The sequence below is a fragment of the Prionailurus viverrinus genome, chromosome A1, assembly GCF_022837055.1.
Source record: "Prionailurus viverrinus isolate Anna chromosome A1, UM_Priviv_1.0, whole genome shotgun sequence".
Classification (NCBI taxonomy): domain Eukaryota; kingdom Metazoa; phylum Chordata; class Mammalia; order Carnivora; family Felidae; genus Prionailurus; species Prionailurus viverrinus.
In genome coordinates, this window is record NC_062561.1 from 21,675,622 (window position 1) to 22,176,604 (window position 500,983).

Genomic DNA, 500,983 nt, shown 5'->3' on the forward strand with positions numbered 1-500,983 from the left:
CCGATGACGCTAAGGGGAGATGCTAGCTTGAAGGAGAGTCTGCAGATCAGAATTTGACGGCTCCCTGAGAGCTGAGAAGATTGTGTGTGGCGGTGGAACAAGAGGTGCTGGGGACACGGAAATGCACAAGTGCCAGAGTGAAGGTTGCAGAACTGGGTTTGGGAGGATGATGAAGAAACCGAAAGACGACGCTAAAGTGCTAATTTGTTCAAGTATTTATTGAGTATTCACGACGTGTCAAGCCCTGTTTTGAAGCGAGGAATTCAGCAGTAAACCAACAAAAGTCCCTGCTCTCATTGAGCTTAATTCCAGTGCGGTAAACCAGGTAGCACACACGTAAACACACACATCCCATATGTATGTTTCGGATGGAAATAACTGCTATTTATAAAACCAAAGCAGAGCAAAGGGGCAGCAAATGAGAGTGGCTGCTATTCCAGGAGACCCCGAAGAATCAAGGAAGCGAAGCACAAACCATCGATCGGTTTCTAATTTCCTAGGCTGCTGAGTGCGAGGTGCACCTCCCAGGAAACCCCGCCCCCTCCCTCCCATAGGGCGCAAGGTGCCATCTCCTGGCGAGCTCCTCCCACTTGCCCGCCCAGAGGCGGCCTTGGGGGCGGGGCATGACGCCCAGGGGCAAGGAGCGCGCTGCACCGAAAGCCGCGCGGATAGGGTTCCCGGCATTCATCCCGTTCTATCAAGGCCAGAAGAATTACCCCCGCTGTACCTGGCATGCTGGGAACTGTAGTTTCCGCCCGAGCCCGGCGTGTCGGAGGAAGTAAAAGCCGTTCAATCGGCTCCATTGCTGCCACATGACTTGCATCCTCGAGGGGCTGTGGGGAGGCCTTGCTGGGGGTAGGGGCGGGGATCATCCCCAGAACGGTCCGGCAAGCGTCCAGGCTGGTGGCCGCCCCGGTCACGTGACCCCAGCTTGCCGGGCGCGCGCGACTCCTCACCGCCATTCCCTCCCCGCCCAGCCCGGCAGTCGGCCTGCGCCTCCCCCGGCGCTGCTGCCACCTCGCGCTCGGAGGCGTCACGGAACGTGCTCTCCTCTCCCCCTCCCCCTCCCATCCCCTCCCGCCCTCCCCCACCTCCCCCTCCCGCGCCGAGACTCGCCGCCGCCGCCGCAGCCGCAGGAGTAGCCGCCGCCGGAGCCGCGCGCAGCCATGGCCGAGAACCCGGGCTTGGAGAACCACCGCATCAAGAGCTTTAAGAACAAGGGCCGCGATGTGGAAGTGAGTGTGCTTCCGCGGTCTGGGCCCTCCCGGCTCACCCGGCTGGCCGCGCCGGCCCCTCGGCGGCGGGGAGGGGCGGGGGGCCGGCGCCGGGCTGGTTCTCGCCGGCTCGCGGTGGGTCGGAGTTGGCCGCCGCCTCTAGTCACCGCGGCCCCGGCTGGGCGGAGCGGGCGACGGGACCGCGGGCCGGGCTGCACCCGCCCTCTGGAGCTGCCGGCGCGGGGACCGGGAAATACCGGGGTTTTCGGCCCCGTCACGCGGGCGCGGCCTGCTGTCGGCGAGGAAGGGATGTGGAGCTGAGGCGGGGTCCGCGGGCCGGCGCCTCGCGGGCCGGGGATGCTGCCACCCTGGTCCGTCGACCGCACCGCGGAGGGGGCGGCCGCGACTCGCGCCGGCTGCCCGTGCAGCCTCCCTCCCGGCACGGCCCCCTCGGTGCCTCCCGCGCTGCCGCACATGGAGCCGGCGCTGTGCCGGTCCCCGCGCATATCTTGTGCGAGCGGGGCCCAGGCGGGCGGTGGCGGCCCGCAGAGGGGGGTGGGGACCAGCCGGGTAACTGACTTGTTTGAGGGTGGTGGATGGGGGAGGGTAGGATGCGCCAGGACCATTTTCTCATATTCCAGTGCTGTCCTTTGGACCGGTCGTGCTGAGCTGTTCTAGCTCATACTCCTCTTACTGCTGGCATTTGGAGCAAGCTGGAGGTGGACAATAGTTTACCATCTATTGTGTTGAGGCTTTGGAAGAGACGTTGTTTCGACCTCCGCTCACAGGATCTGTTTTCTTAGCCTTTCTTGTAGTGGGATTGTGCATAGGATAATAATTTCTTTGACATGCTTTACAGAAATAAATCGGATACATAGGTTCATACGGCCTTGTATATCTCTCTTGCTTCAAGCTGGTAGAATTTCCAAGTGGTTGCAAAACTGTAAACATCGTGGTCACTTAGTTCGTTGCTACACAGCATGTTGCCATTGTCTCATTAAGGTGACATTAGCAGGTACTATTTGCAAACTCGGCTTACTGAGGCAGCGCTAGAGGTCTCTCTGCAGCTACTGAAAGCATTGTAGTATACTGCACAAACTTCCCTGGAACTCTGACCTCTGGATTTGTTAGGGAGAACGTGGTTTTAAGTCCACAGCTTCCTTTTCTAATACTAGGGGACATGATTCGCAGTTTTGTAATTCTTGATAAAGGGCCAAGGTGAGGAAGATGTGTGCATTTTATCCTGTCTTAGAGAACGTGGTGGGGAAACATTCAGCGTTCTGTTTTGTAGAGAAACACAAAACTCAGGCCATTTTTCAGAGCTACAAAATTAAAACTAACTGGAACAAACCTAAGGAAATTCTGTGGAGTTCCCGTTTGAATAAGACAAATAAAGGTCATCTATCTCTACCCTGGTCATGGTTAAATTTCTTCTGTGGGAAATACTTCTAAGCAAAAGTGAAACTTAGGAATAGCAACAAGAAATTTTGGAACTGCCTCCTTAATTGGTCCACTTGATGATAGGAGTTAATTTTGAACTTTTTCCATCTTTCTTGAAGCTTACCACTATTATAAAGCAAAACTTACTAGTTTGAAAAATGACCATGTTGTTTGTACAGAAGAACTAACAACATTGTTTCTTCTCTTGGATATTGGTGCAGGTTTTTGTTTAATTTTTTGCCTATATTATTATCTGGGCACTCAGTGCTACCTAGTAAGGACTCCTGCACATAATAGGTGCACAGTAAATATTTGCTGATCATCAGAATGTAATTAATGACTTCCAGATGCATGAAAAAGAGGCATGGTTGCTCAGCCTTCGGCCTGAAAATATTGGTCACATTATTACATTTCCCAGGATACGTTAGAGTAAGGCATGACATAGCAGACATTCAAATGATAGGTCTATGCGGCAGACACTATACTGGGAGCTTCATGACACTTAATTCCTTGTAACGACATATGAACTAGTTACAGCATTATCCCCACTTTACAGGAGGAAAGTACTTTAGATGAGGAAATATGAGAGTGCTTACGTAGCGTGTACAAGGTCACAAAGTGGGTATGAGCATTCCTTCACCAATTGTTGGATGTCTGACAATGTTAGGTCTTGGGTATACAAAAGAGAATAAAATTCAGTCTGTACCTCAAGGAGTTTACAGTTCAGTGGGAATAATGGTAAAGTAAACTGATGATTACAATGCAGTACATCAGTAAGTATATTTTGAGAAAATTCTCACTTGAGGCTGAGCAGTCAAGGGAGATGTTATGGTTGATTCATAGTGGATGAATTGGAGTAAACTAATCCTGAAAGATGAAGGAAAGTTGGCCTGGCAAAATGCAGGAAAAGGGAGGGCAAAACGAAGGGGCTTTGTAGGCTTGTGGGAGGAATAGTTGAACAGTAGTTGAAGAGTCCTGACAGAATGCAGTAGAATTGCTGGGGATGTGACTGACGGGTAAACTGATCAGGGATCAAACCTGGTAAGTGCCTTTGTTGTGGACTTAGGTACAACCAAGACTAGATGCTGGTTCTAATTTAGTTTTATCCATTAGAAACTGTGTTAAATCAGAAACTTACACTACAGCTTAGCTTTGTGACTAAGTAGTTGTGATTATCAGGCTGTTTCAAAACAGTGAGATGTGCTCTGATGTGATATTCCTACCTTTTCACATATAGGATAGATGAAAGATAAAACTTTGTAAAGTGTACAACCAGCTGATACACAAATAAGATGCTAGGTACAAGTATAAAATACACATTTTCTAAGGGAGTAAGTTATACCTGTTCTGCTAACAGGAAGTTGTGAGTGGGGAGAGGGCTGAGGAGGAGAGCAATTTCATAGTCATTCAGTCGGGAATGGCTTTACAGAAAAGAGGTTGGTGGATTTTATAGGAAGTATGTGCTGAACTTGAACAGGGAGCAAAAGAAATTAGTGAATAAAGACCCAGGTGAGAAAGAAGAGCAATTAGATTAGGGAGTGAAGAGATGAGACTTCCAGATGGCCCATGGTGGTCTGAGACTATATTTGCGGCAGAGTTACTTGGACAGTTCCTGATAGAGAGATCTGAAGGAGTTTATTCCAGAATAAAGTGAGAAGGTACAACATGATTAGAGCAGTGGAATAAGATGACTGGCAGTAATATTTAGAATTAGTTCTGGAGGAATAATGCTCTTACCCTGTATGTCAAGAGGAATTTTCAAAAAAAAATCAAGATTGGCAGGGGCGCCTGGGTGGCTCAGTTGGTTAAGCGTCCGACTTCGGCTCAGGTTATGATCTCACGGTCCATGAGTTCAAGCCCCTCATCCAGCTCTGTGCTGACAGCTCAGAGTCTGGAGCCTATTTCAGATTCTGTGTCTCCCTCTCTGTTTGACCCTCCCCTGTTCATGCTCTGTCTCTCTCTGTCTCAAAAATAAATAAAGGTGAAAAAAATTAAAAAAAAATAAATTAAAAAAAAATCAAGATTGGGGATGGAATGAGGATTTGAACTTCCTCCTCCTGTTCCTTTCTCTTCCTCTTCTGTGGAAAGCTCATAGTGGAGAAAGGGGATGAAAGTTATCTTGAGGTCTACAGATACAGATAGGGGAGGAGTAATTATTCCAGATAGCAGTTTGGAGCTTGGGTAGGGGGAATGGATTTCGTAGCTAAAACTAGGGAGTACATTGTAAAAAGGAAACTTAATTTATCTTCATTTGGTCTGGAATGGGTGTTGTTGTTGTTGTTTTTTTAAATTGTTAATGTTTACTTTTGAGAGAGAGAGAGCACGAGCAGGGAAGGGGCAGAGAGTGAGGGGGACACAGAATCTGAAGCAGGTGAGCTGTCAGCACAGAGCCTGATGCGGGGCTGGGACTCACCAACCGTGAGATTATGACCTGAGCCAAAATCAGATGCCCAACCGACTGAGCCATCCAGGTGCCCCTGGAATGGGTATTTTAATACCAGACCTTTTTATAGAAGACATTGTTCTTAGGCTTTTTTTCCCTTTTAAAAAAGTATTTAAAACTTTTCAAATATACTTACAGAAAAGTGCATGAAATGGAAACGTTCCATTTAATGAGTACTTATAAATCAAACACTCTGGTAAATGCCACTCAAGTCAACTTTGCTTTTTCTTGCTCCTGTATACCTCAAGAATGTAATATTTTTATCAGTAACAATAACTAATAACAATTATTTTTAAAATCTTAACACTTACTGTTTGCAGTTTACCTGTACCAAGTATTTTGTATGGATTAGTTTTCACAACGATCCAGTGAAGTATATACTATTATTATCCATATTTACTGCTGAGGAAACTTGAGACGTACGATTCGTAAGTAACTAGCCCTAAGTCATCAGGGGTGGCAGGACCTGGACTTACAGTGAAGCAGATGACATGAAAGCCAGAACTCTTGCTCACTGTACTGTCTTCCCACTGCAGGGAACCTCAGACCTGAATTGTAGGAAATAACCTCTGAAAGTTAATTAATGAGGAAAGTATTTAGGAAATCTTGGCTATATCCTAGAAATTCCTGATTTGGTATTTTGAAACCTTGCTAATAAAAAGTTTTGATATCTTATCTATCATTTAATTTATTTGCTTTTTTTTTCTTTGTACTCTTGCAAAGTTTCCTTATTAGTGAGGAACTAGTTAGTCAGTTTCACCAAAAAATAACCCATATCCTTGGACTTAACACTTAAAACTTATGTTTAAGTTTCTAATACTGAGGGTAATATATATTTTCTCATCCGCAAATTTGACCAGCATTACCAAACTCACTCTGTCTCTCTGGAGCCTCTATTGGTAAGTGCTACTACCGAATTGCTCAAGCTTAAAATCTCCTGGACTCCTCCCTTCTCTTCCCTTTTCCTATTAGTCAGTTATCTGAAGAGCCCTCCTATTTTTGCCTTTGATGCCAACCTTACTACAGCTGCCCTAGTTTGGGCCACTGTTATTCTCACCTGTGTAAGTATGATCGTGCACCTGGTTTCCCTGTCACCACCAGTATCTTCCCTTCCCATTGTATCTTGTGAGTTGGTCTTTCTGAAATCCTTTTGTGTTACTTTCTTGGTAAGATCATTGCCGTTGCCTTCAGGATAAAATTAAAAGTCCTTAAGATGCCACACATAGTTCCTTAGGTCTCTTTTGTGCCAGCTGTGGTCACATGTTTGAGATGGTGGAGTGACCAGTGTGATTTCTTCTCCGTGCCTTTGCACAGGTTATTCTCTTCTGTACATACCTTCTTTTGCTGTTTACTGGGGCTCACTCTGGCAAACTCTTTCCTCACTCAGACTCCTTTCTATATATCTCTGGAACACCAAGATTGTAATTCTGCCGCACATGTCATCCTACTTCAAAAAAAACCTTTCAGAAGTTCTCCATAGGGCCTTTCCTGACTCACCAATAACATGGTGAGTACTATCAGTCCCTAGGGTTTTTCTTCTCTCTAATGCTTTCCTAAGTGAATTTTCCTTTACCTCTTTGGGTTAAATTGCTGTGGCTACAACAAGTTCTCTGCATGTGGGCTCTGTAAGCCCACTGAAGGTAAAGACCTTGGACTGTGAGTTGTCACGTAGTGACCAGTATATAAAATTTAAGGAATATTCTGAGAAGAGAGACTAGATAGCATATCTGAAAAACGTCTATATTTGGGAGTGAAACTAACAATATTATCCTAAGATGCCAATATTCCTTCTGGTGTTGACACCATGGCATTGATACTGTTGCCTAGCCCTCCTTTGCCAGCCTCTTCTGTTATAATGTATTTCTGCAACATGAACTAATTCATACTTGAATGCTAAAGAAGAATGATGTTAGTTAATGCAGAATTCATGTTGGTTCATATTTGATTTCGGAGTTGATTTTTCACCAGCATGTTAACTGTTTCACGCTCCCAAGTAACAGCAATCGAACATAAACACGTGAAGTACAGACACAGTTGAACACAGCAAGTCGGAGAGTATGCACATTGCCCCTTCCCCCATATTCTGCCTCTAGACTCCATAGGTTAACTATGTTCTGTCTTAAGTGCTTATTGCCCTACCCTTCTTGATGTAGTTCCCTCTTTTTTCTTAATTTTACAGAACATGAAGTTTTTCAGGAATCGACGTATCATAGAGCAGATAGGTTATACTTCTCTTTTCTTGAATTCACTAACGGGGTGCACAGTCTCCCCTCGTCCTTCTGCCTGAATGATTTCTCCTTTTTGGTGGATTTTGCCAACTCTTCTTCCTACCTATTGACTGTAGGCACGTCTTGGGATTTTGTCTGTGATTCTCTTCTCTATTGACTGCTTTTCTTGCCCACATCAAGCATCTCCCTTAGTTTTAACTATCACTTCGGTGTGGGGGACTTAAATCTGTCTTAGGCATCTGCTGGAAATTAATCACATGAGCATCACATCAGCTTCTTAAGCTCAAAGTGTTTAAAGCTATGTTCTGCCTTTTTTTTCTTTTCTCTGTTTATGGCATCATCACCCTCACTGTGACCTGAACTTGAAACTTGAGAGGCTTCTTGGACTCCTTCCTCATCTTCCACATTCAGTCAGATGCCAGTCATGTAGCTTGAATCTCTGTGCTGTTTCTGGATTTTGGCCCTGCCTCTGTATTCACTGCCTCCAGCCGACTTTAAGCCTTAATACTTATCATCTGGCAATTTAAGAATTGTCCCCAAAGTGATTGATGTTCTTTCTCCAGTTCATGAGATCTTTCAGTGAGTCTCATACCTGATTATTTTTTCCAGGTTCAGCTTTTCCTTCCTCTCTCCTTCCCTGCCCCTTCAAGCTCTAGCAACACTGAGCGTCTTATATGCTTATACATAATCTGGAATCCCGCCCTCCCCTGCTTGCCAATGCTATTTCTATTCTCAGGGCTATCCTGCTGACTGGAATATCCTTCCCTGCCTCCTGTTGCCTGACTAATTCCTACCCCTCTTTAAATGCTCAACTCTGGGTTTAGCTCTTATCAGAAATCTTCTGAATCTCCCCCATCTTCCCAGGTTGAGTTAGGTACCATTCTTCACTCCTGAATATATCTTTCTCATATGCAGTTATGGTTAATATATTTCAATTATGGTTTATCTCTTTCTCCAACTAGATTGTGAGCTTTCTGAGCACATAGACTGTATATTTCCTTTGCCTACATCTTAGTGCAGTGGCTGGAACAGAGTAAGCACTAAAACATTTCTTGAATGAATGTATCCATACTAGGTACTACAAACACAATAATTTTCTTAAAATACATTTTTGAACTGAAACTTTTATTTTTTATTTTTTATTATTTTTTTTAATGTTTAGTTTTGAGAGAGACAAAGCGTGAGCAGGCAAGGGGCAGAGAGAGAGAGAGAGACACAGAATCCAAAACAGGCTCCAGGCTCTGAGCTGTCGGCACAGAGCCCTTCGTGAGGCTTGAACTCATGAACCACGGGATCATGACCTGAGTCGAAGTCAGATGCTCAACCGACTGAGCCACCCAGGCGCCCCTGAACTGAAACTTTTAATCTTTTGTGCCTTTTCCTATTGCTTTCTAAATCAAGTTCAAACTTTTTATTATGATAGGTAAAGTGTTGGGAGATTGAGAGACATGCATAGTTAAATAATTTTTAAATTGTTCTTACTTTAATTATAGAAATGTTCTTTTTTTAAATAATTAAAAAAAAATTTTTTTTTAACGTTTGTTCATTTTTGAGAGACAGAGCGCGAGTGGGGGAGGGGAAGAGAGAGAGAGGGAGACACAGAATCCGAAGCACGCTCCAGGCTCTGAGCTGTCAGCACAGAGCCCGATGCAGGGCTCGAACCCACAAACCTTGAGATCATGACCTGAGCCAAAGTTGGACGCTTAACCAACTGAGCCACTCAGGTGCCCCAGAAGTGTTCTAATAATTAGGAAAGTGGAGAGAATAGTATAATTAATCCCATATGCACCACTTAGATTTAATAAGTCACAGTTTGCTGTCTTTGTTTCATCTTTTTCCTCTATATGTATAATAGACACCATGACATTTTACTCCTAAAGACTTAAGGCTACTTCTCTAAAAAATAATGTATTCTTACATAAACACTGTATCACCCTGACATATTAACATCTAATCTAGTCCACATTTAAATTTCCCTAGTTGTCCCTGATTTTTTTTTTTTTTTTTAAACATTTGGTCATTTGGTCAGGATTAAACAAGATCAGATCATGTTTGGTTATGTTTCTCAAATCTCCTTCAATCTACAATAGGCTTCTCCCACCATTTTTTTTTATAGTAAATAAACATAACATAAAATTTATTATTTTAACTACTTTAAGTGTATAGTTCTGTGACATTAAGTATATTCACATTGTTGTGTAATAATCATCACTGCCCTATATCCAGAACTTTTCATCTTTTGTAACTGAAACTCTGTACCTATTAAATAATAATTTTTCATTCCCTCTTTCTCCAGCCCTTGGCAACCTTCCTTATATTGTCTTTCTTTATGAATTTGACTACTCTAGGAAGCTCGTATAAGTAGAGTCATACAATATTTGTCTGGCTTATTTGACTGGCTTATTTCTCTCAGCATAATGTCTTCGAAGCGCATCTGTGTTGTAGCATGTGTCACAATTTTGTTTCTTGTTATGGCTGAATAATATTCCGTTGTATGCAGGTACCATATTTTGTCCATTCACCCATTGATGAATGGTGGCTTCTACTTTTTGGCTGTTGTCCCCCACCATTTTATGAATGCTGTTAATTTGTTGAAGAAATCAGGTCAGTTTTCTTGTATTAAGTTGAACCACATGAAATTTTCATTTGGGAGGTTCAAAGTATGAGCCAAGTATCAGCAATTACATATGGTTCAGCCTAATAAAATGTCCTAATTACTGGATTTGTCTGTTTCTTTGTGGTGTTGCTTAACTTGTTCCTCCTATTTCTTGCCACCGTCTGGATTTTCTGTAAACTGGAGGTTAGTTTTAGAAGCATGATTATCTTCAGTTTAAGCATTTTTGATTAAAAAAAAATACTTGGGGCGCCTGGGTGGCGCAGTCGGTTAAACATCCGACTTCAGCCAGGTCACGATCTCGCGGTCCGTGAGTTCGAGCCCCGCGTCGGGCTCTGGGCTGATGGCTCAGAGCCTGGAGCCTGTTTCCGATTCTGTGTCTCCCTCTCTCTCTGCCCCTCCCCCGTTCATGCTCTGTCTCTCTCTGTCCCAAAAATAAATAAACGTTGAAAAAAAAAAAAATACTTCCATTGGTGATGCTGTGTACTTCAGAATATATCCCAGTAGTGATGGTAAGATTGATCAGAAGGTTCAGATGATAAAGAATAGACAAAGATAGTTCAGATAAAAAATAGTTTAATGTTACAATGTCAAAGTCACTGCATTTGGTGAAATGAATTTTATTTGGGTGAAGTGTGACATAGACTGGATAATATTTGAAGTGAAAAAGAATAAACTGACTTCTTGGTATCCAGCAAGGAGTTAGAAGATGTATTTGGAAAATCTAACTTCAAAGTCAGTGGCATTTTCTCTTTCCATGACTGACACTGTTCCTAACTTGACTTTGATATCTCAGCGTAAGGTTTCGCTGTGTTCTCATTTCCAAGCCTCTGTTCCTTTACTTTGAAGATAAAGCAATAGTAAAAATCTAGGGAAGATATAGCTGTACTTTGTGGCAGTTTTGCTATCAAGAAAAATTTGTCACAGCCTGGGATATCACCACTAAGAGTTAAAGTATGGTTGGGGCACCTGGGTGGCTCAGTCATTTGAGCGTCCGACTTCAGCTCAGGTTATGATCTCATGGTCTGTGAGTTCGAGCCCCGTGTCGGACTCTGTGCTGACAGCTGGGATCCTGGAGCCTGCTTCAGATTCTGTGCCTCCCTCTCTCTCTGTGCCCCTCTCCCCCACCTTATGCTCTGTCTCTGTCTCTGAAAAATGAATAAACCTTAAAAAAAAAAAAAAGTTAAAGTATGGTAAAATAAATCATGACTATATTTACTTGGAATTAATCTTTCTAAATGGTTGGGTTTTCTGGGCTTTAAGTTTATTTGTTTACATACCAAACTTTTATTTGAAATGTCAGTGTTTGGGGTGCTTGTCTGACTCAGTGGGTGGAGCATGTGACTCTTGATCTCAGGGTTGTGAGTTCGAGTGCCACTTTGGGCATGGAGCCCCCAAAAAAGTCACTGTTTCTGAAAATGCCTATACATTTTTCTGCCTTCTTAAATAGAATATAATTTAGTTATTTTCTTGTTTCTTGAGAATCACATGTATGCATATGGGTATCCGTTTTTGCTGTTACGTAAGTAATGCCTTCAGGTTCTTAGATTTGTCAGAATTTTATGCTTAATTTTTGTGCTTATGGAATTTTTGCTCTTCATAATTCTTTTGCCTATCCTACCCTTGCAGAATTTGTCAGCTTTCTCTTTGATATTGTCAGCTTGTTTACCTGTAGTAGCTCCACTCTTCCTTTTTAATTTAATGTTTCATATATCCTAGTGACTTGGATAATAGATGTATTAAACACTTATGAAGCATTTGCTATGGGCCAGACAGGCAGTGTTAATACCCCAAATAGTAAATATAAATAACTTTGTCCTTGCTAGTTTAGTGTGAGAGACTGATACCTAAGTATATACAGTGGACTCTTAAGCAACATGGGGGTTAGGGGTGCCCACATATAACTTTTGATTCCCCAAACACTTAACTACAGATACTGTACTGTTAACTGGAAGCCTGACCAATAACATAAACAGTCAACTAACATGCATTTTGTATATGTATTATATAGTGTGTTCTTACGATAAAGTAAGCTAGAGAAAAGATAATGTTATTGATAAAATCACAAAAAATAGAAAATACATTTACAGTACTGTACTGTAAAAAATTCGTGTATGAGTAGATCTGCATAGTTCAAACCCATGTTATTCAAGGGTCAGCTGTACTTAGTATAGAGCTCATTCTATGAAATAGGTACATAATTTGCAAAGTACTATGAAAGCATGAAGAAAGCGAGTGACTATACCTGGGAAAATTGAATTAAGTTACACAGAAAATCATACTTGAGCTGGGTCTTGAAGAATGAATAGGAGTTTGCCAAGACAAAAAGAAAAATAACATGAATAACAGTGACTATGTCATAGAGTATTAAAGGTGTGATGTGTTCAAGCAGTAGTTGATGTGGTGACCTTCTTTTGGAAACCTCGTTCTGATTGACCTTTCTTTGGAAGCTACTCTTCTGCCATTGGATGTCTTTTGGTGAGATTTTTGATCTAAGTGCTTCTGCCTCCTTTGGTTAATTAAAGTGCCTTAATCTTTCTGGTTAATAAAAAGAAGGCCATTCAAATGCTGTCCCTGGCATTTAAATCTTAAATGAGCTGACACTGGGACCTAAGTGATTCATTTTGGCAGAAGTACTGTGAAGAAATCTTTCATTAATTCCTGCCACCTAGATCTGTGGCGTTGCTTTCATCCTGAGTTTTTCATCAGATTCCACAGCTTTTCCTTTGGTTCTGTGAATTGTTCTTTATTCTTCCAGTAAATTCACCTGCACCCCTCCCCTCCCTTTGTTTCTCAGACTAACTCAAGTCTGTTTTTATGGTTTGCAACATAACTAATTTAAGATGATCAGCTATCCTGGTTTGCCCAGAACTGAGGGAGTTCTCAGGACACAGGACTTTGAGTATTCAAACCAGTAAAATCCTAGGCAGACCTTCATAAGTTGGCCGCTTTACTCTAATTGAAACAGTTGGGACTAAAGATAATGAGTTTGGGGAACCAAATGGTGTTCAGATGGAAATATCCAGTATGCAGCTGAAAATAATGTGTGCAGAACTAGCTTGCTTCAGTTATTTCTCTCAACAGTTATCTGAATTCTGAACTAAGTATGAGAGATAAGACAATGAAAGTAATGATAACCAATAATTGCTGAGCACTTACTATGGGCAAGGCACTGTGCTTCTAAGAATAATATTAAGTAATTCTCACAATTGCTGTTATTCAGGTGAAGAAAATGAGTTAAGTAATTTGCTTAAGAACATGCAACTAGGAGGAGGCAGAACTGGAATTCAGTCCTAGATTTCCTACTTTAAAACTCTCTTCCCTTAATAACCATTTTCTACTCTGCCTCAGGGTCCCTGCTCAGGGAGTGTGTAGATTACTAGGGATGTGATTTAAAGCAAATAAATACTACAGTGGAAATATGTTGAGAGAACAGTGGACACATAGGGAAAGAATCCGCATGGGTGAGCATCAGAAGGCTTCATGGAGATTGTGCTTAGGCTGAAACTGGAAAAATGTATAGATATTTCTTTGGTATTATATCTTAGGTGGACTTAGGGGTAAGAGACAGCATGACTTGTTCTGGGAAATAATGTAAATCAGTATTTCTTATAGGTGGAGTGATTGGAAAGTTGGATAGGATAGGCAGGGGCCAGATTGTGAAAGACCTCTCCTATGAGGAAAGTTTTAAGTAGGAAGGTGGGTTTTGTGCATTTAAAACTGTTGCTTTGGTTGCACCATAGGAGATAGATTGATGAGGGTGAGAAGGGAGCTTCAAAGGAACAGTTAGAAAACTCAGGGGACTCAGAGATGGATGGTCTAACAGCACTGGCATTGGGGTCCAACGGCAGGAAAAGTTACCAGGACTGCTTATTTGGCATATGTTACCTTCTAGAACAGAGGTTAGCAAACTTTTTTCTTTTTTGTAAAGGGTCATAATATTCTCAAAAGGTTAAATATTTCATGCTTTGAGGCCCATACTATTTATGTCACAACTGTTCATCTCTGCTGTGAGCATGAAAGCAGCCATAAACACTAGGCAAACAGATGGGTGCCACTGTTCCAATGAAGCTTTATTTATAAAATCAGGTGGCAGGCTGGATTTGGCTCGCAGGGTGTAGTTTGCCTAACCTTATCCTAGGATGATATGGCCAGTAGTGAAGATATGGAAAATAGTTCAAGCAATGATTAGAGTGATTAAGATGATAATATAGAGGAGAGTTCCTAGGTATAAGAACAAAAAAGGGGGTCACCTAGGTGACTCAGTCGGTGGAGCTTCTGATTCTTGATTTTGGCTCAGAGTCATAGGATGAAGCCCCTCCATGCTCAGGGGTGGTGCCTGCTTGGATTTCTCTCTCTCCCTCCCTCCCTCCCCCCATCTCCCTTGCTGTCTCTTTCTCTCTCTCTCTCTTTCTAAAATTAAAAAAGAAGAAGAAAAAAGGACTAGGGGAAGGAAGAACCCAAGGAAGTACATCATTTTAGGGCACTAGTGAAAATGCCACTGAAGAATGAGTCTGTAAGAAGCTTACAACAAAGTAGTGTATTAAAACTTAGGGGAGGGGGGAAAGTTTCCTGAAGGAGGGGCAGTAGTTGCAATATCAGTGCTGCAGAGAAGAGATGTATAAGGACCTGAAGTAAGCCCTTCATTATATTTGGCAATTGGGGGCCAGGCAGAAGTGGAAAACCCAGAGTGGAGGAGGCTGGCAGCTAGATTATGATGGAGTGAGAAGTGAATTGCAGTTCAGGTAGTAGAACTGGTCAGTAGAAACTCAATTTAAAAATTTGGCAGCCATGGGAAGGAGGGGCCACAGGTTAGCAGGAGGAGGAAGTAGGGTTAAAAGAAGGCATTTTGTTGTATTTTATTTGTTTAGAAGAATGGAATTGGCTGTTGTTTGTAGGCTAAATGGAAGGAGCCAGAGCAAAAGAGTTAAGGAGCTGGCTAGAAAAGGAATAAATGATTGAGCCAAGAGTAAGTGGAGAGCTGTTAGGGAGGTGAAGTAAGAGATAGAAGTTGTGATTAGATTTTGAAGGGCATCGGGTGGAAAGGACTTTGGAGAAGCGACGGGAGTGAGGATGGGCTGAAGTAGTGTAGGGAAACTGGAACAGATTATGGTTAATGGGCCCTATTTTATTTGGCGTCATTAGTTGTAGAGAATAAAGGGGTCTAAGAGAGTACATGAAGAAAAGGTGTTTCTGGAAATGCAGAATATTTGGGGAACATGATGCCTAGGAACACTGGCCCAGCTGAGGTAAGACTATAATGTTATTTTGGTCACAGTTGTAGACAATTTTCAGTTGATTATATATTAAATTTAGCTGTAAATGCATTTTAGATTATAGTTAGAATTGGTAAACAAAATTCAGAGTGTAGAGGTCATACTCAATTGAATCATAAAAAAAAATTGAACTAGCAGAAATGTCAGGATTTAATGAGTTCAGACTCTTTTTTCCACAGATGTGGAAACTGAGGACATAGAAAAATAATGAATGTTGGCCACTCACCACTTACCAGTTGGTAACCAGTTTTTTTTTTTTTTAATTCCAGTACTTGTGTTATTTAACACAGCACATTTAAGATGCCAAACACTATATTTTAGAAAACTTACAAACATACACAAAAGCACAGAGAATGATATATTGAACTACCATGTACCATTTAAAACCAGTTATAATTTATGGCTAGTCTTGTTCATTTAAATTTTTTTTTTTCAATGTTTATTTATTTTTGGGACAGAGAGAGACAGAGCATGAACGGGGGAGGGGCAGAGAGAGAGGGAGACACAGAATCGGAAACAGGCTCCAGGCTCTGAGCCATCAGCCCAGAGCCCGACGCGGGGCTCGAACTCACGGACCGCGAGATCGTGACCTGGCTGAAGTCGGACGCTTAACCAACTGCGCCACCCAGGCGCCCCAAGTCTTGTTCATTTATATCTCTACCCATTTCCATCTTTCCCTGGATTTTTTTGAAGCAAATTCCAGACATCATCTTTTATCTGTGAGTGTTTTAACATATGTGCTAAAAGTTAAGTCGATTCTGATACTGATTCTAACTTGTGAGTGTTTGTTTCCCCCACACCAAGCAGTTCTCCCACACGAGCTGGGTGTCCTACAATTCAATTCAATTCTGATGTTATATACCTGGAGGTAGCATCAGATTCCATAGGTTAAGGGCTTACTTCTACAAGACCTCTTGCCTCCCACCCTGCTTCTGATCTCCCAGCTATAGATTGGTGGTTCCTACAACCTCTTCCTCCTGTTTAATTTGCTGGAGTGACTTACAAGACCCAGAGAAATGTTTTACTTACTAGATTACCAGTTTATTATAAAAGGATATTTCAGTATCAGCCAGATGGAAGAGATGCTCTCTCTTGGAGAGTACCACTCTACCTGTTACCTCCATGTTTTCACCAACCAGGAAGTTCTCTGCACTGGTCATTTTGGGTTTTTATGAGGCATGCTTGATTAAAGCATTGGCCATTGGTTATTGATGTCAATCTCCAGCCCTTCTCCCCTCTTTGAAGGTTGGGGTGGGGATGGTACCAAAAGTTTCAGCCCTTTAATCACATAGTTGTTTCACCTGGCAACCAATTCCCGTCCTTACGTGACCTAGGGGGGCTTTACAAAAGTCACTTCAGTAACATAATAAAAGACACCTTTATATTTGTCAACACTTAGTAAACTCTAAGGGTTTTTGGAGCTGTGTGCCAGGAACACCTAGATGAAGAGTAACTGTATATTTCTTATTATAAGTCACAATATCATAGTAAAACATGTAGTATTATACTACTTAAAACCCCCCAAATGATACTTGTTGTATCATTACCCATTAAAAATATACTTTTTAAAATCTTTATTAGCCTATTTTAATTTAATTCAGTGTATCCAGACTTTTATCAATTCAACATCTAATACATATAAAATGATTATTAATGAAATATTTCACATTATTTTTTTTATACTAAGTCTTCTAAATCCATGATTATACTTCTCACACATCTCAATTTGTTTTTGTTTTTGTTTTTAATTTACATCTAAGTTAGTTAGCATATATAGTGCAATAATGATTTCAGGAGTAGATTCCAATGATTCATCCCCTATGTATAACACCCAGTGCTCATCCCAGCAGGTGCCTTCCTTAATGTCCCTTACTCATTTAGCCCATCCCCACATCCATAACCCTTCCAGCAACCCTTAGTTTCTTCTCTGTATTTGAGTCTCTTATGTTTTGTCCTCCTCCCTGTTTTGATATTATTTTTGTTTCCCTTCCCTTATATTCATCTTTTGTCTTTTAAATTCTACATATGAGTGAAGGCATGTGATATTTGTCTTTCTCTGACTAATTTTGCTTAGCATAATACCCTCTAGTTCCATCCATGTAGTTGCGAATGGCAACATTTCATTCTTTTTGATTGCGGAGTAAAACACTCCATTGTGTACACACACACACACACACACACACACACACACACACACACACATATATACCATATCTTCTTTCTTCATTCGTCTGTCATTGGACATTTGGACTCTTTCCATATTTTGGCTATTGTCGATAGTGCTGCTGTAAATATTGGGGTGCATGTGCCCTTTCGAAACAGCACACCTGATCCCTTGGATAAATACCTAGTAGTGCAATTGCTGTGTTATAGGGTAGCTCTATTTTTAATTTCTTGAGGAACCTCATTACTGTTTTCCAGAGTAGCTGCACCAGTTTGCATTCCCATCATAAGTGCAAAAGAGATCCCCTTTCTCGGCATTCTCGCCAACATCTTTTGTTGCCTGAGTTGTTAATTTTAGTCATTCTGACAGGTATGAGGCGATATCTCGTTGTGGTTTTGATTTGTATTTCCCTGATGATGAGTGATGTTCAGCATTTTTTCATGTGTCTGTTAGCCATCTGGATGTCTTCTTTGGAAAAGTGCCTATTCATGTCTTTTGCCTATTTCATAACTGGATAATTTGTTTTTTGGGTGTTGAGTTTGTTAAGTTCTTTATAGATTTTGAATACTAACCCTTTATCTGGTATGTCATTTGCATATATCTTCTCCCATTCCATTGGTTGCCTTTTAGTTTTGCTGATTGTTTCCTTCACTGTGCAGAATCTTTTTATCTTGATGTGGTCCCAGTAGTTCATTTTTGCTTTTGTTTTTCTTGCCTCTGAAGACGTGTTGAGTAAGAAGTGGCTGCGGCTGAGGTCAAAGTTGGTTTTGCCTGCTTTCTCCTCGAGGATTTTGATGGCTTCCTCTCTTACATTTAGGTCTTTCATCCATTTTGAGTTTATTTTGGGGTATGGTGTAAGAAAGTGGTCCAGGTTCATTTTTCTGCATGTTGCTGTCCAGTTTTCCCAGCACCACTTACTGAAGAGACTGTCTTTATTCCATTGGATATTCTTTCCTGCTTTGTCAAAGATTAGTTGGCCATATGTTTTGTGGGTCCATTTCTGGGTTCTCTAGTCCATTCCATTGATCTAAATGTCTGTTTTTGTGCCAGTACCATATTGTCTTGATGATTATAGCTTTGTAATATATCTTGAAATCAGGCATTGTGATGGCTCCAGCTTTGGTTTTCTTTTTCAGGATTACTTTGGCTATTCAGGGTCTTTTCTGGTTCCATACAAATTTTAAGACTGTTTGTTCTAGCTCTGTGAAGGATGCTGGTGTTATTTTGATAGAGATTGCATTGAATATGTAGATTGCTTTGGGTAGTATTGAAATTTTAACAATATTTGTTCTTCCAGCCCATGAGCATGGAATATTTTTCCATTTTTTGTGTGTCTTCAATTTCTTCCACAAGCTTTCTATAGTTTTCAGTGTATAGATTTTTCACCTCTTTAGTTAGGTTTATTCCTAGGTATTTTATGGTTTTTGGTGCAATTATAAATGGGATCAATTCCTTGATTTCTCTTTTTTTTAAAAAAAAATTTTTTTTTACGTTATTTATTTTTGAGACAGAGAGAGACAGAGCATGAATGGGGGAGGGGCAGAGAGAGAGGGAGACACAGAATCAGAAACAGGCTCCAAGCTCCGAGCCATCAGCCCAGAGCCCGACGTGGGGCTCGAACTCACGGACCGCGAGATCATGACCTGAGCTGAAGTCGGACACTCAACCTACTGAGCCACCCAGGCGCCCCCCCTTGATTTCTCTTTCTGTTGCCTCATTGTTGGTGTATTGAAATGCAACCGATTTCTGTGCATTGATTTTATATCCTGCGACTTTGCTGAATTCATGGATCAGCTCTAGAGGTTTTTTGGTCGCATCTTTTGGGTTTTCCGTAAAGAGTATCATGTCATCTGTGAAGAGTGAAAGTTTGACTTCTTCCTTGCCGATTTGGATGCCTTTTATTCCTTTGTGTTGTCTGATTGCTGAGGCTAAAAATGTACTTTTGATATGAAATTTCAAAGTAAAAATACCTGCTATTCCACACATTTACAGACCCCAAAGAACCTTCTTGAGCAGTTGTTTGGGGTTGGGTATGACATAGTAAATTAATAAATAATATTTTAAATAATTTTGCCTTCTCTACTCTCCAGCTAAAAAGAAATAAGAGAATAATCTTACCTTACTCAGAATAGGTTGGTGATAATTGTGTAGTTAAGTTTTATAAAAATAGTGTAGAAATTGTTACACTTTATGGAAATAAAGGTGACTCCATATGTGCAATATTTTGATAGTAATTTTTCTTTTCACTTTTTATTTTATTATTATTATTTCTAATGTTTATTTTTGAAAGAGAGAGAGAGAGAGAGAGAGAGAGAGAGAGACAGAGCATGAGCTGGGGTGGGGCAGAGAGAAAGGGCGACACAGAATCTGAAGCAGGCTCCAGGCTCCGAGCTGTCAGCACAGAGCCCAATGTGGGGCTCCAGCTCATGAGCCGTGAGATCATGACCAGAGCCAAAGTCAGATCCCAACCTACTGAGCCACCCAGGCACCCCTCTTTTACTTTTTAAAATGAAAATGACTAATGAATGCTATACATTATTAGAAAGGTATTAAAACACTGTATGTGTCTTTGAAACAGTTTTATGTATTCCAGTTTTTTATACCTTGACTGTTAGGAAAACTTACACAACAGAAAATTTTATTATCAAATGTAGAAGCATTAGAATTATAGAGGGATTGGGGCGCCTGGGTGGCGCAGTCGGTTAAGCGTCCGACTTCAGCCAGGTCACGATCTCGCGGTCCAGGAGTTCGAGCCCCGCGTCAGGCTCTGGGCTGATGGCTCAGAGCCTGGAGCCTGTTTCCGATTCTGTGTCTCCCTCTCTCTCTGCCCCTCCCCCGTTCATGCTCTGTCTCTCTCTGTCCCAAAAATAAATAAACGTTGGAAAAAAAAATGTTAAAAAAAAAAAAAAAGAATTATAGAGGGATCAAATGGGACAGCAATGAATTTGTGCGATGGACCTTCCTATGTTGAAACACTATATTCTTTCTTTGCATTCCCTATCTCAGAATAGCAAAGCCGGTAAAGATCCAGCTGATCTGGATGTCTTTATGATGTATACAGAGGTGTTAAGGTAGACACTGTTGTCATTTTTCTGTATTTAAGGTAACAGTAGAGAGACCAGTAGAAAGCTGAACAGAGTATGGAGGAAGGTAGCTGGACAGGCATTTAACTAATTAGAGGTTGGGTAGTATCTGCATCTTCCTCTCAGAATTCAAATGTGCAAGTGAAAAGGAGTTAGGTAGCCTGAGAAGGATGATCACGTTAGCTAGGTATTGGGTTATAGATGGCAGAGATGCAAACACGTGATAGAGAAACAACCTACAAACTAAGTGTTATACAGTGTTAATCTCAGCAGAGAGCCACAGACTACACAGTTAGTACCTTTTTTGTAAATTTGAACCTAATTTTGCTAACTTGAATTTAGTTCCATGACTGTCATACAAATGTATCTTGGTTTAAAAAAACCTTTTTTTAGTATTCATTTGTTTTTGAGAGAGAGACAGCATGAGCAGGGGAGGAGCAGAGAGAGAGGAGGACACAGAATCCGTAGCAGGCTCCAGGCACTGACCTGTCAGCACAGAGCCCTATGCGGGGCTTGAACTCATGAGCCATGAGATCATGACCTGAGCCAAAATTGGACACTTAACCAACTGAGCCACCCAGGTGCCCTGTGTATCTTGATTTTAGAATAAAGTATAATTAGGAACATTTATTGAGGTTTTTTTAAAAATACTTTGTAAAAACAAAACAAAAAACAAAAAAATACTTCATAAAAACAAAATTTTAATGACTTTAGCATTTGGTGTTTTAAACAAAAACATAGGCAGTGGATAGAATATTTTGGGATTAATGCTGTATAACATTAATTTGTATACTAATTCATATTAGTAGTTAATTATTCACTTATTATACTTCTATTCTGCTTTTATTTAAAAACTAAATATATTTTAAAGAGCAAGAGAAGATGAAAATATAAATCACAGGTTTTTTTTTAATTTTTTTTAACGTTTTTATTTATTTTTGGGACAGAGAGAGACAGAGCATGAACGAGGGAGGGGCAGAGAGAGAGGGAGACACAGAATCGGAAACAGGCTCCAGGCTCCCAGCCATCAGCCCAGAGCCTGACGCGGGGCTCGAACTCACGGACCGCGAGATCGTGACCTGGCTGAAGTCGGACGCTTAACCGACTGCGCCACCCAGGCGCCCCATAAATCACAGTTCTAATGAGAAAATTTTAGCATTTAGATATATTCACAAATTTTAGGGCAAAAGTTTATAAATTAGTAACTCCCAATTAGTGTTATCACACTATTTAGTGATAAGATGCAAATTTACTCCCGTATGAAAATATATTCTCATTGGCTGAAATTCAGTAAGAGTGACAATAGTTTAAAATGTTTGTTAGCCATGTATGTTAGCCAATTTGACAATAAATTATATTTAAAAAAATAAATGAAATGCTTCCTTACTCCCTTTGGACAGTTTACAGTTACAGTTTACAGTTTGGACTGTGGCTGGTGGCAGCAGCGTGGTTTTCAGTTATGCATTGAGTTTTGGAAACGTTGTTTTTGCTAGAAATAAAGGAATTCATACTTGATGTTAAAGTTCTGTAAGGGCTGGATGTTTGGTTTTGTTTTCTAAATTTTGTGAATGTAGGGCTAATGCAAACATACTTTCTCTATTTTGAGCGTTTGAAACTGAGAAAGTGGGATATTTGAGAGCGTTGGAGCTAAGTTAATCTAGATTTGGAAGATAGAGGGAGAAAATACATAGACTATATACTGTGATTACAGTAAAGTGCAAACAGCATTGTCATTGGATATGACTCACCCCAAGTTCAGATCTAACATTGGTTGTGCAAACGACCCTTTTTTGATATTGTGGGTCAGAGGGAAATAAAAATGAATGAAACAAGATCCCTGCCCTCAAGGGGCATTTAATATAGTAGACGAAAGATAAAGGTAGCTAAAAGTAACTATAAAGCAGAATGCAGTTGTTTAATGAAAATGGGGCGCCTGGGTGGCTCAGTTGGTTAAGTGTCTGACTTCGACTCGGGTCATGATCTCACAGTTCATGAGTTCAAGCTCCACATTGGGCTCTGTGCTGACAGCTTGGAGTCTGGAGCCTGCTTCGGACTCTGTGTCTCCCTCTCTCTGCCCCTTCTCCGCTCATGCTCTGTCTCATTCTGTCTCTCAAAAAGAAATAAATGTACATTTAAAAAAAATTTAAAGAAAGTAAAGATAGGGGCACCTGGGTGGCTCTGTCGGTTAAGTGTCTGACTCTTGATTTTGGCTCAGGTCATGATCTCACAGTTGGTGAGTTTGAGCCCTGCTTTGGGCTCTGGGCTGACATCATGGAGCCTGCTTGAGATTTCTCTTTCCCTGTCTCTCTGCCCCTCCCCAGCTTGCTCTCTCTCTCTCTCTCTCTCTCTCTCTCTCTCTCTCTCAAAAAATAAACTTTTTTTTTTTTTTAGGAAGTAAACATAGTTTGGGAACATACAGAAGGACAGGTGAATTCCAGCCTTGTAGGTTTGGGAGAGCTTTAAAGCAGAGATGACATGAACTGGGCCTTGAACATTTCATGGTTTGAACAAGATATGTGAATTATAATAGTAGGAAAAACCAAATTTTTTTTTCTTAAGCTAATTTATTATGACTGTGTATAATGAATTTCCCTTTGGTTTGTTGAAGTGCATGCAAATGTCTCAGCATTAGCGTGAGAGTCTGTGTTGCCCATTTGCTGTGGTGTCCTAGGCGCAGCCAACCAAAGACCTGGGTAGCGGAGCCCTTGCAGCGTTGTTCCTTAAGCTCAGTGTGCTGTATAAACATTTTCTTTGTGTGCCATGTTGTGAAGGAGATTGAGAAACACAATTTTATTTATTGTTTTATTAAAATTTTTTTTTAAATGTTATTTTGAGAGAGAGACAGAGTGCAAGCAGGGAGGGGCAGGGGGCGCAGGGAGACCCAGAATCTGAAGCAGGCTCCAGGCTCCTAGGTGTCAGCACAGAGTCCAATGTGGGGCTCGAACTCACCAACCGTGGTGAGATCATGACCTGAGCCGAAGTTGGTGCTTAACCAGCTGAGCCACCCATCTGCCCTGGGAAACACAATTTTAGATTACTTACTACTTCTCTCCTGGTAATAAGTTCTTAAATATAATATATTGTTTAGCTTTTGTCAAAGATATCTAGATAATTTTCGTAATAACAGCACAACCTGAGTAAGTTGATTAGTTACCAGTTCAGTCTTCCAGTTCTGAACTGGACATTAGCTCCATGCAGTTCATAGGGGTCCCAGCCAGGTTTTTCACTTTCATTCTAAGATTTTGTATTTGTGAACATGATTTTATTTGTATAAGTGAGGATATGATACTTTTAGAGTCATAACTAAACTTTAAAAATAATGTGACCAAAATATCCCTCCTTATGTTTTTTCTCTTGGTAAACATAGTAAGTACTCGACCCATTTCTGAGAGAAATATGTATACTCTTCACAGCAGAACAGGTACTGGGGAGGAAGGGAGGTTGAGCAAATCTGTGCAGGGTAGGGACAGCCTTGAAAGGAAATCTAGAGCTCACACCCTCTTAGGAATAGAAAAGGGAGAAGGAAGCAGAAAAAAAAAAAACTTAGTTTTAAAGTTCTGAGTGTACAACCCTGAAGAAATCAGGGAGCCGGACACGCAGGCCTAGGTGTTATAGGAGCACCCTAGTTGTGACTGTTGCCAAGTGTTGAATTCAGGCTATAGCTATAGATTCTGGGGTAGTGTATTACACCCCCAGTTGTATTGGAGAGATTGGAGTTCCACCTTCCTTCGATCACTGAAGGGGGCACTAAGATGACTCTAAGAAAGAGACAGTTTTGGTGTTGCCAATTTTCAGAATATGGTTACTGTGTGTGTGTGTGTGTGTGTGTGTGTGTGTGTGTGTGATGTGAGGTAAAAGATACCTGGTGTCTGGGTGTGTTTTAGGGGTCTTCAGAAAAGATAGGGCATCCTCTTGCCTTTTTTGTTCACTTCTGCCTAATAGACTTTAATAATGTTAGTTTGGCTACTTAACAGTACTGTAAATAAAATAACTTTTGCATCAAATGAATAAGTATAACATTAAATAACTGTCATGTAAACATCATTGTAGTTTTATTATAACACTGTTAAGGGTTAGTTACTGACTGCCTACAAATTTTTTAAATTATAGGGAATATTTATCAACTGCCAAAGTGGTGATAAGCAACACAGATCCAGTGCATAATACAGTTTTAATAGGAGAAAAAGATAGAATGTTATTGGTAATTGTATATTATAGAAAAATTAATCTTTGAAGCAAATTAATTTAGGAAGGGTTTTAAATAATTTGAGCATTACTCAGTAGGATAATGAGCTTGTTTTAATTTACAGAGGTAATACACATAATTGGTAATATAAATTCGAAGGAGAAAATGAAACATGTCACCCTCACTTGTCACCTCTATGCAAGTAGCAGCTGCTTTTAATAAACTTTATTGGGATATATTTATCCATTTTAAGTATTTAGCTTGAGTTTTAACAAATGGTTACTTCCTTGTAAGCACCATCACATTCAGGATATAGAATACTTGCCCTTTATAGTCTTTTCCTCCAGCCCCAGGCAAATACTCATCTGCTTTTTGTCATTATAGATGAGTGTGCTTTTTCCACAATTTCATATAAAGGTAATCATAACACATACTCTTTTGTGTCTGTTTTTGTAATACAATATTAATATTTTTTTGTTTACGTAGGAGTTCAGTATTTTTAATTGCTGATGCATGTTCCATTGTATGAATATATCACAATTTGCTTATCCATTCATCTGTTATTGGACATTTGGGTTCTTTTCAGTTTTTGGCAGTTATGAGTAAAACTGCTATGATATTTGTTACAAGTCTGTGTGTGTTTTTTTTTCTCTTGGATGAATACCTAGGAGTAAAATGGCTGGATTATAATAAGTGTATTTAGCTTTATAAAAAACTTTGAAAGTCTTTTCCAAAATGGTTGTAGTATTTTATATTCCTACCATAAGTATGAGTTCCAGTTATTCCACATCTTAACCAATATTTTGTATTGGCAGTCTTTTTAATTTTTAGCATTTTAGTGAGTATATGGGAGTATCTCATTATGGCTTTAAAATGCATTTTTCTGATGACTAATGATGTCTAGCTTTTTTTGTTTGTTTTGTTTACACACTTACAGGCTAATCATATATCTTCTTTGTGTGGTGTCTGACTCTTTTGCTCATTTTAAAAGTTGGGTTGGTTTATTTTTAATTACTAAATTGAGTTTTTTAATCTAGATACAAGTTTTTTGTCAGATACGTGTGTTGTGAATATTTTTCTCTCAGTCTTTTGTTTGCCTTTTTATTTTCTTAACAGTGTCTTATGAAGAGCAAAAGTTTTAAAGTCTTGAAGCCCAGTTTATCGATTGTCTTTTATGGTTGGTTCATGCTTTGTGAAACAGTTATCTACCTCAAAGTTTCATAAGCAAAGATTTTTTTTTTCCCTGTTTCCTTCTGGAATTTGTTAGTTTCATTTTTACATTTAGGTTTATGTTTATTTTGAATTAATATTTGTGTGTACTGTGAGGTAAAGGTTGATACTCTTCCAGCACTTCCAATTACTGTAGCATTTTGTTGAAAATCAGTTGATCATATATGTATGGGTCTCTTTCTGAACTCTGTTCAGTTTTGTTGATTTGTGTATCTATCTTTATGCCATTACCTCACTGTCTATTGCTCTAGCTTTATAGTAAGTCTTTTTTAAAGAGGCAGTATGTTTGATATAAGTGCATTGTTCTAAGAAAACATTTTTTACAGAAAATATGGGTATAATTAAGTCTTGAAGTTAGCTTATGTAATCTTCCAAATTTGTTCCTACTTTTTGGGATTGTTTTGGCTGCATAACAAACATCTGTAGAACACCTTACCCAACAATGTTAGAATATACATACACATTCCTTTCAGATTTACATGGGACATTCTATAGAGTAGATAATATGTTAGGCCATAAAAGAAGTCTCAATAAATTAGAAGATACTAAAATTACGTAAATATGTTCCTTGACCACAGTGGAATAAAATTAGAAATCAGTAACAGAAAGAAATTGGGAAATTCACAAATGATGTGGAAATTAAATAGCATACTTCTAAATAACCATTGGGTCAAAGATGAAGAAGTTGGAGAAGAAGATTGGAAGAAATTGAAGATGAATAAAAATGAAAACAAAAGGAGCGCCTGGGTGGCTCAGTCGGTTAAGCGTCTGACTTCAGCTCAGGTCATGATCTCACAGTCCATGAGTTCGAGCCCTGCGTTGGGCTCTGTGCTTACAGCTCAGAGCCTGGAGCCTGTTTCAGATTCTGTGTCTCCCTCTCTCTCTGCCCCTCCCCTGCTCATGCTCTGTCTCTCTCTGTCTCAAAAAAAAAAAAAAAAAAAAAAAAAGAAAACACAGTATGTCAAAACTTACTGGATAAAACTTCAGCCATGCCTAGGAAAATATATAGCTGTAAATCCCTACATCAGAAACAAAGTGTAAACTAAACTTATGGCAAACAGAAGGTAAAAGATAATAAAGATTAGAGAAGACAAAAGTGAAATCGAGAATAGAAAAACAATAGAGAAAATCGGTGAAATCAAAATTTGGTTCTTTGAAAATGTCAGCAAAATTGACAAACCTTTAGTTAGACTGATGGAAGAAAGAAAAGACTCAAATTATCTTACAGAAATGAAACAGATAATAAGGGAATACTTGAACAATTATATGCCAACAAATTACATAACCTAGATGAAATGGAAAAATCCCTAAAAAGACACAAACTACCAAAACTGACTCAAGAGGAGATAGAAAATCTTGAATAGATTTGTAACAGGTAAAAAGATTAAATCCATAATCCTGAAACTTCCCACAAAGAAAAGCCCTAGGCTAGAGGGAGGAGGGAACATTTTCCAACTCATATGTATCACAAGAAAAGAATAACACAAACCAGAGTCTCTTATAGACACACATATCCTCAACAAACTGGGAGCAAATTGAATTCAGCAATATTAAACAAAAAAAAAAAAAAATGACTATACATCATGACCTAGTAGATTTATTCCTGGAATGCAAAGCTGGTTCAACATATGAAAATCAGTCAACATAGTATATATTAGGACAAAACCACATGATCATCATAATAGATGCAGATATAACATTTGATAAAGTGTAATACCCTCTCATGATAAAAATATTCAAAATAGGAATTGAAGGGAGCCTCCTCAAGCTGATAAAGAGCATCTACAAAATATCTACAGTTGGCTTCATATTAATGGTAAAAGATGGAAAGAAAGCTTTACCCCTGAAATGAGGAATAAGACAAAGATATGTATTCTTGTTCTTCCTATTCAACATTGTACTAGAGGTTCTAAGCAGGATGATTAGGGATAAAAAAGGGAAGGGAAGGAAGACAGATAAAGAAAGAAAAGAAAAGAAAGAAAGAAAGAAAGAAAGAAAGAAAGAAAGAAAGAAAGAAAAGAAGGAAGGAAGGAAGAAAAGGAGGAAGGGTGGGAAGGAAGGAGGAAGGGAAGAAGGAAGGAAGGAAAGACGTTCAGATTGGAAGGGAAGGAAGACAGACGGGAAAGAAAGAAAGAAGGAAGGAAGGAAGGAAGAAAAAGGAAGGGCGGGAAGGAAGGAAGGAAAGATGTTCAGATTGGAAGGGAAGGAAGACAGGAAGGAAGGAAGAAAGAAAGAACAGAAAGAGAAAGAAAAGGAGGAAGGGAGGGAGGGAAGAAGGAAGGAAGGAAGGAAAGGCATTCAGATTGGACGTAAGTAAAACTATCCTCTATTTGAAAATGACCTAATCTTGTATATGGACAATCCTAAGGAATCCACTAAAAAAACTATTGCAACCCTAATGTGTGAGTTCAGCTAGGTTCAGGATATAAGGTCACTACATACATAGCAGTTATATTTCAGCACACTGTCAATAAACAATCTGAAAATGAAATTAAGAAAACAGTTCCATTACAAAGAATAAATACTGGGAAATAAATTTAACAAAAGTTTAAGACTTTGTTAAAGTCTTGTTAAAGTGCCTGGGGGCACCTGGGTGGCTCAGTTGGTTGAGTATCTGACTTCAGCGCAAGTCGTGATCTCATCCTACCTGAGTTGGAGCCCTGTGTCTGTCTCTGTGCTGACAGCTCAGAGGCTGTAATCTGCTTTGGATTCTGTGTCTCCCTGTCTCTCTGCTCCTCCCCAACTCACTCGCTCTCTCTCTCTCTCAAAAATAAACATTAAAAAAATAAAAAATAAAAGACTTCTACCCTGAAAACTATTTACTTTATTGAAAGAAATCAAAAAAGACCTGAATAAATGGAAAGACACTGTATGTGAATGGATTAGAAGAGTTAATAACGGTAAACTGAAATATTCCTTACATGATTTCCAGATTCACTGCAATTCCTATCAGAGTTCAAGCTGGCTTGCTTTTTTTTTTTTCTTTTTTAACAGATTTTGACAAGTTGATTCTAGAATTTATGTGGATACAAGTGACTCCAGAGTAGTCAAAACAATCTTGAAAAAGAACAGAGTTGGAAGACTCAAACTTAGCAATATCAAAACTTACTGTATACCTGCAGTAGCCAAGACTGCAGTACTGGTATAAGAATTGGACCTCTGCCTCACAGCATATACAAAATTAATTCAAGGTTGACCAAAGATCTAAATGTAAGAAATAAAACTGTGAAAGTCTCAGGAGAAAACACAGGTGTAGATATTCATAACCTCAGATTAAGCAATGTTTTCTTAGTATGACACTAAAAATACAGTTACAAAAGAAAATGTCTAATAGGACTTCATCAAAATTAAAATCTTTTGTGCTTCAAAATATACCAAGAAAGTAAAAAAGCAGCCCACAGATGGGGGAAAATCTTATATCTGATAAGGAGTTTTTACCTAGAATTATAAAGAACTCAGTAGTAAAAAGACAATCCAAGTTTTAAATGGGCAAAGGCCTTGAATAGAAAAGTCTCTAAAGAAATTATACAAATGGCCAATAAGCCCATGAAAAGATTCTCAACATTATTAGTCATCTGAGAAATACAGATCAAAAGAAAATGAGATATCACTTCATACCCTTTAGAATGGCTAAAACAAACAGACAATAGCAGGTGTTGAGGATGGTATGTAGCAATTGGAAAACTCATACTCTTCTGGTAGGATTGTAAGGTATATACTCAGGAGATATGAAAACATGTACACAGATGTTCTTGGTAGCATTATTTGTGATAGGCAAATGTAGAAACAACCCAGTGTCCCCATCAATTGATGAATGAATAAATAAAATGTGTAATATTCATACAATGGAGTACTATTCAGCAATAAAAAGAAGTGAAGTACTAATACATGCTACAACCTAGGTGAATCTAAAAACATTGTGCTACGAATCCAGACAAAACAAGGCCAGCCACATACATGATTCCATTTATATGAAATATCAAGATAGTCAAGTCTATAGATACAGAAAATAGATTAGTGATTGCCAGGGGTTGTGGAGAAGTATAGAGAATGAATGATAAAGGGTATGTGGTTTCTTTTTATGGTGATGAAATTGTTCTAAAATTAGGTAATGGTGATGGTAGCACAACTCTACTAAAACCCACTAAATTTATACTTTAAAGGAGTGAATTTTATGGTATGTGAATTGTATCTGAATAAAACTGTTATTAAAAGAAAAAAGGTAAAGTACACCTAATATTAGAACAAATTATATAATGAAAACATTTTCAGGATGGAAAATTATATGTAATAAGGGTAACGTGGAATTCTGGTATTTAGATTTTAAGTCATCGGGCTGGGTTTTGTTTTGTTTTGTTTTGTTTTGTTTTGTTTTGTTTTGTTTTGTTTTGAAAGGGCAATGTTGGTTCATAAACTATGAATCTTGGAGAAAAAAGAATTACTTAGGAAATGTCATCTTTTTCTGGGAAATTCCTCTAATACCCTGAGGCAGAACTAGTTGGTGCTTCTAATGATCACACACAATGTAACCCATACTTAAAGGCTAAGAAAAGATTAAAAAACAAATTGCAGCCGTCATTGCTTTAAAGTGGAGTATCTTTTAGTGAGATAAAATGTGTATCTAGAATTCATGGTTCCTGTTCAAAGCTAAGTAGCCCTTTTCAGTCTTCAGTCCTCCTGGAAGGTGTTCTCAATATACAGGCAAGGGGCTGTTAATGGTATTCTACCATAAAAATTCAGTGTTCAGAAATAATAGGATTTAAAATTGAAAATACAGACCACAACCTGTAGAAAAGGGAAATACACATTGATGACTACCTACTCTGTGATTCAAACTGTGCTTTTGTTAACGTTTATCTCATTTAATTCTCAGAACCACTTTTTGAGGTAATTTAATATCCTGCTTTTGAAAAGTGCTATTATCTACAGATAGGGTAAAAACAATAGGTGAAGCAAGATCAGTGAGAGACATGATGAGCTCAGTTTTGAATATGTTAAGGGACTTGTGGGGTTTTCTTGAGAGTGATCCAGAGACACTCAGCTCAGGAGAGTTTTAAGCTGCTTACATTCCCAAGGTGTTGGTCTTGCAGAATATGCCCAAACCTGCTTATTTGCAAATCCAGCAGTTTATTTGAAGTATGCTGGCTAAAGGGAGCTGCAGTTGAGTGGATGATTCAAGTCTGGCATATGAAATTTGTGTGGCTACCTTTTCTTCTCAGAAACTAAACTTCCTTACACACCGTCTTCCTGCCCCCATTACATATTTTGTTTTTTTATGAGTAGCCCCATAAACATTTTTTTTTTAGTTGTGCACAGTAGCATCTTAAAATTTTTTTTAGTTGTGCACAGATTTTTTTTTTTTAATCATCTGGTGTGGATAATCTCTTGAATTTTATTTTTAACTAATTTTCTATTTTCTTGGCTTATTCTTGAATGAAGTCTTCAGATGTTAGTAGTACTGTTTTAACAGTTTACCAATCAAAAGCAATGGTTCATAAATCAAGAGTGTATAATACTGGCATAAGGATAGGCATGTAGATCAATGGAATAGAACGGAGAGTCCAGAAATAAACTTTTACATATATAGTAAATTGATTTTCAAGGGTGCCCAAACAGGAAACAACAAAACGGGAATTCAACAGGAAAAAAAAATCTTTTCAACAAATGGTATTGGGACAACTGAACTGGATATCCTCATGCAAAGGAATGAAGTTGGACCTCTACTTACACTATAACTCAAAATGTATATAAGACCTACATGTAAGAGTTAATTCTTAAAAAAAATGGAGGAAAAAAAAACTAGATGCAAGTCTTTGTGATTTTGGATTAATTAGTAGTTTCTTAGCAACAACATCAAAAAAGCACAAACGATCACATAAAAATGGATAAATTGCACTTCATTAAAGTTAAACATCTTTGTGTTTCAGAAGACACTATCAAGACAGTAAAAAGAAACGCACAGGATGGAGGAAAGTATTTGCAAATCACATCAGATAGGGATAGAATATTTGAAGGACTCTTAAAACTCAATAATAAAAAGACAACCCAATTCAAAAGTGGACAATGGACTTGAATAGACATTTCTCCAAAGAAGATATACAGTTGACTGATAAGCATGTGGGAAAATGCCAACCGTCATTGGTCATAGGGAAATACAAATAAAAACCACAAGGAGTTGCCATTTCACAAAACCTACTAGGATGGCTAAATAATAAAAACAGATAATAAGAAGTGTCAGTAAGGATATAGTGAAATTGAAACCTCATCATTGTTGGTAGGATTATAAAAAGGTATAGCCACTTGGGAAAATAGTTTGGCATTCTCAGAAAGTTAAACATTTAGTTACCATATGATCCATTAATTCCATTCCAAGTTATGTATCCAAAAGAAATAAAAGCATATGTCCCCATAAAAACTTATTCATAGCAGCATTATTCATAGTCAAAAAATGGAAGCGATCCAAATGGCTGTCAGCTGATGAATAAATAAATAATATGTGGCATATCTTTATAATGGAATATTATTCAACAATAAAAAGGAATGCAATACTGTTAAAAGCTAACAACATGGATAAATAGGAGAAATTAGTCACAGAAGACACATACTGTAGGATTCCATTTATATGACTGTTCAGAAGATGCAAATCTATGGAGTCAGCGTATATTAATTGTTGTGTAGCATTGGGATGGGAGGGTGGGCAGAAGCTGGGGCGGGGATGGGGGATGACTACTAAAGGATACAGGGTTTCTTTTTGTAGTAATGAAAATAACTCCAATTGATTTTGGAAATGTTTACACAACCCTGAATGTCCTAAAAACTATTGTATACTTCATATGGGTGAAATGTATCGTGTGTAAATTATATCTCAAAGCTGTTATGATACCAAAAAAAAAAAAAAGAGTAATTGTTCCACTGTGATATATTATATTGACTAATTGCAATGTACACTATATACAGGTAGACAAAACAGTATACAGTATTATTTTAAATACTAGGCATAAATATTTACCTGTATTTAAAGATTAAATGTAACCTGATAACCTTACTGAAAAGTTATACATTATTGCATGTTTCAGAATTCATCAGGAAACAAATCCAGATGATCCAGTTATTAATAGGTAGTTGGTAATTGAAGCCACGGAAATATATGTGATATCCTAGGTAGAGTGAGTACATGAATAGGCCTATAGGGCTGTAGACAAAACATAGGGAAGAACAACATGGATAAATGGAGGAAGAAGACTGTAGAGGATGGTATGCAAGTTAAGGGGGTGACAATGAATGGCTAACAGTGTTTTCCTGCAGAGATGCCACATAAGGATTGTGTTCCATGAATCATCTTGGCAATAGCAGTGCCAATGGAACTTTGGTTGGGAGCAGGCTAAGTGAACGGAAGTGAAGACAGTATAGACCACTCTTTCAAGAATTTGGCTCTAAGGAGTAGAAGAAGATGTAGGGTGAGGAAAGGCTTAAAAAAAGATGAAAGAGATGTGAGGTTACTCATGATGATGGGAAATAGAGGTTGCACCGTGGGAGAGAGGAGATAATTGATGAAGTAAGACCCCTAAGAAGCAAGACACCTCTTGCTGTGTCATTTGTGTTAGGATGAAAGAAGAGAATGTTGGAGGATGCAGGTTATTGGGGATGGCATTGGAGAGGAGATTTGAGAGAATTGCTACTATCTGTTGATTACTGCCTTTTTAAAATAGGAGGTCTGGTCTTCTGTTAAAAGAAAGGATATAGAGAAGGGGGTTTGAAAGCAGTAACCTTTGGTGCAAAATCTAGCTAGAGCACCCTGGAAAGATTTCCAGACAGCAAGCATAGAGATCTTAGACCTAGAATTGGTAATACCCATAATGCAGGGAGGTTGAGTTTGTTTTTTTTGTTTTGTTTTGTTTTTTTCTCTTATAGCACTTAGCAGCCCAGCTTTTAGAGTGAAAATTGAAGTGACCCAGGGTTAGCTTTTTGCCAGGGCAATAAAGTATAAAGTATGTAAGAAGGAAGCAAAAACCAGTGAGGGTTGATAAGTTGGGAGAAATTCAAGGAGTTAAGGGATTAAGGTAATCTTTGTGGATCTAGGTCAATCTGTTGAATGGCTAATTAATGGGAAATTGTTTAATGTCTTAATTGGATCTAGGGAGAGTGTTGCTGCTAGAATCAGAGATTCCTCAAATTACAGAACACTGTACATACTGTTTAAAATTTCATATTTTCATTTCATATTAAAATGTTGAGCATTTCATGGTTTTGAATGAAATGTAAAACATCCAAAATTTATCCTAATTGGACTGGCAGATCTGTGCTGGCTCTTGATGAAAGGATTGCTGCAGAGTCTTGAGTCATGGTGAAATTAAAATTTAGGAAAAAGGAAGAGCCTCAGTCTGCCCTGACCAGCCTCTTGAACTGGGTTGTTTGAAGGGTTGTTGAAGGCACCAGGGATGCCGTCAAGACTCGGTTGGGGGAAGAAAATTGAGCCAACTGCCAGAGTCTTAAGTGAATATAAAGGAGATGGTGACAGAAATGAGAATGGACATGGGGGATATGTGATTAGATGGTATAAGCCTTTTCCACAACTGCGTGGAAGCATTCTTGAAGTGATATAGAGATAGATGAGACATTGGCCGTGACACATGTGGAATATGAAAGCATTATTAATAATGATGGTGAAGATAGCTAACATGTACTAAGGGCTTTCTATGCCAGGCACTGACCCTGTCACAGTCAGTATGAATTGGACTTATTTGTCTCAGTAACCCTTTAAGGCATTGTTATCTTTCTTTTATGGATAAAGAAGCTGAGATAGGCCAGTAACATTCCTAAAATATCATAAAGTTTGCATGTGGGGAAGCCAGGATTCAAATGTAGATCGCTGACTCCTGAGCAGAGGTTTCTAACCACCACTTGTGCCATCAGCAGTGCACTAATGTGATTTGCCTGATATATATGTATCCAGTGTACATTGATGAATTCACATTATTTATAAGTAGCTTAGAGGAAAATCGTTCAGTAGAATTCTTTGATGCTTTCTCATTGGTGACAATTGAGTTGCTTGCTATATGTTTTATTTATTACCCTAGAGTTGTACCCTAAAATTGTGGCTCCTAATAATGTGGTTCTTGAACCAGTAGCATCAACCTGGGATCTTGCTTGAAACAAATTCTTGGCCCTTACTCCAGACCTGCTGCTCAAATTCGGGGAATGGAGTCCCAACAGTCTGTTTTAACAAGCTAGGTTAATTCTGACACCGGCTAAAGTTTGAGAACTACTAACCTAACCCAGCGTAAAGTAAATACTTTAGATATTTAGATATTTTAGATAAATGAGAGTTTGAAGTAGACACTGGAGGTGGTATTGAGATTGTCTGTGTCTTTCGGATCATGTTCTTTGAATTGGAATCTGATGGGGAATATTTAGCATTAGTTTATACTTTGCGTGGCTGCAGTTTGGTATATTGATGCTACTAGACGCAAGTGAGATGGGAGGCAAAACGTCAGTGGATCACTACTATTGACCACTCAAAATGGTACACATCAGCAGCATTATTTTCTTTTCTTTAAACATTTAAAAATTATGTGATATTCGATATACAAAAATAGGTAATGTACATACAAATTTTGAAGCAATAGGGGCTCCTGGATGGTTCAGTCAGTTGAGTGACTGACTTTGGCTCAGGTCATGATCTCGTGGTTTGTGAGTTTGAGCCTGTCAGGCTCTGTGCTGACAGCTTTGGATTCTGTGTCTCCCTCTCTCTCTGCCCTTCCTCTGTTCATGCCGTCTCTGTCTCTGTCTCTCTCAAAATAAATATTTCAAAAAAATTTTTTTTAACATTTATTTGTTTTTGAGACAAAGACAGAGCATGAACAGGGGAGGGTCAGAGAGAGAGAGAGAGAGAGACCGAATCTGAAGCAGACTCCAGGCTCTGAGCTGTCAGCACAGAGCCCAACGTGGGGCTCGAACTCACGGACTGTGAGATCATGAACTGAGCCGAAGTCGGTCGCTTAACTGACTGAGCCACCCAGGCACCCCTAATGTTTGGCAATCTTAAGGGTAGGATGGTATCTCATTGTGATCTAAGTTTGCATTTTGACTAATAAGGTTGACTATCCTTTTTTTTTAATATAATTCTTTTTTTTTTAACATTTATTTATTTTTGAGAAAAACAGAGCACATGAGCAGAGGAGGGGCAGATAGAGAAGGAGACAGAGAATCTCAAGTAGGGTCCATGCCGTTAGCGCAGAGACTGATGGGGGCTCAACCTGAGATCATGACCTGAGTTGAAATCAAGAGTTGGACACTCGACTGAATGAGCCACCTAGAATATGAATACTTTATATATTCTGGGTAATTATTTTTCACTGTTCATGTTTCAGATATCCTTCTAGTTTGGCTTGTCTTTTTATGTTCTATGTGGCTTCTTTCAAAAAAACAAATTCAATTTTTAACAGAGTTGTTCTTTTGGTTTTAGCATTTCTTGTGTTCTCTGTAAGAAATTTTTCTCCACTCAGATTTCTTTAAAAATTTGAAGTGTTACTTTTATAAGAATTGAAACAGTCTGGAATCAATTTTGATACAGTTGGTATCCAGTGTCATTTCCCGCTCAAAGGGATAATTATTTGGCTCAGAACCATTTACTGGATAGTATGTTTTTCCCAGTGGCCTGCAGTGCCATCTCTATCATATCAAATTCCTGTATATATTTGGGTTTACTGGGGGCTCTTTCTTTTTTTAAGTTTATTTATTTAGGGAGAGAGCACGGGGTGTGGGAGACAGAGAGAGGGAGAGAGGGCAGAGCCCAATGTGGGGCTCGAACCCATGATCCATGAGATTACGACCTGAGCCAAAACCAAGAGTCAGATGCTTAACTGACATGAGCCACCCAGGAGCCCTGCTGTTTTTGAAATTACAACTAAACATGATTAATACTAGTAATTTACCATTAAAATTCAATGTTAAAATTTCCCCAGTTAACTTTTATGTGTAACATATGCATGTGCATGTGTGTATAAAACACATTAGAGTTTATTTGGATTAGTATCCAGATAAGGTCCATTTATTGTGATTGGTTGGTATGTCTCTTAAATCTTTTAATCTGTAGGCTCCTACTGTATTTCCCAAACCACTCCTCCATCTTTTTTGACTTGTTACCTGTTGCTAGAGAAATGGGGTTATTCTGTATTTGGCTGGTTGCATCCCAATAGTGTGTAGTGTCTTTCTGTTCTCTGTGTTTCCTGTAAATTGGTTGTTAGATATAGAGATTTAATATGGCTTTTTGTTTGTTCATTTGCTAAGACTGATTTATAGATAGTATCATATACTTAAAAAAAACATTTTATTGAGATACAATTCACATGCATATTCATGTGTTGTACAGTTCACTCATTTAAAGTGTACTCAGTGGTTTTTAGCGTATTCATAGTCGCACAACTATAACCACAGTCAATTTTATCTATTTATTTATAAAGTTTTTTTTTTTTTTTTAAGTAATCTCTACACCCAGCATGGGGCTCGAACTCACAACCCAGAGATCTAGAGTCACACCCTCCACTGACTGAACCAGCCAGGCACACCATCCACACTTAATTTTAGAATGTTTTCGGGGACCCTGGGTGGCTTAGTCGGTTATGCATCTGACTGACTTCCCCTCAGGTCATGATGTCGTAGTGTGGGAGTTCGAGCCCTACATCAGTCTCTCTGTTGTCAGCACAGAGCCCACTTTGGATCCTCTGTCTCCTTTTCTTTTTCTGTCTGCCCTGCCCCCACCTCTTTCTCTCAAAAATAAACATTGTAGAAAAAAGAATATTTTCATCACCACAAAAATAAATGTTAGGCCCTTTAGTAGTCACTTCCCATTTCTGTATCCTCCCCAAACAACCCCCTTCCCCAGATGTAAGCAACAATGAATCTGCTTTCTGTCTCCACAGATGTGCCTATTCAAGACATTCATGTAAGTCAAACCATATAATACATGTCCGTGGTCTGTTGTGACTGGCTTCTTTCACTTAGCATGATGTTTTCAAGTTATGTTGAAATGTTATTACTACATGTCAGTATTTCCTTCCTTTTTATTGCTGAATGGTATTCCATTGTATGGATATACCACATTGTATTTATCCATTTATCGGTTGAACGTTTAGGTTGTTTACACTTTTTGACTATTGTGGATACGTTGCATCGAACATTCGTGTACAAGTTTTTCTGCAGACATATGTTTTCATATCTCTTGGGTATTTACCTAGGAGTAGAATTGCTGGATCAAATGGTGGTATGATGTTTAACCTTTTGAAGAGCTGACAAACTTTTCCAGAGTGGCTATGACGTTTTACAGTCTCTCCAGCAGTGTGTGAGGGTTCCAATTTCTGGGCATCCTCCCTCACCAGTACTTATTTGTCCTTTTAAAATTTTATCCAACCTAGTGAGTGTTTCACTGTAGTTTTTCATTTTTAGAGAGCAAGCGAACATGTGAGCAAAGGAGTGAGGGAAGAGGGAGAGGGAGAGAATCTTAAGCAGGTTCCATGCTCAGCGCGGAGCCCGAAGCAGGGCTCCATCTTACAACCCTGAAATTAGGACCTGAGCCAAAATCAAGAGTGGGATGCTCAACCAACTGAGCCACCCAAGCACCGCTTCATTGTAGTTTTGATTTGCATTTCCTTGATGGATAATTATGTTGAGCATCTTTTCATGTGCTTATAACCATTTGTTTATCATTTTTGGAGAACTGTATTCAGATGCTTTGCCCATTTTTAAAATTTTATTGTCTTATTGAATTGAAAGGGTCAATAAAAATCCCTTATCAGATAATATGATTTTTACAAATCCTTTCTCCCAGGAGATGGCTCTTTGGTTTCTTGGGTATTATATATTTCTGTTAGATAATACATAATGTCATGTTACCTCTTGTTATGATATTAGCAAGCTTGATAATCATTGCCTGGATCCATTAATGTATTAACTCTTGTAAAGTGGTAGTATTTGAATTCTATTATTCCTTCTTTTTTTTTTTTTTAATGTTTATTTATTTTGGGGACAGAGAGAGACAGAGCATGAATGGGGGAGGGGCAGAGAGAGAGGGAGACACAGAATCAGAAGCAGCCTCCAGGCTCTGAGCCATCAGCCCAGAGCCTGACGCGGGGCTCGAACTCACGGACCGCGAGATCGTGACCTGAGCTGAAGTCGGACGCTCAACCGACTGAGCCACCCAGGCGCCCCTCTATTATTCCTTCTTTATTAGAATTTGGGTTTGAGGTTAATGTTCTTTCGGCACATGAAGATATCATTTTACTGCCTGTGGTTTCCATTGCTTTTCAGAAGCCAGCTTTGTCTTATATTCCTTGAAACATGGATACCCAGTTGGTGGCAGTCTAAAGGAGTATCAGCACAATAACCTTTAGGCTTTGTTTTGGTTTTGCTTTTTGGGCTTTTTGTTTGATTGTTTTTGTTCCAGAGCTATGGTTTTCTAGTTTTCTAGCTCTATCACCTCTTGAGAAGGCCATTTTGTATCCTTATACAGTCTCCTACCTCCTTCTCCTCAAGTAAAATATACATTTGTTTCCGTTGGTATGCATAGAAAAACAGTTTGTAGCCCAGGGAACAATACATAAATATCCATATTATAGAGGATTAAAAAAAAAAGGTTTATTGAGGCATTGTTTATATATCATCAATTCACTCATTAGTGTAAAGTTTGATAAAAAATGTTTACAGTTGTGCAACCATCTCCTCAATCCAGTTGTAAAACACTTCCATCACTGCAAATCCTGCCCTTTTCTGAAATCATTGATGTGGAAATGGTTGGGTTCAAAGCAAATGGTCAAGGAAGAATTCTTGAGACATCTTCAGTGCAAAAAGGTGGTTTTATTAAAGCATAGAGACAAGACCCATGGGCAGAAAGAGCTGCACTGGGGTTGTGAGGGGTGACTGATTATATACTTTCAAGTTGGGAGGGGGGTTGACATAGCGTTAAGTTTCTAAGGAATTTGGAAGCAAGGTTTCCAGGACCTTGAAGGGGCTAGCTATTGTTAGAAAAAGGTCATTTATTACTGTTTAGTAAAAACTCAGGAATGAGACCCTTCAGATATGTATTAGTGGGTCATGTACTTGGAGGATGATTGCTAATGCATATTCGGGAGGTAGAGGAAGTTTCCAAAGGAATTTTTACATGTTAAAGTAGACTTGCAGGATCCTGGAGCTGGGGATAATGTTAAGCTAAGATTGCCTTTTGCCCCTTAGTAAAGTATTAACACTGAGGCAGTTGAGTTCCTAGAGGAATGTCACTTTGCCTATTTCAAAGACTTGTCATTGGGCTGTAAGTAGCAAGGAAATTTGATTTTTTTCTTTTGCTTTTGTTTCTCACATCAATTATTTATTTACTATTATAGATTCTTAACCTGGGGTTGACTTAGGTTCTTTTTTTTTTTTACTTAAGATTTTATTTTTAAGTAATCTCCACAACTCAATATGGGACTCGAACTCACAACCCCAAGATCAAGAGCTACATGCTCCACTAAATGAGGTAGCCAGGCACCCCAACATAGACTTTTCATGGCCCTAGAACCACTTGAAATTGCATGTCAACAATACAACACAGGGCCTGTGTTTTGACAAAGCAAAATTTTTTAGTAAAGTGACAATTATGCAAATATAGTCAAAACCAAAACCATTGAGTGTTTTTTATTAAAGTGATTCTGAAATTGTTCCTATGACTGAGAAGCTTTATGAAGGAAAAATATGGGATATGCTGTTTAAAAAATAAAAATTAAAAACTGTGTACTTTATAATTTCATTATAAAATTACAGACCTGTAAAATGTAACCATTTCTATAAGGGCTCACCTGTAGCAAATAAAATCAATAGAGAATTTTTTTTTTTAAGTCAGTTTTCAGTCTGTTGTGTTTTAAAGATAGTCTGTTTTTCTCTGGCTGTTTTCAGGATTTCTTTGTTTTTCTTTTTTTTTTTTTTTTTCTGTTTTGAGGATTTCTTTACTTTCTGTTTTTTCCTTTTGTGTCCTGCAGTTCTACTGTGATTTCTTTTTATTTTTCTGCTTACAGTTTGTTTGGCTTCTTAAATGCGTGGTTCGATGTTTTTCATCAATTCTGGAAGGTTCTCAACCAGTATCGCTTCAGATACTGCTTCTGCACAATGCCTCTTATCTTTGTGGAACCCAAATAAACGTTATTTTGTAACTTCTTACTATATTCTCTATGTTGCTTACGCTTTTCTTCTGTAATTATAAAATTTGTGCGTCTTACATTTCATAATTGATCATTTTTTTTGGCTTGCCTTACAGCTCACTGTATCTGTGTTAAACTGTATCAAATCTACTCTAAAACCCATTTGTTGATATCTTAATTTTGGTTATCATACTGTATTTCAACAATTATTATTCATATCTCAAACTTCTGTATTTTTTTTTCAAATCTGCTCATTTCTGATAATTCTTGCTTGCTGATAATTTTCATTGCATTTTTCCTTTCCTTGAATATTTGTTGAAGTTATTTTATATTTCATACATTAATTCTAGTATTCTAATTCCAAGGAAGGTGGGCCTTTGTTTTTAACTGTTGTCATTGACTCTAGTTCTGACTCTCTTTAAAGTGATTTATTTCCTTATATGTTTGATGGCGTTTACTTAATCCTGAGAACCTGATGGAACTGCTTTTCAACAGAGAAGGTTTGCATCTGTTGATACACAGTTCATTTTGGCCATCTTGAGCGTTCTGGCTAAATAGATTTAGTTTTCTAACCCTGCATCAGAGTCTGCACTTAGTTTCAGTTTCTAGTGTGAAATAGATTATTAGCCTCATACTTTGCCTTTCACATATTTACCTTTGATGACTTGACTTCCCCCATAGGTTTAACTTCACTGGCTCCTCTATCCCCTTACTTACCTGAGTTACTTACGTGAGTCTAACAATGCATTAAAAAAGTATTTTTTTCTGCTATAGCTGGGGTCCGGTTTAATAAAACAGATGACCTCTCAAAAGCACAGGGTGTTCCAGAAGTGACATATTTTTTTTTAAGTTTATTTATTTATTGTGAGAAAAACAGTGCGAGTGGGGGAGGGGCAGGGAGAGGGGGAGGCACAGAATTCCAAGCTGGCTCCACAGTGTCAGTGTGGAGCCCAACCTGGGGCTCAAACTCACAAAACGGTGAGATCATGACCTGAGCCGAAACCAAGAGTTGGACGCTTAACCAACTGAGCCACCCAGGCACCCTGACGTATTTTGTTACTAAGAAAGATGTATGCTATTTGAAATAAATACAGTTACCACATTTCTCTCATTTCGCCCCCTCTCCCTCTCCCTCTCCCTCTCCCTCTCCCTCTCCCTCTCCCTCTCCCTCTCCCTCTCCCTCTCCCTCTCCCTCTCCCTCTCCCTCTCTCTCTCTCTCTCTCTCTTTCTCTGTCTCACACACACCTGACCCTAACAGTAACGTCTTTAAAAGTATCAGAGTATCCAGTCAGTGTTTAAATTTCCAATTATCTCAAATATTACATATTTTTGAACAGTTTGGATTAACATCCAGATAAAGGTCTGTAACCTTGCTGTGATTAAGTTTGAAGTCTTTTTTTAATTTCACTATCTTCTTTTTTTTTTTTTTTTTTTTTGCCTCTTACGGTGTCATTTAACATGTTTATCTGTCCTCTGTATTTCCTATAAATTAATAGTTGAATCTGAAGTCTGAATAAGGGTCAGGTTATTTTAGGCAGAGGGGACAAGAGTACATCCTATGTGATGGTTTTCTCTTCCATCAGGACTGTGCTTAGTGTCTGATGTCTCTCTCTGTAATGCTGACAGCCACTGAGGAACATTGCGTAAATTTATTATTTACTAGGAGTTGTAAATGGTGATACTCTAATTCTGTCCTTTCTTCTTCATTAGTTGGAATAATATTTTCAACAGAAGCTTCCCCTCACTTAGGTTACCCCCATGATAAAATTTGTTTAGGTAAAGGCAAAACGAGTTCTTGATTCTTTCCATTTATCAGTTTTCAGAACAATGAGGTGGTTCATTAGCACCTTCCAGTGATGACCAATTAGTTTTTCTTTCATATTCTGAATTCATGAATTGAATCATGTGTATGTTTCTGTTCATTATAGTTATTATTTTTATTAGTACTTTCATTGGCCATCTTTGACCCATTGGAGACCCTTCAAGGTGGCTCGTGAGTGTTTTTGACAGATTTAGGAATTTTAAGTGGACACACCTAGGAATGTTTTTAAAAAGATGTATTTTGCATATATTGGTATTTCCAACTCAAGTAGGTAGAGTTTTACTAAGCCTCATCTATCACATAACTTTGACTCCTTTGTCCCAGGTTGAAGTTCCTTTGATACCTGGGATGATAGAATTAGAATATCACATTATTACTCATTTCCTTTATTCCAGATACATACACAACAGGGTAAGAATAATCTCAAGACGATAACCAGTAGTAGAATTGCTGAAAAAAGTGTAGAGTTTTCTTTGTGCTTACCTCGTCTTTAGGGTTGACTGGGCATATACAAATTACTATCTTGAAAAGTTATGTGGGATAGTGTAACTGTGTTGCCATGTGGATACATATTTAGGTTCATTAATTTTTTTAATCTTTTATTTTTAGGAATTGCTTTTCTTTAAGTTTAATTTTCTCATACATGTGTGTGATGCATTTTCATATGCTTGTGAAGACAAAGGGTAGCCTCATTTCCTTGAGCTCTTTACCCTATTTCCTCCCTATTCCCATTTATTTTTGTGTAAAATACTTATATGGGATCTGTTTTATTTACAATTTTTTAGTTTACTTTTTGGAATTTTGGAAAGTTTGTATATTTGTTACAGTGGTTAGCATCATTTAGCTCCCCCCCTTTTAAGTTACAGTTATCTGTTGATTCCCTGTTATGTGCATTGACATTGGTTGTGACCTCTTTCCCTTTTCCTCAGCATCTGATGTCAAGTATGTCCTTTTTAAAAAAGTTTTTAAAAATTGGCCATTATTGTGAGATAGTTATAGCTTCACATGCAATTGTAAAACATAATACAGAGAAATACCTATGTACCCTGTACCCAGTTTCCCCCAGTGATAACATCTTGTAACATAGTAAAATGTTGATATTTATACAGTGAAAATATAAAACATTTCTATCACAAGGCTCTCTCTTGTTGCCAATTAGTAGCCTTTCTCCCTCCTTCCCATCCCTGCCCCCCACCCTTAATCCCTGGCAACCACTAATCTCCTTTTCTGTAATTTTGTTACTTCAAGAATGTTATATAAATGGAATCATATGGTATGTAACCTTTTGGGATTAGCTTTTTTTTTCTCTTAGCATAATTCCCTGGAGATTCGTTCAAGTTGTTTGTCTCAATAGTTCATTTCTTTTTACTGTTTGGTAATACTACATGATATGTAGTGTGGTTAAACTATATAACCAAAACTCCATATAAACTATATGAAGGATACCTGGGGTGTTTCCAGGTTTGGGTTTTTTATGAATAAGGCTGTTGTAAATATTTATTTACAGATTTTTTGTGAACATAAGTTTTCATTTCTCTGGGAGAAATATCTAGAAGTGCAGTTGCTGTGTACTGTGGTATCTTCATGTTTAGTTTTTTAAGAAACTGTTTTCCTAATAGCTGTACCATTTTACGATTCCACTAGCAATGTATGAGTTTTTCCACATACTCACTAACATTTGGTGTTGTCACAGTTGTTTATTTTAGCTATTCTGATAGATGTATAGTAATATCTCATTGTGGTTTTAATTTGCATTCCCCTAATGGCAAATGACATTGAACATCTTTTCTTGTGCTTCTTGGCCATCCGTATATCCTCTTTGATAAAATGTCTCTTCATTTCTTTTGCCCATTTTTTAATTTAATTGATTGTCTAATTAGCTTTGAGAATTCTCTATATATTCTAGATATTAGCCCTTTATTAGATATGTTGTTTGCAATTTTTTTTTCCCAGTCTATAGCTTTTTATCCCCTTCACGTGGGGGCTTTCTCAGAGCAACATGTTTTAATTTTGATGAGGTCCAGTTTACCAGTTATTTCTTTATGCATCATGCTTTTAAGGTCAAGTTTAAGAACTCTTTGCCTTGCTCTAGATCCCGGAGATTTTTTTTCTAACAGCTTTATAGTTTTACACGTAAATGTGATCTCATTTTATATTAATTTTTGTGTAGTATATGTGACTTAAGTTGAGATTCATACATTTTGTCTAGCAGTGTCTACCTGTTCCAGCACCATTTGTTGAAAAGTCTGTCTTTCCTTTACTGAATTACTTTTACCCTTTGTCAAAAATCAGTTTGAGCATATTTGTATAGGTCTATTTTGTTTTTGTTTTTAATCCTGTTCCATTGATCCACCAGTATCACACAGTGTTTACTAGAGCTGTGTAATCTTGAAATTGGATAGACTGGTCCCTTCCACTTTCTTCTTTTTAAAAATTGTTTGGGGGGCGCCTGGGTGGCGCAGTCGGTTAAGCGTCCGACTTCAGCCAGGTCACGATCTCGCAGTCCGGGAGTTCGAGCCTCGCGTCGGGCTCTGGGCTGATGGCTCAGAGCCTGGAGCCTGTTTCCGATTCTGTGTCTCCCTCTCTCTCTGCCCCTCCCCCGTTCATGCTCTGTCTCTCTCTGTCCCAAAAATAAATAAACGTTGAAAAAAAAAATTTTTTTTTTAAAAAAATTGTTTGGAGCGCCTGGGTGGTTCAGTTGGATGAGCATCCGACTTCATCTCACGTCATGATCTCATGGTTGACAAGTTCGAGCCCCGTGTCAGGCTGTGTGCTGACAGCTCAGAGCCTGGAGCCTGCTTTGGATTCTGTATCTCTGTCTCTCTGTCTCTCTGTCTCTCTGTCTCTCTGTCTCTCTCTCTCTCTCCCTGCCCCTCCCCCACTCATGCTCTCTCTTTGTCTCAAAAATAAAATAAACACTAAAAAAAATTTAAAAATTGTTTTAGCTCTTCATATTACTTTGCCTTTCTATATAAATTTTAGAACACTGTTTTCTGTATCTACAAAGAATGTTGCTGAGATTTTGAGCGGAATTGGGTTAAATCTGTATGTTATTGTGGGGAGAATTGACGTGTTTACCAAATTGAGTCTACTAATCCATGAATACAATATGTCTCTCTATTGTTTTAGATCTTTGAATTCCTTCATCAGTGTTGTGTAGCTTTCCACATGTATGTCCTATACATGTATTGTTAGGTTTATACTTAAGTATTTTTTGAGAGATTGTAAAGGATACTGGGTGTATTTTTAATTTTGGTGCCCATGTGTTCATTCCTAGTATATAGACATACAATTGATTTTTGTGTTTTTATGTTGTATTCTGTGACCTTATTGAACTGATTTATTAGATCTATCTTATAAATCGCTAGATTTTTTTGGTCTAATGCACAGAGGCATTTTTTCTTTCTTTCTTTCTTTCTTTCTTTCTTTCTTTCTTTCTTTCTCTTTTTCTTTTTCTTTTTCTTTTTCTTTTTCTTTTTCTTTTTCTTTTTTGGAAATCCATTTGTTTTTGTAATATATCTTAGTATTGGTTTTTCTCAGTTGATTTCCCAGGCATTGGTGTACTCTTTCAATATTTAATTTCAAGATTTCTAGTTGCAGGACTTTTTTCTCTTTATAGTTTTTTTTTTTTTTAATGTTTATTTTTGAGACAGAGAGCATGAGCAGAAGAGGGGCAGAGAGAGGGAGACACAGAATTCGAAGTAAGCTCTGAGCTGTCAGCACAGAGCCCGACACGGGGCTCGAATCCACAGACCCTGAGATTATGACCTGAGCTGAAGTCGGATGCTTAACTGACTGAGCCATCCAGGCATCCCTTTAATTATAGTTTTTAATATTTGCTGTATTTCATTGCTTTGGTTTTCTTCTTTGAAGACTCCTTATGTGTATTTAGGATCTTTGCTTAACTTTATTGTCACTTTCATTCTAATAATTTTCACCTTCATTTCTGTTTTTTTTTTTGGTTTTTTTTTTAAGATTTTATTTTTAAGCAATCTCTACACCCGATGTGGGGATCAAAATTTCAACCTCAAGATCAAGAGTCACATGCTGTACCAACTGAGCCAGCCACACACCCCTCACCTTCATTTCTTTTTGATTTAAAAATTTATTTGCACATTCTTTGTCTCTTAAGCATTATCTATTGTGTATTGAATCTCATGATTGTTCTTGGTTAGGTTTCCTTTCTGAAATAATTTATTTCTTTTACTTCAAATTGTTTCCTGATTTCTAAGTTTTTCTAATTCTGATATAAAATGTTATTTCACATTATCTTGGATATAATTTTTATGTTTTATAGGTGTGGCTTTTTGGTAGCAAGCTTTTAGTGTCAACATTCTTCTCCTTATTTTCCCGTTTCTTACGATATGGGATTTGACCCCAATCCTTTTCTGTTGTTCATTTTATAATAGGCTTTCCTGAACTTTTTGGAGCAAGAGGTTGGTCAGGATAGTTTGTCTCCTTTACCGCCCTATCTATACCCCTTCCTCTGTTGATTTTTATGAAATGATAAGACGTATTTGGCTTCCTGTGTTCTGAGATCTGTTTCATTAACCCACTTATATCTGGACCCTCCTTTTCTTTGCTTCATTGTGCCTGTGTTGCTCATTTGGTATTCTGCTCCCAGAAATTCTTTTCAGTTTAGGGCTTTGCCCAAGAAGGGGGATTTCAGGGGCGCCTGGGTGGCGCAGTCGGCTAAGCGTCCGACTTCAGCCAGGTCACGATCTCGCGGTCCGTGAGTTCGAGCCCCGCGTCAGGCTCTGGGCTGATGGCTGGGAGGCTGGAGCCTGTTTCCGATTCTGTGTCTCCCTCTCTCTTTGCCCCTCCCCCGTTCATGCTCTGTCTCTCTCTGTCCCAAAAATAAATAAACTTTTAAAAAAAAAAAAAAAAGGGGGGATTTCAGTCCTTAGTTTTTGAATCTAGAGCCTTACTTTTCCTACTTTATAGTATTGGTATATACAAAAGATCTTTTCCATTTGTAGCTATTCTCAAATTGCCTTTCTAGACTCTAGTGATTTGTGATTTGGGGTTTTTCTGGCTTCAAGTCCTTCATTTACCCTATTATATTACTTCTATCCTTCTGTTTCCTTCTACATATATGCTGATACCATGTGAGTCCTATAGTTGGCGATGTAACCAGATCCTGCTTGTATTTGAGAATTCAAGGGGATACCCTGTCACCCAATTTTGTAGATTTTGTCCTTGGGATTTTGGTTTGGCTGTCCTGGTAACATTTTTCCCTTTTTTGTGTGAGGTGGGAGATGGCAGGTGATTAAAAACTTCATTGAGAAGTTTTATTCAAGAGAAGGACAACACAAGTACACTAGCTATTGTGGTGAACCAGGTGAGATGATAGTGGCTTAGTCTAGGATAATGGCAGTGGAGCTAGAAGGTTTGAATCCTATTTTGGTGACTTGTTGGATAACAAAGAATGAGAGACTGCGTAGACATGGATGATCTCCCAAGATAGGGGTTCTTACAACTGTTTGGATGATGGTACTTTTTCCTAATATTGGGAATATTCATGGAAGAGTACTTTTTTAGGGGGAAGGTATTTTTTTGAGAGGTGAGGAGTAAAGGGACAAGAGGGACCAGCTATTACGATATTTGTAAGCATCCTGGATGTGAGGCCTTGCAACAATCTATCCTCTACCCCCAAACACACATACAGACATATTTAATTTCTTCAGGGAGCTCTTTCCTGATTCTCTAATATGTCTCCTTCTGATATAGAACTTTATTTACTTTCCTATCTTAACATTTAACACATTTGTATTACTGCTTATTAATCCTATGTTTTTTACTAGACCAACTGTTCACAAACTTTTTCTTAAAAGTACAGGCAGATGGTAAATATTGAAGGTTTTGGGAGCCAAGAGACAAAAAAAAAGATATTATGGGGCACCTGGGTGGCTCAGTTGGTCAAGCATCTGACTTTGGCTCAGGTCATGATCTCAGGGTCCGTGGGCTCGAGCCCCGTGTTGGGGTCTGTGCTGACAGCTCAGAGCCAGGAGTCTGCTTTGGATTCTGTGTCTCCCTCTCTCTGCCCCTGCTCATACTCCGTCTCTCGCTCTCTCTCAAAAGTAAATAAACATTACAAAAAATTAAAAAAAAAAAGGATATTATATGGATACTTAGTATCATTTATCATATAACCACTTAAAAGTATAAAACCATTCCTGTCGGGCCCTACAAAAAAACAGACAGCAATCAGATTTGGGCCATAGGCTGTAGTTTGCTGACCACTGTACTAGGCTGTAAATTCTATGCTTGTCCTAGTTGCAGGCATATTGCCTGGTGCGTTTTAGATGAATTCAGTAAATTTTTGTCGAGTGAGTGAATGTTACTCTTACAGATTGGAGCTCAGGCAAGAGGGTTGAGCTAAAGGTAGATATTTTGAGAGTGGTCATCAAACAGAAATTGAAGACATGAGAGCAGATGCCATCAACTTCAGAAGAATGAAAGAAAGAGGCCCAAAGTGGAGCCTCTTCTGTAATTCAGAGAACGGAACAAGTCATGACTAACTCAATGGTACTTTCATCGTGTACATAGTAGTCAGTACCTGTGGCTAACTGACCTAAGCCATTTGGCTATTTTACATACATATGGTTCTTTTGGATGAGTAGGAGGCCTTTAGCTATTAGAGATAGGTGAGATAATATATGTATTTTCCTTAGAAATTTTACTACCAGTGTGTTACGTTATAATAAAACAAGCTTTAGAATTCTGCCACTTACACAAACATGTATTAGCAAGCAGTTACCACCTTGCAGTAAAACTTCATCTGTAAGCATACACCATAAAGAACTGATTAGGATTGGGTGACAAAATCCTCCTAGAAGGTGTGGGATATAGGATCAAAGGGATTCAAAAACCTCTGTGAAGACAGACTGCAGGGCTTTCCACATTCTTAAACTGCAAACAAGTAAGAATCAAGGCACCTGCACAACATTCCTAACCAGTCTGTATATCTTGAACAATTCCATTTTGGCAATAAAAAGCTATTTCCAATATCTCTTTTATACTAATTAACAAACCACTCCCTAAATTCAGATGTTGGTATTCGAAGCACTTATTAACTGGGAGCTAACTTCTGATATGGGTGCTTTAAATGCTAGCTAACCCACTGTGAAGTGTGGATTCTTAATTTAGGGAACTTCAGAAGTTGACTCACTACTCCTATGGATCCTGAAGTGTTTTGATGTGAATTACAATATAGCATTAACTTGATCATATTTTTTAAGGGATATGTTGCCTGGATCTTTTTTGTTGTATTCCTATCATAACAGTTCATAAACAAGTGTAGTTGTTATTGCAATTAAAATATTTTTTTCTAATAAAATAAGATAAAAACAGGGAGGCAAACCATAGACATTCTTAATTATAGACAACAAACCAAGGGTTGCTGGAGAGGAGGTAGGTAGGGGGAAGTAGGCTAATTGGGTGATGGGCATTAAGGCGGGCACTTGTGATAAGCACTAGGTGTTATATGTAAGTGATGAATCACTAAATTCTACTCCTGAAACCAATTAAAAAAAAAAAAGATATTTTTTTTTCTTCTCTGTTCCAGTAACAGTTGAATTAGATATTCATGTAGGCAAATAAATTTTAACAGCAGTATAGTTCTAATCTTCAGTGAATCAAGACAATTTAGAGTTATCAAATTAATATTAGTATTTGAAGATTGCTCAACATTTATTACCATTCTTTATGATAAATATATGAAGCAGTCTGTGTATTAAGCAGTCTCTGTATTAATACTATTAAAGTCAAAACACAGAAACATAGTATAGAATTAGATTCAAGGTTGTCTTTCTACTGTTGAACCCTAATAGTGATAATAATTTTGTCAGTGCATCATTTCATTACATTAAATGAATGCTACTAATTTGAATTTTGTTTGGCAGTTTTGTTTACATTTAATATATATCTATAGTTAAGCATAAGTTTAGATTAATATTTCGGTATATTTAGCAAACTTTATAATTTGATTTTCATGGGGTTTCTCCCCAAAGGAGAATTTATCACTGCAATTTAAGAAAACTTGACAGCGATACCATACAAAAGAATTATCAAATAAAATAGTAGCATACTGAGTCTGGCAATATATTATAATAATATACCATGACCATGTAACCTTTATGTAGCCTTTAGTCCAAAACTGTAAGGATTTTACATACTTACATATATAATAAAATAATTCATTGTATCAGCATATCAAGGGAGAGAGGGGATATCTAATCATTTCAGTCATTCCTGATAAGACATGGCTGATGGAGCCTCTCAGTAAACTTCGAAGGATACTTCTTTGGGGGCACCTGGGTGGCTCAATCCGTTCCGATTCTTGATTTCGTCTCAGGTCATGACCTCATGGTTCTGAGATTGAGCCCCATGTCAACATGGAGCCTGCTTGGGATTCTCTCTCCCTTTTTCTCTGCCCTTCTCCTGTCTGTGTGCTCTCTCTCTCAAAACAAATAAACATTTAAAAAAAAAAAGGATACTTGTTTGCCTTTTGATACAAAATATCTATCCCAAATTTATTTTCCTTTTCATGTGGTTTTAAGGCCATGACAATGAGTTCTTTACTTTTTTAAAACATGAATCATTTGAGATAGATTTAATTGGTTGTAAACAACAAAAACCAACTCTGGCTGATTTAAGGAAAAACAATTTTTTGGAAACATATGGGTAGTTCATAGAATGAGTAGCAACACCTGAGAACTGGGAATAGAACCTACTCTTTTTTTTTTCCTTTCCACTTTGCTCAGGGTTCAGAGTTATGAGGGAGAGAGTTCTGCTGGCATGGTTTTGGTCTCATGCCCTATTCAAAACGAGGACAGAGTGAGATACTTTAATAGGCAGTTCCATCAGGGCAGTCTACAGCAGAGGATATATAATTCCACAGAGAAACCTGGGTGCAGTTAGGAAAGGGGAATGGATTCTAGGCAGCCAAGCCCCACCTCATGTTCCCCCCAAAATTAACCAACAGATATCCAGTAAAATAGACAGGAGTTTTGGCTTTTTAACCTCCTATATTTCATTCAAAGTCTAAAACTGACCAATCCTTAACCCTTAAAGAGCAATTACTTCTAAAAATTTTTTTAAATATTAAATGCCTAAGACCTTAACGTATCTACTAGCAGTGTCAATATTTAGGTACTTAAATATTCTTTATTTTTCTTTTTAGACAATGCGAAGACACCGAAATGAAGTGACAGTTGAACTGCGAAAGGTAAGAACGTAAAGTAACAGAAACAGAAAGTAAATAGGAGATTTTTCTGATTTTTAAAATTCTGTATGACTTGAATAATGAAAATACTGTGCAAATTAGTGATCAACCCTAAACCACACAGCATATACATCATTAAATAGTTTATAATGGTATATTTTGAAAGCTTTCATTTATTGAGGTGCTATGTACTGTGTGAAGTACTTTAAAATGCCAGCATTGAAATTGTCACATCTGATGAAATTAGATACTCTTGTGGGTTTTTCCTTAATATCCTCTTTTTTTTAGGCTATGTGCCAGACAGGATTCCTCCACCTTCTTCGTGTAAAAGTTATACATACTTGTTCAAGATTCTTTAGAAAAATAAAAGTAGAATAACCTTACATCTTACCAATTAAATGCAACTGCTGTTAAACTTTATTGTATTTTCATCTATTTTTTTGGAGGACTTTAGAGTTACCTTTATGATACTGTGTTTTCATGCAAGCACATTTTATTTGAAGCAAATATTTCAGTTGCCAATCAAGAAAATACACATAATTGGGCACCTAGGTAGGTTAGTTGGTTAAGCATCCAACTCTTGGTTTTGGCTCAGGTTCATGAGTATGAGCCCCGCATTGGACATTGTGCTGACAATGAGGAGCCTGCTTGGGATTCTCTGTCTGTGTCTCTGTCTCTGTCTCTGTCTCTCTCTCTCTCTCTCTCTCTCTCTCTCTGCCCCTCCCCCACTTGTGCCGTCTCTGTCTCGAAATAAATAAAATAAAAACTTAAAAAAAAATACACATAACTAGTTCTCTATATTATGTGTACATTTAAAAAAATATATTTTGGAACTTATATTCAAATCTTTGTGTTTGTTTTAGGTTAGATCCTTTTCTTCACTCCTGAAATTCCTAAATTAAAATTATCATCTTAAAATTTTTCAGTTTTAAAGAGAAGGAAAGTCTTGATTCTGAGAGTAACACTCTCCCAGTCACTAAAACTAAATAGACCTGTGCATTTATGTACTTAATATGTATTTATTTAATACCCATTTGGGGTCATGAATTTTTACCCAGCATCAATTGTTTATGCTCATAAATAGTATATAGTTACTGAAATTCATTCTCCTGCAACCCCTCCCCCCAATCTTTATTACAATTGAAAAATGCTTGCTAAATCCAGTGTTATTTCAACTCCTTAACCTCTTCAAAGATACTTACCAATTAACAACAGTGATTTGGCAATTATATTTTCAAGTTTTTTCACATCCTTGGTTCATCCTTGAGAAGTCAACTAGCTAAATAAAGAGTGAGGTAGGCTCCTTGCCAGTCTGAACACTTTGTACCTAGCTTCTTTTTTTTTTTTTTTTCTTTTCTTTTCTTTTAAACTTTTTATTAGCATATAACATACATAGAAAAAAGTCAGGGGCGCCCGGGTGGCTCAGTTGGTTGAGCGTCCGACTTCGGCTCAGGTCATGATCTCACAGTTCGTGAGTTTGAGCCCCACATCGGGCTCTGTGCTGACAGCTCACAGCCTGGAGCCTGTTTCCGATTCCGTGTCTCCCTCTCTCTCTGCCCCATCCCCACTCATACTCTGTCTCTCTCTGTCTTAAAAATAAATAAAACATTAAAAAAAATTTTTTTAAATAAAAAAAGTCAACACATCTTAAGCTTGATCAGTTTTCACAAAGTGAACTGTTATACAGTTATCTGTATAATAAGCTTCTGGATCAAGAAAGAACATTACTTGTATTCCAAGGCTCCTTCCAATTTACTCCTTTTCCCCAAGGGTAACCATTATCCTGATATTTAATATTATAGATTATTTTGCATAGTTTGAACTTTATGTAAATAGAACAGTAAGTGTCCTTTTGTGTCTGGTTTTTCATTCATCATGTGAAGATCATTCTTCTTAATAGAGACAGTAGGAATGGTAGGAATAAAACATCTGTTAACATTATACCAGCTATCCCCAGATGTGGGCCTTTACTTTCCCTTAAATTTTCATGCTTGGAATACAACTCAAAACTTTTATATTGGTCCTGGTATTATTCAGAATCCTCCTCTTGTTTTAAGCTTTTTAGCCCTTCAAATATGCTTATTAATTTAAGCTATTCACTTGTCTTAATATTTGGTTGTTTGTTCCTTCTTCTATAGTTGTACTGTCTTCTGTATTTAATTTATAGAATTAAAATTTCTTGCTTGTCACAGTACATCTTTTTTAATATCCACTTTGTTTGCCTTAGAGTCCTCTTATTCTTTTTATTCCTAAAAAAGAATTATTCCTTTCCGGTTACTAGAATTAGTTCCTAGAAATTCTTATAGAAGGACCAAAAATGAAATTAATTAAGGAAATCTCAAGAAATTTCCTTACTTCACATTTCAGAATTCCCTGAGTAAGCCCCAGAATGTGAACAGTTCCTGAAACAAAGCCTAAACTTCAAACAAAGCTTAATTGATTTTGATACCATTCTGTAGAGGTATGAGAGCCCTTCAAGAGAAGATTCCTTTATTCTTTATGGTCAGAGTGTCTGTCTACTTCTAGCCTTGCTATCTCTATAGCTCCATTAAGGAGAAAATCACAGCATTGTCGTTAATGACATTGAGATTCTTGTTAATACAAGAAAACTAGTTTCCAGAGTTTCATAGATGAGCTCTATTTTTATTAGATTGTAATCATCTTAAGTGAAGGTAATAACCACACTCCCCCACTGCTAGTACTCCCAAATCTCTCTCCCAGCCCATCCCTAAATGCTTAGTCAAATTCTGGACCAATAGTTCATACTCATTAAATGCTAATTTTCAAGAATGAAATTGATTATGATATCTTAAAATTTTCTGTGCATTTAAATAATTTATTGAATTTTCAAGAAAAAATACTATAGCTACAGAGCAGTGCTACTCAAAAGTCCTAATCTGTGACAAGTTAGGGAGCTTATGTCAAAATACTAAACAAGGGACTGACTGCTTCCTTTTCCAAAAAAATCCTTCTGCGTAAATAAATAATGTAAATAAACAATGTGTATAGTTTGACAATCGATTTCTGGCAAAATCTCCATATTTTGGGGCAGACCTGTAACATAGAGTTTGAGAAAATCTTAGCCAGTCCAAGGACTGTACTTTGTTTTTTGGTTTTTTTTTTATGTTTATTTATTCTTGAGACAGAGACAGAGCATGAACAGGGGAGGGGCAGAGAGAGAGGGAGACACAGAATCCGAAGCAGGCTCCAGGCTCTGAGCTGCCAGCACAGAGCCCGATGCAGGGCTCGAACCCACGAACTGTGAGATCATGACCTGAGCTGAAGTCGGATGCTTAACTGACTGAGCCACCCAGGCGCCCCTAAGGACTATACTTTGAATAACATTGATACTGCTCTGTCAGATTAAAGATGAATTCTAGTTATTAATATGTAGTGTTTTACTGGCCTCAAATTTTTTTCTCTGAACTTTTTTGCCTTTACCTCCTTGATATTTTACTTTCCTATTTAATTAGGTACTTATGCATCAACACTTACACAGAGGTCTGTACTTCTGTTTTAGATCATGTTGTAAACAGAGTCACATAGGAATTAAATAACTTGCCTAAAATCACACAGCTGATAAATGGGAAAGCTCTTAACCATTAGGCTATAATGCCTCTCAATATAAATGTTTGTTCATTTATATGTATTTATTTATTTATTTATTTATTTAAATAAATTTATTTAAATATATTTATTTTTTATATTTAAATATATTTAAATATATATTAAATATTAAATATATTTAAATATATATTAAATATTAAATATATTTAAATATATTTAAATAAATTTATTTATTTAAATAAATTTATTTGCCTCATGAGTTGAAAATCCATCCAAAGCCTATCACTGGCATTTTTAACTTTGGCAAATTATATTAAACTTTATATAATCTTCTCTTGGTGACTTATCAGTTAGATATCCCATAGGATTTTATTGTCATTAGATCTGGGGGTGGGGCACATTAAGTTCTTAACATAATGAAAACCACCACCAAAATGCCATACTTTCACTAATCAGATACAGTACAATTGTTTTGTTTGACCTTTTAGTAAAATATCTTTTTAAAAAAAATCCTAAGTTCCCTATATTAACAAGATAATAAAGAAAATTTATATTATCATATCAGTTGATACAGAAAAAGCATTTGACAAAATCCAACACTCATTCTTGATAAAACTCTTGATACATTGCAGATAGAACTTGCTCAACTTTTTTTTTAATTTTATTTTTTATTTTTAAAAGAGAGCACAAGCTGGGGAAGGGCAGAGAGAGAGGGAGACACAGAATCTGAAGCAGGCTCCAGGCTTCAGGCTGTTGGCAAAGAGCCCAACGCGGAGTTCGAACTCGTGAACCATGAGATCATGACCTGAGCCAAAGTTGGATGCTTAACCGACTGAGCCACCCAGGTGCCCCTAGAACTTGATCAACTTGATAAAGAACATCTGCAAAAAAACCTACAGCTAACATCATACTTAATGGTGAAAAGACTGAATAGTTTCCCCCTAAGATCTGAGAACAAGGCAGGATGCCTATTCTTACTGCTCTTATTTAATATAGAATCTGCAAAAAAGCTCCTAGAATTAATAATTGAGTTCAGCAAAGTCACAGAAACAAGATTAACATGTAAAAGTCTATCACTTATATATGCTAACAATGAACATGCAGAAACCAAAATTAAAAGCACAATACCATTTATAGCCACTCTGAAGAAAATAAAATACTTTGTTATACATTAACAAAACATGTATAGGATATGTATGGTGAATATTATAAAATGCTGATGGAAGAAATCAAGTAAGACTTAAGTAAATGGAGAGATGTATACTGTGGTCATGAACTGGAAAATTCATCATAGTAAAGATGCCTATTCTCTGATCTATTGGTTTAATGGAGTTTTTATCAAAATCCCACCAAAGTCTTTTTGTAGACCAGACCAGCTTATTCGGAAATGTATATGGAAAGGCACAGACTCTACAAACCTAAAACAATCCTGACAAAGAATAACATAGAAGCAATTGCTCTACCCAATATTAAGGCTCTTGGACACATTTATCAATGGAACAGAAGATAAAACCCAGAAACAAATCCACACAAATACACTCAAGTTACTTTTAGCAGGTGCGAAACCAATTCAATGGAGGAAGAATATCGTTTTTAGCAAATGGTACTAGAACAGTTGGAAATTCATGAGCAAAAATAAATAAATAAATAAATAAATAAATAAATAAATAACCTCAACCTAATTGTCACACCTATACAAAAACACAAAATGGATCCTAGATTTAAATGTAAAACATAAAACTATAAATGGAGGGAAATTTTCAGGATCCAGAGCCAGGCGAAGAGTTTTTATAGTTGACCACAAAAGCATAATCCATAAAAAGAAAGTTGGAGCTTAACAAATTAAAAAATTTTATTCTGTGAAAACCCATGTGAAGAAGATGAAAATAAAAACTAGAGGCAAGAAGAAAACCACACATCCAATACAGGACTAGTATCTAGCATATATAATGAACTCTTAAATGTTAATATTAAAAAAAATCAAAAAACAAAAAAGAGTCTAATTAGAAAATGGGCAAAGATGGAAGAGATATTTCAGTGAAGGATGTATACAGATGGTACTTATGATGATGATGATTATTAATACATGATTAGCCATCAGAGAACTATGGATTAAAACCAACTAAGCAAGCATCTATCAGAATGGCTAAAATAAACAATAATGACAACATGAAAAGCTAGTGAAGATGCAGATAAATTGGTTAAATCATATGTTGCTGATGAGAATGTGGAATGGTATAATCACTCTGGAAAACATGTAGCTGCTATATAACCACCAGTTATACTCCTACTCATTTATTCCAGAGATATGAAAACTGGTATTCATACAAAACCTGTACATGAATGTTTGTAACAGCTTTATTTTGGAATAGCCATAACCTGGGACCAACCCAGATGTCTTTAAAGGGTAATTGGTTAAACTTTAGCATGTCTTTGCCATGAAATGCCATTCCGCAATTAAAAGGAACAAGCTGTTAATAGATGCAACAACTTATACAAATATTTAGGGAATTATGCTGAGCAAAAGAAAGCCCATCACAAAAAGGTTATATACTGTGTGATTCCGTGTATATAACATTTTTGAAGTGACAAAATTTTAGGAATGAAGGGTAGATTAGTGGTTGCCAAGGGTTAGATACAGGGAGAGGGAGGTTGTTTGCTTATAAAAAGGCAACAGGAGGGCATCTTCTGTTTTTGGAACTGTTCAGTATTTTGACTAAAATCATGGATATATGAACCTGTGTAGGTGATAAAACTGTATAGATTTAATACACTTTAAACATTCATACAGTGAATACAGGTAAGACAGGAAATCTGAATAAGATCAAGGGATTATATCAGTGTCAATGTCTTGGTTGTGATATTATACTATAGTTCTGCAAAATGTTAATTAAGAGAACCTGAGCTAGAGATTTCTGCATTGTTTCGTGTAACTGCATTCAAATTTACAATTATCTCAATCAAAACTTAATGAAATGCTGTTATTGGTTTTAATGCTGAATTAGTTTTTTTCTTTTTTCTTTTAAATCCAGTTAGTTAACATATAGTGAACTTTCAGGTGTATGTACACCTTTCTGTTGTAAAACTGTACAACTTTCAGGTGTACAATATAGTGGTTCAACACTTCCATACAACTGAATGCTCATCACAAGTGCAGTCCTTAATCCCCATCACCTATTTAACCCCTCCACCTCTCCACCTCCCCTCTGGTACCCATCAGTTTGTTCTCTATAATTAAGAGTCTGTTTCTTGGTTTGTCTCTCTGTCTCCTTTTTTTCTTCTTGCTCATTTGTTTTATAAATGAAACCATATGAGGGAAATCATATGGTATTTGTCTTTCTCTGAATTATTTCGCTTAGCATAATACTCTCTGGCTCCATCCATGTCATTGTAAATGGGAAGACTTCATTCTTTTTAGGCCTGAATAATATATACATATACTGTATCTTCTTTATGCATTCATCAATCAGTGGACATTTGGGCTGTTTCCATATCTTGGCTATTGTAAAGAACGCTGTGATAAACATTGAGTTCCACATATCCCTTTGAATTAGTGTTTTTATATTCTTTAGGTAAATACCCACTAGCGTGATTGCTGGATTATAGGGTAGATCTATTTTTAGTTTCTTGAGGAAACTCCATACTGTTTTCCAGAGTGGCTATACCAGTTCTCATTCCCATTGATAGTGCACAAGGGTTCCTTTTTCTCCACCTCCTTACTAACACTTGTTCTTTTTGTGTTTTTGATTTTAGCCATTCCAACAGGGTGAGGTGATATGTCATTGAAGTTTTGATTTGCATTTCCCTGATGATAAATGATGACAAGCACCTTTTCATGTGTCTGTTGACCATAGTTATGTCTTTGGAGAAATGTCTGTTTATGTCTTCTGCCCATTTAAAAAAAATTTTTTTTTCTTAATGTTTATTTATTTTTGACAGAGAGGAGAGAGAGAGAGAGAGAGACAGAGCATGAGTGGGGGGAGGGGCAGAGAGAAGGAGACCCAGAATTCGAAGTAGGCTCCAGGCTCTGAGCTGTCAGCACAGAGCCCGACACGGGGCCTGAACTCACAGAGTGCGAGATCATGACCTGAGCCAAAGTTGGACGCTCAATCTACTGAGCCACCCAGGCACCCCTGCCCATTTTTTAATTGGGTTATTTATCTTGGGGGTATTGAGTTTTGTAAATTCTTTGTATATTTTGAATATGTCATTTACAAATATCTTCTCCCATTCTGTATGTAGGTTTCCTTTTAGTCTTGATTGTTTTCTTCACTATGTAGAAGCTTTTATTTTGATGTAGGCCCAATAGGTTTATTTTTGCTTTTGTTTCCCTTGCCTCAGGAAACATATCTAGAAAAAAGCTTTTATAGCTGATGTCAAAGAGGTTATTGCCTGTGTTCTCTTCTAGGATTCTTATGGTTTCAGTTCTCATATTTAGGTCTTTAACCCATTTTGAATTTATTTTTGTGTTTGGTGAAGAAAGTGATCCAGTTTCTTTTGCATGTTACTGTCCAAGTTTCCCAGCACCATTTGTTGAAGAGACTGTCCTTTTCCCATTGGATATTCTTTCCTGCCTTGTCAAAGATTAATTGACCATATAGTTGTGGGTTTATTACTGGGTTTTCTATTCTCTTCTGTTGACCTATATGTCTATTTTTGTGCCAGTACCATAATGTCTTGATGACTACAGCATTGTAATACAACTTGAAGTCTGGAATTGTGATGCCTCCAGCTTTGCTTTTCTTTTTCAAGATTACTTTGACTATTTGGGGTCTTTTGTGGTTCCATACAAATTTTAGAATTGTTTGTTCTAGTTGTGTGGAAAATGCTATTGGTATTTTGTTGGGTTTTTTTATGTTTATTTATTTTTGAGAGAAACAGAGCACTAGCAGGTGAGGGGGGAGAGAGAGAGAGAGAGAGAGAGAGAGAGAGAGAGAGAGAGAAAGAGAAAGAGAAAGAGAAAGAAAAAGAATCCAAAGCAGGCTCCATCCAGGCTCTGAACTGTCAGCACGGAGCCTGACGCGGGGCTCGAACTCACAAACTCTGAGATCGTGACCTGAGCCAAAGTCGGACACTCAACCGACTGAGCCACTCAGGTGCCCCGCCTTCAGTTTCTTTCTTCAGTGTTTTTACAGTTTTCAGAGTACCAGTGTTTCACTTCTTTGGTTAGGTGTATTCCTCGGTATCTTGTTATTTTGGGTGCAGCTATAACTGAGAGTTTTTTCTTAATTTCTCTTTCTGCTGCTTCATTGTTCGTATATAGAAATGCAACAGATTTCTGTATGTTGATTATGTATCCTGCCACTTTACTGAGTCATTTGCCAGTTTTCACAGTTTTTTGGTAGAATCGTTCAGATTTTCCATACAGAGTATCATTCATCTGCAAAGAGTGAGAGTTTTACTTCTTCCTCACCAGTTTGGATGCCTTGTATTTCTTTTTGTTGTCTGATTGCTGTGCCTAGGACTTGCAGCACTATGTTGAATGAAAGTGGGTAGAGTGGACACATCCCTGTCTTGTTCCTGACCTTAGAGGAAAAGCTCTCAGTTTTTTCCTATTAAGGATAATGTTAGCTGTAGGTTTTTCATAAATGGACTTTATTATGTTCCCTCTAAACCTACTTTGTTGAGGTTTTTTTGTCATGAATGGATGTTGTACTTTCGTCAAATGCTTTTCCAATGTCTTTTGAAATGATCATATGTAAAACTTTGCTTAATAAATGAGAATCCAAAAGAAAGCAGCAGTTGTTTGATGAGATTAGCTAAGTGATCCTTCAGGAAAAATAATTTCTGTTACGTTGTCAGATTTTTACCTGATTGCTGAACCAGTAGTGTTTTGGTTTAAAAGAAATTAATCAGAGTATAATACACTGAGCAGAGTGGCCAAAATGTAAATATAACATATAAAACTTGTGGGTGACTATCCTTATGTCTGCACAGCAGTAGTATCATTTCATAAATGTTAATATTGAAGAGAAGGCCTTATCTTGTGAGCCTTTTTTCCTACTTCTTTAGAAGCCTTTAGATAAAAAATAAATAAATAAATAAAGCAAGTAGTAAAATATATCTAAGAAACAGCTCTGTAACCAGCCACAACCTGGGTTCAAATCTTATCTGATATTTCCTAGGTATATAATTTAATTTATCCAGGTTCTCTGTATCTTCATTTACTGCTCTGTGAAATAAAAGTAATTTTATTTTTAATTTTACAGGAACTAAAGCTAGATAAGAATTTAACACAATGAATGTATTGCTGGATAAAAACAAATTTAATTCTGTTGCATTCAAAGTGGGGCTGATAGATATTTTTTTCATAACGTGTTTAAGAAGTGATTGCTGGGGATGTCTCAGTCAGTTAAGTGTCTGACTTCGCTTCAGGTCATGATCCAGCAGTTAGTTTGAGTGTGAATCCTGCATTGGGCTCTGTACTGACAGTGTGGAGCTTGCTTGGGATTCTCTCTCTCTCTCTCTCTCTCTCAAAATAAACTTTAAAAAAAAAGTGATTGCTTATTCCACAGATTTAGGTATAGAATTTAGATATAGAATGTACTTTTTCAAGATGAAGAGAGAAATTTGGGAATGAAAAAGAACTTTATATAGACATCAATGTATAGAATTTGTTAACTCAGAAAATACTAGGTGAGTCTTAAGAAATTGCCCATAAGTAACCTTTTTAACATACAAAGTGGCCATTCCCTGTAGTTCAACCCTAATAGTCAGAAAACAGAAAGTCTAAATAGGTTAAGTATATAGTTGGGTAATAGATTAATAATAGGTTTTTAAAGGAACTTTAAAAATGGATCATGTGTTTGTGTGTGTGAGAGAGAGAGAGAGATTGAACATAAAGTAGGTGTTGAAACTAGGGTCGTTCCCATATCTTTTGAGCTCCCCTCCCACTTGATGAAAGAGATGCCTTTTATGGATGCTGAATTTATTGTAGTACAATGTCTTAGAGGGTAAAAAATCTCTAGATTGTCAAGTAAAGGGACAGTTTAAGTTACTGGTTTGATGAAGCTCCCTTTAATGCTTAATTAAATCACCAGAAACCTGCCCAGGGATTATGTTTTCTTGGCTTATACATAGTTTTTATTAAGAGTAATGTATGATTTTCATGCCCTAGGATATTTTGGCTTACTTAGGATGCTTTCAGTTCAAATGTGGGATTCATTACTTTATTTTTGATAAAAGAAACAATTTACTAAGTAACTACAATAACTTTAAAAACAAATTAACTTGCACTTGCCTTTGAAAGCCTTTGTGGCTGGTGTGAGGGAGACAGGAGGGTTTGTGTAGATGACTGTCATTATCGAGTAACAGAATCACTACTATCTATTGGCTCAATGGAATATTTTTCTTTTCATGCAACTATAACAAGAAACCTATCCAATGACACTTGCTTTTGCCTCCTTTTCAGGATTTTGTAGAAATGTGACATCACATGGTTATTAGGTTCTTTGCTCACACTGCTTTATATAGCCTTATTCAGGTGGTGGTTTTCTACAAAATTTTGCACTGTTTCCCACATTTTACACATCTCTAATCTCATTTGAAGTGAGAGTTTCCTCTGCCTTTTTCTCCTCCTCCCCTGCAGACAAGGTGCAGATGCAGACTTCTTATAAAATCTTGCAGTTTCGGCCATTCGCATACTTCGTACTTCTCAATGATTTCATTCTTAACTTCCACTGTAATCATCTCCTTCTTACTGCCTTTCTTTTCAACCTTTTTATGCATGGGGGCTATTATATATGTTCTCACGGATGTTGACTACAGTATTAATAAACTCTTGTCGTATACTGTACTTAATGTAACTGGCAATAAGCAGCAGAGAGAAGGGTCTATATCTGCAGGCAGGCTGACCTAGAATGAAGCAAAGAATTCCTAAGCTTACTCTTGGGTGGAAAAGCAAAGGACTGTCCAGTGGTACTTTGAAGTGACAAAAAATACCCTAGTGCCAGTTGTGGGCACCTTCCAGTGTTCCGAAAAGTCACTGATTTCTGCCAAGCAGCGTGGCCTGAGACCAAGCATCCGAGCATGGGAGATGATCTCCCCACAATCCCACACTGAGAGAGTGAGAAGAGCCATTGGCTCAGTTGTGACCACATGACATTTGGCATCACGCCCTACTCATTTACCAAATTAAAATGTATTAGAAATGTTTGCTTATCTTGTGGAACACTCGCAGAACAAGTTAGTCACAACTCAATGTTGTGCTGTATGTCCAAATACATATAAAGCAAAAATTGACAAAATTACAAGGCAGAATTTCTTAAAGACATAATCATTGTGGTAGATTTTCTTGTCAGTAATAAACACACCAATTAATAGGGGAAAGAAAAGTTAAATAACTTAATTTGCAAGTGTTTTCTAAAAAACATGTATAAAACCCCTTGAAAAATGGCTCTGTGATAGTATAAAGCTATAATTTCCAAAGTGCACTGAGGCAACATGGGGCTCCAGAGGGACATTTGGGAAATTGTGAGATTTTAAGGGAAACATCGCAACATTTAACATCTTTTAGATATCACAGAACTATTAGGGATTGATTGAGGTAGTTTATGATTTAAACATTAGATCTCACTGCATTTGTTTAATCACATATTTTGTTTAAGAGTGAAATAAAATTTTTTCCTTTCAATTTATATGCCTCCCTGCCCCCCCCCCCCACAATCTCCAACCCCACAACCCCTCAATCCCCTGCCAATGACTATTAAGTTGTTTGCACCTAACTATTTGAAAAGGATATTTAGGTGCACCTGGGTGGCTCAGTCCGTTACGTGTTACGTGCTGAACTCTTAGTTTCAGCTCAGGTCATGATCTCAGGGTTTGTGAGTTTAAGCCCTATGTTGGGCTCTGCACAGACAGCTACAGAGCCTGCTTGGGATTCTCTGTCTCCCTTTCTCTCATACCCTCCCCTGCTGTCTCTCTATCTCAAAAATAATAAATAAACATTAAAAAAAAATTTAGGTATTTCCTTTGGCCTACCCTGTGGACTGAGAAACTTCAAGAAAATCTTGTATATCAGATAAATATCAGAGTGTTGTGCAGACTATATTCTCTGATCAGCATACAGTTAAACTAGAAATCTGGGAATAAGATAGTTACAAAAACCTCATAGTGTGAAAAGAAAGAAATGAAGGAAGGGAGGGAGGGAGGAAGGAGGAAAGGAAGGAAGGACTTCTAACCTTGACCATCACAGAAATCCTAGTGGCTATTATGATTACCTAGAAATGAGCGATAGGAAAAATAATTACGTCAGAGCCTGTTGAATACAGTTAAAAAGATACTTCTCAAGAGAAATTTATAGTAAGTGGAGATATAGAACAACTAATAATAGGAATTTAAAAGGCATATTAATGTATATGTGGCATAGGTTTTAAAATATTAATACATCACTTAGTTTTTGCTGTGTAATAAACCAATCCAAAACCAAGTAGCTTCAAACAATAGCCATTTTATTCAACTAATAATTTTGTGGGTTGGCAGAGTGGTTCTTCTAGTCTGGGCCAGTTCAGCTGATATTTGCTGGGTTCCCTCATTCACTGATGATGGGTTAGCTGGTGATTAGATGATCTAAAGATGGTCTCACACAACTTTCTGGCTATTGGCTGAGACCTTGGTTGCCTTCTACATAGCCTCATCCTGTAGCAGGCTAGCACAGTGTTCACATGGTGGTTTTAGAATTGTAAGAGCAGCAAGAGAGGACATCCTTAGATGTGTAAGCAGTTTTCAAGTACGGTTGAGTAATGTCTCATTGCCAAAGCAAGTCACACAGCCATACCTGGAATCAGTGCGGGGGCAGGATCAGACTATCCAGAGGCATTGGAAGGGGGAATTACAGCCATTTTGCCGACAGTGTGCCACAATTTGATGATGAGTAATTTTTTGCCAATAGATTTGAAAACTTAGCTGAAATGACCAACTTCCTACTGGAAAAGAAAATTACCCAGCTAACTTAAGAAGAAATGAAAACCTGAATAGTTCTAAAAATAAAGAAATTATTTCAGTAGCTAAAAATGTTTAACCTCTTCTAACCTCCTGAAAAAGAAAAGGTAATCTTGCAGACAGAACTCCAGCAAACATTCAAAGAACAGGTAATTTCTTATTAAATGATTTTAGAGAAGGTAAGGAGGGAACACTGCCCAACTTGTTCTGTGAAGCTAGCAAACCCATGACGTTGAGAATGTGACCAAGACAGCATAAGAAAAGGTGCTTATAAGCCAGTTTCACTTATGAACATAGGTTTAAAAATGCGAAATAAAATGTTAGTAAATTAAATCCAGTAAAGAATAACTCTTTAAACTTTCAAGAGTGGCTCCTGAGTGGCTCAGTCGCTAAGTATCTGACTTCAGCTCAGGTCTTGATCTCACCATCCATGAGTTCGAGCCCCACGTCTAGCTCTGTGCTGACAGCTCAGAACCTGGAACCTGCTTCAGATTCTGTGTGTGTGTCTCTCTCTGCCCCTCCTCTGCCTGCACTCTGTCTCTCTCCTCTCTCAAAAATAAACATTAAAAACATTTTTTTAATTAAAAAAAATTTCAAGAACAGTTTATCCCAGGTCTTGCAAACTTGTAAATTTTACATTGCAGGGTTCTAAGTTTAACATTAGAAAGTCAATTAATTTACCCCATTACAGATGTAAGGGGAAAATTGTATGTCAATATCAATAGATGCAAAAGAAGCACAGTTTAATAAAATGAAGCACCTATTTGTGGCTGAAAAGGTAAAAGAAAAAAAATCTTAGCAAATTAGGTATAGAAATGAGCTTCCTTACCCCCCCCCCAAAAAAAAAGACTGCAAACATCATATGTCATGATAAAATGCTATCCCTGCTTTAGGCATTGTTGTTTATAAGAGGCTTTAGCTATATTTATGCTTTGTATTGCTTTTATGCCTGAAATACCTGTTGGAGTTGGAGAAATGGAGAGAGTACGATTCCTGAAAGGCCTTTGGAGGCTTCATTATTCAGACTGGAAAATAATTAGAAGAAAACAATAAAAATAGAATGGGATGAACTTAGGGAAACTTTTAAATAAATTCCAAGAGATGTTAAAATTGCCATATAAAAGATTTTAAAATTAACCATGTTACAAATCACGAAGTACAATGCATAGATGCTTTTAAGTTTTGAAACAATGTCAAACTTAAATTGTGAAATTCAAATTTGCAGTAGTACAAAAAACACTGTGCACTCTTCACTCAACACCCAGCTTCCTTGTTTGTTAGCTTTTTTCTATATTTGCCTTATTCTCTCTCTCTCTTTCTCTCTCTGATTTACACACACATACACACACTTTTTCTTAAACGAGTTAAGTTGCAGGCATAATGCCCCATTACCCTTAATATGTCAGTTCATATTTCATAAAAACATATACTTTCCTATGTAACCACATTGCATTTGTCAAATTAACACAGATAAATATTTACTGATTCATAGATCTAATTCATATTTTGCTAATTCCTAATAATGTCCTTATGAATCTAAGATCCAGTCCAGGATTAGACGTTGCACTTGTCACATTTCCTCAATCTCATCCAATCTGGTAGTTCTTCAGTTTTTATCTTTCATGACACGTTTTTCAAGAGTACACACTAGTTTTTGTAGAATGGCAGGTTTAGGTTTGTCTCATTTTCCTCCAGTGGTGGTGGTGGTTGTGGTGGGGATTTTGGTCAGGAATACCATACAAGTGGTGTTTTCTCAGTGCATCAGACCAGAAGGCACACAATGTGGATTTGTTTTTTACTCATGCTAACCCTCGCCACTTGGTTAAGATGCTGTCTGCCAAGTTTTTCCACTATAAATTAATAAGTATTTTGTGGAGAGCCACTTGAGACTGTAAAATATCAGTGCATGGATTTTAATATTTGTGAAATGTATTAATTTAAAAATGATGTAGAATTGATTGAGTAGTTGCTAAAGAAGTATGCTGTGATATAAATAGAAGTTGGTAGGTAATCTAATATTAGCATATGTATAAGCCTCAGTTTGTTTAAGATGCTTGCTTCTACATTGGACAAAAGTAGATGTACAGATAATCCAGAAAACTTCAGATATACATATATTTCCAGTTTTACCTTTCTATTTGATCTGAATTTTAACATCAATATTAATACCTCTTCAGTAACTTTCTGTTATAATCAAACACTTCTGTAAATATTGTATTGAAGACTAGGGGTACAGCCTTTGAAATTATAAATTGAAAAGGATTTTAGAAGTCATTCAGACTTTAATTTATTTAGACTTAATTATATAAACAAACTAAAAACTTAAAAGAAGATTGATTTATCCAGAGTGATATGTGAAATGGCGTATGTTGCTGCCATTACAAACTATTGAAATCCCATAAAATGTAGAAATATATTTGCTAGAAGAGAATTTTTGTTTGTAAAAGCCAGATAGCAAGAATTTAAATATAAGATATTGGCAAGTAGGTGGCATTTATGCTAATGAATTCCCTTTCCCCACATTCCCAACAAGCATACAGACCTTAACATTTGAGCATTAAACTCTTTCCCATCTAGGCAACTTCTTGCTTTAGTAAGTAGATGAAAGCTAGCATGCTAGTTGGAATGTATTTGCTAGACTGTTACAGTAATACTGCATTCCCAAATGTGAATCTTTACTAAAGATGGGGAGGCATGATATTGGTCAAAACTATCATGTTTAATGTGTGTGTGTGTATGTGTGTGTGTGTGTGTGTGTGTGTGTGTGTGTGTGTGTGTGTGAAAGCTGTACTGTTACCAGTTAATTTCATTACCAAGTCCAGAATGTGGCCCATCAATGGTTTGTAGTATACACATTTAATTCATGTTATCCTTATCCAGAACAAAAGAGATGAACACTTACTGAAAAAAAGAAATGTTCCCCAAGAAGAAAGCTTAGAAGATTCAGATGTTGATGCTGATTTTAAAGCAGTAAGTTACTTTGGTGTTATAAAGTGTTTTTACAATAATTTTATAATCAGAGAACTTCATTTTGAATTTAAGATCAATTTTATGATGATAATTAATGTATATTAACTCATAACTTTAGTAAATAGATTATTTAATAAATGTGATTTTGCTAATAAACTCTTCCCTGAACTGTCTTTTTTTTCTTTTAAGCAAAATGTAACACTAGAAGCTATATTGCAGGTATGTTATTAGTTTAATATTTGCATTTTGAAGTATTTGGAAATTGATATTTTTTAAATTTCTAAAATTCACATTTGATGTTACAGAATGCCACAAGTGATAACCCAGTGGTCCAGTTAAGTGCTGTCCAGGCTGCAAGGTAAATACTAATTTGTCTAGAGGAAGTATTATTATAGGTGTCTTAGTAATACATTGCTAGAAGTAATACATTGCTGTGTCTGTTCATAGTTTGAAAATTATAGCAATTAATTTCTTATATTTCTTTTTCTAGAAAGCTATTATCCAGTGACAGAAACCCACCAATTGATGACCTAATAAAATCTGGGATTTTACCAATTCTAGTCAAATGTCTAGAAAGGGACGATAAGTAAGTATGGATTTGAGTCCCTGTTCACTTTTTTTCACTTACCAGAAAATTTAGGATTATTATTTAACAAATGGCTTCATTTAGGTGTTCCATTTATTACGTTTTTCATTTGTTTTATATTTTTATGTAATTTTCTAATTCTGTGATCATATTCACTAGACCTAGAGTGCTTCTTTTTTTACTATTTGAAGTGTGTGTATATTTTCTAGGAAAATATTAGCTTCTGTTTATTGCCTCTTCTAACTTACCTCAAATATTTTATTTATAGTCTTTATTTATTTTGTTTTTGTTTTTAGTAATATTTTAAAACAACCCAAATAGTGTTTGAGTCACTCTTTGCTTATGAGTCTATATATAGATTAACCTCATGACTGAGTCAACATGAATGGTTTCCAGAACCGAGTGGCTCTTACCCTGGGAATATTCCAGCTAATCCACTGATCTTCTGTGAAGTCTTTAACAGAACTCCAACCATGATTAATTGTCTAATGTCATGCTTTTTATTTGCAGTAGATTAAAAATCAGGTTATACTTTTCCAGAATAGAAAGGAAAAAACACTACTTTGTACCTTTTAAGGTACAGCCCCATTTCTGTTAGTGTTCAGAGATATCTTGGTGTGTTGTATCTTACACCTCATCAGTTTGAATTAAGTGCGAAGAATGTGAGTTTTAACTTCACAAAGTATTTTAAAACAAATGCTAGTTTTGCATTTGAGAGTATTTAGACTAAAATTTGGTGTGTTTTGCTAAATGTTGTCTTAAGGAATTTTCAGTTGACTAGATAAATGTAGCCACTAAGGATTTTTATTTAAAAATACTTTTTCCTTTCATTATATGCTGCAACCGTTCCTCCAAAAATGCTTAACACTCACTTTATACATACATATTTTCTGTAACAAGATTTATTTAAGTAAAAGTAACTTTTATATCAGCTATTTAAAAAACAATCTGTTCTACCTCTACTTTTAGGGACACCCTTTTTCCCTTTGATCTTCTCTTTCTTCATCTTTTTTTTTTTTTTAACTTTATGTTCCAGCCTTTGGCATAGCCTCATTTTGTGGATGTGTTTGTGAATAGCATATATACAAAAAATTATGCTAAAATATATACAGACCTCTGTAACTACTACCTGAAGCAAAAGCAGAAAACTGTCAGTAGTTTGGATCTGATTCTATGGATTGGTCATAGGAAATAGTGTTGTCATATAAAAGCCCATAGACTTGGAACCAAATAGGCATTGATTTAAATCCAGGGTTTGCTACTGACCCAAACTCAGGTGGCTTTTGAGCCTCAGATACCTCATCTACAAAAATCAGGTGATTGTGAGGAATGGCAATGATATACACAAAACACTACACAGTATCAAACTTACAATAAATGCTCATTTATTGTTTACTTATTGCACTCATTCTTTTTCTGTCTTCTCTTCCTTTTTTTAAAATGAGATCTTAGAACATTCCCTGCTTTGTAATTTTATTTTTTTATATCTCACTGTTTTCTCATTTAAGGCCCTCATTTCTAGTATTTTGCCAAGCTACCAGGGCTGGCTTAATAGAATAACCCCTTCTTCTTCTGGCCTAGAATGACATAAATTCATCATCTTTGATCTTATTGTCCATTTGCTTCTTCTCTGCCTCCAATATACTCTTTATCCCCTGCCTTTTGCCAAAATTCATCATAGTTCTTATCTGCTCCTCCATTTTCTTATCTGGCCCGTCTTTGTGACCTCACTGCTTGTTCTATCTTTGACATTTATTCTCCTTAAAACCTTTTTCCTTCTTGGATTTTTCTAACCTTCGGTACTACAATCTTACTGTCTTTCTTCGATATTCATAGAGCTTTCTTCTAAGTCCCTAACCTTTGGCTCTCCTCAGTTTTTGCTCACCTCCTCCCACCTTGGTATTCTATTTAAAGGAATTTATATTCTTACAGCCATCTATCCTAACTTGATGTACATTATTTACTTTCAACAGGTCTGTCCACCAGCCTTTAACTTTTTTATCCTAATTCTACATACCATGGACGCACCGCATTATTTTCTATACTCTGTAGGAGCCCTCTATACTTAGTATGTTTATAGAATAAATTCCAAGTGTTGAAGCTTGGGATTTGAGTTCTACTCCTCTCTGTCCACTGACACACACTTGAATAACCTACCCTTCCAGTTTCATCCCCTGTTACATGTTTTTACCTATTTTCTTAGCTTCCACTCTCTGGATCTGCTCCTTGTCCTCCATACACATTGTGGTCATTCCACCCGTGATACTTTTATTTGTATTTCCAGCTGACAGTGCCTTTCTTTCTTTATCTGTCTTTGGAAAGCTAGGTTAGTTTTTACTTTCTTTGTGAGGTGTTCTGTCACAATTCCAAATTGTAATGATCTCATCTTTTCAGTAAAATTATGCAGCCTTGTAATAATATCTCCCGTGTGTAAAGCAGATGATGTAGTAGAGTCAGATGGGGACCCAGCTTTAAGGCAGAGGCTGTGGCAGTGATTCAAGTAAAGTGGGTGAAGGCCTCAACTAGTACAGTGGTCTTAAGAGGGGTACTATAAATATAAGAAATACTTAGAGGGTAAAATTGACATGACTTTTATATTAGATGTTTATGGGAGAGGAAAGAGTCAAGGACAATAATGACTGGCCAAATGTTGCAGCTATCAGTCACTGGACTTAAAGAAGTAAGTTTACAATTTGACAATAAACTTCATATATTGAAAAAAAAAAAAAAAAGTAGGTTTGTATTGACTGACTTTGGGAGCCAGTGATAGTCAGGTGGAGATATCCAAGGTGGATATAACAAGGTGAAATTAAAGGACAGGGTAAAGGATAACTGTATAGATCTGCGGGTCATAAATTTAAGTGATAGTTTTGTGTCTAAAGATTTTTTTATTGTGTTTTACAGTCCTTCATTACAGTTTGAAGCTGCTTGGGCATTAACTAATATAGCATCAGGAACTTCTGCACAGACTCAAGCTGTTGTACAGTCTAGTAAGTAAATTAACATCCTTACTTGCTGGGATTTAAAAAAAAAAAAAATAAAGGCAAGGTGGGGCACCTGGGTGGCTCAGTTGGTTAAGTGTCAGACTTCTACTCAGGTCATGATCTCACGGTTCGTGAGTTCGAGCCCCATGTTGGGCTCTGTGATGACAGCTCAGAGCCTGGAGCCTGCTTGGGATTCTGTGTCTCCCTCTCTGCCCCTCCCCTGCTCACGCTCTATTTCTCTCTCTCTCTCTCTCTCTGTCTCTCTCTCCAAAAATAAATAAACATTTAAAAAAAAAATTTAAAGGCAAAGATGTGGAGTTTATTGTAAAGACTGAATTTTACCTTCCAATATGTTTAAACTAGTGAATTTTAGGAGTTAATTTTGATGGTTGACATCTTTCCCATAGCTATCATTAATCTATCATTAAATAATTTTAATTGTGGTTACTAAAAAGTGAATAGTTTTATCTTTTTTGGGTAGAGACTATCTGCTAATGACAGGTTTTAAAATTTCTATTTCTAGTACCTCCAGTGTATTGAGTAGCTTGTGCCTTTTAACTTGGAACATCTATATTTTTAAATTTTTGCCCACCTCAGGATGGGCTATTATTAGTGTGTTGACCCAAACAGACAAAACAGCACTTTGAAAAAAACTAGATGTCACCAAGTACTCTTAATATGTGTAACACTTAACTGGCTTCAGGTGGCACTGAAAATGATTTTAAGTAGTATACGATATAGCAATAAGTTACATTGTGTCAATTAGTGAGACTACTACTCTCTTTCAGGTATTTTGGTAATACCAAAGGAGAAAGTTCCCAGTTAGATGTTAGTTGTACCAAAAAGGTAGCAGATTTTAGACTAGGGCTTTCAGTAGAGACTAGTAGGTACCTACTAGTTACCAATCTACCTATTAATTGTACCTACAATTTAGTAACAGTATTTTGTTTGCATTTTTAATCTTTTGGTTACTTTCTATTTGTGATACTGGTAAGTGATACTGGTCTTCTGTTTGCAGAAGTAATAAATAAAATCAGTTAAATTACAAATGTGAGTCAGTTGAAACCCTCACACACTGCTGTTGGGAATGTAGAATGGTGTAGCCTCTTTGGAAAATAGTTTATCAAAAGGTTAATCATAGAGTTATCATATGACCTAGCAGTTCTACTACTAGGTGGAACCAAGAGATATGAAAACATGTCCACACAAAGACTTGTACACAGATGTTGTACATTTACTCACAATGGCCCAAACATGGAAATAATCTCAATATCCATTAACTGATGTAAGTAGATAAACAAAATGTGTTATATAATAGAATACTATTCAGCAATAAAAAAGAATGAACTACTCACTATCAACAATCACCAGATTATGGAAAGAGCCCAAATGTCCATCGACTGACAAATGGATAAAGATGCGGTGTGTGTGTGTGTGTGTGTGTAATGGATTATTCATTGATGAAAAAGAATGAAATTTTACCATTTGCAACAACGTGGATGGAACTAGAATGAAGCTAGCATAATTGCTAAGCTAAATAAGTCAGAGAAAGACAAATACCATATGATTTCACTCATGTGGAATTTAAGAAACACAACAGGTGAACATAGGGGAAGGGAAGGAAAAGTAAGATAAAAACAGAGAGGGAGACAAACCATAAGAGACTCTTAAATACAGAGAACAAACTGAGGGTTGGGGGAGAGAGGAGGGGGTGAGGGGGATGGGCTAAATGAATGATGGACATTAATAAGGAGGGCACTTGTTGGGATGAGTGCTGGGTGTTATATGTAAGTGGTGAATCACTAAATTCTATTCTTGAAAAGATTATTACACTATGTGTTAACTAACTTGGATTTAAATAAATAATTTTTTTAAAAAAGGATGAACTACTGGTATGTGCTATATAAGGATGAACCTCAAAAACATTATGCTAATTGAAAAAAGACAAACACAAAAAAATCCCACTTATTATACACTTTCATTTGTATGAAATATCCAGGGTATGAAAATCTATAGATATAGAAAGCAAATGGCTGCCTAAAGCTGAATGGGCAGTAGGACTGCTATGTGGGTGTGGCATTCTTTAGGGGGTAATGGAAATGTAAAATTAAATTGTGATGGTAACTATACAACTCTGTGTAAATGCTAAAAAACGTTGAATTGTGTACTTAAGCAGGTAAATTATATCTTAATAAAGCTGTTAAAAGTGTGAGTTGGTTTTAATTTAAGTGTTAGTAGTGCAGAGAGATACAGCAAAAAATACTGTAAGTAGTACACAGTTGTCTGAAATTTAAGAAAAAATGATCCAGCTTATTTTAGCTTCCCACCTGGAATGGGTATGATACCATTGTTTCAGAACTTAAGCTAACATGTAAATTATGTAAGCATAAGGATTATAATGATAAATCTCTTTTATTGTTCAAGGTAAGCCAGATATGGGATTAATCAGTTCTTTAATTAATCCCATATCAGCGATTGGGATCATATTGACTAAAGTATTATATTCTAAGTTTATGTGTTTAGGTTTTTTTTTTTTTAATGCATTACAGGAAAAATTTCTTTTTTTTTTTTTTTTAGTTAATGATATAACAACTTTTAAATATTGTCAATAGGTGTGTTATTGAATATAATTAGGGGAAAATACTAAATTTTTTTAGGGTAAGGGTATATGCCACATTTATTCATTCATTGAACTATAATTGGGTAACTATAGTGTGCCAGGCTCCCTCTCTCCCTCTGTCTCTCTCTCTCTCTCCCTCCCTCTCTCTCCCTCTCTCCCTCCCTTTCTCTCCCTCTCTCTCTCTATATATATATAAATAAACATAAATATATAAATATAATATATTTATAATATTTATATTTATATTTATAATATAAACATAAAAATATAAATAAATAAACATATATATATATATATATATATATGTTTATTTATTTATTTTGAGAGAGAGAAAGAGAGCGCGGGACAGAGGCAAATAGAGACAGAGAGAATCCCAAGCAGGCTCTGCTGTGCCAGTGCAGAGCCCAATGCGAGGATTCAACTCCGCAAACCATGAGATCATGACCTGAGCCAAAATCGAGTTGGTTGCCTAATGAGCAGAGTCACACAGGCACCCCCAAGCTCTGTATATTTTGTCAATGTATTTAGACTGAAATCTATAAACTCTTCGACATTTTATAATACCAGTATTTATTTTTATTATTATAGATGCCGTACCTCTTTTTTTGAGACTTCTCCATTCACCACATCAGAATGTTTGTGAACAAGCAGTATGGGCTTTGGGAAACATTATAGGTAAGTTGGATTTAGGTTTAAAAAGACTCCAATTAAGAATCTTAATTAACTTTTTTCCTACATTGGCATAGCCATTACATCCTATGTTTCCTCTAATTTTAACGTGGGTTGACTATCTTCTTGCCTTATAAGTACAAACTTAAGATGGTACTTCTTGAAACAGATATGCAATTTGCTGTCAGGATTTTTAGGTTAAATTTCTGTTCTCCAAATCAAAATCTGGAGAAACAGCAACACTTGATGCCCTTGACTAATGGTGAGGAAACATAGAACATCAGTGTCCCAACATGAGCCATTGCATACATTTCAGACTTTCTCATCCTGAATGTAATTTTTTTTTAAATACAATTTTCATTTCTGTAGGTGATGGTCCTCAATGTAGAGATTATGTCATATCACTGGGAGTTGTCAAACCTCTTCTGTCCTTCATCAATCCCTCCATTCCCATCACCTTCCTTCGGAACGTCACATGGGTCATTGTCAATCTCTGCAGGAATAAGGATCCCCCACCGCCTATGGAGACAGTTCAGGAGGTAAATGAAGAATTGCAAAGCCCAGATGGTATATTTTCCCTATGTTATGCTTTAGAGTTTCATGCACAGGGAATGAAATAATGCATATACTGATTTCATTGCAGGTATGAGATTTTTTAAGTAACACATCATATTTAATTTTTGACTCCTGTGAAATGGAAGTTGAGTATCTTGTGGCACCTGAAAGAATATTAGCCCGCCCTAATTCTTACTTTTTAATGACTGTTTTCACGAAAAGGAGACAAACTTTCAAAAAGAAAAATACAAAAGGAGAAAAATCAAATCTCAGAAATTTTGTTACTACATTGCATTGTTGGTTTACTGCTAAAAAAATTAAAGGATCGCTGCAGATAAAACCTGGTGTACTTAAATTCGTATGTTCTTGAATGAATTTACATTAAATCCAATTGAAATTTCCCCAGATTTCTGATAAAATTAGTGTTCTTAAATGTGTGACATGCTTTGTATTAAATTTATTAATTAAAACAAAGTAGAAAATTTTTAATTTTCATTTAATCTATAAATGAATCTGAATATTTTAAGTTTTTAAAAATTCTATGCAGCCTTTAATCACTTAACTGTGTCAAAAAATGTTAACTCTGAATCTTTATAATTGATATCTTTCACCAGCTTCTACTGCGTTTTGCTGTTATGGAAAGGGTGCTTAGTGTGATTCTACCTCTTCCCTCCCAGATTTAAAAAAAAAAAAAAAAAAAAAGGATCTGTAAGGCCTGAATTCAACAAACTGTATACTTTGTACTGGTTGTTATTTTCTTGACTAAATCTGGAGCCAGAAACTTTAATTTGACTCAAGTAGCTTATTAAATGTAGGCAGGTAAGTGAGACGACAGTTTTCAGAATAGCTTTCTTTAGGCGTGCCTGGCTGCTGAGTCGGTGGAGCATGCAACTCTTCATCTTGGGGTTGTAAGTGTGAGCCCCACATTGGGTGTAGAGATTACTTAAAAATAAAATCCTTAAAAAATAGACTTTTTTTTTAGAGAGCTATACTTTATAGTTTCATCTCCATTCTTTCCACTTGACATTTTATGTCATAAAGAAAGTTACTGAAAACGACTGTTTTTTCTTTTAAGGTACATTAATCTCTGCCAGATTTATTTGGAAGTTTTAATCGGATATCTGAAGTATGTTTTAGGTTTTTCAGATTGAATTTATCAGATTTTCATTTTCCTAATAGGGATTCAAGCAAATTTAACGTTGTCTTTTCTTGCTCTGCAAATAGTATTTACTGTTTTTTGTATCACAGTTATTCATTTTTACAAAGACATATTCATCAACTCTGTGTTATTTATTGTTTATCTTCTTTCCTCAGATTTTGCCAGCATTATGTGTCCTCATATACCATACGGATATAAATGTAAGTAAAGCAGAAGCTTAGATTTGGGATTTTGTTCTTGATGGAACTGGAAAGGTTATTTATTTTTTTAGACTTTTGTAAGTGTCAGCATATATTTTATTAACTTGTGAAGCTTCCACAATGTATAACTATTTTTCAGAAACAGGGTTAAGGTTATATTAAATTTATATCTTAAATCATCCAGACAGCAATAATGCTAACTTTGGAGAAGATTTGCATGTGTAATGTATCTGTATTATTAGTGTATTTTAAAGTATCAGTATTTATAAAGAGGTGAAATCTTTAGAAAGCACCTTCATGGGGTGCCTAGGTGGCTTAGTCGGTTGAGCGTCTGACTTCGGCTCAGGGCATGGTCTTGCAGTTTGTGAGTTTGAACCCTGCAGCAGGCTCTGTGCTGACAGCTCAGAGCCTGGAGCCTGCTTCAAATTCTGTGTGTCCCTCTCTCTCTGCCCCTCCCCCACTTATGCTCTCTCTCAAAAATAAATAAACATTTAAAAAAATTTAGAAAGCACCTCTATATTTCTTTAAATCACATTTGGTTCTTTTTGTTTTGTTTTGTTTTTGTTAATGTTTGTCTGTCTATTTATTTATTTAGAGAGCGTGAGCCAGGGAGGGGCAGAGAGAGGAAGAGAGAGAATCCCAAGCAGGCTCCTCACTGTTAGCACAGAGCTTGACATGGGGCTCGATCCCACAGGCCATGAGATCATGCCCTGAGCTGAAATCAAGAGTCAGACCTTTAACCCACTGAGCTACCCAGGCGCCCTTCATTTAATCTTATGATAGAATAGATATTGTCACCATTTTACAGAGTAAAAAACTGGGCCTCAGGGAAAGATTAAGTGACTTATCCAAAGTTGCAGGGCTAATAAGGATCAAAGTTGATATACACAACTGAGATCTTCTGATGGCAGATCTTGTGTGGTTTCTTTGAAACCACACTGTCTCCCAGGAGACAGTTGGAGGTACAGTGTTGAAGACCCAAACCTTTGGAGGTATAGTATTGAAGAATATCAAGTATAATTTTAAATGCAAAGGTATTTTTAGATGATTTGGTCATTACTGAGATTTACTTAAGAATTTCCTATATATATTCTGGCAGATTTTTTTATTAGATAATCTGAAAACTCTCCTTAATGTAGTAATGCAAAATGTTACTCTTCCATGGGGTAATATAATGAATAAATTTCAGTGAATCTGGTATTGATTCTAGTGTTCATCTAGCATCGATTTGACATCTCTTGTTTCAGCTAAGATCTCTTTCTGATTTGTTACGTGTTTGTGTTTTTATAATTCTGTTTGTTTACATACATACATAATATGAATGTGTGTATGCCAGAATTATGTGTGTAATTTGTCATTGGGGTGAAGAAGATACATCTATGCTAATGTTGCACCACATTTCTCTAGTTCATTTTAGAACTTTAAGCTCTTAGGATGGAATACTTTTGCAACTAAAGTAACTGTCCATTTGTGACATAGTCCAAAATATCATAAAAATTAAGTGAAACTTCTCTCTCTTACAAATGTGGTAAGAGGCAGATATCTAAGTAACTAATCTGTCTAATGATATACAGATGGAAAATGAGTAGTATTTTGTCAAGTTGAAAAGTCATTTCAGATATATGAGGAGAAAAATATTAAAGACTCAAGAGAATACTTAGGACGTTTGGAGAACACAGGTAATTAATAACCCAGCACATTTGCTGGGGAGTTAAGTTGCAGGGTTTTGAATCCTGTGTTAAGGAGTTTTGACTTTATCTTGTAATCAGTGCAGAGTCCTTGAAGACTTTTTTTTTAATGTTTTGTGTTTTTTTTGAGAGAGAGTGAGACAGAGCGTGAGCCGGGGAGGGCCAGAGAGAGGGAGACACAGAATCAGAAGCAGGCTCCAGGCTCTGAGCTGTCAGCACAGAGCCCAATGTGGGGCTCAAACCACAAACCATGAGAACATGACCTGAGCCAAAGTTGGACGCCCACCCGACTGAGCCACCCAGGCGTGCCTTAAATTTTTTTTTTTTTTTTTGAGTCCTTGAAGATTTTTAAACAGAAATGATGTGCTCATACCTGTTATGGTCAAATAACTTAGAAAAGGTATGCAAGGTTTGGACTGGGGAAAGTATGAATGTTAAGTAGGCCTATTTTGCTATCATAGTAAGTCTAAAGAAGTTGATGAAGGCCTGAGCTAGAGACAGTAATGGCTAAGAGAGGGAAAATTTGAGCGTTAAGAGATAAAATAAGTAGGGCTTCGAGAGGAAAGGATCAAAGTGAAGGAAAAGTAAAAATTACTGTTTTCTAATTTAGCAATCCTCATGGATAATAATGCCATAACTATCAGAAGGAGTAAAAAGCAAAAGGATGAGACTAGTAGAGGAAGGTAATGAGTTTATCGTACGGCAGACACATTGATTCTGGTTTACTTGAACCATGTTGTTCATCCATAGCAGTAGTCCAAGTAGGAAAACGCAATACAGATTTGAGATTTGTCCGTATTTAAGGGATTCATGAAAATATGGAAAAAGGGCTAAAAATTGAATTCTAAGAAACTCTCTACATTTAAGCAATGGCAGCAAGAGAAAAAGAGCCAGGAAAGGAGTTGTTAAAACTAGAGAGATCGAAGAATAAGCTATAAAGCAAAGATTGGGGGGAAATATGGCAGAAATCTAGCACTTTCTGGATCACACAGCATCTCGTATACCACCTTAAGAGCCATATATCCTTTTAATGTAGCTGATGGCAGACCAAAGAATAATCGTCTAATTTGTGTTCTGGATTGATGATTCATACCATTAAGTGGAGTGTAGAGTTAAGGGGAAAGTAAGGTTGGAAAGACAAATCAGTGGTGATTTTGTAGTATGGATGAGAGAAAATTAGCACCAGTGTTAGAGCTCAGACATTAGGAAGACAAGAGAAGACTTGAAAATTTTTTCGATGATAACTTGCTGGGTTTGACGTGGGTGGTAAGAAAAGAGGAAGTCGGGGATAATATCCAGCTTTCTAATTTGGGTTTTAGGGTATAGGGCACAACAGAAAACAAGAATAGTAGCAGGCAGAGGAATGAAACAGCCGGATTGACTTAATTTATTAGTGAGAATGCTGGAGAAGCTGGGTTGGGGTGTGGACATTAGAAGAAAAACTAAATATTGACCCTTAGGACTACAGAAGAAATCTGGACGGATTCAGGTTAGTCTGTGTTTATTGCTTTCTGGCTATTATGCTTCTTAAAGTTTATTTGCAGTTGCAGTGATTCTGTAGCATTTGGTTTTCCTGCCCTTTTTGAAGTTGTCCATGGCTTGACATGCCTAGACAATTTTTAGTGTTCCCTAACATTTGATATAAATCTAGCTTCTTTTACTGCTAGTACAAATAAAATTAATCAGTTGTAGCAGATGGGTTATGTGTAGAGACTTGATTGTTAGTGACACTTGATGATAAGTGTGTCAGGGATCCCGGAGACCACCCTCAGGCTCAGTGAATTTCCGGAAAGAATCACTGAAAAGCTGTTTTGCTTATAGTTTATTACCACAAAAGGATACAGATCCATTTAGGAAAAACTCAGTTTTTTCCTTCCTACATAGGGAACGACCTAGTTCTTCCTGGCTGTGTGTTTACCTTCTGTGTGTCTCCTTTATTACTCACACAGAACACTTTACTTCTTGACACTTCTGGTCACCAGATGTGTGGGAGTTTTCCCCACAACAACAGGCAAGTCTCTGACACCAAATGGGTTTCCTGCAATTTAATTTGATTGTGACATGGTCTATCTGGAGAGAGTGTCAGGTCCCACAGGTTAAGTGCTCAGTTCTTCCAGATTACCCCAACACACGCACCCTTCAGATGCCAGTTGCAAGCCCAGGTTATCACCTGTGCTTATGACGGCTGGCTATAGATTGGAAGTTCCGACAAGTCCCCTCCTTGGGTTCAATTAGATTAATTTGTCAAAGTGGCTCACAGAAGCCAGGGTAACACTTTAATTGCCAGTTTATTAAAGGAGATGATAAAGGATACAGATGAACAGCCAGATAAAGAGATACATAGGCCAAGGTCTAGGAGGGCCCTGAGGGCAGGAGCCCTGTCCTCGTGGAGGTAGGGTCCACCACCCTTCTGGTGGGGACATGTTTACCTACCTGGAAGCTCGCTGAACTCTGTCCTATTGGAATTTTTATGGAGGTTTCCTCATGTAGGCATGATCAATTATTAACTCTATTTCCAGCCCTTCTCCCCTCTCCGGAGGATGAGGCATGGAGTTGAAAACTCTAAAACTTCTGATTAGGGCTTGGTCTTTCTGGCAACCAGCACCCACCCAGAGTCGCCTCAGTAGAACAAAAGATGTTTCTAGTGCTCTTACCACTTAGGAGCTTATAAGAGTTTAGGAGCTCTGTGTTAGGGACAGGGTCAAAGGCAAATACTAGAACAAGAGAAGCTCCTAGTACTCTTATCACTTTAAAAACTACCGGGTTTTAGGACTTCTGTGCCAGGAATCACAGACAGACACCTATATATAAATACACTACTCATATCATATATATGTGTGTGTGTGTGTGTGTGTGCATATGTATATATATACACATATATATGTGTATATAAATATATATTGCCTATTATTTCACAAGATTAAAATCAACAAAGGCAAAAGGCACAGAGGGCAGAGTTTAGGAGAAACCAGATGCAAGCTTCCAGTTATTCTCTCCCAGTAGAGTTATAAGGACAGTGCTTTATTTTCCCAGCAGTCATGTGTGACACATATGAACACATGAAATACTGCTAACCAGGAACCTCCTGAACTTTGGTGTGCAGGTATTTATTGGGAGTCAGTCCCAAAGGCATGGACATCCCGCATGATGGCCCTTACCTCAGGCTTCACCCTCTTCCGGAGGTCAAACTGATACAAGTGTGTCCCACAACCTCAAGCAAACTAAAAGAGGTACTCACATAAAATCACATTGTTACATAGCCATTTATTTGCCCAAGATCTGAAGTACACAACATCATTAGGCAGTATAATCCAAGAACTCAGAGGTTATCTCAAAGTTGCTGATCAAGGGCCAGTCCTTTCTTTGGAATGTATAGAATGTGAGTACCTCGGGCCTCCTAAGTTACCCTTTATTGCATATAAGGATTAAATGTAAGTATACTCTTGTAACTCGACTCAGCTCTAGTTGTCTCTGAAGCATGTGTCAAGTTGACATTTCGTAGATATTCCACAGACGTCTAATCTTCTAGGAAATGCTATACATGTTAATAGCATTTTTAGGAACAGTACCTAGCAGGACATGATTTGTTAGCACATTTATTGGAGTGGAGACCATTGAAGGTCTCTGAGCTGAACATATTCTTGTTGGAAGACTTTGTGTTGCAAGAGATTGCCCTTTGACTCATATACTAGTTTTCAAGAAGATTGTTTCTTCAGAACATTAACCATGTAGAGTTGTCAGTCTTTTGCATGGGTGCATTTGTGCTTTCTGTTGTGTGTCTAGAGATGAGCTTTCCTGGAAGTCTTTAAGTACCTGAAATATTGGCTGAAGTAAAAAACTTTTAAAGCTTTGTAGCAGAGAAAAACAGAAATGAATAGTGGAAAATAATTAAAGTAGACCAGGGTTGCTGAAGACTTTGTTGGAGCATCATTAATCAGATTATTAGCTAGAAGGAAAAGAGTACACTCATAGACTATTAATAGCTGTAAGAGCCAGGTAGCCTGGCATAGAAATCAAGAAAAGGGGAAATCCAAGAAAAAAGAATAAAAGAATAGCAGAAGGAGAAGGTATAAAAGAGCAGAAGCAGTTCAAATGGGAAGAGTTAACAAAAGGTAAAATTATAAACATCAGAGACATAGAGCAGCTGTTAGCCTGATAATGGAGATGAGAAAAACAAATTTTGATGAAAACAGAAGAAGCTAGAATGGCCTGATAATCATGTGCTATGAATTTAAAAGTTTTTAGAGCTTTTTTCAAATGAAATTTTCAGTGAAGACCCAGTATATCACCAAACAAAATTAAAGAGAGACTAGAGCCTGCAGTTTCAGGAGGCCTAAGACTTAGCTGAACCCACCAGTTTTTAAGATACTGTCATGGAGATCTACTGAAAATTATTCACTGACCTCAGCTTAGAAGCCTTAAATATTTCATTTTTCTAAACCTCTGTATAGTAGAAAAAGGTGGTTTTCTGCTAGTAGTGGGTGCCACATGGCGGGGGACGGTGGGGGGGAAGGTTACATTTTATTTAGCAGCCTCCTAAAACACAGGCCAACTCAACTAGTATTGTTTTGTGAACATGGTTTATTCAGACACACTATTATGGATAGGTATTTAGGCTGTTTCCTGAATTTGCAAATATAAATAATGTAGCAGTAAATATTCTTGTGTATTTTCATATTATTGGAATACCCTTGAGTAAATCCCTAGAAGCGGGATTGCTAGGCCAAAGAATGAATGCATTGTAATTTTCTTACATACTGCCCAAATTCTTTGTCTTAGAGACTGTGCCATTTTGTATTTCCAGCAGCACCATATGAAAGTGACTTTCTCCGTAGCCTTGCCAATAGCATATGTTATCACATTTAAAAATTTTGCCTATCTGATGGGTAAAAAAACTGTATGTCAGGTTTTTTTTAATTATTTTTTTATTTTTTAAAATTTACATCCAGATTAGTTAGCATATAGTGCAACAATGATTTCAGGAGTAGATATCTTAGTGCCCCTTACCCATTTAGCCCATCCCCCCTCCCACAACCCCTCCAGTAACCTTCAGTTTGTTCTCCATATTTAAGAAAAATATGTTTTGTCCCCCTCCCTGTTTTTATATTATTTTTGTTTCCCTTCCCTTACATTCATCTGTTTTGTTTCTTAAAGTACTCATGAGTGAAGTCATATGATTTTTGTCTTTCTCTAATTTCACTTAGCATAATACCCTCCAGTTCCATCCACGTAGTTGCAGATGGCAAGATTTCATTCTTTTTGATTGCTGAGTAATACTCCATTGTGTGTATGTGTGTGTGTGTGTGTGTACACACACACACACACACACACACACACACACACACACACACCCCACATCTTCTTTATCCATTCATCCCTCGATGGACATTTGGGCTCTTTCCATACTTTGGCTATTTTTTTTTTTAATAGATGAAATTTATTGTCGAATTGGTTTCCATACAACACCCAGTGCTCATCCCAAAAGATGCCCTCTTCAATACCTGTCACCCACCCTCCTCTCCCTCCCACCCCCCATCAACCCTCAGTTTGTTCTTAGTTTTTAACAGTCTCTTATGCTTTGGCTCTCTCCTGCTCTAACCCTTTTTTTTTTTCCCTTCCCCCCCCCCCCCCCATGGGTTTCTGTTAAGTTTCTCAGGATCCACATAAGAGTGAAACCATATGGTATCTGTCTTTCTCTGTATGGCTTATTTCACTTAGCATCACACTCTCCAGTTCATCCACGTTGCTACAGAGGGCCATATTTCATTCTTTCTCATTGCCACGTAGTACTTCATTGTGTATATAAACCACAATTTCTTTATCCATTCATCAGTTGATGGACACTTAGGCTCTTTCCATACTTTGGCTACTGTTGATAGTGCTGCTATAAACATGGGGGTGCATGTGTCCCTTCGAAACATCACACCTGTATCCCTTGGATAAATGCCTAGTAGAGCAATTGCTGGGTCGTAGGGTAGTTCTATTTTTAGTTTTTTGAGGAACCTCCATACTGTTTTCCAGAGTGGCTGCACCAGCTTGCATTCCCATGTATGTCAGTTTTAATTTGCATTTCTTTTTTTAAAAAAAAATTTTAATGCTTATTTTTGAGAGACAGACAGAATGGGTGCAGGGGAGGTGCAGAGAGAGAGGGAGACAGGGAATCTGAAGCAGGCTCCAGGTTCTGAGCTATCAGCACAGAGCTTGATGTGGGGCCCAAACTCACAAAATGTGAGATCGTGACCTGAGCTGAAGTTGGGTGCTTAACCAGCTGAGCCACCCAGGTGCCCCTAATTTGCACTTGTTTCTTTCTTTCTTTTTTTTTAATTAGTGAAGTTGGACATTATGTTGTATATATAAGGGCCATTTTTATATCTTTGTAAGTAGCCTGTTTGTATTTATTGCCTGCTTTTCTATCAGATATTTGGTCTTTTTCTCTTAGGTTTTAAAAGTTCTGTATATATTAAGGATATTAGCTCTTTGTGATACATTATTTCAGATATTCTCCTAATTTGTCTTTTGTCTTTGATACATTTTGCCATGCAGACTTATTTTTTATGTAATCAGATTTATCAATCTTTTGTTGAATCTAAATCCTTTTCCTGAGTTAATATTTTTTTTATTATGTTAAGGAAATATCCATAAAATCCTATTTTGAGTGTTGACATCAAGAATGAGTGTTTAGGGGCACCTGCGTGGCTCATTCGGTTGGGCGAGTGACTTTGGCTCAGGTCATGATCTCACACTTCGTGAGTTCAAGCCCCACTTTGAGCTCAGAACCTGGAGCCTGCTTCGGATTCTGTGTCTCCAGCTCTGTCTCTACCCCTCCCCCACTCACATGTACGTGTGCAGTCTCTCTTCTCTCTCTCTCAAAAATAAACATTAAAAAAAAATTTAAGAATGGGTGTTTAATTTTTCAGTGACTGTGGAGATAATCAGGATTTTTCTTAAATCTATTAATCTAACATCTAAATGATATTTCTAAAATTGAACCTTCTTTGTATTTCTTAAATAATTCCACTTGATTATCATATATTGTTTTCTTAGTGTAGTATTGGATCGTATTCGCTAATGTTTTATTGAGAATTTTTGCACCAGTATTCACATAAGTGATACTGGGTCTGTGGTTTTACTTTATGCTATCTTTATTAGATATTAATATTATATTTTTATTGCTTTTTTAAAGTTTAGGTATTAACATTGTGCTTCCTTTATTTTTTATGCTCTGAAACAATATATATAGCATTGGGGGCTCTCCCATCTTTGAAGACTTGGTAGTTTTGCCCTTGAAATTTTTGAGTCTTGGTACTTTGTGGGGTTAGTTCCTTGATAATTTTCTCTGTCTTTGCTATGGAAATTGACTTGCTTAAGCTCTCTGTGTCTTCCGAGATCAGTTTTTATTAACTATTGCCCTAAGAAGTTACTCATTTCATCTAGATTTCAACTCTACTTCCATGTACTATTTACTGTTCTTTTTCTAGCTCTTGATTTGGGATTTATTTATTTGCATCCTTTTAGTTGTGTAAATTTGTAGGAATATGAACTTTCCTTTGATCACTGCTTTACATACATCCATTATTTTCTAGTATGTGGTGTTTTCCTTGTAATTTTTTCAAAATTTAGTTTTTTTGGTATTTTCTCTTTCATCCAAGAGTTGTTTGTTATATGGCTCTTAAATTTCCATAACAGAAGTCTTTTTGGTTTTTATTTTATTAATGTCTATCTAACTTTTTGTATTGGAATAGTTTTATAGTATTTCTGCTTTATGTAATTTATTGATGTTTTCTTTGGAACTAACATGATTTTTATGCTCCATATGCAAGTTATATTATCTATTAGCAAGGTATAAATTTCAATATATATTCATAAGATCTGTGTCCTCATTTTTTATCTACTTCTCTCATACTGAAAATCTGTCGTGTGTGAAAATACATTACTCATTTATTTTTATATTTTTGTCTTGCATCCTTTTAGTTTCTGCTTTGTAATTGTGTTTGCAGAGTTATTTGGTGGGTAGATTTTATAACTGTTAGGTCTTTACTGTAAATTGTAGGATTTAGCTTTATAAAGCAGCATTATTTGTTCTTTGTAATGCTTTTTAGCCTAAGTTCTGGTCTACTAACAGGATTATAGTCTCTGTTTTCTGAATGTTTACTTGGTGTACCTTAGTTCATTCTTTTAATTTTTAGCCTTGTTGAATTACTTAATTTTAGTTGTGTCTCTTGTATACAGCAGAGAGTTCGGTTCTGTTTTGGGAGCCAATTTAAGAACCTTTTTCTGGTTTATAGGTGAGTTAAACTTGTTCACATTGTTTGATATGTTTGGTTTTAGCTCAGTCACATTTTGTATGATATTTTGTGTGTTATTTTTTATTTGGTGTGCTTTTTTTTTCATTTATTTTGTTATTTAGGAAGGTTCATTTTGTTCTAATATTACCTTTTTATTTATACCTTTTATAATGCCCTTTTCTTTTACTATCTGGTTTGGCAGATAGTATTTTTTGACTAGTATCTAATACCTATACAATAATTGATGAGCTTATTCTGTTTTCTCTTTTGTCTTGCCTCATCCTCCCATTTTTGAATCTTTAGGCTCATGTCTTTTGCCAAATTTAGGATATTTTCTGCCATTATTTCTTAAAATATTTTTTCAGCTTCACTCTCCTTCTGCGACTCTGATGACAGAAATGTTAGATCTTCTGTTATTGTTCTACAGATCTCTGAAACTCTCTGTATTTCTTTGTGATTTAAAAAAATTTTTTTAAGATTTATTTTTTATTTTTTTTTAATTTTTTTTTTTCAACGTTTATTTATTTTGGGGACAGAGAGAGACAGAGCATGAACGGGGGAGGGGCAGAGAGAGAGGGAGACACAGAATCGGAAACAGGCTCCAGGCTCCGAGCCATCAGCCCAGAGCCCGACGCGGGGCTCGAACTCACAGACTGCGAGATCATGACCTGAGCTGAAGTCGGATTCTTAACCAACTGAGCCACCCAGGCGCCCCTGTGATTTTTTTTTTTTATTTACATTATTGTCAAGTTAACTAACATAGAGTGTATACATTATGCTCTTGGTTTCAGGAATCAATTCCCGTGATTCACTGATTACATACAACACCTAGTGCTCATCCCAACAGGTGCCCTCCTCAATGCCCATCACCCGTTTTCCCCTCTCCCCCACCATCGACCTTTATGGTTTGTTTTCTGTATTAAAGAGTCTCTTATGGTTTGCCTCCCTCTCTGTTTGAAACTGTTTTTTCTCCCTCCCTTCCCCCATGGTCTTCTGTTAAATTTCTCAAGTTCCACATATGAGTGAAAACATACGATACTTGTCTTTTTTTGACTGACATATTTCACTTAGCATAATACCCTCCATTTCCATTCACACTGTTGCAAATGGCAAGATTTCATTCTTTCTCATTGCCAAGTAGTATTCCATTGTCTATATAAACCACATCTTCTTTATCCATTCATCAGTTGATGGACATATGGGCTCTTTCCATGATTTGTTGTTGAAAATACTGCTATAAACATTGGGGTACATGGGCCCCTGTGAATCAGCACTCCTGTATCCTTTGGATAAATTCCTAGTAGTACTATTGCTGGGTCGTAGGGTAGTTCTATTTTTAATTTTTTGAGGAACCTCTATACTGTTTTCCAGAGCGGCTGCACCAGTTTGCATTCCCACCAACAGTGCAAGGGGGTTCCCCTTTCTCCACATCCTCGCCAACGTCTGTTGTTTCCTGATTGTAAATTTTAGCCACTGTGACTGGTGTGAGGTGGTATCTCAGTTGGTTTTGTGCAATCTTTTTTAAATATTTATTTATTTTGAGAAAGACAGCACTAGTGGGGGAAGGGCAGAGACAGAGAGGCTGACGCTGGACTCGATTCCACAGTGACCACCCGACCACCCCTGAGATCATGACCTGAGCTGAAACAAAGACTCAGACACTTAGCCTTAGCTGACTGAGCCACCCAGGAGCCCCCTCTTTGCAATCTTTTTTGATGTTTGTTTTCCTGTTATCCAGATTGGATGATTTGTATTGATCTTTGAGTTTGTTGATTGTTTTTTTTCTTTCTCCATTTCACTAGGGAGTATTTCCAGTGAGTTTTAAATTTGGATTACTGAATTTTTTAGTTTAAAATGTTCTGTTTGGGGCACATGAAGGTGGATCAGTTGGTTAAGTCTCTGACTGTGGCTCAAGTCATGATCTCGGGAGTTTGAACCTCATGTTGGGCTCTGCACTAGAAAGGCAGAGCCTGCTTGGGATTCTCACTCTCTCCTCTTTTTCTGTCCTCCCCTGCTCGTACTTTCTCTCTTTTCTCTCAAAATAAACAAAAACTTTTTTTAAAAATTTGTTTGGTTCTTCTTCATGGCGTGTTTCTTTGCTGAGATTTCCTATATTTAGTTGTTTTAAATATGTTCACAATTGTTTGCTGAAGTATTTTTATGATAGTTACTTTAAAATCTTTGTCAGAGAATTTCAATATCTCTGTCATCTCAGCATTGACATCTGTTGGCTGTCTTTTCCCTTTTGAGTTTGAGATGTTCCTGGTATGACAAGTTGTTTTCACTTGTAAGCCTGCACATTTTGGGCGTTCTGTTATGTGACTACAATTTCTATTTAAGTCTTGTTACCTGCTACTGTCACACTGGGTAGTAGACAGGCTTTGTTCACACACACCACATCTGCAGATACCCTTTAGTAGGGAGGCCTTAGTGCTGGGGTGGGATGGTAGGTGGGCTCAGCTCTCATGCACAGCTTCCTTCTGTCCCATTCTTGAAGTTGCAATATTTCTGTTTTTTCAGAATAAATACCATTTATAAGTTTTTCTTCTACTCTTACTTCCACTTTTGTTTGTGATCTGTAATGATCTATTTCCTCAAGCATCTCTTAGTTGAATGAAGCTCATCATCTAATGAAGAAGGTGTCAGGAGCTTTTTCTGAAAAGGACAGATAGTATATATTGTAGGCTTTTGGGGCCACATGGTCTCTGTCCCACTAATATGGGGTAGTTTTAAACACTTAACTCTCCTTACCACTCCTCTTCTTTGAAATCTTACACAGGCCTGGGGCAGGAGGTCCAGACAAAAGCTAGACTTTAATTTTTTCTCTTCTTACAGGTAATTTGAAATTTGTAGTCTCTGACTTCTAGTAATGCTGAAGGTGTGGGTTAAATGTGGTTTTATTTGTTCTTTTTATTGATCTCTATACTTCTTGAAAGATAGGTAGATGGACTTAATTCAGATGGCATTATTTTATTTTTAGTTTTTATTTTAGAGTACGAGTGTGTGTGGTGGAGGGTGTGGGGTAGGGGAGGACAGGGGAGGGGAGAGAGAGAATCTTAAGCAGGCTCCATGCTCAGTGCAGAGCCCTACTCAGGGCTTGATCTCACGACCCTGGGGATCAGAAATCGAGCTGGATGCTTAACTACCTGAGCCATCCAGGTGCCCCTGGTGGCATTATTTTAAAAGCAACAGAATGTCTTTAATTTGCATACCTTAGTAAGAAACATCTCTGGATTTCACATGAGATAAGATCTATGCTTACATATAACCTCTTTGACTTTGAAAGAGTCAATAAACCTGAGTCTTTCTTTTGTTTTTTGTTATTTGCAAAATCAGATGGCTATGGGTCATGGTTTATGTTCTGTGCTCTTCATTTGGGGACCTTTTTCAAGGGCTTTGCAAATAATTTCCTAAGGTTAAAATGCCAACTTAATTCTTTTTTAGTTTTAATAATAATAAAAAATATTACTAAAATAATAAAAAATAATAAAAAATTACTTGTTTAATAGCCTAAACAAGTAATTATATTGCTAAACATGTATGAAAACCACTGGTATAGACAGGTGATCTTTTTGGGCTCTTCTAGACTTGAAGCAGCTTGGTATATGGTCTTGTTCTGTATATAAAGTGTTTCCTTGTGATTATTAGGTACTCAGTTTGCAGGGCAGAGAGAACAACTTTTCTACTTGTTTTTAAATTCATTTATCTGATATATAAATGGATAAGTTGGGGTAGAAGTTGTCTCACACTTCCATGTCTCATTTTTGTAAAGAGTGATTGATCTGAGGTAGGCATTGAGAGAGTACTCTGCTGCTTAGTAGATTTATCAAGTAAGCAGATACTTTTGCCACCAAGCTAAAACATAGTTTAATTACTTTTTACGTTACCACCTCTGAGTTATGTATTTTAAGCATTCAAAAAAATAACTGAATTGTAATTCTTTTTTACTTCCTGTAGATTCTCGTAGATACTGTTTGGGCTCTGTCATACCTGACAGATGGAGGTAATGAGCAGATACAGATGGTTATTGATTCAGGGGTTGTGCCATTTCTTGTGCCCCTTTTGAGCCACCAGGAAGTGAAAGTCCAAGTAAGTATTTAAAAATTTTTTCTAACTTGTTTAAAATTTTGTTTGCTATAACCTGTTAACTTGAACAACCAGGGTTCAGTTCGGTCCATATGTACATATCTTCCATATTTCTCCTCTGTTTTACTGAACCTGATTTTGTTGGTTTCCAAATCTTTATCTCACCCATATTCTTCACAGTTTCAGACTCCTAGAACCCAGTTGTCCTTGAGCCCTTAGACGTCTCCTCTGAGAACTCCTTTAAAGCATTCTATTGCCATTTTAACCAGACAAAAAGTGTACCGTCTTCTTCCACAAACCTGCTCCTCTTTATATATCTCCTTTCAGTGGACCACATGGTCCAAGCTTCAAACCTTGATTCCTCCTTTCTTTTCCCCTCCATTACAAAGTTCTGTTAATTCTTATTATATAGCTTATGAATCTGTCTACTCCTTAAGTATCCTGAGCCACTGATTTAGTTCAAGACTCATTTTTTTTTTTCTGTCCAAATAATTAGAACAGCATCCTAACTGCATTTTTTTTCCTCTCTCATTTCTCCTTACTTTAGTTAGGTGTGGGTGGCTGATAGATGTTTATTCCACTTCTACCAAAGTGACTTTCTAGATGGAAATGTGTGCCCATTCCAGGCCTTTATTAAAATATTTCTGTGCTACTCATTTAGTAATAGATTAGAAATAGCTGCTGTTAAAATGAACCTTTACCTGTTAATTTTTCTTTTTTTTTAATTTTTTGAAAAATTTTTTCGATAGTTTTTCACACATTTTTCTGTAGTTCCATAGTTCTGTAGTTCCATTTTTTATGACTGTTGTTTAAAATTCAAAATTGCCTCGGGGCGCCTGGGTGGCGCAGTCGGTTAAGCGTCCGACTTCAGCCAGGTCACGATCTCGTGGTCCGTGAGTTCGAGCCCCGCGTCGGGCTCTGGGCTGATGGCTCAGAGCCTGGAACCTGCTTCCGATTCTGTGTCTCCCTCTCTCTCTGCCCCTCCCCCGTTCATGCTCTGTCTCTCTCTGTCCCAAAAAATAAATAAATGTTGAAAAAAAAAATTAAAAAAAAATAAAAATAAAAAAATAAAATTCAAAATTGCCTCTCAGTTCTACATAGTACTTTGCCTAAGAATACAGTAAGTGCTAATCATTCACCCCTTGCATTTTTACGTTTTCTCAGGATTATGAAAACTTATAGAGTCAGTTTCCTCATAAACAAATAAATGTATAGAAAGTATTTTATCCCCACCCCAGACAGCAGCACTCAGAGCAGTTGGCAACATAGTGACTGGCACCGATGAGCAGACCCAGGTTGTTCTCAACTGTGATGTCCTGTCACACTTCCCCAATCTCTTATCACACCCCAAAGAGAAGATAAATAAGGTAAGGCACATAATAGCCTCATTGGTGCATTTCTTTCTGTCTGTATAAACTGTCCCCTTGTTTTCTGTTGCTATTTGTTTGATCATAATTTTCTTCATAAAGCACTGTAGTTATGATGAGAATTATTTCAGATCACCTCTGCAGTTTATTTTGTTACAAGTGTTATTTTGTTATAACCAGTGTTTTTATTTAAATAAATTGGGCAGTAGCAAGGATCGGTAAATTAGTAGCCATGAAGTGAGAATCCATACAAAATCTCTCGCTGGATGGCTGGTATCTTTTATAAACAGATCATAATTTAATCTCCCTATGAAATTAGATTGGACCAAAAGATGCAGTGCCTAAATTGAAGGATCAAAAAAGTCTTTTTTAAAATTTCAACTTTAGATACAAACTTATTATTAATTGTTAAATATACTTAAGTACTTCAGTCTCTTTGTATCTGCCTTATTTCACATTGCATACAATTTTTAAGGTTCATCCATGTTGGAGCATGTGTCAGAACTTCATTTCTTTTTATAGCTGAATAAATATTCCATAGTACATATATACCACATTTTGTTTATCCAGTCATTTGTTGGTGGACACTTGGAGTTTTTCTACTGGTGGCTGTTGTGAATAATGTTGCAGTGAACATCGGCATGCAGATGTCTATTTGAGTCCCAGCTTTCAGTTCCTTTGGGCATATATCTAGGAGTAGAACTGCCCAGTCATATGGTAATTCCGTGTTTAGCTGTTTGAGGAGCTGCCAAATTGTTTTCCATAGTGGCTGTACCACTTTACGTTCCCACAAGCACTGTATGAGGGTTCCAGTTCCTTTTTTAAAATTATTATAGCCACTCTAGTAGGTGTGAAATGATGTCTCATGGATTTGATTCGCATTTAGTTTAATGTAGTTTTATCTGCCTGAAATGCCACCATTCCCCAAACCAGCAGAACTGACCATTTCTTCTGTGTCATAGCTGTATTTATATAGTTGCTCAACTATAATTTGACTGTTGGATTGTTACAGAAAAGTATGTTGTCGAAAAAGTGCATTTTAGGAATGCATTTGCTCCAATGAAGGGAAAGAAACCAGAGTCTTTTAGCCTCTGGGCCAGTTATTTTTACTGTAGAAATTTCAATAATTTGGGATTTTTATAGCTAAATGTATTCCATAATTGGAAACAGAGCTGAGAAGTGAGGAAGCTGGACAGAAGTGGGTGTAGAGAAGTTCTGGCATGTGATCAATATGCTCTGAGTGAAGGTATCATGGGGGACAAAGGGTTCACATAGATGTTTACTCAGCCTCAGCAGCCATTTAGTCTCCTTAGAAGTTTTTCACCTTGAGCATTTGTGTTACTTGGACTTGGGATCATCATGGGACCCTCAAGGTAGAATCAAACTTGGGTTTATTCCCTCAGCATATTAGTTTAAAATGTTTCAAACCTACAAGAAATTTGTAAGAATGGTAGAGTGAACACTGACTTACCAGTTGTTAACCTCTTCCCACAATTGGGCAAAATAAATTTACAGTTAACTTTTTTCACTGTAAAAGAGGAAGAAGAGACAGCACTTGACACTAAAATTACAGCAGACCTGCGTGTTTGTGACTTGTAAATCCTTAAAGGTTACAGCAAAATTTGTTATATAGACCCATCCCAGACTAATTGGACACTTAATTTCTAAATATATCTTGCAAGTAAATATTTTTACAGGAAAGCAATTCTCCTTTCTTAGAAGTAGTTTTAACAAACTTTTAGGAAATTGAGTCTCTTATTTATTTATTTATATCATTATCTTTTAGAGGGAGCTTAAGCACCAAAAAATGTAAGCTGCATGAGTAAAGATTTTTTTGTCTCTTTTGTTCACTGCCATATTACCATTGTCTACAGTAGTGCCTAGGGACATCTGGGTGGCTTGATTAAGGATCTGACTCTTGATTTTGGTTCAAGTTATGATCTCACAGTTTGTATGATCAAGCCCCGTGTTGGGCTGTGTGCTGACAGCACGGAGCCTGCTTGGGATTCTCACTCTCTCTCAAAGTAAATAAATAAACATTAAAAAATAAATAAAATAAAGTAGTTCCTGGGTGATGTAGGCATATATTTTATTGGGTGGATCATTGCAAGGTTAGTGGGCCCACATGTGATGGATGGAAGTTTCCTTATAACGTGTTTAAAATGAGACATTCTGTGTCATCTCATTGCTTTTTAGATGCATTTCCCTAATGCAACTCAAGTGATTTTGTTATAGTTTATGTAAACTACATAAAAATAAAAATATAAATGCATTAAAATTAATCTTTCAAACAAAGGTACCCTGTATTTTGTTCAATTATAGGAAGCAGTGTGGTTCCTTTCCAACATAACAGCAGGCAACCAGCAACAAGTTCAAGCTGTAATAGACGCCGGGTTAATTCCTATGATTATTCATCAGCTTGCTAAGGTCAGTCATATTGTGAGTTTATCGTGTACATTAACATATTATAACCAAGATTTTTTAATAAAGAATTCATACAATCATTTCTTTTTTAACCTTCAGGGAGACTTTGGAACACAAAAAGAAGCTGCCTGGGCAATTAGCAACTTAACGATAAGTGGCAGAAAAGATCAGGTAAGTTTGGAAAAACTGTTAGGATTGTTATTATCGGAAAGTACACTACTCTTTTATGTGTAGGAGCTGCTGGTTGTTCATAAGCCCTGTAGTGTGTTCTTTTTGGGTAAAAGATAATTATATAAATAAACATTTTTCTCTTGTTGCCTAGGTTGAGTACCTTGTACAGCAGAATGTAATACCACCATTCTGTAATTTACTGTCTGTAAAAGATTCTCAAGTTGTTCAGGTGGTTCTAGATGGTCTGAAAAACATTCTGATCATGGCTGGTGATGAAGCAAGCACAATAGCTGAAATAATAGAAGAATGTGGAGGTAAGAGTGCATTGAAGAAAAATAGTTGAGCAGTGGAATGCTGAAAGATCAGTTCCTTTCAAGGCAACTAAGTAGAAAGAAAACTGTCAGGAAACACTGCTCCATCATCAAAGTATGCTGCTGTCCTGTATTCACCAGTTAGCATTACATGAGGGTTTTCCAGCAGGCATCAGTCCGTACTTGGGGAAAACTGGTTGTGAAGGTCATTCTGTGACCTTCCTAGAGGGTCACATTGCTTTTTAGGTGACATGAACACTCCTCTTGAAGTCACAGTGTGCGAGAGCAAAAGCTTGGGAACTGCTATGATAGAGAAAGTTATAAGCTTTATTTAATCCAGAATTTCTTAGAATCCTTGACAGTGAAACACTTTCTTCACATTATACCTGATACGTGATTCTATAGACCTTACTTTGTGAAATACTATTCCATGTTGTTGGAAAGGTTAATGATTTTGGAGTCATCTAGGTATTTTATTTCAGTCTTGTGATTGCTAGAGCTGTCTGCTGAAGTTATTACCACAGAAGTTACTTTGAAATTTTAATAAAAAAACTTATTTGAAATATTAAATATTTCTCTGATAATGATATATGAGGCATATTTTAAGGATACCTGTTCAATATGTACCAAGTTGCCCAAACCTTCATTTATTCTATTGTCATGTTTTATTTTGTATATTTTATTGACTATTATGTACAGTTATATTACCCCTTTCATTTTTTTTTTTTAAGAGAAAGTAAATGTAGTCACATCATAAAATATTCAGACTGGAAGTATCTTCTTAATAACAAGAAGAAATTATCCTAGAGATGTTAAGTTTTGTCTATGGCCATGGAAGTAGATCTTCATACTCTTAATTCACTGCTCATTCTGGTTTTAAGATATTTTGAGATAATTTGAAATTAGCATTGTAGTCTAATTCAGAACTTACCCCAGAAAGTTTGAGCTGCAGAATTGTTACTCTTCAGCTTTAATCAATATAGTTGCTTCGGTCTCTGGGAAGTATACTCACAATTAGGATACACGTTTACTTAGTATTTTATAATTTTGTAAAGAACTTTACATCCATTATCTGTGACACTTATATTCCCATTTTTCTGGTTTTTTATATTGCTGTTAAAAAGAAAAAAGATGCAACTATTTCAAAATAACCTAGCTAAAAAGATATTTCAAGGAAGAATATTGTTAAGGATTTAAATTTATAGACTTGTACATCTGATGCATGGAGTAAATATATTGGGAATGTAAATGAAGACATTCTACAGTTCTGAAAACTTATTTTTCAATTTCATTGTGGCTATAGGATATAAGCACCCTCTTTGTTTTTTTCTTCAAAGAAATTATTTCAAAATTTAAAGCTTTGTCTTCTATTTATATCAGTTAATCATGAAGTTTCTGAAAACATGTTTTTGTTGTTATATAAAAGTAATAGCATTTTGAAAACAAAAGGAAAGATAAAAATTACTATGAGATAGTATGATTCCACTACAGCAGCCTGGGGAGATCTCAGTTCAAGTTCTGTCACTAACTTGCCACTCAACCTAAAATAAACCCCTTTACATCTCTATAGCTTCCTCATCTGTCAAATGGAGTATTTAGGTGTTTTTTAAACTGTCTGCCTCAGATACCAGATAACCCTTGGGGTCAAGGGTTTCTAGAGAGGAAGAAATTAGTGGGATGCTGGTCCTCCAATCAGAGCAGCTCAGAGTTTTATCTGTGTTTTAGACAAACTGTCATTTTCAGGGTGTGGTGGGAGGGTGTTGTGAGTTCTTTAGGATTTTCCATGACTAGAATGAACACAGTTTTTATTCATGTCCACTTGATTATTTGATTTTTTGTTTTTATCAGGTTTGGAGAAAATCGAAGTTTTACAGCAACATGAAAATGAAGACATATATAAATTAGCATTTGAAATCATAGATCAATATTTCTCTGGTGATGATGTAAGTATCCATTAAAGTATGGTATGCCTACATGTACATTAAAACCTACACATACTGTTAAGTTCACTGAGAATTTTTTTATCATTAATATGACAAGTATATACTGTATTTGGTTGTTTTTTTTGTTGTTTATTTTTGAGAGAGAGAGAATGTGAGCACATGCGCAAACTGAGGAGGGGCAGAGACAGGCAGAGAGAGAGTGGGACACAGAGAATCCCAAGCAGGCTCTGCACCATCCGATGCGCAGAGCCCAGTGCAGGGCTTGAACTGATGAACCGTGAGATCATGACCTGAGCTGAAATCACGAGTTGGTTGCTCAACCGACCGAGCCACCCAGACACCCCTCTTTCTATCAGATACTTTTGAGGTGGCATTTTCCACTTATTTTTAATAATCTAAATTTTAAAAAATTAATGATTGTTTTCCATCAATCAGTTTCTTTTATTTTTTTCTTTTTTTTTTTTTTTTAAGTTTTTTTATTTTGAGAGAGCAGGGGAGGGGGAGAGAAAGAGAATCCCAACGGACCTTAGTCTCGCAAATTTGTGAGACCATGACCTGAACCAAAATCGAGAGTTGGATGCTTAACCTACTGAGCCACCCAGGCACCCCTCAATCAGTTTTTTTAAATACTATGTTTGAAACTTCATTATAAGGTAAAAAATGTATAAACAGTTCTCTGAGGGGCACCTGGCTGGCTTAGTTGGTGTAAAGCATGTGACTCTTGATCTTGGGCTTAGGAGTTTGAGCCCCACATTGGGCATAGAGATTACTTCAAAATAAATAAATAAACAAACAAACAAACAAAAACCCACTTTTTGTTATATTTGTAATCTGTTAAATGGGAAAAAAATAGTACAGTTGACTCTTGAACAAGGGTTTGAACCACATGGGTCCACTTATATGCAGATTTTTTTCAATACAGTATAGTACTATAAATGTATTTTCTCTTCCTTATGATTTTCTTAGTAACATTTTCATTTCTCTAGCCTACTTCATTGTAATAATAAGTATATAATACGTATGACATACAAAATATGTGCTAATCAACTGTTTATGTAATTGGTAAGGCTTCCAGTCAATGGTAAGTTATTAGTAAAGTTTTTGGGAGTCAGAAGTTGTACTCAGATTTTTGACTCTGCAGGGGGTGGGGGATTGGTGCCCCTAGCTCGTGTTGTTCAAGGGTCAACTGCAGTTACAGAAATGATGTGTGTTCAAGGGCACCTGGGTAGCTCAGTCAGTTGGGCGGCCAACTCTTGATTTTGGCTCAGGTCATGATCTCATGGTTCGTGAGTTCAAGCCCCGCATCAAGCTCTGTGCTGACAGTGCGGAGCCTGCCTGGGATTCTTTCTCTTCCCTCTCTGCCCCTCCCCAGCTCATCCACACACGTGATCTCTCTCTCAAAATAAACATCACAAAATGAAAGAAAGTACGTGTGTTCAAATAGGTAAAATAAATCTACAGATACAGAAACTTAATAATGGGGCAGGGACAGGGGAGGGGGTTAAAAAAAATAAAAAAGAAAAGAACTTAAAACAATTTTGAAATGTGTGTTCAGTTTAATTAAATTGTTAAGTTTCTTAATGTTACTGATTTACTTAAATATTTTAATTTATCGATTAAAACATCATATAGAACGATTACAACATCCGTACAGAATTCTCTCATAAGAAGTAAGTTCTGCTTATACCATAACATGTAGTATCTTAACAAAGGCCTTTTTTTTGTTTTGCTTTTTATAGATTGATGAAGATCCTAGCCTGATTCCTGAAGCAACACAAGGAGGTACTTACAATTTTGACCCAACAGCCAACCTTCAAACAAAAGAATTTAATTTTTAAGTTCAGTTGAGTGCAGCATCTTCCCCAATTCAATACGAAGCACCACCAGATGGCTACCAAATGACAAGAAGAAGAACAACAACAAAAGGCTCCAAAACACACATGCCTCTTCGTTTTGATGCTTCTAAAAGCAAGCCATGTCTCAGTCACTTTGCAGTTGCCAAAAGTTACTATCACATGGACTGTAAATGCATATGCATGATTTCCTAAACTGTTTTAGAATTCTCCTTAACAATCTCGACTACCCTATTTTTCCCTGTTCCCTGGTGCCACACGCTGACAACTGCAGTTCCAGTTTAGAATATTCCATAGTGGTGGCATGTCAGCTGCCCACTTGATACTCCTTTGGAAAATGGTGCGCTGTGGATCAAGACACTTCGGTATGATGCATATACACGTTGGAAGACTTTAAAGAGGTGCAGTCTGATCTGAGCCTCCATCATTGTCCTCCACAAACATATTTTCATATTCTTTATGTGGAAGAATAGATTTTAAAGTACAAGCCAAATGATTTTCATTGGTGGAACTGACACACAAAAAAAGGAACTTAAAAAAAGAAACTTGGTTATTGATTAAACAGTTAAGTTTTAAAAAACTGTGCTTCATCTACCAGTAATTGATGTGTTTATTATCTGCCTCAGAAGCCAGGGTTGGAGGAAGAACTTTAGCTATGGATGGTAATGCTTTCGCCATTATACCTAATTTTTGAGAACAGCAAGCCCTATTTGACCACTCACTTCAGCCTGTGTGTTCCTGCTGTTTTGAAGTAATCAAATGCTGTGCATGGTATTTTACCTGAGCTGCAACCTGTTACGGACTTGAACTTCTGTTTAAGTTGAAAGCAAGAGTCCCTGACTACAAAGAAAAAACAAATAAAAAACAACAACAAAAAGCAAAGGTCTAATGTACCGATTGGTGATGTTTAAAAAAAAAAAAAAAAAAAATCTTGCTTTCAGCTTTCAGGAGTTAATATTTTTTGTTTTAAATTGATAATTGGATATGGTTGATTTATATTGGGTTTAAACTGTGGAGCCTTCATGTTTACTGTAATTTAGTCTTAAAATATTTTTTACTTAGTAACCAGTGCTTTTGATAATGTGGTTGGCAACAAACCAGCAACTATTTAGAAGTGTTATACAACTTCATTCTTTGAGTATTGGGAAAGTTAATTCAGATCCTACTCTAAAAGCATATTCACATATTAAAAGATTCAGTCAAGGATCTGTGTAGAGGAATAATCTGCAGTTATTTGACATAAACCTGATTTGCAGTGATCTTGAAGCAAAATCTGGTATTACTATGTAAAGTCATTGCTTTTGGTAAATTGTCATCTGACCCAGTTATTAATGAAAGAATATGGATTTGAACATGTTTAAACTGAATGATTTGTGCTGTCACAGAAATGGTTTTGTTGCTATTGTTTACTGGGTATAATTTCCCAATGCGTTGATGTGAAGGGATAGAAAATCTAAACTAACGTAGTTATCCGATGGGGGTGTATTTACTGTGATGAAGATGAGACCGATGCCATCAGAGCTTTGTGAATCAGCTGGGGTGTTTTCACTGATAAACAACACATAGCAGGTGTGCATTCATTACAAATACATGTATCTGCCAAGGTGGAGCCACTTTAAAGAGTGAGTTTTGTCTTGTATCCAAAATGGATACAAGCGTATGTTTAAACTGCAAGATTTTTACTTGCTAGAGAATCTGTTTTAATATAGTGGTTTGGCCTCTGATTATTTATAGGTTTTATAAATTTTAGAATCAATTTCTCTTTAAGGTGGCTCAGATTTTTCAACTCTTGTGCACATAAAATTGAGTTGAAGTTCATTGTGCCTTTTTTTCTTTATCCAAATTTTGAGTTAAAGCTTCATATGGTAACTGCATCCTGTTCAGACACTGTAGTCTAAATTTTTGAAACTGTGTGGTGTTCACTAAAAGTAGGAATAACAAAGTCAAAGCCAATTAAGGTCACAAACTTCGGTGAAACCCTTAAAGTCCAAATCTTCTTGATATTGTGAATTGTACCCCTCCTGGTTTAGTTTCTTCTGGACTCTCCATCCTACTTACTGACAGTTACCTTTTAAATTTTGCACACATTGAGATTAAATCAGGCCTCTACTGTGCCGATTCCGATTTCCTCTTGTGTTTTAAGTGCAAACTAACATAAGTGAACATTAGCATCAAGTAGTGCAGACATATGTATGCATTTGCTTGATTCAATTTGTTGTGACCTTATCAGTTTGGAATTGGAATTGCACCATTTCTTAGACAAAGGAAACTAAGTATATTGCTGCACTTTTAAGTTTTCAGAACAGTGTTGAAAATCGCATTGTTTTTATTTTTTTTAAACTCAGTTAAAAAAGACTAAAACGTTCTTTCAAAAGAGGCATCTAAATGTGTTCCTAATTTTGTATATGGGCTTAGGTTTTGTAACCAATAAAAAAAAGCTGCTATCAAATCCGATAAAACATTGAAGAACTTATTTCTAAAAGTTTCTTAATTTCCTAGTTTTGTTTTCTGCGTGGTTAAATTTAAATTTGGAACTATTTTTCAAACATCAACCACAGTGGAGGCAAATCATGAATTACTCTTTCGTTGTATTTTAATATCTCTCTTCCACTCTAACAAACTAGGACAATAGCAGTGCTCGATTTAAGAGTATTTTATGACAAATAAGAAATACCTAAATCTTGATTAATTTCCAGAGCTTCCACACGGTACAGCAGGACAGGTGGCTTAAAACAACAGAAACCTATGGTTGCACGGTTTCGGAGGCCGGAAGTCGGAAATCAAGCTGCCGGGTGCGACGCGCTGTGTCTGTGGGCTCTTGGGAGGCCCCTCTTTGTCTCTTCCCGGCTTCTGGTGTCCCCGGCAGTGCTTGGCGTCCCTCGAGCCTCTGCTTTCATCATCGTCCTGTGGCATTCTCTGCGCATACCTCAGGTTCAAATACCATGACTTAGAAAGGCCTGGTGAGAAAATGGTGTGCTTGTGACTCTCATGAAACCACAACGACAAAATCACACTTTATGGCCTGTCTAATCCTTGAAAACAAGTAACTGTGGAAGATAGTAATTGAAGTAAACTGGAAAATTTTAACCTGTGAGATCAAGGTGGTGGCTCTAAGTGAAATCTTGGATTAATTAAAAGAACAAAAGAGCAACCGAACTTTTGAGTATACAAATATTTTTACTTTAGTATAATGCCACTTCAAATTATTTTTGAAAGAAGTCAGTGTATAAGTAAATAAATGTGATAGTACTTCTATGTAACCGTGCCAAGATTTCCTTCAGAACAGTTGTCCTTTTTCGGGGATTCATTATTTAATTATTGCAAGTGAAAATTCATGAACGTCAGTTGTCTTACAGTGATGGTTCTGAATTTTTGTTGACTCTAGTTGTACTGGGGGATCTTAATCTATTCGGAGAAAGGAAATATAATTTCTGTACATTAGGCTGTAAGTCTTAAGGTCTATAACCCAGCGAGTGCTCTGTAACCCACCACTCGTATGTCTAGAGGAACTCTTTGTATACATTTTGTACTTCGTTACATAGCTAAAAATCCGTGGTAGAATGATTCTCAAAAACGTCTGTATCGCAATAGGGGTGTATGTGTTTATCTACCTAGATGTATATAGATGGCGCTCAGTACTATACTGAAAGGAAGTGTTTGGGAAAAGGGACGTGAGAATGTAGCCTGTTCACCTCCTTAGCCTCCTTATTTGCCCATGAAACCCCTCACTCACTCACTTTGACCTAAATTAGGGTTTCTCAGACCCTGCAGTATTGACATCGTAGGTTGGCTAATGCTCTATTGGGGGCTGTCCTGTGCGTTACAGGATGTTGACTAGCATGTTTAGGCTCTACCCACTAAGTACCTCTATACTACCCAGTCATGACAACCAAAAGTGCCTCCAGGAATGGCCGCATGTTCCCTGGGGGCCAAATTTGCCCAGGTGCAAACCACTGCTCTGAATTAATTTCTGTAGAGAACTTCCCCACTCAAGGGAGACAGCCTAAAGCATGCCTTTTTGTTGTATAAACAGTCCTAGACTTTGCTCAGGTGTGTCAGATGGGGAGACAAATACATGCCTTTTCTTCATTCTCCATTTTAGGAGAGATCAGAGTCAGCACTGTCACCCATCTGTAGGAACTCCTGGTAATACTAAGCCCCATCTGTTGCAAAGGACTTAGGAGAGAAATGGGAAGATGGAGGAACTACTAACCTTGAATTTATCCTGTGGCTAAAAAAACAAGGTGTGTGAAATAAGCAAATGTGTTGATAGCCCACAGTTTTCTCAACACTGCTCTGTAGCAGTGTTTTTCAGACATTTTTAGTTGAGATAGTTTAAGTCCTCTAGGAAAGCTGAGGTTGGACCAGAAAATCACAGCATACATAATTCTGAAAAGCATTTCTTTGAAGCATTGTGAGAGACTGGCCCCATCAGGAAGCTTACAAGTTTATTAAAAATGATCAAAGCAGCGGAACTATCGGTGAGTCATGCTACGAAGGATGTATTCCCTGCAGGGAACTTCTACAACATCCCTCTTCCATACCCTAACAAAACTGCTATCTACCTTCTCGAGTAAATCTCTTTTCTCAAACTCTGGTGCCCAAATAAATGTGGCCTTCTGCCAGGTAATGTGTGATTGCACAGGACAAACAAGGCGTATCTTCACGGGACAGCAGTTTTACTTGATGATAAGTAGAGCAGTTTTATGGTAATACAAGCCTAAGCGTTACAGAGTAAAGGACACATTTTGCATAACGTTTTAAAGATGAAATCAGATTTTTGAGGCAGGCCATTTTATGGAAACTTTCCGTCAAGAGCAGGAATCGGAGAGTTGGAGAAGCAACGATGAAACACTAAGTGAGCCTGTTCTACCCTGTCGAGTAGCATTACTTGTTACCAACTGTTTTCTTAATACTGAGCCAAAGGCACCTCTCGTAAATGACCATCTTTATAAATAAACTTTGTTATTCCTAGTTAGCAGAAGAGGCAGCTCTGCTCTCAACAGTTGCCTTCCTCAACCTGAACACCCCATGCATTTCAAGCAACAGCTTACAGAGCCACTCTGGGAACTGGTTCCTGTCACATGGTGCATCCCAAAGACCCCAATAATACAGTGTGATGTGACTAGTTTGTGGGTACAGTGGAATAGGAACATTCCATTATCTGGACACTTTATTCTAAATTTTTTTGAGTTTATTTTGAGAGAGAGAGAGCACAAGCAGAAGAGCAGAGAGAAGGAGAGACAGAATCCCAAGCAGGGTCCGCACCCTTAGCACAGAGCTGAGGCGGGGCTTGAACTCACAAACCGCAAGATCATGACCTGAGCTGAACTCAAGAGTCCGACGCTCAACTGACAGAGACACCCAGGTGCCCCTGGATACTTAATTCTATTATTGTGGAGATATTCTCTATTTTGCCAGCTTCATCATAATTAGACATCATCAAGTAACAGCCTCAGCTCCCCTTGTCATCAGCTCTCTTTGACTCAGTAGGTTGGCATTTATACTTCCAAACCTAAATATAAGAATTTATAAGTGCTGGGGCACCTGGGTGGCTCATTCAGTTAAGTGTCCAACTCTTGATTTCAACTCAGGTCATGATCTCACAGTCGTGAGATCGAGCCCCACGTTGGGCTCTGCACTGACAGCACAGAGCCTGCTTAGGTTTCTCTCTCTCCCCCTCTGCACCCCCACCTGCTCATGCTCTTTCTCTCTCTCAAAATAAGTAAACTTTAAAAAAATGTGTAAGTGCCATATTTCCAATTTCAGCCCAGTTTTTCCTCATCAGACTGTATTTATATGTGTCCTTTCAATGTCTTCAGGCATATAGGAAGCACCATGGCGAGTTAAAGGGAGTGAAAGAAAGCAGGTATAACTAGAACAAAAATAAGGATGGGGAGCAGGATTACTAGGGGCATGGGAGAGGCTAAAGAGATAGGTAGGGGCCAGTCCCCACAGCTGATAAGTCATTATAAGAGAAATGGGAAATCACTACTCATTATCGTTATTATTACACATTATCATTACAGAGTGATGACAGAAGAATCGTGTGTAATAATCATTGCCTAGTAAGGTAAGGACAGGAAACGTACTCGGGGTTAGTGATGTGTAGAGGTCACATTAGTGAGTGTGAAGCACTGAGGCAAGAGAGGCTCAACAACTTGGTCCATGAACTGGATGGGATCAAGAGATACTCAGCAGCTAAAATAGACAGGAGTTGGTGATGCCTTAGATCTGGAGTTTGGGGAGCAGGAAGTGTCAAGGATGATTTCTAGATTTCTGAGTTGCAATAACTGATGAGTGGAAGTTAACACAAGATAGGGAACACTCAGACATAGCGAACAGAGGGTGATGAGTTCAGTTTGGGTTATGTGGAGACATCTAAATGACTGTCAAGTAGGGCAATTGGAAATACTGGTCTGGAGCTTAGAGGAGAGAGCTAAGCTAGAGATTTGAACCCTCTGCCTGTTTGGGTGGTTATTAGTGCAGGGGGTGAGGATGAGACTGCCTGGGTCCAGCATTTGGAGGGAAAACAGGGCTCAGGGCAGTGCTGTGGAGTTAATGGGCATGTAGTGGAGGATGAGCTTGCAAAAGGAACAGAAGGTATGGATAGGGAGGTAAAAAGAAAATGCTGTGTGTTTCCTCAGAAAACGGAGGGAAAAGAGATTCTGGTGCCCACTGATGCTGTTGAGAAGTCACGTAAAGCAAGGACAGGAAATGTCCTTTGGGTTAGTGATAAGGGAGGTCACCAGTCACCTTAGAGCTGGATCACTGAGGCAATGAGGGTGGAAACTAGGAAGGACTGAGGAGTGGAGACACAGTATGGAGACATTGATCAGGTTTTTATTTTGCTCTGAAGGGGAGGCCAGGGTCACTGAAGGATGAGTGGGGAAATTGGTAGGGGAAATCCAATTGAGAAAGTTGCTGAGTATACATGAGAAGAGTGATCGTCAGTTTTCTAAGTTACAAGAGAGAATCCAAAGCATAGGTGACAGGATGGACCATACTCTCTTCTTCAGTCAGCAATTACTTCATTGAGCAGCTATTATATCCCAGACTCTGACAGGTGCCAGGGATACCTGCAGTCAACAAGCCAGACACAGTCCCTGGCCGTGTGGAGCTTATACTTGAGTGGCAAGAGACTAGCAATAAGTGTGTAAATAAATTAGATAATTTATCTGGTGTTAGCTGCTATATGAAATATTATACAAGGAATGACTAGGGGAGAAAGGTGCTCAGTGCCAGAAATCATTTTTAAATTGTGGTAAAATACACACAACATAAAATTTACCATCTTAACCATTTTTTTGAGAAAGAGAGACAGAGTCTGAGTGGGGGAGGGGCAGAGACAGAGGGAGACTCAGAATCTGAAGCAGCCTCCAGGCTCTGAACCGTCAGCACAGAGCCCCATGCGGGGCTGGAACCCACAAACCACGAGATCGTGACCTGAGCCCAAGTCGGATGTTTGACTGACTGAGCCACCCAGGTGCCCCTACCATCTTAACCATTTTCAAGTGTACAGTTCAGCAGTGTTAAGTATATTCACGTCTTTGTGCAACCATACTCCACAACTTTTTCATCTTGCAAAACTGAACTCTAACCATTAAACAACTCCCCTTTTTCATTCTCTCCCAAGCCTCTGGCAACTTCTATTTTCTGTATCTAGGAATATGACTACTTTAGATACCAGATATAAATGACATCATAACACTAGTCCTGTTTTTGTGACTGACATCTCACTGAGCATAATGTCCTCTTTGAAAACAAGAATAATTTTTTAGCATAAGTACCCTAGTGATACTTTAAGTATTTAAACATTCTTTTTTTTTTTTTTTTAATCTGAAACTCAAGTTTATCTGGTCATCTGTATTTTATCTGGCTATCCAAAAGTGAAAAGACAGGGTTGGTCAACAGGAGTTACAGTCTTTTTAAACTCTGACACCTTTCTCCAGTGCTAAGTCTCTAAGTAACAGAGGCCTAAGGAAGGGAGAGGGGAGAAGGTTAAAAGCAAACAAGATGCTAGCAAAAGCAGAGAGAAAAGGTTAATGTGATCAGGACAAAGTGGCACTTCATTAGAGGAGGGCTATAATTGCCTTCTAAGAAGTCAGCGTGCAGGGTCAGAACACAAAGGCCTCAGATGCAGTCATGGGTTCTGGCTTCTGCTATCACTGAGAGTCCTTAGACAAGTTACTTTGTATGAGGCTGTTTTCCTATTTGTTAACTAGGAAAACATTGACCTCCTAGGATTGTAGTGACGTTAGATAAGATAATGTTAAAAGAATCTAGTGTCAAGCCAATATGACCTATTGCTCTTCTGCCCCATACTTTTGCTGCTAAAGCTTCTGCACAGTGAAGGAAAAAATCAGCAAAACTAAAAGGCAACCGATGGAATGGGAGAAGATATTTGCAAATGACATATCAGATAAAGGGTTAGTATCCAAAATCTATGGAGAACTTATCAAACTCAACACCCAAATAACAAATAATCCAGTGAAGAAATGGGCAAAAGGCATGAATAGGCACTTTTCCAAAGAAGAAATCCAGATGGCCAACCAACCCATGAAAAAATGCTCAACATCACTCATCATCAGGGAAATACAAATCAAAACCACGAGATACCACCTCACACCTGTCAGAATGGCTAACATTAACAACTCAGGCAACAGCAGATGTTGGCAAAGATGCAGAGAAAGAGGATCTCTTTTGCACTGTTGGTGGGAATGCAAGCTGATGCAGCCACTCTGGAAAACAGTATGGAGGTTCCTCAAAAAATTAAAAATAGACTTACCCTATGACCCAGCAATTGCACTACTAGGTATTTACCCAAGGGATACAGGTGTGCTGTTTTGAAGGGGCACATGCTCCCCAATGTTTATAGCAGTACTATCAACAATAGTATTTTCCAAAGTATGGAAAGAGCCCAAATGTCCATCAATGGATGAACGGATAAAGAAGATGTGGTATATATACAATGAAGTATTACTCGACAATCGAAAAGAATGAAATCTTGCCATTTGCAACTATGTGGAGGGAACTAGAGGGAACTAGAGGGTAAGTGAAATTAGAGAAAGACAAATATCATATGATTTCACTCACATGAGGACTTTAAGATACAAAACAGATGAATATAAGGGAATCAAAATTGGTGTAAAAACAGGGAGGGGACAAAACATAAGACACTTAAATACAGAGAATAAACAGGGTTTCTGGAGGGGTTGTGGGAGGGGGGAATGTGCTAAATAGGTAAGCGGCTTAAGGAATCTACTCCTGAAACCATTATTGCACCATATGCTAACTAACTAGGATGTAAATTATAAAAAATAAATAAATTACAGAAAAAAATTAAAAATCCCTTGGAAGAGAGGGAAAAAAAAAAGGGGTCAGAGTAAGCCACAACAGCTTTAAAAAGCCTGCTGGTGGCTGAAAATGCCCTTGGCCCTCACCTCTCCTGCAAGACTTGCAGGATCCTAATTAGACTCTTTCCTCCCTAAAATTCTCCCCAGTCTATGGGCAAAATTTCTAACATTTTGGACTTCACTTTATTGCTTAAGGTTTTGAACCTTGTGGAAAATCAAACCGCATCAGAAAATGTGGCTCTACTACCAGTCCCTTGGTGTTGGGCTGGAAACAGGTTTGGTTCTGGCAGTTGGGCGGCTTCGCGGAGCAAGATCCTCACTCTTCTGAAAAGCTCCAGGCGCAGGGAAGGGAAGCCGTTCACCCGCCCGCCCAGACCGAGCGGCCCCGCCCCTCCCCGGCGGCCCCGCTCCGCCCCTTCTCGGCATTCCACCCCCCCCGCCCCCCCCCCCCTTTCCTGGCTTTCCCGGCCGCCGCCGGAAGCATGGGCGCGGGCTGGGAGCTGGGGGCTGCGGCGGGGCGCTCGCTGCTGCTGTGCGCCGCGCTGCTGGTCGCGGGCTGCGCGCTGGGCCTGCGCCTGGGCCGCGGGCGGGCGGCGGCGGACCGCGGCGTGCTCGCCTGGCTGTGCTATGACGCCCTGGTGCACTTCGCCCTGGTAAGTGCGGACGCCGCCGCTCTCGGGACCCTCCCCTCCCCGGTAGCGGGAGTTTCCGGTAGAGGACCGGGAGACCCTTTGGCCGCCCCAAGCCCTGGGGCGGGAAGTCTGCGGAGACCCCGAAGGTGCTTGGAGGCCGCGATGCTGCACCACCTCTCGGTTCCCTAGTCCGTAGAAAGCGCATCTTCCCAGGGGGCGCAGCCGTTCCTCTACCAAATTAAAAACAAGCGAACAAAAAATCTCTGAAAATTATTTCTGTACTGTTATGTTAGTTTGATTGTAAGCAGCCCAAAGGCCTTGGCTTTCTTGACTTGTAACCTGCACATTTGAACTGAAACTAATGGAGAGCGAGAGAGTTTTTGAATGCTCCAAAGAGAGCAAGGAGAGACGAGGAGGCGCACTGCGCAAAGTCCGCGAGCCTGTACCAAAACAAAAAAGCCCGGTGCCCTGAAAGTAATCACCATGTTTTGGGTAATGACTGTATGCCAGGCACAGCGCTGTGTTTAATATTTCTGACCTTTACAATACCCTGTAACTTATTTATTGACCCTATTTTACAGAGGAGAAAGCAAGCCCTGGGAAGTTAGGTGACTTCACCGTGCCACCCACCTTGAGTTCTGACTTGAGTCTGGCTCCAAAGCTTGCACCCTTTGTATCACACCGGGCTTTGAGAATCGTGTCCCTCAAAATTCAAACCACTTTATAAATAGCGAGGAGGTTAGTATTTAAGGGAATTCTATTGAAATGCCCCCTTCCACTATGCACACACTTTTTTTTTAAGTTGTTTTTTTTTTAATAACTATGCCAAAATAGCTTTTTTGCAAATTTGACCTTGCTTAAATCTAGGCAGACCTGTGGTTGATGTGAAACCAGAGTCTATAGTATTAAGAAAGGAGAAAGCAAGATCTTTCATAATTATTTAGGTTTCTAAATGTTTATCAGTTGGATATGTGCACATACCAGATGTTACTGGAATGCGAAATTCTTTCTTTCCTAATAGTTTACAAGTGGAAATAAGAGACAGCGAATAGTTCCTTCAACTCTTTTGTTTATGGAATTGACTTTTTTTTTTAACGTTTATTTATTTTTTGAGACAGAGAGAGACACAGCATGAATGGGGGAGGGGCAGAGAGAGAGGGAAACACAGAATCGGAAGCAGGCTCCAGGCTCTGAGCCATCAGCCCAGAGCCCGACGCGGGGCTCGAACTCGCGGACCGCGAGATCGTGACCTGAGCCGAAGTCGGACGCTTAACCGACTGAGCCACCGAGTCGCCCCTGGAATTGACTTTTTAAGCTCTCGTTGGACACAGGGTCTCCCAAAGAACAGGGGCAGCAAAACAGGTGGCTAGGCCCGCTTAAAGAAAATGTATTATAACATATTTTAGACGTACAAAAATGTATAATAATACTAAGACATATACCCATATGTCCATCACCTAGTTTAGTAAAATCAAGTCTGCCTTTCAAGCGCAGCCTTTTACAGGTAACACCAGGTACATCTCCATTTGTGGCAACTTGAGGTATATGACCCGATGCATGGAGTCGTTTCTCTGGTTTCCTCCCACTCTCTGTCCTGAAGGAAATGTCCCTCCCACAGCTCTTATTATACCTGTCCCAACTGCAGAAGAGTCCACTGTATGAATGCACCGTACCTTAGTTTTTTTAAAAAGTGCATATTTTTCCCCCCCATATTAGAATGACCAATGACATAAAACCACTGTGGGCTATTTTATTGATATTTTATGTCTGTGAAATTGGGATGTATCTTTTTTTTTTTTAATGTTTATTTATTTTTGAGGGAGAGACAGAGTGAGCAGGGGAGGAGCAGAGAAAGAGGGAGACATAGAATTGGAAGCAGGCTCCAGGCTTTGAGCTGTCAGCATGGAACCTGACATGGGGCTCGAACTCATGAACTGTGAGATCATGACCTGAGCCGAAGTCGGACGCTTAACCAACTGAGCCACCCAGGTGCCCCAAAATTGGGATGTATCTTATAATTCATGATGAAATACGATAATTGAACCAGTTCATATTAATGGGTATGTTTCTATTTTGCAATTTACACACAGTTCTTTGACTAGCATCTGTGTATACTTACCTTAGGGATCGGTGAGGGGGGCACTTGGATTAAGGTTGAGGCCTGCAAGAAAGACACATGCCCGTATTCTCTTTGGTAGGGAGTTTGCTGCACGAATACCGAGAAATGTGGCAGAGGCTAGGATTGGAAAATAGAGCCTCACGGAGAACTGAAACTACAACTCACTTATTCATTCACACTGGAACCTGAGCTGCCTCTTCTTACCCCTTTAACTTTCTCAGAGGGGAGGAAATGTTTGGATTTGTTGGACACCATCAAATGCAGAGCTCCCGGTTCAACAGTGTTTCAAGCTAAGCATTCCCAGAGGGCACTTCAGCTCCCCGATGTCCAACTGGACTGTGGTCACCAGGGGCTGCCGCACTGGTCTTCAGTTCAGTTGGTTATGGCCAGGCTGATTTCCCACCAGTGCACCTGGAAGGAGCCATGGCAACATACATAAAGAAATCGGTGGTCTGGCTCACTGTTTCTCAGAGTTGGCCATGGGCGTGTTGTGCACTGGTGCCTCCTGGTTTTTCCCCCTCATCTGCAATCTAAGTATAGCATTCTAAGCATGGCCAGGGCGCGGAGGAAGGATATGTATGCCTGTGTTTTGGGAAACACATCCTGATTGACTAGAACACAGGGTCTACCTGGGAAAGAAGTAAATTATCCTGATTGATTCCCCCATGTGCCACAGGGCAACACAGTGAGGAGGGCCCGTTTGGACCTGCCCATGCAATGGGTGCATTACCGGTGAGGAACTGCACACTTAGGCTCCCATCTCATATGGAGTTGCTGGTGACCTGCTCCTACTTCTCTGCGGAGAGTGTTTATCTTTACTCAGAATGTAAACAGATCTCTGGGGAGGAAAGGCAGGGTCTTTATCTTTACCACCCTGGAACATCTTGGGAGGGAGAGGTCTCTCCAGGCTTTACTACCTTGGAGTGTCTCCTTATGTAAATATTCTTAAATTGGTGTAAATGCCTGTGCTCAGGGACCTCAGTCAGTGCAGGAATACGAGATATACATGGAGAATGCTCTCCCAGTGCAGTGCATGCTGGATTGCAAAGGATAGTTGAGGAGCAAGAAGATCAGCTAAAAACAGTTGCAGTATTTTAGGAGATGAAAGAGGGCTGAGCTAAGGTGGTATTGGAAGTTAAAATGGGGAGGAGAGATAAATACGAGAGACCTTCCAGGGGAGAATGTTATAGGTCACAGTGACCACTTATACATCAGGGAAGGAGATGATGTTGGAGTTTAGGATCTGGCTAACACGGATAATGTTGACAAGGTTAACGAAGACAGGAAGATCAGATATTAGAACTATGAATCTGGGGTTCTGGTGTGTAGTTGAGGAGAAATGGTCAGAAGGCAGTTGAAAACCCAAGACAAGCTGGTGAGATGGATTCAGGGCAGAATGGAGAGAGTTGGACCTTTTTACTGCGTTGGAGGAGACAGCAGGAAGCTCTGGGGGTGAGTGATTTCTGAGGAGAGAATAGAAAGGTGCAAACGCTGAGGAATGAGAGCAGAATCTTTAAGTGTCTAAAAATGTATATATATTGAACGAGTAGGAAGGGGAGACAGTGGACCGGACCAGTGGACCAGACCAAGAACCAGGATAGTGCTGGGCCCTGGGACCCAAGGGAAGGAATTTCAACATCACTGTTAATTGTTGTAGCACAATTAAAAAAAAAAAAATGGTGAGGGCTGAGCCAGAGCCTCTGGGTCCAGTGATTAAGAAGCTATTGGTAGGGGGCACCTGGGTGGCTCAGTCGGTTAAGGGACTGACTCTCGGTTTCAGCATGGTCTCATGGTTCTTGAGTTCGGGTCCCGCATTGGGCTCTGTGCTGTTAACGCAGAGCCTGCTTGGGATCCTCTCTCTCCCTCTCTCTCTCTGCCCTTCCCCAGCGCTCGCTCTCTCTCTCTCTCTCTCTCTCTCTCTCTCAAAATAAATAAACTTGAAGAAGAAGAAACCATTTGTAGGGGCATCTGGCTGGCTCAGTGGTAGAGCCTTTGACTTTTTGATTTTAGGTCATGAGTTCAAGTCCTGCATTGGGTATAAAGTTTACTTAAAAAAAAAAAAGTCATTGGTAAAAGTGGTATTGTTTGAGAAGCTAAAGACAAGGGCTTAGCAGGTGGGGTAGCAAAGACGTGGCGGCAGCCTATGAAGACCTCCAAGAGATTTGGTGGGAGGAGGAGGTGGGGGGTGTAGGCAGGGAACTCAAGAGACATCGAGGGACCAGGCAGGAATCTTGGGTTCTGTCTGAGAGGGGAAGGTCTGGGAGCATCTGTGAGCAAGAACACGGTCGAAGGAAGAGTGAAGGGGCAGAGAAGTGGGCTGTGTAGCACATGCTGTCTGGTGCGGTGCCTGCCTGCGTGAATTAACGCACAGCAGAGCTGAACCTGCCTCAGTCTACCACATGTCCTCACAACAAACCCGTCTGACTAGTTCCTCCCACACTTCTGTCACTGAGAGCCTGACCGAGGCTTGTCCATCAGGGTGAGGGGCAGTTGTCACGGAAAACCCTGGCTTCAGTTGTCTCCGTTCATTCTACCTTAACCCCCATGAGTCGTTCTTTTTTTTTTAATTTTTTTTTCAACGTTTTTTATTTATTTTTGGGACAGAGAGAGACAGAGCATGAACAGGGGAGGGGCAGAGAGAGAGGGAGACACAGGAATCGGAAACAGGCTCCAGGCTCCGAGCCTTCAGCCCAGAGCCTGACGCGGGGCTCGAACTCACGGACCGCGAGATCGTGACCTGGCTGAAGTCGGACGCTTAACCGACTGCGCCACCCAGGCGCCCCCATGAGTCGTTCTTTAACAAGTCCTGAGTCCCAGTGGCTGCTCAAGTCCCTATTAATTTGTGTATTTTGGACATTACCCTTTTCCATTTAGCATCACCATCTGTTCCCACCTTCCACCACAATCACTTCAGCCTCCGACTCTTGGGATTCTAAAAATTTCTTCCTCCTCCTACTTGCTTTATCATTAGGTCTCAAGTTGCCTTTTAGCTCACAGTCTGTTACTGTCTCTGTTTTCCTTTTCCTCTTCGTTGGTTTTGCTCTAAGATAGATACCCTCTCTGGTGAATGCATTTATAGCCTCCGTGCCGTTTGGCAGATCTGGTGAGTCACGGTTGGTCTTGCTGTATATTAGTGGTAAAGCTTTGTGGTGGTTAATTTTCTGTGTCAACCTGGCTGAGCCGTGGCATGGCCAGTTATTCACCCACGTGTTATCCTGAATGTTCTGCGAGGGTGTTTTGGATAAGATGAACATTTATGGGGCGCCTGGCTGGCTCAGTCGGTAGAGCATGTGACTCTTGATTTCAGGGTCGCGAGTTCAAGCCCTATGTTGGGTGTGAAGCCTACTTTAAAATAAATACATTAATTAAATTAAATGACATTTAAATTGATAGACTGAGCAAGGCAGATTGCCCTCCCTAAATGTGAGTGGACCCCATCCACCTAGCTGAAGGTCTGAATACAACAAAAAGGCTGACCTTCCATAGAAGGAGCTAGAATGCCTCCTGGCTGACTGCCTTCGCACCGGTGCATTGGCCTTTTCCTCCTTCAGTCTCAAACTGACACAGTGGCTTTTCCTGGCTCTCAAGCCTGTATGTAGCCTTTGGACTAAAGCTACGTTGTCAGTTCTCCTGGGTCTCAGGCCTCCAGCCTCAGACTAAAACTACATCATCAGCTTTCCTGGGTCTCCAGCTTGCACTCACCCTGTGGGTTATGGCACTTGCCAGCCTTCATAATCCTATAAACCACTTCCTCAGACTCAGTCTCTTCGTGTGTGTGTGTGTGTCTGTGTGTATGCCCATCCACTGTTCTGTGTCTTGGGAGAACCCTAACACAAGCTTAGAAATGATGCCAAGTTGCAAGTCCAAAGAACAGCACCCATAGTGACCTGCTGGCCTTTTTCAGGGTGTGGGTGCACGGCCCTTGCAGTTCTGCAGACCAGAACTCAGTTTGTTTTCTAACGTCATTGCATAAGACGTGCCACCTAACAATAGGGACAGATGTCTGTGTAGCCACACCTCAGAATGAAATCCTATTCTGGTGCTCCTCATGTCCACAAGATTGGAGTCCACCTGGGTGCCCGGTGCTGTGCTGGACACAGAGAGAACGGATGGCCTGTGTCCTCTCAGAACTTCGAGAGCAGCAGAGAATTTTTCCCTAGGTGTTTCATACGGAGAATAACAGTTATTGTCACTCTCAGCGTAACCCATGTGAGAAATTTCTTTTTTTTTTTTTTTTTTAATTTTTTTTTTTTTCAACGTTTATTTATTTTTGGGACAGAGAGAAACAGAGAATGAACGGGGGAGGGGCAGAGAGAGAGGGAGACACAGAATCGGAAACAGGCTCCAGGCTCTGAGCCATCAGCCCAGAGCCTGATGCGGGGCTAGAACTCACAGACCGCGAGATCGTGACCTGGCTGAAGTCGGACGCTTAACCGACTGCGCCACCCAGGCGCCCCTGAGAAATTTCTTTTGCAGGTAGTGCTGGGAGAAGCTTAGTTTCTCCTTAAAAAATTGGTCTATTGCTGGGGCACCTGGGTGGCTCAGTTGGTTAAGCGTCTGACTTCGGCTCAGGTCACGATCTCACAGTTCGTGAGTTCGAGCCCCGCGTCGGGCTCTGTGCTGACAGCTCAGAGCCTGGAGCCTGCTTCACATTCCGTGTCTCCCTCTCTCTCTGCCCCTTCCCTGCTCATGCTGTGTCTCTCTCTGTCTCAGAAATAAATAAACATTAAAAATAATTTAAAAAAATTGGTCTATTGCTTTCTCACAGCAAGAACAATGTTAATGTTTTTCCCCTTTCACTTGACTGCTCGGAAGCTCAGAACCGCATTAAACTCTATAATAACAAAAGAAGGTCTACGTATGTATCTTCTTACTGGCCTCCTGATCTGGATTCTCAATTTGTTTTTTGTATTTTTTATGACTGATATTTAAAAACTTTTAAGTACATTTTACCATTTAATTGAATGTCTTTTTGTAATTGACCTAAAATATAAGATGAAGTGTATAAATACTTCAAAAAATTTTAATGCAGCTAAAATTGATTTCCTTTGAAATGGAAGAGATGTTCTAGGGAAATACCATGTTGATTTTTTTTTTCCTTTTGTAACATGAAACAGTTTGTAACTATTTGGTCTTCCTCTATCCCCAGTACCTGGCGTGGTGCCTGGTTTGTACCAGCCGTTCTGGAGAATTTGTTAATATTCAATGAATGGAAGAATGAATGATTCTATCATTTTAATTTATAGTAGTTATCAGTCACATGTTAAGCCTCAAATAGCTCAAATATCTCAAAGGTTAGAATGTTTCTTCTGTGTCAGTCAGTCTTTTTAAAACAAAATTGGTGTAAATCGTTTTTCAAATTACTGTATTTTATTTTTATAAGGAGAGATAGAGAGTGCACACAAGAGTGATAAGGGAGAGAGAGAGAGAGAGGGAGGGAGAGAGAGAGAGAGGGAGAGAGAAAGAATTCCAAACAGGCTCCACGCCTAGCACAGAGCCCGACTCAGAGCTCAGTCCCACAAACCATGAGATTCATGACATGAGCTGAAGTCAAGAGTCAGATACTTAATCAACTGAGCCACCTGGCGCCCATTTTTTATAAATTTATTATTTTATTTTATTTTTAGAGAGAGAACGAGAGTGGTAGAGGGAACATTAGTTTAAATTGTGTATTCCCAGGATCGTTGCAAAACATATAACATTTACATATCCAAAAGGAAGAAGGTAAAACTAGCCAGAGATAATTACGGTTAGTATTCTTAAGAATAGTCTTCCAGGGGCGCCTGGGTGGCGCAGTCGGTTAAGCGTCCGACTTCAGCTCAGGTCACGATCTCGCGGTCCGTGAGCTCGAGCCCCGCGTCGGGCTCTGGGCTGATGGCTCGGAGCCTGGAGCCTGTTTCCGATTCTGTGTCTCCCTCTCTCTCTGCCCCTCCCCCGTTCATGCTCTGTCTCTCTCTGTCCCAAAAATAAATAAACGTTAAAAAAAAATTAAAAAAAAAATAAAAACTCCAGAAAGATAGTGACCATTTATATTCCCATCAGCAACTTTCTCACACCTGGGCCAGTGCTAGGTGTCATTATTGAATCAGATACCTCTTTTGCCCTGGCTCAAGTCAGTTCTTGGTCTCATTTCACCCTCGACAAAATGTTCTGTCCAGCCACCACCATGGCAGCCAACTCTAACTTTGACTTCATTCGCCTCCGGGAGCAGGCAGCACCTGCTCTCGCCTCCTGCCCCAGGCCCCTTGGACGCAGCTGAAGTGTGAGATCCTTGAGACCCACTCACCTTCCACACACCTGCCATGGAATGAACCTTTGGCAGTGACATTTGGAAGCCCCGGGATCAATTCTTCTTCCTCCCTTCCCCAGAGAAGGACTCCCCAGAGAAGCAGTAGTTCATACAGTCTCTGGAAAAATTCAACGTTGAGACAGCTAGCCTGTTACTGAGTGCTGCTACTAAGTTACTAAGCTCAGTAATGCTGCCTCAGACCTGGTTTGTCCTTCTCTGTCTCATTTCCCACCCCCCACCTGCTTCCACCTTCCAGTCTCCCTGGGAGAACAATTCCCATAAAAGTAGTGGAACACAGTATAATGCTTTCCAGGGGACCAAAGCCAAGATATCCCTTCTCTCTTTTTTTTAAGTAATCTCTTCACCCTATGTGGGGCTCAAACTCACGGCCCCATGATCAAGAGTTATGTGCTCTACTGACTAAGCCAGCCAGGTGCCCTGATATCCTTTTTCTTAACAGTTGTGTACTGTTCCTTAGCATGGATAATTGAACCGACTGTGCAACCTCAGGTTATGTCTAATTGCTTTTGCCACTAAAACCAGCCAAAAATCTGTAATAAATTCCTAGAGCAGGTATCTTTACTTCTGTAGGATGTTTAATAGAACTGAAAACAATCAAAATAAATTGAATTGGCAAGCTCGCATCTTGTCCAGCAGTTGGAAATTCAACCTCAGTTAGTAGGGGTTTTCCTTTTTTTGTAGGGTTTCATGAGATCCCAGGAGACTTACGTGATTCCCAGAAGAAAAGGAGTGTGTAACCTTTGCTCCATCCTGATCACAGCTGATACCCTCACTGACGGAGCCCCATGCTTTCTAGAAGGCCAGCAAGCCTGCTGTTCTGTGCCAGGCTTAAAATAAGAATTTGAGGCTTAGATCCGTAGAGTCCACCTCCTAATAGCCTGTTTTTCTGTAGGGCTCATCTTTCCTTATTGATCTGAAAGGGATGTCACATGATAGTACAGATGATGTCACTCACATTTCCTTATGCACGCTCTTCTGTTTGGCCAAGAAGGTGTCTCAGCTGCGTTTGTTGACTAATCCATCCTTTTCCCATGTATTATGCGTAGATAAATTGGGAGATTTTTAAAATGTGGTTACAGGGGCGACTGGGTGGCTCAGTTGGTTAAGCATCCGACTCTTGATTTCTGCTTAGATCATGATCCTAGGGTCATGGATCAAGCCCCATGTCAGGCTCCATGCTGAGTGTGGAGCCTGCTTAAGATTCTCTCTCTCTCTCTCTCTCTCTCTCTCTCTCTCTCTCTCTCTCTCTCTCCCCCTCTCCCTCTCCCTCTCCCTCTCCCTCTCTCCCCCTCCCTCCCTCCCTCTGCCCCCCCCTCAGATAAAAAAATAAGAAGAAAATAAAAAATAAAATTTGGTTGTTTCATGAATCTTTTAGTTTCTGTTCTGTCCATACAGTTTGTATTACTTTAGCCTTATCCTGAATAGTATTTCTTTTTTTTTAAGTTTACTTATTTATAATCTTTATACCCAATGTGGGGCTCAAATTCACTACCCTGAGATCAGGAGTCCCGTGCCCTACCAACTGCACTAACGAGGCACCCCAAAGGATAATCTCTTTTTTCCCTTTTTTTTATTGAAAAATTTTTTTTAGTGTTTTTCTTTATTTTTTAGAGAAAGAGAGACTGAGCGTGAGCAGGGGAGGGGCAGAGAGAGAGAGGGAGACACAGAATCCGAAGCAGGCTCCAGGCTCCAAGCTGTCAGCACAGAGCCATTAGCACAGAGCCCAATGCAGGGCTCAAACTCAGAAACCGCAAGATCATGACCTGAGCCAAAGTTGGACACTTAACCGACTGAGCCACCCAGGCATCCCTTCTTATTTTTTTAAGTAGGCTTCATGCCCAATATGGGGCTCGAACTCATGACCCCAAGATCAGGAGGCATACTCTGCCGAATGAGCCGGACAGGTGCCTTCCTTATAGTGAACTTTAATATCTATCTGACAAAGCAAACTTCTTACCACTCATTTTTAAACACTTTAAAATGAATTCTTCCACATGAATTTCAGATGAATTTGCCAGGTTCTGAAACTTGGTATTTTGGTTTGGGATTTTCTTTCTTTCTTTTTCTTTTTTTTTTTCAATATATGAAATTTATTGTCAAATTGGTTTCCATACAACACCCAGTGCTCATCCCAAAAGGTGCCCTCCTCAATACCCATCACCCACCCTCCCCTCCCTCCCACCCCCCATCAACCCTCAGTTTGTTCTCAGTTTTTAAGAGTCTCTTATGTTTTGGCTCTCTCCCACTCTAACCTTTTTTTTTTTTTTCTTCCCCTCCCCCATGGGTTTCTGTTAAGTTTCTCAGGATCCACATAAGAGTGAAAACATATGGTATCTGTCTTTCTCTGTATGGCTTATTTCACTTAGCATCACACTCTCCAGTTCCATCCACGTTGCTATAAAGGGCCATATTTCATTCTTTCTCATTGCCACGTAGTACTCCATTGTGTATATAAACCACAATTTCTTTATCCATTCATCAGTTGATGGACATTTAGGCTTTTTCCACAATTTGGCTATTGTTGAGAGTGCTGCTATAAACATTGGGGTACAAGTGCCCCTATGCCTCAGTACTCCTGTATCCCTTGGGTAAATTCCTAGCAGTGCTAGTGCTGGGTCATAGGGTAGATCTATTTTTAATTTTTTGAGGAACCTCCACACTGTTTTCCAGAGTGGCTGCACCAATTTGCATTCGGTTTGGGATTTCCTTAAATCCATACATTAATTTGAGATTAAGTGATGTCTTTACAATACTGAGTCTCTTCTAAGAACTAAGTGTATCTCAATTTATTTAAATCTTTGATTACAGTCTCTTAAAATTCTTTTTTTTTTTTATTTTAGAGAGAGCACGATCAGGGGAGGGACAGAGAGAGAGGGGGAGGGAGAGAGAATCCCAAGCAGACTCCATGCTCTCTGAGGAGCCCCCACATGGGTCTTGATCTCATGATCCTGGGATCATGACCTGAGCCGAAATCAAGAGTCAGATGCTCAACCTACTGAGGCACCCCATCTTAAAATTTGCTTCTAGGGGTTTCTGGGTACCTCATTCAGTTAAGCGTCTGACTTCAGTACAGGTCATGATCTCATGGTTTGTAAGATTGAGCCCCGCATTGGGCTCTCCACTAACGGTGTGGAGCCTGCTTGGGATTCTCTCCCTCTCCCTCTCTCTCTGTCCGTCCCCCACTTGCTCTCTCTCAAATAAACTTAAAAAATTATTTCTAAGTATTCTTAGAGTTTTATTGCTACCATGAGATATTTTTCCTTTGTATTTTAACTGATTATTGCTATAAGTGAAAACTATTGAGTTATATCTATATCTATATAGTAACCAGCCACTTTTCTAAATTCTTGTTCTCCCCATTCCAGTTTTATTGAGTGATAATTTGCACACAATAAAACCCACCCATTAGGAGTACAGTTTGATGAGTTTAGTGAGTGTGCAGAGCTATGTGAGCACCATCACAGTCACCATAGAGAACATTTCTGTCACTTTTTATGGAGGTTTCTCCCATCCCTTTGCAGATGTTCCCCGCCCCAACTTCTGGCACCAGGAAACACTGATCTGCTTTCCTGGCATTAACGTTTTACTCTTTCTAGAATTTCCTATAAATGAAATCATACAATAGGTAGTCTTTTATTTAGCTTAAGCTACTGAATATTGTCCCACTACATGGATATATCCCAATTTATGTATCTATTTACCAGTTAATGAAAAATGGTGCTGTTTCTAGTTTTAAATTTTTTTTAAGTTTACTTATTTATTTTGAGAGAGAGAGAGCATGAACCGAGGAAGGGCAGAGACAGAGGGGGAGAGCAAGAATCCCAAGGAGGCTCTGCACCATCAATGCAAAGCCACCATCAACGTAGAGCCCAACGTGGGGCTCAAACTCACAAACCGCATGATCATGACCTGAGCTGAAACCAAGAATTGGATGCTTAACCAGTGAGCCACCCAGGCGCCCCTAGGCGCTGTTTCCAGTTTTAGACTTTTATAAATAATGCTGCTATGAGTGTCTGTGTACAAGTCTTTGTGTGGGCATGTGTTTTCATTTCTCCTGGGTAAATGCCTGGGAGTGTGATTCTTTAACCAGAGTAGCAACTGCCAAACATTTTCCAAAGGGCTCTACGATGTCCATTCCCACCAGCAATGTTTCATTGTTCTAACTGGTCCACATCCTCACCAGCACTTGGTGTCTTAGTCTGCTGCAGCTGTTGCAACAAAAATATCATAGACTGGTGGCTTACAGAACAGACATTTATTTCTCATGTTTGAGACGCTTGAAAGTTCAAGATCATGCTGCTACCATGGTCGGGTTCTGGTGAGACACTTCTTGGCTTGCGGATGGCTGCCTGTTGCTGAGTCCTGACATGGCTCAGACAGAGCCTTTGTCTGTCTTCCTCTTCTTATGAGGATGCTAATCCCATCATGGGGGCTCTACCCTCATGACCTCATTTAAACTCAATCATCTCTACAGGCCCCACCCCTAAATACCATCACATTGGGGGTTAGGGCTTCAGCAGATATATTTGAGGAGACACATTTGGTACATAACACTTGGTATTGTTAATAATATAGAGAGATCCCATGTGCACTTTATCCAGTTTCTCTAATGATAACACCTTGCAAAATTACAGTATCACAATGAGGATGTTGACAGGGACACAATCGGAAGGAAGAAGAAGGAGCACATGCTCAGACATTTATGGAATTACAAATGTCAGCAACCCCCAAGCTCATCGCCCCCAGGTTCTCCTATGATTGGTCCAGCGATCAGTGGCTCCCCTTCACTCGTACCCTGTGTTTGAGCGGCCGCTGCCATCACGGCAGCCCTGATCCCGCGGGGCTGAGGAAACTCCATGCCCCAAACCCAACCTGCTGGCAATGGCCAAGACCCAAGAGAATTGCCTTACACCTCACAGTCCATCTTGAGGAAGCTTAGTGATAGCAGCCAAGGGCTCCAACAAGGAGGTGGCATCAAAGGTTTGATAGCCCCATACGCTCCCACACCGGAAGAGCTGTGGCCGTTTAAATGCTTTGCACAGCCTAGCTGAGTGGGTGGGCACCTTCTCAAAAGAGGGAGCCAGAGGCAGGATGCACATGACTCTCCTTCCCAATGCAGAGAGCTGCTCTGGAGCTGTAGGCACCTCTCCACGTTCTCACTGGGCCACCCCCTCACCCTGCCACCTTTTGTCCCCCATGGTGGGGTGACCAACAGTCCCCGTTTCCCAGGGACTGAAGGTGTTCCTGAGATGGGGGGGGGGTCACCCTACCTGCTGTCTCTTTCACTTTTGACCTCCAAACCTTTCCCGTGTCTCCTTGTCTTCCTGTTCTAGCTTTTGTCCTGCCTTCTCCCTCCAGAAAATCTGACTCCAGAAAGTCTTCTGTCATCTACCCAAAACTGCCAAGGGTAAAGAAATAGTGATTTGAAGATATCTAACAGCATTGTTTATATTTAAACTGAGGCAGAACAGCTTTTTTTTTTTAATAATACAAAAAGAAGGGAATTAGAAGAAAGAAGAAAGCTGGTTTATCCCAAGTCTTGGGATGGTTAGTTCCTTGTGGGAAAAGGGCTTTTTACATATTCTGGGTATGTGCGCGCAAACACACACACACACACACACACACACGCACACACGCACACATGCACACATGCACACACACACACACCCCTCTGAGAGAAACCCCTGAGGCAGATTTCATCACTATTTTCTGGTTATCATTATATTCAGTATTGCCCCAACTCTTTGTGAGCTCTCTATCACGATGGACCACAGGCTATTTCTGGAGGGGTGTCAGGGAGTTACTGCCTCTCTTGCAGAAGCTGTGAGTCCCTTGGGGACAAAGACTATTACTTTCCCACATTTGCATCTTCAAAGATGCACTGCCTGGCTGCATAGTTCATTTGCAAAACTGATTTCATCCCAAAGACCTCAAGATGTTTTATGACCATCAGCTCCATTAGCCAAATGAAAAGCAAGTTGGCTAGAGTGATGCTTTCCACTGGAGAATTTGTTTCTGCCCTTCCAAAATCACGGCCCCAAATCACAACCACTTTGTGAAAGAGATTCAGAGAAGCTTTTGTGTTATTCGAGATTTTACTTGCATGGTATACCTGTTAGTGAAGCTCTTTGGGGCAAGAACCTCTGCATTTATTTACTCAAGCTAGTTCAAGTGATGGATGGGCACACAGGGCAACTCATGGAAATGCAGCAGAAACTGAGATGTAGCTGGGCCACTGGAGGTTGGTTCTGATTCACAGGCAGCTCTGCGTTAAGGTAACTTAACTGCCTCATGGCTCCCCTCTAGGTTTGCTTCTCTTTCTGTTACTTGCTGGCTTTCTCGCCCTTTATTCTTTTTGTGTATCCCCATAGCATCTACTCATATGCATGTATTTTTGGTTGAATTGTGTCCTCCCCTCAACAGAACATGTTGGAGTCCTAACCCTCACTACATCAGAATGTGGCCCTACTTAGAGATGAGGTCTTTACACAGGTAGTTAAATGAGGCCATGAAGGGTGGGCCTTCATCCAGTATGACTGGTGTCCTTTTAAAAAGGGAAATTGAGGGGCACCTGGGTGGCTCAGTCAGTTGAGTGTCAGACCTTTGATTTTGGCTCCAGTCATGATCTCATGGTTCATGGGTTCGAGCCCCACATCAGGCTCTGCTCTGACACCTTGGGGCCTGTTTGGGATTCTCTTCTGCACCTCCCCCTCTCTTGCACGTGTGCACTTGCATTCTCTCTCTCAAAATAAATAAATCAACTTAAAAAAAAGAAGCAAAAAGGGGAAATCAGGACCCAGAGACACAAACATGTTCCATGTAAAGATGTAGGCAAAGATCAGGGTGATGCTTCTACAAGCCACACAACACCAAGGATTGCAGGCAAACCCCTAGCATCTTGGAGAAGTTCTGGAATGGGAAGTTCTGGAATACGCTCTCCCTCAAAACCCTCAGAATGAACTAGCCGTGCTGACACGTTGATCCTGGACATCCAGCTTCCAGAACTCTGAGATGGTAAGTATTGTTCTAAGCCGCGCAGCTTGTGGTACTTTATTATAGCAGCCCTAGCAAATACTACACCTTCCTTACTCATCCATGCTTCCTTGTAACTTGAGTTTATTCATAATGTCAAGTTGTTATCGGCCTCTCATGACCTCTCCTACATACTTGCCTTCAGAATCAGTTTGGATTCACTCCCCTGTTTGTCAGTTTCTGTTTCAGAGAGTTAAGAATGTCATTGGCCCAGCCTGTCCCTGTTTGAATGTGGCTTTTTGGATAGGCCGCTTCATAGGCCAGCAGCCAGCTTGTGAGTTGTCTGTTCTGGAGTCCTGTCATCCCTCCTTGTCCTCTGGCTCAGTCACCTCTAGCCAAAGCAGTGCCTGTCACTGTGTAAACCACAATTTCCCATGGCTGTCCACTCTCTGGGGACTGGGGGGTAGCCTGGGCATGGCATGCATCATGATGAACACATCTAAAGAAATGCCCAGTACCATGTATGGAGAACAAGAAAGCCACCTCGGTCTAGAAGGGGCTCAAGGGGCCAATAAGTCCCATATCCCCCTTGAAATAGGTATTTTACCAATAACCCAGACAGATATAGGTTGAAAACTTTCAGCCAATACCAGCTTTCCAGAATTAAATAGCTCTGGTGATAAGAAAATTCTTCCTTATGGTGAGGTGAAATTAGTCTCCTTAGGACTTCTCTTCATTGGTCCTAGTTCTGCCCTATGCAACCCAAAAGGAAGTAGAATCCCCTGTCTACACTGCAGCGCCCCCTAGTGTCAGTGCATTCCACCATTTCTCCTGACCTGGTTTCCTGGCGCTTTTCCGTCCTCATTACTCAACACTGTTCCAGAGGGATCTGACTGTTACTCAGGAAGCCTGGGTCCAGGAGGGAAGGTAGAAAGATTATGGGTTTAGGGGTCTAACAGATGCACTCTTGAATGCTGGCTCTACCATTTACCAGCTGTGAAATTCTGAACAGAACCTTTTCCCTACCACAAATGCTTTCTGTAAGGAGGAAGGGGAAGAAGGAAAGAAATGTTCTGTCTGTGTTTCCTTATTGTCTTCATATGTTTGGGCTGCTATGACAAAATACCACCGATTGAGTGGCTTATAAACAAAAATTTATTTTTCTCAGTTCAGGAAGCTGGCAGTCTGAGATCAGGCTGCTGTCATGGCAGGTGAGGGCCCTCTCTCTGGTGTCTGGATGGTGCCTTCTTGCTGTGTCCTCTTGGTGGAAAGGCTAGGGATCTCACTGGGCCTCTTTCATAGTCATTAATCGCATTCAGGAAGGCTCTACCCTCATGACCTGAGCAGCTCCCAAAGGCCCCACCTTCTAATATCTTCATCTTTGGGAATTAGAATTTCAACACATGCATTTGGGTGGGACACATTCACACCCTAGCATTTACCTATAAAGTATGGAAATATTTTCTTCAAAGCATTGGCATGAGGATTAAATAGAGCTTTGTAATGGGACAGTGTTTCTCAAACTTGAATGTGCATAGGAATCACCCCAGGGATCTTTTCACAGTGCAGATTCTGATTCCATAAATCTAGGTCTGAAATTCTGCATTTCTGACAAGCTCTTGGGAGATGCCCAAGTTGGGATTCACGAGCCACATTTGAATTGCAAGGATGTAGGATACTTGGCATGATGCCTGGCACTTAGCAGAGTTCAGCAGAGGTTGATTCCGTCTTCTTCTGTCCTTTTCGTGACCCCTCTCGCCATACTCTGTCCTAGGATTAACTTTTAATTTTCATCCTGTCCCTGTGTAATAAAGTAACAATGCACTTGTCCAATTGAGATAAGCCTTGGAAAGTTTCCTTTCAAATCCTTAATCTGAGGAATAACTGTGTTGGCAGGGAAGGGCATATTCTTAAAAGATGTTTTCAAGTTCTAAATGAAACACTAAGCTGCCGCGATGTGGGCACAATAGAACTTTCGCGTGTTCTGAAAAGGCCAGAGCTGTCCTCCATTAATACCAGGCGGCAGTGCGTCTGCACCGGCAGGTTCCATCAAACAGAAGTCATCATGTCATTAAGGGGACGACAGCTGGGCAGCATAGATTTATGAAGTCACCAAAGCCTTGTCATCCAGGTCCATAGGAGGCTGAGCAGCTGATCCTTCCAGAAACAATGATGGGTGCTGTTGCCGTGACATGGAAAAATCAAGTCTGATTAGGCTGAGATTTTGTGAATCTGAATAGGAAATGCTAATAAATTTTGACAGGATTTACGTAGTGATTCTATTCTGTTCCACTTTAGTCTCCCACCCTTAATAATGAATGTTGTTCTGTTTTCTCTGGCTCTTCATTCAAACAAGCTAAAAACAAAAAGCTTGCAAATACATTAGAATATTAATTTAGCCTTTACAAATACTAGTACAAATTACAAAAAAAAAAAAAAAGAAAGAAATTTGGATTCTTTTTCTTTCTTATTTCTTTTTTTTTTTAATGTTTATTTTGGGGAGAGAGAGAGCAAGCACACTAGTGGGGGAAGGGCAGAGAGAGAGGGGGACAGAGGACCTGAAGTGGGCTCTGTGTTGACAGCAGCAAGCCCAATGTAGGACTCGAACTCCCGAACCAACCGTGAGATCATGACCTAAGTCAAAGTCAGAGGCGCAACTAACTAAGCCACCAGGTGCCCCTCTTTTTTTTTTTTTTTTTATTTCTGTGAAGCCTTTTTTTCCCCCACTAAATTTTCTTTTAAAGGTTGAAATAGTAAATTGAGTATTTTCTCTAAAGTGGTCGTTGAATTACAGAGAGCAGTAACTTGCAGAGCCCAAACTTTTTTTGTTTTTATCTGAGCTTTGACTTGTAGTAGTTGTCTTAAAGCCTACAAAATACCGTGGTTATAATCACATGTCTGTAACACCTTAAATGAAAATTGACACTGGCTCTGGTTACTTTTATTTGCCATGATACGTCTTAGCTTTTAAGTTGATTTTGTTAGCAGCACAATTAGATATATGGTTCCAATCATGTTTTAGAGCATCTAATAGGAACTTTTGTATGTTTTGAAACCAGAAATCCTGATCCGCAGAACTTGAACATTTAAATAAACAAACATTGTGGAATTTCCCTCATCACTATAGTTTCACTATAGTTGAAATTTTCAATTGTATAGTTGGAATTTTCACTATAGTTGAAAAATTAATAACAGGAAGAAGATATTTTCAACATTTATTGCTTTATGATAACCTACACATGGAAAGGCTCCTGAACACTGCCATGAAACTCAGCAACGGTGTCTCAGGGGAATGAGATTGGGGGTCAGGAGGGAAAGAGTTGTACCGTTCACTTTATACCTTTTTATTTAGTTCTTTTTTTAAACTTTGATTATGTATCCCTTTAATAATATTTTTTAGTAATTAAAATAGTAAAGGTGCACCACCAAAAGAAATGTCATAGAATTAGCATGTGATCCAGTAAGCCCACTTTTACATAAATATCCAAAGAAATCGAAACCAGGGACTTAGATACGTGCACATAGCAGTATTATTCACCGTAGCCAAAAGGTGGAAGCACCCTAAATGTCCATCAGCAGATGAGCAGACCAACAAAATGTGGTGTATGCATACAATGGAATATTATTCAGCCTTAAAAAGACATGCAGTTCTGGTACATGCCACAACACAGGGAAGCTTGTGGACATTATGCCAAGTGAAATAAGGCAGTCACAAAAAGATAAAAATTGGGTGATTCCACTTATATGAGGTACTTAGAGAAAAAGTAGAGTGAAGGTTGCCAGGGGCCAGGGATAGGGGGAGAATGAGGAGTTATTCAGAGTTTTACAGAGTTACACAGAGTTTCAGTTTGGGAAGACTCAGTTATGGAGGGAGATAAATGGTGATGGTTGCACAAGAATGTGAATGTACTCAACACCACTGAATTGTATACTTAAAATGGTTAAAATGGTAAATTTTATGTCTATTTAACTACAGTAAAAAAGAAAAAATTGTTTTATTTACATTCTTTTTAGGGGAAAGAAAGCCAGGCCTGGGTACTCAAGACCGAGGAGCTGTGCATGCTCAGGCCTGGAGGAGTAAAAACCAGCCTGAGGCCTTCTGAGAACACATGTATAAGTGCCCTCAGCCCTGGCAAGGGAGCCCAAGGGGAGGGTCGGGGGCTCATCACTGTTTGGCTACAGTGCTGGGCAGGGCAGAGTCTGGACCCACCAGGCCTCACAATGGCCTGCCCTTCGTACCCCTGGGCTGCCATCCCTATCCTTCCTTCCACCTCTAAGCCTGCCTGCCAAGGCACAGCTCTAGGACTACCTCCTCCTGGAAGTCTTCCCTGATTGTCCCAACCATAGGCCCCCTCATCTTTTTCCAGTCTATATTGAATTAGAAGTTGGTGTTACTCAGCTAGATAAGCTCTCTGAGGCCAGGGCCCAGGCTATTCTAAATTAAAAAAAAAAAAAAAAAAAAAAATTAAATTTTAAAAAGTCCTGGCAATTGATTAAAAAATGTTATTCAATTAGTAATGTTATTCTTTCTTCCATGTCTCTTGTTCTACCTGTCTGATTTTTTTAATTAAATTTTTTTTGGCGGGGGGAGGTAATTGTAGATTCACATGTGATTATAAGAAATAATACAGAGAAAGCCCATGCACACTTGGCTTAGCTTTCCCCAGTGGTAACATTTTTCAAAACTATAGTGTAGGGGTACCTGGGTGGCTCAGTCGGTTAAGCATCTGCGTCTTGATTTCGGCTCAGGTCATGATCTTGAGGTTCATGAGATTGAGCCCTGTGTCCAGCTCTGCACTGACAGTGAAGAGCCTGCTTGGGATTCTCTCTCTCTTCTCTCTCTGCCCCTCCCCCCACTCCCTCTCTTTCAAAATAAATACACTTTAAAAAATGTTAAAAAAAAAACACCCGATAACATGTATAATATCGGTCATTGACGTTGGTGCAGTCCACTCATTCAGATTTCCCTACATCCACTGGCACATGTGTGTGTATTAAGTTCTGCATCATTTTATCAACTGGTTAGGTTCAAGTGTCCACCACAACAGGATATCAAGCAGTTGCAACACCACAAGGATACCTAGTGTTTTCCTTTTGTATCAACTATCAACTCCCCCCACCTCCTCCAGCCACTAACCCCTGGCAACCACTAATATGTCCTCCATTTTTAAAATTTATCATTCCAAAAAGCGTCATATAAATGGGGTGAAAGGGGCACCTGGGTGGCTCAGTCGGTTAAGCGTCCGATTCTTGGTTTCAGCTCAGGTCATGATCTCACAATTTGTGAGTCTGAGGCCCGCATCAGGCTCTGCCCTGGCAGTGCTGAGCTTGCTTGGGGTTCTCTGTCTCCCTCTCTCTCTCTCTCTCTGCCCTTCCCCCACTCTCACTGTCTCTGTCTCAAAGTAAATAAATTTTTAATGGATGGATGAATGAATGAATGAATGAATGAATGAATGAATGAATGAATGGAATCAGAGAGTATATAGTCTTTTGGAGTTGGCTTTCTTCGCTCAGCAAATCCCCTGGAGATCCATCCACGTTGTTGAGTGTATCAATAGTTGATTCCTTGTTACTGCTTGGGACTGCTCCAGTATGAATGGACTGAGGTTTGTGTAACATTCACCTGTTGAAGGACATCCAGCGTTAAGCTATTACAGATAAAGCTGCTGTGGACATTTGTGTGCTTGTTTTTGTGTGAACATAAGTTTTTGTTTTTCTGGGATAAGTGCCCAAGGAAGTTGTTGGGTCCTATAGTAACTGCGTACTTCATTTTAGAAGAAACTTCCAGACTCTGGTTTTCCAGAATGGTATCATTTTCATCCCACCAGAAATGTGATCCACATCCTTGTCAGTATTTGGTGTGGTCACTATTTTTTATTTTGCCATCCTGATAGGTGTGTAGTAGTAATTCGTTGTGGTTTTAATCGGCATTTCCCTGTCCGCTAATGATGTGGAACATCTTTTCATGTGTTTGCTGTCTGTATATCCTCTTCGGGGAAATGTGTCTTCATTTCTTTTGCCCATTTTCTAAATGGATTGTTTGGGTGGTAGTGGTGGTTTAACTGTTACTCCCCTCCCCCCCTTTATTTCTTATTCTTTTAGTAAACATTTGTCAGCATGTACATCTATCAGGCATTTGGGATGCAGAGATAAAAGACAAAGACTTTTCCCTAAAGGAACTGACAGTTTTGAGGAAGAGATAAGCAAGCAGGTTTCTATGTAGGAGAGGCACCCACTTCCCACCAAGAGAATCAGGGAAGCCTGGCTGCCTGGAAGAGGCAGCATCCAATCAGCATGTGGAGGCATGAATATATTTTTTATACTTTACATATATTACAGCTGACCCTTGAAGTCATGAGTTGTACTGCACAGGTCCACTTACATGTGGGTTGTTTTGATAAATATGGTACAATACTGTAAGTGTTTTTTCCTTATGGTTGTCTTAATAATTAATTTTCTCTGGCTCACTTTATTCTCAAAATATAGTATATAATACATATGGCATGCAAAATATGTGTTAATCAATTGTTTATGTTATCAGTAGGGCTTCCAGTCATCAGTAGGCTGTTGGTAGTTAAGTTTTTGGAGAGTTAAAAATTATATATGGATTTTTGACTGCACAGGGATTGGTGCCCCTAACCTGTGTTGTTAAACAGTCAGCTGCATACTGCCATTACATTTGAGACATTAATATAGTAAGAAATATAGAGTGCCTTCTAAAAGCCCCTCTAGGTATCTTTCTAAGTAATTCGTTATATGAACTTGTCATTAATTCAAGATTAGCAAACACTGGACACAAAATATCATCCTGGGTTCTTAAAGATTCTAAGATAAGACAACATCCCAGACCCTAAAGATATCTGATCCAATGAGGATGGGAGATCCATAACCAGCAGACAGTTGACTATAGAAGCACAAACTTAGGAACACAGGAGATTGAGAAATTCGTCGCTAAGAGGTTTGGGAAGATTTCTTGGAGAGGAAGGATTTGAGCTGGCATTTGACAAAGTAATAGAACTTAAACAGGTAGATATAAAAGGGAGAAATTTTGTTAAACACTCATAGGTCCCTGCTTGTTATAGATTGCCAGATCCCCATCTTGTTCTTACTCACAGAGTTGCTTCTGAGGAAAGGTCCTGGACCTAATGCCAGAGTCTGTGTTTTACTAATGCTCCAGTTAAAGAGATTGTGACTGGAAGTCATGTCTAGTTTTAGGATGAGATCCACAATCTAATTTTAGGAGGTCCTTTATCTTACAGATAGATGGACTGAGCCCTATAGAGGGTCAAATTCAGCCCAGACTTATTGCTCCCACTGGCCAGACCAGTGGCTGTATTTTATCTAGAAAGTCCCCAGGCCAAGCCAGGGAAGTGGTGTGGATTTCCTGCTATGTTTCTGCTAAAAAAAAAAAAAAAAATTGATTGGTGAAAATAAAGTGTTTCAAAGTGGATGGGGAGTACTTCTTATTTTTAAATATTGCTGTTTATCTCCTATGTAATTTTTAAAAATCTCCTTTAAAGAATATAATGTTTACATATACTCTGAGGTAAACCCCATTTACCAAGTAAGTAACGTAACAAAACAAACCAACTTTGAAGCTTCTGTTTGGCAGGGATTAGCATGGGTAAGAAAATGGAAGATATTAATGAGATGGGGAGAAAATCAGATTTCTTCTCTCAGTCAGAGAAAAGAAAGGCAATTACAAACTGTAATGTAAACAAAAATATAAGAAAGTCAGGGCCCAAATATGTAGCAAACTAAAATATAGCATGATTTTGAGAAATTTGTGAGTGTAATAAGGGATATTCCAGCTGCCACATTCTTCTTAAATGACAAGTCAAAATACTCAATCTGGAGAGAGAGAAGTTGCAGCCCTTTGCAGTGAATGACGTTTACATAATCACCATGTTGTAAATGCTGTTGATTTTCAGCCTTTAGAATCTACATATAAATAAAATAGGAAGACAAACAACGTTTACAGAACAAGAATGGAAATGTAATCAATCTCAGCAATGTACAAAGTAGACAGGAGTGGGGCACTGGAAATGGGGAAGAAAAGAAGAAAGCATGGTGGGGGCTAGCATTCTCCTCCCAGATGCTGTGCAACACTGATGAGTAAGTTGAGGTTTTAAGTTTACTACTTAAGTTACAAATTTGGGTAACGGAAGAATTAAAGAGAATAATATAGCTATTTGAAAGGTTTAGGACATGCCACTCTAAGCTATGCCACTTTGGCATATTGATTATTTTGAGTGGAAGGCAATTGGAAAGTAGCAGATGTGGGAGGGCTTTCTACCTTAGGCTTTCTGGCCTCCTCCTTTCTACCTAAAATCAGATCGTTAAATTTCCCATGAGAAAGGTGCCCTCCCTGTACCAGGAAGAGAAGAATGTTCTTATCGCCAGAGACTGGGAGTCGATGCTGAAATGGGCCTCTACAAACAAACCTACTAAAATAACCCTTATCTTCCATTAGTTTCCCTCATATATTTCTTAGTCACTTTCCCACAATTTACTGTCCCTAGTCCAAGCCCCTTTGTCTTGTCCCATCTCCATAATTGATTGTTCTTTGTGTAAAAAAGTATATAAACCTTTTGGCCTAATAGCTTCTTTGGGTCTTTGTTTTCCTTTTAAGGAATTCCATGTACATGTAAAAATATTAAATAAAATTTGCGTGCTTTCCTCCTGTTAGTCCATCATGTCAGTTAATTCTTAGGCCAGCTCCTGGGTCTAAGAGCACAGAAGGAAGGTTTTCCACCCCTATGCTGTCCAAAAACCTGTAGAGTGTGGGGAAGCAGGGGGTAGACATCTATTAAATCATAGTTTTTCAGGATTGGCAGTTAATTGAGAATGTCTAAAGAAATAGCAGTGTCAAGTATATTGTGAGTTAGGACAATAATCCCCAGAACTAAATACAGAAGTGGCTCTAAATGGTAAACTCTGGGAAGCAGCACTATAAGTGAGCAGGGAATAGGGAGAGATACGATTTTAATGTCGTATAAGCAGTTGGCATTGATAAAAAGAAATGGGAAAAAAAAGTTGTATTGACCAGCGATAAAATTTGTTCAAAGGAGGGACCCCTGGGTGGCTCAGTCGGTTAAGTGTCAGACTTCAGCCCAGGTCATGATCTCCTGGTTTGTGAGTTTGAGCCCCACATCGGGCTCTGTGCTGACAGCATGGAGCCTGCTTCAGATCTCCTGCCTTGCTCTCTCTGCTCTTCCTCTGCTTGTGCTCTCTCTCTCAAAAATAAATAAACTTAAAATTTTTTTTAAATTTGTTCAAAGGAGCAGCATGCCAGTCAGATTCCCCAGTGAATTCTAATTAATTAGTTTTGAAATTTTAAGCAAAGAAACATTTCGGTGATAGAAAAATACTAAGTGTGATTGCAGGTAATTTATTACCTAAAATTTAAAATGTAGCCTGTAAGTGTTTTAATTTTCCTAAATTTGCCCTATGTGCAGGAAAAAGAATTATTTCAGGTCTGATACAGATAGGTGAATACCACTTTTGTTAAGAGAGATCTTGGATTTTTGTTGTTTTTTTTTTTTTTTTTTGAGACAAGACAAAATGAACTGCTGTGAGGTTCCTCTCAAAGGTACAAAATTTTTGGAATCATCCAGAATTTAGCCTGTTTAATATAACATTTAAGCTCTTTCCTTGTGCAAAATTTTCAATTTATTTTTTCCCATAAGAACACACCTCTAAATTTATAATGCCAATCATTGAAAAACAGCATTTATTATATAAACATTCCCTCGGGGCGCCTGGGTGGCGCAGTCGGTTAAGCTTCCGGCTTCAGCCAGGTCACGATCTCGCGGTCCGTGAGTTCGAGCCCCGCGTCAGGCTCTGGGCTGATGGCTCAGAGCCTGGAGCCTGTTTCCAATTCTGTGTCTCCCTCTCTCTCTGCCCCTCCCCCATTCATGCTCTGTCTCTCTCTGTCCCAAAAATAAATAAAAACGTTGAAAAAAAAATTAAAAAAAAAAAAAAAAAAAACAAACATTCCCTCTGTCTGCAAGGCCTGGGCATCAGTCTCTAGGATCACACCCCACCGGCTTGTGTAGGTGCTTGCAGGTACGATGTTCAGAGGGAGCAGACTAGGAGGTGGGCTCCTGGGGACGTGGCCATGTGAAGCCATGTATCTCCGGTGCCATCCTGTGGTTGTGATGCTGAATTAGAGCATGTTTTCATTTTCTCTCCAGGAAGGCCCTTTTGTCTACTTGTCTTTCGTAGGAAACATCGCAGATTCTGAAGGCTTGATTGCTTCATTGTGTGAGTAATTTAATATGTTTGCATTTGAAACATTTGAGGAGATTAATTGCAAGTGTGGCTGTCCATTAAATGAGTACCTGTAGCACAAATTGTATGATTTCATTTATGTGAAATGTCCAGAATAGGTGAATCTAAAGACACAGATTATAGGTTGGTGGTTGCCTAGAACCATGCGGAGAAGGGGTGCCAGAGGAGGGGGGTGAAGAATGAATGACTGATAATGGGTATGGGTTTCTTTGCGGGGGGGAGGGATTAATTAAATGTTTGAAAAATTTCATTGTGATGATTCAAATCTGTGAGTGTACCGAAACCCATTGAATTAGACACTTTAAATGGGTGCCTTGTATGACACGTGAATTACATCTCAATAAGGCTGTATACTAAAAAATATTCTTAGTGCAGATTGAAGAGTTTGCAGTATTTAAACTGGATGTTTCCCATACTTTTAATATCAGCTCTCAGTTTATTATATATATGTATCTGTAGTCTTTTTTTTTTTATGAAATTTATTGACAAATTGGTTTCCATACAACACCCAGTGCTCATCCCAAATGTATCTGTAGTCTTGTAGATAATTTCCAAAACTCCTGCTGCTCTGCAGGGCTATTAACTGGTTTTCCCTATCTTCTTCATGCTTACTGTAAATCAATTGACGTTCCATCAGTTAGTATCGACTTCCTCTCATGTACTGTGTCAATTTTGACAAGTGAGCCATGTAACAACAGAGTCCTTTGCCACTATTACAGAACTGCCTTGTGCAAGGTTACTTCTTTCAGATTTTGCTTCTGAAATTCTGCGTCATTTATCTCATTTCTTCCATGATTCTGAAATCAGATCCTCCAGCCAGGATCTGTGTTGGGACTCCGGTTCATCACTTGTGTTAGGAAACTTCTGGAGAATTGAGAGAGCTATAGTTAGTGCTTCTCAAAGCAAACCATGTGTCATCTTTGATGCCTGCCAGGTCCTAGCCAATGGTAGCTCAGGGAGCCTGATCCCCACTTTAGGAGTGAAATGCTGCTTGTGCACCTTTGTGTGTGTAATGTGATGAGTTGGCCAGATTAAACTGTGCTTGGGAATTGCCTGGGAGGCCCGAAGGCTGAAAGACCCCAGCCTAAGTCATTGTCCTCCACCCTGGCTGCCTGGCCTGGCATCAGAGCAAGTGAACAGCCCAGATTTTACTTAGTTCCATGAAATGCAAATGTCTAACATGATTTTTATCAGTCATCTTCAGTTTACATTTTTTGCCTTAAAAAAAGAGAAAGCCCATTTAATGGTGGGGTCCTTTATTCTTGAGAAAAGGAAAATCCAATAGATTAAAGTAGTACTTCTCAGACTTTAAAGTGCACCAGATTGCCTTGGGCTCTTGTTAAAATACAGATTCTGATTCAGAGGGTCTAGGGTAAGGCCTTCCAGATGTGAATCAGTAGACTATCCTTAGATTCACAAGGATGTAGAGCTGGCTTATAAGCATTATGTGGACCCTGTTAAAGGAGAATTATTCATGCCACTGGTTAAAGATGATAAAGAAGAATTTATTTAGGAGGTACTACTACAGTGGGGGCTTGTAGCAGGGGAGAAAGATCGGGCTCAACTCCAAATACAGCAAGGAAGGTGGACCTTTTTTGTAATGTTTATTTATTTTTGGGAGAGACAGAGACAGAGTGTGAGTGGGGCAGGGGCAGAGAGAGAGGGAGACAATCTGGAGCAGCCTCCAGGCTCTGAGCAAGCTGTCAGCACAGAGCCTGACTCAGGGTTCGAACTCACAAACTGTGAGATCATGACCTGAGCTGAAGTTGGACACCCAAACAACTGAGCCACCCAGGCGCCCCAGGAAGGTGGAGCTTTATAGCCAAGAAGCAGGTGGGGTCAGTGGATGGAAAATTACTAAGAAGAAACACTGAGGTTTGGAGGGTTCTTAATAGACTGACTCAACAGGATTCTTGCTGCAGGCAGGCCAGGGGGATATGACATACAGGGTGTGGATGAGGAATTTGATCAGTTATCAAGAGTGATCAAGTATCTGCACCCCCATGTTCACGGTAGCATTATTCACAGTGGCAAAGGCATGGAAACAACCTAAGTATCCATTGATGAATGAATGGATAAAGTGTGTGTGTGTGTGTGTGTGTGTGTGTGTGTGTGTGTGTGTGTGTGTTGTGTGTGTGTGTTGTGTGTGTGTGTATGCACGTGTGCATGCAGTAGAATACTATTTAGCCATAAAAAATCAAGAAATTCTGCCATTGTGACAACATGGTTGTACCTTGAGGGCATTGTGCTAAGTGAAACAAGCCAGACAGAGAAAGACAAATACTATATGATCTCACTTATATGTGGAATCCTAATTTTAAAAAAGGCAAAAACAAAACTGAAACTCATAGAAAAAGAGATCAGATTTGTGGGGTGTGGAGACTGAGGGAATTGGATAAAGGTGATTAAGAAGTGCAAACCTCTCGTTACAAGATAGAGGAGTACTGAGGATGTAACGTACCACATAATAGCTCTAGTTACCACTGCTATAAGTTTTCAAGAGAGTGGATCCAAAGAGCTCTCATCATCAGGAAGAAAGCACCTCTTTTTCTGATTTTTTTTTGTACCTCTGTAAAGTAATGGATGTTCACTAAACTCATTGCAGTCATTTCACAACAGATGTAAACCAAGTCAGTGTGTTGCACACCTTATACCTACCCAGTGCTGCTTGTCAGTTACATCTCAACAAAACTGGTGGTGGGGGAAGCGAGCAGATACCAAGAAGGGGGGATTTTTGCTGTCGTGACCTAGTAGGATTCTTGGCTAAAACTGGACTAAGCGAGCCAAGGACAGAGCCCTGGACGGGGGACCTTGTTGAGGAGAGGGCTCAGAGGACCCCGACTCAAACTTGGTCAAGAAGACAGTCTTTGTCACCCCTCACCCTCTCCTGATCACTCTGGGGTGAAGGGCCCAGCTGTGGCTCAGGGACTGGGATCCTACTCCAGCCCCAGCGTGTCTTTCCCTCTAAACTTCTGCCTGAGCCTGGCAGTCAGTCACAGGATAAATGACACTAATCACATCATCAGGCTTACTAACGCTCTGTTTGCCCTTTTGCTATCTAGGTGTTTAACCAGCAGAAAAAATGACCAGAGTTAGGTGGCAGAGGAGGAGATGCCAGAGGCTTGATGCACTGGGACCACCTTCCTCTCCAGCAGTGACCCCGGGCCCCATCCATGCGCGTGCAGGCGTGCATACACACACACACACACACACACACACACACACACACACACACACAGTCTCCTACAGCTCTGCTGAACTAAATGTGATTTCAGACACACCGTGTTCCCTCCGTTCCAGGCCTTTGTGGCGCACGTGCTCCTCCCTGAAGCACCCTCTCCTTCACCCAGTTCATGGGTCACCTCTTGTGGTGTAAGGCCCGAGATTAAAATCCGTTATTATGTGTGCCTTGACATCTGATAAAATCTGGAGGGACTCACATGGCCTAACCATAAGAGGAACCCCACTCTGCTTCCTCATGTGAGGTCCTCTAGCCAAGCGACCCTCTTGTCACAGGGACCAGGCATGGTGCCTACGGGTCCCTGAGGAGCAAGTGGGCTTCAGTTACTTGCCAGCCCCCCAAATTATTGGAGGAAGCCAATCCCATCTTGCCTCAGGAACCAGGGGCCACCTCATTGTCGTTACTGTAGAGCTGGCTCCTATGGCCCCTCCTAGTTCACTCCGTCTCTAAGTGCACCCCCCACCCCACCCGGTGTGGCCCTGTGTGGTGCAGTGTCATCTCTCCCCAGGCTGTGAGTGTGTGTGACTAGTAAGTTGCCATCAACCTCATCTATCCAGTGCCACCTGTCTTGTGTGGCCATCCCTATAACCCGAGGGTGGGACTCCTTCCCTCACCAACAGGGGGAAGAGGAAGTGATCAAAACACCTCACCTCCCTCATCTGGCTTAAAGTGTCACTTCCTCCATGTCCCATGCTCAGTTGCCATCACTTATGACAGGGTCCAACCTCATGGAACGGGAGCTCCCAGCAGGCCACCTGTGCCCTAGGCCCTAGCTGATGCTACATTCCCCAGGCCCAGCACAGAACCTTCCATATGCTCCAGAAGATTTGTTGAATTAAAGAATGAATGAATGGTGTTATTTTTGAGTGTCTAAACAACTACTAATCTCTTAGCTCCTAAAGCACTGACATTTTCCTTAAGTGACACTTCCTTAGACTTGGGGTGCACTAGAGGGAACACTTCAGGTATTGTGTATGTGTTTAGATTTACAGGAAAAGCTTCCTTTCACTAGTATGTTGTTTTTCAGTTCATTCCTGGCCTGGCGGTCGGCTAAGGACTAGCAGGAAAGCTCTGCCTGTCCTGCTGGCCCTGTCTGGCCTTTCAGAGTCTCTGCTCAGCTTGTGTCTGTGTGTTATCTCATTAAATGACTAATCCTGTTTATTGGCGTTTCTTTCTGCCAAGACAGCCTTTCATTAGAACCTGTTGTCCCTAGCCCTGAGGGATCCTACCTTGGGCCATTAATAGAGACTAGAGCTTTGTCCTGCTGCTTCACCAATCCCGATTATGTAGCTAATATTTGATGATTCATATCTTGTCTAAATAATGTGAAAATAATATTGAAAGGAGAGGAGAGGTGAAACTTTCATTTAAAAATATTTTTTTAATGTTTATTTTTGAGAGAGAGAGACAGGGTGTGAGCTGGGGAAGGGGGCAGAGAGAGAATCCAAAGCAGGCTCCAGGTTCTGAGCTGTCAGCACAAAGCATGATGTAGGACTCGAACCCACCAACTGTGGGATTGGATCATGACCTGAGCTGATGTCAGACGCTTAACCAGCTGAGCCACCCAGGTGCCCCGAGACTTTGATTTTTTTTTACTCTGATCATTTGAGATCTTAGGACTGGCATGTATTAGTTTGATAAATTAAAAAAAAGGAAGAGGGAGAGAGGGAAGGAGGGAGAGAGGGAAATAGAGAGGAAGGAAGGAAGGGTGGGTTGGCTCTCCCAGTGCATGGCTCTCAGTCCTGCTCTAAAAAGACTTTCTCACCTCATTCTTTCTAGAAGAAACAATCCTGATAATGGGGTCTGGAAAGATCTTTTAGGGCATGCCCACTCCCTGGTGAACACATTTGAGGCCTTTGTGGTGGCTGTTGTTAGTGACTCCTGTCTGGACTGAAACATCCCCTTTGTCCATGTGGGATTCATTCTCTGTGTCATTACCATTCCACCCTCCTCCCCCCGAACTTCCCCACTGCCAGTACAGGGCTCAATTTCTCTTCAATTATTAATAAACACATGTTTTTTTAAATAAACATTTCCTTAATAATAATTTTCCCACATCTAGATTATACCTACAGACTTTATATGGGAATTTTGAAGTAAGGAACTGTAACACAGTTAACGAGCTAATTATTAGAGATGGTCTTTTCAAAATCTGGCTGTGTTGAATTAATTCAGAATTCTGTTGCTTATAATAATGATAGCAGGGGTGAAAAGGGCACATGTATGCAAGCACTTTGGGAACGAAATCCTTTTACAAATATACCAAGATACTGTTATTAGTACTTGTGCGGTAAATGCGTTTCAGCCTCCGTTCTCCTCTTGCCTTCCTCTAAGGCATTATGGGCAGCGTAGGGAGTGACAGTTTCTCTTTTTGTCTCCTCGTTAGGGGAAAAAAAGGTCATTTTCACTGACTGTCATAAAAATAGTTGCCAGATGAGTAACAAAATGTATTTCACTTTTAGGGAAAGAATATGGCAAAGCTGATGCAAGATGGCTTCATTTTGACCCAACCATTGTGTCTTTGGAAATTCTGACTGTTGTCTTGGATGGGTCTCTGGCATTGGTCCTCATTTATGCCATAGTCAAAGAGAAATATTATCGGTAAGTGCTCTTCTCCTGGCCTGCTGAAGAGAGGAGAAACATTAGCTGTCTCGATGCCTACATGGCATTTGGAGTAGATTAGGACCACATTCATTTGTTAGATTAGAAATGAAAATTGTTCAGTATTAGATAGGAAGCGTGGTGCCACCAGGATAATTTCAGATGATTCAAAATAAAAACGATAGGAAATAGGATTGTAGGGACCACCTAGTCATTCTACGAGGAAGGAAGTGTGAAGAGCATTGGATGATTTTTCACCAATATTTTGGAAAGTAAAGGGTAATGCCTCCAACCCTTTCCCAATCGCCCCCCAAATCTTGAAAACTCCTATTCCAGGGGCGCCTGGTTGGCTCAGTCGGTTGAGCATCCGACTTCAGCTCAGGTCATGATCTTGCCATTCGTGAGCTTGGGCCGCATCCAGAATCCACTTCAGATCTTCTGTCCCTCCCCTCTTTCTCTGCCCCTCCCCACTCGCACTGTCTCTCTCAAAAATAAAAAAACCTTTAAAAAAAAAAAAAAGAAAACTCCTATTTCACTTTACACCAAGTAAATTCTCTTAATTTGGAATTAGATATGCAGGACAAATCTTTTCAGAAACAGGTTGTGGAGGGTGTGAGGAAGGCAGGAGAGAGGAAAGGGAGGAGAAAGGTGGAAGATTAACCACTGTCAAGTCAGACTCTGAGACTTTGAACTCTCTTCCCTCCCTCCTACCCTTTCCCTTCCTTTCCTTCTTTCAGACAAAGTGACGTAGGGCAAATAGGATGCTATCCTGGGGATGATTCCCAAAACAATGTCAAATAGGCACAACTGCATTCAACTTTTTAGCGTCTCGAATCAAAGAAGTATTTTTTAAAGCTTCGTCACAAAATTTCAGGTTTGAGCGAAACCTCTAAGGTCATTTAGTCCACTTTCCTCCCACCCATTTTACTTAGATAGTTGGCCGGAAAAATTAAATTTCTTCCTGGTGTCTTGATATATCTTTGTCTCTATGATCTTGGTTGTAGATTTACTACCTGCACCCATTTGTTTAGTACTTGAACCATCTATAATATCTGCATTGTTGAGTACTTACATATCCACGTATCTCATTTACTCTCCACCGTATTCTTTGAGGAGGGAACTGTTATTACTCTCCCCTTTTACAGCCAGTAAAATTGTGGCTTGTAGCAAGATTCGCATCTAGGTCTCTCTTTGCTGGGTGAGATGTGACCTCCATAAATCTTCCTAAGAGTGGAACAGGATACCTGAGAGACTTTATTTAACTCTGAGGATAATCTTCTAGGCAGGGCAGTATTGCTTCTCCAGAGAAAGCATGGATCTCCCATGAATTAGATTGACTTGCCCCATTGAAGGAGCACTGTGGGAAACCTGAGGTCCAACTTCAGAGAGGTCTTCTGCTGTGGAAGACGGTGTAAATGCTGCCATTTAAGAAAAGAGGTCAGGATTCAGGGTGACAGGCTGGGCTGAGCTGGCAGCTTCATCCCTTGTTTCTTTCTCTCTAACAGGCATTTCCTACAGATTACCCTGTGCGTGTGTGAATTATATGGCGGGTGGATGACCTTCTTCCCGGACTGGCTTATGGGAAGCCCCAACCTCAACACCGACAGTTGGCTCTACTTTGGGGTCTATCTGGTATTTTTCAATAGTGTGTGGGTTCTGATCCCAGGACTGTTACTGTGTCAGTCATGGGTAGAACTCAAGAAAATGTATTACAAAGGAACCAGTTCAGGGAAAAAGTTTCAGTGACTTTTCAAAATCACAAACACTGATTTCTTGCTTTATAAGCCAGAATGGACCAAACCTTCTTGTTTGGCCAAAATGTAATGCATTCCAGTGTATACTTTCCTTTCATAGTGTTGTTCCTCAACAGCTTATTTCAAATTGATTGCAAGGTGGCAAGTCTTTGTTTTTGTTTTTGTTTTTGTTTTTTTTAAAAATTTTTTTTTTCAACGTTTATTTATTTTTGGGACAGAGAGAGACAGAGCATGAATGGGGGAGGGGCAGAGAGAGAGGGAGACACAGAATCGGAAACAGGCTCCAGGCTCTGAGCCATCAGCACATAGCCCGACGCGGGGCTCAAACTCACAGACCGCGAGATCATGACCTGGCTGAAGTCGGACGCTTAACCGACTGCGCCACCCAGGCGCCCCTTGTTTTTGTTTTTCAATTAAATGACAATATGGGGAACAGAGAGTAAATTTTAACTTGTAATAATAACATCTTTAATTATACACTTTTATGGCTCTATTAATTGTTCCACATTATTAAAGCCAATTATCATAAAATGCTATAGAGCATATTATATTAATTTTTTATTCCAAGAACATATTGTTGCCTCAGCTTTTTAAAAAATGTAAATAAATCCAAGTTAGTTAACATATAGTGTAATAATAATTTCAGAAATAGAATTTAGTGACTCATCACTTGCCTCAGCTTTTAATCATCTCACTTATCTTTCGGTTACCAAAGTGAGACCAGACATGAAATGAATGCTTCTATTTTACATTTGTCCTTTATCAAATTTGTGAAGCCAACAGATATGATAGTAGCAGAACCCTGTGAGTAGATTAGAAATGGACCAAGTTTCACACAGACAGGTGACACAAAAGGATACAAAAAGCTGCAATAAGTTTGCACTAAAAGTACTCTGTTCATCAAGTCACCACTAAGAGAGTAGAAAAGGAACCCAGAAGGTAGAAGGTATTTGCAGTACATATTACTGACAAAGGACCCATCCTGAATAAAGAACTCCTGTAAGTCGATTAGAAAGGCAAATCGAAAGTTAACAAAATATTTATGTTTCTTGTGGTTTTTTGTTTTTTAATTTTTTAAATATTTATTCATTTTTGAGAGAGAGAGATGGAGCTCAAGCGGGGGTGGGCAGAGAGAGAAGGAGACAGAATCCCAAGCAGGCTCCAGGCTCTGAGCTGTAAGTACAGAGCCGGACGCAGGGCTCGAACCCACGAGCCATGAGATCATGACCCGAGCTGAAGTCAGACACTTAACCGACTGAGCCACCCAGGCACCCCTTAACAAAATATTTGAATAACTACTTCATGAAAGAGAATATACGGATGAGAATTTAGGAAACCACAATAAGGTGTTCCTCCACACCTATCAAAATGGTAAAAGTGGGGCACCTAGGTGGCTCAGTTGGTTAAGCGTTCGACTTCAGCTCAGGTCATGATCTCACAGTTGGTGGGTTCAAGCCCTGTGTCGGGCTCTGTGCATCAGGCTCTGTTCTGAGAGCTCAGAGCCTGGATCCTGCTTCAGATTCTGTCTCTCTCTCTCTCTCTCTCTCTCTCTCTCTCTCTCTCTCTCTCTGCCCTTCCCCCACTCATGCTCTTGTCTCTCTCTCAAAAATAAATAAACAAAATGCTAAAAGTAAAAAGACTGACAATGAGGAGTGTTGGTGACGAGGTGGAACAAGAACTCTCATGCAGCGCCGGTGGGAACGTAAAGTGGAAAACTGTTTAGAAATAACTATTAAAACTGGACATGTACGCGCTTAGAACCCAGTAATCTGACTCTTAGGTATACACCTCCCAGAAGTGCTTACTATATGCACCAGAATGGCAGCATTATTCATTTAATCACCCCAAGCTGGAAACACCTTAAGTGAATATATTGTAATACAGACACACGACAGACTAGAAACCAATGCAAATTAACAACTAGTGTTACTCACGACAATGCAGATGAATTTTACAATGATGAACAAAAGAAGCCAGACTAAAAGAATATGTATTGTATGATTTTGTTTATATAAGGTCCCAAACCAGGTAAAACTGTGGTGTTAGAAAACAGGATAGGCTCAGTCAGTTAAGCATCAGACTCTTGATTTCTGCTCAGGTCACAATCTCACGGTTCTGTGCTGACACCACAAGGAACCTGCCTGGTATTCTCTGTGTCCCTTTACTAAGTAAACTTAAAACAAAAAAGAAAAAGGAAAAAGAAAACAGGATAAAGGTTGCCCTTGGGGAAGACAGTTGGATGTACTGATAGGGAGAAGTCATGAGAGGATTTCTGAGATGTTGTTGGTCTATTTATTTTTCATTTGCATGGTGGTTATAATCTGATCATTCAGCTGTACACTTACAAATGGTACATTTCTCTCTCTATATGTTCTGCTTCGATTTTAAAAGTCTATATTTAGAAACTTTTTTTTTTTTATTTTAGAGAGAGACAGAGACTATGAGTGGGACAGAGGGAGAGAGAGAGAATCTGAAGCAGGCTCCACGCTTGGTGCAAAGCCCGGTGTGGGGCTTAATCCCACGTTCTTGGGATCATGACCTGAGCTGAAATCGAGAGTCAGACACTCAACCGACTGAACCACCCAGGCACTCCTTAAAAGTTTATTTTTAAAAATCCCTGGTATGAAGACCTGGAAAATGTCTTCAGTGGACCCTCATGAGGAGGACACTGTGTCCTTGACAACAGATTCAGTGTAACAGGCTGTTTCTAACAGTGTCCCCGATGTGGGCAGAAGGCAGGATGCCAGAGGGAGAGTCTGTAAAAGCCTTTCCATGAGGGATTACCTAGTTGTTTCCGGAACTTTGCTCTCTGCTGATCTGGCTCAATCCAAGGGTGAACAGAGTGGGGAAAAATGGATGGGCCGCAACCCTGCAGGCAGTTCTGAAAACATGATGTCTCTCAACAGTTTTTGCTGAGTGCTGAATGGGAGAGAAATGGGGATTACAGACTTTGACAGGAACTTGGAGTACAGATACACGCTGCTGCCAAAGAAGGACAGATCTCAATGTTTTAACAGTTAAGTGAGTTGGCGAGAAATGGTGTCCCAGTGTGAAAGTCTAACATATCCTGATAGAAGCCCTTCTCCCCATCAGAGAGAGGTGGGGACAAGGTGCCAAGGCAATACTGTGTTTCACTGGTGCTAAGATAGATTTTTTCCTCCATATTTTAATATTTTAAAAATTAGAATGCATTTTACGGTTGCCGTGCCTCAGTTCGTTGGCGGTGGGTTTTTTTTTTTTTTCTATCAAAGTATGAGGCATCTTATAATTAATGGTATCCCAGATTCAATTAAAGAAGTCACTATCTTCAATGTTGTTCCTTCAAGCCTCAGTATCTCCAACTACTTGGAGGTGATAGTTCAAATTTACTTTAAAAGTCTAAATTTTGGAGGCGCCTGGGTGGCTCTGTTGGTTGAGCAACCCACTCTTGGTTTCGGCTCAGGTCATGATCCCAGGGTCGTTGGATCGAGCCCTGTGCCGGGCTCCATGCTGAACATGGAGTCTTCTTTGGATTTTCTCGCTCCGCCTCCCCTCCCTAAATAAATAAACAAACAGATGTCTAAATTTTGCTTGGGACCTTAGGGATCACTTACTTGCATACTCCCCTCCACCCCTCCTTCCATCCCTTCACATTTGTTCCCTGGGAGCCAAGCACACAAGACAGGCTTGGAGGAATACATAAAATGATTTGCGGTAGGTTATTAATTGCTTATATTATAGGTAACCACATTCCTGCAAACAGGCTGTCCCGTCCCCAGTATTATTTACACTGTAAATTTCCTTTGCAGATTCTTCCTTTCCAGGTAACGTTGAGGCAGATGATCAGCATAACCAATCTAAATTCACGGTGTAGGTGATCGTTTCCTTGCATTTAATTATGTCAACTCTACAACTCCTGGACTCCTAGCACCAGGGCTCCGGGAAAGGTCCACAGATTGCAGAGTATGAAATTGTAAAATAATACTTTGTCAGAGACAGGTTTTATTGAAGACAAAATGCAAAAAGTTTGGGGAAGAATCCTTTGTTTATTTTAAAATTATTATTGGGGGCGCCTGGGTGGCTCAGTCAGTTTAGCGTCCGACTTCGCTCAGGTCATGATCTCGCGGTCCGTGAGTTCGAGCCCCACGTCGGGCTCTGTGCTGCCGGCTCGGAGCCTGGAGCCTGCTTGGGATTCTGTGTTTCCCTCTCTCCCTGCCCCTCCCCTGCCCACTCTCTGTCTCTCTCTGTCTCTCAAACATAAATAAACATTAAAAAAATTTTTCTTTTTAATTATTAAAATCCACGAACCTTTTCTTGTTTGTTATGGAAGCTAGAGTTTGAATCTAAGGATAAATCATATATAAAGAGAATAATTGGGCAAGGCTTGCATGAACAAGGTAAACTGTTGCTATCTTTAATTTTAGTTAAATGCCTGTGAGGTAACAGGGAGGGCCTGGCAGGCCTAAGCATAATGTGAGCTAACTGTGAGGCTTCTCCACCTACTGCCCTTTTAGAATCTCTACACCTTCCCTTCCCCCTTTCCATTGCTTGACACAGACCCCAGACCTAACAAAATCCATTTCCCATCGCCACTTCATTGTAGGAAACAAATCGCATCCATTAATTAATCTTAAGGTATCAATAATTGATCCTAGTGTGATGTATTACCCTTCCCAAATGTATTTGCATAAAAAATGTATTACACAACTGATACATTTTCATTGCTTGCTGAGAAATGGAAAATTCAGATAAGCAAAAAGAAAACAAACGTGCCCAGTATCATCAGGAAGAACCACTATTACAAATTTAGTTTCTGTTTCTCAAGCTCTTGTCTGTGCATGTATTAACATTTTGGGGAGACTTCAACCTTTGAAGTAGGGCATTCACACCCCTTCCTTCCTCTCTCTCCCTTGCCCTCAGCTGATCATCAAGAAGCAGCGGTCCTACGGAACCAGCTGTGGATAGTATTACAGAACATGGCCCCATTCTTGAGAAATCCATGCACTTACAGAGGTTGATAGGTAGCAGTTATCATTTATTTTTGGAAACTAGTTTCCGTTGATGCTTATGTTGACACAGATCAAGTTGACATCTTAAAATATTTGATTGGCCACATCCCAGCTCTTCAAGGGAGGGATCAACTGTGCTGAGCCTGCTGCAGTATTACGTCCTACGTGTTTAATCCCTTCCCTTCCAGAAGCCTTCCGCAGTCCCTTTAGAGTCAGAGGCAAAGACTGAATTCTTGCAGCCCTTGTCTGTGTCCCTTAAATGGCCCTGGGTGGCCTTGTATTGTTATTTTTGACATCCACCTTCACAACTGCACAGGGGCCTCGAGGCCACACTTAGAATCCTAGATTCTTGTACTGCTTAAGGGAGCCTTGGAGAGGTCCACCCAAGGAGGCTCAAGAGGGCTTAGATAACTGCCCAAGACCACATAGCTTTTAAGTGAGGTAGGACCCAGTGTTCTTTCTATTCCAGCAGTGTTAGACATATTCCCAGAGCTTATAAGTCATGAAGTTATTCAACTTTGCTTATTTTCTTATGATCTAAAAAACTTGGCCTAAAATGCTTTTCTGATCATCTGAGTCTATTCATTAAACTTGAGTCGTCTCTCAATTTCATTGTTTGGCTTTGTGTTTTGTATTGTCCTGTTAGTCCTTCTCACTGGTTGGACCAAGAGGTCAGGTGACAGCAATTAACTTATATAATGCAGTGTGTTTTTTAGGGAGAGGGGTGACAAAGTAGAGGACACTCGGGGGTCCCCACTTTTCCAAATTTGAGCAACACCACAGGATAGCACACTACTTGTTCCCTGCAAATGTGTTTGTTGATGATGCATTTCAGTAAAAAGTAAATTAAACATTTTGTTTGGCTTCTCATTTCTGATTCATGGTACTGTACTAACAGTAAAAGGCAAACAAATTTTTGGCATTTTTTTTATTACATTTTGGGGATTGGACTGATAGTGGTACCTGCAGACATGATCTCACTAGTGAGAACTTAAGAACTGGAAGCAAGACATGGGTGTCACTGGTGTCCCCATGAGCGCCCACGATTTAAACTGTCTTCGTAAATTCAGTGCCTGTCCCAGGACCGGACCACAAATATTCATGCTCCCTGTAACAGTGACATCTGGTGGCCCCAGAGTAATAGGACAGCAGTTGAGGCCGTGATCTGTGGATTTGGGGGAGATGAGTTTATTTTATGTCATATAGCTGCCACTCACCACAGGAGCTGCTCCCCTTTCCCTGGGAGCCCCTCCCCATGACACACTTCTCCCTGATCACCGCACATCCAGTTAGCACCTCTGGCCCAAGAACCCTTCAACATCATCCCCACTTCCTCGGGGCACCATCCTCCCAACTGAGCAGTGGACAAGCTAATGATAACAGCCTGCGTGGGAAGAAGTGCACTTAACCTGTGGGGCCTTGTCAGCTGCCATTGGTCGTGTTAGGCCGGGCCTGGCCTGGATTCTGGTGCTCGAGGACCTGTGATTTACTGCCTCCCTGGGCAGCAGGTGGCCAGGGTATTTTTAGTGTCTGGGGCCTTTAGCAGGTTTGGGTGGGGGTAGGAAGCAAAGGTGAGGCCTCGGGGATTCAGCTCTTCCAAGGTTTAAGTTCAAAGCCTCCCACTTGTGGGGTCTCTTCCTTAACTTCCTGTGGGCTTTCAGGCTCCTGGTACAGGGGTCTTCACTTCAGAAACCATGTATGTTTTCTTGTATGTCTTTGCCTTTTTCCTTTTCCTAGCCAGTCAGGAAGCGCGAGCTGGAGACCGCGATACCTTTGGGATGCCCGGGTTGTTTGGTGTCTAGGAAAGCGACTGGATATTATTAACGCCCTGAGTGCATACTCATTCCATTTCAAAGCACTTCTCCGTGCACTGTGTTATTGGATCCTCACGATGATCCCGTGAACTCTGTGGTCAGCAACTATCATCTATCTTCCTCGTACGGAAGAACCTGGTGGAGAAAGGTGAGCGATCACCTGATGTCACAGGACGTGCACACGGTGGAACCTGAAGCTGGGCTGTCCTGGCTTTGCCACCAGCCGTGCTGAGTTAGAACCCACTTGTGCTGCTCACCAGTGTCGGGATTCAGGGCAAGATGTTTAACTTCTCTCCTTATCCCCAAACTGAGAATCGTGGTCCTTGGCACATGCAGCTGTGAGGATGTCTAATAAAATACGCAATAAACTGTTCTCATCCAAATGAAAGCTCACACGGTCGGGAGCCTGGCTGGCCCAGTCGGCCAAGCATCTATCTTCGGCTCATGTTCTCACGGTTCGTGAGTTCAAGTACTGCTTGAGCTCAGGTGAGCTTGAGCCCTGCTTTGGGTGAGCCCTGGCTTTTCTCTCTCTCCCTCTCTCTCTCTCTCTCTCTCTGTCCCACTCCCCCCTCACTCAGTTGCGCCCTCTCTCTCAAAAAAAAAAAAAAAATTCTCACACATTTATTTGGCTTTGTATGTGTCCAGGGCCAGGCCCTAAATATATGACACTGCCGCTGCCCTCACACAAGAGACAATCTCCGAACCAACTATTAAACTCACCAGGTGCTCAAACCTGGGGCTTCCGAGCAGGCACATCAGAGAGAGAAACAAAGGTAAAAATGGAAAAGGCTGTGTGCCCAGATGCTTTGTCAATCGGACCCTCCGAACCTGGATTTGAGTTCCCTGGTACAACTATTTGGTGCTGCAAATGCTTTTGTGATGCCTTGTCCTTGGCATCTGTTTCCTTTCCAAGGAAACATTCTGTCTGCGCTTCAGGGAAGAGGGTGTTTTCACCAGCACTTGGATAGAATGGTATCAGCACCATGAGAGACCTGGAGAGACGGGAACAATGAAGTGACCGAGCTTTCTGCAGTGAGGGAGTGGGCGAGAGCTACGATCCAAGTCAATCCAAGTCGAGCTCTCCTGCATTTTACCTGGAGCAGCTGAGCTGGACCCCCTGGGCTTGTCCTCTCCACGGCTGCCCCAGCATCTCTGGAGCCCAGGCATGCCTCCGTGAGCCTCGAGGTCTCCAGCTGATGGGGAGGGGCTGCTGTCAGTGTGATCCTGGTGTTTCACACCATGGATCTGTGGGCCCACTGGGTTCCAGCCTCCCGGCTGGGTGCCTACATACCTTTTCACTGGATCACTCCCTGCTTTTCTTTGTTTAGTGAGCCATTTCCCTGGGGCGTGGGCAGAATCTGTCTCGAGCCTCAGCTCATTTGCCTGTTGACCCTGAAAGCCTAAGTAGACCTAGCCAGTGAAGAGGACCTTGGCGGTCAGTGGTGGTGTTGGTGCCGACATATAAGGAACCAGGTCCTTTCCCTGTGAGTACTGGCCCCCTGTTCCTTCCCGGCCCCCATGCTGAAAGTGGTTGTTGTCCATATCTCGCTAGTTCAATGTCATATTCTGTGTAGAAAGAGTTCCATGGTTGGGATCAGTCTCTAAGATTGGTGATTCCCATCATCATATTAAGAGCTCTGAGATGTCCTCTAGTGGAAAAACCTGTTTAATTTCATCAAACCCAGGATTTCCCAAGTTTGTTGGACCATGGAGGCCTCTTTTCAAGTCAACAGCACTTCCTGTCCTTCAGATTAGAGCTCCACAGAACCCACTTTGGGAAGCATAGCTACCTCCTGAGAGCTGTCAGCTGCCTTGACTCATGGCCGCATTCCACCCCAGATGGCATCTCCTAGGATACCGATCCCTCCCCAAAGTGGACCTGAGCTCATCCCATAATGAGCCAGCCCCAGTTGGCCCATCTCCCCAGTCCTAATCCCACTCAGCCCTGGCACTCTGCCACGTTCCTGTTTGCCTAATAGCCATCCTAAGGCAACAGGAGAGGAGAGAGGATTCTCCTGTGTCTTCCCATCTTCACTGTCCACTCAGATCGACACCCAGAGGGTGCAGTTCACCTTCGAGCTGGGATCCCATTGGAGAGTGAGCTGCTTGTTTTTCCTGCTTTCTTCCCTTCTGGTTCCTTATCCTGTGCTCCCTGACTTCTGCTTGGAATGCCCTGGGCCTGGCAGGAACCTTTTATTAGGTGAACAGGTCTCATACAGCTTCATTCCTGATTTGGAAGACTTTAGCCCTGGCTATCCTGGCTGGCAGTCTGAAAATGTCTTACTCCATTTTTGTTTTTTCTTAAATCCAAACCAGTTGTAGACCACAGCCCTCAAATATACCTGTCCTTCCTCTCTGGTTTTCCTCCTGTCCATAGTCCCACACAGGATTCTCACCACCCAGTCTCTCCCACCTGTCAGCCCTGGTCCAAGAAGAGCCAACACTGCTGCCTGGATGGGGATGCTTATTATGGGCCTGGGTGTGATTAGGTCCCAGCGGGTCCTGTCCAGCCAAGGTGCATTTCCCCCTCTGTTTCATGATGGTTTCTTCCTCTCTGCTTTGTGATCATCATACTGGAGCCTCTGCTTTGAGTCCATCCCAGGATCTCTGGCCTCTGAATTCCATTGCCTGCTCTTCGCCTCTTTCTAAAACCTGCTCTCAGCACACCATCTAATCCTTGCGTTCACGTTGGATCAACAAAACATCGCCAGGATGGGAAAGAGTTTTGTGGCCAGGGACACCCCAAGAACATGTGAAATTGGAAGACCAAGGAATGTCAGAATTTTAAAGTGCAATTTCACACAACTTAAAACTGAGAAGTAGCCAATGTCACTGTGCTCTCCCCCTCCACATCCAGGGAGGCATATTCCCTTGACATGACTGCATTTATGTTGGACTCTCTTGGGTTTAAAGGGTAAAGCATACGCTTAAGTAAGGTAGGATATCTTTGGCATCTGCCACACCTTTCTGAAGCTATAACTCCTTTCCTTAGCTCATAAATGATTTAAGCTGTTTTCCTGACTCATACTTGGAATACCATCCCTGAGCATTATTTTATAAGCTTGTGAAATCTTGATATAAAACAGTTCAGTGCCTGTGTTAGTCAGCTAGCGCCAAGGGGGTAAAAAAAAAAAAAAAAACAACCCACAAAAGTCTCCTCAGTTCAATGCAACAATAAGCATTTGTCTTCAGAGCTCTGTGTGTTGTCTGGGATTTGGCTGATCTGAATTGGGCTCAGCTGGTCAACTCTGCTCCGGCTGCAATGGCTGAGTGGCTCTGCCTCTCACATCAGGTCTCTGGACCACGTTGGTGGCTTTGCTCTACATGTCTCTCATCCTGTCCTCCTTAGCAGACTAACCAAAGCTTGTTCTTCTGATGGTGGCAGCAGAAGCAGAAGAGAGAAGTCCCAGTGTGCAAAGCACTTCCATCCCTGCTGTGTCACGTCTACTACCAGCCATTGGCCAAAGAAAGTCACATGGCCAAGCTCAAAGTCCCTGCGAAAGGACACTCCATCCATGATGAGGCTATAGTAAGGGAGTGGGTGGAGAAAGGAGTGAAGAACTGGGGCCGATAGTACCACCATGCTCACCTGTGGCACACAGGAAAGAGCTAAAGGGTTTCTTCTGACCATTGCTACAGCAGCATTTTGTTGCAGAGATGCTCCAGGGAACCCAGAAGTCCTGGGAAACTCTTGAAGGTAAGTCTGAAAGGAAAAAAAAAAGTGTGTGTGTGGGTGGGGGGAACAGCCCCGGTTGGCCCATCTTCCCAGTCCTAATTCCATTCAGCCCTGGCTTTCTGCTACATTCCTGTCTGCCTCGTAGCTGAGCCATCCTAGGGCAACAGGCGAGGAGAGAGGATTCTCCTGTGTCTTCACATCTTCACTGTCTAGTGATTGTTTTTCACAACAGTTCTCTCCTGGGAAGCTCTTCAAGATGCTCACAGGCTCCCTGAGCCAGAGAACCAGGACGCCACCCAGAGTGTTCCCGAGGAGTGTAGAGGGAGCAGGCAGCAGAAGGGCAACATGGCGACCAAGTAACTCTTCCATGGCTAAGGGTGGTGAACCTTTATGCTCTGACAAATGTGCACCAACGAAAGCACTGAGGGAGTGAGAGCCCCTGGAGCAGCCAGGTGAGGATCTGCCTTACCCAAGACAACAACTGTTTTAGCTGTGTGTTCTGATGTTTTCCCTGCTTTCTTCCCCCATGTTTCTGTTGCTGTTTCTTGATTTTTCAACTTTAGACACAACCTATATTTTTTCTTACCTTGGAAGATAAGAATTTAACTCTCTTGCACTGTCTCCCATTTCCACCCCCACACATATATCCCTTCCCCCGTATTCCCAATATAGATAGTTTGGTTCAATGAATAGTTGGTATGCACATTGTTGTGAATATGAAAAAAAAATTGTTCACAACTGGGCCATTTAATATACTATGGTTACATTTCTTTTCAGTGCAACCTTTTGATAATTGCCCTTCTTTGCATATTTGTTTGCTTGGTTTTCCACATACTTATCAATAAGACAACCTAAACTGTCAATACTGAAAACTTCACTGATACAATGAAGCATAAGGTCAACTGTTAGTTTCTTTTGTCTGATGGCTTGAAACAGCCTGCTGGGAACCATTCGTTCTCTTGCTTCCAGCTATACAGGTTGCTATGGACGCCTCTGCATAGCTGTTGTTCTGGAAACTCCTTTGCTACCCTCTAGTGTTGAATTCCATGCTACCTGCATCCTGTGTCTTCATTTTGGTCTGTCCTCTTGAGGGAGCACAACTACTCATAGCCTCCTGAGAAAAGGTTCTTGAGACCTTACTTGTCTGAAATGTCATTATTCCATCTGCATGATTGATTGATAGTTTGCTTAGGTATAACATTCTAGGTTGGCAATAATTTTCCCTCAGAATGTCTCTTTTCTTACTTTTTATTTTGAATTTAATTTTAGACTTTCAGAAATGTTGCAAAAACATTAGCATTCTATGTAATGCCTTTACCGAGCTTCCCCCCATGCTAACATCTAACATAGCCATGGTACAATGATAAAAACGAAGACATTAATTTGGATACACTAGTATTAAGTGAGTTACAGACTATGGATTTCATCAGTTTTCCCAATAATGTCATTTTATTTTTCCAGGGTCCATTCTAGGATCCCACATTACATCTAGTTGTGGAGTCTACTTAGTCTCTTCCAATCTGGAACAGTTCCTTAGTTTTACTTTGTCTTTCATGATCTTAACAGTTTTGAAGAATAGTGGTCAGTTATTTGGTAGAACATCCCACAATTTATATTTTTCTGATTTCTCATAATTAGACTGAGGTGACGGAATTTTGGCAAGAAATTTTTTTGCAAGTATGCCCTTCTTAGTGCATCCGATCAGGGGTGTGTGAAGGTGGTAAAACTTATTACTGACGATGTTAATATTGACCACTTGGCTATATGGTTTGGGCCAGTTTTCTCCACTGTAAGTGGAGATTTTTCTTTTCATAATTAATAAATATAGTGGTGGGCATAGTTTTTATTATTATTACTTTAATTTCATTATAGTTAACATACAATGCTACGTTAGTTTCAGGTGTACAATATAGTGATTCAGCATTTCGTTACATCACCCGGTGCTCATCACAAGTGCACTTCTTAATCCACATCATCTCTTTCATCCATCCCCCTCCCCCACCTTGTAACCATCTGTCTGTTCTTTATAGTTAAGGGTCTGTTTTTTTGGTTTATCTCTCTTTTTTACCTTTTGTTCATTTGTTTTGTTTCTTAAATTCCACATATGAGTGAAATTATATGGCATTTGTCTTTCTCTGACTGACTTATTTCACTTAGCATTATACTCTCTAGCTCCTTCCATGTTGTTGCAAATGGCAAGATTTCATTCATTTCTCTGAATGATATTCCACCACCTCTTCTTTATCCATTCATCTATTGATGAACACTTGGACTGCTTCCATTAATTTGGCTATTGTAAACAATGCTGTGATAAACATAGGGGTGCATATATCCTTTCAAATTAGTGTTTTCATATTCTTTGAGTAAATACTCGATAATGTGATTACTGGATCATATGGTGGCTCTATTTTTAATTTTTTGAGGAACCTCTGGTGAATATACTTTAAAACTATGCAGATATCCTGTTTATCTTCAAACTTTCACCCACTAATTTTAGCCTCAATTGGTGAATCTTGCCTACAACAATTATTACTATAATGTTCTTAATGGTAATTTTCTGTTTTCCTCCTTTTACATTTGTTCATGGAATTTTTGTAAGGTAGAGCTGTCCCTTCTCTTACATTTATTTAGTCATCCATTTATTCTTCACATCAGCATGGATTCATAGATATTTATTTTATTCTAGGGGATACAGTCCAGTTTCATTGCTAAAATTGCTCTTGGGTGCCTGAGTGGCTTAGTCAGTTAAGCATCTGACTCTCTCCCCTTTCTCTGCCCCTCTCCCTATCTCTCTCTCTCAAAATGAATACATACACATTTTAATTAATTAATTAATTTAATTGCTCTCAGAACTTTGAAGGCCTTGCTCCATTATCCTTTAAGATTTCAGTGTAGTTATTAAGAAGTTTAATGCTATTCTGGGGCACTGGGGTGGCTCAGTCGGTTAAGCATCTGACTTCGGCTTAGGTCATGATCTCATGGTTTGTGGGTTCAATCCCCGAGTCAGGCTCTGTGCTGACAGCTCAGAACCTGGAGCCTGCTCCGGATTCTGTGTCTCCCTCTGTCTCTACCCCTCCCCCACTCTCACTATGTCTCTCTCTCTCTCAAAAAAAAAAAAAATAAGCATTGGGCACCTGGGTGGCTCAGTCAGTTGAGCGACTAACTTCAGCTCAAGTCATGATCTCATGTGAGTTTGAGCCCCGTGTCAGGCTCTGTGCTGACAGCTCAGAGCCTGGAGCCTGCTTCTAATTCTGTCTCCCTCTCTCTCTGCCCCTCCCCCACTCATGCTCTCTTTTTCTCTCTCTGTCTCAGAAATAAATAAACACAAAAAATTTTTAAAAAAAAGCATTAAAAATTTTTTTTTTAAAAAGAAGTTTAATGCTATTCTGATTCTTGATCTATTGTATGTGACCTGTTTTTCTTTTTTAGGATGTTCTGAAATTTCCCAGTATTAAGTTTTTGTATTTATCTTTATAAAATGTATTTGTATTAGGCCCTCTATAGACCCTTTCAAGGTAGAAATTCATATGTTCTGGGAAATGTTCATGTTTTATATTTCTGATAATTCATCCCCCTTTACTTTTTTGTATTTCTGGCATACCCATTATTCTGATGCCAAACTTTTGGACTAGTTCTCTAGTATTCTTATGTTTTAATTTCCTGTTCTATATCCCTTATATTTTATTCTATTTTTTAGGGGATTTTTATTTCTACTTCATCTCCCAACTTTGTGTTAGATTTTTCCATGTAGATTCCAAGAACTCTTTCTTGTTATCTAAATATTTTTTATAGCAGTTTGCCTCATGGGTGTGATATCTATTCTTATTTCCAAGGACATACATATTTTTAAGTTCATCTTATTTTTAAGAGAGAGAGAAAGAGAGAGTGTGATCGGGGGAGGGACAGAGGAAGAGGGAGAGAGAGAATCCCAAACAGGCTCCGCACTGTCAGTGTGGAGTCTTACGCAGGGCTCAGTCTCATGAACTGTAAGATCATGAACTGAGCTGAAATCAAGAGTCAGTCACTTAACCAACTGAGCCACCCAGGTGCCCCGACTATTTCTAAGGATATTTATTGTTTGTGGGAAGTTTTCTTTTGTTTCCTGCAATGATCTCTTTTTCCTGAGTTACTTTTGTTTTGTCTCTCTCTTTCATGTTGGAGGCTCTTTGTCACAAGTTCTGTCAACCTTTATTGTCTGTTTTCATTTGAGTAATGCCTTGCCCAGGACATCCACACTGTGCCAGGCATTATCCATGGCCCTCGTGAAGGGCAAAGTGTGGCTTTACAGTAGACAGGTCTAGCAGTCCCTGCCTTCACCAAACTTGGCTTCACCACTAGTAAGATATGCAGATGTTATCTCCTGATGGGATGCAATATGAGGTGGAAAGCTTCACCTATAGGACTTGCCAAAAACACCTTATCTGAATGTATTCAGGCCTTTAGATCTAAATTCCAGTTGACAGCATTTACAAGAGATACAGGGACAAGTTAAATGATACCACAAGGAAACAATCAGGACCCTCCTTCAGTTAAGTGGCCTGGTCCCTTCAAAAAAGATAACACTGTGGGGCAAATAAAAGGAAGAGGACTGTTCTAGGAAGGAGAATAAAGAGACATAATAACCAAATGCAATGACATTCTAGGAACAATGGGGGAAATTTGAATATGGATTGAATATTAGAATATATTAGGGAATTATTTTAAATTTTCTTAAGCCTGACCATGGATTATATGTGGATTTTAATTATGTATGATGATGTCCTTATACTGAAATATGCAAGGGTGAAATATCATAATGTCTGCAGCTCATTTTCAAATGGTTCAGAGAAACAACGTATGTATACACTTCTACCTAAAGATACAGATAAAGCAAAGGGGCACTTGGGTGGCTCAGTCACTTAAGTGTCTGACTTCAGCTCAGGTCATGATCTCATGGTTCATGAGTTCAAGCCCCGCATCGGGCTCTGCACTGGCGTCGCGGTGCCTGCTTGGGATTCTCTCTCTCCCTGTCTCTCTCTGCCCCATCCACTGATCATGCTCTCTCTCTCTCAAACATGAATAAACATTTATTAAAAAAAAAATAAAGATAAAGCAAATATGTTAAGATGCTAACTATTGTAGAACTTAAGAGGTAGGTATATGGGTGTTCATTATATTTGGAAATATAATGAATAATTCCATAATAAAATGGAGGTGGAAAAAAAAGAAGATACCAAAAAGCTGCTAGAAGCTTGTGCGAACCCTGGGTCTATGGGCAGGGCCCATCATTTGGTGAGCCCACTGTTTCATCAGAGGACCTTCAAATGTCAATGTCATGTTCCTTCTCTCTAGTTCTGTCTAGAACTCCTACAGAGCCCCCAGTCCCTGCCTGGGGTGTGTAAACCTCACTGCCAGCACATGGGAATTAAATGGGGAAAGGATCTGCGCAGTCTCACCAGTCAATTCACAATCTTTCACTGACTTCTCCTGTTTTCATAGGTGTCTCACACCATCCTCAACTGGGTAATGCCTCCAGAAAATAAACCAACGGCATCCTACCAGGGAGCACAGGGACAGTTGCCTGGCGTGAGTAAAATAGTGAAGGAGTCTGAGGGTCTGTCTCTGCATATGGGCTTCCCAGCAATTCCGTTTTCAGCCCCATTTTGAAGCTCCCTGGTATTTCAGGTCTGGAGATCGCTTGGGGTTTGGTGCAGCTAATCACTTGCTAATCACTGTGAGGCTATAGAGCGTGGTCTCTGGGCCACACCTCTGCAGCTTCTGCTGTGTGACCTGGGCAAGTTATCTAACCCGTCTGTGCTTCATCTCCAAAATCAGGGCAAAAATTCTAGCATTGTTGGGGGATTATATGACTTAATGCACCTTCAACACTTAGACTAGAGCTTAGCACAGAGGAAGTCCTTTGAGCTACACACACACACCCCAAAGCCCAGCCAACTTAGGTTTCCACTTTGTCTGGTCTATGAGATCACTTTCCATCTTCCATAATAGTATTGCTATCTCAAGCCTGCTACCCTCTCTTCCGTTTTCTTCGTCCTTGTGGGGTTTGGCCTTTTTTTTTTTCTTTCTTTTTTTTTAATCCCTTTGCCCTCCTGCTGATGAGGTTTGGGCGGATAGTAGAGTTACATGTATGTTGTATTTCAAAACCTTAAACCACAAGTCTCCACAGCTTTCTTTCTTTGTCCCTGCTAATGACCCCCTTAAGGTAGTATATTAATCATATTCTAGGCTGAATTCACTGGAGTGTTTCAAGCAGAGCCTGGGGAGTGAGTGTCCAGGCTTTTCAATCAGGTCTGGAACTAGCTCTTAATGTTAATCTAGAAAATGGCTGAGAAGTGCCCCAAGATGAATCTACTGGTTGAACTCCTTTCTGAAATCTGAGTCATCACCACTGGCTGAGGGGAAGGAAGGGCTCGTGGCATGACAGGCCACCTCAAAGCTTGTGTAAGAACCTTGTGACCCACGGCTGTGTCAGAACAAAAACAACCAGCGGTCTTCTCACCCCCACAGCCCAGAGCTCTTGATTCCTAGGGATCATCTGATCCCCGGAGAACTTAATCTCATCCCTAAGTGGTAGAAGGGTGGATCTTTGTGAATGTCTTACTTGAAGAGTTTGGAATGCTGGTTTAAAAGAATGAACTCCCTCCCCAGCTAAGATCAGGCCCATGGAATTCTGTGAGCTTCAGTTCTTCCACCTGGGTCATGGTGTTGGCTGCACTTGGAGAAGCCCTGCTCAAAGTGCAGGATACAACTGAAGAAAAAGTGGCTTTTCCAATTAAAGAATGACGCTACCTTCTGGCTACTTGTCTCTTTTACTTTAGCACACTCTACTGACAGAAGTTAAAGCGCTTGGACTACTTATTTTCCATTTTCCATCCCCCACCCTTGTCTACTCTGCTCTACACCCTGGGAGGCCAACCTCTGATGGAGAGCATGGGAGGGTGGAAGGAAGGAGAATCCAGATTGTTAATCCCCTGCTCACTCCCCATTCCAGAGGGGTCTTCCCAGGCTAACCAGTCAGCTCTCCACTCCTGGGCTCAGGGCCATCTTTTCTAAGTAAGAAAAGTGAGGAGGTGGCAGTCCCACACACCCAGACCTTCCCTCGGGGGCCTTCTTTCTGCACACAGTAGGTCCTTGCTGTGGGAACAATGAGAGGCATGTGGCCCACATTCACATGGCCTCAAGCAAAGTTGTGAAGTTCCAGCTTTTTCCTTTCTGGGAGCACTTCTTATGTTTTTCAACTGTTCTCAACTTTAAGCTTTGCTTTCTTAGCAAAACCTCTCCTGCAAAGATCTTGAGAATTCATTCCCATTAAAGTGCAGATAACTAACTATCCTTGCTGCCCTTCTTCTGGTAAATTTTCTTTTAGAAACTAAGTCCAAAGGATGAATCTGTAAACGTAGAATTTCAAAGAGAAGTGGAATTGAGTGTGGGATTCAATCTCCAGTCTTCTGAAATCATTCCTATGCGTTCAACCTACTAGTCTTTATAAGAGGAGGGTGTATTTAAATGTGGTGAACAAAGCATAATGCATAAACTTGTTCAATAACTATGTTGTACACCTGAAACTAATGTAGCATTGTGTGTCAGCTATACTCAAGTAATAAAAAAGTAAAGTGCATGGAGGAGATACTAATTGTAGGCTTCCAGTGCTCATAGTGAAAGTGCTCTGGGCCAGGAAGGGGCAGAAGAGAAGCACTGAAATAGAGATGTTAGTAGATGTGGTAAGAAGGCAGATGGAGGCTAAGTGTCCAGAGTTTCAGAATTCAGAAGAGCTATCTTGCTGTCTTTTGACCTCAGTCCCATTCCTTCCCCCCACCCCCCAGCCACTCTCTCACCAGCAGTGACACCCTCTTTACTCCAGAACAAGTCTGGGTCTGGAAAATCCTAAGGGTGGCAGAAGGGATCTGCAAGAAAAGTCTGGGCCCCCAGAACTCTGTGTTTCATATGCATTTTAGCATGACTTCATTGTTATCCCACATCGAAAGCTAGACTACATGTTAGAGGCCAGGGACCACGTGTCTCCTTCGTCCTGTAGCTCTTGTACATAGTTCAGTGTTTTGCACATAGTGGGTGCTCAAGAGATGCGAGTTGACTACATGGACGCATTACCACACTGAATTCTCACAAGAACTTTGTGAGGTACCCCCTATTATCATTCCCATTCTGTAGATGAGGCAGCTGGAACTTCATTGGGTTAAAAAATCTGCCCCAGGTTACGCAGTTGGTGAGGCACAGAGCTGGTGTACTAGTCAGTTCTGACTGACTTTATGGCCAGACTCCAAGCCAGCGCACTTGACTGCATTTAGACAATACCGATTTGAGCAAAGTGGAGGGGGGTGGGCGAGGTGCTGTAGCTCCATCCTGGTAGTGATTCTCTCATGGAAGAATTTTTGTAACCCTGAAAATCTTTATGTACATTTCTTTATATTCTTTATATTTTCCCTCCTGGTTAGGTTAACATTTAATGAAGTTTGTGGAATTCAAAAAGGTAGGTAAAAATGGCAAAATGGCATAGTGTCAATGTTCATAATCTGGAGATAATTTATAATCATGATGCCTCCTTTTATTTGAAGAATTGGAAATGCTTTTATGAGAATTAATTTGTTTAGATTTGTGATTTCATGCTTGAAGTAGGTTGCAAAAATATCCACATGGATGTTTCCAGGCTCCAAATTGTGGTGGGGGTGGGGGGAGGGGGGTCAGGGGAGGGAGAAGGATTCATTATGAGGTCCTAGCTTGAAATCTGAGGCAGAACAATGCCATTTCTTCATGGAAAAGTTTTAAATACTTATGCTCTGTAGCTACATAGCCAAATTTCCTTGGGGGTGAATGTGTCAGAGGAGTGGAAATCAAGACAATGAGGTAAAAATGAAAGACTCCTTTTTTTTCCTTTCTAAAATTATTTTGTTTTTCCTCAGCTGCTGCTTTTACGAGCCGTGTGGGAAAGGGATGCAGGGGTCACGCTTCACCACACCAAGAAATCCTTCTCTCAGTAAGTTGAAGGCAGTCACAGGTTTCCATGATCTTGTGAGAGGAGAATGCCATGGGTCATACTGAACTCATGTTCCTCGTTCCTAATTAAGTGTCCTCTAGAAACCTTCTAGCATGCATTCTGGTTGATTACCCCTTACCAATGTGATTGTACTCATCATGGGTACAACCAGAAGTTCACAGAGCCAAACCAATGGGAGCTGTTGGGGAAATATAATTAAAATCAAATCTCCTGCCAACCCAGAAAACCTCTCCACAAAGGTAGTAGAGAAAGAAAACAGTTTTCATTTTTAAAAAAAGGTTTTTTAATGTTTATTTTTGAGGGAGAGAGACAGACAGAATGCGAGTGGTGGAGGGGGTAGAGAGAGAGGGAGACACAGAATCTGAAGCAGGCTCCAGGCTCTGAACTGTCAGCACAGAGCCCGACGCGGGGCTGGAACTCACGGACTGCAAGACCATGACCTGAGGAGAAGTCAGATGCTTAACCAACTGAGCCACCCGGGCACCCTAAGAAAACAGTTTTCTTACTGAATAAGCATTCAACCAGAATGTGATGTGCATCATAGGCAATTGGCTAGAGAGTGCAAAGACAAGAAGGAATCTCACTCTTTTAGATGGCTAGGCAGTCACACAACCTATTACCGACATAATAACCAGTCCTCAAGTTAGAGGACTTAACAGCACCATTTGTCACTCAAGGTTCATCCTAGATTTACCTGGTAATTGGGGTCACCATCTGTTAGGTAATTGACTTTAACCTAAAGAGAAACAAACTTCTCAGATCTTTATGACAGGAGGTGGTTTTGCAACTTTGAGGGAGGCACCTGCCCAGTTAGGCTCCTACCCTCCTACAGAGACTGAGAGATAGGCCCCGTCTCCCTTGATGATAGCATTTCAAAGGGATTGGTCCCAGATCATGGAGAAAGACATTCCTGAGTCCTAAAGCTGGCAACAGCCTTAGCTTTTTAAAAGGATTTACATACATTTCACAGGGCACCTGGGTGGCTCAGTCAGTTAAGCGTCTGCTCAGGTCATGATCTCGTAGGTTCAAAACTCGTGTTGGGCTTTGTGCTGACAGCTCAGAACCTGGAGCCTACTTTCGATTCTGTGTCTCCCTGTCTCTTTTACCCTCCCCTGTTCACGCTCTCTCTCTCGCTCTCAAAAATAAATAAACATTAATAAAAATTTTTGAAAAGGAGTTACATACATTTCAAAGAGATGGAGGAAAGAACTTACGAATTGTCTGAAGTAAATGCTCTAAGAAAAGGGATGCAGGGAGACATCTCTTATTTTCAACAGGGACAGTTAAGCTTCCTATTTTGAATTTGTATTTGCCCTCACAGGCAGCATAGGTTGGCCTCTCTACCTCCTGTTCATTCAGGGACTCTCCCATCTTGTGCCAGGCTCTGCAGAAAGAGGCACACGCTCATCATTCATAGCTCATTCATAGCTCATCGTTCCTATTTGACTTCCATCTGTCTGAAGGCTGGGCCTGGGGCTTCTGGAAGGGAGTCCCCCACCCCCATTCTCCACTCACTCTGCCGAGTTGTGTCATTTTGGTTCTGAGGAAGGTGCAAGTCTTGTGTGAGGGGACCTCACCACCCCACCTGAGGTTGGGGCAGGGACACTTGAAGTGTCGATGTGTGTTTTAAATCCTTGAGGACAAGAAGGAAAGACAGGGTCCTGGATCACCCACATGCGGGGCATGGGTGCCTGGTCCACACTGAGGTCCCCACAACTACCCCACCTCAGCAGTAGGAGGCACATGTCGTAGACCAGTGAGGACGGACCACTGAAAACCACAACGTAGCAGAACCGAGTCAAAACCAAAGCCTGCAGCTCAACTTGGCAAAGGATGGATTCTGACCAAGGGAGGAAGGAGAAAACCTTTCCAAATCAGTGAGCCAGAAAGGGAGAAACTCAGCCTCACGTTCAGATGGGTAAGCAGCTCTCCAAACTAGAACAGTTCTCCCTGTACACAGTGTTACAGAAAGAGAAAGACCAGAGTCATTTTAATATAAGAAAATAGACACCTGCTGTTCTGCATGTAGAGCTACATCCGCTGGCACACGTTCCTGCTCCTTCACTCGCTCTTGGGGACTAGTGGGAGGCTGACGGATCTGAAAAGTGTGGGGCAATTGGAACAGGCCAAACACCTCTCAGGTAAGGACAGCACCATTAAAAATAAAACAAAACATATATATGTGTATATATATATATATATATATATATATATGTAATGAATATGTATGTGTATCTCTGAGCAGAAGAGCAGGAGGGAAAACCTTCCACCTGCCCCCCTGCCTCCCGCTTCTGTGGCCCTGGAGGGCACTGGCCTGTCTCAGGCAGGGAAGCAAGGGCTGAGGCTCCCCTCCTGACTACTGACTGCCCTACTTTTCAGTTGCCAGTAAGAAAGGGAGTGTAATTCCCAGTAGTAAGGGCTCTCCTGGACCTAGTGTCACTTTTGCTTCTGGACAGGCAAGACTATCTCCCCCATGGTCCTCAGGGAAGGCCCTGAGAAAGGATGGAGTCCCACCCTCCCTCCAGCACCACCAGTGTTAACAGGTGGAAGCAGAAGGAAGGATGGGCGCCCCCTGGCACCCTCCTTTCAGGCACTGGCTCTGGGCGCCATGGCTGCTCTCAACGGCTGCCTTCGGGGGCTTGGCCTCTCCCGAGGTCCCCTAGCACACCCTGCTACGTCCTCACTTAGCCTTCTGTCTCCTGCTAGGACTAAAATGCAGATGTTTCTGAGCATGACATGTTCCAGAAACAGCACAGATGACTTTTTCCTGTTGTTTGTACTACAGAGGATGCCTGACGTGCAGGTTTGTCCTGGCGTTTTGGCTCCCGAGCTGATGAACCTCTTGGAGCTCTCATTTTGGGGATTTCATTCTGGACAGTTCAGAGGGCCTGAGGACTCCCTGCCAGCTCATCTAGTTCAGTAGCTTCAGTCAGCTATTCATTTCTCACCCAGATGCTTAATGAGCAGCCCTCAGTACCTAATATCATTACAGGCTTCCAAGAGGATCAAAGGCTGTAAGGCATCCCCTGATCTCTAGGAACTTAGACCATACTTGTGGAGGCCACATGCCCACACATGGAACAGCCCCACTTCAGGCACTGAGAAGGGGGTCAGCACCATGAGAGTTCAGGAAGGGGGATGAACATGGGCTGAGGTATCCAGGCAGAGCTTCCTGCAGAGGTGGGACCTGAGGGTCCTCAAAATCATGGGCAAGGTTCAAACAGGAAGACATCCTATGCCTAAAAAACAGCAGGGGTTTGGGAGGCTTCCCTAAGGTTGTGTGACCCTGCAGGACCCTGCCACGCTAGCATCCCTCATGTAAGTACAAGGACCGCCCGTTGACACGGAAACTTGAAGGGCTGGAGAACAGCCCTTCATACAGAGGGGCATCGGAAAGCCAAGGAAGGTGCTGCGGGACCCTGCGTCCTGTGGGATTCCCATGCTCACGTGAGGCGAACGTCTCAGAAGCTGGTGAGGTAGAAGGCCGGCAGAACTGCCCTTGGACTCTGAGGCTCTCAACCTCACCTTCCGGCCAGAGGATTGTATAGTGAACATCCCAGAACTCACCTGCTGGGCAATCGTCTGTGACATTCCTTCCTTCCAAGCAGAGACCAGCAGGGAGTTACGGTCAACGCTACCTGGGCATGGTTCTTAACGATATTTTGCTTTGTTATCCTTCTTCCCAAATCTTATCCAAGGTGGGGTGATGAGAGGAGTTCTCCTGGGGCTTGTTAAGAGCACATCTGCCTTCAAGGATTTGGGACTCTCAGCATGTACCACCTGATGGCCCCTTGTCCACTCTTTTTGATCTAAGCAGGGAACATACACTTGGAGCTGGACAAGAGCATGGTGCGCCCTGGTGTCAGAAAGGAGACTGGTGATTGTCAAGAGAAGAGAGACAAATGCCATAGTCTGATGGCCGCTGTGGTGACGGGATGTCTGCACCAACAGGGCCAAGCATGTGCGTGTCAGGCAAAAGAACCCCGGTCTCCCTCTGTAACTTGCCTTCCTGCCTCAGAATCCTGTCTCCACCCAAAGTCAGCTACCCAAGCTATTTTCCTAAGTGCAGATCTCCCTGCCATATATCAAAACAGTTCAGGAGACAGTTCATGGCTGATGGACATTTGCCCATTACAGAGATACAGTAATGTTGGGTAAACTATTACCAAAACCATTGTATTTTAACACACACTGTCCTTGAACAAAAGAAGGGATATCCTCAAGTGGCAGAAATGAAGACAAATCACAGCCAAAGCAGTTAAGTGTAAGCTCGGAGCCTGGAGTCCATGGAGATATGAAGGAAGCCGAGTTTAGGCTCTAGGAACTGGGCTAGTTGTAACACCTACATGGGAACAGGAGGTATGGCCTTAGGCTTGCTTGGAAAAGAGAAAATGTTGATCTGAGCTCAGTAGAAAAGCAACATTATCAAAGAGACACCCCTTCCTTAAAAGGAGATTGGGAAATGCTACCCACTAAAAGAAGTATGAGGAAGCAAATGATCTATCTTGGGACAGGAGTACGAAAAGAAAGAAAGAAAGAAAGAAAGAAAGAAAGAAAGAAAGAAAGAAAGAAGAAAGAAGTAAAGAAAAGGAAGGAAGGAAGGAAGGAAGAAAGAAAAAGAGAAAAAGAGGGGCAGCTGGGTGGCTCAGTCGGTTGAATGGTTGAATGTCTGACTTCGGCTCAGGTCATGATCTCACAGTTTGTGAGTTTGAGCCCCGCGTCCGGCTCTGTGCTGACAGCTTGGAGCCTGGAGCCTGCTTTGGATTCTTTGTCTCCCTCTCTCTCTGCCCCTTCCCCGTTCATGCTCTGTCTCTCTCTCTCTCTCTCTCTCTCTCTCTCTCTCTCTCTCAAAAATAAATGAACATTAAAAAAATTAAAAAAAAAAAAAAGAAAGAAAAAGAAGAAAGAGAGAAAGAAGAAAGAAGGAGTCACCTGTCAGAAATTGAATCACTAGGGCCTATGCCATGCATGGGCACAGAATCCAGATCGATGCCACCCATGAGGCCCATGGGCCCCGAAGCAGAGAAACTAACATAATGTTTGACCTTAAACAGGTGAAACCTCCAGGAGCCTAGTAGATACTAAGGTGAAACCACTCTGTGTAGAAACACTGTCACAACCCAGGGCACATGGGAGTCACACAGGAAAAACAAATCCTCCCGAAGATGAGCTCACAATACAAAGTGACAAATCACATGAGGAAAGGAGGCTCTGTGCGTGGGAACCAGCAAATGCATCCAGCAGGGCATTCACCATCTCAAGGACTGTAGGTCATAGAACCATCTGGAAGAAACTATAAACACATCCACACCCAGTGCTTCAAGAGTAGAACCCAGCAGTTCTGGCCCCATCCCAACTTGTTCCTCTTGTGTCCATCTTCTCAGATCATTCGGATCCCTCCTATCACATACACTCAACATCTTGAGCCGTTTTCAAATTCTTCTCTCAGCTTTTACCCTTAAAACTGGCTTTCAATTTCCCATCTCTTTCCCTCCTCCCCAGTGTTACTGTGAAGGCCACCTAGCGGGTCTTCCTGCCTGCCTGCCTCCAGTGTCTCCCTTCTGTTTATTCCACCGTCACACTGCCACTAAGTTTTCTTCCTAAATGGCAAGTCCAGCGGTTTCACTTCCCTGAGCCAGATTACAAAAGTCCAGATCATGGGGCGCCTGGGTGGCGCAGTCGGTTAAGCGTCCGACTTCAGCCAGGTCACGATCTCTCGGTCCGGGAGTTTGAGCCCCGCGTCAGGCTCTGGGCTGATGGCTCGGAGCCTGGAGCCTGTTTCCGATTCTGTGTCTCCCTCTCTCTCTACCCCTCCCCCGTTCATGCTCTGTCTCTCTCTGTCCCAAAAATAAATAAACATTGAAAAAAAAATTAAAAAAAAAAAAAAAGTCCAGATCTTCCCCAACTTGGACTTGAGTTGTTTCCAGTTTTGTTTCCTATTATAATACACCCACCCCTCACTCCAGCCTCCTGCTTGGGCCACTCCAGCTTACTTGTTCTTCCTTCACTCCCCCTTACGCCTCCAAGCAGTCTCCTCCCTTTGACTAGGCTGCTCCTCTCGTAAATCTGCTGAAGGTCAACCTTGGCTTAAACCTTCTAGAAACATGTCCTGGAAGAACACAAGTATCATTTGAGCTAGACTTATCTGGTTTCAAATTCCAGATCTGTCACTTAATAGCTCTGTGCCTCAAGCAAGTCGCAACCTCTCCCAACCTCAGTCTCTAATTATGCCAAATGAGAATGATACCTACTTTGCAGAGTTGAGAGAATGTCAGATAATCTATGGAAAGCCCCGAGCACAGAACTTGGCCCCAGTGAGTGCTCAATCAACAGTTGCTGAATTGAGACTCTATCTGCATTTTTATGGGAGTTTTGTCTTATTGCTTTCTTAGCCAGAGCTCCATGAGGGCCAAGGCCTTGTCCAATCTGTCTTTGCATCTTTGCACTTTCCTGTGTCTGACACAGGAAAACCGTCTACTGACAAGTACTGGAAAGAACTCGGCATGACTAACCTGATGTTAGAAGGGAAGAATTTGAGTAGGAGGACCGGGTGGATCTCAGATGTTGGATGGGTATTGAGGGCCCGTTTATACTGCGTCACTCCAGACAGGGAGCTATAAGGAGCATAGTTGTAGCCCAGGGTAGCTCCAACACGTAGAGCTGTTTAACATGAGAGCACGTGTCAAATATAAGCTGCTGGCCGTTAAAAACTCAGATTATAGGGGTGCCTGGGTGGCTCAGGCGGTTAAGCGTCCGACTTCAGCTCAGGTCATGATCTCACGGTTTGTGAGTTCGAGCCCCATGTCTGGCTCTGTGCTGACAGCTTAGAGCCTGAAGCCTGCTTTGGTTTCTATGTCTCCCTCTCTCTCTCTCTGCCCTCCCCTTCTTACGCTCTCTCTCTCTCTCTCTCTCAAAAAATAATAAATAAAACATTAAAAAAAACCCCTCAGATTATAGAAAGTATTCCTGGGTTGGATGATGGATAAGACCAGATCAGTGATTCTTAACTTTTATGAGTCACAAAATGGATCTTCTTCCCCACCCCCCCCCCCCAAAACAGGTTCCAAGCATAATATTTTGCAAATAATTTCAGGAGCTTTGTGGTTCCTAGGTTAAGATCACCTGAAAACCCTTGTAGGATGCTGTGTTCAACTTTCTTTTTTACTATTAATAATGAGAAAGAAGCATTTCTGTTGCATGTGTTTTCAAAATTCACACTTGACATCTAAAGGGCCTGGCTCATAACTAAAAACTCAGTGCCTTTTGTCCAAATTCAATGTTCTATACATTTTTTTAAATTAAATGAATGAATTAATGAAATCTTTGATTAATCTGATCTTTAAGGGAAAATGTGTGCTGTAAGAAGAAAAGAAGGAAAAAAAAGACAAAAATGAAACACTTTAGACAAAGACCAATATAGGATGATAAAAGGTAGAGAAGAGGGGCACGTGGGTGGCTCAGTTGGTTAAGTGACTGACTCCTGATTTTGGTTCAGATCATGATCTCATGGTTTGTGGGTTTGAACCCTGTGTCAGTCTCCACACTGACAGTGTGGAGCCTGCTTAGGATTCTGTCTCTCCTTCTCTCTCTGCCCCTCCTCTGCCCTCTCTCTCTCTCTCTCTCTCTTTCTCAAAATAAATAAAAAAACTTTAAAAAAAAAAAAAAGGTAGAGAAGAATTAATCAGCATCAGAGAAAAGGATAAATTTTGGAAGGTCTTAACTCCAGCCTCTTGCCCAGGGCTCAGTGCCCCTGTGAACTTCTAAACCCAAGACTCTGTGGGGGCAGAGTCGCCTACTCAATTCTGCTGGTCCTGGCTGCTGGCACTCAGAGTGATCTCGGCATATACCCAGAGGCTCCCAGGGAAAAATCACTCATAAGATTGTGACCATGTCCAGAAGATATTCTAATCTGATTTTGAAACCTCGTTCCCTCTGTGAATTTAGATCTTAATTACCATGCAACCATTCATTGTTCTATTACTACAATTGCTCGGTTCACCCTTGGTCATGAGTTATTAAATGAAGTGTGTGGAGGCATTTTTTGCCCCTTAGGGTATTATTATTCAAAGAAGAGTTGATTTTCTTATTTTTTCTTTGTAATTAAAAAAAATTTTTTAATGTTTATTTTTGAGATGAGTATGAGCAGGGGAGGGGCAGAGAGAGGGAGAAACAGAATCTGAAGCAGGGTCCGGGCTCTGAGCTGTCAGCACGGAGCCTGACATGGGCTTGGACCCACAAACCATGAGATCATGACCTGAGCTGAAGTTGGACGCTCAACCAAGCCACCCAGGTGCCCCATAGTTGATTTTCAACATAAACACTAGTGACAACAAGCTTCAAGAGGAAAATATCCTGTCCAAGCACAGAAGGACTTCTCTGATAAACTGAGCTTAAGATTCTTAAGGCCCAGCTGATTCTTTCAGGTCGTATCAGCGAAGATATGCTGCTGTGCCCAGATCGCGTCTTCCTGCTCTCCCCACTCCCTGCCCCGCCTGTGCTCACGTAGACACACAGTGGCTGCGGGATTTCAGGAGGCTCCTCAGGCTCTGTAGGGCCTCTGGCAGCCCAGCGCCAGTGAGGGCACTGCAGGCCCGAAGCTCCCAGCTGCGGTCCTGGAACCTCTCCAGGCCCAACCTCTCTCGGATCTCCAGCAGCGGCAGGGCATCTGGCGCCTCCTGCTTGTTGGCCAGCACCAAGAAAGGGACACTGGCCATATGTGGGTTGTCCAGGACTTCCATGAGCTCAGCCACTGCCTCGGGTAAGCGGGCTTCATCGGTGCTATCCAGCACATACACGAGGACATCCGTGCCTTCCAGGTGGTCCTTCCAGCTGGCCCGGAGCTGGGTCTGCCCCCCCACATCCCAGAGAGTCAGAGACACGTGCCCCGGTGCTTCCAGAGGCTCCACGTTGAAACCAACAGTGGGCAGGGTCTCCACCATCTGGTGGCCCTTCAGTTTGTACAGGAGCGTGGTCTTGCCTGCTGAGTCGAGGCCTATCATCACCACCTGGGCCTCTGCCTTGTGATCTCGGGAATTCACAGAACCCATGGTGGCCACTGCTAACCCCTAGGGGAGAAAGGCCAGGTGCGCACATAAGCCAGTCTTTTCTGAGGGAACACACATGCATCCAGGCAAATGGAAGAAGAAGCTCTACTCCAAAAGTAGGAAGTGTTTATACAAGGTCAGGTTTCAAACACAGGCCTGGGCTCTGAAAGGGCCAGGAAGTAAGGGCATATGAGTCACCATGAGCTGACCTATCTCGGGAAGGTGGGGAGGGAGCTGAGTCAGAGAAGAGGGTAGGGCCCCTGGAAGACTCCGAATGCGGGCTCACTTTCCTTGGTAGTTAAAGCAAAGAGGCAAAAGGAAGTTCTAGTTAGACATAACCTAGTTCAATAGAAATGACCAAAAGATGGCTTCAGCTCTTGCTCGTCTGTGGCTTCCAGACTCTACTTCCCTCCTGTAAGCCTAAACCCTGAAACGGAAGCTAGCTTGAGTTCAGTGCACGCAGTGAAGAGTCCAATCGGCTCATACAAGCTTCTGCCTCTGGAACTCTCCTCAGGACCAGCACCGTGCCCGGTAAACAGTGGCTATTTATAAATACTGTCGCCTGGGGACAAATTTACAAGTTGGGGCAAAGTGGTTTCCTCCATTGCCTCATCAAGGTAAATTACCTCTAGAGCACGACTCACGTTCCTCAAGAATCCGTTTCTAAAACCAAGACCTGTTCCCGACTTAGGGGAAACCTGGCTGGGACAGGGGAAGGGACATCTGTCCCCCAGGGGTATATTCGGGCTGCCCCTTCAGGAAAATGAGACAGGTTCTGTTCCTTCCTTATGCCGGAGTGGGGGGTGGGGGGTACAAGGAAAATGAAAGTTACCTCTGTTACTAGACTGTGGCTGAAAAAGCTCCTCCTCTGTGGCCGTCTGCCCGCATCCAGCTGCAGCTGCTCTGTCCTCGTCCTGTTGTGTCCCGAGAGTGAGATGTGAAGGAAATGCAGTGACCGTTGCTGGTTCTCCTTTCCCACTTCCTTTCCCAGGTGGTCGGGGGCGGGGCAGGCTCATCAGCCCCTCCCTTAGTCCCCCCTGGACTCCCCTGGCGGTCCTGGTGGGGACGTGCCACAGAGATGTCCCCAGTTCCTCAGCTCTTGATAGAGCAAACTCTAACACCAACCCCATTTCTTAGCTCAGAACACATGCCTTGATGTTTTTTTCTGGAGCCTGGAGGGTTTTTTTGTTTGTTTGTTTTTTTACCATTTATTTATTTTTGAGAGAGAGACAGAGACAGAGCACGAGTGCGGGAGGGGCAGAGAGAGAGGGAGACACAGAATCCAAAGCAGGCTCCAGGCTCTGAACTGTCAGCACAGAGCCCCATGCGGGGCTGGAACTCGAGAACAGCCAGATCATGAACTGAGCCGAAGTCAGAGACTTAACCGACTGAGCCACCCAGGCGCCCCTGGAAAACATAATTTTTAAAACATTGGCCAATCAGAAGCCATTGATTCTTTCTGTAACTCTCTAATTTGCATCTGCAGTTGCAGTGCTCTGGCTCTTGTAACAGGTAGCATTTGTGCTTTCTGCCTTCCCACGCGTTTCATTAAAAAGTCAAGAAGCAAATTAGGAGCTATGACTCTCCCATTTTACAAATAAAGAACAAGGCTCAGAGTAAATGATTTACTTGAGATCTTGCTGGGATTTATTCATCTCTTCCTCTTTCATGGTGCCTGCTACCCACTGAGAAAGTGCTTTGCAAAGAGCAAACATCCTGTTGTAATTGTAGGGTATTTTAACAGGAGGAAGTGGTTAGGAAAAGTCAGAAACACGGAGTGTATTATGTACACCACTGTGTTATTTGTTATCGACGTCACTGTTGTTTAGTTCTTTGGGGTGCCTGTGGCTGTAGGCTATAGTCACTTTGCAGCCAGCCTGGGCAAGTGGAAATTTATAGCCAAGGATCAGGGTGGGGATCAGCAGATAGAAAATTACTAAGAGGTTCTGGGGAGATTCTGGCTAAGCTGACCTAACAGGATTCTTGCTGAAGTCATGTCACCTGACCAGACATCACCTGGGCGTGGCATGAGGAACCCGATCAGATATTGAGGGGATTAGATATTGAGGGCAGGGTGTTCTGGTGAACACTTAGGAGGGTTGTTGCTAAAACTGGATTTTACAAGGAAATGTAAAGATGGGCCGAGAAGAAGTTTCAGAAGCCTGACTGAAGTTTGGTCAAGTAAAGAATCTTTGTCGTTATGCCAAAGCAGGCTCAAAGCATTAAAGACCTGTGTGAAAGAAGGCTTGTTTGTCTTATCGTGGTGGAGGGTGATTAGATCAAGCTGAGACTTAGTCCTGTCCAGCTGATGAATCCTTGGGGAACCTGCCAGGATTTGATTTGCAGGAGGATTGGAATGGGCAGATGATAAGGACACAGGGGTTAAGGTTAAGGTGTGCCTGGGGCTTGGGAGCAAAGGGAGCAACATTGCCTTCACTCTGACCCCAGTTCCTTCTGTGTGGTCCTGGGGAGGGAGGAGAGGTGGACAGAGCTTAAGAAGCCATTGATTTGCGAAGAAAGGTTGGACTAGGTACTGTTAGGTTTCCTTCAGCTCAAATATCTTATGGATACAATGGAATTTTTTTTAAGTTTATTTATTTATTTTGAGAGAGAGAACAAGCTGGGGGGGGGGGGGGCGGGCAGAGGACCCAAAGCAGCTCTGTGCTACAGTAGAGAGCCCGATGTGGGCTTGAATTCACAAACTGAGATCATGACCTGAGCCGAAGTCGCCACCTAGGCGCCCCAGTATAATGGAATTTTTATTGAGCAGCTATAAGCAAAGCTCTGTATAGTCTATCACATGAGTGAAAAAAACAAAAACAAAAAACTTTTCAAAGTGCAACTGCATGGCATATGAATGGGAGAAATCAGCATCACTCTTGTATATGAAGACTAGGGCACCATATATCAGAATTAGATATAGGATACATTGCAGACTCTTAAACTGTCTTTATTTTGCATTTTGAGTTGTACTTAGAATTATTATCACTTTTAGTGGCCTGTGAGTGTTTTACATTTACAGCACAACTTATCTCCCCTTTCTGCCATTCCTAGTTTCCATTTTATTGGTGACACCATCTCTTTATAACCAAATGAGGAACCTGGCAAAGTTGGAGGGAATTTCTGTGCCTCTCTCTCTGCTCTGTCTCCCTCCCAACAGAAACAGTATCTTGACAGTCAATCTCTCTCTCTCTAAAAACAAAACAAAACAAAAACAAAAAAATAGGAAAAGGAAATAGCAGTGGGTGATCTACTTTCTGAAATAGTGAGTGCGAGAAAGATCTAAAGGATGTGGGGAGCCTGGGTGGCTCAGTTGGTTAAGCATCTGACATCAGTCATGATCTCGTGGCTTGTGGGTTTGAGCTCTGCATCGGGCTCTGTGCTAACGGTGTGGAGCCTGCTTGGGATTCTCTCTCTTCCTCTCTCTCTGACCCTCTCCCTCTCATGCTCTCTCTCAAAATAAATAAACTTAAAAAAAAAGTCTAAAGGGTGTTAGACTTGCACTGAAGCAGCTTCAACTTCTGCTTCTACGTATTTGCAGGAAATTTCCTGACACTAAAAGGGAAAACAAAACAAAACAGTGGCCAGGGACTGTCTCTTGAAAATGTGCAGGAAGGACAATGTGGAGGCCAAGACAAAAGTGTGATGTGCTCCAGCCGCGCCTCAGAACAGGAGCTGATGACAGGGAGCTGTTGCTTTTTATCTTCCAAGGTTGTTTCAATATGCAAAGTTGGTCTTCAGTAGCAGCTGCTGTTCAATCAGCCACATTTCCTGAACTGGATAGTGTATTTTTAGTTGGCAGGGGGGGAAAAAAAAAACTTGATTAGAAAGGAGGTTGGAAGGTCGCTTAGTAGCTAGAAACTCAAATCAGCACTTAAGACTTCTTAACATTTCCTGTATGAGTTACTGTCACTCTGGGCAGCAACGAGCAGTGGTTACTTCACTTCTTTTCATAAAAAAAAAAAAAAATCACATAAATAATGATGAATATATTGTTTTTTCTTTGAGTGTCGAACAATATAAATGCCTACAGGACCAAATTCTTAAGTTCACTCTTTACATCACTACTCCCCTCCTCTGAGGTAATCAGGATTAGTAGTTTGATGCATATTTTTGCAACTATCTTTCTATATATGTACTTACATATTTTGGAGCACATGCATATGTTTTACTGTTTATTTTTTATTTATTTTTGTTTTTAATTTTATTTAAATCCAAGTTAGTTAATATATAGTGAAATAATGATTTCAGGAGTAGAAACTAGCAATTCATCACTTACATATAACACCCAGTGCTCATCCCAACAAATGTCCTCCTGAATGCCCATCACCCATCTAGCCCAACCCCCTCACCCAACACCCCACCAGCAACCCTCAGTTTGTTCTCTGTATTTGAGAGTCTCTTATGGTTTGCCTCCCTCTCTGTTTTTATCTTATTTTATCTTATTCCCTTCCCCTATACTGTTTATTTTTTGTTTAGGTCTTTTTAAATGTAATTGTGGTATCTGTAACTTCTTTATTACATTGAACAATAATACATTTATGAGATCTTTCCATGTTAGTGTATATACTAACTCATATACACTTATATTTTTGTTATTATTTTTTAAAGGATTTATTAAATGATGAGAAGGCCACAGGAAAATACAAAAAGCATAATACTAAAATATTCACAGGTGAAATTACGTGATTCTGAGATTTGTTTATAAAGCATCTGGTAATGGAGAAGAAGTAGCTTGGGATATAATATAACAAGACTGGCCATGAATTGATAGTTGTTGAAGCCAGGTAGACAGGGTATATTATATTAGTCTCCTTATCTTGCATGCCTTTGAAATTTTCCATAGCAAAATCTAAGAAGCATATGTAAGAGGCATAAACTATTCCAGTTTACCAAATCTTTGATTCTGCCACAGCTCGCAGGCCTACAGGGCTCCTAGCACTTGTCACACTCCATATTTTTGGCCTTCTCCAGAATCTGCCGTTACCCCTGGAGGTGTGGGTCACTCCTACTTTACCCTTACGACACTTTGTATACATACAAACACACACCACACAGTCACACGCACACACATACTCCCACATTAAAGGAATTATCTCACTAAATTGAGAGCTTAAAAAATAGTTCTCACCGATTGAGCCTCTAATCTGCATCATATACATTGTCTGTGTTTGTTTAGTTACTCCTCCCAACAGCTGAATGGTAAGACTATTTCTGTCCCCTTTTATACATATGGAAACTGAGGCTAAAAATATTAAGTAACTTGCCTAGTCTTTTCTTTTTTATTCTCATTTAATTTTATATCATTGTGTCAACTATGTTCATATAAATGTGTGTAAAAAGGGATCAGTACAGACACTGAGAAGCAAGCACAAATCTTACCGAACAGGAACATTGCCATTATTAGATGGCAGGAGATAAACTGAAGAGAGTCTCTGGGTCATAGTCTGCATTTTGCTTCCTTGAGTTCTATAAGAGCCCCTTCTGGGCAGTTAGTGTGTTAGTGTGCAAGGCCATGACGGAGTCTTAGGAAGCATAGGGCTTACCATAGTTGAGGCCAGCTTTCTGGTGGGATAGTGGGAAGATAGTCAGTAGGAGTGGACTGTGCTGTATATTCTATGTCAAAGCCCACTTTCAGCTGTCAGGAATGAGCAAATCAGAATACTTCTTGGGGTAAAGGAGTATCAGCTGGTCCTGGCTGTAGGGCATGGAGAGGAGGGGACTCTTGATTTCTCATTAGCATAAGATCAAGGCCTGCCAAATACAGGTAAGAATCAGACCCAGGCTTGCCTGGGAATTTTTTCTTCCAGGTGAAGAGAATATAACAACTGCAGATAGTTTGGTGATAAGTCTTTATTGTGTCTGTCTCTTAAGAATTAGTTGTTCTCCATGACATCATATGCACATCTTCTTTGAGATTCCCTTGACCTCTGGGATCCTCTTCTTTTTTTTTTTTTTTTTAAGTTTCTTTATTTATTTTGACAGAGAGAGGGAGTGAGAGAGCCAGCATGTGCACGTGCAAGGGGATGGGCAGAGAGGGAGGGAGAGAGAGTATCCCAGCCTGATGCAGGGCTCCAACTCACAATGAGATCATGACCTGAGCTGATGTCAGATGCTTAACCAACGGAGCCACCCAGGAGCCCCAGATCCTCCTTTTATATCCCAGATTTTCCCCTTTCTTGGTTCACTTGGTTGTCTTGGTGGAGCACACATTTAGTAGCCTCTTGGATCCATGGGAGGTAAGTTTTTACACCTTGAATCTCTGAAAATGTTTTTTTTTTTTTTTAATGTTTATTTTTGAGAGAGAGAGAGACACTGACCATGAGCAGGGAGGGGCAGAGAGGAAGACACAGAATCCGAAGCAGTCTCCAGGCTCCGAGCTGTCAGCACAGAGGCTGATGCAGGGCTAAAACACAAGAGCTGTGACATCATGACCTGAGCCAAAGTTGGACACTTAACCGACTGACCTACCCAGGGGCCCCTGAAAATGTCATTTTTTAACTCTAACAATTTATTAATAGTTTATCTGATATGGGATTCTAGGATGGAAATCATTTCCTTTTAGAACTTTGAAGGCATTGCTTCTGTGTGCTGTGGCTTCCTTTGCTGCTGTTGAGAATCTAAAACCAGACTGACTCTTGATCCTTCATTTGTGACTTTTTTCTCTTTGGCAGATTATAAAATCTTAACTTGGTTCCAGGAATTCTGAAATTTCGTAATCATGTATCTTGGACTGAGTCTATTTTCGTTCATTATATTGGAAACTTAGTGGGCCCTTTCCTCTGCCTCTTCCTGCTAGAAGTAAATTACTTTCAATTTTGGGATATCTTGAATTTTCTCCTCCATTTTTTATGTTCCTTCTTTTTGGAATTCCTATTATTTGGTTGCTGAACTTTGAGTTATTCTCTAATTTAAAAAAAAATCTTTTTCTGGGGCATCTGACTGGCTCAGTCAGGGGAGCATGCGACTCCTGATCTTGGGGTTGTAAGTTTGAGCCCCACATTGGGTGTACAGATTACTTAAAAAAATAAAATCTTTGAGGTACCTGGGTGGCTCAGTCAGTTAAGTGCCTGACTCTTGATTTCGGCTCAGGTCAGAATCTCACAGTTTGTGAGTTTGCGCCCCACTACGGGCTCTGCTCCTGACGGGGAGGAGCCTACTTGGAATTCTCTCTCTCCCTCTCTCTCACTGCCCCTCCCCAGCTCTCTCTCTCTCTCTCAAAATAAATAAATAAACATTTAAAAAGTTAAAAAAATAAAATCTTTAAAAATATATTTTTTTTCTTTCCCTTCTTACACCTTTCCCATGTTTACTCCCTTTTCTGGGAGATTTCTTCAACAGTATCTTTCAACCCTTCCATTATATTTTCATTTCATCGGTTATATCTCTTCCCCCCCCGCCCCAAGGGCTCTTTTTTTGTTCTCTGAATTTTTAAAAGCAGGATGCTTAGTTTAAAGTATCTCTCTGAGGTTCCATGGAACCACGTAGAATAATGATAGAAGACCCTGAAGTGGAGGATGTATGGTAACAACCAGAAGGTTCTTGTTCCATTTTCTGAGTTAGTCAAATCTGCCTTCTTCAAGGTAATAGGCAGTCTGTTTCCCAGCGTGGAGCTCGCCAGCCTGCCTGCTTCTACCTGGCTCCTGTTTGCCACCTTGGGATAGAATGCTATTTCGTCAGTGTGTGCAGTGATTCCACTGGGGACAGATGAAGGAGCATAGAACATTCACCAACATAGATCATGTGGTGGGCTACAAGTCTCAATAATTATAAAAGAATTGAAATCACACTGAATATATTCCTCTGTGTGACCACAGTGGAATTCAAGTGGCAATAAATACTGGAAAGATATCTGGAAAACCCCCAAATTTGGGAGGAAATTAACCTGCTTCTAAATAGTCCAAAAGTCAAAGGAGAAATTGCAACGGAAATTATAAAATATTTTGAGCTGAATAAAAAGGAAAATATGACATGTAAAAATTTGTGAGTTACAGCAAAAGCACCGGGAAATTTAGACACTTAAACGCTTATATAATAAAAGAAGAAAGATGTAAAATCAATTACCTAAGTGACAGAAAAAAAAGAAAAGCAAACTAAATACAAAATAAGCAGAAGAAATAAAGTAATCAAAATGAGAATGAAAAGCAACTAAATAGAAAAAAATAGAGAAAATGAACACAGTCAAAAGTTGGTTCTTTGAAAAGATTAATAAGATCAATAAACTACTGATAAAGTTGATTAAGAAGAAAAGAAAATCATGAAGAATAAAAAAGGTACATCACTATCAATTTTAGATAAAAAAAAAAAACCTGAGAAGGAAGATATTATGGATAGTCTTATGCCAAGAGAACCAATAACAGATGAAGTGATTAAATACTATTTATTGAAAAAGCTATCTTTTGTTCTGGGCCAGCTTGAAATATCATCTTTATTGTACACTAATTTATATATTGACACGCAGCTGTGGGTTTGGATGCTTTTACCATCTATATCACATTCTGCTACTATATTTGCTCTAAAAGCAAGTATTACAGTCAACCAGTGGGAAGTTGTATCAGCTTTTCTGACCCAGCCTCAGAAGTCACAAGGGGCCATTTCTGCTGCATTTGATTGGTTACAAGCAAATGATAAGTCCACTTGGAATCCAGGAGAGGATACATAGACTCCATCTCTCAGTGGGAGGAGTACCAAAGACTTTGTGGCTATTAAAAAAAAAAAAAAAAGTACATGCTGTCTTTAGTGATAATGCTTCTAATGTTTTTGTTAAGTGTAACAATATTATACAATATAACAATATAACAAATAATATTTCTACAGGTTTTGGACAAATATCCTTTCTAAATTTGAGGACCTTTCAGATTAGGTTATGGAGAAATAGAATCAGCAGTTGTCATTTGTTTTTCTCATAGACAAGTAGTATAATTCGTGGAGAATAACTTTAGTGTTGTTTGTTTGTTTTTGAAGTATAACTGACACACAATGTTATATTAGTTTCGGGTACACAACAGTGATTTGACAATACTGTACATGACTCATTGTTCACTGTAATTAGTATAGTCCCCATCTGTCACCATACAACATTATTACAATAGTATTGATTGTATTCTCTATGCTGTACTTTTCATCTCGATGACCTAATTTATTTTACAACTGGAAGTTTGTACCTCTTCATCCTCTTTTTTTTTTTTTTTTAATTTTTTTTTCTTTTTTTAACGTTTATTTATTTTGAGACGGAGAGAGACAGAGCATGAACGGGGGAGGGGCAGAGAGAGAGGGAGACACAGAATCGGAAACAGGCTCCAGGCTCCGAGCCATCAGCCCAGAGCCCGACGCGGGGCTCGAACTCACGGACCGCGAGATCGTGACCTGGCTGAAGTCGGACGCTTAACCGACTGCGCCACCCAGGCGCCCCTCATCCTCTTTATTTTACCCACCACTTCATCCATCTCCACTCTGGCAACTACCTACCAGTTTGTTCTCTGTATTTAAGAGTCTGTTTTTTGTTTGTTCATTTGGTTTTGTTTTTGTTTTTTAAGATACTACATATAAGCGAAATCACATGGTATTTGTCTTTCTCTGTCTGACGTATTTCACTTAGCCAAATATTCTCTCGATCCGTCCAGGCTGTCTTAAACGGCAAGATCTCATTTTCTTTTATGGCTGAGTAATATTCATGCAGAATTGTATTTAAGGGTAAATTTATATTGCCAGGTTTGTGAAATCTGGCTACACAGATGAAATTTACTACACAATACAAACTACTATTTAGATTCTAAACTTTGGGCATTAAATCTTTGGAATATTTTACAACGTAAGTGGGACAGTATTCTTTATGAATTGTAATTTGACTGATAGTATTTGGCAATATCCAGCACATACCTCAAAGAGATTCAGAGAAAAAGAATGTTTTTTTTAAATGTGAAAATTTTCTTATGTAAACTATACATTCATTTTTCACGCACAGGAGCATGAATAGGGAACATAGATAATGGTGGACTAAATAACACATTTAATTTCTCTGAAGCTTCAAATCCCACTATAGAATCCTGCTGAGCTAGATTAAATTAGACCACATAGTGAGCTCTTTGAGCAAAGTTAAGTGGCCTCGTTCCTAAGCCCACATTTATCACTTCAGTTATAAGGAAGTGCTGATCCGGAGCATTTAGACCAAAGAGGAAAATGGACAAGAACCAGAATATATGCCCCAATGTCTAAGCTGATTTAGACCATTTGCGGGAGAACTTTCTAGAATAGGGAGTGGTACAGCCTCCCCTGGGTCAATTTTACCTAGCTGCACAGGTAGTGATAAGGGGATTAATGGCTACTCTAGAGGGAAGGCAAAGAACCCCTTCAAAGAATGGGTATTTACACAATCTAGGATTATTTGTATACTTTTGTCCTCTAAAAAGTACAGCCCAAATGGTGTTCTTGAGCTTGGTATAGACCCATGCTTGGGAAAGATGTGGAGGCTGGGGGAAGTGAGGAGGTGAGGAGAAACCTGGAGTGTAAAGGAGCTTGGATTTCCATTGGCACCCCTTTTTTCCCCAGAGAGATACTGGCACAGCCACAGGATTAAGTTAACGTTCCCATCTCAGTTAACCCATTAGGTGGGAATAATACATTTACACACCAATGTGTGAGCTTATCCTCGAACCTTCCATCCAAAAAAGGTGGGGGGTGGGGGAAAGAAAGAGACAAGGATACTAAGGGTTTTCTAATGTACTCTCAAACGTTAAAAAAAACTTTTCTTCCTTTTTTTTTTAAATTTTTTTTCAACGTTTTTTATTTATTTTTGGGACAGAGAGAGACAGAGCATGAACGGGGGAGGGGCAGAGAGAGAGGGAGACACAGAATCGGAAACAGGCTCCAGGCTCTGAGCTGTCAGCACAGAGCCTGATGTGGGCCCGAACTCACAAACTGTGAGATCATGACCTGAGCCAAAGTTGGCCACTTAACCAACTGAGCCACTCAGGCGCCCCTGGACCTATTGCCTTTTAAACCATTTTAGAGGTTATTCCTGTTTTGCCAAATGCAGGGAGAGGGCTGGGAAATATCTGCCTGGCATGTTAAGCTTACGTATCATTAAAACTCTAGGAAATGTTGAACCTTATATGAATTCTGACTTTCCTTCATATGGCTGTTATATTCATATTTGAACAGGCATTATATATGGCGTTTGCATGATTGGGAAATCTGCCTTCTAATATGCCTGAGATGGCTGGCTCACTGATTAACTTCTGAGTGCACTGAGCTAAACCCCACTAATTGCTGAGTTTGTTTCCTCGTTTGTGAAGCACTGAAGTGACCCTATTGTGAATGTGGCTGGGCCACATTTTAAAAGTTGGCCCTCCCTGTAGCAGGTTTGGAAATACTGCAATAATTTTAGAACTGGATGAAGAAATGTATCTTGAAATAAAAAATCCTATATAATTTGAGGTAGGTATGAATTTCCTATCAGGCAGGATCAAATCTACGTTGGTGAGTAAATAAACTAGAAGCAAAGTGAAAGGGAAGAAGACATTTAACAGACTCCACGTTTGGGCCCATGCCACACGGTGGCAGTCTTACTCTGTGTTGCGCTCCCTCTTCAGGGCCAAAAACATCAAAGGTGGAGAGAGGAGGGAGTGGAGACAAACTTCTGGGAAACAAATCTTAATGCTTGAATTTAACTACCTTAAACCACGTACTTCAGGAAGTTAATTTTAGAAAGGATGACATATGTTATTAGTTTGTCAAGATTATATGTTCATATTAAAATGTTTTAGGGGCACGTGGATGGCTCAGTCGGTTGAATGTCCAGCTTTGGCTCATTCGGCTCAGGTCATGATCTCACACCCCGCGTCAGGCTCTGTGCTGACAGCTCGGAGCCTGGAGCCTGCTTCGGATTCTGTGTCTCCCTCTCTCTCTGCCCCTCCCCTGCTCATGCTCTGTCTCTGTCTCAAAAATAAATACAACATTTTTTTTAATTAAAAAAAAAAATGTTCTTTACAGTGGATGTACCTGAGCAGCAATGATCTGACCTCCCATAGGACATTTTCCCTCTAGATCTCAATTTTGTCATCACTACAATGATGGCTTAGGATTACTTAAAGTTCTAAAATTGTCATACCTCTCTTATAACTAGAAGAAAGATATTCTTTTTCAGTAACAAGCATTTCAGTCATATTGCAGTGAAGTTGATAAGGAATATGGTTTTTTATTTAGATTGCCTAGGTTTGAGTTTGATTCTGCCATTTTTTAACTGTGAGGTATTAGGTAAGCTACTTAACCTATAAAAAGTTTCAGTTTCCTCATCTGTAAAGTGTTACAAATTACAGTACATATCTCATGGGGTTGTTAGGATTAAATGGAAAAAGAATGTATGTGTGGCAGAGACTGGAACACTGTTCACCAAACCATTTCTTTTTCTTCCAGAGCAAACAGCTAAACCACATCTCCCCTCTTCACTTGTAGTTATCTGTGGCCATTTGACTGAATTTTAGCCAATGAATGAAATGTGAGAAGAAGATATTCATAAACCTATTTGTAGGCTCAGCTCACAAAAATCTCCCATTGTGATCTTCCTTATTCTTTCCCCTTCTGCAGGTTTCTCATGGAAGCCATGTGTTAAAGATAGTGGGACCACAAAACAGAAGGAAACTTGGTCCCTGAATCATGTCTTGGAGGACAGCTTTGTGCCTGTTAAGAACTGTCCTTCTGGATTTTCTGTGAGTGAGAAATAAACCTCTATTTTGTTAAGCCACTGAGATTCTGGGGCTTATCTGTTATGGCAGCTAGCATTAACTAAAACAGCATGTAGGGCACTTAACACGATACGTACTTAATAAATGTTAGGTGTTATCAATATCATGACTCTAAATAAAAACCAAAAGCCTAAAATTCTGAGCTTCAAACACAGCACTGATATGGAGATTCCTTCTGCAGTATACAAAATCTGGCTTAAAAAACAAACCAAACAAACAAACAAACTTTGTCTAGGAAACAAAGTTGTGTATAGAGATAGTAAAAATCTAAGCTATTCATGTATGTAATATGCAGAAAGTCATTACCAATATTTTGTATTTATATTTGCTACTTTTTTTGAAAAACTTAACAGAATATAAAGGAAAGAAACCAAATTAAAAGTTCAAGTTAGTACCATCATTGAAATAATATTTAAAATTTTTCTTCCTTGTGATAACATTAGTGTTGTGATTCAATGATTTCTCTCAGTACTTCACGTTATGCTCACCCTTTTTCTCTTAAAAATGTCTTCTTTCTTGACTCCAACACTTTTTGATATTTTAGTGCTTTTATTTATTTTTTTAAGATTTTATTTTTTTATTATTTTTTTAAATCTTTATTTACTTTTGAGAGAGAGAGAGACAGAGTGCAAACGGGGGAGGAACAGAGAGAGAGGCAGACACAGAATCTGAAGCAGGCTCCAGGCTCTGAGCTGTCAGCACAGAGCCCTACGTGGGGCTCAAACTCATGAACCGTGAGATCATGACTTGAGCAAAAGTCAGACGCTTAACCGACTGAGCCACCCAGGTGCCCCTAAGATTTTATTTTTAAGTCATCTCTACACTCAACCTGGGGCTCAAACTCACAACCCTGAGATCGAGTCACATGCTATACCAACTGGGTCAGACAGGCATTCCTTTAGTGCTTTTATTAATACCTCTTCTCAGTTTTCTCTAATGAGATTCTTTTTTTTCTTTTTAATGTTTATTTATTTTTGACAGAGAGAGAGAGAGACATAGAATGAGTGGGGGAGGGGCAGAGAGAGAGGGAAACACAGAATCTGAAGCAGCCTCCAGGCCCTGAGCTGTCAGCACAGAGCCCGACGCGGGGCTCGAACTCACGGACTGTGAGATCATGCCCTGAGCTGAAGTCGGACGTTTAACCAACTGAGCCACCCAGGCGCCCCTGAGATTCTACCTCTCTTAAAGCCAAGATCAAATTTCATGTATTCAGTCAAAGCCTTCCAGGATATCCTGGTTGGAAGGGATCCTACCTGCACTGAATTGTAACATTTACACAATCCAAGGCTCTTCCCATTTGCTGTCTTCTGTGCTAGAGTTTATTTTCAGTTGGGTTTGTATACCTTGTTTCTCCCTAATCAGATTGCAAGCTATTTGATGACAAGGACTGTGTTTTTTTGATTTTACATTGCCCTCAGAAAATAGTAGAGTCTGTGCAAACAGTTATTGATATTAACTCATTGGTTTGAAAGCCCCAAGTTTATGAGATTTCCCCTAATATTCTAACATCTCTCTTTCATGGAGTTACATAAGAATAAAGAACAACAGCTCTCATACAGTTTTCTTCATAGATAAATAAAAATAGAGGCAGAGGTGTATTTTATGGTCAGTGGTTTGGGTTAGTAGAAATTTACAAAGAATAAATTAGTGCCTCATTTTCTATATTGAAATGAGGACAATTTTATATGTATTACCAGTTAAGCTTATTTTGCTTTTTTCTGTCCTTCCTCCTAACTATTCACTTAAAAACTTTTTTAATATTTATTTTTGAGAGAGAGAGAGAGAGAGAGAGAGTGAGCAGGGGCGGGGGGCAGAGAGAGAGGGAGACACAGAATCTGAAACAGGCTCCAGGTTCTGAGCTGTCAGCACACAACCCGAAGTGGGGCTCAAACTCACGGACCGCGAGATCATGACCTGAGCTGAAGTTGGCCGCTTAACCGACTGAGCCAACCAGGCGCCCCTAACTATTCACTTTTTAAATTTCTTTCTGTTTTGCATATTCGCTTAAGATGTTTACCTTAAAAATATTAAAAGTTCTAGCTTAAAAGTGTTTCACAGTGTATATTCAACATCATAAGGACTGTAGAATGTTTTAACTCTGAATCTTGCCTCTCATTTTCAATTTGATCTCTAGTTTCATCCTGTTTTAACTTCTAAAAGTTGGCTATTTTCTATAGTCAGTGTTTCCTTGGAGTTACCAATGTTCTATTAATATCTTTGCTCATCATTGATTCTTTGAATGCTCCTTTAACTGGATGGAGAATTTTAGATTAACAGATATTTCCCTCCACCATTTTGAGGATATTGTTCCATTGTCCTCCAGCATCTACTGCTTGCGATAAGAAACCAGCTTTGTTTATATATCATTCTTTGTAGGTAGTGCGACTTTCAGGCTCATCCCAAACATTCATAGAAACTAGGGAAAGTAACGAATGAAGGCCCCATACAATATGTCTAAAACATTTTTAAGTTAAAAAACAAGCTAACAACTTGTTAAATGAAATATATTCTATCCTCCTATCTTGATAAACATACCTTTTTAAGGAACTGGATGACCAAGCCTTGAATTTAGGACTCTTAGAATCCTTCAGAGAGTACAGAGAGATCACAGTCTTGGTCCCGCCTCACAGCTCACCCTCCATGTTTTCCAGTCTTGGCTTCATCCCACACTGCAAGGGGCTTCACATACTTACTTGTGGACACTCCAATTCCAAGCCCTACAGCCACTTCCCAAACACCCAATGGCCCTAAGTGTATGCAGTCTGTTTTGGGGGGTTGGACATAGGGAAGAGGCCCATGAAGGTCCTGAAAGTGGGTTGGAGCTGTATGGGCAGGAAATGCTAGGGTCTTGTGCCCCTGGAACATGGTTTGGAGGGAAAGGGCAAACTTTGGGTTATGGTTTCTTGACATTGCAATAACCTCCTTCATGGTTTCCTCCCATCCAACCTGTTCTCTACACTGTATCAGAGAGATTTTTTTTTAATGTAAACCACAGCATTATATTATCTCCTAAAAAATCCTTTAAAGGCTTCCTATTGCATTTGAAATAAAATCCTTTAAAAGGCTGCAAAGCTCTAAGTGGCACTTCAATGTGCCAAGCTCTTTGGGAAGAGCTTTCATCCAAGATGTTTCTCTTTCTGAAACGCACTTTCCTACCCGCTCCTCGCATGGCTGACTTCAGTCTATTGTATAGCTCCTGGCTTAAATGCCACCTCCTCTCCAGGTACAGCTTCCCTGTTATTTGCTATCACTGTATCTTGTTTATTTCCTTCAGAGTACAAATAACAAATGTAGTCACCTATTTGTCTCTCCACACTGTCATCTACACAAGGGAGAGTGTCACATATGAGTCAATTCTGAGATGGAGATTAGCACATGGGAAGTTATTAGGGAGTACTCTACTCAACCCCTGTTGAGCAAAAGAAAGTAGGATGGGCCATCAATCAGGCAGTGGATGCTGGCTTCCCAGAAAGGGGCCTGACTTTGGGCAAAGCAATTCTCTTTAGCTGAAGCCCTTCCTTAAGAGGGCTGACAGGGGCGCCTGGGTGGCGCAGTCGGTTAAGCGTCCGACTTCAGCCAGGTCACGATCTCGCGGTCCGTGAGTTCGAGCCCCGCGTTGGGCTCTGGGCTGATGGCTCAGAGCCTGGAGCCTGTTTCCGGTTCTGTGTCTCCCTCTCTCTCTGCCCCTCCCCCGTTCATGCTCTGTCTCTCTCTGTCCCAAAAATAAATAAACGTTGAAAAAAAAAAAAAAAAGAGGGCTGACAGCTTTGGTCTGGATTGGGCAGTATAGCACCCAAATGGTCCATGTCTTGTGCAGATCTGCTTTCCTTACATGAGTTCTGGAAGTAGCTTCTTCAGAGCTCTGGCAGGCTTTTTCCCTGGGGGAAACTTGTAAAAGGAGGGTTAGTAAGGGGAACCACACACTCTGCTGTCGCAGCTGGTATTAGGCTGCAACCAATACTCACCCTTTCTCTCTTCTGTGGTTCATACTGGATGCTCTTCACTCTTGATTAGCACCTCTGAAGGCCTAGGTGACTCACCTAGTGGAGTGACAGATTCTTAAAACTGATGAGTTCCAGTTAACTGTTTATCATGTCCTCCTCAGGCTGCACCTGCTACATCTGTCCATTTGCCATCAAAATTGCACAAGTACTAAAAGATGTCCTAGTTGATTACCTGGATGCCAAACATACGCCTACCCGATTCCACTGTGTAATAGTAGTTCTACTGCCTCTTGATAATGAGAGTCAATTACCCCCATGAAGATCTTTTTCTTGCCTGCTGGTCCTTGCCATGAAGGGCTCAGAGTACTGGGTGGTGGTATAGTTTAAAATACATTGAAGACTCTTGTTGTGTTCCCTGGTAGAAATGTTTTGCCTTTGGGAACTAAGACCTTTAAAACTGGTTATATTTGTGAGGATGAAAAGCACAAATTCCCCAAGTGGATCACTGGGATTGATGGTACACAGGAACACTCCTGCTTCCATACCTTTGACTCCACTCCCAGTTATTCTCCTATGAGGGATACAGCATCAAATAATGGTGATTGATTTAGAGCATGACTGCATCCTAGAAGGTAGCACTTTATCCTCACAGGGTATCATCTCCAAGCTGGTACTTCAGCCAAGATTTCTGCCATGTGATAGGTCCAATGGATTCCATGGTCATATGCCCACTGCTACATTTCCTTTGCTATGTAGTGGGTTCCCTGGTCAGATGCAATGATATATGGGATGCCATAATGGTGGATCAAATAGAGTATAATCCCTTGGATAGTCACGTTGGCTGAGACTCAACAGACAGGTAAGGCAAACCCATAGAATATGTGTCTATTCATGTTAAAATGAATGACTACCTCATCCAGGGTGGAAGGAGTCCAATAGGGTCGCCTTTTCACCAAGTGGCTGTTTGCTATCTTCAAGAGATAGTGCAGTATTGAGTCTCAGCAATAGTTCCTATTACTGGCAGGTTGATCATTTGGCTACGGGATTAACCTTGGTGAGTGGCAGATCCTACTGGTGGGCCCAGTTACAGCCTTCCTCCTTATTACCATGTTTTCTCTATTCATGAATCTATTGTGCCAGTACTGGGGTGGCTAATAGAAAAGCTGGCTGGTGCCAACTGGTTAAGTCATTCTACTTAGGTGTTTAATGCCTCTTCAATGGTAGATGCTCTCAGAACCTGTGGAGGAAAGGGACGGAAGCAAGACTGGGCAGAAAGAGAAAACGGGCTTCAGTAAGTACATCACAACCGGGCCCCAGCCAACCCCGTGGGAAGTTCGGAAGCTGGGATGATTCTTTAGAATTTTCCCTTGTTGAGGTGAGAGAGTCTGGTCTTCACAACCCCTCATTGACCAGTCATTTGTTGCAGGCTGCTCCTAAAAGGGGCATGACCTTGGGTAAGGTAGCATTTTTTTAGTTAAGAAAATGACAAAAGAGGTTCGTCAGTGCACAGCCTTCCCAGAAGCTGGGAGAGTAAGTCCTTCAGTCTTAAAGGAGACATAGACTGGCATAGCATAGACTCCACGAAAGAGACCATTACCATTACCTTTTTTTTTTTTTTTTAAAGTATGCTCCACTCCCAGCATGCAGCTCAGTGCAAGGCTTGAACTCATGACCCTGAGATCAAGACCTGAGTTGAGACAAAGAGTCAGATGCTTAACTGACTGAGCCATCCAGGCACCCCGAGACTATTATTATTTTTTTCACCAGTATATATTCAAGCTTAATATAGTGTTTAGCACACAGTGGAAATTCAAAAGATCTTTTTGAATAAATAAATTACTGAAATGTCCTGCTTTCTTAATTTGGAGTAAAAAGGTCACATCTCACCCCACCCTCCAACATTTTACTATGAGAATTTCAAAATTTAAAGGAGAGTGCAAAAGGGACATCTGTGTGGCTCAGTTGGTTGAGCATACAACTCTTGATTTTGACTCAGGTCATGATCTCAGGGTTGTGGGATCAAGCCCTGTGAGGGGCATCAGGCATGCATAGCATGGAACCTGCTTAAGATTCTCTCTCTCTCCCTCTGCCCCTCCCCTGCCATGCTCTCCCCTCTTTCTCCCTAAAATAAAAATAAAGAAATAAAATAGAGTACAAAAAACATTTCCCAGATATAACATTTTGTCATATTTGCTCTCTTTTTTCATGGATAAGTACATGTATAGTATTGTTTTTGTTTGTTTGTTTTTGTTTTGTTTTGTTTTGTTTTTGCTAAACCTCATAACACTCTGTCCTTAAATACTCTGGTATGTATCTCCTAACAATAAGGACATTCTCAAAACTACTATGATCATATCTGAAAAAATAACATAAAAATTTTTTAAATCACTTAGTATCTAATATTGAGCCATATTAAATTTCTATGATTCTCCACCAAATATCTTCTATAGCTTTAAAAAAAAATTTCAACTATGATTCCACCCAAGGTTCATGCATTACATTTGAATGTCATTTTTCTTTACTATCTTTTAAACTGGGAACAGTCTCTCTCCCCTTTTCCCCCCAGAGACTTAACTTTTTGAAGAGACCAAGGCTAGGAGTGTTCTTGTCCCCCATTCTGGATTTGTCTCTTTCCTCATAGTGTCATTTTGTTTGTTCCAGGTAACATCACCTTCAATATTCTAAACCAATGAGAATATTCTTACTATCCTCCTCAGCACCCTGGTGTCATTCCAAGAAGTCACCGAGATACATCCTAACATCCAGAGGACCAATCCTGCTTCACAGTCAATCGCAGCCAAAATTCTAGCTCCCTAGAAGACAAAAGACCTCATAATTCCTACCAGAAGCTGGTGGCTTCCTAAACGAACCATGTTGCTCCTGGTGGTGTTGCCATTGCTAACATTAAAAGCGTATTTTATGCAGAAGGTGATCTTATGATGGAGTGACATAGACACTCACGAGAGGTGCTGTGCTTGGAAGGGTCTCAGGCTGGTCTAGGGAGCAGAGTGAGTTTATCTCTTTATGCCATCTGTTCAGCGTAGCATCTGCCTGAATGCAGGGGAAGACATCAATCAGCAGAGTACTTTACTACTTTACTTTAGTCAGGACCAAGATACTTGTTTGCTTATTTATGTGTTCTTGGGGTGATGGAAAAAAGGAATTAGAACAAAAATTATTTTCCAATTCTCCATTGCCACGTCTCTCAGTCTTCCCTCCTCCTTGTTTATGCCATGTTTATTTATCCCAGCCACAAGAACAGAAATTCTCTCCAAAGTAGGTGGCTCAATAATAATTGAGGTTGTAAAACTCATTGTGACTGATCATGTTTACCTGTTTGGTTATCTAATTAAACTCAAGGTGGACTCTCTCTTTAGGTAGATTCTATATTTTATTACATTTGTAAAATCCTAAGACACTTATGCAATCCTCAATTCTCAAAAATGATTATATTGTTTTTGCAGCTGTCAGAACAGATAGATGTCTGAGTATTACTATTACATAAACAGGTAAACAATCTTATAGAGTGATCTAAATGTTCCCGTTCTATGAGTTGGTGGTTCTCCGTGTTATTTCTCTCCATCTTGACCGGCTACAAGAAAAGAAAAGGTGGATGCAATCTGGGTGCTCCCATATGTTTTTATTCTCTCAGAAGAACTAATATTCAAGTCTTTGAGGAAGTATCTCTTCAAGAAATTGAAATCTCTTTTAATTTTGCTCGTCCAGTATCAAGAACGTTCCAGTGGCCTATGAAAAACAAATGTCTGCCTAAGGGACCTTTGGACCTTTTCTTGGCAAAGAAAATCGTGTTAAGAGGTTGGACTCCATCAGGCGTTAGCTAGCCTAGCTGAAGGAAGTGGTACTGAATTGGCTGACCCATACCTGGCCAAATTGAAACTCACAGAAGAGCACAGTGGAGGAAAAGGGAGCAAACAAAAGACAGTGTTCTCCTAATTTTCCATTTCCTGAGAGATTACTTTTAAAATGAAATTCCGAAGCCCCCAAGAGTGATTAGAATTGTTCTCCTGTGGCCCACATTCTTGAAGATACTTTTTACCAGCATAGTCATCTGTTAGCATGAACATGGAGAGGAGTCCTCCCTCCACCCTGGAGGTAGAGCCCAGTTTCTTCCTTAAAGTAGTACTTGTAAATTGAGGTTTTTTGCCCAGTAGAAAAAGTTTAGGGTGCTCTAAAATAATCTTGTTTGGAACAAGTCATTTTGCTGTTTTTATTTTATTTACTTTTTATTTTTATTAATTTTTTTTCCAATGTTTTTATTTATTTTTGGGACAGAGAGAGACAGAGCATGAACGGGGGAGGGGCAGAGAGAGAGGGAGACACAGAATCGGAAACAGGCTCCAGGCTCTGAGCCATCAGCCCAGAGCCTGATGCGGGGCTCGAACTCACGGACCCGAGATCGTGACCTGGCTGAAGTCGGACGCTTAACCGACTGCGCCACCCAGGCGCCCCATCATTTTGCTGTTTTTAGATAACAATTATAGAGAGCTTTTGAAACTGGAAAAAAAAAAGTTAAAAGATCATCTAGCACTAGTCCACAGGCCAATTTTAGGTGAAGACCCTATGATTTGTCTGAGGGAAGGTTACTCAATCCAATGAATAACACTAATATACCAACATATGTTTCAGTCTTGCAAGTACCTCACTGTTAACCTAATTAGGTTTCCTTTGTCCCAGAGGTAAAAAGAAGTCACCAAGTCCAACCATATAGGGTTATTTGGAAATGTTTTTCCAAATAAATAATGCTGTTTCATGCCTCCCTACCTTTGAAGGTACCACTCTGTCTTCTGAAAGGTCTTTCCCTTCCTTCCATCTGTTACTTGTTCTCCAAATTCACTTTCCCAGGAAGTTTTTTCCTAACCTTCCTTTGTGCTCACTTGATACCCTGTATCATAATACTTTTCACCCTGTGCTGGAATAGTGAAACAAACTACATATTCCTTGAGATCAGCAACCATGTCTCATCCAACCTTTTATCCTCCAAGATGTTCCAAGTGTGGCATCTGGCACATAGTAAGCAATGAGTGCTCAGGAAATATTTGAGGACTCAACCCAAAACCTCATTTTTTTCCCAGAAACCCTTTTCTCAAACACATGTTTTCCAGAAGCCCTTTTGATCAGATTGTAGCCTAAAGAAACTGACTTTTTCCCCCTTTAAACAGAGTAGGCTCAAAGAATTTTTAGTAAATTCAATGAACTGCTACAACCTTGGTTGAGCCACTTCACTCAGTGCATATTGAAGGCACTGTAGTAAGCCCAGATGTCTCATTTCAAAGACTTTACAATCTAGGGAAGAAGATAGCAATAGACAATTTACCTCTTATAGGAAATGTACAGTACATTTCTGGGCAGTCTGAGATTAGTTTATCAGAATCTGTAGTTGCCAGGAAATTAGGAAAGAAGTTACACCAGACACTGTCTGAATGAATTTCAGTTGCTGGAGCTGTTGAATCAGGGAGGAAGATGAAGAGAAGGAAGACCAGAGTGGGTGGTATTTGACCAGGATTTTAAAAGATAAGCTTAGGAGACTGATGTGTACCTTGGGGGTATGGTTAAAGATAACCAGAGCCCCACAGTACTTAAAGCAGTAAAAGCAGATTTTATTCAGGAACTATTATTGCAATAGGAGAAAAGAGACCTCAGTCTAGAACTAGGCTTACTTGCACTGTTGCAATAGTCTCTGAATACAATCTAGTTTTAATGCTTTAAGTACTGTCTGACTCTGGTTTTCTGTAAGTGGGGAGAGGGTAGTGATTCAGGGCATTTCAGATAGAGGCAAAAGAATGAACGAATGGAAAGGCGAGAAAAACAACTTAGGGAAAAAGTTAGTAATCCAAAGAAAGCTGAGTAGTCAAGGAAAACAGGAAATCTCTGTAGCCAGAGCCTAGAGTACTGTTGAGTAAGTGCTGGAAGATGTGGAAAAGCAGCCTTCTAGTAGATTAACGGAGTTGTTTGGTGATACTTAGAAAATGTTTTTCTGTTTATTCAACAGAGCTCAAGTGGGAAAGCTTAAGTTTCAACAAGATTGCTTGGAAAGTTATGCCAAGACGTTTGGACTTTATTCTGTGGAGCGAACTGGAGTTTTCAAAGAGCCGTGCAATACCTAACCAAGAAGATTGTGGTCTCCATAGATGACAGGCTAGGGCAGCATGAAGCTCTCCCGGCCTCAGTTTACTCATTTATAGTAAGAAAAGGGTTGTGTCATTTGCTGTTTTAGGTCCTTTCCAATCCTGACAGCCTGCTTCCGAGGTATCTGTGCCTTCCTTTCATCATCTGGGCCCCGTGCCTCACTTTTCCTTCTGATCGTGGTCCAGCTGCCACCTTCCCTCCCCACCCTCAGGTCCTGCGCAGGTGTCCTTTGACCGGTCGGTCAGGGCGCGGGGGCGGGGAGGTCATCCCTGAAATATAAGGAGTATCTCCTCCGACTACCTTTGTCCCGGGTAGCACCATCAGGGTAGTGTCTAGAGGAAGTAGGGCGCGCTACGGGGCAGGGAAAGGAGTTTCGCGTCGCTTTTCCGTCCTAGGTCCCTCGGGGTGGCTGGCCGGCCGCCCCCACGGCCAAGCCCTCGGGCTCCCTGAGACAAAAGCCTGTGAGTCTCTGCAGCCACCAAGCGCCACCACGACTCTCCGCAAAGCTTCGGGGCAGGACTAGGACAGCCAATCGGCTTCCAGCGAAGCCCCGGGCCGCCTGGCCTAGAGCCCCAAAATACTGACTCGCAGCCACCGCGGGGCGGGCGGATAAACCCCGAGTCCGCCCAGCGCGCGTGGCGTCGGCGTCACGTGAGGCGGCCCGGCCACGTGACCCGGCGGCCCGGCCCCTGGCGCCCTCTTACCCCACCCCCCTCACTCCGCTCCACCCCTTCGCCGTCCGTCCGCACCGCTGTTCTCTGGCGACTCTCCGGGCCGCCGAGCTTCCGAGATCCCCGCGGCGCTCCCCGCGGCAGGGCCCGGCCGGACGGCGCGAAGCAGCAGCTGGCTGCCCAGGTAGCCGGTGGGGCGCGGGCCCGCGCTCGCGGGGGGCGCTTCCGCCCCTGCCCTTCTCCTTGCTCTCCCTTCCCCCCGGGCCGGGCTGGTGTGCCCCGTTCTCCCACCTCCTCCCTCCCTCCGGCTGCGGGCCTGGGCTTCCCGGCCCCCGGTCCGCGGGGCGCTGCGACCCGGCGGGTGGCGGGGCCACCGGCGCGGCACCGTTAGCAGCTTTGCTGGCGTTTTCTCCGAGGAGGAGGGAGAGGGTGCAGGGAGGCTAGGGAAAGTTTTCCCTGCTCCCTCTCTTTTTTGAGCTGCTAGGACGCGGCTTTGCTCACAGCTGCAGCCTGTTACCGCTCTGGGCGCTGTTTTGCTGAGAAGAGACCTCCCCTCCGACTCTCCTCCCCATCCTCTTTCGGCCTTTCCCAAGATCTTAGCATCTTCTCCTTCATCTCCGGGGAGGGTGGTGGTATCACAGACCATATTCTCCACCGTCTCCCTTTCCCCCACAACACGGCCTCCACAACGGGGCATTCGCTTAGGGACCTTTATCCAGGAGTGCGGCGAAATAAGTGAAATATTTCTCTTGTCCTGCCTTGGGTACACTAACCGCTCTATTTTATGTGAGATGACCATCTAGGCACGCTGTGTTCCGCTCCCGTAAGTGGCTTTTTGTGTATGTTTGTTTGCATGCGAGACCTTCCGAAGCCCTCTTTGCAGCTGGGAATTGCAGTTTTTAAAGCAATATTGTAATGTTGCTTTAAAAAAAAAAAAAACAGGTTCAGAGTCTTATTTGACTTTGGCCTATTTATTTTGGGGGGAGGAGGATTATAGTTCTTGGAGGCAAAAATTGTGAGTTTCTAATCCTGTTGTGCATTGTGGGATAGTAACATCAAGGTATATATCATGCAAAAAAGAGTGGAAAAATGAGCTAACCCTGAGGGAGGTTTATAGTGTGTTTTAAACTTTAGAAATATCTATTTGAAGTGACCACTGGGTGAATTTCTCTGCTTCGAAGTGCTTTCAGGGTTGAGTAGGTAACTGTATATTTTCATTCTATTAATCCGTGGCATGGATATCTTTTATTCCATTGTGTGAATACCGTCTATTAAGTACTTCTAGACAGGTCCCATTTCTTGTTCACTCTAGAAGAAGGGTATTAATCATTAACGAGATTTCTTCCACAGTGATTTTTATGTGTGTGACCCAAATGATAAAGTTCTGGGAACTTCAGAAAGCAAATGGCTTTAAAAAGCTATCAAGTTTGCAGCTTAAAAAAAAAAAATCTTAAAAAATTTTAAAGTAAAGAGTGCTTATATGTTGCAGCAAGAGCTTGGCTTCATCTTAGTAATCAGCAGCTCAGGGGCACCTGGTTGGCTCGGTCCATTAGGCTTCCGACTTCAGCTCAGGTCATGATCTCATGATTTGTGGGTTCGAGCCTGGTGTCGGGCTCTGTGCTGACAGCTCAGAGCCTAGAGCCTGTTTCCGGTTCTGTGTTTTCCTCTCTCTCTGCCCTTCCCCAGTGCTCTCTCTGTCACTCTCTCTGTCTCTCAAAAATGAATAAATGTTAAAAAAAATTTAATCAGCTCAAGCTGGGAAGTCTGAGACCATGTCCTCCTTTATCTGAAAGTCAGAGTGGGGAAGATGAAACTGAAGGGAAGTCAAAGACCATCATCATCATCATCATCATTATTATTCTGTTTTTCTATGTACTGCATTAAATAGTAAGTCAAACATGGCAAACAAGGTTTGGGCCCTAATGGAGTCTAGAGTCCAGGCAGGTCCTTACTACACATTTAAAAAATATTCTGTGGTTTAAAAAAAACAAAACTAAAAATGTTAGATATTGTATACATGTTGAGCAGTGAACAGGAGGCGTATGATGAATGTTGTTTGACTTCAACCAGAATAGATGTCACAGAAGAGGTCAGTTAATCAAGTCGGTTATCTAAATCAATTATGTGTTTGACCCACAACATTTTAAAATTAAAAAAAATTTTTTTAAATATTTCTAAGTATATTAAGTCACAATATAGACTTTTTAGATTTTGAAAGGAAACAAAGAAAATTTAGAAACTAAAGCAAAAAGAAGAATGTACATCACCTGTAATTATACCATCTAAAGATAACAGTTAATATTTTGGGGCATATATCCTTTTTGCTGTATGAGTTTACTGGGTTGCTGTGTTCAGATAGTGAGATTTCAGGTTGTAAGGGATACTGTGATATCCAAATCTACTTCATACCTGAGTCTAGGAGAGCCAGTAGCAAAAGTTTCAGTATTAAAGAACTTAGTCAAATCTATTTGATTTTGAGTTTAGATAGATTTTGATAGCAAGAGTTCAAATAGCTAGGGATACCTTTATTTTTTTTAGTATTAGATTTTACTAAATGAGATCATACTCCTGCATACCTAATAAATTGTAAGGCGTGAAAGGACTTCAGGAGATAATGAATTTCATTTGGGAAAGACTGTACTCCGAGCATTCCTGAAAGATGGCGTCTATCCTCCTCACAACCCCAGAAACGAAGATTCCGTGGCTTTCCTGAGACTAGCATTCTATGGGGGCAAAAGCGTATGTTTGCAGAGATGTTCTTTTCAATACTTATGAAAGTGTTTTAGTTTTGGAGATAGTCTGACCCCCTTCTAGTGCTTCAGTCGTGAACTCAAATAGCGTAGTGGAAACATCTAGTAATATTGTTTACAGCTGTGGTGGTGAAGTGTTTCCAGCCATTACTGCCAGCAGTTCCTCCCATCCCTAGGCTTGACTGCTGCACCTCCCATTAAGAGATGGAGTCTGTGTCTGCTCCATTTGAATCTAGGAGAGACCACCTGCAGTGGCTCAGCTGTGTGAGTGAGGCCTGTGTCAGCCTTAGTTAAGTTCCCAGTGCCCATGACCTCATGAGCAACCTCAGCCGAGTTACTCAAAACACAGAATTGAGAGAAATAACAAATTGCTCTTGCTTTAAGCCACTGAGTTTGGGATGGTATGTTACTCAGCAAAAGATGATTGAAGCAGCAGCATAGCACCCTTGGTGTAAAACTAGTTCACTTATAAGTCAGTCCCAGGATGTGATCCCTGAGCGAAAATTGTGGTCAGCATATGGAGTAGCGTGCCTTAGTGATAAATCTCTAAATTATTAAGTCTTTACTTCGTGTTTACATAAGGATATACTTATCAAATTAGCTTAACCGAATACTGTGGCTATATCTTGTGCTCTACAAGCTAACTGGGTAAGTCATAAATCATTTTGTGTAATTGGTTATTATCATTTTTTTAATGTTTATTTTTTATTTTTGAGAGAGGGCGTGCTAGCGGGGGAGGGCTGGATAGAGAGGGGGTACAGAGGATCTGAAGCGGGCTCTGTGCTGACAGCAGTGAGCCCGATGCGGGGCTTCAACTCCTGAACCCTGAAATGATGACCTGAGCCGAAGTCAGACACTCAGTCAGCTGAGCCATCCAGGCGCCCCTGGTTATTATCATTCTTAAGTTAACATGTTTTAAAGGAATTATCCATTATTGAGATGATGGGTGTGTGGTGTTTTCTTACAGTTTGTCATTTGATGAATTTAGTACCATGATTGTAGTTGTAAGTACAGTACACATGTAAGATCTGCAGTGAACTCATGTATGAGAGGTGCTTTGTTCTCAAGGAGGGTGAATCTTAGGCAAACTGTTGTTTCAAATGTGGATATTACTGGACTTTCAACAGATAATGTATTGTTCAGGAGCACTTCTCTCATTGTGTTTAAATGAGCAACTGCCCATTCCAATTCTGGTTAGATCAGTTTAAGAAAAAAACCCACTTCACTGGAGAAGAAAAACTTGGAGGAGATCAGAGGGGTACTTGTACAGACTTCTGGTTTCCAGCTTCCCCTGGGCTCTTATCCCCTTTATTGGTTTCTCTGTCAGTACTCTTCCTGCTTTAGACGTTAGACCATTTCCATTTTTTTCCCTCCACTCCACGTTCTATTGCTACCGTTCCTCTTACTCTCAACAGAAAGCCTTCTCTCTTTCTTCACAGGGAGAAATAGATGACTTCAGAAGAGAATGATCCAAAATGCAAATCAAACCCACAATGAGATATTACCTCACATGCGCTAGGATGGCTATACTAAGAAAGACCATAATAAGTGTTGGCAAGGATATGGGGCAGTTGGAACCCTCATGAGTTGCTGGTAGAAATGAAAAATGCAGAGAGAGGGGAGAGAAAGGGAAGAGAAAGAAATTGTTTCCAACTTCTGGTGCCTCAACCGTGAAATTCACTTCCATCTGTATCCATCCTTCTTCTCTTTTGTTTTCACAGAAGAAGCTCCCCCTTTCTATAGCTTCTCTTGCACCTCTGCTTCAGATTCCACTTCCTGTTACTTATTTAGTGCTTATGTCCTGCCCTTATCTTTCTCTTTTACTGGGTCCTTCCTGTGAACATTTAAACATTTTAAGTTTCTTGGGGCACCTGGCTGGCTCCATTGGGAGAGCATGTGACTCTTGATCTCAGGGTTGTGAGTTTGAGCCCAACATTTGGTATAGAGATTACTTAAAATCTTAAAAACAAATTAATAAGTAAACCTTTTTAAGGCTCTAATATGTTTAAAATAAAAAGGTGACCCAAAATACATCCTTCAGTTTCAGCCAATTTTACGTTTACTCCTAGCAAATTTTCTTTTCCTTCACAGTCAGACTTCATGAGCAAGTTGTTTATAGTCATTGTTTTCACTTCTTCACCTTTCACATGCTCCTCAGCCTGCTGCAATCTGGTCTTGTCCACCCACAGCTTCACCGAAATTCATCTCGTGAAGGTCATCAATAATTCTTGCTAAATCCAGTGGGCATTTCTTAGTCCTTGTTTTGGTCTCAACAGCATTAGACCTTGACCTGCCTCCTTTGTGTGATGCTCATGTCCCTAGGCTTCCATGACGCTATTCTCCTGGTTTGCTTCCTACTCTGCCTGTTCCTTCACAGTCTCTTCCGCAGGGGTGTTCCTTGTCTCTCTGCTGTTCGACTTTCTTAGAGTTCTGCCCGACATCCTCTTCTCATCTTACTCCGCGCACTTTTCCCTGGGCGATCTCATGCCAGATTTCCACATCTTCAATCCAGATCTCTTTCTTGATCTTCAGATTTACAAATCTATCTATTGGACATATCCACTTTGATATCCCACAGGTGGCTAAACTTAAAATGTCCAGGGTGGAATTCGTCATCAACCCTGAAATTTGCTGTGTTCTGGGTCCTAGTGAGTGACACTGCCGTTCACTCAGTTACTTAAGCTGAGCAGCTGGGTATAATCCTTCGCTCTCCTTTTCCCTTATCCAGCTCCTCTTCTTCCATTCAGTCAGTTGCAGAATCCTCTTGAGTTTGTCTCCTGTCCAGGTTTCTCCATTTCCACTTCCTTGGTACAGGCTTCTTTTCTTTCTTTCCTGGCTTGCTGTAGCCACCTTAGGCTCCCTCTGAGTTTTCTTCATCAGCATCTGGTCCATACATTCAGCCAAAGTAATCTTTAACGGACGTACATCTGATCATACCACTTCCCTGCTTAAGACCTTTCGGTGATTGAATGTTGTTCATAGGATAAAGGCTAAGCTTTTTGGCTACAGCCATGCTAAATTTCTTTCAGTTCTTCCACCTGGCATATACATTCACTGTTCTGGTGTTTCCGTGGCATTCAGAACTACCCATGAGAGCAGTGGCCACTCTGGTGTACATCTGTTTATGTGCCCAGACCTCTCTGACTCCATGTAAGTTTTGCCAGGGTCAGGGGAGGGTGTCGTGGTGTTGGCTTTGTGTCCTTTTTACTTGGAGGACATTCAGTAAACTTTCATTGAAGGACTACAGTATGGTTCTGCCTGTCCATTGCTGGAATTTTAGTTTGGCACTAGGCCATTGCAGGGTATGGTTGATACTACTCCTATGACAGAGGATAGTAGATAAAATCACATTAGAGAGCTATTCACGTGGGACGGGTTATGATACTGTAAATAGATTTGAGCCTGGGTCCCTGTATTCCAGCTTTGAACACATTAGAAAAATAAAGTCTAGGGGCTCCTGGGTGGCGCAGTCGGTTAAGCGTCCGACTTCAGCCAGGTCACGATCTCGCGGTCCGTGAGTTCGAGCCCCGCGTCAGGCTCTGGGCTGATGGCTCGGAGCCTGGAGCCTGTTTCCGATTCTGTGTCTCCCTCTCTCTCTCTCTGCCCCTCCCCCGTTTATGCTCTGTCTCTCTCTGTCCCAAAAATAAATACACGTTGAAAAAAAAAAATTAAAAAAAAAAATAAAGTGTAACTGTGTTCTATCCATTTCTTTAGGCTTTTGGCCCATCTATATTTATGTAATTTATTTTACAAAACCTTGAATGTTTGGTGAAACAAAGAACAAAACTATAGAAATTACTGCAAATCATGGAAGTTTTTTGTTTTAAAAATGAAAGTATCTCATAGAAGCAATACTTGTATAAGATTATAGTCAACTTCACAACCCTGGATATCTTTTTTTTTTTTTTTCCCTGCTAATACTATTGCCACTGGGTTGTTTGCTTTTAACCTGAGCGCATGGCTTCATTTGAATTATTTCTTCATTTACAATGAGCTGTCAGATTCCATGTCCTAGAATTGCCTAAAGTTTCTGTGCAATGAAATGAAAGTGGGCTTTTGGATGATGAGGATAAAGAATTGCTTCCAGAAGCCGTAATTGCAAATTGTGTTTCAAGTAAAGTAACTTCCTGGCAGTTGGGAAATGACATATGTCTTCTCCAGTGAGTAACACATTTGAACAAAAGTGATGAGACCAGAGGGTGGTCACTGTGTTAGCAAATTCTAAAACAGTCTGTTTTTATTTTTATTTATTTTTAAACGTTTATTTTTGAGAGAGCAGGAGAGCATGAGGAGGAAGGGAGGGAGAGAGAACACCAAACTGGCAGGGCAGAGCCCAGTGTGGGGCTCGATCTCACAAACGGTGAGATCATGACCTGAGCTGAACTCAAGAGTTGGACCCTTGACCACCTGAGCCACCCTGGTGCCCCAACAGCAGTCTGTTTTTATTTATTTTATTTTATTTTATTTTTTTTAATATATGAAATTTATTGTCAAATTGGTTTCCATACAACACCCAGTGCTCATCCCAAAAGGTGCCCTCCTCAATACCCATCACCCACCCTCCCCTCCCTCCCATCCTCCCTCCCATCCCCCCTCCCATCCCCCATCAACCCTCAGTTTGTTCTCAGTTTTTAACAGTCTCTTATGCTTTGGCTCTCTCCCACTCTAACCTCTTTTTTTTTTTTTTTTCCTTCCCCTCCCCCATGGGTTTCTGTTAAGTTTCTCAGGATCCACATAAGAGTGAAACCATATGGTATCTGTCTTTCTCTGTATGGCTTATTTCACTTAGCATCACACTCTCCAGTTCCATCCACGTTGCTACAAAAGGCCATATTTCATTTTTTCTCATTGCCATGTAGTATTCCATTGTGTATATAAACCACAATTTCTTTATCCATTCATCAGTTGATGGACATTTAGGCTCTTTCCATAATTTGGCTATTGTTGAGAGCAGCAGTCTGTTTTTAAATAAAGGTAGGAGGATGACCTTGTCACCTGTTCATAGACATCTTCATGAAGGACGCCATAAACTCTTTTGGAGAATGCCTCATTCTCAAAGCCCCTCTGTCTTTGTGGATTTTGTCAGGTGTTCAGGGCATTCTCTTGCATTCTTGTAGTAAGATAAGCTTGCAGAAAAGAGAAGTGGATGACAGCTGTCCTAGCAGCTGGGGCACTAAGGGCATCATGTGTCTGAGCAGATCTCCAGAACTTTGTTTCTTTGCAGTACTTATACCACAGAATGGGTGCAGTAGTTAAAAGTGTTTTTTTGTTTTTTTAATTTATTTATTTGTTTTGAGAGAGAGTTCAGGGAAGGGTCAGAGAGAGGGAGAAAGAGAATCCGAAGCAGGCTCTGCGCTGTGAGTGTAGAGCCTGACATGGGGCTTGATCCCATGAACTGTTAGATCATGACCCGAGCTGAAATCAAGAGTCAGATGCTCAACCAACTGAGCCACTCAGGTGCCCCTAAAGTGTAATCTTTAAAAAAAATTTTTTTTAATGTTTATTTATTTTTGAGAGAGAGAGAGAGTGGGGGAGGGGCAGAGAGTGAGGGAGACACAGAATCTGAAGCAGGCTCCAGGCTCTGAGCGAACAGCACAGAACCCGATGCAGCACTCGAACACACAGACCATGAGATCAGGACCTGAGCCGAAGTCGACACTTAACCGACTGAGCCACCCAGACGCCCCCTAAGTGTAATCTTACTTATAAAATTTTGAGGCTGAGTCTGTCTTAGAGGCTCGTCTGGACCTGGGAAATACATTTGGTGTCTAAGTCCGAGGTGTAGCATCTGCTCAGTCTCAAAAAGCCCATCAGAATAAGTATGGAAGTGGGGCTGCCTGGGTAGCCCCCTCTTGAGTGTCCGACTGTTGATTTCGGTTCAGATCATGATCCCAGGGTCGTGGGATTGAGCTCCGCATTGGTGTCTGTGCTGAGTGTGGAGCCTGCTTAAGATTCTGTCTTTCTTTCCTCCTCTGCCCTTCTCCCCTGCTTGTGCACACGCTCTCTCTCTCTTAAATGAACAAAAAATAAGTATGGAAGAAATTGATGAGAGTAACATTTGGCTCTTCTGTAACTTGAAAGGTCTTTTTGAATTTCTTTTGCTGTAGTATAGATGTATGACATGACAAGTTGTAAAGTTGCACCCCAGAAGTTTACCTAAAACTTTAGAGCTTATCTTTGGAAGGCTTACTAGCATTGTAATATAATACTCAAAAACAGAGAAAGATGGCTACACACTTAAGTCTTTTGTGCTCAGACAGGAACTTCCATTGGTAAAAAAGGAAGAAAGCTATAAAAAACCCTCATTCCTGCAGGAAACTGGGTAATCTTCACTGAGGAAATGCTTACATTCTATCATCTGTTAGAACACTAAGAATTTGATTTCTGGGATTTCATGTAGCAGTTTTCTGGGATATATAATTTTCATATAGTTGTAACCTTTGTGCACATATTTTTTTCCATATATACATTAACGTGTGTCACATAGACTATAGATTTGTATGTTGTATTCCGTTGTTTGCTTACTCTACCTGTATTTGTATTCTAGGCTTCTACTTCCTAGGATTGGACTTTCTATTAGACCATAATCTCCTCAAAGGCAGGGACGTAAACGTATTGCTCTTGATGATTTCCCCCAGCCTTCTTGGTGTGTGGGGTCATTGTCAGAAGAAGTAATATATGCTATTACTTTGTTCACGTTGTCATACAGTAGTGCTTATTTTGTAAAGCATCTTAGACTTTATCAATGGCTCATTAGCTATAAATAAATTCCTACTATAAGGCAGCTTAGCAATTTAAACTGATAACAAATAACTGATAACAAATAAACCCATCGAGTTTATGAAAACAGAAAAACCCTATTAGAGATCTTCAGTGAACATGTCAGTGCTTTAATTGAAATAAATTTTTTTTGCAGTTAAATATTTTTTCATATTTGACATAGCTGTTTCAAATAGTCTACACTAGGCTATATCTTGTAAAGAACGCAGAGCCCATTTTTAAACAGATTGATTCGCCATTCAGTCTTTTATGTTTACTGTGAGAAAATCCGCTTCCACGATAAAAAATCATACAGGCTCGCTCCCTGCCCTAAGAATGACACCAGAAGAAGAGAGAGAATCTTGGTGCCAACCAGTTCTGCAGGGTTGTTCACACTATTCAGACCTCTTTTCCTCAGCAAGCTTGTAGGTCGGCAGAAGACAGGTTCTGAGGTGTGCAGTCCCATTGGTTGTGTCCATCTCCTTTGTGCCAGCTACCTCTAGTTGGAACGAGGGTTGAGATCTGTGTGGAAGCCACAGGCTTGTAAGTCATAACTCTTAATTTCTAGTGTTGTTTAATATTGAGAGCATTATGTTATCAAAAACAAAGTTTTCCTGTACTGTTTTCTCCATTTCCTGTTCTTTTGAATTCTGTAAATGTATTCAAATATATTTTTGCTATATCAGTAAAGCAAAACATTCCCCACCTTCCTTTAGCACTAGGGGAATGGAAAATAAATATGCTCTTAGAGGGATCAAAAGATTGGTTGCTACATTACTCCTTTAGTCTTCCAGTTCTAAATGTAGATTTCTAAAATTGGAAGGTCTGTGTTTGTCCTCTTGACTAAATTTGCTTTCAGAGTGTAAAATAAAATAACCTTTTCTTCTCCATGCTCTAGCTCTCTGAGGGACAGTGCTGGTTGCTAGGAAAAGCCATTCCAGGGAATGGGAATTGGATCTACACTACCAGTGGAAGCAGAAAAAGTCTATGGGAATATAGGATATATTTTCAAGTGTCAAAGAAAATAGGGAGATCCAAGCGGGTTGGCATGTTATCCTCTCAGAACGTTACAACTCTTTTCCATCCTCTGCTTGCATTTCTCATTTCTGTTCTTCTACTCTTGCTTTATCTCCATAAAACAACAACAAAAAAATTACTGATTCACCTATTAATGCACAGTGAGTGATAACCGAGGCTGAACATATCAATGCTTTTTACAAGAAAGTACTTCCTAAATAATGGGCAGAAAAAATGTTGCAAAAAGAAAAAAAGATTATTTTATTGAAGTTCTTCAGAGGTTATTAATATAATTGACTAATTACAACTCATTTTTATGATTAACAGTCAAGTCATGGGAGGACTGGTCATCATAACAATTAGTTGGTTTAGTTTGAATTGCTGTATATGCTGGAAAGTCCTAAGAAGGCTATATATCTTTTAGAAATGTTCGCTCAGGATTTCTCTAATCTGAACTTGCCTTACCAAGACAGATTTAATGAATTGTGATTGTACTTTTCCAAAAATAGTTTTTAGGACTGAACCACTTTTATATTTAATTAAAAAAACTGTATCTTTGAGTTTATTGTGGGTTTGTTGTAAACCCAGGGGATCATAATTTGATTTTTTAAAAATGTGGTAAAATATACATAAAATTTCTTATTTTAACCATTTCTAAGTATATAGTTTAGTGACAAATATATTCATATTATTGTGCAGCTGTTACCACTGTCTCCATAGAACTTTTTCATCATCTCAAACCAATACTCTGTATCCATTGAACAGTAACTCCCCATTATCTTCTCCCCCCGGGTCCCTGGCAGCTATGACTGTCCTTTCTGCCTCTAATGAATTTGATGAGGCTAGGTACCTCGTGTAAGTGGAATCGTACAATTGTGTTCTCTTGTGTCTGGCTTGTTTCACTTAGCATGATGTCTTCAGTGTTCATCCCTGTGATAGCATCTATCAGTCATTTCTTTTTAAGGCTAAATAATATTCCATTGTATGTAGATAACCACATTTTGTTTATCCGGGCATCTGTTGGTGGATATTTGGCTTTTCACCTTTTGGCTATTGTGAGTAATGTTGCTCTGAACAGCTATCTGTTCCAGGGCCCTGCTTTCAGTTCTTTTGTGTGTATACTAGAAGTGGAATTGCTAGGCCACATGGTAATTCTGTCTAATTTTTGAGGAACTGACATAATGTTTTCTACATTGGCTGTAGCATTTTACATTCCCACTTTCTACATGTAATTTTATGTTAATAATTCATTTTACAGGTTTGCCTGAAGACTCTGCCACCCTAGGTTGTAAACTTAAGGCAAGAATACTTATTTAAGCTTTTAAAGGGGTAAATATAATTCAAATTTAGTTATTTTAATTATAAAATTATAGTTATAATTAGCATTACAATTATAAATGTTTTTTTTTTTTGGTCACTAAATGTTATAGAAATTTGAAATATATTTGAACAAATATACAAAGAAAATGTCACATCTAATCTCTCCAGAGAAATACATTTGGTGTGTATATATCCTTCTATCTGTATGTATTACACTTTAAAAAATTGTAATCATGTAGTACATATTGTTTTCTAACATAGCTAAGCTGTACAGGGTACGCTTGTTTTTTTGCAGGGTGTTGTGTTTGTTTTGTGTTTAACATGGGAATAAGCTCATAGTTTAGCTTTTTGTTAACATATCCCTTGGGACGCTTCATTTAAGGAATGCCTAGTACTATGGAAGGAAGGGCATTGGGTTGCCTTTCTTAAGACACTTATATCACTGTTGAATACTTACCAAAGTATGTGCCTGTCCAGGGTGGCCTAGGTTGATCAGGCCTTTTGAAGATTCTTCCCTGTTAGTAGTACCTCCTTAGTACATTAATAGAATAACTGCACATATTACTGTTTGAAACATTTAAATTATTTTGCAACCTCCGGGGTGATGATTTAAATGAAATGTAATTGAACTATATTTATATTCCTTTAAAGTGAAATCCATACAATTAGAACCAATATGTTAATACTACTTCATGTTTAGGCAAATTTAGTAGATGTTATAAGACATCAGAGCTGTCATAATACTACCCTCCTTGTGACAGATCCTTATATTTGTTTTCTTTTTTTAATGTTTGTTTATTTTTGAGAGAGAGAGAGAGAGAGAGAGAGGAGAAAGAGAGCATGCGTGGGGAGGGGTAGAGAGAGAGGGAGACAGAAGATCTAAAACGGGCTCTGCACTGAAAGCAGAGAACCTGACCTGAACCTACAAATCTCGAGATCATGAACTGAGCCAAAGTCACTTAACCAACTGAGCCACCCAGGTGCCCCAGATCCTTATATTTCTGAGTCGTTGATAGCCACAGGGTTCATACGTCTGATATAGTTTTCATAACAGATTAAATGTTAATTAATTTCTAGTGATTCCACCTGTTTTAGCTTTTTGGATTAATATATTAATACACACTGTAATTTTGTGGTAGAGGGTCAAACATATGAAGTTGATAGAATGATCCTTAGTATGATTTTCTTAATATTAGCAAAGGTGCCACTATCCCCAGGAAAATAGAGAAATTAAACCTCTCACCACAGTAATCTAATTGGAATGATAATGATGGTAATTTTGAGTCAATTAGAAAATGTTGGTGGTATTTGCATTCGCATTAAACTGCCTTAGTAAAAGATATACCACGTGCCCAAGTTTAGGACTAATCTGTACAGCACATAGCACATCCTGAGTTTTCATACCTCCATAAAACCTCTTTGAGAACCTTGTCTGAATTCTGAGGATACCCTGTTCATGTTATCAGCTGCACAGATTGAGCACTAATGAAGACGTGCTTTGTCCCTTAGCAGTCTGTAGCCCAAGGAGGCACCTTGTGCTCATCCACTCTTGTGAACTCCTTGAGGACAGAGGAGCATTTGGTCTCCAGGGCCTGCCTCCTAGTGGTTTTGGAAGAAGAAAGGAATGAGTGACATTCACAAGGTTTAACCAGGCAAATCCAGATAGATGCATATTGGTGACACATTTTTGAGGGGAGGGATGGGGGGAGTACTTTTTGTATTTGAAGCATTTTAAAAAGCAGATGCTGGTATACATTATTAGACAAAATAAAGTCAGAAGGAAGTAATGTTGAAGACGTTGAGACACTGAAGGGGCAGAACTGATGTTCTCTGATGTAAGAAGTATCAGAGGGGTGGGGGTTGAGTCCTGACTATGTCACTTACTGCTCTGTGACCTTGGGAAGTCATTTCACCTCCAAGCCTCATTCCTCATCTGCTAGGAATGGATTCTGACCTTTCTTCCTTCCAAGACTACTGTGGAGACTAAATGAAACAGTGTATGGGGTGCCTGCCTGGGTGGCTCAGTCAGTTAAACGTCCGACTTTGGCCCAAGTCATGATCTCACAGTTTGTGAGTTCGAGCCCCGTATCAGGCTCTGTGCTGACAGCTTGGAACCTGGAGCCTGCTTTGGATTCTATGTCCTTGTCTCTCTCTGCCCCTCTCCTGCTTGTACTCACTCTCACTCTCTCTCTCTCTCTCTCTCTAAAATAAACATAAATTTTTTTTTAAGGAAATAGTGTGTGTGAAGCTGCCTAGCATAGTGTCTCTGCAGTTCTTGGTCACTGTTCGTTTCTTCCTTCCTGGTCTTTATTTACTTCACTGGATTGTGTTGCTAGGAGTACTTACTTGCTTGGGCAGCATTGCTGCACATGTCCTCATGCGTTCAGAAATCCCCTGTAGCTTGCTCACTACATCTTGAACATCACATTATTGAATTTTATGGGACAGATTTTTGAGAAACCCAGGCTCAGAAAGGTAGGTGGCATGTCACACTGATTGATTAAAAGCCAACCTGGGAATAAAACACATGCCTCAGGATTCTCAGTGCTTTCCACCATGCCAAGGCTATCGGTGATGCTTTCTGCTTTCGTGATGGGTGTGGACGTGTGTATGACCTGGTTTTATATTAACTTCTAAATTACAAGTCTTTGGGAAGATATCTTGTAAAGTAAAGCCTCAAGTAATTTAGCGGTTGGGTAAACTCCGTTCATATAATAAGCCATCATTATGAAAGGTGACTTTTGAGTAGATTACCATACCCTTGGGGCAGAGTTGCCTGTGACTGATTAATGACTTCAGAATAATTGTACGGTTGTCAGGAAATTACAGAAGGTTTGTTTTTTTTTTAATGTTTATTTTTGAGAAGGAGAGACAGAGCACAAGTGGAGGGCAGAGAGAGGGAGACAGAATCTGAAGCAGGCTCTGAGCTGTCAGCACAGAACCCAATGTGGGGCTTGAATCCATGAACTGCGAGATCATGACCTGAGCTGAAGTCAGACGCTTAACCGACTGAGCTACCCAGGCACCCCAGGAAATTGTAGAAGTTTGAATGGTACTGTCCTTTCGTGTTGTAATTTTAAATGTGGTGAATCACATTTTTTGGCAAATTTAATTCCCTCTCCCCTTTTCTCTATTTAAAATTCTATATTACATACAATATTAAATTTTGAGGACTAGCTAGGAAATTTCATATTCTAGGATTTTCATATTCTAGGAAAATTAAAGTTCTGGATTTTGGGGGGGAATTTATCCATCTGCTTATAGACATTTGCACTGTTTCATTTCTGGTGACTCCTTTCCCTGTCTGCTTTGTAAGAGGCACAAGGCAGGCCATTTGGGCATGGCAGGGCATTTAAAACCATCATCCTCAGGGCGCCTGGGTGGCCAGGTTGAGCATCCAACATCACTTAGGTCCATGATCTTGTGGGGTTGGGGGTGGGGAGGGGTTCGTAAGTTTGAGCCCCGCATAGTGCTTGCTGCTCTCAGCCTGATCAGGGCAGAGCTTGCTTCGGATCCTCCGTCCCCTTCTCTCACAGCCCTTCCCTGGCTTGTGCTCATTCTCTCTCTCTCTCTCTCAAAACAAAACAAAACAAAACAAAACAAAACAAAACAAAACAAAACAAAAAACGATCCTCTTGCCATACAAAGAACACAAAAATCAAGAACAAAGCAAAGAACAATAGTCCAGTAGAAAAAATAGGGACTTTATGTAAAAGGATGACGCATGGGCTCTGAACCATGAGGTGAACAGTTCATGTGCAAATTCCGGATTGTATTGGCTTCAGGCCCTGACTCAGCTACTTCCTGGGTTGGGCAAAATCTTAAAATCTTTTTGCTTCCATTTCCTTGTCTGTAAAGTGAGGATTATATGAATTAATAGATGTAAAATATTAAGAACAGTACTTGGCATGTAGTGCTCAAGAAATGTCAGTTATTATTATTGCTGTTATTGTGATTATTTTTTTTTAAATGATGCCCAGCCTCACTCATCATAAGAGAGAATCAAGTTTAAAGAAAACTTAGACACCATGATAATCCTCTGTGTGGTAAGGATGTGGGTAACCAGGTGCTGCCATACATTGTGGGTTATTTCAGTAGAGGACAATTTGAAATAGCTGTTAAAGGTAAAATAGCAATTAGATGTTGACCCAGCAGTTCCGTTTTTAGGAGTTTTTCTTATAGATGTGTGTATTAAAAAAAAAAAGACATGTATTAAAAAATAGTATGTGTAGACAATAATTGCAGTATTGTTTATGTTAGGAAAAGACTAGCAGTGACTTAAATAGTCTCTCAGTAGAAGCAGGTAAATTGTTAACTTGATATAATGGAATATTATATAGTACCATTGAAAAGAAATAAAGTGTCTACATATGCTCATATCGAATGGTTTCCAAGATGTACTGTTAAGAAGGGAAAAAAAGACTTCTACACATACATACATATAATGATTTTGTAAGCATACACTATCCCTGGAAGGAATTAGGAACAACTGTTAACAGTAGGGCCTAACTCTTAGGGCCTTTGAGGAGGGGGTCAGAGAGGGATGATAGGGAAACTTACTTTCCTTTACCTCTTGGTACCAGTTGAAACACATTTTTTCAACATGCTTATTAGTTTTTGTAAAAAAAAAAATATTTATTTTGAGAGAGAGAGCTGGGGAGGGGCAGAGAGAATCCCAAGCACGCTCCCACCTATCAGTGTGGAGCCCAACACGGGGCTTGAACCCATGAACCATGAGATCATGATCCTAGCCAAAATCAAGAATCAGACGCTCAACCAACTGAGTCACCAAGGACCCCTATGTATTTGTTTTTTGGCCTTCCCCAAATCTTTTACCTGTTCCCACCAGCATGTGCATGCTCACACACATGCGCACAAACACACACTTTTCAGAACATCAAATGTTCCAGGAGTCTGGCTCTGTAATGGTGGGGTTTGGCCTGTCCTGGTAGTGTTTAATGCTTTTTGAATATGTGTGTGTGACTCTTGGGGCTTAGCAGTTATCTGGTCCTTGTCATCCAAGTTGGTGCTGATGTGAAAAATCTCCCTGGATGGTGGAAACTGAGGCCTTGGCTAAGTATACCTAAGCCCCATAGGCTCTGTTTCTAGGTGCTATCAGAGGTGCTAGAGCCTGGAACGCCTTGGTCTTGAGCCTGGTTCTCTTGGCTTTTTTTAGAGGTCTGAGAAGAGCATGAATAGGAAGGAACTTCAAGAGTTCTGTACCTCATTAGGAAACCCTGGTTGTATTTATAAACTGGTTCTATTTCAGTTTCCAGAGGTGAGAGTCAGAATGGAAACTCACTTGGCATGGTAGGGTTTTGTGACTGTGCCCCTCCCTGGAATTTCTAGAAGTACTTTTTGATTTTTTTTTTTTCAACGTTTATTTATTTTTGGGACAGAGAGAGAGCATGAACAGGCGAGGGGCAGAGAGAGAGGGAGACACAGAATCGGAAACAGGCAGCAGAGAGAGAGGGAGACACAGAATCGGAAACAGGCTCCAGGCTCTGAGCCATCAGCCCAGAGCCCGACGCGGGGCTCGAACTCACGGACCGCGAGATCGTGACCTGGCTGAAGTCGGACGCTTAACTGACTGCGCCACCCAGGCGCCCCTAGAAGTACTTTTTAACCCTAGAAGAAATTGGGGCCATGACCAGGGTTCTTTGTGTAAAACTCCTTAAACAGGTCAAGTTTAGAATTTTATGGAAACATATATAATAAATGTCTACTTTTTATAGGATACTATTTAAGCTAATTGCTACTTGCATGAAGGCTATAGTCATTAGTTCGAACACGAAGATTAGGGTGAATTGTCTTCCCTTGTTCATATAACAACTTTTTTCAATGTGAAATACAATCTGTAATTATGTAGAAAATGTAATCATAGAAATTAGGATCAGAATATAATACTTATGTTTCATTCAGTATATCTTAGTCTAGTGCTTCTTAATATTTTTGCCACTCTAGACTTAGTGAGGAATGTCCTGTTCCCATCATTAAACAGTGGCTTTGTGTGGCAGTGATTTTCTACAAGAGATGGGGGTCTTTGAGTGTAATCTGGGGGTGGTGGTGGGAGAGTGGGGGGGTAGAGGTAACGATTCTGATTTGTAGAACATTCATGGGTGCACACACACACACTTTCCCCTCTCCCTCTCTCTCAGGCAAGAATTCACTGTCTTAGACAAACTAGTATTGTAACCTTTATCTCAATATTCTAAGGGAAAAAAATCCTGATGAGAGACCCTGGTTCTATCCAGTTAGCATGGTTTCTCTCCATTATCTGCTATCTGGTTGAAAATAAGCATGTATGTAACAGATAAACACCGACTTTAAGTGGGCAAGACAAACAACTGGTTCTAGCAAGTTGTACCTGTCATTGCAGGGAAGGGCCCAGGTTTGACCGTGGAGGAAGGATTGGACAGGTTGCTGGGGAAAGTGAGTGATCCATTCAACCAGAGGTAACCGTTTCTTTTGGAATTAGCTTTTATTTCCTTTTATTAACAGTGTCTTTTTTTTTTTTTTAAGTTAGCATAGTGGTTGATTTTCCCTTGGTATTCTTTTTGTCGTAGCAGAGATGTCAGCTTATTTATAGGAATTACTTGAAGTCAGAGTCATGGTGGATGTAGGAAAGTGGCCAATCTTCACTCTGCTCTCACCTCAAGAAATTGCATCTATTCGGAAAGCATGTGTCTTTGGCACCTCAGCCAATGAAGCACTGTACGTTACTGACAATGATGAGGTAAGAATCTCTCAAAACCCAGAGTGTAATTTTAGGGGGTGAGCTTTAAAATGTGCAGTTTGAAGACCAAGAAAAGGTTGTGGCCAGTTGATCTTTCCAAAATGCAAGCTTACTCATATCGGTCTCTGTTTTGAAATATTTTCAGTGGAAGATCCATAGACACATTCGTTTCACTTTCCCTGGTATGTTTTTTGGTTCTTTATTCCCTTAGCCCTTACCTTTCCCACCAGTCTTTCTCCTACCAGTATCCTAGATGTATCCAGCAAGGCCCCCCTCCTTGTCTTCTGAAAAGGTGGTGGATAAAAGAACCTGAAATTCTAGAAGACCGTGTCTTTGATATAATTTCTCTCTTCTTGCAGTTTCTTGATTTGATACCCCTCAACCCTGTACTAGTCTGAATTTCATAGTACAGCCAAACATTCTGCAACTGAAGTAATGTCAGCACAGGTTGAGTTTTTCTTCATCTGATCAGTCTCTTCCTACCTACTGAGCTGTCACACTGAACTTGAGTGTGTCTTATTTTCAGGGTGGAGAGGGGAGCCTTTGTGTAACTTTAGTCCGAGTGATTCAGACAAAACTGTTTGTTTTCTAGGTCTTTGTATTTGGACTGAACTATAGTAACTGTCTAGGAACTGGAGATAACCAGAGTACACTTGTACCCAAAAAGCTGGAAGCCTTATGTGGAAAGAAGATTAAAAGCCTTAGTTATGGGAGTGGACCACATGTTCTTCTCAGCACTGAAGGTAAAGAGGGAACAAAGTCAGCTTTTCAGTTTGTGAGAAATCAAGTATTGATTCTAAGCTAAGGGGAGATGGGGCCGTATGAAATAATCTTGAATGGTTTATTTCTTTATTTCTGAGAACTGTACCAAACTGGTAAAAGTTAAACATTTCAGTCTAACTCTGGAACAGAGTACGGCTTGCAAATTAGGCAAACGTTAGAATACTTACGTAAAGTTGTGGAAGATTAGATACAGCAGATGAAGTGGCCTTCAGCCTAGTTTTTCACTGGTTTTATATTAGCAAGGGCAACTTTCAGGTTTTACTTGGTACATTTTTATAAAGACAACATAATGCTGATTTCCCTTTCAGTGTGTAGTTTCTGAATCTCAAATTTAAGAAATCTTAGTTTATTCCCTGACATTCATGTGTGTGCCATATGGAAAGAATGGAGGATAGATTCTTTTCCTTTTAATCTCTGCTTCCCCAAGATTAAGACTATACATTTCTTCTTTGGTAATTTATCCCCACTGTGGGCAACCAAAACTCTCTGAAAATAGGTTATTATATATAACCTATATCTTCCCTTTGAATTTTAAGCACATTAACTCTTGTGGTCTCTCTAGCAGAGGCCCTCTGCTTTTTGTGGGGAAGTTTTCTGTTTGTTTCTCTGCCGGTCTCCAGACTGAGGAATCACAGCTTTCACAGCTTCCTCGGGTGTTGCCAGAGGTCTTAGTATTGAGCTTTTTAATTACCTCTAACTCCTATCTGAATGCACTCCAAGTTGTCTGGATCTGTCTCAAGCTGTGAGATCCAGATCTGAGAGTGATTGTCTAGTGAGAATATAACTGGTATTGAGCATAATGAGGTGATGATCTCACTTCCGTGTTGTGTAACCATGCTTTCTGGCATCACACTGGCTCTTTCAAGCGGTTACTACTTTGCTGACTGGTTCTGCTTGTCATCTGTTATGACCTAATGATTTGATTTTTTTCCTAACAAATATCAATCTTAACTAGTCATTGATTTCTGACTGTAAAAAACTGGGGCAGTTTTTTAGAGCAAACACACTAAAACATATGCATTTAAATTCTTGGTTTTCTACAAAGTGGTGACCTTAGGAAATTACAACTCTTGGAATTATTTTCAGAGTCAGAGCATACATACAGAGTTAACCATCTTGAGTGTTACAATAAAGATAAGCATAAATAAACATAAAACATAAAAATATAAATATAATAACTGATTTTCTTGTGGGAATACTTTTCTTTTTTGTTAATTTTGATATGCCACTTATATATTTTAAACATGCACTACATTCAGATATATATATAGTACGTATATTGTGCATGTTATATAGTCAAATAGTTTTAATTTGACTATATAGTCAAATAGTTTTAAAACAAATGAACGCTTTAAACCATCAAATATTTTATGGCTTTTAGTAAAATGCAGAAGGACCTCTGCCTCACCCCTCTTCAGCGTAGAAACTGTTCTTCAGAAGGAACCACTTTTAACTCCTTCAGATGTTTAATCTTGTATTTTTAACGTGCTTACAACTGTTCTTTCTGAATTTTCAATTTTAGATATTATCCTTCCACTTTTTATAATGGCAGATAGCAGTTAGCTTTATTTCCCCTTCCTTCCTTCCCCTGATCCTTTCAATATAGTGATATCACCATTTTAGTTAAATCGATATTTACATTAGTAGGACTCTGTAAGTGTGGTTTATAGCTGAGCCATCGCCTTTCTGTACCACTGTTTGTTTTCCTGAGGTTCATTCACCCATTTTTCTAAAGGTCTGTCATTATGCGCAAATTGGTCTATACAGCAGTGTTGTGTCTCAGCACATCTGAGCTCATCCAGATATCTCTGGAGCCCTCCGTCCCCGTGTTCCAGCCTGCCACATGGCTGTCAGCCTAGAACTTCATTCACCATCATCGTGGAGGTCCCTTCACCTTTGTCCTTTCTGGATGCCCTATTTCTTGTGTCCTGTGTCTTCCTCCTGGGATTATACCTTTATTTGAGTGAAACACTTTTCTCTAGTAGCTTCCCAAGGAAGAGGGTGTGAGAGAAATCTTTGAGATGCTCTTAAAATGTCTTTATTTTACTCACGCAGATTGCCCATTGGTTTGGCTGGGCTTAAAATTCCTGATTGAAAATCCTATTTCCTCAGAATTTTGAAGTTATTGTGCCTCTTGAGTTTCCGGTTTCTTTTGAGATTCTGATGCCATTCTGACTTTAGCTGGGGTTGTTTATTTTATTTTTTTTAATTTTTTTTAATGTTTTTATTTATTTTTGAGACAGAGCATGAGCAGGGGAGGGGCAGAGAGAGGGGGAGACACAGAATCTGAAACAGGCTTCAGGCTCTGAGCTGTCAGCACAGAGCCCGACGCGGGGCTCAAACTCACAGACTGTGAGATCATGACCTGAGCTGAAGTCGGACGCTTCACCGACTTGAGCCACCCAGATGCCCCCACTTTAGCTGTTTTTGCATATGACTGTTTTTTCCTCTTTGGAAGCTATAGAGATCTTTTCTTTGTTCCCAGTTTTCTGAAAAAATCATGGTTATGTACTCATGTAGATGATTTTTAATTTATTGTATTGATCATTCTGTTGACTTTCAGTCTGGAAATTCCTTCATTTCTATAGAATATTTTCTTGTCATATTTCATGGGTAATTCCCCTTCTTTGTTTTCTCTGTTGTCTTTTTGGAATTTTTCTTAGAAGGAAGTTAGAGGATTTTGAACTGACCCTCTTAACTTTCTTATATTTTTGCTCCAATCTACTTTTTGGGAAATTTCTTCAGCTTTATCTTACACCCCTTCTCTCACATTTTCACATTTCTGCTGTTACATTCCCCCATTCTCTTTCTTGTTCTCTGAATGTGCCTTTCTAGAGCTTCCTGTCCTGCTTCATGGCCTCACTATATTCTCTGAGCTGGTATAGGTTACTTTCAAGTCATCCTCTGCTCTCTGCTTTCTTTTTTCCTCCCAGATTGCTTCTTTCTCTTTTGTTTTGGTCTCTGACTTTTCTTGTTAGAGGCTTTCTTTATGGGGCACTCAGTCAAGTGTCCAACTTGGGCTCAGGTCATGATCTCACGATTTGTGGGTTCTATCCCCACATTGGGCTCTGTGCTGACAGCTCAGAGCCTGGAGCCTGCTTCACATTCTGTGTCTCTCTCTCCCTCCCTCCCTCCCTCCCCCCCCCCCCCTTTCCCACTTGCACTCTCTCTCTCTCTTTCTCTCAAAAGTAAATAAACATTAAAAAAAAAAACGCCAAAAATTTGTGATCCTTGGCTGGCTGTCCACAGGTGGGACACAGGCCCTGATCTACATGCTGGGAATACTGGATTCATGGGTGAGGCTTGTCAAGCACTGAGCTTCACTTTAGGGAGATAATAACTGCTGCATTAGGGATGCTTCCAGTGTCACTCCCAATGTCAGTATATGAGCTTCCGTAGGGTGGAATCTTCCAGATTCCGGACCTGGATATGGGGTTTTTTTTGCCAGCTTTCCATTAGCAGAGGAAGGGCAAGGATCTATCTCACTGTTCAGTACTGGACTTCCACTTCTGCTTTCCTCACTACAGTGCCTCACAGCTGTCTTCAGGGCCTCTTTAGATTATTCTCCTATCTCATTTTTTTTTTTTTTTTTTTTTTTTTTGGTCGTGTTATGTGGGAGAAGGGAGGGAAGGAGGTTTGGGCAGAGGGAGAAGTTGGGCTGTAGTGCAGTTACAGTAAGAAATTCACAGCTAGTAAGTGCTGTAGGCCTCTTGTCTTGTACAAGCTTCCTGACCCCACAGGAAGAGGATGAGGATTTGGGGTCTGACTGCTTCTGTTCTTAGTTACACTGGCCCTTAAATCATTTCCTGTGTTGCCTGCTTTCTCCAGTCCCTGGGCCTTCCCGAGATTGCAGGGCTGTGATTGGCTTCTTCTTTTGCAGATGTACGTGTCACCTTCTCTGGTTGGCTGTGTTACCACACCCACCTGCTTCCTATCTTCCAAAATTTTGTTGACCTCTCTCCAGTTGTATTTTCTTCTTTATTCTTTTTTTTTAAACTTTTAATGTTTTATTTATTCTTGAGAGAGAGAGAGAGAGAGAGAGAGCGCGAGCGCATGAGCGAGGGAGGGGCAGAGAGAGAGGGAGACACAGAATCCAAAGCAGGCTCCAGGCTCCGAGCTGTCAGCACAGAGCCTGACGCGGAGCTCAAACTCACAAGCAGTGTGAGATCATGACCTGAGCTGAAGTCGGACGCTTAACCGACTGAGCCACCCAGGCACCCCCCTTCTTTATTGTTGTTTTTGTCCTCAACTGTTTATGCCTTTTTTTTTTCCCCTTCACTGTCATTTCAGTAGGATTTGGGGACAGAATAAATTCAATTCTCCATGCTTTACTGACTTGTGAGCTATTTCTAAAAGACATTTTAGGAATGTTTTGATCAATACTACATTATTACATTGAAAATCTAGGATGTGAGAGCAATCTGGCTGTGATGTTTGTCACTGCATTGATTGCCAGAGTTGATACAGCTGATCTGGCTGGGTAGGCGGGCATCCCCTTTTTCCCTTACCTGCTCCATGTGTGTGTCCCTCCCAAAGCTGGCACTTGGTGGAAGAGGACGACCTTCCCCTATGGAGGAGGTCCTTTCTTCAGTCAAGGGTATACAGGTAGTTGTGCTCCCCTGCTAGAGCCTCCAGACAAGCTCTCAAGGTCCATTTGTAGGAGAACGTAGGGTAGTCAGGCTTCCAAGACTCCAGACATACCCAGATGAGGCGCTGCATGCGGCACCTTTAAAAAATAAAATCTAGTCCCATCGGTGACTACTCTGAAGATCTATATTCACTTAGTATTATTGCTTTACATACAGACCTAGGGCTTGGGGATTTCTTTTTTGTCTTCTAAAGTAAGTTAAATTAGGTTACCTATAAAATTAGTTGTTTGTGATCACTTCTCCAATCCGTGTCCGGTCTCTGAAGGCCAGCTGCGTTCTCTTGAAGGCCAGAACCTCATGGGATGCTTCTCTGTGCTCTCCCTTTCCCATGCTCTCCCCACTCCCCACTTCCCACTCTCCCTTCTAGCCTGGTATGGTTTCACTCTCGTTGTTTGGTCATTTTGTTCATCTCATGAACCTCAAGTGATCCTGAAGCTTCATCCCTTGTTTGCCAGAGACCGTGTGGCAAGAGTAGGGCTGGGCAAAGTGGGTGCTGGTGCCCAGTTGAATGGGGTTGCTTTGAAAGCTTCCCCGGGAAATTGGAACTAAGAGCCATCTCAAGAAGCTCACTTTTCCTATGCTTTATCAAGTGAAAAGGGAAGAAATACCTTCATATACTCTTTTAAAATAGTAAAATAATACATTAAAGAGAAGGTGATTGCCAGGTGCAAATCTGGAGAGGACTGATGGCTGAGAACAAGCAGCTGGCAGCAGTCCCAGCATCTGGGGAATAAGGTCCTTGATCCTGAGGCTCATCTGGGTGACCCTGCACAACGTTCACTCATTCTCTCCCATGCAGTGTTCAGATCCATGGCTTCCTGTATGTTTGGGGTGTAGCTCCTCCAGGATTCTAGTGGGCCTCCTTTCCTAGGAAAGACTTGCTGGAAGACTGTTAGTGGGATGAATTACAGCCTCTGTGCTGCATGCAGCTGGTATCATGGCCACAAGTAATACTCATTGCCTCCCTCCTCCAGCACTCCTTTTAGAGTCTCTTCACATTTGGCTAGCATGTGGCTCAGGGGGCTAACCTGATTGTGTGATCCAGACTCTCATCCTTGAGGGTTATAGGCCCTTAACCATGCTGTACTCTGGCCATGGCTGCTGTACATTTCTGTTTACCAGTACTGTTGGGCAAATGTGCACCAAAAGCACCAAGTTTCACCTCCTTGCCAAGCATTCCTCTCTTGCCTCCATTATATAATAGCAGTTCTACCTCTTTCTGCCGACTAGGTCAGTTGCCCCTGTCAGGAGGGGACTCCTCTTTTTTCCTGTTGGTTCTTTGACTGGAGGAAAGAACAGTCAGGGCCCTACAGAGGGCCTATGGCAGCCGTAACTTAAAGTTCAGTGGGATTCCTGCTGTGTTCCTAGTGGAAGTGTTTCTGCTTAGGGAACTGGGACTTCTAAACCTATAGAACCTACAATTGCAGGGGCAGGAAGCTCAGATTCCCCAAGTCGGTCGCTGGGAATGTTGGTCAGTAGGGTCACTCATATAATCCACTTTGGTTCCTGGATGCAGGTATTCCACCTGTTAGGGACACAGCACCACGTAGTGGTCACTGAGTTAGAATCTGTGCCTGGAGCTTAGCATCTCATCTCCAGGCTGATGCATCAGCTGTGCCTTCAGCCAGCTTGTCATTGTTGTGTCAAGCTGGCATCTTTTAGATGTTGTAGTGTATGACATAGGACCAGGAGCCCCATGGCCATGTGAGCACTGCTACATCTCTTTTGCTATAAAGTGGATCCCGTGGTCTGAGGAAATATTTTGCGTAATCAAATACTCTGTGGATTAAATACCTCATATTGTTGTGCTAGCTGAGGCCTTGTGGGCAGGAAACGTGTACCCCGGTTATATGTTGATTTCTGTTAATGTGAACAGCTGCTCTTTCCAGGATGAAACGGTCTGTTGGAGTCACCTTGATACCAAATACCTAGTTAGTTTCTGTAAAAGGGCGATGCTATTTCAGGGACTCTGCATTGGTTTTTTTTAATGGCACAGCAGGCATTTGGCGATGGTAGTAGCCGGGTTGAGTAGGAGTCCCTTCTTCTGAATTTGCATTTTCTTCCTAGGAGTGAAGTTGAGTGTCTTTTCATGTGGTTGAGTCATTCACGTTTTTTTCCATTGTGCACCATTATCAATTCATATTTCTAGCAGGTTCTTGGTCTTTTTCTTTTGTACTTTTAAAAGCTCTTTTTGTAATAGAGATATTGTCTCTTAGTAATATAAAGTAGAAATATTTCTGCTAATATTTAATTTTTTTCTTTGCCCATGTTTTTTCCATGTAAAGTTTAGAAAATATGTAGCTAGATTTATCACTCTTGTTGCTTCTGATTTTGAATCATAGGAAAGTTTTCCCTATGCCCAGGTTATGGAGGAATTGACTAATTTTTTTCCTCCTAATTCTTATATGGTTTTATTTTCCACATTAAAATTTTTTTAATGTTTATTTATTTTATTATTATTATTTTTTAATGTTTATTTTTGAGACAGAGAAAGACAGAGCATGAACAGGGGAGGGTCAGAGAGAGGGAGACACAGAATCTGAAGCAGGCTCCAGGCTCGGAGCTGTCAGCACAGAGCCCAACGCGGGGCTCAAACCCACGGACCATGAGATCATGACCCAGCTGAAGTCAGATGCTTAACCGACTGAGCTACCCAGGCGCCCCTAATGTTTATTTAATTTTGACAGAGAGAGAGAGAGACAGAGCATGAGTGGGGGAGGGGCAGAGAGAGAGGGAGACACAGAATCAGAAGCAGACTCCAGGCTCTGAGCAAGCTGTCAGCACAGAGCCCCACGTGGGGCTTGAACCCACAGACTGGGAGATCATGACCTGAGCCGAAGTCGGACGTTCAACCGACTGAGCCACCCAGGCGCCCCTATTTTCCACATTTAAATTTTTGACTCATTAGGAAGTTGCTATGTGATGAATGAATCTAATTTTTCAATCTGACACAAGTATCTCAACCCAATTTGTAAAAAGTCCTTTCTCCTGCAAATGACATAGCTTTTTTTTTTTTTAAACTTTATTTTTTAAAATTTACATCCAAATTAGTATATAGTGAAGCAATGATTTCGGGAGTAGATTCCTTAATTCCCCTTACCCATTTAGCCCATCCCCCCTCCCACAACCCCTCCAGCAACCATCAGTTTGTTCTCCATATTTAGGAGTCTCTTGTTTTGTCCTCCTCCCTGTTTTTATATTAGTTTTGTTTCCTTTCCCTTATGTTGATCTATTTTGTCTCTTAAAGTCCTCATATGAGTGAAGTCATATGATTTTTGTCTTTGACTAATTTCACTTAGGATAATACCCTCCAGTTCCATCCATGTAGTTGCAAATGGCAAGATTTCATTCTTTTTGATTGCTGAGTAATACTCCATTGTGTATATATATACCATATCTTCTTTATCCATTCATCCATCGATGGACATTTGGGCTCTTTCCATACTTTGGCTATTATTGATAGTGCTGCTATAAATGTGGGGTGCATGTGTCCTTTCAAAACAGCACACCTGTATCCCTTGGATGAATGCCTAGTAGTGCAATTGCTTGGTCGTAGGATAGTTCTGTTTTTAGTTTTTTAAGGAACCTCCATACTGTTTTCCAGAGTGGCTGCACCAGCTTGCATTCCCACCAACGATGCAAAAGAGATCCTCTTTCTCTGCATCCTTGCCAACATTTGTTGTTGCCTGAGTTGTTACTGTTAGCCATTCTGACAGGTGTAAGGTGGTATCTCATTGTGGTTTTGATTTTTATTTCCCTGATGATGAGTGATGTTGAGCATTTTTCATGTGTCAGTTGGCCATCTGGATGTCTTCTTTGGAGAAGTGTCTCTTCACCAAATGACATAGCTTTTATTTCTTTATGCAATTGGTTTATTTCTAGAACTTCAATTTCATTCCACTGGTTTTTCTGTCTTTGACCTAGTATTAATCTTAGTTTTAGGCATTTTTTATAGGTTTTAATAACTGTTAGAGCTGTCTTCTTGCTTCTTTTCTTGGAGTTTTTCTATTCTCATTTGTTCTTCCCAATGAACTTTCTAATCAGTTTGTTTAGCTCCAAAAAGTAACTTATCATTTCATTCCTTTCATTTTAAATTTACCAATTTACACAGGAAAAGCTAGTACCTTTATGATACTGAGTTTTATTGTCCGAGAACAAGGTATGTATTTCTATTTGTTCAAGTCTATTTTTCTGTCTCTTAGGAATGAAAACACTCATAGGTTTGGACATTTCTACCGCCTGATATAACTTTACCGTGATATTGTGGATCTTCTTTAGGTATTACACTTTTTCAATCTATGGCCTCATCCTTCTTAGGATGAAATTTCCCGTTTATGGTTTCTGTCTTAATTTCTGTAATAGGGAAGACCTCTTGTGAGCCACACATAATCAAATTCTAGATTAGATAATCAGAAACCTACTTAATTATGAGTACCTTTCCCCTGGTTGCTCAGGGGCCATTTCAGTGAGTTAGCAGCCTCACGGTAACACTTGGATTCCTGCTGTTGCTCTCAGATACCATTATTTCCAGGTCTAGATTGTCCTTAACAGGTCAGGATGTTTTGATACCATGGGAAAGACATGAAAAGAGTGTATAACTTGGGGATATCTACTCTTGATACTTAGGCATGCTATGTGAGGAAATGCATGAAACATTGGTACTTCTACAGAGGACACAAAACCGAAAAGTTACTTCTGTCAGAATCCCAAAAAGATAAAGTCATTAGAGAGAAACTGAGCCAGATTTGATGCCAGTAATAGTCTGTTTGAGAGAAGCTTTTGGATTTTTGTATGTAGTATATACAAAAAGTATACCTCTTTTCCTCTGTACTTTGTGAGGGAGAGTCTCTCTCACTCTCTCACAGACACACACACGAATGGTTCCCTGATTTTTGGCAAAGTGATAGTTAAGATTAGTGTTAAGCTTTCTTATGTCTTCTACTTTTTGCTTGGTACCTGACACAGAAACCACTGATATGAATCAGTGTGTTCAGAAAGTCTAATTTTTGTATATATAAACTGACTTTTGACCATAAAGCTGATCTTATTTCTTTGCTTGTATTAAGTCCTTGCTTGAATGATTTTACATTTGTCTATCCTGTTTTCTCATTTGTCCTTTCCTTTACCCCTCATCAGTGGTTACTCTATAGGGAGAAGGAGGCAATGGAAGGAAACGAAGGTTGGAGAATGAGTTGTGTAAAGTCTGGGAAAGAAAGTACAGGGGTTACCATTCCTTCTTGAGTTGATTCTTTGTGTGTGGCCGTCTTGTATAGATGGAGTTGTTTATGCCTGGGGCCACAATGGATATAGCCAGCTTGGGAATGGGACGACCAACCAAGGCATTGCTCCCATCCAAGTCTGTACCAATCTCTTGATCAAGCAAGTGGTTGAAGTAGCTTGTGGCTCACATCATTCAATGGCTCTGGCAGCTGATGGAGAGGTAAGTGCCCTGCTTTTATTCTTTTTTTTTTTTTTTTTAAACATTCATTTTTTGATAGAGACAGAGCGTGAGTGGAGGAGGGGCAGAGAGAGAGGGAGACACAGAATCTGAAGCAGGCTCCCGGCTCTGAGCTATCAGCACAGAGCCCGACTCAGGGCTCAAACTCACGGACCGTGAGATCATGACCTGAGCTGAAGTCGGACGCTTAACCGACTGAGCCACCCAGGCGCCCCTATTCTTTATTTTTAAATTGTGGTAAAATACACATAATATAAAATTTGCTGTCCTAGCCATTTTTAAGAATTGTGGAAACCAGACCTCAGGATTTGTGAGGACTGCTTTCTGCAGTGGCTTTGTCATCTGCCTGGATTATTGCCATGGTCTCTTTAACCACTTAAATGGTTAGGATGGCAAATTATATATGTATATATTTTTATATCCATTGTGATTTAGCGAATGTCAGTTCAGTAACATTAAGTACATTGTTATGTAGCCCTCACCACCAGCCATCTTCAGAACTCTTTATTTTGCAAAGCTGAAGCTGTGCCTCCTAATGGTGACTCTCCACTCCCAGCACCTGTGACCACCGTTCTGTCTTCTGTCTCCATGAGTGACTACTCTAGGGACTTCATATGAGTGAAATCATACAGTGTTTGTCTGGTTATGACTGCCTTATTTCACTGGGCATAATGTCCTCAGGGTTCATCCATGTTGTAGCACGTGACAGAACTTCATTCTTAAGACTGAATAATATCCCATTGTGTGTATATGCCATATTTTGTTTGTTCATCTGTTGGATATTTGGGTTGTTACCAACTTCTGGCTATTGTGAAAGTGCCTTTTAAAAAAATAAAATCATGACCATATTTGTATTTGGTCTAGCGTAAACATAGCAGCCCTGTGCACAGCTAAAAACATGTGGGGACACACTCTTTTTCTATGTGATCAGGACCACTCTTTTGATAACAGATTTCAGCCTCAAGGCAGTTGAGTCCCCTGCTCTTCGCTAAGACGACAAATGAGATGTGTATGACAGTGTTCTGTACTTTTGTTTTTTTTAATGACCCCCATCAGTTAAGGTCTGTTTTGTTTTCAGTAATAGTAATGATGTCATAGAAAATAACTTTACCAACATTCCAGTAGGTGCTGTACCCCACCAAGTTAAGGTTGCTCATCTTATTGATTCTACCATCTAATCTTTCATTTTGTTTCTATTCATCTATGTAACCATAGGTCAGGTCTTGCTATCTGCCTGGGCTATTGCCATGGTCTCTTTTGTTCCATAGCATTTTATTTTTATCTTATTTTATATTTTAGTTCATTTCATTTATTTTTAGAGAAAGAGAGCATGAGCGGGGGAGAGGGGCAGAGGGAGAGAGAGAGAGAGAGAGAATGAATGAATGAATGAATCTTAAGCAGGCTCCACGTTTAGCATGGAGCCCAATGTGGGGCTTGATCCCATGAACCATGAGATCATGACCTGAGCCAAAATCAAGAGTTGGATGCTCAACCGACTGAGCCACCCAGGCACACCATCTGTTTTATTCCGTAGCTTTTTGATTGGTCTACCTGTCAAGTATCACCTCTGTGCCCCCTGTGGTTTCTGAAACAGAGATCATATTGTTCTCTTGTTTAGAATCCCTCAGTGTTGTTAACAGTGATTTTACTATGTAGGACAGGGTATGGGTGAAGAAACCAGAGAAGCGGAGGGAGATAAAGGTTTCATGGCTAGGATGTGCTAGACCTAGGCCTAGCACCCAGGTCTTAGGCCCTAAATCCACTGTTTGCTAGTCTGTTTTTAGTTAGTGGAACCTCAGTCCCCATTTTTAAAATGAAAGGCAGCTGCATTACAAGGGAGCTTGGGATATTTGAGAAGTGCCAGAAGAACAGTTGGTTAAAAATTAGAATTCCCTAATTTGTACAGCCTGGATTCCTTGTTTATTTTAACTGTAAGTATATGTTACTTTGGATAATTGTGCTAAATATTTGCATTATTATTCTAGATATTCCTTTGAATCCACTTTGAGGAAGTTTTGCAGTTATTTCTTTGTTCCTGTGAAATGAACCCATAGTGCATATTCTTTTAAACCCCAGCTGTAGGTTTTATTATTGTTGCCTGGGGCAGTATCAGACAGGTGAGGGGAGATAGGAAGTGCGACACAAGAAAGAATCATGGAAGCCACACCTCATGATGTGTGAGGACCACTTCCTGCAGACAAATGAAAGGGATGGGTCCTTAGAAATTCTTCTAGTCTTGGAGGAAGTAATTGCCTGGGCTGCCAGCAGCCCCTCCCCTAATTCTCTCTGGTCACAGTTTTGTTTGATAGGGTCAGTTGGTAATTAACTTGAGGTGGTTTTTTTTCATCTTTGTTACTAGATTTTAACAAGCTCAAAGCTCTATTTGTGTCTCTAGAATTCTGGTTTTCACACTATGGCAAATCACAGGCAGGATGCATTTGAGGAGGGGAGCTTCTTGGAGCTGACAGGCAGCAAATGAGAACTGAGAGAAAATAGAACCAAGAATAAGCTAACAACCCGGTGTCATCTCCATAGGGACAAACATCTCTTTAGTACTTGTGAGCCTTACCGTATTATGACAGACACGTAACTGTGATTGATAATTTTAATTGTGATGGTTGTGACTCATCAGGAAAGGTTATATAATGTTCAGTATTGGTGATTAGTGAGACAGGGAAAAAGCATCTTACGATTTTGGAAGCTTTTTGTGGAGGAAAAGAAAAAAAAGAACATCTGTGCCCAAAGAGTTAGGCACATTTTTCATATCACTGCTGCTTTGTGGTATGTACTTTATTTCCTGTTGATGGCAGATTACAAAATCATGTATGGCTGCTATAATTACAGAGGCAGTGTAGCATAGTGGTTAAGAGCACAGCTAGACCTTCTTGGGTTCGGATTCCACGTTTACTACTTATTGGTTGTAGAACCTGAAGCAAGTCACTTAAACTTCTCTGTTTCTATTTCCATATATAAAATGGGGGTGAAATAGTATCTACCTCAGGGTCACCCTACAGGATTACTATAGGAACTAAATAAGCTAACACATGGAAAGCATTTAGAGCCATGTAGCACATTGTAAATATTCATTAAGTGGGTTTATTTTTATTTCATGATTACTTAGGTGCGTCACAGCTAGAATTTTCACCCTAATGCTAATAATTCTTTCTTTTTCCCATGTCTTGTATAGGTATTTGCTTGGGGGTATAACAACTGTGGCCAGGTCGGATCAGGATCTACAACAAATCAACCAACCCCTCGAAAAGTTACAAACTGTTTACATATTAAGAGGGTGGTTGGCATTGCCTGTGGTCAGACCTCATCTATGGCTGTTCTGGACAATGGGGAGGTGAGCTGTCTCTCTACTCTCCCTTCTCCTCACCTCACCTGTCTCACTGAAGTACCTTTTCCTTCTTGAGCATGTATGAGACCATGGAAGGAAGAGTGCTTTGTTTCTAGAGTTTCATTGATAGTTAACTGGTTTCTGATGGAGGAATATCTGGAGGGTGTTTGCTCCTCACTGTGAATTTTCAGATGCCAAGATTGATCTGCAAGTAAGGATTCCAATGTGTCTAAAATTTATTTTTTTGTGTGTGAGATCCAAATAGTCTAATGTTTGTAGGTATTTGTGATTTAATGTAATAAAGAGTTTGACACTAGTTTTTTCATCCAATGAAAAAATCAAGTGTGCAGTCTTTAAAGGTAACTGATGATTTTTAAAAAGTTTACTTTTTTGAGAGAGAAAGCATCGCAGGAGGGGCAAAGAGAGGGAAAGAGAATCTCAGTTTTTTCTTGTGATGAGAACTTTTAAGATTATTAGCAACTTTCAGATATGGAATACAGTATTACTAACGATAGTCATCATGCTGTACATTATGTCCCCATGACTTACTTTATAACTGGAAGTCTGTACCTTTTGAGCCCTTTTACCCATTTTGTTCAACCCCCAGCCGCCACCTCTGGAAATCACCAATCCGTTCTCTGTGTGTATGAGCTTGGGGTGTGTGTGTGTGTGTGTGTGTGTGTGTGTGTGTGTGTGTGTGTGTGTGTGTGTGTGTGTGTTTAATTAAAATACAGGATGCACAGTGTTCCATTAGTTTCAGTCATGTTTGTCATGCCATGTTTACCAGAGTGTTAACTGGCTTTTTTCATCAATCCTGTTGTCATCTTTGATGACTTTAGAATTTCTTGGGCTAGTCACCAGACATCCTCCATCCTGGTATTCTTTACTTGTTTATTTTTAAAAATATACTTAATTATAAAATTAGTATTATGTGGTTATTTTCACAAAGGAAAGCAAATGAAGCATGAAAATAAAAAGCGAATACCTTTTCTCCAGTCTTGTTAATAGTTTGACGTATATCCTTTTGAACTTTTCTCTATAAAACAATTATATATGGGTGAATATAATTATCTTTTATAAAAAATGGGATTATTATAGGTACTGCTTTTTTCTGCTATTCTGCACCTTTCCTGCTTAACAACACATACGTTTACCTGAATCTATTATCAGACCATTTATAGCTGTTCTCCATTATAATGGCTCCTTACTTTTCCTTGTCTGGATCACCCACAGCCGAAACTCTACTGATGGAAATTTCAGTTGTTTCTAAATTTTTGCTGTTATAAACATTGCAGCCCTGAGTTTCTGTGTTACTCTGTGTGTGTGTGTGTGTGTGTGTGTGTGTGTGTGTGTGTGTGTATCTTTTGTACATTTATGTAAGTAGTCTATAGAATAAGTTCCCAAGAATAAGATTTCTGGGTTAGGGTGTATGCCATTAAATTTTTTGATAGCTGTAGTCAAATTTCTCTGCAGAAAGTTAAAACCTTTTGCACTTACGACATGGAAAGTGCGTTTCACCGTCTCTTGCTAGTACCCTAAATTCTATATCCCTCTTTCCCCTCTGTCACATTGCTCTGAAAAATCCCATCTTTGACTCCACGAGACACCTCAGGTTTCTCCTTTGACCAGACCTTTAGTCTGTTCCTGCTCAGTGTCCCACACTTGCTTGTTCTAAACCTTCACCACCACTGGCAAACCTCTGTCCAGCTCAACTACTTTCAGCTGATGACGCCCTCTCCAGATATCTAAGACATTGTGTTACGTCTTTTAACCTCTTTCCTGTCCATTCCCTCTCTCTTGGTCCCACTGTCACTGCCTTAGTTTCGACCCTTGTCTGAGCTCATTTGCTACTGAATGGCTGTCCTGCCTGTAGTCTCATCTAATCTGTTCACCTTTATGTGCCGCCAGCAGGATCTTTCCAAGTTGTGAATATTAATCTGTTTTGAAATATTTCTGTGGGAGACCCTTACATGCATTCTACTTTTCCCTCGCGTGTTTTGGCACTTTATCCCTTTAGCCCTTACTTTTCCTTCTAGTCTTTTGTCCTGCCACTGTGCTGGATGTGTCCCAGCAGACCACCTCCTCATTTTCAGAACCTGCTTCCAGCACATTCTCTGCCCTCTCCTTGGAATACTTTACTCCCATTTATTGATCCTTCAGCCATGCTCAGATCTCTGCTCTCTGAAAAGTCTTTCCTAAACTTTCTTCCTATAGCTAAGTCCTTTCTCTTCTCTGCTCCTGTAGTGCCTTGATTGTATCTCTAGAATAGCACTCGCCTCCTGGCTGCAAAAAGTTTGCATGTGTCCATCTTTCCTGTTAAACTGCGACCAAAAACTTAGTCCTAGTGCCTTTTATCATGTCCTGACATACAAAGGGTGCTTAATAATTGTTAAGCAGCATCAACTTCCTCGTGTGTAAAGCAAGAATAAATGACTTGCCCAAGGCTATTCAACCAATAAGGTATGGAGGAGGAACTGATGCCAAATTCTGTTATCCCCACCCCCAAAATAATCTTCCATTTGGAGATCCCCAGTAGGGTCACATAGAGTAGGAATATGGGTGTTTGGAAGTGAAAAATTACTTGATTTGTTTAGGTGGATGGCATTTTTGTATCTTCCTTCTTACTAACTGTTTTAAAAGCCTCTTCTCTCCCTTTCTCTCTCTAAGGTGTATGGCTGGGGTTACAATGGCAATGGTCAGCTAGGCTTGGGAAACAATGGTAATCAGCTGACCCCTGTGAGAGTGGCAGCTTTGCACAGCGTGTGTGTGAACCAGGTACGTGTGGTGGGCTTCACTGCTGCTCCCGTGTAGCTCCCCTGCTCCGACTTGGAGAAACACTGGACATTTACCCTTCAGTAGATCCTTTCAGACAATGCCGCATGCCTTCACCCTTCACATTTGAAATTCTGTCTTTCCTAAATTCCCATGATGAGAAGGAACACCATGCTGGTGACACATCAGTCTTGGCAAGTAAAAAAAAAAAAAAAAAAAACTATTGGGGCGCCTGGGTGGCTCAGTCGGTTAAGCATCCGACTTCGGCTCAGGTCATGATCTCGCAGTCTGTGAGTTCGAGCCCCGTGTCGGGCTCTGTGCTGACCGCTCAGAGCCTGGAGCCTGCTTCTGATTCTGTGTCTCCCTCTCTCTCTACCCCTCCCCCGTTCATGCTCTGTCTCTCTCTGTCTCAAAAATAAATAAACGTTAAAAAAAAAAATTAAAAAAAAACTGTTGGAAAAGTCCAGTAGTCTCAATATTTGTTTTTGTTTTTTTAATGTTTTGTTTATTTTATTTTTTTTAATTTTTTTAACGTTTTTTTAATTTATTTTGAGACAGGGAGAGACAGCATGAACAGGGGAGGGTCAGAGAGAGGGAGACACAGAATCTGAAACAGGCTCCAGGCTCTGAGCTGTCAGCACAGAGCCTGACGCGGGGCTCGAACTCACGGACTTCGAGATCATGATCTGAGCCGAAGTCGGCTGCTTAACCGACTGAGCCACCCAGGCGCCCCTGTTTTGTTTATTTTAGAGAGAGAGATATAGTGTGAGCAGGGGAGGAGCAAACAGAGAGAGAGGGAGACACAGAATCCAAAGCAGGCTCTGGGTTCTGAGCTGTCAGCACAGAGCCTGACGCAGGGCTCGAACTCACGGACCATGAGACCATGACCTGAGCCGAAGTCAGATGTTTAACCAACTGAGTCACCCAGATGCCTCAATTTTTGGCTCTTCTAATGCTTGTTTAATGTTCCAGAGAATGTCAGTCCACCCCTGATGATGAGTTGACATTCTGCAGAAGCTGGCTGTATCTTTAAGTAGATGTTTTCCCTGCCCTTCCTGTTTTCCTGTTAATGGTAACCATTTAAATTTACTTGCAGATTGTCTGCGGCTATGCACACACTCTAGCACTAACAGATGAGGGCTTGCTCTATGCCTGGGGAGCTAACACGTATGGGCAGCTGGGAACTGGCAATAAAAATAACCTGCTAAGCCCAGCACACATCATGGTGGAGAAAGAAAGGTAACTGTACCATGTGAAAGAAAGGCTGTACCATGTGTCGGGACTATGTGTGTGTTTTTGGATTTGGGATTCTGTGTGCTGGAGCTACGGTGTTTGGCTTTGTCACGCTTCTGTTTATTAATATTGTCATTTTGAACAAAAGAGTTTGAGTAGCAGCCAGAATGGACATGCGGTTGATAGGATTCTCATGTGGCTTCCTAAAATAACCTCCTGTGATTGATAGGCATTAATGCATCTTGATATAATTCTCACATTTCCTGTGGCTCATTTAGTAGGGAAGTAAAATGGGGTCTGTCGCCATGTAGAAATTGAGTGTAGTGTAGACTTTTCCTTTGAGCCAACTAAAACGACTTTTAAGTCTGCTTTTGAAAGGAGATTTTCTGTTTAAATATTGATTTGATTTAATGTGTCTCACTGGAATAGATGCTTTGTTTGTTCAGCCAAATCTTGAGGTCTTACCCAGTAAGCTTTAGAGTTGACTTGTGATTGCAGGACTGTGCCTAAGAAGCCTACTGAGAAATGTGTGTGGCTTGATGTCCATTTGGATAAGGGTGTGTAGAGTCCATTACCCCAAGGCCATCGCTTATTTAGAGGCTGTGAGAAGAAGTTGTGTCAAGGAGGTGGTGTATTGAAGGCAATGTTTTGTTCTTGTTTTTTTCATACTGTCTAAGCCCCCAGAACTGTCAAGACAGTTTCTCTCTGTCCACTTTCCTCATTTACTTTGGTTTCGAGTCCCTTTTTCCAAGTTTTCCTCAACAGTATGTATTATTTATCCTAATTCAGAATGAGGTCAGGATGAGAAGTGGGGTGACAAGCAAGGGAAAAACACAATACCCTTGCTGTGATCTTTTGGTTCTGTCCATATGACTCGAAGCTAATGTCCCTCAGTCCTGGGCTCTTTTTTGCAGCGTTGTAAGCATGGCCTTTTTATCTGCCTTGTGTCCTGTGCTGTAGGCTTCTGTGATAAATAAATTACATACATTTTTCTTAAAACATTTCAGGGTAGTAGAGATTGCGGCCTGCCACTCGGCCCACACGTCGGCTGCCAAGACCCAGGGCGGGCACGTGTACATGTGGGGCCAGTGCCGGGGCCAGTCCGTGATCCTGCCTCACCTCACGCACTTCTCCTGCACCGACGACGTGTTCGCCTGCTTCGCCACTCCTGCTGTCTCTTGGCGCCTCCTGTCTGTAGGTAAGAAAGCTCGGGGCTACTTTTTTTTTTTTTTATGTTTATTTATTTGAAAGAGAACATGTGCAGGGGTAGGGCAGAGAGAGAGAGGGAGAGAGAGCGAATCCTCTGACAGCACAGAGCCCGATGCGGGGCTTGAACTCAGACCACGAGATCATGACCTGAGCTGAAGTCAAGAGTCAGACGCTTAACCAACTGAGCCGCCCAGGTGCCCCTTTCATTTTAATCGAGGTGAAATTTATGTTCATAAAATTCACCATTTGAGAGTGTACAATTCAGAGGCATTTAGTACGTTCATAGTGTTGTGCAGCCACCGTTTGTATCAAGTTCTGAAACATTTTCATCACTCTGAGAGAAAACCCTGTACCTGTTTTGCAGTCACTCCCCGTTCTCCTTTCTCCAGCCCTGGCAATCACATACTTTGCTTTTAGCTTTTATGGATTTACCTCTCCTGGATATTTCATATAAAGGAAATCAGTGTGTGACCTTTTGTGTCTAGCTGCTTTTATGTAATATTTTTGAGGCTTAACCATGTTGTAGTATATATATTAGTACTCCATTCCTTTTTATGGCTGAATAATATTCTGTTGTATGTATAGACCGCATTTTTTTAATCCATGCATCTGTTGATGGATGTTTGGATGGTTTCTACCTTTTGGCTGTTAAGAATAGTGCTATAATAAACATTTGTGTACAAATATTTGACTAACCTGTTTTTAAGTGCTTTTGTTATACTAAATTTATTACATAATTGAATATGAACCAGAATGAACTTAAAAAAATTAAAAACTCGTAATTTATTTATTTTCATTATATGAAGTTTATTGTCAAATTGGTTTCCGTACAACACCCAGTGCTCATCCCATCCTCAATAACCATCACCCACCCTCTCGTCTCTCCCACCCCCCATCAACCCTCAGTTTGTTCTCAGTTTTTTTTTAATTTTTTTTTTTTAACGTTTATTTATTTTTGAGACAGAGAGAGACAGAGCATGAACAGGGGAGGGTCAGAGAGAGGGAGACACAGAATCTGAAACAGGCTCCGGGCTCCGAGCTGTCAGCACAGGGGCCCGATGCAGGGCTCGAGCTCACGGACCACGAGATCGTGACCTGAGCCGAAGTCGGCGCTCAACCGACTGAGCCACCCAGGCGCCCCATTGTTCTCAGTTTTTAAGAGTCTCTTATGCTTTGGCTCTCTTCCACTCTAGCCTCTTTTTTTTTTTTTTTTTTTTCCTTTTTTTCCTTCCCCTCCTCCATGGGTAAAAACTTGTAATTTAAAGGGTGACATGTTAACTCCACTTTCTTTCTCACTTTGTCTTTCAACCAGTCTCAAATACTTTTATTTCAGAAGGGCACAAAAACCGAGCTATTGCAAAGGGTACTGGAATTTAGGGTGATCTTTGGTTACATAATCTGTCCCTTTTCTAAATATTATCTTCTTCAGGCGTCCATTGACGGAAAAATGGTAAGGTGTCAGAAAGCTGAGTAGCCATTAACAAGATGGGTTTAATCTCTTTTTCTTTTATTTCTTGTTCATTTCTGCATTTTTTGCGATGTATTTCTTCTAAGTTATTCTTTGTATGCAGAGGAAATAAGTGGATCATGATGGCCCCTGTGCTTGGAAATTAATGTAGCTCTTGTCAACTGTGGGGTTTGGGTTGCTTAGCAGTTGATATTAAAGACCAGTCTTGTAGTATGTGTCATGCTCGGGTGTATTAGCCAGCTGGCCGGGGCTGTCCCATCATCAGGTGACCAGTCTTTGTGCTCATGGGGGCAAAGAGTATGTTTAGGAAGAGTTAAGCTGCTGCTCAATTTAATGTGAAATAAACATTTCCAGGTTTTTTAACAATAATACAATATTTTTTTGCAGTGAATGTTGTGATTGGAAAATATTTAATTCACAGAATGGGACTGTTTAGCCATAACTACACATAGGTATAGCATGGACAGCCAAACACTATGCACATCTTCAGATTCCCAAGTGCTACTTAACCTGGACCCATTCATAAAAGGCTTCTCCAGGTACTTGCCTTTCAGAAGTCTAATCCTGAGAAGACATCCTTTTCAGAAGAAAAGTTGTAACTTTTGGAAAAAAAGTTGGAAAAAATAAGATTCAGAATATCTCCTAGAGGACTTCTTACCACCTGCTAAAAGTCAGAAGGGTTTTCTCTTTCAGTTTATGATCTCAGCTGAGTGTTAGGAAGAAAGATGGTGAAATCACACCTCGGAAGAATACTTCTTCTCTAAAGGGAGTTGTTCACACTTGTCAGAAACCAAAATGGGGGAAAGGGTTACTTCAACCCTTAGGACTGATGGCAGAAGTGGAGGCACCGCTCGAAGCTGTTTTGCGGACGGGTGGGGTAGCAGTCTAGGTTCCTGGACTCCTTACCCATCTGAGTCATTTCCTTTCTTCTGTTTGCCAGAGATCCAGGTTACAGGGTGAGGGGAAAGCCTGACTTTTGAGAGATTGTCCACTTTCTGCCAGAGCCAAGAGAGCTCTGTGTTGTGGGAGTTCCAGGGAGGGCTTGGGTGAATGCTATTTCCTTGGGAGGTTCTCATAATAAAGCTCAGGGATGAGCTTACTTGTTAAGTTTCAGCCTAGGTTTTAACAGGTGTCCCTCTAAGAGCAGCAGGCTGCTGAGAGACACAGCTCAGTTCTTTGATGGAGTCCCGTTCTCATCTCATGGTAGAAACCTGTCTCCTGTGTTGACAGCACCTGCGTTCAGTGCCAGTGACCTCTGGAATTTTCTTTGTTTTCCTGTTAGCTGCCTTTTACTGGCTTTCCTTTGTCCACGCATAGCACAGGAAGGTGTTACATAATTTGTACAAGTGCCTTTACTTTTCTTCATAAGGACATAGTTCTTACATATAACAGTTCTTATCAGGCAATGTGATCATGTTTTTGTAAAACTGTTCCCTTTGAGTATACATTGTTACTAAGTAAATTTGCTCTGTTTTTAGATTGCATGTAAGGATTATTTGTACATTAATATTTAGGGCTAATAGGGATGTTTAGATTCCACATACCTAGGAAAAAGGGTTTTTCTGCATAAGAACATGACTGCTTAGCATTACTACTTTAGTGGTAAGTTTGTTTCTTGACGCTCCTGGAGTTGAATTTACCAACCCCTTGAAACTACCCAAAGCAGAGCAAAGGTGTTTTCAGTGTTTCAGTCAAGGAGAATTGATAAATTCTTAGCCCTGGAAGAGAACCACTCAAGTTTTTTTCTTTTTTTTTTTAATTAATTTTTAAATTTACATCCAAGTTCCTTGGCATATAGTGCAACAATGATTTCAGGAGTAGCTTTCAGTGATCCATCCCCTACATGTTAATACCCAGTGCTCATCCCAAAAAGTGTCTTCCTTAATGCCCCTTGCCCATTTAGCTCATCCCCCAATCCACAACCCTCCAGCAAACCCTCTGTTCTCTGTATTTATTTAAGAGTCTCTTATGTTTTATCCCACTCCCTGTTTTTGTATTACTTTTGCCTCCCTTCCCTTAATGTTCATCTGTTTTGTATCTTAAATTCCACATAAGTGAAGTTACATGATATTTGTCTTTCTTTGACAGACTAATTTCGCTTAGCATAATACCCTCCAGTTCCATCCACGTAGTTGCAAATGACAGGATTTCATTCTTTTTGATTGTTGAGTAATACTCCATTGCATATATATACCAGATCTTCTTTATCCATTCATCCGTCGATAGACATTTGGGCTTTTTCCAGTTTGGCGATGCTATAAACATTGGGAGAACCAATCAAGTTTGTTTTTTTTTTTTTTTAAATTTTTTTTTTCAATGTTTATTTATTTTGGGGACAGAGAGAGACAGAGCATGAACGGGGAAGGGGCAAAGAGAGAGGGAGACACAGAATCGGAAACAGGCTCCAGGCTCTGAGCCATCAGCCCAGAGCCTGACGCGGGGCTCGAACTCCCGGACCGCAAGATCGTGACCTGGCCAAAGTCGGACGCTTAACCGACTGTGCCACCCAGGCGCCCCTAGAACCAATCAAGTTTTAAGTGAGCAGTGATACAATCATGGACTGCATATAAATTTTTCTTTTCTTTTTTAAGTATACATTTAAAAGTTTTTAAATGTTTTATTTTTGAGAGAGAGAGAGGGAGAGATTGGGGGAGGAGCAGAGAGAGAGAGAGAGAGACAGAATCTGAAGCAGGCTCCCACCTCCAAGCTGGCTCTCCCCAATGTGGGGCCTGAGCTCACAAACTGTGAGATCATGACCTGAGCCAGAGTCGGACACTCAGCTGACCAAGTCACCCAGGCACCCCTAAAAAATACACATTTTTAAATGTCTAACTTCATATATAAGACTGGTAATTGGCCTTTTCAACTACATACATATTTTTTGGTAGTTTATAGACTTAAGATACGTATTTTAATATGGTGAAATTGATTTGTCAAATAAGGCACAAACTTGAAAAAAATCTGAATTATTCACCTTGCTAATGGTTATCTTTTAGAAGTCTTTTCTTATCTCTGGCACATTTCTTCAGATTTATGTACTAATAATGGGTTTGTTGCTTTCAGAGCATGAAGACTTTTTAACAGTTGCTGAATCACTGAAGAAAGAATTTGATAGTCCAGAAACTGCTGATCTGAAGTTTCGAATTGATGGGAAATATATCCATGTCCATAAAGCTGTTTTGAAAATCAGGTATTTTTGCATGAGCTTAGAGACATCGATAACCTTACTTTCTTTTTGCAGTCTCCTTTTCGTGACCGCTAAGAAATAGCCTTGGTAGTAGAGAGAAATGGCGCTACTTACTATATTTGTGAATAGTATCCATGCATTATCTGTGTGTGTGAGTGTGCACTCATGTGCCTTTTTGAAAAAGCATAATGTGGTAGAAGTATTTGTCTGTATATATATATATTTAATATATATGTATATTGTATACATATAAATATATATGTATACATATATATGTGTACATATGTACATATAAATATATATATAATATATATATTTAATAAAATATATGTTTGTTTATTTTTGAGAGGGGGAGAGAGAGATGAAAAACACGAGAGGGAGAGGGGCAGAGAGAGGGAGACACAGAATCCGAAGCAGGCTCCAGGCCCTGAGCTGTCAGCACAGAGCCTGATGCAGGGCTTGAACTCATGAACCATGAGATCATGATCTGAGCTGAAGTTGGACATTTAACCGAGGGAGCCACTCAGGCTCCCTGTCTATATTGTTTTTTTAAATGAGGTTCTTATGAATTCTTATTTGTATCGACAAATTTACTTAACGTGATTAAAAAAATACAAGAGATTAGTTAGTGAAAAGTGTGTATGTCCTCTTAAAGATTCATTCCCCCCCCATCAAGAAACTCTCATGGTCAGGAGTGATGGACCTCTGGCCCTGAGGGACATGTGATTCCCAATTAAAGGAATGATCTTTAGGGGTGCCTGGGTGGCTCAGTCGGTTAAGCAGCCGACTTCGGCTCAGGTCATGATCTCACAGCCCATGAGTTCAAGCCCCACGTTGGGCTCTGTGCTGACAGCTCAGAGCCTGGAGCCTGTTTCAGATTCTGTGTCTCCCTCTCTCTGACCCTCCCCCGTTCATGCTCTGTCTCTCTGTCTCAAAAATAAATAAACGTTAAAAAAATTTTTTTTTTAATAAATAAATAAAGGAATGATCTTTAGATATAGTAAATGGAGTTATTTGTATAAATGTGAGGGAACTTTGTATTTATTAATAACAGTTTGGACTCTTGCCCCCTAAGGCTGCCATCACTGAGAAGGAGGCACATGAAGTGAGACCATAGAGAGTTAAACTGGTCCTTTTTGAAATGTAGTTAAAAGCCTCTTTACAAAATAACTCATTTTAAGGGAACCTAAAAGCCATATATATCATTCATTACTAAGAGAGTAAATATCTGAACCAAAGGAATGAAATTATAGACTGGAAATGTTCCTTCTGGGAACCTGTGGTCAACTAGTCTGTTCCTCCCATGCATAGTTTTCTGATCCATTTGTCATTCCTTGCCTAGACAACTATTCCTTTTAACTTCTCAGATGAAGTAATTTCTTATGTAGATGGAGCCATTCTTTTGGTTGTGAATGGATTTTGAAAATATTCTGTTTATTTATACCGTATCTCATTTTAAAAGGATCTGAAAAGATGATTTTTTAAAACTGAAATATGTAGAAAACCCAGTTTTAGAAATCAATTTTGCATGTAGGTGGCTTTTTACATGCAAATATAACATAAAAAGACCCACTTAGATTTGTTAAAAAATCTGTGACTTTCCTAGTGAATGTTTTTTCTAAGTAAGTTAGTAACAGACTTGGGTGTATTGGAGAGAGAGCAGGTCAAAGCAGAGGAACAAAATAGGACCGGCTGTTTTGGAGATGAGTCAGAAAAGGAGGAAAATTGTCATGTGAGGTAATGTGATAATCATCAGCCTAAATGTGATCCAGTTAACACTGAAAGTGGTTTTAAAAATATGCTGATTACTTGAAAATTAAAAACCAAATGAGTTATTTGAATGATGTTGATGTATCGTCAAAGATTTGAACTCTCATTTCTGAATTTCCTTTAATTTCATTGTTTAAAATGCACTTCTGTATAATCTTTTTAAGAAAAACGAGGGAGCAAAATCCTTGATCTGGATGAGGACTATCAAAGGCAAACAGTGGTGCACCTGAAGGGCTGGGTACTTCTAGGCCCTACTTAGAATCCTTAGTATTTAATAGGAGATGCCCATCAGAAAATGCAAGTGAATAGATTCAGAAGGTGAATGTAAAAGCCTGTGCTAAAGATTCATAAGCCTGTGAGTGTGGGCCTGAATGTAGTAGTAGGTAGGGAGACCTGTAAGAGTTGTTGGATTTCGTCAACTTCATCAGATAACTTTGCTTGTTCTGTCTAGGTGTGAGCACTTTCGATCCATGTTCCAGTCTTACTGGAATGAGGATATGAAGGAGGTGATAGAAATAGACCAGTTTTCTTACCCAGTGTATCGTGCCTTTCTCCAGTACCTCTACACAGATACAGTGGACCTGCCACCTGAAGATGCTATAGGTACCTCAGCCACCGGGACGGGCCAGGCCTCACGAGCAAAAATCTCTCCCTCCACGTTCTCACAGTACTGAAGTGTAAAAAGTTTCAACTCAGTTGGCTTTTACATGGTTTTTAGAAAATATTTGAAGTAAATGTCTTTAACAATAGTATTGTATAAGGTATTACGGTTCACAATTATAGACCTAGTTTATTTATGGCTATGGACTTATTTTAATTTTAATAATTTTTAATTTTGTAATATTCTAATTTTTAATACGTTGCTAATGCATTTAGTGTATCCTCTTGGAAACAAAAGAAGGGCGGCAATTCCATTTATTCCCCTTCTTTTGTACTGTAGAGGAAGTTGTATAAAGCGAGTGTAGGAGAGGTCTGTTCTGGGGTGGGGAGGGGAGTGAAAAAGAGGATCTATTTAATAACCTTTAGGGTAGCGTTCATTAAGAAACTTTTGATTCATCTCCATAACTCTTTTCACCAAAATGAAATATATATGTTTATAAATTAGGGGAAAGTATCATAAACTTGGTGAAATTCTTTTTTGTTTTTAGGTCTTTTGGACTTGGCCACGTCTTACTGTGAAAACCGGCTGAAAAAGCTCTGTCAGCACATTATCAAGCGTGGAATTACGGTGGAGAATGCCTTTTCATTATTCTCTGCTGCAGTCAGATACGATGCAGAGGTAACATGAACAGCAAACTGAAGCCAACCCCTCCAGCTCCCTGTGCTCTGCCTCCCACCCTTTTCTTGCATGAGACAGGGAACATGAGTAATTTCGTATCTGTGTATGCTCTGAAATTCTATCATTGTCTAATTGTAACTCATAATGATTCATGTGCGAAGAGCTTGCTCTGGACTCCTTTTTATTTGTGTGTTTGTTGTGGATGGTTGATTTTGCACTGGATTGAATTCTTAATCTGGGGTTCACGGGTCTCTAAAGAATCTATGAATGAATGGCCTTTTGAGAGTCTGAAATTTTGCATTTGGTGTGTTTTCTTGAAGTTAAGAATCAGAGCGTCATCATATTGTAGGCTTCTTGTGAGCAGAACTGTTTCTTATTCTCTGTATTCTGTAGTGCCTGGCACATAGTAGGCGCTGGATGATAAATGTTTGTTGAACTGAATGAATATGGTACCACCTGAAGGATACATTAAGGATAATTAGTGAACTAAAGTCTGGTACGGTTGGTTTTATAAATTTATAGAGAATATAAGGTAGAGAGCAACAGCCTTGGAGTCCAGCTAAGGCATACACCTTTAATGACACAATTAGCCCGTTCTTAGAGGTAGTATTTTGTCATCATTTGACAAGGCAGAGTACGCGGTATTGAGATTTACCAAACACCTGCAGGGATCTTCTCCTTTATCAAACTTAGGGATCCAAATGGACCATTATGTTTTGTATTTTCAAAGTGCATCCTATTTTTATTTGAAATTATATTATCATGAATATTTGCTAAGGTCAAATATAGTTGACTTTCTCTGTGGCCTGACAGCAGATTTGGTGATTAAATTATTTCTAATAGGAAATGGATGTCTAGATTTTTTTCTTGCCTTTTCTGTGACACCATGAACTTATTTATTAGAAGTGCCCTTTTCTTTAGGTTGCATTTCTATCTAGTGATGTAATTTTAAATTGGTCAGTGCCCTTTCTGTCCATTTGGTAATCACTTTTAGCATCTTCTCTGTATCTCTCCCTTCTCCTTACTACTAATGAGTTCCATATTCTAGGGGTTAGGATATTGCTGATTAAAACCAGTTAAAACCACCTGGGCAGAGGCAAACATCTCAGCTCTAGTTGCTGGAAATTTCTCATTTTAAGTTAAAACCTATCCCATCGAGTTTCCAGGAAAAAACCTTATGGCACTTCTACCTGTGCCAACTGATCGTGCCAGCTGATCGCTTTTTTAAATTAGCTTTCATTTTTCTCATGCTAAGTATAGACATTAGATACCATCTCTTCCTTGAGACTGCAAACATGTGTTTCCCTGAGTCTGGCACAGTGTGGGCATATGGTTGGCACTCAAGAATGTATGCTGAGTTTAATGAATGAGTGAATATATTTGAAACACCTTGCCATGAAGGTGTCCTTTAAAAAATGAAGAAAACAATAAAACTCCAAACCCCCCAAATATCAATACATTCAATGTAGAAAACTTGGAATGTAGAAGACAAAAAGAGAAAGAATCACTTCTTTCTTTCTAGGCTGTATTTTTTTGGGGGCGGGGGGGGATTCTTCTAGGAGTTACCTTGTATTTCCCTTAGTGCAATAGAATGTAGTAAGTAAATAAATGAAGTGTTTAGAATGTAAAAATAAAACCTACTAGCTGTATCTATAAGTTGATGGGAAGCTGCCACTAAGATTAGAAATATACCACCAAAATATTGACTTTCAGAAGCTCCGCTTAGGGAGACTAGATGACTTTGCCTTCATTCTGTGGTTGAAATGCTAGGAAGATGGAGACAACCTTCTCACATTTTTTCTGTTTCCTGTAAGTTCTTGTGGTTTCTCCATACCCCCTTTTGACAAGGTAATTTTGCAGCAAATGACACACATAAAAGCAACAAAAATGTATCGGCTCAGTAGTTAGGAAGATTTTTCTGGTTGTTGTGGAGCCCCGGCATTCTGAATGCACTGTCAGTCTTCCTCCAAGTTTTAAGTGAAGAACAACTTGGCAGAGGAGCACTTCAGAATTTCTCCAGTACAAACCCAAATAAATGTTGCCATCAAGGGAGTAGATATGAAAAAAACATTGTATCAAGATAGTTCGTATCTTATTACACAAATTTTGAAATGTTTCTATTTATACTGTTTCTTTTCAGGAAATGTTTGTTTTCTGTGTATTTTTGGGGTTTTTTTGTTTGTTGGAAAGAGAACGCGAGCTGGGAGAGGGGCAGAGGGAGGGAATCTTAAGCAGTCTCCACGCTCAGCACAGAGCCCAGCGCGGGACTTGATGCCACAACACTGGGATCATGACCTGATATGATCTGTTCAACCCACTGAGCCACTCAGGCACCCCTAGTGTATCTGAACATCAGGAGAAATAGCTGGGAGGGAAGTATTATTTGTTGAACCAGAGTGGAGAGTTTTCCAGAAAATCCTCCTTGCTTAGCAATGTAAGTCTTAAGATTTTGCTCTTGGAAGCAATAAATATAAGGCCAGGAATCTAATTCCAGAATTAGTTTGGGATATGGGTGTTGAAAGTTTTGCGCTAAAACCAAATGGTCAGCATTTTTTCTTCTTTCCAAAATTAAAAGTTTTCTGTGATCAGTAAACTGTAAAGTATTTTTTGGTTAGTGAGCGTGCCTTTTCTTTATTTTGTCCTATTAAGACTTTAAGTACATTGTAGGGGCGCCTGCCTGGGTGGCTCAGTCGGTTGAGGGACCGACTTCCGCTCAGGTCATGATCACACGGTTTGTGAGTTCGAGCCCCGCGTTGGGCTCTGTGCTGACAGCTCAGGACCTGGAGCCTGCTTCGGATTCTGTGTCTCCCTCTCTCTGCCCCTCCCCAACTCATGCTCGCGCGCACGCTCTTTCTTTCTCTGTCTCAGAAATAAATAAACATTAAAAAAAATTAAAAAAAAAGATTTTAAGTACATTCTAAAAACCAGAGACCACTTTGATATGGAATATTTTGTACCTGATATACTAGGAAACAAATTCTAAACTTACAGTTTTGGGGTTTTGTTTTATTACTACTTTAACAATAATTTTGGGCAAAGTTAGGTGTGGGTCACAATTTCTTGCCATCCAGAATATGTCTCAAGGGGGGCTTGTGACACATAGGTAGCCTGTCTCATCCTGGCCAAGTAGCCTTCCATAGAAAAATTAGCATTTGACTATTTTAGCTTTGGAGGACTTAAGACTGGGTAAGAACTCCATTTAGGCTGCAGTAGCGTTTTTTATTTTTATTTATTTATTTTTTTTAATTTTTTTTTTCAACGTTTATTTATTTTTGGGACAGAGAGAGACAGAGCATGAACGGGGGAGGGGCAGAGAGAGAGAGGGAGACACAGAATCGGAAACAGGCTCCAGGCTCTGAGCCATCAGCCCAGAGCCCGACGCGGGGCTCGAACTCACGGACCGCGAGATCGTGACCTGGCTGAAGTCGGACGCTTAACCGACTGCGCCACCCAGGCGCCCCTTGATTGTGTTTTAAGAAGATCTGTGGAAAGGAAAAATGACTTATTCTCGGAATATGTAAATTATTGGAATAATTTAATTTAAACATTGAAAAATTTGGAATGAGTTTATAAATTAGAGTAGCAATTTATTTTGATCTTCCTTGCTAATTACAACAAATCTGACATTTTATCTGATTTGCCTCAGAGCCACTTTATAATAATTTCACCACAAAATGTCATGAATATGGAATTACTTCTGATATACCAAAAATATTGTATTAGAGCCCCTGATTTTACACTCTTTCCCACTTTTATATTCTGTCGGCCTTAAGAAGATGCTTTCATTCTATTATGAACGTTTTTCATCTACGGGTCAAGTAATCCTTTTTATTCTTCTTGGAAATGTTTTATATAAACATTTAAACATATATAAGCTTTTATACAAAGCCCAGCGGTTCTGTTACAGTTAACTTACCAGTTGGGTAAGTGTTGTATTTTCTTTTCTGGATAATTGAAGATGTGATACATTTGCAGAGTGAGGTGAACAGATCATGTAGGTTCTCAAAATATTCAAGAATTATCAGGAAAATATTGATCTCGTTCACACATAAGAGGCAGGCTGGCTCAGGGCATCGGCTGCTAAGTGAGTTGCATGACTGTGCCACTCTGTTCATGCAGGTGAGCTTGCATATCCAGTTTCTCTCTCCAAGGGCACTCAGTGCTTCCTTTTCCATAGATCTGCCTTAAGCAGGAGTCAGTTATTAAATAAGTTCTTTAAACAACCCAGCTTTAGGTTATTTTCAGGATTCTCTAGTTAGGTTTGTAATGTTTGAAACTGCTAAACATTTTTTGAATACTGAGCTATCTTACCAATTCAGACTCATTGGAGGGGAAGGGAAGACGGTTTTCTAGAGGTGTTTTCATAAATGTATGAAGTGATTTATAACTAGAGGTGCCGTCTGTGTACCTGTGCTATATAAAAAGTTCTTCAGAGTTTATACTCAAGATAGTCTTTGGATATACTCATTGTTTGACCTCTGAAGATCTTGAATTCCGGATCTGTAGACACTGTAATAAGGTTTTACAGTGCCAGAATTTAGTGCAATCTTCTTTGAATTTGAAATTGTATAATTAAGAGTCAATATTTAAAGATCCTCATCTGATACATTAGATGGTTTGAGAGACTTTCTGTGCTTATGACTGGTTATTTCTTCCTAAAATCTGTGTAGATAAACTAGTTGTCTCTTTTTGATAAATAAGATAAAGATGACTTTTCTCTCCTTGTGGAATATAATTTAGTCCCAAAGCTGTGTATTAATCATTGGGTTATTATACCAGGAGTAGGACTTTTTCTTCAATAATTGAGAGGGAATGTTTAATATAGTTTAACATTATAGTTTATTATAACACACGGAACATTCAGCTGTACTTCAGCCCACTGGGAATCTCTTATTTTAAAACGTGGATCTGGAGATTGTGCTGATATTTTAAATGCATTGTGAATTCTCTAGAAAGCAAAACTCTGTCAGCAACTGGCTGATACACATTAGATGTGGTTTATCTCTTACTGGTTATATGACTGGAAGGGGACATCATTCAGCTAGGGACAGAGGGACCCTCAGAATAGGGAAGTATTTGTTCGCAGGGGTCTGCAATGAGAGAGTAGAAAGGAGACGTGTTTCTGTTTGTTTGGGTCCTTCCCCATTCTGCCTGACATTCTCATTTCACGGTGGCTGGAAACATGAAGCCAAGACGCTGCAGTTTAAATGTTGTCCAGTTCCTGGTTTGATAGAACCCTGAGTAGTGACCTTCAGTGTAGCTGGCAAAGTTACAAAAATCAAGGTATTGGTGATAAGAGCTTTTAGTGTAATTTGCTGTTACATAGTTAGTCTTTGTATACATTCCAGTACCTAATGGATTTAATAAATACGTGTTCCGGCGTTTCAAGGAACAAACGTGGTAGTGTTTTGCTGGGGATGAAAGGCTCTGTTGGCATTGGCAGGAATTTTTAACACTTGTATATATTACTTCTGGATGTCGGTAGCTGATGACTTCTTTTGTCTGAGTGAAAACTCCAGACTGAATATTTTCCTCTGGACCGACTATCTGAGAAATTAGTGTGTGGGAGTGGGAGTGTGTCTTTCTTTGTGGCTTTAACAATGAAGGCATTTTTATCTTGGAGAGCGTGAAAGTGAATTTAAGGTCTGTGGAATTTTTTTTTTTTTTTTAATGTGTCTCCTTAGGACATCTCTTCATCACTTTTGTGTTTCTTAAGGTCTTCCTTAAGCTAAATAACCCACATCTTAATTCTTTTCTCTGACTTGACTGTGGTCAAACATACGTTGGAGTAAAGTTGCTTTCAGCTTTGTTTTTAATTATTATTGAAGAAGAATTGACGTATAATACTGTATTAGTTTCAGGTGTACGCTTTCAGCTTGTTAAAGTCTTTGCATGTGACCGGACTGTGTGACAGCCATGCAGAGGCTGTCCCCCCATAGGCTCTGTGAATGGGTGTACGTTCTAGAGAGTCAGACTTGAGGTAGGGGAGGTGTTGTGACTAAATAGTACGTGCTTTTCTTTTTTTACTTAAAAAAATTTTTTAATGTTTATTTCTGTGTGTGTGAGAGACAGAGCATGAGCGGGGAAGGGGCAGAGACAGAGGGAGACACAGAATCCAAAGCAGGCTCCAGGCTCTGAGCTGTCAGCACAGAGCCCGACGCAGAGCTCGAACTCACTCTCAGTGAGATCATGACCTGAGCTGAAGTCGGACACTCATCCGACTACTGAGCCACTTAGGCGCCTCAATAGTACGTGCTTTTCTGATGCCGACCTATGTACAGTCACTTGTTTGCTTAGTTTGAGGTTTCTGGCCTCAAATATCTTTTCTAGGGGAGGGTGAAAGATTTGGGATGAGGGGTTTGGATAGAAGTAATTTGATCAAAGTTAATAAAAAAAAGCCTCTTTTTGTTTTTATTTTTGTTGTGTGTGTCCAGGATTTAGAAGAATTCTGCTTTAAGTTTTGCATCAATCATTTGACAGAAGTTACACAGACTGCAGCATTTTGGCAAATGGATGGCCCTCTGCTAAAGGAATTCATTGCTAAAGCCAGTAAATGTGGAGCCTTTAAGAACTGAAGCCCCAGGCTGCTGGGTTTTGTGAATGCTCTGGGGCACTGGCCATGGTGGCTGCTTTGTGCTCTGCGGGTGATGTAATTTTGCAGGTAAAAAACCCGTCAGCTTGTTTGTTTTTCACATCTTGAGACACCATTCTCCGTGTAGGAATGTATGAAGGATGTACAGCTTTTCCTGAACCCGTTCTAAACAAGTCTTGTTTCCAGATATGTGCATTTTAAATGTGACCTTAATTTGGCTGGAACATTGTAAAGGGGTGAAAGTTTAGCTGGTCGTTTGTGTTTTGTTTTGTTTTGTTTTTGATTAGAGGAACTGCTGAACTTGGAAAGGAGAAGTTTGCGGTAATTCTCCTGGCTCACATAGTAACAACCCTTTTGATCCCAGGAACTGGGATGGTTTGTGGATTGTGAGATAGACATAAGAGGCCCCACCTTGAATTAAAGATGCTGACTTTGGGGCTTGTTGAAATGCTGCATCAGTTGCTAGTTCACTAGCCGTACTGTGAAGGAGTAGTTAAGGTAGTTTGAGGTTTTTGTGTGTGTTTGTACTACTGAGGACCTTTTTTAACTTCATCGTGTATCAAAAAACAATATTCAGTTTAATATGAGTTAAACCTATTACCATGATGATTATGCAAAGATAAACTTGTAGGCTAGCCAAGGTTTCTCTTAAGAATTAAGTCCATAAAGAGTAGTAATTTAGGACTACCTGTAAAAAGTTGATATCGAAAGAAACTTTGGATAGAGGTCAATATTTTATAGAGTATCCACTACTATCCAACAGTGTTTTGTTTTATTAAGATACAGTCTAAGAGCTGAAGTTTAAATTTGATTGCCCACCGTTTCCCCCATAAACGCTAATCATGAGAAGAAAGTAATGGCATATTCAGCATACTCTTGCCTTCCTAAATTATGGCTGCTAGATGATCAGATCCACTACATCTGACTCACAAGGTGTTCTTAAAACCAGCTTTCTGGCAGGACTTCATAGAATTTCTCTCTTTTATCTATAGGCCAAGTGTCACACCTTTGCTTGTTTGCAACTTCAGCTTTCGTTTTTTATTTCCTCGTCTTTTGATTGTGTTAGGTATAATATTTAGCACAATATAACTTTGAAAAAGGATCAAAATTACGATTTCCCTGAAAAGATCTTTTTAAATAGGATCCTTTTAAGTTCAAGTTTTTTGGGTTTTTTTGTTTGTTTGTTTCTTTTTTGGTCTGGTTATGAACATGACTTTTGGAGGAAGAGTGTTCGTTCAACTCTGAGTTTTATCGTGTGTGTCTGTTGAGCTTGCTGTAAGAACAAAGCTTTGTTCTCTCTGGCTCACAGACTCATTTCCATTTGTGGGCATTCCCTTAGTGAACGGTTTCCTGTTTGGAAGGTCCCTCATCTGAACTTGGAGCCCAAATACATTTTCAGAGTCAAATTAACAAGAGAGTGAAGATATGCTGCAGCTACTATTTTTAGCAGTGTTTCTAAGTGTGTCTGAGGGTTTGGATGGGAGTGAGGGTCCAAAGATAGGAATTCATTGATAAGTGAGATAAATTCAAACCTAGAAGTCCCAGCTCCCTTTTCCTGACCATGTTGTAAGTGATTGAAGCCCAGTCAGTTATTAATTAGGATTAGTTCTGCAACATGATAGAATTTTTCTTACTAGGTTGATGAATGCACATTAATTTGATTATTAGCTATGATGGGTGGTGTTCATAACAATCACTGTTCTATAGGCTTATGATCTGGACAAAACAAGACCTGCGGTATGTTTACTATTGCTCTTACTTGAAAAAACCTTAAAGCACAAATTAAAGTAGTAGATCCATTTCCATAGATTGTTCATTCATTCAACAAATATTTACTGAGGTTCCTTATACAGGTAAAGAACCACTTCTCAGATTACCGAGTAATTTGTATGAGTGTGTATGTAGTGAAGAAAATGGAAATATGTTCTTTGAAAAGTACTTGAGTATCTTTTTTTTTTTTTAATACACTCTTATTTTTCTACTTGGTTTCATTGTTAATCATAGCAGGAAATGAAAACTGTTCTTTGAGTTGTTTTTTTCATCTGATGTGATAATGAAAGCCAAAGTATTCATATTTCTTAAGATAACCCTAACTGTACTCTTGAACTTCTTACTGGAATAATATTTGATACTCTAGTATATAGGCTGTATTTATGTAATGTTTAGAATGACATATTAATAAATAATCTGTCAAGACATACATGCAGAGTTGTTTTTCCCTCTCAAAAATCAGTAATGTGCAGCCTTAAAACGGAAGGAAGTTCTAACACATGCTGCAACCTGGATGAACCCCAAGGACATTATGCTGGGTAAAATATGCCAGTCACAGAAGGACAAATACTGCATGATCCCACCCACACAAGGTAACTAACATAGTCAAATTCACAGAGACAGAAAGCAGAATGCTAGTTGCCAGAGGTTGGAGGTGGGAGAGAGGGCTTAGGAGCTAATGTTTAATGGATACAGTTTAATGGATACAGTTTCAGTTTTGCAAAATATAAAGAATTATGGAGATGGATGGTGGTGGTGACAACACAACAGTGTTGAATGTATGTAATGCACTGAACTGCACACGTAAAGGTGGTTAGCTTGATAAATTTCATGTTCTATATATTTTTCCACCATTAAAAAAAATTGGTACTATGATTCTTAGCAGGTATCAGTCTGAAAACAGGTACCACAGTGAACAGGTCACCTGTTTCTCAGTTGTATCCCCTACTCCCATAGAAATCTTTTGGTTTTGGGGCACCTGGGTGGCTCAGTCGGTTGAGCATCCGACTTCGGCTCAGGTCATGATCTCACAGCTTGTGAGTTTGAGCCCCGGGTCCGGCTCTGTGCTGACAGCTCGGAGCCTGGAGCCTGCTCGGATTCTGTGTCTCCCTCTCTCTCTGCCCCTAACCTACTCACATTCTGTCTCTGTCTCTCTCTCTCTCAAAAATAAACATTAAGAAAAAAATTAAAAAAAAAATCTTTTGGTTTTATTCCTACTGAAAGATAATACGATTGAACTGTCACAGCAGAAAAATGCATCTGGATCCTTGTACGTATAAATGAAGGGAAGGACAGTCCCTATCCTCAAGGAACGTGTAAGTTATTAGGAGAGAGGAGAGAGAAGTTGAGGAATTAACGTAAAAACATATTTATTTTTTTTTTTTAATTTTTTTTTTCAACGTTTATTTATTTTGGGGACAGAGAGAGACAGAGCTTGAACGGGGGAGGGGCAGAGAGAGGGGGAGACACAGAATCGGAAACAGGCTCCAGGCTCCGAGCCATCAGCCCAGAGCCTGACGCGGGGCTTGAACTCCCGGACCGCGAGATCATGACCTGGCTGAAGTCGGACGCTTAACTGACTGCGCCACCCAGGCGCCCCTGTAAAAACATATAAACAACTTTTCACAATAGGTGGTGCAAGAAAACTTGATAGCTTATTATGAGAAATAGATGCTCTGAAGATAATGTCCTTCTCACTCATTCCAAAACAGCAGGTAAGTGGCATAAGCAAAGGCTTAGAGGTGGTGGCTGATAAGCCTTCCAGAACTTACCATTAGCAAGTTTGGTTAGAATGGAGAACATAAGCCAGGGCCCATTAGGGGAAACGTGGGCAAGGAGAGGGTGTGTGTGTGTGTGTGTGTGTGTGTGTGTGTGTGTGTGTGTTTGAGAACGTTTGTTTCCCATGGTGCCAGACATTATGCCCTATGCTTCACGTATTTTCTTCTTTAGTGTCCACGTTTTGTACCATAAGGCATAAGGTAGGTAGAGTTAAGCTCAGACAGATTAAGTAATTTGATTGAAGTTTTTCGGTAGTGAATGACATAGCACAAGTACAAACCCAGGTTTAATAGTTTGCCTAATATTTGCTTACTTAGTGACTGTCAAACACATGTTGCTCCATTGTGCCAAGTTGCCTCCCATGGTAGGAATGACAGATTAAATTTGAAGGTAAAGTGGGGGACAAAGGTTTTCTCTTAAGTAAAGATCATGATATCAAAACTCAGATAAGCTTTGCTATGGGATATAATAGCAGGAGAGGAAGTTACAGTCGTCACCTGGACCAGGAGAAGTCTTTGTTCAGTGCATCTGGACGGAGTCTTCTGTAGTTTTTTTTTATATTCAGAATTCTTATTTATTGTGGTAAAACATAAATGAATTTACCATTTTAACCATTTATTTTTTATTTTAGAGCACGTTCAAGGAGAGGGACAGAGGGAAAGAGAGAGAATCTCAAGCAGGTTCCACATTCAGCATGGAGCCAGATACTGGCTCTGATCCCACAACCTGGGATCATGACCTAAGCTGAAATCAAGAGTCGGATGCTCAACTGACTGCGCCAACCAGGTGCCCCCCTTGTAACCATTTTTAAGTGTACAATTCAGTGGTTTTAAAAATTGAAGCATAGTTGGGGTGCCTGGGTGGTTCGGTTGAGCATCTGACTTTGGCTCAAGTCATGATCTCATGGTCTGTGAGTTTGGGGCCCATGTCAGGCTCTGTGCTGACAGCTCAGTGCCTGGAGCCTGCTGCGGATTCTGTGTCTCCCTCTCCCTTTGCCCCTCTCCCACTCATGCTCTGTCTCTCTCTGTCTCTCAAAAATGAATAAATATTAAAAAAAATTAAAAATTGAAGTATAATTGGCATATATCAGGTTTTCAGTAGGTAATTTGATAATTATGTACATTATGAAATGCTTACCATGGTAAGTGTATTTACCATCCCTTATCACACAGTTAATACAGTACTACTGACCGTATTTCCTATACTGTACTCTTCATCCCCATACTTAATTATTTTATAACTGGAAGTTTATACCTCTTAATCCTTGTCACCTATTTTGCCTGTCTCCTTGCCCCCCTCCTCTCTGGCAGTCATCCTATATTGAGTTTGTTTCTCTTTTCTGTTGTTTGTTCATTTGTTCTGTTTTTTAGATTGTTTACATAAGTGTAGTCATACGTTGTCTTACTCTGACTTACTTCGCTTAGCATAATACCTCTAGTTCCATCTACATAGTTGCTAATGGCAAGATTTCATTCTTTTTTGATGGCCAAGTAATACTCCATTGTATATATACACCACATCTTCTTTATCCATTCATCCATCAATGGACAGTTGGGGCTCTTTCCATATTTTGACTATTGTCAATAGTGCTGCTATAAACATTGGGGTGCCTGTGTCCCCTTCGAAACAGCATACCTGTATCCCTTGGATAAATACCTAATTGCTGGGTAATAGGGTAGTTCTATTTTTAATTTTTTAAGGAACCTCCATACTGTTTTCCAGAATGGCTGCACCAGCTTGTGTTCCCACCAATGATGCAAAAGAGATCCTCTTTCTCCTCATCCTCGCCAACATCTGTTGTTGCCTGAGTTGTTTATTTTAGCCATTCTGACTGGTGTGTTGAGTCTTCTTTTTTTCTTGATGAGTCTGGCTAAAAGTTTATCAGTTTGGTTTGTCTTTTCAAAGAACCAGCTCTTAGTCTCATTGAACTTTTTTTTTTTTTTTTTTTTTTTTGGTCTCTATTTCATTTATTTCTTCTCTGATCTTTATTATTTTCTTCCTTCTGCTAAGTTTTGGCTTTGTTCTCCTTTTGCTAGTTCCATTATGTGTAAAGTTAAATTGTTGATTTTCCTTGTTTCTTGAGGTAGACCTATATTGCTGTAAACTTCCCTCTTAGAACTGCTTTTTCTGTGTCCCAAAGATTTGGGATTACCATGTTTCCATTTTCATTTGCCTCCAGGTATTTTTTCTCTTCGATTTTTTTTTTTTTGTTGATACATTGTTTAGTAACATGTTATTTAGCTGCCACATGTTTGTGTTTCTTCCACTTGTCTTGTAATTGATTTCTAGTCTCCTAAGGTTGGATATAATTTGTGATACATCCTTGGTATAATTTCACTTGATACTTCACTTGATATGATTTCAGTCTTATTAAATTTATGAAGGCTTTTTTGTGACCTGTCATGTGCTCTGTCCTGGAAAATGTTCCATGTGCACTGGAATATGTATTCTGCAGTTTTAAATGGAATGTTATGTATATGTCTGTTAAGTCCATCTGGTCTCATGTATCATTCAGATCCACTATTTCCTTACTGATTTTCTGTCTCAATGAGCAAGGTATCCATTGGTATAGGTGGGGTGTTAAAGTCCCCTACAGTTATTGTATTGCAGTCAGCTTTTTCCTTTATGTCTGTTAGTATTTGCTTTATATATTCAGGTGTTTTTATGTTAGGTATATAAATACTTAAAATTGTTATATCCTCTTACGAGAGTGATCCCTTTATCCTTATGTAATGACCTTTTTGTCTCTTGTTACAGTCTTTGCTTTGAAGTCTATTTTATGTGAGGTGGCTTGGTGGAGCACTTGGGTGGCTGTCACTTAAGGATCCAACTCTTGATTTTGGCTCACATCATGATGTCACTGTTGTGAGATTGATCCCCTCACTGGGCTCCATACTGAGTGTGGAGCTTGCTTGGGATTCTCTCTTTCCCTCTGTCTCGGTCCCTTCCCTGCTTATATGAGTATTGCTACCCCAGCCTTTTTACTTTCATTTGCAAGATAAATATTTTTTCATCCCTTCACCTTCAGTCTGTATGTGTCTTTAGGTCTGAAGTGAGTCTCTTGTAGGCAGCATATAGATGGGTCTTGTTTTTTTATTTTTTTTTTTAATCCATTCATTCACTCTTTTGATTGGAGCATTTAGTCTATTTACATTTAATTATTGATGGGTATGTACTCCTTGCCATTTTGTTAATTGTTCTCTAGTTGTTTTTGTAGTTCTGTTTCTTTCTTCTTCTCTTGTTCTTTTCCCATGTGGTTTGATGACTTTCTTTAGTGTCATGCTTGGATTCCAATCTTTTGTGTGGAATTCTTGTGTGATTCCAATTTTTTGTGTATTTATTATAGGTTTTTGATTTGTGGTTACCCCAGGGGGTTCTCATGTAACATCCCATGTGTTTAGCAGTCTATACTGAGTTGATGGTCAGTTCAGACACACAACGGCGCTAAATTTTTACTGCCTCTTCCATGTTTTATGTATATGATGTCCTATTTCACATGTTTTTATTTTGTGTTACCCCTTGGCCAATTTTTACTAGTTATGTAAGTGAACAACACACTGCTGGATGTGGCAGTGCAGGTGTGTGTGGGGTAGATGGGTTGGATGGATAGGTTCCTCAGGAGAACGTAGGGGCAGGGTACATGGTGATGGCAAGGTAGATGGAGAGTGTCAGAACTGACTCCTGAAAGCCTCTGGCTGTCTAGGGCTGGGGAAGGCAAGGAAAACACCAGCAAACACTTCTGTTCCTGGAGAACAAACGAATTCTGAAGATCCCTGCCCCTCTGGCACATATCCTAAAGTCATATCACTAAATCATTAGCTGTATCCCAGGCATTTTCCAGACCACTGAATCTGTGCAGTGTCTTAGGTCGTCATTCAGTGTGCTGGCCATTTAAGGGCAGAGACTCCATTTCCTATAGCTTTCTGGCTCTCCCCAAGTTAAGCCCCGTTGGTTTTTAAAGCTCCCAGAATTCAGCCCTGCTGATTTTCAAAGAGGAACCTGCCTTTACAGTGTGGATCCCCAGGGTGGGGGGTGCCCAATTTAGGGCCTGGGACCCCTGCTCCTTTGTGCCTAAGATGTCCCTACTATTTAGTGGGTAGTCATACCAGGGGTGTGGCTACTGATTGTGTCTCTGCCCCTCCTCCCCTTTTTTCTTTAATTTTTATTGATTTATTCTGAGAGTGTGTGTGTGTATGCGAGTAGGGGAGGGACAGAAAGAGGAGAGCGAGAATCCCAAGCAGGCTCCATACTGTCAATGTGGAGCCCAACACGGGGCTTGAACTTAGGAACTGTGAGATCTTGACCTGAGCGCAAATCAAGAGTCACTTAACTGACTGAGCCAGGCAAGCACCCCTCCTCCTACCCTTTTCCATGTAGCCGCCTCTCTAGGTCTGTCGGTGGAAGACCTGTTCTGCCAGTCTTCAGGTTGTTTTCACAGAGAGTTGTAGTACATATGCTTGTTGCCTTGGTGTGTCCCTGGGAGGTGAGCTCAGGATCTTTCCTAATCTGCTATCTTCCTTGACTCCCTCCTGTAGTTTCTTAAATGCTTGGGTGATTCTGATGTGCAGCTGAATTTAAAAGCCACTAGATTTAGATTTTTGTCACTCAGGTAATTATGAATTCAGCTAGGGTTGCCCTTAAAACAGGAATGGACATGTACTTTTCACCTATATCCTATTCTTCATTCAGTGGATATTTTTTGAGTACTTAAAACGTGTGAAACACCATGCTGGGGACTTGGATCAAACTCATTTTGCAATGTGGCATTGTGTATCAGAGTAGTGTGGTAAAAAGAAATATGAATGTCAGGTTTTCAGGGATCAGATTTGGTGCATAAAAATCCAAATTGTATTGTCAGAGAAAAGTCTTAGTGATTGTTTTTCATTCTTGTGTATTCCCACTGATGTTCTTTTGTAGTCATTTTATTTATTTATTTTTTTTTTTTATTTTTTTTCGAAATTTATTGACAAATTGGTTTCCATACAACACCCAGTGCTCATCCCAAAAGGTGCCCTCCTCAATACCCGTCACCCACCCTCTCCTCCCTCCCACCCCCCATCAACCCTTCTTTTGTAGTCATTTTAAATTGAAATACTTATTTTAAAGATGATATACGCCCATGTAGTGACTGCAGCCAAAAAGAAATTTAAAAAGCAGGCTTTGTCGGGTCACCTGTGTGATTGTCAGTGAAGCGTCTGATTCTTGATTTTGGCTCAGGTCATGATCTCACGGTTCGTGAGTGTGAGCTCCACTTCTGGCTCTGTGCTGACAGCGTGGAGCTTGCTAGAGATTCTGTCTCATTCTTTCTCTGCCCCTCCCTTGCACGCGCACTCTCTCAAATAAACAAACTTTAAAAACCCAAAAATAAAAAGCAGACTTTGTGATGACAGGTAAATTTGGGACAAGTGGAGTAAAATATTCAAATTTACTTTATCTGAGTCATTATGAGCTGGAACTGGTCTCAAAGGATAATAACAGTTTATGCATTTATTGAGCGTCATAGGTGCTGGGAATGTGTTGAGAGCAAATCACAGGAATAGTGAGATTTTGCCCTCAGAATTTATACCCTCATGGTGGGATGTGAGATACAATGGGTTACCTTGGGAAGTGATCTCAGAGGGAAGAAGGGGTAGAACTGGTGTAATGAGATCTGCAGGCAGAACAGGCAGAGAAAGGAAACAGAGTAGTTAAGGCTTCACAGCAGGACAAGCAAAGGCCCTGGGGGGAGCCTTTACTTCCAGGAGCATCTTGTATGTTATTGAAGTCAACTTAGATCACTGGAGTGGGGGAAGCATGGGAGGCAATGCACCAGCATGAAGCCACCATCGGACTTTCAGGGCAGAGGGTGGGAGAGATGGGAGGTATAATCTAATTTACTCAAGTAGAATCTGAGAAACATTTTGTTGGAGAACAGAAGTGAGATGGTAAGAGGGAGGCAGTAAATACCCAGTCAGGCATGAAATGTAGGAACAGGTAAGAGTTGATGAGGATTGAAGTCTGAGGACCAGAGAGACCTGAGAGGCGTAGGGCTAAAGATGTGTGGCTTCCACAGGTTAGATCTTCTGTTCGCAGCCTGCTTGCGGCTGAGCCTCATTCCTGGCCCAGGAAATAGTAATCCTTAGAAGACCCGGAAGATACTGAAGTAGAACTTGACCTAAGTTCTCTATCTTCTTGAAGAGACCGCAAGGTTTTTTTTAAGTCCTGAAGTCCTTCAATCTCTTCCTTCAGTTGCTTCTGCCTTTCTTCACATTGATCAATTTTATTCTCTATTGCTGTGATAAGAAATGAAATGATTTCAGGTTGGTAGTTTTATAAATAATGGACTATTTCTAGCCCCTTTTACATGCAAGTGCACAGTAGTACACAGTGCTGTGCAGAGGGCCTGGTTCTTGTATGCCTTTTCTTCCTCTTCTAATTCAGGATAGAATTCTAGTATTTATCACATACAGCTGGTCAGTACATCTTTAGAGCTTGACTCCCTATTGTATATCTTTGAGAACTCAAAAGCAGAGACTGTATTATCTTCATGCTACACTATATCTGTTAAGTGGAGAGAGCATGTGTGTAGAATAGCAAGGTTAAGGGCAAATCATTTATAAAATTGCATCCAATTTTTAATGTTATGTAAAAGCTTTTGATTTTATTTAGGAATAGGAAGGCTTTTGTGGAAACAGGCTCTGTAAATAACAATATTACTCAGGGACAGTGTCATTTTTTGAAAACTTATAAGTTGAAGAATATTAAAACGCACACATACATAATCTTTCTCTAGAATACCCGTAGTTAACTTTCTTGAACATTAGAAAGGCTAAATTAAGCAAGATGAGATGTCAAAAGTTAGGCCTTTTAAGTTCTAATGCAATTCCAAATAATGCCTCCTCTTGGTGACCCACACCTCCCAAATACTACACTGTAATGTGTATACTCTCAACCTATGCAAGTAGTGACAGGTGCTAGAAATGTAAGTTTTATATGAAAGTCTCCTACAAAATTAGGCTTAAAAATTTTTTTTAAAGGCTGCTTTAAAAAATATATGGATACTCACATTAGCAGTATGCATTCTCAAGAGACTATTAAAGGATATGCTGGTTTTTCTGATTAAAAATGTAATACAGAATTTGAATGGAGTGTAGGGCACAGTGTACAACTTTAGGGGGAGCTATTTACACCAAATTCTGTGTGTCTCCCACTCTGGCCAGGATGTGCAGTGCCCAGCCTGTCCAGCTGTGTGGGGCAGCTTGAGAGAGAGGTTGATCAGACTCATCAGTAAGTGGAAATTTAGTCAGTTTTGAAAGCATGTTAATGGTACAAGGACCTACTCAGTAAATGGTTGATGTATTATTAACATACAATGTCGTATCAGTTTCAGGTATACAATATAATGATTCAATAAAACCTTTCTGTAAAATAGCAACCATTTAAGTCTCTGCCCCCTCCAGGCTTTCTTCTTTTTCAAAAGTTTCTTGATTTTTTTCTTGCTCATCTTTTTTAAAACTTGAGAATAAATGAATCACAACCCTCCTTCCCTAATACCGAGAGAATTAAAATTTGTACACATTAAGTCCAGGGAGGGAGTCAAGCAACCATGGAGTTTATCACAGCCTTGCTGCCTCACCAGTTCCTGCTGAGTCCTGAATAAGGGGACCGAATACCTCCCATTTTGCAATCATTTAAAAAAGTAGAAACAAAAAATGGAGTTTTTACTGATTACTAAGATACTGTGTATATGTGGAAAATGTAATGTGGCACTGTCCAGCCACTTACAGAGAACGACGGTTTCCATTGGGGTGCACTTTTTCAGTTGTGTGTGTGAGTGAGGGGTCATAATGCTTTGCAATGGACTTTTTCATTTAATAAGACAAAATTCTTCTGAAATAGGATTTTTATCTGCTGCATAGTAGTATATTACTTTAATATATATATTTATAAACTGTGCTGCTCAGTTATAACTCATGTACCTGTTTGAAAATTTACAAATGTGTCTTCAAACAATCTACTGTCAAAAAGTGAAGTCCCAATTTCTTCATAGTCTGTAGGGAGAAAAACATTTTCAGTTTTAATTTAAATAATTTATGTAGGCAGAAACACCTTACAAAGTAACCCCAAATAAGGAAAAGTAACCAGAGCAGCCAAGCACGGGGAACTGTGGTATCTGTCAGAATCTGACAGCTGAAGCAGCAGTATCCCCGGGGACGTGTTAGAAATGCAAATTCGTGGCTGGGTGAGGCCCAGGTACGTGTTTTAACAAGCCCTGCAGGGATTCTGAGAGGCAAGTTCAAGTTTGAGAAGTGCTTGGTCTAAAGTAAAGAAATGAATGAAAGAATGTCATGAGTGAGCTTTTGGAAATGTCTTCATAATTTCACTTTTTGATTTTGTGTTGAAAATAATCCCTCTCAGATAATCATATACTTTACATTGTTGCCTAGAGTCTAGACTTGTTGAGCTTTTCCTTGTAAGATAACTCCATTTATCATGAAGTTTAGAAGCTCACGGTGTAGGTTCTAAGAAGGCAAAGTGGCTATACACTGCATATACAAATGGAACTTTGGCTTCCCAGACAGCTTTTTTACAAAAGGTCACATTTAACTAAATGAAACATCAAAGCCTTACTTTTCCTTCAGTGAATTTTAACATTATAAACAGAGATGTAAGGAATAGAATTTGAGTCAAATCAAAACTAAATGCCATTTTCAGATGTTGGCAACAAGTTGTCGGCTGTATGACTGCGTGTGGTTCTGAACATACCTATCCCATTGGGGGTCACTCTCAGCTACGCACTTCTGGAAAGTACATCGAAACTTTCAGGGCATTAGGGTGCTTTTGACTGCATTAAGTTTCTGAATTACCCACATCCTACTGATTTATTATAAACAGGATCTCTAGAGATCTCAAGCATTGAATTGTATCAAAGAATGAGAAAAGGCAAAGAAAAAGAAACCACACAGAAAGAAAAGGTGCACTTTTTGTTTTGTTTTACAAGTAGGTTTGTGAGAAGCCTCTACATGTAGAAATGTTGCTATTTCAATACCTGATTCGGAAGCAGTCTCATCCATGAGTCTTTCTTGAATCAAATGAAGTTTGTCTAATATTTCTTCAAATAAATCATCAAGAAGCCCCACTCTCTTACATTTCTTAAGAAAATCAATTTTCACACTTGATCCAATTGCATCTAAAAATAAGAAACACATTTTAGAAGGAAATGGTCCCAGGGCTGCTATCATCAATCCCTATGTGGTCACTTCTGCAGACCTTGCCTAGTGATGGAGGAGCACAATTAGTAAGATAATAAATACAGCACCTTTGTCTTTTAATTGTAATTTTCACCATGCCTCATTTTTTTCCCTAGCTGAAACAATGAATGTTACAACTAATTCTATGAATCAAGAGGATTTTCTAAAATTTAGTTTCAAATCTTTGATAGCCTCCTGTCATTTTTTTTTTTTTTTTTTGGTCACAATTATTGTGTGTCATGATAGAATGTCTATGTTTCCTTGACAGAAACCTGTAATTACTGGCTTCAGCTTCCTGGGGGGAGTGGAGGGTACAGTGCAAGGGGCAGCATGTCACTGGATTCTGAGCTCAGGTAACCCTGGCTTCTAGATCGGGAAGTATATCCTTTCTTAGTACAAAGAACAATGGACCATCCCTACCTAAAATTACTTTGATCTGCTGGCCTTATGATAGAGTGGACGGCTACGATAAAAGGTTCCTATTCTAACAATTACCACAAGTCCAGAAGAATAAAGTGGGATACCAATTTTGAAATAAATGAGTCTTCATTGTTATTGTAAGTCATATTTGTTACAAAATTTATAGCAAACCTGTGTGTCTGCTCTCCTCTTCCTTCATTTCTTGTATGAATCTATTGAGTGTCATTGTTTCAGATGGCTAGAGGGAGAGAAGAATCAAGATTACACTTACTGTTGGCATTTAATGTTGCGTAAAATGAAAACCAATGTTTTGTTGCATGTAATTCATCAATATGCCCATGGTGAAAATCATGCCCCATATTCATTGATAGTTTACATGTAAACATCAAATGTATTTTTGTATAACAAAACATCAAGAGTTGTGACTAGCTCCTGTTGTATAAACAGCAAGAGGTGAAAGGTTGCTAGCTCATATTCATTTAACTCATATGAGCTGATACATAAAAAACTTTCAAGTTCCCAAAATACTTCATACACTTTACACATAATAGTAATGCAGAAAATTATGAGTTATAAGTTAGGTCAAGTGTGGATCATGCAACTGAGAAATACTTGGCTAGGTAAGGATGCTTTGCTGCACCTTGCCCACATTAAGACCATAAGTGCACAGTGCACTTAGACGCTCTCACTGATGTGGTCCCAGGGCATGTGTTACAGGAGCCATGGGACCTGTCACCTCCTGCAGGTCATGTGCTAGGATACCCAAGACACAGCCAACTTTTCTTTTACATTCACCTTATGTTTCTAGTACCATATCACCTGATATGTAGAACTTCTGTTTAGAACTGTTAAAATAAGGACTTTGTGTAAAGAAACTGAAAGCTATAATAAAATGATGTCAAATTACCTGTACAGGAACGCCTGTTGAGAGGCGTTTCTTTCTTCCTCTTTTTCTTTTCAGTCCTGAAAAATCAGTTGAAAATATGAATCATGTAGAAACCAGAATCCATAAAGGAAAAGATAGATGCTTGACTACATAAAATACAAAACTGTATGCTAAAAGTTACTACAAAGTCGAAAGATATGGTGGACTTAAATGTTTGCAACACATATGATAAAGTACCAATTTTTAAAATCTAAATATAAATCAATATAAAAAAGAGCAGAAAAATGGGCAAAGGGGGGGGACCCTCTAGGAAGAGTTCATTAAAGAGAAAGACTGGATCACAGGAAAACAAATATAATTGATGAAAAGATAGGGGGATACATTCACCTTTACTCCTATGTGAAGACATGCAAAATATTTCTCCTACCAGACTGACAAAGATGAAGGTGTTTAATATATAATGTTAGGAGGGATTGGGATAATTGTGTACTGCTGGTATTACAGCCTCTTTGGAAGGTAATTAGCCCATTGTTACCACAGCTTCATTTTTTTTTTTTTTTTTCAACGTTTATTTTTGGGACAGAGAGAGACAGAGCATGAATGGGGGAGGGGCAGAGAGAGAGGGAGACACAGAATCGGAAGCAGGCTCCAGGCTCTGAGCCATCAGCCCAGAGCCCGACGCGGGGCTCAAACTCACGGACCGCGAGATGGTGACCTGGCTGAAGTCGGACGCTTAACCGACTGCGCCACCCAGGTGCCCCTCTTCATTGTTTATACTCTTGGACCCAGCAATCTACATGAAGTTTTCAAAATGGTACGGTTCATAAAGGCACAACGATGAATGGGAAAAAATGTTAACTACATTATTTAATGTGATAGAAAATTATGGAAAAAAGGGCGCTTGGATGACCCAGTCGGTTGAGCGTCCAACTCTTGATTTTGGCTCAGGCCATGATACCAGGGTTGTGGGACTGAGCCTGGCATCAGGCTCGGCACTGAGCATGGAGCCTGCTTAAGATTCTCTCTGCCTCTCCCCTGCCCGCATGTGTGCTCTAGCTCACTCTCAAAATAAAAAGAAAATGGAAATAACCTAAGTGTCTATTATGCAGAAACTAGTTCAGTTGTAATTCAGCTATGCAACTGATACACTGGAATAACATGCTACCTTTTAAAACCAAGGTATGTGTATTTGTATGGACATGGAAGGATCTCTAAAATACAGTGGGTGAAAAGAAAATATAGTTACTACTATATTTTGTATATACATGAAATTTTTAGAGGAATACAAATGAAACTGATAGTTTCCTCTGGGGAGAGGATTCATAACAGTGTTCTCATCTGCTTTTCAAAACTATTGATTTTTTAAATTTTTTTTTTTTTAAATTTTTTTTTCAATGTTTATTTATTTTTGGGACAGAGAGAGACAGCGCATGAAGGGGGGAGGGGCAGAGAGAGGGAGACACAGAATCGGAAACAGGCTCCAGGCTCTGAGCCATCAGCCCAGAACCTGACGCGGGGCTCGAACTCACGGACTGCGAGATCGTGACCTGGCTGAAGTCGGACGCTTAACCGACTGCGCCACCCAGGCGCCCCTTAAATTTCTTTAAAAATAAAACTAATACATTGTTACCTTTCCCTATCAATAAACACTGATTGGGGCACCTGGGTGGCTCAGTTGGTTAGCCTCCCACTTCATCTCAGGACATGATCTCACGATTTGGGGGTTTGAGCCTCACACCGGTGTGGAGCCTGCTTGGGATTCTCTCTGCCCCTCCCCCACTTGTACTCTATCAAAATAAACTTTAAATGTTTTTTTAAAAATAAACATTGGTCAACAGCTACATTTTAATAGTAATGTCTTTTAAAAAATTTTTTTTTAATGTTTTATTTTTGAGACAGAGACAGAGCATGAACAAGGGAGGAGCAGAGAGAGAGGCAGACACAGAATCTGAAGCAGGCTCCAGGCTCTGAGCTGTCAGCACAGAGCCTGACGCAGGGCTCGAACTCACTACCTGCGAGATCATGACGTGAGCCAAAGTTGGACGCTTAACCAACTGAGCCACCCAAGTACCTGTAATTTTTTTTTTTAAATAATTATTTTGAGAGAGAACAAGCACACCTGTGTGAACAGGGAAGGGACAGAAAAGGAGGGAGAGAGAGAATCCCAAGCAGGTTCTTTGCTGTCAGTACAGAGCCCAACGTGGGGCTCAGTCTCACTAACTGTAAAATCATGACCTCAGCCAAAATCACTGAGTCACTTAACCAACTGAGCCACCCAGGCACCCCTGATAGTACTTTCTGATAAAAGGGTAATGACTGAAAAATGAACAACATTGTTTAGAGTGTTGTTTACTACCAAAAAAATGCAGTTGCTATAACATGGAACTAAGCCTTTCCAAAGAGGTCCTGACTCTGGTCCACAGTGAGCATTCCAGATTTAGTGCTGATAAGACATTGCTGGTCAGAAGTACACAGAGGCTATTCATGAATGAATGTACATCCCATTACTTCAGTTAGCCAGGGCCCACTTTTCCTTAATTAGAACTGAAATGCTAACCACGAATCTTGAGAAAAATTCAGGGAGCATGCAGCAATTTATCAATGTTATCTACTGAAAATTCTGATACTCGTTTAGAAGAGAAGCAGTCACAAAAGTCAAAGCTTTTTACCATATCCTCGGTTGGTCTTCTGCTTGTAGTGAGTAGGGGAGATACCAGACAGAGACTTTCCTGAAAGTAGGTACACAGAAGAAAAGTTAGTCCATTAACATTGCACACTGCACAAAGAGACTGGCAATTTTATAAATAGGTAAAAATTTAACTCAAAAACTTATTTAATTCAGTGAGGCTAGTAAATCAGACTTCCATGTTTTACCTAAATGTATACCTTTCTTTAAACACACAGTACTAAATTTTAGAGACATACCATCATGAGTGTCTTTCAGTGCAGCATGTTGTTGGCAGAACACTCTGAAAACAGGCAATTTCAAAGAATTGTTAATATTTTTACTTACGCTTTTAAAATATGCCAATTTTCCTATGATTTAAAAAGGAACTAACCTATTTTTCATGATGACTTTACCCTAAATATTTGTTACAGAAAAATACTGTCCACACCTGTGTAAGTTACGCTCATCAAGTGCAGACGGCACCTCTGTCAGATGTCTTTTGCGTTCTCAGCTCTCGAGTACGCTCTCTGAAGGAGCGTGAATGAAATATTTTGAATAAGTAGTTCATATATAGTAGTCAGTGGGATTTTACTGTATAAAGATATCAGGAGCTCCCATGTCTAAGACAAATTTTCATCTGACTACACAAAGTACTGATTTTCAACAAAAGCACAAAATTGCATGCTTTAATTTTGGGAAAAGTAGTTTTCTAACTCAACAGATCTCTCCCCCAGAACTTAGGGCTGAACTGCACGAATCTAGAATGGATCAATGCACTGGAAGAGAAGAAAGCAGCATAGCACACTATGAAGAAATGGAGTTTTGAGGAGCTGCTCAGGCCCCATTTTTTCCCCAGGCTTTCTTCCTCCTTAGCCTCCAGCTACGTCTCCCTTCCTTTCCTTATTGTGCTGACCCTCAGGAGGCAGGGTCCCTGTTGCCTAAGGGAACATATGAATTCTTCTCGTCTTACACCAGTTTCCACCTCTTCCAAGCAATCTTCCTGGAAATCCACCATTTGCCCAAGCAAAGCTAATCTCCTCACCCTTTGAATTCCAGTATCTGAGCACTTTCATTTCTTTTTTTATTGTGAAGAATTTCAAACATATATAAAAGCGTTAGATGATGAACGTCATGGCCCCCACCCCTCACCTAGTTTCAACAATTATCAACTCAAAGCCAAGCCAGTGTCATGTGAATCCCTTCCTGCTCCCATCATGCCACATGCTTCTAATCTGGCCTTTCCGGTCCTTCAGCAAGGTGATAGGTTTTCTGAGGCTTAGTCCATGTCCTGTGTCTCTTCCTAGTCTTACTACACCTAACAAGATGTCTAATGTATGACAGGCACTCTAACAACTGAATGTTTAAATTCAATTAAAAAAATCCATAGAAATTCACCTGATACTTGATAATGACAAAAGTCTCTATTCATTGGTTCTAATACAAGATCAGTATTTTTGCAAACTTTAAGATATAGCAGGAACTTGGGGTGCCTGGGTAGCTCAGTTGGTTGAGCCTCTGACTCTTGATTTTGGCTGAGGTCATGATCTCGATTAATAAACATAAAAAAAGGGTGGGGTGCCTGGGTGGTGCAGTCGGTTAAGCGTCCGACTTTGGCTCAGGGCAGGATCTCAGCTCCTGAGTTCGAACCCCAAGTCAGGCTCTATGCTGACAGCTCAGAGCCTGGAGCCTGCTTCAGATTTTGTCTCTCTCTGCTCCTCCCTTGCTCATGCTCCATCTCTCTCTCTCTCTCTCAAAAATAAACATTAAGGGGCGCCTGGGTGGCGCAGTCGGTTAAGCGTCCGACTTCAGCCAGGTCACGATCTCGCGGTCCGGGAGTTCGAGCCCCGCGTCGGGCTCTGGGCTGATGATGGCTCAGAGCCCGGAGCCTGTTTCCGATTCTGTGTCTCCCTCTCTCTCTGCCCCTCCCCCGTTCATGCTCTGTCTCTCTCTGTCCCAAAAATAAATAAATGTCGAAAAAAAAAAAAAAAATTATTCTTTAAAAAAAAAAAAAATAAATAAAAAAAATAAACATTAAAAAAAAATGCAGCAGGAACTTGACTCCTTTTTGTTCAGTCTTATAGGTCTGCTAATAACAGTCTGTTTAGTGGTTGTTTGAGGTCATTATGGAAGTCATAATTAAATGAACTCTTTAGGAAGGTAAAAACAAAAAAAGTGAAACTATTGCAGCCCATGAGTTTCACAAATCAAATATAAAAAGAAGATGGTACAGAAACATTTATATATTCCTTTCTAGTCTCAAACAATAAAATATCTATGGACCTTCCTCAAAATCAGATTTAAAATGGTCAATTTTTTTTTTTAAGTTTATTTTGAGAGAGCATGAGTAGGGGGCAGAGGGAAGGAGAGAGAATCCCAAGCAGGCTCCATACTGTCAGCACCAAGCCCAACTTGGGCCTTGATCTCACAAACTGTGATATCATGACCTCAGCCAAAATCAAGAGTTGGAGGCTTAACTGAGCTACCCAGGCACGCCTTTAACAAATTTCTTGTAATGGTAGGCTTGCCCCTATTGTTTTAGAATATATGGCCCCTAAGCCTTAAGAGGGTACTGTGGTGAGGAGCAAGCCCTATGAAGCCCTAAAGCCCAGCTCGAATACTCATCAGCTGTGTGAGCTGGACAAATTACTAAGTCTCGCAGGGACTCAGTGTCTTTGTCTGTAAAGCTGGGGTAATAATATCTACCTCACTGGGCTGTTAGGCAGATTAAAAGAGTTAGCATTTGTAAAGTACTTGGAAGTATTTATGGCACAAAGTAAGTGATTATTAGATAAAATAATACAAAATGATAAAACCGGAGATATGTGCCCAAAGAGGAAAAAAATCTAGTCTATAAATGCAATTTTAAAATATAACTTAGGAGCTCACAAAAATCATATTAAAAACATAGTGCTCTCATTCAGAATATTATGAATAAAAATATATACTCCACTGAAATTTAAAATATTTAATCAGAATGTATGCACAGGCCCTAAGGAAGTGAGAAGTGTCTGTCTGGCTCTTCAAGCCATCATTTTCTTTTTTATTCCATTCCATAACTTTAAAAAAAGTCAAAACTTCTTCTAGATATTTTCTTAACTTTATATGTCATGTTTTAGACTGCATCTACATACCAAAAAAGGGTAATCAATTGAATCAGTTCAGTTAACAACTGGCTTACCAATTCCATCTGACTAAATTGTCTTATAAAACTGAACTGCCATCTTTCATCAGAAGGAAGATCAAGTTTCTTCATTGATAAAACAAATACAATTCTATTGGACTTGAAACATGCCATACTGGGTCCAAATTACCATTAAAGAATCACTGAAAGAAGAGAAGCAAGATTTAACAGCCAAAGACAATTCAAATAGAATTAATTTCTTCAAGGACTCAATGACTGATTACTGTATTTGCTGCATAGTTTATCATTTTTAAAAGCTGTTTATATGTAAGATGGCAGTGAGAGTGGTGGGAAAAAAGCATTCAGCAGACAAGATGGATAAACCATGGACTTGTGGCCAACAAGTAAGGCTCCTGTTAGGAGAAGAGGGCAATAGTCAACTGGTCCTGTGGCCACCCATTAGGTCACTCAAGCCACTATGGCAACCAGCACTTTTTACCAGGAAGGAAAGGATGTAGGAAGAATAAAATCAAAACCGACCCAGCTTATTTTCTATTAGATTTAGGGAAGGTATCGTGAAGTCAGGTTCCCAACTGAGCATCCCCCAAACCATGTTCTTACTTGGAAACCATTTGCATGAAATTATCTTTGAAAATCTGTTTGTCTTAATCTAACCACTCCTTATTCCATCCCCCCAAATGTAGTTTTAAAATTGTTTGATTAAATACTTATAAATTCCTCGAGATCTATCGGTTTGTAGAACTGCGTGGGCATTCTTGGCACAGAAAAAGTGGTAACTCTTGAGACAGGCTTTTATATCACATCCCACGGTGGCTCCTCTTTTGTTACAGAATGCGCACGTCTATAAAAGAACAGATTTTACTGAGTAAGCACCTGTTTTTCATAATCTTTTTTTAAATTTAAAGTTAAAGGTGTCATTAAATCTTATTCTTAAAGTCAGCAGCCCTAATGTCCTCATCCACAAATGTTAGGTATTTACAGCTGGCTGCTCATTTTGAAATTTCAGCAAAACCTCTGCTAGGTAAAGTGTTTGGTTTGTACTGGCCTGTAATAATTTGACTAAAAGCAGAAAACCCTTTTTATTTCCCCCCCCCCCCACCAAAAAAAAAATTTTTTTTAGTTTACTCATTTATTTTGGAGAGACAGAGTGAGCGGGGGAGGGGCAGCAAGAGGGGAGACAGAGAATCCCATGTAGGCTCTACCAGTATAGAGCCTGATGCGTGGCTCCAATTCATGAACTGTGAGATCATGACCTGACCTGAAATCAAGAGTCGAATGCTTAACTGACTGAGCCACCCAGGTGCCCCCAAGGACTTAGAGATTTCTAAAAAGAAATTTGTCCTGTTCTGGGCAAGGGGTCCTGTTAAGGACACTGGGGCCTATGACGACGGTGGCTCCTGGCAGTGCCCCCAAGGACTGTGTAAGCCACCGGTCTCCCCTCTCTTAGACCCAGGTCCTTCCCTGGGCATAACACTGTCTTACAGAGTTTCTACTGAGGACAATGTGACATAAAGTAAGTGAAACATCTCTGGAGTCTATGTAGTAGGGCCGAAAATTTTAAATTAAAAAACAAAACAAAGCCCTGAGTGGTAAATTTTTTTCTAAGTTCAATTTATTTGATCTCTTGCTTTTATATATTAGCCAACTGATCTTGAATTTTATATATGAAGGTGATGCAGAGATGGCTAGGAGGACAGTCTGTGGCCAAGGAAGTCTAACTGGTTTAGGGGAGTCCAAGGCATGCCCAAAGCTTATCACGCTCTGTTCTGAATGAAAGGGAAGCACAATGAAACCACCTTGCAAAACAGGAGATAGCTCACACATCCCAAAGTCAGCACAAGCAACCATACGAACAAAATTCAAATATGGGTAAGAAGTTAGATTATGCTAAAGGTGGGATTCCAAATCAGAGCACAAAAGGATGATCATTTAATTTGGAGGGCTATCTGGCATTATATGTAGAAAAAAACCAAAGTTACGTCCTTACCTCACAATATATTACCAAATAAATTACACATGGATTAAGGCTCTAACTATAAGAAAAAAATTTTAAATTAATAAAAAATGTATGGTATTAAGGTCAGGAAGGCCCAGCAAGGAAGGAAACTCAGAAGCTACAGAGAAAAAGACTGACAGATCAGACTACATAAAAAATTTGAACTTCTATTTGTATGGTGACAGCTACCATTAGAAAAAAAATGAAAGAAAATGTATGAAAACAGAAACAGACTCATAAATACAAAGAAAAAACTGGTGGGTGAATAGGTGAAGGAGATTAAGAGGTACAAACTTCCAGTTATTAAAAAAAATCAGGGGATATAATGTAGAACATAGAGAATATAGTCAATAATACTAGAATATGGTGATCAATGGTAATTAGGCTTCTTATGATCATTTCATAATGTATATAAATGTCAAATCACTATGTTCTACACCTAAAACCAATATTGTATGTCAACTATACCAATAAAAAAAAGAAAAAAAATGTTTTGCTGCTTATTTGATAAAGAGTTGAGACTCTGGGGGCACCTGGATGGCTTAGGTGGTTACGCGTCTGACTTCAGCTCAGATCATGATCTCATGGTTCATGGGTTTGAGCCCCACCTCGGTCTGTCTGCTGTCAGCACGGAGTGGGCTTCAGATCCTTGGACTCCCTCTCTCTCTGCATGTCCCACATTTGCACTGTCTCTCACTCAAAAATAAACATTTTTAAAAAAGGGCTAAGACTCTGATAAACCCACAGAAAAATGGGAATGGGCAAATCACAGAAGAAATACAAATGGTTAATAAAATTTCATTCACATAACAACTGCTGAGTAAATGGGACGTGGCCAGCACTGTTCTAAGGTAGAGGGAAACAGTAGTGGATAAGATATCTACCCTTGTAAAGTTAACATTCTAGTGGAGAGAGACCATGATCACATAAAGCAAACCTAAAAACAGTGACACATGCTTTGTATAAATTAAAATAAGGTGAAGCGACACAGTTGCTGGGTCCCTAATTCAGGTTGGAGGTCAGCAAAGGCCTCTCTGAGGAGGTGATATAGAAGTTCAGATTTGAATAATAGTAAGAGGTCCTAGCAGGCAAAAAAGCAAGGAGAAGGCTATTGTAGGGAGAAGGCCTTATGTTCTGGTGCAAGAATGTGCTTCCCACCCACTGGCAAGCTCACCAGAAGGACAACAGGGATGGGCTAATGTTGCTGGAGCAGAGATTTGAGAGTCAAAGATCCAAGGGCTGAGCAAGGGGTTGGGTCATGTATGGGATGCAAACCAGAGTAAGGAGTTAGGGTTTTGTCTTCATGCAATGGGAACATGAAGTGATCAGTATTTTAAAGACACTGTTGTGGCTTGTGTGGAGGATGGGCTGGGGCAGGGATGCACAGGAGACAGTGCAGAAAAAGCATCAGTGATGTTTAGGGAGATCTGGGACTTCACTGTGGTAGGTTAGTGACAGAAAGAAGGGGAGGATGCAGGGTCTGCGGGTGGCACTGACGGGCTCCACACTGGGCTGGGAGGTTGATGAGAAGATGATGATGGATGAATGGTGGGCTGTTCACTGAGGTGAGGACCCAAAGGGTGTGGATGCAGTGTGTGTATGTTTGGAGGGGCTGGAATTGTGTCCTTTGGCCGGTTTAATATGAGATGCTATTAAATATTCACATAGGTATGTCAGGTTGGTGGTCAGGGCTAGAGGCACAGAGGCCCTGGCATAAGTACGGTTCTGAAGCCATGGGGACTGGAGGAGGTCACACAGGAAAGACGTTCAGATGGAGGAAGGAGCCCGGGAAACCCTCGGGGACTGCACACTTTAGAGGTTGAGCAGAGAGGGCAAAACAGCCATGGTGCCTGGGCAGCAGCAGCCAGAAAGGTAAGAGAAGTAGCAGCACAGCATGTGCAGGAAGTCAAAGGAAGAAAGGGCTTCAAGGTGCAGGGGCATGGTCAACTGTGTAATGAATACTGCTCAAAGGTCAGCTAAGGACAGAAAAGTGACATTGTAATTGGCCAGATTTTTTTGTGTACAAAGGAGGGTTTAAGATGACATGATCAGTTGATCAGACATACATATGCTGAAGGAAATAAGCTAGTACAAGCCGGGATACTGATGTGAATGGGGTAAAGGGAAATGCAAGAGCTAGTCCTTACGGAGGGGCAGGTGATGACTCCAAAGTCTAAGTGGAGGGTTGGCTTTGACAAGAGGGAGGTCCCAGAGTCTGGGGACAGAGGTGGATGGGCAGTGGTTTGGACAGGAGTTCCTAGCTAATGGCTTCCATTGCTAGGTAAAAATCAGACAAAAATATGTACACCACCAAGATGAACTCTAATGTAAACTATGGACTTTGGGTGTTTTGATGATGTGCTAATGTAGGTTCATCGGTTGTAACAATGCACCACTTTGGTGGGGGATGTTGATAAAAAGGAGGCTGTGTGTGTGTGTGTGTAGCAGTGGGAGGTTTATGGGAAGTCTTTGTACTTTTCCCTCAAGTGTTCTGTGAACCTAAAACTGCTCTAAAAGCAAAAAGGTCTATCAAAAAGAAAAATGAGGTATAGTCATCAACTTTGGGATGGGCAGTTGGGGTGGGGAGAGGTTCTAAAAAGAGAGGAAATGAAACAATAAATGTAGAGGGTGGAGGGTGAAGTGCTGAGATTCCTTTTGAGATTTGTGGCTGTGAATCTAAGATCAGTCAACACATTTGTGGGTTTTTGTCCGGTTGTTCAAGTGCTCAAGTGCCAGTCTCTTCAGCACAAGCAGACAACAGACAGATGCATTTCACCAGGGGTGGGGGTTTTGATGGTGGGTAAGGAAATGGTGTGTGAGGGGGGGTGAGGAGAGGGAGTCCAGAGTGTTCGCAGGAGAGTGCTAGCAGTGCTGGACTGTGGGACTGGGAAGAACTGCTGGGGCTGGGTGGGGGTGGGGCGGGTGGGAGGTGCCTGAGGAGAACTAAAGTTCAACCTCACCAGTGAGGGGAAACGCAAGGTACCACTTCCTGTCAGGTGCAAAAATTAAGCAGATTCGTGATGCTCATTTTGTCAAGGGCTGGGAAAAGTGCTGTTTCATCCACAGAAGCATAAAATGGTACAGCCTTTCTGGGGGACGGTTTGTTAGCACGTTTCAAGATTATCAGAGAGAATTCTCTTTGACTCAGCCATTTCACTTCTAGGAATGTGCTCTACAGCAACGCTCAAACAAGTACACAGGATATGTGTACAAAGATGTTTACTGCAGCTTTAGTTGTCAAAGTGAGAAGCCAGGGTCGACTCATTATCTACGACAAGGGATGGTTTCCTGCATTCTGGTGTATCTTACAGAATCCCATAAAGTCAGGAGAGAGGATGCCACACACAGTCATGTACTTATAGTTTTATAAACATGCCATCCTCCTTCCCCATCTTCCTTACCCTCACTCCTCCCCAGCCAGGAAGGCTTCCTGGTGCTCACCTGTGCTAAGGTTCTTGCTTGCTTGAGTGACCTGTGCTGATCCTTCTCAAAGCACATCAGGCTGTGCAGAAACTGCCTTCATATATGTGTCAGCCTTGCAAGGACTACATAAATGTTTGTTCCAGATCACAAACCTTACTGTAGTGGTGGGCATTAGGTGCTCACACCTGCTGTACTGCTTGCTAAGCCGTGAAGGGCTTTCCATAGAGGAAGTCTGCTGTAACAGAACCAGGAGGGTAACTACTCCTCACTCTACCTTCCCAGGGGGAGCTGACCTCAGATCCAAGGGGATAGATCCTAGTTATGGTCACCTCCAGCAACTGGTGCAGGAGGATGGGTGTGGCTTAATTAAATTTTCAGAAGGGTTTTACTCCATACTTGGGGATGAACTTTTTCTTTCACCAGATGGGAACAAGAAAGCCTGACCCTTCGGTTGTTGCCTATGGCCTACCCTATGACCACAAGAGGACCAACTGATGTGGACAGGATGACAGAAAGGATGATGGGGTCTTGACGACACCATTAAGCCACTAAATAAACCAACTTTGAAGCCAGCATTCCCTCTGGCTAAGTGAGAAAATAAGCATCCTTTTTTTAAAGCCAGTTTCAGTTGGGTTCCTTCTACTTACAGCCCAAAGCATTCTAACTCCTATATACTTTGCTGATGAAGCATGTTGTAGTTTATTTTAAAATATTAAATGTTCAGTAAAATCTAAGTTTCTAATACAGACCCTACATCTTTTTTTTTAATATATGAAATTTATTGTCAAATTGGTTTCCATACAACACCCAGTGCTCATCCCAAAAGATGCCCTCTTCAATACCCATCACCCACCCTCCCCTCCCTCCCACCCCCATCAACCCTCAGTTTGTTCTCAGTTTTTAAGAGTCTCTTATGCTTTGGTTCTCTCCCACTCTAAAGACCCTACATCTTTCAGCTCTACAAGATGTGTCTCTATCCCTGGTTTACCAATCAAGTAGACTTTCTTTTGGAAACATCCCCTTTAATATCTGTTCGTTTTGTCTGAGTAATAAAGTCATTTGTACTTACCAACCTCCTTCCTCTATGGATTTCTTTCTTTACCGACTCCACATCAAAACTTCTGTCATCATTACTTGGATCATGATCCTCACATTCCACAAGTGCTGAAGAATACAGCTGCAGATTGGGGAAAAAAAAATTCAGAATATGCTCAAAGTACTGTTGAGAGCCACAAGTCATAAAATGGTATCGAAAGTACTCACTGAGGGTAGAAGATGGATTGGGGGTATAACAGTGACCATCTTTGGGGTATATAAGCAGATCACAAGCCACCCTGCTTTTCTTTGGAAGGATCCCCAGGCATGTTTTATTCTGCATAACCCTGACCCCAATGTTTAAATGGACCTGGTTAGGGCCCTGACCTGAAGCTGGGCCAACTGGATTCCCTACCCTGAGAGAGTGGAATAGACTCTAAGCCACATGATAGAGAGTAAGCCAGTCTGCAAAGAGGAAAACAAAAATGAGGGCTAGAGAGGACATCATGGGTTCCTGATGGCTTTCTAGCTACTGTTTCTTAGACATGCTTGTGTGTCTGCCTTCAGGAGCCAAGAAATGCCCCTGAAGTCTGATTAAAAAGTCACTTTTATATGGAATATTACTGGGCAATCAAAAAAGAATATCATCTTGACATTTGCAACAACATGGATGGAACTAGCGTGTATATTATGCAGCGAAGTCAGAGAAAGACAAATATCATATGATTTCACTTATATGTGGAATTTAAGAAACAAAAGAGATAAACATAGGGGAAGGGAAGCAAAAATAAGATAAAAAAAGAGAGGAGACAAACCATAAAAGACTCCTGAGTACAGAGAACAAACTGAGGATTGCTGGAGGGGTGTTGGGTAGGGGAGGGGCTATATGGGTGATGGGCACTAAGGAGGACACTTGTGATGAGCACTGCACTGGGTGTTATATATAAATGTTGAATCACTAAATTCTATTCCTGAAATCATTATTACATTATATGTTAACTAACTTGGATTTAAACTTTTAAAAAAAATTTGAAAGGCAGCTTTTATGTTTAGGTTGGCTCAAGTTTCTGTGTGTTACCTGAAACCAAAAGAATCTAACCTATCTCTCAACTGAAGATCAACATTACACAATGCCATCACAAAGCAATCTATAGATTCGATGCCATCCCTATCAAAATACCAATAGCATTCTTCACAGAACTACAACAAATAATACTAACATTTGTATGGAACAACAAAAGACCCCAATAGCCAAAGCAGTCTTGAGAAAGAAGAAGGAGGTAGCACAATCTCAGACTTAAAGACACATATAATAATCAGACAGTATGGTACCAGCACAAAAACAGACATACAGATCAATGGAACAGAAATAAACCAGGAGACCACAGAAATAAACCCATGATTATATGGCCAACTAATCTTCAACAAAGGAGATAAGAATATACAATGGGGAAAAGACAGTCTCTTCAATAAATGGTGTTGGGAAAACGTGGCAGCTACATGGAGAAGGATAAAGCTGGACCACTTTCTTATACCATATGCAAAAATGAACTCAAAATGGATTAAAGTCCTAAATGTGAGACTTGAAACGATAAAACTTCTAGAAGAAAACATAGGGAATAATCTCTTAGACATCAGCCATAGTAACATGATATGTCTTCTTTCTAGATATGTCTTCTTAGGCAAGGGAAACAAAAGCAAAAATAAACTATTGGGACTACTCCAAAATAAAATGCTTTTGCACAGCACAGGAAACTGTCAACAAAATGAAAAGGCAACCTACTGAATGGGAGAAGATATTTGCAAATGACATATCTGATAAAGGATTAATATCCCAAACAGATAAAGAATTCATATAACTCAACACCAAAAAAACAAATAATCGGATCAAAAATGGGCAGAAGACCTGTAGAGACATTTTTCCAAAGAAGACATACTGATGGCCAACAGACACATGAAAAGATGCTCAACATCACTCATCATCAGGGAAAAATAAATCAAAACCACAATGAGATATCACTTCACACCTGTCAGAATGGCTAGTATCAAAAAGACAAGAAATAACAAGTGATGGCAAGAATGTGGGAACAAAGGAATGCACATGCACTGTTGGGAATCTAAATTGCAGAGCTACTATGGAAAACAGTATGAAGGTTCCTGAAACAACTGAAAACAGAAATACCATATGATACAGTAATACAACTACTGGGTATTTATCCAAAGACAATGAAAACACTGATTCAAAAAGATATACTCACCCCATGTTTACTGCAGCATTATTTATAAGAGCCAATACATGGAAGCAACCATAAGTAGATGAATGTATAAAGAAGGTGGTGTGTTTGTGTGTGTGTGTGTGTGTGTGTGTGTGTGTGTGTGTAATGGAATATTACTTAGCCATAAAAAATAATGAGATCTTGCCATTTTCAACAACATGGATGGACCTGGAGAGCATTATGCTAAGTGAAATATCAGACAGAGACAGACAAGTACTATATGATTTCAATGATATGTGGAAACTAAATAACAAATGAACAAACAAAAAATCAGAAAAAGACCCATAAAGAGAGAATAAACTGGTGGCTGCCAGAGAGGAAGGTGGAGAGGGCACAGGCAAAATGGGTGACGAGGAATGGGAGGTCTAGTCTTCCAGTCACGGAATGAGTAAATCCCAGGGACGAAAGGCACAGATTAGGGAATATATGTAGCTAATGGCATTGTAACAGACGGTAGCTACAGTTGTGGTGAGCACAACATAATGTAGAGTAGTAGAATTATTCAGTATGTTTACACCTGAAACACGTAACACTGTGTGTCAACTGCAATTTTTTTTATACTTCAATTTAACGAAAAAAAGCGTTAGGAAAAGGTAATGAAACAAAAAACAAACAACAACAAAACCAAAGCCAGGAAAAAAATTAATCCAAAGTTCTAGACCTCTACATAAAAAAAAAAAAATGTTTGAATATTTCTGAAATTCATAAAAAATGACCTGAATAGTTGGAGATACTCTGTTGATGGATAGAAACACTCATATAATTTTTCCCAAATTCAATGGAATTCCAGTTAAAATTCCAAAAGGAATTTGTGTGAAACTCATAAACTGACCCCAAAATTCAAAGCACTAAAAAAGAGCCATGGCTTATCATAAAATTATAGTAATTAAGACAATGTTGTACCAGCTGAGGGATAGGCAAAGTGACCAATGGAACAGACTAAAGAGCCAGAAACAGATATGTGCACATATATTATATCGTTAGCACACTGGATAAAAGTGGGGGTTCTAGAAGTAGACAGCCCGGGTAAGAATCCTGGCTCAGTCACTTACAGCTGCATGACCTTGGGCAAGTGACTTAAACTCTCTGTGCCTCAGATGTCTCATCTTTAGTTTGGGCATAATAATGATACCTACCTCTTGGGGTTGTTGTAAGGATTAATAGTTTAATACAGGTTAAGCTTCCAGAATATTACCTTACACCTGGTGAACACTGAATGATAAGAGTTATCATTATTATCACTAAAATCAATGACAAAAGAACAGATTAGTCAAATAATGCTGGGAAAAGGGGTTAATCATATGACAAAAGAGGAGATCCCTACTTTACACAGTAGTCCAAATAAATTCCAGTTGGATTAAGAAACTAGATGAAAAAAGACAAAATTTAAAATTGGGGGGGGGGCGGGAATCTTAGTAAAGAAAAGAATTTCTTAGTGAAGAACTCCTACAAATTATAAAGGAAAACAATGATATATTTAACAAGGATACATTATAAGGCTCTGAAAGGAAACACCATAAATTAAAAGCTAACATATATAATAATGCACCAGCATCTATTTATATACATATAAAAATACACTTAAACAAAATCAATATCCCAAAGACAAAATGTGGTCCAGGAACACAAGTCACAGAAGTGACAAAAAGATCTGTGCACAAGCATAGCCAAATCTAGAAACTGCAAATGAAAACAAGAGACCATTTCACACCCATCAGAGAGGGAAAAAATTAAAATTTCATAATATCATGTATGGCAAGGAAGACGAGAAATGAATTTGGTGTCATCCTTTTGGAAAGCAATTTGGTGCATGTAGTGAGGTGCAAAATGCACCCTCTGTGTCCACCATTTCTGGTTTTTGCTCTGTGCCCTACACCAGAGAAATTCTCCCGTGATTTAGGGGACTTATTATAAAAGGATGTTCATGACAGCTGGTTAGTTATATGAAAAAAAGTGGAAAAACCTAAATGCTCATTCACATGAGAATAGTTTAATAGTGGCAGTCACAAAAGAATTCTCTAACATTTAAAATTAAAGACTTAAGAGTGAAATTTCTCACATGGATAAATCTCAATAGTTCACAGAAGCTGGCTGAAATTCTACAAAGTCCAAGAACATGTAAAACCTCATCATATCTTGTTATAAGCACTTAAATATACATGGTGAAAACCAAATCTGTGATGGCAATTATATCTCAAGAGGGATGGTGGGAGGGGAAGAGAGAGAATTAGAGAGTCCTTAACTATGTTTTATTTCTTAAAAAAAAAAAAATCCAAGCTAAAGCAAATACAGTATGATTTTTCAAATCTGGGTGAAATGTCTATGGGTATCTATTATATTTGAAATATCTCATTAAAATATCTTCAAAGAAGCTTATCATAATTGTGTTCGATCAGGTACAAATACAGCTAAAATGTAATCATAAGGTGGTAAGATCTGAAACAGTTTAAAAAGTTAGGAAATTTGCTCCCCAAATCCCCACTTAAAAGCCCAAACCATGGCCAACTCATCATTCTTTGCCTCCAAAGTACATTATCTATATTGGTACGTCCTTCCCTAAAAGGACTCATGTGTTTTCAAGTAACTTACCAAACAATTTTCATGAGCAGCTATAGTCTCTTTTTTTGCAATGTATAGGACACTATACTCGGAGTCTTTGGGGCAGAGTGCACATGTCCTTTTTTCCATCTTTTCTGCAACCTGAAAGACACCTATAAGTAACATCCTTGATGAGAAATGGAAAGGTAGAATTTCTTGGTCTCCATAACTCCTCCACCAGTCTTAAAAGTAGAAGGCAGGGCACTTGTTTTTATGAGAGATCCTCAACTACTAGAGAGAGAAAAAAAATCGGGACTCAAGTGGAAAAGCAAGTTATTTTGTATTTTTTTTAACGGCTTAACGAATGGAGGAACAATAGTTAATGTTCATTTAAAATGTCTAAACACGTGGAAAATTTTGTTCAAGAAACAACCAGAGGGTGCCTGGATGGCTCAGTCAGAAGACCATGCAACTCTTGATCCCAGGGTTGTTAGTTTGAAACTCAGGTTGGGTGCAGAGATTACTTAAATAAACAAACAAACTTAAAAAAAAAAAAAGGAAAGAAACACAACTAGGAATTTAAATACAAAGCTCTCAAAACACTGCCTTGCCAATACTAAGCTCTCAATAATTATTACTATTATCATTACAAATCAACAAGAACACAATGATATATTCAAGAAACAGTGCTCTGCTCAACTGCCTGCAAAAAAAAAATTTTAGATCCTGTGTCAGACTATACTCAAAAATAAATTTTGAGTGAATTAAAGATGTAAATGAGCAATGTGCTATAATTTAAATGCACTTAAATCTAGCATTATAATAAATTAGGAGAGAAAGCTACATAAAGGTAGAAAATTGATTTTTTTTTAAAGAAAGGAATGGAAGAAAGGAGAGGAACTAAGAGAAGGAGAGCTAGGAAGAAAAGGGAAGAATAAACAGAGAGAGAGAAAGAAGCCATCTGTTCTCAAAACCCCACCGGCATGTCAGTGAGAGGTAACCTTCCCATTTGTTTGCTATTCATTTGGCCACAAGCATCCATTTAACAATTTTTTTTTTTGCCCTTTCCAATGCTCATCCTCTTTTTGATTTGGTTTTCTGTATTAGAACACATTTGTGTTTTTAATCTTCAACTTTTAGTTTTGAAACAAGGACTTACTTTACCATTTAATGATGACAGTTTTAAATTTAGATGAGGTTGAGGCGCCTGGGTGGTTCAGTCGGTTAAGCCTCCAACTTCAGCTCAGGTCATGATCTTGTGGTTTGTGAGTTCGAGCCCCGTGTCAGGCTCTGTGCTGACAGCTCAGAGCCTGGAGCTTGCTTCAGATTCTGTGTCTTCTCCCTCTGCCCCTCCCCTGCTCATGCTCTGTCTCTGTCTCTCAATAATAAATAAATGTTAAAAAAATTAAAAACAAAATAAATTTAGATGAGGTTAACCACTTAAGGGGTTCCTATAAGTTGTTCCTAAAAGTTGTTTTTGTTATTCAAAACAAAACAAAATCTCTGAAATTAGATCTTGCATTTCACAAAATCATAGGACAGCACTTTTTTTTTTAAAAAAGGTTATTTACCTATTTATTTTTATTTTAGATTGATAGAGTGCAAGCGGGAGGCAGAATGAGAGAGAATCTCAAGCAGGCTCCACACCCAATGCAGAGCTCTATCTCGCAACTATGAGATCATGACCTGAGCCAAAATCTAGTCAGATGCTCAACTGACTAAGCCACCCAGGTGCCCTTAGAAGACTGTGCTTTGGAGCAGCATTTATCTCACAATCTTCCCCCCCCCACCCATGTTTATTTATTTATTTTGAGAGAGAGAGAGAAAGAGAGAGAGCGAATGAACACAGAAAGTGAGTGGGGAAAGGGCAGACAGAGAGAGAGATAGAATCCCAAGCAGGTTCTAATGCTGTCAATGTGGAGCCCAACGCAGGGCTCAATCCCATGAACCATGAGAAGACAACCTGAGCTGAACTCAAGAGTCAGAAGCTTAACTGACTGAGCCACCCAGGTGCCCCTCAGATGAGTTTCTTCTTTAATTTCTGTTTCCTGGATTTGGGTCCTAACTACTGAGGATAAAAATATGTAGTCCCTCTGCTCCCCACCAATCAAGAAAAAGGGGTTGAGACTGAGAGAAAAACCTCAAATGAAATGAAACAGGCTAGCTGTTTCTTTTCATTCATTTCAAACCACCACCAATTTGGGGGCACCTTTGATAGGAGAGTCATTTTGCTGGGCACTCTAAATGGGTGCTAACAGAAACATAATGTGAGCCGCAAATGTGACCTACAGTTAAAAAATTTCTAGGAGCATTGTAAAAAAAAGCATCAAGAAATGGGTGAAATTAATTTTACCCATTAAATAATGGGTTAATTAATAACAGGCTCTATTCAAACGTATGCAAAATATTATCCTTTCAACCTTTAATTGACATAATTAATTCATTCTTTAGTACTGAGTTTTGAAGCTTGGTATACTTTGTGCTGAGTGTGTCTTAACTAAATAAGCCACATTTTAAGTGCTCATAGCCATGTGTAGTGAGTGGCTACTGTGGAGAACTGCACAGCAGAGGACACAAAGAAACAGGAGACAGAACTGTTGCCTGAAAGAAGCTAACAAAATAAGATCAAATGCTAATAAGGAAAATAAAATAACAGGATAAATGCCACAAAGGAATATGATTGCTGAGTGGAAAATACAATACATGCTATGGATCCAGGGGAGTACAGTGCTCCCCTGTGGGATGGGGTGTTGTCAAGGACATGGGCCTTGAGCTGGTACAACCTGGAGACAGACAGAAAGGGGGGAGGCAGTGGGAGGGACACTGGAGACTATGTAGCAATGTGGGAAAAGGTCAAGAGGTTTGACCAGGGGCCAGAAAACCAGGATCCTGAAGGGGGAGGGAGTCTGTGCAGAGGAAGCTGGAAAAGAATTTAAGAAACAGATGTAGAAGACTGCCAGGAAGGATTTTTAAGCAGGGGAATGACATGATGAAAGCGTTGTTTTAATCAACTGAATTTCAATACAAAAACAAAAACACAACATGGGGGGGGGGGGAAGGGTATTACAAAGTTGCCAAATGGAGAGACAATGTGTATGCTTTTCTTGGCCTAAAATAATTCACATTATGGGGGGAAAAAGTTTTAAGCTTGATCTCAATACATGGAGAGAAATACTGTGCTCCAGAGTAGGAAGACGGGACATTATAATCCTGTCAATTCTTTCTCAAATTGTAGGTTTAATGTCATTTCAACTTAAATTCCAAGAAGGTTAAAGAACTTGGGGGAAAAAAAAGTTTATTTGGAAGAATAAAAGGGCATGGATGGTGAAGGAAACCTTGAAAAGAAAATACAAGGGTATCTGGCCATCCCATCGAAAACCATACTATAAAGATACAACTAGGACAAAAGAGTAGATGACTATGTCTAAAGAAAGGATACAAAGCATAGAGAGAAGAATATAATCTATAATTATGAATTTAACATATCATAAGGCAATATGTGCATTTCTTCTCTGGCACTGATGTCCTCAGGCCATTTTCTGTTGGGTTATTCACTATTTTCTTATTGATTTATGAGCCTGTTATGCATTCTTGTTAGTCGTATGTGTGGTCTTTTTTGTTTATAAAATGGACATACAGAATGTTTAAACATTTTATTTGATAAAAAGGAGATATGACTTAGAAAACACCTCCATAGCTCTATTTTCTTCTAAAATTTTATTTTTATATTAAAATATTAATGTGAAATTTATTGTATTATAAAGTATGAGATGGGGCGCTAACTTATTTTCACAGTGGTTAGCCAGTGATTTAAATCTCCTTTTCCTACATTTAATGATTACATATGTTTGGGTTTGTTCACATACTTCTATTTTGTTCCATTGATCTGTCACTTTCTCTGCCAATACCACACTTTATAATTTTCAATGTTTTAGAATACATTTTCAACGTTTATTTATTTTTGGGATAGAGAGAGACAGAGCATGAACGGGGGAGGGGCAGAGAGAGAGGGAGACACAGAATCGGAAACAGGCTCCAGGCTCCGAGCCATCAGCCCAGAGCCCGACGCGGGGCTCGAACTCACAGAGCGCGAGATCGTGACCTGGCTGAAGTCGGACGCTCAACCGACTGCGCCACCCAGGCGCCCCTAGAATACATTTTAATATTTGACAACATAACATACCATCCTAGATGGAAAATGAGGAAAAAAAACCCCCAATATTTTATTCACCTCAGGCCCCAAATATACTTTGTTAAATACTATATTCTTTTTAAAAGAACACACAAACTGGATATTATATTCATAAAGCACAGGCTAAAAAAAAAAAAGCATCAAATTATTAGTGACAAAATCTGGAATAAAAATCCCTAATAAAATAGTATGATAACATTTGATAGGCATGCAATGCTCCTTGTTGTATAAGAGCTAGGCATTTTCACACAGCATTACCCTTTCCTTGTGCAAAGCTGGACTTTTGGACAGGTGCACTGTGCAGGGCTGAGCTGTCAGGCTTTGGATACCTAAGCATGGCCCCCTGTGTTTCCTCTGGGGACTGTCCATCTGAGTTGCATTCCCAAGTCTGCAGGCTTCTAGGATTTTGGCACCTGGGAATATGGTGGTGGTAGCTACACCATTGCCTTCTGACCTAGAGTTTTGCCACTACAACCCCCAAAGTGGGACACACAGGCTCCCCCTAATGGCCTTTTCTTGGTAAAACATGTCCTCCTCATAGTTTCTTATAAGATCTTGGCTTTTCTAACTTGTTCATTCTTCCAGACTGGAGGATGCATGTAACTCTGGAGTTGAGGGGAAATCACACTAGAGGCTCTTACGTAGACAGGCATCTCTCACTATCTGAATGCTTGCTATGCATTATCCAAAACTCATGGACCAAATAAATACATTTGGATAACTGATAGTCCTCACCTTCTGAATTCAGGAACTGTATAGGTTCAGACAGTGAGGGATAGGTGTATTATGGGAGCAGGGGCATTTTAGGGAAAAGTCCATTGGTCTCCATCAGCAGCTGACACTAAGAACAATGAGGATCGGCAGGGCTCCCCATGGTCCTTCTATTGTGTCTAGCAGGCCTAAGGACTCACAGAGACTGATCTGACAACAATTCCCCCCAAATTAAACTGGTAGTCAAGAAAGGTTCTACAGAATGAAGCTGCAGAAAAATGACAAGCCAGGAACATATGAACTCTGACTAACTCAAACCAACAGAATGAATCTCTGTCTCTAGGCCCATCTCCATCTGGAAAGGGATTACTAATGCCACAGCCTCTGCAGGGATGTCAGGGGTGTCTTCCAAATGTTCCTTTTCCCAGATATGGTCTTAAAGCCCATTGGACAAGGGAAATCCAGCCAGAGGACAGAATCTGGGGTAGCCAGACTGGATAGCCAAGAAACACGTTTCACCACTAAATGAGTGGATGATGGAATGAGAGTTCCTAATCTTACAATTCCATTTACAATGCCCTTTTGTTATGATTTATGTTCTGGACTGGCAACCGATGTATGGTGCTGGCTTGGAAACTTATTCCTCTTTTCTTCTTTGATCAACTTATCTATTATTGCAGCTTTTTAAGTTCTTCCATTATACATAAGATATGTGGGAGAAGTCAACTTTATCACTGAGTCCCATGACTGCACACCTGTAATGGATAAAAACCAAAACAGAAGAGGAGTGGACATTACCTAGAGGCTTGGTAATGGACTTGGAAACATAAATGTATTTGGGAGAGCCAGAAAGCATTACTGGGGACAGCTTTAGAGTGTATAAACAGGGGGATGCCTGGGGGGCTCAGTCAGTTAAGCATCCAACTTTGGCTTAGGTCACGATCTCATGGTTTGTGAGTTTGAGCCCCACATCAGGTTAGCTTGAGCCCCGCTTCAGGCCCCACACTGACAGTGCAGAGCTGGTGTGGGATTCTCTCTCTCTCTCCCTCTGCCCCTCATGGGATTCTCTTTCTCCCTCACTCTCTGCCCCTTGCTTGCTTGTGCCCTCTCTCTTTCTCAAAAAAAAAAAAAAAAAGAAAAAGAAAAAGAAAAAAAGTATAAACTGGAATAAGAATGGGCATGTTGTGGGAAAGGGGTGGCAGACAGCCAAGGTGTAGGATGTTCAGTGGACTTCTTTAAGATATCTATCTCACAATCATACACAGGGATGACCCTCAGCAGGCACATTTGTATTATGTGACTCCATTTCCCTACGCACAGCTGACAGTCCCAGAAGACCTATCTGCCCAACTCTCAGATATACAGAATTCAGAACAGAAGAAGTTCAAACTGGGCTGGTTTCCCTCCTGAGAAAGACATTCCCCATCAGCAACAGAATAGAAGCCAAGCTCAGTGGTACATACAAGCCCACTCATTCCTTCAACAAATTCTTAATAAGAACCTATTAGGCACTACAAATAAAACAGACAATGAGATGAGAGTTTCAACTCTCATGGAACTTTATTCTAGTAGTAGAGACAGACAAGTATTTTTTTTCCTGCTAGTGATAAGTGTTATGAAAAAAACAGAGCAGGGAAAGGAAGTAGAGAGTCATGAGGGAGGTGGGGTGTTCTTTTAAATAGCATGGGAAGGCAAAGCTATGGAGGGACACACTTGAGATTTGAATATGGTGGGGAAGTGAGAAATGTGATGCAAACAGAAAGACCCTGAGGCAGGGACAGATCTGGGGGCTTGGAGGACCCACAAGGCAGTAAGGGGTAGCAAAGTCATCAAGATGAGCAGGTATGGGATCAGATCAGGACATGGGTTACACTGTAGGCCACGGTAAGAGATTGTTTGGAAGGTAATGAGAGACTGTTGAAGGGCTCTGTGTAGGAGAATCACATTCACTTTTTTTTCTTAAAGATCATTTTGGCTGTTGTGCAGTCTTGTCTGTATGAGAAGTTGGAGCAGGGGCCAGATTAATAGTCCAGGCAGGAGATGATGGTGGATTGGGCTTGGATGGTAGCGAAGGTGTGAAGCGGTCAGGCTCAAGATCTATTCTGAAAACAGAACTGACTGGTCTAATGCATTACATGGGAGGTGAGGAAGAAAGAGAGGCATTGAGGGCAGTGCTAACAGTTTTGGCCTGAGAAACTGGATAAATGGAATGCTGGTGGTTGAACAGGTTTGGAATACGTGGATATATGAAGGGAAACAAAAATTCTCTTTGGGATATTCAGTTTGAAATCATTCTAAGCATTGAGGAAGTTGGTTATACAAGTCTGGAGTTTGGGGAAAATGTCAGGATGGAATCTCATCTCTAGTAACATTCCATAGGTAACACTAGCTGAATGAAAATATTCAACCACTTGGTTTAGGGTTGCCATGTGACGTTTTGAGGCTGGTGCCTCTTCCTGTCATCACCTTTGTATGGAACACCCTTTCAAACTTTCTACCTCTGGTTGCCTCTTGCCATTTAAAACTAAGGGCGTCCTCACCTCCATAAAGCTTTCCCTGAACACCAAGTTGAGTTAGGAACCCCTCATTTGGGCCTCTGTGGTGCTTACTTACCAGGTCATCTTCAAGTTGCCTATTCAATTCTCTAAGCTGGGGTCAGTTTAACTCATCTCTGTATTCCCCAAATCTAGCCCTGAGCCTGGCAGGTGGTAGGAGCTCTACATCTGTTTAAGTGAAGGGAAGGCGCAGACTCAGACTATTGCCTTATTCACAGAGAGGGTTGCTGAGGATCTGAACTACTGAATGAAAAGGAGGAGATGGTTCCAAAGAGTCACATTCTCTGCAAGAACCTTCCCAACCGCTTCCTGAGACCCAGCTAGCCACTTCTCTTCAGGAAGGGGTCCACTCCTGCCTACTTCTCCACTTCTCTGACAACACTGTTTTACAGGTGGGTGGAGCTTTGCGTGGAGAGTAAGCCCACCAGAATTTATGTCGGTTTCCTCTGATGCCTCCATTCCCAGTAGAGTAGGACAGTAGCATTGGGCTGTCCATCACTAGTGGGAGAAGAAAGCGGGACACAACTCTCCTAAGTGAAGCTCCGGGGCTGAGGTCTGGGCTCAGAGTCCCTGTGGAACTGACCGAAGGTCTGTTGGAGGTGAACGTAGACAAGCCCGGCAAGTTCGGCAAGTTTGCCAGCGCTGCCTGAGGGGCTAGGATGTGGATCCGGGGGGCCCCCAAGCGGCCGCAACAGTGAGCAGACCCTGGGCCCCGCCCTGTGATTGTGGGACACTGCATCACCCCCCCCATCCACAACTCCATCCCCGCGTGTTCGCGCGCGCACATTACTCACCAGTGGGGTGGGGGAGCTGGTCCGGCGCGTCCTTGGCCGAGGAAGACAACGCTTGCTCCATGGCTGCACCCTCCGTGGCTGTCCAACGGCTGTGCTCCTTGCCTGCACTTCCGGAAGTTCACAGGCAGTTGCAGAGTTTCGTTTTCGTAAAAGCTGTGATGATCCATTTCCCCTGCATAGGGGGAAGTTCTGAGCAAGAGACGCGTAGAGTTTGCAGACGTAGTTCTCATTCAAATTGGAGCTCGCATCTTATCCAGATCTGGTCTGAATCTGAACTTGCTTTGTTTTGTTTTTAAACTTGCAGGCGTTCCCCACCCTGCCCTGACTTTTCCTCTTCAGATTGGGAGGAAAGATGACCAAAACCCGAGATCAGCTGGAGAAGTGACTGCTCTTCTGTTTCTTTAAAAATTGTGTAACACCAAGTCTGGCCTAAATAGTTATGTCATAAACGTAGGCGGAATTAACAGACTAATTCCAGTTTCAAGTCGCAAGTCTTTATTTAGCACCCATGGGGTACACAGCACCATACAAGACGAGGTTTTCAGTGCATGTGACAAATATACATGTAGAGAACACAAATGCATATAAATTACAGATAAAAAAAAATTCTGGAAAAGAAACATGTCATAGTCGGTGGTTTGCTGAGGAATTAAAGGAAAACTTCTGCAGGTCTTGCATTTTGAGGTTTTAAAGAGAAGAAAGGCAAAATTGGGGACAGCAGAAAAACAATATTTAAAAAGATAACTTGGGACAGTCATGACAAGTACAGAAATGGGTTACAGAAGAATGGGGCTCAAAGGGGAGATAAGAGCAGACTCTGGCAGCCAAGTTTTTGTCCTTAAATCAGGAGGAGAGACAAGTATACCTTGACAGGCCAAAAACAGTCTATAACAGACCATTAGAGACTCGGTAGCTCAGCTACCTCATGGTGTGGCACTTGAAGAGCCCTTTCCCCCAGTTTATAATCTTAGCCTTTTTAGTGTTCCACTCTTAAGTATGAGTAGACTGCCAAGATCACCAACTGAGGAAAGTCTATAACATGAAAGACAAAGACCAAAGGAAATATACAGTGAAAACAAATAAACCTTTGAGGTCACAAAATATGCAGGAAGAATACAGATATGAATGTGTGTGCACACACTTAAACCTATATACATGACACTTTCAAGAAGATTTGATACTGCAACCATGAACCAAAAATAGGATGCTACTAAAGAAAAATTCAGAGAAGAGAGCTCTAGAAATTAAAAATATGAGACCAGAAGGGGAGCCTGGGTGGCTCAGTCTGTTAAGCATCTGACTTCGGCTCAGGTCATGATCTCACGGTTTGTGAGTTCGAGCCCTGTGTCTGCCTCTGTGCTAAAAGCTTGGAGCCTGCAGCCTGTTTCAGATTCTATGTCTCCCTCTCCCTCTCTACCCCTCCCTACTCATGTGCTTGCTCTCTGTCTCAAAAATAAATGAAACATTAAAAAAAAAAAAAAAAAGAGACCAGAAAAATAAAGCACAATACATCTATATTGGAAGATTCAGACTGAGGAAATCTCTCAGAAAGTTACAGCAAGAAGACAGCTGAAAATATATTTTGGGGAGCCTGGCTGGCTCAGTTGGAAGAGCATGTGACTCTTGGTCGCAAGTTTGAGTCACACACTGGGTGTAGAGATTACTTAAATAAATTAAAAAAAAAATGAAACTCTTAAAAAGAGAGAGAAAAGAAAATTAGAAGAGAGTCAATCCTGGAGGTCTAACATCTGAATAACAAGAATTCTAGAAATAAAGAACAGATTAGGAATCATTAAAGAAATGGTTCAAGATGATTTCCCTGAACTGAAGGACAAAGTTTTCAGATTGAAAGATCCCACCAAGCACCCAGGATGAAAGATGAAAATGGACTTCACCAGAAAGGGACACTGGGACAAAGACAATTCTATCAATTTCAAGAGAGATTAAAACTGGTCATATATATAAAAAATAAGGAACAGAATGACATCTGACTTCAGTAGTCATCCTGGAAGCCAGAAAGGAGACCATTTTAAGACTTCACAGCAGCAGCACTGGAAGCTAGCAGATGCCTTCAATATTGTGTATGGAGGCTACTCAAGAATTCTATACCCTGATAAAATAGCAATCAAGCATACAGGTAAAAATAACATAATCAAACATGCACGGTCTCAAAATATTTACCTCTTGATTTTCCTTTTCAAAAGCAACTAGGAAGAATATGTCCTTCACCGATATGTGGGAATAAACCAAGGAAAAGGGAAATAATGGAATTTAACTGGAAATAGATCTGACATAGACAAAGACAATCTCTAGGACACTGATGGAAGATGAGAGCTGTGAAGCAGATCAAGATGTTAGGATTTCTGCACAAAAGTATTTCCCATACTGATTAAGTATCTTCACTTTCAGTGTACTACCTAAAACATCTTTACTGTGAATAAATGGACTTAACTTTCCTCATCTGTCTGGAGGCTGTTTGTTGGCTTTTAACTTTTGCTCCTCTTCCTAGTTCCTAGGTTTCTCACTCCATAAAACAATTTCAAGTTAAATTTTCATCTAGTTTAATATTTTTAAGAAATTAAATTGGGTCCAAACTTTGAACAGGTTTTTTTTTTAATTTTTTTTTTAATGTTTATTTACTTTTGAGAGAGAGAGAGAGAGTGGGGGAGGTGCAGAGAGAGAAGAAGACACAGAATCCGAAGCAGGCTCCAGGCTCTGAGTTGTCAGCACAGAGACCTACGTGGGGCTCGAACTCAAGCTGTGAGATCATGACCTGAGCTGAAGTCGTACACTCAACCGACTGAGCCACCCAGGTGCCCTGAACGGGGTTTTTTTTTTTTTTTAATGTTTATTTTAGAGAGAGAGAGAGAGAGAGAGAGAGAGAGAGAGAGAGAGCGCGCGCGCACGAGAGCACTGCAAACTGGGAAGGGGCAGAGAGACAGAGACAGGCTCATAGCACAGAGCCAATGCAAACTTACTAAGCATGAAATCATGACCTAAGTTGAAGTCAGATGCTTAATGGACTGATCCACTAGGTGCCCCAAACTTCAAATAGGTTTTTATTTGAACAGTAACCAAACTAAACCCAGAATCAAGTACAAAAGAAAAGAAAAAAAGACATAAAACCTCTCAAAAGCCAGAACTACTTTTAATTACTACTTTTTGAGCTGGTATTCCTGTTCTGGTTCCAAGGGAGAAGCTCCTGGCAGTCAAATGTACATCTTTGTTATGGGTAAAATTAGTTTTGACTCTTGGAGATTCCCAGTCCTCTTTCTGCTCCATGATAAGGGCTGGGTAACCCATAGCAGAGTAACTCCCTTTTTCTCAACAAAAACAATTTGCACATCATACACAGAATTCAAGCAGCTGTTCCAGACTTTACAATTGAGTAGAACTGCCTTGTTTTGTTGTTGCTGTTGGTTTTTTTTTAAGTGAATTCTTGCCCAGCACACTCCCTTCTGGCTTAATTAAGACACTAGTTTTCTAAGTTTTGCTAGTTTCTAAGTTTTGTTTTTCTTATGGCTCTCCTCTACTTAGAACAAAAATATTCCAATTCCTCCAGGTTTCTATTCCCTTTGTTTCTTGTCTGTGTTTGTACTGGAGAAGTAAAGAGAACCTATGGAAAAGAAGTTTCCTCTCAAAGTTTGCCAAAACCTTCCCCATAGGAGAGCTTCTCCATCTTAGCACTCAAATAGTTTGACGGGGCAGAGTTGCAAGGAGCCAGACAGAGCTTCTCCCAACTAGTGTTAAAATATTGGAAGTGATATGTATAAAGTTAGTTCTTACATATTCCTCAGGCTCTGTTGCCCACCTTATGGCTTATAATGATAAATTATTTGCCAAGAATTAAACAAATTTTGTAAGTAACGATGTGAAATTTGGCCTTTTGGGGGCATAAACTTAAAGATAATAATCACAAAAGTAAATACGATCAACTGAATTCTATTGTGACATTTGTTTCTCTTAATATATAATTTACAAATAAGTTACAAACTGTATAATGGTATTTCATATAAAATATACACTTCCATCCCACTCATGTAAAGTTGAACAGCAGAAAGAATAAAGAGATAGCCTATGTGTATGAAAATGTCCTTATTTTGTTTCTAGCATTTTAAGCCACACAAATGAATTCCTTGACAAGGGTAAACTGAGAGGAATTCTCTTGATGGATCACAACCTAAGTTAATTCCACTGATGACGGAAAGTTTCTTGCATGGCTCTAATTGCAGCGTGATAAGCGAATTTCTTCAATAGGCATTAGCTACAAATTTATAATATTTTCTTTCTACATTTATTAACCCCACACTGGCAGAGGATTTCTTTCTCAGGCACAGTCCCAGCTTCATACCCATAATCCCATGTTAGCTCTGTTCTTGCTTTCACATACCTAGAAAGTAGAAATGAAAAAAGTAAACAAATTACTCTGAGTAACTACCAAATGAACCAAATTTATTATATCAATTTCTTAGTAACATTATTAAAAATCTTCAACCACCATCCACCAGTTAGGAATGCTCTCTTATTAAGAATAATCATTTGAGTTTTTTTTAAGATTTTTTTAAAGTTTATTTATTTATTGAGAGAGTGTGTGAGGGTGCGCGCGAATCAGGGAGGGGCAGAGAGAGAGAGAGGGAGAGAATCCCAAGCAGGCTCTACACTGTGGGGGCAAAACCTGATGAGGGGGTCAAACTCATAAGCCGTGAGATCATGACCTGAGCTGAAGTCAGACACTTAACTGACTGAGCCATCAAGGCATCCTAATCATTCGCGTTTTATTTCAAATCTACTAAAATCCTAAGTAAGAAGAAACTTGTCAATATCCCAAGAAAGGAAGTGTTTTACAAACAGTGGAACCTAGTGACATGAGGAGGTCTGTGGTACAAGGCCTGTGGTGTGATAGTTGGGGGGTAGTTCTGACTTAAAGAACTAGTTAAAGATATTCTATATCACTTATTCCCTGAATTGAGTTGGACAAGACCTGCCATTGTCAGCCCTTTCAGGCATTAATTCTCAAAGGAAATAAGAACTGAAATTTCAGCTATTTAAAATTTTATTGACTATGAACAGTTTGGGATAAATGAATATTCTAGGGTACCAGATATTAGGGGCTGTAAGCACATATTTTATTTTATATTTTCCTTTTGTTATTTTTTACAATTTCAAAATTAAATCACATAAAAGAAGTTTCAAACCTGTTGGTGAAGAATGCCACCAATGGAAAATTCCTGTCACGTGTTTCTACAAAAACATTCTGTACCAAAAGATTTGGGCAACAACTATGCTGTTAAAATAAATAAATAAACACAGAGGTTAGATAAAGAGTTTGATACCTCGTTTTTGAAGCATTAGAATATCATTCTGCTTCTAGCACATCTCACTTATTTTCCTTTCTTTGCTTTTGCTAATATGCAAAATATCAGAGACTGTAATTTTGTTAATATTAGGAACCCAATCGGAAAAGCTCTGTTCTGACATTCTTATCCTGCTGGTAGAAATGCAAAATGGTACAAACTTGTATAGAAGATAATTTGTCAATTTTGTCAATATTATAAATGCATTTATCCTTTGATTCAGCAATCCCCTATCTGGGAGTATATTCTACAGGTACATCTGTACATGTATCTATGTGTAAGATTATTCACTGAGCATTGTTTCTAAAAGTTTAGAAACCCAAATGTCTTATCTAAAGAGTATTGGTTACAAAATAAACTTTGGTATATCCATACAATGGAATCCTATGCACCTATAAACAAAAACAAACAAAAAGAAAGAGAAGCTCAGTGTACTGATATGGAAAGGTCTCCAGAGTATATTGTTAATTAAAAAAACAAGGCATAGGACAGTGAATATGCTGTTATGTAAGAAAGGGGGAAAATAAGAATATTTATATTTACTTGTATTTCCATAAAAAAACACTATAAGAATACATAAGAAAGTAATAAAAATGATTTTACATATAGAGGGTAGAGTAGGGACAAGGTTAAATGAATGGAGGCATAGTTATTTTTTAGGGTATTTTTTTTTAACAGGACAAAAAAGGTTAATACGAAGAATGTATGTGACCTGAGTTTTACATGATCATCAAACAGACCTTCTAGAAAGGGAACATATGTAAGCAACTGACATCTCTGCTGAATACAACCATTAGTTATCCTTGTTCAAGGCTTCTAACACGATATTATTTTCTCTGATTACCACCATTCCAATATTGTTCTATTGCCCACTAGCTCCCATCTCCATACATTCATCATTCCCAGATTCACAAAAAGACCAAATCCCAGCAATTTTCCTTGAATATGTCTGCCACCATTCAATTCCAATGATAACTTCCTGTCCACATTTTTTCAGTTGTGCCAGTAAGCTTTACTCATCGTGCATACATACAGGCTCAGAGTTACCCTGAAACAGAATTCTGTTTGGCTGTATGTATGTATTCTGTATGGCTTTTTATTTATTGATATATTTGCTTTAATTTTATTTCCATTTTAAAATCACGAATGTATTTTCTTTTTTTTAAGTTTATTTATTTATTTACTTAGAGAGACAGAGAGCAAACATGCACAAGCAGGGTAAGGGCAGAGAGAGAAGGAGAGAGAGAGCATCCCAAGCAGGCTTTGTACTCTGCACTGAGTCCAACATTGGGCTCAATCTCATGACCATGAGATGAAATCAAGAGTCAGATGCTCAACTGACTGAGCCACCCAGGTGCCCCACAAATGTATTTTCTATATTAAAAAAAAAAGGAAGGAAGGAAAGAGGGAAGAAAAAGGGGAGAGGAGAGGAGAGGAGAGGAGAGGAGAGGAGAGAAGAGGAGAGGAGAGGAAGACAGATTAATTCTATTTTTCCACAACAAGAGAGTTTTTCCAAAACTCAGGTGGTGTGCTAATTGGGAGAGGTAAAACCAACCATATGGTTCTGGTGCAGCCACTTTCAACACAGCTGACAGGAAATAAAGCCATGACAGTTCTTTGTTGGGGATCCTTCTTTAATGGCCCCTTAGTTATGTTTAATGGCATCTGACATGTTTGGCAACAGTAGAGAAGTAGTCAAAGTGGAATAAAGAACAGCAGTTGGGGACAGAGGAAGAGAAGAAAGGATTCTGTTCCTTGTTAACCAAGTATCCTCCTAACTAGGTGAAAAAGAAGCCAAATAGATCACCTAGCAAGGAAAAGGCTATTTTTTTAATGTTTATTTATTTTTGCGAGAGAGAGAGAGAGAGAGAGAGAGAGAGAGAGAGAGAGAGAGAGAGAGAGAGAGAAACAGAGCATGAGTGGGGGAGGGGCAGAAAGAGAGGAAGACACAGTATCCAAACAGGCTCCAGGCTATGAGCTGTCAGCACAGAGCCTGATGCAGGGTTTGAACTCATGAGTCGTGAAATCATGACCTGAGCTAAAGTAGGAGGCTAAACAGACTGAGCCACCCAGGCACCCCAAAAGCTGTTTGTTTTTAAAGATTTGCTGACTTTAGGTTGGGGGGAGGAGGGGGGGAGTGGATGGGAGGGTGGGGGAGGCTGGGTTGGGCCTGCAGGTCAGACAGGTGCTGAGTATTAAGGAGGGCACTTGTGATGAGTACTGGGTGTTGTATGTCAGTGATGAATCACTAAATTCTACACTTGAGACTAATATTGCACCGTATGTTAATTGGAATTTAAATAAAAACTTGAAAAAGAAAAAAGATTTTCTGACTTCAGAATCTTATTCTCTTTTGATGGCAGGTCAATTACATATGACTGCACATAAATTTCAAACCATTCAAAAAAGCATAGAAAAAGAAGTTGTTTAGAAATGTGATCAGCCCATATACTCACATTAAGGAAGCGGCCCACATTTCCTTCTTTTGTGGCATCCAATAAAAACACATTCCCTTTATTGAACTTCTTTAGAGAATCAGGTGAAGTGTTCTTGGTTTCGCTTGGGAACTCTTTATCACAAAAGACCTGCTGGTTTTGAAATGCTGGAGATCTTTCCCCTTGGGGCTTTTGTATTTGAGACTTGAATTCCTTTATAATATTCTGATTATCCAGTGGGGTTGCTTGGTTACATCTTCCTCCTGATGGTATTTCTTCTCTACATTTGGTTATATCTATCACATCTGATTCAATCAGCAGACTGTTTTCAGTGTCTTTAACTTGGTAAGAGCTTGAATCCTCTAAGAAACATTTTAGAAGGAAGTGTCAGCAAATATACTTGGTTAAGCAACAGTCCTGAGATTAACATACTAATTAAATGCTGGCTGCTTTAATTATCTCTAATTCTTACAATGCATGAAGATAGATAGTACTCCAATTTTACAAATGAAATGTTGAGCCTCTGAGAGGGTAAGAGATTCACCTGACTGGCAATAACAATGAGAAGTGGGGTAAGAAACCAAGAACTGTCTCAAATATTTGAGAAATGTCTAGCTCCAAGTCTGCCTTCTTTATACTACCTTTTTATGAATGTACTGCTTGCCTCCTGTTACTATTACTGTATTTAATCTCTACTACTCATAAACTGACTTACCTCTCTTCAACTCTAGAATCTCCGTTTCCATATATTCTAAACACCTGTAACAGTGGGTGTTTAGGGAGTACTCTAGGCCTGTAGGACAACAATGAAAAGCCCGAGAAGACCTGCTGGCATTACCCTCTACAAGTCCCAAGAGCAATAACTGTATTGCTGGGGGTTGTGTACACATTAGTGTTTGGTGGTTCTGCCACATGACCACTCAATAGTTACAAATTCTTAAGCAATAATACCTTAGAGTAAGATACGCTGCCTTAATCATTTTTTATCCAATAATGGAAATATTTTTTTAGAATATTCAAAAGTATGAATCCTTGTCAAACAGAATAAGTAAAATCATTTATTCTTTAAAAGTTACTGGGGTGCCTGGGTGGCGCAGTCGGTTAAGCGTCCGACTTCAGCCAGGTCACGATCTCGCGGTCCGTGAGTTCGAGCCCCGCGTCAGGCTCTGGGCTGATGGCTCAGAGCCTGGAGCCTGTTTCCGATTCTGTGTCTCCCTCTCTCTCTGCCCCTCCCCCGTTCATGCTCTGTCTCTCTCTGTCCCCCAAAAAATAAACGTTGAAAAAAAAAATTAAAAAAAAAAGTTACTGTGTCACCTAACTCAGTGGCACAAACAAATGGTTTCTTTCAATGGTTTTGATTTAATCATTATTGTTACTGGCTGCTGTTCCTACATGTTCTCATATTTTAATCATAGGTTCCATGTGAACCATAACAGTACATAAATGATTTTTATAGTGCCTGCTATATATTAACACTATAGCAATCAATGAAAATAACAAAAGAACCAAAGCAGTAGTATTCATTATGGCTCACAGGCATGAAATGGTGAAGGAAACCAGAATATGTCATCCCAAAATAGGCTTCTTTGACATAAGATTATTTTAGACTAACAGGGATTGAGCAGCATATGCAGGAAAAGCTCATTTCCCTCCCCTTATCTGTTTAAAAGCAGTACATAAATTTACAAAGGTGTCCCTCCTCCTACTAGGAAGGACAAAAGTTAGTGACAAGAGACAACTTTACACTTTCATCAGCCTGGAAACCAAACCAGTGGAATCTACATAACAAACTTTACTAACTAGCCTTTATCCACTATTGGTTTCTCACATACTTACCTTCCCACAACTTGCTGCCACTAGAGACTCAAGGTCCTTTTCATTTGTCCTGTCACCCTTCTAAAAATTTATTGCTGTTGTTTTTTGAGAGAGAGAGAGAGAGAGAGAGAGAGAGAGAGAGAGAGAGAAAGAGAAAACACAACCAGGGGAGGGGCAGAGAGAGAGAATCTTCAGCAGGTTCCATGCCCAGCGTGGAGCCCAATGTGGGGCTCGGTCTCACAACCATGAGATAGATCATGACCTCAGCAGAAATCATGAGTCGGACGCTTGACTGAACCACCCAGGTGCCCCTAAAAATTTACTGTTCTTTGGCTAAGATGCTAGATAAGCCACAGTTCTAAGCTACTTCTTTGTTATTCATCTCTAAGTACTCCCAGGTGTTATATGTATGATACACACGGTAATAGTGATACATGGCAATAAATTTCTGCTTGCTTTTCTCGTCAATCTAATTTACAAGGCCTCATGCAGCTAACCTAAAATGGGTAGAAGAGATTTTCCTCCCCTACAATTATAGAATAATTATAATACATAAATATCCTTTGTGATAGACCTTTTCTGTCAAGCAGCTGCCTCGCTCCCTACTCCAAATCTCCATCCTTTAAGACCAGGTTAGGAGTTGGGGATACAGATGCAAGGAAGCTCAAAGAGAGAAGAGGCAATGGTTGGTTATTTAAAAAGGGTCATCTTTCAGCAGTATCCCTCTGTGAGGGAGATAGTGAAATGCAAAAGTACCAAAATCCAGGTCTGTCAAGTTGTAACATGAAATCCGGCAAGAATGGTAACATTCAAAGACAAGCACTCAGAATAGCAGTATTTTTGCTTTTTGCTGAGCATCTCTGCAGCAGTGTTGGGTGGAGTACTGTAGAATGATGTATCTTTATTGTTAAAGAGTTAGGAAATGGCAGCTTTGGACAATGCTTCCAAAACCAAAGATAACACTGTGGACTCCGTAACTCAGAGTTGTCTCTACCCCACTCCTTGCTGCCATGCCTCAGATCACTGTTGGCATACAGACTAGAGGTTGGCAAACTTCTTCTGCAAGGGGACAGAGAGCAAGTATTTTAGGCTTTGTGGACCATATGGTCTCTGTCCTGACTACTCAGCAATGCTGACATAAATCATCAGAGACAATATATAAATTAATGAGTGTGGCTATGCTCCAACAGAAGTTTTTATGGCCTCCAAAATTATAATTCCATATAATTTTTGAGTGTCACAAAGTATTATTCCTCTTCTCATTTTTTTCCAGTTATTTAAAAATGTAAAAATTATCATAGCTCATGGGCCATACATAAACAGATGGTGGGCCAGATTTGGTCCACAAACTGTAGTTTGCCAACCTCTGATACAGACAAGAAGTAACTTATATAATGAATGCAGCTTGTTTAAGTCTGAGAAAATGAGCCACAGGTATTGAGCAGGACAGACAAAACAGCAGAAAAGGCAGGAAATCACAGAGTGAAACAAAGCCTACTTTTCATCTCCTTGGCTTTGGAGTTCAGATGTACTTGGGTCGGTTTAAATCCATCATTATCTTCTGAGGTGACAGACTCTGAGGAAGTAAATCCCTTAAAAGAGAACAGGGAAGATGTCTTTACTTTCTAGCTCAGGAAAAAGAATTTAATTTAGCAGTTAGCCCACTTTCATCAAGTGTCAATCTTCATAGGCTGTAGCTACCAGATTAGTTTTGAAAGCCTCAAAGCTGATATCATAAGAAATCTCTGGAGTGATGGCGCCCTTTTGGCCGTGTTCTGCTTCTAGGCACTTTAGTAAACCACAGCTATAAAGACTTTATCAAGACTGTTAAGACATTCTTTAGGCATTAAAATTTAAAATAAAATTCTAATACATCCATCTGTATCCCTCAATTCTAATACCAGATTTGGCTTCAACTGTAAGATGTGCAAAGACAAAAACACACTTTGGCTAGTTTTTACTTCAAAGAGAAGGTTAAGGGAGTTGCCTATCTTTATGAGTTGTAGACACTGCAATCACTTCATATGGTAAGGGTAGCTTTTAAAAAGGGCATATACTTAACGCCATGCTTGGCACTGAACTAACTGTTCAATAAATGTTGACCATTATTAATTATTCAAGTTACTTAAAGGGTCAACATTTATTAAACACTTGGGTGTCAGGCATTGTGCTACACAAAGTATCTGATGTTTATCTCATTTAATCCTCTTAACTCTTTTACAAAATGTTTATCTCATTTAATCCTCTTACTCATTTTACAAATAAAGGAAGGTAGACTTGGAGAGATCACCCAGGTAGTAAGAAACAGAGCTGGAGGTCAAACCCAGGTCCATGTGGTCTGATGGCCCAACTTTTTCATAATTTTGTGATCCTGAGGAGGTATTTACTGTACATTACTAGGGCAGAAGATAAATATCTGCACACCACCTACGGCGGAGTTTTTACTTTTCATCAACAAGCCCTACTATGAACTACCATTATGTCTTCCTGTTCTTTTTCCGGTATCTTTCTTTGCTTTCAGGTTATAGTCTCTGACTAGTTATTCTTCTCAGACGAGATCGGGCGCGTTCAGGGTGGTATGGCCGTAGACTAGTTATTCTTCTCAGTACAGACTGAAAAGTGTACCTTTAGAGGCTATCATGTAAAATGGTGCTTTCTGGAAGATTCTTTTATTAGGCTGTGCCTCTTCTTTCTCTTACATCTTACAACCTTATCTCCTAAGCCTACTGTATCTTTTTTCTTATTAGGTATCACTATCAACTCTGGAACACTTTAACTTTTCCTACAAATTCTCAGAACTGGATAGCTCTCAGTCTCAGTGGAATACACTGTCAGATCATGACCAATCCTCTCCTTATGTATCTAAGTTGGGAACATGCCAATCCACCATGGAGGACACTAATAAAGCACGGTCTTAACATTTCAAGAGTATGCCCATTCCAAAATAATAAAAAAAATCCTACACATTAAATAACACAAACAATTGGAACTAAGTAAAAGACAGAAAGATGAGATAATAGTTAATGTTCTCAGAAGGGCCCCATCTACATTTTGCAGTTTTTACCATCTTTTTCCCATTGCGTTGAATAATGGCTGTCTTGGCTTTAGGACTTCTAATGACTGAATGATACTGAATTCTTGAAATATTGTTACATTTCATTTCTCTGAAAAGGAAAAAAAAAGTTATTCTATATATCACTAAAAATTCTCTTTATTGGACTTTGAAATACAGATATCACTGTTACATAAATATCCATTAGAAATTAATCTAATAACATCTACGGATAGCCCCCACTAAAGAAAGAAACATATTTTAAAGTCAATCATATTTGAAGTACATTAAAAAAAAGAATCCATGAAAAGCTTTGCACATAAGTTGATAGAAAATACAAAGGACTGCAAAAGTTATGACATCCATAAAGACTCTGATTAAAGTCATAAATTTTTTCGGGGCGCCTGGGTGGCGCAGTCGGTTAAGCGTCCGACTTCAGCCAGGTCACGATCTCGCGGTCCGTGAGTTCGAGCCCCGCGTCAGGCTCTGGGCTGATGGCTCAGAGCCTGGAGCCAGTTTCCAATTCTGTGTCTCCCTCTCTCTCTGCCCCTCCCCTGTTCATGCTCTGTCTCTCTCTGTCCCAAAAATAAATAAACGTTGAAAAAAAAAAATTATAAAGTCATAAATTTTTTAAAGGTAAAACTCCAGAAATGGAACACTGAGGAAAAAAGTATGTTGGCTAGATTTTAAAATCTAAGTGTTCTAGATTTCTCTGTGTTAAACTTGTACCTGTGAAGCAAGTTGATATACAGGAGATACACAGGAGTAGGGGTAAAGTAAGACACAAAGAGAACCACGCTTGATCAATAATACAGATCAATCCTGATTAGGTTTCTAAGATTTTACTTACGTAACAGGTTCTTTTAAATTATTACGGAATGTAGGTGGACACTCCTCAGTCTCAGCACTTCTATGTGTTTCCAGGTCTAATGGGATAACTTCTACCTCACAATCTGCAACTTCTATTTTCCTCTTTTTTGAAAACATATTTTTCATAATATTATCTTCCTTTCCATTTTCATCAGTAGGATCAGGTTTCCCAGTGTTAGATCTGCTTAGTAATCTTCCTAAAAGAAAAAAGGGTTTAATGAGACAAAAGATAATTGCTAAGCAACAAAAGAGCATCTCTATTCTGCTCCATTACTAAAGAACCCTGTGAAATATCCTTTATTTCTAGAATGAAAATAAACACATTAACTAATCCTAGAAAACTCTTGTAAGAAATAATAAACAAAGGACCAGTGAGAGATTTCTTATCTTCCAGGATATGAAAAAACATTGGCCATCTAAAAAAAGCATTGTCTGTTCTGGTATAACATGAAAGAGAATAGATTTAGCTACAATAATATAAAACAAAAATATAGATCAGAAAGCATTCTAGAAAATTAGAGAGGTGAACTCCAGTCTTAAGATTACAGCTTTTATGGGGCACCTGGGTGGCTCAGTTGGTTAAGCATCCAATCTCGGCTCAAGTCATGAGCTCATGGTTAGTGGGTTTCAGGCTCACATAGGGCTCTCTGTTGTCACCACAGAGCCTTCTTTGCATCCTCTGTCCCCCTTTTTTCTCTGCCCCTCCCCCACTCATTCTCTCTCCTTCTCTCTCAAAAATAAACATTTAAAGAAAAAGAGTATAGCTTTTGTGTCTAGTTAAAAATGCTGTATCAGCTAAAACGTATATTCTTTTTATAAAGTGACCTATTTAAATCTGAGGTGATATGCACCTATTATTCTCATATTAAGTTCTAGTATAATATTAAAATCTTCAAGTTTATGCATTTTCTTATAAGGGACTCAAAATTATACTTACCAAGTCAAAATTAGCAGCCGGATCAGAGAGATTACCTTAGGTATATTTTCTAGTAATGCAGATAAAGCCAATGATACTTCCTGGACACCATGTGGCTGGCACCTTATAAGGCAGCTAACTTTCATCAGAGTTACTTTGAGAAATATGAGAGACAAATGTGGAGGTAAATTGTGTAGGATGTGTGTAAGTGGCATGTGACAGGGATCCAAGTGTGACTGTTATGAATTATAATAATTCTTGCCCTCACTGAAGTGAACCTGGAATTTCAGATGAGAAGGGCTGCTCTGGTCCCTGCTGCCTTACTGCCAAGACTCAGTCTAGGACATTTCCTTTAGACTGGCTCCAGAGTTATGTTCCCTCAACCTTTCTCATTTCATGGTACACATAGGAAGTGAGGATTTTTGCCTGATACTCTGGGGTAAATGGCTGAGACTACTGGAGACTGGTGTTTCTGGCCTGGCGGCTGTGACCAGAAAGAATCAGTAACTGCACAGGCGTGCCCGGGTGGCTCAGTTGGTTAAATGTCTGACTTCGGCTCAGGTCATAATCTTGTGGTTCATGAGCTCGAGTCCTGCATCAGGCTCTGTGCTGACAGCTTGGAGCCTGGGGCCTGCTTCAGATTCTGTGTCTCCCTCTCTCTCTGCCCCTCCCCTGTTTGTGTGCGCGCTCTCTCTCTCTCTCTCTCTCTCTCTCTCTCTCTCTCTCGCTTGCTCTCTCTCGCTCTCTCTCAAAAATAAATAAACATTAAAAAAAATCATTAACTGAACAACTATGACACACCAGTTGGGAAGTTTTGCTCAGAGTGTGGGCAACTCTCTCGAGTCCCTGAAATGGAGTGAGCTGCTTAAAGTCACTGTCTGAATCATACTGTGCAAGTATTTATTACAGACTTAACTTGTTACATTCTAACAGCCCAAGTCATTGAGCAAGATAGTCTTTGATTGATAATCTTTACCTTAGCAAATCAGTTATACAGTTTTCTTTTTTTTTTTTTTTTAATGTTTATTTATTTTGAGAGAGAATGGAAGAGGGGCAGAGAGAGGGAAAAAGAGAATTCCAAGTAAGCTCTGTAGTGTCAGCTCAGAGCCCAATGCAGGCTTGTTCTCACAACCACAAGATCACAACCTGAGCCAATATCAAGAGGTGGACGTTCAACTGACTGAGCCACCCAGGCACCCCCACCCCAGTCATGTAGTTTTCTTTCTTTTTTTTAAAGTTTATTTATTTATTTTGAGAGACAGAGACAGTGTGAGTGGGGGAGGGGCAGAGAGAGAGGGAGACAGAAGAGAATCCTAAGCAGGCTCCATGCTGTCAGCTCAGACACTGACCTGGGGCTTGAACTCACAAAACTACGGGACCATGACCTGAGTCCAAACCAAGAGTCAGATGTTTAACCGACTGAGCAACCCAGGCACCCCTAGTTTTCTTATTCAAAAAGACTTCTAACCTTACCACAAAGCATCTGTAGCTATCATGGAGACCAAAACAAAACAAAACAAAACAAAAAAAACCCAAAAAGCCTCACACAATAACCCAAGTTTTATCTCTGAGCCTTTCTTTTCTGGAACATCCAGTGTTTCCTAGAACATGTCATCCCTTCAGTGCTCAATCTCCCAATTACTTGTCCCCTCTCTTATGCTCCTCCTATATATTGTTGCTCCTGTCCTTGCTATAAGATCTCAATGGCCCTGGCTAGTAAAAGAGATTCAGAAATGTGGACCTTACTATAATTTGAATAATTAACCTTTGCTTTACCTGAATAAATGCAAACAAATGTCCCTCTGTCAATGTCATCTAGGCAGCGTACTCCCCATCCCTTCTTTTCAGTTTTGAACACCTGTAGCCTCACTTGAGGTCCATGCTGCACAACTCGGTTTTGACACATTTGTCGATTACACTTGCACAACAGGCTACATTCATAAATGCTGTCAAAAAAATAGGCAAGAGAAAATCAATCAGATATCCAAATTAAAAGCAAAAGCAGTTCATACCGCTACCTCACCAATAATTACCAAGGGAGGCAGACTAAATGTGAAGGCTCCTAAAGCTTGACTGCCTGGATTCTCATCATAGCTCCAGCCATCTACTATACTAACTGTGTGGCTTGGATGACTTATTTAACCTCTGTGCTTCAATTTTCCATTTTAAAAAGTGGGGCCTATTTAAAAATAGGGCTGTTTCATAATTTAATGGGTATTTACAAGGTGCTTAAGGCAATGTCTGGCACATAATAAATGTTAGCTTTTAAAAAACTGTCTAGAAACGTCTGGGAAGGGAATGTCTAGGAAGAAAGATTTTCTGTTTCTATGTATTTTTTAATAACATCATTTTTGAAAGTTTGAAAACTCCCAATTTTTAAATGAGCTTTGTAAGCTATACTTCTTAATGAAGAAATGGCTGCCCAAAGCAGGCTAACCCTAGAGGGGAACAGCCACCTCAAAGCAAACATTTAAGTATGTTCTGTGTGGTACATGAGTGCTCTCTGACTTCCATTTCCAAGAACAATATATAAATTTGTTTTTTTATTCCTTAATATATAGATTTCTGGTATAAAAATTAATATTTAATGATATCTATAAGACTATAGATCACAATAGCAAAGTACCCACCTTCAAAAATACAAACACCCTGCAACAAATCCTCAAGGTATCTTACCCAGTAGGTATTTGTCTCTGTAGTCTTTTATATTTATATCCAGTGGTTATTTTATTACTCGACAAGGGGCAAGTCTTGGCATTCCTTGCTGTCAACTGAAGACATGCACATTTTGTTCTAAAAGGAAGGCAATGGATGGAGAAGTTAGAATAAAAAAGCACCAACTTGAATAATGAGAGTCTTCTTAAAAGTGTAAATGATAGGGGTGCTGTGGTGGCTCAGTCAGTTGAGTGTCTAACTCTTGGTTTTGGCTCAGGTCATGATATCACGGTTCATGAGCAAGCCCCACATGGGGCTCTGTGCTGACAGTGCAGAGCCTGCTTGGGATTCCGTCTCCTTCTCTCTCTGCCCCTCCCCTGCTTGTGATCTCTCTCTCTCAAAAATAAATAAACACTAAAAACTGTAAATGACAGTAAAGGATGTAATTGTATTTAGAATAGTCATTTGGCTCATGGACAGGTGGACTTCTTCCCTAAACAGATTTCTTTAAAAGACAAAAACTAAGAGGAATTTATAAATAATTCTAAATAATATAAATAACTCTAAACTACCCTATCCCTGTATTTGTTCATGAAATACATACTTAACTATATGAGTTTTAGTTTTTTTTTTTTTAAACGTTTATTTATTTTTGAGACAGAGAGAGAGACAGAGCATGAACGGGGGAGGACCAGAGAGAGGGAGACACAGAATCTGAAACAGGCTTCAGGCTCTGAGCTGTCAGCAGAGCCTGACGTGGGGCTCGAACTCACAGACCGCGAGATCATGACCTGAGCTGAAGTCGGCCGCTTAACCAACTGAGCCACCCAGGCGCCCCATAGTTTTAGTTTTTTTAAATGAATTCCTTTCATTTCCTATTCAGCAGAAGCTAGTTTGTGAAAATTCTCCTAGCTCCCCTCTCCTACAATGTATAAACTTATGTGCAAAAGGGCATAGGTAGTTTTGCAGACATCTTAAATTATCTCTCCCTCCAATTACATGAAAACAATTGGGGAGATTGATGCTGGCCATCTGGCTACTACAATCTGCTTTTCATAATGTTGCTAAAGTAGATGACATACAACCATAGATTTCTCTCATGCAAGATGGCAATGTAGAAAGACCTCCTCCATAGACACACCAGATCTACCTATTTGTAAAGCAATGCTTTGGGAAGAACTGAAGGCTGACTGAACAGCTTCTTCACAACAAAAGATAGACCATGTACAGAATGGCAAGAGAGACAGAGACACTGTAATGAAGGGAACCCCCACCACCTCTGACACTGCAAACTGCAGTGGGGAAGGACTGGTGAGCAGATTTATCTGCCCTGGGGCACAGAAAAAAAGAAATGACAACTAGAATACAAAGGAACTGGCCTTAGAACCCTGATGATTGGCAGGGGAGCTGCTGCAACTCTCTGAGTTAGAGGGGCTGGCAAGTGCCCCATTTTACATTTCCTCTGCACCTTAATAGCACAGATGAGAGTACAGTCTGGGAGCCCTAATTGGACTATCACCATACCAAGCCTCAGACGCCTTGAAGCACAGAAAAAAAGCTGCATTTTCTTTTTTTTTTTTTAATTTTTTTTTTTTTAACGTTTATTTATTTTTGAGACAGAGAGAGACAGAGCATGAACGGGGGAGGGGCAGAGAGAGAGGGAGACACAGAATCAGAAGCAGGCTCCAGGCTCTGAGCCATCAGCCCAGAGCCTGACACGGGGCTCGAACTCACGGACCGCGAGATCGTGACCGGGGCTGAAGTCGGACGCTTAACCGACTGAGCCACCCAGGCGCCCCAAAAGCTGCATTTTCAAAGAACAACTAGGACATAAAAGACTCAGCCCTAAAACTGTGCAAAATGGCAGGGAAGCTGCTGAAACCCTCTCAGAGTCAGAGAGGCTCGTGGACACCACAGGTGATATTCCCCCTCCACCCTGACAGTGCAGACAGGACAAGGGTCCAGGTACCTTAGCGGACCTACCACTGCAGTGAGCCCTGGGACCCTAGCCCACACCAGCCCTAGCCATCCCATTAAAGCAGCCCCAGTGCAGCACACACCAGATACCTCTGGTCAGCATTCACTATAGCCGCAGACATCTCTTCAAGGTGACACAGGTGCAAAGTACCCTGGAAGACTCCAGGCTCACACTACTCTGGCTTCAGATGACATGTTAGCATATCCCTGGTACACAGTATCCTAGGACCTCCTGACCCATTTCCTGACTCAGCCCTAGCCACCCTGCCAGGGCCCCCCTGAATAAAGAACTATGGGACCTTTGGCCTAACACCCATTTAAGCTTCAGCTGTCTTCCCAAGGTACCCTCTCTGTGAAGAACCCTGGGACCATCCCAGACAATGTCCACTTCAACGTCAGCTGTCTGGCCAATGTGCAATCTATGCTGAGAGCCCTAGGACTGCTCCATCCCACACCAACTTCATCTCCAGGCATCCCACCAGAACAGTGTCAGCATGGAGTCCTCTGTCCCACAGCCCACAAGAGCCACAGATCCAGCCAGTCAAAGTCACTTAGGCACACAGTCTCCACAGACACAATCACACACAAGATCATTACTTCCTGTTTAGGAGAAGTTAACGATTATACCTAATTCAACAGAAACAAAGACAGAAAGTCAAGTAAAATGAGGAGACAGGAATATGCTCCAAACAAAAAAACTACACAAAACCTCAGACAATAAGCTAAATGAAATGGAGATAAACAACATGCTTGATAGAGAGTTCACAGTAATGATCATGAAGACATTTACCAAACTGTAGAAAAGATTGGATGAGCTCAGTGAAAACTTCAACAAAGAAGATAGAAAATATGAAAAAGAACCAATCAGAGTTGATGACTATAACTGAAATGAAAAATATACTAGAGGGAATCAACAGATTCAAGGATGCAGAAGAACATATTAGCAATCTGAAAGATTGGGTAATAGAGTACCCAAGCTGAATAATGATAAGAAAACACAAGTTAAAAAAAAAATGAGGATAGGTTAAGGGATCTCTTGGACAATATCAAGTGAGCAAACATTTGCATTACAGGGGTCCTGAAAGTAGAAGAGAGAGATAAAGGGGCAGATAACTTATTTGAAGAAATAATAGCTGAGTATTTCCCTAACCCAGGAAAGAAACAGACATCCAGGCTCAGGAAGCACAGAAAGTTTCAAACAAGATGAACCTACAGAGGTCCACACCATGATACATAATAATTAAAACGTTAAAGATTAAAGATAAGGATAGAATTTTAAAAGCAGCAAAAGAGAAGCAACTAGTAACATTTAAGGACAAACCCATAAAGCTATCAGCTGGTTTTTCAGCATAAACTTTGCAGGCCAGAAGGGAGTGGGCATGATATATTCAAACTACTGAAAGGAAAAAAAAAAAATCTACCACCAAGAATATTCTATTTGGCAAGATTATCATTCATAATTCAAGGAAACATAAAGACTTTCCCAGACAAACAAGTTAAAAGGTTCATCATTACCAGATTGTCCTTACAAGAAATGTTAAAGTGGAACACAAAAGGCCATAATTAGAAGAAAATTATGAAAGGGAAGAGGACTCACAAAATTAAAAGATATAAAATATGACAATATAGATATAAAATGTGGGAGGGGGGAGTTAAAATGAAGAAGTTCCTTTAGGTTGTGTTTAACCTTAAGTGACCATCAGCTTAATACATACTACTCTATACTTAGGATGTTATATATAAACCTCACAGTAACCAAAAACCTGTAATAGAGATACAAAAGAAAGCCAAGCCTAATAGTAATCAATCTTAAGGAATGAGAGCAAGAGAAGAAAGGAATGGAGAACTACAGTTATGTCCAGAAAACAATTAACAAAATGGCAATCAGCACACACTTATCAATAATTATGTTAAATGTAAATAGACTAAATGCTTCAATCAAAAGACATAGGGTGACAGAATGGATTTAAAAACAAAAACAGGGGCGCCTGGGTGGCGCAGTCGGTTAAGCGTCCGACTTCAGCCAGGTCACGATCTCGCGGTCCGTGAGTTCGAGCCCCACGTCAGGCTCTGGGTTGATGGCTCAGAGCCTGGAGCCTGTTTCAGATTCTGTGTCTCCTCTCTCTCTGCCCCTCCCTCGTTCGTGCTCTGTCTCTCTCTGTCCCAAAAATAAATTAAAAAAATAAAAAATAAAAAAAATAAAAACAAAAAAGACTCATCTATGTGCTGCTTACAAGAGACTCTCTTCAGACCTAAAGACACAGACTGAAAGTGAAAAGATGGGAAATGATATTCCATGCAAATGGAAGTGGGAAAAAAAAAACCTGTGGTAGCAGTATTATATTGGACAAAATGGACTTCAAAACAAAGATTGTAACAAGACACAAAAAAGGGCAATATATAATGATACAGGGATCAATCCAAAGACAGGATACAGCATTGTAAATATTTAAGCACTCAACATGGTAGCCCCTAAATGCATAAGGCAAGTTTTAACAGACATAAAGGGAGAAACTGACAGTAATACAATAATAGTAGGGGATTTTAATATCCTACTTACATCAGTGAACAGATCATCCAGGCAGAAAGTCAATAAGAAAAGTGTCTTTTTTTTTTTTTTTTTAACGTTTTATTCATTTTTGAGACAGAGAGAGACAGAGCATGAACGGGGGAGGGACAGAGAGAGAGGGAGACACAGAATCGGAAGCAGGCTCCAGGCTGAGCCATCAGCCCAGAGCCCGACGCAGGGCTCGAACTCACCGACTGCGAGATCGTGACCTGAGCCAAAGTCGGACGCCCAACCGACTGAGCCACCCAGGCACCCCAAGAAAACTGTCTTTCAATAACACCAGACCAGATGGACTTAAGGGAAACACATATACAGAACATTCAAGCCAAATACAACAGAATACACATTCTTTCCAAGTGCACATAGAACATTCTATAGGATAGATCACATATCCCAATAAACAAGTCTCAATAAATTTAAGAAGACTGAAATCCTATCAAACATCTTTTCTGACCACAATGGAATGAAATTAGAAATCAATTACAAAAAAAAAAAAAAAGTGGAGAAACCATAAACATGTAGAGGCTAAACAATATGCTACTCAACATATTGAAATGTTGAAATCAGTGAAAAACTCAAAGAGAAAATTTAAAAATACCTGCAAACAAATGAAACCCACTGGTCCAAAATCTTTGGGATGCAGCAAAAGAAATTTTAAAAGAGAAATGTATAGTGATCTCAAGAAACAAGAAAAATCTCAAACAATTTAAACTTACACCTCTAGAAATTAGAAAAAGAAGAACAAGACCCAAAATTAGTAGCAAATAATAAAGAATAGGGCAGAAATAAATGTAAAAGAGACTAAGGAAAAAAAATAGACAAGATCAATGAAACCAAGAGCTGAATCTTTGAAAAGAAAAACAAAATTGATAAACCTTTAGCCAGATTCATGAAGAACAAAAAGAGGATCCAAATAAATAAAATCAGAAATGAAAGGGGTGAAGTAACAACTGACACTACAGAAATACAAAGGATGATAATAGATAAGAGACCACTATGAAAAATTACATGTCAACAAGTTAACAACCTAGAAGAAATGGGTAAGTTCACAAAAACATATAATTTTCCAAAACTATACCAAGAAAAAGAAAATCGGAATAGTCTGGTTACTAGTAACAAAACTAAACTGGAAATAAAAAAACTCCATTTAAAGAAGAGTTAATACATATTCTCAAACTATTCTAAAAAACAGAAGGGAAAGGAAAACTTCCAAATACATTCTATGAGGCCAGCATTATCTTGATACAAAATCGAATAAGTATATTACAAAAAATGAAACTACAGGCCAAGATTCCTGATGCAAAAATCCTCAACAAAAGATTAGCAAACCAAATTCAACAATACATTAAAAAGATCATTTACCATGATCAAGTGGGATTTATTCCTGGGATGCAAAGATGGTTCAATATATGCAAATAAATCAACATGATACTCAACATTAACAAAAGGATAAAAATCATAGATAGGATCATCTCAGTAGATTCACAAAAAGCATTTGACAAAATTCAACATTGTTCATGATAAAAAAAACTCTCAACAAAGTGGGATTAGAAGGAACATACCTCAACATAACAAAGGCCATAAATGACAAACTCAGAGCTAATATCATACTCAGTGGTGAAACCTGAGAGCTTTTCCTCTAAGATCAGGAATAAGACCAGGATGTCCACTCCCACGACCTTTATTCAACATAATACAGGAAGTCCTAGCCACAGCAATCAGACAAGAAAAAGAAATAAGAGGCATCCAAATTAGTAAGAAAGAAGTAAAATTGTCACTATTTGCAGATGACATACTACATACAGAAAACCCTAAAGACTCCACCAAAAAAAAACTACTAGAACTGATAAATGAATTCAGTAAAATCAGAGGATACAAAATCGATGTACAGAAATCCATTGCATTTCTCTACATTAACTAATACAAAGAGAAATTAAGAAAGCAATCTCATTTACAATTGTACCAAAATAGGGATGCCTGGGTGGCTCAGTTGGTTAAGCATCTGTCTTTGGCTCAGGTCATGATCTCGCGATTTGTGAGTTTGAGCCCTGTGTCAGTCTCTGTGCTGACAGTTCAGAGCCTGGAGCCTGCTTCATATTCTGTGTCTCCCTCTCTCTGTGCCCCTCCCTCTTCCTCTCTGAGATAATAAACATTAAAAAAAAAAAATTGTACCAAAATAATAAAATACCTAAGAATAAACTTAACCAAGTTGGTGGGGGGGTGCCTGGGTGGCTCAGTTGGTTAAATGTCTGACTTCAGCTCTGGTCATGATTTCACAGTTTGTGAGTTTAAGCCCCGCATTGGGTTCTGTGCCGACAGCTGTGCTGACAGCCTGCTTCAGATTCTGTGTCTCCCTCTCTCTTTCTGCCCCTCTTCTGCTTGCACCCTCTCTCTTTCAAAAGTAAATAAACATTAAACAAATTTTTTAAATGGGGCGCCTGAGTGGCTCAGTCAGTTAAGCATCCAAATTCGGCTCAGGTCATGATCTCCCAGTTGGTGGGTTCGAGCCCCGCATCAGGCTCTGTGCTGACAGCTGAGAGGCTGGAGCCTGCTTCGGATCCTGTGTCTCCTTCTCTCTCTGCCCCTCCCCTGCTCGCACTCTTTCTCTCCCAAAAATAAACATTAAAAAGTTTTTTTAAAAAAACTTAACCAAAGTGAAAAACCTGTACTCTGAAAACGACGGATGAAAGAAATCAAAGACAAATGGAAAGATATTCCATGCTCATGGATTGGAAGAATATTGTTAAAATGTCTATAGACAATCTACAGATTTAATGCAATCCCTGTTAAATGCAATCCCTGTTAAAATATCAACAGCATTCTTCACAGAACTAGAATAATCCTAAAATTTGTATGGAACCACACCCACACACCCACACACCCACACCAAAAAGCCAAAACAATCTTGAAAAAGAAAAACAAAGCTGGAAGCATCACAATTTCAGATTTTAAGTTATACTACAAAGCCGTAGTAACCAAAATAGTATGGTACTGGCACAAAAACAGACACACAGGTCAAAAGAACAGGATAGAAAGCCCTGAAACAAACCCATGATTATATGGTCAATTAACATGACAAAAGAGGCAAGAACGTGCAATGGAAAAAAGACACTCTTTTAAACAAATAGTGGTAGGAAAACATGATAGCTACATGCAAAAGAATAAGACTGGACCACTTTCTCACATCATACATAAAAAAATAAAATCAAGGGGCGCCTGGGTGGCGCAGTCGGTTGAGCCTCCGACTTCAGCCAGGTCACGATCTCGCGGTCCGTGAGTTCGAGCCCCGCGTGGGGCTCTGGGCTGATGGCTCGGAGCCTGGAGCCTGTTTCCGATTCTGTGTCTCCCTCTCTCTCTGCCCCTCCCCCGTTCATGCTCTGTCTCTCTCTGTCCCAAAAAAAATAAAATAAAACGTTGAAAAAAAAAAAATTTTAAAATAAAAAAAAAAAAAAAATAAAATAAAATCAAAATGGATTAAAGACCTAAATATGAGACCTGAAACCAAAAAAGTCCTAGAAGAGAGCACAGGCAGCAATTTCTCTGACATCAGTTGAAGCAGTATTTTTCTAGATATGTCTCCTAAGGCAAGAGAAATAAAAGCAAAAATATACTATTGGGACTACATCAAAATAAAAAGCTTCTATACAACAATGGAAACCATCAAGAAAACTAAAAGACAACCTATTGCATGAGAGAAGATATTTGCACATGACATTATCTGATAAGGGGTTAGTATCCCCAATATATAAGAACTTACACAACTTAACACCCAAAGGACAAACGATCCAATTAACAAATGGGAAGAAGATATGAACAGAATTTCTCCAAAGACAACATATGGCTAACAGACACGTGAAAAGATGCTCAACATTACTCATCATCAGGGAAATGCATATCAAAACTACAGTAAGATATCATCTCACACCTTTCAAAATGGCTAAAATCAAAAACACAAGAAACAAGTTTTGGTGAAGATGTGGAGAAAAAGGAACTCTCCTATACTGTTGATGTGAATGCACACTGGTGCAGCCACTGTGGAAAACCATATGGAGGTTCCTCAGAAAGTTAAAAACTATGATCCAGTAATCGCAGTACTAGGTATTTACCCAAATAATAATAATAAAAATACTAATTCAAAAGGATATACGCACCCCTATGTTTATTACAGCATTATATACAATAGCCAAATTATGGAAGCAGCCTAAGTGTCCACCGATAGATGAATGGATATAGAAGAGATGGTATACATATATATATATGTGTCTGTGTGTATATACATATGTAATGGAATATTTTTCAGACATAAATACAAATGAAATCTTGTCATTTGTAACAACATGGACGGAGCTTGAGAGTATAATGCTAGGTGAGATAAGTCAGTTAGGTAAAGACAAATACCATATGATTTCAGTCATATGTGGAATTTAAGAAACAAAGTAAATGAGCAAAGGAATAAAAAAAAGAGAGAGATGGGGTGCCTGGGTGGCTCAGTCGGTTAAGTGCTTGATGCTTGGTTTTGGCTCAGGTCATGATCTCACCGTTAGTGGGTTTGAGGTGTGCATCAGGCTCTGTGCTGACAGCATGGAGCCTGCTTGGGATTCTCCTTCTGCCTCTCTCCCTCTCTGTCTTTCCCCCACTCACGTGTGCATGCACTCTCTATCTCTCAAAATAAATAAATAAAACTTAGCAGAGAGAGAGAGAGAAAAATCAAGAAACAAACTCTTAACTATAGAGAACAAACTGATGGTTATCAGAGGGGAGGTGGGTGAATAGGTTAAATAGCTGATGGGGATTAAGAGCACACGTATCATGGGGCGCCTGGGTGGCTCAGTCGGTTAAACGTCCGACTTCGGCTCAGGTCATGATCTCTCAGTTCGTGGGTTTGAGCCCCACATCAGGCTCTGTGCTGACAGCTCAGAGCCTGGAGCCTGTTTCATATTCTGTGTCTCCCTCTCTCTGACCCACCCCTGTTCATGCTCTGTCTCTCTCTGTCTCAAAAATCAATAAACGTTAAAAAAAAAAAAAATTAAAAAAAAAAAAGAGAACACGTATCATGATGAGCACTGCAATGTATAGAACTGTTGAATCGTTATAATGTACACCTGAAACTAACACTGTATGTTAAGTACATTGGAATTAAAATAAAAATCTTAATAAAAAATTAAAATTAAAATGCAAGACAAAAAGCCCCAGAAATCTGTTGCATTTCTACACACTATTAACAAAGTAGTAGAAAGAGAAATTAAGAAAAAAACAATCCCATTTATAATTGCACCAAAAGGAATAAAATATCTAGGAATAAACTTAAGAGGGGGCGCCTGGGTGGCGCAGTCGGTTAAGCGTCCGACTTCAGCCAGGTCACGATCTCGCGGTCCGTGAGTTCGAGCCCCGCGTCGGGCTCTGGGCTGATGGCTCAGAGCCTGGAGCCTGTTTCCGATTCTGTGTCTCCCTCTCTCTCTGACCCTCCCCCGTTCATACTCTGTCTCTCTCTGTCTCAAAAATAAATAAACGTTAAAAAAAAAAACTTAAGAGATAAAAATCCTATATTCTGAAAACTATAAAACACTCATGAAAGAAACTGAAGAGGACAAAAACAAATGGAAAGATATTCCATATCCATGGACTGGAAGAATTATTATTGTTAAAATGTCCACATTACTCAAAGCAATCAATCTACAGATTCAATTCAATCCCTTTCAAAATACCAATAGTATCTTTCACATAGACAGAACAAATAACACTAGAAGTTGTATGAAACCACAAAAGACTCTAAATATCCAAAGCAATCTTGTGAAAGAAGAAAAAAGCTGGAGGTAACCCAATCTCAGATACCAAGATATACTACAAAGTTATAATAATCAAAATAGTATGGTACTGGCAAAAAAATAGACACTTAGATCAATGGAATAGATACAGAGCCCAGAAACAGATGTGCATTCACATGGTCAGTTAATCTTCAACAAAGGAGGCAAGAATATACTATGGGGGAAAGACAGTCTCTGCAATAAATGGTGCTGGGAAAACTGGACAGCTACATGCAAAAGAATGAAACTGGACCACTTTCCTACACCATACACAAAAATGAACTAAAAATGGATTAAAGACCTAAATGTGAGAACTGAAACAATACAACTCCTAGAAGAAAAACATAGGCAGCCACTTCTTTGACATTGGCTGCAGAAACATTTTTCTAGATATGGTTCTTGAGGTAAAGGAATCAAAAGCAAAAATAAACTATTGGGACTACACCAAAACAAAAAGCTTTTGCACAGCATGGGAAACCATCAACAAAATGAAAAGGAACCTACTCAATGGGAGAACATATTTGTAAATGACATACCTGATAAGGGGTTAATATCCAAAATAGGCAAAAAACCTCACACAACTCAAAACCAAAAAACCAAATAATCTGATTAAAGAATAGGCAGAGGACCTGAATAGACATTTTTCCAAAGAAGACATACAGATGACCAACAGATGCATGGAAAGATGCTCAACATCACTAAGTATCAGGAAAATGAAAACCAAAACCACAATGAAAACAAACAAACAAAACCACAGTGAGATACATCACTTCACACCTATCAGAATGTCTATGACCCCACAGAAATAACAGGTGTTGGTCAGGATGTAGAGAAAAACACTATATACACTGTATATATCATCTCTAAAAATAAAACATTACATTTAAAAACTAAACTTTCAAAAAGATTTGGTGCCATATCCTCTATACTTTTAAGTACATATATACCTACAAACAATATATTATACTGTTTTTAAAAATTCACTATAGTTATTATCCTACAACTTGCCTTTTTCATTCAAAATAGTGTTTTTGAGATTCATCTGTGTTATATACAAATGTAGTTAATTCCTTCTAATTTTTGGACAGCATTTAGACAAGCAATTAAGTTGCTTAGTATATAACAAAGTTGCTTCTAGTTTTCAATATTACGAACAATACTGCAGTGAACAGCTTATTCTTCTTATGTGTAAGCACCTCTAGAATAGGATCTCTCAAATATTTTTGACTACGACCCACAGTAAAATAGATGTTCTTCATGATCCTTTACAGGCATACATACTTCTCTGTGTATGTGTATAAACTGACACAGTGGCATGAAACTTTATCCTATGTATGATGCACTTGTTTTTTTTTTTTTTCTTTTTAAAGATTTTAAGTAATCTGTAAACCCAATGCAGGGCTCAAACTTAACAACTCCAAGATCAAGAGTCATGCTCTACCAAATGAGTCAGTCAGGTGCCCCTTGGGTATTTTTATTTAATTTAAAAAATGCTATTTACAACTGCTTTAATGATTTTACATCCCACTAAATCTGTAGCTTGGAAAACAATACTCTAGATATACTTAAAAGCACTATTGCTGGAAAGAACATATGCATATCTTCAATTGCTATGTAATTGTTTGAACGACCCCTTGTAACAAAACTGGTCTGGCTTTGTACAGTATTCTAGTTTTACAGTTATTCTCCTTTGGGATTTTAAGCTAACATGCCTGTTTGTGTCTTCCTTTACTTCTGATGAGACGTGTGCTGTCAATCTTTTTTTCTGATAGTGTTTGAGATTTATTCTGTACCTTAGAAACCTTTTAAGTTGCATCATGATGTATTTAGGTGTACATTTATCTTATTTTCCCTTTGTAGTACATTGTAGGCTTTTTTCACTCTGAGGACTCTGGCCTTTCTTCAGTTCTGGAAAACTTTCAGCTATCATCTCTTTAAATGTTGCTTTCTTCTTCTTCTCAGATATACTGGAGTTTCTCATTTTATCCTCCATAGTTTTTAATCTGTAAATTATCTTCCCCATGTCTTTATCTGTTTGTATTCTGGGAGATCTCTTTCATTTTGCCTTGTAATTTACTAATGCTCTCTCCAGCTATATGAACTCTACCATCGAGTGTGTCTAGTTAGGGTTTTTTTTTTTTTGTTTTTTGTTTTTAATGTTTATTTATTTTTGAGAGAGAGGGCGAGACCCAGAGTGCAAGCAGGGAGGGACAGAGACAGAGGGAGACACAGAATCCGAAGCAGGCTACAGGCTCTGAGCTGTCAGCACAGAGCCCAAAATGCGGCTTAAACTCAGGAACTGCTAGATCATGACCTTGAGCTGAAGTCGGATGCTTAACTGACTGAGCCATTCAGGTGCCCCAATCTATTTAGTTTTTAATTTCATTGACCCCATGTTTTATTTCCCACATTTCCATTTTTTATATATATATATATACATATATATACACATACATATATATATATATATATATATATATATGTATGTATATATATTTTTTTCCCCCCAATCTCCTTTTCTTGATGGATACTAACATTTTAATCTCTGTGAACATTTTAAACATACCTATTTTTAAAAAAAAATTTTTTTTTCAACATTTATTTATTTTTTGGGACAGAGAGAGACAGAGCATGAACAGGGGAGGGTCAGAGAGAGAGGGAGACACAGAATCGGAAACAGGCTCCAGGCTCTGAGCCATCAGCCCAGAGCCCGACGCGGGGCTCGAACTCACGGACCGCGAGATCGTGACCTGGCTGAAGTCGGACGCTTAACCGACTGCGCCACCCAGGCGCCCCTAAACATACCTATTTTAAAGTCTCTTTTAATCAGATTCTGCATTTATCTCTGATTCTTCAGGTGTGAATTCTCCCATTTGTTGAGATTCACACTGTCTTTAGGGTCCTAAACATCTCTGTATGCTCTGTATGAAATCATACCTTGGGGCACCTGAAAGGCTCAGTCGGCTAAGCGTCTGACTTCGGCTCCGGTCATGATCTCACAGCTCTTGAGTTCAAGCCCTGCATCGGGCTCTGTGCTGACAGCTCAGAGCCTGGAGCCTGCTTTGGATTCTGTGTCTCTCCTCTCTCTCCTCCCTTCCTCTACTCGCATGCTCTCTCAAAAATAAATATTAAAAAATTAAAAAAAGAAATCATACCTTTCCATAAGGTTTACTCCTGGGTACTCCTTTATGTTGACTCCTTTCCCTGTTGCTCTGGCTATGACTATAGGTTTCATTGCTCTGCAACCGGTTATTGTTAATCTCATTCCAGGCTTTGTGAGATAATTAGCCTGTTCCCAGTCCTGTAGAGGTCCCTGTTTCCATTCCCAGGAGAACTTAGTGCCCACTCAATGCCATGCATGGGACATGTTTAATTCCCATTCCTGTAAGAGTTAGAAACCCTGGCCACAGTGCTTGTGTCCATTTCCAGATCCCAATGGGTTTCAGCCTTTGCTTTTGTGATTTCTCCTACAATTTCTGACCAATAGATGCAAATATGTATACTGGTGGCACATTTTATATAAAGATTAGTGTCCATGGTATTAAAGCAAAAATCGCATATAGCCAAGATTCTTTTAAAAAATCTCAAAAACTGACCATTAGGTAAACAGTGTCCAATAGTTTTTTTTTTCTCTCCAGCACTGAGAGATTGGGGCTTGGCCACATGTAGTTAGATTATACTTAGAGGCAATGTTAAGACAAAAAAACAACTTACTTTTAAACAAAATAAAACCTGGCACTGTGAAAGATTTCTCTCTCTGAAGAGATTTCTCTTTAGGCCTCTATGACAGGCCTAAAAAACAGCCAAACTGAGGTAACAGCAAATTCATGGATCTCATCTCACACTTCAACTAACAGAGAAAACGGTGAAACTGCTATCTTTACTATTTAAATTATTTCTCTCTCTCTTCTTCTTTTGCCAAGTACAGGTAGCTAAATTTGCATTAGATTAAATATGTATAATGCAACTCCACTCTATATATGCCTACCTACAAATACATGTATCTTACATACCTTTAAAACAAAATTTTCAAATTCCTAATATATTAGAATATGTTTTAATTTTTTAATGGAATGGCAATGTTATGAGAATACTAATTATAACTATAAGGGGCACCTGGGTGGTTCAGTCGGTTGGGCAAATGACTTTGGCTCAGGTCATGATCTCACGGTTTGTGGGTTTGAGCCCCACATCGGGCTCTGTGCTGACAGCTGGGAGCCTGGAGCCTGCTTCGGATTCTTTGTCTCCCTCTCTCTGTCCCTCCCCCACTTGTGCTGTCTCTCTCTCTCTCAAAAATAAGTAAAATGTAAAAAAAAAAAAAAAAAAAAAAAAAATAATAATAAAAAAATAAGTGTTTATAAAAAAGCAGCAAAGAAATATCTGTAAAAGTAAAATAAGACATATAACATAATGATTAACAGCATGGGTTCAAATCCTGGCTTTTCAATTTGTTTGCACTATGATCTTAAAATTGGCTTCTCAACTTCCTCATTTGTAACACAGAAGTAACATTACCTACCTCAGAAGGTGTGTGAGGATTAAATAAAAAAGTGTATGTAAAGTGCTCGTCACAGTGTATGGCACTGTTACATGGCATTAGTTGGACTTGTTGCTATAATGATTGTGGTACTAGATTACAGGAAATACTCATCCTTGGGAGAAAGAATTTTTAATTTACTATTGTATTTGGCAAGCAGTTTTCTTTTCTATTGCTGGTGAGAGTGTATCTTTCCATTTTAGATTCTTGGTAAACAGAGTTTAGACAGACAGACAAACTGATACACAGCAGGACTTCTTGACAAGTACCCTACATTCAGAAGACGTTTGGAAATGCCATGTTTCTCTACTCACATGTCTATGCAGCCCTCAGAACAGTCACATGAATCAGTAAACATGTTGGAAAAGCTGTTTAGATAATATGCTCGTGGCCACATAGTCCTTCTGTACTTAAACTGTGGAAGCTTTCTATTGTCAATTTCATTACAGAAAGAAATGGGTACCGATTCCACTCCATTGCTAATATCCACATCAGAAACAATTTCTTCTTGTTTTGGGTAATTCCGAGTCAACTGAACATAGGTATTGAAAGAAAAGTTATCTGTAAATAAAAAGTTACATTCTGTCTCAAGCAGGTAACGAAAAACTTCCTCCACGTTTCGTAGACTCCTTCCACAAGGGGTTCTATAACTCACGTGGAGTGCTGAAGAATGAGAGTTTGTCTTTGCATGTCGTCTTTGGAAGTGGCATTTGATTGGTAGCTGCAGAGGGTTTTCTCCCTTGAAGGTTAGTGGCATTTTCATCAGACAAGTTCTAGAGCAGTCATGACTTTGGTAACGTAAATTCAAAGATGATTTCTTTTCTGTAATGTATGCAACTTTATTTTCCAAAGGAGGAATTTCCTTATTTTTTGTAGATCTGTTTAAAATTAATTATTCATTAGTATCTCAAATATATAGCACAATTCCCCATTTTTAAAAAACATTGTACACTAAGGTGCAATTAGTTCCTATTATCTTCTTTTTAGACATAATACAATAAGCCAGACTCTGAAATACACATTTTACTTATTATGTTCTGTAGCCATATAGAAGTTATACCTTAGGGATTTTTTTCCTTTGGACACCAAATACATGATGTCTACCTCTTCAACTGGGTGTCTAACAATTCGGTCCAATTCTGACACTATCTATCTACTTGGAGGCAGCATCAGCTCCCAGGTGTTAAAGAGCTCAGTCCCACAAGACTGTCCCCACTTCAGATGCCAAACACAAGTTCCAGGCCACTCAAACTTTTGACCAACCCAGGGGTTTCCACATGCTTTCCTCAAGTTTGATAATTTGCTAGAAAGACTCACTTTAATTACTATTACCAGTTTATAATAAGATACAACTCAGGGACAGCCAAATGTAAGAAGTGCATGAGGCAAGGTAAGTGGGAACAGGCACGGAGTGTTCCTACCCTCTCTGTGTGCACCACCCTCCCAGCACCTCAAAGCATTTACCGACCAGGAAAACTTCCAGAACCCTGTCCATTTAGAGGTTTTTATGGAGACTTTATTATGTAAGCATGATTGATCAAATCATTTGCCAATGGAGATTATCTCAACCTCCAACCCTTCACCCCTCCCTGGAGGTTGGGAGGTAGGACTGAAGGTTTCCAGCTTCTAATCATAATGTTTAGTCTTTGGTTGACTAGCCCCCACCCTGAGGCTACTCAGGAGCCCCTCGTTAAGAGTCATTTCATTAGCATGCCAAAGACATTCATTCTTCAGCCGATTCCAAAGGTTTTAGAGGCTACACAGGATCAGAACAAACACCAAGTATCTTTCCTATTATACAATAACCTAATTTCAGAATATTCCAGAAAGTTTGATTACAGGTGTAACTCCGTGCTACAGTACCTATCAAATTTAGAGTTTATTTAGAGCATGCACTTTGAGGAATGTTACTTCAGGCATGCTTGGGTTCGCTTGTAAGAAAACCGGTAAAGGCTAGCTAAAAAAATTACGAATTCATCAGGAATCCTTCAACAATTGTACCAGTTTTTTTCTGTAATATGTATTACACCTAGCATCATACTGACATATTTTAAAATAATCAACTGACATGAGAAAATGGAGAGGTTACTGAATTTAAGAAAAAAAATCTGTGAAAAGACTCCATGTATATGGAACTTGGGTTTTAATCTTTCTTCAGATACCTGAAGAAACTAAGTTTTGCTTTACATAGTATTTTCTATCTTTAGGTATCTGTTATTTATTATAAAAGTTATATAGGTATTTTAGAGATATTTTTACAATTACCATATAAAGCAGCACTATCCAATAAAACTTTCTGCATTGATGGAAATGTTTCATATCTGTGCTGTTCAATTTGGGAGCCCCACTAGCCACATGTGGTGAATTATTCAGCACTTTTAAATGTGGCTAGCATGACCAGAAAAAAATTTTTTTAATTTTGATCAATTCAAATTTAATTTTAATTTAAATAATTCAAATTTAAATAGGCACATGTAACTAATGGCTACTTACTGAAAGCAGAGATATGAAGTTCCCCACCCCCTTTCTAGCTATATAGCAATCCTTTGCATAAATTCCACAATTTATTTAACTAGTCTTCTGTTGTTTCCAATCTTTTGCTATTACAAATCATTATGTGGTGAATAACCTTGTGCATAACAATTTCATACATGTAAAGATTATCACTTCAGAATACATTTCCAGAAGGGGCAGTACTAGGTCACAGGGTAAATGAATTAATAATTTGTAAAGATTGCCTAATTGTTCTCCATGGGGTCAGCCCTTTGAGCAATTTATGAGAGTACCTGCTTTTGCAGAGCCTTATCAGACAATGGCTCTTGATGCTTTGGGATTTCTGACAATCTAATAAATGAAAGGATGTGCTAGAATGTATTTAATATAAACCTTTTAATGTAAAAAACATTTGTTTCCAATTTTCCTGTATGTTACTACTTTGATCAACATCCTCATACATAAATCCTTGACCAAATTCCTGATTACTACCTTAGGGTACATTCCTTTAAGAAGAGTTACTAGGTAACTAGAATACACATTTTAAAATAACCTCTTATTAATAAAACTTGCAAACTTACATAACTGTGTATTTTCTCATTAAAAAACCTGATACATTGGGGGAACCTGGGTGGCACAGTCAGTTAAGCTTCTGACTTTGGCTCAGGTCATGATCTCGCAGTCCATGAATTTGAGCCCTGAGTCAAGCTCTGTGCTAACAGCTCAGAGCCTGGAGCCTGCTTCAGATTCTGTGTCTCCCTCTCTCTCTCTGCCCCTCCCCCACTTGCACTCTGTCTCTCTCTCTCTCTCTCTCAAAAATAAACATTAAAAATTAAAAAACAACAACAACAACAACACAAACCTGATATACTGGATCCCCATATACTTGTAAGAACTGTAGAACTCTTAGCACATGATGCCTCCATCTAAACCTGTGCACTACCACAACAAAACTCCAGCAAGGCTTCTAGCAGCATAAGACCAAGTCTCTGGGATGACCCAAGCCCCCCCACTAACGTGCCTGCCTAAGAAAGCTCAAGGCTGTCAAGACAGTTCATGGTTTCTTGTAGCCAAAACCTGAAGATAAGCTCCTGACCTTCCTTCCTTAGAACAGTTACTAAAAAAGGGCTTACAATTGTGAATCTTTCTTCCATTCCTCTAAGATGTGTATTTATCTCCTACAACTCAAGAGTGCCTTTCTCAAGGTCCTGAAGGGCCTTCCTTTGAAAGTTAATCATCAGGAAGGGTAAGGCCTCTGTCTTCCAGTCTCTGTGGGAGGAGAGATCCTAACATTGATGATTCCCAGCTAGGACACATAGCTGGCCTCATAAACATTCACACTGACTCTTTGTAGTTTTTCACTTGGGTTCCTCTCTTCTTCTATCTCTACTCCCTCATTTGCCTTTAAAACACTAGTCACCCCAGCATAAACTGGAATAGAGCTCAGCTTTTTTCCTTAATATCAGTAGTTACTGCATAAAATGTTTTCATCACTTCAATGTCTGGTTTTATCTTTGACACTTGTTACCAAACTTCAGTAGTTATCAACATGTTGCCTATTTTACTTCTATTTTCCCCCCTCTTGCCCCACACTAAAACATGGGGTATTCTAAAGCAAATCCTAGACATTACATCTTTTACCTGAAATAATTCAGTATGTATGTCTAATAAATAAGGTTTTTAGGGGCATCTGGGTGGCTCAGTCGGTTAAACATCCGACTTCAGCTCAGGTCATGATCTTACAGTTCGTGGGTTCAAGCCCTGCAATGGGCTCTGTGCTGACAGCTCAGGGCCTGGAGCCTGCTTCAGATTCTGTGTCTCTCTCTCTACCTCTTGCCCGTTCACACTTTCTCTCTCTCAAAAATAAACATTAAAACCAAAAAAAAATTTTTTTCAAGTAAGGTTTTTAAAACAACCTACAATCTCAGTGACCCATCTTCACATATCAGTGATTATCTTAAAATCTGAATCAGAATTCAAACAAGTCCCACATGTTGGATTTGATTCAGATGTCTTTTTGTCTCTAATCTTATAGCAGTACCCCTCTCTCTTCATTTTATGACATTTATTTGTTGCAGTTGAATAACTGTGTCATTTGTCCTGTAGCATTTCCCACATTCTAGAATTTGGTTGATGCTTCCCTTGTGGTGGTGTCATTTAACTCATCCCTCTATCTGGTAAATCAGTAGTCAGTTTTAGAAGCTTGATTAGATTCAAGTTCAATTTAGGCGGTGGGGGGCAGGGAGGACAGTGCTATAAATCTTTCACTTAATAGTTTAGTTATTCACTCATTAACATTATCTAGGTCAATGCTACTCAAGGTATGGTGGTGCCATCCCACAGTGGTTGGCTACCAATTCATAAGTACAAAAATATAAAGTTGTAAAAGTTTAGGAACTTTTACAGCAATTTAACACTGCTGCAACATTTCATTGTATTTTATGAGTATTCATTCTCAATAAATTTGAAGTTTAAAACAAAACAAAACAAAACAAAACACCTGTTCTTACCACAATTAGTTTAACAGCACTGGCCTAAGGTCACTGTTTCTTTGGGAAAGGGGGGGAAGTTGTAAAAATAACAATCTTCTAATTCTACCATTTCTACTGCATTTTTTGGCTGGAATTCTTTGATAAAGAAGAAATTTTCCTCATCAACTCTTGGGTTATCTGAAATACAGTTAATATAGGAAAGGCAGGATAAATGCTTGATTCTTTCTCTTTAATTACTAGTGCTCAGAATGGTGAGTTGTATCCTAGCAATTACCAAAGTGACTGATTTTTAAATTTTGTTTAATGTTTATTTATTTTTGAGAGAGAGAGAGAGAAAGAGAGAGCGTGAGCAGGTGAAGGGCAGAGAGAGAGGGAGACAGAATCCGAAGCAAGCGCCAGGCTTCAAGCTGCTAGCACAGAGCCCAACGTGGGGCTTGAACTCATGAACTGTGAGACCATGACCTGAGCCGAAAGTCGAACATTTAACCAACTGAGCCACCCAGGCACCCCCAGTGACTTTTAAAATGTTATTTTTAAAATTTAAAATGGGTTTTTAAGTATTTAATGTGTTTAAATCAATCACAGTGATTATTCCTTTTGATATCCAAATTGTGCCATTTTTTGGTCAGTGGGAGCTCTTTCAAGTTTGCTCCTATCTTTCTAACACACTTGGTAGTCTTTGATAGCCTTCTTGCTTTCTGTCACAAGATGCCCCAGGTCTGGAGTTAGCCATTTCTCCAAAGGACTATGGTTCCACTTAATGAGCAATAACATTTAGAGACCACAATCATGGCACTAGGAGGTACACACATTTTAACCAATACAGGCTAACCAAACCGATTCTCAAAAAGGCCGGATCAATTTATACAGTATGAGTGTTGATCAATTGATTATTCTAAAAATTTTAACCGATTTGATAAATGAAAAACAGTACTTTATTACCTCCTTAATGTTTTTCTCTAGGAATAGAGAGATTGAACATAATTTAATGTTTACTGGTTTTTCCCTTTATGGTTAACTGTCTGTTCATATGCTTTCTCCAATTTCCTATCAGGGGTTTGTTTGTTCATTCACTTATTCATTCTTCCATCAGATTTTTTGAGTGCCTGCTATGCACCAGGTGCTACAGAAGTAATGATGAAAAGCTCTGCGATCTCAAGGAGTTTACATTCTAGACAAAGAACTAAGTATATATAATAAAGTGTAAATAATGTAATGAGTAAATTGGTGATACATAATGTCATGGGAAGACATCTAATCTTTATTATTACTATGATTATTTTTTAGGATTCTAATTTTTAATTAATTAATTTTTCCATGAATTGGGAGTCCAGTTTCATCTGGAATTTATTCTGATGTGCCATGAAGATCTAACTTAAATTTTCTAAATAATATCCAATTGTTCCAGAGTCATTTACTGAATAACAAGTCTTTCTTTTACTGGATGACTTCTGACTTACTGACTTAACAATACCCCACATTCTTACAAATACCTAAAAATGTTATTTTTTTCTATGCTTATTTGGTCTCTTGATGCAATTGTTAATTCTTCTACCAATGTGTTTTTTTTTTTTTTCCCTATAGGTTGACTCTTGATTTTGGCTCAGGTCATGATCTCAGTTTCGTGAATTAGAGCCTCTCAATGGGCTTTGCACTGACCTAGAGGAGCCTGCTTAGGATTCTCCCTCTCTCTCTCTCTCTCTGCCCCTGCCCCCACTTGCACTTGCTCTTGCTCTCTCTCTAAATAAATAAACTTAAACAAAATAAATAAATAAATAAATAAATAAATAAATAAATAAATAAATAAATAAAAGAATAAACCAACTCTTGCATTTATGTTTGAAATAAAAATTTTAATGAAATACATAGAAAATGAGAGAGTTTTGGTGGTAATTTATATGAAAAAGAATCTTGTATTTTAGTGATTTAAAGTGATTGAACTTGTTTTTACAAGGTAATGAAATTTTGTAGATCAGAAGACCAGAATTTCTGGCTTTCTCTGAGAGTTTTTTTTTTTTTTTAATTTTTTTTAACGTTTATTTATTTTTGAGACAGAGAGAGACAGAGCATGAACAGGGGAAGGGCAGAGAGAGAAGGACACAGAATCGGAAACAGGCTCCAGGCTCTGAGCCATCAGCCCAGAGCCCGACGCGGGGCTCGAACTCACAGACCGCGAGATCGTGACCTGAGCTGAAGTCGGATGCTTAACCGACCGAGCAACCCAGGCACCCCCTCTGAGAGTATTTTAAAATAAGTATCAAACGGGGCATCTGGGTGGCTCAGTCGGTTGAGCATCCGACTCTAGCTCGGGTCATGATCTCACAGCTCATGAGTTCGAGCCCCGCATCAGGCTCTGTGCTGACAGCTCGGAGCTTGGAACCTGCTTCGGATCCTGTGTCTCGCTCTCTCTCTGCCCCTAACCCACTCACATTCTATGTCTGTCTCTGTCAAAAATAAATAAACATTAAAAAATTAAAAATAAAATAAAGTAAGTATCAAACTGTAATGACATCTCTAGTATTTGCAAATGCAAATCATATGCAAAATAGTCAATCTGTAACACTCATAAACCCTAAAAAAACAACAAAAAGAATTCTAGGGGAGCCTGGGTGGCTCAGCTGGTTAAGTGTCCAACTTTTGATTTTGACTCAAGTCATGATCTCATGGTTTGTGAGAGCGAACTCTGCACCAGGTTCTGTGCTGGCATCGCAGCCTGTTTGGAATTCTTTCTACCTCACTCCCTCCCTCTCTGCCCCTCCCCTGCTCATGCTCTGTCTTTCCCTCTCAAAATAAATAAGCATAAAAAAAAAAATTCTACACTGACAATTTTTTTTTTTTGTCAATTTAATATGTAGCTGAAAAGACAAACAAAATAAGGCAATTAACTTAAGAACTTTCTTTATAAAGACACTTTTGTTTTTGAAATTGTTCCCTGGTGTAGCACAAAATACTTTCAGGAACTTCCTTTAAACTACTTCTTAAAGGTTTTAGTATAGGTGTTACCTCCTAAAAATAAAGATTATGTGTCACAATGTCAGATTTCCTTTCATACGATTCTACTTTATGCTAAGGAATCTTCACTGAAATGGTAAAAGGAGAAAGAAACAGTCAGAAAAATTTAGCCCATTCTCCTAAGTAATTTAGAGCCATTTAAGTATTTGAAAAGCTGAACTGGTACTGAAAGAAATACTGTTTGGGGCACCTGGGTGGCTCAGGTGGTTGAGCATCTGATTCTTGATTTCAACTCAGGTCATGATTTCATGGTTCATGTATCCCTCTCTTTCTCAAAATAAATAAACTTAAAAAAAAAATACTGTTACCCTCCACTTTAAAAGAAATAATCTAGGACTGCTGGTTCAGGCAGCAGTGCATGTGACTTTTGATCTCAGGGCTGAGTTTAAGCCCCACATTGGGAGTAGAGATTACTTAAAAATAAAATCCTTAAAAAAAAAAAATACTCCAGGAAAAATAATTTTTTAGTTAAAAAAATTGCCAACTTGGTAGCTTTTAGTATATTAATAACATACACAAAGACAGCTTTTTTTTTTTTTTTTTTTTTTTTAAAGTAGGCTTCAGGTCCAACACGGGGCTTGAACTCTTGATCCTGAGATCAAGACGTGAACTGAGATGATTCGAGTCAGATGCTCAACCAACTGAGCCCCCACGTGCCCCTATACACAAAGACATCTTAAGCTAAATTTTATTCAAAGACTTGATTACCTAGGGATGTTAACAAGTAAATACCTTGTTAAGAGACTCATGAACCTTTATCCTACATAAAATACTAAAATTTATGACTTTTCAAGTTGATGGGAAAAATTTTTTTTTATATATTTTATCTATTCTTATGTCAAATGATTAGAAAGAATAATTTTCTGGAAATGAAAGCATTGACAACATAAAAAAATTTAACCTATATACATACAGAAATGTACAGTCTTCTGGAAAGGAGTCTTCATATGATGTAGAAGGCAATGAACCTGATTTGTTTTCCTGTTCATTCTGGATCACCGATGTATGATCTACATGAAAAAAATACAAACATGAGTATTAAATATATCAAGTTAAGAATCATTTACTCTAATATCTAAATAATATCTTTATTGATTAGAGATACATGGCGCCCTTAAATCTGCAAACATATGAAAATATCAAGATTAAATTAAAAAATCAGGTGTGAATATTTTCAAAAATATTGACAAAATAAGGTATGATCAAGTAAAAGACTTAGGGTAGAAGATACTTCTACTGGAGAAAATCTAGTTTGCCCTGAACTTTATTTGAATTTTAATCAACCTTTAAGGTAAACATCAAGTATCCTTATTTCTGCTTGTATTTTATAGAAAAATAACATAGCTCGTACTACAAAAGGTCAAAAAATGGAAAATTTATGTTATCTTTTGCTTTCTCATTGTTCCCACTGCTATCTATATTTTTGGAGGGTGGGGTATTTGGGTACCTCTTTTTGTACTTCCACTTGTCTTTTCATATTACTTAGTCTTTCCTATATCTTTCTTCACTTAATTTCTTTTTATTTAAAAAAAATTTTTTTAACATTTACTCATTTTTGAGACAGACAGAGTGTGAGTGGGGGAGGGGCAGAGAGAGAGAGAGAGAGAGAGAGAGACAGACAGACAGACAGACAGACGGACAGACAGAATCCGATGCAGGTTCCAGGCTCAGAGCTGTCAGCACAGAGCCCAACACAGGGCTTGAGCCCATGAACTGTGAGATCAGGACCTGAGCTTAAGCAGGATGCTTAACCAACTGAGCCACCCAGGTGCTCCTGCATTTAATTTCATCCTCTATCTTGTGTTTTTTCTACTTCATCTATTTTTACTCTCTAACATGACTACAATAATAGAAGTTGTGTATTTAGTGAAAAAAGTTATGGATTCCCTGTTCTTATTTTGAAAAATGGTTATGTAGAATATTCTATGTTTGGTTTAAAGATATTTTTTAAACATGTTTTTTCCTATGCATTGAGGACCTTTAAGAAAAAAAGGGATTCTCATCTTGCTTCAGGTTATTAACTTACATTGGTCTTTTACTGCAGATCAATCTTATTAAGAAGAAAAAGTTTGGGGCACCTGGGTGACTCAGTTGGTAAAGTGTCCAACTCTTGGTTTCAGCTCAGGTCATGAATTCACAGTTCATGGGCTCAAGTCCCTCATAGGGCTTTGTGCTGGCAGCAGGGAGCCTCCTTGGGATTCTCCCTCTCTCACTCTCTCTCTGCCTCTTCCTTGCTCACACTCTCTCTCAAAATAAACAAACATTAAAAAAAAAAAAAGGAAAAAACTGTAAGTAAATAAAAGAATAGTTTAAGTTATAACATGAGGCCACTACTTGGCTATCTGGAAAACAATTATCCCTCTTTAATTATCAAGATAAAGGTTTAAAATCTGATAGTTGAAAAGAGCTATAATACCTGATTAAAATTAAGTTTTACAATTAAGCGTTTCTGATTTTTCCCAACTAATTTCTTTGCATAAATCATAAAAATCCATACTAACAAATATGAATAGAATAAATGTATATAAACATAATTAAAAATAAAACTTACTGAAACATGGAGATTTTATTTATTTTGAGAGAGAGAGAGAGAGAACAAACCAGCAAGGAGGGGCAGAGAGATGGGGACAGAGAATCTGAAGCGGGCTCTGTGTTAACAGCAGAGAACCTGATGCAAGGCTTGAACTCAAGTACCATGAGATCATGACCTGAGCCAAAATCAGATGCTTAACCGACTAAGCCACACAGGAGCCCCCAAACATGGAGATTTTAAAATTAATCATCAGATAAGGGAGGAAAGGGGAAATAATAACTCCTCTCAAGAAAACAGTATCCAATCCTTTGTTTGGGGACATAGCACATATTTACAGTTAGACACAAGCAAAGAAAATAAAGGTAATCAGTGGTTTAGGACTCAAGTTGGATATGGGATACCTTGTTTTGACCTTAACATGAAGTCCTTTTGTCTTTCCCAGTTTCAATGTTTTTTAAAAAGTAAATACTAACATGAAACTTTATTATTAGAAAGTTTTTAATCTTTGTTTTGCCAACAATGTCAATTACATAACTCCCCAATTCCTTACTTACAAATATTGCTCTATACCATTGGCAAATATATACTTTTGATAAATTCATTACATTTCAGAGGAACCATATAAAAATACAAAATTGTAATATTCAATATTTCTATTGATAAAATTATCACAAAAAAACCAAAACTCAATTTACTTTGTTAGCGAGAAATAAATTGTTTTAGAATTAGTTCCTCTTACCACCTCCTGCATTTAAAAGCCTCTCCTTGCAAAACTAGTGTGATCTCTCAAGTATGTTGATTCCAAGTGCTACTGAAAGATACTGAGTAAGGTTGTTTTCTTAAAGAAACTACTCTTGGGGCACCTGGGTGGCGCAGTCGGTTAAGCGTCCGACTTCAGCCACGTCACGATCTCGCGGTCCGGGAGTTCGAGCCCCGCGTCGGGCTCTGGGCTGACGGCTCAGAGCCTGGAGCCTGCTTCAGATTCTGTGTCTCCCTCTCTCTCTGACCCTCCCCCGTTCATGCTCTGTCTCTCTCTGTCTCAAAAATAAACATAAAAAAAAAAAAAGAAACTACTCTTCTAAAATTATACATTAGCTACTGAAATTGAGAATACTTTTGAATAAGAAAAAGGTTTTTTTAAAATAGACTCATGATGCTAGGCTATATTTTCAGAGATTTAAAACCTTAAGACCCCATATTATGTAAGTTAAAATTATTATAATTTGCTAATAATATTTAGCAGCATTAAAATCCAGTAAAGTACCTTCTCAGTATTTTAGGAAATTTGAGATAGACTAAGATTTATAGGAGAGTGATTCTGATAAAACAACTTTTTATTTTCCTAGTTCTGGTACAGTATCTTTGATCAATTCCTCCGAAACCTAATTTGTTTAGAGTCTGCAAGACTAATGGTCTAATAATCTAGAAATAAAAAAATTTTACACTAACTTATCTATGCCAGAATATACCTTTCTAGTACTGTTTTTCACACAAGGTGGGTTTACAGTAGTCTGGGGTCTTAGAATTTTTTGAAGAAGAGATACATTTGTTCATTTCCTAAGAGGCTTAGAACAGTGTGCATTTCCTATCGCTGGATGGGTAGGACTTTTTATTAAATAGGGACACTGATTTATATAATTTACCAGTATAGGTCTTACATTTTATATTAAATTATCTTTAGGTAATCTCACATAATCTGAACTCAATTAAGCCTGCATCAAGTCAAGAAAATAAAAGAATACTCAAAATTGGGATTATTAATGCACGTACCCTTTATCAATGTTGAATTGTTACTTATGGTTGCTTCATTCACTAGAATCATTGCTTGGATGTATTCTGTTAAGGAAAGGAAAAATGCATGAAAACCAGCAGCAGCAGCATCATTTTCATTGTGCCAGCTACTGTGCTAAATAATTTATGTACTTTATCTTAATCTTCATTAACTCCTCTGAGAGAGTCTTATGATTACCTGCATTAGAAACAGAAATTGAATCTTAGGAGTTAAACTATTTATTCCAGGTCATTCAGCTAGGAGTTGTTAGAACTGGATTCAAAACTAGATATATCTGACTCATGAAGGAATGAGAAGGAACATTAAAATGAAAAACAGCGCTACTGTTTGGACAAGCAAACAAAAGATTAATGTCATAAAAACATCCACAAAGTATTAAGAAGAGTCCAAATGAAAATTTGCTTGAATATCTTATGTCCTGAAGGAAAGAAGTAAATTTCTACCTAAAAGTCTTCTGTTCTACAACCAACCAGGGTTGAAAACAAAGAAACAGAAAAAATACAAACTTGGCTGATGGAACTGACTGCTGAAATAGAAGGCAAGTTCTGATTAAAGCAGGCAAAATATCGTTACATGTACTTTCGCATTCTTAAAAAACATTAGGTGTCTCTGAGTAATGGGGTGGTGGATAATTTTTGTTATATTTTTCTATTGGTACTAAACGTTGTACAATGAGCAGATATTACTTTTGCAATACCCATCACCCCTCAAAAAGAGATAAAAAGAGAAAGCAAAGATAAAATGTGGGGAAAACAAGGGAGCCTGACAGAAAAAGAGATAAACTCATTAGCTAACATTCAAAGTAATCATTTTCACCCACTTTTACAAAATGTCTATGGCATGTGGCAAAAGCGTGTTTTTGTCGAAGCAGAGTACAAACACACACAAAGCAAACAGAACTGATAGGCTCTTAGATAACAAAAGAAACATAGTGGAAACAGCACTGTATTATACTGCCAGTGGGTAACATTTAACATTAAATGTATTAAAAGTTTTTTGTGCTTCATACCTTTATTTGTGGCAGACCCATCTTTAATCTTTTGTTTCAGTGATTGTAACACATTTTGCACTTGTTCAAAGATGGAGTCCACTTTTCCATCATCTTCCAGCTCCATCCAGAAAGTTTTTGCATCACCTATAATAAAAGTGAATAGCTTAAGAGCTCACTAAAAATAGACTGTAATTTCCCCAAGGCATATGTTATAGAGAATCCACGTGGTTTCTAAATAATGTCAAGATTTAATTGGTCTGTTTTTTTCCTCGAGGAAAAAGATTTTTATCACTGTTTCTTTATAAAGAATAGCAAAGAATATGACCTAAATATCTTACTCATTTCTGCTAACATAAAAATATGTTGAAAACTTTAATGGTACTATTTCTGGTGTCCCTGGAAAACAGAAGGAATGGCTTCATTCTAGGCTGGTGGTAGATGTACGTATAAGCATTTTAAAAGTTTCAGAGATATAACCTCCACTGAGTACGGAAATGGTTTTAGAATGAAACATCTCAAGAATTGGTGAACTAAATGTCTAACAATAACGTTTTTAAATGTCTTTTATAATTTTTAAATAATTATATGAAGCCAAAATAATGTTTATACTTTTTATAGATAGCTATATAGATGAGCCAATATTTCATATGCCCAGCAAATAAACACCTTAGTCATAAATTCCTAGAGAGAGGTGCCTGGCTGGCTCAGTTGGTAGAGCATGCAACTCTTGATCATGGGGTTGTGAGTTCAAGCTGCATGTTGGGGATAGAGTTTACATAAAAAAAAAAAAAATTTCCTAGAGGAAATAATTCTTTGAAAGCTGAACACAGAAATATGAGAAATACAATTAAACTGGCAAAAGCCAAATCTCACACCCACACCACATTTAAAAGTAACAAAAATACCTAAAATGCTAAAATTTATGTTAAAATGTTAAATGTAAAAACATATAAAATGTTCAAAATTAACAGGGCCTTAAAGAACAGAGAGACATGATTATTGCACTTTAGCAAGGTCACTTGAGAAGCCATTCAGAGGATTAATAAACAGAGAGCCTAGTAAGCTTACAAAAAATATATTTTCCTTAATAAAAATTAAACCTACATCTCTAGGTTCAGCAGTGGGGTGAGAATAGTCATAAAGGCTTAGGCCTCATAGTCCCAAATCTCCCTGGCAAAGTCACCTTACCCAAAGGGGATCTCTGGCTAATTAGGGATGCTGCCACCATCGCAGTCTCAGAAGGGGTGTTGTTTCCCTGTTGACACTTTGGCCTGATGCCTCCAAGACCAAGCCTACTTTTAACTCCCCATAGGACAGCTGAGACAAGATTTTAAACAAATGCAATGTGAGAGGACACAAAGGATGAAGAAAGAGGTATTAGAGGTAGGAGAAGCCATGCCATGGAGAGCCTTTCACTTGAGTTTTATACAAAAGCCTATGGGAGCCACTCAAAAGGTTTAAGCATCTTATATGTGATTAGTTTCTTAAAAGGTCACTCAGGTGGCAGGGGAAAGAGGGAGGAGTCAAGAGTGATTTCTAAGTTTTTGACTTGGGCAACCATATGCACAGTAATAGTATTCATTGAGATAGGGAATAAAGACAGAAGACAAGTGAGAAATTTAAGTAGGGCAAGTACACTGGGTATACAGGCTCCAGAGTAAGATCTGGTCCAGTTATACGAATTCTGGAGTAAATGGTACATAAATGCTTGAGTAGATGTAATTAAGGACAATGTATACAATGAGAAGAGGGTTTTTTTTCTTTTTAAATGTTTACTTATATTTGAGAGAGACAGAGAGACAGAACATGAGTGGGGGAGGGGCAGAGAGCGAGGGAGACACAGAATCCGAAGCAGGCTGCAGGCTCTGAGTTGTCAGCACAGAGCCTGACATGGGGCTCAAACCCACAAACCGTGAGATCATGACCTGAGCTGAAGTCAGACGCTTAACTGACTGAGCCACCCAGGCGCCCCGAGAAGAGGATTTTCTATATATAAGACATAAGTATAAGAAAAAAGAATCAGGGAGATCAAGAAGGAGCAAACAGGTGGAAGGAAAACCCAGGAGAATAGCATATCAGGAGTCAGTGGAAGAACAAAAGTGGTGATTAATAATCTGGGCTTTGGAGTTCAGATGCATTTGTGTTTGAATCCCAGCACTAGCAGTCATTAAGCTGTGTGACCACATCTATAAAATGGGAACAGTGATAGCATCTAGCTCACAGAGTTGATGTGCAGATAAGCATGTGGCCTTTATCTAGAAATTACTGTAATTTAACAGGGGACATAGTCTTAAGCACAAGAAATTAATCTCTACTTGTGGAACTTTAGATATCATTTAGCTGAGAGGAAAAAGTATCTTGTGAAGGACCTTCCCAGAATCCTTAAAATCATTTTTTTACTGAGAGATCACCAACAAAAATCACAGCTTTTAGACAAAACTATTCATGAAAGCACTTAATTGGTTGTTACTATGTTTCTTTTCATGAATGAGTTAATACTCCACACTAGGGATTTATCTTTATCTGAGGTGGACATCTAGACGGAAAGGATTTTGAAAGATACTTAGAAATAGCTTCTAGTAGCATTATAATCTTCTGGAATCATCTACAACTCTCACCTGGCCTGAGAAAGCCAGCAGCATCACTGCTTAGTGATGTTGAAAAGACCACAATTAGGATTCATCTGAATTTGTTTTCCTGTGACTATCATTTAAAACTGTGTTCAAAATGTCAATTCATGATACCAAGTTATTCTGATAGGAAATACTTAAATTATCTGAAAAGTGAACAGGGTAAATTATTAGTTTTAGAATGGATTAATGGACACTGGAAATAGAATTTAAGAAAATAAAGCCAATCAGAAAATACTGAAACTGTCTGCTTGTATAATAAATGAAAGTAATTTAGAAATTCATATTTATTTATTCTGGGTTTTTGATATTGTTCTTTATGGTATCATTATTTCATATGGCTAGTTTTAATTCTCATTAAATGGTTCTTATTCCTCATGTCTTCCCTCTTGATCATTTTTGTCTTCTCAGTATGGGAATTTTTAACCACAGTAATATTAAGAAAAAAAAAGGTAACTGATTTATCTGAAAAATGAGATTAACAGATCCAGTTAATAACTTTTTTGAAGAGGCTAAATGAATATCACATGGAGAAAAAATTGAGTCATTTCATTTCAACTGTATGCCATCTAGATGTTTACCACAATGTAAATAATTTTGGTTTCTTGCTCTTCTTTGTACTGTATGTATGTTTGAGATTATAATCTAATACTGTAAATATTTCAGTATATTGCACTAGAAAACACTTACAAGGAATAAATCCTTGAACTGAAAATCAAATCAGTATACTAATATTGCTACTTGCCTGTAGAAATGAAGAATACCATCTCATTATTCTACTGTTTGTCCTAACTTGCTCCCTTAGCTAGATATGACTATTGCAGGGACATACTCACTAAGTGGGAAGTATAGTTGCTTTGGAAAGAAGAAAGACAAATTATATAGTTATATTATATTGTGTCTCTCAATCTCCCTTGACATACACTGTCTATGTAAAAAGGCAATACTCAAGAATCACAGCTAGATGAGTTATTTGCTAGACACCTGTTTTTGGAGTATTAACGAAGTACACTGATAATAGGATATATATATATATATACACGCATACATATACACACACACGCACATATACATATATATATCCATCCCTACACACACACACACACACACACACACACACACACACACACACACACACACACACACACATCCCTGGAGGTGCTTCAGGGCATTGGTCTAGAGGATCTCTATGATGCCTTTGAGTCTGTGATTAGCAAAGTGTGATCTATGAGCCCTTGGGGTCCCCAAATCCTTTCAGAGAATATGCTAGGTCAAATTATTTTAATAGTAATACTAAGACATTATTTGCTCTTGGTCGGCCGCTTAACCGACTGAGCTACCCAGGCACCTCTGCAAGTACACTTTTTAATTTAGAGATTTTTAAGTATCTTGTAGATGAAGTGCATACACTTACCCATTCTTTTTCAGACACTTCATGGCTTAAATTTTAGAGTCAGTTTAGAGTTCCCCATACTGGCATTTTCTTTTCTTTTCTTTTCTTTCCTTTTTTTTTTTTTTAAGTTTGTTTTGAGAGAAAGAAGGGTGCAAGCATGTGAAGGGCAGAGAGAGAGAGAGGGAGAGAGAGAATCCCAAGCATGTTTCGTGCCATCGGCATGAGCTTGAAGCAGGGCTGTACCTCATGAACCCTGAGATCATGACCTGAGCCGAAACCAAGAGATGACACTTAACTGACTGAGCCACCCGAGCACCCATGGAGCTTTATTTTCAAGTTGTGTTGAATATGTATGTGAATTTTTATAACGTTGGCATTATTCCATTGAATCTTACAGTTAATCTTATTATATCTATTTATTGATATAGAATATTTACTTATATATTCTACAATGCTTTTCAATGGAGTTTTAAAGGATTTAAGGAGTTGGGGCGCCTGCGTGGCCCAGCCAATTGAGCATCTGCCTTCAGCTCAGGTCATGATCTCATGGTCTGTGGGTTCAAGCCCCATGTTAGACTCTGTGTTGATAGCTCAAAGCCCAGAGCCTACTTTGCATTCTGTGTCTCCCTCTCTCTCTGCCCCTCCCCTGCTCCCAGTCTGTCTCTATCAAAAATGAATAAATGTTAAAAATTTAATGAATAAAAAAAAAGACATTATTTGCTCTCTTTTTTTTTCCTAGAATGACTTTAACTGATGGTACAAAAGCATTGGTGAGTAAAAGTCAGTATGTCTTAGCATGAATCAAGGGGATGGCACCAAGCTACCAGTAAATTTTCTAGTATAGTACCAGTATACTTTTCACCATCAATTTCACTTAAGAATATCCTTAATAAAGCAATATAAATGGTTACCACAGTACAATGGCTGTCTCAAGCAAAAGCACTAGTGAGACTGTTTGAATTACAGGCCAAACCAACTAATTTTTTTCATGGAAAACTATTTTTACTTAAAAGTACTAATAAAAATTATAGTATTTTTAGACTTGGGTGTTTAACACACATTTTCTTGAAAAAAAAAAAAAAGTGAGCCTACCACCTGAAGTTCAATATTGACAGCATTTGTTGCTAATGATAAAATTCACACTACCAAGTTAAAATTGGAAATTTGTAAACTTTACATGTGCCCTGGTAAGCCTGATAGCTTCTCAATAATTAATCACTTTTCGAGGAAATGGGTAGCAATATTAACAAATGTGATTTTTTAATATTGTATGATGAAATGTGTCAATATCTGGAAAATCTGCATGATTCATTGAACCAATATTTTCCAAGTGGCCAATGCATATTATAAAATCATAAAACACCTATTCAATGTGCAATAGATTTTCTGTAACAGAGTGTTAAAAAACTCACAGATATGTGTTCAAATTTCACACTACAACTGACCTGGAAGGAGTAACTACTTGTTGAGTTTTATAGTTGTATCCAAAAAAAAGTCCACAATTAGCCGAAAGGCTATTAATACTCTTCCTTTTTTCAACTTTTTGTCTGCATGAAGCTTCATTTTCTTTATACATTTTAACCAAAGCAACATATCACAATAGACTGAATGCAGAAGTACCTGTGACTCTATACTGATATAAATAAATGACTGAATAAATACATAAATGGGAGAAAGGAGCTAAATCTCCCTTGGAGAAGAATTCCAAATAATTAATGTAGATATTCCATTCTCAAAGATGGGGAGCATAATCCCCATTCCTTGAATATGAACTATATATGGGGATTTCCTATCAAAAGTACAGCAGGGAAGGAAAGGGAGAGAAAAAAGTAATTTACAGTGGAGAAACATAACACTATGTCTGACATAACACTATGTCAGCCAGGTGATCAAGCTCAGTATCAATGAGAGAGAAAGCATGTTGATATCATGTACTCTTGGCATAATGTGGTAAAAATGGCACTTTACCACTATGGTCTTCTTCCCAAAACTCGTAACCCCAGTCTAATCATGAGAAAAATAAATAAAACAATAATTACAATAGAGGGGTATCCTACAAAATACTTAGATACAAAATACTACAAAATAAAAAACAAGTCTGAGCAACTGTTATATCCAAGAGGACCCTATGGAGATCTGACAAGTAAATACAATGTGGGATACTGGAACAGAAAAAGACATCAGGTAAGAACTAAGGAAATATGAATAAACTATGGACCTCAGTTAATAATAATGGTTCATTAATTGTAACAAATGTACCAGACAAAAATAAGATGTTAATCATCAGTAAAAGTGGATGTAGAAGATATGGGAACTTTCTGTACTATCCTCTCAATTTTTCTTTAAAAAGTAAATCTAAAAGTGTTCTAAAAAGTAAAGAATAATTTTACAAAAGTACATTAAAGAACTGACTTAGCTTTACAGATACACAATTAATTATCGACTATCAAAATTTTGGCTACATGAGAATAAGTCCTAAATTCCTTCAAATGTAGAACCGTCACTTGCAGTGAAAAGCCTTGAAAATTCCACAATTTGGCTAAATTAAGTAGTCTACATACTTTTAAACGTAACGTTTAACAATGGTTTTCCAAACCTACCATTTTTTTCTCCCATCTTTTGGTGTTGTTTATAAACAAAAGTCTTCAAAATTAACTTTATCAATGGACTGAAATCACTTTGATAGGAGAATATAACTGGAATCCAACTGTGGTATCTATGAAATTTGTAGTTCTCAGAGAAAACACATCATTATGGCATTCTAAGCCCAATGTTCTTGGATACTTGAATTTTCAAATGTAACTGTGGTTGAAGAAAAATGACTGCTAGTCCAACCTGATGACAAGTCCATGCAATTTCATCAAGCAAGTATTTATAGTCATATCAGATCATTGACAATATCTTTTTAAAAACAAAAACCAACTCCATCTTTTGGTCCATGGATGCATGAAACATTCTGTAAAGAAAACAACAAAGATTGGTATATATTTGTAAGGAATAAAATATATATAAGAAAAAAAGACTGTTATAACAATGCCTCTATCTTTTAAAATAGCATAAACTATTATAGAAACAAGAATACATATTAACTGGAAAAATGTGTAAAATATCAAAATTATGAAATTACAGAGAAATTAAGTATCACCCATATTTAAAATACTGTCAATTAACATAAACTATCCCCATTTTTTTACTTAATTGTTTTTTAATTTTTTTTTTATGTTTATTTATTATTGAGAGACAGAGAGAGCATAAGCATGGGAGGGGCAGAGACAGGAGGAGACACAGAATCAGAAGCAGGCTCCAGGCTCTGAGCTGTCAGCACAGAGCCCGACACAGGGCTTGAACTCATAAACCACGAGATTGTGACTGGAGCCAAAGTCGGACACTTAACCAACTGAGCCACTCAGGTGCCCCATTTACTTTTTTAACTTTTTAAATTTTTAATAAATACTTTATAAAAACTTTTAAAATGGGGATAATAGCACTAACTACCTCAAAGGCATGTTGTGAGGATAAGAGTTACTTAGAATGGTGCCTGGCACATACAAAGGACTCAATAAACACTAGCAATTATTATTATTCTTTCAGTATATATACTTTAAAAATAAATTTTAGATTTTAGTGTATACAATTTCTTAATCTTCTAGTGGTAACATATCTTGCACTTTTCCCCCTCGTTAATATTTTTCTATAATATGACTTTTAAGTGGCTGTATAATGTACTCTGGTCAATAAACCACATATTATAGTACACTCAAAACTTTTAGTCATTAAATTTTAATAAATTATTAATTAGTACTGTAAATAAACCTCTATATTGTGGATTTAGATTATTTCCATTTTTTCAATATGATAAATGCTGGAATATACTTTATGCATATCTCTGATTATTTCCTCAAGAATACACTTAGAGATGGAACTAATAGGTCAAAAAGCGATCAATAATTCTCAGTCTCAAGATATTAATCAATATATGATAAATTCTGCTCCCACTCCCACACCAAGCCCAAATGTCAGATTTTTTAAAATTAAAAAATATAGTCATGCTAAAGACAAAAAGGGAATTTTCTATGGACCAAGTCTGTGAGACCTCCCTAGGGAAAAGAAACAGATGGGAAGCTGAAGAGATAATGCCAACCACCATCATAACACAGCAAATCCTCTCAGAGAAGATGAATGTACAACCCAGAGTCATCAAATACCCAAGGAAAGCTACACCATCAAAAAGAGACTTAACAAGCCCACCAAAAGATGGGCTTATCATCAAGAGGAAAACAGAGCATCCTGAAAATAATTTTAAAACAAATGTTATTAAGTCACCTGGGTGACTCAGTTTGTTAAGCATCATGATCTCATGGCTTGGGAGTTTGAGCCCCACTTCGGGTTCTGTGCAAACAGCTAAGAGCTTGGAGCCTGCTTCAGATTCTGTCTTGGTCTGTCTGTCTGTCTGTCTGTCTGCCTGTCTCTCTCTCTCAAAAATAAACATTAAAGGGGCACCTGGGAGGCTCAGTCAGTCAGTTGAGCGTCTGACTTCAGCTCAGGTCATGATCTCGTAGTTCTTGAGTTAGAGCCCTGCATCTGGCTCTGTGCTGACAGCTCAGAGCCTAGAGCCTGGAGCCTGCTTCGGATTCTGTGTCTCCCTCTCTCACTGCCCTTCCCCTGCTCACACTCTTTCTCTCTCAAAAATAAACACAAAACAACTTTTTAAAAAATGTTAAAAAATTTAAATGTTATTGCATTTAACGTCCTCAAAGAGCTAAAGAAGGAAATCTCATCCATGAAATAACACAATTTTGAAAAATAACCAATTAGGTATCTTGGATATAAAAATAGTTGTTGAATAAACTCAATAGATAATTGAATAACAGCATAAACTCAGATGAAGAGCCAGTAGTAAGCTGGAAGACTGAGTTGAGTAATTGAGAACACAGAGGAAATAAGAGGAATAAAACAGAGAGAATGAAGAAGAGGCAATAATGACCAAGAATTTCTCAAAACTGGAAAACATACAAGCTCACTAAGGGTCCACTGGGTACCAAGCAGGATAAAATACACACTACTAGACAAACTGTGGATAAACTAAAATATCAAGAATAAAGGTAAAGTCTTAGAAGCTTCCAGAAAATCTAGATTATCTAAAAGAAACACATATCATACTGGTAATCAGACTTCTTACCAGAAATGTCAGAGGCAGTAAGTTAAGGCAAAATAAGTCTGAGCCCAGAATGCCATTTCACCCAAGCTATACTTCAACAGAGAAGGTTAAAAAAAGAGACTTTTATAGACATTCAAAAAGCCAAATAGAGACTCTCTGAAAGAAATAAAGAAGTACCATAGTTGATTAAAAAAACTAACCTAGACTGAGGTATAAGAAGCAATAATGAGCAAATGACTAAAACACATTAATGCTAAAGACAGATTAAAAATGGGTTTTAATAATAAGTGAAAAAAAAATGATAGAAATAGCCATAGGAAGTTGTATTCTTTTATAGAAGGGGGGTGGGAGGGGATCACTGCAAAAGTAGAGAAAGTAAAGTAGAAGCATGTCAAGTTCTTCTTCATAGGGAGAATATTAATACTAATTAAATTTGGATCTTGTTAGGAAAATATAAATTTAAGAAGTATGCTGAAAATATAAAGGTAATATATATTTTTAATTATTTTTTAAAATAAATTCAAGATGGGTCAAAGAATTTAAATTAAAAAATTTTTTTTAATGTTTATTTACTTTTGAGAGTGTGCGCGTGCCTGTGTGTGTGTGTGTGTGTGTGTGTGTGTGTGTGTGTGTAAGCAGGGCAGGGGCAGACAGAGAGGGAGACACAGAATTTGAAGCAGGCTTCAGGCTCTGAGCTGGCAGCACAGAGCCCAATGCGGGGCTTGAACTCACAAACTGCAAGATCATGACCTGAGTCTAAATTGGGCGCTCAACTGACTGAGCCACCCAGGCACCCCTAGAGGTAATAATATATTTTAAAAAACATGTAGAACATAGAAAACTTGGTGCCAACCTCAATTAGAAAATGGAAATGGGAGGGGCGCCTGGGTGGCTCAGCTGGTTGAGCGTCGAACTTCAGCTCATGATCTCATGACTCATGGGTTTGAGCCCCATGTTGGGCTCTGAGCTGTCAGCCTGGAGCTGAAGCCTGGAGCCTGCTTCAGATTCTGTGTCTCCTTCTCTCTCTGCCCCTTCCTGGCTCTCCCTCTCTCTCTCAAAAATAGACAAACATTAAAAAAAAAAAAAAAAAGAAATGGAGGGGCACCTGGGTGGCTCAGTCGGTTAAGCGTCTGACTTCAGCTCAGGTCATGATCTCCCAGTTTGTTGGTTCAAGTCCTGCATCTGGCTCTGTGCAAATAGCTCAGAGCCTGGAGCCTGCTTCAGATTCTGTGTCTCCCTCTCTCTCCTCCTCCCCCACTCACGTGCGCTCTCTCAAAAATAAATATTAAACAAATTTTTTTAAAATAGAAATGGAAGGGGCGCCTGGGTGGCGCAGTCGGTTAAGCGTCCGACTTCAGCCAGGTCACGATCTCGCGGTCCGTGAGTTCGAGCCCCGCGTCAGGCTCTGGGCTGATGGCTCAGAGCCTGGAGCCTGTTTCCGATTCTGTGTCTCCCTCTCTCTCTGCCCCCCCCCTCCCCCCCCCCCCCCCCCGTTCATGCTCTCTCTCTGTCCCAAAAATAAATAAACGTTGAAAAAAAAATTAAAAAAAAAATAGAAATGGAAAAATAAGATATAAAAGATGCAAAGAGAAGTACGGTAAATAAGAGGACAAGAAAAAGGCCAAATTGTTAATCACAAAAAAGGTGACTGTGTTAATCTTACTTACTAAAGGACTTTCAAACTGGATTGTAAGCAAAGCCTAGTTATATTTTAAAATAAGAGACCCACTTAAATTACACAAAATGTCATCAAAAGCTTTAAATAACACTATGTGAAAAAAAGATACACCAGCAAATTTAAGAAATACTCGTATCAAGGGGCGCCTGGGTGGCGCAGTCGGTTAAGCGTCCGACTTCAGCCAGGTCACGATCTCTCGGTCCGGGAGTTCGAGCCCCGAGTCAGGCTCTGGGCTGATGGCTCAGAGCCTGGAGCCTGTTTCCGATTCTGTGTCTCCCTCTCTCTCTGCCCCTCCCCCGTTCATGCTCTGTCTCTCTCTGTCCCAAAAATAAATAAATGTTGAAAAAAAAAATTAAAAAAAAAAAAAATAAATACTCGTATCAAACAAAATAGAATTTAATATGAAAACCAATAGAAGAGACAAAGAGAAATATTTTACACTGACAGAACAATTCACATGTGTATCTAACTGAAATTACTGACTTAATACCAAATAGGCTCAAGAAGCAGAAATCCCAGTTAGAGGCAAAAGTATAAAAAAGCTAAAACAACAGTGAAAGATCTTACCACAGCTACACACCACGTATCTCTACCTCATCCCCATTATACTAGGTCTGTTAAGTTTTATAGATATATTCTACAAAACTTTCAAGGGATGAATAATTTCTATCATATACGAACTGTTCCCGGGCAGGAAATATATGGGAAGCCATTTAACCTTTTTTTTTCTTTTTTTTTTTTTTTAACATTAGTATAACCTTGGCATGTAAGAAATTCAAGGTCAAAAGCACTTAGGGGTATAGAAGCAAATATAGTTAAGTAAAAATATACCCAGTAAAGTATATTACCAAAATAAAATTTATCCTAGGAATACCTAAAAAGTTTAACAATGGAAAGTTTATCAATGTAAATTCCTACATTATCATATGAATGGAAAAAACAACATCTGAGATGCAGAAAACAAAACAATTCAATGAAAGTCAGCAACTGTTCTGGAGGCTGGGAGATGGGGGACTCTTAGCAAACTACCAATAAAAGAGAACTTCTTTAGGCCGATAAATACTCTCTACTAAAACCTAGCAAGGAACATCATACTTAATGATTGATGAAACCTTAGAAGCATTTTTATTAAAGTTAGGCATAAGGATGAGGACACTTGCCACCACTGCTCTTATTCACTATTGTACTGATGTCTGTGACAAATGCATAAGATAATAAAACACCTAAAGATTTTAAAGGAAAACAAGATCTACCTGTAGAATAAACAAAAACAAAATAAAGTTAAAAGGAAAGAGCTGAGAGAAAAGACTTGTAATCTATTTTAACAATAGTAACAAAAAGGGTACATAGCCAGAGACATTGAAGAAAATTTTATTTATTTTTTTAATGTTATTTATTTTTGAGAGAGAGAGAGAGAGAGAGAGAGAGAGAGAGAGAGAGAGAAGGCAAGTGGCAGAGAGAGAGGGAGACAGAATCCAAAGCAGGCTCCAGGCCCTGAGCTGGTCAGCACAGAGCCTGATGCAGGGCTCGAGCTCATGAACCGTGAGATCATGACCTGAGGCAAAGTCGGAAGCTTAGCCGACTGAGCCACTCAGGTGCTCTGACACCGAAGAAATTTTTAAAAATTGTATAGGATACATGGTATCTAGGACACATAAAGAACTCTTTAAACCATTAAGAAAAAGATGACTCAACAGAAAAATGGGTAATTTTTAAAATAAATTATAGAAATTTACATAAATTATAGGTTAATAAACATGAGTAGATACTGCAACCTTACTTAGTAATCAGAGAATGAAAAATTTTTTTAAAAAATGACTATTAATTTCACCCATCACATGGACAAAAAGAAGACAGTATCTCGTGTTGTTCTAAAAAAATTTTTTTTTAATGTTTATTTTTGAGAGAGAGTGAGAAAAAGAGATGGACAAAGTATGACCAGGGAAGGGGCAGAGAGAAAGAAGAGAATCAGAAGCAGGCTCCAGGTTCTGAGCTGTCATCAGCACAGAGCCTGATGAGGGCCTCGAACCCACGAACCCTGAGATTATGACCTTAGCAGAAGTCAGACACTCAACTGACTGAGCCACCCAGGCACCCCATCGTGTTGGTCTAGACTGTAGGAAAATTGAACTTTCAAAACCTTTTTTGGGATGTGTAAATTAGTAGAGGTATTTTGAAGACAAATTTGTCAAGACCAATTAAAATTAAAAATGTTCATAACTTAAAACCAAGCAATCCCACTTTTAGGTATATATCCTTGAGAAATAGCACATGTACACAAGATAATACATACCAGGATTTCCCTGCAGCATTGTCTATAAGGTGAAAAACTGGGAACAACCAATGTCCATCAAAAAGAGAATGGCAAATAAAATGTGCTATATAGTACCTATCAAACAAGATATGACTTAATATAAAAAACCAGTAAGAGACAAAAATAAATATTTTACATTAACAGAACAATTCAGCCATACACTAAAACACTACCCAGCATGCATAAAAAATGAGGCATAAATTATAAGCTATAAATAACGTGTATAGACTTCAAAAACACTGTCAAATGAATAAAGCTACAAAATGATAGAGTATGCCACTATCACCATTTTTGAAAAACTACAAATGCATACATGAATGTATAGAGAATATTAAGTAAAAAAAAAAAAAGACTTGAAGGTTCTGCACCAAAGTGTTTAGTATGGGGTAGTGAAGGGAAACTCAGGGATTGTGCTATCTGTAAGGTTCTAATTTTGCAAAAGGAGAATGTTAATAGTGTACTTAATGTAAAACTTAAGTATAAAAGTCCGTTTTACAGGCTTTTGGAGCACACTGCCAAACTGCTCTCTAAAAAGGTTCTACCAACTCCTATTTCCAACCTACAGTACACAAGCAGACTAATAGTTTTTTAAAGAAAAGCTCTCACCGCTGTTGTTCATACCCTGTGAAATTCTAAAAATTACTGAACAGTAAAGCATGTTTAGTGAAGAAAATTTGCAAAATATAAAACATAAAGAAGAAAAGTTAAATCACTCTATTTCGCTTCAACTTATGGTTGCCTTGGTTTTGAAAAACAGGCTGTTTATGAAACTGTGACCATTTCTTCTCTATTTCTCATTTCTTAATTATGATGACAGTAATAAAGTTTATTGAGTATAAACCATGTGTCAGGCACACTTCTACATACTTGACTTAATAATCTGCGTAACAATCAGGAGAGAAAACCAGCATGCACGTTTTTGAAGAGGATGCTAAAGTGTGTCATACGGTGACAGCGACAAAAAATAAGGAACCAGGCAGGATGATTTCAGAGCCTGGTTTTTTGGTTTTTTTTGATTATTCCACTCTACCTTTTGGAAGTTACCTCTTTGCCTCATACAGAACTCACTGCAGGTTTCCACATAATGAGGAGCACAGTTCATTAGCCACTGTTCCTTATTTTACTTAATGGGTAATTACTTATTGGGTTGTGGTTGATGAGAGTCAGGTGCCTTTAGGATCTGATCTCAATTACGTGATCTTGGACAAATGATTTCTACTTATTTAGGGCTCGTGTAAGTCTTACCTGTGAAATGGGTCAGTGGTTAAACCTTCATATTCTGCTTCTGGATTTTATACTGCAGTCCATTTTTCTGCAGTCCCTTTTACAGCCTCTGGTTCCCAGCTGCTTAGGAGTCACCTCACATTAAGGTGTGCACTCGGAGACAGAAACTGAAATGGGGGTTGAGAACTCAAAATGCCCGCGGTCCCTTCTACAGCCTGGGACCGCAGGTGGGTAAAAGAAAAAAGGAGGTTGCAAGGGCTGGGGTCCACTCGGCCGAGGGTTCCGCCGCGTTCCCAGGTCTCAGGCCAAAGGAGCTGTCAGGGGGCCACCCAAGGCCGTGCCTCGGCTCCACTGGCTCCACTGCTTTATTCCGCCCGCCAGACCTGAAGGCTGCGCTGGGCCCGCTCCGTTGGCGAGGCTGGGTTTCCCCGCGGGTCGGGCTCTTCTCCGACTCCACGCCACCAAATCCCACGACCCCAGATGCTCCCAGGCCAGGAAGTACTTCACCATTTACTAGACCTCACCTCTGCAACAACTGTCCCGCCTCGCCTCAGGCGAGGAAGGAGGACCGCCCAATCTCTTTCGTCCAGGCCTTCCTAACGCTAATCCTAAAAGGGAGGAGTCGTTCACCGAAAGCTCCCCCTACTCGGCTAGGAGCCCATTGGTTGGACACCCTACTGGGTCCACACCTCTAAGGATCCGCGCGCTTATCGCCGGCAGCGCGGCGGCGCCGAATCGCGCCGCCTCCCGATTGGCTGTCAGCGCTCTCGGCTTGTCTCGCGCTCTCTGGCTGGGCCAATGGGGATATCTGCAGTCGAGAGGCCAGCATCGTTGGAGTGGTGGCGCAGCTGTTTCCTCCGGTAGGTGTTCCGCTGCCATCTTGTGTGTGGCTAGGACTGGGCTTCTTGGAGGTTGGAAACTTACTTAGCGGCTCCAGGTGTGGAGGGGTCCTGAGGGAGCAATGGAGGCGAAGAGGGGTCGGAGGGAATACACCTGGTGCCTTCCTCACTTACTTGAAATGGAGAGGTTTTCTTGGGCTGAGTCTCAGCCCTGGCTAGAGAGAGTGATGAATGGTGGTTCTGGTGGGGCGGGGGAGATCCCAAGCTTTGGTTTCTTCGTCATTGTGAGGGCTCTGCTGCCTTAACACTGATTCCTTGGGTGCCAGAGAGCTACACCCATAATCTTTGTCTCGGAAGACTGACCATCAACTCTCCTAAGGAGGTTGTCTGATGGATTGATTCAGAAAGGAAGAAGGCTGGTTATTAATAGAAGGGGAAAGAGGGAGATGCCTCACCACTATCCTCAGGTTAGCAAGAGACATCTTTATTGTCTGTCGTTTGCGAGGGAGTGACTGCTAAAGTGTTGGTTCTTGTCATTAGTTACCCTCTGACTAAGGCCATCCTTTGGTAATAGTAGGCGTCTAGTTCTGCGTTTGGGCAGTTTTATATATTGGTATGCAGCCAGCATTCCTGCAGTGGTCTTTTTTTAAATCTAGAAAGTGGTGGTCTTTGCAGAAACAGGGGAAGTGAAGGAAGAACTTTGGCAAATCTTTGTTTCGCTGGTTACGATCTGTTGAAGCTTTAGGAATTTCTTGGTCTGCCTTGACTTGCTTGGTTGCTTTGTCAGGGACAAGGAGGCGTTTGTAAGGAAAAGCACCTTCTGAGCTCTTTATGGGGTGGGAGGAAGAAAAGAATTACCTCCTTTTCCTGATCTTTTTTTGTTTGTTTTTTTTTTAATCGAAGTAGAAAGCACGCATTAGCTTTCATTTTGGAGGAAAATTTATCATATCTGAAAACCTAGCCGATAAAAGGCTAATATTTTTGATGAGAAGTTTTGACATGCATTAGACCAAAGCAGAGATACTTGCCTTACTGCCTTGGGTTTAGTTTTCCAGTTACCCAAGGTTAACTGATGACTCAACCTAGTCAACAGCAGTAAAACAATGGAATGATTAAAAACTAATTTTCTTTTTAAGACTTGCTTTTTAAATCTTAAGAAGCCTAAGTTTCAAGAGTTCAATAATTTAGTGTTGAGTTGATGGCTAAGGTACTTGTTAATACCAGCTATCATAAAGTAGCTAAGAAAGATCAGTGGCTAAAAAACATAAAGAGCACGTAATGGCAGCTCAGTACTGGTTTGCCGAAATTTTTGTATAGCATTCTCATGTAATAGCATCTGGTATATGTTCAGAAGTATAATTGTTGAATGAATAAATAAAATAATGCAGTAATTGGAAGGTGTGGACATACATTTCTTTTTAGCCTAACTGAAAAATAATTTTTTAACCTGCTTTCTAGAATACTTGATTGTCAGTTCTCTGAACTAAATTTATTTGTTGCTTCCAGTTTATGCATACAAATAATGTTATGGAGAGGTTCATAATCCTTTTTTGTGAGGTCTTTTTATGAAATCTTAATACAGAGAAATTTAGAAATGAAGATGAGCCCTTAAGTAATAATGCTCTATTTGCCATTTTTTTTGAAAGCAGTTTCAGTAAATGAATACCAAACTTACCAGTGCTTTAGATCTCTTCTGCTTAAGAATTTCTAGTTTCTTTTTACCACTGCTTAAAGTCAAAATACTGCACCTGTAAGTTTACTTTATTGCTTGATATGTTCTGTAATTTTTAAATAATGAACTAGATAAGTATGAGATTTTTCTTTGAAGAATACAGTTCTCTAAATTTCATAATGTATAATTTGAAGATCCTTACAGATTTTTTTAAATAGTACTTTTGCATGAACAATGCTAAGTGATTTTAAGTACAAGTGATTTAACTTCCATTGGTATGTTAAGGATTATTTTTCGGGGCGCCTGGGTGGCTCAGTCGTCTGCCTTCGGCTCAGGTCATATCTTGCAGTTTGTGAGTTCCAGCCCTACGTTGGGCTCTGTGCTGACAGCTCAGAGCCTGGAGCTTGCTTCGGATTCTGTGTCTCCCCCTCTTTCTGCCTCTCCCATGGGCATGCTCTGTCTCTCTCTCAATAATAAATAAACATTAAAAATTTTTGGGGCGCCTGGGTGGCGCAGTCGGTTAAGCGTCCGACTTCAGCCAGGTCACGATCTCGCAGTCCGTGAGTTCGAGCCCCGCGTCAGGCTCTGGGCTGATGGCTCAGAGCCTGGAGCCTGTTTCCGATTCTGTGTCTCCTTCTCTCTCTGCCCCTCCCCCGTTCATGCTCTGTCTCTCTCTGTCCCAAAAATAAATAAACGTTGAAAAAAAAAAAAAATTTAAAAAAACATTAAAAATTTTTTTAAAAAAGGATTTTCATTGCAATCTCATTATATATATATATATATATATATATATATATATATACAAGTGTAGATTTTTTCCCCATTATCAATTGATGCATGCTGTTTAATTAGAAAAAATGTAGTAACACCTTTGAAATGAATATGGTATTTTGTGGCAGAATATAGAGTAAATCTACTTATCTTCATAAAAAATCAATAAAAACTGCTCTCAACCTGTTTGGAGTTACTGCATTTGATATTTTAGAAATCTAAATGATTTTATTAGTGAAGTTTTTGGGGTGTAAGCACTTTTAAATAAAAATAACACTTAAAATATGATAGATTTTTCCACCTCATTAACTTAAAAACCAAATTTGCATGTAAGTCATTTCTGTTTAAAATTATTTTTGAAGTACTACTTGAAATACCTTTTTATGCTTTGCAGTAATTTTGATCATACAAATGTTACTTTGGGGGAACATTTTGAGATTAATTTTCAGAAATATTTCTATATTCCTCATTAATTGGTGCATTTTGCCATCACTTTTCTAGTCTTTAACAAAATGGTTCATTATGGGGATAAATGTGACTAAAAATAAAAAATGATTTAAAACCGTATGAAGATCAAAATCACCATTGAAGTTTGTGGTGTTCTGTTAATCAATGAAATGATTGAATGCCTGAGTCATGAGGATGACCGTTAACTACAAAAAATGCTTGTGAGATAAAACATGTGGGACATTCAGATTATTTCATTTAAAGAGAAAATGTTTCTTTTTAAAAGGAAATATTTGAAGTATAATATATTTAGCCTTTTTTAAAAGAAATTGAAAAACTATAATTTTGCCTTTACTATGACTTCTCCCTTTGTAATAATCTCATTTGTTTTTGCTGTTTAAAGTATAATTTTTGTGGGGGCACCTGGGTGGCTCAGTCGGTTGAGCACCCAACTTCAGCTCAGGTCACGATCCCACGGTTTGTGAGTTCGAGCCCTGTGTCAGGCTCTTTGCTGATGGCTCAGAGCCTGGAGCCTGCTTCGGATTCTGTGTCTCCCTCTCTCTCTGTCCCTCCCCCACTTGGGCTCCGTCTCTGTGTCTCAAAAATAAATAAATGTAAAAAAATAAAAATAAATAAAAAACTATAATTTTTGTGCAGATAAGCCATAATTCTATGTCAAATTCTATTCTTTTAAGCTCTTAGCACTCATTTCTCATAGAGTTTTGGACAGCTAGATCTACTCAACTTGTATGCAACTCAACATCTTTTATGTTTCCTATCTTGATTAAGGGTGTAGTTATCTTCTGAGTGGATCAGATTTAAAACTTCAAATTCTTGGGGCACCTGGGTGGCTCAGTCAGTTAAGTGTCCGACTTTGGCTCAGGTCATGATCTCACAATTTGTGGGTTCAAGCCCCACGTCGGGCTCTGTGCTGACAGCTCAGAGCCTAGAGCCTGCTTTGGATTCTGTGTCTCCTCTGTCTCTGTCCCCCCCCGCCCCCCACATAAACATTAAAAAAATAAATAAATAAAACTTCAAATTCTTCCCTCTCCCCTTTGCCCAACTCTACAATCTGTAGCTTCAACCTCCAAAATCACTTTCCTCTTTTTTCTACTTTCATTGCCACTGCCTACCGTAGGTCCTCTTTTTCTTAACATTTTATATGCCACTGTATTTTTGACAAAGCCTTCACTTCTCAACTTGGAATTTGTATTAGTTAAGATGTATGTTTGTGACATTCTATATGTATGTACTGTGACAACCTAAAAAATAATTGTGGCCCCCAAGTTTTTTAATAAAGTTATTTTATTTTAAAAAATTACAAATTTCTTTCATATCTAAAAAGATGAGCTAATTAGGTTGCTTTGCTGCAAAAAATTGTGGGGAGTCTCCAAGATCCTTCTGACCTGTTGCTCTGCCACTTCATCCTTCAGCTCCATCTTGTGGATCAAGATGGCTGCTTCACTTCCTGCCATTTTTATGCCACATGCTTAGGTTAAAAGGCTGAAAGGTATAATGGTAGGAAACACAGAATATTTGCACATGGGGGTTGGAATAGGATTTTATCCTCTAATTTTTAAAAAGCTATATTGTCACAAATTTTTAAGTAACAATTTCAGTGAGAATGTCATGAACTTTTGATGATTCTGTTTGGTTCCTACAATTAGATTTGGGAGGAATAAGGTGTGTAGCTTGTGATCCTCAACTATCACTTGCAGACTTGGGGACTACTTTATACTTTCCTTTTCTCTGTAAAAACGGTTCTCACTGCCTTCAATTAACCTTTGAAAGTAATGGATGCCTAGCTCAACTTCCTCTTTGGAATATAGACAGGTTTAATTTAGTCACAACCTCTTCTTGCCCTGTACTCAAAGTCTTCATTTAAGCATGTTTTATATTACCTTGTTTCTCACACGCTGTGACAAACAAAATAATTCCTTGGAAAGCAAGACTTGTTCCTGAGTCATGAACAAGTTTGCATGCAGTTGGTATTGGATGCATGTTTGCTCATTTGAAGTATATTTCATATTTCAAATAGGATAAAAAATTGGATGGGAAGGTCCATGGTGGGCCTAGCTTGCTTTACATGTAAAGTAGAATCTATACCTTTGGAGGATGTACTGGTCTCTTACAAATCAACAAATAAGAACATCAATACCCTGACAAAAGGAGCAAAGGACATGAACTCATGATCACAAAATAACAAGCACAGATGGCTTACGTGAAAAATATTTAACTTGTAATTAGGGAAATAAATCTTTACATAAGCAATTTGTAGGGCACCTGGGTGGCTCAGTTAAGTGTCTGACTCTTGGTTTCTGCTCAGGTCATGATCTTGCAGTTTGAGTTCGAACCCCATATCTGGCTCTGTGCTGACAGTGCAGAGTCTGGTTGGGAGTCTCTCTCTCCCTCTCTCTCTGCCCCTCCCCTACTCACCCTCTCTCTCAATAAACAAACTTTAAAAAAATTTAACAAGCAGTTTGTCAGAACGCATTGAGACAAAACTATATATACTCTGACCCTTTGTAAGGAAACTTCTATGGAAATGGAGATGGGGTCAAAGCTTTACAAACACAGTGTAACTGTATTTGGGAATAACTGGAGGTAAGGAATAACTAATGGTAGAAGAATGGTTTTATAAATTATTACACATTCATCATGGTAGACTATATTTCAGCTTGTTAAAAGTATTTTCAAAAGGTGTTTAATGATACAGGGTACTTAATGATGTTGGAGAAAGGTCACCATTTTGTGTTAAGTGAGAAAAGTATAGAATAGTAATTGAGGAAATGAAATGAGATACCACTATGCAGCCTATATAGAATGGCCAAAAAAAAAAAAAAAAGGAAGGAAGGAAAAAAAATAGCAAGTGCTGGCAAGGATGCAAGGCAACAGGATTCAAATCTTGCTGGTGGGACTGCAAATACCAGTCATTTGGAAGACAGTTTGGCAGTTTTTAGAAAATCAAACATGCCTTTATTATGAGACCTGGCAATCTCACTTCTAGGTTGAAGTCATCTCATTTCTGAGTTCTTTTTATTTCTGATTTGTTGGGTTCTTTCAAGGGTGTCATCTTTTCCTTAATGTAATGTTATATGGCTCATTTTTATGTTTTTTTTTTCTTATAACAGTATGTATTTATAGCATAGTCAGTTTCCCTGTGTATTTATGTTATCCTGCACTAGGAAGAGGTTTGTTTCTGTATTACATTGCAAGGATGTACTACTGCAGTTTTAAAAAACCCATTCCCCAATTAAGAGACATCTGGGTTATTTCCAGTGTTTAGTGGTTACAAATACAACTGTTATAAATATCTGCAGAGAAGTGATTTTAGGTTTCATTTCACTTTTCTTGAGAAAAGCATAGAAGAGTCCTTGGGGAAATGCAAATTAAAATCATAATGAGACGCCATTACATATTCCATATAATGGCTAAAAACTAAAATGCACACATTTTCTCTAAGTATTTGTATGTACAGATACTCAAAATGTATAAAACATGAAAAGTTACCAATAACACCAAAAATATCAGATGTATTAGTTATATATGGGCTCAAGTTAATGAAAAAGGTTTTCGGATTTGTGTATACAAAAGGTAGAGCTATACAAGTTATTAATAATAAAGGGAATTAATAAATGAAGAATTTAAAAAACAATAATCAAGGGAAGACCAAAGATACATCAGATAAATGCAAATTTTAAAACAGGGTTTTCATCTTGGTATCAGACAAGGCAGGATTTAATTCAAAAAGCATTAAAATAAAGGATATTGTCCAAGTTAAGGGCTACATTCACAATTAAGATTTTTTTTAAATGCCTATTTATCAAATAATACATCAACAGCTTTTATGAAGTATGAACTATAAGGGATGTGAGGAGAATTAGAAATCTGCTAATAGAGGACTTTCACACACCTTTCTAGTACCACTAAGTATATTGTAGGGTAAATCTCCTAGATTTATATCAAAGTTTGAGTCCACTAATGGAGAATACATCTTTTCAAGTGCACAGGAGACAGTTTAAAAAAATCTGCTATATTAGACCACAAAGAAAACCTCAGTCCCCCCCCCCCCCCGCCCCAAAAAGTCAAACTTTTGATCACATGCAATAGAACTGGAAGATAACTTTTAAAATAAAAAATAACACATGACTAAAGGTGTCTGTAGGACTATGGTAACTTTCTAAATCCAGATCTCACCATACATTCTTTAAAAACCATACAGATCTATAAAGAGAGCAAATAAAACCACCACCATCCTTGCCTAACTAATTTCAAATTATGGGTATGTACGGAAGTAAATGCTGAAATGCAGCAGAGTGAGCTCTGGCACCCATGCTGAAGTGGCAAATGAGGTTGACACTGCTGAGAACAGGAAAAGGAAGCAAGATCTAGAATCAGTAGAATGCAGATAAAATAACTCCAGAAAGTGAAAGCCCTACCCTAAGGAAGGAAATACTAACAAATTTGAGACCTGTTAGATAAAAGGAAGGGACTTGAAAGCTCATGGGACCAAAGAGGCAGTCTGAGAAAGGTATTGCTTTTGAGATAAGAGGAGAGTTGGAAGGGACACTATATACGTGGAGACCTGGTGGTAAGAGTAAGAAAAGATAGTAGAAATTAGGGATCTTGATGAAAAAGAAGATACATCAACCACTCTCACCCAAAAAGGAATCATTGATTTAAAAAACTGTACTTTATCAAACCAACAGAAGGTGCTGTTGAACTAGAAAATCTAGTAATCTTTCTAAATCCCTCACTCCTGTCTATATGCTATTGTTAATCTGGTTTAGGAAAATTAGAACATTTCAAAATGAAAATATACTGGCACATAACATCCATATAAAGTTATTATAAGTAGAAAACATAAATTTTGAGTCAGAATATTTCAGCTGATGAAAAGTCTCTCCCAAAATATTCAACTATAAGAGCTAAAGAAAACCATAGCACAATACTCCTACCTGAATTAAATATCCACGGATAAGCATTTGCAGAGATAAAGTTCAAATACAAATTCAGAATCCCAAAACAAATGGACAAAAAGAGGAAGATGTGAAAAGTGAACTTTGCTGATGTGAAATTTGCTGAACTGAGGAAATAAAATGAAGAAAAATCATCTTTTAAAATGAAGCTAAAGTCCAAGATACCTAAGGGAGAATAGAGTTCCTGAATGTAAGAGATATTGAGGAAAGACTTGAAGATAGCCAGAAGAAGGAAAATTAAATGAAGAAAGAGAAAGAGCAAATGATACAGACAATATGTAAAAATTAGAGTTCTTAGGAAGAGAAGAGCAATAGCAGAACTAATATTTAAATTTCAATCCATGAAAACATTCTGGAATGAACAGAAGACTCAAATTGAAAAGGCTCATTGTGTACTGAAAAAATTGATCTAGAATGGTCAACTCCAAGGCATATCCTAGTACAACTATTGGACATTCAAGTAGTGAAAAATTCCTCTAGGCTTCCAGGTAGACAGAAGACATTAGGAACAAATTTCTCAAGAGCAACATACAAAGCAGAACAGGCACAGATTGTTAAAGTCTATGAAATTGTAAGTCGGGGATTTTATAACTATGACTCCATCCCAGAAAAAGTGAAAACCATGATAAATTCCATACACTAAAAAAAAGTTACATGATGAAAAGTATCATAAGCAACGTAAAAAGACCAGTGACAAGGTAGGAAGAAATAACTGAATTTACATCACAAAGAGCTGATCTCCTAGCTAATCTCTTCTAATAACCTAGAAGTCAGAGCAAATGACTGGCAACCCAATAGAAAATTGGGCCGAAGATACGAGAGGTCACAGAAAAAGAAATGCATCTGACAAACACACAAAAGATATTTAACTTCAGTCATACTAAGAGAAATATAAATAAAAGCTATACTAAGGGGTGCCTGGGTGGCTTAGTTGGTTAAGCGTCTGACTCTTGATTTCAACTCAGGTCATGATCTCATGCTCAAGCCCCAGGTCTGGGTCCTCTCCGAGCTTGGATCCTGCTTAAGGTTCTCTCTCTCCCTCTCTCTCTGCCCCTCCCCTGCTCGTGTGTCTCCCCCCCCCCCCCCCCAAAAGCTATACTAAAAATTATAGCTACACTCAAGCCTTTCTCACCAAAATCCAAAGTTATATAATATGTTCTGTGGATTGTGGGGAAACAGGCACTTTGATGAATTGCTGGTAGGGATACAAAAGCACAAATCTTGGGAGGGAATTTGGCAGTATCCAACCCGTGTGTATAGTATACATATAGTATATGTATACTAAATTACACGTGCATTTACTTTTTGACCTGGGCACCTAACTTCTAGGAATCTGTTCTAAAGACACAGTGACATAAAATATAAACTGGCATTTGTATGAAGTTACTCACAGCAGCATTACTTGTATTAGCAAAAGATTAGAAACAACCAAAATGCCTGTTAATAGGGGACTAGATAACTAAAGTACATTCAATAGTGGAATAATCTCCATTCCCCTTCCAAGTTGCTGTTTTCTCCAGAAGTCATAAAAGAGAGTGTAGAAAGTCTACATGTACCAACATTGAATGATCTGCAGAATATATTATGAAGTAGAAAAAACCCCAAAGGCATGAAACAATATATAATCTATAGGTAGAAGGAGGGAATGTGAAAGGTGCCAACAGCGGACGAGAGATTTCTCTGTTACTTATATAGTTTTGACCTTTGAATCATGTATGTTTACATATTCAAAAATTAAATTAAAAAAGTAGAACTGAAGGCACCTGGATGGGTCAGTTGGTAAGTGTCTGACTTCAGCTAAGGTCATGATTTCATGGCTTGTGAGCGAGCCCTGAGTCCGGTTCTGTGCTATCAGCTCAGAGCCTGGAGTCTGGTTTGGATTCTGTCTCCCTCTCTCTGCCCCCTCCCCCATCTCTCTGTCTCTCTCTCTCTGTCTCTCAAAAATAAACATTAAGAAAAAAAGAAGAACTAAAAGAAAAATTTAAGAAGGAATGGAAATAAATTTACATAACTGTATAGCATTTTGGTGTCATAACCATACAAGAAAAGGAACAATTTCTAGTGACTTTAGGACCTAGATTTAGCATTATTATTGTTATATTGTTATTTTTAAAGTATTTTATGTATATTATTGGCCAAAATAGATGTAAAATATTGATAATTGTTGAACAAAACCACAGAAGTTCGTTAAGGCTATAAATTAAGAAAATGTAGTCTCAAAATTTCTTTGACAGATTGAGCAAAATGGAAGCGAAATACAAAAAAAACACAGGACAGCTACATAACAGAGTACATGTTATATGGCACTGTGTCAGACACTATATATATATCATTTGACTCTTGCGTATACCTATGGAGAATCATGATATTTTATCCCTAAAAGGTTCAGAGAGGTTACGTAATTTGCTTCAGATCAGACAGTTACAGAGTGGGAGGTTGAGATTTAAACCCAGATCAATGTGATTCCAAAGCCTGTGCTTTTTCTACTACATTATTGCAGGATTTCAAATATTGAGAAGAAAGAACATCAGGAGCTAAATGTTCTATTTAAACCAGTAGTTGCTGCTCAGAAAATACATTAATATGCAGACCCTAAGTCAGTGGTTTATATGTTCTTCATGCAAGAGCAATGCACTAAAGGAGAGAAGTGTAAGTTTTCTCTTATTTCTGATGGGGAAATGTAAACACACATACACATATATCCTTATATTGATGTCGAAGATAAAAATTTTGTGAAAGTTGCCATCAATGACTGAAATTAATAAAAGATGCAAACTAAAAGTGTGGGAAGTAGGAAAGAAAAACTCTAGTAGGCATGGATTTTCATGATGCTGTTAAAAGCAAAAAACCCTTCAAAGCTTCTTTTTGTGATATTTAAAAGCTCTTTTAAGCTTTGCACAGCCTTTTTATAAAAATTGGCCTCTAGGGGCAACTGGGTGACTCACTCAGTTAAGCGTCTGACTCTTGATTTTGGCTCAGGTCATGATCTCGTGGTCATGAGATTGAGACCAGTGTCAGTCTCTGTGCTGGACCCTGCAGGCATGGAGCCTGCTTAGGATTTCTCTCTCTCCTTTTTGTCTGCCCCTCCCCCCACTTGTATGCACATGTGTGCATTCTCTCTCAAAATAAATAAATAAAAACATTTCTAAAAATTGGCCTTTGAGATACTAGCTTAAGTAAGTTATGTTTCCTGTGGAAGATGAGGGCTAATGGATATATTTTGGGGGTGCTAGGGCTCCCCTTCTCTAAGCCACCCCCTCATACCACTACTGGTTTCCCCTGATGATAAAATATTTTCACTTAGTTCAATGCTACTTTCTAAAAGTTCTGGCACTTGAAGTAATTGGGGTAGAGGGATTTTCCTGTTTTAATTGGTTTATCTATATATGATTATGGTGGAAATTTAATTTGTAATTCTATATACCTGATAACAGTAAGAAAATATATTGGATTTGCTATAAAAGTTTAAAAATTAATTTTGAAGCTTTTCTTTTTGTCAGAAGCTGTGTTGATCAGTGACTGGTGAAGACAGAAAGTTGAAACCGATTTGCAGATGATATACAACTTCTAAGGTAAGCTAATATAATGACTCAGTCAAGAGTATAAATGTTCTTCACATACTTGAAGATTACAGTAACACACTAAAATAAAACTATACAGGAATATATATATATATATATATATATACATATATATACATATACATATATATATATATATAATATCCTAATTTAAATTTTACAAAGCAATTACAGAAATATTAAATAGATTTCCCTTTCTGGCAGCATGATAGACAAGAGTTCTTGAATTCGGCCCCCCCCCACCAAAGATGAAAAACACTAGATTTAATATTTAAAAAACCTTCATTATGAGTGGATGAACCTATAAGAAAATAAGGGAAACTTTTTGTGGCTTGAAACAGAAGAAGTACATCCTGTGAGGTAAGCAAGTGCTGAAGTCACTGAATACTCTGGTGATATGCATGGATTCCTGTTAGTATAGAAAGTTGTGTATGGTGAGGGATGGGGACAGGGAAAAATTCCTTGGGTTCTGTAGAGTGTAGGGGGCCTGATCAGACACCATCTTGGAGAGGCATAGAGCTCTGGGTGGAGTTAAAATCTCTCCTACTGGGGCACCTGGCCGGCTCAGTTGGTAGAGCATGCAACTCTTGATCTTAGGGTTGTGAGTTCAAGCCCCACGGTGGGTGTAGAGATTACTAAAATAAAATAAATAAACTTTGAAAAAATAAAATCAAATCTCTCCTACTACTTCCTGGTTACCGGCTCACATTCACTTGGATTTGAGGCCTTAATTTATAGTATTTTCATGGTCCCTAAATACTTATTTTCACAGTCTCCCACAAATGGAGAATTTTAATTTGAAATGGACCTTGGTCTCTAATACTTTTCAGTACCTGACAGAAACAACTAAAAATCTTCCACAGAGGGAGTTATAAATGTTCTTGACAAACATTTGTTTGTCAGAGTATCATTATTAAAATTCTAACAAATAAGCTGTTACACATTTTTTTTTTTAAGTTTAGTTTTGAGACAGAGAGAGACAGAGCATGAATGGGGGAGGGGCAGAGAGAGAGGGAGACACAGAATCGGAAGCAGGCTCCAGGCTCTGAGCCATCAGCCCAGAGCCCGACATGGGGCTCCAACTCATGGACTGCGAGATCGTGACCTGAGCTGAAGTTGGACGCCCAACTGACTGAGCCACCCACGCGCCCCAGTCTTACACATTTTTTAAAATCACAAAACATGAAGGGAGAAAATCAAAATTCCATGAGCAAAGAGCAGAAACCACAAACAACCAAAACAAATCTACACAGGTTTTTCCTATTAGGAATATCCAAGGGGCACTTGGGTGACTCAGTCAGTTAAACATCTGACTCTTGATTTTCACTCAGGTCATGATTTCACAGTCATGAGAAACTGAACATGGAGCTTGCTTAAGATTCTGTCTTGGGCGCCTGGGTAGCTCTGTCGGTTAAGCATCCGACCTCGGCTCAGGTCATGATCTCACCATTCGTGAGTTTGAGCCCCATGTCAGGCTCTGTGCTGACAGCTCAGAGCCTGGAGCCTGCCTCAGATTCTGTGTCTCCCTCTCTCTCTGCTCCTGCGCCACTCATTCTCTGTCTGTCTGTCTCTCAAAAATAAACATTTAAAAAAATTTTTTAAAGATTCTCTCTCCCCCTCTGCCTCTCTTGCATGTGCGTGCTCCCTCAAAAAAGAAATACCCAATACATAAAATAAATATTTAATATTTAATACATAAAGGAGGGATGCTAAAACATAAAGAGTAATAGAATTAAAAAAAATTTTTTTAATGTTTATTTTTGAAGGAGAGAGAGACAGCATGAGTGGGGGAGGGACAGAGAGAGAGGGAGACACAGAATCCGAAGCGGGCTCCGGCACAGAGCCTGATGCGGGGCTCAAACTCACGAACTGTGAGATCATGACCTGGGCCGAAGTTGGACGCTTAACCGACTGAGCCACCCAGGTGCCCTAAAGAGTAACAGAATTTAAAAGTGACCAGGCATGTTAAAATAAGAGCCAATTAGAATATCTGAAATGAAGGGCACCTGGGTGGTTCAATCGGTTAGGCTCCTGACTCTTTAAAAAAAATTTTTTTATGTTTATTTTTGAGACAGGGAGAGACAGAGCATGAGCAGAGGAGGGTAGAGACACACACACACACACACACACACACACACACACACACACACACACACACACACACAATCCGAAGAAGGCTCCAGGGGATTGAACTCACAAGCTCTGAGATCATGACCTGAGCTGAAGTTGGACACCCAACCAACTGAGCCACCCAGGTGCCCAGGTGCCCGATTCTTGTTTTCAGCTCAGGCCATGACTCACGGTTCGTGGGCTTATGCCCCACGTTGGGCTCTGTGCTGACAATGCAGAGCCTGCTTGGGATTCTCTGTCTCCCTCTGTCTCTCTGCCCCCTCCACTGCTCACTCTCAAAATAAATAAACTTAAAAGAATATCAGAAATGAACGGTATAATAACATAATTTAAAGATTAAATGGTACGGTAAATCAGCATATGAGGTACAGTTAGAAAGAAACTGCATGGAAGACCATACACAGAGAAAAAAGTTATAGAAAACGAAAGATTGTAAGGTGATCTAATCAAAAGTTCCAGAAAGAAAACATGAAAGGTTACAAGGAACATTAAAAATATTCTTTTTATCCCTGTATTTATCAACAGAAACAGAATTAATTTGGGTAGGAAAAATTTGTCAAAATGATTTTTTTAATGAAATATCCAAGGCTCTCTTTCCCCTTAATTGAATCAAGGATGTTGCTATCTTAGAAATACCATTTGCATCTAATTTGCTAAGTAGCTGAGAAAGAAAGTACATTTTAAGATATAAGAGAAAATAGACACTGGGCCACCTGCTCCCCATAGGTCTCGGCTCCCAGAGCTGGGCCAGACCTTGTGGCCATGGGGCTTCTCTCTCCTTTCTCCCCAGCAGAGACCAGTGACTTGAGAGCACTTTCCAAAACTTCCCCTGTCTCTCAGTGTGAAATGGAACCTCTGACACTCAGGTGTGGCATCAACAAAGTCAAATATAGCAGCACCAGTCAGAAATAACAGGAATACCTCTGTACTCTTCTTAACACAGGAAAAGACAAAAGAAAGAGAGAGGAGATGTGTTCATAAGAACAGACCCATGTGCTATGAAGAAAGAAAAGTATGCCAGAGAAATGAGGGAAATGATTGGCATTTCAGTTATTTTTCCTCTCCTTTACTGGAGAACCTGATTGGCTTTCAGTCATTCCTCAACTACAAAGAATTCTCACAAGTGTCTCAAAGAAGCTTCTAGAAACCCAGAGGAGTCCAAACCGTTAGATTTCTGCTAGCATTTGTTGCTAGAAATGCTAGCTGGTTTGTGGTACTAAGAGGATCATGAAAGAATAGGATAGTTAACAGGGTGTGGAGCCAATGCAGACTAACATCAAGCAATGCTCTAAAGGAGGCAGCTATAACTAAGGGAATTATTGAGTGATAACTATTATAAATGGAAAATGAAAAAAACAATATTTGTTAGACAATATCAGCACCATTCAGTCCTGCCAGTCACCCAGCAAAAACATTCAGCCCACTTAGCAGTTGTGTGATATCACAGGCTAAATTCCGTGTATTTGCTATGAAAAGAAAAAAGACAAAATATATCCAAAATATGAAGAGTTGTGAGGATATCATTTTATAAGAATGTATGATTAGCAATATTGAGCAGATATGAACCTAGAATTAATGAACAACAATGAAAATAAAAAGTCTAAATAAAGAACTTTGTGGGAGGCAAAGAATTCCTTTTTTGTTGTCAGAGGAATGGTTATTAAAAATAACTTTTAAACCAGTATTTATGTCAAAATTCTTGATGATTCTTGATTGTGGGAGTTAGCCAGAAATGAATTAAAACTATTCATAAACTCATTTATTCAGAAAATCTCTTTTGTGGTGCACATATCTTCACAAAATAAGCTCTTCTGGTGAGATGTTTTTAAGTATAAAAGATCAAAATTACAGTAATTTTGAAATCACAATTAACCAAATGTTGTTTCAAACGTAATGCTGTACCAAACCAAATAGCGGGTATTAGTAAAAATGCGGTAGGATTTGAACCCCGCTGATACCACTGACAAGTTGGCATCTAAGTCAAGCTTGCTATTTATTTATTTATTTATTTATTTATTTATTTATTTATTTATTTATTTAGAGAGGATGCATACAAACGAGGAGCAGAGAGAGAGAATCCCACGGGGGGGGGGGTGGGGGGGGGCAGAGAGCCAGGGAGAGAGAGAGAGAGGGAGAGAGAGGGAGGGAGGGAGGAAGGGAGGGAGAGAGAGGGAGGGAGGGAGGGAGGGAGAGAGAGAGCGAGCGAGCTAGTGAGAAGCGGGGCTCACTGGGGGGGGCTCGTGCTGTCACCGAAAGCAGGACTGGAGCTCACAGAGGTGGACTCCGACTGGTGCTCAGCCAAGGTGGGACTTGAACTCACCAACTGTGAGATCATGACCTGACCTGAGCCGAAGTCAGATGCTTAACAACTGAGTCTACCCAGGCGCCCTAAGTCAAGATTTTAACTTTCAGTTTCAATTTCCTTATCTGAATCTGCTATAGTAAAACCATTCACTTTATATTTCTTATCTTTAAAGTGGAGCTACTAGAATCATATTTCCTTTATGTTCTTTTCAAGGCTTTTATAGAGAACATATATATGGACACTCTTTGATATTATAAAATGCTATATAAATAATGATGAGTGTTAAATATTTAGAGGTTGTTTAAATTTGTATCCACTTAAAAACAACTTTGCAAATACTTTGAGGTAAGCCATTTAATTTCTGGAATTTAGGAATATAAACTCAAAAAGTATAGTTGTAATCACTAATTTATGTATCTTTATTGTGCTTTTTACTTAACTTTTGTGGCAGACTATTGATGGTCTATCCAAAGTCATACCAAACCTCATATTTTCATGCCTTCTTCCCGTGATTGAAGCTGCAAATGTCAGATGCTCATTTTTTCTAGGCTCCTTTGCTCTTAGGGGTAGTCATTTTAGCCTTTTCAGACCAGTGATTTGTAGAATTTTTTTGGAAGATATCCTGAATGTATTTTTCCTCCTACATTTTTGATTCTGTATTGAAATGGAGAAACCGTCAATCTTTCAGTAGTTGGCATAAGAATGGCTTTTGTAGAAAACACTGGATTTGTTTGGAAGAAATGCCTTGATAATTCATTTGTGATGAATGTTGAGTCCACAAGGGGCTTAACAACTGTCAGAAGATGATTGTTAAATTGCCTTAAGTGTGTCCTGTCAATTGGAAGTGACTGTTTTGTTGGTGTCTAGGATGAGTTATGTATATAGATTTGGAAGTAGACCCTGGGACGGAAATAATGAAAATAAAAATTTGAAGGGCACAGGGAAAATCCAGCAAGAAGGGAATAAGAACTCTGGAGAGATATTAGATGGGACTTTCTATATGAAATACTGTGTGTTATGTAACAGTGACTCTAACCCTGACCCCACAAATAAAAACTTCTGAAAATCAGGAAATCCTTGGTGTACCTGGATATGGGGCCAAAACATGTTTGACCAAGTGTGCGGAGAACAGCTAATATCTGGGTTTCCTCTACCATCGAGATGATCTCTCTAAATGCCTCACTATTTATCTTCACTTTTTCCCTTACCACTGGCTTTTTTTCTGATTAGGGTATTTCAGTTTTACCTCTCTACAGGTTTCTTCCGGACAACAAATGTATGCACCTAAAAAACCAACAACCTTCCCTGCTCACCATTCCATCTCAAAACCTTATCCCTATATGTTTCCCTCTTTCTGTTCTTTTTTACATTTTATTTATTTTTATTTTTTTTTAATGTTTATTTTTGAGAGAGAGACAGAACCTAAGTGGGGGAAGGGCAGAAAGAGAGGGAGACACAGAATCCTAATCAGGCTTCAGGGTCCAAGCTGTCAGCATAGAGCCCTACGCGGGGCTCGAACTCACGAAGCTTGATATAATGACTTGAACTAAAGTCAGAAGCTTAACTGACTGAGCCACCCAGGCGCCCCCTCCCTATGTTTCCCTCTTAGCCATGTTTTTTTTTTTTTCTCTCTCTCCTAGCTCTCTTTCCCTTTTCCTTTTATTTCTTCTTTCATTCCAGTCTTCAGGTTTTTGCTAAAACATTTCCCCTTGCTGGAAATATCTCCCCCCTCCTTTTTATTTTTTTTAAGTTTATTTCTTTATTTTGAGAGAGAAAGTGTGAGCTGGGGAGGGGCAGAGGGAAGAAGAATCTCAAGCAGGCCCTGAGCTGACAATGGGGCTTGAACTCTCAAAACTGAGATCATGACCTGAGCTGAAATCAAGAGTCACACGCTCAGTGGACTGAGGCACCCAGGCGCCTGCCTCCTTTCTATCTTACTATCCAAATGCTAGTAATTTTTCAAAGTGCCTCTAAATTCCCATTTCTTGCATTAACTCTTTACCTTTTCTCACTAGGTATGATCTATATTTTATCCTATGATTCTTGGTCCCTTGATTATTTCCTCTTCCTTTTACATTTTCTTTAGTCTTTATATTTTGGTGCAATTATTTCATACAGATGACTATGTTTCGCCACCCCCTTCCCCCCAAATTGTAAGCTCCTTGAAGGCAGGTCCTTTGTCACAGACCTCTTTTGAATTCTTTAGAGAACTTGGTACTACAGTAGGCTTATAAAAATACCAATAAAGAGTTGTTAAATTTAATCAAGTAGTGGAGGATTAGGCTATAATGTGTAGTTAGTTTGAAAACCAGTTGTGTGTCTAAGTCCTTAGACTCACTGATAACATTGTATTGAAAATTGACAACTTTTGGGGCGCCTGGGTGGCTTGGTCGGTTAAGCGTCCGACTTCGGCTCAGGTCATGATCTCACGGTCTGTGAGTTCGAGCCCCGCGTCGGGCTCTGTGCTGACAGCTCAGAGCCTGGAGCCTGTTTCAGATTCTGTGTCTCCCTCTCTCTCTGCTCCTCCCCTGTTCATGCTCTGTCTCTGTCTCAAAAATAAATAAATGTTAAAAAAATTAAAAAAAAAAAAAGAAAAAGAAAATGTGACAACTTTTGTTTGTGTTTATCAGCTATGAAAAGCCAAGATCTTTATTTAGGAAAAAAAGTTTATTACTATTAGATGATCATTTTATAGCTTCTTTCAAAGGACAACTAGCACCATGAGTTTTTAATCCTAATTCATGCTTACATTATCCCTGAACAAATTTAAAAAACATTATAAGGGGACACCTGGGTGGCTCAGTTGGTTAAGCATCCTACTCTTGATTTCAGCTCAGGTCCTGATCTCACAGTTGTTAAGATCAAGCCCTGCATCAAGCCTGTTTAAGATTCTCTTGCTCTCCCTCTACCACTCATGTGTCACTTGTTCTCTCTCTCAAAAAAAAAAAAAAATTATAAAATAGGAAAGGAAAAAAACGAAACAGCATCAACCTGACTGTCTGCATATGGAGAAATGGTTAAATAAATTGTGGTGCACGAATATTAAGAAATGCCATGTAGGGATGCCTGGATGGCTCAGCCTATTGAACATCCAGCTTCAGCTCAGGTCATGATCTCACAGTTCATGAATTCAAGCCCCACATTGGGCTCTCTGCTGTCAGCACAGGGCCCACTTCGAATCTTCTGTCCCCTTCTCTCTCTGCCCCTCCCCTGCTTGTTCTTTCTCTCTTAAAATAAATAAATAAACCTAAAAAAAATATCATGTAGCTTTTTGAAAGGAATGAAGTCTTTTTACTAAATCTGACATGTAAAGAAACCAGGATCTACTATTAAGAAACAAAAATAACTTACAAAGCAGAATATATGGTATGATACCATTTTTTAAAAACTGTATATATACTTAAACAGATTATGTCTGGGAAAAAAATCAAAGAACAGAACTAAACTGTTAACAGTGGTTAACTTTGTAGAGTGGAATTAGAGAAAAGGAAGACAGGAGATCTTCAAGCAATAGAGAAGCATGTAAAATAAAAAGGTTTTTTTTCTACAGGGAGCATTTATTTTGAAATCGAAATGCAAAATGAAAGATACATTTTAAAAGAGTCAATAAAGCAAGAAAAGTACACTAGTTTGTTTCGTAAAACAAGATGCAATTTTGTGTTTGCGTTTATTAACCATATTCTTCTTTTATAGTTATTAATAGATTATAATAATTTTTCCTACTCTAAATCATGTTTTATAAGTCTTCAGTTATGGTAATGGAATCCAACTAGAATTACTGAACTAATTCTATAGATATTTTCCTGTTCCAGTACATTACCTGAATATGTTTTACCACAAATGCTGTGTTTGTTTGCAATAAATGGCCATGTTTGAATCTGAAAATTAAATGTCTTGTTCAAGATTTTCTGTTACTTTACCGAGGCTACTTCTTTCTTTGTCTTTTCTGTGTTCTTTTTGGAGCCTGTTTTTCTTCTTGTGAGCACCAGCTCACAAATTGTACTTTGAAAGATTTGTAACAGTAATAATGTGATTTTCCAACGTAACATTTTTGTGTAGTTCTGATTTCAGTAATTTGTAGAAAAGTGAGTTTGTAAAAGTTTGGAAAATTGGGAGATGATATGCCTTATAAAAAGAGAATGTGTGTCAGTTCTCAATTGGATGGGAGTTGTTCTCTTATGGTAAAGGTATATTGTGTTTTTAACTAATTCAAATAAGAACTTTTCACAGAAGTACCAACTATGGAAAAAAATAGATCAGCAAAGAAGGGCAGGAAGATATGAGAATTATTACCATTTAACTGGTTATAGCGCTAAGCCCATTTTTATTGCTTATGATGCTAGTTATCTATTGTATCTTAGGATTTCATCAATTCTTTCTTACCTCATCCTTTGTTATTCCCTAAATTGGGAAATTGGAAGAAAATCATAGCATGTATTTCACTTAGTGTGGTTATATTTTTTGGAAAGAAGAGGACTTGTAACTATTAAACTTAGAGTTTGGTGTACATGAATTATAACCTTTAGCTTTTATTCTTACTAGATATGTTTTTTTATAAGATCAATTTTTACTCTGCTCAAAGGCATATTCTATTATTCCACCTCATTCTCTTCAGATGAACTTGAGTCCTTTTCTGAGAAAATTAAAGTAAATGTGTGCTCCCTAACTTCATTCCTCTTTACCATGACAGTTTCTTTATTCAAACGTTATCTTTCCTTCCTATTTTAGAAAAATATGTGTCATTCTTCTTGGATATTAAACTTTTCACTTACATTTTTGATCCTTTCTTTCATTGTGAGCTCAAGAATTTCATCCCATTGACTGTCCCCCTCCTCTCCTGCATCTTCCTCATATCTGTCCCACTCAATCTACTGAGAATTCAAAGTAAGAAAAAAAAAAGGCAAACAAAACCCCCTTTCTTTAGACCTTCAAGTTCTCCTTCCATTCTTCACCAAACACCTGGAAACAGTATTATGTGCTTGTGCCTTCAATCCTTAACCTCATATATTCCTGATTTTGTCCTTGACTGTTGTGTGTCAGGCACTACTAAGACTTCTGCCTCTCATCCAGTCTTCTAGGCAGGGTAGTTGGGCCATGCTACTTGGATCAGATGATCAGTTTCCCTGGAAGACTGTCCTCTGCCTGCTTTATGCTGCAGTATGCTATGGTGGTCCCAGCCTGGCTTTGATGTCTCTATCAGCCTATGTCTTTAGGATTTTAGGGGAATATGAATGCTCTATAGCATCGTACTGTGAATGCTTCACATTTTTGAAGTTCTCTTCTTTTTTTTTTTTATATGTTTATTTTTCATAGTGATTTTAACTTATAAAAGAAAAATATTCACTGTTTTAATTTTTATATGTTTTATTTTTTATATTTGAGAGAGAGAGAGAGAGGGAGAGAGAGAGAGTCAGAGCATGAGTAGGGGAAGGGCAGAGAGAGACAGAAGCAAAATCTGAAGTATGTTCCAGGCTCCAATCTGTTAGCACAGAGCCCTACATGGGGCTTGAACTCACAAGCAGCGAGATCATGACCTGAGCCAAAGTCGGACGTTTAACCGACTAAGCCACCCAGGTGCCCCCAAGTATGCCCTGTTTTAAAAAGAAAGTTTTAAAAAGCAAGTTCAAGGCTTCCAGTCCAGAAAAGATGATATAAAATCCATTTCTCCATATTAAGTACAGCTATACCCCTGGAAATAACATAAGAGGCAAATAAGAATTATGAAAGACAAAAAAAAAATTTTTTTTGATGGGGCGCCTGGGTGGCGCAGTCGGTTAAGCGTCCTACTTCAGCCAGGTCATGATCTCGCGGTCCGTGAGTTCGAGCCCCGCGTCAGGCTCTGGGCTGATGGCTCAGAGCCTGGAGCCTGTTTCCGATTCTGTGTCTCCCTCTCTCTCTGCCCCTCGCCCATTCATGCTCTGTCTCTCTCTGTCCCAAAAATAAATAAACGTTGAAAAAAAAATTAAAAAAAAATTTTTGAAATTTAATGAGGGAAACAGTATGATTAGAAAGTACAGTATAGTACTTTCTATACTGTTCTTCCTGGGGCTGGAAGAACAGTATAGTGGCAGGATGGCTTGTGACCATCCTGCCCCACCTCCACTTAACAGAAAAAGATATTTTATACCTAGCATTGTACTTTTTGTATCTTTACATGTAGGTGCTTCCTAAAGTTTTTTTTTTTTGTTTTTTGTTTAAAGTAGGCTTTGCACCCAGCGCAGAGCCCAATGTGGGGCTTGAACCCTGAGATCAAGACCTGAGCTGATATCAGGAGTCGGATGCTTAACCAGCAGGGCCACCCAGGCGCCCCAGTGTTCTCTAAAGTTTTGTTTTTGTTTTTGGCTCTTTTTTTCTTGTACTCCATTGGCAGAATGAGTGACTCTCAGGTGTATTGCTCTGGTTCTGTTTTCTCTCCCAAGTTCTATTTCTGTATGTTCAAGTGCCCACAGGCATATATCCAGAAGTCTTGCTGGCACTTTAAACTTTTACATATCAAGCATTGGTTATTTTGTAAAAAAAATTTTCCTCCTCTGATCCTTATTTCTTTTGAGATATTACCAGCCTATTCTTTCAGGTAGAAAACAAGGAAACTCATTGTTATCTTGAGTGTTTTCTTAATTACCATTTGACATTTATTCAGTTGCCAAGCCTATTTCCTCTGATACTCACATAGTCCTCTCATTCCCCTGCTGAGTAACCTTCCCTGTCATTTAATTTCATCACCTACTGTTTCTCTTCTCTGCCCTTTTGGTTCTTATACACCACCAAATTCATAATCGTGACATAGAGTTTTGATCACATTATGGTTGCCTTTTGCCCAGAAATTAACAGTTGAACTCATTACCCTACTCTTAAAGCTTCTCCATAATTTGGCTCAAACTTGTTTCTCCATTTTATTACTATCATTCACATAGCATTTGCTTCTGATAAACTAACTTCTTTGTTATTTACATTTTGCACTTCCTAAACCAAATCATACCCATCATTCAAGACTGAGTTCCAGGGCTACCGTCTCTGTGAAACATTCTCTGATTCCTCAAGATATACATATTTTTTTGTTCTTCTGAATTTTTATGGTATTTCATTGGTCTTTTCCTTTGTGATTCATAACTTTTTGCCTTACACTGTATTTTTGGTACATGTCTTATATCCCCAATTAGAATATAAATTCCTTATTCCAACCTGTATACCCATAGAGCAGATTGCCTTCAGATGGCTGGATGAATGAATCCTATACATTTTTTTAGTTTATTTATTCATTTAGACAAAAAGCATTATTATAGAGCATCTCCTTGATAATTTACTATTATTTTCAAATTCACACTTCCATAACGTTTGAACTTGTTTGTAACTTTTTACTGACATCATTTGGCTAATAGTCCCACTTCCCTTGCCCCCACTTCAAGTCTACCTTTTCGTTAGGGTAATCTGATATGAGGTAGACATTTTTTGCGTTGTTTCTTTAGCTCTGTTGTGGTGGGGCTAATGATAGTGGCCTCTGGAAGTTTTTCTAGTTGATTTGAGGGTTAAGTCTTAGAAAAAAAATATTCTTTAAACTCATTCCATTTTACTAGTTTTCTAGTTTACTAATTTGTCTCTAGTCATTTACTTATGTGTGCATAATCCTCTGAGATGGAGTGTTCCTACTTAAATATATAGAACAAAGCTTAATTCACTTGGGCACAAGGCAAGCAAATGATGAAGCTAGGCTAAAATCCAGGGTTTCTGTAGTATCCCTATCCCATGCTTTTCTAAAATGTTGCATCCAGAATTCTTTTGGAGTTATTTTGTTCTGGATGGTATATAAGGCAATTTAAAAAGTCCTTAAACGCATAGTTACTGGCTTATTGGCATGTGGGTATGTGTATCTCTGGAGCACCCAGTATAGCCCTTTGTTTAATTGTTTTAATTGTTTAATAAAGGAAGTTGATTACACACTGCTTGTGAATCTTCCAGTGGATCTGCATCATTCCAGAGTAGTGACAGGGCAATAAGTGGACTGATATACTTTTAATATGTGCTAGAGTTTGTTTTTTATTTTATGAGTGGAGAAATGTCTAACATTTGGCTCTTAACTGATTGCTAGGCCCATGTGCATATATTTTACTTGATCCTCACAGCCAGTCCTGGCACTGTATTATCATCTCTGATTTAAAGTTATGTTACTTATATACAGTCAGTTTTCATTCAAATCTAGGTCTGCCTAATACCAGAGACTACAGCCTATGAAACTAGCCGCTTGATATCTGAAGAATATTCAGAACAGCTTATCACATACAGGCCTTCAGAGGCTATATATCTGTGTCTGTTTATTGCTAAATATGTTTAGCTGTACATTATACTATCTTAGCATTAGGGAAGCAAAGCAATCAGTCATTCCTTGGACTGGCATAGGAGATCTTAATGCTGGGGCTGAATATTGCAGCTGCCACTGCAGCTCGGAACCAGCAGGGGGCCAGAGTAGTGCTGGAAAGAGAAAAACCCTGACTTTACTCAGTTTGAAAGTCTGCTCTGGTGTTTTGGAAATACAGCCAATAGGGGTAAGAATGTCGCCTAATTTTTGTTATTCACCTTCCTCCCTCCTGAAACACACACACAAAAAAAGGAGATGGGAAGCAGAATAGAGTAAGAGAAAAACCAGAATAATTGAGCTTTGTTATCTTGTTCAAGTTAGTTATGAGACCTTTTAAAGATTTCCAGATTTGGCCAAGGATTAGCAATTAGTGGACAGCTGGAAATGTGTGTGTTTTTTTTTTAATTCTTTACTTTTGAAGTATGGTTGACATACAGGGTTATATTAGTTTCAAGTGCACAACAGGAAATGTGTTTTTAATTCTGTCAGTTAAATTTTATTTCTGTGCAACTTGGATACCTCTAAATTATTTCTCCTATAACATTTCTTCTATATTCTGCTTTTATGAAAGCAATTTGAATATCTTTAAGCAACTTCCAAAGCCTCAGTGTTAATAATGTTTGAAATGGAAATTATGAGAAGGAAGAACTAGAGAAATCTATGTTTCTTGGGTAGAACCTATGGTTCTCAAGGTAGAATCTTGGTTCTTGGGTAGAATCTATGGTTCTCAAGACTTTATTGGCTTTTAAGGCTAACGGCTATCAAAAAATAAATTAAATGTTATTTCTGGGTTGCCTAAAGATGTATATAGCTGTGATATTCTGGATTTACACTGTGGTCTTTAGGAATAGAGAAAAACAAACAAAAACATGAATGAGAAGTAAAGAAAAGAAGTGAGAATAAGAGAGAGGTAAATGCCACTAAAACAGCCAAAGATCTGTAGTTACTCAAATTAGCAAAATTGCAATGATAGGTCTACAATATGTTTAGCCTACTCGAACACATATGTATGTATACATACATATATTTTATAATGGTAAATGTAATAGTCATTTCTGCTATACCACTTGTTTTGAAACAGATATATTCCAACATGATTGATTGATATATTAGGGAACAGTGTGAGCATAATACACTTTCCTTGTTTACTTTTGGGTAGTTTCATTTCAGAGAAGCACTATGGGAATGCACAAACCACCTTGCTGAACCAAGCCACATAGAAATACACAAAATGTATACATGCACACACTTCAATTTTTTTAATGTTTATTTTTGAGAGAGATAGAGAGAGAGAGAACACAAGCAGGGGAGAGGCAGACAGAGAGGGAGACACAGAATCCAAAGCAGGCTCCAGGCTCTGAGCTGTCAGCACAGAGCCCAATATGGGGCTCGAACTCACAAACCGTGATTCCATGACTTGAGCCGAAGTCAGACACTTAATCAACGGAGTCACCCAGGTGCTCCAACATGAACACACTTCAAATACCAACCAGCAATCTCAGTGTAGCACATATTATGAGTCACATCCATGTACATTTGGTATTAAAACTTTCCAACTGATTTCAGATAACCCTATTACCACTATTTCAAAATAACTCACAAACTACAACTCTTTAACACCTACCTTCGTAAGCAAATGCCAGGTCTTTTTCAAAGTAAAGTGCCATATTTATTATTTATGTTTATGTTATTATTATTTATGTACTTTTAAACCATTTAGCATGTAAGACCATGCTGTTTTTATTAGGTTCCTACCTTTTCTTAAAAAAAAAAATTGTCTGTGATGAAGTTTTTGAATATTGAGTTCCAGCCTCACTGTACCTTGCTATTTGCCTCTTCAGTGTGATCACAGCCCTGAGCTAAATGAGTATGGGCAAAAGCAGGGAAGCAGACAGTGTGAGAAACATATGAAAGAACCTAGGAGAAGATATGGTTAGAAAATATGAAAGATATGATGAGAAAGAAAAGATGTGTTCAGAACATAGGAGAAGCCTGAGGACCCAAGCATCTCTTCGCCCTTGGGCAAAGCTAACAGTCAACCCCAGAATACAACATGATCTGTTGGGATGCATCCTGGGTGTAAGGGGGCAGGTTTACCCTCACCGAGTTGGAAGAAACAGTGTAACCTGGGGGCTGGAGTAATGGACAGAGCAGTGAAGCCAGTAGAGACAAAAATCACAGCAGCAAGTTCAGATTCAGCGATTTCTGACTTTGATTAGTAGAAAACACAAAGCCAAAGAGAATCTAAGAGAGTTGTATTGTCAAAGATATTTAAGTCTGAGAAGTAAAGGCTTGTGATTTCCCATCCCCTGGAAACTCCCAGACTACTGAATGTGATTCCGAAACAAGTGGACTGCTTCAGCAGGAAACCTCCCAGTCAGGAGCCATCCACAGTGACCTTCTCAGTGTGATTTTGGGGGATGGCTGGTAGGGGAGATCTCCCAGAGATTAGAGACTAGAATCAGGGGGCAAACAATTTGGTAACTATGGAACTCATTTCCTTTCCCAGACAGGGAAGCTTGCTCTTCCTGTCCAACCAAATATCATATATATTATGGATTGATGGATTGATTTTTTTATCTCCCTTTTTTCATGTAGGAGTGTTTATTGCTGGTGTCCTTTTTTTTTTTTTTTTTTTTTTACTTTGCCTTGTTTATTATTAGATGTTTTGGTGTGGGGGTGAGCCATAGGATGATAGACCATAAGGAGCAGCTTCAAACTTGATTGAGCATGTAATCAACAGATATTGGAGCTGGAGGCAGTAAACAAGTTTGAGTAAGAGTGAGTGCACTGTTCGTCACGTGTGGAAACCTTGCCTAATGTTAGGCGGGGTCATTGTTGAAAGTATAGATGTAGGAAAAGGGTAGGTGTGGATGCTGGGCAACCAGTTGGAACTTCTTTATGGAATGGTTTTATGTAACACATAAATGTAACTGAGTGAATCCAGCTACATAATGCTTTGAAGTTCAATCTTACTGTAGATAATCTCACCCAACATTTCACTTGACTCTTGACTTGAAGTTGCTCTTTCATAGTGAGCCTCATAATTCACCTTTTCCTACCTCACAGGCCTGTCAATCTCTTGGCACTAATGCTAACACATTCAGCAGCCAAGCTGGTTAATAAGTGGGCCCTGTTCTTACGCATGCGGTTATTAACAATTGGTTACCTGAACTAGCAGGACCAAAATCATTTTTCAGGTTTGATATGGCTTTTGAAAGAGAGGATCAGGACCAGAGACCTCTTCTTTTGAGATTGTGGGGGCCAAGGCCTTGTAATCTGTTCTACCAGGTAGGGAGAGGCCAACTATGAATGAAGGCCACACAAAAAAAAGCAATGCAAAAAGAGAGAGAAAGAGCTCCGGTGACCTTGTTTAAGCTTTGGCAGAAGTTAGCTTTAATCCAGGGTCTCTCAACCTTGGTACTGTTGACATTTTGGGCTGGATAACTCTTTGTTGGGGGAGAGGATATTCTCTGATTTTAGGATGTTCAATAGCTTCTCTAGCCTCTCCCCACTAGATGCTTCCCCAGTTGAGAACCACTGCTCTAATCCTAGGCTTGTGGCTACATGATCCTTAATTTCCCTTTTTGCTGAACTTATTTGCATTGGGTCTGTCACTTGCAGTCCAATTGTTTTAGTTAACTTTCTCCTCCAGTTTTTATATGTAAATAAAAATAAATGTACTCATTAAACATAAACAACCCTGAAACCAATAAGGTAAAATTAACAATAATTTAGTTCAATAAATAGCACTAAATTGCCAATAAAACAATCATAAAAATATGTATTTGTGTGTTTTGTATTTTACATGTTAGAGTCTTGATTTTTTTTTAACATGACAAATCAGTTTTTGTGTCAATTATTGTTACTGCTGACAGTAAACACTTTTTTTAAATGTTTATTTATTTTTGAGAGAGAGAGAGAGACAGAGCATGATCAGGGGAGGGGCCGAGAGAGAGGGAGACACAGAATCTGAAGCAGGCTCCAGTCTCCGAGCTGTCAGCACAGAGCCTGATGCAAGGCTCGAACCCACAAACTGCGAGATCATGACCTGAGCTGAAGTCAGACACTCAACCAACTGAGCCAGTCAGGCACCCTGACAGTAAACACTTTTTTAACCACCAGTGTGTTATTTTGATGAACTAATCAATTTAATATTGTGCCTTTAAAAATTCTGTAACTAGTTATAACACTTATGGCTAGTGAAGTAGATATCAAAGATGGAATCTAAGTCTTACAATACTCAATAATGTGAATGTGACTACTAAGGTAGAGGAGGTATTGGAATTCTGCATAGTTACACTACCACATATAGTAATAACTTTTCCCACCATGTTTTTGTATTTGAATTGCTGTAGAATCATTGCTTATTTTGTGAACCATGATGTCATTTGACCGTAACTTGATCTATATGTATCATTTGCATTTTTAACTTTTCCTCTCTGCTTTTCTCAATAGCTGATACAACTCCATGGCACTACATTATTTATAGGTTGTTAAAGTCTCTATCTAATAATAAACAATGAAAATCTCATTCTATGGAATTTTTTTCAATTGTGAATTAACAATGTAAAATAGAAGTTTTGATTTTGTATCAGGTAAACTAATCCAACGTTTGGACATTGGAACTCTCTAATATAATGGTAGTTGTATATGCTTAAAAGTACATTACAAGTTAAATTATAAGTTAACTTGAAGGACACCTGGGTGGCTCAGTTGGTTAAGCATCTAACTCTTGATTTCAGCTCAGGTCATCATCTCACAGTTCTTGAGATTGAGCCCTGCATCAGGCTCTGCACTGTCAGTGTAGAGCCTGCTTGGGATTCTCTCTCCCCCTCTCTCTCTCCTCCTCCCCAGCTTGCTCTCTCTCTCTCTCTCTCTCTCTGTCTCTCTCAATAAGTAAACATAAGAAATTAAAAAGAAGCTAACTGAGAAAAATTGATTTTTTATTTTTTAAAGTTTATTTATTTGGGGGGAGAGAGAGGGAAAGAGAGAGAGAAAAGAATGAGCAGGGGAGGGGCAGAGAGCAAGGGAGAGAGAGAATCTCAAGTAGGATCCATGTGGAGCCCAACACTGAACTCAAACTCACAAACCACTGTGAGATCATGACCTGAGCTGAAAACAAGTGTTGGACGCTTAACCTATTGAGCCACTCAGGTGCTCCTGCAAAGAATTATTTAAACTTCACTTATTAGTTTTATTGTTAGAAATTTGATGTTATTTTGAATCTATGTTAGGTATATTGAAAGATAACCACATCACTATGTTAATGTGTTTTGAACTAAGATTTTTATGTAAGAGAAGACAAATATAAAATTTAAAAAGTAGAGTTGAAACTCTGTAATGTTAGATATAAACTAATGATATTTTTTTAAACGTATTTCCTAACTTTGATCACTGAAGGGTCTAGAAGCAGTGACATCCCGGTAGCAACAAGTATGCCTGCTACCCAAACTTCACTAAAAACACTGGAGCTCCCTGGAGAAATGGCTCATTCCAGATCTGTGACAGAGTAAATACAAAGTGAGGCTGGGACATTCTGGTGAACTAGAAAGCAATAAAAATTTGAGGAGTAATGGAATTGTATCAAAAGTATGCAGGAAGTATCTTGAAGTGGCTTCCACTGGACATATTTGGGGAAATTTGCACACTTATTATAAATACCTCTTCTATATCATTGCATATCCCCTAGGGTTCACTGGTCTCAGTTCAGCTCTGTGCAAACTCTAGTGTAGGTGGAACCATACATGGCTCTATTTCCTGCTGTTCTGCAAGCCCCTGGCTTTTTGCAGTGTCCACAGGGAAGACTCACACATGTGCACCCTGGAGGTACAGAGGAGTTAAACTCAAGTGTATGGCAGTTAATGCTCTTTTGGGAAAGCCTTTCTTTAATCAATGGAAAATGAAGCCAGTGAATAAATTTTCTCCTCATACCTTAGCGGTGGTCCTGAAATGTGCTTATATGGCTCTTAAGAGGTTCAGTCTGACAAATTAAATAGGTGGCCAGCTTGATAATGCATATTGTCATAATTGGCTCTCCCTCCTTTATTTTATTCCTCTTGTCCCTCACTCCTGCTTATTGTGATTGGATTACTTTTAAAACTAATATTACATAAGGCTTTTTCTTCAGACTCTTCTTTTTTGGGAAACCAAGCTAGAAGGATGACATCAAAAAAACTAATGCATGTAATTTATTGAAGCACTGAATATATAAAGATTTATGAATGATTTTTTTTTTCAACATTTATTTATTTTTGGGACAGAGAGAGAGACAGAGCATGAATGGGGGAGGGGCAGAGAGAGAGGGAGACACAGAATCGGAAACAGGCTCCAGTCTCTGAGCCATCAGCCCAGAGCCTGACGCGGGGCTCGAACTCAACGGACCGCGAGATCGTGACCTGGCTGAAGTCGGATGCTTAACCGACTGCGCCACCCAGGCGCCCCAAGATTTATGAACGATTTTGAATGATATTCAAAAGAAGAGAAAGACTTACCTCACCAAAAACAATCTTTTATTTGCAACCATTGGAAGTGAAGGTTACCAGCTTTTTACTCTCAGAATTGGTAATTAAAGGAAGAGAATTAAGCCATTATCATTCTTTTTCAATTAGAAATATAGTTGAGGAGAAGCTCTTTCCTACAAAACAGTGCCAGCCAATATAGCAGAAAGAAGAATAGAATTTTTTAAATGACCAGTTTTCAACCCCTGATGAAATGATTGATTTAGGTTAGGGTCATCAGTGAAGACAAATTCTTGCAGAAAGTGTTACTGGAGAACTGTATATTACTGCATGCATGTTACAAATGATTACTCTATACCTTGTTAAAAAGGACAGAAAGTCTTTTCAACAAATAAATTTGCTATTATTACCTTAACTCATAGTAGTACCTTAATTATTACTTAAGATTTTAAAGTCGTATTGTATTTTCCTGGTTTTTTGCATGCCTAGTAATTTTTGACTGGGTGCCAGACATAAATTGTATGCTGTGTGCTTTACATGTCTAAAAATTCCCTTAAATATTTTGAATCTACTCTAGGATGCAGTTAATTTATTTGGAAAGAATTTTAACCTTTCAGAACTTACCTACTTGTAAGCTCTATAAGGAAGCACCAGAACAACTTTTAATCTAGAGCAAATTTGGTCTCACTGCCAAGGCAGTATCCTTCAGAATATTCAACCCAACTTTCCATATATTACGAGATTTCTTCATTCTGGCTATTGGGAACAGGAACTATTTCCAGCCCTGTGTGAATACTGGGAATTCTTCAGCCTGATTCTTTCCATTGGTTCATCTCTTGGCCTTGGAGAGTTTTCTCACAGACGTGCTAATCAGTTCTCAGATGAAGATCTGAAGAGAATCCTCTGCAGATCTCTGGGACTGTCTTTGCAACTCTCTCCTCTGGTATTCTGCCCTGTGATTTTAGGCACATTGGCCTTCTTGAATTCTCAACCCTTGTCTCTTTAACTCAGGGAGACTGCCATGCTCTGTTTGGGTTCCCCTTCCTGTTCTGCTGCCTGGGGCTATTACCTTGTTTGTTTCCCTTCTCTCAGGGATAACTGGGCTGAGCTGCCTGGTGTCCAGTGTCTAAAAACCATTGGTTTATATATTTTGCCCAGTTTTTAAGTTATGTAAGACAAGAGTAAATTCAGTCCCTGTTACTTCATCATATCCTGAAACAAAAGTCACTGTAATTGTACTTTTTAATTACTCTGTTCAAATAATTTTTAGAAGACTGTACTTTAAGAAAAATTTTTTAAACATTTATTTTTGAGAGAGAGAGAGAGAGACAGAGTGCAATCAGGAGAGGGACAGAGAGAGAGGGAGACACAGAATCTGAAGCAGGCTCCAGGCTCTGAGCTATCAGCATGGAGCCTGATGCAGGGTTCAAACTCATGAACCACGAGATCATGATCTGAGTCCAAGTCAGACACTTAACCTATTGAGTCACCCAGGCAACCTAGAAGAATGTACTTAAAATTTTTTTCAAGTATTAATAGGATTAGTTAAAGAATATTTGCTTATCTGTTAAAATTTTTTTAAATAACTTACTTTTATCATCTTGTTTTCAGAGAATGAAGTTGTACCATTTTTCCTTTGGAAATTTATTGCCTTTTTTTGTGACTTAAGATATGGCCACTTTTTGTGATTTCTTTGTGTGCGTTTTAAAAAATGGTGTTTGGTAGGAATCAAATGTAAACACATATATAATCATATGTAGTCAGTCTTACTATATACTTTAAATACCTTGTCTTTATTTTGTGCCTTAGAATCATAGATTGATATAATGTCTCTCAGTGCTAAAATGACCTAAAAAAATTTTACCTCGTAGTTATTCTAAGCACCATCCTTACAAATTCTGAATATCTTCAGGTATACCAGAACTTTTTGAGTATAATCTTGGACTCAGGAAGATACAAGGCACTTAATACCCTTTAGTGATAATATCCATTTAACACTTTATTTATTTTTATTTTTTAGAGAGAGAGTGCAAGTGGGGGAGAGAGAGAGATTCTTAAGCAGGTACTGTGCTCAGCATGGAGGCTGACACAGGGCTCGATCCCAAGACCCTGGGATCATGACCTCAACTGAAATTAAGAGTTGGACACTCAAATGACTGAGCCACGCAGGCACCCCTCCATTTAACATTTTTTAAAAGTAGGGAATAAAACTCTATGTTTTACAAAACTACAAATTAAAGGAATAATTGACAGACTAATTTCTAGTCATCTTTGGTGCCTATTTCTTAGGTGTTAGGAACCAAATTACATTATAATATATTTAAGTTTAAAAGTCTACTTTAAATGAACCACCTTAAGAAATACATATTTTAGAATACAAATATATGTATATTAGGGTATATTTATTAAACATATGATATATAGATTAAGAAATAAAGCCAAGCTTTATTTGCTTTTTTCTTAAGGGTAATAAACAATTTAATCTATTTACAGATTTAAAAAAATTTTTAATAATTTTTAAAAAATGTTTATTTATTTATTTTTGGCAGGGGGAGGGGTAGAGAGATGGGGAGAGCAAGAATCCCAAGCATGCTCCACACTCTCAGTGCAGAGACTGCCATGGGGCTTAATCTAAAGAACCGTGAGATCATGAGCTGAGCTGAAATCGAGTTGGATGCTTAAGTGACCGAGGCACCCAAGTGTCCCTGTAGATTTTTGCTTTGCACTTTATTTAAGCTCATATTCTTAGGGATGCTTTAGTTCTGCAGAGACTAAGATTAAAATACAGTAGGTCTACTGACTATTGTCAGTTCTGTAATTGAGAGGTCTGTCATCAGAAGAGGAGCTCTAGGGGTACCTGGGTGTCTCAGTCGGTTGAGTGTTCAACCCGACTTCAGCTCAGGTCATGATTTCATGGTTTGTGAGTTTGAGCCCCGTGTGAGGCTCTGAGTTCTCAGCACAACCTGTTTCTGATTCTGTGTCTCCCTCTCTCTCTGCCCCACCCTCCCCCACCAAAATAAATAAACATTAAAAATAAAATAAAAATAAAATAAAAAAAGAAGAGGAGCCCGAGAATTTTGATTGGAAATATAAACTGGGAGACAGAACCTGAAAGTCTTTGGGACTGAGGAACTAGAAGAGAAAACTCCAAAGCAGGCCCTGACTCCCTGACTGGCATTCTCTCAAGGCCAGCATGTATTCCAAGCTGAGTACATTGCCTCTTTAATTCCAAAGAATCCTACAAATGTTGTCTAAGCCTGTCACCAGCCATTCCACTCAGTTTTCTACTTAATTCTTCATTCTCAATTTTTGCAGAGAGATCCATAATTTTAAGGTATTTTACCTTATAAATCTACATGTGTAATAATGAAAAAGTGGTATTATAATAGTCTTTAGCCTTATAAATTCTCATTGAAGAGATATTAATCATCCTGAGCAGTGTTTGTGTATGTATATGTGGAGGGACGGGGGCTTCTAAACAAAGTAATTGTATTTGGTTTACGCATAAGTAGTATAAGCTGTTCTACTTAATATTTTCAGGGTCTATATGTTTCTGTGTTCTTTGTAATTTTCCCTTTTGTAACTACAAATGTTGTTTCTAAGTTTCAAAATATGCCATATTTTAAAATACAGTAAACTTCCACAAAATTACACCTAAAATTAAATTATGAATACTAATTCTAAAATCTTCCTTGCTTTTTAAAATCTGAAGATTAAAATCATAATACTTGAGTATTTCCTTGCTACATTTTTATTATGATTAGGAATCAGCATCTTCCCTGAGAAGCTAACATATTAACAGATGAATCTGTTATTATCACTGTCAACACACCTTTGTTAGAAACATTTTTAAACAGCATTGTCAGGCCAGTTTAATCTGTGGACGGAACCCCATACATGAACGACTATAGGACTTTAAAGGGAAAAGATGGGATGAGAAAAATATTTTGTTTATCCCTAGACTGTTTTGGGAGGAGGGAGCAAGATTTAAATTTGCCTCAGCTTTAATTGCTTTACACACATTCTTGTGACGCACAGTTGGGAGGGAGGAAGAAAAAGAGGGAGCTGTTACTGTGTGGTATGTATCTAAAAGAGTGCATTTGAAAGGGAGAGGAGAAAGCAGAAGCAAGCTGGTCTGACCAGAAACAGAACTGCCTGTGACAGATTAAGAGACAAGCGAGGCTTGGAATCTGAGAGCAAGCAAAGAGAGTGGAAATTTACAGCTGCCCTGTGTGAGTGTTCAAGTGATCATTTTCTGCTAACGTTTTCCGGTGGTAACTGTTACTCTTCAAAGAGAGAGAGAGAAAGTCAAGACGGGATTGTGGAAACTCTTTTCTCTGCAACGCTTTGGTAATAGGAGGCACCCTCTATTAAATGGAAGATAAAGCTACTTCATGTAAAGTGCTTTGAGCCCAAGAGAGAGCTGTCTTCAGCACCTCACCACCATGTGTCTACTTTTTGTTGCTTAGACAAGCCTGGACATTTCTGTAACATTTGGTGAGTATCAGCCAGGTTATCTATACTAGTTCATAGAAATGGAATTAATATGGTAAACTTTAGTTTTAGTAAAGGTTTTACGGTTACTGCTTATACATTCATTTTAAATTGTGTTGTTACCTTATTTCTTTGTGCATGATGAACTGCTGTTACTAGGAGAGGTTTAAAAAAACAGCAACTACAAAACAATACTTCTCTGTTGCCTAAGGCACTTGAACCATTACCAACTATTCTGTGTCCATGGAATATCTTATTTTGGAAATGGGTTTTTATTTACAGAGGGTTACCAAAAATAAAATAGTGGCAGTATACTACTTTTCATGTTTCTTTTTCAACTGCATAAAAATTCAGGAGTTACCTCTTTCTGTGTATTGTCACTAAATTTAAAATTATCAATGTGATGTTTGGTATCTTCAATTATTATAAATTACACCCTTCTCTCATAATCCCAGTGGAAGTGTTAATGATACCATTATTTACAAGGACATACAATTTAAATATTGAATGCTTCTGTTAGATCCAATAAGTGACACATGATTTTTTCCCCAAATTCTGTAATGAATGTAAAAATTAGACAACGTACATATCAAATTTACCATTTGATACAAAATGGATGCACATGGATTTCAAATTAAGGATTAAAACAGTTATTTTCTTATAGCTGATACCAAGCTCTCACATAATATTTTTGTTCTGCTGAAGAACTGTTATAGCCAAATGCATATATGTATACAAGCAATACAGCAGAAAAAAGAAAAATAAACTCATAAAAGATGTATTCACATTCCAAGAAAAACTTTAATTGTACAACCTTAACATAGGAGATTGTATACTCATTTTTTATATGTCTTTTTAAAGGCATCAGTGGAAGACACGTAATCATTCTTCTGTGGGAGGAAGGAAATATACATTGTTAGCTGCTAAAGTGAGTCATTGCATAGAGGTGCACCATTCTAGGCAAAGTTTCTAATTTCCTCTCTGCCAGCATCAAAAAATATGTCCTTAGTGATTCAAGTGAGTCCTTTAAGGCAGAACAACTTAGCTGAAATGAAAACTTCAATAGAGTGTCAGTAAACATATCAAAAGGGTTTATACCCTAGACATAATATATAAAGTGGTGCATTTCCTCTATGTGTGCAGAAGCCTGTAGAACAGGTTTTGTTTTGTGGTTTCTTTCTTTCTTTCTTTTTTTTTTTAATGCCTTTGACCTATGTATAAGAAGAAACTCAGCTGATCTTTGGAAACGTTTTCTGGACCAGTATCTTGCACTTAAAGTCAAAAGTAAATAAAGATAATATCACAAACCAACTTTTTTTCTTTACTGAAGTTCCCATACTTGGTCCTTCTTAGACCGGTGGAAGGTTTGCATACAGCTTCACAATTGTCAGAATAATTTTTTATTTTAAGCTAGTAAGTCACTGGTATTACCTTGGTGGTGGTGGTGGTGGTGGCACCATTTCTTAAGCCCATAGGAATGTAAATATAACAATAAAGATTAAGTCATTCTCAGTTTACAAATATTTTGTACTTCAGAAGTTTATTGTGAATGGGTTGTTGGGAATTTGGGACCCATCTTCCCTGGAAAATAATTCAATAAATGATTGACTTTTATTATAACCTGAGAACATATTACAGTCACAGTATAGAAAAACCATTGCCACCCTGAAAAATACTAGAAAAGCAAGTCTAGTAATGAAACTAAGTGTAAAAACAATTCTATTGAATAAGACATTATTTTTATTTATCTTAGATATTAATGCTTGAAGAAAAGCATATTTAATGAGATGAATGGGTTTTGGGAAAGATGCTTATAAATAGGATTTCTAGGTACTTTTGAGAGCTTCCATGGTTGATTGCATTCCCTTTATGAGACCTTATCCCATGTTAAGATTAGTGATTTTTGTTTCCCTTGCCATAGGCATATTTCTAGCCATTGCTTTTACCCTTATCACCCATTTCTAGAGTCTAGCTCAGTGGCACATAAGTAGATACCTAATAAATAGTTACTAGATGAGGCCTAAACTTTTTCTTTGGTTCACAGAAATGGAACTGATGAATTTTTCCAAGATACCCAAAAAAGGAAAGGGGTTTAGGGGAGCATGGTTTTCATTATGAGAAAGATATGGCCTGATAAGAATCATTGAATTGTGAGACACAAAGCAATATTAGTACAGAATAGGCCTAACTATTCTGAGAAAAAGGGAAGACGTTGGTATAACTTAGTGGCAGCCCTGAATGAGTAGGGATGGTGATGGGGGAGGCAGTTTACAAGCTTGGTATCTCGAGTACATGGGACATTCTAAGGTAAGGTGTCACCTTTATGTATTTGCATAAGTGTACCAGGACTCATGAAGAAATGTGGCCTATTAGGAAAACTCAAATTAGGTCTATCTAAATTAAGTTTAGTGACACTGGTCCTAAGAGTTTCTCTAAAGTGCTGTAGTACGAAATTTAAAAGTTGGCAATGTAATAAACACATATAATGAAATAAACAACACGGTGAATGTAGATTGCACTTAGATGACTTTCAGTGGCAGAACAACTTTTCCATTTGATCAAGAAATACTTTCTTTGTTCTATTTCAAAAACTATAAACCTTGTCTTAATAATAACAATATCTAACCAAAACTTGATGATTGTTATGTATAATATGTATGTGCTTATAGGAAAGACTAAAAAAAAGTCAATTTTGAGTTTCCCTTGATAATTCTGTTGTAAAGAATAACCATTTGTGAATTTCAGTGAGATCTGATGCTTTGAATACAGGTACTAGTTTTTGAGAATACGGACCTAGCTTCAGACCTCTGCTATAAGTTGAGATTATGAAATTCTAATATAATATTCTCATTCATTGACAGTCATTAATCAGTAATAAATGTAGAAAATTTTAGCTCTGACAAATGCCTGGATCTGTCAACAGAAACATCGGTATAAACCTAATGAATGAAGTTACTGGTTGTTTTTCCTGGAATAGTAGTCTAGTAGGTTATTATTTGTAATAACAAATACATTAGCTGTTGTGTGTCTTCCTACCTTCATGTACTAATTGTGTTTTTAAAATTATTTCACTGGTTACAGTACACTAGAATTAAGGAACAGTTCTCAAGGACATGGGTTTCTCTTAAAAAAGAGTTTTTATTCTGATGCAAGTCTGACCAAGGCTTCCAGATGAATGAGGATGCATAAGAAACTTCTCACAAGTTTTCCATTTCTGTGTAAATTGTCCAGTTTTAGAAAAGCTCTCTCCTAAACTCTGTTAATAAAACTTATAAAAACAAAATCATTCTTAGTCATTTTGAACTGAGAAAAAGAATGATCAAAGTCCTTATTTATACTCTATTGCCTACAGTTTCACTCATTTCTATAGGTTTTCAAGTGAAAAATTTAATTGTAGTGCCTAATTACATTTAACATATGTATTTTAGGGGCGCCTGGATGGCGCAGTGGGTTAAGCGTCCGACTTCAGCCAGGTCACGATCTCGCGGTCCATGAGTTCGAGCCCCGCGTCAGGCTCTGGGCTGATGGCTCAGAGCCTGGAGCCTGTTTCAGATTCTGTGTCTCCCTCTCTCTCTGCCCCTCCCCCGTTCACGCTCTGTCTCTCTCTGTCCCCCCAAAAATAAATAAACGTTGGAAAAAAAATAACATATGTATTTTAAAATAGAATCATTAAAGAAGCCATTGATTGCAAAACACTTTGACATATATCATATGCTCTATAATGGATTTGGTGTCATAATATGCATAACTAGAATGATATGCTTTGTAATTTATTATCCCTGTGAAGGCACTTCTAAATTATGACTTTGTCAGTGGGGGGAAAGGGGACTACTTGGATATGACAAATACAGCAGAACCATTGGGAATACTTAAAATTTTTTTAAATATACATTAAATCAAACTTACCCATTTAAAGAGAACAGTTCAATGAATATTGACAGATGTATATACTCATGTATATACATTAAAAAAAATGAATCTTACTAGCCCAATTATCTGCCATAGATGCACTTTGATCATATCATGTCTGTGAGTTCTATTTGCAATACAGATAAAAGAATGCTCATTACTGAACTTTTGTGGTTTTTTTTTTTTTAATGTGGGGCTAAGTTTGTTTTATTTTTTTTTAGTTTAAGAGAAGGTAATTATGCCTTAAGTTTAAATTAGCAAGCTCTAAGAAGGAATTTTGGAAATGTTCCTCTCTCACTCATTGTTGATTATAAAATAAACATGTGAATGGAAAGAAGGCTCATTTTTGAGTTGGCTTTCTTTCAGTGAATAATTTAAATTAAATAAAATGATTTAAAAATAGAATTAGTACATGAAGTTAGGAAGATATATAACCAGTAAGTTAGAAGTTTGGTTACTTTTTATGTTTTTATCTATGGAAATCTTGAGATTTTTCTTGGCTTCAGAGATGAATTTCTCACTTCCTTAAACTTTTACGGGAAACCTTTGAACTATTTTTGAACAGTATAATTGGAGGTTAAACATAAAGGCCTGGAAATGCTCATTAGCCCCTACAGATAGACATTTATTCCCCTTTAAAGATTTTAAGGAATAAAAAACAAGGAAATTGAATGTCCCAAATGACCTTTTCTCCTAGCTTCCTCTTCTCATTCCCCTATAAACACTCCTCTCCACTTATATCACTGAACACGTTCAGATGACTCACTCGAGTGATTGACTCGGGGCCACCTTTAACAACACTCACATGTAAGTTAGGGATATGAAGCATTTTACCATGTATCAGAAAAGGGAATGCTGCCAAAATCTACTACAAAATCTACAGGGCCTGAGTTCTCTGGGAGTAGAGCTGAGTAATTTTTTTTGGCTTTCTCTCCAGAATCTGAGCCAAGTTCTACTCTTTATGAAAATTTCATAGCCAAAGTAACAGAAATCATATTTGTTTGACTAATGCTTTGAAAAGACATGGTGACCAGATATTCCACAGTTTGAACTTTAAAACACAGTTAGTTGTTCAGTTATTGAAAAACATCATTTACGAGAAGATGTTTCCATTATAAGAGCATTTGCATGGCCTGTTAAACAAAGTTTGGGAAAAAAACCCAAACTCTGAAGGAAAAAGAAAATTTAGCATACATAAACCGACTACCCAGAAACCATCACCATTAACTTTTGTAAATTATTTTTTCTATGTGTATGTTTTGTGTATTTGTGTTTTGTTTGCTTTTAAACAGTTCCATAATATGGAATGCTGTTTTTAACATTTCCATTTTATTTCACATTCTTTGCAAACATTTTCATAGCCATACAATGTACTGCATTTCATCAAATCTAAGAAGCCATTGGTTATAAGTCATATACTTTATATACCATTAAAAAAGAAGGAAAACAACCTACTAAATAGGGTAAAGTTTCCTCAGTTGTAAAAAACACCTCAATTTCAGAGATGTTAAAATGTTTTTAATGTCTCAGAGAAAACCCTTAGTTTATCTTGCCAACATAGATTTCCAGAAACAGAAGTAAATGAGAGGTTGTGAACATTTAAGAGTTCTAGATCCATACTGCCAAATTACTGTCCAAGTAATATTCCCATCAGTGTGACCCGAAGGGGAATGGGATCAGGGAGATGTACCAAGGGGGTTGTTTAAGTTGTTTTGTATTTTTTAAGCTGGGTGGTAAATATACAGGAACTGGTTACATTGTTTTCTATTTCTTCTTATATATGCCCCAAATATTTTATCTAAACCAAATTAAATTAAAATATCTAAGGTAAGGGGCATCTGGGTGAATCAGTTGGTTAAGCCTCCAACTCTTGATTTTGGCTCAGTTCATTATCTTATGGTTTGTGAGTTTGAACCCCGCATCGGGCCCTGCATGAAAGTGTGGAACCTGCTTGGGATTCTTTCTCTTTCCCTCTCTTTCTATCTCTCTCTGCCGCTCCCGTGTTTTCTCTGTCTCTCAAAATAAATAAAATAAACTCAAAAAATTATTTAAAAAAATAAATAAGATATCTAAGGGGAAAAGTGCTGTTGAAGCATTTTGATTAGCTTAATGGTGTCACAATCCACTTGTGAGCCAACTGCTGTAGCCAAGGCAGTGGAAGGAATATTTTGGCCACGCCTGGGTCATGTTCTGCCCTTTGGGTAGGGTGGGGTGGGAAGTAGAGCAGACAGGTCTATCACCAGGAGAAACAGGGACCAAATAGCTACCAGAGATTTTCTTTTTCTTTTACTTTTCTGATTCAGTTATTTCTGCTTCTATTGTTGCTATTTCCATCTCTCTCTTCTTGGAGATTTTTGGGGTGGTTTCCTTTTTAACTTGAATTCTTATTTATCTTTATTCCTGTATGAATTAATTATAATTGTAGATTCTCACCCTCCCACATGTCCTACCAACAATAACAAGGCTTCCTTTCAAGAATTATTTCTGATTTTTAGCATTTATTTTGTTGAACCCTTGTGGGTTTGATTCCGTCTCATCTCATACGATTTTTAGTAAGCGTACACAATCTGTTCACACACAAATATGTTTGCTAGAGATTCAGTTAAGAAGTTACAGACTTTCAGAACTCTGTAGGTTTTTGTCTATGTTCTTATGACATTTAGTTTTCCGGAAGTTCAAAGGCAACTTGACTTTTATCCTTTGTTTTTGTTAAGGTCATTTTATAGGAATGAGCTTTGAGAGCATAAATTTTGTTTCTTTTAAAAGCCACAAGACACTGAATTTGGGGTGTCATCATTAATCTCAACTAGAGAAGTTCTTTAGGGGAATAGAAGTTTTGATTTTTTTTTTTTTGTCTGCTGAAGCTATTACATCTTTCTTGCCTCTGCTTCATTTTTTAGATTTTTTTTGTTCTTGTTGGCTTCCTCCACCTCCCCCCATTGTTGTAATACCTGTTTTTGTAGGATAACACTTTATCTTTTCCACATCTCTGTAATATACATATATAGGTGCTCAGTAAGTGTTTTTTTAATGAACAAATGTAGACTGACTAATTTTGTACCTTTCAGTTGTCCTCAGTCAATTTTCCATGGGGTCGTTTCTGCTCTGTGCAGGTTTGGATTACTAGACTGTATGTATGTGTATGGATGTGTGTTTTTGATCTTTCATCTTGGCTGGGTTTTAGCTGAAGTCCTTTTCTCTCTCTCTCTCTTTTTTTTTTTTTTTCCAGTTAACGTTTGTTCTGTCTCCTACAGAGAACTGATTTTGGAGGCAACCTTTCCTGCCTAAGCCCATAGGGCATTTCTCCCCTTTCTTGGGCTGCATTTTCTTTTCTTTTCTTTTTTTTTAAATAGACCCTACATTATTTGTTGTTTATTCTGTTTACTCACTCTTGAAAATGGAAAATTACAACAGGGCCAGTGTCAGTCCACAGACGTTTGTTTGCTGCATGGCCCGCTATCAGCACTACGCTAGAGGGCATGTTGGTATGCGCGGCCTCCATAGTTTTCAGTGCTCAAGAGGCATTCCTCTAGTGTCAGTCTGTTGGATATAATCTGGCATCTTCTCCTGTCCCTGCTTCCTGCTTTGCTGAAATATAATGTATATTCTAACAACTCTGAGGTGGACTTTATGGAAAAATTACTACTACCCCTTTCTCCCCAGAAGGCACCATTTTCAGGACTCTGTCATTCCTTTTGTCTCTACCTGAAGCACTTTGTCTTTAGCCATGATGGATAGATAGTAGGAGTCAAAGACAGAATGGATATGGACCAGTGGTGAGCAACCTAGAGCTCACTGTATATAACCGGTCTAATTTCAAAATATGATGCTCTTTCTTTAAGAGCCCTCTCTTACAGTATGGCAGTTCCTCAAAAAGATTAAAAATAGAACTACCATATGATCCAGCAGTTCCACTTCTGGATATTTATCAGAAGAAAATGAAAATACTAATGTGAGAAGATATATGCACCCCCATGTTCATTGCAGCATTATTTACAATGGCCAAGAAATGGAAACAACCTAAGTGCCAAGCAATAGATGAATGGATAAAGAAAATGTGCCTCCCTGCCCCTGTCCCTGTCCCTGTCCTTGTCCCTCTCTCTATATATAATTCACACATAAGTATGATTCACCCACAAAAACAAATGAAATCTTGCCATTGATCAATATGGATGGACATTGAGGACATTGTGCTGGGAAAGTAAGACAGATGAAGAAAGACAAATATTGTATGAGTGTACTTATGTAAGTGGAATCTAAAAACAAAACAAAACAAAACAAAACAAAACAAAACAAAACAAAACAGAAACGAGCTCATAGATGCAGAGAACATATTGGTGGTTGCCAAAGGTGGGGGGGGGGGGGGGTGGGAGTGGATGAAATGGGTGAGGGACAGTCAAAAAGTACAAAGTTCCAGTTACAAAAAGCAAATAAGTCATGGGGATGCAATAAGTAAAATAAAATAATTAAACTAGTATTAACAAACAAATACAATGTATCTGGCCTTTCCCAAGGCATTTGGCAATTTTTTTCGATATCTTCATAAATGAAATGAAAAAATATGAGTTAGGGTGATATGACTAACTGAATTCACCGTTAAAATTTTTGAAAATGAATGCCCTCATTTTATAGATAGAACAAATGACACACAGACAAGGGTGATAATTTCTGAATCATAGTGGATCAGTTACCAACCCAGACCAGATGAAGTTTTGTTTAGCAGGTAGTATTGAGTGTCGGTGGCTCATTTGTTAAATGACCAGTGGGGTAAATGATGTGATGCATGCAAGTGACCAGCGTGGCTGCCCAGAGTAGGAAGGGCAGCCAGGAGTTTGAGGGCGATACAGGAAGGTGTTCAGTCTAGAGGTGGGGTGGGGCTGGTTATGATCTGAAGAGAACAGAGCAGTTAGGAGAGTTTCATCTTAATTTGTGGAGGATCAGGAGCTGGGGCTGCTTAGTTTGAGATACAGGTTTTGATTTCCCTCATGATATGGATCTCAGAACTGAAGAATAATGATCCTATGAAATTTGAAAATATTATTAAACTGATTTTATATATAGTGGTTATAGTAAGTAGATATACCTAAAATATGAAAATAACAAATTCAAGAAAGGAATACTGTATTGAGGGGCATTATACTCTGTGTCTTTCTTTCCCTCTGTTATATGATCTCATTGATCCTAAAATGTTTATTTTCTCCATTTAATAGTAAGTTCTAAAGAGCAAAGATTGTATTTTTCTTGTGCATAGCTCTATCCTAAGTACTTAGCAAGATTCTCGTGCTTAGTACTTACTGATTGTTGAATGAATAAGTAAATGAATAAATGAACAAACCAACACGCAAATAAAAAGTTGGGACACAGCAAATCAGGAAATGCTGGGTAACTACCATGTTAACATGGGAGTCCTGAAAACATTTGTAATTTTACCAGAATTCTCATTAGAATTAGCTCAATACAAGGAGAACTGAGCAGAGCAATAAGTAATGAACAAAAATCACGTCATATGATACCATATTGTAATTTGTGTTTTGTTTTGATGTCAGGAAGCATTTAGTTGAAATTCCCACAGTCAATTATCTTTACCTTAGTGCAGAAGAACCACATGAGGAAAAAGAACAATTACACAAATGCATTTAGCTAAAAAAACAACAACTTATAATGCTAAGTATTTTATCATTAAATATTTAACAATCAAAGAATAAATGTACATTTTTTAAAAGAAAAAGTGTGTGAGTCAAAGAGCCAGAAATACCTAGGGCACTTAATTAAGACAATATCATATCTCAATTATGTCTCAATTATTATTACGTCTCAATTATTAAGACAATATCCTATCTCAACTATGTCTTTCTCTTTCATGAAATAATTTATTCATTATGATGTAGAACCTTTTGTAATAATAGCAGCTAAACATTATAGAGTACCTTACTTATACAAGGCCCTATGCAAGGTGCTCTACTTTTTAATCCTCATAATCCTAAGAGGGAGATATTATCATCGCATTTACAGATGAGAACAGAGCCTATAGAGGGATCACATCCTGTGCCCAAGATCACTCAGGTCGGAAGCAACAATTTGCTTGCTCTGCCCAACTCTGTAATGACTGTTTCAGCACCCACCCTACTTCCACACTACATATGCTTTTAAATTATATGCTACCTTCATTTATTTATGTGTAGGGCTGATTACTAAAGAAAAACCTAGTCTATCTTTATAATTTTATTCTTGAATTTTATTAAGGTGCATGATATAATATTCTTCTGATTCTTTTTTGCACCTGACACCATCCACTGAGAATCAGTGTGATCCTCACATGCTTTATCTTTGAATCCTCTGTCAACTTTCAGTATCCACTTTAGAGGCTCCCTGGGATCTCTTAACTTGCTTTTCAAACTTATCCTTGCCTTGAGGGTGGGCAGGTTCCCTTCCCACTGACTTTCCCCACACCGAAAAGCTGAGGCACCTGACTGAAAACAGCATCTCTTCTGAAAACAAGAATTGTTTTTTTAGGTCTTCTGTTTTATCATCAAAATCCACACTTACCACTTTGATTTCTACTCCATAACATATACATATCTCACTGGAATTCCTGATCACAAACAACACATACTGAAGGAATTTATTGGAAGGATATAAAGTAGCTCATAGAATGGCAGAAATGCTAGAGAATCAGAATCGGAAATAGGAATCTAGGGGGATTAGGGATTTAGGACCATAACCATGGTTTTGCTATAGGAATAGCTAGTTAGAATGCTGCTATCCACTGATGTGCATGTTTGTGTGTACACGTTTGCATGATATCCTGCATTGATTAATTGCATCATTGTTAGTAAGAAAAATATTAGAAAAAATGGAATTAACCCAAATGTCCATCAATAGGGTATTGGTAGAATAAATGATATAGTAATTTAAGAAGAAAATGGGGCACCTGGGTGGCTCAGTCGGTTAAGCATCCGACTGCAGCTCAGGTCAAGGTCTCGTGGTTTGTGAGTTGGAGCCCTGCCTCAGGCTCTGTGCTGACAGAATAGTATATTGGATAAAAGTTATTGTAATAGAACTAACCATACACTCATAGAATGATATTCAAGATATTTTAAAAAATGGGAAAAATTTACAAAATAATGTTTAATATTATTATATTTTTGTCTTAAAATATATTTATTTTGGAGGTGCCTGGGTGGATCAGTCAGTTAAGTGTATGACTCTTGATTTCAGCCCAGGTCATGCTCTCACAGTCGTGAGATCAACAACTAACAGCATGGAGCCTGCTTGGGATTCTCTCTCTCCCTCTCTCTCTCCCCTCCCCCACTCACGTGAGCATGCCCTCTCTCAAAATAAATAAATATTTAAAATACATCTATATATACGGGGTGCCTGGGTGGCTCAGTTGGTTGAGCATCTGACTTTGGCTCAGGGCATGATCTTGTGATTTGTGAGTTTAAGCCCCAAGTCTGGCTCTGTGCTGACAGCTCAGAGCCTGGAACCTGCTTCAGATTCTGGGTCTCCCTCTCTCTGCCCCCTCCTCCACTCATGCTCCATCTCTCTCCCTCTCTCTCTCAAAAATAAACATTAAAATATTAAAAAAGTATATATATATGTATGCATATATAGATATATATAGATATATATATATATTTAGGGCACCTGGGTGGCTCAGTCGGTTAAGCAGCCGACTTCATCTCAAGTCATCGTCTCGCGGTTCATGAGTTCGAGCCCCGCGTCAAGCTCTGTGCTGACAGTTCAGATCCTGGAGCCTGCTTCAGATTCTGTTTCCATCTCTCTCTCTGCCCCTCCCCTGCTCACGCTCTGTCTCTCTGTCAAAAATAAAGTTAAAAAAACATTAAAAATATATATGTTTATTTCTATATGTATAAAAAATTTCAGGAGGAATATATACCAAAGTTTTTTTCTCTAGGTGGTTAATCAATGGAACACTTTGATTTATTATATCATATTTCTGAAGTGTTTGAAATGTTTTTGTTAATAACTATAAAGTACATGAATATGCCTCTCCTCACTGAAGCTTTCAATTATAATTTTCTCCCTAATACTTATATTTTTAGTGTAAGTAGGGCAATGACAGCCATATTTAGCTTTCTCTGCTCTACGTAAATAGATGTTCTCAAAAACAAGAATTAATACTCCTTTTCCTCACTCTCCTCACCCTCCACTGTGGTAGGCCTCATTTCTTTAGTGAGTATGGCCAACTGAATATGGAAGAGTAAATAAAGAACAGATTCTAAATAGTTTCACATTGCAATTTTGTGATTGTCATGGAGTAGCATTAAATATTGCTTTACCACAGTATGTAGATTCTAATCCCACTTTTGTTTTACATTTTTATTTTATCTATCATTGTTGTCATCACTCTCATCAGTTAAAATAACTAGTTTTAAATATCAGCTTATTCTTTAAAAGTACTCCTTTTCCCATTGGGATTTTTTCCCAATCATTGTATTGTAGAAAAGAATTTTAAACTTTGAGTAAAAACTATTAGGCAAAGTTTTAAAAATATGTCTTAAAATACTTATATGTATTTAAATTTGGTGTAAAACTTGATGAAACTCATTTTAGTTTGATCAATATTTAAAAAAATTGTTTTAAATGTTTTATTTATTTTTGAGCAAGAGAGCATGAGCTGGGGAGGGGTAGAGAGAGGGGAACAGAGGATCCAAAACAGGCTCTGTGCTGACAGCAGTGAGCTCAGTGCAGGGCTTGAACTCATGGACCTTGAGATCGTGACCTGAGCTGACGTCAGACTCTCAAGCAACAGAGCCATCCAGGCACCCCTAGTTTGATCAATATTAATATTTCAAATTATTAAATTAAGATTATTAGAAACTTATAAGACATTTTGGTATAGTAATTTAATCATGTTAAGAGTTAAAATAATTGCAAACTGGTGGAACCACTCTGGAAACAGTATGGAGTTTCCTTACAAAGTTGGGAACTTGCAGCCCAACATTTATAGCAGCATTATCTACAATAGCCAAATTATGGAAACAGCCCAGGTGTCCATTGACTGATGAATGGATAAAGAAGATGTGGTTTATATATACACAGTGGGATATTACTCAGCCATAAAAAAGAATGAAATCTTGCCATCTGTAACAATATGGATGGACATGTAGGGCATTGTGCTAAATGAAATGTCAGACAGAGAAAGACAAATACCATATGACTTCACTTATGTGGAATTTAAGAAACAAAACAAACAAGCAAAGGGAAGAAAAAAAGAGCAGCAAACCACGAAACAGACTCCTAACTATAGAGAAAAAACATGGTTACCAGAGGGGAGGTGGGTGGGAGGATGGGTGAAATAGGTGGTGGGGATTAAGGAGGGCACTTGTGATGAGCACTGGGTGATGTATGAAATGTTGAATCACTTCATTTTATTTATTGAACACCTGAAAATAACATTACACTGTTAACTGACCAGAATTTGATTTAAAACTTTAGGAAAAAAATTAAAAAGTTAAATTCATGATTTTTGTTTGCTTATTTGTTTGTTTTTAGCATTCTGTATTGGAAGAAGAGATTTCTATAGATGAAAAAGATGCCTTTGTTTAGTAAATCACACAAAAGTCCAGCAGAAATCGTGAAAACTCTGAAAGACAATTTGGCCATTTTGGAAAAGCAAGACAAAAAAACAGACAAGGTATGAACTAAAACAATAATGTTATTTTTTAAATGCATATGTTCCAAAACCAAAAACCAGTATAAAAGCTTGATGAAGAATCCCAAATATGGTCTGTGATGCTCACATAAAGTTTCTATAAATACATTTAAGTGCGGCGGGGCACCTGGGTAGCTCAGTCGGTTAAGCATCCAACTTCAGCTCAGGTCATGATCTCACAGTTCATGGGTTTGAGCCCCATGTCGAGCCCCATGTCTGTGCTGTCAGCACAGAGCTTGGAGCCTGCTTCGGATTCTGTGTGTCTCTCTCTCCCTCTCCCCTGCTTACCCTCTGTCTGTCTGTCTGTCTGTCTCTCTCTCCCTCTCAAAAATAAATAAACATTAAAAAAAATAAAAAAAATAAATTGATTTCAGGTTTTATGCAATTGTTAAGTCTGTTGCCTTGAACTCTTAGTTCACTCTCTTGAGCTTCTGACCAAACTTGGATCCCTTTAGACTATAGAGCTTAAAAATCTAAGGGGTTACACTGGAATATAATGTTATACTGACATGAAGGATAAAACAGTTTTTGTTTTTTGGGTTTTGGTGGGGGTTTTTTTGAGAGAGAGAGAGAGACAGAGAGAGAGACAGAGAGACAGGGCATGCACAAGTGGGAGAGGGTCCAAGAGAGAGGGAGAGAGAGAATCCCAAGCAGGCTCCATGCTGTCACTGTGGAACCTGATGTGGAGCTTGATCTCATGACTGTGAGATCATGACCTGAGCTAAAATCAAGAGTCATATGTTTAACTGGGTGAGCCACCCCAGGTACCCCAAGACATTTTTATTTAAAGATCAACTGATAATTTCTACGACACTGAACCTCATTTTAACATTTTTCAAAGGTCCTACTAAGCAGGGTTTCCTCATAGGAAGGATTGTTTTTATTATTTTATTCCTTCAAAGGGATGTTGGATCCTGCATATTCAATTTCTCTCTAAAGTGACTAGTATATGGCAAGACTTAAGAGATCTATAAAATAAATATTCTTCAGTTCACAGTATCTTTCTATCTCAATGTATAATACAATCTTGTATTCTTATAGGAATGTAGGAACCTATTTTCTATCCGACATCTTATAAGGGATGCAGAACTGTATTTTAAATTCTTGTGTACTTGTATAATATTGAACCAAATATTGGCCCAATTAGAAGAAATGACCTCCATAAAAGAGTAAATATGAATGGCAGAAGACAGGAAAAAAAAAAACCATAAAAAGATACTCATTTCCATAGTAGTCAGGAAAAAGCCAATTAAAACCATAGCACATTCCTATTATACACCCACTATCTTGGCAGAAATGGAAAATGTCTCATATTAAGTGTTGGCAGGGATGGAAAGCAAATGAGAACTTTCATCCAGTGTGAAGGATGAAGTACAAACTGGTGTTACTGCTTTGGAAATCAGCTTAGTATCATCTGTCGTATATGAAGATGTGCCTGTGCTAAAACCTGCAGTTCCACTCCTAGGTACAAACTCTAGAGATAATCTTGCACTTAGGCACCAGGATGCATGTATGAGAGTGTTCATAGCATTGCTGTTCATAATAACCCCTCAGTGGAAACAGCCCAAATGTCCATCAAAGGTAGAACTGAAAAATTGTAGTCTCACCATCAATGGAATACTTGAGAGCAATGAAGTTTAAGGCACTGCTGCCTACGTGCAACCGCATGGATGAATCTCGCATACATAATACTGAGTAAAAGAAGACCTCATAAAAGGACATAGGTACTATTCCAAAAAGTTCAAAATTGGCAGGACTAGACTACATTGTTTTGGAATGCAAACACAAGTAAGAAAACTATAAAGAAAACTAAAGAAATGATGGTCATCAAAGACATAAAAATATTTTCTTCTAGGTTGAAAAGGTTCCTTCAGGTGACTTCAGGGTTTCTGAAAATACTCTGTTCTTGCCCTGTGTTATGGTCACATAGCTGTTTGCTTTATAATTATTCTAAACTATGTAGAATATAAAGTATTATTCTCTGAATAAATCTCACACTTTGAAGAGACTTCCAACCTTTAATAAATTAAGGATTGTTTCAGTCAGATCTTAAGATGTATCTGGAAATTATGTTTTTAAAGTAGTGTTATGCTGCTATGAATTACTTTTATTTAATTTGCCTTATTCTCTTAATTTCCTGCTTCAATTATGATGATTACAGTAGTACACTTGAAAGTATAAAACTATATTTCTTTTAAAATATTCAGCAAATTAAATTATTAACTTATTGGCCTGTTCTCCTTTGCTCACCTGCATTAATTAAAAAAGATTTATTGAGTATATTCACATGCCATATAATTTGCTCCTTTAAAGGGCAAACTTTAAAATTTACAATTCAGTGATTTTTAGTATTCTCACAAGGTTCCACAATCATCACCAATATCAAATTCCAGAACATTTTCACCACCCCCAAAAGAAATCCTGTACTTGTTAGCAGTCATTCTTCATTCTCTTTTCCCCAAGCCTGAGCACCCACTAAATCTACTTTCTACTTCTATGGATTTTCCTATTATTCTTTAAAATATAGAGAATTTTTTTTTTTTAAGTTTCCTAGATAGCAAAAAAAGGCAATGATTATGTGGGAGAGATAAGTGGATTAACAAAATTTAATCGATTGTGTGTTTGACAATTTTTTTTTTTTAATTTTTAAAATTTTTTCTTAAAAAAAATTTTTAATGTTTATTTTTGAGGGAGAGAGAAAGACAGAGTGTGAGCCCGGGAGGGGCAGAGAGAGGGGGAGACACAGAATCTGAAGCAGACTCCAAGCTCTGAGCTGTCAGTGCAGAGACCAACGTGTGGCTCAGACTCACAAACCATGATATCATGACCTGAACTGAAATCAAGAGTTGGATGCTTAACCGACTGAACCACCCAGATGCCCCAACAATTCAGTTTTATTACTTAGTCCGTTAAAAAATCAGAGTAATAGGAATTTGTTGAAAAACCTTAACAAATGCTTTGAATAAAGACGAGTAGCTATGGATAGGTCTTCAAAACAGTCAATTTAATTTTTAAGAGTAAAATTTATAGTTAATTACTAGCAAAGTTGGACTATGAGTATGGTTTTAAAAGTTTTTTTTTTTAAGTTTATTTTGAGAGAGAGAGAGAAAGAGAGAGAGGGAGGAGTGGGAGCAAGAGAGAGAGAGGGGAAAGAGAGAGAATCCCAAGCTGGCTCTGCACTGTCAGCATAGAGCCCAGTGTGGGGCTTGAACTCACGAACTGTGAGATCATGACCTGAGCCAAAATCAAGAGTCAGATGACTAACTGAGTGCGCCACCCAAGGACCCCGAATATGTTTTAAAAGAAGATTGTTTTAATTACATTGACTAACTAGAAATACTAGAGATATTTTTTATGTGAATAAATTTTTGCAACATTTTCCAAAATAGAAAAAGAAATGTCTATGAAAAAGTGTTTTTTTGTTTGTAACTGTAGTGTTCTTTGATCATAAATAAACGGAATCCAAAAAGTAGATTTGTTCGTTTGTTTGTTGATAGCTTGAAAATATTCATTCCTCATAACTATGAGTGTATTTTTTGTTCACCAGGCTTCTGAGGAAGTGTCGAAATCACTGCAAGCAATGAAAGAAATTCTGTGTGGTACAAATGACAAGGAGCCTCCCACAGAAGCCGTGGCTCAGCTCGCACAAGAGCTCTATAACAGTGGCCTGCTGGTGACATTGATTGCTGACCTACAGCTGATAGACTTTGAGGTAAACTATCTGTAAAAGGATGACGCTTCTGTTTTTTAATTTTAGTGTATACAAGATCATAAATACTTGACTTTTTCTATTATTACCATTCATATATTATATAAAAACCCAGTATTTTTCTAAAACTTCTAAAATTTCTTTAATAAAGCAAAAATGTATCTTATAGTTAAGTTTTCTGCAGGTAGGTAGCAAGGTTGGTGGCCAATAATAATAGTAATAATAAGAGATAACTTTGAGTGCTTACACATGCCATACAGTTCTAAGCACTCATCTCCTTTAATCCCCCCCCCCCCTTTTTTTTTTAATTTTTATTCTCGAGTTAGTTAACATACAGTATAGTCCTGGATTCAGGAGTAGAACCCAGTGACCCATCTCTTACATATGACACCCAGTGCTCATTCAGAAGAGTGCCTCCTTAATGCCCATCACCCATTTAACTCACCCCTCACACCCTCATCTCCTTTAATTCTTAAAACTACCTATGTGATTGCTACTATATGATTAGCCTCATTTTACTGATGAAGAACCTAAAGTTCAAAGATAATAAGTAATTTGTGCAGTCACTCAGGTACTTAAGAGCCTAAGCTGTATTCAAACTTAATGTCTCTCAGGCCTGTTCATTTAGTTAAAGTATTATACCAATGATTTAAGAAGTTTGTTAAATGCTAGTAATATAGGATATTTATCTCATTTTGAAAGCAGTTATACCTCATTTATCTAGATAATAAGTGAGCTAAATAAAAAAAAAATTTAGAAATGTTAAGTGGTGAATAAGTATAGGCACTTAATTACCTGTGGCCTGAGAGCAGTGTTTTTCAGTGAACAGGCTGTATGTAAGGCAAGTTTGGCCATTGGCTGTTTGAGTGATGGAAGTCTTAGCTTTGATTTGTTTGCTGTTTTGTTACCACCATTACTAAGTGCTTGGGTTTCTATTGATTTTCAGAGATAGAAGAAAATGCAAATTTCTGAAATAGCTTTTAGTTTTCTCTCTGAGGAGATGAAAGGAAAACTAATTATGGTGATTACAGTGATTAGACCAAGATAAGGTCAGGGCTCTGGGGATCTGTGGAAATACTAGCCCACAGCTCTCTGGACGGCTTAGATAGGGGAAGATTTTTGGCTGAGGACACGGGGAGGAGGAATGCAGAGCAAGACTGTTCTGGAGACGTGAAGCCAGGTGTGTGGGCTGAACACTATACTGAGTGGAGGACCCCAAAGGGTCCAGACTTCAACTCATCCTTCCTTTCAGACACACCTGCCTTTTTCTTTCTTTCTTTCCCTTATCTATTCTTCTGTCTTTGACATTTCTGCTCAATAATCTCTTTTCCTACTTTCTCCTCTTGCCTAGCTCGCTCACTCGCGCTCCCCATCTTACTCTTCACTTTTTAAACTGGCCATATGTGGAATGAAGTGTAGTTTTATCATTGCATCTGTGTATTTTCATGTTTCTTTTATTTAGTTTCAAATGAGATATTATGAACATTTATAGGAGTCGTGCCTAGTGGAAAAATACTTGGAATTAAAATTGTTTAGAGTCCCTGCTGTGCCATTTGATAGTAATGTAACCTCTTTGAGACTAACTTTTGTCATCTCTAAAATAGGAAAAGTATGAACTTCCAGCAGTTTTAAATATTAAACTGAATTTAAAAAATACATGCTGTATAAGAACAATAAATACATGTACAGACTATACACAAATGTCAGATAGTATATTCTTATTTCCTCTCTTAAACTGAAGTTAAATGTAAGCTGGTTTATTTTTGTTATAACCCTTGATTTTTTTTTTATTATTTTAATTTTAGATTTAGTTAATCAGTGACCATAAGTGGGAAAAATACTCCCTACTCTTGGATTATGGTATTATATTTCTATAAATCTCCTATTGTTTTGCAGATTTCCCTCAAAGCAGCAGTATATTAAGCCATTATCGTGATTAATTAGTATGTTAGCTTGAGTTGGTTTATGAGATTAGCCCAATTTGCAGTTGGATGCTGGAAGAAATATGACCAAGGATGGTTATGTTTTGAAGAATGAGTCAGGGATGAGATGTCATGAGGTCCAGTGAACTAGGAAATTCTTGAGCAGCCACAGAATAGTGTTGGTTCAAAGCACTACCCAAGAATTAGGGAGGTAAGAGTATATCAAGACAGACTTCGGGTATCTTGCAACTTTGCTTAGCGTTGGTTTAGATATCAAAAGAGGAACAATAAGAACTACTTATACAAGACTCTGTCAGTTAAGTGTCTGACTCTTGGTTTTGACTCAGGTCATGATCTCAAGGTTCGTGAGTTCGAGCCCCACATCAGGCTCCGTGCTGACAGTGGGGAGCCTGCTTGACGTTCTCTCTCTCTCTCTCTCTCTCTCTCTCTCTGTCTGCCTCCCATCTCTCAACAAATAAATAAACATTAAAAAAATATTTTTGGATTAAGACATCCAGTTGCCTAAAAGTTGACTTACACATTATCAAGTCAACTTTTACTGTCTGGAATCCTTAGGGAAAGAAGTATCTTTCTGAATATTTTCATTTTCCATGTAAGTGAAGATTAATTCTCCAAATAAAGGAAGTCAAACAAACTACTTTTGTGGATTACATTTTCTCTAAAAGGCATTGTATACTTGCCCCTCTCCAAAGTAGTATTCTAGATATAATTTTTTACTGTTGACTCAGAACTAACATTATGAAGATCTATTGTTGTAGCAATAAAACAGCAGACAGTCCTTTTTGTTTTCAACTTTACTAAGGTATAATTGACCACACAGTTCTTTCTTGACTTTGTCCATTCAACTGATGTAACATGATGCCTAGAACTCGGTTATAAATGAATGTGATATTCAGTAGGTGCGGCTGTCCTTCTCAAGCCCATAAAAAAATAGACACTTACTTATAAGTACTTCTTGGTTGACTAAGTGAAAAACAGTTAAAATTTAGGACAGTTCAATTTTAAGCATCCACTCATGACATACAGTGTTTTCAGGAAGGAGGCACCATTTGTAGCATTATTAGCTTACTTGCAGAAATGTGCTATGTATCTCTATGGACTGGAGGTACTAACCGTCAGCCTGCAAGCAGCATCTTTCTATCTCAAGCCTAAAGTATCCATATAAGCTAGTGACAGCTTGAAAAAATTCATCCTAACTTTAGAACTCAGTCTAATCACACAGAACTCTGCCCTCCTTGTCTCTTGGTTCGTAGGTAGAACTGGTATAGCCCCTTCTGGATTGAAAGTATCTTGAGTACTAGAACCCTGTTTCCCACACCTAATGCTATACACACTGGCTGCTTGAGTGAGTGAATGAATGAATGTAGGCATGAGAATGAGAGCTTGAAGCAGAGGTAAGGGAATTAGACCAAAGGAAAGTGTTCTGAATGCAGCAATAAGCCAGTTTTCTTGAAGAATTAGTAAACTGTTTAGAAGATAATTCAAGAGGGGCGCCTGGGTGGCGCAGTCGGTTAAGCGTCCGACTTCAGCCAGGTCACGATCTCGCGGTCCGGGAGTTCGAGCCCCGCGTTGGGCTCTGGGCTGATGGCTCAGAGCCTGGAGCCTGTTTCCGATTCTGTGTCTCCCTCTCTCTCTGCCCCTCCCCCGTTCATGCTCTGTCTCTCTCTGTCCCAAAAATAAATAAACGTTGAAAAAAAAATTTTTAAAAAAAAGAAGATAATTCAAGAGCGATGATAACATTCTAGTAAGTGAATAGCCTCTCATGGGGTTTTTGGAGAGTACAATAGTCATCTGACTGCAAAATTTCTGGTATGTGTTTATAACAGGAAGAAAAAGATATTATTTAGGGATGGGCTATAGCTTTTGTCAGATAAACTAAAAGGATGGGGCATTCCTTACAGAGAAAAGTGAACTTTTAGAAGACACTGAGATGGGTTTTTTTGTTAGTTGTAAAAGTTTAGGTCTCTAGGCAATGTCTGGAAGGAAAAGACTAAAAGGGAAGAGCTTAAATTTCCTTTTGCAGAGTAAAGTAACAGAAATTTGAGAAATGCCCTCTCTTTGGCTATGATTGATGGAAGTAGGGAAAGTTTTGGAGTGAGGGAAAGAGATTCCAGAACCATGACAGAGAGAAGGGACTTAAGGAAAAAGATGATCAGGAATTCTGACAAACCTTTAAAAATAGCGATTCATAGAATTCAATTTGAAATTGTTTCTGCACTATGCTATAATTACCCTTTGTTACCTTTAAACCTTTGATAAAAGAACTATGTACTAACAGTATATGCTGAGTGAAGGAGAAAGGGTGGTTTTCTATACTTGGAGGCAACAGGGTGTTGAGGAAATAACTAGCTGCAGGAGGAAGGACCGGGAACAGGGTTGAGGGGAGCTTGGAGCAGGGGTTCAGAATCCAGAGCTGACAACAGTGATGGTGGCCATGGCAGTGGCTTAGATTGGGTAGCAGGCACTGCCTTGGGAAACTGTGTGACAAACCCATTTCTCCTTCAGGAATCCAGAGCAAAGTAGTCCATTGGGGAGGGGAAAGTACTGGAGGATCCTACTATTTTGTAAATAAGGGTAGTTAGGAGGCACACCTTCGAGTTAAAATTGTGGGTGGCTCAGTCAGTTAAGTGACTGACTTCAGCTCAGGTCATGATCTCACAGTTTGTGAGTTCAAGCCCTACGCTGGGCTCTGTGCTGACAGCTCAGAGCCTGAGGCCTGCTTTGGATTCTGTGTCTCCCTCTCTCTCTGCCCCTCCCCCACTCACACTCTGTGTCTCTCTCACTCTCAAAAATAAATATAAAAAAAAAAGGGGGTGCCTGGGTGGCGCAGTCGGTTAAGCGTCCGACTTCAGCCAGGTCACGATCTCGCGGTCCGGGAGTTCGAGCCCCGCGTTGGGCTCTGGGCTGATGGCTCAGAGCCTGGAGCCTGTTTCCGATTCTGTGTCTCCCTCTCTCTCTGCCCCTCCCCCGTTCATGCTCTGTCTCTCTCTGTCCCAAAAATAAATAAACGTTGAAAAAAAAATTTTTAAAAAAAAGAAGATAATTCAAGAGCGATGATAACATTCTAGTAAGTGAATAGCCTCTCATGGGGTTTTTGGAGAGTACAATAGTCATCTGACTGCAAAATTTCTGGTATGTGTTTATAACAGGAAGAAAAAGATATTATTTAGGGATGGGCTATAGCTTTTGTCAGATAAACTAAAAGGATGGGGCATTCCTTACAGAGAAAAGTGAACTTTTAGAAGACACTGAGATGGGTTTTTTTGTTAGTTGTAAAAGTTTAGGTCTCTAGGCAATGTCTGGAAGGAAAAGACTAAAAGGGAAGAGCTTAAATTTCCTTTTGCAGAGTAAAGTAACAGAAATTTGAGAAATGCCCTCTCTTTGGCTATGATTGATGGAAGTAGGGAAAGTTTTGGAGTGAGGGAAAGAGATTCCAGAACCATGACAGAGAGAAGGGACTTAAGGAAAAAGATGATCAGGAATTCTGACAAACCTTTAAAAATAGCGATTCATAGAATTCAATTTGAAATTGTTTCTGCACTATGCTATAATTACCCTTTGTTACCTTTAAACCTTTGATAAAAGAACTATGTACTAACAGTATATGCTGAGTGAAGGAGAAAGGGTGGTTTTCTATACTTGGAGGCAACAGGGTGTTGAGGAAATAACTAGCTGCAGGAGGAAGGACCGGGAACAGGGTTGAGGGGAGCTTGGAGCAGGGGTTCAGAATCCAGAGCTGACAACAGTGATGGTGGCCATGGCAGTGGCTTAGATTGGGTAGCAGGCACTGCCTTGGGAAACTGTGTGACAAACCCATTTCTCCTTCAGGAATCCAGAGCAAAGTAGTCCATTGGGGAGGGGAAAGTACTGGAGGATCCTACTATTTTGTAAATAAGGGTAGTTAGGAGGCACACCTTCGAGTTAAAATTGTGGGTGGCTCAGTCAGTTAAGTGACTGACTTCAGCTCAGGTCATGATCTCACAGTTTGTGAGTTCAAGCCCTACGCTGGGCTCTGTGCTGACAGCTCAGAGCCTGAGGCCTGCTTTGGATTCTGTGTCTCCCTCTCTCTCTGCCCCTCCCCCACTCACACTCTGTGTCTCTCTCACTCTCAAAAATAAATATAAAAAAAAAAGGGGGTGCCTGGGTGGCGCAGTCGGTTAAGCGTCCGACTTCAGCCAGGTCACGATCTCGCGGTCCGGGAGTTCGAGCCCCGCATCGGGCTCTGGGCTGATGGCTCAGAGCCTGGAGCCTATTTCTGATTCTGTGTCTCCCTCTCTCTCTGCCCCTCCCCCGTTCATACTCTGTCTCTCTCTGTCCCAAAAATAAATTAAAAAAAATTTTAAAAAAAAGAAGATAATTCAAGAGCGATGATAACATTCTAGTAAGTGAATAGCCTCTCATGGGGTTTTTGGAGAGTACAATAGTCATCTGACTGCAAAATTTCTGGTATGTGTTTATAACAGGAAGAAAAAGATATTATTTAGGGATGGGCTATAGCTTTTGTCAGATAAACTAAAAGGATGGGGCATTCCTTACAGAGAAAAGTGAACTTTTAGAAGACACTGAGATGGGTTTTTTTGTTAGTTGTAAAAGTTTAGGTCTCTAGGCAATGTCTGGAAGGAAAAGACTAAAAGGGAAGAGCTTAAATTTCCTTTTGCAGAGTAAAGTAACAGAAATTTGAGAAATGCCCTCTCTTTGGCTATGATTGATGGAAGTAGGGAAAGTTTTGGAGTGAGGGAAAGAGATTCCAGAACCATGACAGAGAGAAGGGACTTAAGGAAAAAGATGATCAGGAATTCTGACAAACCTTTAAAAATAGCGATTCATAGAATTCAATTTGAAATTGTTTCTGCACTATGCTATAATTACCCTTTGTTACCTTTAAACCTTTGATAAAAGAACTATGTACTAACAGTATATGCTGAGTGAAGGAGAAAGGGTGGTTTTCTATACTTGGAGGCAACAGGGTGTTGAGGAAATAACTAGCTGCAGGAGGAAGGACCGGGAACAGGGTTGAGGGGAGCTTGGAGCAGGGGTTCAGAATCCAGAGCTGACAACAGTGATGGTGGCCATGGCAGTGGCTTAGATTGGGTAGCAGGCACTGCCTTGGGAAACTGTGTGACAAACCCATTTCTCCTTCAGGAATCCAGAGCAAAGTAGTCCATTGGGGAGGGGAAAGTACTGGAGGATCCTACTATTTTGTAAATAAGGGTAGTTAGGAGGCACACCTTCGAGTTAAAATTGTGGGTGGCTCAGTCAGTTAAGTGACTGACTTCAGCTCAGGTCATGATCTCACAGTTTGTGAGTTCAAGCCCTACGCTGGGCTCTGTGCTGACAGCTCAGAGCCTGAGGCCTGCTTTGGATTCTGTGTCTCCCTCTCTCTCTGCCCCTCCCCCACTCACACTCTGTGTCTCTCTCACTCTCAAAAATAAATATAAAAAAAAAAGGGGGTGCCTGGGTGGCGCAGTCGGTTAAGCGTCCGACTTCAGCCAGGTCACGATCTCGCGGTCCGGGAGTTCGAGCCCCGCATCGGGCTCTGGGCTGATGGCTCAGAGCCTGGAGCCTATTTCTGATTCTGTGTCTCCCTCTCTCTCTGCCCCTCCCCCGTTCATACTCTGTCTCTCTCTGTCCCAAAAATAAATAAACGTTGAAAAAAAAAATTAAAAAAAAAAATGGGGCGCCTGGGTGGCTCAGTTGGTTAAGCGCCCAACTTCAGCTCAGGTTGTGATCTCCCAGTTTGTGGGTTGGAGCCCTTCATTGGGCTCTGTGCTGACAGCTCAGAGCCTGGAGCCTGCTTCAGATTCTGTGTCTCCCTTTCTCTCTGCCCCTCCCTTGCTCATGCTCTGTCTCTCTCTGTCTCAAAAATAAATAAAACATTAAAAAAAAAAAAAGTCTCATTACTTTATAGCCATAAATTTTTAATCTAATCCTTTAGGCCTTAAAGTTGCTGACAGAAAGGAACTACTTCTGCATATTATTATGAGGTTAAAAAAAAAAAAAGACTTGTGGCTGAGATTGCAAATCTTCAGATTTTATGGGCTCAGGATCAAACTCAGAGCTGTGTTTTTTGAGGTTTGGCCACTATTCAAGACACAGCTTCAGACTCTGATGTTTTGAAACACAATGTGATAGGAGATCAAAGGATGAAATTTATTGATGCATTCATTTTAAAGAAAGGCATGTGTGCCTTGCAAAACTAGGGTGGATGCAAAGTCATCTGTTCGGGCTGAATTAGAAAGTAGTTCAAAGAAGCAGAAAACTTTCTGCTATGATAATTTAATCTCTAAGGCATAGTTCTTGCTACATTAAATAAAAGTCAGCAAAATGAGTACTTCAGTATCAGCTTCTCATTAACCCATTTTATGGTCCTAAATTTTTGAAGATTTCTGTCCCTTTTTAATAATCCTTTTCTGTTCCCTGGCCTCCTCTTTAAAGTGGTCCTTAGCCTTTGGTTTTATTACTATAAAAACGAAAAATCATAAAGCCTTAAGACATAAGCTTTGACTATGCTTCATGCATAATTTGAAATGCTTACCATGTGTATAGGGCATTGATTCTACTTGGTCTTCATTCTGTTTGGTTTATATATTTTGCACCTGCCATTAAACAAATTAAGTTACAGAATTTACAATTACAGGTGAGGAAATACTATATCATATTAAATGGAATTTTATGTTATTGTTACCCTAATGCCCTCTTAAAATAATGAATATAAACTTTAGAAGCATTTATCCTATAAAGGTACATAATATGTGGGTGATTTAAAATGGTGTTGGAGGGGTACCTGGGTGGCGCAGTCGGTTAAGTGTCCGACTTCAGCCAGGTCACGATCTCGCGGTCCGGGAGTTCGAGCCCCGCATCAGGCTCTGGGCTGATGGCTCGGAGCCTGGAGCCTGTTTCCCATTCTGTGTCTCCCTCTCTCTCTGCCCCTCCCCCGTTCATGCTCTGTCTCTCTCTGTCCCAAAAATAAATAAAAAACGTTGAAGAAAAAAAAAAATTTAAAATGGTGTTGGAATCAGGCCCTTAATCAGAAGCATAACATGTTAATTGGTTGTATTCTCCCTATAAAGACAGTGACCATTTTACTTTGACCCTACTATACTTTTTAAGCAATGTAACCTGCCATAAAGATTAAGACTGCTCATGCCATGTATAATGTACAGAATGTTTTGTCCCCTCTGCTTTCTGAGGAACACTGGCTCCTTCCCCACCCACGTGGTTACAGTGGGAGCAGCCATTTTGCGTGGCTTGACACCCTGCCCCCCACACACAGCTGACTGGCTTAGTAGTGGATATCTGATCAAAGGGACAGGACCACAGTATTCTGCAGGATTCTGGAAGTAAAACTGAGGTAGAACCTCAGTCTCCAACCAGGAGCTAATGGTATTCCACGCGATTTCTGTATCGATGGTCAGGTTTCCTACCATGTAAATGAAAAAAGTAGGAAGCCAGCCTGTAGAAAAGACAGAAAGAAGAATGATGATGGGGAGAGAGATAGAGGGCCATCCTTGAGGGGATTCGTGTCATAGGTAAATATAATTATACTGAAAAAAATTTGAGAGCAACTCATCCTGAGCTAGCCTGTGTTTGGGTTCTTTGAAACTTTCCCAGTACCTGTAAATTAGTTTAGCTTCAATTTTAGTCCCCTGCAAAAGTGCTCATCCATGCAGTGAATACTCCCCACCCCCAGCTCTGCTTATCTAGTTCTGCTCCCGAAAGTCAGTACAAACATTTGCCTTACACACCTTAGCTCTCCCCGTCCCACTCCGCAAGGCCAACCTGTACAGGAGCAGAAGAGAGAAAGAAGCGAACAGAGGAGAGAAGTCAATGGCTACAATTATGTTTCATCTTTTTAAAAGTTAAGGTATAATTTACAAACAGTGACATTCTCTTTTTTTTTTTTTTAATTTTTTTTTCCAACGTTTATTTATTTTTTTTGGGACAGAGAGAGACAGAGCATGAACGGGGGAGGGGCAGAGAGAGAGGGAGACACAGAATCGGAAATAGGCTCCAGGCTCTGAGCCATCAGCCCAGAGCCCGACGCGGGGCTCGAACTCACGGACCGCGAGATCGTGACCTGGCTGAAGTCAGACGCCCAACCGACTGCGCCACCCAGGCGCCCCTACATTCTCTCTTTTTAATATGCAGTTCTGTGATATAGGAAAATTCCATCACCCCCCAAATTTTCCCTTGACCCTTTGTAATCCTCTCCTTTTCCTACCATCAGCTGCTGGCAACCACTGGTCCATCTTCTGTCCCTGTATTGTTTGCCTTTGTAGGTGTGTAAATGGAATCGTGCAAAATGTAGCCTTTTGAGTCTGTCTTCTTGCGTATAGTATAATGCATTTAGGATTCGTCCATGTTGTTGCTGTGTATCAGGAGTTTGTTCCTTTTCATCACTGAGTAGTATTCCACTGCATGGATATACCACAGACCATTTATCCATTCTCCAGTTGAAGGATATTTGAGGAATTTCAAATTACAAATAAAACCTTTATAACCATTTATGTACAGTTGTGTGTGCCAATGTAGGTTTTCATTTCACTTGGGTAAATACCTAGGAGTAGGATTATTGGGCAGTATTTGGATTTTTTGTTTGTTTGCTTTGGCTTCGGTTTTTAACTTCAGTCACTGATGTAAGTGTTGGTGGTATATCATTGTGATTTTAATTTGCAGCCTCCTAATGACTCGTGTTGTTGAGCATCTTCTCATGTGTTCATTTGCCACCATATCTCTTCCTTTGTGAATTGTCTATATAGATCTTTTGCCCTCTTTTTATTTGGTTGTTGAATTTTGAGAATTCTTTATATATCTTGTATACAAGTCAATGGCTACAACTTTAAAGTGGGTGCCTGCTCTGTTTTACTCCTGTATTTGCCTTCTCTTACTTATGTTATCAGCGAAGGGTGCTCTTTATCATTAGTTACTTCTGATTGCTGTTCATTGCTTCTTTCTTCCTTCTTTTTCTTTTTCCTTATTTAACTACAGTGACACTTCCATATGTATCATTCATTCTGCAAATAATCTTTGAGCATCTCCCGTCAGGGCTGACCTTTTTGATTTTGCCAGCTTAACGCAAGTGCTTCTTCAGGTTTGGTATCTGTTCACTTACCTTATATGTTATTTTAGAATTACTGGCTAATTTAAGCCATTTTTGGTCATTTCTAGATGTTGTTTTATTATCATGAAACATTTTCTTGTCTTTTTTTTTCTGACCACTTCTAGATCCAGAACTTGAGACCTAGCAGTCTGATGGTTGGCTGAAGACTGGTTTTGAAATAGTTAAGGCTTTACTCTAGTTAGTGTGATGAATGGATATCTGCATAGGTTATGTATTATGGAAAGACCATCATTAATCATCTTGTACCTGTTTAAGGTTTCTCTAATCCTTTCCATTCTGATCCTTTCCTCTGATGTGAGAAACTGTTCCTGGTTTCAGAGCTTGTTTTTGTTATCCACAGGGGGCTTCCTTTGCCTTTGCACACTATTTCCTAATGAACCAGAAGAACGTTTTTCTCTGTGTAAAAGTTGGATAGAGTTCTGTGGAGCTTCATTTCTACTGTTCACTGGAATGCCGTATGGAAATGTTCTTGTGGCATTTCACTGGGAAGTATGAAAAACATGCTCTTATGACTTTTCAAAGAGGACTGATATTATGTAGTATTACTGTAGAGTCTAGAATGGTTTGAATAAAACATTTTATTTTTAATTTAAATTTCATTTAAAATTTTAAATTTTATTTATATTTACAGCTGTACCTCTTATATAAGTGTACTGCTTAACATCTATATAAATGAAATTGAGATAGCATGAAGTAGCATACTAGAACCTTTTTTAGTATTTTAAAATTATGAGAGCAACTGACCCTAAAGCATCCTTTTATTTGTTTTTAAACATTTATTTATTTTGAGAGAGAGAGAGAGAGAGAGAGAGAGAGCAGGGGAGAGGCAGAGAGAGAGGGTGAGAGAGAATCCGAAGCAGGCTACGTGTTGGGTGTGGAGCCTGACTTGGGGCTCGATCCCACAATCCGGGGATCATGACCTGCACCAAAATCAAGAGCCAGACACCCAACCAACTGGGCCACTGGGTGCTCCATCTAATACATCCTTTTAAATTGAAGGCTCACTCAGCTCCTAATTTTCTAAATTTGGATTTTATGTAGTGTTTTTTCTTATTAAAGGAAGATATAATTTGCTTTCCCAAGTGCCTGTATTTTTTGTTGTTGTTGTTTTTTTTTTTATCTTTCTTTCTCTTAAATTCTTCTTTCTTCTTCCCTGGCTCCCTTTCTTTTCTGCTTTCTTAATTTTCTCTCTCTCCCTTATTTCCACCCCTCTCTGTTTCTCTCCACGGAATAAAGTAAAAGCAATGGATAGCCATAGATTTTTCTTATATTTAATTATTGCCAACATTTTGATATTATTTCTGTCAGTTACATATACCATAATTTATGTAAGCATGCCTAATTCTGGACATATTGTTTCTAACTCTATAGTATCACCACTATGATTAAGACCTCTGTGCCTGAAATTTTTCTTCTGTATTTAACATTGTTATTTAGGATTATTTCCTCAGGCTAGATTTCCCAGTTTGAGATTCTAGAACATCATTCAGGTATTATTTAATTGCTTTATATCCTCACCAGCAATGTATGAGAACCAGCATCAAATTTTACCATTTAAAAAATTCTGGGATGGGGCACGTGGGTGGCCCAGTCAGTTAAGGATCTGACTTTAGCTTAGGTCATGATCTCACAGTTTATAAGTTTGAGCCCCACATCAGACTCTGTGCTCACAACTTGGAGCCTGGAGCCTGGAGCCTGGAGCCTGCTTCAGATTCTGTGTCTCCCTCTCTCTCTGCCCCTCCCCCACTTGTGCTCTGTCTCTCTCTCTCAAAAATAAATAAACATTAAAATATTTAAAAAAATTAATTCTGGGACTCTGGACTTAGATGACAGCATAGGAGGCTCCTGAATTTCCCTCCTCCTATGGATAAACAGAATGTACAGTTATACATGTGGGAATTCCCTCTGAGAGAAATGCAGAAATTCAGCTAAGTGATCCCTACTCATTGAGCAACTGAGAAAATACCCACATCAAAATGAGTGGGAAGGGGCGCCTGGGTGGCGCAGTCGGTTAAGCGTCCGACTTCAGCCAGGTCACGATCTCGCGGTCCGTGAGTTCGAGCCCCGCGTCAGGCTCTGGGCTGATGTCCCAGAGCCTGGAGCCTGTTTCCAATTCTGTGTCTCCCTCTCTCTCTGCCCCTCCCCTGTTCATGCTCTGTCTCTCTCTGTCCCAAAAATAAATAAACGTTGAAAAAAAAAATTAAAAAAAAAAAAAAAAAGAGTGGGAAAAGCTGAGACATACTCTGGCCATAGACCCTACCCACTGGCATAGCACCATGCTGTTGGGAGGGAATCCTAACACCCATCTTCTCTTTGAGGAGCAGAGGGTTTGAACCACACATCTAGTGCCCCTACTTTTAAGGCTGTTAGCTGAGGGATGGGCCCCCAAATCACCTATGTATGAAAGCTAAAAGGGCTTGCATTCACGAGTCCCAAAGGACTCTAGCAAACAAAGGAGCAGTTCACAGGTGCATGAGCACTTGATGTAACTATCCCTGACTCCCCCGGGCTAGGCACAGAGGAAGCCGACAGGAACAACCATCTCCCAGTCTTTCTCTGGAAGGGGGTTTGATGCATACTTTACAAGCTGCTGTGTGAGGTTCTGGCCTTTAATTAACATGGATCTACTTGCTGGCTACAGTCTTCCAAAGGGCCCAGAAGAGCTAGTGGGTGCTTCCCCTGCTTTCTTCCACCAGCTTGCTCCAATAAGAAAAGCAATAATAAATAATGCAGGGAAATCTCATGTACCTTGCCCAGTTTCCCTGATGGCAATATTCTGCAAAACTATAGGGCAGTAACGTGATGAGGATATTGATATTGATAAAGTCAAGATATAGAAAATTTCCATCACTACAAAGATCCCTCCACTTGCCCTTTTATAGCCACTCACCTCTGACCTCTAGCAACCACTAATCTGTTCTTCATTTCTGTAATTTTGTCAATTCAAGAATATCATGTAACTGGACAATGTGTAATCCTTTAAAAATTTTTTTTGAGTTGACACACAATGTTACATTAGTTTCAGGTGTACAACATAGTGATTCCATAAGTTTATAATTTATGCTGTACTCACCACAAGTGTAGCTACCATCTATTCCCATATATCACTATTACAATATCACTGACTATTTTCATTATGCTGTCTTGATTTATTTCTTCCATAACTGGAAGCCTGTTTTCCTACTCCCCTTCACCCATTTTACCAATACCCCCACTTTCCTCTCCTCTGGTAACCATGAATTCATTCTGTGTTTATAGGTCTATTACTGCATTTTACTTGTTTATTCATTTGTGGGTTTTTTTTTTAGATTCCACATGAGTGAAATCATATGGTATTCATCTTCCTCAGTCTGACTTATTTCACTTAGAATAATACTCTTTATGTCCATCCATATTGTCTCAGATGGCACAATCTTATTCTTTTTTATAGCTGTGTGATATTACAGTGTATATATATCACATCTCTCTTACCCATTTGTCTGTCGATGGACATTTAGATTGTGTAACCTTTTGTTGCTGGCACTTTTCACTCAGCATAATTCCCCAAGATTCATCCAGGCTGTTGCATGTATCAAAGTTCATTCCTTTTGGGGGCACCTGAGTGGCTCAGTCAGTTAAGCATCTGACTCTTGAATTCTGCTCAGATCATGATCTCAGAGTTTGTGAGATCCAGCCCTGCATCGGGCTCCACACTAGTGGCACAGAGCCTGCTTGGGTTTCTCTCTCTCCCTTCCTTCTCTTTGCCCCTCACCCAAATAATAAATAAGTAAGCTTTAAAAAAAAAATCACTCCTTTTTTATTGCTGAGCCCCTGGTATGGATGTAGCATAGTCTGTTTCACCATTTACCTGTGGAAGGATTTCTAGGTTGTTTCTAGCTTTTGGTTATCATAAATAAAGCTGCTATGAACATTCATGGCCAGGTTTCATTTCTCTGTGATAAATACTAGGAGTGCAATACCAATAGAGTAGTTGCATGTTAAGTTTTTAAAGAAATTGCCAAATCGTTTTCCAGATTGACCATATATATTAGATCTCCCACCAGCAGTGTACAAGTGCAGTTTCTCTGCATCTTTGTCAGCATTTGCTGTTGTCACTTTTTTATTTTAGCCATTTTGATAGGTATATGTAGTAATTTCTCCTGGTGGTCTTAATTTGCATTTCCCTAATGGCTAATTATGTTGAACATCTTTTATGTGCTTGTAGTCATCTGCAGATATTTAGTGAAATATCTCTTCATGTCTTTTGCCCATTTTCTAATTGGTTTGTATTTTGTACTGTTAAGTTCTGAGGGGAGCACCTGGGTGGCTCAGTCAGTTAAGCATCTGACTCTTGATTTCAGCTCAGAACATCAGTCATGGTCATAAGATCGAGCCCCGTATCGGGCTCTGTGGTGAGTGTGGAGCCTGCTTGGGATTCTCTCTCTCCATCTCTGCAACTTCCCTGCTTGTTCTCTGTCTCTCTCTCAAAATAAATAAACATTCAAAAAAAAGTTCTGAGGACTCTTTACATATTCTAGACACTAGGTTTTTGTCATATATATGTTATGAAGTTCTCCTAGTCTGTAGCTTGTCTTTTCATACTATTAATAAGATCTTTTGCAAAGCTTAAGTCCTGAATTTTGATGAAGTCTATTTAAGACTTGTCTTAAACAAGTCTGTTTTTGTTTTACAGATTGTGCTTTGTGTCAAGTTTAAGAATTATATGCCTAAATCTAGTTCCTGAGGATTTTCCTCTATTTATTTCTAGAAGTTTTATAGTTCTACATTTTATATTTAAGTCTGTGATCCATTTCGAGCCAGTTTTTTTTAAGTTTATTTATTTTCGAGAGAGAGAGAGAGAGAGAGCACACACACAGGTGCACACACGAGTAAGGAAGGGGCAGAGACAGGGGGAGAGAGAAAATCCCAATTAGGCTCCACACTGTCAGCGCACAGCCTGATGTGGGGTTTGAACTCACAAACTGTAAGATCACGACCTGAGCCAAAATAAAAAGCCTGATGCTTAACTGACTGAGCCACCCAGGTGCCCTCAAGCCAATTTTTGATAAAGTTAATCCTTTAAGAATATTTTATCCTTTCAGATATTCTTTAAGAATATTTTTCTATGTTAGTATTCTTAATCAGTCCTTAGTGCACATTTCATATGTCTAATAGCTTTAAGATTGAGTAATTAATTGAATAATCTTATTGTCTTCTTTTCCTTTTGAGTCCTAGTTCTTTTATTATTAAAAAAGTGCCTCAATAATAGATAAGCGAGATTCAGTGGTCTCTGTTTGTGCTGAAGGGTTTACAAATGACTATGCCTCTAAAGTAGTAAGTCAGGGCAGTCAATATTGAATGCTACTATCTATTGGTCCCTACTATGGACATTGAAATATGGCTTTCCTTGGGAGCTAACAGTGTGATGAGGACTTTAGAGACGAAATTCATTAATTTCAGTGTTCTGTGCTCATTGTTGGAGTCAGCTTAGTATGATGGCTAAGAACCTAGACTCTGGATTCCATCAGTTTGGGATGGAGTTGTGGCTTTCTCACATGCCACCTGAGTAAGGTAACCTTACTAGTCCTTAATTTCCTTACTTATAAGATGTACATTATAAGGTTGTTATGAGGATTGGAAAATACATATAAAGTTCTTAGTATAAGTGCCTGGCACAGAGCAAGCACTTCTTCATAAGTTGACCGTGGTAGAGATGGAGGTAGCGGTAGACAGGAAAGAGGAGACCTACTGGTCTACGCAGGCAAAGATGTTGTTGTAATACAGAGAAGAACAGTTATCTCAGAGATGAGTACTCCTGAACTGAATCTGAAGGATTAAAAGAGGACTTCGACTACCTCCATTTTGACCTGTCTGTGCTTTCGTATTGATTAAGTTGTTCTTTCCAGCTTATCTCTTAACTTAGGCAAAAGACCCCTGCAGGCAAAGCATCCCTTGGCAGGAACCACAACTACCCCTGCAAGCAATGAGGTCTGCTCTGACATCAGCAAGACCCCACGTGACTGACCCCAAGACAATGATCTTTACAGCTTACCCACATGTACCCACCAACCTTTGTCCCACATTCTCCTTATATAAACCTAGAAGTATTTTCAGCACTTTGGAAACAGTCTTTGAGACGCTAGTCTGCTGTCTTCCTAGTGTTGGCCTCACCAAAATAAATCCCTTTCTTGGGTCACCCTCACTCATCTCTCTTCTTGTGGATTTTGTCAGTGGCATGTGGCTTAACCTGGTCTGTTTGGGACCCCCAGGACCAGGTACTCTTGCACCCCTATGCCCTGATTACAGGATGACTAAGATTTAGCTAGGAAAAGAAAGGAAGGAAGAGCATTCAGGACAAATACAACACGAACAAAGGTACAGAAATGAAAGATTGTGTATAAGTATATGCAATACAGCAATTTGTTATTAATAGAACTTGAAGTAGGAATTGAAAAGTAAGAGAAGTGGCTGGAAAGGTAGGCAAGGTTCAGATCATGGAAGGTGTTGGACTTTTTCAAAGCAAAAGGGGGGCACTGAAGAGAATAAGAGAATAGAATGGTGGGGCGCCTTGGTGGCTCAGTCGGTTAAGTGTCCAACTCTTGATTTCAACTCAGATCATGATCTCACAGTTCATGGGATCGAGCCCCATGTCAGGCTCTGAGCTGACAGCATGGAGCCTGCTTGGTATTCTCTCTTTCCCTTTCTCTCTGCCCCTTTCCTGCCCATGTGCTTTCTCTCTCTCTCTCTCTCTCTCTCTCTCTCTCTCTCTCTCTCAAAATAATAAACATTTTTAAAAAGAGAAGAGAATGGCATAGTTATTTGCATTTTTAGTAAGCTCACTCTGCAGAGTGAAGACTGCTTTGAAGTGGAGGGCATAACTGGAAGATGCTCTTTGACAGTTCAGTTGAGAGATGAAGGCCAGAATCAGGGCTGTAGTAACTGAGAATTGAATGTCATTCTTGTCCTTATTTTCATATAAAAATCTCCTGTTCTGGGTACCTGGATGGCTCAGTCAGAAGAGCACACAACTCTTAATCCCTGGGTTGTGAGTTCAAGCCCCACATTGGGTGTAGAGATTACTTAAATATAAAATCTTAAAAACAAAAAACAAAACAAAGAAACAAAACAAAACAGAAAACAACCTCCTATTCCATTCAGAGCTTCAGTTGGTGAAGCAGACTAGCCTGAGGTTGCAGGGTGTGTAAGACTGGAAGTCTGGTATATGAGGACTCTAAAAAGTTCTGTCTGAGACTGGCTATAGTTCTTCTGGCTTCAGCTACTAGGACTGAGTGGTTCCGTCTGTCCTCTAGGTTAAATATGATCTCTTAATATCACCTAAATCATATATATTCACCTAATAGAAAACTGATCTTTTTTTTTTTTTTTTGTAATACACCAACTTGGGAATGGATAAAGTGGAGGGAAGAAATTACTTAAAAGTACATGTAAGAAACAGGGATTTGATTCCACCCTACATTTCCTAAAATCTTTATTTTCCTTCACCATTTTCCCTCCTTGTTTATGAAGGCTTAAAAATGTTAATCTTTATTTCTTCTTATATAAAGCTAAATAGTAAAAAAGCATAAAGAATTCAATTCACTGCTGTTTTATATTCTTCTGTGCCATTTCATTTACGACAGTGAGAACAGACTTCTACTTATTCAAATTAACCACAGTGCAAATCCTTTGGAAAAGAGCTGCATCCATTTTGTAGACTGTTTGAATGCATGAAAGTACAGCTGACTAAAGATATATGACAAGAATAAGTTAATGTTTTGGGATATTACAAAGAAGAGTGCTATTTCTCTTGGTGTGTGTGTATGTGTGCATACACAGCTTTTGAGATAAAACTTACACTCCATAATTAAACTATTTCAAGTGTGCAATTTAATGGTTGGTTGTTTCTTTAACAGGGAAAAAAAGATGTGACCCAGATATTTAACAACATCCTGAGAAGACAGATAGGCACTCGGAGTCCTACTGTGGAGTATATTAGTGCTCATCCTCATATCCTGTTTATGCTCCTCAAAGGGTAGGTACATGGTTTCCTTTAAAGAAGTAGGTTTGATTATAGAATAGTTGTTAAAAGTATTATAGCATTAGCCTCATTTGAGATATGATGGGTTCTCATTTGGAATCACAGGAAAGCTATTTGCCATACTTGAGGTCAGCCCTCCAAATCTACATTTCTATCATTACATGGGTTACAGCAAAATCTTTTCTTTGTATGTTTCTAAATAGAGTTCCTTCCATTTACTATTTCTTTTTCCTCTACTTTCCTGTTATCTCTGTCTCTTCTTATTATATTATTAACTGTGTTTCTCAATCTGCCCTTTTCTTAGCTATGCAGTTACCCTTTTCCTGTTTGCATGAGACCAAATCCCCTGACCCTGAACCTCAGTACACACACACACAGACAGACACACACACACACACACACACACACACACACACACACCTTCCAGTGGCTGGCTAGCATCTGCCAAGGTGACATGCTTCCATGTGGGGAAGCATATTTGCTTGTGCAGCATATATATACACATATATATATATATATATATATATATATATATATATGAGCCAAAAAACAAAAGTCTAGTCAGATAATAGAATCTCTATTATTTTTTTATATCTATACTCATTTACAAATGTTTCAAGGGCATTCTGTGTCTACTCTAACTCCCAAAGACCAGAGATCTGGATGTAGCAAGTCTTGGGGACAGCAGACTGTCTTCTTCCTCCTCTGCCCTATTTTTCTACCTCACAGTCTCAAACCTAGCATGCTGTTCCATACCTACCCCATCTCATCTCTGTTCAGCTCCCATTTCCTCCCTGGTACATTTAAAAATACTTAATTGGGGGGAGGACCCAAGATGGTGGAACAGCATGGAAGTTTTTTTTGTGTCTCGCGTCCATGAAATACAGCCAGATCAACACTAAAGCATCCTGCACACCTAGAAAACTGATTTGAGAATTAACACAACGATCTGTACAACCTGAACCACAGAACTCAGCAGGTATGCGGTGTAGAGAGGTCAACTGGGGGAGAGAGAAGCTGTGGAGGGCAGGGAGCAGTTTTTGCTTGTGGAGAGAGGACAGAGAGGAGGGGAGAGTATGGGAAAAGCACCCCCCCCAAAATCAGCTGGAGAGAAAGTGGAAAAGGGGAAACAGCCAAAGGGACTGAACTAAAAAGGGAGAAAGGAGAAAGGAGAGGGCTTAAATTCCATTAGAACTCTATAAACAGGGGGAGCACAGAGTCTGAAACTCCACGGCTTGATACCTGGAGGTGCTCTGGTAAGAAGGGCAAATCCCCTGGAGCAAAGTGAAGTCCGGGGGTCTTCCGGCCACATGAGGAGAGGTGGTTCCCCTGCTGGAAGGACATCTGATAGAGGCTGTGTGGCCTCCCCCAGGGAAAGGCCCCAGTGGCCTCAGAAGAACACCCACATTTGCTGGTGCTAGAACAAGGTCATTGGGGGTGAAGCCTGGTGCCAGATGCTTGTTGTGATTTTCCATAATCTCTGAAACGCTGCTGCTACACCATCTCGGGAACTTTTTCTGGGGTGGGCTGGCACCCAGCCGCAGTCTCTGGGCATCAGCAGCAGCACGTTCCCGTGAATGTTCCTGGGTGTGGCCAGCACCCAGCCATTGCTCAGTTAGACCCTCCCGCAGAGGGGCGGAATGGGTCAAAGCCACAGTCCCTCAGAAGTAAGGGTCAGGAAAAACAGCCACATTTGAGATAAAACTCAGGAGGGAGGAGCTGCCTGGGGTTTGGTCATGGACAGTGTAGGAGTGGGGAGTGGACAGAAGCCAGAGACAAAGGACGGGTGGGCAATTATGGTTGGGGAGAACAGAGTTCTGCTACTAAAGACTGGGTAGCTGGGTGATGCCATTTTCACCCCTCCCGCTCATGGGTATACACACCTACAAGGTCCGCAACAATTCACACCAGTAAACTAAGCAGCGCCATCTAGTGGAGAACAGAGTTGTTACACTAAGCCCAGTCCAACTGGGCCAACCTCACTCTTCGGGAACACAAATCTCTCCACCTGCTTAGTTTATGGAATATAAAGCGATTCATAGTTTGACTTCTAGGTGAAAACTAAGTCATTTCAATCATATTTCAGTTTGTTCACTGGTCCATCTATTCAATTTTCTTTTTCTCTTTCATTTCTTTTTCATAAATACAGAAAAATTTTCATTTTCAATTTTTATTAAAAATACCTTTAATTTTTTTCTACTATATTTTTTACTTTTGTGTAATTTTTTTCAAATTCTATTTTATTTCCATCATTTAATTTTATTCTATTTCAGTGTATTCAGTTTTTCAAATTTTCAAATGATTTCCTTTTTTTTTTCTTTCCCCTTTTTTCTCTAATCTATTAAGCTCCTTTCAACACCCAGACCAAAACACACCTAGGATCTAGCATAATTTATTTGATTTATATGTGTGTGTGTTGTTATTAATTTTTTAATTTTATTTTTTTAATTTTAATTTTTTTTACCTCATTAATGACTTTTCTCCCTTCAAAATGACGAAATGAAGGATTTCACCCCAAAAGAAAGAGCAGGAAGAAACGACTGCCAGGGACTTGACCAACACAGATGCAACAAGATGTCTGAAACAGAATTTAGAATCACGATAGTAAGAATACTAGCTGGAGTCGAAAACAGATTAGAATCCCTTTCTGCAGAGATAAAGGAAGTAAAAGCTAGTCAGGATCAAATAAAAAATGGTATAACTAAGCTGCAATCTCGAATGGATGCCATGATGACAAGGATGCATGAGGCAGAGCAGAGAATCAGAGATAGAGAGGACAAACTTATGGGGAATAATGAAGCAGAAAAAAAGAGGGAGACTAAGGCAAAAGAGCATGATTTAAGAATTAGAGAAATCAGTGACTCATTAAAAAGGAACAACATCAGAATCATAGGGGTCCCAGAAGATGAAGAGAGAGAAAAGTGGGTAGAAAGGTTATGTGAGCAAATCATAGCAGAGAACTTTGCTAACCTGGGGAAAGACACAGACATCAAAATCCAGGAAGCACAGAGAACTCACATTAGATTCAATACAAAACAGCCACCAACAAGACATACCATAGTCAAATTCACAAATTACTCTGGCAAGGAAAGAATCATGAAAGCAGCAAGGGAAAAAAAGGGTCCTTAACCTACAAGGGAATACAGATCAGGTTTGCAGCAGACCTATCCACAGAAATGTGGCAGGCCAGAAAGGAGTGGGAGGATATATTCAATGTGCTGAATCAGAAAAATATGCAGCCAGGAATTCTTTATCCAGCAAGGCTGTCATTCAAAATAGAAGGAGAAATAAAAAGTTTCCCACACAAACAAAAATTAAAGGAGTTTGTGACCACTAAACCAGCCCTGGAAGAGATTTTAACAGGGACTCTCTTAGGGGAGAAAAGATATACATACATATATACATATATACAAACATACATACATACATACCAAAAGCATCAAAGACTAGAAATGACCAGAGAACACCACCAGAAACTCCAACTCTAGAAGCAACATAATGTCAATAAATTCATATCTTTCAGTACTCACTCTAAATGTCAATGAACTAAATGCTCCCATCAAAAGACATAGGGTAACAGAATGGATAAGAAAACAAGATCCATCTATATGCTGTTTACAAGAGACCCACTTTAGACCAAAAGACATCTTCATATTGAAAGTAAGGGGATGGAGAACCATCTATCATGCTAATGGTCACAAAAGAAAGCCGGAATAGCCATACTGATATCAGATAACCTAGACTTTAAAATAAACAATGTAATAAGAGGTAAAGCAGGCATTATATCATAATTAAGGGGTCTATCCACCAAGAAGACCTAACAACTGTAAACATTTATGCTCCAAATGTGGCAAAACCCAAATATATAAATGAATTAATCACAAAAATAAAGAAACTTACTGATAATACCATAATAGTAGGGGATTCAATGCCGCACTTACAGCAATGGACAGATCATCTAAACCAGAAAATCAACAAGAAAACAATGGCTTTGAATGACACACTGGACCAGATGGACTGAACAGATATATTCTGAACATTTCATCCTAAAGCAGCAGAATATACATTCCTCTCCAGTGCACACGGAATATCCTCCAGAATAGATCACATACTGGGACACAAATCCGCCATCAACAAGTACTAAAAGATCGAGATCATACCATGCATATTTTCAGACCACGATGCTATGAAACTCAAAATCAACCACAAGAAAAAATTCGGAAAGGTAACAAATACTTGGAGACTAAAGAACATCCGACTAAAGAATTAATGGGCTAACCAAGAAGTTAAGGAAGAAATTAAAAAGTACATGGAAGCCAGTGAAAATCATAACACCACAGCCCAAAACCTCTGCGATGCAGGTTCCCATAAGAGGGAAGTATATAGCAATCCAGACCTTCCTAAAGAAGGAAGAAAGGTCTCAGATACACAACCTAACCTTACACCTTAAAGAGCTGGAAAAAGAATAGCAAATAAAACCTGAAACCAGAAGACAGGAAATAATAAAGATTAGAGCAGAAATCAATGCCATCGAAACCAAAAAACAGTAGAGCAGATCAATGAAACCAGAAGCTGGTTCTTTGAACGAATTAACAAAACTGATAAACCACTAGCCAGTTTGACCAAAAAGAAAAAGGAAAGGACCCAAATAAATAAAATCAAGAACAAAAGAGGAGAGATCACAACCAACACAGCAAAATAAAAATAATAATAAGAGAATATTATGAGCAATTATACGCCAATAAAATGGGCAATCTGGAAGAAATGGAGAAATTCCTAGAAACACATACACTACCAAAACTGAAACAGGAAGAAACAGAGAATTTGAACAGACCCATAACCAGTAAAGAAATCGAATTAGGAATCAAAAATCTCCCCCCAAAAAACAAGAGTCCAGGGCCAGATGGCTTTCCAGGGGAATTCTACCAAACATTTAAGGAAGAGTTAACATGTACTCTCTTGAAGCTGTCCCAAAGAATAGAAATGGAAGGAAAACTTCCAAACTCTTTCTATGAAGCCAGCATGACCTTGATTCCAAAACCAGACAAAGACCCCACTAAAAAGGAGAACTATAGACCAATTTCCCTGATGAACATGTATGCAAAAATCCTCAAGAAAATATTAGCCAACCGGATCCAACAATACATTAAAAATTTTTTTCACCATGACCAAGCGGGATTTATACCTGGGATGCAGGGCTGGTTCAATATCCACAAAACAATCAATGTGATTCATCACATCAATAAAAAAAGGACAAGAACCATATGATCCTCTCAATAGATGCAGAGAAAGCATTTGACAAAATACAGCATCCTTTCTTGATAAACACCCTCAAGAGAGTAGGGAGAGAGGGATCATACCTCGAGATCATAAAAGCCATATATGAAAGACCCAATGCTAATATCATCCTCAATGGGGAAAAACTGAGAGCTTTCCCCCTAAGGTCAGGAACAAGATGGGGATGTCCACTCTCACCACTGTTATTCAACATAGTATTGGAAGTCTTAGCCTCTGCAATCAGACAACACAAAGAAATAAAAGGCATCCAAATCGGCCAGGAGGAGGCCAAACTTTCACTCTTTGCAGATGACATGATACTCTATATGGAAAACCCAAAAGATTCCACCAAAAAACTGCTAGAACTGATCCATGAATTCAGCAAAGTGGCAGGATATAAAATCAATGCACAGAAATCGGTTGTATTCCTATACACCAACAATGAAGCAACCGAAAGAGAAATCAAGGAATTGATCCCATGTACAATTTCACCAAAACCCATAAAATACCTAGGAATAAATCTAACCAAAGAGGTGAAAAGTCTATACACTGAAAACTATAGAAAGCTTATGAAAGAAATTGAAGAAGACACAAAAACACGGAAAAATTTTCCATGCTCCTGGATAGGAAGAACAAATATTGTTAAAATGTAGCTACTACCCAAAGCAATCTACATATTGAATGCAATCCCTATAAAAAAAAAACACCAGCATTCTTCACAGAGCTAGAACAAACAATCCTAAAATTTGTATGGAACCAGAAAAGACCCTGAATAGCCAAAGCAATCTTGAAAAAGAAAACCAAAGCAGGAGGCATGACAATCCTCCTGAAGCAAGGATTGCCTCTTGAAGCAAGACTTCAAGCTGTATGACAAGGCTGTAATCATCAAGACAGTATGGTATTGGCACAAACGCAGACACACAGATCAATGGAACAGAATAGAGAACTGAGAAATGGACCCACAAACGTATGGCCATCTAATCTTTGACAAAGCAGGAAAGAATATCCAATGGAATAAAGACAGTCTCTTCAGTAAGTGGTGCTGGGAAAACTGTACAGCAACATGCAGAAAAATGAACCTGGACCACCTTCTTACACCATACCCCCAAACACACTCAAAATGGATGAAAGACCTAAATGTAAGACAGGAAGCCATCAAAATCCTCCAGGAGAAAGCAGGCAAACACCTCTTTGACCTTGGCCTCGGCAACTTCTTACTTAATGCATCTCCGGAGGCAAGGGAAACAAAAGCAAAAATGAACTATTGGGACCTCATCAAAATAAAATCTTCTGCACAGGGAAGGAAACAATCAGCAAAACTAAAAGGCAATCGACGGAATGGGAGAAGATATGTGTAAACGACGTATCAAGTAAAGGGTTAGTATCCAAAATCTATAAAGAACGTATCAAACTCAACACCCAAAAAACAAATAATCCAGTGAAGAAATGGGCAAAAGACATGAAGAGACACTTCTCCAAAGTAGACATCCAGATGGCCAGCCGGTGCATGAAAAATGTTCAACATCACTCATCATCAGGGAAATACAAATCAAAACCACAATGAGATACCACCTTACACTTGTCAGAATGGCTGACATTAACAACTCAGGCAACAACAGATGTTGGCAAGGATGTGGAGAAAGGATCTGTTTTGCTCTGCTGGTAGGAATGAAAACTGGTGCAGCCACTCTGGAAAACAGTATGGAGCTTCCTCAAAAAATTAAAAATAGAACCAGCCTACGATCCAGCAATTGCACTACTAGGTATTTATACAAGGGATACAGGTATGCTGTTTCAAAGGGGCACATGTACCCCAATGTTTATAGCAGCATTATCGACACTAGCTAAAATATGGAAAGAACCCAAGTGTCCATTGACGGATGAATGGATAAAGAAGATGTGGTGTATATATATACAATGTAGTATTACTCGGCAATCAAAAAGAATGAAATCCTGCCATTTGCAACTACGTGGATGGAACTAGAGGGTGTTATGCTAAGCAAAATTACTCAGTCAGAGAAAGACAAATATATGACTTCACTCATATAAGGACTTTAAGACACAAAACATGAACACAAGGGAAGGAAAGCAAAAATAATATAAAAACAAGGAGGGGGAAAACATAAGAGACAAATATGGAGAACAAACAGAGGTTTACTGGAGGGGTTGTGGGAGGGGGGATGGGCTAAATGGGTGAGGGGCATTAAGGAATCTACTCCTGAAATCATTGTTGCACTATATGATAACTAACTTGGATGCAAATTAAAAAAATACAAAAAAAGAAAAACCCATTTGTTTCAAGATAATACATAACATGTAGTTTAAAAATCAGATATATCAACATACAGCAGTTTAAAAAAAGTTTTTTTTAACGTTCATTTATTTTTGAGAGAGAGAGAGAGAGAGCATTAGCAGGGAATCGGCAGAGCGAGGAGACACAGAACCCAAAGCAGGCTCCAGGCTCTGAGCCACCAGCACAGAGCCTGACGTGGGGCTCAAACCCACAAACCGTGAGATCATGTCCTAAGTTGAAGTTGGATGCTTAATTGACTTAGCCACCCAGGTGCCCCAACACATAGCCGCTTTTGCTTCTCCCTCCTCCATTCCTCAGTCCCGTTGTCCAGAGACAACCACTTTCATCTTTTTTATTTGTTCATCTGGTATTTACCTCTATATTTTAAATAGCTAGCTTATACTAATCTTTTGGTTTATCAATTTTAAAAATGTTCCTTTGACTTTCTATAGACTAGATGATAATTTAGTTTTTTTTCACTGCCACCATTATTTTATTTTCCTTCCTCGTATCCTCCCGATATACTTTATCACAACTTTTTATTTTATTAAAACTCACATTTAAATTATCATGGGTATGTAATTATTATTATTCATTGTTGACCAAAGTAGTATACTATGATTATTTTGTTTTTTGGTAGAAAATATTGTTTTTACTGGAAAATTGTGTCTTTTAGTTCTGGAAAGGGAAATACAGTTGTATCATAAATGAGAGTAGGCTAAACTCGTAACAAACTTTAAACTTTATAAAAGGCCACAAAATGGAGTGGCTTCACTCCCAGATAAGTTTATTTGTCATATAATAGTGCAGAGCAGATGTTTTGGGTCAGCAGGGTCTTCTGCCTTCCTTACCATGTGGTTCCTAAGATCATGTTGTTTACCTTTACCATTTTAGCTCACAGGAAGGTAAAAATACATGGAGACAATTTAACCCCGGCCTGGAAATGGCTCTACATTATTCCCATTTCCATTCCATTTGCGAGCACTTTGTCATTTGGCCCCTTAATTCTTAAGGAAGGAAATCTGAGAGATATTGACTAGTGCCCAGAAAGAAGACAACAGTGGATTTTGGTGGACCACTATCATTCTCTGTCACATATTATTTCTTTGAAAATTTCTTCCCTTCCGTTTTCTCTGTTCTCAATTTCTAGATTTCCTATTAGAGTTTGATTTCCAGGATTGATTTCTTATCTCTTCTGTTTTCCATCTCTTATCTTTTTATGTGTTGGAAGATGTTAATTATATCTTTTTTTTTTTTTAAGTTTAGTTTATTTTGTGAGAGTGCACACACAGGAGGGGCAGAGAGAGAGGGAGAGAGAAAGGGAATCCTAAGCAGGCTCCGCGCTGTGAGCATGGAACCCAGTGTAGGGATTGAACTCATGAACTGTGAGATCATGACTTGAGCTGAAACCAAGACGTTGGATGCCTGACTAAGCCACCCAGGTGCCCCTAATATATGTTTTACTGAAGATAAACTGTATTGAATTTTCATTTCAACTATAAGAACTCTTTTTTTGTTCTCTGATTATTTCTTGTCTCTTTCACTTCCTGGTTCTGTGACCTTAAGCAAGACACTGCACCTTTTCGAGCCTCAGTTTTCTTGTCTGTAAAATAAAAATAAAATTTGTAATATTACCTTCACGCTAAAATAATGTTGCCTTTTATGCCATTGACTCTGCATCATCAGAAAGATTTGTGTTTTCAGCCAGGGTTCTGCCACTTACTTACTGTAAGACCTTGGGCTAAGATATCTAACTTCCTTATGCATTGGTTTCCTCTTTGCAATATGGAGTCAATAATAATACCTACATCGGTATGTCATTATGAGTCTTCAATGAGATAATGCTTATGAAGCACATCACCTAGCACATGGTATTCCATAACTACTAATCTGAGAAATTATTATCCCTATTCCTCTTAAGAGCTGCAATTCCCATAGAAACATATAAACAATTTTAAGCAAATATAATTAATTAAGGCCATATACAACTGCCAGAATAGTATTATAAAGAAAGTGTTCATTTGCAGCTGGAGTGGATCTGCAAGATTTAATGGACCCACAAATATGATTTGCACAGCTGGTCATTGATGATAATAAGGCCAAGGTGATCAATTTATACCCACTTCTGGAGATTCTAAAATTTAAGCTCTAAAGCATTTGATGGTATCCTGAAGATAATGGGGGAGTCATTGAAGAGTTTTGGAGAGAGGAAGCATATCAGATTTGTGTTTCAGGAAATGAGGATAAATTATTAGTAGTTAAAAAAGATTAGCTTGGGGGCGCCTGGGTGGCTCAGTCGGTTAAGCGTCCGACTTCGGCTCAGGTCATGATCTCGCGGTCTGTGGGTTCGAGCCCTGCCTCAGGCTCTGTGCTGACAGCTCAGAGCCTGGAGCCTGCTTCGGATTCTGTGTCTCCCTCTCTCTCTGACCCTCCCCCATTCATGCTCTGTCTCTCTCTGTCTCAAAAATAAACAAACATTAAAAAAAAAAAAGATTAGCCTGTAAATAAATGATCCCTTGAGAATGGTGACATGACCTGGAGATCATGTTGGCTCATGGAGAAGAGAAGTGGTGTGGGTGATCTAAAACAGTATCTTCCATGGTGGGGTCACTGTGTGAAGGCATGCATGCAACTCCATTCTGCAGTGGGCGTTATTTGTCTGGGGGATCTCCTACAGCTACTGTCACTGATTAACAGTCAGGTGATGGCAAGTACCTTATATTTATTTTGTGCGGAGAGCCATGCCAGATACGAGTGGCTATGTTAAAGACCTGGATTTAGGGGGCGCCTGGGTGGCTCAGTCGGTTAAGCAGCTCTGTATCTCAGCTCAGGTCGTGATCTCACGGTTTCGTGAGTTTGAGCCCCACATCGGGCTCTGTGCTGACAGTGCAGAGCCTGCTTGAGATTTTCTCTCTCCTTTTCTTTCTCTCTGCCCCTCCCCCACTTGCACTGTCTCTCTCTTTCTCTCTCTCTCTCTCTCTCTCTCTCTCAAAATAAATAAACAAACATTAAAAATTTTTTTTTAATTAAAGAAAGACACGGATATGGTATCTTCTTACCAAGGAAATTATCAACAATAGAAAACTAATACTGTTAAGCTATAAGAATTCAGATTAATGAAGAAGAAAGGCAAGTCAATACATTATGAAGTATGATGGTGGGGTTATTTAAAATTAACTTCATTCCTTTTATAGATGGTAGAATGTATGTAAATTTGATACATATTAAATATGCTTTATGGAAGATATGAAAATTTAGCATAATTGGATATTTATTTAGAAAATTAAGTCAGTGAAAAATTGTGAGTTACATTGAAGAAAACAACTTTTTTTCCCATTTCTAGAAATAATAAGACAGAAGATAAACAGCTAATTGCAAATGCTATTTATTAATAATTTAACTGCTGGAACATATCACAGATCTATAGTGAGCCTTTTATCTGTGTTGTGCACAGGATGCATTAAAGTGTAATTGTGCACCATGGCTCGCACCCTCCCTGTTCAGTTAGAGAGAGCTGGGAAAAGAATTGGTACGGGGAAGGCAGGCAGGGGAACTAGCCTAAGCTAGATGTGATGTCCACTTTGCACAGACAAGAGGTGGAGATGAGAAGGAAGGAATCAGGAGGAGACTCACCCATGTCAGGAAAGGATTTGGGAGGCTTAACAGCAGGAAGTTCCCAAGTAGCTGCAGAGTGGTGGGAGGAGGGAAAGGGGTTTGAGAAGTGATGTTGTGAGTTAGGAGTTGATATTTTTGAGGACACATGTAATGATTGGAATCTCTGTTTTTCCTTTAAAAAAAATATTTATTTTGAGAGTGAGAGAGACATAGGGCACGTGCAAGCGGGGGAGGAGCAGAGAGAGGGAGAGAAAGAATCCTAATCGTGCACTGTCAGTGCTGAGCCCATCTTGGGGCTTGAACTCATGAACTGTGAGAGATCACAACCTGAACTGAAATCAGGAGTCAGACACTTAACTGACTGAGCCACCCAGGCGCCCCTGGAATCTCTTTTAATGACATTTTTTAATGACTTTTTACTATTGGCTACTGTTTCTGTGTGACTCTGTAAAACTTGTGGGACCTTGGTTTTTTAAAAATTAAGATTACATATAAGATTTACTGAGTATGAATAATCAGTGTACCTTTATATATCTTCATTATACCTTTAATTTTTTTGGCATTATTATAATTAACCTTTTTTGGCATTATTATAATTATCCTTTAATTTTTTTCCCTTTATTTGAAAATGTTTTCATGTCCCATTTGATGGACAGTTTTCTGATGAATTCAAATGACTATTATTCTTATACAAATTATTTGATGTAACAAGTCATTCAGTCTATAAACAAATTCTTAAATTGATGTAAGTAAAAAATCTTCTCTATATTTGAAATATGAACTTTCTACTCATTACTCACCTGTATTTACCAGTGACCCTATTTTAATGTATAACTTGTAATAGGTAAGTGTATGTCATTTTTTTCTTGTATTTAAGAAAAAGCTTTCATTCATTTTTCTAATATGTGGAGAAAATAATTTTAATTGCTTACTTAAAAAGCCACTTTGTTAATATACAGATTTCTATGACTCCATTTTCATGTAGTTATAACATACAATAGAAAAATAGGAATTATTTATTTTTAAGAATAACTTCCTCAAATTTGAGGAATTTGAGTTTTATAACGTCTTTCCAGGGGCGTCTGGGTGGCTCAGTCAGTTAAGGGTCCAACTTTGACTCAGGTCATACTCTCATGGTTCTCAGGTTCAAGCCCCACATGGGGCTCTCTGCTGTGAGCACGGAGCCCACTTCAGATCCTCTGTCCCCCTCCCTCTCCCCTGCTTGTGCACACACTCTTTCTCCATCTCAAAAATAAATAAACATTAAAAAAAAAAGGTAAAATGTCTTTCCATTTCTTCTGAAAAGTTAATATTTAGTTTGGTTTATAAGGCTAAAACTGCTTATTCATTCATTTATGAAGGGCCTATGATAATAACAGTACTAGTAATAATAATACTAACAACAGTAAGTAATAGTAATGGTAGAGGTCAAGATGCTATTTACTAGATGTCAGACCCTGTGGATAGTTATTGCTGTTGTTGTTGTTGTTATTGGTTTACCTGTTTTATACATGAGAACACTGCAGCCCGGAAAGGTTAACTAACTTATCCAAAGTCACATAGCTAGTATGATTTAAACCCAATTAGTCTGGCTCCAGAGTCTGTGCTCTCAGAACACTATCCAGCTTTCCAGTCTTCAAGCAGTCATAGTCTACAATGAGAAGAGACAACTCATTACAACTCACTGTTGTTACTTTACCAGTATACTCTGTAGGAACTCAGATGAAGGAGCCATAATCTCTGCCTGGGACATCAAGAATGAAGCAAGTCTTAAAGTAGAAAATTGCCAGAAAGGCACAAAGAGTTGAAGGATCAAGTACTTCCCGTGCAAAAGCACAGAGGCATCAAAATGCATAATGTGTTTGGAGGATGACAAGATTTCTGGTGTAACTGGAGTCCAGTGTGAATGGGAAGGAGGGATGGGAGATAAGGCTGGAAAGACTGAGAACAGATTATGAAGAGCCTTCTATGCCCTGAACAAACCAACTATGGAAAATTTGAGGAGGGGGCAATCAAGGAAATTTGAATATGGAGTGGGTATTAGTTACTAAAGAATTACTGTTAATTTTTAAGCGTGATAATTACATTGTGGTTATGTAAGATTTATCTTTTTGTTCAGTTAAGGATCCTAACAAAATCCAGTTGTTGTATTTGGATGTAATGTCACATAGGTCTTTTTTTAGTGTTTATTTATTTTTGAGAGAGAGAGAGAGAGAGAGAGAGAGAGAGAGAGAGAGAGAGGCAGAGAGAGAGGGAGACACAGAATCTGAGCAGGCTCCACGCTCTGAGCTGTCAGCACAGAGCCCAACGTAGGGCTCAAACCCAAAAACCACGAGATCATGACATGAGCCAAAGCCAGACACTTAGCTGACTGAGCCACCTAGGTGCCCTCACATGGGTCTTTTAAAGTCTCTTTTCATTGACAATAGCGTCTGTTCCCCTTTTTATGTCATTGATTTTTTGAAAACCTGAGTTAATTATCCTACAGAATTTCCTCCATTCTGGGTTTGTCAGATTGCTTCCTAATGATGTCATTTAACTTGTTCCACTATCTCCTGTATTGATATCCTGGAGGTTATATTTAAAGACTTGATTAGATTTAGATTAGGTTTTATTTTGGCAATCATATTTTGTAAGTGGTGTTGTGCGGTTCATATTTCATCTCATCAGGAGACAAACATTTAGTAATGCTAAGATTGAGCAGTGGGTTCAGATGGAGACAGCTTAATCCATTGTAAAGTTCCTCATCAGCCTTACACTTAATTGTTTGACCATTCATTGATGAACACTGTATGATTCAGTCATTTCATTAGAGGTTACAAAAAGGTGATATTCTAATCCTGTCATTCCTCGTGCATTTATTGGCTAGAGTAGTTTTAAGAGAATAACTTTCTCTCATCTACCACAACAATTTAATTACTTTAAAATACAATTCATACCAGAGAGAGAGAATAAGTGCCTAATTCATTTCCTTCAGTTATCAATTTAGAGAGAAGTTGTTACCCCAGGAACTAACATTGGCATCTAATGAGTTTCTTTTATCTTTCTCTCTTTCTCTATTTCTCTCTCCCTCATCCCCCCCCCATCCCTTTATTACCACTATGAACTTCTGTGTAACTTTTTTCCATATGTCTTATGTAGTTGCACACATTTTTCTTTTTCTTTTTTTTTTTTATTTTTGGGACAGAGAGAGACAGAGCATGAACGGGGGAGGGGCAGAGAGAGACGGAGACACAGAATCGGAAACAGGCTGCAGGCTCCGAGCCATCAGCCCAGAGCCTGACGCGGGGCTCGAACTCATGGACCGCGAGATCGTGACCTGGCTGAAGTCGGACGCTTAACCGACTGCGCCACCCAGGCGACCCAACACACATTTTTCTTGTTGGTGCTCAATCCTCCATTCAAGTTGACCATGTCCTTTTTATATTACTCCCATTAGTATGTGAGAGATTCCCTGCTTTCTGGCACAAGATAGACCAGGCTCATCTTGTATATTTCCTAACACAGACTTGGAATCAGCCATTTCTACCAAAAACTCTTGTTCTTTTTAGTGAGGAATGGTTCTTAGAGACTATAATCTGGATGCTAGGGCTTCTCATTGACATTGGATTGTAATTGCTTCTAAGCTTTTTTAGTAGACAGAATTATATCTCATTATTTTCTAAATTTTTTTAATGTTTTATTTATTTTTGAGAGAGAGAGAACATGAGTGAGGAGGGGCAGAGAGAGAAGGAGACAGAGAATCCAAAGCAGGCTCTGTACTGTCAGTGCAAAGCCTGATGTGGGGCTCGAACCCATGAACCGTGAGATCATGACCTGAGCTGAATTATAAATAAATTATCAAATAAATAAATTATCAAAAGCCAATACCTCAAGGTAGTAAGGTTGAAATGACACTTAACCGACTGAGCCACCCAGGTGCCCCATCATTATTTTTAAAGTAAGCAAATATATCTAGATTAAAAGCAAAACTTCTTGCCTATATTGAGGAGGCCAAGTGTTTGTTGAATGACATTTTATAAAACTTTTCCAACTACTACCTGACATTGTTTGCTTCCAGCAAAAACAAAAGTCATTTTTGCCCTTATGTGATATGTGTTCTTGAGATATTCTTGCACAAGCTCTTCTAGCCGTTTTTTTTTTTTTTTGGTATAATATTTACTGTAGCTCACTTCTAGATGAGACAACTGCTCTTACATTCTAGCTTTTATTAAATTTGAAAGTGATCTTAGATGCTGTGATTTTTTTTTTCAACGTTTTTATTTATTTTTGGGACAGAGAGAGACAGAGCATGAACGGGGGAGGGGCAGAGGGAGAGGGAGACACAGAATCGGAAACAGGCTCCAGGCTCCGAGCCATCAGCCCAGAGCCTGACGCGGGGCTCGAACTCACGGACCGCGAGATCGTGACCTGGCTGAAGTCGGACGCTTAACCGACTGCGCCACCCAGGCGCCCCGATGCTGTGATTTTTTGAATAAGCATGCATCTATAGTAGTGTGCCTTCTCCAAACTAACATAGTTCTTTAGAGTCTAGACTGTATGATACAAACTACAAATCAAGGAAGGAAGATGTAATTCAATTCTATAAAATAGTGATTCAACATTTACTGGATTAATCTTTCCATTAGCAACCTGACATGAATTAGTCATTGTGGAGGCATAGTGATTCATTGTTGTCCCTGGCCTTGGGAACTTTTTTCTTAAGTGGAATAGGATAGATGAGATATTTATTCTGTACCAAGAATAAGGATATTAATGTTATTGAGATTTGAAACTTCAGATAGGCTTAATTTGTGGAGCACATTTGTATATAGTAGGCAATAAATTATCAAAAGCCAATATCCTCAAGGGTAGTAAGGTTGAAATGACATATGTGAATTATAGATCCCTTAAAGGGTACTGAGTAAAATTAAGGATTTCTCTGTCTATCCCAAAGTATTGCTAACTTTAAGAAACTCATCTCAGAGAATGACATTTTCACTCTCAGGCACAAACTAGTGGGATGCAACCAGTGTTCTGACCAAGAGGAGTATTTTAAAAAATATTTTCTTAGTTCTCAAAAATAAATAGTATATCACAGATGGTTCCAATACACTTCACCCAATGAAAGGAAAAAGAGAACTAATTATACACAAAAGTTGGGAGTATAAACTTTTAGTAGATAGTCTCAGTTTGGAAATTGGATTAAGAAATGAGAAAATGTTGGCTGGAGATCATACAGCCTTTTGTGTAAGCCAGAGTTTGGCTTTCATTAGAGTTCTAGTATTAAGAATTTCAGTCAGAGTTTGAAACTTATTACCTTCATTATATGCCTACTTTGTGCAAAATATTATGCTAAGCACTCTTTGGAAATTGAGGTGGGGATGGAGAAAAGTAACAAGATACAGACACCATATGGAGATGGGGGTAGAGGAGGAGAGGAGAAGGTAACGAGAACAGGAAGGTAACAAGGAGAATGAAGTTGTTTGAAATGATGTGAAGAAAACAGATTTATAACAATTTATTGATGATGTCACCTAGTACAGATTGAAAAAAGTGCTAACTTGGTATTACAGATAAGCTGTTGTAAGAATACGAAGGAGAGAGAGAATAGTCCTGAGTGGTGGGTGATTGTGAAAGACTTCAAGGAGGAGGGGATATTAAACTAAAGCCTTGAAAGATGGGAGAGAATCTTAGAGGAAGAAGCATAAGAAGGACGTTCTAGGTTGAGAGAATGGCGTCCTCCAAAGAGATAGGGAGTGGGATGAGCAATGAAACTGGGAAGTTAAGTTTAGGGCCAAATTACAAAAGTCCAGAAATATCTCAGTAATAAGTCTAGATTTTAATGATGTTTGCTCTTTATCTAGGCCAAGTCTTTATCTCATACTCTCCAAAGTACTCTACCAATAAACAAGTGTTCTCCTTCACACTTTAGAAAATACACCCCTCTTGGGGGCGCCTGGGTGGCTCAGTGGGTTAAGCGTCGGACTCTTGGTTTCGGCTCAGGTCCTGATCTCGCGATTTCGTTGAGTTCGAGGCCCATGTTAGTACGGAACCCACTTAGGATTCTTTCTCTCTCCCTCCTTGTCTGCGCCCTCCCCTGCCCCCATCTCTGTCTCTCTCAAAATAAAGAAATAAACTTGAAAAAAAAAAAAGAAAGAAAATACACCCCTCTTTATGACATTTTAACATTTTTTCCATCTATAACTCTACTATGTGTACCAGCAGTCTGATTTTCAAGTTCTTTGGTAAGAGAAATTATTAACACTATAAATAGGCATTTTTAAATATTCTTCAAATAATCATGCCTATCTGAATACATTAGCATTTAATGTTAATATGAATTATTCAGGGAATACTCAAAGGACATTTATAAATAGTATTCAGCATAAAACAGACAAAAATGAATAAATATTACCCTAGTTTAATGAATCCTCTCAAATATCCTTATTTACCATTTGCCCTATTGTATTTGTAGATTTGATTTTGCAAAGTATCCTGTTTCCTAAGTTGTGGGAGAGAGATTTTATTCTTGAATCTGAATTTCATGTAGATCTTACCTTATAAAAAACAGTGCATTATTTTTTATTGCTCAACAAATGTTATCACTTACATTTGATGAGTTACATCTTGAAGTTTTGTGTAAGAGTGGTTTTGCTTTGATTTTCATCTATTCAGTTTTCTTATCCATTCATTTCAGTTCTCATTTGTTCAGTGGTCTTTTTTGCTTCTTAAAAGTATTTTTTTGCTAGAATTTTTCTAACTTGCAGAATTCATGGTAAATTTGAAAGATTATGCAGGTCCTTCATGGATATCATTTTTCTTTTTTTTTTTTTAAATTTTTTTTTCAACGTTTTTTATTTATTTTTTTGGGACAGAGAGAGACAGAGCATGAACGGGGAGGGGCAGAGAGAGAGGGAGACACAGAATCGGAAACAGGCTCCAGGCTCTGAGCCATCAGCCCAGAGCCTGACGCGGGGCTCGAACTCACGGACCGCGAGATCGTGACCTGGCTGAAGTCGGACGCTTAACCGACTGCGCCACCCAGGCGCCCCTCATTTTTCTTCTGTTCTCAACATTATAGGAAAGCACTTTTTCAAGAATTGAGATCATTTGAGTTTTTTTCCCAGTGGGCTTTGTATTAGAACCACAAAAATTAATATTGTATTTAACTGAAGTGAAAGGATAGAAGTTTTTTATCCTACACTCTACTCACTTCTCAGTCTTCTACAACTGTATCTGCCTTTGTTCTGTTCTTTTACTATTTATCACACAATTGTCAATTGTATTATTTAATACTGGACTTGTTTTACTTGAGCTACTGTTGTTCATTTTCTTGAAACCTTACAATACACTGGAATGTAACTCAAACCTAGATTTATTTCAGTGTTGAATTTGACACTTGAGGCATTGTTATTAAATTAGGAAAGGAACAGATATAATGTGCCCATCCTGAATGGTTTCCTACAGTAGACATTGTGTTTTTCTAGTGCAGTTTTTGCTACGAGCAGTAATTCATGAGATCAGTGAGTCAGCCAGTGCACAGCTATTTATTATTGGTCATCTACAATATACAAATCAACTATATGTGCATGTAATATCTATCCTTACCTTCTTTCTGAACTCCAGATGCACATATTCTACTGCCAAGGAGACATCTCTACTTAGATAGCAGGCATCTCAAAGTTAACACGGTTAGAAACAAACTTCCAGTTTTTTCACTGACCTGTACCTCTTCTAGTTTATTCATCTTAAAAATTGGCACCACCCTCTACCCAATTATTTGGGCCAAAATTTTGGGAGCCGTTCTTGAATCCTTTGTTTCCCTCACCCCAAATTTGTTCCCTGCTCTACCCCACCACCTACAACATCAGCAAGGCCATTGACTCTTCCTACGGACAATATGCGTGATGTGCACACAGGCCTTTCCTGCACTCCTGCTACCCCAGTCCAGGCCACCGTTGTCTCCAGCTGGACTTCTGCTCCTGCTCCTAACTCCCCAGTTCATTTTTCCCTCTTTTATAATAGATTCTCCACAGATACCTAGATACCTAGATACCTAGATACCTAGAGTGATCTTTTTAAATTTTTTTTTTCAACGTTTATTTATTTTTGGGACAGAGAGAGACAGAGCATGAACGGGGGAGGGGCAGAGAGAGAGGGAGACACAGAATCGGAAGCAGGCTCCAGGCTCTGAGCCATCAGCCCAGAGCCCGACGCGGGGCTCGAACTCACGGACCGCGAGATCGTGACCTGGCCGAAGTCGGACGCTTAACCGACTGCGCCACCCAGGCGCCCCTAGAGTGATCTTTTTAAAGCATGTATTAGGCCGTGGTCATGTCTCACTTTAAACTCTCTAAAGGCTTCCTCCCACACTTCAACACCACACTCCTAACCTTAGCCTATAGAGCTGTATGTGATCTGGCCCCTGCCCTTTTCCACTCTTGCCTCATTTCACACCATTCCCTGCGTTTCCCCTACATTCCAGCCACACTGGCCTTACTTTTCTCTAACTCACCAAACTGGTTCTTGCCTTGGAACCTTTGCACAGTTAGTTCCCTTTACCTGGAATGCTTTGCTCCTTCCCTGACCACTCAGTCTAAAGTAAAGTAAATTAAGTTGTTGCACCGTGTAGTATACGTATTTTAATGTCTTCAGTTTCACAGCACTTCTCAGAATGCAAAACTTCTTTTCATTGTTTATAATCTGCCTCTTCCCCCCACTAAATAGTATTCCCACTAAAAAATATGACTCTAGGAAGGCAGTGACCTGTGTACTTACTAATGTATCCCAGCATCTGGAACAGTGCCAGACACATCGTAAATAGTCGGTGGGTATTGAATGAACATTGTTTGAATGGACTGTGACAAATGTTACCTATGCGTCCCTTAACAGCAGTATTGAAATGATTCTTTTGATACCATTAATATTATTTTATTAATAGGATAACAGAGCTCTCTATTTCTCTCTTGTTTATGCTTTAGATATGAAGCCCCACAGATCGCCTTACGTTGTGGGATTATGCTGAGAGAATGTATCCGACATGAACCACTTGCCAAAATCATCCTCTTTTCTAATCAGTTCCGAGATTTCTTTAAGTATGTGGAGTTGTCAACATTTGATATTGCTTCAGATGCCTTTGCTACTTTTAAGGTAATTTTTTTTTAATCAGCTAGTTCATTTAGTTTCAGCATTTAGTTAAAGTCAATTGGCCTCCAAAGAAACAGTTTAATTAAAACGCAGAAAAAGCTATTCCTGAGGCCTGAGTATAACCGACTGTGAATTACGACACAAACCGCAAGAGTATCGATAATGCATTCTATTAGACCAGTGTATCACATTGTGGAAAAAAACAACTCAAAATACTTGTCACACACTCATAGAGAATGAATTGCAATATATAAATGTAGTATTCTATGCAAAGCATGCTTTCATTTATGTTAAAAACAAAGGGTATAAGCTGTCACTTAAGGTGCACTGAGTACCTCTGGAAGGTTATCAGGGAAGCAGGAACAGTGTTTACCTGCAGGGAAGAGAACTGGGTAGCAAAGGGAGCTGGAGAATGATATCTTTGAACATGAAGGACATCACATTACCTTATCAATGTAATTATAAATTCCCCTACAGTGAAACAAAATACTAAGAAATGATACTTTTTTTCCATAATCATCTATATTCTTATAAACTTATAATCTACTGTTACTTATAGGTAATAAATTTAATCTTAGTTTTTAAATTAAAAAAATTTTTAATTGTTATAAAATAACATACAACATGATATTTACCATCTTACCGTTCTTTAGTGCACAGTTCAGTAGTGCTAAGTATATTCATATTATTTGTGCAACTAATATCTATTAGATAACAATGCTCCATTTCCCCCTCCTCCCAGTGTCTGGCAACCACCATCTACTTTTGGTTTTGGAGTTTGACCATCAAAAAGATGTTCAGAGAGCATATTAGAAATAATGTAGCTAATTTGCAAACTAAAATACTAGAACTTATACATCCAATGAATGATATCACCTTAAAGGTCCTATCTTAGAAAATGATTTCCTTTTTCTTATGATCCTGCCATTATTTAATATATTTTGAAACTGGTACCATTTTCTGTGGCATGTTCATTTTTCAGTAATGTCAAATGTTTATCCTTCGAGGGCAGATAAAGTTTTGGAAACAGCACAAGGCTATTTGACATTCAGGTTCATGGGTCAAGTGGGTGATCTCGGTAGCTAGAACTGTTTTCGGTTTTGGTAATAATAATGAGATTGATAATAAAAATAAAATTTATTTTTAAATTTCTAAATAATAGTAAAATAATAAAATAATAAATAGTAATAAAAATTCTAAAACAGAGTCTGATTTTCTTCAGTGCATACCAATTGCCTCTGAAGATGATTTTAAAAGAGGAATTCTGAAAATATTTTAAGCTGATGATGTAACAGCATCATTGACCAAAAACAAAAAAAAAGTCAATTACAAATAGATAAGATTCATTCAAATGTATATATTCAGATTTGTTTCTATAAAAGCATTTTGGGGCGACTGGGTAACTCAGTTGGTTAAGTGACCGACTCTTGATTTCGGCTCAGGTCATGATCTCACAGTTCATGAGATCGAGCCCCATGTCAGCTCCACTCTGATGGCATAGAACCTGCTTGGGATTCTCTCTCTCTCTCTCTCTCTCTCTCTCTCTCTCTCTCTCTCTGTCTCCCTTTCTCCCTCTCCCTCTCTCTGCCCCTCCCCACCCAGCAATCACTCTATCTCAAAATAAATAAACTTCAAAAAAATAAAATAAAAAGCATTTCAGCAATTTACTTGCTCCATTTACATCATTCCAGATTTACTTCTACATTTTTTAGGATATAAATATATATTTTTACTTAATTGTAATACATGTATGGCTTTTTATTTTTATATATTACCTTAAATACTTATTTTAACAGTATTGACATAGTCCATATACCAATATTTGTAAATACTTTAATCTTATTACTTTATGTAAATGACTTGAAAGTTGTCTAGGACCTGGATGATAAATAGTATCTTTTTTTCTAACGTTTATCTATTTATTTCAAGAGGGAGAGAGAGTACACATTAACAGGCAAGGGAGGGGAAAGAGGGAGGAAGAGGTTGGGGCTGAACACTAAGGAGAGTTGCCTGGTGGGTGGAGGAAAGGGTAGCAAGGGCGACAAGCATGGGTGTGTGCTCAGAGTGCTGTCAGACCTGGAGCCTGTTCTGTTTGACAGGCTACTTGGTCTCTCACCCAGCAAAGCAAAAGCATGGTGGCTACAGATGAACCTCCCAAAGTATATCTAACAGCACATGGTGAGAGAGGCCTTGATGCATGAAATCTGTTGAATGACATTTAACACAAAAGATGATTCCATTTCTTCCTGGCAAAATGTCTGTGCCTAGATAACTAAGATGTTTTCTATTAATAGCACAGTTCCGTTCTTTCCCCCTTTTCTATCTGATGACTCTGCTATCATGGAAACAAAGTTGGCTCCTTTTTTGAAAGACTGTATGTAAGTGAAGCTTCACAAATAATTATAAACAAAGAACAAACTCTAACGGAGGGAAAAAGTAAATAGAAACGTATGTACTTTTCAAAATTTCCCCAAAGATTTTTCAACGTTTAATAGAATAAATTGATAATGTCTTGCTATCATATGTTCAACCCAATTTAATTTTCAGTACAATTTGGATATCAAAAGTAAATTCATGTTTTAATTTGTACCTCAGCATATTTTCCATTGAACTTAAGTCAAGCGTCTGAAAATCTAAATAACCATAAAAAGTTTTATAGTATGCTAACAATATTGGAAATGCCAACTTTATGTATTTTTCCAAAATGCTGTGGTTAATATAGTAGAACAGTGACCATAAGTCTCTTTTTCTTTTTAGATAGATGGCTTTTTAGATAGATGGCTTTTTCTTTTTAGATAGAAGTCTCTTTTTCTTTTTAGATAGATAGGGGTTTTGGTTGTTTGGTTGGTTTGGTGTTGGTCTGATTTTAATTTGGTTTTATATTTTGTTTTTAACCTCTTAGACTTACCTTTTTTGTTTTGAGCTCCAACAGCCCTCTGGCTGTTGCCCAGTCTAATCATTAATGTTTTAGCACTGTTTATATTTTTGTGGCAGTGTTGTCTACAAATTGTCCTTTCCCCAAAAGCACACCTAACAATCAGAATTTCTTTCATCCCTCCTTCCAAGAATTGACATGATAGAAGGGGTCTGAATTCCACCTCCCTCTGCCACCTGACTGGCACTATGTCCTTGAGCAAATAGTTAACCTTAGAGTTTCATTTTCTCATCCGTGAGATGAAGAAAATAATCCCTGCTTTGCAGAGTTGCTGTGAAGATTAGAAATAATGTGTGTAAAGTGCTCTGCATGCTCCTGGGCGCATAGTAAACCCTCCATAAATGGCAGCTGCTACCTGGCCCATCAACTGCCATGTCCCTGCCATTGAGTGTGTCTCTGTCACTCCACCCCGTGTCTCCCAAGCTGTGCAGAAGTCACTCCCATATCAATATCAGATATTCTTTAGCATAATACCTAGACTATGCAAAGCTTAGTCTTGTCAAAACAGAATTGTGAAGAGGTGGGATGAAAGGGTACACTGTTTCAAATAATATTTAAAATTGTATTTTATTAAAAACATTTTTTTAACATTTATTTATTTTTGTGACAGAAAGAAAGACCGTGAGTCGGGGAGGGGCAGAGAGAAAGGGAGACACAGAATCAGAAACAGGCTCCAGGCCCTGAGCTGTATGCATAGAGCCCGAAAGGCAGATGCTGAACCCAACTGAGCCACCCAGGAGCCCCAATAGTTTTTAAAATTTTGAATTATTTAAAATTTGAACTTTATTTTTCTTTGCAACTTTCTGCTTTTTCCTTTTTGGGTAGGATCCTACCTGTTTTATTTTTCCCACTGTTCTATGATCTACAATGATGCAGCAATTATATTTAGTTTTGTATTATATGTATATATGCATGGGTGTATGTATAGACTGTTCCTCCAGTTGTGTGCACGTATTTATTATGAACAGAAATTTGAGGGTATAGCTATGAATATACACACACGAGTGTGAGAGAAAGTGTGTGTGTGTGTGTGTGTGTGTGTGTGTGTGTGTGTGTGAGAGAGAGAGAGAGAGAGAGAGAGTCATTTACTGGCTGTACCCACCATGTACCTGTGCTAGAGGAATTCTACCCCACCTTATTTTATTTTTCTATTATTGGATATGCAAGTTATTTCAAGTTTTTCCCCCTTGGAATTTGAAGTTGCTGCTACTAACAGGACTCCCTCCTGATGCCTCTGTTTTTGGAGTACCACTAATGCACAGTGAATGGAAACCTTCCCACACAGCGTGTATCTGCACAGCGCTCTGTCTGCTGCCGTGCAGACCTGTAGCCATGAGAGCACACAGTCCCCACGCTCAAGCCTGCCCACTGTTGTTACAGGCGGATCCAGTGTCTGCACAGCCCTTTCTAACCGGGGTCAGCTCTGAAAATCACTGATACTCTGAGGAGGTTAGGGAAGCAGGTGTCCGAAAACTAGGGACCCTAAAGCATGCCGTGGGACTACCTTATTCTTCTGGGGGCCCTGGATACAGGAACTCATTTGAATTTTGACCTCAGACAGACCAGGAATGAATTGCTGTGGAGGGGTTTCCCATTTTAAAATTCCAGTTCCAGAACAGCACTGAATGTTCTACTGGGAAAAAAAAGTACAGCTTTCCACTGATAGGCTCAGCAGTCACTCAAGATATGATGATAAGTAATGAAATGAAATCAACAGCTAGTCTCATTGTTCTTGAACTTGAAAATTACAGTGCAAAATGCTTTAAATATTTTACTTGGTATTAAAATAGAAACAGGTGAGTTTTGCCATTGCTGCTACCTTCCTGTTCTCTGTGAATTTATGTTGTGGATCTTCTATATGCTTTTAGGTAGTTTTAATTAAATGTGTATTAAAGTATAAGAACTTATTTTGGAAAACTTTAAAATTCTTGTTATGTTTTTAATTAAATTCTACATTCTACCTAGACAGGGTATTTAGCCTGTAAGCGTATAAAAGGGATTAGGTGAGGCTTGTTTTCTTTCAACATTAAGGTGAATTAAGGATATAATTTAGGTGTGAGTTGAAGACAGTCAAACGTTCCTTTATGCTTTTGTTCAGTTTTCTGAGAGCTATGCCTGTCATAAGACCAGTCTGCTTGTCTTCAGCTTTGAAAGCGGGCATTGTGCTACTTAGTCACCGCAGTCCTTGCACAGCACCTCACAGCCCATCAACCGGGGGCAGGCGGATCCTGGGATGGCACAGTTAAGTGTCATTCTTGTGCTTCTCAGCAGCCTAGGCACCTCCATTTTAAACGTGGTTAAGGAAAAAAAACTAAAGGTTGACATTCCTGAAAATCTTTTAAGTTAACTAATGAGATACAGTTTTAAGACATTCAGAATTCTTTAAAAAAAAAAAAAAAGCTATCGGGGGCACCTGGGTGGCTCAGTCGGTTAAGCATCTGACTTTGGCTCAGGTCATGATCTTACAGTTTGTGGGTTCGAGCCCCATGTCGGGTTCTGTGCTGATGGCTCAGAGCCTGGAGCCTGCTTCAGATTCTGTGTCTCCCTCTCTCTGCCCCTACCCCACTCTCACTCTCTCTCAAAAATAAATAAGCATTTTAAAAAATTTATATATATATATATGTGTATATATATAGCTATTAACAATATTTCAAAAAGATCATTATACACTTTATTTGGATTTTATATCATAATCACAGGGTAGCCATGGCCTGAAGAAATATACTGTAGACCCCCTCACATAGGTGCCATCTGTTTCACTAAATTATTCCTATCATAAATCTAACAATGATATGAATTAAAACACTTTATTGTTTTTAACATGAAACACATTTGCATTTCACATCTTAAACTAAGAATGGAAATAATTTTGTGGTATAAAGAAAATATTCTTCAGAAACTTTTATGTTTCAAGTGACTGGACTTACATAATTCTTAGAAGGAAATACCAGGTTTGTAAAATTTATTAGCTATAATAATTTTATTTCACTTAACTGTTCTTTTTCTAGGATTTACTAACGAGACATAAAGTGTTGGTTGCAGACTTCTTAGAACAAAATTATGACACTGTAAGTAGAAGTCCTTTTTAAGATTTTACCTTTTTTTCTCTTCTCCCCTCTCTCTCCTTCTTAGATCTATGGATACTGGCTCCTATTTGTGATCCACAACAGACACCAACCATAGTCCACCATGCGCCCAATTTGTCCATTTACCTGGAAGCCAGGTCATCAGGAAACTGTGGAAAATTGAGGGCTTTCTTATTTTTCACACCTCTTCCTGTTGTATCAGCTCCAAAAAAAGACTGGTACCTGCTCACTTTGATCGTGATTTAAGAGCATCCATGTTGCCCTTATGAGGCAGTAGGTAGGGGCACCTGGGTGGTTCAGTCAGTTGAGCATCTGATTTCAGCTCAGGTCATGATCTCACGGTTTGTGAGTTTGAGCCCACATTGGGCTCGCCACTGTCAGCGCAGAGCCCACTTCAGATCCTCTGTCCCACCTCTCTGTCCTCCCCTGCTCATGTTCTCTCTCAAAAATAAACAAACACTTAAAAAAAGAAGAGGCAGTAGGTAACCATAAATGGAAGAGCACTCCACCCTCACTAAAAAATAAATAATTTTACTTGCTTGATAATTAGTTTTACTTACTAGTAGAAATACCAGTTCCCTTCTCAAATGGTGAATCCAGCCCATCCTTTTGAGATTCAGCTGAAACATGACTTTTCTAGGAAGCTTTCCCTAATCCCACCTGTCCACATGCATGCATGCACAATTCCCCCGCCCCCACTGTTCACATTGTATTATTATGGAGTGTCTGTACCTTCCTGGCTGGTTCCTGAGCTCCCTGAGAAGCAGGAACCCTATCTGTCAAACACAGGGTTCAGAGCCTGCTTGCCTGGCTTCAAGACCCAGCTCTGCCTCTTATTAATTGTGTTACTTTGGGTAAGGTAATTTGGGTAATTTTGCACCTACTGCAAAATGAAGATATTAATAATACCTACCTCATTGGGTTGTTTGCAGGAATTTGTAAAGATTTGGAACAATTTTTTTAGGATAATACCATATTAATCCCTCAGTATTAATTTTGTCATTATTACTTGTATCCCTAATACCTAACTCAATGCTGTACAATGGTGGTGTTCAATGAGTATTGGATAAATAGATATATCCAAGAAGCTATGCTTTTGCTAAATACATAAGCAAGAGAAACAGCATGATTAAAGTGAACATGGCACAAACCTAAAAGAGAAATTGTAAATCTTGATCTAGTGTTGGTTCAGATGCTCTAGACCAGTGATGTCCCACTGAAATAAAAGCCACTGTATAATTTAAAAATTTGTAGTTAGCTACACAAATAGGTAAAAGGAAACACATGACTCTGTGAAGATACAGAATACCCTCCCTGTCACTTTCCTATAGCTTCACACATCCAAATCACAGAAATTCAACTATGTCTCTTTTATTCATATATTGTTTACATATCTTCCTTTGAGATTAAGAATTAGCAGGGGTGCCTGGGTGGCTTAGTCGGCTAAGTGCCCAATTTTGGCTCAGGTCATGATCTCATGGTCCATGGGTTGGAGCCCTTCTGTCAGCTCTGGGCTGTCAGCTCAGAGCCTGGAGCCTGCCTCAGATTCTGTGTCTCTCTCTGTGCCCCTCCCCGACTCATTCCCCCCCTTCAAAAATAAACATTAAAAAAAATAATTAGCAATGTAATCATGAAGTCAAAATTGATTTTCATATCCTAAAATTATCAAGAAAATATTTGTGGGATCAACTGGAGTACTTAGATCTAAATGCAAAACATGAAGGGAGAATAATTTTTATTGCCAGCAGTATCCAAAAGCTTCTAGACCAAAAGAAAATGGCATATTTTTAAACTAAGGAAATGAGCTATTATTATAGTTTGGTTGATCAGAAACTGCAGATGCTAGATGGAATGTTAGAGACTCATTAGATGTACCTTATAATAAGTGAAAACAAGAGAGCTAAGATAGTTTATTACAAAACCCGTGGTATCAGCTACTGATCTTTTCTATAGAATGAGTGATGTAAATGTGTTGAGTAACACTGCTTTGCATTCAGGACATAGTACATAACAATTTGGGAGACTGTAAACTCATTCTCCTTGATCCCTTATTTACCTAATTTTTTTCTTTGTATCTATAGTCACTTCTTGTGTAATTTGGTAGCTTCACAGACGCTGAGGCTGCTGTACCAACCTGAACACGAGCTCTGAGAGCTCATGCCCCCTCAGATATTTCATACTTCCTGAGTTTCATATTTTTTTGGCAGTAAACCATGAGATGGGAGCACACTGATATATGACTCTAAAATAATGAAACTGGCATCTTGGGGAATGTCATACCTTATACATGTGTTTGAAGTTTCTGGTTACATATGATTTCACTCATATGTGGAATTTACAAAACAAAGGGACTGAAAAAAGAAAGAAAAATAGAGAGAGACAAACCAAGAAACATACTCTTAATTGTAGAGAACAAACTGATGGTTACCAGAGGGGAGTTAGGTGGGGAAATCGGGGAAATTGGAGTTGGGGATTAAGGAGGGCACCTGTCCTTACGAGCACCGAGTGATGTGTGGAAGTGTTGAATCACTATATTGTACACGTGAAACTAATATAACACTGTATGTTAACTAAATTGAAATTAAAATTTTTAAAAACTTACCACAAAGTTTGATAAATTTAATGTCCCACAAAATCCTCTTCAGTTTCATGACAGAATAAGTTAAACTTACTGTTTAGTACAAACAATAAGCCCTTCATATAAAAGAGTCTAATTATTATGACTTTAATGTGAACTAGATGCTTTCTTTTTAATATTTATTTATTTTTGCGAGAGAGAGACAGAGGAGAGGGAGGAGGGGCAGAGAGACGGCGGGGGCGGCGGGGGGGGGGGGGGTGGAGTGGAGGGGGTTGGTCAGAGGACTGGAAGCAGGCCCTGTGCTGACAGCAGAGAGCCTGATACAGGACTCAGACTCAGGAACCGTGAGATCATGATTTGAGCCGAAGTCGAACACTTAGCTGACTGAGCCACACAGGTACTCCCCAATGTTCTTACTTTCCACTTTCTTAATTCCCAGTTGGTAATTATCATCTGTGTGCACTGCTTGCCCTCATTGCGTACGTGCACACACACCTCACCCTCAACCCTCTGAGGACCAGGACTGTTTTCCACCCTCCTCAGCCCCTGGACTCTCCTGCTTCAGTTCTCTGTTGGGCTCACTCCTCCCACCTCAGTGGTCCCTGAAGCATGTCCTTGCCTGGTGGGACGTTGACGCTGAGCTTCCCCCAACTGTGGCACTCTATATGAAACTAAAGGGCCCAGTAGTGGAGAGTAGTTGACAGGCACCCTGGGAAACGGGGGCCTCGAACACCAGCATCCTCCAGCTTCTGGGGACAGGGAAGTCCTCTAGAGAGGCCAGCTGGGATTAGATTAGCATGGCCATTGTGCAGCAAAAGTTGCCCCGTTTCTCTATGTGTCCGCTATGAACTTGACACTTTGATTCTTTATGGGGTACCAAGTGGAGCTCTAAGTATATTTAATCTTTTCCTAAATTATTCATGCACTCGTAGCTACCAGCAAGGCTACCTGAACAAATGACATGAAATGTGTTATTTTGCTACCCACTTAATAGATGAATTAGATCTTTTATTCAAAAGGGTTTGAGAGGACTCAAATACTCCATTTTTCTACTCAATTTTTAATTTTCAGAACTAAAGTAGCGAAGTACATCTGTTGTTTCACTTGACCTCCGTATCCCGCTGTGTCTTTATGTGTAAAGGATGGTGAACTGGGAACCTCCGGGTGGACAGTGTGATCAGCATGGCGTTCAGCACATTGATGCAGAGCACAGCAGCTGGGCCGTGCTGGCCTAGTGGGCTGGGAATTTACTTTTGAAGCAAGAGAGTAATAAGCAAACCTAAAGCAGAGGAACCACTGCTGGTGTTACACTCTAATATTTGTTTTCTTTTCATTAGATTTTTGAAGACTATGAGAAATTGCTTCAGTCTGAGAATTATGTGACTAAGAGACAATCTTTAAAGGTAATATCAAATTGCTTAAGTTAGTCTGTGTTGGTTGATGTCTTGTTAGTAAATGATGGCCTCTTAGTGGACAAGTACATATGGGAAAAATTAAAGTGTCCCCCCCCACTTTATTTTTGTAACTTGAAAAGTATGCTTCATGTTATGACTGTACTTTGTAGCAAAACAATGTTGTGTCCTGCCTCGACTACTTTTTTGAAGTAATAACATAAAAATAGTAAGTGCGTGATAAAGTAGAATTTCGTATATTTCAGCTCAGAAAGAAAGTCAAACCTAAGTTAATTTAAATAAAACCACAGTTCTCTCCTAAGGGGATATTTTCTGGAGATGAAAAGAAATCACTCTTAGCTTGAAACTAAGATCTGAATTACTGTTTATAAGGAAGAAACAGCAAAGTTATCCTGTAGTTCTCTCTCTCTCTCTCTTTTTTTTTTTTTATGTTTATTTATTATTTTTGAGAGAGAGAAACAGAGTGTGAGCTGGGGAGGGGCAGAGAGAGAGAGGGAGACACAGAATCCGAAGCAGGCTTCAGGTGCTAAGCTGTCAGCACAGAGCCCAATGCAGGGCTTGAACTCACAAACCCAGGGCTTGAACTCACAAACCGTGAGCTCAAGATCTGAGCCAAAGTCCGACGCTTAACCGCTTAACTGACTGAGCCACGTGGACACCACTTCTGCAGTTCTCTTTCAGTGTATCTTGAAACAGAAACCAAAATGACCGTATTTTTCTTGTACATCTATATAATGTAGACTTCGTAGGGTATTTTTCAGAGAAGGGGGGAAGAAAAGGTGACACTGACAAAATATAACACATCAAATGCAAGATTGAAGTTTGGGGCGCCTGGGTGGCTCAGTCGGTTAAGCGTCCGGCTTTCGCTCAGGTCACGATCTCGCGGTCCGTGAGTTCGAGCCCCGTGTCAGGCTCTGGGCTGATGGCTCAGAGCCTGGAGCCTGCTTCCGATTCTGTGTCTCCCTCTCTCTCTGCCCCTCCCCCGTTCATGCTCTGTCTCTCTCTGTCTCAAAAATAAATAAATGTTAAAAAAAAATTTTTTTTAAGTTTCCCTCTAAGTTTATGACATTACTGGAGAAATTCTGAATATATTTTCAATTGAGAGGGAAGACAACTTTCTACTATGAAATGGTGCTTATAGAACTGAAACGTTATGGGGCTCCTGGGAAGCACTTACCCCCAGATTTGTAACATATTTTTCTAAAGATTTTTTTTTAACTGCATTGCATTACTGGGTTTCATTCTCTGAGCATTCTTGTTAGTGTTTTACTACAGGTCATTTTTAGAGGTACCTCCACCATTTAACATGTTCAAATTGTATTTCCAACAAAGATGCTGAAATATGAAACATGCTTATTCTTTAAGAGTTAAAAGAATAATCTTTAATAAAGTGGCTGTAATAAACAGATGTGTGAGAAGACTACATGATCAAGAACACAAAACTGTGCTTTTCTAAAAATTAACAGTATTACACCAAAACAGACTCTGGAAAGAGGTCAAAAGATGATATCGCTAGCTGGAAAAGAAAGTAAAGTCAATACTCAATTATCTGCAAATAGCTTTAGTTGGATGAATTATTGGGGGTGATGAGAGGGGTAAAAGGGCACTCCATTTGGCCAACAAATATTTATGTGCTCCTATTCCTGACATTACGGTGACAGCCAAGAACAAAATGAAGTCGCATCTCAATGGACCTTACATTCTGCCAAGGAGAACAGACAATTGATAAACAGATAAATATGTAATTTTCAGGTGATTTTAGAACAGTTATGTAGGGCACAAGGGCAGGAAGTGACGACTGAAGGGATAAAAGTGTGTGTGTGTGTGTGTGTGTGTGTGTGTAAACAGTGGCATTTACTATTGGAGAGTATATCACCTATGAAATACCTGTGCAAGTTTGCTTTCCCTCATGAAGCAGGAAGCCCAGCAGAGTACAGCCGCCATGTAGTCGGTGAGTGGCTTTCCCTCCTTCAGTGAAACAGTGCCTGGAAGCAGCCATTTGGCCAGGAGGAGGTGGGGCTGCCCCTGTGGGAGTGGAACATGAGTTAGAGCTGTGTCCCTACCCTTCAGATCTCACTCAGATATTCCAAAGAATGTTTTTGGCAGATAATAATTGGCTGGTTTTGTCAAGCAGTTTGTATGATTTGGTGGCTTACTAAATATCACCTGTATTATGTTTACATGTTGGGATGACATTAATAGAACAATGTGTTTATTTCTAAATATTGAATACAGTTTTAACTAAAGTGATGACATAAGCCCATTTTGTATCACATTTTTGTCAGTTCATTTTACCCATGATTTTGCCTTAGCTGTGACCTGCCTTCCCTTATATTTGTGCCCTCGCTGCTCCAATGGTACCCATTGATGGAGGGGTCAGTGAGATATTTTCAGCCAGTCATTCAGCACCTTTTTATTGAGTTTCCCCTTGCATGGAAACCCGTACAAGCTGATCGGTGTAGAAAATATACCATGGTTTCACTGCTCTTTTTCTGGAGCCTGGACTGTTGAGATGGAGCTTCCGACAAAGGCAGTGACATTATGCCATGCTCTCCCAAGTCCAGAAAGCTTGTTAAAGCAGCTGAAGATAAGGCTGCATCCTGTTGGCTTACCTGTGTAGTACCTAAAGAATAGAATTCCCTATTTGCTAAGGCTCCACAACGACAGCCAAAACAGAGGAGCTGCTGCTCTGTAGTATAAGAGATCATCGCCCTCGGAGGGAGGTAGAAATTGAATAGGAAACAGAGACAACAGTGCTCCAAGGGGCCAGCATGTAAGAAATAGCTCATACATTTTCCAAATCCTTCCTCTTTTTAGTGAGAATCTATGAGACCCTGAACCAAAGTAGCAACAGTGGTATGAACTAAGGTGATGGGACTAAAGTGGGATCCAGAAAGCTGAGGGTCATAGACTTTAGAGTTTATCTTTGTGCCATTTTCAGCAGTGACAGGAATTCATGATAGAAATTTTTCTGTGATCGACGATCTCTAGAGCCTTAGGTGAAGTTATAAAGCTAACAGTTGTTCATCCAAACATCTGGGCCTTCTTCCTGTTTTTTCCGTCATGCTACCTTATCATCTCCTACCCATGGGCCCATTACCCTCATTCTGTTCTCAAGCCCCACCTTGTCCTGTCCCCTTGTTAATAGACATAAAGTGGTTAGAGCAGAGCCTAGCTCATGTTAAGAAGTAGATATTTGTTCAATAAAATAAAAATAAATTTTATAAGTAAATTTTCCTCTCCTGTCCTCAGTGCTCAATCTCTAGAAGGTGGTCTATCCTAAATAAATAATTGAGACTAGGGTATGAATTAGACTGATACCCTAGTAGGATGCATTTGCATTTGAAAACAGAAGCAGTGGATATGTGATTGGTAATACAAATCTGGTGGGTAGCACAGGGGAGTGAGAAGGTTCATTCTTCACTGCTGTCTACTGCTCCCCCTCCCCCCCTCCACTGTTCTGCCCCCTTCTCACGTGGCTCTGAGGCTCGACACCTCTATTCTATTTCCAGCGACACAGGCAAGGAGCAACCGAGTTTGTATCTGGTATTGAAACTCTCCCTTTTCCACTTGATTGTGCTTCCTACTTATTCACAGATGCCCCAGCCCATGCAGAAGGCCTCTTTCCTGTTCTTTATTAATCCAGCCAGATGTACTACATTGGCTGCTACTCTTGCCTAAAATCTTTTATAGTGGAGTATCTCATAAATGTTTTGTTTACAGTGTGATAAAACAGCACTGGTTGGACACCAAAAAAACCAAACCAAAACAAAACGAAAACTAGCAAAAGACATATAAAGCAGGGTGCCTGGGTGGCTCACTTGGTTAAATGTCTGACTCTTGATTCCGGCTCAGGTCATGATCTCACAGTTGTGAGTTTGAGCCCTGCATTGGGCTCTGCCCTAAGTGTGGAGCCTGCTTAAGATTCTCTCTCTTCTTGCTGCACACGTAGAAAACTGATTTGAGGATTAACACAACAACCTGCACAACCTGAACCACAGAACTCAGCAGGTACGCAGTGCAGAGAGGTGAACTGAGGGAGAGAGAAGCCGCAGAGGGCAGGGAGGTGTTTTTGCTTGTGGAGAGAGGACGGAGTCGGAATGGGGGTGGGGTGGGGGGTATTATGGAAAAAGCACTCTCCCCCAAAAGCAGTTGGAGAAAAAGTGGGAAAATGGAAACGGCCACAGGGACTGAACTAAAAAGGGAGAAAGGAGAAAGGAGAGGGTTTAAATTCCATTAAGACTCTCTAAAACAGGGGGGAGCGCAGACTCTGAAATTCTGCAGCTCAATACCTGGCAGTGCTCTGGTGAGAAGGGTGAATCCTCAGGAGCAGAGTGAAGTCAGGGGTCTTCGGGCCACACGGGGAAAGGTGGTTCCCCTGCTAGGGAGGCTGTGCGGCCACCCGGTCCCAGCAGACCCCAGAGGACAAACACATTCGCTACTCCAGGAACAAGGTCATTAAAGGTGAAGCGTGGTGCCAGAGGTGTGTTGTGATTTTCCATAATCCCTGAAACGCTGCTGCTACACTATTTCGTGAACTTTTTCTGGGGCGGGCTGGCACCTGGCCGCAGTCTCGGGGCACCAGCAGCAGCACAATTCCGCGAAAAGTTCCTGGGTGCAGCCGGCACCCAGCCATTGCTCGGTGAGATCCTCCCCCAGAGGGTCTGAGCCGGTTAAAAGCCGCAGTCCCTCAGAAGTGAGGAGTCGGGAAACACAGCTGATCTGAGATAAAACTCAGGAGGGAGGTGCCGCCTGGCAGCCTGAAGGCTTGGTCACAGACAGTGTAAAAGCAGGGAGTGCTCCAGCTTCTGGAGACAAAGGACAGGTGCGCGATTGCTGGTCGGGTGGAGCAGAGTTCCGATTTGGAGTTTCGGTTCCCGCGTGACGCCATTTTTGCCACTCCCGCGCATGGGCTTACGCACCTACAGGCACCACAACACTCCACACCAGGAAGCTAAGCAGCGCCATCTAGTGGAGAATGGAGCCGTTACACTAAGCCCCATCCAACTGGGCCAACCTTGCTCTTCAGAAACACAAGTCTCTCCACCTGCTTAGATTATGGACTATAAAGTGCTTCATAGTTTGATTGCTAGGGTAAAATGAAGTAATTTGAATCCCATTTCAGTCTGTTCGCTGGCCCATCTATAAAATTTTCTTTTTTTCCTTTTTCTTCTTTTTCATTTCTTTTCTTTTTCTTGAATAAAGAGAAAAATATTTTTATTTTCAATTATTATTAAAAATATTTTTCTTTAAAATTTGTTTGTATTATATTTTATATTTTTTTGTAAATTTTTCAAATTCTACTTTACTTCCATCATTTCATTTTATTCTATTTCAGTGTATTCATTTTTTCAGATTTTCAAATGTTTTCCTTTTTTTCTTTTTCCCTTTTTTCTCTAATCTATCAAGCTCCTTTCAACAACCAGGTAAAAACACACCTAGGATCAAACATCATTTATTGGACTTGGGTGTGTGTGTTGTTTTTAATTTTTTAATTTTAATTTTTTTTGCCTTATTAATTCCTTTTCTTCCTTCAAAATGACAAAACAAAGGAATTTACCCCAAAGGAAAGAGCAGGAAGAAACAACAGCCAGAGACTTAATCAAGAGAGATACAAGCAAGATGTCTGAACCAGAATTTAGAATCATGATAGTAAGAATACTAGCTGGGGTCGAAAATAGATTAGAATCCCTTTCTATGAAGATAAAAGAAGTAAAAGCTAGTCAGGATGAAATAAAAAATGCTATAACTGAGTTATAGCAATCTCGAATGGATGCCACAGTGGCAAAAATGGATGAGGCAGAGCAGCCAATCAGTGATATAGAGAACAAACTTATGGAGACTAATGAAGGAGAAAAAAAGAGGGAGACTAAGGCAAAGAGCACAATTTAAGAATGAGAGATTTCAGTGACTCATTAAAAGGAACAACATCAGAATCATAGGGGTCCCAGAAGATGAAGAGAGAGAAGAAGGGGTAAAGGGTTATGTGAGCAAATCATAGTGGAAAACTTTCCTAACCTGGAGAAAAACACAGACATCAAAATCCAGGAAGCACAGAGGACTCCCATAAGATTCAACAGAAACTGACCATCAACAAGACATATCATAGTCAAATTCACAAATTACTCAGGCAAGGAAAGAATCATGAAAGCAGCAAGGGAAAAAAGTTCTTAACTTACAAGGGAATACAGATCAGGTTTGCAGCAGAAACTTGGCAGGCCAGAAAGGAGTGGGCGGATAGAGTCAATGTGCTGAATTGGAAAAATATGCAGCCAAGAATTCTTTATGCAGCAAGGCTGTCATTTAAAATAGAAGGAGAGATTAAAAGTTTCCCAGACAAAAATTAAAGGAGTTCATGCCCACTAAACCAACGCTGCAAGAGATTTTAAGGGGGACTCTCTGAGGTGAGAAAAGATAAATCAATCAATCAATCAATAAATAAATAAATAAATACCAAAAGCAACAAATTTTAGAAAGGACCAGAGAACACCACCAGAAACTCCAACTCTATAAGAAACATAATTGCAATAAACTCATATCTTTCAGTACTCACTCTAAACGTCAATGGACTAAATACTCCCATCAAAAGACACACGGTAACAGAATGGATAAAAAAACAAGAGCCATCAATATGCTGGAGACCCTCTTTAGACCTAAAGACACCTTTATATTGAAATTAAGGGGATGGAGAACCATCTATCATGCTAATGGTCGGCAAAAGAAAGCCAGAGTAGCCATACTTATATCAGACAATCTAGACTTACAAATAAAGGCTGTGACAAGAGATGAAGAAGGGTATTATATCATATTAAGGGGTCTATCCACCAAGAAGACCTAATAATTGTAAACATTTATGCTCCAAATGTGGGAAAACCCAAATATATAAATCAATCACAAATACAAAGAAACTTATTGATAATAATACTGTAATAGTAGGGGACTTCAAAACCCCGCTGACAGCAATGGACAGATCATCTAAATCAGAAAATCAACAAGAAAACAATGGCTTTGAATGATACACTGGACCAGATAGACTTGACAGATATATTCAGAACATTTCATCCTAAAGCAGAATATGCATTCTTCTCCAGTGCACATGGAACATCCTCCAGAATAGATCACATACTGGGACACAAATCAGCCCTCAAGTGGTACAAAAAGATTGAGATTATAACGTGCATATTTTCAAACCACAATGCTATGAAACTCAAAATCAACCACAAGAAAAAATTCGGAAAGGTAACAAATACTTGGAGACTAAAGAACATCCGACTAAAGAATTAATGGGCTAACCAAGAAGTTAAGGAAGAAATTAAAAAGTACATGGAAGCCAGTGAAAATCATAACACCACAGTCTCAAACCTCTGCGATGCAGGTTCCCATAAGAGGGAAGTATATAGCAATCCAGACCTTCCTAAAGAAGGAAGAAAGGTCTCAGATACACAACCTAACCTTACACCTTAAAGAGCTGGAAAAAGAATAGCAAATAAAACCCGAAACCAGCAGAAGACAGGAAATAATAAAGATTAGAGCAGAAATCAATGCCATCGAAACCAAAAAACAGTAGAGCAGATCAATGAAACCAGAAGCTGGTTCTTTGAATGAATTAACAAAACTGATAAACCACTAGCCAGTTTGACCAAAAAGAAAAAGGAAAGGACCCAAATAAATAAAATCAAGAACAAAAGAGGAGAGATCACAACCAACACAGCAAAATAAAAATAATAATAAGAGAATATTATGAGCAATTATACGCCAATAAAATGGGCAATCTGGAAGAAATGGACAAATTCCTAGAAACACATACACTACCAAAACTGAAACAGGAAGAAACAGAGAATTTGAACAGACCCATAACCAGTAAAGAAATCGAATTAGGAATCAAAAATCTCCCCAAAAAACAAGAGTCCAGGGCCAGATGGCTTTCCAGGGGAATTCTACCAAACATTTAAGGAAGAGTTAACACGTACTCTCTTGAAGCTGTCCCAAAGAATAGAAATGGAAGGAAAACTTCCAAACTCTTTCTATGAAGCCAGCATGACCTTGATTCCAAAACCAGACAAAGACCCCACTAAAAAGGAGAACTATAGACCAATTTCCCTGATGAACATGTATGCAAAAATTCTCAAGAAGATATTAGCCAACCGGATCCAACAATACATTAAACAACATTTTCACCATGACCAAGTGGGATTTATATCTGGGATGCAGGGCTGGTTCAATATCTGCAAAACAATCAATGTGATTCATCACATCAATAAAAAAAGGACAAGAACCATATGAACCTCTCAATAGATGCAGAGAAAGCATTTGACAAAATACAGCATCCTTTCTTGATAAACACCCTCAAGAGAGTAGGGAGAGAGGGATCATACCTCGAGATCATAAAAGCCATATATGAAAGACCCAATGCTAATATCATCCTCAATGGGGAAAAACTGAGAGCTTTCCCCCTAAGGTCAGGAACAAGATGGGGATGTCCACTCTCACCACTGTTATTCAACATAGTATTGGAAGTCTTAGCCTCTGCAATCAGACAACACAAAGAAATAAAAGGCATCCAAATCGGCCAGGAGGAGGCCAAACTTTCACTCTTTGCAGATGACATGATACTCTATATGGAAAACCCAAAAGATTCCACCAAAAAACTGCTAGAACTGATCCATGAATTCAGCAAAGTGGCAGGATATAAAATCAATGCACAGAAATCGGTTGCATTCCTATACACCAACAATGAAGCAACCGAAAGAGAAATCAAGGAATTGATCCCATGTACAATTTCACCAAAACCCATAAAATACCTAGGAATAAATCTAACCAAAGAGGTGAAAAGTCTATACACTGAAAACTATAGAAAGCTTATGAAAGAAATTGAAGAAGACACAAAAACACGGAAAAATTTTCCATGCTCCTGGATAGGAAGAACAAATATTGTTAAAATGTAGCTACTACCCAAAGCAATCTACATATTGAATGCAATCCCTATAAAAAAAAAACACCAGCATTCTTCACAGAGCTAGAACAAACAATCCTAAAATTTGTATGGAACCAGAAAAGACCCTGAATAGCCAAAGCAATCTTGAAAAAGAAAACCAAAGCAGGAGGCATGACAATCCTCCTGAAGCAAGGATTGCCTCTTGAAGCAAGACTTCAAGCTGTATGACAAGGCTGTAATCATCAAGACAGTATGGTATTGGCACAAACGCAGACACACAGATCAATGGAACAGAATAGAGAACTGAGAAATGGACCCACAAACGTATGGCCATCTAATCTTTGACAAAGCAGGAAAGAATATCCAATGGAATAAAGACAGTCTCTTCAGTAAGTGGTGCTGGGAAAACTGTACAGCAACATGCAGAAAAATGAACCTGGACCACTTTCTTACACCATACCCCCAAACACACTCAAAATGGATGAAAGACCTAAATGTAAGACAGGAAGCCATCAAAATCCTCCAGGAGAAAGCAGGCAAACACCTCTTTGACCTTGGCCTCGGCAACTTCTTACTTAATGCATCTCCGGAGGCAAGGGAAACAAAAGCAAAAATGAACTATTGGGACCTCATCAAAATAAAATCTTCTGCACAGGGAAGGAAACAATCAGCAAAACTAAAAGGCAACCGACGGAATGGGAGAAGATATGTGTAAACGACATATCAGGTAAAGGGTTAGTATCCAAAATCTATAAAGAACGTATCAAACTCAACACCCAAAAAACAAATAATCCAGTGAAGAAATGGGCAAAAGACATGAAGAGACACTTCTCCAAAGTAGACATCCAGATGGCCAGCCGGTGCATGAAAAATGTTCAACATCACTCATCATCAGGGAAATACAAATCAAAACCACAATGAGATACCACCTTACACCTGTCAGAATGGCTAACATTAACAACTCAGGCAACAACAGATGTTGGCAAGGATGTGGAGAAAGGATCTCTTTTGCACTGCTGGTAGGAATGAAAACTGGTGCAGCCACTCTGGAAAACAGTATGGAGCTTCCTCAAAAAATTAAAAAATAGAATGACCCTACAACCCAGCAATTGCACTACTAGGTATTTATCCAAGGGATATAGGTATGCTGTTTCGAAGGGACACATGCACCCCAATGTTTATAGCAGCGCTATCAACAATAGCCAAAGTATGGAAAGAGGCCTAATGTCCATCGGTGGATGAATGGATAAAGAAGATGGGGTATATATACAATAGAGTATTACTCAGTGATCAAAAAGGATGAAATCCTGCCATTTGCAACTACGTGGATGGAACTAGAGGGTATTATGCTAAGCGAAATTAGTCAGAGAAAGGCAAATATCATATGACTTCACTCATATGAGGACTTTAAGACACAAAACAGATGAACATAAGGGAAGGGAAGCAAAAGTAATGCAGAAACAGGAAGGGGGACAAAACCTAAGAGAGTCTTTAATATGGAGAATAAACAGAGGGTTATTGGAGGGTTTGTGGGAGGGGGGGATGGGCTAAGTGGGTAAGGGGCATTAAGGAATCTACTGAAATCATTGTTGCACGATATGCTAACTAACTTGGATGTAAATTAAAAAGATAGATTTTCTCTCTTCCTCTCTGTCTCTCCCCCACTCACTTTCTCTTAAGAAAAAAAAAAAAGACAGATAAAGCGTATGTACAATATAGAAATTGTTGAAATGAATACCAAAGAGTTGGCTCTTTTGAATGCTAGACTGTAGGCAGACATCACTATTCAAGGAGAGAGCCTGTCAAATACTGTGTATTTAGTAGAAAACTATTGTTTTGGAGAGCTCCGCTGGTGCATTATTGGTTTTTCTTTTTGAGAATTAGGTCTGGGGTAGCAGTATGTTCTGTTTTGACACAGCTGTTTATATCTCTGATTTCTGTAATATTTTGCACATAGATGTTTCATCATTTTAGAAATCAAGAGAGTTTAGGTTATTTTAAGAGTATACTTGGAGTATTCTTTAAGTGATAAACTGTCTTAAAGCTCGGCTGTGTTCTAACTCCAAAGCTACCAAGCGTCTTTTGTTAATCTTATTCTTAATTTTCGTGAGCTACCTTGAGATGCTTGGATTCCTGGTGTCAATAAAAAATAATTAACAAAGAAATTCCTTCCCCTCACATGACAGAGCTTAGGAATTTATTTCTTATCTTCTTCAGAGCCTGGTATTTAATTATTAGAGGGAAAGATTATAATTCAAAAGAAGCTTGGTAGAATTTGGGTTTTTTTTTTTGGCTCTGGTCAATTTCATTAAAACACTAAGTTAAAAGAAACTCTTATTATTTCCACTTGCTTTGGTTCTACTTTGTAATATATAAGCCTATAAAATGAAATTTAGAGAACTAAAAACAATTTTTTTCCATTTTACCTAGTATAGTATTGTGTTAAATGCTTTGTATTATGATGAAATGCAGCATTTTGTCATTGTCAGTATTAATTAAAATAGATTAAATTTAATGGCTAAAAGAGTCAGTGTAGTTGGTAAATAATTTAACACAATTGCTTGTTTCATAAAACTAGTGAAATTATATTAGCAGAGGCTAGGTTGGATAGAGTTTATATGTATGCATACCCATGGAATAAAAATTAAAGTGACTTAATCTGAATTCAACTCATAAATGTCACTTCAGCAAATTATTGAGTGTGCGTGTACATGCAAATTAGGGGTAAATTTTTTTAGTGAAATTTCTTTGTTGCTGAAAGACCTTTTGATATGTGTATGTGTATATAGTAATATGTATATGTATTTGTGTATATATGATGTGTATTTTATTGGATTTTTATATATGTTTTATATAAATATATCTTTATATATCAATGTAGAAGCTGTATCTATATCTATCTATAGATGTAGAAAGCTCTGTGAAGAAGCCTATCTATATCTGTATATGCCCATGTATATCTTAGGTGGGTGTATCTTACATCCACATATATGTCTTGTCAGTTTTACAACCCAAAAGAGGTTTGTGGTTTGTTTTTTGTTTTTTGTTTTGTTTTTTGGGGTGTTTCGTTTTGTTTTGTTTTGTTTTTTGGGTTGTTTTTTTTTTTTTGAGAGTCTGGAAGCCATTCTGCTGACCCATAAACATGCCAGAAGACAGCACGCCTATTGCCCTGTCACCAGGGAAATTAACCCTGGTACTTCTCTCCAAGCTGCAAGCATTTGCTTGTCAGAGAGATAAGAGTTTTATTTAATTCTCTTTATTAGTGGAATAAAGGCAATTAGTTAAAACAAATAGCTACCTCAGTGGACAGGTGGGTTCAGAGTGAAATGTGAAGGGTGCACAGCAAAAGGCACTGTCAAGTCCCCTTACAGAGAACCGGTTACCTTTCATCTTGAGAAGATATGCATGTAACGGGTTGCAGCTGCATGGCAGTATAAGTAAGGTGGAATTTTATGTGTCTTCGTGATGTCTTTTTCACACATTACCTAAAATGATGTGCTGTGGATGTGCTTATTCAGTAATCAAACTGCTTACTTTCTTTTCCACATTTTGTCAACTTTATTTCCCCAACAGTATCCATGCACATCACACAGTTAAGTTGTAAAGGGTACAAACACAAACATGATTTGATAGATGCCCTTACGTTCTAAAGAGGCAAGTGGGGCGCCCGGGTGGCTCAGTCGGTTAAGCGTCCGACTTCAGCTCAGGTCACGATCTCTCGCGGTCCGTGAGTTTGAGCCCCACGTCGGGCTCTGGGCTGACGGCTCAGAGCCTGGAGCCTGCTTCCGATTCTGTGTCTCCCTCTCTCTCTGCCCCTCCCCCGTTCATGCTCTGTCTCTCTCTGTCTCAAAAATAAATAAACGTTAAAAAAAATTTTTTTTTAAAAATAAAGAGGCAAGTAAGTCTGTACTGCAAGGCAGTGAGTACTGCTGAGGAAAAACAACGCAGAGCAACAGGGGAGAAAGTTGAGCTCTTAGAAACTGAACGTAGAATGGTGGTCCCCAGGCACTGGCGGGCAGGGGGATGAGAGGTATTGGTCAATGGGTACAAACTTTCAGTTATGAGAAGACTAAGTCTTAGGATCCGATGTCCAGCATGGTGACTATAGTTAAGAATACTGCGTCACGTACTTGAAACTTGCTGAGAGTGGATCTTAAGCATTCTCATCACACACCAAACCAAAGGGTAACTGTGAGGTGATGGATGTGTTAATTAACATGATTGTGGTAAATGTTTTACAGCGTATACATATTTGAAATGATTGTGATGTACACTTCAAGTATAGACAATTTTGTCAGTTATATCTAAATAAAGCCAGGGGAAACATTCAGAGCAAAGAGAGTGCAGCCACAGGGGCAGAAGAATGAGGAGTAAGTGGGGCTCCAAGGAAAGGAAGTAGAAGTGACTCAGGAACACAGAGGGCTTTGAATGCTATCCTAAGGAGTTTAATTTTTCCCCCTAAATTTATTGGCATCCAGGGATTTGTTTATTCATTCACTCCTGAAGTGGAATTGGTAACATGAATGGGGCTGATCTTCAGGAAGATGTGTTTGACACTGCATGCAGGGTGGATTGGATTGGGTCTGCATTGAGGAAGGGACCACTCTGCGTGCTGCCGCAGGAGCTCGGCGAGAGGCCCTGAGGGCTGGAAAGAGGATGCTGGCAATAAAAGTAGAAGGAAAGATGTTCGAGACATTGATAAACAGAAAATTGGCAGACCATGGATGTAGATTTGATGCAACGGCGGAGCGAAAGAAGAAGCCGAGGAGGACTTCAACTCTGCCCTAGGGACCTGGCTGGCAGTGGTGTCATTAACAAAGCAGGAAAGGAAGGGTTTCAGAGAAGCTGAGTGTGATTAGCTAGCCAAGTGTTCTACTGGGCCTCCAGGCAGGCAGTTAGAAACTTTGGTATATATATTAAAAAAAAGGGGGGGGGGGTGGGGGTTGCCTGGGTGGCTCAGTCAGTTGAGCATCCAACTCTTGATTTCAGCTCAGGTCATGATCCTAGGGTCGTGGCCTTGAGCCCTGTGTTGGGCTCTGTGCTGAATGTAGAACCTGCTTGAGAATCTTTCTCTCTCTCTCCCTCTCTCTCTCTCCCAACACCCCCTCCCCCAACTCACACTGTCTCTCTGTCTCTCAAAGTAAAAAAAAGAAAAAGTAACGTTGTTATAGAGCTTAGGAAAGAAACTGGGACTTGAAATACAGGTTTGGGAGACATCTTCCTAGATATTACAGTTGAAGCCTTGGGTGTAGGTAAGACTGAAGAGGGAGAAAAGATCAGAGATTCAAGATACCGCTTGGAAAATTCCTACATAAGGAGGGCAGTAACACAGGAGCAAAGAAATAAGCTGCAAGAGATAAGGAGCCAGAAGAATTCAGTGGCCTTGAAACCAGGGGCAAAGAAAGTTTCCAGAAGAGGGGCAGTTAGCTCTAGATGTGGCAGAGATATTAAGGAAAACGAAGATGAAAAGTTTACACGACGGCTGTCCCATGTTTGAGAATACCCAGCTAACATCCATCACTGCCCATCATTTCCTTTTGTGCGCTAAAATAACTTTAAGGTGTGTAGTTCTCAGTTGTTAAATAGACAGCCAGATGCACACCCTCACACACACACACACACATCACTGCACATACATGTCTGGGGTTCTGTTGCTAGACAGTATTGTGACAGACAGCCAGCTCAAAGTTTCATGTGCTTTCTCCTCCCATCCAGGATTTCTGTAACTATCTGTACAATAGATTACTATCCTGAGGCATCCAGAAAAGGTCTGGTGAATAGGAGAACTCAAAAATAAGTATATCATGTATAAAGCTGTGTAAAGGGTACATTTCAGCTGCCTGGTTGCTGAAGCTTTAGGATCTCTACCACTACATGAGAATAAAAAGTTGATGAGGTAGAGAACATTCAGTGATGCTACTAGAGGCTCTCCCACTATTCTCATTTTTGGTATTTTTATTTTGTTTTAAAGTCTGTCTTAGTCTGTTTGGGCTGCTACAACAAAAATACCACAGACTGGGAGGCTGGGCAGCCCACGATCAAGGGGCCAGCAGCAAGAGAGCTCTCTGGGGTCTCTTTCATAAGAGCACCAGCCCCATTCATGCAATTCTACCTTCCCAAAGGCCCCACCTCCTAATACCATCACATTTGGGGTTAGGATTCCAACATACAGATTTTAGGGAGGCACAGACATTCAGTTCATAACATGGAATAATGCTGCATTTGGGGGGAACCATTAATTTGTTACAAGAAAATGTTTTGCTTTTTTATAAAAACTTGCTGTACATATTAAACTTCATGTGGATTCAGGGTCAATGATTTTTTTTTTCTTGGCTATCTAGCAGGTTTTGTTATAAAAGTTAGGGGGAAGGTAAGATTCACTTAATGGAACCTATTTGCCCAGTAAGCTACTAGAGTACATTTATTCAGGGAAGGGAGGTATAACTGTAGAATCAATTTTGGTATTCTTTTTTCTAGCACAATGCCTAAGAAGCAATGTAGTACTGGGAAGCAAGATTAAAGTAAGCGAGGAAAATAATAAATTCATTTTGGGCTATCTCTGGATGAAAGCTACAGAGAGAGGTTTTTTTTTTTTTTTTTTTTTCAGAGAGAGCTTTTTTAAGCTGCAGCAATGACTGGCTTTTAAAAAAGATGCAGAAATGCATTAATCACTGAGTTTAGCAAAACTGTGTGAAAAGCTTAAAATAACTTAATAACCACTCCTTTCATGCCTGTGCTAAATGTAAGATGCATGTAATAAAGACTCTCAGTTTTTTTCACGTCAACATTCCTAACCACATTTATAGTTTGTTTTTCAGGGAAAAGTGCCATATATTTTGAATCAGATGGCTCTCGGATTATTGCTTTAACTTTGTGTTTGTTTGTTTGTTTGTTTGTTTGTTTGTTTGTTTTGTAGCTGCTAGGTGAACTGATCCTGGACCGACACAACTTTGCCATTATGACAAAGTACATCAGCAAGCCGGAGAACCTCAAACTGATGATGAACCTCCTTCGAGATAAAAGTCCCAACATTCAGTTTGAAGCCTTCCATGTCTTTAAGGTAAAGTGCAACAGAAATAACGTGGGCATTTGCTTTTCACTTTCAAATGGCTAACTCCCTGCTGTTTACTCTCCTTTATACTTGAGAGAAAATGAAATAGGCAGTTTTTCTGTTTTGTGTGACTTGGATGAAATTTTAGAGTTATTTTAATGAATGCCCATTTGTTTCTAATCCCTATCTCTAAATATTTTCATTTTTTCCACTGAGAAAATAGGTGGATACTGTTTCCCAAATGTTACTAAAATAATCAGCGATAGAGCCAGAACCCAAATCCCAAGGGTTGGAATTATTGAATGCTTTGCTTTCTGCCTTAAGTGTTTTTTTTTGAACCTTAAATGAAGCATTGAAGAAACAGTGGGGCACTACTCACTTTCATTACTTGCTTAGAAATTTTTTTTTTAAATATGTTTTGCTATGAATGGAAACTAGTTCCCCATAACACCAGCTTCTTTCTAACATTTTTTCTTTGATGTAAGAGTGACAAAATGGCCTTCTAGTAATTTTAGACAATATACTTTTTTAAAGCATGGTAGGAGAAATCTGTAATCTGTAATCCCATACTTGTAATCAAACTATTGTAAAGATTTTAGTTAACTTTATTTTCCTGTGCTCATATTTGAAGGTTTTTTTTTTCTGCAGCTGTATTCACATGGTACACAAAATTGATATCCCGATTTTATCACTTAGTGCTATGCCAGAAGAGGTGAACATTAATTCATTGTTGTTACATATGGGTTTTAGAGCCAGTAGTTTTTTTTTTTTTTTTTTTTTTTTTTTTTTATGAAATTTATTGTCAAATTGGTTTCCATACAACACCCAGTGCTCATCCCAAAAGGTGCCCTCCTCAATACCCATCACCCACCCTCTCCTCCCTCCCACCCCCCATCAACCCTCAGTTTGTTCTCAGTTTTTAAGTCTCTTATGCTTTGAGCCAGTAGTTTTATTAGCATTATAGTTTATCATTGGATTTATTTACTCTAGTTTACTTGAATAGTCCTCTGTTATTTATATTTAGGTTGTTTCCATTTTCCCCACTGTAAGGAATGCTGTCATGAGCATTTTCTATATCCAGCCAGGTTTTTTTCCATATTTGGGATTATTTTATTAGGATAGATTATCTGGAGGGGTGCCTGAGGGGCTCAGTTGGTTAAGTGTAGGACTCTTGGTTTCCTCTCAGGTCATGATCTCACGGTTTGTAGGTTAGAGCCCCACATCAATTCTGCGCTGGCTGTGCAAAGCCTGCTTGGAATTCTCTCTCCCCCTCTCTGCCCCTCCCCCACTTGCATGCTTACACATGTGCAAACTCTCTCTCAAAATTGTTTTAAAAGGGATTAAAAAAGGATAAATATCTCTGGAGTAAAATTAAGAGTCAAGGGGGTTCCAGGCTTTTTTTGGATCTTTATGGTGTTTATTCGGTGACTGAATTTATAAGTCTAAAAATGGGAGACATGACAGTTTATAAGGTATGTAGCTGTTGCTTTGAGAGGTTTAAAAAAAAAAAAAAAGCTTAGTCCATCTTTCAGCCATCGGGTCTTTTTTGGCCAGAGAGCCGTTAGAGAAATTCAAATACCAAATTAATTTATAAATTCCATTCAATTATGTTCAAAATCCCTACAGGACTTCTCATGGAACTTGGCAAGCTGATTCTGAAAGTTATGTGGTAGAACAGTGGTCTAAGGTTAGCTATGGCAATTTTAAAAAAGAGCAAGGTAGGGGAATCCACTCTACCAGATACTGAGACTTAAGATTTATAGTAAATGAAGACAGTATTGTATTGGCATAGAGATAGATAAATAAAACAACAAAACCAAGGTAGAGGGCCCAGAAATAAACCTGTACAAACATGAAACGGTTTTGATAGTGGAAGAATTATAAATCAGTTGAGAATAGGTTAACTGTTTAATAAATGGTTCTAGAGTAATGGATTTCATCCATGGAGAGAAAACCCTATCCTATACCCTCCACTATACTCAGAAATAAATTCTCGGTAAAGATCTGCACTTGAAAAGCAAAACTTTTTAACTTTTAGAAGAGAAAATAAGAGACTGTCTTTATGATGTATAGGAGGGAAGAATTCTTTAAACAGAATGTAGAATCACAAAACATAATAGGAAGTATTTAGTTAACTACATCAAAATAGACACCTTTCCAGCGAAAACATCCAGATGGCTAACACACATGAAAAAATGCTCAACATCACTCATCATCAGGGAAATACAAACCAAAACCACAATGCGATACCACCTCACACCTGTCAGAATGGCTAACATTAACAACTCAAGAAACAACAGATGTTGGCGAGGATGCAGAGAAAGAGGATCTCTTTTGCACTGCTGGTGGGAATGCAAGCTGGTGCAGACACCCTGGAAAACAGTATGGAAGCGCCTCAAAAAATTAAAAATAGAAATACCCTACGACCCAGCAATTGCACTAGTAGGTATTTATCCAAGGGATACAGGTGTGCTGTTTCGAAGGGGCACATGCATCCCCGTGTTTTACCAACAATAGCCAAAGTATGGAAAGAGCCCAAATGTCCATTGATGGATGAATGGATAAAGAAGATATGGTATATATATACAATGGAGTATTACTCAGCAATCAAAAAGAATGAAATCCTGCCATTTGCAACTATGTGGATGGAATTGGAGGGTATTACACTAAGCAAAATTAGTCAGTCAGAAAGACAAATATCATATGACTTCACTCATATGTGGAATTTAGGATACAAATCAGGTGAACATAAGGGAAGGGAAGCAATAATAATATAAAAACAGGCAGGGGGGACAAAACAGATGAGACTCCTAAAAGTGGAGAACAAACTGAGGGTTGCTGGCGGTGTTGTGGGTGGGAGGATGGCTAAATGGGCAAGGAGCACCAAGCAGAACACTTGTTGGGATGAGCACTGGGTGTTATATATAGGGGATGAATCACTACATTCTACTCCAGAAATCATTATTGCACTATATGCTAATTAACGTGGATACAAGTGAAAAATAAATAAATGAATGAATGAATGAATGAATGAATAAATAAATAAATAATTTTTTTTAAAAAGACAGAATAAGCAAAGTGAAAAGATAGAATGTGACACATATAACTGGCAAATCATTTGGAAAGACAATTCAATACAAAAATGGGCAAAGGATGCAAGTTGGTAACTTACAGATGAGAAAGCCTGATTGGTCAATAAGTAGGTGAAGATGATCATCTTACTAAGTAACATTGGAAATGGCCATTGAAATATCAATGAGATATCATTTTACATTTTCATAATGGCAATATGTTTAAGTCTGACAATAGCAAATATTGGTAAGGTTGGACAGCAGTGGAAGCTGTCCTACACTGTAAGTTAGCACAACCACTTTGGAGAGCAATTTAGCATATCTTTCAATCCTGAAATCTCATTTCTCAGCAATTGTTTTAAGTTTATTTATTTTTGAGAGAGAGAGAGTGTGGGTGCAAGGGAGAGAGAAGGGAGGGAGAGAATTCCAAACAGGCTCCACAGTGTCAGCAGTAGCCCGATATGGGGCTGGATCCCACAAACTGTGAGATCATGACCTGAGCCGAAATCAAGAGTCGGACACTGAGCCAATGGAGCCTCTCAGGTGCCCCTCTCAGCAAGTTTTTAGAGACATTCTTGCACATGTGCATGAGGAATCATGTACAAAAATATTTATCACAACATTGTTTAGAATGGTGTAAAATGAGAGAAAAAACCCACAAATGGGCATCAACAGGAGATGGGGAAAATAAATCATGATATATTCATACAGTAGGATATAGTAATGGGTTAAAATTAATTGAGTTATACCGATCAGCGGGGACAAATCCCAAACACTGAATCAAATAAGGAAATGTCAAAAGGATGTTATTTATTTAAAGGTTGAAACCATGCAAAACAGCACTGTATATGGATTCATACTTCTGCAGCTATAGTCTGAAAACCTGTATGGGGATGATAAATACCAAATCCAGGATAGCAGTCACCTCAGTGGGGAGGGTTAGGGAGGAGAATGGTATCATGAGGAGGTGACCAAGAGCCTCTAATTACATCTGTAATGTTTTAGTAAAAAATCTGCAGGCAAGTATGCTAAAAATCTTAGATTTTTTTTTCTACTTACCCAATTCTTTCTTTCTTTCTTTCTTTCTTTCTTTCTTTCTTTCTTTCTTTCTCTTTCTTTTAATATATGAAATTTATTGTCAAATTGGTTTCCATACAACACCCAGTGCTCATCCCAAAAGGTGCCCTCCTCAATACCATCACCCACACTCCCCTCCCTCCCACCCCCCATCAACCCTCGGTTTGTTCTCAGTTTTTTTTTTGGTTTTTTTTTTTAATTTTTTTTTTCAACATTTATTTATTTTTGGGACAGAGAGAGACAGAGCATGAACGGGGGAGGGGCAGAGAGAGAGGGAGACACAGAATCGGAAACAGGCTCCAGGCTCTGAGCCATCAGCCCAGAGCCTGACGCGGGGCTCGAACTCCCGGACCGCGAGATCGCGACTTGGCTGAAGTTGGACGCTTAACCGACTGCGCCACCCAGGCGCCCCTCAGTTTTTAAGAGTCTCTTATGCTTTGGCTCTCTCCCACTCTAACCTCTTTTTTTTTTTTTTTTTCCTTCCCCTCCCCCATGGTCTTCTGTTATGTTTCTCAGGATCCACATAAGAGTGAAACCATATGGTATCTGTCTTTCTCTGTATGGCTTATTTCACTTAGCATAACACTCTCCAGTTCCATCCACGTTGCTACAAAGGGCCATATTTCATTCTTTCTCACTGCCACGTAGTTCTCCATTGTGCATATAAACCACAATTTCTTTATCCATTTATCAGTTGATGGACATTTAGGCTCTTTCCATAATTTGGCTATTGTTGAGAGTGCTGCTATAAACATTGGGGTGCAAGTGCCCCTATGCATCAGCACTCCTGCATCCCTTGGGTAAATTCCTAGCAGTGCTAGTGCTGGGTCATAGGGTAGGTCTATTTTTAATGTTTTGAGGAACCTCCACACTGTTTTCCAGAGTGGCTGCACCAGTTTGCATTCCCACCAACAGTGCAAGAGGGTTCCTGTTTCTCCACATCCTCTCCAGCATCTATAGTCTCCTGATTTGTTCGTTTTGGCCACTCTGACTGGTGTGAGGTGATCACTGAGTGATGGTTTTGATTTGTATTTCCCTGATGAGGAGCGACGTTGAGCATCTTTTCATGTGCCTGTTGGCCATCCAGATGTCTTCTTTAGAGAAGTGTCTATTCATGTTTTCTGCCCATTTCTTCACTGGATTATTTGTTTTTTGGGTGTGGAGTTTGGTGAGCTCTTTATAGATTTTGGATACTAGCCCTTTGTCTGATATGTCATTTGCAAATATCTTTTCCCATTCCATTGGTTGCCTTTTAGTTTTGTTGGTTGTTTCCTTTGCTGTGCAGAAGCTTTTTATCTTCATAAGGTCCCAATAGTTCATTTTTGCTTTTAATTCCCTTGCCTTTGGGGATGTGAAGTAAGAAATTGCTACGGCTGAGGTTAGAGAGGTCTTTTCCTGCTTTCTCCTCTAGGGTTTTGATGGTTTCCTGTCTCACATTTAGGTCCTTTATCCATTTTCAGTTTATTTTTGTGAATGGTGTGAGAAAGTGGTCTAGTTTCAACCTTCTGCATGTTGCTGTCCAGTTCTCCCAGCACCATTTGTTAAAGAGACTGTATTTTTTCCATTGGATATTCTTTCCTGCTTTGTCAAAGATTAGTTGGCCATACGTTTGTGGGTCTAGTGCTGGGGTTTCTATTCTATTCCATTGGTCTTTGTGTCTGTTTTTGTGCCAATACCATGCTGTCTTGATGATGACAGCTTTGTAGTAGAGGCTAAAGTCTGGGATTGTGATGCCTCCTGCTTTGGTCTTCTTCTTCAAAATTACTTTGGCTATTCAGGGCCTTTTGTGGTTCCATATGAATTTTAGGATTGCTTGTTCTAGCTTCGAGAAGAATGCTGGGGCAATTTTGATTGGGATTGCATTGAATGTGTAGATAGCTTTGGGTAGTATTGACATTTTGACGGTATTTATTCTTCCAATCCATGAGCATGGAATGTTTTTCCATTTCTTTATGTCTTCTTCAATTTCCTTCATAAGCTTTCTATAGTTTTCAGCATACAGATCTTTTACATCTTTGGTTAGATTTATCCCTAGGTATTTTATGCTTCTTGGTGCAGTTGTGAATGGGATCAGTTTCTTTATTTGTCTTTCTGTTGCTTCATTATTAGTGTATTAGAATGCAACTGATTTCTGTGCATTGATTTTGTATCCTGCAACTTTGCTAAATTCATGTATCAGTTCTAGCAGACTTTTGGTGGAGTCTCTCGGATTTTCCATGTATAATATCATGTCATCTGCAAAAAGTGAAAGCTTGACTTCATCTTTGCCAATTTTGATGCCTTTGATTTCCTTTTGTTGTCTGATTGCTGATGCTAGAACTTCCAACACTGTGTTAAACAACAGCGGTGAGAGTGGACATCCCTGTCGTGTTTCTGATCTCAGGGAAAAAGCTCTCAGTTTTTCCCCATTGAGGATGATATTAGCTGTGGGCTTTTCATAAATGGCTTTTATGATGTTTAAGTTTGTTCCTTCTATCCTGACTTTCTCGAGGGTTTTTATTAAGAAAGGATGCTGAATTTTGTCAAATGCTTTTTCTGCATCGATTGACAGGATCATATGGTTCTTATCTTTTCTTTTATTAATGTGATGTATCACGTTGATTGATTTGCGAATGTTGAACCAGCCCTGCATCCCAGGAATGAATCCCACTTGATCATGGTGAATAATTCTTTTTATATGCTGTTGAATTCGGTTTGCTAGTATCTTATTGAGAATTTTTGCATCCATATTCATCAGGGATATTGGCCTGTAGTTCTCTTTTTTTACTGGGTCTCTGTCTGGTTTAGGAATCAAAGTAATACTGGCTTCATAGAATGAGTCTGGAAGTTTTCCTTCCCTTTCTATTTTTTGGAATAGCTTGAGAAGGATAGGTATTATTTCTTCTTTAAACATCTGGTAGAACTCCCCTGGGAAGCCATCTGGTCCTGGACTCTTATTTGTTGGGAGATTTTTGATAACCGATTCAATTTCTTCACTGGTTATGGGTCTGTTCAAGCTTTCTATTTCCTCCTGATTGAGTTTTGGAAGTGTGTGGGTGTTTAGGAATTTGTCCATTTCTTCCAGGTTGTCCAGTTTGTTGGCATATAATTTTTCATAGTATTCCCTGATAATTGCTTGTATCTCTGAGGGATTGGTTGTAATAATTCCATTTTCATTCATGATTTTATCTATTTGGGTCATCTCCCTTTTCTTTTTGAGAAGCCTGGCTAGAGGTTTATCAATTTTGTTTATTTTTTCAAAAAACCAACCCTTGGTTTCCTTGATCTGCTCTACAGTTTTTATAGATTCCATACTGTTTATTTCTGCTCTGATATTTATTATTTCTCTTCTTCTGCTGGGTTTAGGCTGTCTTTGCTGTTCTGCTTCTATTTCCTTTAGGTGTGCTGTTAGATTTTGTATTTGCGATTTTTCTTGTTTCTTGAGATAGACCTGGATTGCAATGTATTTTCCTCTCAGGACTGCCTTCGCTGCATCCCAAAGCGTTTGGATTGTTGTATTTTCATTTTCATTTGTTTCCATATATTTTAAAATTTCTTCTCTAATTGCCTGGTTGACCCACTCATTCTTTAGTAGGGTGTTCTTTAACCTCCATGCTTTTGGAGGTTTTCCAGACTTTTTCCTGTGGTCGATTTCAAGCTTCATAGCATTGTGGTCTGAAGTATGCATGGTATGATCTCAATTCTTGAATACTTATGAAGGGCTGTTTTGTGACCCAGTATGTGATCAATCTTGGAGAATGTTCCATGTGTACTCGAGAAGAAAGTATATTCTGTTGCTTTGGGATGCAGAGTTCTAAATATATCTGTCAAATCTATCTGATCCAATGTATCATTCAGGGCCCTTGTTTCTTTATTGACCGTGTGTCTAGATGATCTATCCATTGCTGTGAGTGGGGTGTTAAAGTCCCCTGCAATTACCACATTCTTATCAATAAGGTTACTTAAGTTTGTGATTAATTGTTTTATATATTTGGGGGCTCCCGTATTCAGCACATAAACATTTATAATTGTTAGCTCTTCCTGATGGATAGACCCTGTAACTATTATATAATGCCCTTCTTCATCTCTGGTTACAGCCTCTAATTTAAAGTCTAGTTTGTCTGATATAAGTATGGCTACTCCAGCTTTCTTTTGACTTCCAGTAGCATGATAAATAGTTCTCCATCCCCTTACTTTCAATCTGAAAGTGTCCTCAGGTCTAAAATGAGTCTCTTGGAGACAGCAAATAGATGGGTCTTGTTTTTTTATCCATTCTGATACCCTGTGTCTTTTGGTTGGCACATTTAGTCCATTTACGTTCAGTGTTATTATAGAAAGATATGTGTTTAGAGTCATTGTGATGTCTGTAGGTTTCATGTTTGTAGTGATGTCTCTGGTACTTTGTCTCACAGGATCCCCCTTAGGATCTCTTGTAGGGCTGGTTTAGTGGTGACGAATTCCTTCAGTTTTTGTTTGTTTGGGAAGACCTTTATCTCTCCTTCTATTCTAAATGACAGACTTGCTGGATAAAGGATTCTCGGCTGCATATTTTTTTTCTGTTCATCACATTGAAGATTTCCTGCCATTCCTTTCTGGCCTGCCAACTTTCAGTAGAGAGATCCATCATGAGTCTTATCGGTCTCCCTTTATATGTTAGAGCACGTTTATCCCTAGCTGCTTTCAGAATTTTCTCTTTATCGTTGTATTTTGCCAGTTTCACTATATGTCGTGCAGAAGATCGATTCAAGTTACGTCTGAAGGGAGTTCTCTGTGCCTCTTGGATTTCATTGCCTTTTTCCTTCCCCAGATCAGGGAAGTTCTCAGCTATTATTTCTTCAAGTACACCTTCAGCACCTTTCCCTCTCTCTTCCTCCTCTGGAATACCAATTATGCGTAGAGTATTTCTCTTTAGTGCATCACTTAGTTCTCTAATTTTCCCCTCATACTCCTGGATTTTTTTATCTCTCTTTTTCTCAGCTTCCTCTTTTTCCATAATTTTATCTTCTAGTTCCCCTATTCTCTCTTCTGCCTCTTCAATCCGAGCCGTGGTTGTTCCATTTTATTTTGTAGCTCATTTATAGCATTTTTTAGCTCCTCCTGGCTGTTCTTTAGTCCCTTGATCTCTGTAGCAATAGATTCTCTGCTGTCCTCTATACTGTTTTAAAGCCCAGTGATTAATTTTATGACTATTATCCTAATTCACTTTCTGTTACATTGTTTAAATCGTTTTTGAGCAGTTCATTAGCTGTCGTTATTTCCTGGAGATTCTTTTGAGGGGAATTCTTCCGTTTTGTCATTTTGGATAGTCCCTGGAGTGGTGCAGGACTGTGGGGCACTTCCCCTGTGCTGTCTTGAATAACTTGCATTGGTGGGCGGGGCCGCAGTCAAACCTGATGTCTGCCCCCAGCCCACTGCTGAGGCCACAGTCAGACTGGTGTGTGCCTTCTCTTCCCCTCTCCTAGGAGCGAGATTCACTGTGGGGTGGCGTGGCCCTTCTGGGCTACTGCACACTGCCAGGCTTGTGGTGCTGGGGATCTGGCGTATTAGCTGGGGTGGATCGGCAAGGTGCACAGGGGCGGGAGGGGCAGGCTCAGCTTGCTTATCCTTTGTGATCCACTTCAGGAGGGGCCCTGCAGCACCGGGTGGGAGTCAGACCCGCCGGAGGGATGGATCAGCAGAAGCACAACGTTCAGTGTTTGTGCGGTGCAAGCAAGTTCGGTGACAGGACCGGTTCCCTTTGGGATTTTGGCTGGGGGATGGGCGAGGGAGATGGCGCTGGCGAGTGCCTTTGTTCCCCGCCAAACTGCGCTCTGTCCTCCGGGGCTCAACAACTCTCCCTCCCGTTGTCCTCCAGCCCTCCTGTTCTCTGAGTAGAGCTGTTAGCTTATAACCTTCCAGATGTCAAGTCCCACTTGCTGTTGGAACACACTCTGTCCGGCCCCTCCGCTTTTGCAAGCCAGACTCAGGGTCTCTGCTTGGCTGGCGGGCCACCCCTCCACCGCCCCGGCTCCCTCCCGCCAGTCCGTGGAGCACACACCGCCTCGCCGCCCTTCCTACCCTCTTCCGTGGGCCTCTCATCTGCACTTGGCTCTGGAGACTCCGTTCTGCTAGTCTTCTGGCGGTTCTCTGGGTTATTTAGGCAGGTGTAGGTGGAATCTAAGTGATCGGCAGGATGCGCGGTGAGCCCAGCCTCCTCCTACACCGCCATCTTCCTCCCCAATTCTTTATTCCATAAAGCCGAAAATCTTAGATTTTGATAGAGCAGCTCATGGGAACGTGACATCTGATATGTTATTATTGTACTCTTTTTCTATGTCAGAATTATTTCATAAAAAAGTAAATGCAAATCAGAAGAGGCACAAATAGACTGCTGTAGCACTGGAAGCTGCCTACACAGTATAAATGATAGACCCTCTCAAGACCCTCCTGAGTGAAGAAATTGTAGGAGGCCATGTGTCCTGTCATTCAGCTCCTGTGGAATTTTAACATCATCTTAGATGAGAACAAGCCACATAAAATTTTGTTCAAAAATGCAGGATTATGGAAGTTCTCAGTGGGTGGCCAAAGAGAAATAACCTACTTCTGTCCTCAGAATTTGGATCATCTAATCATTGGACAGAGTGGGTGCATTTAAAAATAGCTGATCACTTCTTTACTTCTATGTGCCTACCCCGTACCCTGTGTTTCCTCCACTGAAGTAAGAACTGAATTGTTCACTTGCCAAGTATAATATTTTGTTATTTAGAAAAAGCAACAGCTGAGTCCGAGAATGTTTTTTTTTCACAGTTCTGTGTTAATAGTTTTTTCCCCAAAAACACCTTCCATAAGGGGCAGAAAATGTTTAACACACTACTACTAAAATGTCTTTACTAGACTATTTTCATTAGCTTGCTGCTAAGTTCAGAGAAGTGAATGAGATGCCATCTCATGTTTTTTTCTGTTGTTGACCAGCAGGATGGTATGGTGGGAAAGTGCTGGATGGAAGTCAAGAGACCTGGGTCTTTGTTCTGGCTTAATTGCCACCAGTGACTTTGGGCAAATCCATCCGGATCTGATTCCTCACTTGCCGAATGCAAGCGTTGAATTCATGTCAGTAGTCTAGTCAGTAGTCTGTTACTCGGTTCAGACCTTTGTCTCGTGATTCTGGCTGTCCCAGAGGGGTGCCCAGTGTGAACTTAGGAATCAGCTATGAGTTGGCTCCCTTTCCTTTCCCCGTTAATTTCCTTTATAGCAAAGGACCATGATACCACTTCCCACCAAACCAGGTAGGGGCTGGGGGTGGTCTGTACCTTTTGGCCGACTTCTTAGAACAACTGGAACTCAGGCATGGCCAGTGATGAAAATGTTCCTGAGTGTATTACTCTGTCACTCAGATCCTAGCAGTGGCTGCCATTGCTATTTCCCTGAAAACAAGAAGCTCCACCCTCACTTCTTCCAAAACACAACGGCCAGCTTGACAATTCACCTAAAAAAAGTACAGAGAACAAGAAATATCCTAGTTGAGAAATCCTTTCCATGTGGTCTTACTGAAAAGAAGGCAGAATTGCAGATTAATTTGGTGAAAGCCTGACCGTGAATTACCTACTTCCTTCAGGACCTGTTCTTTTTAGCAGGCCAACCACTCTGGTCTTGACGTGCCAAATCTAAGTCTACTGATGGAGGAAACAATTCAGCTGAGTAAATTTAGGAATCAGCTATGAGCTGATGTAATATTAATAATTTTTCTAAAAATGTTAACAGTACAGTAAAAAATGCTTATTTCAACTTAATCTTTCATCAACTACTTTAAATTTTTTTAATTTTTTTTATCGTAAAAGAGAGAAAGAGAGAGAGAGCTGGGGAGGGACAGAGAGAGGGAGAGAAAATCTCTAGCAGGCTGCACACTGTCAGTGCAGAGCGTGACATGGGGCTCGATCCTGGGAGATCATGACTTGAGCTGAAATCAAGAGTCCAACGCTTAACTGACTGAGCCATCCATATGCCCCCATCAACTATTTTAAATAGTGCAGAATGCTCAACTTTATCATGTCTTCATCTGAACTCAATGTGCCCTTTTTGCTTATTTAACCAAGTTGTGGAGAGAAAAAGTGAAAAGCTGTAATTAACACCTCACCTCTCTTTTCTACTTTTTAAGAGACTCTCTTTAAAAATTCATAAAATAGTCCCCTCTATGTTTGTTTATAGAAAGGTTTATAAAGGGTATTTGTGACCAACTTTACCAATATCACCAAACATACTACTCATGTCTCATTGTGATAATCCTGGCGCTGAGTATTTATAATATTATTACCTACTTTAACAAATACAATTGTGATAGTATATAAGGAAAACGAAGACTAGTGATATTTATAAGGAAATGTGAATATTATTAAAATAAGAAATTTTTTAAAGTTGCTTTTCCATGTAGTTTTGGAATAAGTATATAGCTTCTTACATAATTTCTACAGTTGTGTGCAATTTGTAAATCCCAAAGACTTGGATTCCAAAATCCCAAAGCAGTTGTCAGAACAACAACGTCTCTTATTGTAGCCTTGACCGTACCTTAAATGGTGATTGGCTCACTTCATTGTAAGAAGAAGCTGTAAATATTAAAAACATAGTAAATGAGGAAGCAGTTTACAAACCACCATGTATAGAATGCAAGCCCAGTTTTGTCTAAAATATATTTATAGCTATATGCACAGAAAGAAATGCTGGAAGGACGTACACCAGATATTCACAGTGGTATCTTTAGGTGGAAAAAATTATTTAAGAGGTCTTTTTTTTTTTCCTTTCTTCTTTGTGTCTTTCTTTGTTTTCCTGGTTTTCCACATGTATCACTTTCATAATCAGAATGATGATAAGGACAGTGGCAATGAGGGGGATGATTTCAGGAGAATCTGCGGAGTTTTAAGCATCCTGAACTTCCAACCTGCTCTCTTCCTCCCTGCTCACTTCCCTCCCAGGGTTTTGTTTCTCCCCGCACAGGTGGTAGGGCCCCGTCTGGTCCAGCTGTGGGCTCACTGGTGCTCACAGACATCAGCCAGCTTGCAGAGGCAGGGATCGGGTCCTTCTTTCTTAAATAGGAAAAAAGTTACTGTCTTTGATCAATAATGACAGGTATTGTGCCAAAATATTCTAAATATGATATCGCTCAGATTTGTATTCACCTGAAGTGGGGAGCCTTTAGAATGAAGAGGCCTTATTTTATACTTCACTGGAATGGAATTTAGCTTTGAGTTACTTCCATGTAACTGTAACGGGAGCCCCAGTTTCAAATCCACGTACGAAGCACTCAGGGCTTCCGGCATGCCTCTCAGACAGTACGGTTAGCAAAGCAGAATACTAGCCTTCCAATGCCTTGTTTAGTGCAAATCCCTCTTGGCAAAATAGAATTTGAACGCAATGAATGAATGTGTGTATAAGGCATGCTTTTTTTTTTTTAATCTTTCATAAAAAAGCATTCAGGTTTAAAATAGAGAGCAAAGTATTCTTAGTTTTCTGAGTTAAAAATATTTGTGTTGTGGTCATGATATTTGCCTTTCTCTACCCATGCCTGAGAACTCCATGAATCACAGTTCTGAAACGTGTGTAAATGCAGGGATACAGCCAATAAGACCACACTATAAAAAGAGAAGCCACAGGTAGTTCCATTTGTCTGACTTGTTTGGGGATGGTTTGAAAATAGCATGTTAAAAAAATGGGTTCAGCAGAGAGAGAACCAAGAAACTGCCTATACTGGTCATAATATTCAGAAGGTTTGGCTCACCGTGTCTTGATTTAGAAGTGTGTTCCTGGGGCGCCTGGGTGGCTCAGTCAGTTAAGCGTCTGACTTTGGCTCAGGTCATGATCTCATGGTTTGTGAGTTCTGCTGTCAGCACAGAGCCTCCTTCGGATCCTCTGTCCCCGTCTCTCCCTCTGCCCCTCCCCTGCTTGCACTCTGTCTCTCTCAAAAATAAACATTTAAAAAAAGAAGTGCATTCCTTATGGTGCTGGGTCATCTCCAGCCGCACTGGGGCCCTCAGTTCCTGGCCGTCTCAGAAGGATTGTGCACTGTTACATCAGCTGCCTCTAAGCAGCAGCTAGCTACCTTTAGAGGCAGCAGAGTTCAAGAGTCATAAAAAATTAAAATAGGAAAAAATTTTAAACTTGAACGCAAAGTTAGCAGTTTTTTGGTATACCGTGTGGAGATTCAGTGTAGTTAATCCAGTGATGCCTGATTGCAAATTCTTCTACGTTTCACATTTATGTTGGATTGAAACAGAGAAGCTTAGTTTATCCAATATAATCTTTTTTATTTTTTAGAAAGAAAGACTATTATGAGTTATTTACGTAGTTGCCACAAAATGCCAGACAGTTTCTACCTAAAACTTCACAGCAAGTCCCTTGTAAACAAATGGTAACCACAGGAGCCACGTATTTGGCTTTAGCGCATGATTTTCTGACATACTAATAAGTATTGTATAAAGGTCAGGCATTCTGTATAACAACGTAAACCAGTTGGGGGTCCTTTTTAAAATAAAAATATTTATTTTGAGAGAGAGAGAGAGAGAGTGACTGTGTGTGTGTGTGTGTGTGCACATGCATGCAGGGGAGGGGCAGAGACAGGAAGGGAGAGAATCCCAAGCGGGCTCCCGTCCGTCAGCACAGAGCCCAACGCAGGGCTCAATCCCAGGAACCATGAGATCATGACCTGAGCCAAAATCAAGAGTTGGATGCTTAACACACCAAGCCACGCAGGCACCCCAACATTTAAGACATTTAGAATCGAAACAGAGTAAAATTTTAAATGTTCGTAGATGGTTCTAATGTGCTCCTGGCTAGCTGCCCAGAACGCATATGGATGGGGAATTACTGACTTCCCTCAGTGGGGAAGCATAATCTGGGGCCTCTATATTTTACTAACACAAGTAGCACGAGGACCCCGAGTGGGGTCTACGTTGTGGCTGCTGTGCGTTCCTTGTCCGAGGTGTTGCTTTACGTTTCAGGTGTTCGTGGCCAGTCCTCACAAAACACAGCCTATCGTGGAGATTCTATTAAAAAATCAACCCAAACTCATTGAGTTTCTGAGCAGCTTCCAAAAGGAAAGGACGGACGATGAGCAGTTCACGGATGAGAAGAACTACCTGATTAAACAGATCCGGGACTTGAAGAAAACCACCCCTTGAGGGGCTCACCCACCCTCCTGCCACAGTCACCGTGTCATTTGTTTGTACAGAAAATGTCATTTGAAAAAGTCATTGTTCTTGGGAAGGTTTTGGAGGTGCCTGTTTTTTCTCAATTCATTGTTCAGGGTAGATGGAATATAAACATTTGAATGAAAAATGATTAACCTAGAATAATGTATTCATTTGAATCAAGTCTGGGATGATTTATGTCAAATCAGAGCCATTGTATTAGATGTTGATAAACACAGTTTTAACCCTTTGTTGGCAAAAGGCAGCAGGGTCATGGGCTTGCAGATCTGAGCCCTGGGTCAGCACAGGCTACCGAGTAGAAGCCCAAAGCACGGGCATCCCTGAGCCCTCAAAATTAAGTTCTCAGAGGAGAACTGGCCGTGGGGGCGAGAGGCGCAAAACCATCCCGCCTATCTGCACTTGGACACTCAGTTTTGTCAAGGCGCTGAGAGAGCTAGTGAAGTAAGGTCCACGTTTTCAGTCGTCCTTGTTCCCTGCCTGTGTGCTCGGACTGTAGCTAACTTGCTAGGGAAGCACAGCCCTCCTCTCCCTCACTGTCCAAGCCCTGTCGCAGTGGCTCTCCTCAGCACCCGACTTCCTGGGGCACCCCCTGCAACCTCCAGCCTGGTTAGCGGTTAGTGGGGGACCAGCCTAGCAAAGGGAGGATGCATCAGCAGGAGTCACAGGGACTTGGGGACCCGTGGGTAGGACCTGCTCACAGATGGTGAGGCCGGGGGCACTGCTGTTTCACACAGGCTCCTGGAGGGTTAGGGAATGTTTGGAATAATTCGACTGTTCCTCATTGTCATTATGGGAAAAATTTTTTGTGGTGAAAGTTGTTTTAGAGTAGGAATCACGCACTGGGATGCCTGGCATGTACAAAACTGTGGGTCTAGAGGGTAAGACCCGCTTCTATAAAGAAGGGAACTTGCCATTGGAAGGGCAAATGAGTAAATGTGTGCAAAAAACTCTTAAATGACCAAAAGTTATCTTTTTTTATCTTTATAATTATTTTCTAATTAGCTGCCACTCTGATTTCCCATCAAAGTTTTCGGCAACAAGGTAGAAACCCTACAAAATTTTGGTCTCAAATATTCTGTTGCATACCCGTATGATTAAGGGACTTAATTTGTGTTCTTTTAAAAAAAAAAAGGCATGGGCCAACAACAAAAAAGGTTATGGTTTGTTTTTAGACCTCAAGTGTGTGGAATGAAATCTTAAAGCTATATTTGCAAGACATTAGGGGTATAATGATTAATGTGTATTTTTCGTATCTTTCTAAATCGTGAGGGGTCACCTTCCATCAGGACCCACACTTCATACGACACCGTGTGCCGTGTTCTTCAGTGGGCATTTCTCCACCAGAGAGGGAAGGATGCCTCTCCAGGGATCCTCCTCTGGGCTCCGTGCCCTCTGTCGCTTTTGTATGTGAAGGATTACCTGGCAGGGGTCCACCCTTCTTGGCAGGGGCGCAGGTCCATGTGGTTCTGGGCCCAGCGTGGAGTCCTGAGGCCAACGGAGAGGGGCCTGTGGGACCTCTCACAGCAGCTCTGGCCAGTGCCGGCGCGGACGGCCACCCCCACCCGGCGGCGCATTCGAGGACCTTCGTTCTTTAGCTGACTGAAGTCAGCTTATTTTTATAACATTCCCGGACAGTCCAGGCTCTCCTAGAATTTGACTTTTCTGATTTTGCTTATTTGATTCAAAGAGAGGACTGTAAACATTCAAAAAGAGAGAGAGAAGCCCTATAATCATTGGAAATTTATTTGGCTGCTAATACTGTTCTGCAACATCTTAGGACACATGTTTCCATTTGGAAAGCAATGCCTTGTTGTAATTCTTTTTTGATAAATAAAATGTTTTATTTCCTCTGGGCGTGAATTAGCTCTTGGCCAACAAATCCTTACCCTAGATCAGTACCTGTCAAACAGAAAACTAGAGCCTAAGAGGCCATGAATGAAGTAGATGGGGTTTTGTGTGAGACAAATTTGTAAATTATTAACGTGAAAGGGGGGAGCAAGAAGCTCACAGTCAAAATATGTTTGCACAAAATTCACTGTAAATATTGTGAGAATTGAACTTGGAGAAGATCCTATTTAATAAGCTATTTCAAAACACACATTTAAATAAAGACTGACTAAATAAAAAGGTGCCACACACTCTGGTCAGTTTCCTTCCTCTGCATGTCCCCGGTTTGTGTTCCTGTCACTCCCAACAGGGAAAGCCCCAGGTGGAGGGCGGGCTGGCCTCTAGGCGGCGCTCAATCTGCCCAGAGGCCCCACAGCATCTTCCCCTGCACTAGACTAACTGCACGGCCTTGTTGCTGTCCCACTGTCCAAGTGAGGCTGCCACTGACAGAGCACCGCCTGCCTGGCACTAAATACACCTCTCAGCCAGAGCCACTCCCATTTCATACTTGAGGAAACTGAGGCTCTGAGCAGTTTAACTCTCCCAGACAGCACGAGCTAGCCCTGGGGTACCAGCCCCTGGTGGCCTGAGGCCAAACTCTGTTCCTCCTCCCTCTTTCATCCTCAAAGCTGGGAACCAGGAGAGGCCCAGGGTGTCAGGAGATACTCTGTGCCCTTCCCTGCTGCCGCCTGGGAGGCTCCTGGGGGGCCAAAGGCAGAGTGAGCCAGCAAGGATTGAGATCATGATGTTCTTGGACGAGGCTCTTGGCTAAAGCCAGGCATCTGCCCAAATGTTAGGATTACCCCTGGAGAAAAGGCCGAGTGCACACAGCCCTGGTGCAAGCTTTCTCAATCGCCGGCCTCCCTGGGTTCTCTTCCTTGGCGGCTCTGGGGGGGCATATCTGCCAGGGAGAGGGAGGAGCAGGTGAGCCTCTCAGAGCCTCGGTCACCAGCCAACTGGTCTGTGTGATACAAAGCTGCTTGGAGCCACAGTGCAGTCTGGAAATTACACAAGACCTGGAAGAGATCATAATAATGTAACAGAAAATGAAATAGGAGAGTCACACTTTTTTTTAATATGAAAAGACAGATGTTTCCAAATAGACTTACAGATCTTTCTAGTCTACTTATACGAGCCAAAACTAAGATTTTATATCTTTTTTTCCCCATCTTATCCAAAACATTACTGTACGTTTGGCATGAAATCGCCAACATTTTGTTCATCCAGGAAGGTTTCGGATGCTGTAGTCAGGGCCTGTTGGTGGACCAAGGTCTGAAACAGATGAAGCTAGATTTGGTCTTCCTAAGAAGACTGAAAAGATTGAAGATGGATGTGAACAAGGCTATCATTTTATTTTTGAAATCTGGAAAGTGCTTTTATGTTGCTACCATAACAAAAACATAGTAAAACAACATGCTAAGCCTGGCTTGCACTAGGCCTCTACAGATACGTCACCTCGTGGAGGAGAACGCAGTGACTGAAAGGGTAAGGAACGTACTCCATGTCAAACAGCCAGCAACTGAGCCGGGATTTAAGGCTAGGTCTGCTCCCAAAGGCCATCTCCTTGGAAAGGAGGATGCATCACAAGGCAGACCTGCTCTCTGGCTTTCCCAGGGTGGGGACAGATACTTCACTTCACGGCCCCCAAGGAAAAAGGGAATCCTGGATTCCAGAGCTGCAGGATAACTCAGTGGAAAGACTTCAAAAGCTAGATTCATTCAAGGGGGGCAAATTTGTTCCGCTTGGTCGTCTGATGTTTGGAAGGTCAAATGAGACCTACAGGATAGGGAATTCAATCTGGAATTTTGAACAACCCTTTGACTGCATGCAGGTATTAATTTCAGACTGTAATTCTGCACCTGCTTTTGTTCTCTTGGCTTGCTTTTTCAGTTGGACGTAACGTTGGCTTAGATTTCCTGATAGGAGTGGTTGCTGCCCAGCCGGCCATTCTTCCATCTCAGATTCCTCTGTGGCCCAGAGCCACAGGGCTGCCATGAGGCAGAAGTCTGATGAACACACATCTGATTCCTGTGGGGATCACCTAGCCCCTCCCGTGGAGGAGGGTGTATGAGGGCCAACACCCTAAAATAAAGTCACAAAACCACATAAAAATTCACAACCCCTTTACCATCAACTCATACGGATTGTGATTTAATCACTACACCGTGAGCCATCTATGTTACTTTAAAGAGCCGCGACCACGGGGGACTTTGGGGAGAACATGTTAAATACGTTAATCTGTCCTTTAGGAGAGGTTGGAAAACATGACTTCCCTTAGTTTTAGTTCTCCTGCAATTTGAATTGCAAAGCAACCAAAACATTGATTTATTCAACCACTTGTTTACCCATGTAACCCAATGTCCATTGAACTAATTCTGGACCAACCACAGAGGGACACAGCAGGATTGCCAGAGGGGTTAGGCCTTGTATACTGCCCCTGAGTCAGCAGGGCAGGTCAAGGCCGACTGAAAGTGGGAACCCATGAGGAAGCACTGGAGTCCTTGGAGCCACTCCGAGCCCTCCATTTTCCAGAATGGGGGCTGGCCACTGGACAGCGCAGTTCACTGGGAGCTCCCCAGGCTGATCCCAGATTCAGAGAAACCTTGCCAGGGTACATGTGGCTGCCACTTGGCTTCTCCTCGCAGCTCTGACAACTTGAGACCCAAATTCATTAGTCCTGGAAACGCGTTTCGGCTTAGCTAAATGGACACATTGCAAACCCACCACTGAGGGAATTGTTTCCACATCCTCTTCGTGTCCTCTCTCTCTCTCAAAGACCTCTAGTTTTTCCCCTTGAACGACATGAGAGGTTTGCACAGTGAAAGGCCACACGGACGGTGCGGAAGGCAACACACCTGGACTTCATTCCAGCTCCACGACCAGCTCTTGGAGCTGAAGAATCAGAGCTGCAGTTTCCTGCCCCAAAAGCAAGGCAAAAAGAAGACCTGCCTCACAGCGAGGTTTTGCAAGTGAAGGCGCTAACGTGGGTGACCTGTGAGTCACGAGCCAGCTCAGGAGGTGCTTCCCTGTCTTCTCCCTCAGTGGCCCTCAGGGGCTCACTGCCAGCCGGGGAAAAGGTTTGCTGTGTGCAATCCAGGCACAAGGAGCCGCAGGCCCTGGAGCATGGCACGGTCAGAGAATGACGAAGTGCGTGCCCTGTGTGTCAGGTGTGGATGTGTGGAGGGGGCCGGGAGGGGAGTCTTGAATGCTGTCCTAAGGGTTTAATACCATCATCAAGGCAGCTATTGCTGACTTAGTGCCTGCTGCTCTAGATGCTTCAGGAGGTACAAAACTCAGTCCTCAAAACCACCGTAGGAGGCGTGTGCTGATTACCCTGATTTTACAGATGCGGAAACAGAGGCAGAGCGAGGGTCACTTGCCCAAGATGGTACAGGGAGCACATGGCTGAGCGGGATTCAAACCCACAGCCCAGAGGCAGAAGCTACAGGACTTGTGAGACATTCAGGACTTAACATCGACCACACCTAGTTCCGTGCCATTTCTGGAAGATAAGGGCGAGGACGAGGGCACCTCATAGGCCTGTGGCTGTGGCCATGTGCCCACCCGAGGGACAGAATCATGTGAGAGACGGTGAGGGCAGCTCTGGATAGTTTGGTATGGTATCTCCACATGGAGACTCTGGGCAGCAGGTGGACAAATGAATCTGGAACTCAAGAAAAGTAGGGGCCAATCGCACTGATTTGGGGGGGTTACGGAAGTCCACGTGCAGAGGAAGCCACCCGTTTCCTTGTTGTAGTTGGGGCCTCAGAACACACCCAGTCCTTCACCCCATTTTCAGGTGTATTCTTATGTTACCTGTAGCTGTGGAGGCTCAGGGGGAAACCACCATGTTCCTCCCCTTCAGCCTCCTCCGTTTGTTCAGTGAGGGTTGAGGGCTGCTGGGTCTGTACTCCTTCCTCCCTGACGGCCCCAAGTTCTTTCTAGGTGTCCACCAGACCCAGTCATGGCGACATCGATCCGAGTCTGTGTCTCATGCAGTAAGTAAGCTCTGTGGGCCAGAGCTGCTCACTAAGAGGCTTGGTATTTCCATTAAAGACCAGGCTGACATACCTTTGAAAAAGTGCCATCGGGACAAAAGGTGGTTGACCTCCCAGCTAGGCCTGGCTCTTTCCCCAGCCCCATCCTGGAGAGGCCCTGGTCCAGACGCCAGCTTCAGGAACAGAGGCGAGGCCCTAACTGCAGACTGCTGTTCCTGCTGTGGGGGAAGAAGCCTCTGCTGTTTTCTGGGGGCGATGCATGGCATTCACAGGGCCGTGACCTGGCCCATCTGTGTGAATGAGACTCTGTGCTGCCTGGGGTGTGGGAAGAAGGAGGAGGGCATGCCCGCAGCCACCTGGTGGCCTCTGGCAGCACCAGGCTGCCCTTCACCTTGATAGGGGACATTTCCAAGCAGACTGGCGGTTTTCAGTTGGCAGTTGGCTGTGCCCGTCTGTGTCCTCGAATGGCACACAGCCTGAGCCACCAGGAAACCAGCGCCTGGAGGAGAGGGCCAGGGCAAGGAGGGCATGCAGGACTTCACGCAACATCGCTGTCAGGAAAGGCTCAGGATCTGGCCCTGGCCTCATGGAGAGGAGCTGGGATCTGGTGTGAGCTGCCTGCGGGAAGCCAGTGAGGAGCTGATGGGCCACCTCCCTGGAGACGATGCCCCAGTGTCCCTGCGGCTCCTCCCCAGGCTGGATGCTGCCCTCTCCTCAGAGCTCCTCTCTGCAGCCCCCAACAGTGCCAAGGAGAGGAGTCTGTGAGAGTCAATTCACCACAGAAGGGCCATCCAGGATGCGCCGAGGCTGCTGGCGGTGGAATTCATTCACGGTCAGGCACAGTGCCTGACCGGCAGCCAGAACCCTCTCCACTGTCAGCCCTTCTCTCCCTCCACGCTCCAGGACAGGGGAGACTGTGACCACTGTCCCCCCACCCCTCCTCTCCTGAATGGCCCCATATACCCTCCTCTACCTCTACACCCCCATGTGCATGCCCGTGACCCCCATCACTGCGGACCCAGACCCCTTGTCTGATCTCCAAGCGGCTAAGCTTTCCTTCTTCTGGATGGGCACTAGGACCCCGAGGCAGAGCCGGTGACTTCCCGAGCGCCCCCCTCGAGGCCCCACTTGCTCACACCAGCAGCCTACCAGGTCCTGAGTGACTCCTCTCCATCCTCTCACCCCCAGTCCATCCCTCCATATTTCTACTCCCCAATCACTTGCCCGGCCTGAGCACTTCTCTGCGGCCACGCCATGGCCCTGCCCCTGACCGCAGCTGCTGTGTGTGTGTGGGGGGGGGGGGGGGACTTTCCTGTGGGGGCCCCAGCTCTCCGCGCACTTCCCAGGGGAACTTCTCATAGTTCAGACTGGCCCCGGCCCTCCCCTGCCCCATAACCTCCGATGGCTTCCCTGGACACTCAGAAGCACACCCAAGCCCTTGCCACTGTCCTCCAAGCACCGGGTGCCTGGTCTGGCTCCCAGGAGGTCCCAGCAAACCCCGCTTCTTGTCAGTTCCTGCCCTGGGCTTTCCCCTTCTAGGCTGTCACTTTCGCCTGGAGCTATTCTCCAGCATATACTCTGTCTGTCTGCCTCTTGACCCCATCCTTCAAACCCCCAGCTTAAATATCTGCCTGGATCTTCCCCAAGCACACCAGGAGCCTCCCACACCAGGTCGCAGACCTCCTGGAGCCAGGCAATGTCTGTCTTCTTCACAGACACATCCTTGGAGTCTAGCTCAGTGACTGGAAACGTAGAAAGTGCTGACTTGATATGTACATTTTTTCAATCAGTATTTTTTTTTTAATTTTTTTTTTCAACGCTTATTTATTTTTGGGACAGAGAGAGACAGAGCATGAATGGGGGAGGGGCAGAGAGAGAGGGAGACACAGATCGGAAACAGGCTCCAGGCTCTGAGCCATCAGCCCAGAGCCTGATGCGGGGCTCAAACTCCCGGACCGCGAGATCGTGACCTGGCTGAAGTCGGACGCTTAACCGACTGCGCCACCCAGGCGCCCCTCAATCAGTATTTTTGAATGAAAGACCGATTCATTCTTTATGAATCATAATTTCACTTGTGTCTTTCCCCTATTACTTCCTGTGGCACCACCTCTAGGCTGATCCTGCTAACTCCTTCAACTCTGCCCTCTTTCTGCTCAATTCAGTCACATTCTCTCTCCCCTCTTCTCATTCCCTACAAATGTCACCTTTGCTCATATCCTCATCGTTTCTCATTTTGATCCAACCACCAGCCATCACTCCACACGGATGAATTCTCCACACTGATGCTGGAGTGATTGTTTAAGGGTACCAATATGATTCTGTCCTGTTACAACCTTCTATGGCTCCCTATTGCACCACAGAAGTGTTCCAAAAGCCCTTCTTGGTGTCATTCTCCCCTGCCAACCTCCTACTCCTTGCTGGCTGATGCTACAACCATATACAGTTCCAGTGAGTCATACTGTCCTTCCATGTCCCCTCCATGCTCCTCTGCCCCACCCCCCAATTCCAAATCCCCAAGCATCCAATAATACTCAAATTCTAGTTTCACTTACCAGCCACACCTGCATCAATTTCTGGGTCATGCAGCCATTTGGTAGCTAAAACAAATAACAGGTATTGCTGTATTCTTCCTGCCAGAACCTTTCTTTTCAGTGTTATCTGTGCCTTGAGTAGGATACAAGTAACACATTGACCAAATGACTGATTGACATTGGTCCAGGAGGGATGCCTAATTAAATGGGTATAATAGAATTAACAAGGAGTGTGACAGGTTGCAGTACTGGGCCAAAGCTAACCATGAATAGATTTAAGAAGGATAAATGTGAAGTCCTGTACCTGAGTCCAAAAACAAAACTGCAGCTTTGCAGGAGGAAGCACAGGTGCTCAATCAAGGGTTTCTGGTGACTCTGACATCTGGGCCTGGCCACATCACCTCTTGCCTGGATTCTTGCAGTACCTTCTGGTCTGGAGTCCTGACCACTGATCTCTTCCTATGCCACTCCTCCTCCACTCCACCTGCAATCATTTCCTGTGTGAAGCCATCAGTACCCCCTGCAGGAGCTGTGAAACAGACATGCACACATAGCTGGAATGTTGAAGAGACATGGGGTTACAAACAGCTGTCGATACTTTTGTGGTCCTTGAAGTCATGAGAGAGGCTAGGGTCCCTGGGGAGAGAGAAGGAAAGCAAGAGGCAACAAGGGCAGAGAGGAGACTCCTGACAGGAGAAAAGAGAGATGAGAAACACAGGAAGTGTCATGAAAACCAAAGAAGGAGTTACAGAAGGGCAGGATGATTCAAGGCGCTAAAGGCTGTCAGGACCACATAGTGTTTGGCCATTAGAAGTTGGGGGCCCCTTCTCACAGGGAGAGTGGAGCAGAAGGTAGCAGTGGTTTGTGAAACAAAAGATGAAGATGTTAAGAAAGCTAGTACAGGCTTTCAAGTAATGAGGGAAAGAAAAACAGTGGGTAAAGGGAAGTCTTTGTTTCTGAAGGTTGAAGAAATGTATCAGTTAGCAACTGCTGCATAACAAATAATTCCAAACTCAGTAAGTTAAATAAAACCAATTGTTTTTTTCTTGCAAGCCTCTGGGTTGGCTGGGGGTCAGCTAATCTAAATAGGACAGCTGAGGCGGCTCTGCTCCTTGTGTCTAACAAAGGCAGAAATGCAAAAGAACAAGTGGGAACATACAAAGCTTCTCGAGGCCTAAATTCAGAACTGGTATAATGACATTTTCACTTCATTCTATTGAACCCAAAATCAGGAGCTGAGAAATATATTCCACCTGTTGCTAGGAAGAAATGCAAAGCAATATGGTAAAGGATGCAAATACAAAAAGGGTAAAAAATTGGGGCCATCATGCCTTCTGTGATGGGAGATAAGCAGAGGTGGAGATGGAAAGAAAGAAGGCATTGGAAAGGGAGAGACTGGACAAAATTTAGTGAACACTGGGAGAAGTGTGACAGGTACTGAATTTGCATAAGAACTAGATTCATGTTCCTGCTTGACCAATGACCAACAGTGCAGCCTTGGGTCAGTCATTGGGTCTGAAACTCCATTTCATTCCCTGTGAAGAGGAAATGATCACCCCTACATCATGGTGTGAAAATTAAATGAGGTAATACAAAAAATGCTTTGCCATGAAGTGCAAAACCATGTACAATGACACAGTAAGTTTCCAGGAGGGGTGGGAGGTTGTCATGGGACAGCAGGAACACAATGGCTACTCTCAAAGACTGAAGGGCATTCATGTGGAAGAGGATGAGAAACAAAGAGGTCTGTGTTACAGACCAAAGGCTAATGATGGAAATGGTTGGGGGGGGGGGGAGTTATGTCATAAAAAATAACATTTTAATAATGAGTAGAGTTCAAATGTGGCTTTAGGAGGTGGTGATTTCTTCATCACTGGAGGTGTGGGTGCATGGCAGAAGAGCCGGGCTGATCTGTTATCTTTAGAGGACGGTGGAAGGGGACCTGTGCAGCCCATTCATGGGTCATTGGATTGATCAGTGTTTCTCACCCAAGGGCAGTCCCCCATGGCACACCCCATTGTGGGCGTTTGTTGTCCAAATTTCTAGATGATTCAAGTGGCATTTGGTGCAGGTGGGCCAGGGGTACTAAATCCCCTGACAATGCTCAAGATAGTCCTAAACAATGGAAAATGATCACACTCAATATGGCATCAGTGCCCCTGTTGATAATCACTGGATAAGGTGATTTCTGAGTTCCAACCTTGAGGGACCAAATAAACACATGTCCCATTTTTAGCAAATGTAACCTGCCAAGCCCCCCCCCAGCCTATTTTGCCACAATGCCTCACTGTTCTAGCTGAAAAAGTATTTGACTTCAGAAGAATTTTAGATATGCTTAAACAAGCAGTCACAATGGCAAAAAATTTATAATCCCTTTCAATAGTAAAATTATCCTCAAAGTTTTCTAAAACAGTCATAAATACACATGCTTGTGTAAAGGATTATGAAAAGATGGTCAGGTACATAAATCATTGATTATTCTAGCATGTAAAGAGAGCCAACCACCTTGCTTGGAGACATCATATTAACTATATAGTTAATGTGCCAGCTGAAATAAACAGTACACATTTAATATACTACGATTTTGTTTGTCCCTTAGAACATAAAAGTCTCTTTGGAGATGTCTGTTTTCTTAAAAAAAAAAATAAATAAAAGTCTAGGAAGTTTGAACTAGAACCTTCTTTCCCAGTGTTCACATTTCCTCAGTTTGGGTGCTTGGATCAAATTCAGTAAATATTTGCTTCTGCTGTTGATGGTGCTTCTGTCACTGAGGCATTTTAATTTTATCTTTAAAAATTTTTTTTAAGTTTATTTATTTTTGAGAGACAGAGACAGAGAGAGACAGCATGAGCAGGGGAGGGGCAGGGAGAGGGAGGGAGAGAGAGAGAAAGAGAGAGAGAGAATCCCAAGGAGGTTCTGCACTGTCAGCACAGAGCTTGATGCAGGGCTCGACTCACAAACCTCGAGATCATGACCTGAGCAGAAACCAAGAGTCAGACACTTAAGCAACTGAGCCACCCGGGAGCCCCATTGAGGCATTTTTAGAGAATGGTCTGACCGTGCATTCTGTGTCACCCTCCTGGTCCACCCAAACCACTACTGGGCCAATTACAACGACTTTGTTGGAGACGTTCCCAGAACGAATAGTCTGTGCAGAGGCCCATGATGGCATCTGATTCTGGACAATTCCCACAGATCAAATAGGCAGGAAGAACTGAAGTTTGTCTGTCATGTTGGTAGCAACCTTAGCTGAGAAAGGTGGAGCCTCCCTACCCTGTATTCATCCTATAACATATATCCATTAATTAGGGAATTGTTTGGGCATGATTATAGTAGTTTGAATGGTGTCTTTCCTCAGCATGTTTAATTATTATTATTTTTTCTTTAGAAAGAAAGCGAGTGAGCAGGGGAGGGGCAGAGCAGGAGGAAGAGAGAATCTTAAGCAGACTCCAGGCCCGATGTGGTGCTCGATCTGATGAACTGGGAAATCTTGACCTGAGCCAAAATCAAGAGTGGGACCTTAACCAACTGAGCCACCCAGGGACCCCAACTTTGGCTTTTTTTAATAAAAGAAAACACTTCTTTCCACCTAATACCCCAACAAGCATATGGGTTCTCCATTAGATGACACTAAAGTGTATAATTTCATACAAAACAGTGTCCTTTAATAAGGCTACTTCAGTGTCAGAATGAACCAGGTATGGCAAAATTTGTCAACAGAAACACTTGTATCTGAAAGTATAGTTATTTGCATTTTTAACATTACTTTTCTTCTGTTCTTCTGGATGCTTTCCAAAATATTTCCTTGTTAAGCATGGAGTATTTTTCAAGAGCCTAAACCAATACAACCTTCTGGATCCACTGAGGTCAGCTGATAGTTCCCTGAGAAGTGTAAATACCAGACATCTGGGTGGAGAACTGGAGTCACGTGTGCTTATTTTTGTCAGACCACTAGTTCTTCTCGACGTACCTCTCTTTCATTTATCTTCATTGATATTTACATCTGACTCCCAGCTGGACTATAAGTTCCATGAGGGCAGGGTGTGTTCCTGGGTTTGCTCAACAGAGTGCCAGGCACACAGTAAGCTCTCAGAAATATTGGTCAGTGGGATGATGAGTCATGGAGTGTTCAGATAAAGAGCCAGGAGAACTACCACTGGTTATCATCACGGATGAAACCAAGTTGGCCAGAGGTTGTGGTATGCTACACAGGAGCCTCACTGCTCATGGGCTTAACATTCTTGAGATTTAATGACATCAGGCATCCATAGTACCTTTGCATCTTCTAGCATAACTCTTGCTTTCTTTTTTTGAAACTCTGGAAATGGGCACATCGGACTCTACAAGGTACTTCATGCTGCTCAGACCCCACCCCCAGCTCCACTCATTAGGAAGAGCCGTGTTCTCTACAGGCAAACAGCCTCCTTACTCCACCTCATGCCCTGGGGATACATCCCAGGCTGAGCACCTTTAGGTGTGGGTGTCAGCACTGGGATGGACCACAGCTTCTCCTGGTTCAACTTGGCCTGGGCTCCAATTTCTGAAAACTGAAACTTGCAGAAACACAACTACCTTCATATCTAGAGTGGCTGGGAGGGAGTTGGGGGAAGAGTTATTCCAGAAAAGTCCTGGCTCATGTCCTTCTGAAAGACATGTGCTTTCCCTAACAAATTGCTTTGTGCTATACTCAACAAAGCTATACTCAACAAAGCCTGCATGGATTCCCCTTATATCTTTCTCCTCCCCGAAAAGCTATATGGGTTTAGAAATAACATTCAGGAAAATGAGAAATACTCATGTACCTTAGTGTCACTAAAGATAGAATTCATGTTTATAAAGAAAAGTGTTGGCACAGAAATAAAGTGGACCAAACTGAAAAGATCTGGCAGACAATGGAAGTCAGGCGAGGTTTGCAGGAACAGTAACTTGCTGGGTTACAGTCATCCTTATGGAAATGAAAGCTGTAACTCTATGTGGTAAATTAAAATAAAAAATGATGACATATGAGTAGACATGTATACTTGCTAGTCTTTTGAGTTATTTCTACCACCACAAAGGAAACACAAGCTTGATGGTCCCTCTGGTAAAAACAGATAATATTTCACTGCTTTTCCATTGTGCATAATCATTACAAATCACGAAAATTCCAAAATTCCTTGAATGTGTTACATATTGAAACTTCACTCGAATGTATCATAAAATTTTTTTTTCATTGTTTTTTTAAAATATTTTTGAGAGTGAGTGGGGGAGGGGCAGACAGAGAGGGACACGAGGATCAGAAGTGGGTTCTGCGCTGACAGCAGAGAGCCCAATGTGGGGCTCGAACTCAAACTGTGAGATCATGACCTGAGCCTAAGTCAGCTTAACTGACTGAGCCACCCAGGTGCCCCTCATAATTTTTTTTTAATTTTGTAGAGTGAGTTATTATAAAAAATGATCATAAAGTAAATGCTCAGGCTTCAGGGGAAGCTCATCAGGGAGTACCCCGGATGGATGTTTCAGAGGTACAGGGTGGGAGCCAGGGTCTGAACTGAACCGGAGCCTGAAGCCACCTAGTGGACCAATTCTAGCACAGGTCAGAGTTGAACACCAGAACCAAAAAAGAAATCAGAAATAACAAATGCAAACACATCCAGATGCTACAGTGATGGTGAACAAGATTTGACTCTATCCCCAAAGGTTGCTTTGAGAGGATCTTTCTCAGGTACTCCTCATCTCCATCAAGTCTTTAGAAAAGTCCTTGGTGGAAGAACATGCACTGCTCTAGCACAATACCTTAGGGGTTTAACCCCAAGGAAAAGATGGATAATGGTATTATGGGGTGGCTATTTGTATCAAATATATTAGTGAAAATGTTTAAAATGACTGGGAATTTGATGCTTAAGGCCAAAACATTACAGAAAATACAAAAATGGAGATGTGAATATATTAATTTACGTCTATTTTTCATCCTCAAAATCATTAAAATGAAAGTAAAGGATTTTTGTTTTATTTTGAATATAAACTTACAGGACAAAGAGAATGGAGAAATCAACAGCAACATTTTGGGAGGTGTGCCTACGAAAGCGAGGCCCTAAAGGCTGCTCCTCTGCATGATGCCATGTGCTCTGTTCTACACTGTTCCAGAATATCTGGTGAAGAACCCTAGTTTATTAGGGTTTCAACCCAAACCTCAAAACTTCCTCTAGTAGTGTAACAAGGATCATGAAACAATGCCTTCCAATTTCTGAGGGACAATGATTCCCAATCTACGATTCTATACCTAACCAAACTATCAATTAAATGTGAGGAATGAAGATATTGGCAGATACTCAGAGTATCAAAACTGCTCCACACCCAAAGTCTTATCTGACAGTCATCCTGCTACCATGTACCCATTCTCTGTATCCTTTCTCAGGAATCTTCTGAAAAACATGCCCCACCAAATAGAGAAAGGCATGGGTCCCTGGAAACAGGGGATTCCCAGGACAGTTGTGAAGGGTGGGCCCTAAAAGATACTGTGCAGCATGTCTAGTGAGCAATCAGTCCAGACTGGAGGTGGACAGAAGGCTCTAGGAGGGATTTCTTCAAAAAGAATTTTTTTAGGATACCCAATATGCCTGACTGTATTGAGAGAAGGTTATATAACTGGGAGACAAGTTTGGCTATAGATTAGTACTAAAATAGAAAACCAAGCCAAAAAAAAAAAAAAAAAGGCAATTTTTGAATTCAGGAAAATAAATTCAATAAAGAAAGGAAAAGGAATGCTAGTACACATGACAAACTGTGATTAGCATTTACAGAGTCATAATGACAAACAGTGAATATTGATGCAACCAAAACAAAAGTGTAACAGTGTGGAGCATGGAGAGAGGGGAGTGAGGTGAAAGAAAGCTCTTCCATTATGGAAATTCAAAAGACAATGGCTCAGGGGAGTACGGGTGGCTCAGTTGGTTAAGCATCAGACTTTGGCTCAGCTCATGATCTCACGAGTTCATGAGTTTGAGCCCCACATCTGGCTCTCTGCTGTCAGTGCAAATTTGGCTTCGGATCCTCTGTCTCCCTCTCTCTGCCCCTCCCCTGCTTTCTCTCTCTAAAAATAAACATCTTAATTTGAAGTAAGGTTTATAGAGCTATCTATCAATTCAAAGTAAGGTTTATAGAGCTATTTATCATTTAAAATATGTAGGTATAATTTTACTAAAAAATGACTAAATTGACAATAATGGAAGTCCTTGAATTTATTACTGTAACATACATGTTAAAATCAGCCAACATGTCAAATGTGAGCTTACATTAGAAACAAAACTGAAAATGGGGGGAAGGGAGGCACAATCCTGACACTTCTTGATTAGGCCCTTGCAACATTGTGAACTAGTATTTAAGAAATCATTTCATCTCCCAGACTCTCCTGTTTCCAGATTTATAGAAAGTGTGCTACAGTGGATGAAATCTGAGTTCCTTTGAAATCTGTCTATTTAAATGCAGTTCAATGTACATGGTAAATATATTTATAGACCAACTTCCACATACTTTAATGTAGGGTATTCCATTTTAAATGGGCCTCATTTTCAACTGGTACTTACTAGTGGGGTTTGTTTTACTTGGAGACAGGATCTTCAAAACTCAGCCTAAATGATAGAAAAGTTCTGTACTTTTTGTATTAAGTATGTCCACTGGATTTTTAATGGTCAACAGTAATTGTATTAAAAATATCAATGAGTCTAGGGGCACCTGGCTCAGTCGGTAAAGCATGTGACTCTTGATCCCAGGGTCATGAGTTCAAGCCCCACATGGAGTGTGGAGCCTACTTAAAAAAAAAAAAAGGAATAAAAAAATCAATAACTTTAAGATACATGACAAATGCTGATACAAGAAAAGATAGGCCTACCTGGTCAACAGATAAGAGAAAATTTGATCAGACCCAACAGTTTGCTCTATCCTTGTAAAATGAATCATAGTATGTATGATGACTCAGGCCATGGAACAGGTATGTCACTTTTCTGTGCTGGGAGGCAAATATAATAGACTCAATTCTATGCTCTTAAGAGAAGGAAATCAGGCTGTCTCTGTATGACATCCAGCTATGACCAAAACTCACCCAAGTTAACTTTTGATTGATTGATGTATAGCCCAGCTAGGTGTTAACTCTAGATTTTCCATTACCTTTTGGAAACAGGCGGAAAAAATTATTGCAGGTTGAGGGTATTTACAAAATGGTCTGGCTGATTCACATGTATCAGTAATCTGAAAAACGAACAAACAGAACCAAGCAAAGCTACAGGTTATAACCTTCCCCCCCGCTAAATTAAAATCAGAGATGTGAGATTTCAAACTGCTTTTGACTTACCCACCCTAAACCTAAGGGCTTTAAAAGATGTGAACATGAATCAGTTCGATTTGTCATCTTCAAATCTGGGGATCTAGCCATAGAAAAGGCCTTAGGTATCATTATACTACATGAAATGGCCTTACATCCAATACAGTAAGGCATGTATTATAAAATACACACTTACACTCACTTGATGGTTTATGTCAGTGGCTTTCAGCTGGGGGTGACTTTGCCCCCTAAGGAACATTTTTGGCTGTCTTCTGGATGAGGAGTTGCTACTGACATCTAGTGGGTGGAGACAAGGGATGCAGCTAAATGTTCCACAATGCAGAGGACAACCCTCACAGCAGAGTCATCTGGCTCAAAATACCAATCGTGCCAAGGTTTAGGGAACCTGATTTTCTATACTGATTTTCTGGTGTGATAAAAATTAAAGACAAAAATCTAGCAAAGCTAGTAAACTGCTCTAAAATCTCAATAAAAGGTTTTTTGGTACATCATTTAGTTAGGATTCTGAAAAACTCACAGCTTTAAACTTGTGCTTGGAGGTAAAGATATACGGTCAACTCTGGAAAATAAACATTATGCCTTCAGTCTGCTACTGGACAAATTTCTTAACTTCTCAAAATATAATTTTATTATTTTTGACAGCTAAAATTTAATTTCTTCTATTTTAAAAAAGTGTCCAAAGCAAATTACACTGTCTCCATTTGGGATGGAGAGCGTTTAGCATGTAGGTGCTCAGGAGTTGAGTAAATGGTAGCAATACATCTACATGTTGGCCTGAAATAACAGATCCCTAGTTCCACACTCAGTATGTTATAAACGTGGCCTGAGCTGTAACTCAGTCCTTTCTTGGGGTGACTGAGGTAGCCATCCATAACCCGTTAGCACACTTCCTTCACTGTGTCAGCACAATGAGCCACAGCATAACTGGAAGACCAGTCTGCTCAACTACAGAGAAGTTAGAAAACCCACAAAGGTTCTGGCCCAAAGAGCCTACTCTACTAACCAGAACAGAGTCACCCAGGTTAGAGCAGCTAGTTATCTTTTCCCAATAGGAAAGGTATCACAGGCTAAGGAGAATGAAGAAATTTGACAAAGAGTAACAGAGTAAATTAAATGGATTGGCTGTAAGTCTCTCTTAGAAGTGGGCATAATCAGAGCTGACTTGGTAATGGTCCTGAGAGGCTCTCTGGTTGGCCTCTGAAACAGTGCTGGTCTGGCAGTAGGCATGAATGTTCTTCCAGGAACCCAGTATGTGGGGCACGTGGGTGGCTCAGCTGGTTAAGCAGCCGGCTTTGCTCAGGTCATGATCTCACAGTTTGTGGGTTTGAGCCCTGTGTCAGGCTCTGTGCTGACAGCTCAGAGCCTGGAGCCTGCTTCGGATTCTGTGTCTCCCTCTCTCTCTGTCCCTCCCCTGCTTGTGCTCTGTTTCTCTCTGTCTCTCAAAAATAAACAAACATTAAAAAAAAAACAAAAAACAAACAAAAAAAAAAACCAGCATGTGCCCTTGAAAGCAAATGTAAAAAAGATGTGTAAGGATAGGAAAATTTTCCCTTCTTCCCTTCTAGATTCTTTGGCTGGCCTAAAAATTAAATTGATATAAGATAACTTATCAGGAGAAAAAAACAAATTTAATTCCATATATACACAAGCCATACAAACATGAGACTCAAAAGAAGTGACCAGGCAGGCAGCCTTTATACCTTTTAAAAAACCCAGAAACAATTATTTGTGAAGAATTGATGAAGGAATTTGGGCTTGGGGTGGCAAATTAATGAAGAAGTAACGAAGCTGTTTTTACAGGCTTCTCAGTCCTGAATCCCATCTCCAGTGATGAGAATGCTTTTACCCGCCAGGTGCCGAGAGGGTGCCCTTCACACGGAAGTTTATTTCCTGCTTCCAGGGGGACAAAGGAGTGTCCTTCTTACAATGGCTATTTCTTAAATAATTTTAATTCAACATAATCCATATGCCAAAGTGGCTTATTTTTTGGAGTGGCATATTTTGCTTCCCTTCAGTCCCACCTTTGAAACTGCAAAAAGCTTCATAATCCAGAAGCTGAGTTGGTAGATTATTTTACTGTTTCATGGAATTAATCTCTTAGTCTTAAAAACAGCTCAGTTCAGTTAAATGGTTGTATCTAATATTAGGAGGTTGTGATGTAACTGGGCTCCCACAATTGGGCCTATAATGTGTGAGAAATCAACTATGTATTAAGGCATTTCTATGGAAACAAAAGAAAAACAAAGGTTAATGATTACAACAAATTATAAACCAGCTTCTAAGCCCAGGGGCAGCCAGTCAAGAAAATTTCTAGATGTCAGAGTCAAAGCATCTTTTGCAGTTTGAATGTCTCTGACATCATCAGGTGTTCAAGTAAACTTTCTGAGTGGCACATAGAGCAGCAGGCATGATTGCTGAAACACGAGTTATTGTGGCCATTTCTCCGAAAGTTTATATTAAGTCATTCGCATTCAGTTTATAAGGCTTTGGGGGAAAGGTTAGTTTTGTTCTTAGTGATTCCAAGTCAAAACTGGGAGAAAATTGGAAAGGTTTATTTGCAGAGCTATAGCCAAATATTGAAGGAAACTATAACTCAGGATCCAGTAACTTTAACAGGTGGAAAACAAAACCTCAAAGTTAATTAACAGCACTAGAATCTGATATTCATAAAGTTTCTTTTTAAGTTTATTTATTTACTTTGAGAGAGACAGAGACAGAGTGAGTGAGGGAGGGGCAGAGAGCAAGGGAGAGAGAGACTCTTAAGTAGGTTGTGCACTGCCAGCTCAGAGACTGATGTGGGGCTTGAATTCACAAAACTGTGAGATCATGACCTGAGCCAAAATCAAGAGTGGGACACTTAACCAACTGAGCCACCCAGGCGCCCCTAGAATCTGATATTTATAAAGGTGTATTACTGAAACATAATTTTTCCACCTACCAAAAATAATCACAGAAAGACTAATTTGTTTGCAAATTAAATCTAGTTTCAATAAAGTTGGCCTATTTACACAAGTGTAGCAAGAATAATAACTGATCATGCAGGCTCTTCTAACTCTGCTTTGCTACAATTTTTGGTAAGGAATCTCAGATTGAACTCTTAAAAGCCTCTTGAGGCTAGGAAGCCAAGCCAAGGACTTGCTATCACACTTCACCTGCAATACCTACAAATCTGGGTTAATTCCTCTCTTCTCAAGGTCTCCCAAATATTCTGAGGTTCCTGAGCCTGCCAGGAAGTGACCTTCCACATTCACCTAGTAGGGCTGCTGGGAACCCTGTAAGCAAGGTACCAGGCCAACTTTTCCAAGGGGCTCTATTGTTTATTGGCTCCCTAAAGTCAACCGTAGTTTCTTAAAGCTGTCTGGTCATATCTAAGTCTATGTAGATCTCTCAGATATGACATTCCAGTCAAAGCCTCAGTAACATAACCAATGTTTCCACTTATGCTCATTTTAAGAACAGATTCTTACTGAGCTTACTCAAATAACTGTATTGCCATGAAAATAAGAATACTCACTAACAGTTGTTAAATTCTGGAGGTATGAGGTAGGGAGAAAAAGCAATTGTTTCAATTCTGCTTATAAAGGAATAATTTAACAAACTGCTATAAATCATAGATAAATTAAGAGAAAAGAGAAAAAGGTTTTTCTTAAATCTGGAAAAACCAAACATAAAAAAAAAAAAACAGCAATGTTTCAAACCAAAAAGTCATAAAAAATTATGATCATCCTCCTCAGTTCACTCACTCCCATGTTCATTCAACCCCATGTAATTAATGTTTGTTCTGTGTGAATTCATTTTTTCGGTAGTTCTGGAAATTCTTACCCAGTTCAGTTGGACGACCTTAAAGTTACCAGAAACTTGTATTCCACAATACTTGTTAGAGTCCATTCATGAACCTCCTTGAAGATGAAGCACTTTTACAGGAAAACTTTTACAAAACATCAGAATAAAACAGTAACTGTCTGTAAAGGAGAAAGGACTTAAAAATGGCCATGGTTAAAGA

General features: G+C 39.6%; 6 protein-coding genes and 1 pseudogene across 23 annotated transcripts; 4 read left to right on the forward strand and 3 right to left on the reverse strand.

Annotated features, from left to right (window-relative positions):
* Window positions 1–693: 693 nt before the first annotated feature.
* On the forward strand, window positions 694–101,919 carry KPNA3 (karyopherin subunit alpha 3). The gene is made up of 17 exons (XM_047866786.1): window positions 694–1,235; window positions 52,052–52,096; window positions 68,480–68,569; window positions 68,759–68,788; window positions 68,875–68,927; window positions 69,060–69,155; window positions 72,060–72,145; window positions 75,348–75,434; window positions 75,798–75,967; window positions 77,298–77,342; window positions 91,273–91,404; window positions 92,640–92,768; window positions 95,091–95,195; window positions 95,292–95,363; window positions 95,515–95,677; window positions 97,523–97,617; window positions 99,357–101,919. Exons 1-17 carry the CDS (start codon window positions 1,167–1,169, stop codon window positions 99,453–99,455), a joined length of 1,566 nt encoding a protein of 521 aa, XP_047722742.1. The 5' UTR covers window positions 694–1,166; the 3' UTR covers window positions 99,456–101,919.
* Window positions 101,920–109,288: 7,369 nt separating this feature from the next.
* EBPL (EBP like) lies at window positions 109,289–143,015 on the forward strand. Of its 2 annotated transcripts, XR_007153764.1 has the most exons (5): window positions 109,289–109,479; window positions 135,056–135,125; window positions 140,856–140,994; window positions 141,732–141,868; window positions 142,500–142,636. XR_007153764.1 is itself a non-coding variant. In XM_047865306.1 (4 exons), exons 1-4 carry the CDS (start codon window positions 109,309–109,311, stop codon window positions 142,738–142,740), a joined length of 621 nt encoding a protein of 206 aa, XP_047721262.1. In that variant the 5' UTR covers window positions 109,289–109,308; the 3' UTR covers window positions 142,741–143,015. The 2 variants fall into 2 exon arrangements, 1 of the variants encoding a protein (XP_047721262.1); XM_047865306.1 differs by lacking the exon at window positions 141,732–141,868 and having other exon boundaries at window positions 142,500–143,015.
* Window positions 143,016–148,716: 5,701 nt separating this feature from the next.
* On the reverse strand, window positions 148,717–172,444 carry ARL11 (ADP ribosylation factor like GTPase 11). Of its 2 annotated transcripts, XM_047865324.1 has the most exons (3): window positions 172,116–172,444; window positions 153,140–153,253; window positions 148,717–148,901 (listed from the first exon to the last, which is right to left on the reverse strand). In XM_047865324.1, the coding sequence occupies exons 1-3, from the start codon at window positions 172,411–172,413 to the stop codon at window positions 148,717–148,719; spliced, it is 597 nt and encodes a 198-aa protein (XP_047721280.1). In that variant the 5' UTR covers window positions 172,414–172,444. The 2 variants fall into 2 exon arrangements, with proteins under 2 accessions (XP_047721280.1, XP_047721290.1); XM_047865334.1 differs by lacking the exons at window positions 148,717–148,901; window positions 153,140–153,253 and adding an exon at window positions 170,415–171,304 and having other exon boundaries at window positions 172,116–172,439.
* On the forward strand, window positions 153,122–249,310 carry RCBTB1 (RCC1 and BTB domain containing protein 1). 8 transcript variants are annotated; one of them, XM_047865197.1, is made up of 21 exons: window positions 153,122–153,247; window positions 153,459–153,678; window positions 158,705–158,791; window positions 161,680–161,714; window positions 162,145–162,218; window positions 183,869–183,990; window positions 190,632–190,978; window positions 193,981–194,172; window positions 206,573–206,643; window positions 213,014–213,089; window positions 213,204–213,370; window positions 213,963–214,113; window positions 224,076–224,242; window positions 227,448–227,606; window positions 230,268–230,375; window positions 231,469–231,611; window positions 232,613–232,803; window positions 237,346–237,472; window positions 239,691–239,842; window positions 240,388–240,518; window positions 246,953–249,310. In XM_047865197.1, exons 11-21 carry the CDS (start codon window positions 213,245–213,247, stop codon window positions 247,091–247,093), a joined length of 1,596 nt encoding a protein of 531 aa, XP_047721153.1. In that variant the 5' UTR covers window positions 153,122–153,247; window positions 153,459–153,678; window positions 158,705–158,791; window positions 161,680–161,714; window positions 162,145–162,218; window positions 183,869–183,990; window positions 190,632–190,978; window positions 193,981–194,172; window positions 206,573–206,643; window positions 213,014–213,089; window positions 213,204–213,244; the 3' UTR covers window positions 247,094–249,310. The 8 variants fall into 8 exon arrangements, with proteins under 8 accessions (XP_047721153.1, XP_047721162.1, XP_047721127.1 ...); XM_047865206.1 differs by having other exon boundaries at window positions 190,632–190,898; XM_047865171.1 differs by lacking the exons at window positions 153,122–153,247; window positions 153,459–153,678; window positions 158,705–158,791; ... (3 more) ...; window positions 190,632–190,978; window positions 206,573–206,643 and having other exon boundaries at window positions 194,012–194,172; window positions 213,201–213,370.
* Window positions 249,311–256,120: 6,810 nt separating this feature from the next.
* Window positions 256,121–346,914, reverse strand: SETDB2 (SET domain bifurcated histone lysine methyltransferase 2). Of its 4 annotated transcripts, XM_047865158.1 has the most exons (22): window positions 346,241–346,904; window positions 344,975–345,070; window positions 338,446–338,801; window positions 331,841–331,966; window positions 330,810–330,875; window positions 327,420–327,516; window positions 318,824–319,387; window positions 303,644–303,760; window positions 302,744–302,913; window positions 300,032–300,248; window positions 299,194–299,293; window positions 297,628–297,721; window positions 278,325–278,446; window positions 273,494–273,601; window positions 267,713–267,846; window positions 264,121–264,164; window positions 263,865–263,924; window positions 261,217–261,272; window positions 260,481–260,547; window positions 259,688–259,828; window positions 258,618–258,689; window positions 256,121–256,931 (listed from the first exon to the last, which is right to left on the reverse strand). In XM_047865158.1, exons 3-22 carry the CDS (start codon window positions 338,459–338,461, stop codon window positions 256,750–256,752), a joined length of 2,553 nt encoding a protein of 850 aa, XP_047721114.1. In that variant the 5' UTR covers window positions 338,462–338,801; window positions 344,975–345,070; window positions 346,241–346,904; the 3' UTR covers window positions 256,121–256,749. The 4 variants fall into 4 exon arrangements, with proteins under 4 accessions (XP_047721114.1, XP_047721104.1, XP_047721086.1 ...); XM_047865130.1 differs by lacking the exons at window positions 256,121–256,931; window positions 258,618–258,689; window positions 259,688–259,828; ... (5 more) ...; window positions 273,494–273,601; window positions 278,325–278,446 and adding exons at window positions 289,432–290,915; window positions 291,721–291,809; window positions 294,336–294,676 and having other exon boundaries at window positions 346,241–346,914; XM_047865139.1 differs by lacking the exons at window positions 256,121–256,931; window positions 258,618–258,689; window positions 259,688–259,828; ... (6 more) ...; window positions 278,325–278,446; window positions 344,975–345,070 and adding exons at window positions 289,432–290,915; window positions 291,721–291,809; window positions 294,336–294,676 and having other exon boundaries at window positions 346,241–346,914.
* LOC125169692 (small nuclear ribonucleoprotein G-like) lies at window positions 291,817–292,899 on the reverse strand (annotated as a pseudogene).
* Window positions 346,915–347,012: 98 nt separating the features above from the next.
* CAB39L (calcium binding protein 39 like) lies at window positions 347,013–482,104 on the forward strand. Of its 6 annotated transcripts, XM_047865291.1 has the most exons (12): window positions 347,242–347,525; window positions 357,428–357,576; window positions 358,428–358,499; window positions 358,713–358,868; window positions 395,680–395,821; window positions 399,387–399,551; window positions 418,505–418,623; window positions 438,778–438,946; window positions 444,887–444,946; window positions 448,880–448,945; window positions 464,806–464,949; window positions 480,035–482,104. In XM_047865291.1, the coding sequence occupies exons 5-12, from the start codon at window positions 395,711–395,713 to the stop codon at window positions 480,212–480,214; spliced, it is 1,014 nt and encodes a 337-aa protein (XP_047721247.1). In that variant the 5' UTR covers window positions 347,242–347,525; window positions 357,428–357,576; window positions 358,428–358,499; window positions 358,713–358,868; window positions 395,680–395,710; the 3' UTR covers window positions 480,215–482,104. The 6 variants fall into 6 exon arrangements, with proteins under 6 accessions (XP_047721219.1, XP_047721247.1, XP_047721210.1 ...); XM_047865254.1 differs by lacking the exon at window positions 358,713–358,868 and having other exon boundaries at window positions 347,243–347,525; XM_047865273.1 differs by lacking the exon at window positions 358,713–358,868 and having other exon boundaries at window positions 347,243–347,525; window positions 358,431–358,499.
* The last annotated feature ends 18,879 nt before the right edge of the window (window positions 482,105–500,983 follow it).

What these genes read in the sequence shown, in the direction of transcription:
- KPNA3 (XM_047866786.1), top strand. Translation starts at nt 1,167, where the DNA reads ATGGCCGAGAACCCGGGCTTGGAGAACCACCGCATCAAGAGCTTTAAG. An exon ending in GGCTTTGGGAAACATTATAG is followed by an intron (nt 75,435 to 75,797) that starts GTAAGTTGGATT and finishes TCATTTCTGTAG; the next exon opens with GTGATGGTCCTCAATGTAGA. An exon ending in CCAAAGAGAAGATAAATAAG is followed by an intron (nt 92,769 to 95,090) that starts GTAAGGCACATA and finishes GTTCAATTATAG; the next exon opens with GAAGCAGTGTGGTTCCTTTC.
- EBPL (XM_047865306.1), top strand. Translation starts at nt 109,309, where the DNA reads ATGGGCGCGGGCTGGGAGCTGGGGGCTGCGGCGGGGCGCTCGCTGCTG. An exon ending in AGGCTTGATTGCTTCATTGT is followed by an intron (nt 135,126 to 140,855) that starts GTGAGTAATTTA and finishes TTTCACTTTTAG; the next exon opens with GGAAAGAATATGGCAAAGCT. An exon ending in GTCAAAGAGAAATATTATCG is followed by an intron (nt 140,995 to 142,499) that starts GTAAGTGCTCTT and finishes TCTCTCTAACAG; the next exon opens with GCATTTCCTACAGATTACCC.
- ARL11 (XM_047865324.1), bottom strand. Translation starts at nt 172,413, where the DNA reads ATGGGGTTGGTGTTAGAGTTTGCTCTATCAAGAGCTGAGGAACTGGGG. An exon ending in GCCACAGTCTAGTAACAGAG is followed by an intron (nt 153,254 to 172,115) that starts GTAACTTTCATT and finishes TTTTCCTTTCAG; the next exon opens with ACTTACCTTCAAGAGTTTCC. An exon ending in CTCTTTCCTGTGTGCCACAG is followed by an intron (nt 148,902 to 153,139) that starts GTGAGCATGGTG and finishes CCAAATCCACAG; the next exon opens with ATCACGGCCTCAACTGCTGT.
- RCBTB1 (XM_047865197.1), top strand. Translation starts at nt 213,245, where the DNA reads ATGGTGGATGTAGGAAAGTGGCCAATCTTCACTCTGCTCTCACCTCAA. An exon ending in CTGTTCTGGACAATGGGGAG is followed by an intron (nt 227,607 to 230,267) that starts GTGAGCTGTCTC and finishes TCTCTCTCTAAG; the next exon opens with GTGTATGGCTGGGGTTACAA. An exon ending in TTGGCGCCTCCTGTCTGTAG is followed by an intron (nt 232,804 to 237,345) that starts GTAAGAAAGCTC and finishes TGTTGCTTTCAG; the next exon opens with AGCATGAAGACTTTTTAACA.
- SETDB2 (XM_047865158.1), bottom strand. An exon ending in CTGCTCATGAAAATTGTTTG is followed by an intron (nt 273,602 to 278,324) that starts GTAAGTTACTTG and finishes CCCAATCTGCAG; the next exon opens with CTGTATTCTTCAGCACTTGT. An exon ending in ACTGAAAGACACTCATGATG is followed by an intron (nt 263,925 to 264,120) that starts GTATGTCTCTAA and finishes ACCTACTTTCAG; the next exon opens with GAAAGTCTCTGTCTGGTATC.
- CAB39L (XM_047865263.1), top strand. Translation starts at nt 395,711, where the DNA reads ATGAAAAAGATGCCTTTGTTTAGTAAATCACACAAAAGTCCAGCAGAA. An exon ending in TAGAACAAAATTATGACACT is followed by an intron (nt 444,947 to 448,879) that starts GTAAGTAGAAGT and finishes TCTTTTCATTAG; the next exon opens with ATTTTTGAAGACTATGAGAA. An exon ending in CTAAGAGACAATCTTTAAAG is followed by an intron (nt 448,946 to 464,805) that starts GTAATATCAAAT and finishes TTTGTTTTGTAG; the next exon opens with CTGCTAGGTGAACTGATCCT.